We start from the raw sequence: 576,716 nt of genomic DNA on the forward strand, positions 1-576,716 counted from the left end.
GCTTTTTCGTTGACCGATTTTTTTCCCCATCACATGACCCAACGGTGGTTGGGGGTGTGCAGGTTTTTGTTTTTGCTTAGCCACATGAACAGCCATATTGACCAATTTCACAACCTCTCCCCACTCGCAATCCTGAATCGGTAAACACACCGGCTTGCAACCCGATGCATGCACATTTTTTACACGGAAACTGTGAATCGTCCAAGAATTACAATAAAATATTCAATTATACAAAATATCTCCACATTCTCTTCCCTTATGCATACAGGTGTAACATATCATTATCAATAATAATAATAATAACAATAACAACAAAAACAACAACAGCAATGATTAAATCTCCGTACATGCATAGATAACGATCTGGCAAAAATACCGAGTCAATCAAACGATACTAGACGAGCACCAGATCAAAATCAAGACGTGGAAATGCAAACAATAAACGGTATTACGAATAGCACAAACGTTTTAGTAAATCAAAATACCATTAAAAATTTCTCAGAAGAATCCCCAAACAAAAAGATCACGACACAACATCGAACCAAATTTTACCAACGTTATGTAACCAAGATAAACGGCGCTATACTTAAAAAAATTCACAGCTAAACCTGAAAATAATCTATAACTAATTTACAAGTTATTTGGAGAGGAAATGAGTTTTAATTCATAGACACAATCAAATATGACATATAACGGGTCGATATATAACCCTTTGTTTTTATTTTAAAGCATTTAAAAAAAGAGACATTGGGGGAGATGTTTAGTAATTCGGGTGGTAAACCACCCACAATGCCTCCGGCGCGTGTCACACCGGGTGATCCCAATCCTCGAAGGGGCAGCGTTGCCCTCACCACCCATCGATCAACCATCTGACGCCGAAGAAGTCTATGAAATCGTCACCCTACCATCGGCAGTCGTCAGCTAGCCCTCAAAAATATGCAATTTTGCTTCGAATTTCCGCCCCACCTTGGCGGCGTTTCTTAAAATCCTTTATACTGACCCACCCTAGGGACTCTAGAGTCCTCAGCAGATACTGTAAACAAGGATAAACAACCAAATTTGAATTAAAGTGCTACACAAACACTTCGAATAAAAAGAGCGAAAACCATGTGCCGCAGAACACTATCATGAACAATGAACAATAAATCAAAATGAAGAATTCCCAAAACTTGAATACTTTTTCTTTGCACATATAAACACAAATAATTAAACGATTCAAAAACTCTTAAACATGTTACGATAAAAATATTTATAATGAGCAAGATGATGAAACTTGGTACTTACAGAAACCTTCTCTAATTCGAGAACCATTTTTTTTCTTTTATAATTATGTACTTTTATAACTCGTCAACTCAGTGAAGTTTGAAAAATGGGTACAATTTTTCACGCAGCGACGCGATCTCAATTTCTTTGCCTCGGCTTTACGGACAATTTCTGTACGCGGAGATAGTCCTCCCTGCCTATATCATCCATAGCTCTAACCCGACCTAACCCAGCGGAGTAAAAGCTAACCTGACCTAAGACGGTAGGACTTGACCTAACGTAACCTAACTTGATCCGAGACACTGCAACCCAACCTAATATAACCTATCCTCGACCAAGACTGCCCAACCTAACGTAAATTGATGAAATACTTTCTGAAATGATTTATTCGATCAAGCATGATCGCTAGCTTCGATAGTTCAATGATTCTTGAGCAATTCGCGGTCAGCGCGACTGCCTCGAGGTTTCCACAACCTGACCTACGTCAAGGCTACTCCAACTTGACATAACCTAACTTGACCCAAGACACTACAACCCAACCTAATATAACCTATCCCAACTCGAGACTGTACAACCTAGCCAACCTAATATAACTTAATCTTTTGTAGGTTTCCCTGTAACATGAAAAGACTACCGTTTCCTCTATAGACGGGGAAGCTCTTGGTAACATTCGCTCATTTTACTTATTCTGTCGTCTACTGGTTCTCATTTTGTTACACGTAGTACTTCTCATGCAATATAGGTAATGTAACCGGGCTTATTCATGTTTGAAAATACAAATCCAGTAGATTCTAGCGGAGCTGTCGAGAGTGCGGTATGCATCACAACATTTTCCAATCCGCATTATTGTAGTACGATGACATTATGTAAAGCAATAATTTGATTTCTGACATGTCTTTCAAGACAGATTAATTTACAATTAACGTATGTAAAAATATTCATATCCTGGCGCGGAGCTTCGGTCGGCTCTACGGGCGGCTGTGCCGCCCCCGAAGCTGCACGCGGAAGCCGTCGAATGCGTACCACAATCATGTGGACTCTTAATCCAAGGGTCATTACTGCCCGAGCAAGGACAGCTCCTGCGACGACCTTGGAAGGGGCGAGGATCGAGGTCCTCCTCGACTGCGGCAGAGAGGGGCCGCAGGCGGCCTCGACGTTGATAGTGCCGGACCCTGGTAGCAAGGGGCACCTCCACCATCGCCTGCCGTGACCAAAGGCCTTTAAATAATAATAATAATAATAATAATAATGATAATAGTCGTAGTCGTAATAATCTATAATTTTTCGATACGATTAATGCTCATTTTATTTTTTGGTGAACTTTTTTTCACTTTCGGAAATTTTTCTTCGTTTTCTGGAAACTTTTTTTCATTTTTTGGAATTTTTTTTTCATTTTCTGAAAACTTTTTTTCGTTTTCTGAAAACTTTTCTCGTGGTAAACAAATAAATATGAATAATTGTTCAATATATTAATAATAAATAAATAAATAATTGATGAATACATGAATTTACATGGTATTCGAATTTTAAAACTTCGATCTGCTCAATATCGTATTGCTGGCGAAACGTCTCTGCTTCATGAAGTATCACCCTGGGTGTCAAACGCATATATTTAAAACGGTTCTATGCCCTCAGTTCCAGCCTACGGCTAGTTCATTGCGGGGTTGCAGCACACCCTCCAAGTTCTGGTGCCTGTTTGCCCAGGTATCGGCTGCATATTACCGTCTTGTCAACTCATGATCAATTTTTCAGTACATTGGAGCTAACCTTGCGTTTTTTACTACGTATTAAACACTGTGGGGTTGATCAACTCTTAGTAAGCCCCTCAGACGGTTCTTATAATCATTAAACGTGATGTTGTTTATCGTTGCAGTTTTCGCATCCCTTGACACGTTTGCTCACTTTGATAATGTTGATATGTATCGTTTCGTCTTCAACTGTGGTGGTAAATGTGTATAGTTTCGCACGGATCTATCGTATCGTTGAAGAACTATCTCTGTTTGATGATGGGGTTGTCCTTACAGCAGTTCTATGCCCTCAGTTCTATCCTATGGTCAGTTTATTGTGGGGGTGGTGGTAAACCCCTCAAGGTATTGCGTCTGTTTGTCCAGGTACCAGTTGCATATTACAGTCTTGCCAACTCAACGTCAATTTTTCAGTACAACGGGACTAACTTCATGTTTTTTACTACGTATTAGGCATTGTGGTATGGACCAACTCTTTGTAAGCCTCCCCATGCGATGCTTATAATCGTTAAGCGTGACGGTTTTCAACGTTCACTTTCGGCATCCTTGACACGTTTGCTCACTTTGATGGTAAATGTGCTCAGTTTTACGTGAATCCCCGATGAATTCGGTCATGATTTTTCCATTGTTCCCATCCTTCATCAGAACCCGAGGTGTGAAATGCTCGAGACAGAAGAATTAAAATCTTTATGATTCTTGTGAAGATCTATAGGATATTCGGATATCCATCGATTCAGGATGTAACCGATCGGTGGATCGTCCGATTGAGTTGATATATCGATAAGATTATGCCACTACTCGAACGAACCGTATAGATTGTTTACGTCAAAATACATGAGATACGATTCCACGTTACTAGGATCAAAATCTTTCCCCATAAACCTGTTATTGGCCCGAGCGTGTCGATCAGAATATTGTAAATTTACTCCCCGTGTATTTGAGCATAGCATCGAAAGCAAGTCCCGGCACTGTGTAGTAGTGCAACGGATGTAAATCATATGTTCTGAGACATCTGGTCAGATCACCGTTTTGCATTTATCAATCTCTATAGTTCTCCATTGGCTCTAAATGGAATCCTCCCCAGCATTTTTAGCATGCTTGTAATCGTCGTTTGAAATATTTGCATTACATAGGTGTGAGTAGAAATGCTTCTTTGCAGGTAGCTGAGTTTCATCGAGCTTCTCCCAGCAATCAACGTATTCATGGGGAAAACGTCGTTGCCAGTCATCAAACTGAACTGAGTCTGCTTATTGAAGAATTTACGCGTTGTATGTTTATCTGCATCATTCAAATATATGGAAAGTTTATGGAAAGGATGCTGCTAGTCATAAAAATCAAAACGAATCGATGAATCTCAAGTACATTATTGTTCCATCAACGCATTCGTGAATGAGATATATTGTTCCTTATTTATTAGCAGGAGCGTCATTTTATGGGGAAAAGTTGATGCTAGGGATTTTAATAAAAATTGCGTATCCAATAGGGTTGATGAATTGTGTAAGACTGATGGAATTGTGAATGGTGTTAATGTTTATAACGGCCAGGAATATGAATATTTTTACATACGTTAATTGTAAATTAATCTGTCTTGAAAGACATGTCAGAAATCAAATTATTGCTTTACATAATGTCATCGTACTACAATAATGCGGATTGGAAAATGTTGTGATGCATACCGCACTCTCGACAGCTCCGCTAGAATCTACTGGATTTGTATTTTCAAACATGAATAAGCCCGGTTACATTACCTATATTGCATGAGAAGTACTACGTGTAACAAAATGAGAACCAGTAGACGACAGAATAAGTAAAATGAGCGAATGTTACCAAGAGCTTCCCCGTCTATAGAGGAAACGGTAGTCTTTTCATGTTACAGGGAAACCTACAAAAGATTAAGTTATATTAGGTTGGCTAGGTTGTACAGTCTCGAGTTGGGATAGGTTATATTAGGTTGGGTTGTAGTGTCTTGGGTCAAGTTAGGTTATGTCAAGTTGGAGTAGCCTTGACGTAGGTCAGGTTGTGGAAACCTCGAGGCAGTCGCGCTGACCGCGAATTGCTCAAGAATCATTGAACTATCGAAGCTAGCGATCATGCTTGATCGAATAAATCATTTCAGAAAGTATTTCATCAATTTACGTTAGGTTGGGCAGTCTTGGTCGAGGATAGGTTATATTAGGTTGGGTTGCAGTGTCTCGGATCAAGTTAGGTTACGTTAGGTCAAGTCCTACCGTCTTAGGTCAGGTTAGCTTTTACTCCGCTGGGTTAGGTCGGGTTAGAGCTATGGATGATATAGGCAGGGAGGACTATCTCCGCGTACAGAAATTGTCCGTAAAGCCGAGGCAAAGAAATTGAGATCGCGTCGCTGCGTGAAAAATTGTACCCATTTTTCAAACTTCACTGAGTTGACGAGTTATAAAAGTACATAATTATAAAAGAAAAAAAATGGTTCTCGAATTAGAGAAGGTTTCTGTAAGTACCAAGTTTCATCATCTTGCTCATTATAAATATTTTTATCGTAACATGTTTAAGAGTTTTTGAATCGTTTAATTATTTGTGTTTATATGTGCAAAGAAAAAGTATTCAAGTTTTGGGAATTCTTCATTTTGATTTATTGTTCATTGTTCATGATAGTGTTCTGCGGCACATGGTTTTCGCTCTTTTTATTCGAAGTGTTTGTGTAGCACTTTAATTCAAATTTGGTTGTTTATCCTTGTTTACAGTATCTGCTGAGGACTCTAGAGTCCCTAGGGTGGGTCAGTATAAAGGATTTTAAGAAACGCCGCCAAGGTGGGGCGGAAATTCGAAGCAAAATTGCATATTTTTGAGGGCTAGCTGACGACTGCCGATGGTAGGGTGACGATTTCATAGACTTCTTCGGCGTCAGATGGTTGATCGATGGGTGGTGAGGGCAACGCTGCCCCTTCGAGGATTGGGATCACCCGGTGTGACACGCGCCGGAGGCATTGTGGGTGGTTTACCACCCGAATTACTAAACATCTCCCCCAATGTCTCTTTTTTTAAATGCTTTAAAATAAAAACAAAGGGTTATATATCGACCCGTTATATGTCATATTTGATTGTGTCTATGAATTAAAACTCATTTCCTCTCCAAATAACTTGTAAATTAGTTATAGATTATTTTCAGGTTTAGCTGTGAATTTTTTTAAGTATAGCGCCGTTTATCTTGGTTACATAACGTTGGTAAAATTTGGTTCGATGTTGTGTCGTGATCTTTTTGTTTGGGGATTCTTCTGAGAAATTTTTAATGGTATTTTGATTTACTAAAACGTTTGTGCTATTCGTAATACCGTTTATTGTTTGCATTTCCACGTCTTGATTTTGATCTGGTGCTCGTCTAGTATCGTTTGATTGACTCGGTATTTTTGCCAGATCGTTATCTATGCATGTACGGAGATTTAATCATTGCTGTTGTTGTTTTTGTTGTTATTGTTATTATTATTATTATTGATAATGATATGTTACACCTGTATGCATAAGGGAAGAGAATGTGGAGATATTTTGTATAATTGAATATTTTATTGTAATTCTTGGACGATTCACAGTTTCCGTGTAAAAAATGTGCATGCATCGGGTTGCAAGCCGGTGTGTTTACCGATTCAGGATTGCGAGTGGGGAGAGGTTGTGAAATTGGTCAATATGGCTGTTCATGTGGCTAAGCAAAAACAAAAACCTGCACACCCCCAACCACCGTTGGGTCATGTGATGGGGAAAAAAATCGGTCAACGAAAAAGCAGGTAGTGGGCAGCGCGCAGTGGTGACTGGGTGGAGGGCTGCAGTGGTGGACCACCGCAGCCATCGAAGAATAAAAAAATTTTATGACAAACAAGTCTGAGCCTGCAGACCCCAACCCTTATCAGCGTGGGGCATGTGATGGTAAAAATCGGTCAACGAAAAGCAGGTAGCGAGCAGTGTTTGGCGTGAGGAAAATCTTGTCTTGTTGACTCTTGACCGGATGCTTTGTGCACATACAGTTTTGGACTTTATGACGCTTTATAGCGAACAAGACCGAGCCTGTACACCCCCAACCATATTAGCGTGGAGCATGTGATGGGAAAAATTGATCATCAAAAAAGCAGGTAGCGATCTCTTGAGAAAATTTTCCCAGCTTATACTGTTGTCGCGTTACATTTTTGCCTGTATGTCACGAGGCGTACACCCCATGAACGATTGGCTGATGGGTTTTTGCTCGGTGGAGGGTGAGCGTGTCTCCTTTCATACAAATCCGAATAGCTGTTTGAAACTTCTCTAGCATTTTGAAAAATCTCACGTGCAGAAACAGGTGTTTGACAAAGTGAGTGGTGAAAAAAGGTGTTCATTCGCAAACCCGAAGACTTTAACGAGTTTCTACTTTTGTGTGTACTTTATAGAATATATAGTGCTACACCAATCCTCTTACGATACTGCGAATGCCGATTTAATTTCCGTAATGATTATCACATTTGATTAGTATGTTAACGAAGTTTGTCGATTTGTTTCAATTTTTCAGTTTTCAGCATCATTCCCTCCCTTCCTCCTCTCTCTCTCTCTCTCTCTCTCTCTCTCTCTCTCTTTCTATCTATTTATTTATTTATTTTATTCATTTTATTTATTTCATTTATTTCATTGATTTGATTTATTCTATTTATTTTATTAATTTGATTAATTTTATTTAATTTATTTATTTCATTTATTTTATTTATTCTATTTATTTTATTTATTCTATTTATTTTATTTATTTTATTTGTTTTATTTATTTTATTTATTTTATTTATTTCATTTATTTCATTTATTTCATTTATTTCATTTATTTTATTCATTTTATTTATTTTATTCATTTTATTTATTCTATTCATTTTATTTTTTTTATTTATTTCATTTATTTTATTTATTTTATTTATTTTACTTATTTTATTTATTTTACTTATTTCATTTATTCTACTTATTTTATGTATTTCATTTAGTTTATTCATTTTATTTATTTTACTTCGAAAATCCAGCTACTCAACTACATCGCCAAGGATCCGACCATATCCATGAGTTTTCGTTCTTGGGAAACGTACGTGTATCCCATGCTCCCATTAACAACGCGGCATATATGGTCAGTCAAGACATCGACGCAGCTTGAGAAGCCGAGATATGTCGTTCTAGGATTTCAAACTGCAAGGAGAAACGAGTCGCTGAGAAATACCAGCGTATTTGATCATTGTCGGATCAGAGATGTAAAACTCTTCCTCAACTCACAGTGCTATCCCTACGGAAATATGAATCTTGATATATACAATAATGAATACGCCATTCTCTATGATATGTATGTTCGGTTTCAAATGACCTACTATAACAAAGAAGCTGAGCCTTTGCTTTCGAAGCGTGAATTTATAAACCAAGCTCCTCTTATCGTCATCGATTGCTCCAAGCAGAACGAAACATTGAAAACTGGACCTGTGGACATTCGATTGGAATTTGAATCCAGCATTACGTTCCCACCGCACACTTCTGCCTACTGCGTGATCTTGCATGACCGCATTGTTGAATATAATCCGATTAGTGGTACTGTAAAAAAATTGGTATAAGTCAATTTTGGAATAATAATATGTTGAATTAATATGGATATTGAAAATAATATGTATAATTTTACTTGTTAAAATTTAGAATAAGATAATTTAGAATAGAATAAGAAAACTGAATGTAAATGTTAAATAAAAAAATTGTGAAAAGCATTCAAAACGCCATTTTGAACCTTCCTTCAGGGGTCATTTGCTGGAATTTTTTCAATAGATCTAGCAGGTTTTTATCCTATCCGATTTATGCGCGGCTTTCCGGCGCCAAACAAGTCTCGACAGGAATTAGGTTTTCACCCTGTCCCCCTCCCCCTCTCCGCGAACCCACCGCTGCCTATGATGGATGCCCACCTAAGTATAAAAATCTGCGCAAATGCTGTGAGTAGAGTAGCAATGTATAGTTTCCCAAGCATGTAATGGAAATCCGTCAACGAAAAGCAGATAGTGGGCGGTGCAGGTATAAAAAATCGGGGCCCAGACCCCTTGCCCCGAATACCTACGTTTATGACGTTCAGCGGAAAACAAGTCTCGACAGGAATTATTTTGTGTGTGTGTGTGTGTGTGCGTGTGTGCGTACGTGCGTGCGTGTGTGAGGAGAATAAACGTGAAAATAGTCATCTTGCGGCAAACCGTGAAAATGATGAAAGGGGCGGGGGAGCGAGGGGGGAACGCCGCGGATTTAGGGGCGAGCTAGGGGGGTAGCGCCGCGGGTTTAGGGGGAAGCTAGGGGGAGAGGGCCGTGGGCCGATGGGGTAAGTGGGGGGGGGGGCTAGGGGGGAGCGTCGCCATCTTTGATTTCGAACTCTCATATATACGCTACTTAGAAGCATCGATTGATACTAGTGAAACTAATATTATGTGAGTACGTAATGTTAACCTTCACTGTGCAAATATACTCCAAAATCAAAGCTCTTCAAATGAAAAATGTTGACTTGTCACTTTAGTGGACTGCATTAATTTTCTTTATCTCGATGCCAATATTAAGGACTATTAAGCATTACCAGAATCCCCCTTGTAGTACTCACAAGTAGTAGTTCTTACTTCTGTATGACTCGATTTCAATACTCCACACAACTATAGACCCGTAGTAATTTTCCATTTGTAAGGATCCGTTTCGATTCCAATAAATTATTCATGCAAAATATAACAATCGTGCAAAATATCTGGGAATAGCAGTAAACGCATGATTTGAAGTCCGGGAATAAAAGTCAAACGTACTTATTTAATGGTAGATAAAAGACATTTCTACTACAATTTTGCTTTTAACACTTTTTAGCGATATATGTTCAGCTCCTCTGCTATTTAATTGATAATATATTCTTGTATTGATATTTCATTCATACTTTATTATTGTAATTCACACTGAAAGATTTTCAATAATAATAGTGAAACTTCATTCGTAATATAGGCGAATGAATAGGAAGAAGGAAGAATGGCTAATATCAACCATGAGGGTACCAGAGTACTTATAATGCGTACAAACAAACAGAAGGTTAATTTCAGTTGAGGAGTATTTTACCTCTATGCCAATTAGAAAAAAAGTAATAAAATTATACTGCAGGCAACAGAGCAAATAAATTAATGTGTATTTTTTTCCATTAGAAATAAAACATATTTTGGAGTACACTTCCAATGTAATAGCTTGACAATTACATTGTCAATAATATCGTGGATGAATTTGGTTTCACATTATATTTATGATACACGCAACCAAAGAATTCGTTGAGTTTACCAAATACGGTAAAAAAAATGTCTTTTCGATTGAAAACACGGAATTTCATCTAACAATAAAGAGTTCCAAACAATAATTTGTGTTATCAAATGAAACTTCATTTATTTTAATTAAAAAATCATTTGTTTTCACCATATTTGGCAAATCCGACAATTTTTTTTTTTTTTCTTTTGCGTGTATCTTCTGTAATATTCTCTTAATATCTCAAAACAAAACTAGAAAGTAATTTGAAAAAAAAACTTAATTACAGCGTACACTATTTTTCAGGACAGTGCCGAGATAATTACAAATTGTTATACAGGAAATCTGCGATGCCGTAAATAATACCTTTGAACCATCTCGAGCAGAATATTAGTAAAAAAAAGCCAAGAGACATTTTGACATTTACACAAATAATACAGATTTTGAACGATTCCATTTCAGACGAAGGTCGGTTATATCACGTAAATGAGCAATCTACGTCCAATAGTATACGCAATTAAAGACGATTAATGTTACCCGAGCAAAAACTTGCATCAAGATAGTCATCAGTAAACGTAGATATAAAAATACGTTTGTTATTTGCAAGTATTGATGTTCAATTCCTTTTTGATAAGTGTTGGTTGTTGGTATAAAGTATGAACATTTATTATTACACTAAACAAAATTTTTTCGTATCATTGTTAAAAATGATGCGAAAAACCTTGCAATAATCTTATGGAATTGGATGTCAGTAAAATCATCTCGGTTTTCGATATGTTGTAGATCTTGGCATTTTGAAAAAAAAACATTTCTCGGGTGTTTATGAAGATCCCATCTCGAAAATTACATGTAATACGTAAAATTTCTCAGCTTTTCACAAAATATGTGGAAAATTTTTTTTTTTGATTTTGAAGTAAAGACAGAAAAACAGCTTTTTAGACGTTACGCTCAATTTTGACAGCCTTTCGCAGGCATAAACAAGGACGGATTCAACGTCTATAATTGGTAGACTTGCTTATATACCTGTATATAAGACACTTTCTAATCTCCATTTTTCCATCGGAAAACCAAAAGCACCTATTTGCACCAGGTCTCACCAGGTAACGTCATCTACAGGTAAAATCATTGAGGTTGGAGAAAGGGCTGAGTCCATAGATTGAAAATGGCCATGTCCGGTTACATGCATAAGTATTATTTATTAGAAATATTTCTTTTTTGCTTAGTTTTTCTTGCACAAAGAAATACTGGATATATGATGGACATCTTAAGGTTCGGTGGTCTCTATCACCAAAACTATTCACAGATAGTCCAGGAGCCGATCGTACCATATCTTCCCTCATCGAACATACGGCCAAAATTCATATGAATCGATGGGGAATATAGTGGTCAATAAGGTGCCAAACTTTATAGAGAATGGATCCTGTCCGAAGTGTCAAAAAACATGTCACTTCCGGTCAGTTTTTTCGAGGTTATCTTCCCTCATCGAACATACGATTGAAACTAGTACCAATCGATGCGGGAGGTCGAGTACTTGAAGGAAAAACCGGGGTGCCAACTCCCACCCTGTCCGGAGGGGGGGGGAGGGGGGGGGGGGCGGCAATCACCCCTAAGTGTAGTCGTAAGTGAAGTCGTTCGACTTTTGGGGGGGCTGCCGCCCTTCCGAACAGGGTGGAGGGTGGCACCCCAGTTTTTTCAGGTTCAGGGAGGTTCAACCTTCGATTTAAAAAAAAAAAATCGTATGTTCGATGAGGGAAGTTAAGGACCAAAAAAACCTACACTTAGGGGTGGCTGCCGCCCTTCAGGACAAGGTGGGGAATGGCACCCCAGTTTTTTCAGGTTCGGGGAGGTTCAATCTTCAATGAAAAAAAAAAAAAAAATCGTATGTACGATGAGGGAAGTTAAGGACGAAAAAACCTACACTTAGGGGTGGCAGCCGCCCCCCTGAACAAGGTTGGGGGTGGCACCCCGGTTTTTTTTTTCAAGTATTCGACCTCCCCTATCGATTGGTACTAGTTTCAATCATATGTTCGATGAGGGAAGATAACCTCGAAAAAACTGACCGGAAGTGACATTTTTTTTGACACTCCGGACAGGATGCATTGTCTATAAAGTTTGGCACCCTATTGACCACTATATTCCCCATCGATTCATATGCATTTTGGCCGTATGTTCGATGAGGGAAGATATGGTGCGGTCGACTCCCCGACTAAGAGAAAAGTCGTGCCTGTAAAGACTTTTTTCAGAATGCCAAGATCTACAACATATAAAAAATCCAGTCGATTTCACTGAAACCCAATTCCTATAGGATTATTGCCGGGTAGGTACTTTATATGATTATATGTGCAAGCCGGGGTAGTGATTCTGAAATGGCTGATCTTTCGGCTGAGTCGATTACCTTTGCAATACAAATCAGCCCGTATAGTCCAAGAGCTAGTAACGCACGTTTTATGAAGTGTTTGATGCACCTTGAAGTTTAGTATAACAGTATCTACTAGATAGATGAGCTGGTAAACATGTGTTGGCTTGAGCTATCTGGGGACACCAGGTACTGCGCATAAGAGAAAGGTATAAAAAAATATTGCCCAAAAAAAGTGTTTGATTCAGAGGCCAACAAATACTAATCGAAATTTAAGATAATTAAGAACTCAGAAATGAATAAGACAGAAACTTTTGAGGGGGTTAAAATTGAACGAAAACACCCCAAAGTTGTTTTTTAAAAAATACAAAATGAAGTGTTTTATTTACGCTGAAATTTTAACAGCGTCTTAATTACATATAAAAAAAATAATTATAAAAAGTCAGACACTTTTTCCGGAGTTTACTTATCGGCAAACATGAAAATAAATGTTACTTATAATAGAGGGAGATAGGCTGCGCGTAGTCGTAAACGTAAGTGAGACAATTGAAAATGTATAGCCGGTACAGCTGTACAAGACCACGTGACCAGCAGCCAATGAGAGCGCAGAGAAAGACCGTAGGTACGTCGGTGATAGGTGGTCTCACTTACGCTTACCACTACGCGCAGCCTATTTCTCTCTATTACAAGTAACATTTATTTTCATGTTTGCCGATAAGTAAACCCCGGAAAAAGTGTCTGATTTTTTGTAATTATTTTTTTTTTTTTTTATATGTAATTTTACGCTGTTAAAATATCAGCGTAAATAAAACACTTCATGTTGTATTTTTAAAAAAACAACTTTGGGGTGTTTTCGTTCAATCCCCCCTCAAAAGTGTCTGCCTTATTCATTTCTGTTTTCAAATTATCTTAAAGTTCGGTTAGTATCTGTTGGCATCTGAATCAAAAACTTTTTTTTGGGAAATATTTTTTTATACCTTTCTCTTATGCGCAGTACCTGGTGTCCCGAGGTAGCTCAAGCCAACACATGTTTGCCTGCTCATTTATCTAGTAGATACTGTTAGACAAAATTTCAAGGTGCATCAAACACTTCATGAAACGTGCGTTACTAGCTCTCCGACTAGTAGCGCCCCCGCCAGCGACCGTGACACAGGCTCAATCTTTGTAATCATAACAGAACCCAATAATACAACATTCAAAAGAATTTTGTTATGTTGAAAAAAATTGAATCTGTTTCGTAGTCGGCTGGCAGGGGTACTGCGAGCTGATCTGCATTGCCTATGTATCGAAACGACCGAAAAAATAGCCGTCTCCTCAGTCATGTCTGTGAACTTAGCCCAGCAAAAGGGACAATTATGAAAGTTGTACTAAGTTGTGCTAGACGTGTGCTAGTTTGGTTAGTGCTGTGAATCTCGATTTCCTAACTTTAACGGGTTTCCGGGAAATTCGGAAAAACTAAAATTCGACTAGCCCAGCACTTTTGAGATATCAACATTTTGAAAATTTTGCTATGTTTGTGTCAATTTCTGCTGTACTCAAAATTGAAAAGAGAAAAAACAATTACAAAATCCGCCTGTTGTACTGAGTTGTGCTAAGCGAATACACAAACTTTTTCCTCCAACAAACTTCGCTCCGATCTACTCTTGCACTCGTGGCAATGATTTTTCCCCTTGACTAATACTCAAATTTTCAAAATTTTCGAAACTTTGAAAGTCCGTGAGTTGTGCTGAGTTATGCTGAATAAGTACAAAAACTTCTTCCTCTAACGAACCTCACTTCGATCTGCTCTCACACTTGTTGAAATTGACCTAGCGTGACTCAGCACGCGGATTTTCATCATTTCGACAAGTTTAAAATTATAAGTGTCGGCTTGGAAGAAAAATCATTTCTACTAGCGCAAGGGTAGGTTAGATCAAGGTTTCTTGGAGAAAAATTTTGCGTACTCGCCGTGCACAACTCAGCACAATTCGCGGATTCTCGAAAGTTTGAAAATTTGAATGTCAGCTGAGAGGGAGGATCATTTCCATGAGTGCAATGGCAAGTCAAAAAGAAGTTTATCAAGGAAAATGGTAGCAAACTCACTTACCACAACTCAGCACAACTTGCTGATCTTCGAGTTTTTTTTCGATTACATAATTTGTTTTCTCAAATTTAAATGCGAAACAAGTTCGCACAAACGTAGCACAATTATCAAAATGTTGATGTGATGTATACGCGCACGGAACTGAAGCATTGGAGCGTCAATACTGCTAAGCAATGCGAGCGCGTACGCACCGCTAGGAAGGGGGTTCTCAGCGATGAGAGCCGCAGAGCGTCAGAGCATACTAGGCCGTAGTCAGAGATACATACAGAATAAAGCTTAGTGATATTACACCTGTGTATCTTGATTTCTCTGACCAAACTTCCCCACTGGATCCCGCACCCATGCTGGCCGATACCTTGCAGTTGATATATCAAAAGTACTGGATTGATTGAATTTTCGTTTTTCCTAATTTCCCGAAAAACCGTTCAAGTCGGGAAGTCCAGATTCACGGTACAAACTAACACTAGTCTACCACAACTCAGCACAAAGTTCAAAAGTGTCCATTTGGTAAAGTACTGGGCCAAGTTCATACACATTAGCTTAAAACTTCAATATATTGGTGAATCTTGGTGAGCGGTCATTGAAATGTATAACGTATATTTTCGTTAACGTTTCGGCCCGGATATGGGCCCTCCTCAGAACGATTAATTTTTTTATTTGACTGTCAAGAACATACATTTTCCAGTAAGACATAAATTACTATGGATGTTATACTATTGAAAGTTATTATCTATTGTAGATTAGTGAGAACATATCGTATATCTGTTATGATTAAGAAGTAATAGAACTTAAAGAGTAATTTACCTTTTATAAGAAAGAGGATTAAGACGCTGGTCAGAATCATAAAATACTAATTGGAGAGCGATGGTTCTTCAAATAGGATGACAATGGACATTGGCGTCTTCTCCAATTGTTAAAAGTGTAGGTGTATAAGATTTGAAAGTTAGCAATTAAAATAACTATATATATTCACAGTGTATAAGTCAAAATATTAAAAGGGTTAAAGGAAGGGTTTATGATAGTTAAAATAGTTAAAACGATGTCGAAACATTGGTAATGGTAACGTTATATCCCTATTCTCCATGTCTGAACAATTTTGTTAAACAGTTCGAGTCAACTGGTAAACGACAACTGCTGGGAAAATCAAATATGACCCAGAGTGAAGGCGAACAAGTATAAACAATTGTGAAAACAAGTAACCTGGAGACATCAAAATTATGTACATAGGTAAGGTTAAACAAAGTGTGATATGTGGGCGGTAATCAGCGGTTTGTAAATATTGCTGAGATGTTCGACATCTTGTCTAAGATTAACGGAATTTGGATGTCCTACAATATTGCACATTTCCAACAGTAACCGTTTATAGTAATTGGGTTCTTCACAAAGGATGTTTGGATTGTCATAGTTGAAAGAATACTTACGCCTTATCTAAACTGATTAATTCATGGTTCACTACAAATATCACCTCCCCTGCCTCCAGAGTCAAGGACAGCTTTACATTGGTAGAAAAAATAAGTAAATTGATTATTCCAGACAACTACATTTTAATATCACTAGATGTAATATCGTTATTCACCAATGTACCTATAGACCTCGTTATGCTCGCTGTAAAAAACCGTTGGGCCTCTCTAGATAAAAAGATTCCAATCCCACTTAGTGAACTTGTTAAAGCCTTAAACATCTGTTTTGATTCGGCAATCTTCAAATTTAACAAGGACACACACGCACAACAATTCGGGTTGCCCATGGGATCCCCACTCTCTCCAATCTTGTCAGACCTTGTGATGGAAGACCTTGAATTGTCATCCATCAGCAAACTTGATTTTGATATACCCTTCTATTTCAGATATGTTGACGATATTTCAACTGCTGTCCCTAAAGAAAAAATAGACTACATACGGAATATTTTCAACCAATATCATCCCCGATTACCATTCACCATTGAAATAGAAGATAATAACGCTATCAATTTCCTGGATTTATTGCTGATACACAGCAACTCTAAAATCAAAACAGATTAGTTCCACAAAAAAACTTAGTCTCAAAGATACTTCAATTTTAATTCCCACCACCCGATGTCCTACAAGATAGGTACCATCTTTAATCTCGTTGACTGAGCCATCAAATTATCAAGTACCGAATTCCATGAAAAAAACCTGTCACTTATATATAATATTTTAAGATGGAATAATTATCCACACGGCCTTTTGTACAAACATATAAAAAAGAGACGCTTCCATATCAATAACTTACTTGACAATAATATTGACTCTGCTTCCACAAATGACAACAACAGACTGGCCACTACATTTATCCCCATTCCATATGTATCGGGTCTCTTTGAGTCGTTGAATAGGTTATTTACCAAACACAATGTCAAGTTTGTAGGAAAAAACTCAAAAGATTTGCAATTTGTCTTTGATTCGGAGAAAGATGGGATCCCTATGGGCAAACGATCCAACGTTGTTTATAAAATACCCTACAACGATTGCAATCAAGTTTATATTGGACAAACTGACCGCCATCTAGATACTAAACTCAAAGAACATCAACGTAATGTACAAGATAATGAGGATCGACATACTGCACTAACTAAACATGTGATCAACAAAGAACATTCTTTTAACTATGACAATGCAAACATCCTTTGTGAAGAACCCAATTACTATAAACGGTTACTATTAGAAATGTGCAATATTGTAGGACATCCAAATTCCGTTAATCTTAGACAAGATGTCGAACATCTCAGCAATATTTACAAACCGCTGATTACCGCCCACATATCACACTTTGTTTAACCTTACCTATGTACATAATTTTGATGTCTCCAGGTTACTTGTTTTCACAATTGTTTATACTTGTTCGCCTTCACTCTGGGTCATATTTGATTTTCCCAGCAGTTGTCGTTTACCAGTTGACTCGAACTGTTTAACAAAATTGTTCAGACATGGAGAATAGGGATATAACGTTACCATTACCAATGTTTCGACATCGTTTTAACTATTTTAACTATCATAAGCCCTTCCTTTAACCCTTTTAATATTTTGACTTATACACTGTGAATATATATAGTTATTTTAATTGCTAACTTTCAAATCTTATACACCTACACTTTTAACAATTGGAGAAGACGCCAATGTCCATTGTCATCCTATTTGAAGAACCATCGCTCTCCAATTAGTATTTTATGATTCTGACCAGCGTCTTAATCCTCTTTCTTATAAAAGGTAAATTACTCTTTAAGTTCTATTACTTCTTAATCATAACAGATATACGATATGTTCTCACTAATCTACAATAGATAATAACTTTCAATAGTATGACATCCATAGTAATTTATGTCTTACTGGAAAATGTATGTTCTTGACAGTCAAATAAAAAAATTAATCGTTCTGAGGAGGGCCCATATCCGGGCCGAAACGTTAACGAAAATATACGTTATACATTTCAATGACCGCTCACCATGATTCTCCAATATATTATCTACGAGGCCGAGAATTTTTACCCTTCTTATAAAACTTCAATGCAATGAATAACCCTTTACAATTATTTAAAATTTTGTATAGTTATGTGTAGTAATATCTAATTATAAAACAAATTGGGTACATAGTGATCCTTATTGTTACATGAAATTATGTGCATGTCAGAGAGTAAGAGTTGAACATCATGGCTGAAAATACAGAACAATTTCCATCATTGAAATCCGCTCGCAGAGAGTAGTTACTACGACGGAGCAATACATTTGGAGAACCAGCTTCCTTAGTATAAATGGTCATTTGTTGGCCAAGCGCGCAGCTAGGGAATATAGTTTAGCAAGCCGCCTCTGGAGTGCACGACGAGCGGTAGGCGATACTTTCGAATCAAAAGCTATGCAATTCAATGGCGAATACACATGTCGTATCGTTCAACGATTCGATGAAAGTGTTTTATCGTACTTGTGATCTATTTGGAGGGATGCCGTATCCTTCAATAAACCATAAGTAATGTCATGGTAATGTGTTGCCGTAGTAATCTTTACCATAAAATTAAGAGCCAGAGCACGTGTTCTTTGATAATTGAACCGAGACACAATTTTTCTTGAAGATTTTAAGTGCCGCCGATTTTAACAGGTAAGTGTATTACTTTCATCGAATTTCTTTTTATTGAAGCTAGAGAAATATTCAATGGCTCAATGAGGGATTTTCTAGTGTTATTGATTATTGCTTTCCTCCCATTGAATTTACATAGAATGGCTTGCCGCAAAGACTGATAGTAAGAAAATGAGTGTAGCTAATTGTACTTTGTAAACACTTCCGTCTTACTGCGAAAAACGAATATGGAATAAGTTGAATCTTGTAATCATTAAAAGGATTTTCCCATTTTCTATTTTCTTTCATCTGATAAATTATCGAGTCAGTACCAAAATATTTTACACGGGCCATATACTGTACGTGGAAATCAGGAAAATTAAGGAAATAAGGAACAATACGGAAAAAAAATAAGACAACTTCTCAGCGATTGCAACGATTACAGGATTTCAAAATTGTTACAAAAAACAGGAGGATCCCGGGAAATGCATATTTCACAATCTATTACGACAATTTATGTGCAGGGCACTGTTAAATTGAGTTTCTGAATATCAAAGACAATTTTATTTACATCCGTAGTTGCAGAGAAAATCATATAATTACTGTGTTACGGCAGAGTGGGGAAAAGCGGTAATACTATAATCGCCGTCCGATATTTCGTAACCGGTCGGGTACCCTACAAAGAAAAGACAGATTTGCAAACAGTAGCTGACATAGCTGTATGTACCTGATTTACGGGGAATTTCTTTTCCGTCGACTTTGAAATGCTTAGTAAGCTTCGAATTGCCGGAAGGGCAGGATGTTTCGCAAACTAATATAACTTTTGCCTCTAATTATCACTGAACAAATTTTGAGCGCTGCGAATGCCATGAAACTCAGAATAGGATAGGAATTAATGAACAAATTAGCGATGACAACAACAAGTTTTCAACTATTTCTTGCTTTTATTTCAGTATGTAAGCCTAGAAAATGTAGCTGTATCTTTGAAAACTGATTTGTAGCCACAGCTCATTGAATCTGGAAATTAATCATCTAAAAATAATTTTAATGATGTCCTTTTACAAACGCAAATAATATAATTTACTCGATTCTATCGTTCAAAGTAATTAAAATTAATCCATCGCGCCTACTGCCGCATGCATAATTCACGAATCCTATAGCCAAGCCGACAACAGCGCGGTCTATCGTTGAGGTCTTGAGTTATTTACCCTGGCCGCGGTTTGGAAACAAGCACGGTAGCGTAGCTGGCCCTCCATACGTATCGCTTCATGGTTACTACTTCGACAGTCCCTTCTCTGAAAAAGGACTGTCAGTTACTGAGCATCTTGTTGCAGAAAAGATTTACAAGAATGGTCAGATTCCGAAACTGTCGAGATTGAATAAGATGAGAGACTCAAAATTTTGTTCTTCGTACATGCTTGTAAACCCTGACCTGTGAATTAAATGCAGCCTACCCGTGAGACTTCTTCTTATTTGACGTCATCACCACCATTGCGTAGCAACCCGAATACTGTATTTGTGATATACTTGAGTATGTGATATCTATATATCTGTGATTTTGAGCACTCTTGTAAAAAAAAATGTTTTCGATTTTTTTAGATACCAGAAATATCTATTTAGTTTGTTGCAATAAATAAAAAGTACCCCAATGCAAAAAAAATATACCAAAAACATCATAGTTAATTTATCTAAAATTTTGAACGAAAATCCGAATAAAAATAGATCAATTTTAGGACCATGTGGAGATTGGACCGAGCTGGAATTCATGAGTTATGGCTAAATCGGGGTCAAAAGTATAATTACGCTAGATACAAGAAAGTTTAATCTTCTATTCATGAAATATTTTGGATAGGTAAACTGATGTCGGTTCACCAGCTTTCCGATGGATCACTAGAGGCATTCAACATTCATAACAATTCTGAAGACCGAGACTGCAAATTCAGTTGAATGCTAGATATAATAAATTCTTGTATTGACTACTGTTTCGAGTCGTTTTGAATATATTTTTGGTGAGCTAAAATTATTCCTGAATATCACAAAGCACATACTACAAATTGATTGGTGAAAAAAAAGAAAAAAATTACAACCGCAAAAGAATCCTACACAAACCCTATATAAAATTTGTCCAATAATCACTAAAACTTTCTGATCGTACATAAGTATGCTCTGGTAAATTATAAGACACTTAGACTTCGGCACCTGCGCGCTCTGTGCCTCAGCTGTCTTTATTTGCTTGGACTTCAGCGCTGCACGCGTTGCTTTGTTGAAGTCGACGGATATTTTATGATATGCATATGACCGGGCGGCAACATCAAATTGTAACCTACTATCCTTGCTACCACTGCCATATTCAACAGCTCCTATCAATCAGGGGGCACTAGTAAAAATCCGATCAAAATCAGTCCAATAGTTTCTCGGTTCATTCCAATCACAAACGCACGGCTATCGTTTCATTATAATATTAGTATTCACAATGTGTAAGAATGAGTATGGATCATACCACGGCGTATTCTTCAATCACTGAAAAGCGTGTAATACTATTAAGACGTTTCCAAAGAAATGATCTACTAGTATCGCTAATCAGAATGAAAATATGAGTGAATATTCACCTGAATAATAAACCATAATCTTAAATCATAATCTACGTGTACGGCCACATGTGTATACATATAAGGACGAACATGGAGGCCACACGCGTTTACCCCTATTCTCATTAGGGCTGCAAGCAGAAAGATGTGAGACATGACCCTAATTAGATCAGAGAGTTTACATAGTTCAAATCCCTTTTCACCTTTTATTTTTACAACGCGGTATGAGGAACTATGATATGGTTACAGCCTGCACCTCACCACCTACTGGCAAAAATTGACACTAGCGGTAGTAGAGTAAGCGACGTGCTCTATTGGCGAGCTTTAGCAGGATGTCGATGGTTCTAAGCATTCTCCGTGATTCAGCATAGTAGACTATTATAGTTTCCAATAAAAATGACAAACAACAATACAAATACAAACTAACACAGGCCTGATATGAGACTAGGTAGTATTTCTTATTTGTAGATAAGTGGTTGTACTGGCATACTGACAAGCATTACAACACATACAGTTCAAATGACGGGATTCCAATAATAGAAGTATTCACACACACATGTATGCACATACGAGTGATTATTGCACCCTGAATTCTTAATAATTAAAAAATATTTGGCGCATTTACTAAGTGCAAATGGTACGTTGAATACAGTTCTTGTGATTAAAGTAGTTGTGGACAGCCACAAAAGATCGTAAATTTAGGATAAAACGTTGATTACATAGCCTCGAAACAGCTGACACATGGATGCGTACATTGACACAATAAACATAGTCACCATCGTAGACAAGTGGAATGTTCTAGGGACAGAATAATTTTGTGCACTTTACAGGCACTGAGTATTATTTCACGCACAATAATATTCTTAAAAGAATAGTCAAACTGCAATCCTAAATTGTAAATGAGTCTAAATTCTGCGAATTTAGACGGCAAAAATCGCTCGTATTGTGTGTACTTGTGTAATCTTGAGCACGGAGGAGAAAATCCCAATGTTTCAGCTATAGCAAACATTTTTGATCAATCAATGATGATTAATGACTGTTTTCCACAACCGACAATCTGTTTCAGATCAGTCGCTTTTGTCCATTCAGCAATAATACTTCATTACAATAGCTTTTGGATATGCGAGCAGCAAAACGCTTTTACTTATTCTTACGTTTCAAGTTATTTTTACCAAATACTATAAATGAATCAACTATTCGTGCTATGTTCTAGACATTACCATTATTCTAGATTTGTCTTCTGGATTCTCTGTACGAAAATAATATATTTTCTAACATCTGCGTGGAAAGGTCGATTTTCGAAGCCTGTAAAGGATGCATCAAAGAGGATGGGATAGAGTGGAAGCTAAGCGTACCCACCGTCGCGCGCACCGTCCGGTGAGTCGCAGGACAAACCAATTGCATATGTGTGCATCGCGTCATACGTGTGTGACTCAACACCGGCAATATTTGCAAACAAGACAAGTTGTATCAGAAAAGCTGAAATCGAATATTCATTGTAAAGTTAAGTTCTTTGGTTAAGTTGTTCTAATTGAATATGGTTGTGTACTGCGGTGTGAAAGGGTGCAATAGAAATGCTAGAACCGACCGGGAACATACATTTTTTCGAATAGCAGGAACCCGTGCAGTGTAAGTAGAATTTGATTACTAGCAAAATAGAACCTAACCTCCTTGATATTTGCCACATACCGTACGAAAAATCCAAAGATAAACATAAATAAATATTTTCTAATTTCAATATTCGATTTTGTTGCAGGCGCGAAAAATGGTTAGAATTTGCAGGTGTGACTAAGCGTGGTAAAAATTTATATATTTGTATAGATCACTTTGAAGAGAAATATATTTGGAAACGCCATCCTCGTCGTTTACTAAATTTCCAACTTGAGCAATTGCGAAGCAGATACAGATCATATATTAGTAAAATTGAGCTGCATTACAGATATCCAATCTAAAGATGCTACTCCCAGTGCGTCGTATAATGACATTTGTATTAAGAACACTGACCTTGTCGACTCGGCTCCGCAATCAGAAATCCAGGAATTCACTGAGTCGAATGTAGTTTATTATATTTGTGGATATTTATGTAAAAAATTTTTATCCCATCATAATTGTATAGATTGTAAAAAATTACTAATTGATGAAAACGATAGTCTAGATGCTGAACATAAATTATATGCTATCATGAAAAGTTATGCCGATACGCATGGATTGGTGTATGCAACAAAAAACGTTTTCGAAAACATTATTGCATGGGAACGCACGTTCAAAAGTGTGATTCAAAGCATCGTACATTCGAATACTGTCGCTCAGGTTCTCTCTCATATATTATTACAGTTGTGCAGAAAGCTCGAATTATGTACAATCGATACTAGTGAAGCATTTTTAAAGTTATTCTTAAGAATACGCTGTCACTGGGAGGCCAGGTTCATTCGCAGAAAGATTAGTGAATCCGGCGGAAAAACAGAAAATAAGCCACCCTTAGCAACTAAAAAAATGCGGAAGTTTGTCGCTACTAAAGTTTAACCAAATGTAAATATAGTTAAATATACTACGTATGTTATTGTGTTATTCAATAATCTTTACTTTCAATAAAGAATACACTTATTACTTGTAATAGTGGATGTTCTATTATTCTTTTGTCCCATATTCATAATCTACGTAGTCTATAAAGTGGTCCGTAACAGTGAGTAGCCTATCAATTTCATTCGGATTTCCCGCTGAAATAAAGGGTGAGGGAAGAATAGTTTGTCCTACGACTCAACAGAGGCGCTAGTGGGCCTTATACGAAAAATCACATTGGTGTTTTATGAGACCTTCCGCTCTATCCCATCCTCTTTGGGATGCATAAAATACCCCATGTCCAAACAGTACGGTAAACGACGTTGGCGCAATGCAACCAACTAAAGTGTTCGATTTTACACACTGTCATTTTCTTTACCGCATTCGCACTTTTGAATAATTCAATTTTACGCACCACATTGTTGAGCACAAGTCACGTAATCCCAATGTTGCACACCGTCAGTAGCATCTTCCTTGCTTCTTAAATCAAATTTTTCTTTATACGTGTTCGAAAAAATAACGTATGTCGCACGTGCGAATGGGCGATATCTGACTCATGTAATGACAGCGCTTGGCTTGGCTCATGCTGTGTTCACAAAAATACGAATGTGAATTTAGCGGCACGAACCAAACTAAACTTTCCACACTCGTAACATAATATACTATTGTTAGAATTTCTACCGTGACATTTGGACGAAACACTTTTTTTTACCGACAAATCAGTGTATTAAAACAACAATATGAAGGATTCTCCGTCAACTCGGCCACTTTTTTTTCGATCATCTCAGATCTACCCCATAATTGATTATATCAAAGTACTATTAAAAGGTACTCTATGTGAATTTTTTCAGATTTTTTAATTCATTATTTGAGAAATTGCCGTTTTTTTTTTCAAATGAAAATATCTCGGAAACTTGAAGTGACTGAAAAAAAATGACTCTACGTAAAAGTTGTGGTTTTTTGTTAGCTTTCGAGAGGAATTTTTGAAAAAATTTTTACATTCCGGTAACGCTGATGTTTTACCAAAAAAGGAAGAAATTTTTTTTTTTATTTAAAAACCACCCTTTTTTTTGCTGAAAAAATTACAGAGTCTTCCAATATATGTGACAATATCGCCAAAAAATCGCCAGAGTGGCACGGATCGAGGTTCTAGGGTAAAAAAAATGAAGCCACACAAATTCGGTCGAGGTTCCAGAATAAAAAAATTAATTTGTGTGGCTTCATTTTTTTCACCCTAGAACCTCAATCCGTGCCACTCTGGCGATTTTTTGGCGATATTGTCACACATATGGGAAGATTGTATTGTAAGTGAACGTAAAAATTTTTTCAAAAATTTTTCTCGAAAGCTAACAAAAAACTACAACTTTTATGCAGAGTCGTTTTTTTTTCAGTTACTTCAAGTTTCCGAGATAAATTCATCTGAAAAAAAACGGCAATTTCTCAAATGATGAATTAAAAAATCTAAAAAAATTCACATTGAGTACCTTTTAGTAGTACTTTGATATAACCAATTATGGCGCAGATCTGAGATGGTCGAAAAAAAGTGGCCGAGTTGACGGAGAATCCCTCATATGTTGTATTACACGTGCGGAAAGTGGGTCAATTTCCGATGAGTATAAAATTTATTTCAGCTCATGTCGCCAACTTCACACCAGCAAAGTGCCGCAAAGGCGAGTGCTATATTCACACAACTCGGGGTGCTATAATCGCACGAGTACTAATGTAAATGCAATGAGTCAAGGCCAACGCTGTAATCACACAAGTATTTTTCTCATTACCTCTATAGAAAAGTTTTGTCTGAGAAGCATCGAAGGGGTCACTGATAGCACGTAAAATTGGAGTTGAGTCACTTACTCTTAATGACACAGCGCGTAAAACTGAGTTATTCGAAAGTACGCATACCCCGAAAAAAACCCCTAGTGTTTAAGTTATAGAATTTTCACTATGCACATACGCCAACGTTCCTTTACCGCACTGTTAGGAAATAGGACACTTTACACACATTTCACAGCCATCGGTAATCAAACTTTCCAAAAAGGGTTTGTACAAATGATTTATTCAAACAAACCAAGAATTTCCGTTAGTTCACACATGAAGCAAGTTAAATTGAACTGTAGAAACTTTATTCGTTTATCAAACTCGTTTACATACGAGTTTCCCTCTTCAATTACTACAAACTAATCTGACAAATTATTACTACTGATTGTTTGAGAGGATAATTTTGTCTACAACAATCGACTTTGTTGTAATAAATGTAGTGTCGTAACAAATTTTAACACCGCTTGTGCATTACTCCATTAGTTATTCATTTTTTTAAGTCAATTGATTGCCCTACTGAATATTAAATCATCATAATAAAGTACTAGTGCTTAATAAATAGAGAAAGTAAATGTGAAAAGAACTTGTAGCCTGAAAAAATACGCGAAATTGTCAATTTATTTATAAAGTCGATTACAGTAACATTGTTTCTGGTGGATCAATTTGGGAAATTCACAATCTCGAGAGTTTTTTATATCCTTTCCGAATGTTCACATACACACATATCTGGACACGTTCTCTCGATGTTTTCAAATGAAACTACGTACGCAATAAATCAAATCTGGGCAAATCGACTAATCACAGCTGTGGGTTATTTTAGCGTAAATAACATAATTTTCTTAGGTAATCGTCCCCAGAAAAATTACGACCAGCTGAGAAAGACAATCTACTTATATTGGAGTGTTACACCAGCAAGGATTTTTGTGTAGTAAGGCCTTCGAAATCAGCCTCTAAGTAGAATTGGCGTACATAATTTTTAACGCCCCAAACACGAACAGCATCGATTTTACATTTACTGATTTTCATCCAAGCCCGAGCATCCTAGAAATTCGTTATTTTTAAATTATTACGGCTTTAACAGAATCTATTTACAACGCAATTGCCGCTCATACCGTATAAAACGAAAGCACCCTTTTTAAAGTTTAGGGTACCAATACTAATGGTTCTTTCTTCCCTCAGCTTGTCGTATTACCGACTCCATTGCTTTCAATAAATCAGCATCTCCAGAAGAGCTGATGACAAATATTTGATTCATCTCAAGTTCATGCGCAGATTAAAGCAGATTGATCAGCTTACCAATTTATGTGACTATTACATTAAAAGTATATACGACAGAACATAATTTCGAGAATAATGCTGGCCTGTGGAGAGCAACTGAATTCCCGTTACACGATATATATTTACATTGGACACATTATACCAGAACGTAACCGATGAGTGTTGTAACTAAGAGTACGAAGCAAGAATGTTGGATACAAATCTATATGGAGTAATTGAACTTTCCGTACATATACCAGATGTATCTATTCGAACAATCGGAAACTATCCATCATCCAAATTAACAATTCAGCAAAGTGGGTTAAGGCTAACAATAGAACGCAATTGTATATTTATATCATTCAAATAATCAATATCAATATCACAAATTTCTACATATTCAATGCCCTGAATGTAATAGTTTTGGAAACACTAATAGTGCACTCCCAATTTGTCCTTACAACATGGAATCCTAATTACAATCTGCTTTACATCATTACTTGGGTATCCATTTTTTCTTAGCATGTCGTACTCTTAGGGTTCAGCTAAAGTTAGGCGGCTGCTAGCTCGAATCGCTAGATGTGGAGATGCGCAGCTGGAGATTGCTACTTCGTCGGCGGTGAGAGTGGTCCTAGCTGCTAGTAGAGGCGATTGGACTAACAGGGCTCAAGGGGCTTCGTGCCGAGTCTCTCAAGCAACCGGTTAACGTAATCACCAACTTACGGCTACCAGCGTGATCACGATGCTCGCAGAGCCAGACGCCTTGCCACGTCCCTAATGCCAACTTCCCGTCTGTGATTGGAATACTCAGGGATGAGCCCAGAAAACAAGCTTTCACATGGGCAGGCTGAAATGCAATAACAAATACATAAATGCTTGGCGTCATAACATCAAAAAATAAGTGATTACACAATGATCTTCTATCTGTTCTAAAACTTGGTTGCCCAAAGCAAACTAGGTAGAAATTGGGGGGAAATACAGAATGTTGATATATTACTGTTACTGAAAATACATTGTCACTTAAAAGCTCAAGATATCTGTCTAAAGAATTTTTGAATACATCTAGCTCAAACTTGAGCTGTTATGCATGGGCTCTTGTGAGAGTCATGATAAAGAATGGTGTTTTCAAATCAACATAACGAGTTCAAATAAATAGAACTTATCAATGAACGATATATCGACGGTTGCGTAGAATAATCGGCTATCTCGAATTAGGCTTGCATAACTAGCTATTTCGAGTAAAGTTCAAAAAACGGCTATTTCGCGTTTGAAATTTTTTGGCCGCAAATTAAGTTGGTAGCACTTTAGGGCTGAATACAAAATTCATCATTGTAATTATTATAATAATATAAGCTTACAAGTTTATTAATTTTAAAAAAGTGGAGGAGGAGGGGTAACTTATTCAAAATCTGTCCCCCCGTTCCTCATTACAAAAAAAAATGTCATAAAGTTTTGTAACCTTGTAAAAACTACGACGAGCTTCAATTCTATGTTAGAAATCAATTTTGTGGAAATAACCTCGACAAAAATATACAAACCAGCCGGCTACCACGTGCCACGCTGTAAGGAAAAAATATACACATCAATCAAGATAGACATTTGCATTATACATAGGGACTCTTATAAGCGTTTCGTAATGAAATCCACTGTCGAGCCACATCGCAATAGTGCTTATATCAAGTGAACTAAACTTTTCAGGAAAGCCTAAAACAATGAGGATGAAGAGGATGGAGTAACGTTAGTATAATCATGCATACTCAGAAAAAATCGTTACTTTGAACCTTTAGCTATGTCTGAAATTTAGTAAACCACGATAAACAAAACGTACTCTTATTTTGAAAAACCCACTTCTTGAAATTTAGTCTAAAATTGCGGAACAATGATTTGTCCCTAATATTTCCCTACGTTAACGTTATTAACTTCAGCCTCACTAAAACTAAAAACGTTCATATTAAAATAGAGTCTGTATAAATATAATATTCCGTAAAAATAATTCAATCGCGGAAAAGGAAAAGGAATGAAACGAGTTGACTCACGATCAGCCGTGACAGGAAAATTCTTGAAATTTTATCTATGTATAAACAGCCTAGGTCAAGCTTCTAAAATAATAAAATTCTTTACGGAATTGGAATGAAGTTGTAGTAGTGCCTACTAGAAGCATAAAAGTGTAATATGCTGACAAGATTATGGGGGAACATAAGTACTAGTGGGTTAAATGTTAATCAAGACAAGGCTGATTCAATCGAAGCTGACATTCAAAAGATGTATTTACTTCAATACAAAATTATTGAAATATTTAAAAATCTTTTTGTTGCTACTTCAAGTTTACCTTCAAGCAGTTACCATTATAAGTGCAGTTATAAGTTATAAGACGCATCAGATGAGCAATTTTAACCTGCAAGACTTGAGTACTTCCGACTTCGCAATTTTTGCCTACCACGCACTTTCATGAGGGACATTAAGTAGAAAGGAGGAACTCGAGAAAAAATAGGAATTGGGCAACTTTGTCAGGCGCCTTTCTAAGTATTTACGCTAAATAACAATCATTCACATTTACTTTCTGTTTTTCTCTTTCGAAAACGATTTCATCCGAAATTTTCTCACGAAATATTGCCCCGTGTCAGTATTTTTAAAATTAATATGCATTAATCTTTTGATATACCGTGTTTTCCCATGCTGTACATTGGTAGTAAATGACGGGTATCACCATCTCATAATCGAAAGCATACCAGTGCTATCACGGCAAAAAAATTACAGTCGCCTTCTCAACAAGTGTACCTTACATAGGATCTGTTAGAAGTACGTATAGTATTACGCAATTACGCAACATTATTTGCCGTGTGGAATCTGACCCATAACTAACAATTCTAAGACACAGATGTATAGAGGGGAGATTCTCGGTGGCTATCCAACTTGTAAATTACTAAACTTGAACCAAAGAATGATGTTTAAGTATCTGACAAGGCAGTAAAATAAAGCCAATAGCAGGTCTCTTTTGTAGCAGCCTGTACGACGTAAGATTTGAGAATCATGCACAATTTAATAAAAATTTATATAAGTAACTAGAATTCATTTAAACCATATGACAAAAGTGTAGAAATTATTTTTTCTGGTCGTTTACTAATATCTGCATTTATTGACTTACACTCAACATTGTAGATAAAACAGATTTCAAAAGAATTTGGTTTGTGATTTCTTCATATTCCTTTAACGAATCTATAATTCAAGACCAAAAAAAAAGGTTCTAAATTCCTTTAATAACTCTTTTCATTTCCGAAAAATTTCGAACAAAAAATTTTTTGAAAATTTATAATGTAACCCTAGAAAACATGTACAGGGTAGTTGACTATCCCAGCCGTCTTTCAAACTGCGCTTTTAGGCTAAAAATTGAGACTAACGGCTGGATATCGTGGCTGCAATTTATGACAATTTGTGGATGTAAGTATATTTTACTTTGTTGCTCAAATCAAAATATTTAACTTGTCATTGCGCAATTAAGAGTCACATATGTTATCTAAAGCCATATACTTCACATACTAAAGCAATTTTCTCTGGCGCTCTGTAAAAAATGCACGCTTCTTTATTTTTATTTTTTGCATGAAATCGGCGGCTTTAAAACATACGCTATTTTTTACGCGAACAATGGCTCAAGGCTACAACTTGGCCGTCTGCGAGGGACACCAAACGGTGCATTGCTGCTACCGCAATCGAATGAGTTATACGATTCTTTCCTGAATTTATTATTACCACCACCCACTATTTTTTAAATAAAATAACTTAAGAATATACGAAAACCCCTTACAAACAGTTTTTTATTATAGGTTTTTATTGACTTTTTGCGTATTTCCGTATTTTTTCCATTTTCATATCCTGAAATAAATATGTATTTTCAACAGTACATAGAGATACTAATTTTTTCTGGATAGTCTGTTGTATCCACTATAAATCCCGTTAGAAATTTGGAAATCGGTGCAGTACAAAAAAATATATGAAATTTTGTTCGAAAAATGACGTTCTAGGCGTTTTTTAGCACTTTTTGGTAGTTAATTCAATTTTTCATCATTCCAAGTAAGCGCTGCTTCTATCCCCGCGATTGAATTTCCAGCATAATTGTGAGAAGGCTTGCTTTTTCTTTTACCGATTCTTTTGCTTGATGACCGTAGCTTGAGTATGCGTAATAAGATAAGTAAAGTAAGGTTCGAGTCCTTGAGAGAGTTGAGTAAAGTCACGGGTTTTAGTTGAGTCTCTCTGGTTTTTGAAACCAAGTTCAGCCGAATTCCGCTGTACCGGATCGAGCCGCGTTATCGGGTTTTCAGGGTCACCTCTCGAGTAGGTCGCGGAGTGCCGAATTAGAGTGCTCGAATTAGCGAATAATGTTTCCGAGGATTTTGAGAAGGTTTGATTTCGGATGCGTTGTGATAGCGTATACCGGGACAATCTCTTGAAACTATACATACAATGCGCATGCGCGAGTTTTATCGGCTGCACGGGCAGGCTGGCCACTCCGAGTTTCAGCTGTCAGGCTCTGTTTCTAGCGGCGATGTAGTTCATACGAATTTTTAAGGTTAGAATCTCAAACAGTCGAGATAGTGACTCGGAAAGTTGATGCTAATGCTCTCTGAAAATTGGCTTTATTCGACTGAAATGAGAAATCTGTTTAAATGTTGGGTGCTCGGAAGAAACGCAGCAGGTAGGTGGGAACACTTTATTTGATCACTTTTATTATTTTGTACATTAAAAATAACAATGAAATTTTTTTCTATCAACAGGTGATACGGCCAAAATAATTGCATCTCTAATATTTACTGTTATCTGCCTATTCAATTTATCACACGTGACAAAGATCATCGCCACTTTCAAGCAACTAAGTGACTTTCTCACTCTCTTGTGATTTCAGGCGGTAATGTTGAATTTTGTCACTTTTGAAAATGGGACATTGAACCGAGTGTTCAAGAAATTTAAATATCACACTATCTGTAACAGAACTGTGAATCTTTTTTTTCTCGAAAATAGTTCAACAAAATTCACAAATAGTCGATAGTCCACGTATTTTTAATGATGTTTTAATGATGTTCAATTAAATAAATGAAGGGAACCTAATACTCAAATTGAAAATTCAAGTAATATTGGATTTATTAAAATGATTTCTGTATTTCATGTCAGTGCAGTTCGAAACAAAGAAAATCTAATCGGAAGTGTAGAACTCAGGAACGTAGATCACATCCTGTGACACAAGTTGAAAATCAACTTTCTCAAAATGCGCCTTAACGTCACAATTACCTTCAAGTACAATCATGTTTTAGATTAATGTCAGAACATTATTACGAGGATATTGACTTATCGGATTCAAGATTGTGCCCCTTGTTCCATCAAAATAAATGAATACCCAATTTTTAACGAAGTTTATGAAGATTTTTTTCCAAATAATGTAATCCGATACAATATTTTGTTCATAGTCCTCCGAACATCACTTTGTAACAAGGATATTCGGAAAGAGTCCCTTTGTTGCAGGAACCATAATAAAATTCTTGGTTTTCAATTCGTGCTACTGAATAACTTCTGCGTTTCAGGTTCCATTTCCAATCTCAAAATGAGATTTTTTTTGTTCCAGACAATGCTAATATGAAATGCAGAAATAATTGCGCTAAATGAAGATTCACAAGCTTTCAGTCTTAGCGTAGGATCCTATGAAGAGTGTAAAATTGAATTGGATTGAATGTGGTTTTAAGTTATCGTGCAACTAGCTAGCCAGATGACACCGTCAACTAAAATTAAGTTTCAAGACATTTTTAACTGAAGTTATTTAACAATTCTAGATTTAGATTGATTCAGTTTGCCTAGCAAAATTCAACCCCACAATCTAATTGAGGACTTGAAAAACTATTTATCTGAATTTAATGCCAAAGAGAGTAAAAGTAAGCTTCAAAATAAGATACCAAATTAAATGGCATAAAGTTTGAAAAACAACGCTGGTCAATAATAATGCTTGAATTACAATGGTGCACAGAATGATTCCTCGGTAGAACGAATTGGCGGCAACGGTTAAGTAAGAAACTTATCGCTATTGGCTCGATCAAAGTAAAATGATGGGATATTCAGCCATTATCATCTGTAGTATATCCCGCTCTTCAATTTTGCCTCAACTGATGTTAAGAAGGTGGCGATGGCCTGATGAAATTCACTCTGGCACCTGATGTCTGACGGAACAACCAGGTTTGATGGTTATAATGATTGCACCGCTAGAGAAACCAAGATCCGTGCCACCTAAAAGTTTTGACCATCGGGTAAGGCATAATTTTCCTCGAGTTAATCAAAGCCTAAACTTCAAGCCTGCTGAAAAAAAACAATTTTATCATTGAATCCATGTTAAAATATTGTAATAGTCAAAGATCAAGTAATTAGAAATTTACCTACATGCTTTCATATCTGACAAATTTAGTCCCGCTTTGACAATGAATTATTTCGTACCTGAAAATATTAGAAGCTATTATTATCAGACAGGATCTTTCTGTATTTTGGGATACAACTAATTTCCAATAAAATGCACAAAACATAAATCGTTAATGAGACGCATTTTTAATTTTATGTAAATAAAGAATCTGTTCACAATAAACATTGTTTTTACTCACCTACCTCTGTTTGTCCAGACTCCCACTTATTAATGACATTTCACATTGAATTTCAGATTTTTTCTTTCAATAAATAACATCTAATTTCTGTATCATTTGGTATTTGCGTCGGTTGAATATTTTCCGATATCGACCACGGTATTGCTGAACGATAGCATTCTTAGACAATTCACGCTACGTAAAAATAAACAGCAACATAACCCCAATCCGCGGTTTTATGCACGAGAGATTTCCAGCTCTTGAGTCTTGTCTCATTTTGTGTACGTTGGCCCCCTGCTGAGCAGACGAAAACATCGCCGCGGGGCGATTTCACCGACCAATGAGATTGAATTATTTGGCGCATGCGCATTGTATGTATAGTTTCAAGAGATTGTCCTGGTAGTTGAGGTTATGTTTAGTTGCGCTTGCCCTGAGTTCCTTTTTCGTTTAGTTAAGATGATGTTAATTGAGTTGTGTTACCTTATGATTGTGTTTAGTTGAGGTTACATTTAGTGGCGCTTGCGCTCAGTTAAGTTGCCGTTTATTCAAGATAGTGTTTATCCGATTTCAGGTGATGTATAGTCGAAATTGCCGTTGCGTTGAGCAGCGGTTGAGACGAGAAGTTCGTATATTGAAGTTCGTATTTGGTTACGTCTGAAGTATATTGGCGTTTAAGGATCTGTTTAGTTGAAATAAGCTTGGGTTAAGTGAAGTTGTCACGTTTAGATTTGAGGCAGCTCGCGGTAGCGTCGATGCTCCGAGTCAGGCGAGATCTCGGGTGAGATTGAGGACGTCGTCTGTTCGGTAGCCCGACGGCGCACTGTTGAGAAAGTAGTTTTAGTTTCGGTTTCGAAAAATTATCGCTGTTGAGGAAAAATTGCGAATTTGTGAATTGAGAGTAGCACAGAGAGATTTTGTAATTGCTGAGTGACATTTTAGTTAGGGAGCCGTGAACTCAGTCGAGTAAAGAATAGTGTCGGTTACGTGTAATTTTCTGTTTATTTTTAGAATCGCGACGAGCGACTTTTGGATTATTTTTTGTTTTGTTTTTGTATCACCGCTAATGTGAAATATAAGATTTTATTTTACTTCTTTTGTTAAGTAGCGTGTGGTTTTCGAGTGTCTCTCTCTCTGCAAAAATTACCCCACCCCTCTCCGCGGTACTGAGCTACCGAGTTAATTGTCGAGGTATATCGATTTAATGATTTCGAGGCGTGTCAATCACGCCAGGCGCCCAACAGAATTTCGCGATACTGTTTTAGATCCAAGGTACATCGTGGGCCGCCAAATTATTGTGTACGCGGTAAGTTCTCGGTCATTTTCTCCAAGTGGCCGAGGTGCGGGAAAAATCCACCTCACAGTGCATAGAGTATTCTGAAAATAATTTGGTATTGTTTAGGAGTTCTTTAATGGTGAACGGTAAATAATGCTAAAAAATGTACAATAACATATACTAGTGTATTAATATTTTTTACTTTTTAGTTTTTTCAAATATAATACACAAATTCTCACCTTCATCGATAGCAATAATAATATACTATCACACGCCTAGTCTCCAATCCATCTCCAGGCTAATCGCTTTGTCGTTACACATTGAGGCTTGTATGCAGGAGATACTGAAGAAGCAGGATTATAAACGAACCCACTTTTTCAGTAATGGGAGAAGTACACATTGTGCCAAATTGGTAATTAAATAGATGACTACGCGAGATGCTACGTAAGCAAAGGGAATTGTGTGCTATATTCTTGCATTTTGATATCTTACTTGATGATCAGTGACGAAATGAAATTACCAACGGTTATTCAATGCGAGATCGGTATATAAATGGTAGTATTATTTCGTTTTAAAATCAACCAAATGCCCAAAAATGTACAACTATTCAAATATCAAAATAACACCCTTAAATGCCAGCGTTCTTAACGGCTGGAAGAGGCGTGATAAAATCAGTCACACCAAACGGACCTTCTCCAAAATTCACCATTTGTAGGCTAGTACACATAACCATGACCAGAGGTTTCACAAGGAGACGGCAGATTAGTTGGATTATTTTGACTTATTATTTTTATGGAACGTGTAGTTAGGACCGCGAATAAGAATTTCTCAGAGTAATTCGGCGCAATATTAACAAATTTCCGAGATAATCGACTTTAAAGTTTTACTTGACCAGGTAAATCCACCAGACGCAACACACGTTCCAATGGAGCGCATAGCTCTGTTCATACCGTTCGAGTCTCGTAACAGCGAGATCGCTGGTTCGTCGCGAGATTTTTTTTACTCCTTTGAAACGCACTTTATATTTTTCTATTCTTTATCTCATTCCCGAATTTATGACCAAACGAAAAACATAATAATAATTTCATTTAAGAATGTTCGTCAAGTATTTGCTCAAATTTTTAGCGAGATTGTGTATATGGCGTATACATTTGAACCTGGAGTTCAGGATCCTTAGGCCAAATATTGCCTGGGCTGCAAGCTCCGTTAAAATGTATGTTGCATCTGGTCAATTTAACCGGTCTAGTAATCTCCGAAGTCGGCTTGTAGTATAGATATAAAAGTTCTGGTCCACAAAATGGCGGCGTACCGGCAGAGCAGCCCCTATACCTACCTTACCGACAGTCGGTATGTTACCACCGCGATGTTAAGCCTCACCCCCAATATTGATACCAGCTGAAGCGTTAACATAGATATCACCACCAGTATTTTTGCTCGATTTTACTGACAGAGTGTTAAGAATTAAATTTTTTGCTTAGTCAGATAAGCAGCCATTTTGATTTTTTATCTGTCTAAGCAAAAAATTTCATTTTTACATCGTCTTTCGGTAAGATCGAGCAAAAATACTGGTGGTGCCATCTATGTTGACGCTTTAGCCGGTAACAATATTGGGGGTAAGGCTTACCATCGCGGTGGTAACATACCGACTGCGAATAAGGTAGGAATCGGGGATACTTTGCCGGTACGCCGCCATTTTGTGGACCAGAACTCCTGTAACTCTACTACTTTGATTATTTCGGAAATCCATGAATATTGCGTCGAATTAGTTCGAGAAATTCTTATTCACGATCCTAACTACACGTACCATAAAAATCAAAGATCAATAAAATCCGACTACCTTGCCGTCTCTTAGTCAGTTGCAAATTTTCATGTTCCTATTCGTAAATAGCATTACAAAGACTTCCTCTAAATGATGATGATTGTTGCAACCTTACTGTATCACGCATAAGTAAAACACGTCCATACATTTCCACGCAGTCTTATTTGGTGTCTGCTACCCACTAATTTTCGCCAATCAAGTGTCTACTGCTATTGCGATCGAACATCAAATACCATTTCTAACTACTTATATCAACCAGAAATTACTCTTACAATGTTGTATACGACACTATATCACTTGTATAGAAGACTGAGAGGTAACGAAAACAATAAGGTTTCGCCCGAACGATGCCAGTATAAAGAGATCGTTATTATAAATCATGCCGTTTTTACCTTTTCATCTACTTATTACTTCATCAACTTATTCTAATACTCTGGTATTAACGACACGTCGTAAAGCGCACCTATTACACCCGACCTCATAATGACCTGAATGAACACAGCATGTTCATGTACACCAGTACTATAATCAAATATCAAAAAACTAGCCTTTGTTATTTTACATGCTTTTTTTAGTTCCCAGCTCTTGGACTCTAACTTCTAGCCACTTGAATAAGCAAGAGCATCTGCTTTTCTAAACATCTTTAACTCTGCCTACCATTTGGTTTTCACTACTGCTACAGCGCAGCTTCAGGTTATTTTTCATACACATTTAGAGCCTAACCATCCCCGTCCTATCATAAATCTGACTGGCTAACATAATTCTTCATTACATTTAATACGTAACCTGCATATCAAGATTCAACCCTCAACTGATTTTACGATCCCAGTATTAAAGACACGTTTCAAGGCGCAACTATTACACCTCTCTTAATAATGGCTTGACCTTATATAACATGTTGATACACACCGCTACTATGATAAAATATGAAAAAAAAATAGCCCTTGGCATTTCATAAGTTTTTTTTTTTTTGCTCCGAGCTCTCCGTTCACTCTTCCCAGAGATACGGAATCAACTATAAAAAAACATTCAATCCAGTTGCAGGACTTGACGTCATAAAAATAATTCTAAGCGTCGCAGAGTCTGAAAATCTTCATCTCCCCGAATTTGACGTCAAAAGGGCTTTCTTGTACCGAAAACTTCAAGATGAATCTTATATGAGACAATCTGATGGTTTTAATAAATGAAAAGAACAAGTATGCAGATTTGATAGAAGCCTTTATGAGATGAAACAAACTCCACATCTGTGGAATAAACGATTTTTTGATTTTATGAAGTGCTAGTTTGTAGTACTACAGTTTGTTTTGCATTTATAAGAAAAGATGATGGGGGAAAACTCGTAGACTTAATCTACATAGTAGAGTACAAGGTAGAGAATTTGTTTTATTACAAATCTTATAAGCGCGATTTAAATGAAAATTGGAAAGTTACATTTTTGTTTCGGAGTTCGATTAACTCGTTTGGATAATGGTTCTATTTTTATAAATTAAAGTACCTCTGCCAAGACAGTCTTAGATAAGTTTGGAATGTTACTGCCAAATGCAGTCACAACTCTTAACGGAAGATGTCAGGATACAAAGGAAATTAACATTCGCTAGTTAGTCATGATATTCCTTACAGAAAAACTGTGGGAAGTTTCATGCATAGAGTAACATCAACTCATCCTAATTTGATTATGCTGTAAGTGCAGCTGCTGAGCATTTAAAGCACCTAAACTATTATAGGTTTACAGTGGAGACAATTTGTAAATACACCAAAGGAACTTTTGATGATGTTTTATTATACAGTACGCGGTAGATAAATGGCCATTCAGTATAAGGATATGCGAGCGAGTACCCCTCCGCAAGCACCGTCGCACACATAAATGCGGCATTCCCCACATCAGCGTGTCCATCTCCCACTGCACTACACTGTCTCCCCGCACCGCGCATGACTCTCGCTTTCGACGTCAGCAGTGGGAACGATTAACAACTAGCCACTTTGGAGAAGTTTCCTCTCCTCGCGCCCTGCGGCAGGGCCATAGCATCTAGCGTCCACGGTATAAGGTTAATGGTAAAGGAAAGCAACTTGTGACTTTCACAGATACAGATTATGCAAGAGATTCCAACATGAAACGGGATGTTGCCTGTTAGCATTCTGGAGGAGTAATTTTTATGGCTCAGTAAAATATAATGAATTACAGTACTACCCTGGTATAAGAATCCTCGATATAAAAGAATTTCCCTTACGCTCCGCTTGAGCGAGTTTTATAGCTTCCTCTACTCTAGCTGTGTATGTGAGATCTCCCAACTTTGGAGCGAACTCCTCCTTATAAGTGAAGGATCAATTTTGTTGAATCGTATGTTTAAACGCCGAATTCGTACATACACAACTTTAATTTTTTTTATAACGAGAAAAATTAAGACTTTATTTATTACAATTAAGTTTGTAAAGTTGCAAGACTAAGGGAAAAAGGAAGAATAAGCGCGGGGAGGGCAGTCGCAGTAGAATCACCCACATTCCTACGAGAGACAAGGGAAACTGCCGAAAACCTTATCCAGGTGTAGCCGAACACCAGCCCAAATCACCAACCAAGAAGTCGGCGCATGAATGAAGAGACCGGTCTTACATTTTCTCGAGATACCGTTCAACTTCATTGACAGGCCACAGATTTGAGCTCGAATTCTCCCGCTCCGTAGTCCCACGTGCTAGCACTTGAGCCACTACGGTCAGTGAAATCAAAGTGGTGATGATCATTGACACATTTACACACGTGCGATTTGCACGCCGTGCAGGCAGTAACGGGGGAACGCTCCAGCGATGAATTTCTTGGAATACTATTCTCCCGACTCTCTTATAACGAGGTAGTCCTATATTGTAATTTCGATGAGCGGAATGTATAGTAGAAAATATAGCTACAAGCGACAGAGCAAAACAACGTCTCCCCATGAATCTTCTACTGGCTGAAATTACGAACATAGATGATATTCCACCATCTTAGTTGATACTGCAAGTGCAATTGAATTAGCTAATAATCCAGAATTTTACAATTATTCCAAGACGCATTGGAGTGTGTTATCATTTTGTTCGAGCAAAATGTCATGAAAAACTTATTAACCGTTAAATGAAAATAGGTAGCTGCTATTATGACTGAACCTTGGTTTCGTATACGTTTTCAAAAGTTCGGTGTTATGTTAAGAATAGTATGACAGGAGGATTGTTCCTGTAAACTCAAGAGTACTAAAGAATTATATTAATTAAGAATTGATACTGTAGAAAAGAATTAGTCACTTCGAGATGCAGTGTTGAAACATAGTGAGTGCTAGAGCCAACTGAGCCACTTATAACAAATGGAAGGCTTCTGTTAAAATGTTAAGTTATCGGTTGATCGTGATATTTTCGTAGCATAGTCATTTTAAATACAACAATAAGATCTTATTGAAGTTATACTTCTTTAGGCGCGTTATGAAAAACTAATGAGAGTGAAATTTCAGGATGCGCGCGCATCACTGTAACACAAAACTGTAACACAAAATTAACAGGATGAAGTTGCCCACTCAACCGAATTCATTAAGTCTCGAAAAAAAGCTAAATATTTATCCACATGGTTTTAGTTTTTACAGTCACAACACGTGTTTTATTTTCATACAAGTGCGAATTATATATGTGGCAATAAAATATATTCAGTAGTGATTTAAATTGAATATTTGGATTAATATTATTTACTATTTGTGAATATTAGTGAAAAAATTGTGCTAAAATACTTTTTCAAGTGCTCCAATATAATTGAGGTTAGTTATCCGTATGTATTATTTATTGATATAAATTAAAATATCATTATTTAATATAATTAATACTAAATATTATTAAATTATCAATGTTGAATATTTATTATTGGTTTTTTAATATTTACAAAATAAAGAAATAAATTTAATAGAACATTTAATAAAAAGTTCGTGACAAAAATTTAATAGATTATTTAAATATAATGTAAGACATCCGTTATTTGTTTTATTGTTTTTTATTACATACTTCTTTTCTTTATCATTGTGTGACAGAAAATTTTGACATGTTGTGTATTTTTTAATGATGCCAAAGAAGTATAACTTCTCACGCGCGTACATAAGTACACGGACCCATTTTTTTTTTTTATAATTATAATCAATGTGTGTTTCATCCGCTGCGCTGGTTTAAATTCAACGCTATTTCAATTGATATGAATATATTAACGACACATGGATAAGCGAAAAGATTATTTTATTTCTACTGTTTCTCACAAAAGACAAACTCACTAGACTAGTCTTATCTCAGAAATGTTTTAACATTATTACGAAGTAAATACGTATGGTCACAGAAAGATGATGTTACTCAATTTTGAAGCGACAGCATTATAGGTCGAGAGCTAGCGACACTTTTGTCGGGCTGATTTCATAATGGCTGGAAAAATTACAGAAAATAGCCCTGTCGGTGTACAATATGTAATCGCGTGCCTTCCAGCTCGGATCGGTTGTGTTTGTTTATAAAAAAATTTTAAGATGCATTTTTAAAATGGTTTCTGGGCTCATCGCGATCTGAATGAAATTTCACACGAAGGTGCTAAAAACATTACTAAAAATGAATTCGAGTGCCTGCTACTCGAAATCGATTGTAAAATACCGCCTGTCAATCAAAAACCGGCAAAAAAAAAAAGTGCATCACCCGCCTCATCGCAAACCGCACAAAAAAAATTTAGAATATAGTTTAAAGTGTTAGAAATTCATTGGCGAGTGCATGCCTCCTCAAAGGCGTTGCCATATGTGCCTGCCAGCCTCATGAAAATCGCGCGCTCTCGCGCTCTGCACCTTAGGCAATTAGAGCGTGCTCATTCCGATCCGCAGCAAAATTTAATATAAGGTAGAAGAAATGCTTCCAAACTCGATTGCAGATGCCTGCCTTTACCAATATGTTGTTTTATACCGCCTGCCAGTTTCCCAAAGCAGTGTTCATCGCAAGACCCTGATGACTTGCTTACTATTGTTAAATTATCTTGTTGTCATTTTAATTCTATAATACATTACAATAAAAAATGGATATTTGCATAAATAAATGAAACTATTATATATCATAATCTAGTATAGGTTTTTAATTCATAATTTTATTTGTATTTCATTTTTTATCAAACTGTTTCTACATTATTATGCAGTAGACGTTTTTATTTGTATCAAAAAAAGTAATACATTTAATCGCTTGCGGAATCATTGTCCGATAGATCCTCGCTAGTGTCGCTGTCACTCTCGTTATTTTCAATGATTTCGGTATTATCTATGGTAACATTCTCTAACTGTATAATTATGTCCTCCACGAATCGCGGGATTTATTCTCCCTCGAACCAAAGGAACGTGTGTTTACCATTTTTTTCGAGCCATCCGCAATTAGTCGGGCAAAGAGCCGTTGGTTTTTTCAAGAACCCAACTATTAAAAATATTTGCTATATACCTAGCTCGCAAAACTTGCTGTCTGAGTTCTGATGCACGCGGAGGAATGGTAGACGCATCGAAAGTGGTTGCCTTTTTCATGAAATTCTCACGAACATTTTTGACATTAAAAATTTTCAAAAAAATTGACTAACGTGCCGCGTTAACATTACGCACCTCTCTAACGCTATATATTTCACATATGAACTCTTCGATTTTTTTGAAAGTAGTGTCGGCTCTGTCTCCATGGCAATCCTCCAGCTTTGCAAAAGCTATCTGGTATTCTGTTGAATTCTGCAAAATCTTCAGAGGTATTTTTTCCCCTTTCTGAAAAAAGATAGATTGAAATCGCATCCGGTCATGGCATGGCATCTAGGTAGCGACTTGCACAGATCGTGACCTAATTGTAATTATAGTTTCGTAACATGGGCGGGTGATGCACTTTTTTTTGCCGGTTTTTGATTGATAGGCGGTATTTTACAACCGATTTCGAGTGGCAGGCACTCGAATTCATTTTCAGTAATGTTTTTAGCACCTGTGTATGAAATTTCATCCAGATCACGATGAGCCCAGAAACCGTTTTACAAATGCATCTTAAAATTTTTTTATAAACAAACGCAACCGATCCGAGCTGGCAGGCATGCGATTTCATATTGTACACTGACAGGGCTATTTTCTGTCATTTTTCCAGCTACTAGAAATCAGCCCGACAAAAGTGTCGCTAGCTCCTGGACTATTAGTACAAACTAGGACTGAGCGATAATTCGTTGAATCAAAATAATTAGTTGCGGAGGCCAATTACAATGAAAAAAGAGTCCAACTAACACCCAGATTTCTGGATTTTGAATCTATGATAGATTGTTGGGGTACAACACTGCTACTACCTACGCAATGGAACATTAGAAACGTCTGCCCCCGCCGTCCAACTCTCTCGTGGATCTCGGGCAAAAAGAGACAGATAGATAGAATTTATTACGCTCATGGCAATGTTTTTTTCAAGAATCAGTAACTCATATACAGCAGTAGAAAGGAGTAAAAAGTGGTGAAACTAAATTCAGAAGTATTGAAGACAACGGAAACTAGGTGAGGGAAAGAGAGCAAGATAACAGGAAAAAAGGCAACGGCATCTCGTAAGCGGGAAGGGGAATAAAGTAGAGATAAGGAAGCGGCAATTAGGTAAGATAGCAAGTGGCAGAGAGCGGTAGCATGTGCGACGAGGTGATTGGCAGTCGGGCCGGTAATCCGTTTACTGATGCCTGAAAACCGTCCCGCTGCCGCCATCTCGCCGTTAGACTCCGAACCCTGCAGCCGCGAGTAGCCGTAGTGCCCTAAGCGGCCGATATGCTCGGCCGGCGTATAGGCTATATGTATATTATACATAGGTTATATATAACGGGACAATCTCTAGAAACTATACAGCCAATGCGCATGCGCGAATTTTATCGGCTGCTCGGGTAGGCTGACTACTCCGAGTTTCAGCTGTCAAACTCTGTTTCTAGCGGCGATGTATTTCATACGAATTTTTGGGGTTAGAATCACAAACAATCGAGATAGTGACTCGGAAAACATTTGTCATTGAGTCAGAAAGTTGATTCTTCAAAGAACGGTCGAAACTTCATGCTAATGCTCTTTGAAAATTGGCTTTATTCGACTGAAATGAAAAATCTGTTTGAGTGTTGGGTGCTTGGAAGAAACGCAGCAGGTTAGTGGAAACACTTTATTAGATCACTTTTATTATTTCGTACAGTAGAAATACAAATGAAATTTTTTTCTACCAACAGGTGATACGGCAAAAATAATTACATCTCTAATATTCACTGTTATCTGCCTATTCAATTTATCACACGAACAAAGATCATCGCTATTTTCAAACAACTAAGCAACATTTTCACTCTCTTGTGATTTCAGGCGGTAATATTGAATTTTATCACTTATATATATATATATATATGTATAATATATATGTATAGTTGTATTGGTTGCTGGTTTCGTTTGAAACATCCGAATTGAATTTCTATATTTATATATAGTTGCGCTCGGCGTCTTGACTGTTTCGTGTAGCATAATCGTGGTAAATGAAGTCGCTGGCGACTTCGTATAAGCATTGCGCTTGTGCTCAGGTATACCCGCTTGATTCGGTGTACTGAAAGGATTACCTTGTGTGAATCCAAGTATGTACAAGCAATCGGTAGATTACTTGCGTCAAGCATTGCGCTTGCTCATTGGTACAACCGGGCTGCGCCGGTGTGCCTGGCGGGACGTACCGCGCTTGTGTTAGTGTGCTTACGAGGTTATTCCGGCTCCCAAGCATGCAACAATCAAGAAGGATTTGAAGATACAAGACACCACAAGATCCGAGTACCGATCGAATTGCAGTGCGACCCCTTAGATTTATCCATCTCTCCGGAAACGCACAGAGCAAAGAAAACCAAAAAGAATGAACGACTGATCCCGGGTCGCCTGACTACTTGACTGACGCGGCCTGGCCCGCGCTATTCCCTCCACCTGCATGCTCGTCTAAGCACATGCAAAGACAAAACAGAGAGAATCTTCAAGCGGCTCCTAAGAGCGCTCAGTTTATCTCAAAAGTCTATGGCCGCGCGACGCATGTGTTTGTATACACGCGCGAGCGACCGTTCGTGCCTGGGCACCTCTGACTATTCGTTTGACCGAAAACTATATGTAGGGTAAAGGGTTAAATCTTCACAGATATATACGTAAGGGGAAGGGTTGAATATTCATAGCTATAAGGGCATATACGTAGGGTGAAGGGTCAAGTCTTCACAGGTATAATGGTATATACGTGGGATAAAAGGTTAAACCTTCATAGCAATATAGGCATAAACGTTGTAAAGGTCGAAGGTCGATCAAAGGTCGAAGATCAAAGGTCGAAAATCGAATGTCGAAAATCGTAAGTTAAGAGTCAAAGATCGAAAATCCAAGGTCGAAAATCGAGGGTCGAAGGTCGAAGATCGAAAATCAATGGTCGAAAATCGAAGGTCGAAAATTGTAGCTCGCAGATCAAAGGGTGATGGGTTGAATAGAGGGGGAGGGGGGGGTGGAATGGCTAAAATGGGGACGGGCGGGAGGGAGAGTGCGGAAAATCTGTATAGGTATGAGGGCATATATACGTGGGGTCGAAGTTGAATCTGTCAAGATCTGAGGGCATATACTGTTGAATAAAGGTTGTCAAACTTTTTTAAAGAAGTGCGCTCTTACGCGAGCGCACACATGATAGGGCGACATATGTGCGAACTAATGTCACGAATAGAAGCGTGAGAGTAACCGAGATATGTGTGATCTCCCGTCTACTCGTTAGTCTTGACAAGAACGTTGTTCAGAGCAGTCAAAGAATAAACGAATATTACATTACTATATTTTCCACTGATAAATACGTGTGCGTTATTATTATTCCCGAATATTCAATCCTCCTACAGCACTGAGCAAATTCAACATATACGTGGGTTCGAGGCTAAATCTGTCAAGATCTGAGGGTATACATGTGGGTGCGAGGATAAATCCGTCAAGATCTGAGGGTATACATGTGGGTGCGAGGATAAATCCGTCAAGATCTGAGGGTATATACGCTGGATTCCTGACACGGCAGCGGCAAGATATCTTTACAATATAGAGAGATATATATGAGTCATTCCACCAAATATTGACTAAAGTTGTGCTGGGGGGTCTGAACTCTACATAACAAAAAATATTATTGACAAGTACATAACAAAGAGAGCTTTCATGATTTTTTTCAAATTTTTTCGTCGAACCCTTTCGAAGATACAGTAGATCGAAAATTGCAAGATTTGCAATCGTTGACTTTAGATATTAAAAATATCAATCCCTTGTAAAATTTCTAAAATTATATTGAATAATGGTTATTGTGTAAAAAAATCCCAGCTTTCTGAAAAAAATATTTTCAATTCCCTCCAGTATCGGAAAAACTCTGAAAAATGAGGTCAAAAAGTAAAAAACGCTTTTTCTACTAATGTATCATTTTTCATATTTTTTCAAATATTTTTTTCGAAAAGTTCAGACTTTTTTACACAGAAAATGTATTTTTTGATTTTGGGAATATTTAAAAATAAACCATAGCAAAATAAAGTTGAAAGTTCTGCGATAAATTGCCGATCTGTATTGTGCTGCTGTCACGGTCGTCACACGAACTATTGAATGAAGTTTGCAGATCTCAGAGAAGCGACAAAATTTATTCCGCATTAGCACTAATTTGAACTCATTAAAGATGAATTACATTGTTCGTCATGCTGAAAATTCGAAAAATACCTATCAAAAAGTGTTTCAATCTATTCAACAAACCACGATTTATCCATAAACCAAGATTTGACCGTTGTCATAACTCTTTTGCGTGATAATTTTTATTTCTTACCCACTTCACACTTTGAACATATATATTTCCTATATAATCGCTGAATATAATGCTTTTTACAGACATTTTCAAACTTGATTCGACAGTTATCGTGCGACGACCGTGATGGCAGCATAATACAGATCGGCAATTCATCACAAAATTTTTAACTTTATTTTGCTATGGTTTATTTTTAGATATTCCCAAAATAAAAAAATAGATTTTCCGTATAAAAAAGTCTAAACTTTTCGAAAAAAATATTTTAAAAAATATAAAAAATGTTACATTAGTATAAAAAGCGTTTTTTACTTTTTGACCTCATTTTCAGGGTTTTCCCGACACTGGAGGAAATTGAAAATATTTTTTTCAGAAAGCTGAGATTTTTTTACACAAAAATCATTATTTTAATATAGTTTGAGAAATTTTACAAGAGATTGATATTTTTAATATCTAAAGTCAACAATTGCAAATCTTGCTATTTTCGATCTACTCTATCTTCGAAAGGGTTCGACGAACAAAATTGAAAAAAATCATGAAGGCTCTCTTTGTTATGTACTTTTCAATAAAATTTTTTATTATGTAGAGTTCAGACCCCCCGGCACAACTTCAGTCAATAATTGGTGGAATGGCCTATATATACTAGGGGGGCTTCGCCTCATTTTCATATATGGTTGGGTAAGGTTACGTTCGGGTATTTCCGGATAGATTCGGGTAGGTTCGTATGACTTCGGTTACGTTCAGGTGGGTTCGGGGTTGTGTGCGTCTGTGTGTGTGTAGGTTAGGTTCGGGTATTTCCGGGTGGATTCGGGCAAGTTCGTGTGGCTTCGGTTAAGTTCGGGGGGGTTCGGGAATCTTGACACGGCAGCGGCAGCAGCGATATCTTTATATAATATAGAACGATGTATACATATATATTGTAACGTGTGCGGTTTGCTTGAAGCTTGTACCTATGAGGAAACCCCGTGATTGTGTAGTTCTTTTGTCTTAACCCTTAAAATTAAGGTAAATATGAATAATATTGTTACAAACGGTGAAATCACCCGCCTTACGCCCTTTTTAATGATCTAGTAGTCATCATAGATAAAAGAAGTTTATAATACTCTTATGTCTTTAAAAAGAATAAGGTTGCTGCGTCAACCAACATTATTGTAAAAACAGTCTTGTTTCAGACTTTAAACTAGAAACACGTTCTCTGCTATTAAAGCTTTCCGATAACATTTTAATTGCGCCTTTAATTGACTCACTGAATGAGCTCGCGAATCCATATTTATTTTGCAACGTCTTAAACCGTTACAATATAAAGGGCCTCCTGTGATGGGCAAAAAGAAGGATCGGTCTTTCCGGCCCAAAAACACCCTGAATCAATTAATTATACGGACTTAGGTGATTCCAAAGCCGCCTTGGTTCATGAACAAACACAACCTTCTTATGCTCCTTCACGTAAGACAAGAGCTGTGTCGCTGTTGCTGCCGGTCGGAGACAAGAGAGCGAGGTGTATGTCATCTATTCGGAGAAACGGGTTTCCCGGTGCTCCCTTCGGACTGCAAACTCGGAGTAAACAGAGTCGACTTCCTACTTCTACTATTGGGTTGATGAACCAAACTCAACGCCGATCCTGCAGACCAGGGACAACCTTGGCTATCGGTTTTTTATGCAAGTTGAAATTCTTAATAATAAAACCGTGTAGGACAGAGAAACAGACACGTTGTACAAATTTTGCAAGTCATCCCAAACAAGTTTTAATTCAGGTAAACAAGATTTGAATCAACAAATTAGATATAGTGTCGCGCTCTGCGCTTGGATTACTTAAATTCTAAAAGCGACCGTGAAAATTGACAAACAAAAAATATCAACATAAAATAATACTGAAAGAATTTATAGGTTTTGCTCCTTGTTATTTTCATGGTTCAAATTTCTATTCTATGCTCCATGAAGTAATTCCTATCGCTCTAGACATCCCGTGATATCGTGGATTCTGCCTATATCATATGTTTTAAAGTCGGAACTAAGCGCTCTGCTTGAAGTTCGCTATTACAATTTACTGAAGCTGAATTCGATATTCCCTCCAGACGAGGAACACCTCGTTACCAAAATTGGGTGAGAAATTCCGACGCTGTGCCGGTCAACTGCTACATTATAAGGTCTATCCCTAACTTGTGAGTCAGTTTGGCGCTGTGCCGATCAACTGCTGACGATGCTCTCTGCGGTTCTCCTATTTATACTCGTCATGATCGCCCATTCCGCTACATCCTTGTCGTCTCTTCCTTAACCATGACCTTGCCGGTGGATCGTCGAGTCAGTATGTGTCAGCGAGGCGTCGGTCACCGTCTGTTATTGTTGTGATCTGTTGTATGTACGGCCATAGCTGTTGTCGGAAGTGACCTCGACCAACTGTCCGTTACAATATATGCATATAGGCGTGATGCTCCTACTCCTCCAGCGACAACAACAGGCCGCTAAGCGACAACAGCAATAACTTTTCCAGCTGCTACAGGATCAACAGGAGCAGCGAAAAGCAGAACTTGTTTTCTGTCTGGCTGTCCCGGAAATTCTGCCTGGCTCTTTCAACTTCGAAGATAGAAACGACGATGTCCGAAACTACGAAAAACTTGCGAAGGCCCTTACTTCGTGGTTAACCGAATCAATGATGTTATTTACCAAATTCAGAAAATCCCTTATTCCAAAGCGAAAGCAGTTCATTTAGATCGTCTAGCTCTTTTTGGAAAAAACGACCAACCCGAGATAGACTCGCCAAGGCCTGGAACATCCTTCGAGGTTATCTCTGTGGAGGTTTCTTTCGACGCATTTGGTTAGAACCTGAACTTCGCTAAGAGTTAGGAAATTTCCGCGACTTCGAATCTCATTTATTGATGAGAAATTTCTCTTTTCTCATTCGCTCGTCTGAGTTCAGAGTAGAATTAATTGTTTATCAGCGAGTTTCCCCAGAAATTTCTTTCGTCCAGGTCTATTCCCATTCTCGTGAGGAAGAATCGAGGATTTCCTTAGAGTTACTCAAGGCTATTCATGAAGTTCATGAAGATTGATTGATAAAACAAACCTTTTCTTCCTTATCGGCTACCTTCTTGGTTATCGATGTTGAATCCATAGCTGACCAAGTCTGTTCTGATTTCTGTTTCGCAATGTCACTCGGACAAGGTTAACTTTTGTGCCTTTTAATTTAATGTTGAAGGAATTATTTTTAAAAGATTCGACAATTTATTGAATTGAATGTTTCATTGATTTAATCATTAAATTATTGGGAAATAAAAAGCCGTTTTAATTATTTTTTCTAGTTCCGCTTTGACAGAGTCACATTCATCACATCCGATGGTCCCTTTCACGATGCAAAAAAGACTATCTTTACATTCTCGACAGAATGGTTTTTTTTCGTAGAAGGTCAGATGTAAGGTCACTTTTTGCGGAAGCAACTCAGGTCTTGAACTGTCAACGACAGAAAGAATAGTTTTTATGAAATGGAAATTGGCTTCTTATATTTACTTTCTTAAACTTACTTCAAAATAAAGCAAGTCGGGCAGAGAAAACCTGGATTTCCTGTTTTCGTATTTCCGTTTAGTAGCCCACAAGATAAGTCTTTCCATTTCGACTTGAACATATTCTCGACTTCCTCTTCTGATGAAGTGTGAAGTCTTTATAGATTAAATCTCTGGGTAACACCCCAGCATTTATAGAATTATGTCTTTTAGAGGACATGTTACTGGTAATGCGAATTATTTGACAATGATTTATTTCAATACTAGAAGTTAATTATTTTGTTTTAGTCTTATGTTTTTCCATGAATTTTGTTTCTTTTCAGAAACTTCTCTATCGAGTTTTGAGACGGATAGGCTTCGGTTTCTTTGACAGCTTGAATAGAGCCGTAATTATTTTTCAGGGTCAATGAGCGATCAATTGATTTTCACAATTTACTAACCCCAAGTGTCAGTTTTTGTGAGCACTTTTCCAGGTTCCTTGATACACAGCCTTTTACTGTCACCCTTTCTCTGTTCCTGAGGACGTCAGGTGGTCGACAATCTTCAACTTTCTCCAAACACAATCAGATAAGATCGTTTCGTTTCTTTTACTGATATATATATTGTATCGTGGCATTTCTTTTATGTAAGCCCGCTACAAAGTGCTCCCTGAACCTTGGGCGGAACCCATGGTTAGGGGTTTCAGGGATCGGGTCGCAAAGTAATTGTAGAAGACCGCCAGAACTGGAGTCACGCATTCAAGCTTCGACAGGGACGCAGTAGCGAATCATGATCGAGATATTGCAAAATTATTTTATTTTTTAATTTTTTTTTTTTTGGAGTACACCGGTCACCGACCAGCGGCCAACTCCGGCGTCGACGATATTTCGGTGAGGCGAAACAGTGACGATCTTGCGGGAAGGATGTCGACGCTGCGGAGGAGGAGCCAACACAGATCCCTGCAGCGCGGGAACCCAAGGCGGATGCGATTCCCGCTGGCGGCCGGCGCACCGCAGCTTCCCCCGCTCGCCTCGCCTACACCGGATCAAGGCAGCCGCGAGGGACCGTCCAGCGACGAGGGAGCGCCACCGCGCCCAACCCCGGGACACCATAGAGCTGTGAGGAAGACGACATCGCGATCTAGCTTCAAGTTCTGCGCCGCGAAGCGACGACAGGTGCGTGCCAAGTTGCGCAATCCCCGAAATCGATAACGGATCGATTGTTACGCATTCTTGGGCCCAGTAAAGTAGACTTACTAGTCAGGGACAGGAGTCACAGTATGGGGTCGGTGGTCGACCTGTGGAAGAGGAAGAGGGAAGCGGCAGGACGGGAAGGGCGAGGAAATAGTATAAGTCAATGAAGAGGAAAGAACTTTTGGGAAAAGTAGGAAGGTGCAAAGATCGCCAAAGACCAAGAGGGGGTGGATGAGAAAGAAAATGGAGGGGGCATGCAGGACCTATTAAGGGTAATTAAAGAGGAGATAAAGGTAGAGTTAGAACAAGTTAAGGGTCAGGGTAGAGGACTAAGGGAAGAGATGGAGAAAATAAAAAGGGAAATGATGGAAAGGGAGAAGCAATGGGGAAAAAGCGAGGAGCGAGATGCGGGAAGAAATAAAGGACCTAGGCAAGAGATTAGAGGCAGTAGAAATGCGAACAGGAGGGGGGGGGGGGGGGGGAGTAGAATAAGCAAAAAACAGACTCGCAAAGGTAGAGCAGCAGAGGTTGGCTCTGGGGTGAGGTGGCAGAAAAAGGGGATATTAGGGATAGCAGAGAAAGCAATGAAGAGGATAAGGGCTACGGAATGGGCGTTGGAGAGGAAACAAAGGGACGAACGAAAGGAAAATATAATACTGAGAGGGGCAAGAATACAGAAGAGAAAAGAAAAGGAGAGGCCAAAGAAAATTGTGCAGGCAATAGGAGTAGAGGTTAAAGTAAAAGAGATGTGGGAAGTAGGTGCGAAAGGGGAGGGAAAAGAAATCTGGATAGCGGGACTTAGGGAGCAGAGAACAAAAAAGCCAAGTAATGGAAAAGAAAAGAGAATTGAGAGGGAGGAAAGACAGAATAGAGGAGGATCTCACCTGCGGGGAAAGAAAAATGTAATGGAAATTGAGACAGGTAGCAGCAGTTGAGAAGGGAAAGGGAAATAGAGTAAGGCTAGATTATGGGAAAATATGGATATCAAGAAAAATGTGGAAATGGGATGAGGTAGGAAAGGTACTCAGGGATTTTACTGGTAGGGGCGGGGGGACGGAGGGAGAGGGGGAGGAGGGATATCAAGTGACGCAAAGCAAGAGGAGAATACAGAGTCGCGCATACGGCAAAACGGCGGAGAGGCTAGTGGGGAAATGCGTACAGAAGGAGGCAGAGGCGGGGACGGGGGAGGGCGAGAGGGGAATAGGGGAAATGAGGAGAGAGGGGAGGAAAGTTGCGTTCTGGAATTTAGCAGGTCTATTGAAAAAAAAGAGGATTTCTGGAGAGGTTTAATACAGTGGAAAGTTAAAGGTTTAGTCAAGACGTGGTTAGAGGAGAAGGGTTGGAAGAGGATAAGAAATATGTTACCAGTAAGGTGTGAATAAGAAGTGCAGTATGCGACAAAAAGAATCAAGAAAGAAAGAGCAATGGGGGAATGTTGACAGGGTTAAGACAGGACCTAGTTGGGAAAGAGGGAGAACAGACAGAGCGAAAGAAATGTCGATGAGAAAAATTCAAGGGGGGGGGGGGGGGGGGGCGGTTAGCAATAGGGATATACGTAAACGGGGATTTAAAAAAGATACTAGCGGAAATAAAGGAGCTTGTACAGAAGGAAGACGCGGGTAAAAAGTACTGCTAGGGGCAATTTTAATACCAGGATTGGGCAAGAATAGGGAGGGTGCTGGGGGGAAAAAGAAGAAGAAACCAAGACTAGGACGTCAAAGGACATGAATATAAACCAGGAAGGTGGGGCATTGTTACAGTTTTTAGAAGAGACAGGCTGGTCTGTAATGAACAGAGATATCGAAGAGGATAAAGAAAGAAAATTTACGTACGTGGGAGGGGCAGGGGAGACGGTAATATATTACGCTATGAGAGACAGCGAGGTCAGGGATAGGGTGTAACAGGGCGCCCGCGATCGTCTTGGCTGAGGTCCAGGTGGCAACGGTCGTGAGGCGGATCAACCGTCTGGGACTGACGGTGTTGGCCACCAAAACCCAGGCGGTTGCGTGCGCCAAGGGCCGGGAACGGTGAGGCTGGGCAACGCAGAGCCCATGCCTCAGAGTAGGGGGGGAGGCAGTAGCGATAAGTGCCCACATACAGTATCTGGGAAATACGCTGAACGCCCAGCTCAACTTCCGAGAGCACTTCGCGCGAGTGGAGACCAAGGTAGCCAAATCGACTCGCGCGTTATTTAGGCTGATGCCAAACCTGCGGGGGCCCACGGAGCAGAGGAGGAGGCTGTACGGGGAGGTGATCTACGCGATCATCCTCTACGGAGCTCCAGCGTGGAGCGACGCGACGTCCGACCGCGCCGTTAAGCGACGGCTACAACGGATGCAACGTACGGTACAGATAAGGGTCGCATCGGCGTACTGTACCGTATCGCTGGTGGCAGCATCCATGCTGACGCGATCTCCGGCGCTGGACCTGGTAGCGAGGGCGCGAGCCCGCATGTTCCAAAGCCTCCGGGAGCAACAACGCGCGGGAAGGACCGACGCAGCAAGCACGCGCGCCTTGGCGGCGTTGGAACGGGCAGCTGTAGCAATGGAATGGAGGGCAAACCTGAGCAGGCCCAACCTCCCTAGCGGGCGCCTCAGAGGTGCCATATTGGCGAATTGGGAGGACTGGTTCAGCGCGGAACACAAAGGGGTGACTTTCCACCTGACCCAAATCGCGACGGGTCATGGATGCTTCGAGGGCTTTCTGCACAAGATAGGCAGAGTTGCGGACCCGGTATGCAAGCAATGCGGGGGGGGGCCGTGGACACAGCGGAACACACGGTGGAGGCGTGCCCGGCCTGGGAGACGAAGCGAGAACTCCTACGCGGAGTCACGGGGGCGGACCTGACGCTACCGGCGTTGGTCAAAGCTATGACGAGGAGCAGGGAAGGATGGGCAGCGGTCACGAGGTTCGCGAACGCCGTCATGACGAAGAAAGCGCAAGCCGAGCGGATGCGCCAACGGGGTTTGGCGCGCACGGCGGAAAGAGTCTCCAGCGACACGGTCTCGGGGGGATAGAGGAGTGGGGCATCTCATAAATGGGAAACGGGATGAGGGGTGGTGCGAGCAGATCCCGGTAACTACGGGTAGGGGCCCGGAAGGGTTGGCGGGGCCGGGTGCCGGCGGGCCTCCCTTCCGCCCTCTGCGGTGGGGCTGCGGTGTGTGCGGGGCGGGGGTGTGGATCTCGGCGGTTGCGGTGGTGGGGGCGGGCGGGGGCGCTCGTGGCGTCGTTGATGCTAGGGTAGCAGGTGACAGGTCGTAGAGTATCGTCACGGACGCCCGTGCTTCATCTCCTCCCCTTTCCCCTCTGCCTTTCCCCTGCCCGGTTCCCCTCCCCGCGGTTCCTGCCTACACGGGGGCGGAGAGGGACGGCTTTGCTGATGCTTCTGTTCCCCGGCGCCTGAGGGGATGGGCTGCTAGCGGAGGGGTGCAGAAACCAAGCCGCTAGCGCAGGGAGGCAGCGTCCGTACGCTGAGCGACTCCAGCGATAGAGCGTCAGCCAACAGCGAAAACCGGAGCTGGTCCCTAGGTATGACGCGAGCCAGGTATCGTGAACCGAGCGGATTGGGAGGGAGGGGAGACGCAACTCCCAAGCTAGGAGTGAGCGCACGCGCGCTGAGGTGCCGGGAGACCCCCCGAAGTTATGCTTCGGTGGTTCCGGGGAATCTCTCATCCCGTACCAGGGTGGCCGGTGGGTTTTTAGTGGGGGCGGGTCCCACACTACCCTGTATTTCTTGCGTGAAACACAGGGTGTGCATAAGGCATTTTCCCATCGAAAAAAAAAAGGGATAGGGTGTAAAAAGTGGATATAAGAGACAGGGTGGACTCAGACAATCACCTAGTGATAGTATGAATAAGGGGGACGGTGGTTAGGAAAGGAAGGGGAAAAGGGGAAGGGGAGCAGGTAGATAGGAGTCTAGACAGACGAAGGTAAGCAGAGATTTAGAAGAAAGGTGAAATGGGATAGAGTGGACGAAGTGAATGTAGGTAAAAAGAGGTAGGAATGACTGAGGGAGTTTAGGAGAGCGGTAGAGGTAGAAGGGAGAGGGGATAAAAAGAAAGAGGGTCGGTGGGACGAATAATGTAGGCAAAAGAAGGCAGCCGTTAGAAGAAGTCTAAGAAAATGAAGAAAGACGGAGGCAGAGAGGGAATATAGGAAGAAAAAAAGGAAACGTAATAGGATATGTGCGGAAAAGAAAAAGAAGGAGAATGAGAGATTCTTGAGAGAAGCAACTGAAGCCAAAACAAAGAGTAAAGTTTGGGAGATAGTAAATAGCGAAAGAGAGAAGTGGAAGAGGGTAAATGAGGAAATAGGGGTAGAGAAATGAAGGAAGTATTTTATGAGACTATTGGAAGGGGACGGGGAGGGTGAGATACGAAAGGAAGAGATCAAGAAAGCGATAGGAAAGATGAGCAAGATGACAAGGCACCGGCACGAAATGGAATAGTTAGCGAGGTATAAAGATGTGGGAGGAGGGGAGGGGGGGGGGGGGGGGGGAGATGGGAGAGTGGATTTGGCAAATATGTAATAGAGTATGGAGAGGGGAAGGTTGACCTGAAGAATGGAACGAGGGATGAATAGCGCCGATAGTAAAAAGGGGTGAGAGAAAAAAGGTAGTCGAGTACAGAGGGGTATCTTTAATGTTAACACTGTACAACGTTTACCAGAATGAGTTGATGCATAAACTAGAAAGGGAAGTGAAGCCGAAGACAATGGTACCGCAGAACCAGACAGGTTTTAGAAAGGGAATGGGGACGGCAAATAATATATTTGTGCTGAATTACCTAATAAATATACAGGTGGGGGAGAACAAGGGGAAGATGATAGCGTTATTCGTTGACCTGAAGGCAGCCATTGACTCGGTGGATAGAAAGGTGTTGTGAGAGGCTATGGAACGGAGGGGGATTAGAGTAGGGTTAAGGGGAAACGGGAGTTCTTGTAACCCTACGGGGCTCAATAAATATTTACAATAAAAACAGAAGAATTCGTCAGTAACTTATGAAATGAGTGAACAAGTAGGTAAACAAAAGAAAGAATAAAGAGTGGATCCCGTATGATTATGTGTGAAGGATTGATGAAGCTGGTCACGCTCGCGCCACAGTTAGTACACATCGGCTGTGAGCCAAGGCAGAGTGGAAAGGTTGTATACTTATCCGATGCAATGGTGCTAGCCGACTCTGGTTATTTTCTTTATGCCAATGTTTAATTCGGTGAGGCTATGTTCCTTAGACGTTTCAATTCGACAAAATAAGATGACGAAGAAACCACAAACCATTATCTATCTACGATTAATTTTCTATGATTTTGTTCGGAACAGGATAGCCTCAAGAGGTTAGATAATTATTTCAATAATCTAGAATCAGAAAACCAGCTCTTTACGTGTCTGACAGATCATGACAGATCTCGATCAATATATTACACAACAGTTGCCAACAATCCAGTGTTGCCAAATGGTCCATGCGTCGTACCCCTAGAGGTGCGTTCCGAAATTAACTCTCAGTGTTGTCAACAATCTTTCATCTCTTTTACGCTGCCGAGTTCGTAAATAGTGCTGCCAGCTAGTTTCAGAACATACCCATAAATACTTTTTATTTTCTTTCTCTTTCTATTTGGTAAACACTTTCAGTTGCACAAGAGTCTATAGCTCTATTCTTGTATCACTATGGGAAGGAACCACTTCTGATCGATCGATATATCTCTATAGCAGTTGCTAATGAAGCATATTCAGAACCGTAAAAAAGTGGCAACTGTTTTTCAAGATTTATAATTATAGATTCTTGGGTGATTAAAATTTTTGTATTGAACTGTGAAGCACACGCAATTGGCTGGTTGAGAATCATACCATAACCAAACATGGACAAACTAACGGAATCAATCATTGCATTCGATGAGAAGAACATGTCTGAAATATTTATCGTGAAAGTTGATCTATTCAATTTGGAATTGATTACAGTAAAACTATCGTTATTGTCAAATTTATTAGTATTATATGTTTAGTTAGTATTATATTGTCAACTCTAACTTCTTCAAGTGTTTAATGAGGTGCGTCAGGTAGCTATAATTTTTCAATGTTACAGAGATTAGATCCAAGTTTTTTTTCTTCTGAGATGGTTTTGATAATTGAAGTGCTCTGTCGATTAGCTCTGTCACTACATTTTTTATGTAAACTGAAGGGTGGTGTGAGGAAAAGTGTGATTAGCATCCAGGCCATGTCGGTTTTCTATACCAGTCAATTGCTAAAAGATTGTTATTTGTTATTATTAGCATATCCAGAAAGCTGATTGATTTACTGACTTCAGTTTCAAAAGTGAACTTTAGATTGGGATGGAATATATTATATTTATGTACAACGTGAGCTATATTTTTATTTTCTTATCAAAATTATAATGTAGTCCACGTATCGTTTGTAAAAAGAAAGCGGATAATCCAGGCTAGCAATTACTGTTTTCTCTAATTTCTCCATAACTAAACTGGGTACAATGGGACTGAGAGGCAAAACCATTGCTACGCCTTCAATTTGTTTGTAGAATCTATTGTTGAACGTGAATAAAGAGGATTCAAAGCATAATTTTACTTCTTTCATAGATTCATTTTTTGGTCAACTTGAATTGGGTTCTACTTGCTTTCATTTATCATTGATACAGTCCAAAGCTAGGTCCAATGGTAAATTAGTAAACAGGAACAATACGTCTAGGGATATCAAAACATGGTCTTCAGGTACAGTTCTGTTTGTAATGAATTTAGAGAATAACCACGAGTCTTTAGCGTGAAATTTTGACTTGCCAACGATAGCAGACAATGATGATGCACAGAATTTAGCCAGTTTATAGGTCAGACCATCAATATTAGATATAATTGGTTGATATGGTGTACCAATTTTAGGCATTTTTGTAAGAAATACATTTTTGAATGGACTGAATTCAGTGTTTTTACACTTTTGTTTATCATATTGGTTACATATGTACAGTTAACCCAATGGTTTACAAGATCATTATTTGAATTTTCAAAATGTTTTGCAGGATCTTCGGTTAACCTCTTGTACGTGCTACTACCTTCTAAAATTGTGGTAACTTTATTTAAGTATATGCCCGTTTTTACCAAAACTGTTTTATTCCTTTTATCAGGTTTAGTGGCTATTATTTCTGGTCGTTGACTGGAACCAGAGAAACGTACACAAAAGAGTTTGCTTACACAGTGTAAGGTGGCATTTTCGATGCGCGTTCCACACGGCTCCCCGAACCGTGGACAGAACACGAAATTAGGGATCCCGCGGATCAGACCGCGACTCATTTCGAAAAAGAGCGCCAACAGTCGCGCATCCGAGACTCTGAGAGGGGACCATTGTCGGTCTAGCGAATACGACTTTTCAGGATTTTTGTTTATTTTTTTTGTTGCGAGTAAATGCGGCATCATGCAGGGGATCGGCGGCCAATTCGAACGACGTTACCGGATGGCAGTCGCGGCGGATCGCGACGAAAGGAGGGCCTCACACGAGGCTACGGATAGAGCGTCAACGGAGAGCTTTGCCGCGAGGGAACCCAAGGCGGACGAGATTCCCGTTGGTGGCCGGTGAGCCGTGGCCCCCTCCCCCCCCCCCCCCCCCCCCCCTTACCCAACTCACGTCAGGCAACCTCGTGAAGTCGTCACCACGCCACTGTTGAACTACGGGGTACCAGAGACTGGACAGCCAATCAACACCCCGCGACAGCGGGAGTCAACGATAGCGATAAGTTAGGCTGTAAGAATTTCGTAAAGAACAGCAATTAGAGCGGGAGAATTTTGACAACGGATAGCGCCTATGTTCGAGGCACGTTCGAATTGCGGCTCCGATTTGCGGAGCTCGACACTTGAGTCCTGGCGACATTTCGCGGTGGTCACGTTCGAATATAAAAAAAAAAAATAGAGACTTGTGTGTGACATGGCGGAAACCGGTGTCGGCGAGTTTTTGGTGTGGTTACGGAGCGGTAAGCGCTTTTAATTCTTTGCGAACGCATTTCGAGTGCAATTTAGATCGGTGCACTGGTAAACGGTTGGCCCATTTGCTTATTGAGTTAGAGTAGCACTCGAAATTTGTTTGCCGATCTCCTTGTTGATAACCGTAGTCTGAGTTTTCGCGATAACGCGTAGAGTCAATTTGTTCCCTGTAAAGTCTCGCGTAGAGTCACGGTTTCGAGTGGGGACAATTTCGGTTTGAAATTGAGTGTAGCCAAATTCCGCTGCACAGGGTCTCGTCAAGTCTGCGTAGAAAAAAAAAGTGTCACCTCTCGTGTAGGTCGCGCATCTTCGTGCGTAGACGCTCGCTTTAGCGGAACGGGTTGCGAACTTTTTGGAAATAGCGACTACGACTGGAGCTCGGATGCGTAATAATACGCTATAAACAAGCACGAAAAGAAAGGCTTCCTAGATTTATTAATTTGGTCGCGATTAGCGCGTCGAGTCACGTTCTTTTGGTTTAGTTTATGAATTATTGTTTATCAGTAATGTGGCGATTAGCGCACTTAGGCATAAGAAATTTTCTAGATTTATTAATGATCGCGGTTAGCACGTCGATTATGATTTCGGTTAAGTTTTTGTCTAGCGGTTTATTGTTAAGTGACGATTATCGTCGTAGTTAGTAGAGGACGGTCGCGGCTAGCGCGTCGAGTAAAATTTGATCTTTAGTTTTGAATTATTGTTTACTTTTCAGACAGCGACCAGCGCGAGTAGGCATAAGAAGTCGTTTAGATTTAGTTACGTTTTCTTTCTTCCGTTCTAATTTATTATTTGTTTTTGGTTAGCTAACCTAAGTATTTGAGTACGGATCGCGAATCACGCGTTCGCAATTATTATTCTTTTTTTTGGCTTGTTTTATAAATTTTGAGTCGCAATGAGCGACGTGTGAATAATAATTTTTTTTTGTATATTTTTTTGTTAGTATTATCCTCGGAAGAAAATATATTTGTCGATTTTATCATTGCTTCGTAAAATAACGTGTTGGCGTACGTATTCCGTCTCTCCCCTTACCCCAAAAATTACCCCTCCACTCTCCGCGCTACTGAGCTGCCGAGTATATGGTCGCGGTATATTACATTACCGATCTCGAGGCGTGTTGATCACGTCAGGCGCCCAACAAATTTCGCGATATCGTTTTAGATCCAGGATACCTCGCGGACGCCGAATTATTGTGCACGCGGTAAATTCTCGGTCATTTTCTCCGAGTGACCGAGGTGCAAGAAAAATCCACGTCACAACAGATATGATTGTAAATGTAAAGACTTTGAAAGATCAGCCCTTGTTTTTCACTGTTGGCCATATCCTTGATTTTGGGAATGTGAAAATACTAATAACTGGAAATAAGTATTACCGCAGGTCAATCAAAGAAATGATCAACATCAAAAAGTATGACATAGTGAATAAAAGATCAGATGTAGATGGGTCAAGTATTATATATGGAGCATTCCATGTCAAATTTACCCCTTTTTTTCCCTCACCATTTTTGATTCGTTCCGCGATTTTTTATACGATTCTACCATCTAAAAAAGGCACTCCTGAATTTTTTCAAATTTTTTTCGCTAACCTTTTTTTTTAATATTATTCAAATCCATTTCGAAAACTGTCGTTTTTAAGAATCTGAAAAAATTCTGAAAATTCTAGTTTCTCATTCCGATCATACCGACACCTGGCTGACGATGGGCCGATTTTTTCTTCTCATTAATTTAATATAAGACATTAATTTAATACTTTGTTAGTAATATTATAAACGTCGTGTGCTCATGTTCTCGAGATTAGCAACTATCTCTCCCACAAAATTAAAATTATACGGAATATACCGTATGTATATAATTTTTTGTTAATAGGCTCTGAGGAAGGTCGACCTTGCTTTGACCGAAACAGCAGCATTTTCGAATACACAATTTGGACCGTCTGTAGCCACAAATTCAGTTTACTTTAATTCTGAATAATTAGCCAGATCATGCTAAAAAGTCACTTTCGTATGATATTAAACTTTACACCGGCTCGATACTATCATTCCTGCACAGTGGTTCGTCTTACTGTGGCTTCAAAGTTACAAAGTCGTAACTTTGATCCATGATCCAGAGGTCTGATATTCTCCTTGTAAGCTTAGAGCACCCGCGTGAAAGAATTTGCGAATGTAGTCTGCTTCAAAACTACAGGCCAACTGATTTGCGTTCAAGTCCCCGTTGATAATCGGATGAGAATAATTATGGCGAAAGCAAACAAGATCTTTTTCAAAGTCCATTAGCGTAGTTGCTTTCAGGGTCGATACATAACAGTCAATAAAAAGGGCAACGATGCTTTGGAATTCAGTTCAGCAGTACGATCTTCCGGATCACCCGTGTAACACCCGTGTATGAGCCTGAACAGAGTTGGCATTAATGTGACAAATACGCAGCAGGCGTGTCGTAGAAGAGGCAGCATGTTGTGATAGTGGAAGAGCATATGACACTAGGTATATCTCGAGCGGGAGGCCGTTTTGAAATAATATAACGTATTTCGAAGCGACCAGCACGACGTGGAATCCAAGCTGTACCGGGTCGAATCCTCACGCGATTAACCATAATTGATTAAAATTCATGTTTTGTTTTTGTAATGTCAACCACTTCAAGGCGGCCATGAAAAAATCTGTTTCAGATGATTTTTAGTAACGAACACTGCTGCGAATAATAACTTTGCCACCCCCAAATTAGTCGCTAGCCCCGGCACAGTTAATTCGAAGGGGTGCGCATAAACAGTTAACTATCTTTTCACGGAGGTCAAAAATAAACCTCGACAAAAATGGAAGATTGAAACTAGCTTTCAACGAAAAGTCAACTGTACAGGTTCCCTGTTGACCCTAACCCTGAGAACAGGGAAGAGATCCGTCTTGCTCCGAGCGTTCTTCTGTCACACCGTTCGTATACAACGAATCCAACGCAGGTTTTCCAGCAAAATCATTTGGTTTTTAACACAGCATTATTGCTGAATGCATAATGCACTGCCAGTAATGTTCGTAAATGAATCTCGAACTGTTTTATTCTATAAAGATGAAGTTTTAATTTTTTTCTAATCCTTTGAATGAGAAAAAAATACTCTGCGTATGAACACGAAGAAATTGATGTTATTAATTTTTGTAAATACATTTTGGGTTACGTGAAGCCGCAACAATGGATTTGTCAAGTTTTTTCTTTGTATAACCGTAATAGAACTGATTTTTACGTACTCCTTCGTTTCGATAGTAGAATCACCGTAAGTTCGTGAACATTGAAGGCGATAGAATGGAAATATTAAGAATCAACGAGTTAAAGATATATAGCTTTTTGTAGAAGTTTAGATTGTCGAAGCTTAAGTACAACAATTATTATGAATTACAGGTAATTGATATACCGGGACAATCTCTTGAAACTATACAGTCAATGCGCATGCACGAGTTTTATGAGCTGCTCGGGCAGGCTGGCCACTCCGAGTTTCAGCTGTCAAACTCTGTTTCTGGCGGCGATGTAGTTCATACGAATTTTTGAGGTTAGAATCTCAAACAGTCGAGGTAGTGACTCGGAAAGTTGATGCTAATGCTCTCTGAAAATTGGCTTTATTCGACTGAAATGAGAAATCTGTTTAAATGTTGGGTGCTTGGAAGAAACGCAGCAGGTAAGTGGGAACACTTTATTTGATCTCTTTTATTATTTTGTACATTAGAAATACAAATGAAATTTTTTTCTGTCAACAGGTGATACGGCCAAAATAATTATATCTCTAATATTCACTGTTATCTGCATGTTCAATTTATCACACGGACAAAGATAATCGCCACTTTCAAACAATTAAGCAACTTTCTCACTCTCTTGTGATTTCAGGCGGTAATATTGAATTTTATCACTTTTGAAAATGAGACATTAAACCGAGCGTTCAAGAAATTTAAATATCTCACTATCTGTAATAGAACTGTAAATCTTTTTTTTCTCGGAAATAGTTCAACAAAATTTAGAAATAGTCGATAGTAAATGTATTTTTTCCGATCAATAAAGTATTGCTACTACTATTAAAACTTTTCCAATGATGATCAGAGTTCATTTCACAAATTTTCAATGATGTTCGATTAAATAAATGAAGGGAACCTAATACTCAAATTGAAAATACAAGTAATATTACATTTATTACAATGATTTCTGTGCTTCATGTTAGTGCGGTTCGAAACAAAGAAAATCAAATCGGAAGTGTAGAACTCAGGAATGTAGATCACATCCTGTGACACAAGTTGAAAATCAACTTTCTCAAAATGCGCCTTAACGCCACAATTAGCTTCAAGGACAATCTCGTTTTAGAGTAATGTCAGAACATTATTACGAGGATATTGACTTATCGGATTCAAGATTGTGTCCCTTGTTCCATCAAAATAAATAAATATCTAATTTTTAACGAAGTTTATGAAGGTTTTTTTCCAAATAATGTAATCCGATACAATATCTTGTTCATAGACCTCCGAACATCACCTTGTGACAAGGATATTTGGAAAGAGTCCCTTTGTTGCAGGTGTCACGTGCGGAGCGGTCTCGCACGCGACTAACTTCACCCTCTAAGATAACCGTAGAGATTTATATTTATTTTTTTCGTGGATACGTGGTGATCGTCCTCTACAGGGCGATCGTTGGGAATAGAGTTCGAGGATTTAATATTTATGTTTTGAGAAATGTTTATGATGGAACCAAATTTGTAATGAAATTGATAGCAAGAAAATAGCAAGAGAAAATAGGTGACGAGGAAGCTTACAAAAATGTTCTTAATCTAATGTTTTCATTCTTCACTACTCACTCTTTGGTGATTACAAATCCGAATACTCGCTCTCTCACACGATTACCACTACACTTATCACTACACGGCTCTAAAGAGTTCGTGGCTCGAGGTTCAACACTTATTAACTAACTTCAAAGACTAATGTCGCGACACGAGGGGCTTTTGGTGACCGCGTGTAGAATTAGAGGGTTCCCTCTAATCGTCGGTGACTCTAAGACTGATGACTCTACACACGACAGCTTTGAAGGAGCCGGGTTCCGTAGATATGGTTTTTAGGCTGTCTAACGGGACTGACTTCGCTCGCTCGTCCGACACCCCTTGGAGCCTCGGACAGCGAACGAGGTTTTTGCCGAATTTGCAATTTGAAACAAAGGCTCGTCTCGCGATGCTCATCCTCGAAGCGCGTGATCTCGCGCTCGCCTCATCCCGGTGTTGATTACACCCGGGATTTGGCGGGCGCGGGAACGCTGACATTGCAGCGGTCAGCTGCGCCGCTGCGCTTTGGTCGTGCCAGGAACAGAATTATAAGATAGTTATTTTGAATTTAATAGTGAATTTAATAATGTATTGGTAAATCTTGGTGAACGGTCAATGAAAGTAAACGTGTATTTTCGTTAACGTTTCGGCCCGGATAGGTGCCCTCCTCAGAACGATCAATTTTTTATTTGACTGTCAAGAACATAAATTTTCTCAGTAAGACATAAACTTCTATGGATATAATAATATTGAAAGTTATTATCCATTGTAGATTAGAGCGAACATATCGTATATCTATTATGATTAAAAAGATTATCGAAATTAAGGAGTAATTTACCTTGTATAAGAAGAGGGATTAAGACACTGGTCATAATCATAAAATACAAAATGGAGAGCGATGGTTCTTCAATTGGATGACAATAGACATTGGCGTCTTCTCCAATTGTTAGACAAGTTAGGTGTAAAAGATTTGAAAGTTGATAAATAAAAAAACTGTATATATTCACAATGCATAAGTCAAGAGGTTAAGAAGATTTAAGAAAGGGTTTAGTATAGTTAAAATAGTTAAAACGATGTCGACACACTAATAATGGTGTCATTATATCCCTATTCTCCATGTCTGAACAATATTACTCGACCGTTTGAACCAACTAGTAAACAACGACTGTTGGGAGAAACGAATGTGACCCAGAGTGAAGGCGAATAAGTATAAACAAATGTGAAAACAGGCAACATAGGGACACCAAAATTATGTACAACTTACAGTTAAGGTTAAACAAGGTGTGGTATGTGGGCGGTAATCAGCGGTTTGTAAATATTACTAAGTTGTTCGACGTCTTGTCTAAGGTTAACTGAATTCGGATGCCCTACAATATTGCACATTTCTAATAGTAGACGTTTATAATAATTGGGTTCTTCAGAAAGGATGTTTGCCTTATCGTAGTTGAAAGAATGTTCTTTGTCGATTACATGTTTAGTTAGTCCAGTATGTCGATCCTCATTATCTTGTAGATTACGTTGATGTTCTTTGAGTCTAGTATCTAGATGGCGGCCGGTTTGTCCAATATAAACTTGATTGCAGTCATTCCAAGGTATTTTATAAATAACATTGGATCGTTTGCCCATAGGAATCCCATCTTTTCCTTGATCAAAGACCATTTTTAAATCTTTTGAGTTTTTTCATACAAACCTGACATTGTGTTTAGTAAATAACCTATTCAGTGACTCAGAGACCTGATACATATGGGATGGGGATAAATGTAGTGGCCGGTCTGTTGTTGTCGTCTGCGGAAGCAGTGTCAATATTGTTGTTATTGATATGGATGCGTCTATTATCTATATTTTTGTGCAAAAGGCCATTTGGATAATCATTCCATCTCAAAATATCGTATATAAGTGACAGATTTTTTTCGTGGAATTCGTTACTTGATAGTTTAATGGCTCGGTCAACAAGATTAAAGATGGTACCTATATTGTAGGACAAACCGGCCGCCATCGTTAATTTTTCAATTCACCAAAAACATGTTTGAATTCACTTCTCTACATAAATTACGGAATCAAATCAATATTATCACAAAATTTCAGTTGAGACCTTCAGACTAGAAAATCAATATATTCTATTGACAAGACCAATACACTTAGATATAAAATATTTTCAACAGACAAAAACTCTAAATATTGCAATTAGTGGGAACGACAAGGGTTACAGTAACATAATATCAAAATATATGTATAGACTGTAACGTGGCATTTTTGATGCCCGTTACAAGGGGCTCCTTGAACCCTGGGCGGAACCAAAATTTAGGAATTTTCGAAATTGAGTCGCGAAGCTTTTGCAAAAGAGCGCCAGGACTAGAGTCGCGCATCCGAAACTACGAGAGGGGACACCTTAGCGAACAGCGTAAGATATTTCAGGTTTTTTTTTTTGTTTTTTTTTTATTTTTCGAGCTACAACGGCATGAGGGAAGAAGTCGGCACCGAATTCGATGAAATTGCGGAGTAGCGGACTAGCGACAATTGCGAAGGAAGGATGTCGAGGCTGCGGAGGGGGGGCCGACGCAGATCCCCGCATCTCGGGAATCCAAGGTGGACGCGATTCCCGCTGGCGGCCAGCGCCGCAGCCTCTTCCCTTTCACCCCGCCAACAATTGATTAGCGAACTTGCGAAGGACCGACTAGCGACGAGAGAGCACCACGCTCACCACCAAGACGCCATGGAGCTGCGCGAAGGACGAGATTGCGATTTAGCGTTAAGTTCTGCGCCGCGATGCTACTAAAGGTGCGCGTCGAGTTACGCAGTCGACAAAATCGATGACGGATCAATTAATGCGTATTCTTGTGGGTATGACGTCACGTATGGGATGGCGTATCGAGATCCGTGTTGCGGCAGGTTACTCGCTACAATGTCACCAAACGATCAACCAGTGAATTCGCTACGGGAAATCGGAGATACTACGGTGAAGGTCCTCGGAGTTGGCTGGAATCCTCACCACGATGTATTCCAGTTCAACTATAACTTGCCTGAAGATCCTCCAGCAACAAAACGGGCACTCTTGTCTGAAATTGCTCGTCTGTATGATCCTCTGGGATTCCTCGCTCCGATCATCATCAAAGCCAAGGTGTTCATGCAGGAACTCTGGCTTGAAAAACTGGGCTGGGATGATCAATTGGCCCCGACACAATTCCACAAGTGGACGTTATTTCGAGCGGACCTCACCAACCTTGCTAACCTCCGGGTGAACAGATGGATTAATCTCAAGGAGAATGTGTCTGCAGAGCTCCACGGGTTCTCAGACGCATCCCAACTCGCTATGGCTGCGGTGGTCTACCTGAAGGTGATGGATCTTCAGGGGAATTCGTCAGTTGCGCTTTTATGCTCCAAAACTCAAGTAGCCCCTCTGAAACCACTCACAATTCCACGGTTGGAGTTGAACGCTGCCGTACTTCTCACCAGACTTACTCTCTACGTGCGAAAAACACTTAACTTGGAGCAATTACCAATCTATTTGTGGACTGACTCTGCAGTAACCCTCGCTTGGATACAAAGTCAACCCTCTCGCTGGAAAACTTACGTACGCAACAGGGTTGCGAAAATACAGGATTCTCTTCCTGGAAGCCGCTGGACCTTTATCGCTGGGAAAAGTAATCCAGCTGACTGTGCTTCGCGAGGACTGTCAGTTGGCAAACTGCTGAAACATCCGCTTTGGTGGTCGGGTCCAAAATGGCTCAGCTTGTCCCAAGAAAACTGGCCAACTATTGAACCACCTGCTACGACCGCAACTCATCAGGAAGAGAGACCAGGTCTAACCTTCATGACATTCGCTAAAACAGATTCACATCCTCTGCAAATTCTCTTAGAACGCTTTTCTCGCTGGGTTTCGCTGGTTCGAACGCTTGGAATCTGTCTACGTGCCATCAGCCGAATGAAAAAGGTGCCACAGTCCTCACTAGCCACCCCGCTATCCGCTGGAGACCTGGAACCCGCAAAATGGCTGCTGGTCAAGTATACACAAGGCCAGTACTTCTCATCGGAACTCAAGCTGCTTTCTGACGGGAGATTCCTACCAAAAAATCACCCACTCGCCAAGCTGACCCCCTTTATTGACTATCACGGAATTTTGAGAGTCGGTGGCCGCTTGAAAAACTCGCTATTGGACAATCAGCAGAAGAATCCAGCGATTTTGCCTAAATACTCACTGCTGACGTCACTCCTCATCGATCATGCCCACAAACGGAACTTTCACGGGGGAACGCAATTGACTCTGGCTGCGTTACGCCAATCCTACTGGATTATTGGTGGCCGCGTACCAGTCAGATCTCACATCTTACGCTGCGTAGTCTGTGCTAGACACCGAGGTGTTCGAGCACAGCAATTGATGGGACAACTGCCCCCCTCTAGAGTGACTCCCGCCCGGGCGTTTCTACATACTGGATTAGACTACGCTGGGCCAGTCACTCTGAAAATTTTCCAGGGTCGTGGAGCGAAAACTTACAAGGGGTGGATTGCAGTTTTCGTGTGCTTCACGACTTCCGCTATACATCTGGAACTTGTCACGGACTACTCTACAGGCGCATTCATCGCAGCGTATCGGAGGTTCGCAAGTCGCCGGGGCATCTGCCACACCATATATTCGGACTGTGGTACAAACTTTGTGGGTGCAGATGCAACTCTAAGGGCTGAATTCGCATCAGGATCAAGATCACTGGGAGAACTTTCACATTTACTGGCTACAGATGGCACAACCTGGAAGTTCAATCCGCCTGGAGCTCCGCACTTTGGAGGTAAATGGGAAGCTGCCGTCAAGTCTATCAAATTCCATCTCACTAGAACTATCGGAGAGCATCTGATGACTTACGAGCAGCTCACTACGGTTTTGACACAGATCGAAGCCGTGGTAAATTCTCGGCCTCTCTCCCCACTCTCGGAAGATCCTGCCGACCTGGAACCACTAACTCCAGGTCACTTTCTCATTGGAGAACCACTCACCGCTGTACCGGAACCCTCGCTACCTTCAACAACGGAATCGACGCTAACTGGGTACAAATTGCTACAACAACTGTTGCAACAGTTTTGGAGACGTTGGAGCAACGAAGTGCTTCAACGTCATCAGGGCATCTCCAAATGGCATCGGGCGTCCAACGACGTCAAAGTTGGCTCTCTGGTGCTCCTCACAGACGAGCGGTTCCCACCGAGAAAATGGCCACTCGCTAGGGTAATCGCTATCCACCCAGGGAAGGACGGACATACCCGCGTAGTAACACTGAAGACAGCTACCACGGAACTGATCCGACCAATTGCAAAACTGTGTGTTCTGCCCATTGAAGATCTTGACGTCTCAGCCGTCAACCCGGGGGAGAATGTTCAGTCAACACCCAAATTGCCCGGGCGAAGCGAAGTTCGGCTTACTCGCAGCAAGAAGGCAGCACTAAGCAGAGCATAGATCACCCGCCAATCGATAGCCAATCAATGAATTTTTAGTTCAAATTCATTGACGCTTGCGCATTTCGCTATTCTCTGACGTCATTCGCTATGAATTTTCTTATTGGCTCTTAGCTTTGGGACATGCTTAGTCTTCCTCACGGGGAAGAAGACTCGATTTCTAACGGTTTTCCGCCATTATTGTACTTACGGCTACCTCTAGTTCACCTCGTGTTCTTTTCTTGTCGCTAATTCTTCTAATTATTTGGCTATTGATAACAATAATTAATGTGTGAGAATTCGCTTTAAAGCAATTATTAAACTAATTGTGAATTTGGGTGCATTCGCTACCACGTGTTGCTCTTGGCATTGTACATATCGGGTAATTCGCTAACTGTATATAGTGTGTCCAATAAATCACGTTATAATTTTTTTGCTAAATTTAGTGCGCGCAGTTTTTTATTGTGACGACCTGTACCAAACCAGATCCCGAGTCTCCTCTACTGTTACTCGCTAAAACAATTACAAAATAACAAAAAGTGAAGTAAATAAGCTAAAAAAACACTAATAGAATGAATACAAATTGAAATAAAGGGTTCATAACAAAAAATAAAAAAAAAAGAAGAGAGAAGCCGAACGGAGGAAGGAATAAAAGTCATTGAGGAGAGAGTTTAACTAGACAGGAATGCAGAAAAACATCGGAAGCAGAAAATTGAACGTATGCAAAAAACTGACGTAGAAGGTAACCCTAAAATTTACTCAAGAATGGATGAATTGGAACAAAGGATGGAAATTTAAAAAGAAAGGAAAGAAGAAGAACTATTCTGATAAGTGGAGTAAACTTCAAAGAAGACAACCTGAACGCTCAAGTTTAAAAATTTGTTACAGGGGAAATACAGGTAAATGAAAAAATATCAAAATCATCGAAATACAGAAACGGATATGAATATATATAACGGAAAAACTACAATATCGATGAAACTGGATTCTCGAGAAACAAAAATTAAAATATTCAAACAACAACACAATCTAAGGGATATATACAAATCTAGATGAAAGATAAGAGGCAAGAAAGAGAAAAACATAAAGAATTCAGAGGTTTAACAAAAGGAATAAATGAGAGAAGTGAAAAAGCCAGATTTGGTTAGCAAAATAAAGTAACGAATGGAAAATAGCTTTGCCTCTGAGAATTCAATAAACTGCGGACTGGTGAAATTTCTGAACGAGGAGACCGCAGAGCAAAGCAAGGAAGCAAATAAATATGGTCGTATGGCGTATAGCACGAGTTGATACCATTTTTATCCTACCATTAACATCGGCGAAGAACAAGACTGAGAAATAAGTAATTAACAAAGTGAGTAAAGAATTTAAGTAGTGAGCCAAAAGCACCAACAGAGAAGAACGTGAACATAGGGCCAAAGACGAGCAACTGATAGGTCCGAAAAGGGAATCAAAGGATCATACTGCAAGAGTATGAAAACTTGGCATGGGAATTGAGCTACAAGGATTAAGGCAAACGATATCGACTGAGGAAAACTTCTCAACAAGAAAATCACACAAACTAACAGACTGATAGTAGAGACAGACAGGAATATCGAAGTACGTTAAGAATATGCAAGATTAGAGAACACGAGAAACATCGGCCAAGATGATGAGAAGACATAGCGAAGAAGTAATTAGCGAAGGCACGAAGCTACTTGATGGTGTCGGATGTTTGGAACGACGATTATGAACGGCAGGGCAGGTGGACACAAAGGAGGATGTGTTTCCTATGTAGGGGACAGAGAGTCATCCATTATAGATTATGTGATAGCCAAGGAAGACAGAAACAATGATCCAGCCAAAGGCACAAAGATAACCGGCGAGGGAGGTTCGGATCATCAGCCTATAATACATACATACATACATAGATAGATAGATATTAGTTATTAGCCACGGGATTGAGTCTTCTGTTGCCATTACATAATAGAGAGAAACATACATTATCAGTAGTAGACTGGGCCAAAAAAAAAAACGAAGAATTTTTTTTTTAATGGTACTGTAAAACATTTTTCATGACGACAAATAAAAATTATCCTGAAAGTTTGAGCCCTTAATATTAATATTAAGGGGTGTATCGTTACAGCTATTGATTTTTTAACAGTTACCGCATTTTTTTACCCAAAATCCGTCAATTATCAATCTGAAAAATTTTATCAATCCATATTTTTGAAGGAAATTAAATTTCCTACAAAAAAGCTCTTTTACTAAATTGACGTAGATCGAGCCGTTTCCTTGTAATCGTGCCTTAAACATTGATTTGTTTTTTCAAATTTGTGTCTGAATTTTTGATTTTTGTAATTACCAGAAAAATCAATATTTTTATAGATCAAACCATTATTTTTGTGGGAAATTTGATGCTCTACAAAAAAGGTCTCTTAACATTTTTCATGAAATTCAAGAGAATGAAAGAAAATCGAAACATCGGGCAATCGAAATATTAATACCTAACAAGGTATCCGATGTGATGTGTTACATATTCATATATTATAATATAATATAACAAAAATAGCAAAGAAATACCGAAAATGTGTTTTGAAACAAACCCTTCCATCAATTTTTACCTGATAATGAACCTAGTGTAACCTACAAATTCTGTCCATCAAAAGTTGTGTATGTGTTGGCACAGGCAGTGATTACGTGAATTTTAAGCGTCTGTTTTGGGAGACATTCTGGGTAGGTGAATAGGAAAAAAGTAAACACATGAAAAAGAACAGGAATAGAAAAGGTCTGTCTCGAGTGTAGAAAAAATGAAGAATTTATCAAAGTTCTAAGCGACCAATGGACAAATAAAAAGGCAAATACGCTAGTAAATGATGAAATCCGGGAGTTATGAAGACCCGTGGAAGAAGCAACCATAAAGTGCAAAATGAAATCGAGACACAGAGACGGTACACCAAGAAACGAAGACGAAAAGTGATAAGTCTACTTAAAAGGTACCTAAAATCAAAGCAAGCAGATGATAAAAGAGACGTTGTGACGGGAAGGGATCCAAAATGTTTTGCTTAAGATTTGTGAATGATGTGGCACGAATACCAAAAGGCGAGACGAAGCTAAAGCTAGCAGCCAAACGGTCTAATATTCACTCGAATAAGGTAGTATAGTTGTTGTAAAGCGCGAGCTTTCAAACTTCATTGATGTTACTGTCATGGAGTATAGATGGTGCTCCTAGTAGTAAAATATACTCTCTCTTAGATGTGTGCTAATGCGCGAACGAGTGAGTCACTTAATATTGGACGTTCACCGGAGACGGCAGCGGTGCAGTGTTATTAAAGGTTGAAATAAAAAAGTTATAGAAGAACGTGAGATTATAATTATTCACTTGCAACCACCCAAATCTTCCAACAGTAGTTCGAAAATCAAAATTTTATGAAATACCTTGAACCCTCAATACTTTCATAGAATTATGAGGATAAGACTAAACTGCATATTTTTATTTCTAAAAAATTTTACACGTTTTGCTACTATCTCTGGTTGCTAGTTTCAGCTTCATGAAGACGAGGAAGGATTCGAATAAATGTCACAAATAGTGGAGATTATACAAAAAAGATGAATCAGAAGTTCAACTCAACAACTCAAACAAAAGCAGTGGTCATTAAAAGAAAAAGGAGAAAAAAATTAAGCGATAAGTGAAAATTTAAGGGACAAGAGTAAAAGCGGTTAACAAGTACCAATATCTGGGATTCTAGCTTGCTGCTCACAATCAGAAACAATCAGAAAGATACAAAAATTAATAAATATAACACGGGACATAATGAAGTGAGCAAAGATTGGATATATCTTCCTAATATGCTAGTTACTATATCCTTCCGTTATGGAGTAAAATGGAGTTGGCAGAAGTAGGATGACGCGAGATTGGTACACAAAATTAGTAGTGAGACTAGGCAGAAACACCCCAGCGTATAGCTGGAAGATAAAATCAGGAAACACAGAAGAGAAATACAGGTTAGAAAAAAGGGTAATATGTGCCTGCTAGACATCATAGAAATAACCAAAGAAAGATGGCCATATATTTACTTGAAAGAGGATCGTAGAAGCAGCGAAAATAAAAACGTCTCCATCTGGACAAGAGCATTAAATAGAGCATTGTAAGAGGTAGGTGATTGAATACCGCTGCAGCTCTCGAAGCTGGGCGTGACGTGCAAAAATTAAAGAATACACTAGAGGTAGACCTGCAAAATGGAATAAAAAAGCTAGTAAAAGGATCTAGCAAGACTGGACAGGATTTGATAAACAGAGTACTGTGATAAGTACATAAAGACAAATGGAGAGAATGAGTCTATCAACCTTTAGAAGGTCGGTCTGGCTCTTTTAAGAGTCAGCAAATAACTCGGAAACTTCACCAGACGTGTAGATTTTTTATTTACATAAATCATGTCTCTAAAAAACATCAAATTTCAAGAAAAATATACCGGCCCTTTAAATGTTAGAGCAAAGCAATTAGGAGGCACCGACTCTTACACCAATACCAGTTTGACTTGGCTAATAGGTAGTGCAACTGTGGATGTGGAATACCAGCTAACTAGCTAATCGAGTGCAACGTCATTGAAGCACATGCCATTACATTGTAAATCGATAAAGTACGAGTATAGTTGAAATCCAGTTTGATGTAATTCATTAAAATCATAAACGGTCCACATAATACTTTGGTTAAGAAAAATCATTATTTTGCATCTTTAAAATTATGTTCAATATAGTAAACAGTAATAAAGCAAAAGATGCTGGTTATATTTTACAAACTCAACTTTTCCAGTTATTCTGTCGTAAAAAGTCGTAAAAAAATGATTTTTTCCAATGTTTTATTACGCGACAGTTACCAACTCAATCTCATGGGTAATTTGGAGTGCGGTGATAAGTCTAAGCCTTGTATAACATGAGGCCTCAGTTAGTCGAAGACCAGAAAAGTAAGGATCTACAATAGTGAAACTTGAAAAAATTTTTGTCTGTCCTATGAATCAATATAAATAATGCACTATTTCCAGTTTTCCTGAACTATCATCACCCTGGGGACAGAAAATAACCTAACACCGCCAATAAAAAAAATCGGTGGAGTTGAAAAACGAAGAAGAATCAAAATGACTTTAAAGCTATTCGTCTGCTATATACAAGCAATTGTCAAACTGGAAAATACAAGTTTACCGTCAGTAGTAGCATCATGCGTAACGCAACGGGAGAAACAGGGTTCAAATCCCCAATATATTGATGAGGACCTGAGCAACAACTTGCAAAAATTATCACACGGGTCACGTCGCTCAGGCGCAAAATCGGTCAGTTGAGGTTTGAACTCAATCGAGTTACACTTGGATAAGTTGTTCTGCAGTTTTCCTTGTCCCCTATGAGCATTCAGGTGTTCCTAATGAACATCTTCATCTTCATGTTCGTCGACCAAAAGGCAATGCGCCGGATCCCGGAGCTGAACCTGGGATTGGAGGCTGACGCGCGACGCAGACGGTAGACCAGAGATCGACCGAACGTCAGCCCGAAGCGGCTACAGACACATAATGATGATCACTAATCCTCTATGAAGTTGGCTCCCACTTTCAACAAATTAATGTTTTGAATATTGTTCACAATTGTTCTAGGTTTGTTCTACATTGTTCCAAAAGTTTATATTGATGATTTACAGAATGCAATTAAAAAAAATGAAAAAACGTTTTTGGCAGAACCCCCCTCCCCCACTTTTGGAAAATCAAACTTTTTTTCGCTGTTCTGGTTTCTACTAGTTATTCTAAACAATGTTGCAGAACGGTCAACCCGTAAGTCCAACGGCGGGGCTACTAAAAGGTAAAAAATAGTTTTGACTAACCCCGCACTTTTCGAAAATGTAACTTTTTCGATTGTTCTAGGTTGTTCTAGTCGTATTCAACATTGTTCCAAATATACGATGTAGTGTGTCGAACCTTGAACTCGTACAATTCGGGAACGGGGTTTTCAATCACTTACGTTTCTGAAAGTGAACTTTTCAACATGTTCTGGGTTGTTCTGAACATTATTCCAAAAGCACGATGCGGTGAGTTGAACCTTGGATTCGTAAGATTCAAACATGAATTTTGGGATTTTATGACTACATGATTCGACTCACTACATCGACGACTAGAACAACCTTGAAAACTGTGAAAATGTAGGAGACTGAAAACCCCGTTTTTGAATTTTACGAGGCCATGTTTCGACTAACTATATTGTGCTTTTGGAACAATGTTCAGTACGACTAGAGCAGCCTGAAACACGTTGAAAAGTTCACTTACGAAAATGTAAGTAACCGAAAAACGCATGTTTACATTTTAAGAGCCCACGGTTCGACTGACTACATTGTACTTTTGGAACAATATTCAGTACGGCTAAAACGTCCTGGAACAATTGAAAAAATTTATATTTTAAGAAAGTGGGAGGCTAGTCAAAAACACTTTTCACCTGTTGGCAGCCCTGCTGTTGGACTTGTAACTTGACCGTTTTGGAACAATGTTAAGAACAACTACAACAAACCGCAACAGTAAAAAAGAGTTCAATTGTTCAAAAGTGGGCGGGCGGGGCTCGGTCGAAAAACAGTTTTACACATTTTTTTAATTGTATTTTGTAAGTTGTCAATATAAACTTTTGGAATAATGTAGAACAAACCTAGAACAATCGTGAATAATATTCAAATCGATCACCAACCCATCCCTTCCTCACCCCGGACAAGCTATCCGCGTACGAGGACAAACCGAAAGGCTATGGCGGGACTAAAAATGACTATTATTATTATTACACTTATTGCTACATTTTTATGTTTTTTTTACCGTTATTGTACAGGCTGACTTTAATTTAAGACAATCAGCTATAGTGTGATTCTCCATCATGCAAATTAGGAAGCTTTTCCTTCGATAGTAGAACATCGATTATCGGAATGTAAATTATTCGAATCGTTTATTGTACGACTGATGATTTGGTTCATCAGAATTTTCGGTCATCAGAACAATTATGATTTGCATACCTTATAAGCTCACTCGCATTTACCTCTGCGCTGGCAGTTTTCACTCGTCCGTATATGCGTGCAAAACCGAGCCCTGGCATCGAATCCTACATTTTATTTCATAATTCACATTCCTCACGAGTTCAATATCTAGACATTCAACTTCTACGCGCAAATGTCATGTTCTTATGGTTGTAACGTCCCGTTATTAGCGTCAACCGCAGGTGGTAGGACATATATCTTCTTCTCTATTCTCGTACAGGATTAATTTGTGGGATTTTAATTTAGAAACGTCTCAACATTTGAGTGCTTTAATTTTAATCTTTTAGGTTCCTAAGTTGGGAGGACGGACCACCGATTATGGCAGTCGATAACGGGGTGCCTCAGGCTGATGGTGAAGACTAAACGTTTACCCTTCTAGAAAAGGCTAGACTCCCGTCCTTGCAATGATGCACATTCGCATTATTTGTGTGATTGTGTGGATGGTATGAGAATCCTCCGGGAAATACCACCAAGGTCACACTGGCCAAGCCAAGCGCTCGGGTGAGATTCACTAATCGAAACACGGAACTCGATCGGTCAATACCAATTCCCACGCACTTTTAAGAGTGTGATAGCCGAGCGTCGTTCTCGTGGTGTTTGATCGGTGTACACTTAACACAATTCTCATGTATCACTAGTGTCGTCGCACTGACAGCACTGAACGCCCTAATATAATTTATTAAACCGAGTTACCAAACTCGATTGGTCAATACCAATTACCATGTAATTACAGTAATGTGATAGCCGGACGTCGTTTCAAAAACTCGTGTGTACAGAAAGCGTGAAACTCCCGAAGATCGCTAGCGAGGTTGCATTGACTATGCGTAGCGTTCAGGTATAGTCGGAGCCTCAACTTCCTTGAAGCGATGGTCAATATAACCCATTCCCCAGTTGAAACGGGATTACAGCCGATCGTTCTTAAGTCTATTGGAAAGTGTGTGTATTCAGATCCCTTGGGAGCACTATTGAAACTGCATTACCTCCAATAAATACCAGAGCATAATCTGGAGTGATGAATGATTGTGAGTGTGCATGAGTAGTGACAAACGTCTGTGCACTGCAATAACACTCATTGTCAGCTGCGCCAATGGTGTATATGTAGGTTCAGCTCTCCTAGAAGCACTAGTAAAACTGTATTAGCTCCGCTAAATGCCAGAGCATAATCTGATGTGATGATTGAGTTTGTGTGTGAGTGTGATATGTACTCGTTTGTATCAATGATAGTACTCGTTAATTAAAAAGAAAAAAAGAAAAAGTTTTATTACGAACAGTGTCGCTAAAGGAATGCGATATAAAAAAATAATAAAACATAAAATGTGAAAGCAATCAAATATAGAAATAATCATAAATATAATATAAAAAAAATAAATAAAGATAGCGTAATATCGGCGCCAACTACTTGACGTGATTAATCGTAAAGATTATAATTAATATTCGTTAGTTAAATGATAACTAATTAATAAATTCGTTATTGGTATTTGCGAGAGATACGCTAGGCAAAAGGATATCTTAGAAATCTCTAGTGAGAATATTTTATGAAGAGTTGAATATTGAATGCAGGTATTCGAAACGAGAATTTAAATGTAAGACCAAATCAGCTGAGAGGCCTCAGCTAATTGTTTGGCTTGGCAGATTAGGGCTTCAAAAGCAGAACGCATAATCAGTGTGTACCTACTGTTGCTGTGCCGACTTCTGTTTATATGCATTTTGGGCGGCCTCCCTCTCTCTATCGGCGTGCTAAATTTAGCTCTGGGTATGCTATAGCTATCAGTTTTTCGGTCTTGTTTGCGCCGATTTGGCTATATCTACTGTCGACTTTTCTTTTTTTCCGGCTCTCTCATGCTTCCTTATTCTAATCCTATTTGGTAATTTTTTGGTCTATTTGGATATATCTGCGATATATATATTGAGTATGTACTTGAATGGTATTGTACGAAGTCTGATAAACTTAATACTTAGTATTGTAGAATTGATGTCGACTAGACAAGGTGATAGTTTGGCTTAGAGGAAAGACGATTGCAATGGATCGGCCAATATTGTTCCAATTGTCCTCTGGTTGGTGAATGATTCGAGTAAATTTGCGGAATATATATATTAGATATTCTAATGATCTATGGATTTTGAGCGTTACATGGTTTTTCCCCGATTGATATTGCTCTTCGGTTATCCGAATTTTTTAATATCCGAACAATACCCGGTCCTAATGAGTTTTTATTTTTTTATACGTAGATAATGATCGACGCTCTACTGTACTACACAAGATTGCAATTAACAATACTGCATTTACCAGGTCCTTCGAAACTACCTAGCCTTGTATCATAATGTAGAATGTTTTTAAAACTTACCAATGAATATGGAAAAGAAATTTTAAGGGATTGCGTAAAGGCGGAAAAGGTCACACCATCTAAATCAAAAATCAAGAAAAGAGCAAAATTCGTTCAAAAAATCACCAGCAGTGTTATTTGTGCCAATGATGTTGCTCAGAGATGGGATAATATTCCTACTATTCAGAAATCATTTTAAGCAAATTCGAATATCAAAAGCTATGATATCAACATGTTGAGCAAAGATTTTATAATTAGAGCGTTGAAGATGATTAAACTCAGCCTCTAGTGTTTTTGATCAGGTTCCCTTATTTTTGGGCTTATTTTGTTCGCCAAACTGATCTACAGATATGATTTGAACAAAATTTACAAATATATATCTCCAGAGTAGATAAAGATAGATTTGTGTATAACTAGAGTCCAAAAGATCTTCGTCAACAATTACATTTGCACGCTAAAACTATATTAAAACATAAAATTTCTTAAATGTTTTTCAAACAATTTTTGAGGCCCTGATCAGTGAGCAACATGAGTCTAAAACATTACAATCGGATCAAGGTCACCAGAGTTTGAATATTTTCAACCTTCCAATTATCAAGCTGTTTCTCAAAAGCTTAATATCTTAGTTTGAGTTAGTCAATTTTGTTCAGAATTATTTCTATTACATGGTAGAGATGCTTCTTTATTTGTGTTCACTGTTATTGGCACAAACAACAGGTACAGGTTTTAACACGTAAACAGGTACACATTTTTCCTATCTTTTGCTTCACATACTGCCGCCCATTTACCCTCAAGTCTAAACGAAATTGTACTTGTACACCAAGCTTTCCCACTTGTTATAAAAGGTTTTCAATCTAACACGTATGAAATTTTCAGCTTTCAATATTATAGTCTTCTCTTACAATTCACATAAATTATTTCGTACGGCATAAAAAATATTTCCATTTGGTTACTCTTTAAAGATTTTCTCACGAGTTATACACTAACAATGAGAATTTTCTCTATAAATTGTTCAATCAAATTCTGAAGGAGTACCTTCAGTACAAAAACGTTTTTCCCTTGTGTATCATGGTATTGGTGATTCAGTTTACAATGATCTTCAAAAAAACAGGTTTTAATTTGTCATGTCTTATTTGGACGGTTATTTACGATTTTCAGCATTTCGATATTTATCAAATTGTGAAGTAATGATGCTTTTTCAAACTACTTTTTTATACTATTATGTTAATAAACTTGAATTTTTTTAAAACTTTACAACTCTGAACAAAAATTGATCAGAATATTTTAGAAATACAACAGTCAAGTGAACAAATATGCTTCACTGAGGATTTAATCACATTCGCAAATATACTATTCAAATTTTAATATTTTAATATCATAAACAACAATCCGTAGATACAAAATGAGTAAGTTTTGCTTTATTAAATCTGTAACAGTTTCCTGCATTTCGGACAAATTTCAAATTGGAACTATGTGAATTAGCAATTTGTTTTGAAAATAGTGATTTTCGCAACCATTTTGTACTTCAATCTTATCAAAAACATGACTTCCTATATCTATTAGAAATTGATAATACCATGATATTACTGTAGAGGAAGCATAAAAATTGAATGTGTTACTTTCGAGAACTATAAATTTTCAGTTATAATCAGTTATAATCAAAGCATCATGAAATGCATGAAATGAAACCAAGATTAATATACTAAATTGTGATGTGTGGTAATGTGATTGAATGCCTAATAACACGGGTTAGCTGAAATAATACTCAATTTCGCAAAAATCATCTATTTTGAATCAAGAACTGCAAAATTACCTTTTCTTCAAATGTGATTGCGATGTGATCAAAAACTCCGCAATAAAAGGAAAATCGTAGTTGTAACAAATAATAAATTAAGGTTGAATCCAAGGATTTACGAAAAAATTCCCATTTCTCATGTAATATCAGTAAAGAACTCTTTAAAGCACTCAGATTAAGGCTAATTGGATACATGATAAGAGAACTTACTTGAAAATTTCACAATTACTATATTGAAAGAACCCCTTTGCAACAGAGAAAAAGAGCTTGGTGCCTAAAGCTAAAATCAACAAGGCTTCCATCAAGCCAAGTTTGAGAGAGACCTGAAAAAGTTTTTTGTAAGACTGTAAGAGTTGACTTGAAAAACGTTTCATGTATGGATAATATGAAACTTAGATATAACCACCTCAGATGAATTAAAAACTACATACCATATCATCTGGACCTTCACAGCTATGTCTGTAAGGCATTCCTTCTGGAACGATTTTGTTGAGCATCATTTCCATGTCATCTCTCACGTCTGGATCCCAACTTTCGTTCAATGCCAAACTGGCGGACGTATGAAGAACTAGAACACAGAATTAAGTAAAATATCATATTGCAATCGAACTGCCAAATATGATAGGCTTAAAAGATAAGCCTTGAACTTGTTGAGCAAAAATTTCTTCATTGATAAACAGTTGTGAAAAATGAGTATACTCTGTCCTAACGAGTAGGTAGGCAACACAAAAGCTGTTATCCTGTTTATTGCATATACTGAGCTTCATGGGCAAAAGGTAGAAAGAACTAAATACCCATAAAGTTTACATCCAAACGAGTGAAGTCCGATGGTATTTACTCTAACTCTGAGGCGAGAATATCAAATTTGCTTGTTCATGCATCTAATTTGAATGCAAAGTTGCCTTTATAAGAGACAAGATACCTACTTTGTATATGGCACAGGCCTACAGAAAATTGACAAAGCTCTGGAATCTGTCGTAATATTTCTTCAGTGACCAAGTGGACTCCTCGATGTTGTGGTCTGAGGTTGATTTTTTTTTGAAACCAGGCAGAGCCAATTTGTATACCCCTGTTCGATGAAGCCATATTCGTAGCACAGCTGATCGCAGCAACTCAAATTTCGTGAAAGCGTACCCCACCACAACACAGTAAATAAAATACTAAATCACGATAGTACATTGGCGGTAATCATCTCCGTTAGTCTGACTAAAACGAACGATTTCATCTCCTTTTCTTCCCTTTTAATGGATAACGGAATCAACGAATACAGGTATTCAACGTTTCGTACTTTCGATGCTGTGGTTACGACGACGAGAATACGAGCCACATTTCGATTTATTTTTCCTTCATCTACAGTATGCACGACTGTGTCTCAACTCGTGAGGTTACGACAGGTTAGAAAAGATAACGATTAACTTGACATGCACCACGGTGGAAGGATAGCATGGTGTGCCTGAAGCACCTGGAATATAGCTATCCCTTTTAAAACTATCCTCTCTCGCGCACCACAATCCTAGGGTGCGTTCCGAAATTACATTGAAGCGCTAAAAACTCCCTAGGACAGAGGCAAATCTACCCACGAACATGGCAGCGCAAAAGAGATAAAAGATTGTTGACAGATTGGAGAGCTAATATCGTGTAACATCCGATCGACATGCTCATGTAGCCTAGATTCAAGGAGCCCAAACGCTGTACAGTAGATGTGGACCCTGAAAGCAACAAAAAAGATATATCGGCTGTGGTGGCGCTGCTGTCGTTAGTATAGGACAAGGTCCGTAGATTGGACAGTTCAAGACACGCGTGGGCAAAAAAATTAGTGAGAATGCGCCAAAAGTTTCGTATGACAATGGATGCTTACCATTTATACCCGTATTCATAGTCTCTCCTTATCTCAAGGATGAAGGAGGCCTTGATGAAGGCTTCCTTGAATCTCCGAGGCGTCCTTGTTTTATAGTCGCAACTTAGCTCTCCCTTCCAGAAAGAAGACATATTTAGGGATATGTGATTGCTTATGGTGGTAAAATTGCTGATCGAAGCGCCACTCGGCTATATTTAAATCTAACTTAAACCGCTTGGCTCTCATTGTCAAGTTGCATCGGTTGATGAGAGTGTATAACCTCAAAGAGGTAGACTGGCTGTGATCTCTGCGTCATACGGGTCATAAGTGCATAGACGCAAGCATTGGCTACATGAAACGATACAGCCAATCGCAGTGCCGAAGGTTTCCTCAAGGCAACTCGAGACCTGCCTTGAAAGAAGGAGGCCAATAAGGCTCTTTGTTCTGTCGAGGAAAGTCTATGAAACGTGAAATGAGGAACAAGGTGTAACATCCGACCGGAACGTCCGTATGTTTTATCGACTATTATTACTGCATGTCACTTTTATCAACTAACCAAACTCGAAGTACGAAAATCTTATAACCGTAAGGTATTAAAACAACTGTCTAACTATTTGGAATATCCCTAGATGGAAACAACTATGACATTCACTAACCAAAGCTTCAAAACCATAGGTTTGTTCGTGCTAGATACACTTTCTACACTTTCGTGGGGAGTGTACACTTGCGCGTTCGTTTTAGCGGACGTGACGTCGAATGACGCTGCTCGTTTTACAAATGTCTCTAGACTTTCGTTACCCAGATAACAATCGTGCGTCGCACGTAACCCGCACGCCGTGATAGTCACATAGTGCGAGCGTAATGCGTGACACATGACTCGCACGCCGTGATCTCATCGCGTATAGAGTGATAAACACATGGCATGCACGTAACGTTTGACGTTTCACTTCGAGATGCGCCGCATGGCATGAGCATTTTTAAATAGCATTAAATTTTTCAAGGCATTATAGCATTTTATAATTTCACTGAACATTTATTTCAATTTTTTTTCATGGGAAAAAGTTACATATTAAACATTATGATTTTATTATAATTTTTCATTTGAAAAAGTTTCCATTAACCGTTGAATTTATTTTTGTGATCTGAAAAATTTCTATTAATCATTGAGTTAATTTATTTGTTTACTGGAAAAAATTCTCATTACAAAATGAAATTTTATGGTCAATGTATTAATTTTTGAAGTTATACTTCTTTAGGCGCGTTATGAAAAACTGATGAGAGTGAAATTTCAGGATGCGCGCGCATCACTGTAACACAAAACTGTAACACAAAATTAACAGGATGAAGTTGCCCACTCAACCGAATTCATGCGCGCGCATCACTGTAACACAAAATTAACAGGATGAAGTTGCCCACTCAACCGAATTCATTAAGTCTCGAAAAAAAGCTAAATATTTATCCACATGGTTTTAGTTTTTACAGTCACAACACGTGTTTTATTTTCATACAAGTGCGAATTATATATGTGGCAATAAAATATATTCAGTAGTGATTTAAATTGAATATTTGGATTAATATTATTTACTATTTGTGAATATTAGTGAAAAAATTGTGCTAAAATACTTTTTCAAGTGCTCCAATATAATTGAGGTTAGTTATCCGTATGTATTATTTATTGATATAAATTAAAATATCATTATTTAATATAATTAATACTAAATATTATTAAATTATCAATGTTGAATATTTATTATTGGTTTTTTAAAATTTACAAAATAAAGAAATAAATTTAATAGAACATTTAATAAAAAGTTCGTGACAAAAATTTAATAGATTATTTAAATATAATGTAAGACATCCGTTGTTTGTTTTATTGTTTTTTTTTACATACTTCTTTTCTTTATCATTGTGTGACAGAAGATTTTGACATGTTGTGTATTTTTTAATGATGCCAAAGAAGCATAACTTCTCACGCGCGTACATAAGTACACGCACCCATTTTTTTTTATTATTCATTTTACAACTCTAATCCATTATGTATGTGACTTGTCGGTTTTAAAATCCGCGGCAGTAGCCTACCTCTATATAATATATGAAGTTATCATATGTGACCACATGCAACCACATATGCCGCCAAGTTGCCGCCATCACTGCATACAACGTGCACGTGTATATTCAGTTTTTTCAATTTTCATTCGTGCTTAAGCAGTGCATATTATATACACTTTGTGTACACTTTTTTTTCAATTTTTCAATTTTCATTCGTGCTTAAGCAGTGCATATTATATACACTTTGTGTACACTTTTTACACTATGTCTAGACCAAGTGTAAGAAGTGTAAAAAGTGTAAATGGTTCAAGCCGCATGAATGCTACAGGTTTTTCCACTACGTTAGTGAACTGTGATGCGATATATACCTTAAAACTCACGAGTGACAGCAAACCCATAACCTCACTACAAATCAGAACAAAGCAGTACAGTATTTTACTTGAAAAACGACGTTCAATTTGATAACGGTGTACTTAAAACATAAGGTATGAAAGATTTCGTTAACAAATTCCAAAATGCTTTATCTTATATACTAATTTGTTGTATTAATAAGTGTTTCGAGGAAAAAAACGACTGTACGTAACGTGCGCCATTTTCTTGTCCCCACTTTTCTGCACCTTCTACACTATTGCGTTCGCGCTATCTTAGCTACACTCGAGAAGCCGACGTACACTCCCCAGCAATCCCTAGTACACTACCCTAGTTCTTTTTACACTCACGAGTGCAGAGTGTAGCTAGCCGAACAAACCTCATGTTACGAGACCTTCGCACTACAAAGAGCTATAATATTATTATACGTTATTATATACCACTATCATATTAACACCATAATTAACTAACACCATTATATCCAATTATTATATAACACTCGACAATGCCATTTGTGCATTCTGAGCTGAGAGCTACACTAGGGGTTTTCCAACTATCGCACTCTGTGTCGTTCTGTGTCGTTCCGTGTAAATTGTTTACTGGGCTCAGCCCCCTGCAACTAGATCGAGCGAAAAAGTAAAAAGAGTAACCTAGTATGTCACATAATTTTAGTTCTTATTGAAGGCGCTAGTAGTGCAGTTGCACGGGTTGCACTCTGTAAAGGCCGTAAAGGCACTCTGTAAAGGCCGTAAAGGTAATCGCGCAAACCGTGCAACTGTACTACTAGCGCTCTCTGCCGAGTGTGACAAGATAGACTCGTTTTCTGAAACACGGAGTGACAGGCGGCTGACTGGGCTGTTGTTGGAACGCTGTAGTGTTCAAATTGAACGGGAGAGTGCGTGCATGTTCCAAGAACGGAGTGGGAAAATAAACAGGCATTTGACAGATATGTATCCTCCGAGTTTGAGTACTAAAACGCATGTTATAAATTGTACATAATATTGATAAAAGTAACAAACGTTCGTTCAAATTATTTTTTTAAATTAAAGAGTGTGATCATTGTACGGTACGACCGGCTTTATTACTTTTTACATTTATGCAATCATGCAGACTAATGCTGACAACGTTAAAATTCTCTTTTTTCCAGTTTCTTTTTGGTTACAGAACTACAGCGTTGGCAACACTGACATTCATTGCACGGTTAAACACAACTTTTTTGGGACTCGGATAAGAGCGACTCCGTGAGACATCGTGTAGTAGTTGGAACACCCGACGGCGTACACTGTGTCGCTCTGTGTCGTAGTTGGAAAACCACTACTATAAGCGACTTACGCTATACCATATAGCCTGGAGTATAAAAGACTGTAAAACCATGGATACGTTTTTAACCGAAATAATGTAAAGATAGGTGTACTGCTGCAATAATCCATAAAACCAGAGACTGCAAAACCATCAAAATCGTGAATACCAATTATCCAGCATGAATCATACTTTCCTCCGTGACGCCGTATAGTAGGCAACACGCGCAGCGTTTTGAAGGCAATGCAGATCTCCAATACGGAGCCATACATAGCTCCATCTAGAGAACACATTCGGAAACTTAACGACGAAACGATTGAAGGTAAATCAACTCGCAATAAACTCAAAGATGCATTCGTGGCAACGCCCAGTAATAGGCAACCAACAAACATAAGAACAAGTTCTAGTAGCTTCGAAGCCGATTTATATTGTTACAAAGGGTGAAATCACCCGTTTTGCCCCCTTTTAATGATCTAGTAGTCATCATAGATAAAAGACGTTTATAAACCTCTTATGTCTTTCAAAAGAATAAGGTTGCTGCGTCAACCAACATTATTGTAAAAATAGTCTCGTTTCAGACTTAAAACCAAAAACACGTACCCTGCAATTGAAGCTTTTTCACAACAATTATTTACGCCTTTGATTTTCATTTGATAATCAAATCACGAATCCATATTCATTTCCATAACGTCCAGGAACGTTACAATATCAATATGAGAATTAGTAATTACAGAAGAGAATTATATGCGAAAGCACACATGTAAACCTGCTCTAAAACTACGAATTATCAAATTTTCAAATACCCTAAAACTGTTAAGATAGTTATAACACAAACACCCAAGAGTATTCGCAGCAGCGTGATCCTAATAATGTTAAGCAAATAGCAACTATGTCTCATAAACAATCGCTTTTTTACTCCAGGTGAATAACGACAGTGATCAATTATAATACATATGCAATTTTACATATTTACACGCTATAAAACTAACAAAACGACAAGTAACCGATATGGCAATCTTAATATATAGACTTTGTAACGAACAGGATAGTGAGAATATCTAAGAAGTAAACTACGACTAGAATCCAGTGGATCGTGACCCCGAAAATGCACACGGCACTAACGTACACCACGAAACATGGGTCACCTCTAGCGCATACGCACTGCGATTACCACATTAGGAAATAGCTGCTAAAATCGGCCCGGATCCTAACGCCCACAGGGGGAAGAAGCACGGCAGCTGAGCGGCCAAGGGGGGCTTGCTGCCCCAACACCAAAGCCCACGCAGAATGGAAAATTAAAGCGCAACGACCCTACACTTACACCACCGCACCAACGCAGCGTTATACCATATGTAAAAGCTTGCAATATAGTAAGAGCTAAAGAACTAAGATCACAGGCGTACATGCGGCGAAGATATCGTGCCCTAATTCTAATTCCTAGAAAAAGGGGGAAGGTGCGCAAAAGTTGACAAAAGCTAAAGAAGGGGATCGTTCTGCGCAACGATCGACACCTATAAAAACGGCGACCGATCATCTGATCGTCCTCTTGGTTTCTACCACCAGATTCGTCATCTTGTTCCGGTACAGTCTCGCGGTAAAATCCTTTTGCCTTTTGCATTTAAACTTTTCCTACAACGTTACTCTGCCCGAACATCCAGCGAGCTTTCAGCTCCATTTTGTCGTATTAATTTAAGATCTTACACTAAGTAACCCCGTTGTTTGTGACTCGAAATATTAAACTTATAAAATAAATCCAAGTTAATCAAAGTATCTAAATATATTAAAATCAGTCATTCCGTTAAATCCTCTCACCAATCTACGCTGCAAGTCATCATATCCAGATTATTCTCGAAAGGTAAGCGAATTAATTAAATCTTTCATCCAACAATTAGTCCTTCCTCAGTTCGTTCAATTAGAGCGACAGAATGCCCGTTGTCTGGTGTATTTCAATACTTTATCGGTAATTGGTGACCCGAACTACTGATGTAAGTCTAGCTGTAGCGGTGGGAACGATTCCAGTGTCTCACATCTGGATATTTCCACCAGGTACCGTTCCGACGTCACAGAGAAGTCGATAGCGGAATAGAAAGAGAAAGTTGCATATACGACCACTCTGTCTTCGCATAGTCGCGCATGCGCGGACCCCGTCATACTGCGAGGTCAACTTCTACGAGGTCAAAGCCAAAGAATACGCATGCAGAACAATAAGCTAACGAATTTTAAAGGACAATAATTTTTTTAAATATTTGCAAATTATTTATAAGTATTTGATAATCAAAGTCAAATGAGCCAAAAAGAATATTCGTGCAAGATATGCTTATAAATTTCTTGTAAAATAATATTTCTATATATTACGAAAATATAATATTTTTTTCACGTATTGTTCCAAGTATAATAATATTCAATGTTTTATTACAGTATATGACTATACAGTACGTACTTGTGTGCATTATTCATGCTTGTTACCTAATAAAAATGATGATCAGCATTTTACGATTCAATATTCAATTATTTAATTGTAATGTTTTATTAGTATTATTCCTATTTTCAAATTATAACTTCTCATTTATGTTTCATGTACAATATATAAGAACATCCGTCCCTCCAGTCATTTTCTATTTCATTCTTACTTAAAGAACGCTGAGCGCGCATGCGCGATTAGACAAGGATAGAGGGGTCCTACATGCAGCTTTCTCTTTCTACTGCGCTCTCGCATTCACAAACGGGCCACCTCCGTTACTCCCGCGGTCTATTTATATGCCTATGTTCCATATCCATAATGATATTCGACACCGCATTGTCTGGGAACACGCGGTGAGCGGTAGTACCATCAGTCCTTGTTGCCTCTACATGGGTGCTTTCCATTTACTGACTCAAGTCGACTTGTGTCGCTAATTTTGGTGTATTCCTTTGTCCAGATTGGCCGGTTACACCAGAAATAGCGACACAACTCGATTTGAGTCAGTAAATGGAAAGCACCCCATACCGACCACTTGCCGGATTGAGTTGCGCGTGCAAGAAAGGATGCAGAGAGCGCCGCTTGATAAAGAATTTACTCGTCAATTTTCGATTACGCAAAGTCCCATAAGGCTATCAATCTTTATAGGAATATCTTCAGTTAACGCAGCGGAGTTCAACATTCCAAAATCGTAAGTGGTCATGATTATTCATATCCTTTTAGGGATTAATCCCAGTTATTTGAAATAAGTGATTAACCTGAGATACTTAATGCAGTTTAATGTTTAATCGGTATTTGGCGAACCAAAACCACCAACTATACGTCTACCTATATTTTCGATAACGAACTCCACTGGCTAACTTCTGAAATTTGCGGGAACTACCGCTCTGACGTCATGTCGAACAGTGTCAAGTGTTGGCAAATCCCACTGAAATAGAGATATACCCCTACTTCAGTGGCAAACTGGTGGCAACTGGCACGTCCTCTCCGGAAGAATAATCAAACGGAAAAATAAGGAGTGTCAAGTGTACGCGACGAACACTTTGGGTTCCAAATTTTTTATTGTCCACCAGCGTCCACGGAAGATTGTCAATTGGGTTTGTGACAACTAGTTATTCTTTACATTTCAAATCATGCTCGACACGTCGGAACACAGGTTTGAAATCGAATGCAAATTAGAAGCCGAGGCTACTGGCTTGGCTGCATTGAAGGCGGAGATTGATCACAGTAAACGTGTTACTGGCGGTATTGTTGGAATTTTGTCATCCTTGGAGCAGCGCCTTGCTACGCTCCAACGTACCATTTTACCAGTCTATACGGAGACTGGAAATCTTCAACATCAACAGCATGGTAAATCTTACAAAACAATTTTACGCTCAAAGAGTAATATATTAGCTTAGGGATTCTTTTTACTGTAAGTGCTCGGCGGTGAGTTCTTTGATTCAACAAAATCCCAACTACAATGTACCTGAAGTTCAGATCAATCACCCTCGCTCGAAAAATGAAATAATTGCAAATATCACGTTTCCGATGATAATTTCTTAGGATTAGATAGAAATTTGTTATTACCTGCTTGACAGAACGAAACTGTAAACTTACTGTTAATTATTGGATTTAGCATTTGTTCGTCATAAAGTTCACGTCGAGCAAGTTTGATTGATTGATACTGCTTAAACTACAAAGCTTCTAACTCTTTCTTCTATATTCCGTTTCACTGCATTTTTCCGTCTTTTAATCTGTCTTGTACCAGCAGTTACGATTGATCAAACTTGATCGAAGTGTTTATAGGTCACAATCATATATCAATGATACTCCTAGCCATAATTTTAACACATCATACTTTCAAATAGTTATCCAGGTAACATTTACGGTTTAAAAACATTCATCATCGAATCCCAGAAAGTGGCAACACTGGTTTTCAATCGAACTTAATTGATTGGAATTCCAGGCACATAATCAATTCGAATCATTTTTCAATTAATTCAAATGGAGGCTTAGTATAATATGTCCAACCTTAAGGATTAACGAAACCATGATACATGAAGTAAATGATCAGTGAAGTGAAAAATAATGTTTGAAAGTATCCAGCAATGTCATTGGTGTGATTGACGATGAATACGACCAATAACACAACGAAGCTAAGAATCAACTTTGCTGATAGTGAAGATGATTCTGAACAAATTCGAATAATACAAGCTAAGATATTAAACCAAGAAAAAGTTTGACAATTAATACATTCAAAATGCTTGAACCATCGTAGGTTCGATCTGATTCCAATGTTATTGGGCCATTTTGCTTGCTCATCTGATCCTGAAAAATTTCTAAAAATTTTAAAATAACCACGTTACAGTAAAGCTGTAATGCACAAGTCTTATGTGCACAAATATCTGTTATAACATTTGTACACAAATATATTTTTGTACGAACGAATCCAATGGTATAACATATAAGATAGTTGGATTCTAAAAGCAAGTAATAAGAGTTGATAAATATGACAATTTTTTTTTCTTCATACACACATTCCGACGCTTTATTATGTAAGAAGTATAAATACTATACTAATTGCTCATAAAAATAAAGCTTTAAGGTACTTTTCAATCAAGAAATAATTTCTTTTATGTATTTTTGACATCACATTTGGACTGTGCGACAAAAAATATATGAAAATGTCATGGTCGCTCTTTCAAATCTGAAATTTTTTATTTTTGATTCTGGGGCTGTGTTACCAAGTATAAAGAAATTTGACAACTTGGTTCCCCCATATCTCTGGCAGCATTCGTACACGTAGGCTAGAAGTTTTTCCTGAGTATTAGGGTATGCTAAAGTATCATTCGACTCTTGTTTTAAAAAAATCCAAGCAGACCCCAAAGTAGGCAACTTTGGAGAGGCTCTTGGGCAGGCTTTACCGCCCCTCTAACACTATTACGTCATCTACCTGAAGAGTTGAGTGTACCCTTACCTTACGCCATCTCCACAGGTTTCCATGTTGAACAAAAGAAGCCCTAAACCATTAGAGGCACTTCGTACTCATCGTAAAACCTTTCCTTACGATGTTGATTTCTTGTATTATTCGAATTTGTCCTGATGCCATTGTATTCCATAGTAGAGATGTGGTCCCATTTGTGTGCACCATTATTGACGCAAATAGTGCTACTGTAGATTTTTTTTCCTAACTTTTGATTCATCTTTATGCTTTCATTCTTTCATTTACTTTTCCACAAAAAAGATTATTTTAGGAATCTTCGATTTCTTGTTTATTATCAAAAACTTTATAAACAAGAACGTTTCTTAATGTTTGAGCGAAAAAGTGTAATAATAATGCTTTTAGAAATATAAATAATTTCTTACAAAATTTTCTTGTACCAATTTCGTTCACATGTTAAAATAATTTTAGCGTTGTCAAAATCCAAAATATGGCCTTTAGTAAACTGTGATGAGCTAGAGCGCATTTATCGGGATCACGTGATTCGATATTAGACTTGTGACCTGAGATTTCATTTTTTAGGTGTTGTGACGATTGCCCAATACATCTTTAAAAGCAATTATTGCAATCTATTTTGTATATGGTGTTGATTTGATCCACAATCGAAGTTTCTGATTTTAATTTAGAGAAAAGGCTCTTTGAGTCATTAGAGATTTTGTATGCGATGTTAATACCTTCTTGTGCAAAGAGTTTAAAAATTTTGTGTGTCAAATCTGGTACATAAGGAATGGACGTCATATTTTTGATGTTCATTGTAATTGGCTTCTTTTTCAGTGCTATTATAAAATTTATGTTTTCTATCTTTTTTTGGTTTTAATTGAGGATAGAGTATAACCATTAGTTTGAACGAGGAGAGACCGCCAACTGTAACCCATTGATTTGCACGCGAATTCGCAGAATGAAAGAGTAATAAAAATAAATGGAGATGTGTTTTGGCTTATCCGTAAACTCTCGATCATTTCTGAGAAACTAACGGTTGAAATTTTGATGCTGCTTCATGAGTTCGCTTGCACGTGCTGTCAACTGGAATAGTGTCTCAGTGGTTAGCATTACGGCTTTAAGTTTTTCCGCCTCGTGTTTGAGTCCTGACCAATTTTTTTTTTTTCATATCTTCGCCAAAGAATGTTTGACGAATGTTTCTTGTTTTATTGATAAATAAAAGGGCGCTATATTGGAATTCCAATTCATCATTCAAAAGCAATTGTCCGTTATTCCGAAATATACTGCAAGGTATTAGGTTGTAAAAATAATTGGAAATCACAAATGTATAATAGCCAGTAGCTTAATTATTGTGTTTATCGTTACAATATTACACCTCAAAAGCATCCGGTGCATTCCTCAGGGTGATATCTGTCATAAAAACATTCAGAACATAAAAATTCTATACACCACGAGCAACGCTCGATGGCACTTTTACCTCAGTCAAATTTCTCAGTGTAAATGTTGTCTGGAAACGCAGTGTCATTGACGCTGCTAAAAATTTCGTGATCCGGTGTTAATTGTGCGGCAAACCATGCATACCGAATCATTTTCTTATATGGTGGCGCCTGCAATTGATTACGAATCAAAGCGTGTATTCTTATCGTGTCATATCTAGTTGTGATATCCCTTTGCTGTGCAGTAAGAAAAGAGCAGTTCTGCAGTCGAAGGATATAATTTTTAACTTTTCGGTAGCAGTATACGTTACAAGGTTGACATAGTGGAGTACACTTTAGAGGAATTACTTTCAACGACCATTTCGGAATAACAGACAATTGCTTCGGAATAATGAATTGTAATTTAAATATAGCACTCTCGTATTTATGAATAAAATAAGGAACATTTGTGAAGCATACTTAGAAGAAGAAATGAAATAAAAGAATTGGCCGGGACGTGAACACGAGGCGCAAAAACTCGAAGCCGTAATGCTAGCAAATTGCGCTACCGATCTGCTTGAGCACGATGCTATGCGGACGAGAGGACTCATGAAGCAGCGTCAAATCTTTAATTGTTTCTTGAAAAGGTCGAATGTTTACGAATAAGCTAAGATACGTGTTCGTTTATTTTTATTACTCTTTTATTCTGCAAAGTCTAGTACAAATTTGTGGTGTTACAGTTGGCCGCTTCTCCACATAAGAGTGCCATCTACTATTTTGAAATTCTTTATTCTAAAGAGAGGATCCGAAATTTAAATACACGGATCGTATGAACCTATAGCTACAGACGTTTTGTATAACATTGAATATCGAGAATTAAAATTTAGATATCACCCACAGCAAGTATTTTTTCTGTACTAATCTAGATTAACAATATTGCTTACGCTAATGACCATAGTGTTGAGGAAGCTGATTCTTCGATTTCACAAGTGAATTGTGTTCAAGAGTGGAAATTGTTAAATTTGTCTAGCAGGAATTATATCTACTCTCTATGTATACAAGTAATAATGTCATCCACGCATCTGTAATAAAAAGGAAGACTAAAAGGTAGTTGATCGATCACTTTTTGTTCAAGATATTCTAAAACAATATTGATGAGACTGGGGCAGATAAGCGAATCCATCGCTGAACCTAATATTTGACAGTAATGTTTGTCATTGTATATAAAATTGCTTGACTCTAAGAGATTGTACAAACTAAAAGAATATTCAATTTTGTGGATATGGATCCAATCAACCGATGTCTAATTTTTCCTTTAATAAAATAAATGAATAATATCTTCTCGGTCTCGTCTCACGTGCGTTGTTGATTGTTGGCTCTTTCCCTTAAATTCCGGGGACTCTCGGGTGGTGAGTTGGCGGAGAATTAAATTTTTGGACTCGTCAGGTGGTCGAATCGATTGGGATATGCCGAAGGTATACAGTCCACGTTCCCCTCCCTTCCTCCTTCTCAGGTTGTTATGGATGATCACCCAACTGGTCTATTTAACGTCCCCAGAGAGAAAGAGAGCGAGATCCCGTTGTCACCGAAGATCTTCCCCCTTTCACTGGCCGGGCGAGTACCGTGACCGTATCGGCAATTAACGCCACTGGGCGCCGCGTCACCTGTCTCCTCTCATATGACATTTTAGTGGTCTAATAAGGCCGCGAATATTCAAATTCCGTATCGCCACTTACAACTCCACCATAATTGCATGGTATGATGACATAAATTTTTTCTTAGATAGTAGCACTAATGACTACTAAAACTTCCCAGTTACAGACTTTTTTGAACGCTATTACTTTTATAGTAAAATATATGCTGAGAACGTGTCTGAAACACGTGTATTTTAAACGAAAAAATCCACCCTGTTGTTTGCACGGGTTAGAGTTGAGATAAAAATCTGAAAAAAGTAGGCAATTGTTTTTTAATTATTTCAAATTGATTTGGGGGGTATGCTTAAAAAAATTCGTCAAGATCCTAAATATGGGACAAGTTACTATAAAACTGTCCATGAAGAGAAAAGATCGTCTCTGAATAAGAAATTCCCCTTTGATCTACATATAGGCAATATGTATAGGTTGTCGATACACTATATTTCCTCTAGTATATACCACGTCAACTAGTGGCTATTTAAATCAATGGCAGATAATAAAAATGATGAATCCACTGACCGAGGTGCCCAGATTCATGATGTGTTATTTGTGTGCAACTACTATAACAAGGATTTTTAGGAAAAATTGCTACTCACAACAATGTAGCTGCCTTAAATTAGGCAAACTTCAACAAAGCTAAATATACCCATACTTTTCAGACTCAACTTCTCTAAAGTTATTGCGGTACATCAAATTAGCTCTTAAGTTAAATAAGCAATCAAAAATCCGAAACAAGCATCAGTTTTATAATCATAGAATAAAATGTAGCCGCAAGATAAACGTAGGATTTTGAGTAATCATTCTCACTCATACATTCTATTTCAGACATAGAAAAAACTTTATCAATACTGGACCATGCTATTGGTTATTATGGGGTTTGCCAAGAGGTTGAATTGGCAATACGCAGTGGACCTGCAAGTTCCAGTGGTTTGGATGCCTTCCTTGATGCCATGAACCGGTTACATAATGCACAGCGATATTTTCAAAAAAATAATCCCAGTTCTGTTGAATTGGAGAACGTTTCGACGATGTTTACACTTGGTTCGGAATCCCTATATGCCGAGTTCAAAGATATTCTAGCACGGCAGAGCAAACCAGTGCTGCCCATCGCTTTACTCGATTTAATAACATCAGATGAAGATGCTAGTAGTGGTGAAGAAGCATACCAATCATTGTGCCAGTTACCAGAAGAGGTCCTTGACGATTTAATCAAAATAGCAAACTGGCTTGAAGAAAGAGGTTACAGAAAACACGGACAAATTTATGCATCTGTTAGATCGGCAATTGTTTTGAGGTCGCTTCAACTTCTCAAGGAACATCAAAGGAGCGCCAGCGGTGGGAGTATTCATGCCACTAGTCCCATGCCTGTAAGATCAGTCACCTACCACTTACACCGGGAGGTTCCCTTGCAAGGACCTGCTGGACAATTGCAACTTGTTTAGTTTTCATCGACATTGTAAAAATTTTACTAGCATGGTAGGCAGAACGATTACTGCTTAGTGGATCATGCTGGCGCTATGACTGGGTCATTCTTAATAAGTGAGAGGTTATGGTTGTAGTTTTACAGTAAGCAAGTTCAATCGCGTGTGCAATGAGCAGGTTCTTCCAAGAAAACCTCTGGGTATGTGTAGGTAAAACTCCTTCAATTTTTCACTCATGATTAAATATTTTTACTAATTTATTTATCTACGGGAATTCTATTTGCAATAAAACAGCATACATGAGAATCTCCATTTAACATTTCTCATGACTATGTAGAGCAACACAATACACACGACAATCTCCATTTCATACTTCACATTATTATAACTATATAGAAGCAAACTCTGAATGGTAATAAGAACATATTATGCTAATTAAAAATAGTAAAATCAGCCAAAATCCAGCAGTTTGTGCTTGCAAATAGTTTTAAAGGATGAAATGGTGCAGCCGAATAGTTCAAGCCATTCACAGTTTCTGTTTGACAACACACTAAGTTTCTCCATCACTGACCTACAGCTAAAGTCCCCAGGGTAAGTCGCAGCCCAGAACTGGTCGTAATTCCCACTGAAAAGTCTACGTGAAATGTAGAAGTTGAAGCTACCAATCAGTTCAACACAATCAAGATTTCAAAAAAACAAAATAGCATCGGTGTAACATGAGTAGGATTCAAGCATACAGATATTGACTGCCCTAGTTATCTCCTCATAATGATGGTTAAAAAGGATCGTAGGTCTCCCCAGTCTATAGGCTAGGTGCCTCAACAACTTACGGTGTACCTGCTCAAACAGAACATTATACTTGCCGAAATACAGTGTCCAGATATTCAACGCATAGGTGAACGTAAGACAAACTAGGGTTAGTTCACTTGAAATCCTTTGATTTCATTGCAACAAAGTAAAGCTTCTGTAGACCCTTATCCCTAACATTTTGCACGTCGGTGCCAAAATTAAGGCAACCATCACAACGTACCTCAAGATCTTTAACAACACTAACACAGGTCAATAATATGTCATTAAGTAAATAATCTACATTAACCCCGTCTAGCTTGGAAAAAGATATGACCGAGCACTTTTTAAGATTGAATCTAAGCGCATTATCCCGGGACCATCGAGAGATGCTGCTAATATCATTCTGGTGTTAGAAAGTATCGAATTGAGAATTGATAGTTTCATTAATTTTGAGGTTGTCAGTGAACAGTAAGAAATTAGAGTGATATATCTCATGGCCAATATCATTAATAAAAGTAAAAAATAATAGTAGCCCTAGATGAGACACCTGGAGTTCATGTGATAGCACACGAATTTCACTTATTAGGAAACCTTTAAGTTGGACTTCTTGAGACCTGTTAGTAAGGTATGACCCAATCCAATGCAGCAAAGAGCCTCCAGTGCTATAAATGTTGAGCTTACTGAGCTTCAACTTGTGGTTTATCTTGTCAAAGGCTTTAACCATGTCGGTACAGACAGAATCTGTCTGACTTCTTTCAATTAATTCCTTTACGATATGATTGGAGTATACAGTTATGTTGACGAGGAACGACATGAGTCCTTAGGTATAGAGAGAGTTTGGACTCCACTGTTGCGCTGAATACCTCAGCCAATAAGTTCAGTTTAGAAATGGGACAGTAATTGCCGAAATTCTTCTTATCACCAGATTTATAAAGGTGAGATAAAAAGTCCGCTTTTCAACTAGTCTGGAATATCTCGTCATTGATGGAATGAAGAGATGTATCCCATCAGGGCCAACACTAGAATTGGGTTTAATGTTCTCGATGCAGCGTTTAACTTCAACAAAGTTAAGCTGCAGGCCAAACATGCATAGGTTGTTGCTTGAAAGAAATTTAGGATAAGACCAGGGAGTAATATTGACATCATACACACTGAAAAAATGTTCTGCGAACTACTTAGCTTTGTCAATCCCTTTCTCAGCCTCACGGTCAAACAAGTGCATACAGCCTGGCACGTCATTAGCACCCCCATTGTTGTTCACATACTTCCAAAAACCACTAATAATAGATTCGATACAAGCCTCTGTACTATCGATACATTTTTGAAAGTCCGCATCCATCAAGAGCTTGCATCTGCTTTAAGTTAATTTAAACTTGGTATAAAACGAGCTTAAACCAGTTGCTTTGTATATCTTATGGTATTTTTTTTTTTCGCTAATAGTTTTAGTAGAAATATTGAATGTTTAAACATTTAATTGTTTGCTGCAAAATGACCAGCATGAAATATTTTGCCAGTAGAACATGTCCCAGCATCACCATAGACTGAAACAACATTGCTATAAATTTCCTAGCATACTGTTGATATGCAAAGCATATTGCATTATGTTCACAACTATTAGACAATTCCGGATAGATCTTGATACAATTTTCTTAATAAAGCGTCGTGTTACTTAAAGAGGGCACTGAGAAGAAATGCGAAGTAATGTCTCACTCGACCGGGCATTAACACTGATGAGAAACCTTTTAAACGTGATTATCAGCATCCCCCTTTTGGCAATTGAAATATTACATGACATTCAGCTGTTTTAACATGTGGTATAATAAGTAGAAAAAAAAATTTTTGGCAGAAATTAAGCTATTAGTATAGTTTAGTTTAGTTTAGTTTATTTTTATACCCTCATCTAGGTTCGTATATTTACATCTGTATTTTAGTGTGATTTGTCCCTGTCATGCGCAGGGTTGTAGGGTGTTTGTACGTTCAATTGTGTATTGTCCAAGGCGTGGTGTGTGATGTGTATCTACATTCTACTGTACGTCACATTTGCTAGATTTGATAAACCATGTTATTGTTCAAGTGTTTCTTGTTATATGTAGCCTATATACTTGTGTTAGTCAACTCTTCGTACAGTGTTCTGCCTCTCTGTAGTATCCATGGTGTGATTGTTTTCTTGAAGGAATACACTGTAATTTTTTTCGTTGTTGAAGGTAGTCTTTTGCATGCTTTGTTTGCAATGTACTCCTCCATTTGTTGTCCATGTTTGGTGTGCATTTCCTGATTTCAAGTTTTCCCAGGTGTTTTGCTCTGGTGTCGTATGAATGCCGTTGTTGTCGCAGTGCTATTTCAATCGGGCTTTTATGGAGACTGATAATGATGTTCCTCAGATATTGCTGTCTTGGGTCAAGGATTTGACTTTCTTTGTATAGTTGTTCTGTAGGGTAGTTTCTTGGTTTCTGTAGCACAATTTTGATGGTTGATTTCTGCGTTTGGTGGAATGGATTTATTGTTTTTTGGTAGGCGCTGTCCCATGCTGTGATCCCGTATTGAATAATCGAATGCGCTAAAGCGAAGTATACTGCTTTCATCGTCTGTGTTTCGACGATTTGACTTAGGTTGTAGAGAGGGTGCATGAGTTTCCTTAGTTTTTTCACAGTTAGTTCAATGTGTTCTTTCCATTTCAGTTTTTCATCTATTATTATTCCCGAATATTTTTGTATTTTGTTTTTGGATGAATCGTCACATTGGTACCGTTCTCTGGCACGCTGACATCTATGTATTTTCATGTGTATACTTTGTATTTGGAGTTTTTCGTTTGAGGTTGCTTTGTACGTTGTGTATGTTGTTTTTTTATTGTTCAACGTTAGCCAGTGGTATTCTAGGTGGTTATGTATTGTCTTCAGGTCCATTGCTGCTATCTCGTAGGTTTCTTCCCATGTGTTTGTAATTGTTACTAGTACTGTGTCGTCTGCATGGGCAATTATTGTCGAGTCAAGGCTTAGAGATATGATGTCATTGGCGTAGATATTAAAAAGTAATGCTGAGAGTATAGTTCCTTGTAGGATTCCACAGTGTATCGTCGCTTTTTGGTTGCATGTGCTTCCAATTTTCGTTCGTTGTGTTCTCACTGTAAGGTAGCTTCGGAACCATTGTTGTGCTGTTTCTTGTATTCTAATAGTTTCGAGTTTGTTAACCAGTTGTTCGTGCCGTATTGTGTCGTTGGCTTTAGCGAGGTCCAGCTAAGTTGCCATCACTTTTTCGCCTTTATCAGTGTTACTCTGTATGAGTGTTATCAGTCTGTGAATGGCATCTTGTGTGCTTTTCCCTGGTTGGAATCCGTATTGATTGGGTGAGGGAATCTAGTGTTTTTTCATATATTTCTGTAGTCTGTTTTTAACAACCTTTTCGAGAATTTTGGCCATGTTGTTAGTTACTGATATAGGTCAGTAATTTTTTGGTTGTTCTCCGTTTCCAGCTTTATATGTAGGGGTAATGTTTGTGGTTTTATATGCTTCTGGAAAAATACCTTGTTCTAAGCTGATGTTGCATATACATATATTGTAACGGGCCTGTTATACTATTATCGAGGCTTCTCAGGATGCTGGTTGGTATTCCATCTGGTCCTGTAGCTGCTGCTGGGTTGAATTCCTGTATATATTTGTGTATTTCCATTTTGGTAACGGGGGCTAAGAATAGCGATTCTTGTATTCTTTGTAGGATTTTGTGTTTGTTGTAAAGTGTCTTGTCGGTATTTGTGCTGCTAGTTCTTCTCCTATCTAATATTTCCTTTTTTTTCCCAGTTCGGATATGTGAATAATAACGACCCTCGTAAAAGAGAGCATCACAATCAGGAGATCAATGCTAACAGGTGTCTCGACGCCAGTATTGCGATGAGGTATCTGATGCTGGCTTCTAATATTCGAAACCCCCTTCAGCACAAAGAATGTACACACGAAAATACTTGATTCCAACTGGTGGTAACCAGTATAAGTAACAATTATTTTGTCACAAAATCTCGAGCAATATTAATTTGCATATAAAAATGTACCCAATGATTTGGGCGCATTTTTAAACACCAATTTCATTGTGAGATAATTGAGTTATAGAATGAACATGTTCTTTGCAACATAAATACATTTGCCTTATTAATGACCTGAGATTTATCGACGAACATGCAAATCAATGATAAATACAAGAATAAATCCGTGAGCAACAATACTTATTTATTTCACAACAACTTTTTTGCCCGAAAATAAACAATACTAGTGAATAGAGAATATAATGGAAAAAAAAAATTACTGGTCACTTTTCATGTTTCGATAAATGTTATTTTTTTTTTTTTTTTTTTTTGAAAGTTTGTTTAATTCTGTCTAACACCTTGTAATATTGTTTATTTTCGTGTATAAGTGATCCTCACAAGAGGGGTTTCCGTTCAAACAAGTTTAAAAGGTGTCACATTAGTGTTGTCCTTCAGTTGATTTAGACACCGCTTATAATTTTCTCCAGAGCCCCCCTTCAATGACGTTCTTTCTAATATTCAAATACCCAAATTCGTGCGGTGAGAAGTGAGGAAAAGAAGCTTTCTTTTTTTTAGTAACTAGGGGCTTCGCCCCTGCGCGCTTCGCGCGCCAACCCCATCTCGGCGCTGCGCGCCTCACTATTTCCTTACGCATTGTCTAGTAGACAGGCGAATTCCTTCATGTTGATTTAATGACAGGTCCTGCACATGCTGTCCACTTCAATTTCTTCTGTGCTTACTTTTCTTTTTTTCATCAATCGAAGCTTCCATTCGTTGGTTGAAAATTGGTGTTCCTTCTCTATTGATATCGATCTATCTCCTTGACTTGCTGAATTATTTTTGCTACCGCTCTGCCCGTTATTCTCCAAAATCACCTTCTTTATATTATTTTTTTCTCTATATTTGCGTTGCTGTTCACTCCGCAAAACATCTCTTTCTCTTGTGGTTAACATAGATCCTGGTCGTCCTCTTGCCTGGTTATAGGAATATTTTTGTATTATTATTTTCTGGCTTATTTGGTTATTCGCACTTAAAATTTTATTTTCCTTTTTCTTTTGTAATACGTCTGACCATCCACCGTCTCCATCGCCTTGTCTGCTGGTTGAAACTTCTCCTTTCTGTTCGTTTATTGAAAAGCCAGTATGATATTTTTTGTTCGCTTCCCTATATTTTCGCTGCTGTTCTCATCGTCTAATTTTTCGCTCTTCTATGTCCATCACATTGGTTGGTCGTCCTCTTGATTTATTTTCCAAATCAATAATCACAATCGATTCTTCTAATTCTTCGACACCCTTCGTTGAATTATTTTTACTACCGCTCTGCCGGTTATTCTCCAAAATCACCTTCTTTATATTATTTTTTTCTCTATATTTGCGTTGCTGTTCATTCCGCAAAACACCTCCTTCTCTTGTGGCCAACATCGATCCTGGTCGTCCTCTTACCTGGTTATAGGAATATTTTTGTATTATTATTTTCTGGCTTATTTGGTTATTCGCACTTAAAATTTTATTTTCCTTTTTCTTTTGTAATACGTCTGACCATCCACCGTCTCCATCGCCTTGTCTGCTGGTTGAAACTTCTCCTTTCTGTTCGTTTATTGAAAAGCCAGTATGATATTTTTTGTTCGCTTCCCTATATTTTCGCTGCTGTTCTCATCGTCTAATTTTTCGCTCTTCTATGTCCATCACATTGGTTGGTCGTCCTCTTGATTTATTTTCCAAATCAATAATCACAATCGATTCTTCTAATTCTTCGACACCCTTCGTTGAATTATTTTTACTACCGCTCTGCCGGTTATTCTCCAAAATCACCTTATTTATATTATTTTTTTTTCTATATTTGCGTTGCTGTTCATTCCGCAAAACACCTCCTTCTCTTGTGGCCAACATCGATCCTGGTCGTCCTCTTACCTGGTCATACGAATATTTTATGGATATTATTCTATGGCTTATTTGGTTCTTCGCACTTACGATTTTATTTTCCTCTTTCTTTTGTAATATTTCCGACCATCCACCATCTTCATCGCCTTGTCTGCTGCTTGAAACTCCTCCTTTCTCCATTGTCATCGTAAATCCTGGCTGTCCTTTTGACTGTTTGGTGATATATTTAGATTTACTATTATTTGATTGTTACTTTTCATACTTATTACTCACTATCTGAATTTTATTTTGGTACTGCAAGACATCAAAGTGTCCACTGTCTCCGTCGCCGGTGAAGAGTAGCGAGAATTGTGTTTCATTTTGTGATCCGATCCGGTGTGGATGAATTTGTTCTTCGCGATACACGATCAAACATATCTCAAAAATGTCCGCAGCTGCATATATTGCATTTTTATTCATATGTGATTTGTAATCATCAGGTGACCTAATCACAGCACCGTTTGACTCATTACCTATAATAAAACCCGCAAATGTAGACGAATTATCCACTATATTTGAAACGATACTCAGTCTCACCTCTGCGTGTCGATCTTGAGTGCCGTATACACGATACGCCAAAGCGCGAAAAAGACAATTCCCGTCGGGAATCATCTTGATAATTTTCGTTTGCATGTTCATTTTTTGCGCGTCAGAAACAGATACCTATAAAGATATTTGTCAAAGACTGTCATAAACAGCCGATGACAGCTGTCAAAGGGTTTGCTAGATGCTTTTTGTTTTGTTTTCGGGATCTCACCCCACCGCCAACTTCATGCGTATACTATTGTTATTATAATCTTTTTTTTACTATTGTGATTATAATCTTTTTCTACGTTCATTTGTTTGAAACTTTTTTATTAGATAGAGAGATTTTGTTCTTGAAACATTATTTCTTATTAGTCTATTCCCTGTACCATATTGTAATTTTATTTAATTTGTTGTGCAACTCGGGAAAGGGCGTTTCGGTCAACTAAGTCTCACTGGTGCCTCATCAGTATGACTTCCGGTCGACCGAGACACTTCTTAACATTTTTACCGACTTTTGTCATTAAGTCAAGGAAATAACTAGATTATAGTTAGTAATCTTAATGTTACAATGCAATTTTGAAAAGAAGTGCGATTTAATAGGTTCAAGATTTTTAAATTTCAGTGAACAGTAATGAAACAAAACATAGTCATATTTTCCAAACTCAATTACTTCAAATTTATTCTAATGTTTTATTATGTTGACGTTACCAACTTTATCCATATCAGATATATATGGGACATTCCACGCCAATTCGACCCGGGTTTTACCCTTGACCTCTCAGATTTGGCGCGCCATTTTTTCTATGATTGTTCTCACTTTGAAGGTACTTTGTTTTTTTTTTTTCCGACTCAATTTAAATTTTCTACAACTTTTAGAAACGACTGTATCAACCGACCAAAATCAAAAATTTAATAAAATTCTGAAATATCCTGCGTCAGATATAAAAATTTTTAAGCTTGGACCCGGAGTGGGCCGATTTTCCCTTCTTACTGTTTTCAAACTTTTTCCGAAAAAAAACGTTAAAAAAATTAGAAGTGAAAGTCATTTTACTATGGATGGTTACTGAAACATTTTTATATGTCATATAGGATTTTTGAAAATTTTTCCAGATCTTTTTCAGCAATAATTTACTGAATAAGTACTGAAATCTGGGCTAAAACGAGGATTTTTTGAATGTTCATTTGGATGTATCTCTTAAACTACTAGCTCTACGGCTTTAGCTTTCATGACCTTTTTTTTTTTGTAGGAAATTGAATTCCCTACAAAGAAGTCGTACACAATTTAGCTGTGAAGTTAGTGGTTTACAAAAAAAATTAAGAAAATCATGAAATTAGAGAAAAAAATCGGCTATAAGATTTTTTACTGGCGAGGCGGTTCATAAAACATAGATTGACTATAGGTGCTTTTAAAGAGCAAAGATTCCTTTGTAATTTCCACGTATTGCCAATTGAATATCGTGAAATGCCGCGCTGCTATGGATAATTAAAAACAACAAAAATTGAAATTTACGTGTTAAATGAATGGGGAAATTTCAAATTTAGCGAGTACTTAGAATTAAAATTAAGAGCTCATCTTTGATGAGAATTCTTTTTTGGATGGTTAGAGTGATATTCCGTGAATGGAGCGAAAAAAAAAATAGTCTCAAACGAAGCACCCTAATATATATATACACTTTATCCATGTTAGATATATATATATCTGACATGGATAAAGTTGGTAACGTCAATATAATGAAACATTAGAATCAATTTGAAGTAATTGAGTTTGGAAAATATGACCATGTTTTGTTTCATTACTGTTCATTAATATTCAAAAACCTTGAACCTGTTGAATAGCATCTCTTTTCAAAATTGCATTGTAACATTAAAATTACTAACTATAATCTAGTTATTTCCTCGACTTAGTCACAAAACCTATACCACGAGCATAAGCACCTAGAAACTTCTACATAGTATTGTAGGATGTTTACAAAGATCAGCAATTACGTCACGTAGACAAGGGCTTATGTGAACACTACTTGTTGTCACAATCTACTTCGCAGCTCACGATATCCGGGTAGTAGATATCTGTTTTTATTTAAAGCTTAACAGTCTTCTAAATACACTACCTCATATTACAGAGAGCCAAATTTCCGCACAGGCATTCTCTAGCTGCACAGGAGAATGCTGGACGAAGAGCATCACGAAGATTGCAACATGTGCTGGAGAAAAAAGCTACCTTAATGTTATTCAAAGCTTCACAAACAACAGGATTAGGACTCTCTTTACCCTCGGCTCGACGATCACAGCCCCAGCTCTCTGGTTGTGTACCGGAAGATGCCGCGCCAGATGAGCAAGAAATGGAAAATTACCTGTTGCTAGCTGCTGGTCTCCACAAACTTATGCAGGCTGAACGAGGTCTCCTCGCTCGTATACTGTCTCAAGCCTCGTGTCCTCAGGTGCTAGAAGCTACCGTACGTGATGCCATGGACTTCGTAGCACATGACGGTGAAAGCATTGCTACACGAGCTAAGAGATGTATCGCGAGACGTGATTTTTCTGCGGTTTTAGTTGTCTTTCCGATCCTGAAACATCTTAGTGAATTGCGACCTGACTTGGAGAGAACTGTAGAAGGCTGTGACTACGCGCTAAGGTCCAAATTTGCTTCGGTACTCAACACTTTGAATTCCACGGTGTGTCAAATATACATGTCTTTTAAGTAAGCTTCTGAAATCTTTTGAACTCGCTTTTTTTTTAATAGTATCACACGAGCGGAAGTTACCTCATTTTTTTCAACCAATTAAAATCTGAAGGTAGCTTCTAGTTCATTTCATGTGAGAATCTTATGGCAGAATAGTGAACTTAGCAATCGCTATATGTATAATTGGACCAAACTCCAGCTCAGGCATAGTTGCGCAGTGAGAAGTATTTTTAATTAATTTCTTTAAATAAATAATCAACAAATATAATATGTATGAAATGATGATAGGTGATATGCCAGTAACAGTCAATAATAAAAAATGATAGTTACTAATAACATCAATGGATGGTTTATAGTTTAGATGCAGGAGAACATTATAGAAAATTACGTTGCATTAGCAATAAATTCAGAATTTAAAATATTTGTGGCCAAAGTGGTGATTCAATAATAAAAGTGATTGGGCCAATAATTCTGGTTTGATATTGAGGTATCTTCCCTTCTTAATAGGCTCGGTAATTATTATATTGCTAATCTTCTAAACCTAAAATTTAATTTTTCTTATTGACATTAAGGGTGCCAAGGCATTGGAAGATTTCGCTGAGAATGTACGAAATGATTCAGGCACTGCTTTACCTAAGGACGGAACAGTTGCCGAGAGTACAAGTAATGTTCTAGTCTTTTTGGAACATCTTGCTCAATGCTCTGATACAGCTGGAACTGTCTTAAAGCGCGGCACTGGTACGGATTCGTCATATGGAAACGCATTGACTTCATCGTTGCAGCAAGGAGAGGAAAACCAAAGAATACTACTTGGAGTATATATCAGTTAGTAATTCTTTCTTATCAAACTTATTCTGAGTTATGACTTATACTCTCAGTCCATTACTTGCAATCAGGTCACTAGTAAGTTGATAATCATTATTTCTACATCTGAGCGGATCTACGTCACCCCACTTGAAGTAACATAAAAAAAAAATGATCAAAACAGATCTTTTTGTACAATTCAACATACTCGTAGTTTCTGCTGCAAAAAAAAAATGTTCCAAGTTGCCAGTTCTTTAAAGAAATTTAAATTTTGCCGATTATAATTTACTCTGTTTCTCTTAATTTTCCCATATTTGGATATACTAATGGTATAGTCAATATTTTCCGACCAATTTGATTATAAATGTTATAGAAATTACAACTTACTTGGGATCAATCAATACCTCAATCGATCTATTTAACTTAGAAAAATTACCATAATTCATTGCCAAAGTTGAATTATACTGGCGATGAGATACAAAGGAATATAAATCCAATAAATAAAATTCAACAAGTCGATATTGACAGATTCAATGATGCTTCAGAGAAGGGTTATAAGCATGTATTTATGGCATGTTAGAAAATTCACAAGAAAAATTCATTTCGCACATTCTGTACTGTAAAGAAAAGATGGCCTCTCTGAAAATAATGACATTACTCAGACTGGAGTTTAGTGTTAGTGCAACGTTGTTCCTCTCTCGGTTAGTGAGAGCATATTGAAAGGCATTACGAAACTAGGTAAAATGCTAGGTCAACTGTTAAAGAAAAAACAGTTCATATGATTGAAGGTCCAAACATGTATTACGGGCCCTACGCAGTCCACTCATTTTACAAACTTACAAATTGATATTTGGTCTTCATGTGATGTTTAAACTGAGCGCGTAAAATGATTGAATTTAAAATCCTATTGGTTCTTTCCTGTCTCAGGAAAGGCTGCTATTGGTCAAGTATTTTGACTTCAAGTGTGTGTGAAATAGTAGTATCACTGAATTTGATAGTTATCTCAACAAAATATCTTCTTTATTTATCTTGCGAACTTTAAGAACAATCCTAAATATTTCATATACAATTCCCTGCGCATCAGAGCTTTCTACAGTAAAAAATGGCGTTTCTCTGATGAGTAAATGTGAAATCAGAATATTAATTCAAATAGCTAGGATTCCTCAATTTTTCAAGAATTTATCAGAATTTTTTTTTATCATGTCACTGAAAACATTTCAAGGCGCACAATATCATAATCTGCAGCCTGTGTTTGGGTCTGACTAGATGTCGTTCGTATACACTCATGGAAAAAATTAACGAACCTCCAAGTTTTCGGTCGAAAACCGATCCAACTTTAAAACACTGTAATTTTGCGTAAATTGCAAGTAAAAAGTTCCCTGATTTAGTCTGTACGCATTCTTTCTCGAGTAATTCTATCTTTAACCCTTATGTGCGCACCCAAGTTCTCCTACGCTGATGCGCACCCGAAGTACCCGGGTACCCACCTCCAGTTTTAATTACTTTTTGAGTTCAGATGTGAACAGAATCATTATAAATCGATTTACTTAATTGAGTAAACATAATTAAAAAGTAATTAAGCTATATTTACATTCAAAAGTAGTGTGTAGTTGCCACAAAGAGAGATCGAAGAAGGGGATCTCGAGTACTCCACAGTCAATTATTGGCTTTATCAAGCAGCAGATATTGCAAATGTTTGTGGCAGTGGCAGTTAGATAGCGTCCCCCCTTGCCAAGCATACAAGGGCCCAGCAGTGACGCATTTGCTCAGTTAGGAACATTTATTAACATTAACATTGATTTACAGATGAATATATCAAATTTTTCTCTAGTGGGTACCCGGGATCCTGGGTGCCCCCTGGGACTACCGTTCTTCAAGTTAATTTTTTTATTGCAAAAATTTTTTTTTCGAAATATAGCCATGAGAATCTCTTCGTGAACAGTTAAACTTCGTAGATCCGGAGGCTCAGATTGAAAAAAAAATTTCAAAGAATTACAAGCAAAAATATGACGAGGTGGATACCCGGGTCCCCGGGTGCGCACATAAGCGTTAAGTTACCCATGTGAAATTTGTAACATGAACCTTTGACTTCGTACGGTCATATGCAATAATCAGAATTTTTGTTTCTATTTTCGTAATAGCCATTTTGTAGCTTCGAGTTTTCCCTTTAAAATTTTTTCATTTCTTTCCTATTTTTTCTCGCTAAGTTATTGAATAAAAAAGTAAAAAATAGTATTCGAAAAACTTTGGTTTTTATGTAACAAGTGAAAAAACCTTGGTTAATGCTAATGCCGGAGGTAAGCATACAGTCGGTGTTTTTCGTTTGATCTTCAATATCTTCAATATTAAAGAACATAAGAAAATTTTTAAATATATAAATTTTAGAAATGCTCCCGACGGGAAATCTCTATTCTTCGAAATGGTTAGACGGGAAAACATGATCGCATTTTTACGGCAGCTGTGTAAAGCTTAAATTTCAATCACCGAATTTTAAGGACGATCTTTGGAAAGTTCTCAAATTTGCCAGTGATGTTGAGGATAATTTTTGATGAAAGATTCCAAGCGGCGACATTCGGGTTCAATCTCATTTTTCTTTAAATTTCTGCACAATGGTTTCTTCATTTGTTGCGTGAGATCAAAATTGTTGGGAAACTGTTGTTTTTTATATAGGATATTTAGTCAAGAAAAAATTGCAATCAAAAATTAAAAAACAAAAACCTCACGAAGGGAAATCTACTGGCTACAAAATGGCTATCGTGAAAACCTAACAAAAAAAATTGTTCAATGAAGTCGAAGATTTACTTTACAAATTTGGCATGAGTAACTTAAAAGCTAAGATAACTCAAGATAAGCCGGTTTGGGCTGACTGTGAGCCAGCCTTTGAACTTCCCGTTTTCAAACTCTTCTCGAGCTGCAATAATAATAACATATTTATAATATCACATTTATTTATTTATATTTAAATCAATACTGAGCGTTTTGAACATTTATATTTATACAACACATTGAAACAAAATCCCGAACGGATTGTGACACTATTTAACAAGCTTACCGCGGGCAAAGCTTAATGATTATACTATATCATTATTTTCATATTTTAGTAAAAATTAAATTTTCTATCGAATATTAATTGCAATCCGCTGTGACATCATATAATAATCTCATTTTCCACACTGGTGGTGGATTCTAACACAACGAACACAAAACAAAACACGCCGGCTATGTCGTGACGTGCAGTTCATCTTTAAATGTAAACCAATACTGTTTCCCTTACGCGTGAACTCGGTGTGGTTAGGGGGCGTCAACTAATTACGTGAACTTAAAATGGGGGGAAGGGGTTCGGCGAAATCACTAAATCTCACTTAAACGGCGGTGGGGGGTTACTGAAAATTTTATGCATACTGTTTAATTCAGAGAATACACATTATTATAACATATCAAATTTTGTATTACAAAATCAATCCCAGGCATGGACAATATTAAATATTGTCTAATAGGTATTTAGCGATATCAAGCAAAATACACGAGCATGTGAAATGAAATTACTATTTAAAAAATTATAAGATAAATCTCACGGAGGGGGGAGGGGGGCGACATACGGGAAAACAACCCAATCATTCTTTTATGCAACGTGCCGTTGATATCAATTTGGTTATTGCACAAATTTTTCTGTGCAACCAATTTTTCAAACATCAGCTGGATAAAGGGTTTTTACAGTCGCTAATTACGAATCTGGAATCAGATTTCCAAAATTCAAAATGGCGGACCGAAATCCAAAAAGTAATTCGATTGGGATGAAACTAGGTACTCGGAAGTTTTCGAGGTCGCTGATCGCGAATCTAAACTCGAGATTTCAAAATTCAAAATTGCGGACCGAAATCCAAAAATTCATTCGATTGGAATGAAACTCGGCACTCGGTACATTTTTATTTTATTTTTTGGAAATTTATTAAACCTTTAATTCAAAAAGTACTGAACCAATCAAAGCCAAAATCTAATCAGTTCTAAGTTTGGACATGCCGCGTCGATTGAGACCAAAATCATTGAAATCCAGTCACTCGTTCTTCAGATATTGTCAGACGAAAAAATTGATCACATGCTTACGTACATACATACACATACACAGACGTCCATCCGAAAGTGGTCGGAGGTGATTCTCTAGATCTTGAAACGTCGAGATCTAGTGAAAACTCGACTTTTCATTTTCGGGTGATTACAATAACTTCATTTTTTCTCCGAAAACGGAGAAACAGGAAGTTAAAAAACTGCGAATACACTAAATCTAGAAAATGGAGCTTGAAGCCAAAATTTTTAACTTGACACTAGGTTTTGATTGAACTTTCTACTTGAAATTTATCCAAAGTTACAGCGTTTCAGAGTTGGACCGTTTTTCGGGGTAAAATGGGGGGGGGAGACTCGTTAATTTTTTTCACGTGTGTATTTCAAATATCAAATGGCTCAATTTGATTTACAGATTCCAAACTTACTACTTTAGCGTAACATGTATCATATTGTATTTATAAGAATCGCAGGGTGAGGACAAAATCAGGAGATTAGGAACTCTGGAAATTCTCAGAGAAATTTTGGGCTCGGGTAAATTCAGGTAAAGTTCAGGAAAATTCTTCACATTTTCATAAACTCAGGGAAATGTTACAAAGACATTTCTATTTTGTTTCTCAGAATCATTTCAGTTACAATCATAAATCGTCATCGCTCTATGTATATTTTTATTTTTTTCTTTCTTATTGTTACTCTCTTTTATGATTAGTGTCACTGTCATAAAGTATGGTTTCTGAATAAATTTTTTGTTGTCTGAGGACCCCCTCCCCATTAGAGCCGAAAGATAATACACGTCAATTTCATAATTTTATTGACCTGCCGACGCTGAAAAAAAATTTTTTAATATAATCATAATAACTAACGTCAAATAAAATATTTATTCGTTTCAAATAGAACAAAATAATTTTCGATTTTCTCATTGGTGTCAAATCTGCTTCATTTTACTTCACCATTCTCTACAAGTTATCTTGAATATCATTTACAATAAAATTTTCATAGCAATAGCAACAGGTATTAATGGTGAAAAAATGGCAAGAAACATTCTGAAAATGTGCTCTGGAAATCAGGGAAATCTCAAGAAATTTGTACTCTGATTTCTGTCACCACCCTGACTTTTGTTTAAATAAAAATTTACAAGATTTTTTTGTCCGTATTGCATAATACAGAAAAGGTCCTTGCACAACTTAATTTGGCTCTCGTGAACAGAAGTGATATGTCCTATTCTGACGTAGCATTACGAATGCTTTTCCGTTTAAACAATCACAACCATGTGATAAATGCATTGCGTCGGAGCTCACTGATGGAGTTACTACTATTAGCTGAACCATCAGCTGAAACAACTTACCAGGATTTATTGGCTCGGGACAAAATCAATTACGTCGCAGCCACATTTGCCAAAGCAATTACGCATATTGAATTAACCGATGACTTGGGTAAGATTCATGAAGTATCTTAATAAAGTTGTCGAGTTAAGATGAAACAGTCTCGACTCTAAACGACTCTCGACTCTAAACTATCTCCAACAAACTACAATATTATACAAAAAATGCTATCCAAAAATTACGGTTATGTTCTAAATTCCCGAAAAATCATGGAAATTTTGTCGAAACGAAACGATTAATTCGAAATCAAAGGTACTGGATCTGAATGCCAATTGACTTCTGTAGGCAAACTATACATGTCTAGTTAATAGTGAAGTCCTTGGATAAGGAGTCAAACAGGCCCAGGTTCAATTCTCAGTATTGCTGATATTTTGCCTATCACAAGTTTTCTCAAACTTACCAGTAATTTCCGATTAAAATAATATCGCATAATATCTTATTTTTTCATATAATCGATTAATCAAGTGTTTTTCTAATTCATCAATTACTCGGTTGCGCGAAAAATAACTAAGCGGAAACCGCTTAGTTCGAAATACCAATTATTCCATCAATCGGAAAATCGCTTAATCGATCGATCAATTAGTTGAAGAAACAATTAATTGAAATTTATGACTAAACGATTAATTGCACAGCCTTGGTACTTGGGAGTACTATTAAATCATAACTATCATAAAAATTTTACATTGTAAAAACGGGGTGCCTTATATAAAAATTCTAATATATATATATACACAAATATTTCTTGTGATCCGAATTGTACATTTTTTTTTTACAGATTTAGGGTCCAAAGTCATAAAAGAGCGATTCACAGGGTTTACGAGAGAATTTGAAGAAACTGCGAAGTGTCAGCGTTCATATTCAGTTCCAGATGCCCGACTCCGGGATGAGTTACGCCATGACTTACGAGAATCACTGTTGCCACTGTACAGTATATTTTATGCTAAATATCGCGGTATCCCATTCTCCAAAAATCCTGCAAAACATGCTAAATATACACCGGAACAAGTTACTTCTATCATAGGAACATTTTTTGATACTGCTGCATAACCAAATCAAACAGATATTCTGATATACAATAGTTGACGCAAAGAATACTAGAATCTATTAATTCTTTTTAAAATTAGACTCGTTCAAGCATTATAATATTGAGGAAAAAATGTATTATAGTTTACTTACAAAAAATTCGATTTTAAATTGTAACTGCTCGTAGTAATTAAATCAGTCCACAGCATATTTGACTACTCAATTCACTACAGATTTAATATTCTTCTATGGTGGTTTCGAGCTTTTGAGGGTATAATTATTGAATTTTGATGTTATTACAGTGCTGCGTCTCTTATTTTCGGGAATCACTTGGAACTCAGAGTATCAAAAATTTAAAATAAAAGAAGCAGTGTTGTATTCAGGATGAAATATAATTTTTCTAGATCTGGGAATTCGAAATCTTCGATGCTCATCAGAATTAAGACTAAATAATTGATTTTATAAAAACTTTTTCAATATGATCAGTATCGAAAGATAATATTAAGATACCTAGAATAATCGAAAGCAAACATTACAATTCACGAATTGTAGTCGTTATTAAACTTGAAAGCACCTCTACTCGAAGTATATTTACCAATAGGTAAGTGTAATGTATAACGTTCTAGCTTTCCTGGCCGTTGTTCAAGTGCATTATCTCGAGGGCTTATTGCTCTTATGCCATTCAGTTGTAGAATCGGTTTAACTCTATCAGAGCTTGGTTTTGATTTATGGAATTATGGTATAAGCCTATTTTAATGATGATATAGCTTTTTTGAAACAGGCCCTGAATGGACACTGTAAACAAAATCACACTAGTGTTCCACAAGCATCTCGTAATTACGAAAAATCAATGCTACTTGTTTGATTTTCAATTTTTTCATGAAAATAATGATGATGATTATGAGATATTTAAATTTGCAAATGAAGTAATCTAAAGCTTTGTACTACTTAAGCTTGAATTAATTATTGTACATAATGTATTTTTCACAGTGTGAGAATAAGAGGTAGTCCGACTGGTCAAAAGTCGCTGTGATTTTATCATTCTGGTACAGTGGCAATCCGCCAGGGGCCTCACGCACATACACTTGGGGACAATGAATCTGAGACAGCTAATTTTTTACACGACAGTTATGTTGGTGTGAAGTCGGTATGGTACCTGGTGGAAATTTCCAGATGTTGGACACTGGAATCGTTCGCACAGCTACAGCTAGACTCACATCAGTAGTTTGGGTCACCAATTACCGATAAAGTATTGAAATACACCGGACAACGGGCATTCTATCGCTCTAATCGAACGAACCGACGAAGGAGTGATTGTTGGATGAAAGATTTAATTAATTGGCTTACCTTTTGAGAATAATCTGAATATGATGACTTGCAGCGTAGGTGAGAGGATTTAACAGAATGACTGATTTTAATATATTTGGATACTTTGATTATTTGAAGTTCAATATTTCAAGTCACAAACAACGGGGTTACTTAGTGTAAGATCTTAAATTAATATGACAAAATGGAGCTGAAAGCTCACTGGATTTTTGGGCAGAGTAACGTTGTAGGAAAAGTTAAAATGCAAAAGCTAAAAGGATTTTACCGCGAGACTGTACCGGAACAAGATGACGAATCTGGTGGTAGAAATCAAGAGGACGATCCGATGATCGGTCGCCGTTTTTATAGGTGTCGATCGTTGCGCAGAACGATCCCCTTCTTTAACTTTTGTCAACTTCTGCGCACCTTTCCTCTTTTTCTAGGAATTAGAATGAGGGCACGACATCTTCGCCGCATGTTCGCCTGTGGTTTTAGTTCTTTAGCTATTACTATATTGCAAGATTTTTACATGTGGTATAACGCTGTGTTGCTGTGGTGGTATGGGGTAGGGTCGTTGCAAGGTAATTTTCCACTCTGCGTGGGCTTTGGTGTTGGGGCAGCAAGCCCCCCTTGGCTTCTCGGCTACCGTGCTTCATCTCCCCTGTGGGCGGTAGGACCCGAGCTGATTTTAGCAGCTATTTCATAATATGGTAATCGCAGTGCGTGTGTGCTAGAGGTGACCCATGTTTCGTGGTGTACGTTAGTGCCGTGTGCATTTTCGGGGTCACGATGCGCTGGATTCTAGTGGTAATTTACTTCTTAAATATTCTTACTATCCTATTCGTTACAAAGTCTATACAGGGTGTCCCTAAATTGCCTCCCACGGACTAGCCAGCATGATAGCTCGTTAAAATCCAACCGAGAATTTCTTTTCCGGAAGCTCGTCCGATGCATAGTTTTTGAATTATAAGCGATGGCGCTAGGCCAATCAGAGTGCACCATTTCATCTAGATTTACCGCCACGGATATTGCTGTTTTGTTCGTCTGGATGAATTATTATTATTCGTTTACGAATTAAATATCGGCACCTCCCCTCTCTCCCTCTTGTACCCCTTCTCGAGCGCTGACCTCGGTATTGTTGCCGCGGCACACGCTGCCGGCCGCACACCCATGGGCGCACACTTGTGTGTGTAAACAGAAGCGCATCCTCAAGCATAAGGGGTACAGCAGCGAAAGAGGGGAAGTGCCGATATTTAATTCGTAAACAAATAATAATAATTCACCCAGACGAACAAAACAGCAATTTCCGTGGCGGCAAATCTAGATGAAATGTTGCACTCTGATTGGCCTAGCGCTATCGCTTATAATTCAAAAACTATGCGTCGGACGATCTTCCGGAAAAGAAATTCTCGGTTGGATTTTAACGAGGTATTATGCTGGCTAGTCCGTGGGAGGCAATTTAGGGACACCCTGTATATTAAGATCGCCATATCGGTTACTTTTCGTTTTTTTAGTTTTATAGCGTCTATCTATATAAAATTGCGTATGTTTATAATTGATTACTGTCGTTATTCACCTGGAGTACAAAAGCGATTGTTTATGAGACATAGTTGCTATTTGCTTAACATTATTAGAATCGCGCTGCTGCGAATATTCATAGGTGTTTGTGTTATAACTATCTTAACAGATTTAAGGTATTTAACAATTTGATAATTCATAGTTTTAGAGCAGGTTTACATGTGTGCTTTCGTATATAATTCTCTTCTGTAATTATTAATTCTTATACTGATATAAATCGGCTTGGAAGCTTCTAGAACGTTTTTCTTATGTTTGTTGGTTGCCTGTTATTGGGCGTTGACACGTATGCATCTTTAAGTTTATTGCGAGTTGATTTACGTTCAATCGTTTCGTCGGTAAGTTTCCTAATGTGTTCTCCAGACGAAGCTCTGTATGGCTCTCCATTGGAGATCTGCATTGCCTTCAAAACGTTGCGCGTGTTGCCTACAATAAGGCGTTACGGAGGAAGGTATAGTTCATGCCGGATAATTAGTATTCACGGTTTTGAAGGTTTTGCAGTCTATGGTTTTATGGATTATTGCAGCAGTGCTATCTTTTCATTACATTGGTTATACATTTATCTATGGTTTTACAGTCTTCTATACTCCAGGCTATATCGTATAGCGTAAGTTGCTTATAATATAGCTCCCGGCTCCGAATGCACAAATGGCATTGTCAAGTGCTATATAATAATTGGATATAATCGTGTTAGTTAATTATGGTGTTGATATGATAGTGATATATAATAACGTATAATAATATTATAGCTCTTTGTAGTGCGAAGATCTCGTAACATGGTTTTTAAGCTTTGGTTAGTGAATGTCATAGTTATTTCTATCTAGGGATATTCCAAATAGTTAGACAGTTGTTTTAATTTCTTATGGTTACAAGATTGTCGTACTTCGAGTTTGGTTAGTTGATAAAAGTAACATGCAGTAATAATAGTCGATAAAACATACGGACGTTCCGGTCGGATGTTACACCTTCGGCACTGCGATTGGCTGTTTCGTTTCACGTAGCCGACGCTTGCGCTTGCGCTTGGCGTCTGTGCACTTATGACCCATATGACGCGGATCACAGCCAGTCTACAGGTTAACTTCTTTAAGGTTATACACACTCTCATCAACCAACGCATCTTGACAATGAGAGCCAAGCGGTTTAAGTTAGATTTAAATATAGCCTAGTGGCGCTTCGATCAGCAGTTTTACCACCATAAGCAATCACATATCCCCAAATATGTCTTCTTTCTGGAAGTGAGAGCCAAGTTGTGACTATGAAACGAGGACGCCTCTGAGATTCAAGGAAGCCTTCATCAAGGCGTCCTTAATCCTTGAGATAAGGAGGGACTATGAATACGGGTGTTAGTCTCTGCCGTGCACTCTGAAAAAGAAAATGGTAAGTGACCGTTTTTTACCCGAATGTAGCAGCGAATGTGTGGGAGCTGAAGAAACAATTTCTATGTTTGGTGCTCCTAAAGATCCCATACTATTTGAGCAATAGTCCAGCAGTATCAAAAAATGTGGCATTGCTCTTAATAACCATCATTTTATTTGCGAAAAACACTTTTTTCATACCGATATTTTCAGAGGAAAATTGCTCCTAGATCCAGAAGGAAAGATAATATTCCAGGTACGAAAGATATAATTGTTGTTGTGACCTGAAACTGTTCGTTTGTCAAAAGTAAGCACGTGTGAGACACGCACAGTTTTTTTCAAAAATGAACCAACTGATTCTTATTGCTGCACCAAAGAAGCCGATCTAGTCAACATTAAAACAAAAGGGCATCTTATACCCGTATTCATAGTCTCTCCTTATCTCAAGGATAAAGGACGCCTTGATGAAGTCTTCCTTGAGTCTCAAAGGCGTCCTCGTTTCAAAGTCACAACTTGGCTCTCCCTTCCAGAAGGAAGACGTATTTAGGGATATGTGATTGCTCATGGTGGTAAAACTGGTGATCAAAGCGCCACTAGGCTTTATTTAAATCACGGTCGTATACACAGGTCTGGGCACTCCGGCTATAAAACCGTGCTCGAAAATGAAGCCGATGTTGCGAATTTTCGCCGCTAGCGCCAGTGAGGGAGAGGCCTACTTAGTACGCATGCGCGGCAACTGTTTCTTTATTTACAATCCGTTTGCCTCTTTCGACAGTTTACTTAGTTCAATATCTACGCCAATATTTTATTATTTATTCGATATAAATTTATCGTTATGTGTTGCGAAATATTTATTAAAAAAAAAAAAAAAAATGGGTAAAAATGAACTCGCTTATAACTTTCGCTCTTCCACTTAGTTCTTCGGCTTGCGATTCGATTTTACGGGTTGAATTCAATTTACTATTGATGCACTTAAAGTAACCTTTCTGTTAATATGAGTCTTAATTACGATCTGAATCAGAACAAATAACCCATCAAAACATTATACAAATCTGCAAGCCTAGCACGCAAGCGTACGGAGAAAAAGACGGCTGCCCTGTATTCCTCTCTTTGTTGCAGACCAGCCTCGGAGATTGTAGCGCTCCGGTCTTTGGTGCACAAATTGAGAAACACAGGCTTCAAGACGGTCACGCTGCGTTATATAGGAAGGGGCAGTGCCCAGACCCAACCCCCTGACACTCACCACTGCTCGTAAACTAAAAAATTGTACGCATCTTGTCCCCGTTTTTTAGTTCCTCTACGTGGCGCTAGTAGTAGACTTCTGACACGCTCGCTGCCCTCGCTGACCGCGCGCAAGCTCGTCAGGTAACTACGAGCGCTAGTAGGGTGGAAATTGGCCGCAGAATCGAGGGACATTTTGCGAACCACTTTTAGCACCGTGTGTCAGGGGGCTGCCCAGACCTGTCTATAAGACCGTGATTTAAATCTAACTTAAAGCGCTTGGCTCTCATTGTCAAGTTGCGTCGGTTGATGAGAGTGTATAACTTCAAAGAGATTAACGTGTAGACTGGCTATGATATGCGTCATACGGGTCATAAGTGCATAGACACTAAGCGCAAGCGCAAGCGTTGGCTACATGAAACGAAACAGCCAATCGCAGTGCCGAAGGTTCCCTCAAGGAAGCTCGAGACCTGCCTTGAAAGAAGGAGGCCAATAAGGCTCCTTGTTCTGTCGAGGAAGGTCCATGGAACGTGAAATGAAGAACAAGGAATCCTTGTTCCTCAAGGAAGGACTATGAATACGGGTGTATACACCCTAACTGCAAATGATGGAATACCTAATTTATATCAGGCGACAATTGACGATGTTCTGATAAATTGTAAGTTTTTATTTCCGTGTGACTTGCATACGGAAGAAGTCATTGCATACTGCCTACATTACTACACAGTTATGCGAATGCGTCAATTGACCATAATATAAAGTTGTGAGATGGTGAAGTGTAGTAAGCTAAAGAAGAAGCAGGCCTGTACTCTATATAATGGGAAATCATCCACTCAGATACGCTACCTGACGGATCAAATATAAACTACTCTATGCAGGTCAAGCTTAAACTGCTGATACCAAATATAATATGTGAGAAATGTAGTTTAAAAGTGTTAGACTTTTTTTTAAATATTAAGTAATCAATTATTATCTATAAGCTTAGTTATTACTTAAAAACATCTTAAATTTCAATATTTGATCAAAAAATTTAATCATGGAGTTTCCACCACGAGAAAATAAAAATAAAACTTTCTGCTGCGTGTATGGGTGTAATAGCAAGTCTAGTAAGAACAATACAGTTCGATTTTACACTTTACCTTCGGCAAATTCTAGTTTTGTAGTAATTAAAAATAAATTTGGTGAAGATGAAGTGATTGATCGTCGATTAGCTTGGATAAAAGCATTGAAAATTGGGAATGAGGTTACACAGTCAAAAAAAGTGTTCATTACATTTCACCAAAAATGACTTCATACCAACATGTAAGTAATTACCTATAGAATTTCATTTCATAATTATTTGTTTATCATCAATATGAAATGAAATTTTTTGTAGTGTAATATTTGTCGGAAAAAATAAAAAACAATACACATTAAATTTTATTTTTCATTGCAGCCAGTGTTGCGATATTGCACCCACAATTTCATGCGGTGGATCTTTTAAACGAGAAGTTTGGAGACAGAATGCAATTATTTTATACTCATTATCACAACTAGTATCTGATTGCTGTAGGCCACATTTCATTAGATGTCCCGCATCAAGTATATCTTCACCACCAATAAAATTTTTATGACTAGGCTGAGTATTTGCAAACTCACAAATTTCTTGTATTGAAATTTTCATATTTTATTGAATTTTTTTTGAAAATTCGAGTTTAATAACTGTAAATAAATACACGCTTTCACATAAGAACACGAAAGCTGATTTAAAAATGCGTTTTAGAATAGTTACTGCTTCTGCCGCAAGGAGAAGCCACGCCCCCGGCAGATTTCCCAAAAACAAAACGTATCAGAATTTTTAAATATATTTCAATGTAATAATAATAATAATTTGCTTATGCTGAGTAATTACTGTATAAGTATCCCACGCATTTATTATTATGCATCCTTTGGATGGTTTATCAGGAGTGATTACCGTTCTTTAACGAGAAAGTTTACCAGTGAAATTTTAGTTCAACCATTCTATAAAAGTGTTTTACCATACTTGTGGTCAATTTGAAGAGTTGCCGTATTTTTCAATATATCATAAGTAATGTCGTAGTAATGTACTGCCGTGGTAATCCTTACCACAAGAAATAAGGGCAGCATACATGTTCGTCAATAATTTCACTGACACAATTTTTCATGAAGATTTTAAGTACTATCGATTTTAAGGGGACCTTACGGTCTAGCGGGTGAGAATTCGACTGCTTTTCAAAAGTTTTTTTTTTTTAATGAAAGAAATGAACAATGTTATTTAAATTTTGTAGGTTTTATTACTTATAAATTTTACAAAATTGGAAATTAAAAAAAAAAAAATTTTTTTATTATTTTAAAAATGTACGTACATGTAGTCAATCTACTGATGTTAAAATGATCTTCAGAAGTACAAACATAAACAAAACATTTCACCACAAACCCGGTTAATTTACAACTCAGGTGAATCGCATCTAGCTGCTTAATCTAGATTACAGTTAAAATATTAGCCACTCCATTAATTCATAAGCCTATTTATAACATACTTTGACACTGACACATCTATTCTATGTAAATACCACACCTATTCACTCGAAAATGAATAAATTGATAACTGATATGAAATCAATACAATCCCATAGAAATTATTCGGAAAGTAAAAAAAAAAAAAAAAAGGATAAACATATTGTTACTTGGATCAGTCTGATGTAACACAGATAAATTTTAGGCAGAAATATAATTTTGTTTCAAGTATGTAAAACTACGTAAGGAATTCGTCGGGCTAAGTTGGAGAGGGTGTTTTCAATTTTTGTAAATTAACGTTCCTTATATTAGATCATACTGTTAGTTATATTTGAAATTACTGTTGTAAAGTTTTATTACATATATACAGGATTACAGAACAAAGTTATAGGGCATTTTTCAGTGATTTAAAAAAAAATACAAATTGTTCAATGAACCTTGGATCCTAAAAGCTGTGCTTATAAATTGGAATACCTCAGAAACATGTTCTATTCCCACATGGAATGTGTCTGAATCGGCCCCACTGCAATATTAGTTATTTTGCTAGTCAATTTCTTTCTGTATATGAATATTCTTCAAGTACAGGAAAAATATGCCGTCAAAAAAATAGTTTTCAGACAATTCTTTCGGAAGTGTACAAATGAATGTTACGCAACAACGCAAATATTTATCTTGAATATTGACAATCTGTTCATGATAATCCGAAGCAATGATTACTACATGCCTAAACTAGAATAACTACTGATGATGATGTTGATGGTTGCGCCACACAATTATCAGACCTTGGTGATCGGCAGTTGCTAATAGGGATTCGTCGTAATTGAAAGAAAGAGCTAGTGTGGGTGCAGCATGACCTTGGAGACGATTCACTCGAGCTCCTCTGCCTTCCCTTGAAGAATCTATCAGATGGATAGCCCCGTCCTCCGACCCAGTAGCTATTAAGCATGCCCCCATTTGTGGACAGAATGTTGATCGGACCAGGTATTGCCTGTGAACAACATTGTCATCATTTATCTATTGATTTGTTAATTTCTCAACATTTTGTGTTAAAAAAAATCAGATAATAATTTCGACAAGATATCTAAAAAAATCCAGAAATGAAAAGATTAGTAACCAAAGTGGTGGCCAAATAACGAGTGTAACGAGATTATTCAAGTTATTCGCTTAGTATTAAGAATTTACAATTACATGTAACCTTCATAATTTTAAATCGGTGAATTTTAACCGATACCAAATAGATAAACTATGTGTGCAAGGCAAATCCTCTACTACATCAACAACAAATTTAGATCACATCTTTGGTGATCGAGTTCATCTAAAGATTTATAATTCTCAGTGGCCCAATATCATACTGATACATTACAACTAATTGTATAACAAATTTTTGATTGGTGCCCTACAATATACTCATGATACATGTCATGCTAACCAGACCAACATTTGATACTCAACTGTTTTAATTTACTAGCTAACTTTTCGTTATATTCCTTGAGAAACATATAATAGCTAATCGGTATTCTTCAGAATTTTATCTTGTTACAAAAGATAGTGTGTCTAGGTTGGCGATTGGAAATTGCTGAAAGTATAAGGGGTTGGTGATATTTGGTTATTCGCTGTGAGCCGCCGCTTGGAGGGGAGCTGCGAAACGATCGCAGGGCGCGGGGTGGCGAGTAGTGAGTTGAGCCAGCGTGTGTTGTGATAGCATTTTGTATGAGAAACAATAGAAGGTATGTGGAATTACACTTGTTATGCTGTTAACTGCAAAAATAACGGTAAAACTAGTGATTGTATATTTTACAAGTTTCCAACTGCATCACATAAAATAGTTCAAAGGCAAAAATGGATTGCTGCTGCGAAAAGAAAAAAGTAAGTAATATAACTTTACTTTCGATGCCTTAGTTTTCTATATTTTTAAAATCAAGCCAACTATATCAATAGGTGAACTGTTATGCTATCTGCATGAAACACTATATAAATACATAAGTATTATTGTTTTTTACAGTCCTGATGGTTCAAAGTGGACTCCAAAAACTCATCATGTAATATGTAATGCTCATTTCATTGGCAAGAAAAAATCAGATGATCCTGCGAGTCCAAGCTACGCGCCAACTCTATTCCCTCCAGTTTATCATGCAAAGCAAGTAAATGAAAAAGCTGTTTTGAGCAGGTAAATGTATGAGAAGTAAAACAATAATTATAAAATTGAATAATATATACATCGATATTTATATAATAACATATGTATCTATTAATTATAGGTACAATCGACTCATGAACCGAAGAAAGACTCTTCACAAGCACAACATCGGAGTGAATTGTGATACTGGAAATCAAGTTAATGACGACCCCAACAATATTGTCAATAATATTGGACATGAACCTATGGGTATAAGCAGTGCCGAAGTAATTGTAAAGTGATCAAGAGTGTCAAGTAGATTTTGTAAGTTCTGCTGGTATCGAACAAACAAAAACTTTCACTTGTAACAGATATATTTACATGACTAACTACTGCGATGCTGAAGTTCAAACTGAAATACCGGAAATTGCCACTCTCAAAACTATTGTGAATAGGAAAAAAATGAAAGATGAAGAGGCACAATGCGGCACATCGTTAACAGATAGAGTAGATAAGTCGGTTGGTTTTAACGGAGCTGTAGTTGAACAAAATAGGAAACAGCGTAGTTTCTGTGGTTTTCCATCTATTAAGACCGATGAAGATTTATTAGATATTGCTGGAGTGAACTTCCAGAACTTTAATTTTTTATTATCTAAAACTGAAAACCCATCGGAAAGATCTACAATAACAAGAGAACAGAGGCTTTTAATTTTTTTAGTGAAAATTAAAACTGGACTGACATTTTCAGCCATAGCAATTTTCTTTGGTTTACATCGATCAACTGTCTCCAAGATATTCTTTTCAACTTTACAATATTTGAGTTCGTCAATTGCAAATTTAGTGTTTTGGCCAAGTAGAGCTGCCGTACAGAAAACTATGCCGGAATGTTTTAAACCTCAGTACTCTAATACTCGGGTTATCATAGACTGCACTGAATTCAAGATAGATGTTCCGTCAAGTGTTGACGACCGTATTTACTGTTACTCTCATTATAAGAAAGGTTTTACAGCAAAAGTACTGATTGGAATCACACCATCTGGGTTCATCTGTTTCAAATCGAAAGTTGCTGGCGGTAGAAAAGGTGATTCCCAATTAACTATTGAATCGAATTTGGTAGATTCATTGGAAGATGGTGATGTGGTTTTAGCAGATAAAGGTTTTCCTGAAATCAGATCTATCATTGATGCAAGTGGTAAACGAGTATTTCTTATTATGCCACCATTTTTGGAAAAAAAATCAGAATTTTCGAAAGAAGAAACAGATCTGACTTACAACATCGCAAGAGTTCGAATTCATATAGAAAGAATTATGCAACGACTTAAAACATATCAAATTTTGTATAAAATTCCAGAACATTTGTTTTTTCGCATCGATAATATTATTCATGTTATCTGCGTCTTAGTAAATTTGCAGCCACCAATTTTTTGTAATAAAACAAAAACTATCAAGTAGAATAATAAAAACCTTTATCCGTAAAAGGTAGTGGTTTTCATTGTATATTTAGTAATATTATATTGCTACATACTACTGAAGTTTCAACTCGTTATTATTTTCAACTTTTCACTTCACTGTTACAATGGAAATATCACTTATTTGATAATATTTTGCTGATTTGGATATTTATCAGTATGCCTCTAATGTAAATTAACACGCCGGCTGTTTAGCTTTTGAAACCGCTAGGTAGCGGCACGAGCGAGGCTCACAGCGAATAGCTGGACAAGCATATAAAATCTGCCCCCAGTGATTTTGAAAACTCCATATGGCTGATCGATTTGTAATGAAAAAAAAAAAATTTCTGAAAATTTCAACTTTTAAACCCAGAGTTATGACTTAATTAAAAACAAAACGTATTTTCACCATTTATTTTATTTTAACTATTCTACTGAATATTTTTTGACAAAAATTGTGTTGGTAAGAATTATCGATAACAGATGTTGAAAAGTAATTATTTTCTAAGTTTTTAACCATCCCTTTTGTTAAAAAAAAAAATGAAAAAATTTTTGTCATTATATATTCCTTTCGGGTGTCAATCACGAATTTTTCACAAAAAACTCTTTTCTTACTCTTTCTTACATGGTAAAATTTTCGTGACTGCCCTCCCGAAAATATTTCTCTGAGAAAGTCTGCAAAATTTTCCTGAAAAACTCTACACACATTTTCAGAGATTTACAGAGAGATTCATAGAAATGGAGAGAAATTAAGAGAATTTGTCTGCATTTCTCTGCAAACATTTCTCATAGTATTTTTCGTAGCAAAGTACAAATTTCTACGATAAATTATGAAAATCTACAATTCTCTATGAAAAATGATTACAATTTTGGATCCAAACCATCCGTTAGACGTCGCATCACTCTCACAAAAAAAAACCTATTGCAGACAACTTAAGTACCGAGTAAAATTTCGGTCTATATCCGAAGACTGAACTTTTCATCTTCTGAGTACGGTGTAGAGGGATTTACAGAACCTGTCGTAAACATTGAACTCATTTTGTCTTAATTAGGTGAGTCTTATGAAAAAAAAATTAGCTAAAGATACAATCATCTGCGAAAATGACCACAGGATTACAGAAAAGTAAAAAAAAAACCATGATAAATTACGCAAAAGTACGATATTCCATGGAAAGTTCTACGACAAAACTACTAACATAATTTATACAAAATTACGATAATCTACGAGAAATGCTACGACAAAACTACGAAAGTGTTCCAAACGATGTAGAAAATCGTAGAAAATTTTCGTAGTGTGAGGTTCAAGAAAAATATGTGGAGTCTATCAAAGAAACTCAGTCAATAGTAGAGATATTCAAAAAAAATTTTCTGAAAAACTCTGCCGAATTTCTCTGCAAAACTTCCCACGTGTCCCATAAGTTTTGAATTGCAGAGAAATTTCGCAGAGTTTTTCAGAGAAATATTTTTGCCAGCGTGACACCCGAAATAAGCATATTTAAATATAACGAAAAAAAACTTATTTTTTTTTTTTCAACAAAAGTATTAAAAACCTACAAAATAATTACTTTTCAACGACTCTTATCGATAATTCTTATTAAAAATATTTTTGTTAAAAAATATTGAGTAGAATAGTTACAACAAAATAAATACTGAAGAAAACGATTTTTAAATTAACGATAAGTCGTAACTCTTTTGGTTTAAAAGCTGAAATTTTCAGAAATTTTTCTTTTCCTAAATTAGAAATCAATCAGCCATATGGATTTTTAAAAATCACTGTGGGCGGATTTTACATGGTTACCCCTTTCATGAGACTTCATGGGGATTGTATAATGTTCTGAAATAGTAAAACAATACTCTTAATAATCGGAGTAATAATGCAACAATTTAATATAATTTTAATGCCAGCACTTGCCGGAAATTATTTAAGGCACACCTGTAACTTTCTACGACTTTAGCAATATCTATCGCGGGAATTGGATCAGGAGACCTATAGAAATTCCTAACCGGTGACATTTTAATACATGAGTAATTTCATAGACATGTTTAAAAATTACTTTGCTGTTTGTGGTGTCAGGGTGAACTAAAAATATAGTACTAAATGGAAATAGGATCCTCGAAGAGTTTTCCATGCTATTCATCCATAAAAGGTGCTGTAGGAGAACTGCACCCGAATTTGCTTTGCGATTTCGTAGAATTTTTACCATTTCTTTATTTCTTCCTCAAATAAAAATGAATTGTAGTGTTTTTATTCAGAATTGCGTATACAATGGGGCTATTAATTGAGCCTTTTTCGCGTTTGAGATATGTGGACTCTTATATTTGGAGATTCGAGATATGGTATATATGTCAGCGTCGAATTCGACCATAGCAGATCTTAAAAAATAAAGAAAACTGAGATCAACAGAAAACGTGTTTTAACTTTCGAAAATTCCAAATCCCAACTAGTGAAAAAATATAATACTTTTAGGAAAGAAGGGATTGAAAATATATTTACAGATTACCTGTGTCTGACAGGGTACTTTCTCACAAGTGATAGTGTCCCGTGATGATCAATTATTCGATAAAGGCAAAGACTGTTACAGGCACTATTCAATAAAAGAGTAGGCCAAGGAGATTCTTTGGACAGCCAGGATCGCCAAGAAAGACTTGTTATTCCTCCACCAATTCCATCAATCCGTCGAAGCTTCGTTAAACGACCTGAGCCCACCTCGAGCTGACAAGATATTACACTTCCCCTATCGTTTCCTGCCCACACCAAGGATCCTCCGCCGCTTTCTTCACACGCTAATGATAGAATCTGAAAATTCACAACGATAACTAACAAGTTCCAGCTGGATTTTCTACAACGCCATGTTCTTCAAAAAAATTCATTCAGTTCCCTATGAAATTGTAGAAGTTTAAACGTCTCGTGTGAATGAAACATTTTGAAGAATATTTCGAAATCGACGATTTTTGTTTTATAGGCCTTTTAATCTGTTATTTTCCATTTTAGTAATTTTTTTGTAAATCGAATTATTATTTAATATTCAGTTTTCCTCGTGATTTTCGAAAGTTTGATGAATGCCATTGCATTTCGATTAGATGCATATTTTTGTAGAAATCGCTTTTTGAAAATCTATAGAAGAACTGGCTGTGGGCTCAAAAGAATATAATATAATAAGTGTTGTAGTGTTCAGAAGTTAGATGGATCTCCACTGTCCACGGAAAAATTTTAATTTTGCTAAAAACATAACTGGTATTCTTTACAATATTTCTCAGAGTTGTATACCAAAATATAAAAAGCATTGATACAATACGAAATGAAAACAATTAGAGAAAGTTTGAAGAAAACAGTTCAATCAATAAATATTTACAGCATTGATCAGATTGTCAATTTAACTTAAATAAGTCTTTGACATCAAAATTTAAATGAAAGGATTATCGACTATTTTAAGATAAAAAAAATTGAACCTATTTGAATATTGGTACTACATTGAATCAAAGGAATTAAAGCATGAGAAATGTTGCGTTTGATTTACTTTCATCTATGCTGCCATTCCAAAGATGTTATGGATAAAGTAATGATTTTGCTTTTGTCGAGAATCTTCAAATTTAGAAAATTTTCAAAAAATACTCAGCGACCAACAAAATGCAGTCATTTTAAAAATTGAAACTGTAAAAGTATTTCAATATCGATGTAAAAAGAAAAACAAAATTCAATATTACCTAGAAAATTTGTTGTTGGTAAATATTCTTAAAAACTATAAAATATCACTCTCTCTTCAAATGTTAACGACTATCATAAATATGTTTTACAAAGACTGACTATTTAAACTAAGGGCTCAAAAAAGCACAGCGAATAGCTTACCTTACAATTAGTAACAACAAAGTCAAAGCTGATTTCATGGTTTCACAAAATTTACTCTGTACCAGATTTAAAAGAAACCGTCATCATATCAAATGCGACAAAAATTCGTAGTTTCAAAATCAAATGAAAAATGTTTGTCCTCCAGGAGAAAAATTCAAAAAAGTACTTGAAAACTATATGAAAAATTTGAAATCAAAGTCAACGAAAATGAAAATGTAAAATGAAATGAAAAAAAGGTAAGAATGAAATTTAGGTACATCTCTAAAATTTTCAAATCCTTTTAAAACACATCAAATAATGTGGATAACTAAACAATTTAGAAAGTACTTAAACTTGAGTGATGAATAGCTTTGTTTACAACGAGGATATGATACACATATCAAATATCAAATTTTAAACCAACCAGGGGATTTCTTCTATGAACCCATCATAAGATTCGTAAATTGCTGAGATGGTTCGTATCAAATTGTTATAGTGTAAATATTGCCAACAGCTTAAAGCTTTATGAATTAATACAATACAATTAACATTGAAACCTTTCCGCCAATTTTTGCAGTGCCTTCCCGAGGATAAATTCCAGTAGATACATTTAGAACTTGTAGTAATCCATGCGAATTGCCAGTAATAACTAAGTTGTTGTTGGCTGGGAGGAAAGCGCAACACAAGATAGCGGCACAAAGCTGATCCTTCACAACCCGTAAACAAGTTGCCTTCAAGGGATCAGATTCAAATGTCCCTGGATCCAACGATGTGTATTGAACACTCCATAGTCTAACAGAAGCATCGAGTGAGCATGAGACTACCAAATCATTGCTGACACTCCAATCAATAGCTGTAACTCCTTTCTGATGACCTTTTAGCAATGCAACAACTTTGGGTGGAGTTCCAGTGACACCAGTTACTTCGCAGATTGAAATAATGCCATCTAAAGAAGCACAGCACAACTTTGATCGATCATTGTTAGCAAATTTCAACATTGACACAGCAGCAGAATGTTGATCAAATATGTGATGGACACCAACAAAGGCATAATTTTCAGCAATTGATCTTCTCGCCTGAAAGGCAGTTTGTTTTCTACCCATCTCATTCATTAATGGTGACTGAAAGCCTGAGTTACTTGCATTCATTTTAAACTCCTGCTCAGACAATCGTGAAATACTACAACTGCGAATGCTTGTTGAACGACTTCGACTGCTTGCACTTGTACAGCTCTGTTCTGCAATATTTCCATACCTGCGTTGCAATAATTGAGACCGGATTTTCAGGTAGTTCATGTGGATTTCAGATTCCTTTGGAAAATTCTCTCTGAGCAATTGACAGCGGCGTCGTATATACAAGGTTCCTATAAAGAAAAATGCAATTATAGTAATATCAGGTCAATGCAGCTTGAAAATTCAACTTTCATTTTAAATATAAGAACAGAAACAGGTGGCTGCGAATAGATAGATTGCCTTAAAATGTAACCAGTGAGTTACTCCAGAGCTGGTAAGAGATATGGTCACAATCTTGGAATCACGAATTTTCTCAACATTTATAGGAATAAGTACTAAACTTGAGTCAGTTAGGCAAAACAACTCTCAGCTATTGTCGAAAATTAAGTTGTCAAGTTAATTTTGACACTCTTCTTTGTTTCTTGTATTATTGAAAAAAATTCCATATTTCCAACTATTAACAATGGTTCATTAGTTTGTGATTAAGAATAGTATTAGAAGCTACAACAAAAAAAATAATACCCAAAAATCACTATAAATATACAGTGAATTCACAATGATGCATAATCTATGAATTGTCAAGTAACCTGCCTGCAGACAACCACCATCGTCCTAGCAAATTGAGTATTGAATAAATTCAAGTATTTTTTTTATGTTGAAAACATTCGTTTTTTTTTTTTTTTTTTTCTTGCCTTAATAGTTAAGATGAGGAATATATCCCGGGTTTTAAAACAAAAAACACATATGTTTAAAAATTTCTTTAAGTTCTAGTTTTTGTTGTAGCAAATGATTACAATTTTATCTTTCATAATTAAGTAACATTTTCATTATAGATGGATAGATTTTCAAAGAGAATATAAACTTATATGCTGGGCATGTATATAATCTAATGACTAACAATAAGCCAGAAATATTCATATTCGGAAATGTAGGTGCTTTGATACACTTGCCCATTCCACTTGCTTAGGTCACTCTGTTACTAGCATTTGGAATTAATACTTTCTTCCTTTGTCCCTGGTCAATAGTATTATTAATGCGGTTGATACTCAATTGAAGAAGCTCCTAGGTTTTGATTTGAAACGCTTAGTGAAGATATTTGCGATTTGGCATAAGCTCGTTTATAGTAAAAAATTATACAACTCTGGAAAAAGTATTCTCTGAAAAACTCTGAAATCGTATGATTTACTCAAAAAATTTCCATTTGGCGAATTTTGGAAGAATTATAGAAAATATTCTGCATGCGAAAAAAATAAGGTTTATAACCAGAAGTTAGAACTCTTTGGAAAAATGATTGAGTTTTTGAAATTACTCTAACCTTTTATGCTAATTTTACAACCTCTGAGTTGCCTCGAAAAACACTAAAATTTTTGAGGGAAATCTTCATTTCTGGAATTATTTTTGTCAGTATTTGATCGGTCAGTGACTTTTCTTAAAACTAATTTGCAAAAATTCCGGTTTAGAAAATTTTTCATATTATTCAAGATGATTTTTGAGTAAATGTACGTATTTTTCAGTAAATAAAAAAAAATTTCTGCTAAAATAATAAGAGAATATGAAAATATTCCTAATTTAGTATTCCAAAGATAGTGTAGCTATGTGGCGTTATTACTTCTCATCTTATTCCGACATATTAATTTCTTCCTTATCGGTAGTTCAGGACAAGATAGTCAAATAATGACAAATTTAACCATGCGGCAAAATGCCGAGGTTCCTCTTAGCCTCATCTAGACGTAAAACTTCAACGCATTTTGAGGACGCGTATTAGCATTTTATTGGCACTCAGCACCAGACCCCAACTTCTCATTCAAAATACGCGAGTAGACCAGGAATAAGTAGAATTAAAAAATCGACTGGTCAACGTATCGATACAATAATCGAAATTGAACTGACAACTCCCAAATGGCATCTGTCAAAGTTATCCGTTATGCTTCGAGAATATTATCCCAACAAATTTCTACCGAACGTACTTATGTTTAACCGATGCAAGAATGTTTAGACTACGTACTGAGATTAGGTTGATCTAAGGCTCGGTAGGAATTGTATTTCGCGTCAAGCGCAAACACTTGCTGACGCCACATGGCGCCCATTTTGTCAGTTGTATCCTTAAGTGTTTATCAGTCACCTACGGCCGTCAAAATCACAACTAATCGCTTGAATAAATGCATTTACTTTAAGTTGAGATTAGACGTGATATCAACTTTGAATTATACCTAACCGATGGCTGGAAGAATTTTTTTACTGCTGCGTTACTATTCTTTTCAGAAATAATTAAATATATCCGACTAATATACATGACTGTGATGCAGAGTTATCAAAATACTCCGGCAGTACATAGTGTATCTCCCGTGGCTGTCTCCCCGCCCTTTACGTGTGGTCTAGTGATCTAGTCTCGGTTACATTTCTCCTTCGTTTCTTGCGATTTATTCCACAGATTATCCGTGATAATGCAAGCGATCAAGTGTGTTGTGGTCGGCGACGGGTGAGTTGGTCCTACAGGTTTCAAATACTATAATCACGTTCTGGTCGAGACCTGCTATGCGTAACAAAAACGAGTTAGGGGATAAAAAGAGATGCTTTTCTGACACTATCTTCTTGGTGTGTGGTCAATGGTCATCGTCGTGTCATCGTAAAGGCTGTTCCTCAAAATGTTCAGACCTTTGATCTCCTGTGAAACAATTGCAACGCAACTAGTTGTGTTGACTAGAGAAAGAAATCGGGATTTTCAACTATCGAACGTTAATGCACGAAATCTGAGGGCTACTTTTTCCTTGCAATTAGATCACACACCTCCCCTTTCTTCTGCAATATGAATCTCAACGGATTCCTTTACCCACATGCCTTCCAATCTCTCTGTTATACGATATACGGTAAAAATCATGCTCTTTAATCTGTGCCCGAATAGAGCTAACCCAATAAAAATGTATGACATCATTAACATTTTTTCAAACTCTTCAGAGGTAGTTCTCCTACTACATCCAAAACCATGTTTTGGTCCCAATTCTTTTCATTAATCATTAAAAATTTTCATCAGTGGACATGATTCTAGTGAAATCACAATTGGACTATGTTAAATTTAGAAAATATCCACTCAGTACCGTCTCTAGTACTAACTGTCATTAGCAGTACTAATCACTGTTTCTCTTTTGTGTGCGCTATTCAAATTGCAATGAAAAACGTTTAAAATTAATCAAATGAAAACTTAGTATTTCCAATTATTGAAGCATCTGTTCGAAATCAGTACTGAATGTTACAATTTTCAAACAGGGCCGTGGGTAAAACGTGCTTGCTGATTAGCTACACAACAAATGCATTTCCTGGTGAATATATCCCAACGGTATTCGACAACTATTCTGCAAACGTCATGGTGGATGGTAAACCGATAAATCTGGGCCTTTGGGATACGGCTGGTCAAGAGGATTACGATAGGCTCAGGCCACTTTCCTACCCACAGACCGATGTCTTTTTGATATGCTTCTCGCTGGTAAATCCTGCTAGTTTTGAAAATGTGAGAGCCAAATGGTATCCTGAAGTCCGTCATCATTGCCCGACCACTCCAATCATCTTAGTTGGTACCAAACTTGACTTACGCGAAGACAAGGAAACCATCGAACGACTCAAGGACAAAAAGCTGGCACCAATCACTTACCCTCAGGTATATCAGATCTTTTTTCTTATTCAACAGGGTAGTGACGAAGTCTGCAAATAAGGTATGGAGAAGTCCCGTAACGCCGGACAGCACCTAGTACCGGACACACTTAGTATATTCCAAAGTCAAAACAGTATCTACAGTTTTCTTGCGTGATTCGAACATATGCAATAAATGTAGCGTGCATTCGTGCATTGCTGAGAGTTAGTTCATGTTTAAGTCCGGATAAATTTGCGTCGCACCTAATTTTCACATGTGTATATTTTGAAGAATTAGTCGTTCTGTTGTTTTGATTTTCCTCTGGGATATTTGTTGGTATGTATTCTTTCAAACAATGTTCAATGAAACTTGATATATTGTGAACAAGCACATAATTTATCATTCAGGCATGCTTTACAGGTCCCTAATACCGGATACTTGATTTGTCCCCCAGTTCCAGATATCCATTTTTTTCTCATATTTTTGTAATTTATACAAAACTTGCTCTTACTGGTTTTAGTGATATCTTACCATGAGTAACCAATCAAAAATACTTAAAAAGTGAAAATTTCCCAAAGAAAACATGAAAAAGGCAGTTCAAAAAAACTTAGGTGGAAATAAAACAGGTAGAGAAGCTGCACTGAAATTTGCAGTACCAAAAAGTATTATAAAGTGCTGAAATTTCAAAGAACTAGCGCATGAGGTGTGCTCAGATATTCCAAAGTTCTCTGACCAATATATTTGTGACCATTGCAAGATTTATTAATCATTGCTTTCCATTCGTACTATCGGTGTCCGCTACTAGGTACCACTTTTCTGACTTACTGGTTTTTACTACTAAATACAATAATATTTCTTACTTAGTTTAACGTTAAATAACAATTCACAAAGTTACCATATCATTCAAAATACTCGAAAGATGAACATAACAATAAAAACCATTATGTTTTTACATGGGTTATGATTTTATTAACGAATAACCTTATGCGTCCGGCACTGGAGGATTTCCCCCTATAAATCAAGCTATTCTGTAGTAATTGAATAACTGGTAGAAGTCAGAAAATTTGTATTTTTTTAAGAAATTTCAAAGAAATTAAAAAAAAATATTATTTCACAAATTGCATACTTAGTACAGTGTGCCAGTACCCTCATTTTCTATCAGTTACTTGATCGAAATATCTTGACAAACTACATTATGTAACATTGATGCAATAACGCGTTTAGAGGAAAAATTGTCATAGTACCACTCATAATTTATATAATTTGTTTGTTGATTAATTACGAATTTAAGCTTTACTTATCTGGCTACCGGAAAATTTGCGAAATATCTTTAAGTAAGAGAATATTTGGTTAAAAAGATTTTTGACCTAAGATATGTCATTCGCTCCCATTACGCGACATTTTGGGAAATGGGAGCCATTTAGTGTTCTATATGTCAAATGGGAGCCATTAATTTCAGTAAGTCTGACAGAAGTCTAATCCTCTTTCAAAACGCTGTAATCTCATTTGCCTAAATAGTCATTGATCTGATAATAAGTAAAAATAAATATTTGATAACAATATCATATAGCTCCCATTACCCGCATAACATCGAATTGAAAATAAAAAAATTATATCATCCTGTTTTTTATTGCAATTTCAAAAGTGACACCTTAAATTAGATATATATGGTGATACAGCAGTTGTAAATACAATATAGTAATTATGCATTTTAATGCTTTGCCGGAACGTTGAAATTTTGTACTTTTTATAAGCATGAAGCGAAAAACACAATTGTATCGTGCAACTAAACGCGGGATTCTACAGGGGCGCCCGTGAGAGGACATATTTGTCGGATGTTCACGAAGATACTCAAAGGCTGTTTGCATAAATACGAGCATTGGAAAAGTGCATTTTGACACAGCTTTCATTATCCGCAGGCTCTCATTACCCTACTCACCCCTACCTCACAGGATACCTTGCTTTGCTAAAACCAAATCGTTTAAACTAGCAGTGTCTATTCGAAAAGAATTTTAATCCAGGTATTTGCAATCTTGAATAAAGATAAAAATCTATATGTTGTTGGGTATATTTTTTTTGTAAGTAATTAGAAAGTTTTTATTCACGGGCTGGAATACCTTGCAAAGTCATAAAGTGTAAATGAGAAGATACTTTTTGACATGCTTCATGCTTCAGACTGCTTCAGATTACACATGATCTTAATCCACGCAGCATTATTTGACACAAACTTGTAGCGCTATTCACTTGCTGCACTTTATAGTGTGTAGCGAGCTCACACTAATATTACGAAATTCAGACATATCAGAAAATTTTCCAAATAGCATAGCAAACTTATTTGATAATATTTTTGTCTACAACATATTGGTGGAAACTTTCTTGTATAAAAATAGAATTTCACTAGTGTTCAGGTAAATTTTGAAAACTGGAACTTCACAAGAAAACAAAATTTTCGTAGGATTTTGTGTGAGTTCTTGTATTTTCAGATTTTTCTTTTAATTAGATGTTATTACCACTTGAGTCTCCTTGCTACAATGAATTAAAAATATTTATTCCCGACTCAATTCTATATGGCTACTTTATTGATGTGTAAAGCAGAACAAAAGTAGATGCACCTGAAGCTAGCCGCCAATGGCAAACCATCAATTCACTGAAAGTTAGTATACATATTGTTTTTCATGATCAAATTATTGAAATCAATACATAAGTATTAGAAACGTTATCACAACATTGATTTGAGTGATTTTTCCCTGAATATCACTATGCATATGACATTTTTGTGAATCAGCGGCTCGTTACCGGTGGCTAGCTTCTGCATCATCAAAATTAACGTATGATTACCACTTATACCTTTTTCCCTACATTCCTGGGTGAAAAGTTCTCGATTCCCGCATTTGTGAGAAAAAAGTAGTGCTCTTCTCTTGCTAATGGGCTAACCACTTTTCAAGTCAATAAAGTGGCCACAGTTAAGTCGGAAGTACAGGAATAAAACCGCTTATTTCCTCTGGTGATTACTCGATTTTATTTCCTTGTTATATAATGTACTGTTTAATTGGCATATGTTTTATATAGCTATTGCAGAAAATTCAAATATTCTTAACAATTGAATTTCTTCTCAGTAGAAGCGATTTTGTAAAGCAAACAAAAATTCGATCTTTAGGAAATCTAAAATTCTCAACGAATTCTAAATTCCCGAGCTAATCATTCTATTTTTCACATTTTCACTATATTCTCGTATTTCTACATCTTGACATCCATAATCTTCCTTTGATAATTCTCTAGGAAAAACTGTAGTATCAGCCTCAACAGGGATTTTCAGCGTGTGAGCTTCAATCTACCAATGAAAAACATTCGATACGTATGAAAAAAATTCCCTGCATTAGGAATGTGACGCATGAATGAAAGCTCAGTAATGAATTGCGAAAATTAGGTGGAATTTGTTTGATCAAAATATGCACGTTTGCATAAAATGCAAGTCAATTTCGGTGCTAGCAAATTGTCGAAAGCAAGTTACGTAGACTGCAAAAAACTCTTTATATAGCTACCACTTTTTCAGGCATCCGGACTATCCAGCTAATTCAGGTCAGCGTTTTTAGTGTTACTTTATATAAGCATCGGATTATAGTTAAACTTTATTTGATCACCCCATCCAGACATGTATGGATTGTGTTTGCATTGAAAAAATATTGACAGACGAGCTAGAAAATCAGTTAGCTGCTGCATTAAGACTATGTTTCCATGAATTCCGCAGAGATATCCCAATTCCTTCAAAGTATTCCTTTGGTCCAAAGTGGACGAAATACCGTACTATTCCAGTGTCAACTGTTATTTGTACGTATATCTATTATCCATAACAGGATCTCAGATTCAATTGTATATTATTTCGGATCAGAAATTATGTCTGTACAAATGAGATAATGCGGAAACTCTTCCCTGCGTAAAAGATTGAAACAACGTAAACTTTATTTTTTATCCAAAACAATATACACAAATAACTCGGCATCCTCTTATCACAAATGGATCACAGGATTAAAATTTTACTAACAGGTTTGTTCATACGAATTTACAGAATGTCACTGACAACTGTGGTTTCACAAATACGTGTGAAACTGTGTCAGGTTTTGTTGCTTGGCAATCTGAGATTATGGAAAGCTTGGTTGGCATAGCTTTTTTAATCTTAGAACTGCAGTTCATTTTTGTACCTTTAAACGATAGACTGGGGTGAATATCCACCACAAGCGCTTCTTGTTTGTAAAATCGTTCCTAGAGGAATAATGAGACTTGTGAGTGATGAATCTTTTCTTTCCTAATAAGGAAAAGGATGACACATAGCAAGGTTAGTTTCATTGAAGTTTAATAGGTGAAAAATTCATTTAAATAAAAAAAAGTGCCGAATAATAGTAAAAACGTAATTTTTCAATCAGAAATTCATATCTTGTTTTGTAATTAACCCATTGTCAAATTTGAAACGCGGTTTTGGGGAGGATACATAAGACGTAAAAAAAAAATTCGTCGCTATGTTCTATTGAAAAAGTATACTTATTTGAGACTGAAAATCAAAAAATTCGGAGATCTGAAATATGGAAAAACTTAATGAAAGGTCCATAATATATTGTTTTCGTAGTATACTTTTCTAGTTGCAAACTACAATATATATTATGAAAAAAGGTAATTTATTTATTATTTTGTTTCTCTTCTGCCAATATACAATGGATCGTAATCTATGAAAATCCTGTCTGTAAATGATATATACAACTATTTATGTTCAAATAGCTTAATAATGTGGAATACATGTATTTTAGCAACAAAAAATCAAATTAGTGCAACATAACTTTTATAAACGACAGACTGGGATGGATATTTACTCCACGCAAGCTTTACATCTATTTACTGTCACCACGGGTGAAAAATTGAAAGCGCTACCGACTTGACTCTAGTTTTAGAACAATGTCACTTGCCAACTGGGTAGTTTAAAGGCCGCCTGGGGGGATATCCTCCTCAGTCTGTCGTTCTAGGGTTAAGAATAACCACAGTAAAAAGTACATATGTACATAATATAAAAAATTATATTGTATTTACCCATATCACTGTTTATTTTAACAGGGTTTAGCAATGGCTAAGGAAATTGGAGCTGTCAAGTACCTAGAGTGTTCAGCCCTGACGCAGAAAGGCTTGAAGACTGTGTTTGATGAAGCGATACGTGCCGTTCTCTGTCCACCTATCCATCCCAAGCCAAGACGCAGATGTTTTCTGCTATAATATTAATTGTTTCAACCAATGGCAGTATATATACCTATATATCCACTTTGTTTTTCCATCCCTCTCTCCATCTGTTTGTTCCGCACAGCGTACAGACCATCTTCAAACAGACAATGCTAACAAGAAATGTTGGACGTACGTAGCAGTCACCACTGCAGCTAGCACAAGTTCAAAATGCACAAAGCGGTGTGTAGCTGCACATTGTAGCTTTATCCAAACACACACGTACTATACCTATGGATAGATAGTTATAAAAAGATATAGCCAACTAAATTTCACAATTCATTAGTAAAAGACAATAGCATTTTCAGAGGGTAATGATGATCTTTGTTGCTTTTCTATGGCATAGTTTGTATTCGGATTTTCTCTTTATTCATTATATTATGTTGTGAAATAGTTTTGATAATATGCGGACAACCATTACAGAAATCAAATGAGTAAAGCGTTATAGCTATGCGTGATGAACACAGTTAAGGATGTGAGAACAGCTTGGATTATGGTGGCTTGGCTTATGAGACAAGAGGGATGTAGAAGGAACCAAACTGATTGTGTACAGTATATTAGAGTATATTATTAATAATTATATATAAATGATGAAAAAAATTAACCCTACTATTATTATATTATACATACCACAAAAATTATAGATATATAGATTTTACGTATACGCGATTTTAATAACATTACATAATGATAAACAAATGCCATTGCTGTCTCCAACACACCTCTAACTACCCACCCACCCATTACCAGCCTCTGTGCTTATGATCAAATCATTTCGCGTGAGTCCAATAATTTCTACTTTATGACTCTTTTTGAGGTTCACATGTACATTCAACATTATTGTAGTAAAATTTGGGCCGACACTTGCTTATGATTGATAAAGGCTTTGACTAACGACAAAGAAAAAGTATTGACAGACCATAATATACAGACACATCTCAAAAGTCAGTAGCAAGGACATTTTTTGTACTGCACTTTACGAAGAGTGAAAAAGCGCTTGGCAATCAGTAGATAAAATTCTGAATTCATCCAGGTATAATATTCCATCGAAAGGTTTGTCTATTAATTAACACTATTTGACGCGTGTAAAGTGCAAAAAGCTAAAACGTGCGATTCTCTTTGTCTTGATTGGAAAATTATATGACTGTATGTTGCACAGTAAACTATGATATTCTTAACGTTACAAACTTGTGTTGAATTTGGTTGAAATTGACTATTATTAAGAATTCAAATAATTTTTTTTGTAATAAACAATGTTTTATTGCGAACTCTGTAATTAACTGTAATAACAGCTTGTAATAATTACAGAACAAATCAATTTCAGGTTAATAATAAATTACAAGTGTTTAGTGGTGTCAGAGAATAAAAAAAGGTAGAAAGAGAGCATGCGAGGGAGGGAAGTAGAGAAAGTCAGAGAAAGAGAGAGTGCGCGAGTGCGTGTGAGGGGCAGGGAGGGAGAGAGAGAGAGAAAATGTGAAATTGAATGTAGATAAAATCACATTCTAATTGTATATAATTGCTGACGTGAAAACTTATTCCTATTATTATCGTAATGTATTAGCTACTAAACGAATCTAAAATACACGTTGCTTGTTTTTATAGTAAACAAAATGCCCAGGTCTCTATCACATCTTGTACCAATTGTAATAGATGATCGTGTAGCAGTTGTAAATTACATGCAAGGTTACGACAGGATAAGAACGAGTTATTAGAATTCGAAGAAACCGTTGCCGTAACTAAATTGGCTTTATTAAATGGGTGTTTATTACATGTTATTCTTCTTCCCATACTCACTTACTTTAATTCAATGGTTTTAAGCTTTCAATGGAAAATGTGTATTGCACACGCGTAGACATACATTACATACATAGACATATGCCATCAAGGACAACAGCTTTAGCAGCCGAGCTGCTAGAGTGAAAATGTTCGGAATTTGAGTAAAATAATCTCGAAAGACAGACATTTTTAGTAAATGTACAATTTAAAATTAGGTAAATATTATTCATAGTCAAGTTTGAGATACCTCAGAAGATATGGATGAAAATAAGTTCTGTTTTAAATTTATGTATAATTTGTGAGCTAAAGTCATGGAAATTGACAAGTTTGTCTCCAACATGCTTAAAAAGTTGAGTTTTCAAAACTTGCGGAGCATACGTAAAGTATCTCATTTCTGGACAGTTGCGGTAGAACGACGCTTGCTGAAATTCCCAATTGACCACTGATCTGCATAGTATCTGGATAGAGCAGGACATAGGAATTACAGGGACAATGGATATAGATATAATACATACATATCTATATATATATATATATATATATATATATAATACATACATATCTATATATATATATATATATATATATATATATATATATATAGATATGTATGTATTATATCTATATCCATTGTCCCTGTAATTCCTATGTCCTGCTCTATCCAGATACTATGCAGATCAGTGGTCAATTGGGAATTTATCCCGTTCACGTTAGGTTGGTCCTTCTAAGTGGTTCGATCATGCGTGTACTCTGTTACATGTATTACGGGTAACCGATGCGTTGCAATATATATATATATATATATATATATATATATATTGCAACGCATCGGTTACCCGTAATACATGTAACAGAGTACACGCATGATCGAACCACTTAGAAGGACCAACCTAACGTGAACGGGATAATTTCTACGTACGACGAGGCGACACACCGAGGGATTAAACCAACTATGTAAGGACCACGCTGAGCAGCAATAATCAGCAGTGTCCGAGCAGAGAGCTGACTTGACACATAGATGATCGATTGGAGCAGTGTCGAGCAAAGAGTTGGCCTGACTCAAGGATAGTGGTTAGGAGCAGCAATTAAACTAAGATAAATTCGAGTCAAAAGCGATCAATTTAATCATACTCAGAAGAAACGTGAGTTTCAAAAAACGAAACTCAATTGCGAAAATTCAATAATTTAGAAAAAAGGGAAGAGAAGGCGATAGTAGAGACAGCTTTGCGATTATTGTAAAACTAAATTTATTTTTGTGTCCTTTTTTTTATATCCATTTTGTTATCCAAATCAGCTTATTTTTGTAAAATATATTATTATTATTCGTGCATTCGACACTTATGAACTATACGCGGTTGTTTCCTTGGCCGACAAATTAGGGAGTAATCTCGTAGCATTTAGGGATTCAGCGACGGTGACACGACCTCACACTTGGCATCATTATAATCCATGATCCCGTCGTGTAATTGTGAATCCCGAGGATCCCGAGCCTGATCGACAGCCATGGCAATCCACCCTGGACTGTAGAGACTATCAATAAAATAAAGGACAGGTACAGCGAACACGGGAAGTTCGAACCCTGCATCGCTAGAGGGACCACGGCGATGGCATTAGTGTCCGAGACTGTGAAATAGGTCAAAACCACGGTCTTACATACAGGTCTGGCAACGAAGGTAGTGGGGATGGTTCATTTCACGGCCGGTTATTTATCTCACTTTGTGGCCACCAGGCCGGCGTTGTGATCGAGGGATGGATAATCAACGCGTGCGCAATGCAGCGCCAACATAATAATAATATTATTAGTGGCACATTTTCATCCCTACCCCACGTACATCCCTAGATAGCAACGCCGCGACATGGCTATTTCGAACACTAAAAACCACGGACAACAAGAGAACCACGCCGCTCTGTAGAAAATTGGCTTCGTTGCCAGACCTGTATGTAAGACCGTGGTCAAAACCAGCCCCCTGACACAAGCTGCTAAAAGTGGTTCGCGAAATGTCCCTAGATTCTGCTGCCAGTCTCCACCGCTAGTAGCGCTAGTAGTTATCTGATGAGCTTGCGCGTGGTCAGCGAGGGCAGCGAGCGTGTCAGAAGTCTACTAGCGCCACGTAGAGGAACTAAAAAACGGGGACAAAACGCGTACAATTTTTTAGTATACGAGCAGTGGTGAGTGTCAGGGAGCTGTAGCGGGATTCCGTAACTCTTTAGCGACGATTATCGCTATCGTTAACGCCGCCTCCTATCGACAATTGTCGCTAGTGGTGATTCTGTAAGACGCAGTTAACGATATTTGCCGCTAGTTCGCATCGTTAGCTTACGATAATTATCGGTCGGCTAGCGACGGATATGGAAGTCTCGCTAAGGCGTAACGATAATCAGTGCCACAGTGGACGATAATATTGGTGCAACAACGTGTCAATGTGTTGCGCGTGAATTTTTCTCTCGCCTTCAAAATAGTATTCAGATTTAAAAAGGATTGAAAACTTCGTCATGCAAGTGAATATGAAGATCCACTTTAACAAGCAATTATTTTTTTCAGCACAATAATATAATCGTTTTAACGTTCTCTATAAAACGGTGTTCATTATCCAAGTAATTGTATAAAATTCAAAAACATACTTTTAAGGTTACGTTGACTCAATCCTTAATATCTTTCCAAATATACAAGTCCATTTATAATATATCGTAAGGGTTAATTGAATAATAGTGTTTAATCAAATCTCTCGATAGCTTTTTAATGTAAAAAGTAACAAGTTCATTTTTTATTCGCCGTAGAATGGATTAAATATTAATATGTAATTAGCTCTTTCGATGCTGAGAAATAGACTTATGAAGAGGGCTCAGTATACTTGCACTGTTCCATTTTTTTCCATTTTTGATAAATCGGAGAGAAGTATTTTTATACAACGCGAGGAAAGATCACGGCAAAAATACAGATTTTGTTTGCCTTTACAAATAATCTATCCGAAGTTACTAGATTTTTAATGATAATATCTGCGACGTTGTCAAATTTGCTGAAAATCTATCGACATTTATCAATGCGCCTGTAGCCGGATTCTGCAACTTTTTACCGAGTACTATCGATAACGTTAAGTGGCGACGTTTGTCGCTTGCACTATCGATGGTTGAGACAGATAGTGATTCCAGAGAAGAGTAGGGAGATCTCCAACGCTCGGCTTTTCGTGATACCAGCTAAGTTGGAGCGTCGACGTGACACCTAGGCGGCCACGCACCGAAGGTGGCCCATTTCCGACCTGACACCAGGCGGCCATGCACCGAAGGTGGCCCACAATCGTGTATATATAGATACACTCGGTTGCTCGAGCAAGTGGTTGCCAATCGCATCCTTGTCCCCGCTCGCACAGATGTTTCCAGGAATGCAAGAATTGGGATTTTTTTTGTTTCAGTTATGAATGTCAGCGAATAAAAGTATCTCCAGATTTGATAAATCTTGGATTCAATTAGCGGACGCTGAACCAAATTAATTAACTACTCCCAGCCCGAATACTTTTTTTTTTTTTAATATATATTATTTTTTTATTGATATGAAAATAGGTGACGCCTGGTGTTCTCGAATATTTGTACACGCAGTCTATGGAAAAATATACGAAGCCAGCTCGATAACATTTATGCGAAATGTGCAATGGGCAAGTGGTTGGGGGAAATTTTTTTTTTCTCGAACTGAATCTTCCAGAGAAGCATCAGCGAATTCCAAGCAAGCTCCATAAACATACCGAGCAAACGCGCGCTCACGGACGTAGCTGTGGTGTGGCTGAGTGGATACCACATGAGGATGAGTTTTCAATCACAGGTTTTTGCGCGAAGTTTTCCTGTATTTAAGTTAATTACTGCTGCCTTTGCTATGATACTGCATTCAAGTCTTAAACAAAACACTAAAAAATAAGTTAACCACTTAATGTAAAACAAAATGTTAGATTGAGCTTAAAATTTCAGCCGGAGTTACATAAACTAAGATAATTACAAGCGCAACATTGTAAATATTGTACATTTATTGTTCATCTAAATAAATATGGTTTCCTCCTCAAAAGAAAAAAAAAAAAACATGAGGATGGAGTGATGCGGGACACGGGTTCGATCGCAGTTCACTCTCTTTATTTTTTTTTTTGAAGTTATACTTCTTTAGGCGCGTTATGAAAAACTGATGAGAGTGAAATTTCAAGATGCGCGCGCATCACTGTAACACAAAATTAACAGGATGAAGTTGCCCACTCAACCGAATTCACTACGTCTCGAAAAAAAGCTAATGTTGGTACGCTTGTCGCCTCTGATCACTGTTTTCATATTTATTTATAATATTTATCCACATGGTTTTAGTTTTTACAGTCACAACACGTGTTTTATTTTCATACAAGTGCGAATTATATATGTGGCAATAAAATATATTCAGTAGTGATTTAAATTGAATATTTGGATTAATATTATTTACTATTTGTGAATATTAGTGAAAAAATTGTGCTAAAATACTTTTTCAAGTGCTCCAATATAATTGAGGTTAGTTATCCGTATGTATTATTTATTGATATAAATTAAAATATCATTATTTAATATAATTAATACTAAATATTATTAAATTATCAATGTTGAATATTTATTATTGGTTTTTTAATATTTACAAAATAAAGAAATAAATTTAATAGAACATTTAATAAAAAGTTCGTGACAAAAATTTAATAGATTATTTAAATATAATGTAAGACATCCGTTATTTGTTTTATTGTTTTTTATTACATACTTCTTTTCTTTATCATTGTGTGACAGAAGATTTTGACATGTTGTGTATTTTTTAATGATGCCAAAGAAGTATAACATCTCACGCGCGTACATAAGTATAATACACGCACCCATTTTTTTTTTTTCTTACCAAAACTGCTAATTTTTGGCGATATTTATGGTTTTTTGCAATTTACTCAAAATTTTGAGGGTGTACGGGCAAAACTGACTTCAGATTCGGATTCAGTGCGTCAAAATACATAAAGATAGGTAGGTCCGGTCAAAAGTACAGACCACTTTTTTTTTTTGTGGGCCGGTGTTATTAAAAAATAAATACATTTGTTTTTAGTAATCTCTATTTTTCATTACTGTCAAAACTTTTCCTTATTAAAAAAGAGGCGCCAAAAACGGGGAACAAATCGATTCACTCTCGGAATTTTATTGTTTCAATTATTTGTTCTCTTCTGGGTTACCCCCACTACAAAAAGGGTGGGTTCAGTAAAAAAAAAAAAACAAAAGGAAAGAAGGAAAAAAACGACCGGCTCTGGAAATTTTCTCTCTTCCATTCGTTTTTTCTCTCCAAAAATACAAAAACAAAAGCCGGGATTATATTTAAAAAAAAAAAAAATGGGTGCGTGTACTTATGTACGCGCGTGAGAAGTTATACTTCTTTGGCATCATTAAAAAATACACAACATGTCAAAATCTTCCGTCACACAATGATAAAGAAAAGAAGTATGTAATAAAAAACAATAAAACAAATAACGGATGTCTTACATTATATTTAAATAATCTATTAAATTTTTGTCACGAACTTTTTATTAAATGTTCTATTAAATTTATTTCTTTATTTTGTAAATATTAAAAAACCAATAATAAATATTCAACATTGATAATTTAATAATATTTAGTATTAATTATATTAAATAATGATATTTTAATTTATATCAATAAATAATACATACGGATAACTAACCTCAATTATATTGGAGCACTTGAAAAAGTATTTTAGCACAATTTTTTCACTAATATTCACAAATAGTAAATAATATTAATCCAAATATTCAATTTAAATCACTACTGAATATATTTTATTGCCACATATATAATTCGCACTTGTATGAAAATAAAACACGTGTTGTGACTGTAAAAACTAAAACCATGTGGATAAATATTATAAATAAATATGAAAACAGTGATCAGAGGCGACAAGCGTACCAACATTAGCTTTTTTTCGAGACGTAGTGAATTCGGTTGAGTGGGCAACTTCATCCTGTTAATTTTGTGTTACAGTGATGCGCGCGCATCTTGAAATTTCACTCTCATCAGTTTTTTATAACGCGCCTAAAGAAGTATAACTTCAAAAAGCAGCGAATGTAACCCCGTAGCACGTCAAGGATAAATTAAAGCAGCGTAGGGTATTTTTTGAATAGGCAATACCTATCTTTCTTGTCCCTATTCCCTTGACCCTGCTTAAAAAATTTGACACAGACTGTCGGATCTCCATCGGATACGACATAGATCCGCTACAAATTGTATTATATATCGTATCCGTCGGATTTTTTAAGCAGGGGAGATAGCCCGAATTTAACAAATAAACTCATTATCAACATCTTTCTGCAAAGAACCCACAACCGATGCACTTTCCATGAGCGAAACAGCTCTCGAAAAAGCCAGCAAACATTATAAGTATATAAAGTATAGGTATATTTTGAGGTTAATCATTGTGACAGGTCAGGAATCAGAACCACACCGGGTGCTTTCCATCTTTTGGCGCATTCTCACTAATTTTTTTGCCCACGCGTGTCTTGACCTGGGCCGTGTTCGTAAATTGACTGACAGTACTGTCAGCAATCCTTTATTTCTTTCGCGCTTCCAAGTTCGCGAATAGCTCTGACTCTGTCCTAGGGAATTTTCAGTATTGTCAGTTAATTTACGAACACGGCCGTGGTATAATCTAGGGACCTTGGTTGTATCGACGTTACACTAGCGACGCTAGTCGTACAAAAATATAAAGCTAATTTGTACTATTTTAGTGGGCAGGACACGGGGGCAAATTCTGGCCCTGTTCGTAAATTGACCGCCAGTACTAAAAATTCCCTAGGACAGAGACAGAGCTGTCCATGAACTCGCAAGTGCAAAAGAGATAAAAGATTGCTGACAGTACTGTCAGTCAATTTTCGAACACGGCCTCTGTGCGTTCTCCCGTTTGAGTTGGTGTTCCTTATCTAGTCTCCCTGCAGCCGTACTTGGTGTATTTAGCTACGGATACCCGACTTGAAAACATTAGTCCTTGATGTTGGCGGTCGGCCATCTGCAGCTGCAGCCACGTCATATTTGTGTGTTGTTCTGTCGGATCCGCGAGGATTTTCACTCGCTTTTCCCTTGATATTAAGTTGCAAAACGAAACCAGGATATGAATATATTCCGGCTCTTAGGTGACCTTTCGCATCTCTTGGCAATCATCGTGCTTCTCCTCAAAATATGGAAAACGAGAAGTTGTGCCGGTAAGTAATGTCTCATATTACATTTGCGGCAACGTGTCTATATTTTCTAAAATATAAATCCAAAGACTTTCCCTGCTCTCGCCCTTTCTTCCCTCTGAATCTGTTTTCACCCTGTTTTTCATGATCGTAATTCGAATCACTACGAAGATGTGTCTCAGTCATTATGCATTAACCAATGTTCTCGTAATTCGTGTATCCAACAATACTGCATGGCTTATTCATTTGTCATTTCAACAATCATTCAATATTGCAGCAAATGGTGTGGTTTAGTTGCTAGACAATATTTATTTTTTCATCATAATTTCAGGTATCAGCGGCAAGTCACAGATCTTGTTTGCCATCGTCTACACGTCACGCTACTTAGACTTGGTGACCACCTACATCTCTGCATATAATACATTCATGAAGCTCATCTTCGTTGTTGCTGCTTATGCGACTGTTTATCTGATGTACATCAAGTTTAAGGCAACGTACGATCACAACCATGACACGTTCAGGTAAAATGACATTTTCTATAGTAAAGTGCCACAAGCCTCAAATTTTCAATACTACATCACTACTAATTTCCCGTCCTGGCGTAACCCACAGATACTTTTGTAACTTGTACGGTAGATTATATGTCACAGATCTTCAAAAATTTATGATGGAATGTTGGTCTGGGTGGCCAACGATAAAAAAAATGCAAAATCTCAGGAGATTTGCAATTATTTAATCAGGCATATACGTACACTTGAAATAAACTTTGAATGCATCCATATATCAGAAATCTCCGAATCTAATATGACTGTACAGTGAAACTTCCGAATAGCGAACACCTCGGCACTTAAAATATTGTCCGTTATTGAGGAGTTTCCGCAATTCAGAACAATATTAATGTGTAAATTGTGCAGGTGGATATTTTCCGATTATTCATTATAAAGAGGTGTCCGATGAGAGGAGTTTCACTATATTTAATGCCACACTCCCACCCATTGCTCCCAACTGTAGTCATTGCCACATCATAGTTTACCCAGCTATTTATTGTACATGACTACCTGTAACAAGTGGAAACCTTGTTATTGTTATTTAAACCAATTTTTAAGAATAACTATATATAGTACAATGACGGAAAAAGAATGTTTGAACAAATATTCGAGTTTAAATGGAAAACAGTTTGTATAAGGCATGCAAAAAATTGTATGTTTTTATTTGTCAAGAAACAAAGAGTAGTTCTTTTACTCTGCAGGAATGATAAATATTGGTTGTGAAAACCAGGAATTCACTGGATACCCTGACAACATAATTAAAACTTCTTATCCAATCTGAACTGACAGTTATACATGTGTTAATAAGGGTCGTGTTAAATTACAGTTGACCATGAAAACGAATTACATTTTGAACATTATGCACCCTCACACAATCCGCTCTCAAAATTCGTTGTGTACTTTTGAAAAGGACTGAATATTAATAAAATCAGTTTCAAGCACAACTGTTGACCACATATCGTTTGCTAACCCAAAACGCCTACTAATTTGTTGATTCCTCGTATTTTTAGAATGGAGTTTTTGGTTATCCCATCTCTGATTCTGGCGCTTCTGATAAATCACGAGCTCACCGTACTGGAAGTACTTTGGACATTTAGCATCTATCTGGAATCAGTCGCAATTTTACCACAACTCTTTCTGGTTTCCAAAACTGGAGAAGCTGAGAGTATCACCAGTCACTACCTCTTTGCTCTGGGATCATACAGAGGACTTTACCTCCTGAACTGGGTATACCGCTACTACGCTGAGGACCATTATGATTTGATCGCCATAGTCGCTGGCCTTGTCCAGACGGTTCTTTATTGCGATTTCTTCTACCTTTACATTACCAAAGTGCTCAAAGGCAAGAAACTCCAGCTACCTGCTTAAGAGTATTAATTAAGTACTTATGTTGAGTGATTTAATTGTCAGCCAAAACACCACCAATCTGTCCTAAAGGCTGTTAAGCATCGCAGTTGTCAATTTGTATATGCCAAGAAGCAGGCTACACAAATTGAGCTTAAATCTAGATTTCATTCTCAATTGATCTATTCTCTTTTCTTCATTCTTGATCAAATATTGGTCGCATTTCTGTTTTCTTATGATTTTTTCACTCTTTGTTGTAAATACTAAAGATGCGTGTTCAAAATCAAATTGTCTAATATAACGACTAAAGCGGCATTATGCCAGCGAGCGCATATATCTGCAGAAGGCAGCCTGCAAACGCATTTCATTAACTAATGCATCGAGTACATTTCTACTGGATGATTCAAACGAGTAGAATAAGTAGCAGAAATTGCCGTTTATAACGTTCCAGTTATGATAATACAATTTTAATTAAATAAATATGACTTTAATATTATTATAAATTGTACAAGTTGAATAAACTTATAAGACCGATAAAACTGAGATAAACAATATTCATTATAGCTTTTGTACTGAACCTCAACGCTCATGAATGTGAGTTGAAAACTACATTGCGAGATACAATTACACGAAGAAAACTTATGAACTCGGAGACGCTTTGGCTAGTTTCTGTTTTTCCTTTTTGGTTGGGCAGCAATTACGAAAAGCAATAAATATTGTAATCGGAGAGCAGAGACGAATCTGAGGGGATCAGGAATCACTTCCTCAGGCCTAATTCAAATCTCTTATTCATAAACACGGAATGCAAGAAATACTGTCAATGATACAACTGAGTTAGTGGTAACTTTGGAGTTACTATATAATTGCGTTTATTTAATCAAAGAAACACACGTTAAATTACAGAATTATGGGATATTTAATATGGTAGAATTCAGGGCTCTTATAAATTAGAAGGTAATATAATTGAATCCTCAATTTCCTTTTGTATCGAATGTGATCTGATATTCATTATGTATATGCCTGTGATTTATGAAATTTAAATCCTATTTTTTCTGATCTAATATTTTTTTATTCGTTTATGGATCTAATCTATTTTGAAAATATCTCGACATACATTTGATTAAAGGGAAGTCTCGAAGGAGATAGGTAGGGAGACCTAGGTACATCCTAAACTGCATGGCAATTAACACTTTTTACAAAATAGTACAGGCTTGAGAACTATTGTATCACAAGTGCTGTTTATCTGCAAAAAGGGTATGAAGAAAGTCTGAATAACCGAAATACATACAGATCTGCTCTTTGAATTTAAAGAAAAAGTCACAATAACCAAAGTACAAACTGATTTGCTCTATCAAGTGATTGCAACGATATCACACTAAGTTGCCGTATATCGCTGCTTATATACTTTCGTCACTGCACCTATGCCTTCTTACGTGCTGCATGTATCCCTCTGCGACAAGCATGAACGATCAGAGTTTGTTGTTTATAATTATGTGTATCTATATCAGCACTTTATGCATTAAATAGTCCTTTATATAATATAATACTATTGGATACTTTTATAAATTATAATCTTTTATTCTTAAGAAAAATCTATCAACCCTTTCATTTATTTTAATGCCCCATTCTATAAGGATATGTTTTGACACACTACAACTATATATTTTACAAACGATGAAGATTTTCTGTGTAATAATTAAAGTAATGATTAAAGATAAAATATTCATTATAACGCTAAGGCCCAAGTTGTTAGCCTAAGGCTACCAATTGCTTACGAGTATGACTAATTACTGACAACTTTCCAACGGACACATGCCTGGGATTCTGTATGTATAATAGTTTTTACATCAAACCTGAAACTTTTTTGTACTTTAACATCAGAGATTTTTTCAATTCAAGTTTGTGAGTTGATATTACTCCGTCCAACGAGAGAATAGACTTTTACTTTGCGCATCGGCGAGTGAGGTAGGGAGAGAGTGTCGGTAGTCTGCTGCTCGGCGTGGAGCCCTAGAAGAGATACAAACGTGGAGCGAGCTGAATGGCCGTTTTGTGGGCGGAGACCTGACCGAAAAGCACGAATTTTCTAGGTTCATAAATTCAGCACCCAAAGTCAATGTAATCGACTGAAAGTAGTTTAGATTGTTTGCGCGTGGCTGGAATATAATGAATATCATTCGCTCTTGTTTCCGCGCTTATTCGTTTTTGAGAAAAATGTGAATAAAGTTAGGGTGCTGAATTTCAGCACCCGGTTTTTGAAAATGGTATTATGCGAAAGACTCATAGAATTTTGGATATATTTTTGTGCCAATCGTTTGCGCGTCGTTTGCGCAACCAGCACCGCGGAGTAATTAGGCAGACAAAATCAAAATTACCAGAAAAAGAATTTTTTCTAATTTACAATATTAGCCACCAGAATGATTTATTGCGCGTGCGCCGGGAGCGGTTCATTTCCGTGCGTTCGAGATTCCAAACAGATAGATCGTAACTAATATAGTAAATAGTTGAAATAATACGTTTCAATCAATTAAAATTGTTCACGTGTTTAACGCGTCACCCAACACTGCAAAATACCACAATAATTCGTTTGCGTATTCGCGTGGTGTTGAGAAAAAGTGGAATGAACACCGGGTGCCGAATTTAGACACCCGCGCTCTTCAAATATCGATCGCATATGAACACAGTTTGGAAAATTCTAGGCATCTCGTCGCTAGAATCGCTTGCGTGTTGTTTGCGCAAATACCAACTGCAACAATTATCCAGGAAATAACAAAGTTGGTGTTATAATGCAGAGGAAAGATAAATTACGTAGAGGGGCCAAAATTCAGCACATGTTCAGCACCCGATAATATTATCATGTGTTCCTCAGAATTGCGCATGCGTCAACAGCAAGCAACGCGCTGAGTACCGATCAAATAAAAAAGTGTGGACCTAACCCATAAATATCATGACAAAAATTTCATTTTATTGTAAAACGGGTTCATTAACAATACTAGTATCCAAACAATGTAACAACGTGGTTCACGTTATGGAATCTGAAATACATGCAAGGATGTTGATGACTGCTGTTGCCTCTTCAAAACATGTCGATACGCTGGTGACTCCAAAACTACATACACCGACACATTGATTGATCGCTCCAAAATGAGAACAAGTATTATTCTTGTTATGTCATGCAAGAAGCATGCTTTGGACGTTGAATAAATATTTCGTTACCATATATGTTACTGAATTCACAAAACGGAGCCCGTATGAATTTTGTGAGACGCTGACGAATTTCGTATTCAGCCCGACGACAGTGCTACCAACTTAATTTGAAGCCGAAAAATTTCAAACGCGAAATAGCCGGTTATTTGAGTCTAATTCGAGATAACCGGTTTTTTAAGCGAAACTCAAGATAGCCGGTTTTCCAAGCGAATCTCGAGATAGCCGGTTTTTGAAGCCTAACTCGAGATAGCCGATTATTCTACGCAACCGTTGATATAGTATGTGAATGTTACAAGATTTTAAGCGTATTGTGCACGGGGTACAATGTATTCAGAGTCATTCACACTGTTTTCGATAAACTGTTAACCACCGATCCTATACACCTAATACTATCCTCACGCATTTAACGTGCAGTCATGCGTTTTGTTTACGAGGGCAACGTTCTCGTTGGGACTGTACAGAGGAGCACAAGGATTCCCTGTTGAGCTATCCCTCTTCGCGAGCGAGTATGCTACCCCGACCGAGAGATCAAGCCATATACTGTATGGAGTGAGTGTTCCAGTATATCTCTATTTCAGTGGCCAGTACCGGGATGTGAGTATACATGGTGTGCCTAGGAGTGCAGCTTCTCTCTCTAAAAAAGTTTCTCTCTCGCGCTGGACTGGATTTAAGTAAATCTGGTACCAACAGCGTCAAAATACCCTAGATCTGTGGTGATTAATTGTTGTAACGTTGAATCTGCGCGGGGGAAAGATGAGCGGGTCTTTTGAGTATCTTCGGAGTTATAGCGATAATGTTACAGGATTTGTGTTCTGGAGAATACACTTAATTTTTGAAACATTGAATAATTCTAATATCAATGTGATGTACAAAAAATGAATTATGGAAATTAGGTGTTACGCAACGTGCACGATGACATTACTGTTATGTATTAATAAATGAATAATACTCGATGTAATAGCCATTGTGTGTTACGTACTCAACACGAGCTCTGTGCGTTTTAGTTACACTCTTCTACACTTTTACACTTTTCCTGAATCTAGCCAATGGAGGAAGGTGCCCTTTTCTAGGGAAAGTGTAAAAAGTGTAGAAAGTGTAACTAAAACCAACAGAGCTACGATATGGTGTTACCTAGCAGGGTAGCGTTCGCGAGAAAAATAATTCCCTAACAATATAGAAATTTCTTTGAACAGTTGGTACAAAATTACTTAAAGTTTTTCATCTCGAAGAAAGGAGCGTGTCGTAGGAGTTCTAGGCACACCAAGTATACTAACACAACGGCCAGTACTCACTGCGTTGCTTACTGTTGACGCATGCGCAATTCAGTTGAACAAGACAATAATTCCCAGGTGGCATTTCATGTAGCATCCTATCATGCAAGACCGTGTTCGGCAGCACCTTGCGGCAGAATTGTGCAAGGTTGATGCATGTTTCTGCAGAACATCAAGTCAACGTACAGTGGGTCTAGGACAGCCCCCTGACACTCACCACTGCTCGTATACTAAAAAATTATACGCGTTTTGTCCCCGTTTTTTAGTTCCTCTACGTGGCGCTAGTAGACTTTTGATAAGTTCGCTGACCGCGCGCAAGCTTTTCAGACAACTACTAGCGCCACTAGTGGTGGAGATTGGCGGTAGCCCCCTGACACACGCTGCTAAAAGTGGTTCGCAAAATGTCCCTCGATTCTGCCGCCAATTTCCACCACTAGTGGCGCTAGTAGTTACCTGACGAGCTTGCGCGCGGACAGCGAGGGCAGCGAGCGTGTCAGAAGTCTACTAGCGCCACGTAGAAGAACTAAAAAACGGGGACAAGATGCGTACAATTTTTTAGTATACGAGCAGTGGTGAGTGTCAGGGGGCTCTATCGGACTATACTATGGGGCATTTCTTAACTAATAGCCATCTAACCCAGAATTATCTCATCATTTTCGGTATGCCCTTTCCGAAATGACAAATCGGGCATATGCATATTACTTAAGATGTGTTGACACGGTGCTAGAAATCGGATCGATTTCTCGGACCGAGAAAAAGTTACCAGAACTCGTATCGTGTATACAGCAAACTCGGACGTAAATCGTGGATCGAAAACGCGGATGAAAAAATGGATCGCATCCCATTATTCCGTACTAGATGCTGCATTCACTCCTGTTCTAATTCAGACAGCCAATTGCAGATGATTGCAGCGTTTGCATCACGCATGTGTGAATTTCAAAGGTAAATATCAAATATAAAATGAAAATATATCAACTATTAAAGCAATAGCGAGCACTCTTTTCAATTTTTTTTTCTTATCCGTTATTTCATATGATACAGTATCTGGATCCACATGAAAATCAAAAAAAAATAGAATCGTGAGAAATGCATTAATTAATATATGTATAGGAATGGGAAAATACAATATTAAACAGAAAACATTCACGTTACCTTTTCGAGCACAACAGAGGCTATGGATATGTTCCGATATACACTGCGAGCACTGTTCAGTGCTCTTACTGGGGAGAAATTCGTTCCGTTATAGACGGACAGTATACAGTCGCAGTATCCTAGGGAAATATATGACGTCATAAATCGTCACCATTTTTCTACTGTGAACACTGGTGCTTTCGAGGTAAGGTGCTCTCAGTGCTTTGATCACGTGATCAACAGCGTTTAGAAATTTAACAGCTTCCACTATTGATAATTATAATTATTGAATATTGTCATTTATAAATACCGGCCGTTAAAAACAAAAATGGTAAATTTGAAGAAATTGTGTTTATTGCGGTGTGAAACAAATATTATGTATGAAATGAAAGTAACGCCAAAAAATGTCGATCACAGTATACTGTACTGCGTTTCGTTTTAAACAGTAACCAGTATAGCTAACTATGAAGGAACGGCTTTGCAGTATACTAAATTGACGTCACACCTTACGGTGCTCGCAGTGTATATCGGAACATACCCTATGATTCAATCGCTTTATCTATTTAGGATTCTGCACTGTTGGTAGCATGTAAATAATTACAATTCAACTTCACATTTTCGACCGCAGCGCCGTCTGGATTCCTCCGAGCGCAAAATGATGGTGAAATTTAAGTTACTAAACCTGTATCCGAGAATTCCGACCGATTTCTAACACCGTGTCAACACGTCTTTACGGAACGACTGTTCCGAAATGTCGCACGTGCTAGCACACATTCTGGAATATGTCCAATACCGATGGCTACCTGTCTATAACAGTCTTCAGTCAACCCTTCTATTAACGCCTCCAGTGTGAACTGTCTTCATGCATTAAGATCTTGTGGTACTCCTACTTTTACCAACCAAGCAAACTCACCGTTACATTTCGTTTATTAAGTAGACAAGTTTACGAGAACGATTTACGTGTCAATTCAACAAGTCATTATCTTCGCGGTATTCTAAGGTTAGATTCAACGGTCATGGGTTATGTTACGTCAAAGAACATAGACGAACATGGTAGCACAGGTCTTATGGGCCCGCTGAAACCAGCTTTTGGGGTGATCTGTGCGAGTTTATCACCCCAACCGCCGGAAGTACTCGCGGCGTTCCGTGTACGTGAGCCAGTCGATGCGTGCACTACTACATAGCGCTGCTTACGCGTACCAGCGAGTGGCGACGTCAAGCGTTCATTTGGGGAACTAAATTGTTGGCTTCAACGTTAACACGGGACCTGTGCTTTCATGTACGTCTATGTTCTTTGGTTACGTCTATTGAGATTGAGTTTGTTCGCGCTCAGCCGACTATGGCGCTGCAGATTTCTCTGTGTTGCCAAAGGTTTCATTCTGTAGCCAACACAACTGTGTAGTGTAAAAAATTAGCCATCTCAGATTCATTGTCCCCAAGTGTACCTCTATTCTGTTTAAAACACGGTCTTACATACAGGTCTGGTACCTCCGGCACTTTTGAATGGTAGGGGGTGTCACCGTTAGTGAGGCACACGGTCTTGTTTCCTATCTATCCGCTAGAGGCGCCATTGGCCCGGGGTATGATAGATATAGATACATACCGATTAGATAACCTGCTCATCGAAGTTTTTGACAGGTTATAACTCAGTGTAAAGTGTGTAAACAGTGGATCATCTACACAAGATCTCAAACTGTCTCAAAAGTTGTGAGCCCTCGCTTGATGTTTATGGATTTTATTGACTTAAACATTTGAGGATTCCATTAAAATGAAACAATTATCACGCCCGCCATGGAATGTTAGTAAACATCTCAATCATTTTTTATTCGCATCTTTCTTCATTTTAGAGTGTTATTCAGGATTGTTGATTCCGAAAAATCAGCTGTTCGGATGTGATTTATGGTTGGCTCACCCCGAGGGGGCAGCGCTGTAGACGGCGAAAACGAGAATCACGGTTTTGCCTCATTATCTGAGTCATTCCCCACCCTACTAGTTTCCGGACCTGTATGTAAGACCGTGGTTTAAAATAGCTGAAAATGTGTCATGGACGGACTTTGTGGCCCGAGAAATGCGGGAAATGTAAAAACACTAAATCGCGTGGAAACACAACACATTTTTTAAAATGATATTCAGGATACCTATAATTTTTTGAGATCAGCTAGAATATTGCCCAATCGGCAAGGTTAGGAGCACTCCATAGCCTAAGTTATCCCAGTGATCCACAAAAACATATAATTAATGTGATAAAAGATCAATTTCTCCACGCTGAATGCATAGAAACGTAACTAAACAGTGGGTACCGAAATTTCGGCACTACCTCTTTATTTCATAATAGTAACAAAATGCGCAACCGCGCAAGCAATCTAAACTCGAGCGACATTTCTAGCGTTGACTCTTAGATATACTTAAATCAACGCTTCTAGTCTTTCCACCCAATCTTTCCACCCCGTCCGTGTACAACCCGAATGGATACTCCAAACTTGTCCCTAACCTCCACGTGTTGTACCCTAACCCTAATCCGGCGGGACTGCATGTTTTGGAAAAGCACTCGAATCTATCGTAATTCATGGAATTAATTAACAATTCCACATCACGTTGAATAAAGATAGCAGCCGAGTGCAATTAAGTCATTTGACTATGAAGTCTTACTTTATGTGTGTTGTTATTTCCACACCAGTGCTTATTATGTATTTACTTGGTACTGTCAAATTTATCTTCGACCACGAGGGGAACTCGTGCGAGATGACCTACATGTTTGAATATCCTGAATATGTGGTAAGTTGTCAACTTCTGTGTATATTAATTTTTTCCATGTAATTTCGACTCACCTATGTACGCTATTTTAATAGCACATTCCACTACAAGAAGAAATCCAACAACAGTATCCAAGATATGGATTATACGCGTATGGCGAAGGTTTCACCGTATCGAGAATACGAGCTATGCACTTCTCTGGTATTCCAGTATTATTTATCCCTGGAAACGCTGGTTCACATCATCAAGGTGAGTTTTTCACTAGCCAAGTTTGAATTTGTGATGCTTTCTCAATTCTCCCAATCACCTGTTCTTCGTGAAATATGAAAATGTTCTTGTACAACAAATATACAAAAATGTGTCCAAAATCTCTTGAAAAATGTAAAATCATTAAATCAGTATAATCGATTCATTGGCAGTCGGTTGGGTCCGGAAACTTCAATACAATTATTGCATTTTGTTCGTCTAGTTACTACAAATTATTATACCCATTACAAATTGCTGCAACAGTACTCTAATCAGGGTAGCCACAAACCGGGAAAACTGAGAATATTTAGATAAATTTGTCTATCAGGCAAAGTCAGTAAAAAGTCAGGGAATCATGATAGACCATAGGGAAAAACTTACTTTTTTATAAGTCGTTTTCAAACTTCAGCAATGCTGCGTAAATTCAGTTGAGTTAACTTTCGAAAATGGTATTGTTGAGTTTCTAATTATTTGTGTGAAACGAAGCAATACTGTCTGTTAGTACATCCAAATTTATATATTTAAGGTGCACAACTTCTCGAGATTTGGGTCATAAAAGCTACCAAACATCACTTAATTTTCATGGGCAAACGTAAGGGAATTCTGCATTTTTTGATGGGAAAAGTCAGGAAATTTTATTTGAACAAAATTTTCGCCATCCTGTCTAATCAAACGAAGCTTGGGTATCCTAGTGTATGTGAAATTTCGACCTATCAAGCTTGATCAAAAACAGTTCTGATAAAAAATAAAGACATATATAATATTCAGCCATAATCTCACTATAGCATGCTTGCAAATAGCTAATCTGGTTCTAAAAATCTTTCAGAATTTGCTTATCGTAGCTCAGTATCAGTGGAAACTTTGATTGTCAATAGAATTTGATTGAAACTTGAGTTAAGCCGCTCTACTGTCCCAACTTATCTCAACCTTCAGCTTTATAATGGCGCAGGGCTCACAAATGTCTTATAATTTCTTTAAAGTAGGAAAAATCGAATCCCAAACCACAATTTGGATGTATTGAATAAACATGACTCATAATTCCAAGACAAGATTCTGCATCTGGGTAGTAAGATATTTGTAGAGTGCAATAATTTCAATTAAATAAAGAAGTTGTTTGAGTTAGAAGGTGCTTCAGATATGACAATTTTTGTAGTACATTTCTATCTTGTACTTAGCTTTCCAACTTAATTTTCGAAATTAGCAACATTATTCGGTTTCTTCAACATTTTAACAATCAGAGTAAAAAACTTGAATTGCCAAATGCCAAATTCTAGACCTAGTTTTGTGAAAAATGAAAATTAAATCGAGTTCAGTTTAGTGAAGTTTGATATTCGTACCTTATACTATGACTGTATGCACCTAAATACATACCAGCTCTTGTTATTCTCAATAAGTCAAGTTACTCATGTTACGGCTATTTGTCAGAACATTGGAGCTACAGCCAAATCGAGATCTTCTCCAGAATCACCAACATCCATTGCAAGGATAAAGAAAAGTACAGAGAACCATGAAGTTGAAGTTCGTAATGTAATTGCAACACGGAAAAAAAAATTATGTTCGGCGAGCTGTATTCTACAGCTCCAGTAACTATACGCACTCTACGGTCTATCTTGTAGTTACAGCAACTATATATTAGTCAGCTCTGATAGCTGCAAGTTGTTCAGCTCTCACAGCTGAATGGTTTTGCTCTAAGAGCTGTAAGTTGCGCTGTGCTCTGGTGCGTTGACATATTTCATAACCTTCAAATTTCATGAGTATGATTTAAATACAGTTGATAGATAATTGTTTAAATAGTCCATTCAAATATGTAAATGACACTGAATAAATAATGATAATAATGATGAAAAATAATACTAATAGCAATATAATTGTACTATTTAATAATAAGCGCTGTGAGTGGAGCCGAAAAATTCTGGTCTAGCTCTTCGAACGAAGCTGTTTAGCTGAGAGAGCTGAACAACGTACAGCTATGACAGCTGACTAACAGTCAGTTATACGAACCATGCAGTGCTCTTCCAATAACAGAACGTTTAGTTCGACGAACTGTTTACAAGTAACTATCTAATATTTAGTTCCACGAGCTGAATTTTTTTTTCCGTGAATGATGCAATTTTCAGAAAAATTGCTATTCTGTTACTTTAGGATTGTTTGTAATTCGGTATACCGGAACAAAGCACGACATATTCATATTTTACAAACTCAACTCTTATAGTCATTCTATCTGAGACTTAAAAATATACATTCTTTTCAGTGTTTGTTACGCTAATGTTATTAACTTCAACCTTGTAAAAAATTAGCCATTGTAGCAGATTCAAGTTCAAAATACAGGTCATTAGTTTGGTGCCTGACTGGCTTAAAGCAAGCAGATGACCGCTTAGAAAAACTGAAAAACTTTATGCCATAACGCCAGTAAAAACTCAATTTTACACCAGATTTTATCCGAGTTAGCTAAGTAATTTCTTTGAAATTCATAATTTTGGGTGAATACTTAATTTTTCTAATCAAGCTCATCTAGCAGCTCCAAAAATTGTTTCTCATTCTTTTTATGCGCATATAATTATTGTATAAGACAGGGTGCCGAAACGAATGTAAACTCTCCTAAAAAGTCTTCATTATGATTGTCCTAAAGTTTGAAATGTAAAGTTCAACTCAATGATTCGAGATTTAAGACAGTGACTGATCATAATGTATGAGATCCTCCGTCACTGAATTAGTACCCACAGAAGATAAAGCTCTAATCCTGTGCTAGTACTAGATTAGGCATAACTGCATTCATACCTATCGACATATACATGGATTTAGCTTTGGAATTGTACAACCAAGTTAAGTTTGATGGTATTGCCTACATTTTTACTTCAATCGAAAGATTAATAATTAAATGTGACAGTATACATTTTTGGCTTGAATTGATATCAGGGGTTAAGAAGTGAAAGGGCGTAACTTTCAGTAGTTTCTCAGCTTTGATTCTGTGATCTTATTACCATAAGATCGTATATGCCCACCTTTAATATAGAGTTATATAAGAGAAAAATTGAGCAGTGCATGCAGCTGGCTGCCATTTTGCTGATTTGATTCAAACGCTTGTATTAAACAAACCGGGAATAATTGAAAATTGTGGATTTAATATTTGGCGGCTTGTTCACCTTTTTTGGATAAATAAAATAAGTATATATAATAAAATAAAAAATTTGGTAAATATATCAAATTCCGATGAGATGTTTATGTGATGAGTTGAGGGCGCGAGAGGGAAAAAGGTTTTGAATCTTAATTATAATTAAATTGATTAATTTGATTTAATAAGCTTTATGTTTTATTCAACAGAATTTATTCGTTCAATGTGAACTGGTTACAAATAGATAATTCTAGATTAGTACTTGAGAATTTGAATGGCGAAGTTAGCTAGTTGCTCGGCCGAGTAACGTTGTATGAAACACAATGGACTATTTCAATGTATAGCATAGGGATTGGAAACGCAAGAGAGCAAAAGAATTATGCTACGAGACTAAATCAAGAGTCAAGATGTCAAATCTGGTGGTATGAGTCTAGCGAGTGATTTTGCGTGCATTTTTACTCGGCGTCCTTGTATATTAGTGTATTTAGATATTACTATATCATGAGTTTTTGATGTGTCACATTCACTGAACTCTATACGTACTGGGATGTACGCGGGCCACATTGACCATCAGGGATGGAGACCGATACGCTGAGCATTGAACCCGGTTTCATGTTGATAAATTCTGTTGAAATAAAATAGTGATTTCACATGATTATTAAGGTAAATTAATTACGGACCCGTGAATGTGCATATTAAGGTGTAAATATGGTGAGACGGTGCAGCATTATTTCATGCAAAGCCGATGCTTGTTTCGGCAAAACCTGTCATGCGTAAGTATATGATTGTACCGATAGAAACGAATGATTGTATCTGCGCCCTTCATTTTTTCTATATTTAAAAGCAAGCTGAATCTTCTGATGATATAATCAAGTTGAGTAAGTTATTTTCGGAATTAAAAATTTGTTTTCTTAGATTTCCAATTAAAGATACAGAGCTGGAGAAAAAGTGGGTCGACACTATACCAGCTGGTTTACTGGTAATACTGCTTCTAAGTTTATATGCAGTCGGCATTTTCTGTCTTTACAATACCATAATACTTCAACTGGTAGAAATTTTTTGAAAGAAAATGACATCCCAACATGTTTCGAAGTACTTCCGTGTGGCGAACCAAATAAAACCAGTAAAACCATGGTTAGTTGGTGTTTTATGTGATATATCAAATCATTTGTATTTCATGTTATACAGGTGAAATGTGTTTCTAATAATATAATATAAAGCGCCAAACAGAGACGATGTGCAGCAAAGAATTTAACAGATCTAAGGACTATTTGTGTTGAGGATAAGGTACGAATTACAGGCTATACATAGTATAATGTATCTTGTATACATATCAATAGTATGTATGTTACTATAGGTCTACATTTAAAGAATGTGTGATTGATAAAAGTGTTATAACATTTGGAATTGTAGCAAAACATGTTATCTGAAGTTGCTAACAACAAATGTGACGCTAGCACCCAAACATCCCAAAATCGAGCGAAACCAACACCCAGAGTGGAGGCATTGTCGAACAAAGTAAATATTCTGGAGAAGCGTTTAAAATGTCGGGATACAAAGATGGGTGTTATGGAAGCAATAATAAAAACCTTGAAGGATAACTCAACTTATTCTGAAGGTATACAGGACATACTAGAAAAACGTTTCTCTGGTGATACATTAGAATTGCTACCGAATGAGATCAATGACGTTACTTCTAATAACAGACAGTACTCTGGTGACATCAGGCAGTTCGCATTGACATACTATTTTTACTCCCCTAAAGCTTACGCATTACTCCGTAACTATCTATCACTACCTCACCCTGAAACCATGAGAAAATGGATGTCAACATACGATTGTGAACCTGGCTTATTAACTAAAGTTCTTAAGTACCTAGAGACGTTTCTGAAAATATCATATTCGTGAAACTGTTATAAAATTACACCAAGAAAACAAAGTTTCTCGTGATATAGCTTCAATATTATCGATTGGAAAAACGACTGTTAATAATATTATTAAAAAGTGGAAAGAAATAAACACTTTGGTAGACAAACAAGTACCTGGAAGACCCAGAAAAACGACCAGACGCGTTGATAAAGTTATTAAAAGAAAGGCAGTCGTGGATCCAACGAAGAATGCTGCAATTATAACACGTGAATTACGTGAGGAAAACTTGGCTGATGTTAGCAGTACTGTTTCACGTAGATTGAACGAAGTTGGACTATTTCGATGCGTCGGAGATAAGACACCGTTGATTAGCGCAAAGAATATGAAGGCGAGATTAGAATTTGCTAAGGAACATGAGAATTAGACAGTCGAAGATTGGAAAAAAGTTTTTTTTTCAGACGAGCTAAAAATTAATTTTTTTGGAAATGACGGAAAGAGCTATGTTCGCGACCAAAAAATGCCAGATATGATTCTAGGTATCAAATACCGACTGTAAAACATGGAGGAGGTAATATCATGGCGTGGGGAGCTTTGTCATATAAAGGCGTCGGCCCTTTAGTAAAAATAGAAGGCACTATGGACAAAGGCGTGTATAAAAACATCTTAGAAAATCATATGCTGCCCTACGCGCGTCAAAATATGCCGCGAGGATAGATTTTCCAACAAGAGAATGACCCCAAACATTGATCTGGACTTGTTCAAGATTTATTCAAGGCAAAAAAAATTCGTGTTCTCGAGTGGCCAAGTCAATCTCCTGACTTAAATCCTATTGAACATTTATGAGGAGAGCTAAGAGTAAAAGTAGAAGCTATCAATTGTTCAAATAAAAACGATTTGTGGGAAAAAGTTCAAGAGGAATGGCAAAAAATTGATCACACAAGGATTAAGACGTTAATAGAATCGATGCCTCGGCGATGTGCCTCTGTGATAGCTTCAAAGGGCATGTCAACAAAATATTAGTATAATTTGATCTTATGACGTGTTGGAAATAATTTTGGTTTCTATTTTTATAGTTTATTTTTCAGAAGTTTGTTTGGCCCGAAACTTTTGATCACATAAACTTCATATTTTTTGTTATAATTTAATATTATTTTGTTGAAAAAAATTGTAAGTTGTTCGGTTCGACAATATAATTGATTCAGTTTAAATAGCAATACTCAGTTTTTTTTCACCCTCATCCATACAACAATTATTAACGAGAAACAGTTTGGCCCGAAACTTTTGCACGCCACTGTACAAGCTAAACTTCTAGCCCAAATAATAGTCGAGTTGTATAACGTAGGAGTCACGGTTAGATCTCTAACATGCGATGGTAAATACCAAAAAGGTGATTTCTTTTCGAAAAATCTTGATGAGCTGAAAACAAGCTTCACCCATCCATGTGGACAATCACAAATTTATTGCATGTTAGATCCATGCCACATAATTGAGTTATGTAGAAATATTGTGGGCAAAACAAACGACATTGAATCACAATCAGGTAGGATTTCATTTGAATTTATAGACTTTGTATGATGTTCAGGAAAAGCAGGATCTAACGCTAGCAAACAAATTATCGTTAGCACATATGGGTTTCAAACGAAAAAAAATGAATGTGCAGCTAGCAGTACAGACAATTAGTTCAGGAGTGGCTGATGCCATTGATTATTTGAGGGTGTGTAAAAAATCCGGTTTTGCTAATACTGAGGCGACTGTCAAATTTATTCGTATTTTTGATAGACTATTTGATATGATGAACTCGAGAAATTCGTTTGATAAAGGGTTCAAATCATTATTAAGGCCGGAGAATTTACAATATTTCAAAGACGTGTTTGCTGAGAGCCGTGCCTATACAATTGAAGGCGTTTCTGTGTTAGATCATGGAAGAAAAACTTTTGCTTAGGGCTTTGCGATAAATACTCATAGTTTCATCAATCTGGCAGAAGACTTGTTCAATTTAGCAGACAATCCTTTGAAGTTTTTTTCAGCTTACAAATGCTCGCAAGATCACATCGAATTAACTTTTTGGTGTATCAGCTCGCGTGGGAGGGTGGCACAACAATCCAAACTATTTGCAGTTTAAATGGGCTATGCTTCAGTTACAGTTCAGAAATAAAGTTGAGCGGAGCGCTAATGCAAATTGTTTAGGTGATACAACAGAAGTAATGTCAATCTTAGAATTCTGCAGTTCGAAAAGATCTATTACCGATGCCACATTAGATACTGATAAGGATAACCAAGATCTGCCAGATCATCTGTTAGACGAATTAGATAAAGTAGAACTATCAGTGCTTTAGATAAATATATTATATTATATCGCTGGAACGATCATATGTAATATAATTGCCAAAACCGCCTGTCAGGATTGTAAAAATCTTTTACTGGATGATGAATAACGTACGACAGACGATCACTGCTATACCGTTAATATGAACAAACATCTTTCCTTTGTATCATTTGTCTCTAGAGGTAGTTTACTCTTTCCATCAAATGCTGCATTTAACATTGTTACAAACGCTGAAAGAGCTTTCCGAGCAGATTTCCATACAGGTATGATAGGCAAGCCTAATTTCAAAAGAAATTTAATTACTACGGTTATGCACAAATTGATGTCCACTAATAGTGTGTTCTTCAGTAAAGAATATCCTATTGATACTGTTGCAAAAGATGATGATCGGCATGAAATTCAACTCATAAAGACTTTAGTCTCCTCATATGTTAATTTGCGAATACACAGTCGTGCAAAAAAGATGACCCAATGATAGGTAACATCTTCATAATATAATATTATTTCACAACATTTGATTTATTGATATCTCGTATATCATACCCTTTCTTTTGTAAGTCTACATTGTGGACGTGAGGTGCAATATTAGTTTTGAGACATTTCATTTTCTACTTTCTGTTATACTTATATAATTTATTTATTTGGATAACCGTTTGTTTTATGATAATATTTGCCTATGATGGTTTTGTTTTATCCTATACCTTCATACCATAGTTACCAATTATTACATCTCTACCTAAATTAACCGATATTTTTGTCATTATCTATTCTTACATCCCCTTATCCTCACCATCATTTCTCTCACTTTGGACTACGTAGGTATTTGTCAAATTTTTCAATTAATAAATATGACATGGTGGGTTGTTTGAGCATACATTATAGGTACGTATTATCTATACTGATTTTTATCTTAATTTCATAGAAAAATAGTTCCATGGAAGTAAAAAAATGGATTGTCAAATAGACTGAGAAAATCAGAGGAGAATGCTTCGGACTATGTTATGATACATTGAGACAAATGCAGACAAATAAATGGGTATTTTATCAGACCTAACGCGGATTTGGCGGATTCAAATAACGCGATGCTCTGGCCTCTTTTATTTATAAAGGAGGAACCCAATCTGATTGTCGCGGTCCGCTAGCTCAGGAATATCCGCACCCCGGTACAAATTAAACAGTTGCTTTAATTAAATTGGCTCACTTCCTCATGGGTGTATTATAAAAATTTTTAACCAAAGTACAAGCCCGGCCAATTGAATATGCTTTAATTACTCACAATTTTTGCAGCAGTTAACCCTTTATAGAGATTTTGATGTGATTAGGTTGGTTACAGTTGGTCCTTTTGGCAGATCTCTGGTTCTTGGCAGGCAACGTTGTGTCGATGACAATAGATTTGTGTCATTTACAAATAAAGTAAACTATTTAACAAAATACTTAATTTATTAAACCGTACTGTTCTACGCTATTAGCTCGCTCTAGAAATGATTTTACAAGAATTTATAAAATAAAAGAAATGAATATGACAATAGAGATTTTTAGTAATTTTTAGAATATATTAAGGTAGTTATCGAATAGCGAGTGAATCGCAGTAACTTAGTAGTAATAATCCCCCTTGCGTGTCGACGCTTCATCATTTATATACCCCGATTTCGTGTTGTCCAACGGGAGGTCCTAATCATCAGTGACCGTCGATACCCGAGAGGTCATAGCGCTTACTTCCGCTGACCTACCGCTTCTCAAGAACATTTGAGCGATAGAAGAGTTGGGGATTACACGACCAGGGCGTGCAGTTTCTTATTACGGCTGTTGGTGATACGGGTTTTTTTTGGGTAGTAGTTCTGAGGCTGGAAATATTGGATAATTTGTATTGTCTCAACATCTGGTTACTTTTTGAAGACAACGGAAGTATGGGTTTTGCAATCATTGCCAACAGATCTGGTGAGCAAAGGACCCCGCACGTTTCTTATGGGAAGTGGCCCTTGGTGAAATTTTCTGAAATTGATATATGTTATTCTATTCGAGCTCCTGATCAAAAGTCTCCATGGGCACAAAGTGTAATAATGGACAGATTTCGAGATATCGGGGGTAGAAAATGAAGTTCGGCATAACCTTCAATGTAGAAATCGTCGGCCCTAGAATGACTTCTGGCTTTATGTTTGTGACGGACAGGGGGTTTTCGTGATTTCCAAATTCTAACCTAATGTCGGAAATGACAATTGTCACTTTATAAGTGACACCCGACCTTTTAAATGCATCGAAATAACTTAAAAAATACTGGTAGTACGCGCGTTCCAGTAGTAAGGTTAGATAGTCCTTTGGCTGCGGGCAGTTCGTTGACCATGGAAAGGTCCGTTGACTTTTATGACGGTATGCGAGGTATTTTGGGTCGCTCTACCCGAAAAAATGGTCTTAGAGTCCAAATGTGGTCCCATTGCTTTCATTGGCCGTTTTTGGTCATCTTTGCTGTTCTTCGTGTTTTTCTCTAATGAATCGACTTTTCTGGGCAAAGTACTTCAAATAAAAGTTATAGAGAATTCAATTACGAACATTTTGGATTTTTTTTCTCTAGCTACGTTTTTTTCACGGGGAGGCTTAGAATGTTTTTAATCCGACTTATTGTTCATACCAATATCTCACTCCAAGAGGGTGCTCACATGGAGACACTAAAGTTGCCAAAATGAACTCGATTACATAATTCACAATTTTCATGGAAAGTTTCCTGCCGTTATTCGCGAAAATCCGGGAGATCACTGAGGAAAACTGCAGAAAAAGATAAGAATAACCCCCAGTGGGGTAACTTAGCTAAAAAAAAAAAAAATTCCAATCACGCTTCCGCTAAATGACATTTTTGAAGTGATTTTCCAAATTTTGGAGTTCAAACTCTCATTATTACTTTGGGTCAAGCCTCCTAAACACTTCTCCAATAATTCGTCCCTACTCAGGGCTTCATATAGCGGTCTAATCGCTTCTGCTGCAGATGCATTGAGTGCAGGCTTCTGAGTATATGAATCCATAGACTCTGCGTACACTAGCTTTCCGCACAAGGAGGGCAGTTATCATGCTGGGGATCGCTGTCAGTTAAGCATTTTGATAATATGTTGTCCATGTACTTCATGTCGGCGATGGATTTGCAATTATGCTGCGTCGTCTTATCTTCTAGATCAATAGGTAGTAACGCCAGTTGCTGCTTAATCCACCACAGATTTTTAAGTATTTTAAAACAATTGCGCTTCTATCCCTAGGGGCAGGGTCGATCCCCATAATGTCATTACGTTTTTCTGTGCGATCCGTGACAGTTTTATTTTTCGTGATGTATAAGTGCGGTGAAAAATATTCTTTTAGTGGTTTTAGCATTTGCTGAATGCGTAAATATAGGTTCATCATCTAGAGAATCATCGAGGAGTCCTCGGAGACGTGAGATTTCGTTGCGGGACCCGTTTCTGGCTAAATTACGTCGTCTGGAAGATGAGAACAGACGATCGCGTCCCATTGACGGTCATTCGCGGCGAGATCGTTGGAGATCGCAGTTCAACACGAGGTCGAGATCGCGTCATGCACGGTCAAGCGATTTTTCAGGAAGTTGTGATAAAGAGAACGGTGAGCGTGTCGCTGTTAATCACAGACGAACTTCAGGTTCTAATCGAAACCTCTCTACAGTGAAAAATCAAAAAAGGGATTTTTCACCTCGAAGCTCCGACGCAACGAACGGTGAGCGTTATCTGCGAGAAACGTCACGTTCACGTTGTAGCCGCTCAGTTTCAAGTCTTCGAAGAACACCGTTTTCCGTCAAAGAGTCAGATGTAGAGGGCGGTCAGCGGAATCTGCGAGATCCGTCACGATCTGAGCCATCGGTAAAACAATCAACGGCAGATGATAAACCAGCACCGACAGAGCTTGACAAATCGACGTTGGGTTTGCTCGGTATGATTCAGCGAAATTTGATCAACTTGGTCCGAATATTTACTGCGGAGCGATGGACAAAAATTTTGCAAGACGATCTTCCGAAAGATCCGAAGCGGGATCTACAACCAAAATATTCCACAATTGGAAATTGCCGTCTCACCAGAGCTCGAAAACTGTATCCGGAAAGCAAATCTGCCCTGTCACCTCTGGCGATAAAGAAGGACGCCTATAAATACACGGCACAAAATCAGCTGGGAGTGGGTATTAACACTGTTGGTGCGGCGTTAATAGAAATAGTAAAGGCAGAAAATAGTGATAATCAAGAAATTAACACTTCGAAATTTATAGTGCGTCTAGCAGATGCTGGAAGAATCCTGTCAGACTTGCATCACGATATGTCCAAAACTAGGAAATCATTTGTCATTCGGGGATTAAATCCGATCGTGAAAACTATCGCTGACGAGAGTACAATTGATTCACTGTTGTTTGGCGAGAAGTTCGCCGAAAATCTTAAGACGGCGAGATCTATGGAAAAATTTTCAAAAGATCTGACAAATCTGGGCGGTTACCGTAAAAATTTTGGCATGAAAGCTCAAGTCTAGTCATCGCATTCGAGAAAAACTGAATACTCGAATTATCAGCAGTTTGAAGTTAAACTACCGTCGCCCGTCTGGGGTGAGTTACCGAGGTACTCAGCGGAAGGAACAGAAATCGAGAAATTTCGAACTCAAGAACGACCGACAACAGAAGGATTAAACTCGGTGAGAGTAACAGGAAGGGTGCGTTATTTTTTACTAGCATGGGAAGAATTAACTACTGATCCATTTATTCTAGAATGGGTAAAAGGCTATGTAATATTTATTGTTCCCCTTGGGGTTACAAAGACTTCCATTTTCCTCTCCCTTTACCATATTTTTACATGTTTGCTTAACCTATTCTTACTTCCTACCTTATTCTTATTTATTTTCTAATTGCCTGTGCCCTGTGTCGTTGCCTTGCCATTCCCTTACTTTCCCTCTTATCCTTTTCTTATTCTTTATCCTTATCTTTACTTAACCTTATCCTATTCCCTATTCGTCCTTATCCTAATCGACTTCCATTTCCCATTCATCTCTCACTCTTTCATTCTCTTGTACATCCCTGATCCTTTCCAGTTCTCTCATCCAGACTTCTTCCACCCCCTTCTCACCTAACATCTCCCTCCCACCTCCTGCCAGCTTTCCCCCCTTCTATCCCAGCCCACGCACCCTTCCCATATATGCTCCCATGTTTCGTCCTCCCCCCCCGCTCACCCTAAACTTTCTCTTTTCCTCTTCTTCCCAGTACCTTGCCTCCTTCATCTCGCTTCCTAATCTAAATCTTGCCACCCTTGTCCACCTGCTTTTCCCCCATCCCTTTCCCAGATACCCTGGTATCCCTTCTCCTTTCAGTAGCCTGTACCATCTGTTGTACCTCGATTCCCTTATTTTCTCCCACCTCTCTTTTCTCTGTTCTTCCCTCTCTCTCTCCTCTATTTCCCTAAACTTCACCTCTCCCCTCTCACTTCTCGCGACTACCTCTCTACTCTCTGCTCCCCTTTCCGCAAAGAAACTTTCCCTTTCTCTTTCCCATCTTGATCACTGCCTCCCAACTTCTGCCTTTTCCCTTATCTCCTCTCAGCATCTTCTAGCTAACTCGCTACCCTCCCCTCTCTCCAGCTTCCTTTCAAAATTCCATGCCCTTCTCCTTGCCCCAATCCTTAGCTTCTCTCTCTGTATTTCCCCCTTACTAGATATCCCGGTGTTCGCCCATCCACTCCAAATGTCCATCTCAAAAATCTATCCTGTACCGCCTTGACCGCCCTCCAGTCCCTCCACCCCCACATCTCCGATGCGTACTCTATTACCGTCCATACCAGCCTGTCAAATAACCAAATCCTTTTTTCCCAATCCCTCCCAAACCTTCTTTTTCCTATTCCCCATAGCGGCCTCATTACTACCTCTGCCTTCCGTACTCTCTCTTTCACTTGTGCTTCCTGTCCCCCATTGCACTTTACTCTATACCCTAGATAGCTGAACTCTTTAACCTCCTCTATCCTTTTCCCTTTTCATCTCCAATCCATGTTTTTCCTTCTGCTACCTCCTTTCCTTAATCTCATAATCCTTGATTTCCCTACATTTACCGTCAGCCTTTTCCTATCCATATACCTTTCTAACTTCCTAATCATTACCTCCATCGCTAGTAGCACTATGTCATCAGCATACGCTAACGTACATACCCTGCCGCCGGCCAACTCCACCCCCCCAACCCTTCTCCCTCTCCCCATTTCCTCTTCTAAATCCGCCAGCAGCAGGAAGGACTCTTTGTTTCCTTGTAAATTTCCTCTATCCTTACCCTTAGCCCTTCCCTCACCCCTCTCCTTTCCATAGTCTCTCACAGCACCTTTTTGTCCACCGAATCGAACGCCGCTTTTAAGTCCACAAAGAACGCCACCATCTTTTCCTTATCCCTTGCCACCTGTCTATTGATTAAATAGTTAAGCACATATACGTTGTCAATTGTACCCATTCCTTTCCTGAAGCCAGTTTGATTTTGCGGTATCATGCCCTTCTCCTCTACCTCTCTTTCTAACCTTTCCGCTGATGCCATCGCATACACCTTATACAGAGTTGGCATCAGCGTCACCCCCCTATACTCTTCTACCCTTTTCCCCTCCCCCTTCTTTACTATCGGCGCTATCAATCCCTCTCTCCAATCCTCTGGCCAGCCCTCCCCCACCCAAACTCTGTTACATGTTTTCCCTATTCACTGCTCCATCTCTTCCCCCCCATACCTCCATACCTCGCTAACTATTCCATCACCCCTGGTCCCTTTCCATCCCTCAGCTTCCCTATCACCTTTTTTATCTCTTCCCTCTGCAGCTCCCCTTCCCCGTCCCCCTTCCTATTTGCCGTCCCCCCGCCTTCTGTTACCTTGCTTTCCACTCTGCCTAATAATCCCATGAAATACTCCCTCCACTCCTGATCGCCTATTTCCTCATTCACCCTCTTCCACTTCTTTCTTTCCCTGTTAACTATCTCCCATACCTTGCTTTCTGTCCTTGCTTCCATTGCTTCTTTTATGAAACCCGCATTTTCTTTCTTTTCCCTCTCCTCGCATAGCCGATTATATTCCCTTCTTTCCTTTCTATACGCTTCCCCTTCCCCCTCCCCCTTTCTCCAGTTCCTTAGACTCTGCCCAACTTCCGCTTTTTTTCGCCTAAATTCCTCATCCCACCAACCCTTACTCACTTCACTCCCCCTCCCTCCTACATTCAAAGCTCGTCTAAACTCCCTTATTCTTTTCTCCATCTCTTTGCCTACATCCGCTTCTCCTACCCCCTCCCATTTGACCTCTGTTCTAAACCTCATCTTACCCTCTGGCCAGTCTCCTTTACTAGCTCACCCTACTCTTTTTCCCTTTCTTGTCCTAATCACTACCCCCCTCATCCACACTATTACCGGGTGATGGTCCGAGTCAATCCTATCCCCAATCTCTATCCTTTTGACCCTATCCCTTACCTCGCTGTCTCCTATAGCGTAGTCTATCACCGTTACCCCCACCCCTCCTACATACGTAAATTCTCCCTCCTCATCACCCTCTATGTTCCCATTCATTATTGCCCATCCTGTCTCTTCCAAAAATTGCACCAGCTGCTTACCTTCCGAGTTTATTTTCCTGTCCTTTGATTTCCTACACCTACTCTCCTCCTCTCCTTCCCCCCAACATCCTCCCTCCTTCTGCTCTGTCCTGGCATTAAAATCACCCCCCCACTAGCACTTTTATTCCTCCCTCTACCTGTTCTGCCCGCTCCTTCAATTCCCCTATCTTCCCTTTTGATCCCCATTTACGTATATTCCTATTACTATCCATTTTTCCCCTACACGCTTATTTTCTTTATTATCATCCCCTCTTTTACTTCTTCCCTCCCTCCCTCCCCACTTACTATCTCCTTTCTTACCCCTGACAGCATTCCGCCTATTGCTCTTCCCTTCCTATTTCTTCTCACCGCATACTGCACTTCCCATTTATACTTTGCTGGCAACTTATTCCTAATCTTTTCCCACTCCTTCTTTTCCATCCAAGTCTCCATTAAAAATATTACATCCCACTCCTTTAGACTCTTCCAGAAATCTTCATCCTTTCTCGCAAGCCCCGCCACATTCCAGAAATCTACTTTCCACCCCTCCCTTTCCGTCTCGCCTACTCCCCTCTCTCTCCTCTTTCTCTCCCGCCCCCCCCTGCCTCTGCCCCTCCTCGCTGCCCATTCCGCCGACTGCCTTTCCCTGCGTACCCCGGCCTGTGCTTCTATACCTCCCTCTTGTCTTTCCTCGCTTGCTGTCCTTTCCCTATCGCCTTCCCCTACTTTTCCCCTCCCCTCCCTTTGTCCCTCTTCCCTCTTTCTCCCTGCACCGTCCCTAAGCACCTCTCCTATCTCATCCCACTTCCACATTTTCTCTTCTATCCAGATCTTTGCATACCCTATTCTTACTCCGATTCCCCTTCTGTCCTCGATAGCTGCTATCTCCCTCAACTTCCATTTCATTCTCCTCTCTGCCCAGGTGAGATCCTCCTCTCCTCCCTCCCTTTGAGGAGGCTTTTTCTTCCCATTACCTGCCTCTTTTGGTCCCTATTCCCTAGCCTTGCTATGCATATCCCTTTTTCTCCCCCCTTTTTCGCGCCTATCTCCCACATATCCTTTACCTCGACCTCTACCCCTATCACGTGCATAATCTTTTTCAACCCTTCCTTTTACCTTCCCTTCTCTATTCTCGCTCCTCTTCGTTCCTTTACTTTCCTCTCTATGGCCCACTCCATCTCTTTTAACCTATCTATTGTTACCTGCGCCACTTCCGCATTCCCCTGTCCCTGCACCTCCCCCCGCCTTCTGCACTCTTCTTTTCTAATTCTTCCAGCCTCTACTTTACCCTTTCCATCTCCCCCCCTCTCCGCTCTTCTACCTCTTCTAATCTTTTACCTATGTCCCTTATCGTTTCCTTCATCTCCCCCCTCTCTACTTCCCACCGCTCTTCCCTTCTAGTCATTTCGCCTTTAATCTTCTCCATTCCTTCTCTGTTTCCCCTTCCCTGCCCTTTGACCTCTTCTAGACCTATCTTTAACTCTTCCCTAATCAGCCTTAGCATATCCTGTATACTCCCTCCCTCCGCCTTCCCTTCCTCACCTGTCTTGCCTTCCAACTCTTTCTCTTTCCTGTGTCTCATCTATATCCTCCTCCCCTTTTGCCCCTTCCTCCACCCGCTTTCTCTTCCATAAATCTAGCACCGTCGTCGCCGATCCCAGGCTATGCCTCTTATCCCTCCCTAACGATGCTACTGCACCCGGCCTACCTTTCTTTTTCTTCTCCTCTACTCTGTTCGCCCCTTCTTTATGGCCACCCGCGTTGCTCATACTCATTCTCTCCGCCACCGCTTCCTACCTCATCTACCTGCCGCCTATCTGTCTCTGATCTATCCCCCTTCCTACTCCCTAGATGTCACCGCCTATTTTTTCTTATCCTTCCCGTTGCCGTCCGCCGGCTCTCTCTGACTTACCTCAAAACTCTCCCCCTTTTTTCACCTGTCCTTCCCTTCTATTCCTGCCTCCCTATTCCCATCACCCGTCCGCCCATCGTGGTCTTCCCCGCTCCTTGTCTGCCCTATTTCCCTTCCTCCTCTTCTTTGCTATCCTGCTAAATTCTCGCCTTTCCACTCACACTCTTTCTCACACCTGCCACTCACATTCAAACCGGACACGTAAGTCCGGGTAAAAGGCTATGTTATTCCGTTTGTGAGTCCACCTCAACCGAGATTTGAAAATGGAGAACCGAGATTGTCTCTACAAGATATGTCTGCTTGTGATTCGGAGATTCAAAAATTACTCGTAAAAGGTGCAATTTCTGAGTGTAAAGAGTGTCGAAATCAGTTCATCTCACCTTACTTTTTGATACCTAAGCCGAACGGTGAAATGCGTTTTATTCTTAACTTGAAAGAATTAAATACATTTATTGTTGCACTGTATTTTAAAATAGTTGATAAAAAGACGGCTTTGCGATTAATGCGTAAAGATTCACATATGGCGTTGATAGAGCTGGAAGACGCATATTTCTTCATTCCTGTGAAGCGTTCTTCCAGGAAATTTTTTAGATTTAACTTCAAAGAGATGCTGTACGAATTCAATGGTATCCCTTTCGGTTTGTGTACAGCACCGTTTGTGTTTACTAAGTTACTGAAACCGATAGCTCAGTTTTTGAGATCAAAAGATTTCCTATTGGTATGTTATTTACACGATATTCTTTTGTTTGGACATATAGCGCAAGAGTGTCGGAAAAATGTTCCAGGAACTATAAAGTTGCTAGAGTCTGTAGGATTGACATTAAATTTAGACAAATGCAAGCTCGAGCCTTCGAGGGAATTGAATTTCTAAGTTGTCTTTTCGACTCAAAAAATTTTTTTCTCGAGTTAACAATAGAAAAGGAGGCAGATTTACGATCTCGTTACCAAATTCAGAAATATTCGTTGCTTTAAAATCAGAAACGTGGCTGAGTTTATCAGCGTACTGGTAGCCGCGTGTCCGGCGACGAGATATGGGGCTGTATACACAAAAAATTTCGAGAGAGAAAAATTTTTAGCGCTCGAAAGATCTGATGGGAATTATAATATGAAAGTGACAATATCGGAGAAAGTTTACCCGGATTTGGATTGGTGGATGAACAACGCAATGACATGCGTTAACCAAATTCGAGAAGATCTTTTTGAGATGAAAATCTTTAGCGACGCATCTTTATCTGGCTGGAGAATAGCCTGTGACGGAAGTCGATCACATGGTTTTTGGAGTGCCCAAGAACATGAGGAGCATATCAACTTTCTAGAGTGCAAACGGTATTTTATGGGTTAAATGCTTCGCTAAAGATAGACACTCGTATGAAATATTATTTCGCATTAACAATACTATTGCGGTATCTTATGTTAACCGTATGGGTAGTATTCAGTTCCCGAAGTTATCAAGATTAGCAGAACAAATTCGGCAGTGATGCGCAGCCCGCAATTTGTGAATTTTCGCATCGTATATTAGTAATCGCGATAATAAGGAAGCTGACGAAGAATCAAGAGTCAGACAAAGTAAAACAAAGTGGGAGTTAGCCAAATGGGCTTATCAGGAAGTAGAGTTATTCTTTGGGATTCTCGATATTGATTTGTTTGCAACAAATATAAATGCGAAATGTACCAAATTTTTCTCCTGGCACAAAGACCCGGAGGCTTGGACGGTAGACGCGTTTACTATCTCGTGGACGAGCTTCTACTTCTACGCTTTTTCACCGTTTGCTATGATTTTGAGAACGATTCGTAAAATAATTTCTGACAAGGCAGAAGGTGTTTTAATCATACTTCTCTGGTCTGCACAGCCATGGTATCCCTTATTTCGAATATTACTCGTAACCAAGCCAATTCTTTTTCTTCTGAATATAATTTGTTGAGTGATAATTACAGGGAACATCATCCACTGCGGAAGTCACTTTCCCTGGTTGCCGGGAAATTATCGGGAAAGCGTGTAACGATTTAAATGTACCGCGGGTAGAGTGAAAGCGAGGACCAAGGGAACTTTTGCTCACAAACTAATCACGTGTTATACACCGCGGCTGAGCCCACCTTAGTAGTATAACAAGGCCGGTTCTGGACAGAAACACCTTCTTTACCGACCAAGCCGAACAATTCGTCTATCCGTGCATCCCAGACGCAAACCCTTGAAAGTTACCCCCACTCTCGTGAGATAAAATGTGCTCTGCCGACCGCTCATCGGTAAGAAAATCTCCCAAATGACCATGATCGTTGGTAAAAAATGACTGAAATTTCCGTGGTATTACCCCTTGTGGGATAAATTGTGCTCTTTGTCGGTAAAGAAAATCATGCCATCGAGCAGGGTCAGTAACTGCATTATCGAGCGCACTCCGTGAATCCTCAGGCGTTCAAGCGGACCCCGTGGATCCTCGAACGTTCGACCGAGAATCCTGGCATGTGTCAGGTTTTGAGAGCTTCCAGATGGTTCGAGAAGATTCTCACGGCCTTGAACGAATCTAGACTGACAAACAATTCGTCCGACGTGTTTCGACTCGACGGTCAGCGGCATGCGGTCAAAGGATTTCGGTGCGACGTTGAATTCTGGAAGGTTCTGAAATTTGTATGCTTCGACCCTGAACGAATGTAGGCTGACAAACAATGCGTTCGACAAGTTTCGACTTGACGGCGAGCGGCCTGCTGCTAACGGATTGCGGTGCGACGTTGAATTTGGGAAGGTTCTGAAATTTGTATGCTTCGACCCTGAACGAATGTAGGCTGACAAACAATGCGTTCGACAAGTTTCGACTTGACGGCGAGCGGCCTGCGGACGACGGTTTGCGGTGCGACGTTGAATTCTGGAACGTTCTAACGTACAATCGAAGACACATCATTTCGGTAGCTTCTAGAAGTTTTTCAAGGATTCTGTGTGTCTGGTGGGAGGAATACGGCTATAAAAGGCTAAATTTCAGGTCCGAAAGACAATCTTGCACCTTCAGCTCTCATGAAGAGAACTCCAAATAAAGCAGAACTAAAACAGCGAATCGATCTGTTCTTAAAAAATATTCACGACTTGAAAACCGTTAATAACCAGAAGTCAAAACTCAACAAAGTGACAAAAAAGTTCGCAAATCTAAATTTATCAAGAAACACGTAACTGCTAAACATTTAAAAAACTGGATTTCACAAAACTGAACAAAGTTGCCAGTGTGAACGAATTTCTACCGACGAAGAAATTGACGGAGCTGGAAATTTTCGAAATCTACAAAGTCACCAACATTCGACGAGTCCAAACGAGGTTTGGACAGCGTGTCGTCACAGATCTGAACGACGAATTCAGCGTTTTCTTACCGGCACGGATTGTGCGACTGCTGAACGAGGACGAGACCCAATACCAGAAATTGGTGCAGACGATGGAGGAGGAACGGTTGCTCTTGCAGTATCTGGGTGGCCAGTACGGCCAAATTGAATTCAAAGATGCGTCGACTCTCGCCTAATTTGTACACCGTACCTAGACAACGTGTGCAGCGTCTCCTTCTTACCAGCATGGACCGTGCGACTACTGAACGTGATCAAGAACCAATTTCAAAAACTCAACAAAAAAAAACTTTCGAAGAAGTTTCCAAGCATTCTATGTTTCATAACGTTTAAGAATATTGTATAAACATTTTCACGAGGTTTTATTTTTTTTTTGCTGTACGTTAACTAGATATACTACTACTACTACTACTACGCTACATGCTGTTGTTTACAGCTCTCTGAAACCTACAATAATTTTGGAAATTTAAGATATGATGTATCACTCACGCACACAAAAGTATTTATCAAATTTGTTCCAAAAGTTGTGAAATGATATTTTAGAAACGTAAGACATGTATCTATTACAAAAGTTTCAAGGTTTTCGTTGTTAAAAAGAAAAAAAAGGAGAATAAATTTGTTCTTAAAGTTGTGAAATTAAATAAGAATTTTTCTTACATTTTTTGAAACAGAGAATCCCCTTCTTCATCACGTACCAGGCGGGCCGCCACACCGGCCTGGTAAACGATTACGTCATTTCGAGGGTTGTTATCGTAATTACGGTCACCGTTCGCCATGTGCACTCTCATTGCCAACCTTCATGATTGTACCAGAAAATCGTAAGGTATTTCGAATATCCTCTCTATAGGCACCCGCAAATGTTGTAAAATGTTTACGTACTCCATTTTTTTTTCTTGAAAATAATCTGAAAAAAAACGTAATTGTACCAAGTAGTAAACTAAGATTGTATCAAGTTTCAAGAACTGCTTTACCATCTTCCACGCGCTGCAGGTTCGTTCGAGAAATATCTAGAAATTTTTTTCGTTGGAGAATATTGCATACGGTTGTTCACGAATTTTCGGCAATGTGTGAGTCACGTCAGTGTTTACCCATAAAAGGGACCGTGTCAGCGTACAGCGTTCATTCTAGAGCAAGCTTTGCAACTCTATCTTTGTCAAGTGCGTGACCGAAAGAAGAAGAAACACGGATTCCGAAAAGTGTTTGAAATCAATACAAATCATGGAAATGGCGTTCAAGATTTTATCTGAAAAATCGTCACCGGCAGAGATTGCAAAATAGATTCCATTTGGAACCCGAAATACCAGGCTTTTGAATAAAATCTCACGCAACAACGCCTCAACGATTGGGGAGAAGACAAGAATTTTCACTACAATTGGAATTCTGAAATCGTTGACAGTCAAATTTCAACAATTTCAAAAAGTGGGTGACGGATTACGAAGCCGACGAAGAAGCGATCGAGTGCGGTGGGAAGATTTGGAGACAGCTTCCGAGAGCCGAATTCGAACGGGAGCCATTATCAATCTGCGGCATAAAGATTTGAACAGGTTTTTGGAAGATGCGAAACACCTCGTCGTTGCAAGACTGAAGAAAATGCTACAAAAAGGGGGAAGTTTGAAAGCAAACTGTGTCTTGTATTGTCAATTCAATACAACAAAAACGCCGAACTTGTTGAAGAAATGAAATATTTTAACATCAGAAACCAAATCATCCTCCAGCCAGCTGACATACACGGGTGGTTCGAAGAGAACGTAAAGCAAAAAGTGTTGACCAAGGTGGAAGATTTTCAAGAGAGAAACTCTGGTTGGTCGCTGACTGAAATAATCAATTTGACTGTGAATATTAACAAGTACGTGCCACTACGAGGCGGTGGGTTCACATACACACCACTACCCAAAGATATTCGAGATAAAAAGGCTGTCGTCAACATCCGTAACAGCGACTCGTATTGCTTTCTATGGTCGGTCACCGCAGCCCTCTTTCCAGCCAACAACAAAAATCCCGAAGAAATCACTTCATAACTACATTTCAGCTCAGTGCTGCAATACGACGGTTAAGTTTGCATTTTCCAATGTCTCTAGACCAGATTCAAAAATTTGAGAAACTTAACAAACTTTCAATTAGCGTTTATGGTATAGATAGTGCGGAAAAACAAAAGCGCAGTGAAATTGTACTCATTTATCTAAGCCGAAACAAGCCTGATAAGCCTACAATCCATCTTTTAGTAATAAAGTCTGAAAACGACGATGACGATGATGATGATGGTATGGAAAATATTGAAAAGAATGTAACACATCATTTTGCATGGATTCGGAATATATCGCGGTTGACAAGTTCTCAAATTTTCAAACATAAACATCGTACTTGTTTGTGCGATAGATGTTTGACTCACTTTTAATCTGAAAAGGTGTTTGTTCAAGCACAATGTAAATTGCATGAATTTGAACAAAACCAAAGTTATCTTACCAGCAGAAGAGGACAAGATTCTCAATTTTCAAAATTTCCAACACAAAGAAACCGTTCCTTTCTGCGTTTACGCAGATCTAGAATGTTTACTGCAGCCCACACATGCAAGTTTTGGGGAAAATGGAGCAATTTATCAGAAGCATCTTCCGTATAGTGTAGCTTACCATCTACATTGTGCGTTCAACGATTCGTTCTCAAAATTCAAAATTGATCGCGGAGAAACTTGCATCCAATGGTTTGTGAATGAGTTGAAGAAATTGGCACATTCGTTAGAGGGATATTACAAGACTGTTGTACCGATGGAACCACTAAATTTCAAATAGATCAACGAATTTGATTTATCGGCGGTCTGCCATGTTTGTGAAAAACCGTTTACACCCACATACGTGAAACATCGGGATCACTGTCATTTCACGGAAAAATACCGTGGTGCTGCTCACCGCAGCTGTAATCTAAATTACTAACTATCCCAGTGATATTCCACAATCTGTCGGGTTACAATTCGCATTTTCTGATCAAAGCCCTGGAAACGTCATTCGAAGGTACTGTTAAACTACTAACTGTTAATAAAGAAAAGTACATTTCCTTCACTAAATTTGTTCAGGAAACGGATGTAACGTTCCATTTCATAGATTCGTACCGTTTCATGCCTCGATAAATTATCATCGTATATGGACGATTGTCAAGAAACAATAACACGTACAATCTGCAGTAGCTTGAACAAATTTCGGTTATTGACTAGGAAAGGTGTCTTCCCGTACGAATACATAGACAGTTGGGAGACGCTCGAGGAGAAACATTTACCAGCCAAAGAACAGTTTTATTCAAAATTGAATGTCCGGAATATATCAGACGACGATTACGCACACGCGTGCGACGTATGCCAAACTTTTAACGTCCAAACTTTGGGAGAGTATTCGGACTCGTATTTACAGACGGATGTGTTTTTACTAGTCAACGTTTTTCAAAATTTGCGACAGGATTATTGGACGACGTACAAACTGGACCTATTACATTACTACACAGCGCCCGGTCTGTCGTTTGATGCAATGTTAAAATGTTCAGGCATCGAACTCGAGCTTCTCACCGACATAGACATGGTTATGTTTATCGAAAAAAGTATTCGAGGTGGTGTGTCACAGTGTTCGAACAGATACGCAAAGGCCAACAATAGATATATGGGAGAGGAATTCGATCCTGAGGTCGAAGAATCTTATCTCATGTACGTTGACGTTAATAATTTGTACGGTGCTGCTATGAGCTTTGCTCTGCCATACAGTTCCTTCGAATGGGTATCAGACTTCAGACAATCCGACGTTCTTACCATCTCGGACAATGCGGAGTTTGGTTACATGCTGGAGGTAGATTTGGAATATCCTGCGAAACTGCGTGAAACTCATAAAGATTTACCATTGTGTCCGGAGCACTATGTACCTCCGATTTCAAACAATAAACAGCCAAAATTGAAGCCCACGCTATTTTCCAAGAAAAACTACCTTGTTTACTACGGCGTTTCGAAACAATGCTTACAATCAATCAAAAATTACCTAAAATTCACAGAGTTCTCAAATTCAGGCAAACCCCGCGGCTCAAAAAATATATTGATTTGAATACCGTTTTGAACACAACGAATTTGAGAAAAATTTTTAGAAACTGATGAACAAAGCAGTTGTTGGCAAAACAATAGAAAACGTGCGAAAGTACAGAGATGTTCGATTGATCACCGAATTGGATGGACGGTACGGTGCTAGAGCTACCATAGCCAAGCCTAATTTTCACAGCTGCACCGTTTTCGACAAAGAGATGATTATCGTCGAAATGAGTAAGACGAAAGTCAAGTCGAATAAACCATTGTATGCAGGTTTCTCCATCCTGGATCTGTCTAAAACATATATCTATGATTTCCATTATAATTATATTAAGCACAATTTTGGCAACCGAGCAAAATTAATGTATACGGATTCCGACAGTTTGATTTACAACTTCACCGTCCCCGACATATACGAACATATGAAGGAGGACTTGCATAAATTCGATACGTCTGATTATCCGCTTGACAACGCTTATGGAATGCCTCGAGCGAATAAAAAAGTATTCGGCCTGATGAAAGACGAGAATAACGGGAAAATAATGTCGGAATTTGTAGGATTAAGAGCAAAATTGTACGCATTCCGAGTCTTGGGAGACGAGAAAGACAATAAACGTGCCAAAGGTGTTAGAGAATCAGCGTTAAGTAAAATAAGTTTTAACGAATATTTGGAATGTGGTTTGAAACGTGAAAATTTGTCTACAAATCAGCATTTGATATTAAGTCGAAAGCACGAGATATACACTGTAGAACAGCAGAAAGTGGCACTTGGCTGGAATGACGACAAGCGGATCGTGTTTCAAAACACAACCGACACGCTTTCGTGGGGCTACAAGCCTGCACCTTAGCTTTCTAATTACCGTATCGTGTAAGAATGATGAGTCTGCATCGGATGCGTTGAGCTTATCGATAGATCGCAAGAATTTGAATGTAATGGTGGGGGGTCCAAGCTTTGTACCACCCCCACCATCAAAGAATCAAAAATTTTTATGGTATACCGGTCTGAGCCTGCACACCCCAATCCTAAACAGCATGGGGACATGTGATGGGAAAAATCGGGCAACGAAAAGCTGGTAGTACACAGTGTTTGGCGTGAGAAAAATCTTGACTTGCCAACTCTTGACCAGATGGTATGTGCACATGCAGTTTTTGGGTTTTATGACTCGTTAATCAGCGTGGGACATGTGGTGGGAAAAATCGGTCAACAAAAAGCAGGTAGCGAACAGTGTTTGGCGTGAGAAAAATCTTGTCTCGCCCGCTCTTGACCAGCTGGTATGTGTACATACAGTTTTTGGGTTTTACAACTCTTTATAGCAAACAAGTCCGAGCCTGAACACCCCCCAACCATATTAGCGTGGGGTATACAACGAGAAAAAAATCGGTCAACGAAAAGCAGGTAATGAGCTCTTGAGAAAATTTTCTCCTAGCTTATACTGCCCCCCGCGTCACATTTGTGACTGTATGTCACGTGGTGCATGCTCTACGAATGATTGGCTGGCTGGTTTTTGCTCGGCGGAGGGCGGGTGCGACTCCGTTAGTATAAATTCGAACAACGGTTTGAAACTTTTCTAGTAATTTTGAAAATCCTTCGTGTGAAAACAAGCGTTTTTGATAAAGTGAGTTGTGAGAAAGAAAAAAAAACTGTGTTCATTTAAAAAATCTTAAGACTTCAACGAGTTCATATTTTTGGTGAGTACTTTATAGAATACACATATATATGTATATGGTGCTACGACAATCCTCTTACGATATTGTGAATGTAGATTTGAATTCCGTAATGATTATCGCATTTGATTAGTATGTTAACAAAGTTTTTCGATTTGTTTCAACTTTTCTGTATTGCCTATCATCATGTCCATAAAAATTCTGGAAAAATTTTAGAATCGTATCAGAAAAAAAAAAAAATAAATAAATCGATGGAAAAGAGGACCGTCAGACTCCCCACCCAATTCACCACCACGATCGCCGACTTATAAGCGGGTGTGCAGAGAGGTGGCTTACAATGAGGAGGAGAATGATGATGAAATGATCGATAGTGATGCCGATACGTTGATTATCGACATCGAGCCATGTATTGACAACAGTGCTGGTGATGATGATCGCGAGTTTGAGCAAAATTTGGCTGAAAAAAACCTTGAAACTTTTGTAATAGATACATGTCTTACGTTTCTAAAATATCATTTCACAACTTTTGGAACAAATTTGATAAATACTTTTGTGTGCGTGAGTGATACATCATATCTTAAATTTCCAAAATTATTGTAGGTTTCAGAGAGCTGTAAACAACAGCATGTAGCGTAGTAGTAGTAGTAGTAGTATATCTAGTTAACGTACAGCAAAAAAAAAATAAAACCTCGTGAAAATGTTTATACAATATTCTTAAACGTTATGAAACATAGAATGCTTGGAAACTTCTTCGAAAGTTTTTTTTTGTTGAGTTTTTGAAATTGGTTCTTGATCACGTTCAGTAGTCGCACGGTCCATGCTGGTAAGAAGGAGACGCTGCACACGTTGTCTAGGTACGGTGTACAAATTAGGCGAGAGTCGACGCATCTTTGAATTCAATTTGGCCGTACTGGCCACCCAGATACTGCAAGAGCAACCGTTCCTCCTCCATCGTCTGCACCAATTTCTGGTATTGGGTCTCGTCCTCGTTCAGCAGTCGCACAATCCGTGCCGGTAAGAAAACGCTGAATTCGTCGTTCAGATCTGTGACGACACGCTGTCCAAACCTCGTTTGGACTCGTCGAATGTTGGTGACTTTGTAGATTTCGAAAATTTCCAGCTCCGTCAATTTCTTCGTCGGTAGAAATTCGTTCACACTGGCAACTTTGTTCAGTTTTGTGAAATCCAGTTTTTTAAATGTTTAGCAGTTACGTGTTTCTTGATAAATTTAGATTTGCGAACTTTTTTGTCACTTTGTTGAGTTTTGACTTCTGGTTATTAACGGTTTTCAAGTCGTGAATATTTTTTAAGAACAGATCGATTCGCTGTTTTAGTTCTGCTTTATTTGGAGTTCTCTTCATGAGAGCTGAAGGTGCAAGATTGTCTTTCGGACCTGAAATTTAGCCTTTTATAGCCGTATTCCTCCCACCAGACACACAGAATCCTTGAAAAACTTCTAGAAGCTACCGAAATGATGTGTCTTCGATTGTACGTTAGAACGTTCCAGAATTCAACGTCGCACCGCAAACCGTCGTCCGCAGGCCGCTCGCCGTCAAGTCGAAACTTGTCGAACGCATTGTTTGTCAGCCTACATTCGTTCAGGGTCGAAGCATACAAATTTCAGAACCTTCCAGAATTCAACGTCGCACCGAAATCCTTTGACCGCATGCCGCTGACCGTCGAGTCGAAACACGTCGGACGAATTGTTTGTCAGTCTAGATTCGTTCAAGGCCGTGAGAATCTTCTCGAACCATCTGGAAGCTCTCAAAACCTGACACATGCCAGGATTCTCGGTCGAACGTTCGAGGATCCACGGGGTCCGCTTGAACGCCTGAGGATTCACGGAGTGCGCTCGATAATGCAGTTACTGACCCTGCTCGATGGCATGATTTTCTTTACCGACAAAGAGCACAATTTATCCCACAAGGGGTAATACCACGGAAATTTCAGGCATTTTTTACCAACGATCATGGTCATTTGGGAGATTTTCTTACCGATGAGCGTTCGGCAGAGCACATTTTATCTCACGAGAGTGGAGGTAACTTTCAAGGGTTTGCGTCTGGGATGCACGGATAGACGAATTGTTCGGCTTGGTCGGTAAAGAAGGTGTTTCTGTCCAGAACTGGCCTTGTTATACTACTCACCTTTCTTCTGGAAGACGGAACACTTACTCTCGAACCGTCCATCATTGAACATTGGGTGTGAAATTCAACGAATATAGTACCTCAAATCTCGGATACTATTTCCTTGCATTTAATATTTCAGAGGGTATAAAAATAATACTCAACGTCGATGTCAACAATTGTTTCATATATCCGTAGTAACATGAATAAAGTGTTCCAATATTATATATAATCATTTTTTGAAACCCTTTTCACTAGTCAAATAGTGTCGATATATAGTCGAACATAAAATTATTTCATTACTGTCAGTAGAGTTGTGTACCAAGCGATGTACAATTTCAGAACGATTCCGATACAGTAATACCCCGAAGTTACGCCATGGGTCGTTCCGGCATTGACGGCGTGAGTCGAAAAAACGTAAGTCGGGGTGCACGTTTTGAACAACTGTATAATGTATACATATACTCGTATATGTATAAATACTCACCAGAGATAATCATGTATGTACCTCATAGAAAACCTCTGAAGAAGAATTAGAAATACTCTTTATTTTCGAAATACAAAATGTTTAAGTCATACGTAAATTATTGAGAGGTAGATGGTTTCCAAAATTCGAGCACAGTTGTCTGACGACACAAAGATTTTTTTTTCTTGCGCACAGTTACTATCTGTAGACTGAGCGAATAATCGAATACAATGTTATGCACGAACGGAAAATAAACATGTCCATTCAAGTTTGCGACACGTTCGTGCGCGAAGAGCGGCCGCGTTAACTTTCCGGAGAAGCGAAGATGAGGGGGGGGGGGGGGGGGGCGACCGACGGCGTAACTGCGGGGTGGCATAAAGTTGGGAAGGTGTAAGTCAGGAAGGCGTGAATCGGGGTATTACTGTATGTCGAGGAATAGTCATGCAAGGTCGTAGCGATGCTTCATAAAACGAGACCACAACGATTCGTACCCGTTTTGTTTCAATCGTATTTTTGGAACATATTTCCAAATATCTACAAATGGTGAATGGTGATGTTTACGAAATCATTTTGAAAATACTTCGTGCTATGTAAAACTAATATTGCGCGATATGTTTTAATGTATATGGAACATTCTTTTACTACCGAACATCTTTGTGACCGACACATTTTTGATTTAGCTGAAATTTTTTTTGACAAAATACGGATACGTATTCAAGGATTTTTTTATTTCACATATTTCGTAAAATAGAGGGGATCGAAAATTTGATAATTTGGTGATTTTTGGCTTGGAAGACTCACTTTCAAAAATTCATAACGCCGGTTCTATTTGAGCTGGAAAGTTCGTTTTTTCATCTCAAAGTTAATAAAATGAATTTTAATACAACAATTCTTTCATTAACGATTATTCCGAAATTTATACTGTTATGAACAATTAATATGTTGCAATCGATTTTTAACAATTCCCCCAACCTCGTAGCGAGTTTTTAGCACAACCATCGTATTCTATGTCAAATATTTCAACCATAACGTATTTTTAATTGATGGAGGAATTATTATTACTGTGGGAAAAGAATTATTTTATCTAGCGCGGCACGTCACATCGGCGCGCGGGTTCCATTGCACTCCTCATTATCTTGCCTCGTATCGTTTTCCTCTGTAATATAAATGATTACTCTATATTTTTAATTGAATAATATTATTTCTTAGCATATAAGACTTTATACAAAATTTAACAAAAAAAATAATCTCTCTATCTAATAAAAAAGTTTCAAACAAATGAACAGGTAGAAAAATATTATAATAACATTAGTAAAAAAAGACTATAATAACAAGAGTATAAAAAAAATTATAATAACAATAGTATACGCATGAAGTTGGCGGTGGGGTGAGATCCCGAAAACAAAACAAAAAGCATCTAGCAAACCCTTTGACAGCTGTCATCGGCTGTTTATGACAATCTTTGACAAATATCTTTATAGATATCTGTTTCTGACGCGCAAAAAATGAACATGCAAACGAAAATTATCAAGATGATTCCCGACGGGAATTGTCTTTTTCGCGCGTTGGCGTATTGTGCATACGGCACTCAAGATCGACATGCAGAGGTGAGACTGAGTACCGTTTCAAATATAGTGGATAATTGGTCTACATTTGTGGGTTTTATTACAGGTAATGAGTCAAACGGTTCTGTAATTAGGTCACCTGGTGATTACAAATCACATGTGAATAAAAATGGAATATACGGGGCAGAAGCAGAATTAGCTGCAGCTGCGGACATTTTTAAGATATGTTTAATCGCGTATCGCGAACAACAAATTCATTCACACCGGATCGGATCACAAAATGAAACACAATTCTCGCTACTCTTCACCGGCGACGGAGACAGTGGACACTTTGATGTCTTGCAAAACCAAAATAAAATTCAGATAGTTAGTAATAAGTATGAAAAGTAACAATCAAATAATAGTAAATCTAAATATATCACCAAACAGTCAAAAAGACAGCCAGGATTTACGATGACAATGGAGAAAGGAGGAGTTTCAAGCAGCAGACAAGGCGATGAAGATGGTGGATGGTCGGAAGTATTACAAAAGAAAGAGGAAAATAAAATTGTCAGTGCGAAGAACCAAATAAGCCATAGAATAATATCTATCAAATATTCGTATAACCAGGTAAAAGGACGACCAGGATCGATGTTGACCACAAGAGAAAGAGGTGTTTTGCGGAATGAACAGCAACACAAATATAGAGAAAAAAATAATATAAAGAAGGGGATTTTGGAGAATAACGGGCAGAGCGGTAGCAAAAATAATTCAGCAAGTCAAGGAGATAGATCGATATCAATAGAGAAGGAACACCAATTTTCAACCAACGAATGGAAGCTTCGATTGATGGAAAAAAGAAAAGTAAGCACAGAAGGAATTGAAGTGGGCCGCAAGTGCAGACCTGTCATCAAATCAACATGAGGGAATTCGCCTGTCTACTAGACAATGCGTAAGGAAATAGTGAAGCGCGAAGCGCCGAGATGGGGTTGGCGCGCGAAGCGCGCAGGGGCGAAGCCCCTAGTATATATATATAATGTGATTTATTTTGGAGGTTAGGTCTGCAAATTAACAAGACGTGGCCTTGCTCTGAAAACAAAGATTTTTATTTTATCCTTTTTTTTCTTTCAGGGATCTGTGCATCTTATTATTTCATTAACAAACTCTCACCTGAAAACAAAAAAACGACATTTATGTTCTTTGTTTAATTTGCCGATTTCTCCTTAACGTCTCACTATTCCGTCTTTTATTTTGAGCCTCTTTGACACATGGCTCTTCTCTCTTATCCCTACCATCTATAGCGACCCCGGGTTTACCGACATGGCGCATGCGCCTTTCAAAGAAATATATTTTCTTTACATATATATATGTATATATATATATATATATATATATATATATATATATATATATACATAATGTGCATTAATTATTATTAATACTTATAATTATAAAAAATAAGGTTGTTTGGGATAATTGATAATTTAATTTTGTTTAGACATAGTGATTTATTCAATTCTATGTAACCGTCGTCAATTATCGCATTTATTTTCGAACATCATGTCTGTGCACACTAGGGTGGTCGTTATTTGGGGTCAAAATTAATTTTACCCCTTCCGCCCCCCAAATCGGTTCGAAATACGTAAAAAGTAATGCTGTAATTTTTTAAGATTTTTAAAAGAACGCTTAACCCTTGACCACACGGGTTGAAGTTTTCTATTTAAAACAACATGGGGTTTACCTGCGTTTGGAGTCACTATTTTACTGTGGGCCTTAATATGTTTGTAATATCCTGAAATTTTCAGAAATTAGTTTACAAGCATGTTGCTACATGGAAAAAATTTTCGAAACCCCTACCCTCAAAATGTTGTATAACATTATCATAATAATAATAATTAAAAAAAAAAAATTTTTCAATTTGTTTTATTGATTTGCTTCCTCGTTTTTTTTTTACAAATGTATTTAAAATAGTGCTAACTATCGTGCTCACGATAGTGCGATTTCAAAAGCCGAATATACGAGAGCTCTATCAATTGAGATAGCACCGAAATATTGTATAATTGAGTGAATTATAGAGCAGCGAGAATATGAATTATTTTCCGACCGATAATGAGATTGCACCGTGAGTAAAAACCGGTGAAAAAACAATACGAATGCCTCCGGCGTCGCGTCGTGGTCGAGCGAGAAGGCCAAGGACTGCTCGCGAATGGGTAAGCGAATATCGAAAAAAACATCCAGATGCAAAAGAGCAGACAATACTTAAGAATTTGTAACTCGTGTAGAAAATTATTCTATTTTAAATACATTTATAAAAAAAAAACGAGGAAGCAAATTAAGAAAAAAATTGAGAAATTTTTTTTATTTTTTTTCAGTTATTATTATTATGGTAATATTATACAACATTTTGAGGGTAGGGGTTTCGGAAATTTTTTCTATGTAGCAGCATGCTTGTAAACTAATTTCTGAAAATTTCAGGATTTTACAAACATATTAAGGCCCACAGTAAAATAGTAACTCCAAACGCAGGAAAACCCCATGTGTTTTAAATGGAAAACTTCAACCCCTGAGGTCAAGGGTGAAGTGTTCTTTCAAAAATCTTAAAAAATTACAGCGTTACTTTTTACGTATTTCGAACCGATTTGGGGGGCGTAAGGGGTAAAATTAATTTTGACTCCAAATAACGACCACACTAATGACCAGTGGCTGTTCCGACCCACTGATCTCTATTATAACTGGATGGGGGAGAGGCGGTTCTGCTGTAGGCAACGTTTGAAACCACTTGAAGGCCAGCGGTCGCCATTTCGTTTGTGTCGCTCTGACACTTTTTAGTGGGAAATTCAAACAATATTAATAGGTGGTTGGCGCTATCGCATGATATACTTAAACTGAGGGACTGGTTAATGAATAGTAGGACCTATTATATAATCAAAATAGCCGAAAGAAGGCAGGTTAGGTTTAATACGAATATTAACATTTATATTTCAAGTATTATGAAAATGGAAAGGTGAAATTTTTATGATATTTTAGAAAGATATACATATCAAATCGTAAAATATAAATAATGAGCTTTGAAGATATCGATGAAAAATAATAAATACTAAGAATATCACAAGGCATAACTGAAAAAAACTGAAAAACTGCAGATGATGATTAAATATTTGTTAACATTCTTAAAAATTAAGATATTTGTGAACGTTACATAGACTATTATATACTTCTCGCAAAAATTAAGGGAACAACAAAATTTTCGCAATTTTTTGGTGATTTTCAACAGGCTGTATTTCAGTGAAAAATGGTCGTGCAACAAATAAAAAAACAAAGTTTTTGAAGCTTGAAGACTCTAGTTTTTGAATTTTTTGGTTAAAAATTTTTCGAAGCACTATTAGCCATGCAATCCTTAGATAAAGCACGAAGAAAAAATTTTCAAAATTTTTTACGTTTTTTCTTTTGCTCTACGGGCATGGAAAAATTTTTCCGAGCTAAACCAATGCATAGGTCGCATAGCCTGTTTATTCAGCTTCAAGATGCTTTCTTTTAAACCTCGATACGACTATTTGTCTTCGAGATATCGAATTTTGAATGCCAAAGGATCCTTTTTCACTCAACTGCCGATATCTCTGGAACTACTGGTCGCACAGCGAGCCGAAGGGCAGTTTCTTTTTCTGCAGAAAATTTCCTACAAAAATCTGTCAAGGTTGATGTCAAAAAAAATTTTTTTTCACCTGTAGCGTTAACGTGAAAAAAGAGCAAAAAAATGCCATTTTGCCTTCTTTTGGATAATTGACTGTATCTTCGTCAATATTGGGGGGAAAGCTTAGGTTAGAAGAAAATTTTACAGCCTAATGTACCCCAAAGGTCCCCCTAAATCGGTAGATTGATCGGTTCAGTGGTTTTCCTGGACCGATTGATTGAAATTTTAAAAAAATCAAGGGAACAAGGTTTTTGTTTCTTAAGGAACCTTGTTCTCTTAATTTTGTCAAAATTTCAATCAATCGGTCCAGGAAAACCGCTGAACCGATCGATCTACCGATTTGGGGGGACCTTTGGGGTACATTAGGCTGTAAAATTTTCTTCTTCTTCCTAAGCTTTCCCCCCAATATTGACGAAGATACAGTCAATTATCCAAAAAAAGGCAAAATGGCATTTTTTTGCTCTTTTTTCACGTTAACGCTACAGGTCGAAAAAAATTTTTTTTGACATCAACCTTGACAGATTTTTGTAGGAAATTTTCTGCAGAAAAAGAAACTGCCCTTCGGCTCGCTGTGCGACCAGTAGTTCCAGAGATATCGGCAGTTGAGTGAAAAAGGATCCTTTGGCATTCAAAATTCGATATTTCGAAGACAAATGGTCGTATCGAGGTTTAAAAAAAAGCATCTTGAAGCTGAATAAACAGGCTATGCGACCTATGCATTGGTTTAGCTCGGAAAAATTTTTCCATGCCCGTAGAGCGAAAGAAAAAACGTAAAAAATTTTGAAAATTTTTTCTTCGTGCTTTATCCAAGGATTGCATGGCTAATAGTGCTTCGAAAAATTTTTAACCAAAAAATTCAAAAACTAGAGTCTTCAAGCTTCAAAAGCTTTGTGTTTTTATTTCTTGCACGACCATTTTTCACTGAAATACAGCCTGTTGAAAATCACCAAAAAATTTCGAAAATTTTGTTGTTCCCTTAATTTTTGCCAGAAGTATATTATGCATTTATCTTAAATTGGACAAATTATAAAATAGAAACAAAAATTTCACAAATGTAGCTCTATAACTTACGATTAAAGTCGTGGGTAATGAAAGAAAGCATATTAAATATATATATAAATAGAAGTAAAAAAATAAAATCATGATGCGTATCTGTATGTATGAAATTATATATAAATTCTCAAATATTATCCATGCATCTGTGTTAATTGTAGAATGAAAATACTTACTGAATATCGAATGAAACAGTTGATTATTTTTAATATAACAATGATCAAATGTAGAATTGCAATTCGGAATTAATATGTCACAATCAATAATGGAATACAGTAGAACGTCGACTATCCGAACGTCGGTCAACCGCCTGACTGCTTAACCGAACTGCATATTTTATCACAAAACTGTCTACTTTTGAAAATTAGTTGCAATAAAAGTGATTGGAATTATTATAAATATGGTTTTTATTGGTGAATTGGTAAATAAAAGTATATAGTTCGGTTATCCGAATAAACTGGTTTTCCGAACACCCATGTCCCCCAATTAGTTCGGATAATCGACGTTCTACTGTATTAAGATTTGGTTCAATGAGGTACTATAAAGGGCCTGTGCCAGTCACTAGTTACACGCATTGACCAAATGTCTTCCAGCTTGGTCTGCTCGTTCGTCATCCTGTAGAATATCTTCGTCTAGAGGTAGTCCATATCTTCTAATCTGTAGGAATATAATCATCAAGTTCTTGAATGAATGCTATATTATCTTTTTAGTGGATGTATAGGAAGGGGATATTTGTGGGATTTATGGGTGGAAGAAATTTGATGGGATTACAAGAGATATTCTTGGGAAATTGTTTTGGTAGGAAGTTTGGAGGGGTAACGAAAAACGAACGATGTGGATGTTTTTAGAAATAAGGTATTAATAAAATATGATGTTAGCAAACGAGGAATTGAGGTTTTACACAAGGTATGGATAACAAGGTGTAAGATAAGGATATGGACACGCAATGCAATGCAATGTGATAATACAAGGTACTTGACTTGAAGTATACGTATGTGGTGTGAGGCGTTGAAGGATTCCTGCAAGGTAACTTACGTACTCAAATATAATGGTATTTAGGACTAGAGGTAGATGCTAATGGACTGTTGCAACATAACTTAGGTACTTAGGTATATGGTATCTAGGATATGTGGTACTTGGGATGAAAGATAAGGTACAAATAATAAAGGATAAGGCAAGGAGACATGAAAACAAGGTACATATATGACTTAAGGCCTCGTGTATAAGGTGTATGGTTAAAAGGTTGAAAGGCTATTAAAATCTAACTCAAATACTTCAGTATGCTGGAATTGAGAAGAAGTATCCACTCATTGATTTTGGCAAATAATTTGCCGTGTCATATGGTGACGGACCTTTGTACCAACGGCTTTTTCTGAAGCGATTTTTGTGGCAGCAAAAAGACGTAATTTTATATAAGCTTTACAAATCTCTTTGGTTAGAAGATAAATGTGGTTTGACAACTCCTCAATGGCATCATCAAATACATGATCACGTTCAAGGAGTTGAATAAAGTATCAGGTGCCTGGAGTAGATCCACCATGACTTTGGAACAAAGAACAGCTGCAAAATTTAGTTCACTTGGTGTTATACCGTTATTGATTTTCAATGCGGTCCTCAAAAGGTTTTCAGCGTACTGGCAAATTTTCACTACTGACTGACTAAGATATATCAGGCCACCTCTGGTCTTTGCACGGATAAGAGCACAACTTTTGTGAAATTCTTCCATCAATGGGGAGTCCTGAAGGAAAGCTAGTCGACACTTCTCATATTTGACTACGGGTTTTTCTTTCATTTTCCAATTTTTTAACAACCCAGCCCGCAATATAAGCTACGCAGCTATTTGAAAAAACTGAAAGTGCCGTGGGAAGCCTTGATCGAAAAAGGAGAAACTCATTCAAAAAATCTTCAGTATTGCTGAACTGTTCACCTTCCTCATCTAAATCATATTTTTTGGAAACTCTGATATGTGCTATATTATCATAAACAGCCGTATCGTAAAGGTCAACGTTTTTCTTTTTAGAAGTACCCGACGAGGCAGTTAGAATTGCTGTTGAGCCCATAGACTCAAAGTTTCCATTTACTACTGTTATTTCGTGGCGTACCAGCAGTCTTTTGTAAGCAGAAACAAATTGACTACAGGTGGGGTTAGGACACCATCCACCACAAGATCTGATTGTATAAAAGAAGAGTTCAAGGTGATCCTGGCTTAACTTGTATGTAACAAGTACTTTAATTGCGACTCCTCTGGTTTCACATATACGTCAAAAATGATTAATGTTATGTGACGGGTTTTGAGTCCGTACTAAATATGGGGAAGGGAGGAACAATTAGAGACGGGGCGAGAAAGTCAAGACTGAGTGAATAGGTAAAACTTTGTGTATGTATTTTTGAAAAGTGTAAACGTATTGAGATCGGGGGGGGGGGGGGGGGGGGGGGAGTTGACTTAAAACTATAGAAGATCTGTACAAAATGGTTGTAGACGTTAGCGGTGGCTGATCACGTCTCAGCCCTTAGCGTCACTTAATTCTAACTTAAAGGTACGCGCGCGGGGGGGGGGGGGGGGGGGGGGGGCGGTGTAGGGCGACGGGGAGTGTGAGGGAGGAAGGGTCGGTATTGCGGGGGGAGGAATGGGAGGAGGTGCAGATCGGCTGTAAATCGCAGGCTAACCTGGTGTCGTCGGTCGGTGCGGCTGGGTGGCGGTGTGGAGGGGGACGTCCTGCTGGTCACTTCGTGTTTCTTCTCTCTCTCTCTCTCTCTCTCTCTCTTTCTTTCTCTCTCTCTCTTTCTTTCTGGGGTTCGTGTTGTATAACGTCAGTCCTGGTGGCGAGACGTGGTCGTACTGCTGGTTGGCGCTCGGCTCAGCCGAGCGTCGATGAGCTTCGGGTAGCTTCGGGTGTTTTCCGACGGGCCGGGACTCACCCGTTCGGCTCTTCCCCGCGGGTTTGGGGTTTGTTGTGACTTGCACTGTAGGTGCAACGTCACAGTTATTCTTGGATATGAAGGTCACAACTCAAAACACTTTTTTATAGTGTTAAAGTTTCAGCCCTGATGGGGGCCCTCCTCAGAACCAATTTATTTAAACATCTGTCACGAACAAAATAATAAAATAATGTACAACTCCGTTATAACAAAATTGATTTACCGATGGGCTCGCCGCTCTCTCCAATTTTGTCGGATTTGGTTTTGGATTATCTTGAACAATATTGTCTCAACAAACTGGACTTCAAGCCTTCATTCTATTTCAGATATGTAGATGACATAATCACAGCTGTCTCTTCGGATAAAGTTGCAGAAATGCTATCTGTCTTCAACCAATCCCATCCGAGATTACAATTTACCTCTGAAATAGAGTTTAACCATCGAATTAGCTTTTTAGATGTCTTGATCATTAACGATAACCAGCTCATCAAAACAGATTGGTTTCATAAGGCTACCTGGTCACAAATGTATTTAAATTTCCATTCTCACCATCCCAGATCTTACAAAATTGGAACGATTCATTGCTTGGTTGACAGAGTGATCCGACTCTCAAGTATGGAATTTCATAACAAAAATATGTCCTTGATTCAGCAGGTACTAAGTAAAAATGACTATCCATCTCGTCTGCTCAACAAGCATATACAGTTCAAATACGATTCCATCTTGTCATCGACTAGCTCCAACAATAATATCGATGCATCTGCTGCACAAGCTAATCAAAAAAACTATATTTCCATCCCATACGTTGCCGGGTTGTTTGAGTCACTCAACAGAACATTCTTTAAGTACAAAATTCAATTTGTGGGTAAATGTGCACATGATCTATCCTCTATGTTTGATTCGGGTAAGGACCCCTTACCCCCGGGTATGCGTTCTGGTGTAGTTTACAAAATTCCCTGCAAGCAATGCAACATGTCCTACATAGGCCAAACAAGTAGGCAACTACACACCAGGATAACCGAGCATAAACGCAATATCCATGAACACGAGGATAATTATACTGCATTGACGAGACATGCCATCGATTTCGACCACTCTTTTAATTATTCTCAAGCTAGCATTATTGACGTTGAACCATTGTATTGCAATAGGCTATTGTTAGAAATGTGCAATATTGTTGCACATCCCAATTCTGTCAACCGAAGACAAGACATCGAACATTTGAGTACTATTTACACCTCTGTGATACAACCATTGTAATTATCCATTACCGACTGAGCTTGCTCTCGATTTTACCTTCTTAACAAAATATTGGTTTCCTTTTAACCCGTTGACTCTGCGTTTGCTCTGATAACTATCGATATCGATCTCCCCCCACTACACACTGGACGTTCCACATGTGCAAATGTGCTCTTGATTTAAACCTATAACGGCTGTGTGTTTTATTTTATCAAATTAACAACAAGGATGAAGTCTTGGGAACTACGTATCGCGATCGCAGTGTGTTTCGGTTTTTGTTTTTTATCGTTTCTATTTATTATTTATTTACCAACACGCATTCACTACTTAAGAGTGTTTCCTGTCTGCTGTAATTGAAAGTGTCATCCCACACTAGGTAATTCCTCTCAATTATATCTGCATAAACATCCTTGCTTATTATCTAAACCACTTAAGTTTAAGTTTGTTATAACGGAGTTGTACATTATTTTATTATTTTGTTCGTGACAGATGTTTAAATAAATTGGTTCTGAGGAGGGCCCCCATCAGGGCTGAAACGTTAACACTATAAAAAAGTGTTTTGAGTTGTGACCTTCATATCCAAGAATAACATTAATCAACAAGTCATCAAAATCAAGAAAAATCGTCTTCATACGTCAAAAATATTGAGAACAGCCATAAGTCCTGTAACGAGGCCCACAATTGGAACATATCTTCTGGTACTAAATGAAGGTGTACCCTTCACGTCTGTGATGTTTTTTAAATACTCTAAGTCTGCTTCGACCGCGTGCCTCCAGAAAACTTCATTAGAGTTTCGCAAAGGAGCCTTGAATTTTTTTGCAAACGGGTTGCGTGAATTTAAGAAATCATACAACCTATCAATGCATCGTATGAAACGTACAGTGCCTTCGCTTTCCTGAAATGTTTTCAAGCCTAAATGTGCAGAAAATTTTATAGCATCATCTACGCTACTACTTAGAGTTTGAGCTGGAAGAGCTACTTTCATCTTCATTTTCCAGTATTGAACGTGAGCAGTCCTAAGTTTATTTCCAGCCCGCAGTCCTTCTTCCGTTTGTAGATCAGCTAAAGCTACTATAAATTTCCATTCAATCAAGTTACCTTTACTGGCTTTGAGAATTTTAAACCCACCCAGGCAGTTTCTCACCAGTTTTAACATATGGCAGGCGTCAAATGTTATGCGAACTTTGTACCCACTGGATGGGTGTGGAAAGAAGAGCTTTGGATTCGGCATGTCAAAACTTGCACCAAGCAGGCGCATTGTCGCAAAATGTTCGGAAGGACCATCTAACGTCACAGAAACTACTTTTACGCCAACTTCGTGCAAACGTGTTAAGCCCTCTCTGACCAGTCCAGAATTGATTTCTGAATCGATGCCACTAATCAAAAAATATCCCAAAGGGATCTTCCAACTACTATCTAATGATACAGGCATCATCACTCAAGCATCTTTGGCTAACGGAACAGTGCCACACGTATCAATGCCGCTCCCTGAGTCTAAGTAACCTCTAATGATTCCGTTAGAGAGGTACTGGATCCCTTTTTTAATATTTATTTCATCTAGCATGAAACTAACTAGAACTTCTTTGCCGACACTTTCTGCTTCCGGTACCTTCAATTTTAACCTTTTCTTGACGGGAATTTTTACGTTGAAATCGACCGTTTATTTTACGCGAAATTTGTGTATAATATCAACGAATTTCTCACGTGGAGTGTCCGACCAACCCAGTGGTCGAAATTTCGACCACTCCTGTCTGCAACGTAAAGTCCAATGTTAAAAATTTGACTTGGCGAGTTAGGAGTGCTTTCCTACGTAATTGGATACGCTGAATACGAAAAAAAAATAGTAAGAGATGTCCAGGACACATCCTTGACCTTGAAAATTACATTTCAAGGTCAAATTTATTGCTTCTATTTGAAGCCGAAAATGATAAGAACTCCTCCGCAAGAAAAAACAATGTGCTGATCTGCCGGTAGAAACTAACTGTGATCAAATATTTTGACTTTATATTTACTTGAAGATGCGTTTTACCATACACAATACTATTTTTTTCGAATTCAGTGTACCAAAATATGTGGGTATACCAATTTTCAGGTTGAAATAGTGAATAAAAAATTTGACCTTGGAATCACTATTTCAAGGTCAAATATGCTTCCTAGAATGGTTACACTATTTTTCCTACCTTCAACACATAATATTATCCCCAAAACAACTCCAAATCATTATGATACTTGAGTGGTCGAAATATCAAGCAGTCCCGTCCTTAAAAGGTTGCAGCATCGAAGCTTTCCGATGTAAATCCAGGCTCACCATTGATTGTTGAATACCAGGATCTCAAAGTACTAGGTTCCGGAAGAGCGTTACAAAATTTCCTACGCACAAACTCATAAGCTTTTGGGGAATAAAAGTGTAGCGTCATTGCAAATGACGTCAAAGCCGGTGGGTACCTCTGTCTTAATATTCGTAGCTCTACGTTCCTATTTGAATTATTCCATTGTTTTTTTTTCGCTGCAGGAGTTTCTTTACTAACATTTTTTTTATTGTTTATGTATCGCTTCAGAAATTCAGAAATATCTTCATCAGTAATACTATCTAAATACGCGAGTCCAGCTTCTGAAATAGCCCGAGCTTTACGGAGTTCACTTACAATATCCTTCAATGAGCGAACTTTCTTCTGCAGTGGGTTGATTTTCTGCTTGTAGACCCGCCTTTCCCCTTTCATCTTCTGTAATATTTGGTTGGTAGCAGATAATTTATTTTTAATTGTTCTTGGTGTGTCTTCGTAGTGATTGTCATGTTGAGTGAGTTGAACACGGCGTCTGGTTTGCGACTCTGGAGTTCGATTTAAGGTAGTACCGTGACATGTAAAGGACACCAATAGTCAATGGCTATTGTTTTCTTTCTCACTCACTAGTGCTGTCTTTCTTTACCGACTATCGCTCACTTACTTCCACTCACGTGAATCATCGCAAGTCACCAACTTTAAAGGTTATTTACAAAAAAATGAATACCGCTTGTTTATGTTTTTTTTGAAAAAAATTACTTGATATATCCTGAATTAATAATTCTCAGTTTTTGAAAACAATCCTAAGAAAAATATGGCTGTTATTAAATAAAATGCTCACTCTAACTACGGTCGGGATAGGGAATACATGCTAAATGTACGACTTTCGATTGCTAATATTTCAAAATTTAGTACCGCAAGGACTATTAAAAAAAATTCTTACGTATAAAGCACACTTAAAATTATGTGTATTCAAAAATCGAAAGATATTATAAGAAAAGTGATTTATCACGGTACTACCTTAACGAACTGGACACACTGCAATATGGAGTACTTTGCAACTCTGGAGTTTGATTCAATGGACTAGATATAACAACGTCAACCGTGGAATCACTCTCGGCATGGAGATGTTTTGCCGCAGGCAACTCTTCAGACGAACCAGTTCGTTTTGCTATTTCTAGTCCAAGTTTTTCTGAAATTCACAATGAAATGTACATTTAACAATTGAAAAATTGGACTCTTGAACTCTTGCAAAATATCGTTATTACTCTAAATCATCCCAGGATACAATTTTACAAATTGGTGTAATTACGTTCAAGTCATGAATTATACCTTCAGATGTTGTAGGAACAAAAATTGTAGGGACTGCAGCATCACGCAAGCGCAGCAGTTGGCCATGACTGTGACCGGATGGGCGAAAACAGGATTTTTCAAAATGCTCAGAACAAAGTGAGCTCCTAGGACCAACAATGCAGTTTTCAGATCCTAGGTTTGCAATCCACTTCGCTAGAAATTGGGCAGTTTTATGTGGAAAGCTGAAAGATCAAGGGTATTACATTTCTGTAGCAGGCAACTAGCTTTTGCTTTAAACCTTAAGGTGAATTCATTCAACAGGACAACTCAGGCTAATTGGGAATATCAAAAATAAATCCATCTCTCTGGTATACTAACACAAATATACGAGAAGTTATATTCATCATATCGTAAAGGTGGTAGCATATAATGAATGACATATCAAAATGCTAAAAATCATTAGATCTGAACATTTTACAGAATTTACAATTGATGCGCGGTACCTGTGAAACGTGCGTGTGTCTCCAGGTTTTTTAATTGCTCTGCGGTATACACAGGCTGATTTTGGGATGCCCAAAAGTGTCAGAATGCTGCTTTCAGCCAATGTTACATTGACGCATGGTTTTTTCAAGCATTCCTTTTCGAAATGATCCGAGCATAAATTCATCCCCTTTTTTGGCAGAAAATTTTCTCCCAACTGCATAGCGTTCAGCCATGACCTGAAGATCTCTGGCTGTTTCAGTGGAAATTTGGAGCAAACACTATAAGTATAAATAATATACCAATTTGGAGTTCAAAAATTCATCGGCACTCTAACCCCATCCACCGTGATAAATATGACACCTATGATGCGATTTATATTTATTTGAAACGAATACTTACGAGTGGAAAGTCCTTCCATTGCTGGCTCTAAATTTCACGCCGCAAAACACGCACGTATGAACCATTTAAAAAATTTAATAAGTTTACTAATAATTAAAAAGTTGGCTCAAAGATCAGTGCATCAATCGCTCGAAAATGCTTCGGTATCGCGCGTCCGAGGTCACGTGGGTGGCACAGAGCCACGAAAAAAATGGCCGCCACTGTCATTCATTTGATCACGGACATTTCAGCGTATCCCCCATCCAGTTATAATAGAGATCAGTGTTCCGATCTGACCCGACCGGTCAGGTGCACTGACTTACTAAAATTCGTGTAACTTCCAAAATTATTAGAATTTTTTAGTAGTCATGGGCTCAAAATATTCTTAGAAGATCAGGCATATTGAAATGTGCAAAAAAATCGGTTTTATAAAAATTTATGACTGTATATACCCTCTTAAGGTAGTTCTGTAGTTTTGTCCAAATCTTAGGAATGGCCTGAAATTTTAGTATGATGTAAAAACAACCTCCATGGACCGACTCACAAAATTTGAAACCGATTTACCGTCCCGTTTGGAAGATATTTGCAATTAAAAATCGATCTTTTTGCACGCGCGGCCTGTACCTAACACGCAAATTGACGGACTTTGTCTACATTTTTTATGATAGCTCCCGAACGGATCTTACGACTTCATTGAAAAATCACTCGCGTGTTGAGCACTACTGTAGGATTAATTTAAAAAATATATATATATTTTTCACCTTTTAGTTTCGAAGATATCGATTAATGAAAATGAATAATCTTACGCGACGGGGAACGGAGATACGATCAGCTGTGACGAAACGGCAACAGTGTACGGCGGCAGGGAACAGATGCGCGCGTCGCAAAAGCCGCGTTAGTAAAATTTTTCGTAGGTTTCAATAATTACGACAAGGATGGAAAATAAATTTGTTCTTTTAATCAATTAAATTTCGTTTATTTATTCGTATATATTGTGTACTATTCATGTATATTGTGTCATATATACTATGGTCGTGTGTGTGAATATACAAATGAATAGAATATATATATATATATTAGAGTGTCCCAAAAAAACCGACTATTTTTTTTTTTCAAAGAACATTGAAAAATCGTCAGAGTATCTCTAGAAAATGACCCTGTGAAAATATAAGCTCTTAATATTAATATTTAGAGGTGGCGATTTGTAATTTTCTATTTCCCATTTAAATAACATGGGAAAAATTTTTTTTAAACTTTGGAATTTTGTGATGGGATAACGAGCTACTTCATAAGTATGACAAAATCAGGTCTTATAGGAAATTTGATGCTCTACAAAAAAGGTCTGATTGACATTTTGCGTAAATCCAGCCGTTTCAAAAATATCGAGCCTCAAACTTCGGACTGTTTAAAATTATGCTTTTTTTTTTTCGTAAATACAACAAAAATTAATTTATATGTATTATAAACCCAGAATTATCAACTGAACAATAAATATATGCATATATGATAATTCTGGGTTTATCATACATATAAATTAATTTTTGTTGTATTTACGAAAAAAAAAGCATCATTTTAAACAGTCCGAAGTTTGAGGCTCGATATTTTTAAAACGGCTGGATTTACGCAAAATGTCAATCAGACGTTTTTTGTAGAGCATCAAATTTCCTATAAGACCTGATTTTGTCATACTTATGAAGTAGCTCGTTATCCCATCACAAAATTCCAAAGTTCAAAAAAAAATTTTCCCATGTTATTTAAATGGGAAATAGAAAATTACAAATCGCCACCTCTAAATATTAATATTAAGAGCTTATATTTTCACAGGGTCATTTTCTAGAGATACTCTGACGATTTTTCAATGTTCTTTGAAAAAAAAAAAATAGTCGGTTTTTTTGGGACACTCTAATATATATATTTTATTTTGTTTATATATATATATATATATAAACAAAAATTGCGGACAAAGTAAAAATAAATTCAATGAATAACTTTTTTTTTTAAATACTGATAACGATAATAAAATTTTTGTCAAATAAAAACTTTCAAATAGAAATATCAATTATTGATAAACAAAAATTAACCCTTGTTTCTCAGGTGTTCAACTACCGTCTCGATTATTTTTTTCGCTTTTGTAACCCGTGGTTTACCTGAGATCGTTTTCTCCGATAATAAAGATTTTATTCCGATGTCGCCATCTTTCGCGTACACCTCTTTTAAAATTTCATAATGAATTCCGGCTCCTGCTATTTTCAGAATCATTTGATTTGATATCACGCCTTTCAAATATTTTAGACTTGGTAACAGGAGTTTCACCATTATCACTTCTTTATAAAGCTTACAAACTTCAAGAAACATTTCCTTTTTGGCAAAAGTATCACATAGTTTCTCGAGAGTTTCAACATCGTATAGGGCTTCATGAAATTTATCGGATGTTCCGAAATTCAATAAGTCGCGGGCTAAAATTGGTAAATTTAAACTTTTTTTTTCGGCTTTTCGTTCAGGCAAAACTTTTTTCATCACAGTCAAACTATCTGAAAACCCTGCGATATTTTTAAAACTCTCGATCATACCGTAATCTATTATATATCGCAGTAAATGAGAGGAGTCGAACGATGCATTATGAGCAACCAAAACGCATGGCTTCGATGAAAATTCGAGAAACTGTTGAAATGAAATTAGAGCTTCACGAGGCGCAATTGTGGCTACTTCCTTGCTGTGGAAATACAGTTTTCCTCCAACGTATTTCAACCCCGTAACCCGGGAAGCATCAGCATCAATCGACTTGGACGGATGGAGATAGACGCTGAGTGTTGAATTCTCAAATTTTGCTGCGATTTGTAAAATTTCTGAGTACTTCGAGAACCCAGACGTCTCCAAATCGAAATATATTATATTGCAGCTGTCTACCGATACTGCGATGGTTGGCAAAATATCTAAGAGAAGTCGAAAATCAACAGTTCCCCTGCTCTCTAAACAAGAGTTGATGCCGCAGTTAGTTCCATATTGAATCCCTTCAGATTGCTCCATCGACTTCCTGGAGGCTTCTTTTTTCGTGCCAATAAATTTCTTCAAGCTTTAGTTGTTGGTAATTTTGCCTTCATCGCTCGTTTTTTTCTTTTTGTGTCCAACACCTTCGCGAAAGATGCAGTGTGCTTCTCCGGTGATACATTCAATTTCGAGTTGACGTCCATGATGTGCTTTTCGCCTTCGTTTTTTGTGCATACAGTGCTAGCTAATCGGTAGTCCCCTGATTCGCTCAGGCTGTAGCAGCAATTTTTAGGTGCTTTGTGAGCCATTATATTGTTAATACTTTCATTCGCTTGACTGGAGGCAGCAACAGAAAATTTTGCAGCATCTTCAGCATATTTGCCAAATAGCTCTGAAAGCTTGGTGTATAATTGCTGATTTTTCAGTTCAATTTTATGTGTACCTTTACACCAAACTCCACAATTTTCATGCTGGCCAAAAACATGCTCAGGGATATTGCGAATAGTTTTCCCTAACTCGGCACTATGTCCTTTATTTTGCACGACTGCGTAAGAAAAACATTTTTTCAAATGAGGAATAACTTCCTTGTTTCTCATTTCACTGTAACCTTTTCGTAGTTCATACAAAGCATTGGCAAAATTTTTCTTCAAATGATTGCTGTCTGCGAGTTTGAAGACTGTTTGAAGATTTCCCTGACCTACTGCTGAGATCGTTGAACTATCCTCGTCCCCTATCAGAACTCTCACGTTCAGCCCGACATCTTTGAGAATCGAACTCTCGTTGACTAGAGCGGCGCCTACGTCAGACTCCATCGCCTTCGCACTGCCGCAAAAATTTTGCCTACACTCGTGATCGGATTTGCTGTGGCCGTTGGTACACATTCTACATTTCCGATTTTGCGCTGCAAAGTCCAGCACTTTTCCACTCAGAAAACCGACAATCGTACCATAGCCATTTAAACTATTGTAGCTTCGGCCATTGCCCCGCTTGCTCCAGCCCATATCATAGGAAACGATGATATTCACGATGTTCCCTATTGCTGTGTCAAATTCCTCTCTTCTCCTTACATCATCGTCGATTGTTTGAGGATGAAGGTTAGGGTTAGTGAGAGAGCCAAGGGTCCGCGCGAATGGATAAACTTCGTCGACTATATCTAGTGGCCTGATAACGAAAAGAACGATAAGCATTTTATTCCAATTTATTGTTTTTTATCATCACCATACATATATCTATTACATATGCCATTATGTCACTGTTGCAATAGTTTCAACAGCGAAAAGTTATATAAAATTTTCCACCATGTAACCGGACTCTAAGTTACAAATTCTTTAAAATATCAAGCATAACCATATTTGCTATTTAAAAAAATATCAATTTACAGATGGATTTGATTCTCACCGCTATATACAAATTTAATATAATTACAATAAGGGATTCATAAAAAGGGAGATGGAGTGCCACGCTGATAAAATGTTATGCTCAACGCAGTGAGAATTTATCATTTCACTGCAATGAATATTGACTGCGATGACACTAAATCTATATCATTTCACCTGACGCAGCAGTAAAATTGATTTTACAAAATTTCTTACAGTGTTGTATACCATAACTATTTCCTCTACAATATCTGTCACCGCAGTGAGAATTTATGATTTCGCTGCATTGAATGTTGACTGCGATGACACAAAATCTAGATTCCTGACGCAGCAGTAAAATTTATTTCACAAAATTTCTTACGGTGTTGTATGCCATGATAACTATTTTCATTACGATAACAGACACCGTGGAGTTAATTATTGTGATAAGTCACATTTGCAAAAATTATACGTACGTTTTTTTTTCACAACAATAAACACTGAAGTCACAATAGCAGCTTGACCGCAAGTTAATACTTGGTGTCGAGGCGCTGGAAAAAATCTATAGCAATCCTGCATTCCAGTATGCAAAGGTGACACTGCGAATGAACTCAGATGCTAGTGAGAGCTCTTGCGCCGTCTCAGTCTTATCCACTGGGATGTAGGATTGTTATAGAAATATTAGATTGTTGTGAAAACTTACAATTCCTGGCACAATCTTTCCATATTCTCTATAACTAATTTCTTTTCCTCTTCAGCAGCTCTACGGCAGGAATCTTTCGCAGCAGCTTCCAATGCTGGTCCAATTTCTCTTTCATATTTTTTAAAAACATGGGACCCGATGGTTGGGATGTTTAAACAATTCAATAATTTGTTCAACGCCGTTTCTCCAATGCCAGAATGAACTGCACCTGTAAAATGCATTTTGATATTAGGCATATCCTTGGCAGGTTAATCCGTTCTTCGAATTAAATTCTATATTTTGCACAATTGAAAAAATAACTCACCCAATACAGCTTTCGTATTCACATCAGCGTGCGTCTTATTTTCCAACGTTACGTGTGTTTTGCCTGTGCGTACTTGGGTTATAGAACAACACTCGTCGCAGGCAATGTGCAGAATTGAGTTCAATCCCATTCGCGTTTCTTTCACCGCTTTCCTCAATAAAATATCTTTTTTGCAGCGAATACACTTCAATTGTTGGGCCACATATTCTAAATCGACGATTCGGCGCCCTTCGACAGCAAATTCTTGTTGCCGATCATGGAGGTTATGTCCACTGTCCTCTCGTTTAGCGGCATTCGCTCGACACATGGTGGAAACTGCTTTTAGTTTTTTATCGAGCACTTTTTTCTTCACAAACTGACCCTTGAATCGCGTTTGGGTTACCATTATCAAGATTTTTTTTTCACAAAACGAATATAACTTTACAGAACTCTGACACTCTCACGTTGGACGCTACTATATACTGAAAAATTGCGATGTTGCCAAGTTTACAGAGGCGCTCTCTATATGTGTACGGGCCCTATCCATGCATAAGGTGTGATTGTGTAGGACATGAACAGTGTACAGCATCGCCAAAAGTTCGAGACAGGCAGCGCCACGTACGTATGAGATCTTACTGTACACTGCGGTCGAAACTTTTGGCTGATACGTGTACATACGGAACTACCTTAACTGGAATATAATAGTTGATTTCAGTACATGCAATCCGGTTGCACTATTTATTCTGGAGCGTTTGGTAAATGACAAAGCGCAGTCGGAGCGAAGCATTTTACAGCCTTTTGCGTTTATTCCGAGTGGAGTACTAGGAGTCAGTGGAGTTGACTCGAGACGCTCGATCTCAAGCGGTAGAGTGGTCAGAGCGGCGTAGCTGGAGTGGAGGTAAAAATGTCGGGCCATCTAATTAATTTCGTAATTAAAAAATATTACTTGTGTAATTAGATAATGAATTGCGTAAATACCAATGGTTACTAAATATCCAACGCCATACTTATCTGAACAATGGTGTTTATCTGTAATATTTGTGATGAGATGATTACATCGCACGACGTATTAATAACTCACACGACAAGTTACGCTTTGGAAGGTAAATTTTTTTTTTTTCAATTTCAGTAATTATGCGTTGCTTGTTACTTGTGATCCAAACTGTAACCCAAGTACTTATGAAAAAAATACAGTTATTAATCAATTGATTAAATTCTTCATTTATGAATTTCACGGGTTAACCTCTAACAGCTATTCTGGGTACAGTTAGTGATGATGTTAGCACGGACGAAACAATATTTTTACTTGTTAGAGATTGAACACGCTTTGTGTAGGAAAGTATAGTTATTGGAGGTAGATTGATTACACAGGCCTGCGGTGCCCCCCCCCCCATCCATCTCCATCACTACCACCGCCACCAGCAAGGAAGTGAATAGTAATTTCGGTAGGTATTAGGTACGAATATATGTTGAAAAATTAATTATGTAAATTTTCTGAGAATTTTTCTTTCTGTTTTCTTAATGCTACTGAAGTTAACTTCCAATTTTTGCGTTAATTGTATGTACTAATGGTAGTGTTGACATTTAAATATTCATTTACCCTCAATAGTTGTTGTTTATGGTGATTTTAAATATATTTAAAGCTACGTAAGTACAAGAGAAAAAGATTGTATAAGTCTTTGTGATTTATCTAGGCTCTCAAGTCTTGTTTAAAACTAATGTTGTTAATTTTGTACCTAAACATTCAGTTTTAGATTCATTATATTTATTAATTTTTTAATCAAAAACGTTCAAAAATCTTTAAAAATCTTGCATAAAAATATTTCACAGGCCTGTGTTATGCGTTTCTTGTTTGCTTTAAGATATTCTTGTAGGACTGAACTAGTCAAGTCGATAGGCTCAAAATGGTCTAAAATAGAGATACTGCTCTTAAAGTTATGTGCGATAGCTCATTGGATTCGGAATGACGCCTAAACAAATGTGCTAAAAAAGTTTATCAGCACATAAATAATTGCAAAAGTTATAAACAATTAAAGATGGAAAAAAAGTATTTCGTTTTTCGCCAATATCTCATAGACTATTCATATTTTTGAAATTTTAAAAAAAGATTCTTGAAGAGGAGGAAATTTCCAATAAAAAAACTCCCAGCTCCCGGAACTCTATCTCCATTATTTATAATTTTAATTCAACGCTGAAAATGGGTCTCCGCGCTTCGTTTTTAGGTCGCGCGCGCGGCGTCAAAATCAAGTACGACATATTGATTAATTTTTTTAAGGTATTGAATATTTTTAAAAAATTTGAAAAAATTGTGGTGTATTTCGAACACTTCAAAAAATTTATTCTTGTTGGAAATTTTGCTTGAAGTTAATTTTTCAACAAGTTAAACGATTGTTAAGTAACAAAATTTTCTCGAACTTCCGTCTTCATTGTAAATAAAAAAAAATATTTAAATAATTGTCGCAAAAATATTTCGCTTCGTGGAGCCTTTCTTATAAACATACTCAACAATATCACGTCATGAAAGTTGAAAAAATATTCATACTTTGTTTATGATAATTTTTGTACTCGAACAAAAACTGAAAAATCCAAGTAATACTGTTGAAAAATATATTTTTTTTCTTAATCATGATATTATCGTTTTCTTATTAATACAAGATATCAATTGATTTGCAAAAAAAATTTTTTCCGCCATTTGTTCGTAAATTTTTTACAAATAAATTGACTATTTCAATATTTTTTCAACATTTTTTTTCATAACTTTATTATATTATAAATATTGTTACGTCCAGCATACCGCTTCTCTTTATTTTTCCTACTCGTTAACTCTCCCACAGTTCTTACATTAATCTCATGGTCTCTGTCCTGTCCTCTTATCTCTACGTAGTCTCACGCTATTCACTATCGCGCTTACTCATCAAATTCTATTCCCTACATCTAGCATTGTCACACCTTTTCTGCACCCGTACGTTTCACGTCTCGAGGGACACTCCTATTCTAACTCTCGACAACTCCACATCTAGACTTCTTATATATCTTTCGTACCACACAATTCATTCCTACCGGTATCTCAAGTTCTACGCAATAAGCATATAATCGATATATCAAACATACTCAAGTTTATTCAATCCTCATCCTGATTTCCGGTTGACCTGAAACGTAAAAGCGAAGCCAAGCAGGTTACTCCTTCCGCTCAGGAGTAAACTCTACTCACGGACGTAACATTGGTGGCAGCGGTGGCCTTCGCTTTCCGGAAATCCAGTGATACAATTTTACGTGTGTGCTACGCATGAAGTGCCATCTGATAGACCGGTTCCGAAGTGTGCAAGCTCAGTGACGTTAATACAAAAGTAATACCACTGTGTGATAGTGTTGCAGACACTTTGAAAGCCATATTCTACGTTTAACGCAATCAACGATCTCTGATTCACACGAACGTCACAAACAAATCCGTATCGCCAAATCGATATTGCTGAAAAACTATCTTCTGCTGCGACTACAACGACATCTTCATTCTTCACAACTTCTAGTACATCACTGCCTACAGACACGAAATCGCTAGACCAACATCCAATATTTTCCAATATTATATCCTCACGGAAAAATGCAACATTTTCTTCTATTCCTTCTGTTCATCTTCACTTTGTAAGTTGACAAATCCTAGATTAAAATTTACAACATGGCTACCGAAAGCACTTTTGCGCACCTGCCTCTTAAAGATGCATTGGCTCTGATTCCCACATTCAGTGGCACTAATATACCCGTATCCGAATTCATAACTAAAGTAGAATGCGCAAAACAAGCTGTCTTAGCCAGAGAACTGAATTTATTCTCTACACTCATTCCCACGAAAATCGAAGGCGACGTGAGTATATATGTAGAGTCAGATAATCCGGATTATCTTCGAGATTTGCTAGACTGCCTAAAACAGGCCTACGCATCCAAACAACACCTGCCAGATATCCAGCTAGACCTCGCACAATCGGCACAGAGGCGAAACGAGAGGGTTCTAGATCACGGTGCTTGAATAAAACATCTGTTAAGACAAGCGTGCGAATCAATAGATGCCTCAGAATCTATCAGTAATGCTCAAGTGCTAAAGAAAAATATCAGAGACCGCAAGACTAAGATTTATGAAAGGGTTACTAGACGAATTAGAAATAACAGTAGCACATGAGAATCCACAAACCCTACAATGGCTATAGACACGGCCACCAAGACTGAAAAACTGTTATCAGATAGACTTAAACTAACCTCATACCGTGATACTAACTACGAAACACAAAACCATATAAAATGTAGTATATCTAAATTAACCGATTACATCGATAAATATTGTCCTGAACAACCTTCCGTGTTAGTAGTGTGTAGATACTGCAAGAAGGCAGGTCATAGTATAGAAGAGTGCAGAACGGAGCAGCGCAACAACACAACTGGCACGCAGTGTGGTCGCAAAGGCCACTCAAACGATAAGTGCCGCTCAAATCGGTCCCAATATCCCCAGAATCCGAAAATCCACCAAGATTCAAGAGCTTTCCAAAATAACACTAATCGTCAACAACAGTACAATCCCAACACCCAATATCGAGCAAGAGACCCGACAAACCAACCTTTAGACCAGACGCGAAATGACAGTCAACGCTCACAACAGTATAACACACCAAATCCTTCACAATCGAACTTCAGGGTTAATTACGTAACACAAGACTACTTGAACGAGAATTGCGATGTAGGCGTCCACCCGGAAGTTTCATGCGAAGCAGAACAACATTGCGAATATTCAGACAACGCGAACCATTTAAACGAGTTCAGGGACGGCCGCGCGGACGCATCGACCTCCCCCAAACCGGAGCAGCGTCCAAACCAAACGTCATCTGCGTACAAATAGATTCTGGCCCTCCACAGATTCGAACACAATGCCCGCAGTTTTTGAATGGGTACGTGACACTAATAATAGATACTGGCGCTAATATTAATTTGTTAAAAATCGATAAAATCAACCCCTAGAGTCCACGTCACAAAGATGGACATTAGGCAGATTTCAGGGATAACGGAAGAATCCATCAGAACAATAGGAAGTCTCTACATCGAGTTAGCTAATACACGCTACGAATTCCATCTTGTCAATAACTCCTTCCCTATCATCGAAGACGGTATACTGAGTTCAGACTTTTTACATTCGGAAAAGGCGACTATCTGTTCCAAAAACAACTACCTTATCTCTCGCGAAACCGGCTTTATTCTCTTTAACAAGCATAGAACCAATACAAAAACACCACCGCGTATCTTCATAACATCTGTCACACAAACACCGAAGGTTCGAATAACCACCGGTGAACTCACACGACAACCCAGCACATTTATAGTTGACACCGGTGCTGATGTAAACGTAATTAAACTCGGAGCAATACATCCGCATGTTCCGTGTAAATTACTCGAAGGTCAGGTCCACGTTACCAGTGCTATACATGAGCCAATAAAAGTATTAGGAACAACTAGCATTCGAATCGGTGACAACCTTCATATATTCCATATAGTCGACGATCTGTTCCCGATACAAGAAGACGGAACCTTAGGATCGATATTTTTACGGAACGAAAATGCAACGATATCTTTCGATACAGAAAAAATAATACCGAACAATACTAGCAAACCATTCAAACTCCTAAACGAAGACTACATATTGATACCACCACGGACGGCTCAGGTGATTGCACTAAAAATTTCGAATCCCTCGTTAAAAACGGGATTCATAGAACAGTTGGAAGTAGGCGCTAACATATTCTTGGGACAGGCCCTGGTTACCAACCAACAAGGGTTTGCTTACGTTTATGCAATAAATTCCAACGAATCAGCTGTGGAAATAAGAAGACCAGTGGTAACACTAGAAGAAGTCGATGAACTCGCGAGCACCGCCACGCTCAGTGCAAAAACACACCTAACGCATACAAGTACTGCAAGCAGCGGACAGGTCTTACTAGCACAGGTCTTACACGAAAAAAAAAGGATCGTAAATCGCGTTCTTCCCACATCCCCAAATTATGATTCGAGACGCCTTGACATTTTGAAAGAAAACTTACGATTGGACCACTTGAACGACAAAGAAAAACAATTAATAGTTAATCTTGCTATCGAATTGAACCATTTATTTTTTCTCCCAGGTGACACCCTGAGACATACAAACTTAGTCAGCCATACGATCCCTACTACTAATGACGCACCGATTCATACCAAACAATACAGACACCCAAGAGTGCACAAAGATGAAATACAAAAACAAGTGACCAGACTCCTTGATCAAAACATTATCACACATTCTTCATCTCGTTACGATTCCCCGGTCTGGATCATCCCCAAGAAATCAGATGCTAGCGGCGAAAAGAAGTGGCGAATGGTCATTGACCTCCGGAAACTGAACGAAAAAACCATTGGCGACGCTTACCCGCTACCAAATATCGTCGATATCCTAGATCAGCTAGGCTCCGCAAAATATTTCTCAACGTTCGACCTGGCTTCCGGGTTCCACCAAATTCCAATGCATCCCGATCACAACGCAAAGACCGCTTTTTCGACTCCTCACGGCCATTTCGAGTATACTAGAATGCCATTTGACTTAAAAAATGCCCCATCCACCTTTCAACGTCTAATAGATCAGGTTCTATCGGGATTACAGGGTACAGATATGTTTGTCTATTTGGATGACAAAGTCATTTACTCCGGATCCTTGGAGGAGCACTAAACCAAATTTCGGAAACTCATGAAGAGATTGTCTGATGCGGGACTAACCCTACAGCCAGATAAATGTGAATTTCTGCGTAAAGAAGTAGCATACCTAGGTCAAATCATCACTCAAAATGGATTGAAACCTAATCCGGAGAAGATATCAGCAATAAAAAACTACCCAGTTCCCAAGAATCCTAAACAGATTGAACAATTTTTAGGCTTGATAGGCTACTACCGAAGATTCATTTCTAACCTTTCAAGAATTGCTAGACCTATTAATAATTTGCTAAAGAAGAATAGCCCTTTCCTATGGACGGCAGAACATCAATTTGCGTTCGAAACACTACGCGCTAGTCTGTGTCGAGAACCGATACTGCAGTATCCAGACTTCGAAAAACCCTTCGTCTTAACAACCGACGCTTCAAAGTATGCAATAGGAGCAATACTCAGTCAAGACAGGTGGCGAGGATTTACCAGTCGCGTATGCATCGAGGGTGTTACAAAAAGCGGAAATCAATTACTCGATGTCCGAAAAAGAATTCTTAGCAGTCGTTCATGCGGTCAAACATTTTCGCTCTTACCTTTACGGTAGAACCTTCACCCTGGTAACAGACCACGAACCTCTAAAGTGGATCAATAACGTACGAGACCCGACTTCTCGTTTAATGCACTGGAGACTGAAGTTGGAAGAATATTCGTACGTCACAAAACATAAAAAAGGAATAGCGAACTCCAGCGCAGACGCGCTTTCCAGAAATCCACCTGTCGACTCTTTCCGAATTCTACCTATGGCATCAAAACGGCCACGACCCGATACAGAATGCTCATCTACTGACGCCCACAAGCGCACCAAAGTAGCTCACCAACACCCAACACGTGCTCGCGAACCAGATACGCTATCTTCATCTACCGGCGCTTACAAGCGAATGAAACATGTAGACCAGCACGTAATACGAGCGTGTGGATCTGACACGAATCCACCAGCCCTTCCTCACGAATACGAAGCAAAGCATTACAAGACACTTCGACTTCTACTGTTACCTCTGACTCCAGTGCCAGTATGACTGACAATAGCAGCGCAACGGAGGCACCGATCGTAGTCGATAAAACGATCAAGCAAATTACCGAACGAGTTCAACCACTCACCTCATCTAAATCAAACCAAAACTCCGGTAAGCCCCAGGGTCATAGTGTTAAAATATGTGAAGAACAGTCCGACACACTGAATCAGCCGACACCCGAAGCCACTACCCGTAAAGGACGAAATTACACCCCTCGATTCACGGAATTTGTAACAGATCTTAACCACCTACCATTAACGCATAGTAAATTTGTTCAAGAAATACGCGCCAATCTCCTCGACAGACAAGATAACCAAGTCCACAGCATCTCGGCAGACTGCAAGACATCACGAGGAGTCGCGGGATAACTAATCAATAGGAAAATAATCACCTGAGATCAACTACAACAGTTAGACCCTAAAGTAACGAACGTATTGACACTGCCACATGGTAACCGCCTCATTTACAATCTAGTAACCAATAAATACCACTACCAGAAACCAACTGAAGAAATACTGTTCAACGCCCTAGTAAACCTAAAGAATTGCTTAGAACAAGACAAATTCAAATCGCTCTCGATTCCAAGACTAGGCTGTGGCGTGGATAAGTTAGACTGAAACCTTGTTAATCAGATGATTCGTTACATATTTAAAGACTCCGACAAAGCGATCACCATTTGTAATTATCAAAACCCGACTTATGACTCGACATCTTCTGAATCTGAAGCAGACGCATCAACACCCAGAATCCCTGCTCCCCGTTGAACTCGTCGGCCGACGCGTCGGACCGGCACTAGGTCAGCTCCAAGACATGCTCCGGTTTCTACTCCCTCGCGCTACCCAACTGACATCTCGGAGAGTGACTCCGTGACACATGATCCGAAGTCAGCTGTTAAAGACACGGAAAGCGATGCCTCCGTTGTACCTACGGCAACGCTACCACCTTCATGCTCACAACGTCGCGACAATCTCGAAGAGCGAAAACCGGACCGCCCCCACATTGACAATGACAACTTTTGTTGCTTCGATTACTTCGTACTAAATCAAAATGACATATTACCAACACCCAACGTAACCGAAACTAATGACGGACTTCTCATGTTGTGCGACAATTACGCTCATTCCGTATCAGCTAATTGTCGTTGGACAGAAGGACTAGAAGAACAGTTGATAGACGGAAATCTGATAAGCATGGAATCCTTTCAAAACCAGAATCCAGAAATATCCGACGTAATTAAAACTCGGTTGAAAAACAACAAATACATATTTACCCTCGTAGTGAAACCACGTCAATCAGACCCGGGCAGACTTGACGACATTTTCTACACGGTAGTCAACTTGAGGATTATCTTGTCCGGACTAGACATTCGGTCCATATCATTTCCCATGTCAGGACCAGGAGTAGATGATATTCTACGATCTACCTTCAAAAAACTCATTTATCACATTTTTGCGGATTCAGACATTCGAGTAACACTTTGTAGAAATACTACAGTTATACCAGACGAACGATTACGCGAAGACACGATAAAAGAGTACCACGAGTCACTGATCAGAGGACACCAAGGCGTTACAAAAATTTTCAATAAAATAAGAGAAAAATATTTTTGGCCAAATATGAAAAAGCAAATTCAAAATATCATCAGATCTTGTGGCAGTTGCCAAAGGAAAAAACTGGTCAGGATCAAAACAAAATTACCCATGGCAATCACTGACACGCCCGCAGAGGCCTTTGACAAAGTAGCCCTAGATTTAGTTGGTCCACTCCCTGTTACGAAATCGAATAACCGCTGCCTTTTGACGATCCAGTGCAATCTGACCAAGTTCTTAGACGCCATTCCAATTCCCGATGCTACGGCAAAGACGATAGGGACAGTATTCGCTAAAGAATACATCACGCGCTATGGATCTCCGCGAACTATACTCACTGACCGGGGACGAAACTTCATGAGTACCGCTTCCAAAAAAATATGTAGGCTCTTCAAAATTAAACAACTACGAACAACCGCCTTTAGACCGCAATCAAACGGCTCATTAGAAAGAAGTCACCTTGTAATTACCGGATACATCAAACATTACACCAACGTAGCTAAAGATTCGGATGAATTCATACGTTTCGCCATTTTCTTCTATAATACAGCGAAACACGACGGTACACATTATTCACCTCACTAGCTGATCTTCGGCTCGGAAGCTAAACTACCGACAGATGCGATACTAAGCAACACATCCACGCATACATACGATACATTCCTCCTCGATCTAATAGCAAATCTCACAGACATCCGTAAACGCGCCGCGTAGAACCTGAAACAAGCTAAACAGAAAAGTAAAGAACACTACGACAGAACGATTAACCCACAACGATTTGAAGTAGGACAAACTGTCTACCTATTGAACGAAACAAGGTCGAAATTCCAAGATCATTATAAAGGCCCGTATGTAATCAAACGAATAATAGATGACGTTAACGCCGAAATATACCTCACGCTAAATAAAACTAAAATAGTTCATCTCAATAAACTGAAAATCGCACATACATAGTAAAATCCCACATTCACCCCTTCAATAGCAAACACGGTACAACCGACAATAACAAGACGCGATTTGCTCAGTAATCAAGCTTTTGCAAACTCATTCGAATATGTATATCATTACAGGGCCAGTGCGGAAATCACCGACCACGATGAAATACCGTACACAATACAACAACTTGACGTTAATCCCGGCATCCACTTCGAACGAATAAACAATCTACGGACATTCAACGAAGAATGGACGCTAATCAACTATGTGGATCTTGGTAACATGTTATCCCAGTTATTAAAAATTACAGACTATTTGAACACAATACGCGAAAAATGTACTACCTTAGCAAGTAGATGCGATACGAGTGACCACAGAGAATTGTTAGCCAACAGAATAAGTACAATCAAAGAATAACAGAAGCAAATAAAATCATTAATTGGTCATCGTACAGTTAACAAAGCGCACTGGGAGCTGTCCAAGTTAGCAACGCAACGCGACAAAAGAGGAGCCTTAAACTTTGTGGGAAGCCTCTCCAAATCACTTTTTGGAACACTAGATGTAGACGACGGTGAATACTTGAACCAACAGATAGATAATCTATACAACGATACAAACCATCTAGCAATCCTGCTAAACAAACAAACAAATATAGTGCAATCGACACTGGGTGCATATCGTAGCGAACTAGATAACGTTGCATCCCACAACGAATTTCAAGACCGCATATTGGCAACCCTAAGCAACCAAATGACTATCTCGGGAAGATTCACGTCCACAAGCAAGACTGCAGTCTCACTTATTAGACACCTCATTGACCTAGAAAGATACATGAATAATTACGAACTTGATCTTAACAACCTCATAGGCGCTATCCTCTTCGCACAACAAGGAATAATACATCCAAAAATTTTATCTCCAGAACAAATGATTTCGAGCATCCAACACATTCAATTGCTGAAACCTCTTATAGAATTTCCCGTTCCCATAGATGCCGCATACGTTGAAGAGTTAGTCCGAATATCGAAAGTAGAAATCGCATATTTTGAGCCGCGATTGATTTACGTCATCTCAATACCCATATTAAATAGAGATGCTTTCAATTTATACCACTTGCTACCCATACCGGTTAGACAATCCTACGACACGATTTCCAACAAGTTCGCATACATTCAACCCAGTGCTGACTACATAGCAATAACACTAAATAGAGCATCATACTTCCAGCTATCCGAACCGAAAATCAACAAATGTATCCTAACGCAAACAGATAGATTTGCAGACAAAGTCAACCACTATTCCACAGCGGAATCCACAAGCTATGCGAAATCGACTTGTTTCTCCACTCCTCACAATCACTAACAAAAAATTGCAACGTTAGACTAACATCTTTCGAAGGCACATATTGGACGGAACTTTCCGTCACCAACGCTTGGATATTTTCCTCAGCAAAACCAGAAACCGTACACATATTATGTCCGAACGACCACACTTCGCGAATCGCCATTTCAGGAGCCGGAATATTACGACTAAATAACAAGTTAACCGGTCACACAGGTGAGGTAACACTCTCCACAACTACGTATTCGACCTCATCTGAAACCCACTCATACATCCTGAACTTGACCCTTGATCTGGACCGGATATACAAAAACGTTAATTTAAATGAAACCACAAATTTATCCTTAATTGCAATCCCCCCACTCCACAAAACCTCGCACATAAATGTACATGCCTTGACCAATACCGGTCTATCGCTGCATGATATCGTAAAACAAGCTACTGATATCAGCACACACCACCGCACACAGCGCTATATGTTTCACATCAAGGACGCTCTTACTTACAGCGGTGTAGGTTTACTATCTCTCGCAACCCTATACTTATTCTACCGTCACTCATGCCTCGGCAAAGTCATTACTCTGTGCACACATTGTAAAGCTAAAAAAACGAACCAGACATTTAGAGCCAGACAAACAGGGTATGACAATCCAATCGAACTAAATATTATCCACCCACCTACTTCTTCTGTCCTACCCATTCCCAACGAAGTAGAAACCCATGATGCAGTTCCTCACACACCACCTCCGCTTCCTTCAAACCCACCAGTACTTAAAACCCTACGAAAACCTTATTACAAATAGGCAACTACTATATTGCTACCAAGATCTGCTGTTGCGCTACCAAACAGACATAAGTAAGATATATGCTTGTGTACACTACTGCATTAAAATGATTGTAATGACGATCTTATACCCTTAGTTTACAATTAGCCCAAAATATATCCACACTCATAACCGATATCATTGTACGAATAGGTCAAACTCTGTATCTCGATATATGAAAAAAAAAAAAAAATAGTATTACTTAGTACCCAGCGAATCAAAGAAATTATTGTTGTTTAATCTTAAGTGTACGAACCCGCTTCCATGCGCATTAACCCTAGGCGCCTAGCTTTAAACAACATTATGTAACCATAGTATTATAACTATATGCCTTACGCTCATACGCAATCCAGAATATGAACCATACTATCTCAAACCTAAACTTACTATTACAAACACTTATGCTCAAATATCCAACTAATGTTGCTAAACGCATCAATCAATATTCATTCTACATTCATACTGCGACTACATACTTGTAAACACACACCAATTATCATTTTCATATATATGGACAACATATTATATTCAGATTATAAATACCATACACTACCTATAATAAGAAAAATTGTAAACCTAATTGTTGGGAAAGACGTCGCACGATGTATGCGTGTATAAGTGTGTGTGTTACCATTTACAATTCCGAACCACCGTTGATCCGTGTGGATTAGTCTGAACGCGAGGCTCACCGAGAGCGCACCTGTACACAAACCTTTCTTCAAATATAATAAACACATATATTACAACACTAATTTTAAGCACATACTTTGAAATCATGTTTCACTACTGTATATGACATTTCCACCTTCTTGCTTTCCATATTCGAGACCATATCTACCGCTATGCTCCCTCTGACGGGGGGGGGGGGGGGGGGGGGGTATTACGTCCAGCATACCACTTCTCTCTATTTTTCCTACTTTCTCCCACAGTTCTAACATGAATCTCATGGTCGCTGTCCTGTCCTTTTATCTCTACGTAGTCTCACGCTATTCACTATCGCGCTTACTCATCAAATTCTATTGCCCACTTCTAGCATTTTCACACCTTTTCTGGACCCGTGCGTTTCAAGTCTCTAGCGACACTCCTATTCTAACTCTCGATAACTCCACATCTAGACTTATTATATATCTTTCGGACAACACAATTCATTCCTGCCGGTATCTCAAGTTCTACGCAATAAACATATAATCGATAAATCAATCATACTCAAGTTTATTCAATCCTCATCCTGATTTCCGGTTGACCTGAAACGTAAAAGCGAAGCCAAGCAGGTTACTCCTTCCGCTCAGGAGTAAAGTCTACTTACGGACGTAACAACTCCAAAGAAAAATCCAGTTTAATTAGGACCCTTTTCAGGAACCACTATTTTAGCAAAATTTCGCATAACTTTGAAACGCTGCAAAGTCAAAAATTTTCTAAGTAGACAGCGAATCGATGGCTCAAATTTTTCGTCTAGGTATACTTTATCACTACCTACACGAATTATTATTAATTATCACGTTCCTTTTTATATACGGCCTCGCAAAATCAACTGATTTCTGAAAAAACGCTGTTTTCAGATAGCTGTAACTTTTTTCTATCAACTCGAAATCGCGTGAAATTTTTAGAGAATATACTTCATTCTATCCCCAAACAACGCTGAAAATTTACAGCTAGGAGTCGAAGTTGTTAACGAGCTGTGAATTTTCGAAATGTTCAAGTTTCCCACATAATATTTTGTATTTCATGGCATTATCAACGACTTCTTGAATTGCGCGTGGAAAATTTACACTTGTCGATTATTAACCTAAATAAAAAAAAAAAAATGAAGAGCTTGCAAAACTACATACTAAAGTAATGTTATAAAAATATGGCTTACATCCCTATAATTTGTATCGCCTTAAGAATAAAAACTCATTGACTGCGAGAATAGGATATTTATAGCAGAATAAAATATTTTTATTCATCATTCGTATTGTAATTATTTATTTGAAATTAAATATTTGTTTCTTTGTGTCCCATGAAGTCATACTCAATACTTGTTATACATATAGTTGATAATGCCATGAAATATAAAATATTATGTGGGAAACTTGAACATTTTGAAAATTCACAGCTCCTTAACAACTTCGACACCTAGCTGGAAATTTTCAGTATTGTTTGGGGAAAGAATGAAGTATTTTCTCTAAAAATTTCAAGCGACTTCGAGTTGATAGAAAAAAGTTACAGCTATCTGAAAACAGCGATTTTTCAGAAATCAGTTGGTTTTGCGAGGCCGTATATAAAAAGGAACGTGGTAATTAATAATAATTCGTGTAGGTAGTGATAAAGTATACCTAGACGAAAAATTTGAGCCGTCGATTGGCCGTCTACTTGGAAAATTCTTGACTTGGCAGCGTTTCAAAGTAATGCAAAATTTTGCTAAAATAGTAGTTCATGAAAAGGGTCCTAATTAAACTGGATTTTGCTTTGGAGTAAGAAACTATTTTTTTCCTCAAAATACAAGGTCCGAGAAGGCGAATGCCGTTTGATTCGAGTCTTCAAGTCCCATAGAGCTCCCATGAAAAAATCGTGAAAATAACTAAAAAATTGAATTATTAAAAACTTCAAAAATTTCTATAGCCACCAGATTTTCTTATATCAAGCTCAAATTTGGAGAATCGTCTTTTTTTATAACCTACTTTCTTGAAAAAAATCAGCAGCCGAATCGCTGACCCAAGCCCGCAGGCTGCGGTCGAAAAGTATTGGACGTACCCATATATGTAATGTAGCTATATAAAATAATACTTTAGTTTAATTCAAGAATAAAAACTGAAATCGAAAACAGAGGGATACAGTAATAATTTACCATCTATTTCCGGAAAAGTACCACAATCAGTGGTAAAACTAAGAAACAAAAGATATCATACACCTTTTGACCGCATTTAAGCCTTTTGGGTACACTTTGCCTTGCAAGAAAATTATGAAACTAAACAGCTTTTCTTTGTATGTAGAAAGATACAAATTCTATTCAGTTAGATTAATATTTGGTGCAACTTAAGGGAAGATTCTAGTATGAGCGCCTGTTTTCTTACCTCATTTCCTAGAATTTTCTTTTAAAAATCTATGAGGAATTTCAGAATTCGGGTTTTTGTGGTCAATAATATAGAATTTGAACTATAGTTTGAATTTTTCTGTTGCCAGATATTACAAAATTGCAGCTTTGGGCAGGATAGTGTAAAAAGTCGGTTTTCTGCTGGTCAACGTGATTTTAGTATTCAGTTTTGTATTCCATATATAAGTATGGCTATAGTCCGAACTACAATAATTTCATTTGATATTATTCAAGGGACAATAATTTATTCAAAAGAAGCTGGAAAAGCAGGTTTTTTTCGCCATACTTCATCACTGTGAAAAGGAAAGTGTCTGTCGGTCTGTCGGGCTGTCCGAGTACGGGTGAATGAAAACGTGAAACTAATAGGATTTGGCAGCAAATGAAAAATACAAATTAGAAAACAAACATTTCTAAATCACAAAAAGTTTAGAAACTTAAAAAAAATTAATATATAGACTGGGTAAAACATAATCGTTTATTTAGAAAAAGTAATGAGGAGGAAAAAGTATATGTTTGTCGGTATACCATTGAAAATCGATTTGTTTCCAGTAGAACTGGAAGTTCAAATTAAACGGGGCACGGCATTCTATTCGGTATAGAACTTCAATTTTCGACGGCCCTAGCCAGAGGTTGATTGATGAATTTGGTGCTCTTTATATGTTATAGACCTCAATCTCAATTCGTTTTTGGGAAAAATAAAAAAAAAACTCAAAAATGTAAAATAATTTTTCCTAAAAATTTAAAGTGTTATTAAGGGAGATAAAAGCTTTAACAGAACTATAGATCGATTTTTACATAATAAAGTCATGAATAAAAAAATTATTGCCTCTCACAGTTTCGCTTTCAACTGTGATACTTTTCAAGCAAAGTTATGAAACGATCATTTTTACGTGTCTTATAGATTCTTCAATAACTTGTATTTTTTTCAAACTTTTCGTAAAGGTATCCCGCCAATGGCCTTTTTTAGCAAACAGCTATCTTCAGTTTTCTCTTAGACTCATCTTGGTTTTCTTTATATGAACTTACAAGATGTCTGGTGGTTGCAGCGCACCACATTTTTGAATTTGGAGGTGTATTTGTGTCGTATTTTCATGTCAGACCGGATATCACTATGAAAACGTCTTTCTAATCAAGATCAAGATCGTAGACTTCAGTTGGAGGTGGCGAAACCATTCCTTCACTCAAGTATGAACTTATCAAGTTTGGTCTAGTCGATAAGTTCAAAATGGTCTAAAATAGAGATACTGCTCTTAAAGTTATGTGCGATAGCTCATTGGATTTGGAATGACGCCTAGATAAATGTGCTAAAAAAGTTTATCAGCACATAAAAAATTGCAAAAGTTATAAACAATTAAAGATGGAAAAAAAAAGTTTTTCGTTTTTCGCCAATATCTCATAGACTATTCATATTTCTGAAATTAAAAAAAAAAATTCTTAAAGAGGAGGAAATTTCCAATAAAAAAACTTGCAGCTCCCGGAACTCTATCTCCATTATTTATAATTTTAATTCAACGCTGAAAATGGGTCTCCGCGCTTCGTTTTTAGGTCACGCGCGCGGCGTTAAAAGCGAATACGACGCATTAATTAATTTTTTTAAGGTATTGAATATTTTTAAAAAATTTGAATAAATTGCGATGTATTTCGAACACTTCAAAAAATTTATTCTTGTTGGAAATTTTACTTAAAGTTAATTTTTCAACAAGTTAAACGATTGTTAAGTAACAAAATTTTTTCGAATTTCCGTCTTCATTGTAAATGAAAAAAAATTTTTAAATAATTGTCACAAAAATATTTCGCTTCGTGGAGCCTTTCTTATATACATACTCAACAATATCACGTCATAAAAGTTGAAGAAATATTTATACTTTGTTTATGATAATTTTTGTACTCGAACAAAAACTGAAAAATCCAAGTAATACTGTTGGAAAATATATTTTTTTTCTTAATCATGATATTATCGTTTTCTTATCAATATAAGATATTAATTGATTTGCAAAAAATATTTTCTTTGCCATTTGTTTGTAAATTTTTTACAAATAAATTGATTATTTCAATATTTTTTTAACATTTTTTTTTCACGACTTTATTATATTATAAATATTATGATTTTTGAAAAAAAAAAATTTTTCTTGACAACAATTTTTACTTGTTTATAATCGTTTGTTTAATATTTTTATTGTTTAAATAATTATTCAAGAGATTATTTTTTATCTGAAAATCATAATTGACAGTCCTCTATAAAGTAACAATACAAAAATTTTTTTCATCAACAATTCCATTGTTTATTAACTTATCAATTTGTTATACACAAATTTTCAACTTTGTAATATTTTTTCCCTCAAACTTCCAAAAATTACAAAAACAACCATGTAAAACAAAGTATAGAAAAAAATGTTGTCAATTTTTTATTGTAATTTTAAAAAACACGTGCTACAAAAGTTGCAGCGGCTGCTTCATTTGTCTACTAAAAAAATAATATAACTTTTAAACTATTACAGATACGAAAATAAACATTCCAGTCGATTTTATAAAGAATTAAATGATCTTTCAAAGAACTGTGTAAGAACTGTGGGAGAGTTAGCGAGTAGGAAAAATAGAGAGAAGTGGTATGCTGGACGTAACAGAGTAAAAAACTATTTTTTCCTCAAAATACAAGGTCACAGAAGGGAATGCCGTTTGATTCGAGTCTTTAAGTCCCATAGAGCTCCCACGAAAAAATCATGAAAATAACTAATAACTTGAATTATTAAAAACTTCAAAAATTTCTATAGCCACCAGATTTTGTTATATTAAGCTCAAATTTGTAGAATCGTCTTTTTTTATAACCTACTTTCTTGAAAAAAATCAGCAGCTAAATCGATGACCCAAGTCCGCAGGCTGCGGTCGAAAAGTATTGGACGTACCCATATATGTACAAATCGCCGTTGGAATAATCATCAGCTCGTCGGTATAAATTCTTAGCTTTAGTACTTGTAAGATATTCTTCAAACGCTCTACGCCAAAGATTGGTTATGTTACGTACTCGTTTTCTATTGAACTATGGAAAAATATGTTTTACAGATTAAATACGTGTTTTTTTTTGTACCTCAATGAAATTCTCTAGTCAAAGAGGTGTAGTATTGCTAAATGAATCTTCCATTTGTATTTTACGATGTGTTGACAATGTTATATCTTTTGTTGATAGTAAATGCATCATCATGATATTCGTAGTTGCCATCAAGTTCTTCCGTGTCATTTACATCTGCAGGTTGATTCATGCTGAGACTATTAGTAGTGGAATCTGATCACGTTGTACTGTTTCAAGCATGTTGATGCCTTGGAATCTTGAGATCAGTAAGTGGAAATCATTTCCAATTACAACGTGAACTTAGGATAATTTAATATTATATCTTGTTTGAGCTTCAGTTAAACCTCCAACGTTCTCAAAGCCTACAATAAGGTAACTTTGTAATTTTTAAGCTAAGTCATTCACCAAGTGACTGTCAAAATAAAAGACAATTTCACCTGTTTGCGTTTTCACAGAGTACGGTGTTTGGGATGCACCGTTTTCGAAATATTCTAAAAAATTCTAGGGGTCCGTGATTTTTACCAGAACATTGCTTTGAAGGGTTTTGATATTACCGTAATCACGCACTTACTATAATATCTTTTGGATTGATTTAAAATGGTTTCAACTTAGAGAATCGTCCCGTGAGATTGGCTTATCTACTGTGGTTTAGTTATTATGCTCCTAGTATGCTGTCCAGATGGCGTTCTGTACGGTTCCAGAGACCTGGATTGCCCCCAAAAGCGTTCATGCGCGTTGTGTTGCCAACAATACGATGTTTCGAAATGGGTGGTATAATTTATGTTGGATAATTCATATCACAGTTTTGGAGGTTCGGCAGTTACTGGTTTTACGAGATTTATGCATAGATTATTACAGCAATGTTTTCTAGTTTCATTTACTGTATATTACATACTTATTATACATTTGTTGAATGGTAGTCTTATCTCTAAAGTTATGTAGTATAATATAGGCTGCTTATAATATAGTTCTTTACTCCGCATTCCGCAAGGTTTGTTATTGTATATTATATAATTAAATACTTTAAGTGTTTGCGTATTAATGTATTATTACAATAATATTCTCCGTGGTACAAGGATCTCGTGATTTCAAGTATTAGATTTTTGACGAATGCATTCCACCACTGTACAGGTATTTCATCTAGGGATATTTCAAATAGCTAGAGGATTTGTTTGATGTCGCCTGGTCACAACATTTTTTCACTTGAACTGATATTTAATCATTCGACCGGGTTGTCAACAGCTGGTCTCCGAGGAAATCAAAATCCGTCTATAAAAGAAAGTGACCAATCGCATTAGCACGGTAGCAGAGACCGGCTGCACAACCACTCGTGATTAAAAATCACCCTTAAAGCTGGGTTAGTTAGTGTTAGTGATATGAAATAGTAATAAACAATACAGTAGAGTGTCGATTATCCGAACTAATTGGGATCGGGAACTATTCGGATAATCGATAATTCGGATAACCGAACAGTGTGAAAAAACAAAACGTGAATTCGTTCAATGCGTATGTATTTCAAACAGATGAACTATCTTCTTATTCGATACATAGTACTTTTGGTTAAAATTTATAATGCTTATGTAATAGAATATATAGTGTATAAAATATATGTATTGACAAACAAGTGTGTATACTAATATTCATATTTTATAAGTGGCAGGTGTATATGTATACATATTTGTTTTACTGCTTTGGAAAAAGGTTTACAATTTTCCACTGCTTTACAACGGAAGCTCGGCCTGTTATTCAAAAATCCAAGAACTCAATAATCTTTCGGATGATTGACGTTTCGGATAACTGATGTTCGGGTAATCGACGCTCTACTGTAAAAAGTATTAGCGTTATGGTAGGATGTTATATTGGGTCGCTGCGATTATTTTAGGGCAGTACAGCCGAAATCCGCCTGAGGCCGCGCGCGCCTACAAGGATGATGTAAACAACAATGGCATCGATTTAGCAGACAGTATATTATTATATAACGTTTGATATTTGGCATGTGAAAAATCAAATCTGCTACTGAAGATTAAATCACCCAAAAGTACCTCTGTTGCAAAAACTTTGTGCCTAGTACATTTGAGTGGTACCAACAAAAATTCACTTTGCAACTTAGAAACCAGCAAAGTGATAATGTACCTTTAAACAAGTATCAGCAACAATGCTTTTTCCTCGAAAAAATATTGAAATCATAGTCCTCACTGCCAAGTGCATAACTTCTCGGCAAAAATGAGAAATCTACGCAAAATATGTACAATTGAGCTCATGAGTCGAAAAATGGCTTAAGTCAAGTTGAATAAGTTTTTCAAATATGCTGAAATTGGTTTTGTGTACAATCCTACCTATATATCCTGTGAACTCTGGATGTTTCCGTGAACTTGTAAAGCTGCAATGACCATAAGAAGCGGCGTGCGCACCGTGCTAAAATACCAGCAGCTGAATCTTTACTTCCCTTTTTCCTGTCAAAACTTGAGTCGACTTAAGTCGTTATTTGACCCATCGCATCGGCTCAATTAGGGACGAAACCAGAAATTTACAGTATACTTGGCGGGCCTTTTTTAGACAATAAAGAATGAATGACGGTTCACATCAATCGGTATAGCCAAGATGAATAAATGAGCCTTTGGCAAGTATGAAAGTTTGCTGACGTCGGACCTCCGAGGAAATCTATATGATTGAGGGACTAATTACATTTACATAATTATATTTCTGTAAATTGTCCTTTCGATGAATAATTTTCTCTATCAGACGCCTTATTGTATAGGTTTGTACTTCTTTATGACGAAAGAGTACTTTCTGAAAATGCTTGAATATAATTAGGGGAACGTAGGGCACAACGCCCCCCCCCCTTGCCCCTCCCCCTCCCTCGGACACGACAAACCCTTTCTACCTAGGGCAAAAAATTTTTTTTCAAAAGCCAAAAAAAAGTTCTTCAATAGTTTTATAATTGAGAATTTATAAGCGATTTGTAAATATAATAGAATATTTCGAGTAAAATAGAATTTTTAGCAAAATTTTTATTTGAACTACACGGTAAAAAAAGTTGTTTTAGTTGCAAAAAATATCGAAAAATTTACAAAAGTCTTGTGTTACGTAGGGGACAAGCCAGGTCCGTTGGTGCGCCAACATGTGTAGCCTTGTTAACCAAGTTCTGTCAGCCATATCAAGTTGGAACCGCCACATTCGAAAATCAAAAAATCTCCTATGGAATAATTAAGGGCTAATCAAGGCTAATTAAATGCTTTATTTTCGAATTAAATGCTCCGCGTTTTTTAAAAGAAACCGGTGTCGGTGCCAGCTCGACATAAACCTGGAACCGCCACACCGTAAAAAACGGAAAACAGTTGAAATTTCGGAAAAGTGTTAGGGTCGAAATTAAAGGCTAATTAAAGGCTCTTGGAATTTCTCATCTTTGAATTAATTGCTCCGCGTTTTTTAAAAAAAACCTGTGGCGGTGCCAGCTCGAGATCAACCTGGCCAGACTTAAAAAAAACGAGAACGAGGTCAAATTTCGAAAAAGTGTGAAAGTCATAATTAAAGGCTAATTAAAGGCTCCTGGAATCCATGGATAGAATATATTCTGAAAATCACCCCTACACAAGGGCACCCCTCAAACTCTAAAATTCGGTGTAACTCTCAGCCGGAACAAGTTACAGAGTTCGTATGGGCGCCAAAATGACTCTAGAATTAAAGGCTTCTGGAATATCACCCGCTCGAATTCTGCGTCACCCCCGAGGGGGGTCAACCACCACAAAACTCGAAAAATCGTTGTAACTCTTGGACGGAACAAGTTACAGAGTTCGTATAGGCGCCAAAATTACTGTAAAATTAAAGGCTCTCAATCAACAATCGGCACAAATTAAATGCTGCACCCCCAGCGGGTGGAAACCACCTCCAAACTCGAAAAATCGGTGTAACTCTTAGACGGAACAAGTTAGAGGGTTTTTAGAGGCGTTATATTAATTTCTTAATCATAGGCTCTCCGCTGCACAGTTCAAAAGTCTGTGTTACAGAAAATCCATACAAGTCGAAGTAATCCATTTCAATTTCCAGATTTCGGTCACTTCAAAACAATGCATTATTGAATTGTCTTTGATAACAGAAGAATTTTCAACAACACAAGCTCTACAAAAATCAGCAAAAAATTTTGAGTGAATTTCAGGGTACACAAAATTTTTAAGTGTTCAGTTGATTTCATGTTTTGTCAACGATCAAACCGATTATTTTGTTCTGTTAGTAGTACAAAATAATTTAAGTTTCACGGGACCGTTTTGCAGTATAGTTCACTACTTCGTCGCTATCAGGAATCATGATACCCCGTTTCAATCCATGATTCCCGAGACTATTTTAAATAGAGTAATTTCTGGTTTTGTCCGTAACTTCGTGCTGGTACATAAATATGGAGTGCTATTGGATCAGGTGTCAACATTGTTAAAAATTATTCATCGCTCACAAATTAGTTGCGATAATGTGTTCTGACCGTATAAGCCAGTCACCGTCACCCAAACTATGTTTCACTCTACGTTGAGTCGGTTCATTTCCGACGTTATCGCCCCTGATCCATTGAATTGAATGCACTCATAAATCAGAATGCGTAAATCAGTGTGATTAATAATAAAAATATTAATAATAAAATATGATTTAATCATGATCACAAAAATGCAGGCGAACAGAGGGTATTTCGACAATTAGCAAAAAAAGCTTGTCAATGCCTAAGCGCTTGGAGTAAATTCATTTAAATGACCTGTGTTAAATTCCATTATGTATCAAAAACTCATGAATTTTATTCGCCAGTAATTGCTTATAGTACACATTGTTAATATAAAATCTCATCGGTAGGAAAAAATCATTTTTATTTGACAAAATAGCTATTGGTACTCACAGCATGTATGATTTCAGTAGAATGAGGATTGTGTGTAGGCGACCGTGATGTTAGCCATCATGGCATCGCACATCTCGGGAAATATTTCAATTGCAAGAGTTTTTGATATAATCAAAATTGCCATTTTTAACTTTTTTTCTGTGTTGTAAACATCAATCGACAATATATCGACATATATGTGTAGAGGAAATATATTCCCGTCATTTGAATATTGCCGTGTTCTCTTGAGCGTCACTAAAGTAGATCGCGATACATACGGCATTAGAAACATTTCCTTCATGGCGGTAACTTCCATCTTGCTTGCCGATCCTTCATGATTTATCAGGTAATTCCCTTCTTGTTCAATTTTACATTTATTGTATTGCTCAATATTGGTGCGATTACTCCAGTATTTATATGCAGAAAAAGAACTAAATTTCACAATAATGTCTAAAACTTTTCCCGAGAACTGGCCCATCAGAGCCGCAACGCCGAATACCGAGGTGAAACGGCATTTTCGTCAGATGCCGTCACCTGAAACAGTCAGTTCAATGCCATCATTACTCGAAGCGTCTTTGCGTATTTCTCCTTATTCTTCCTCGACAGCTTGTCTCAACAACGGTTTACAAACACTCGAAGCAGCTGTATGAATATTTTTCACTATTACATCGTACTTCGTTTGTTGAACTGGCGGCGGCAAGTCCATGAGACCACAAAACCTTCTTGCTTCATTCCAATCGATCCCCAATGAATGCATTGCTAAACTGAATCGTGCATTTATTTCATAAGCCGTGTAGATTGTAACCGGAATAATTTATTTTTAATAGATACTTGTGAGGGCTAAAGTCCGGTTTCCCTACGGCGCAGGTACTGATCAGAATAAGGAGATAATTGACGATAAAGATACTATTGTTGGGCGCCAGACGCAGTAGCGTTAGATATAAGGTAATTGAAGAAATGACAAGAGAAGAAACGATCAGGTTCTACGACGGTTTTGCACAGCCGGCTCAGTACAGACAAAATGGTAAATGGATGGTAGAGGGGAGGGATCGTATCCAACAGATAAACACAACAAAATAGAGAATGGTAATAGTATCGACTATATTGACAAAAGGCGAGCGATATTAATTACAAGCGAAAGATGTAAGACATTCAGTTACAATTAAATCATGAAAAAAATTCAAATACAGCCAGAGAGAAGGTATGAGTGAGAGTTAACAGATTAACGAGACGAGCTATGTGATAGCGATAGAAAAGCGTATGTTCGCGATAATACTAATTGGAGTACATTCGGCGAGATTTACAAAATAAGTCAATCAATGTAGGCTAGCATGCAATCCACGATCTAAGGTTCTTAAATTAGGGTACAATGCAAGCAACAACAGAATGAGATAGCGCGAGAATAGTAATATCGCAATAAAGAAAAATAGTCAAGATAATCTGCAGTTAGCAGAGAATATTACAAATAATAAAGAAATTAAGAGATATTATGAGAAACGAAAGAAACAAGAATTAGAAATCAATCAGATAATATCTAAGTTAAATCAGCGGTTCATCAATTCAATTTAGTGAAACAATATAATAATCGTCATTAAGGGAAACAAGATATTCGATATAATATTCAGGACTCAAAAATTATTTTAAAGAAGACAAAGTAGTGTCTAGCTTGGAATGTATGCGATAGATATGAGATAACTGACGGTAAGATATACGGAAGATACAGGTATTCTTAACATATTAAGAAACAAAATTATACGAAAGGTACGATAATGCGATATATTACAAGCGAGAAGAAATACGGACGAACCACGTGCTAGCGATAATAGAAGCGAGAATTAAACAAAAAGATGTTACTCAGTACGGTGCAATACTCGAGGTTCCGAAAACGACGTGTTACACCACGCAGCGACGGAAGATCGCGCACACGGTATGTTATGTGGAAACCTATTTGTGTGTTGCCACACAGTCGATATTAGGATTATGATGAAATAAGTAAACCTGTCAGGTGGAGCATTGAGTAGATAGTCTGTTTTGTTTATTGATTAAAATGAATATTTAAGAACGTACACACGTAGGAAATATAATGTGAGCGTCGGACTGACCGTTTGCTTCCACACGAAGATTAAAACTGCCTGCATGAAATGAATGCCTATAAGAATCACTGTGTGATAGGTAGCAATCTATACGGACGACTCGCTATCCGCTGTATTAGCGGTAAACCGTCTTGGATGACTATTCTCAGGAGCGTGACCCGCCTTGGATGTTCGTCTGGAATTTTACATGACAGGTATATTTACGATATTAATTACTCAACCGTAATCGATAACAAGGCAAATTAATCGCATCAGACAAAAGATATAGACAAGGTAATAGAAATTTTGCTAAAAGATGAAGATAAGTGACTAAGAATAAGTCAAACTGAGATAATATGTGTAACTTAATTAATTTTCCGATCACTACAACGAACAATAGTCAGCTATTCGAATAAAACAGGCAAATAGGTAATCGCGATGGATCAGAAGCAAAGCAATAGCCAAATGTTGCAATTGAGCGATATTAGATAAGCAGAGCGAAATTAAGAAAGAAAGCAATAGTCACCACAAATTAAATAAATAAGTTAACTAGTCGCGAAGTTATTTGCGATATTAGACAAGAGATATGATAAAGGACGAGCTTATGTGGCCCACGCAGCGCAAGCCGCGAGAAAAGATGAGAGAGAAAATAGGTAAAAGATATAAATAAAGTATAATGCAAATAACTTCGGGCTTCAATATAACAAAGAAAACTTCAGTTACGTGAATAGAAGATATAGGTGAGAACAGTAGATATAGCGGTAGACAAGTAAACAGAAAAGTGCGGTAATAAAACGGTTAAGGCAGCGGAAAACACGTCGACTTAGTACGAGCACTAGACGTAGAATGTGCCGGGTCGAGAGATGCTCCTTGCGATCCCGGTCGATTTTCGGCGTGCTGCCGTCTTTGTTAGGGGTGAATCTCTCCTTGTTCTGGGTGATCGCAATTGGGCCAGCAGGTCACGTGGATGGGCGGTAGTCCATCGGCTCCATCGTTGATATACTCGTATATAAATTCATCGACCTGTTGAGCGATATGTAGAGGGGGTTGTCATCGGCTGCCCCGCGCTACACATGAGAGGGGAAGGTGTACCCCTCACGGTACTGCGGTATTGATGCAGGAATAGATCTTGGCGGTAAATTATGATTTTACTTCATGTTGCAGTATTTATAGTAAAGCGGTAGAAAAACGCTGCTTGCTCCTCGCTATGCTGGTATTCCCTGCGCAGTCCATTTCTCCAGTGTCGCAACTCGGTACTCGCCCTACGGTATCACCGTACCGAGATGTCTTGGTGGTGGTGATTACCACACGGGCCTCTCATCCAAAACTCATTAGTCTAATATGGCCCATTCCCAGCTACTCGGGTTTGCCGGCCAAGCTGCGATCTTTCGACGAGGCATGTGCATCAGACAAACATGCTTCAGCTTGATGGCTAACGGCGAAATAGGCGTTAGGGTTGGTTCAGCTCCTGGCTGACAAGTGTCGTCGACGTTTACGCACATCCATTCCAAGACTTAGCAGTGGCGAAGAAAGTCGCGATCGTCTATCCCATTGGAAACTGGTTCAAGGAGTACGTGATCAGTTTTGGATGAGTGGAGCAAGGAGTACTTGAACATCTTAGAGCAGCGAGTCAAATGGACGTCTCCCCAGCCCAACCTATCTGAAGGAGAGTTAGTAGTCCTGCTCGATCCTTCACTGCCTGGTTATCATATATCCTGGTCCAGACGGCTCAGTAAGAGCTGCATTAGTCAAGACTGCCAATGATACTTGCACGAGGGTTTCCAAATTTGCTCGAGTGCTGCCCTGCGATTCTTCGGCCAAGGTTGTCAACGTTGCACCCCCTACGGCAGGCGGTAAATGATCAAAGAACTTCATCGTTCCAGGAAAAAAGTGTGCCCTGTGGTGCCCCCTTTTAGCGAGGCAGCTAACCTCCAGTTGTCTCGTACGGTTCCGCAAGGCCCGCACTTCTGATCCGTTGTGCACGACAAGTAGCCGCACCTTCCTTCGCAAGCTAAAAGAATCAGCAACAACAGATGAACTGATGAAGAAATTCATTGGGATAGCCTTACTTTTTAAATACATTTTGCTTAAATTTATTGTCTCTGAAAAAGATGATCAACTTGCATTTCTTAAAAAAGATTCTGCTGTGAATAGGTGCCAGATATTCCTTATGAAAATGAAACTTGGACTACCTTTCGCTGTAATTGGCTGTATGTTTACAGTATCCTATATTTCTGCTGCAAACAATTACTCCAATGTTTCAAAAATGTTGATTGAAAAATCTGAAACATGGATATTTTGACCATCAAAAGAGGCTATCAGAAGAATATTGCCTCAAAGCTTTTTAAACTATCCGAATTGAGCAAACATAATTGATTTCACTGAACTTCGTACTAAACATACCACCAACGGTTGAACAGAGAATTTTGATGTATTCAAACGACAAATAGAACCTTACGGTAAAATTTTTGATTGGTATTATTCCATCAGGTATGAATACTTTTGTGTCAAAAGCATATGGAAGAGAAGCAACTGATGGATTCATATCAATCGATTCTGGCTTTCTCAATTTAATTGAAGCAGGAGATTAAATTCTGACTAACAAAGGTTTTCCACAAATTAATAGTGAGCTCCTAATACGCCAGTTCGTATTAATAATGCCGCCATTCAATTGCAATCCACATTTTTTTTGTGAAGTTCTTCTAGGGTATTCTATAGCTTCAATTACAATACATGTTGAAAGAGCGATCAAAAGAATTGAAATTTTTTAAATTTCAGAGCATATTAACATAGAATTATTAGATAATATTGATGATATTATATTCATGGTTTGCAAACTGGCAAATAACAAAGAGCCATTTCTAAAAAAAAAAATTAAAACACGGTGCATGTATATATTTTTGAACTTAATCTAAAAACATATTGTACGATCTATACATTTCTTTGTAATGTTGTTTAAGGATGTTAAATTGAATAACGTTTAATTTAATTTTACAAGTTATCGAGAATTCTTTGCATTTATACTGAAATAAAATAATTTAAATATCAGTATTGTAAGAATTATTTATCATTAGATTTTATTATTTACCTATATGGAGGGGTTCAAAATTAAAGCAAGGATATACAGCCCGCTCTCATAATAGTGCCGGCAATGGGGGAGGAGGGGAGGATTTTTCTTGGATCTCAGGTACCCCCACCACTGACGCGCATTCACGCCGTCGGAATTCTCGTCGCGCTCTCGGAATAGTGCCGCCGCACCGGGTAAACTGTGATCACTCGTGTATATTTATATTCGTTCTCCTTATCAGTAATATAGAGATAAGAGTTCATGACCACGAAATAACGGCGTATCGGCAGAGCAGCCCCGATTCCTATCTTACCGACAGTCGGTATGTTACCTCTGCAATGGTAAACCGTACCTACGATATTGTTACCGACTGGAGCATTAACAAAGATGGCACCATCCTCATTTTTGCTCGATTTTACCGACAGACAGTTTGTCAATGAAATTTTCGTGTTGTCGGATAAGCAGCAATTTTGATTTTTTCGCCGTCGCATGAGCGGACAGTTCAAACTCTTACCGTTAGATGGCGCACATTTTTTACCGACAGTTGGTGTTACTGGGTGTTGCCGCAGGTTTGTCGCATTATCGATCAATCGATATTCCACCGATGGACCTTGCGTGATGTTTCCAATGCTCGCCGCAAGATGGCAACTTTTTTTCATCATGTGGTTGGGTGAACGTTTCAAAGAATAACGGTTGGATGCTTTGAATAGATGTTTTTTTATTTATCAGTAGTTACATTCTGTTTTCGGCTTATACATAATAATGGAAATATATCACCTTATTTTAAATTTAGCAAATAATCTTACACATTTTTCGTTATTCACACAATAATAATAATTAAACATCTTTGCCCAAAATTGACTTATACTAATTTCTTAACCGTGCCAATAATCGGACTGTACTCGACAATATGATCAGGCGAGATCATGCAATAGGCTGCAGTGTTTGCGGGAAATTCCACGCTTGCATCAAATTCCAATCGAATATCCACCGGTCCTCTTTTCAAACTGTTCAACTTTTTCCAATACGAGTCAGAAATTTTCCCAGAGTTTTTATTAATGAGGGATTCTCCGTTAACTCGGCCACTTTTTTTTCGACTATCTCAGATCTGCCCCATAATTGGTTATATCAAAGTAATACTAAAAGTTACTCCATGTGAACTTTTTCAGATTTTTAAATTCATTATTTGAGAAATTGCCGTTTTTTTTTCAAATGAATATATTTCGGAAACTTGAAGTAACTGAAAAAAAATGACTCGACATAAATGTTGTAGTTTTTTGTTCGCTTTCGAGAGGAATTCTTAAAAAAAATTTTACGTTCCGGTAACGCTTATTTTTTACTGAAAAAGGAAGAAATTTTTTTTTTTATTCAAAAAGGACCCTTTTTTTCACTGAAAAAATTACAGAATCTTCCAATATGTGTGACAATATCGCCAAAAAATCACCAGAGTGGCACGGATCGAGGTTCTAGGGTAAAAAAATGAAGCCACACAAATTAATTTTTTTATACCAGAACCTCGACCGAATTTGTGTGGCTTTATTTTTTTTACCCTAGAACCTTGATCCGTGCCACTCTGGCGATTTTTTGGCGATATTGTTACACATATTGGAAGACTCTGTAAGAGTTTGAAAAGAGGACCGGTGGATATTCGATTGGAATTTGACGCGAGCGTGGAATTTCCCGCAAACACTGCAACCTATTGCATGATCTCGCATGATCGTATTGTCGAGTACAGTCCGATTAGCGGCACGGTTAAGAAATTAGTATAAGTCAATTTTGGGCGAAGATGTTTAATTATTATTATTGTGTGAATAAAGAAAAATGTGTAAGGTTATTTGCTAAATTTAAAATAAGATGATATATTTCCATTATTATGTATAAGCCGAAAACAGAATGTAATCTCTCTATCTAATAAAAAAGTTCTGAACAAATGAAAAAGACGTAGCAACAGGTGAAAAAGATTATAATAACAATAGTATACCCATGAAGTTGACGGTGGAGTGAGATGCCGAAAACACAACAAAAAGCATCTAGCAAACAAAACTTCCTTTGACAGCTGTCATCGGCTGTTTATGACAGTCTTTGAAAAATATCTTTATAGGTATCTATTTCTGACACGCAAAAAATAAACATGCAAACGAGAATTATCAAGATGATTCCCGACGGGAATTGTCTTTTTCGCGCGCTGGCGTATTGTGTATACGGCACTCAAGATCGACACGCAGAGGTGAGACTGAGTATCGTTTCAAATATATCATACTGGCAAACATGTCAGTAGAAGTAATGAAACAGAACTCGAGGAGAGTTATATCAGAGAAGAAATAGGTTTTTTCGGATCCTGTAAATCCTTGATGCGGTTAACCACTAAGTAAGGGCCTTCCCAGTTTCTTTGTCGTTTCGGACATCGTCCTTTCTGTCTTCGAGGTTGAAAGAGCCAGACAGAGTCTCCGGGATTAAATTTTATATCCCTGGCTCGAATATCATAACGAGTTTTTAATTTGTCTGAAGCCATAGAAATTCTACTTATAACAAAGCTATGAATTTCTTCTACTATGGGGAAAATAATAACTATAGCAAAATAAGTCGCCAAATCCAATTGGGGATGCATAGCATCGGGGGTTTTGTACATGTGAATGGATTCGTTTACGAAAACAATCTTAGCAGACCTGCATAGGGAGCCAATAGCAATGTCGGGTTGATCGCATTGAAGGCATTGAAACGACCGATCAACAGTTGCAGAACTGTCATTAAATCAGCATAAATAATTTCATCTGTCTAACAGACACTGTTTAAGGAAATAGTGAGGCGCGTAGCGCCGAGGTGGGGTTGACGCGCGAAGCGCGCAGGGGTGAAGCCCCTAGTTACTGATAAATAAAAAAACATCTATTCAAAGCATCCAACCGTTATTTTTTGAAACGTTCACCCAACCACATGATGAAAAAAAATTAACAATATAGTTTCAAAATGAATTTTCAACTGTATTTCCTCATTACTTATGGGCGTTTGAGCAATATTCATCGCTTGAAATGTTGTCAGAAGTAACTGTATAACGTTGAAAGAATTGATCGTCGTCTTTGTGGTGGGAACGCATTAATGCACTTTCAAATTCTCAATTACATACAAGTCACAAACAACTGATACAAATACACCACGGCCGATTTAAGAATATGAACTGAAAGCTGGCAGCATACAATGACTGCAGTTATTGAACTAGCCGCCCGAAACTCCAGTAAGAATTTAAACAGTCGCGAGAGCGGTGGGGTCAAGCTATTTTAATTTTTTGACCTCTAATGTTTTTTACGCGCCAGTCAATCACAAAATCTGACTCATTGGTATCATATGTCTCACATGATACGTCGCAACAGGCAGATAAAATTAGAACTTCGCCGAAACAAAATTTAATTAATTCGGTGCATCAGCGTGACAAGATAACTTACATTTCTTCCATAGTATCCAAGCCATTCCATATCAACTTTCCGATTTCTTTTAATGTTTTGGAAAAAAATAATAACCAAAGTCCTATATGTTTAGAGCATTAGCCATGTTGATTCCAAAATTCTACGCTCGGAAGCCGATTCCAGTAACCTCACAAACTAATAAAATACCGGGCTCTGGAAGATTTCATGATCGTAAAAGAAACTATGCCAGAAACTGTTCGGCAAATTGTGGGAGTAGTTTTTGTTGTAAATGCATCCGAAATTTATTGAAACGAAGAAACTCCTGAATTGTTGCTTGGAAAGAGCTTTTTAATGTTAAATAAGACGAACTGAAGGAAATAGTGCGATTCTAATGGGAATTCGGCTGAACGTGTACAAGGGTAGTTCACCCCTTAAGTGACGTTATTTCGAAAAACGCAATAACACGTATCCTCTACTTTTTCTGCTGTTTCAAATGCAATTAATTTCTTTAAAATCTGCACAATAGTTTTTTAGTTATACAAATTTTTTAACTCTCACTCTCTATAATCTTCGACTATTCAACCCCGTCGTAACCGGCCAAAATGCGTTTTTTCATTCAAATATGTTAACTGGAAGTATGCGAAACTATGAAACAACAACTGAGGATGCCCAACTTTGGGGGCTGATTTCACCCCTTTAAACCGTTTTTCCGCCGTTAAAAAAAAAATACGGGCCGCTTAGATTTTGGTGAAGAATAACATATACTCAAATGGTCGAAATCGGGAGGGGGGGGGGGGGGGGGCACTTCAGGCAGTTTCCTTGTGAGTTTGGACTTTTCGATGTCTTTTGCATTAAAAGAAAACCTTAGTGCAGCACCAGTTGACATCAACTTGACACAATTCGACATAGTTGAAAGAATTACGAGATCTCAAAAGCGTACGGCTCGGATTTTTTCAATTTCCTTATTTATTTTTAAGGTTTCTCGGGATGACACAAGTTTTCTTCGAGTATTTGGAAAAACAAGGTACAGCACAAGTTGGCACAAACCAGCACTACCGAGAAAGTTGCGAAATCTTGGAAGTGCTTGGCTGGGTATTGAATATCTGTACTTTCTCATATATTTTTTGGTATTTTTTGAGTTCTTTCTAAGTTTTTAGAAGAACAGTGTACGACTCAAGCTGGCACAAGCCTGGCATAACCTATTCCAATTTTCTCTTCTACACTTTAAGTTTCCTTTTTTTTTCTCTTGGTATACAAACTTTTTGACGAAACGAAGTACGTCACAAACTAGCAGAAATCTAGCACAATCTGGCACCATTTTTTTTTAGATATTTCAAAAGTGGGCTTATGTATAATTTTCAGCCAAACATCCAATTTCACGAAGCAAAGAGTATTATGCCACATGTTATTTCTGATTATTTATGTTCACAGTGAGATCATTGGCATCGATTAGTTTGAGGAAAAGTCTCAAGGATGGGACTCCCTTTCATTTTGACTATTTCACCGTTGATCTGCAAGGAGAATACTCTGCGTTGTATGGTGGTAAGGAGGCCAATGTCTTACTTTCGTTATGTTATTTCAGTATGTGTCATTTCAATGATGGACCAAAAAAACCATCTTTTAGAGAAATATCACAATTATAATGTTATAAGTGAGTGGTTTATAGTACACCCAAGTGAAGTCAATCCCGATCTCGCTCATTTAAGGAGGTATTATCGTTTCTCACGTGAAATTTATTTTCCAACTTAGCTACGTGAAATTTTGTGAACACGAAATTCAGAGCAAAATCCAACTTCTGGTGAAATTTCACAACGATTTACCGTCTAGAAACTGAGATATTTAATTTCAAAATCACAATTTTTGTATACTTTTAACACATGTGTTATGGCGTGAGGGGTACCGAGGTTAGGTTTTTTATTTTTTTGTACGTGATAATTCCAACTTTCGTTGATGAAAAATGAACACATGCAACTTTAGATTACAGGTAATAAATTGATGTACATTAAATGTAGGGTTACCGATGAAATAAAAGAGAAATATCGAGTTAATCGCACTGGTTTCTGAACGCGACGGACTACACGAGCTGATTGAAAATCAATTTGGCAACGCCGCATGACCAACTCAACTATCGCACGCATATATGTGTGTCTATATATATGTTATACCGGGACAATCTCTAGAAACTATACAGTCAATGCGCATACGCGAGTTTTATCGGCTGTTCGTGCAGGCTGGCCACTCCGAGTTTCAGCTGTCAAACTCTGTTCCTGGCGGCGATGTAGTTCCATAGAGATATAAGAATAGTCGCTGTGAGCCTCACTCGTGCCGCCACCTAGCTGTTTCAGAAGCTAAACAGCTGGCGTGTTTATTTGCATTAGAGTAATACTGATAAATATCGAAATAAGCAAAATATTAGTAAATAAGTGATATTTTCATTGTAATAGTAAAGTAAAAAGTTGAAAATAATAACGAGTTGAAACTCCAGTAGAAAATATGTAAGTATATAGTTATGAAGTAATTAAAACTAAGTTTTCAGTGATAATTCGTAGGTTAAGAAGTTCAAAACAAGTATATATTAACACATGGATAGATAGACAACATTGATACTTAAAAAACTGTCATGTATACTATTAATATATAATAAATAATTTTTTAATGGAAAAATCCGTAGTCATGGATGTTTTAATAAGGACAGGATTTGAAAAAATCATACACAAAATAAACTTTCAACCTGCAACGGAACTAAAACGCATAAATCTATTTAAAGCCGATCATGTTCGGAGTATGCAAGAATACAGGTATAATGGAGAAAGTTTGTTCATTCAAGCTGAAGTTGTTCGACAAGTATCCGCATCTTCTGAGCCATATAAAGTACAGTTAAACGTGAGCAGTCATTATTTTTGTTGATTACGATGTTACTGAATAATATGCTTCATAAAAAATTAAAGTTCTGGAAGTTCACTCCAGCAATATCTAATAAATCTTTATCGGTCTTAATAAATGGAAAACCACAGAAACTACGCTGTTTTCTGTTTTATTCAACAACAGCCTCGTTAAAACCAACCGACTTATCTACTCTATCTGTTAACGATGTGCCGCATTGTACCTCTTCATCTTTAATTTTTTTTCTTAATCACAATAGTTTTGAGAGTAGCAATTTCCGGTATTTCAGTTTGAACTTCAGCATCGCAGTAAATAGTCATGTAAATATATCTGTTACAAGTGAGAGTTTTTGTTTGTTCGATACCAGCAGAATTAACAAAATCTCCTTGACACTCTTGATCAGTTTTTAAAATTACTTCTGCACTGCTTACATCCATAGGTTCACGTCCACTATTATTGACAAGATTATTAGAGTCATCATTAACTTGATTTCCAGTATCACAATTCACTCCGATGTTATGCTTGTGAATAGTCTTTCTTCGGTTAATGAGTCGATTGTACCTATAATTAATAGACACCTACATATGTTATTATATAAATATAAATGTATATACTATTTAATTTTATAATTTTTTTTTTACTTTTCATATATTTACCTGCTTAAAACAGCTCTTTCATTTACTTGCTTTGCATGATAAACAGGAGGGAATAGAGTTGGCGCGTAGCTTGGACTCGCAGCATCATCTAATTTTTTCTTGCCAATGAGTATTACATATTACGTGATGAGTTTTTGGAGTCCACTTTGAACAATCAGGACTAAAAAAAACAATAATACTTATGTATTTATGTAGTGTTTCATGCAGATAGCGTAACAGTTCACCTATTGATATAGTTGGCTTTGTTTTAAAAATATAGAAAACTAAGGCAACGAAAATAAGGTTATGTTACTTACTTTTTTCTTTTCACAGCAGCAATCCATTTTTGCCTTTGACCTATCTTATGTGATGCAGTTGGAAACTTGTAAAATATACAATCACTAGTTTTACCGTTATTTTTGCAGTTAACAACAGAACAAGTGTAATTCCACATACTGTTTATTATTTCTCATACAAAATGCTACCACACACACGCCGGCTCAACTCACTAGTCGCCACCACGTGCGCTGCGATCGTTTCGCAGCTCCCCTCCAAGCGGCGGCTCACAGCGAGGAGCGCTCGAAGTGAAAACCAGTACGCGATGAAAAGAAAGACAGCAACTAGTGAGTTTGGTTATCTTTGTCTAATCACGCATGCGTTGGCGTGCCCAAAGTTTTTGAACGTTGTTGATACAAACATAACCTGATTCGTGTTGCCTTCCCCGAAAAATAGCACTATGGTCAAAAAGTGTATAATTTGTAAAGTGGAACACAACGCTTCTGAAAGCCGTAGCTTTCATAAGTAAGTGACGTTTTCTAGGAAATATTCTTGTGTGATATGATTGAAAAGCTAGTTATTTTGAAGGGTCTAGCCGGATAAGAATGGTGAATCTGCCCCCACCAAAATTTGTGGCACCGATATTTTCCCAAGTTCCTAACGTAAAAAAAAAATTTTGTGCAAAATTACAGCTTTCTACATCGATTCCGAGGGGTTTTTCTGACGAAAAAACGTGTTTTTTCGATTTTTGCGGTTATTAAATACTAAGAGGCAACCGAAAAATCTAAAAAAATTCTGAAAAATCAGAAACATGTTGAAATTTATGGAAAAAATATTTGCAACTTTTTTTTATGCTAAAGCCTATTATTAACCATAGAATCTTCCTTTAAAAAATATATTTCATAGTGTACATATATTTTGCTGCTATTATGACAAAAATTGACGTGATTTTACGATCAATTACTTGCAAATTAAAAAAAAAGTCTCAAAATTCGGCCTGCAACACATTGAAAAAAAATAAAACGACAAAATTTCACATTTTTTGATGAGAATCCATACATAAATCATTTTTTGGGTTTAATTGTTGGGTGATCATGGTTGGAGTAGTTGTGAGACATAACAAACAGATGTAATCAGTAGAATTTTATTGCTAAGTTGAGTTTATTAATAAATGTTATTAGTATAATAAGTGTAATTCGAGTTTCTATAAATGTCATTGATCAAGCATTAACTCCTACTATTTATATTGCTACATATTTAATCTTCATCGCTATCACTGTTGATTACGGCATTGATCTCTTCTACATCAAAGAGTCCTGTGAGGATTTCAGCTGGTCTTATGATTTTCGAGAGATATCGAGCATGAGATAGATATAAACGATCGCAGTAATGTGTGAACAGCAACCAACGATTCGTTTGCCATTTGGACAATCACAAACATAACGGCAAATTCCAGAAGATCCTTGGGAATCACGAGTACATTCAATGTAGCATTTATAAGTTTTGCTATTAATGTGTCTCGACCTCACAAGAACTTGAACGATTTCGTGATTTGTATCTTCTAATCACTTCAAATAATTGAGTGCAATATTTCCATCCTCGTCCATCATTTCAGCAAGGTAAGATACTGCTTGAGATAGATGGTATGAACCAGTAAAGAGTATCTTCAATTCCTTTTCGGTCAGCTCCGGGAAATCAAGCAAATCAGCTGATGCTAATTGCTGAAATTGCGTTTTTCGGCGATTCCAACGCTCCAACTCTGCCTCTTCTGCCAATGAATTCTCGCTATTACGCCTAGACTTCATCTGCTCAATAAAATCATCCCTAATGCCAACATCAGAATTCAACCTCTTTCCAAAGATATTATTCAGATAGCAAGCAATGCTGAAGAGTGATTGAACCTTTGGGAGAAGTTTATTATCTAAAGAGTGATGAAGGAGCTTATATTTCTGGCCAAGGATGCCGTGAACTGCTTCGACCTCCCAACGAACTTTTATAACCCATCGAGAGTTGTTTGACTCTTCAGTTGTGAGCTGACTACGTTGTCCTTTTAATGCTGGCATGAGTACTTTATATTTTCTCTTTTCTAATTGCTGCACCACGTCTCGGAATCCTCGATCAACTACACAAATGTCACCTGGCCCATGATTCGTTGGAGACCATTCGGATTGTCTAGCAGTATTTTCATTATTTCGGCATCGTTTTAAGTAATGTCAAAAGGCCCCTGCATCTCAACAATGTACCCGTTCGTCGTGCAAATAGTAAAAGGTTTACATAATGGGACCTTTTTCTGTCCAGAATACGATTTTCGTTGATAGTTCTTGTTCGTACTCTTTTGATGCCGAATGTAAGTTCCATCAAATATCATCACTAATTGGTCCTCGAGCTCATACAGTTTCTTAACTGTATCCGAAGTTTGATGTTCCACAAGATCATCCCTTGATTTGCTAAAATATCTAAAACCCTCTGGTAAAATATCTTTCTCAAAAGAGTTCACGACTTCTGCACAATAATCTGAAACTTGTTGGTCACGATCAAGCCCTAGTACAGATGCAATTATACTATTCGAATTCTCAGTCCTCATTTTGAAAAGAAACACTACCGATGCTTGCAAAATGTTACGGGTCTTGGAATTCCTCATCGATTTCATTTTCCCAGACAGCTCATTCAGATTTGCGTAACTAAGACCAGTCAATGCTTCCAGACGTTGATCAGATAGAGTACCATCCCTAATTTGATGCTTTAATTCTTGGCCATTCAACAAGTCATTAAGGAAAGAAGTCAAGTCTGATACTTCAATATACTGTTACCAGCATGTATTTTCAACGCAGCTAGATCATCTGAATAGAATTTGTTTTTTATCAGATTAGTTGGGCAACAACGATTTCCCTTACGAATTAAGATCTTCCTTTTCTGGAATGCTTGCAATCGAGCTTCAGAAGGGACAGTGACGATTGGTGATGTTGAGTCACAAAGAAAGCAGTATTTGTGGGTTGACACTACCCGTTGAAAAGGCATTTCTACCAATTCGACATTGACTGGCTCCTGCACTAGAAATGATGGGTTGCCAGTAGATGATTGTGATAGAGTGTCTGTGGAACTTTGTGAAGGTATCACTGTAGAAGATTTTTGTGAAGAAGTCCTTTGAGATGAGTGTAAAGAAAGTGAAGATGTCTGCGTTGGCAATTCATAGGGGTCTGAATCTTCATCATCAACTTTTGGCATAGAACATTGGCGAGATCCACCAAACACTGTTGCTTGAGGTGGTCCTGATTCTCTTGAGCCAGATGTCGATAATGATTCGGTGCTATCTCTATTACTTTTGCTGTTTGGAATCAACCTGCGATGAATGCAGAGAATATCCCCAAGTTTCAAGACTTTGCCTATTCTTACAGAATATTCCGAACATTCGCCATTATCGTTATTCTTTTTCGCTGTCCCTTTAATGCTCTAAGCATTCGAGAACAGTATGCACATCTCGTCGGATCTGTTGTTGAATCCGAGCTTACTTGAGGCGTTGACATGGTGTATTACTGATGTTGATCAATCGCTCATAAGTTATTCTGAAACCAATAACTTGAAATTAAGATGTTGTGTGGGTGCATAACTTCTAGTATGAAAATCTTGTTTTCACTGCGAGACCCATGCTTAATGATGGACGAAACATTGATAAAATTCTTACCAACAGCACGGCTATTTTTGTTTCATTCTTTGTCTCGAGTATCGTATAGAATGGATAGAAATTCATACATTGTAGCTAAGCACTGACTAGGACTTGCACTGAATATTCTCACTGAGCAGATCGTAGTTGACGAGTTGAAATCGTGAAGTGAAATGACTAAGCAGGCGCGTGAGCGCTCCGCTTATATGTTTTTATTTACGTTCGGAAACATATGCGGGGTTTCGCTGAATGGTGGGGGCGCACAACACGGCGTAACACAAGTCCCCTGCGTCTCGCGCTCACCCGTTACGTCGAGAAGGTTCGCGCGCCTCATTTTCGCTGTTTGGGGAATACAAGTTTCGTGCGCTCAGTTGCACGCTGTATCCCGAAAAGTCGATGCGCGTGCCGTGCGTGCACCACACATTTGATTACGACGTGTGTCAATTTAGTTGTGTAGGATGAGACAAATGATTCACTCTGTCACGATGGAGAAATAAAGAAATACGTAGGAAAATGGCCCTGGTGTCCGAAGTATCTAGATCGATTTCGAGGTTCAATGCAGTTCAATACATTCACACAAGCGGCGCTACTTGAGCTGTGCAGCTTACGGACAGCTATGCTGATTTTTTCATCCATGTAATTGTAAAAAATCGGACAAACTCCATTTCAATCTTGTTAATCGACGTCTAAAATTCCAACATATCCAAAATCAGCGTAAAAATCATATTGTTTACATCTGTTTGTTATGTCTCACAACTACTCCAGCCATGATAACCCGATAATTTAACCCAAAGAATGATTTATCTATGGATTCTTATCGAAAAATGTGAAATTTTTGTCGTTTTATTTTTTTTCAACGTGTTGCAGGCCGAATTTTGAGACTCTTTTTTTTAATTTGCAGGAAATTGATAGTAAAATCACGTCAATTTTTGTCATAATAGTAGCAAAATATAGAAGTTTTCTATTGTAGAGACTTAACAATGATGATTGTTGGGCAGGTTGAGATAACCAACACGTGTTGTTGCAGTGAATAATCGCTATAATTAAAGGAATATTTAGTACAATGTATATAACTATGACTAACTTATACCACTATACAGATCTTACCTAAATCAACACAAATTGTTGGTATTCTACAAGTTGGAAATGAGTGCCACTATGGCGCAGCATAGTTTATCCACGACTGCTCCTTTGGAGTCCAGTCGTTCGTAATGCCTACGCTAAGCTGACCAGTCCTAGGACTCACGCATGTAAACGACCAACAATAAGTTTGGAGGCCATCAAACTTACATATACACTATGAAATATATTTTCTAAAGGAAGATTCGATGATTAATAGTAGGCTTTAGCATAAAAAAAAGTTGCAAATATTTTTTCCATGAATTTCAACATGTTGCTGTTTTTTCAGAATTTTTTTAGATTTTTCGGTTGCCTCTTAGTATTTAATAACCGCAAAAATCGAAAAAACACGTTTTTTCGTCAGAAAAACCCCTCGGAATCGATGTAGAAAGCTGTAATTTTGCACAAAAATTTTTTTTTATGTCAGGAACTTGGAAAAAAATCGGTGCCACAAATTTTGGTGGGGGCAGATTCACCATTCTTATCCGGCTAGACCCTTTCCTCAACCTTGTAAGACACATAGGCATTTTTGAGCTCAATACGAAGAAGGTCTTAATTCGCTGATCAACCCTTTCAATGTGCACTCTTGCACTGGCAATATTTCGGGTTGAAACAGCTTCTGCTTCCGGAAATTGTTTTGATCCCTCAAAAATGGTGGTCTGATCAGTTTAACCCTTTCAGTCACACATTTTTCATCTGCACCGATTTCAATGAAAATTGGTACTCGGGGGTTTTCGAGGTCGCTGATCACGAATCCGGCATTAGATTTTCAAAATTCAAAATGGCGGATCCGGAATGGTGAACGTCAAGTTTTATATCTTATATCTTTCTGCTCAATATTTTGGCCTGAATTTAGTCATTCGGGGGATTTCGGAATGGCTGATCAAGAATCTGAAGTCATAACTTCTTAATTTTCAAATCCAAGGTGGCAAATGCCATCTTTTGTTTCTTTGTCTATATTCGTGTCTCTCTCTTAGCCCCACCCGGAACTAACGACGAGAGCAGTATAACAAGGCGGGTTCTGGATAGAAACACCTTCTTTACCGACCAAGCCGCGTATCCGCCGATCAATCCGCCTATCCGTGCACCCCAGACGCAAACCCTTGAAGGTTACCATCACTCTCGTAAGATAAAATGTGCTCTGCCGACCGCTCGTCGGTAAGAAAATCTCCCAAATGACCATGATCGTCGGTGAAAAATCCTCCAAATGACCATGATCGTCGGCAAAAAATGCCTGAAATTGCCGTAGTGTCACCCCTTGTGGGATAAATTCTGCTCTTTGTCGGTGAAGAAAATCATGCTCATCGAGCGGGATCGATAACTGCATTACCGAGCGCACTCCATGAATCCTCAGGCGTTCGAGCGGACCCCGTGGATCCTCGAACGTTCGACCGAGAATCCTGACGTGTGTCAGGTTTTGAGAGCTTCCAGAAGGTTCGAGAAGATTCTCACGGCCTTGAACGAATTTAGACTGACAAGCAATTCGTCCGACATGTTTCGACTCGACGGTGAGCGGCATACCGTCAAAGGATTTCGGTGCGACGTTAAATTCTGAAAGACCTGCTCTGGCCTTGAACGAATTTTAGTCAAACAATTCTCGGAATCGTCCGACGAAAACAATACTCAGAATCGTCCGACGAGTTTCGACTTGACGGCAAGCGGCCTGCCGACAACGGATTGCGGTGCGACGTCGAATTCTGGAAGGTTCTGAAATTTTTATGCGGCTGCTTCGACCCTGAACGAATGTAGGCTAACAAACAATGCGTTCGACAACTTTCGACTTGACGGCGAGTGGTCCGGGACCGTGAGAAAGAGCTTCTTTGACCCTGAAAGATTCTCGGAATCGTCCGACGGAAACAATACTCAGAATCGTCCGAAGAGTTTCGACTAGACGGTGAGCGGCCTGCAGACAACGGATTGCGGTGCGACGCTGAATTCTGGAAGGTTCTAACGTACAATCAAAGACACATCATTTCGGTAGCTTCTAGAAGTTTTTCAAGGATTCTGTGTACCTGGTGGGAAGAATACGACTATAGAAGGCTGAATTTCAGGTCAGAAAGACAGTCTTGCATCTTTAGCTCTCATGAGGGGAATTTCAAATAAAGCACAACTAAAACAGCGAATCGATCTGTTCCTAAAAAATATTCACGACTTGAAAACCGTTATAAACTATAAGTCAGAACTCAACAAAGTGACGAAAAAGTTCGCAAATCTGAATTTATTATGGAACACGTAACTGCTAAACATTAAAAAAAAAAAATTAATTTCACAAAACTCAACAAAGTTGCGAGCATGAACGAATTTTCACCGACGAAGAAATTGACGGAGCTAGGAATTTTCAGAATCTACAATGTCACCAACATTCGACGAGTCCAAACGAGGTTTAGACAGCGTGTCGTCACAGATCTGAACGACGAATTCAGCGTATTCTTACCGGCACGGAATGTGCGACTGCTGAACGAAGACGAGACCCAATACCAGAAATTGGTGCAAACGACGGAGGAGGAGCGGTTGCTCTTGCAGTATCTGGGTGGCCAGTACGGCCAAATTGAATTCAAAGATGCGTCGACTCTCGCCTAATTTGTACACCGTACCTAGACAACGTGTGCAGCGTCTCCTTCTTACCAGCATGGACCGTGCGACTACTGAACGTGATCAAGAACCAATTTCAAAAACTTGACAAAAAAAAACTTTCGAAGAAGTTTCCAAGTATTCTACGTTTCATAACGTTTAAGAAAATTGTATAAACATTTTCACAAAGCTTTTATTTTGTTTTGCTGTACATTAACTAGATGTACTACTACTACCACTACTACTACGTTGCATGCTCTTGTTGACAGCTCTTTGAAACGTACAATAATTTTGAAAAATTAAGATATGATGTATCACTCACGCACACAATAGTATTTATCAAATTTGTTCCAAAAGTTTGAAATGATATTTTAGAAACGTAAGACATGTATGTATCACAAAAGTTCCAAGGTTTTCGTTGTTAAATAGAAAAAAAAGAGAATAAATTTGTTCTAAAAGTTGTGAAATTAAATAAAAATTTTTCTTACATTTTTTGAAACAGAGAATCCTCTTCTTCATCACGTACCAGGCGGGCCGCCACACCCACCTAGTAAACGATAACGTCATTTCGAGGGTTGTTATCGTAATTACGGTCACCGTTCTCCATGTGCACTCTCGTTGCCAACCTTACTGATTGTACCAGAAAATCGTATCCACTCTATAGGCACCCGCACATGTCGTAAAATGTTTACGTACTCCATTTTTTTTTCTTGAAAATAATCTGAAAAAAATCGCATTTACGTTAAATTATTTCCATTCACTCAAGTAAAATCAAAACATTGTTGTTGTACACTCAGGGTAAGAAAAAAAACTGTATAAGTGCACTGATATCAATCACCCACCTTGACGGTTTGCAAGCTCAACCAATAATGAATTCATCAGACGGACGGAGCACCCCACTCTTCGTACAGCTTCTTCATATGTTTTAGGTTCACGATTAAACTAATACCAAATCATAAAGTGGTTGACACTTGTCGAATACGTTCGAAGGATATATCCTTCTCACTCTGCCCTACTGTACTAGTGCGTAGGCCTCGAAATCGTAAAACTGACACCGTGGGGCCAAGTAAAACATCCCCGTAACGCTCTCGGTGAACGATATCTACTAAGCCTATTACAGTTCCATGTATAAGTCTAGTGATTAGTTCACTCTCACAGCTCTCTCTCGTACATGAGGCGTACGAAACTTTTTCGTCAAGTTTCAAGAACTGCCTCACCATCTTCCACGCGCTGCAGGTTCGTTCGAGAAATATCTTGAAATTTTTTTCGTTGGAGAATATTGCATACGGTTGTTCACGAATTTTCGGCAATGTGTGAGTCACGTCGTTGTTTACCCATAAACGGGACCGTGTCAGCGTACAGCGGTCATTCTAGAGCAAGCTTTGCAACTCTATCTTTGTCAAGTGCGTGATCGAAAGAAGAAGAAACATGGATTCCGAAAAGTGTTTGGAATCAATACAAATCATGGAAACGGCGTTCAAGATTTTATCTGAAAAATCGTCACTGGCAGAGATTGCAAAATAGATTCCATTCCGAACCCAAAATACCAGGCTTTTGAATAAAATCTCACGCAACAACGCCTCAACGATTGGGGAGAAGACAAGAATTTAGACTACAATTGGAATTCTGAAACCGTTGACACTCAAATTTTAATAATTTCCAATAGTGGGTGACGGATTACGAAGCCGACGAAGAAGCGATCGAGTACGGTGGGAAGATTTGGAGACAGCTTTCGAGAGCCGAATTCGAACGGGAGCCATTATCAATCTGCGGCATAAAGATTTGAACAGGTTTTTGGAAGATGCGAAACACCTCGTCGTTGCTAGACTGAAGAAAATGCTACGAAAAGTGTGAAGTTTAACGCGTCTTGAACATACTTTTCAATATCCTCAATTTCGTAGCTGCCAGTGGATATAGTGACTACCTTATCGGCTACGTATATTTCATTGTGACCGACATCAACGTTGGGAATGCAATTGAAGGTTAACAGTTCGACGAGACCGAGAACATAATTTTTGTTCAAAGCAAGTTCGATCGGAGGAAAATATTGCGCTTCGAGAATCGAAGACGTTGCCGATATCGTAAATGTAAACGAATCTTCCATGACTGCAAGTGCTCGACTGACGTTATTAAATTACGTGTCATGTTTATATAGCTCATCGCTTAGAAATTTCAGACACAAGTGTCCGCAATCGAATGTACCGTAATCCTGATAACTTTCGTCGTTGTACTTAACGCTACCAACACCGAGATATTTCACGAGGTCTAACGGAGGTTGAAGATGACCGAAACTGTCGAAGTAAACTACATCGCTGCCGCGTTTCTTATATGCAACCCAGTGTGTCCCAGGGCAATCTTTATCGTCGAGATTGACTACAGCTGTCTCGTTTTTACGTGGTCCGGTTTTGGGCATTTCGTTGCGCATAAAGACACCTCGGAAGTATGGAATTTTCATGATTTTTGCATATTTCAGCAAATCCCAGTTGGTTAACGCTCGGCGTGGTAGCTTAACATTTAGTTTTTTGAAAGATGAAGACCGAAACCCTTTTTATAAGGTTTGAGATGAAGACCTTTACCTAAGACTTTCCTCCACATCTCGTTTAGCCGTGCTCGCATCGTTTACAGCCTTTGCTATACCCGCAGCACCTCCCGCCAACGCACCCGTAGCGCTGAGACCGGCAACAATAGGTATGAGAAAAGGTAGAAATCCGCCATCTTTTGAGGGTACCGGTAGAACGCACTGTGATCGCACATTATGTTTACCACTTTTTTTTTTCACGGCTTCTCGAGCACCTTTGAGTGCAGACTTGATGCTCGTTTTCGTGTCGTAGCTCCGAATCATAGACTGTTTTGCCGCTCGTATGAGTTTGTTCAAGGAAACGTTCTTTGGTTTTCGACACCCCATGCCTAACTTTTTTGTCACCTTTATCGTGTTAGCTACAGCCAAAGCGGCTACCTTCTCACCCGAATTTGCGTTCTTTGCAAGAACCCGTTTCCAGGCTTTTTCGGCTAATATTTTATCCGCAACGCTTCTAGCTTCAAGGTTTTCACGATTTTTCAAATACGCCATATCGTGTTTCTTACACGCTGCATCGAGAGGATTGATACCGGAATCACCTCTCGCGAGTCTTTTCGTCAACTTCGTACCCGGACCGCAGTATTAGTAACCGGGGACATGCAACTCGATCGGAAGTTTGTTGATAATGCTATTTACCAAACCTTTCCCACTTGATCGCTTTTTTGACGATCGCTCACGATCACGTGTGTGCACAATCATGTCCGCTCTGCGACTGAGAGAAAGTTGTTTTAAACGATGCATTTCTAGAAAATCCAGCCAGTCACGTTCAAAATGAAGTTCCAGACAGAATCGACCAAGCTGCCCGTGATGAATTTTGACAAATTCACGCAGCAGAGTACAAAACGGAAAAAACGTCATGGCGAATTATTGCCGAGTAGTGTACGTGCGGTATTCTGCAGACCATCTAACTGTGGCAAAACCAACGCATTATTTGCGCTTATAACGCATCCGAACAGTTTGAGGTTCGAAAACCTGTACATTTACTCGAAATCTCTAAATCAACCGAAATACAAGTTTCAGAGTCAAGTGCTCGAAAATGTCGACGGTGTTGAATATTTCCCCTTTAACGAGCATGAGCACGTCATTACACCGAACGAGACGCAACCTAACTCGATCATGATATTCGATGATGTAGCGTGCGAGAAGCAGGATAACATACGCGCGTACTTTCGTATGGGTAGACATCACGATGTAAACTGTTTCTATCTCTGTCAGACGTACGCTCGAATCCCTGAGCATCTCGTGCGCGACAAACACCAACTTGCTGGTCTTATTCAAACAAGACGAGATGAATCTAAGACATGTGTACAACGATCATGTAAACATCGATATGTCGTACGTAGAGTTTAAAGACTCGTGTGCAGCATGCTGGAACGGTGACAAATATGGGTTCATAGTGATCGACAAGGATAGAGAGCTCGGTAATGGTCGGTATGGGAGGGGATTAGACAATTTTATAAACATGACAAAAGAATAAAATACACGATCTTCGAAGGCGACGAAACAGTAGCTTTCCAGAACTAGTTGTGTAAACATGCAGGAAATTCGTGAGGAAAAAGAAGTCTTGCATCGTGTATCGCTCAAGCGAGTAATGCGATTCGTCGTAAGCACAGAATCCTCAAGACGGGAAAACAGTCGCTGCAGGAAACAATGAAGGACGTCTTCAAACCTGTGGTCACCCCGCTGCAGGAATTAGTCAATGTTTCTCGAGGCACGAAACTTGTCAAGGAAGAGGTGAAGGAAGAACTCAAAACTGAAACGGAGGATGAGCCGAAGAACGAAATGGAAGCAGAAGATTCTTTTGCAACTGCAGAGGAAGAGGATCAAACTGTCATGGAACCGTCGGTGAGATCAAAAAATAAATATCTTGAGATGCTCAACGATGAACAAAGACAGCACGAGTTGGATACCGTGTACGGGGTACGGAGTCTTTCTACTGCCGGGCTGCTGGTTGGTGACTCACCGATAAACTTCAAGCTCGATTCCTTTCGCATAGGCGGCACGCTCTATCCGAAAACTCAGGGACTGCTGGAGCTGCTGTTTAAAACATGCCCAACAGCGCTTACGTTACCCGCAACGACAAGGAGAATTACAGAAATATTCTTCTCGCATCAAATGCTCACAAAAAGTACTATAGCGCCACCGAGCCTATCCGCAACGCTCAGAGCGCCAAATTCAAGCATCTAATTGCTGAGCTGCTCAATATGTCTACGTCAGGCAAAGGCGTATCCCCATCGTCACAGATGTCGAAGCGTACGGGCAAAGGTGTTCTGCTACCTCAGGCTTGGGTTACTCGACAAGGTGTTAAAACAGATTATATTTTCTGGGACGAAGCTAACGAGCTGGTGGAACGTCTTCGTTTGCTTATGGCATCTCAGGCGGCTGTGAATACAAGTCACAATAATGAAATTATGTCGATTCTGGAAGAATTACGGGAAGCCGGAATCATTTATTAGCCAATTCTCGTCGACTCTGCAATCATTTACAAGATGAGCGTCGACGTGTTTGGACGTCAGCTGAATAAAAACACAGCTGCGAGCACTCGCGGTCCTCCGGGTGTCGGGTTTCAAATAACAGCGGACGGGCATTACGATATACGGAACAAGAGACTGTGCAATGTCGCAGATCCCGCAGAGCCGAACAATGCTGTAACTTGAGAAACCTTGAGACGAAAATTCAGCGTGCTGCAAAAACAAATCGACAACCTTGATCAAATGATCAAAGTTTCGGAGATCACCACGGAGAAAGCCTTGGATACCTTGTACACAGACTTTAAAACAGGCAGAGACCAGTCGATTCGAAACGCTGACATCATTTCCAAATTGGACACCAGACTAAGAGCGTTGGAATAGGAACGAGAAAAAGCAAGCACTGGTGACGGAACTGCATAAGCCTGCACGCCGGAATTACCCGCGTCGTCATGTAGACGTGCGCGGCATCGACGAGACCTGGCAGGCGGATCTTGTTGATATGACGTTGTACGCTGGACAAAACATAGGCTACAAGTACATGCTCACAGTCATTGATATCTTTTCAAAGTATGCGTGGGCTATACCGATAAAGAGCACATCTGGAGATGATGTTACGAAGGCAATGGAGTCTGTGCTTGTCCAAGGACGAGTACGGAAAAATTTACACGTCGACAGAGAAACGCAATTTTACAACTCGAAATTTGAATCGCTTATGACACGTGACGGAATCAAACTTTACTCCACGCACCTTGATTTGAAGGCTTCGATCTGTGAACGTTTCAATCGGACGCTGAAAGGTAAAATGTGGACACGGTTCAGCATGGAAGGAAGCTACAAGTGGCTCGACATCTTATCTGACTTGGTTTTGGCTTACAACAACGCCAAACACCGAACCATCAGAATGAAACCGTCGGATGTCACCGTTGAGAACGTAAGGCTGTTATCACGTCAGGCGTACGGAGAGCTCCCAGCGATACCTACCATATCGGCAAAATTCGAATCCGACGACAAAGTTCGAATCAGCAAATTCAAAAATGTCTTCGAGAAAGGTTACACTCCCAGTTGGACGACTGAAATATTCACGATGAGTCGAGTGGAAGATACTCATCCTGTGACGTACAAGCTCAAAGACTACCAAGATCAACCCATCGCTGGTGGTTTTTACGGACAAGAGTTCCTCAAGGTTTAACATCCGGATATCTATCTGGTGGAGGAGGTGCTCAAGAAGCGTGAAAGAAAAATATATGTTACACTCCCAGTTGGACGACTGAAATATTCACGATGAGTCGAGTGGAAAAAACTCATCCTGTGACGTACAAGCTCAAAGACTACCAAGATCAACCCATCGCTGGTGGTTTTTACAGACAAGAGTTCCTCAAGGTTTAACATCCGGATATCTATCTGGTGGAGGAGGTGCTCAAGAAGCGTGGAAGAAAAATATATGTTAAATGGTTGTGTTTTGACAATACACACAACAGTTGGATAAACGAATCGGACATGTAACATTTGATTAAATGAATTTTTTTGTAAAAAACGTGTGTGTCTCTTTATTTTATACCCGACACATAACAAGTATGCATCTTTATTTTTTTAGACGATCGACAGACATATGCATCGTTGTACAATTTTTTATATTTCAGAGCGTTCTTATTCACCATCCTACGTAATAATATTTTATAAATCATGGTACAGTTATAACGTAAGTCCTACATAGATTACGACACGGTAATTACAAAGCTAAGGTGCAGGCTTGTAACCCCACGGCAGCGTGTCGGTTGTGTTTTGAAACACGATCCGCTTGTCGTCATTCCAGCTCAGTGCCACTTTCTGCTGTTCTACGGTGTATACCTCATGCTTTCGACTCAATATCAAATGCTGATTTGAGGACAAATTTTCACGTATCAACGGACATTCCAAATAATCGTTGAAAGTTTTTTTTCTCAACGCTGATCCTCTGACACCTTTGGCACGTTTATTGTCTTTTTCATCTCCCAAGACTCGGAATGCGTACAATTTAGCTCGTAATCCTACAAATTCCAACATTATTTTCCCGTTATTCTCGTCTTTCATCAAGCCGAGAACTTTTTTGTTTGCTCGAAGCATTCCATAAACGTTGTCAAGCGGATAATCAGACGTGTCGAATTTATGGAAGTCCTCCTTCATATGTTCGTATATGTCGGGGACGGTGAAGTTGTAAATCAAACTGTCGGTATCCGTATACATTAATTTTGCTCGGTTGCCAAATTTGTGCTTAATATAATTACAATGAAAATCATAGATATATGTTTTAGACAGATCCAGGGTGGAGAAACCTGCATACAATGGTTCATTCAATTTGACTTTCGTCTGACTCATTTCGACGATAATCATCTGTTTGTCGAATACGGTGCAGCTGTGAAAATTAGGTTTGGCTATGGTAACTCTAGCACCGTACCGTCCATCCCATTCGGTGATCAATCGAACATCTTTGTACTTTCGCACGTTTTCTATTGTTTTGCCAAAAATCGCATTCTTCATCAGATTGTAAAAATTTCTCTCGAATTCGTTGTGTGATTTTTTCCGCAAATCGGTATTCAAATCTACATATTTTTTGAGCCACGGGGTTTGCTTGAATTTGAGAACTCTGTGAATTTTAGGAAAGTTTAAGCCTAATTGTAAGCATTGTTTCGAAACGCTGTAGTAAACAAGGTAGTTTTTCTTGGAAAATAGCGTGGGCTTCAATTTTGGCTGTTTATTGTTTGAAATCGGAGGTACATAGTGCTCCGGACACAATGGTAAATCTTTATAAGTTTCATGCAGTTTCGCAGGATATTCCAAATCTACCTCCAGCATGTAACCAAACTCCGCATCGTCCGAGATGGTAAGAACGTCGCATTGTCTGAAGTCTGATACCCATTCGAAGGAAGTGTATGGCAGAGCAAAGCTCATAGAAGCACCGTACAAATTATTTACGTCAAAGTACACGAGATAAGATTCTTCGACCTCAGGATCGAATTCCTTTCCCATATATCTATTGTTGGCCTTTGCGTATCTGTTCGAACACTGTGATACACCACCTCGAATACCTTTTTCGATAAACATAACCATGTCTATGTCGGTGAGAAGCTCGAGTTTGATGCCTGAACATTTTAACATTGCATCAAACGACAGACTGGGCGCTGTGTAGTAACGTAATAGGTCCAGTTTGTACGTCGACCAATAATCCTGTCGCAAATTTTTAAAAACGTTGGCTAATAAAAACACGTCCGTCTGTAAACACGAGTCCGAATTCTCTCCCAAAGTTTGGACGTTAAAAGTTTGCCATACGTCGCACGCCATTTCGTAATCGTCGTCTGATATATTCCGGTCATTCAATTTTGAATAAAACTGTTCTTTGCTGGTAAATGTTTCTCCTCGAGCTTCTCCCAACTGTCTATGTATTCGTACGGAAAGACAACTTTCCTAGTCAGTAACCGAAATTTGTTCAAGCCACTGCAGAATTTACGTGTTATTGTTTTTTGACAATCGTCCAGATACGATGATAATTTATCGAGGCTGGTAGGCATGAAACGGTACGAATCTATGAAACGGAACGTTACATCCGTTTCCTTAACGAATTTAGTGAAGGAAATGTAGTTTTCTTCATTGACAGGTAATAGTTTAACAGTACCTTCGAATGACGTTGCCAGGGCTTTGATCAGAAAATGCGATTCGTAGCACGACAGATTGTGGAATATCACTGGGATAGTGTGCGAATTTTGGTAATTTAGATTACAGCTGCGGTGAGCAGCACCACGGTACTTTTCCGTGAAATGACAGTGATCCCGATGTTTCACGTCTGTGGGTGTAAACGGTTTTTCACAAATATGATAGACCGCCGATAAATCAAATTCGTTGATCTGATTGAAATTTAGTGGTTCCATCGGTACAACAGTCTTGTAGTATCCCTCCCAACGAAAGTGCCAATTCCTTTAACTCGTTCACAAACCATTATATGCAAGTTTCTCCGCGATTAATTTTGAATTTTGAAAGCGAATCGTCAAACGCACAATGCAGATAGTAAGCTATACTATACGGAAGATGCTTCTGATAAATTGTTTTATTTTCCCAAAACTTTCATGTGTGGGCTGCAGTAAACATTCTAGATCTGCGTGAACGCAGAACGGAACGGTTTCTTTGTGTTGAAAATTTTTAAATTTGAGAATCTTGTCCTCTTCTGCTGGTAAGATAACTTTGGTTTTGTTCGAATTCATGCAATCAACTCGGTGCTTTAACGAACATCTTTTGAAATCAAAATGAGACAGACACCTATCGCACAACCACGTCTGATGTCAGCGTTTGGAAATTTGGGAACTTGTCAATCTCGACAAATTTCGAATCCATGCAAAATGATGTGTTACATTCTTTTCAATATTTTCCATACCCTCATCGTTATCGTCGTTTTCAGACTCTATTACTAAAAGATGGATTGTAGGCTTATCAGGCTTGTTTCAGCTTAGATAAATGAGTACAATTTCACTGCGCATTTGTTTTTCCGCACTATCTATACCATAAACGCTAATTGAAAGTTTGTTAAGATTCTCAAATTTTGGAATCTGGTCTAGAGACATTGGAAAATGCAAACTTAACCGTCGTATTGGAGCACTGAGCTGAAATGTAGTTATGAAGTGATTTCTTCGGGATTTTTGTTGTTGGCTGGAAGGAGGGCTGCGGTGACCGACCATAGAAAGCAATACGAGTCGCTGTTACGGATGTTGACGACAGCCTTTTTATCTCGAATATATTTGGGTAGTGGTGTGTATGTGAACCCACCGCCTCGTAGTGGCACGTACTTGTTAATATTCACAGTCAAATTGATTATTTCAGTCAGCGACCAACCAGAGTTTCTCTCTTGAAAATCTTCCACCTTGGTCAACACTTTTTGCTTTACGTTCTCTTCGAACCACCCGTGTATGTCAGCTGGCTGGAGGATGACCTGGTTTCTGGTGTTAAAATATTTTATTCCTTCAACAAGTCCAGCGTTTTTCGTTACATTGAATTTACAACACAAGACACAGTTTGCTTTTAAACTTCCCGCTTTTCGTAGCATTTTCTTCAGTCTTGCAACGACATGGTCTTTCGCATTTTCCAAAAAACCTGTTCAAATCTTCATGCCGCAGATTGATAATGGCTCCCGTTCGAATTCGACTTTCGAAAGCTGTCTCCAAATCTTCCCACCGTACTTGTCGGCGTCGCAATCCGTGACCCACTTTTTGAAACTGTTCAAATTTGACTATCAACGATTTCAGAATTCCAATCGTAGTCAAAATTCTCGTCTTCTCCCCAATCGTTGAAGCGTTGTTGCGTAAGATTTTATTCAAAAGCCTGGTTTCGGGTTCCAAATGGAATCTATTTTGCAATCTCTACCGGTGACGATTTTCCAGATAAAATCTTGAACGCCGTTTCCATAATTTGTATTAATATCAAACACCTTTCGGAATCCATGTTTCTTCTTCTTTCTATCACGCACTTGACAAAAATGAAGTTGCAAAGCCCGCTTCAGAATGACTGCTCCACGCTGGCACGGTCTCTTTTATGGGTAAACACCGACGTGACTCACACACATTGCCGAAAATTCGTGAACAACCGTATGCAATATTCTCCAACGAAAAAAATTTCAAGATATTACTCGAACGAAACTGCAGCGCGTGGAAGATAGTAAGGCAGTTCTTAAAATTTGGTGAAAAAGTTTCGGACGCCTCATGTACGAGAGAAAGCTGTGAGAGTGAATTAATCGCTAGAGTTACACATGGAACTGTGATAGGCTTAGTAGATATCGTTCTCCAGGAGCGTTACGGGGAGTGGTGGGGTGAGGAAATTGGTATAAAAACCTTGAACGATGTGACAATCGATTCAGTATTTTTCACGATGGAGTTCATAGTCGACGTACAAGGATTCAGAAGACCGGGTCCCGGTTTTACACCAAAAGAGTTGGCAGTTGTGTCACTCGACGAAGACACCAACCCGTCAATTTTTCTCTTCGAACCTCCGTACGATTGGAATTATTTACTCGCTCCACGAAGAAGCGAAAATTTGTGGCTGTCACGGAATTATCATGGACTATCCCGGGAAGGTGGTGATTTACCTTTCGAGAAGCTCGACTTCACCATCGAATGTATGTCGCTGCGTGACGCTTCAACAGTTTACGTAAAAGGTTTGGAGAAGAAAAGTTGGCTGCAGAAAATTCTGGGTGAAGAAGTTGAATTCGTTGATTAGATAGATTTGGGTTGTCCGTCGTTGCAGAAATTGAATAAAATGTCAGACACGAATTCAAACTGTACGCATCACGCTATATTACGTCCAAACTGTGCAGCTCAAAACGTATTGTTGCTGCGAAATTTTTTACTCAAACACAAAATACAATCGGTATCTACTCGAACAGTTATTCATTCTCATTGCCTAAAGCATGGGTACGATACCGTCGAGTAAGAACACCCATCTATCAGCATTATGAATTTCATGTAAAACTGTAATCTTGAGTTGTTTTTTTCAATAAAATATTTTGCATCGTTAATATCAACCGTAATTCAGAACCTCCGTCCTGCTAGTTAAAATTTCATTTCAGAACCTTCCAGAATTCAACGTCGCACGGCAATCCGTTGTCCGCAGGCCGCTCACCATCGAGTTGAAACTCGTCGGACGATTCCGAGTATTGTTTTCGTCGGACGATTCCGAGAATCTTTCAGGGTCAAAGAAGCTCTTACTCACGGTCCCGGACCGCTCGCCGTCAAGTCGGAACTTGTCAAACGCATTGTTTGTCAGCCTACATTCGTTCAGGGTCGAATCAGCCGCATACAAATTTCAGAACCTGCCAGAATTCGATATTGCACCGCAATTCGTTGTCCGCAGGCCGCTCGCCGTCAATTCGAAACTCGTCGGACGATTCCGAGAATTGTTTGTCTAAAATTCGTTCAAGGCCAGAGCGGGTCTTTCAGAATTCAACGTTGCACCGAAATCCTTTGACCGTATGCCGCTCACCGTCGAGTCGAAACACGTCGGACGATTCCGAGTATTATTTTCGTCGGACGATTCCGAGAATTGTTTGTCTAAAATTCAACATCGCACCGAAATCCTTTGACCGCATGCCGCTCGTCGTCGAGTCGAAACATGTCGGACGAATTGCTTGTCAGTCTAGATTCGTTCAAGGCCGTGAGAATCTTCTCGAACCTTCTAGAAGCTCTCAAAACCTGACACACGTCAGGATTCTCGGTCGAACGTTCGAGGATCCACGGAGTCCGCTCGAATGCCCGAGGATTCACGGAGTGCGCTCGGTGATGCAGTTATCGATCCCGCTCGATGAGCATGATTTTCTTTACCGACAAAGAGCACAACTTATCCCACAAGGGGTAACACCACGGCAATTTCAGGCATTTTTTACCGACGATCATGGTCATTTGGATGATTTTTTACCGACAATCATGGTCATTTGGGGGATTTTTTACCGACGATTGTGGTCATTTGGGAGATTTTCTCACCGACGAACGGTCGGCAGAGCACGTTCTATCTTACGATAGTGGGGGTAACGTTCAAGGGCTTGCGTCTGGGATGCACGGATAGGCGGATTGGTCGGCTTGGTCGGTAACGAAGGTGTTTTTACAGATAACCGGCCTTGTATATCTACTAATTATATTTTTAAACGACGTTTGGGCAGGCCCCACCTAATATCATCAAGTTTCTTCAAGGACGTTGCCTACCAAGCTCGCGCGGGCTTTGGCTTCCCGCGCAACTCAAGCCAAGCGGCCAAGGGAAAAAGTGGGCGAGACTTAAGTCTATGCCCCTCGCGTGCTATGGCCCCCCACTCTGCACTCCGTTGGGACCAGGCCGCTTGCACTTGAACGTTCTGAAGTTCAGACGTGCGAAGAATATAATTAGAAGCTCGTATGAGTTTCGCATGGTTGATGAGATTAGGATACGTTTATCCAAGGAGAGGTTGGCACGTATACATATTATTTCAAATATTTATTGCTTATGCAAATAATAATAAGTTACAGAAATCATTGAATAATCTTCGTGTTTTCAAGAGATCTATTGTATAACTCGTTGCAGTAGAGTGAAAAATATTACAAGAGAGATACTAGGGATGCGCGATATTAACCAAAAGATCGATTCTCAGAATCGATTAGAATTGATTTTAGAAAAATCGATTCATCCAAAAAATCGGATACAAAAGATTGATCTTCAGAAGATTGATCGTTATTTTTACTTTTTAGTTCAACTGGAAACCGATAGCTATATTGGAGATTAAAAATCGTGTCACACAAATGTAGTACTTATTCAAAAGTTTTGATATTTAACAATAGTTTGCTTTGGGTCATATTTGTTTATCACAGCAATAGTTCTTATATACATATTATACAAATCCAGCCGACTAGGTGGGAAGGCTTTTTTATCAGTAGTGATATTACATTTATTCAGCGCTAGAAAATGGTCGATTCTTTTGTATTCTCAAACCTATATTATCCATCAAATACAGAACGCCAAAATAGACTTTCAAAACTTTTTTTAATCGAAGATTTAAGAACCTAATCCGATCCTTGCAGACTTGGAATCGATTCTAGAATAAATCGATTTATAAAGTATCAATACAAAAGATCTATTTTCTCGACCCAAAAGTTCGATTCTTGAGTGGATCGATCTAGAATCGCGCATCCCTACTAAATACATTGCCATCAATGACCCAGGTCTCACCACGTGGAAGTCGCTGCGATGAAGTGACCCACACTATCCCGTCCCAACCTCTCAACCTTGCCAGGAAAAATTGAAAGTGTTACGTGCATCGATAAATATTCAAAAGAAAATTAGTAAATCAAAAAAATTGAGTTAGACGTGCAGGAGTATATTAGAAATTGATAGATGAGGCGTATTGGAAAATCAGCAAAATCTACGGTACAAAACATAATGAAAAGCAATGGCGCGTCAATAAATAAAATATATACATTCGATCTCGTGGAATACCATACTTTTCGCTTTCCGTTATGACGTTTCTTTGGTATAACAAGTAATTATTATAGAAATAAAACGAATCTTCAAAATAAACTGTTTCGTTGATTAAAGTTATTTTTGGATATGAAGGTCACAACTCAAAACACTTTTTATCGTGTTAACGTTTCGGCCCTGGTGGGGGCCCTCCTCAGAACAATTTTATTTAAATATCTGTCACGAACAAAATAAAATAAAATAATGTACAAATAGGTTTTGACAAAATAAGACATATTGGTGTAAATAATATGCAAAGGTGTTGAAACAAGTATAAAAGAGAAATTACCTCATATGAGATGACACTTCCAATTACATAAATGCGTGTTGGTAATTGATGAATAAATAGAACAAAAAAGGCAATAAAGACAAAAACCTAAACACACTGCGTTCGCGACACGTAACTCCCACGAATTCATAATTATTGTTGGTTTGTTAAAATGAAATAAAATACACAGCCGTTTTGGTTGAGTCAGAGCACATAAGCACAAGTGGAACGTCTAGTGTGTAGTGGGAGGAGGTCGATCTCGATAGTTATCAGAGCAACGCAGAGTCAACGGGTTAAACGGAAAACAAAAATTTTTTTGTTAAGGAGGTAAAATCGAGAGCAAGCTCAGTCGGTAATGGACAAATTACAATGGTCGTATCACAGAGGTGTAAATATTACTTAGATGTTCTATGTCTTGTTTACGGTTGACAGAATTAGGATGTGCAACGATATTGCACATTTCTAACAGTAGCCTATTATAATACAAAGGTTCAACGTCAATAATGCTAGCTTGAGAATAATTAAAAGAGTGGTCGAAATCGATGGCATGTCTCGTCAATGCAGTATAATTATCCTCGTGTTCATGGATATTGCGTTTATGTTCGGTTATCCTGGTGTGTAGTTGTCTACTGGTTTGGCCTATGTAAGCCTTGTTGCAATGATTGCAAGGTATTTTGTAAACTACACCCGAGCGATTGCCCAGGGGTAAGGGGTCTTTACCCGAATCAAACAACGAGGATATATCATGTGCAAATTTGCCCACAAATTGAATTTTGTACTTGGAGAATGTTCTGTTGAGTGACTCAAACAAACCCGCAACATATGGGATGGAAATATAGCTTTTTTGGATGGTTTGTGTAGTAGTTGTATCGAAATTGTTGTTAGGGCTGGTAGATGACAAGATGGAATCATATTTAAACTTTATATGTTTGTTGAGCAGGCGAGGTGGATAGTCGTTCTTACATAGTACCTGCTGAATCAAGGACAAATTTTTATTGTGAAATTCCATACTTGAGAGTCGGATCGCTCTGTCAACTAAGCAATTAATCGTTCCAATTTTGTATGATCTGGGATGGTGAGAATGGTAATTTAAATACCTTTGTGACCAAGTAGCCTTGTGGAACCAATCAGTTTTAATGAGCTGATTATCATTGATAATCAGGACATCTAAAAAGCTAATTTGGTGATTAGACTCTAATTCAGATGTAAATTGTAGTCTCGGATGGAAACTGTTGAAAACTGAAAGCATTTCTGCGACTTTATGCGAAGGGACAGCTTTAATTATGTCGTCTACGTATCTGAAAGTGAATGAAGGCTTGAAGTCTAGTTTATTAAGACAGTGTTGTTCAAGGTCATCCAAAACCAAATCAGACAAAATTGGAGAGAGCGGTGAGCCCATCGGTAAACCATACGTTTGAGCATATATGTTGTGGTTAAATTTAAATAGGGCAGCCTTAAAACATATTTGCAATGCTTTTAAGAGTTCGTTAAGTGGGACCGGAATTTTGTCCACCAGCTGATGCCAGCGCTGTTTGACAGCGTTAATTGCAAGATCTTGTGGTACATTGGTGAACAAGGATATAACATCCAGTGAAACTAAAATATAATCAGCTGGAAGACGAAGGTCACACACAATGTATACACACACAATGTATACAAATTTCAAAGGTCGTTACTCAATCTTGAGATCAGTGACGCTCACGCGACCATTGTCAAATACCAAAAAATTTTTTTGTCGCTGGAGAATGACATCTTAATTGAATTACCGGTTGAAGTGTCAAAAAAATTCTTCGACACGCAATACTTGAAATTAGAACCGGCCTTCAACGCTTACAAGACGGCTAACATCAACAAGTTAGCTAGTCTGATCAATAACAAAAAACGACTCAATTTTAATCCAATTGACCCGACCTCTGAAAATTGGTTAGTAAACCTCAGCAGCACTGATATTCCGGTCAATGTTATCGACGTACTAAAAATGGGACCTAAATATGGCATTCCTTTTAAGAATAACCGCATCCCAACCAACAAACTCATATCGGATTTCGAATCAAAGATTTCCAGCATTCCTTCTAATTCTCGGAATACGGCCCGGCAAGATTTCACCAACACAATAAAAAAGTTCATTAACACTCCTGCTTCCCTTAACGCCAATAAGAATGTCCTTCATAAAATCAAAGAAACCAAGATCTTCCAAAACAACAATCAGGACTTGCTTTTCTTGAAGGCGGATAAGGGAAACAAGACTGTTGTGATGAACAAACTAATGTACGAGGCTAAAATGTTGCAACAACTTTCTAACAATAATTCTTATAAAGTTGTTAGATATGATCTCACCTCTACTTTACAACAAGAAGTAAAAAAACTAACAACTAATTGGGTCAATAGCTAATTCATCTCTAATCAACTGAGACGTCAAATTGCAAAAACGGATTGCCTACCACCTAGAGCTTACGGACTACCGAAAATCCACAAACCTGATACACCGGTACGAATTATTGTGTCCTTCACTGATAGTCCGACGATTAATCTGGCTCGTTTCTTCAGTAAATGTATAGGTAACAACATTATACCTCCCTTGTCACGGATAAGAGATAGTTTTGCGTTGGTGAATGCTATTAGTGACCTTCGTCTTCCAGCTGATTATATTTTAGTTTCACTGGATGTTATATCCTTGTTCACTAATGTACCACAAGATCTTGCAATTAACGCTGTCAAACAGCGCTGGCATCAGCTGGTGGACAAAATTCCGGTCCCACTTAACGAACTCTTAAAAGCATTGCAAATATGTTTTAAGGCTGCCCTATTTAAATTTAACCACAACATATATGCTCAAACGTATGGTTTACCGATGGGCTCACCGCTCTCTCCAATTTTGTCTGATTTGGTTTTGGATGACCTTGAACAACACTGTCTTAATAAACTAGACTTCAAGCCTTCATTCACTTTCAGATACGTAGACGACATAATTAAAGCTGTCCCTTCGCATAAAGTCGCAGAAATGCTTTCAGTTTTCAACAGTTTCCATCCGAGACTACAATTTACATCTGAATTAGAGTCTAATCACCAAATTAGCTTTTTAGATGTCCTGATTATCAATGATAATCAGCTCATTAAAACTGATTGGTTCCACAAGGCTACTTGGTCACAAAGGTATTTAAATTACCATTCTCACCATCCCAGATCATACAAAATTGGAACGATTAATTGCTTAGTTGACAGAGCGATCCGACTCTCAAGTATGGAATTTCACAATAAAAATTTGTCCTTGATTCAGCAGGTACTATGTAAGAACGACTATCCACCTCGCCTGCTCAACAAACATATAAAGTTTAAATATGATTCCATCTTGTCATCTACCAGCCCTAACAACAATTTCGATACAACTACTACACAAACCATCCAAAAAAGCTATATTTCCATCCCATATGTTGCGGGTTTGTTTGAGTCACTCAACAGAACATTCTCCAAGTACAAAATTCAATTTGTGGGCAAATTTGCACATGATATATCCTCGTTGTTTGATTCGGGTAAAGACCCCTTACCCCTGGGCAATCGCTCGGGTGTAGTTTACAAAATACCTTGCAATCATTGCAACAAGGCTTACATAGGCCAAACCAGTAGACAACTACACACCAGGATAACCGAACATAAACGCAATATCCATGAACACGAGGATAATTATACTGCATTGACGAGACATGCCATCGATTTCGACCACTCTTTTAATTATTCTCAAGCTAGCATTATTGACGTTGAACCTTTGTATTATAATAGGCTACTGTTAGAAATGTGCAATATCGTTGCACATCCTAATTCTGTCAACCGTAAACAAGACATAGAACATCTAAGTAATATTTACACCTCTGTGATACGACCATTGTAATTTGTCCATTACCGACTGAGCTTGCTCTCGATTTTACCTCCTTAACAAAAAAATTTTTGTTTTCCGTTTAACCCGTTGACTCTGCGTTGCTCTGATAACTATCGAGATCGACCTCCTCCCACTACACACTAGACGTTCCACTTGTGCTTATGTGCTCTGACTCAACCAAAACGGCTGTGTATTTTATTTCATTTTAACAAACCAACAATAATTATGAATTCGTGGGAGTTACGTGTCGCGAACGCAGTGTGTTTAGGTTTTTGTCTTTATTGCCTTTTTTGTTCTATTTATTCATCAATTACCAACACGCATTTATGTAATTGGAAGTGTCATCTCATATGAGGTAATTTCTCTTTTATACTTGTTTCAACACCTTTGCATATTATTTACACCAATATGTCTTATTTTGTCAAAACCTATTTGTACATTATTTTATTTTATTTTGTTCGTGACAGATATTTAAATAAAATTGTTCTGAGGAGGGCCCCCACCAGGGCCGAAACGTTAACACGATAAAAAGTGTTTTGAGTTGTGACCTTCATATCCAAGAATAACTTTAATCGACAAATATCCAAGGTCAAGATAAATCATCTTCAATAAACTGTTTCAATGAATATTATGGAATGAAAGATACAAACATTCAGCAAACGAATATGAAAGGTCATTATTCAGAAATTCTTTCATTTCTGAACTTGAAAACATAATGTGAAAACACGTTGTATCCGTGCAAAATTTCGAATGGGCTGTAACTGAAAAATGAAAATTTAAGAAGCAGGATATACATGCGAGGGTTGATTTTTGATACAAAAAATAAAAAAAATGGCCTACACACAAAGAAAACAATCCTTGAATCAGGAATTAAAATATTCTTGAATCAAGTGCTGAGTATTCTTCATTGAAGAATATGTGATATTTTTATTAAAAAAATAGCATACTCTTGATCCAAGAAATAAAATATTCTTGAATCAAGAATAGTTTTCTGTGTGTGACATTATTGTGAAAAAGTTATAAACGAAAGGAAAGATATAGAAATATGTAAAAACAATCAAGAATAGTTTTCTGTGTGCGACATTATTGTGAAAAAGTTATAAACGAAAGGAAAGATATAGAAATATGTAAAAACGTCTGTATAGTTACTCATCAGTACTGTCGGTTGTCGTTTTCTTTTTCTTACGGGTGGAAACGTCAGTCGTTGAGTGTTTTGATTTGACCGCAGAATTTCTAGGTTCAATTATTTAACGAGGGTCGCGGATCGGAAGTCGTCGAGCACGTCTAGAGTCTGCTATTGCGGGCAAAAGGCAGAACTTTACACTGCAACAATGTCTCCGATAGCACGTCAGGTTTTCAATTCATTAGTGTATTGCGCATTGACCTTGGCAAGTAGATGTCAAATATCACAATCAAATAGTCAGTTAGGTAGATCAGTGTGCGGTAAAAGTCATCGGTAAGTTTGTAATCGTGAGTGGACGAAAGATGGAAAATGATTTTCGGAAGAATATGTTGACAAAACACACATTGAGAAAGGGACGGTAAATAATAATTCGAAGAGATTGTTAGGAAAATACGGTGTTCTGAATGAATAAAACGTGCATGTTAGTTAGTCGGTCTGAAAATGAAAACAACCAAATCTACTTAAGCAAACTTGACACCATTCTATTTACCTTAACCACTCCCGCTTATAAGCCGCCAAATTGTTCCAACCCTGGCCCTTTTTCTAACTTTTCCGTAACACTTTCATTATCTTAGTCATAACGAATGACTGATGAACACTTATCAAGGAGTTTTAGATACTTTACTAATATTTTTTCACGAAGAACACACCGAATAACGCTCACAGCTGGCGGTTTGAATTACGGGTTTGCACGTGTTAAATGCAGACTGCTGCTACGGCCGTTAGTTCGTATGACGAGCGGCCTAAGACAGAGATGGCGCTAGGCTATCGCTTTGCGCGGCGAAAATCCGCTGTTTCATGCTTGCAAGTTTTCTTGCAACTCTTAAGTTCGATTTTATTGTTCTTAATCCTAAATTAAAGGTGAAGGATGTATCTGTGCCGTGTATTTCGTAGAACTGTGAAAAAAAAATTAGTTCTTGTTTTATTACAACGGGAAGTTTGCTCGCTTTCAGTGCTGTTTTTTACGACTCTGAAAAAAAAATTGAAATTCGGAAAAATACACGGCACAGATTACTTCTTTGCCTTCGAAATGCTTCTAATAGAAGTTCGATATCTTTATTAGTGACGGAGAAAACTTGCATCGCGTCTGCAAGCAGCAGTTCCGCCGGGAGTAGGCAACGTCCTTAATATAAGAAATCACAAATTGTCACATGAATTACATTTGATCACTAACTGTTACGTTAAAAACCTTGCAAAGCTAGGTAATTATCAATCCCCATTGTATGTAAATACTTTTCAGTGTTTTGAAATTCAATACTGTACGTAAATGCCAACGTTTAATATTCGATCTTATTATTAAAACTACTATGGAAGATTAAATTATTCAACACTTACATAAATCGACATTTCTTCACGCTTGCGATGTTTATTGCATGGTGTTCAAGAAGAACGTTAATATCAACCTCACTTTACTAATCGAACTGTTCTCCTTATATTCACTTTGAAAACAATCTTTGAACGTCAACATGACTGCTAACATATTTGTTATTGCACTGGCCCAATTGTTTACACAACAGTCTTTGTCGATTTCTATTGACATTTCAAATGATGCCCAAAATTTAAAGAAACCGGTTGTCAAGTCATAAATCCAGAATTATAAATCATGACTTTGATAGTTACGCATTAGCCTCTCACAGTTTAAATTTAGGACATATTTTTGACTTTAACAACACGACTATACTAACCACAGAACCTGGTATAAACGTTGCATAAAAAAGATGGTTCATATCAGCAAAAATGACAAGATTGCTCTTAATAAACGAACTGATATTCAAAATATCAATCACTTATATATCGATATCATTCGATATTCATAAATCCCGTTTCACTCTCAAGAAGTATCCATCTGAAATCTACGTTCCACATATCGATTATCGATAGGGTTTATCGTTAATCAGTACAAATCAATGTATCCTCACTTTCGTGCCAACCGGCCAAGCGTCAACACCATGCTTACGGAATATCACAAAATTGTAAGTTCAAATCTCTAAACATCTAATTTGATAATACCTGATCCTCGTTCTATAAATAATTCTTCTGTAAATCTCGCCTTTTATTTTTGTACTTTGATATCATATTAGCAATTGCGCATATCATTTCCCACATAACCCTTTTATACACAATATTGGTTTGTTCAAGTGTGGCGGTTTTTGACTTTAAGGACGTAAATATATTGTCCAAAGTGTTGGTAGTTTTATGAGACGTTGGTGTTTTCTTTCAATAGTGTCTTTTTAATTTTTTGTAATAGGCCATCAATAAACGGAATTGATCTAAAACATTTTTGTCTATTTTCATCGATGTTGTCCACCTTGCCGCCTGTGCAGTTATTATAATGTTCATGGATTCTTTGTTCCTGTAAATGCCTGATAAATTTGGATAGATATCCATTTTTTCTCAAAGTTTCACGTAGCATTTTTACATTTACTTTCTAAATTGAGCATCAGCCAGTATAATGCTTCTGTCGAATAAGCTTATTGCTACATTTTTTTTTTTAATTGAAGCAGATGGTGCGATTGAAAGTTGAAATATGTGACAGACGACGTTTCTTTCTGATACCAGTCAGCCAACACTATTTCGTTGGAATTAATAATCCAGTTGTCAAGAAAGCTAATTCTGTTGCTTGCTTCTACTTTATATGTGATTTTAATGCGTGCATGATATTGGTTAAATGCATTTACTAATTGCTGGATGTTACCTTTATGCACACACGTTATTATATCATCTACGTATCTTTTGATTCTTCATGGAACTGCTGTATCTATACAAGATTAAGACTTACCAGGTAAGAGACCTGGAGGGCCGGAACTTCAGAGCGCTAGTCCTGTAAGTCGAGATCCACCAGGTAAAAGACCTAGAACGCAGGATCTACAGAACACTAGTTCAACAAGTCGAGTTTCACTAGGTAAAGGACCTGGACAGCTGGAAATACGGAGTGGTAATCCTGGAAGTCGCAATTCATCACGTAGAGAAACTAGAATGCAGGATCCAGGAGACAGAAGGCCTGGTGCTCGTAGTCTGCGGAGTGCGATTTTCGTACGTTCTCTCTACTGCGCGTTTATTTCAGAACTGAGGAAATCGGCTAACCGATTTTCATCATCGACGATTATCGATTGATGACGTCAAGCGTGAAAAAGTTCTCGGAAACGTCAAAATACAATTTCTGGATATTCGAACATCCGAATATCTGAAATTTTCGCCTTCCAACTTTAATATATGTGTGTAGGTTGTAACGGACAGCTGTTCAAGAACGCATAACATCAACAATGCCCGTGACATACACAAATCACGACAACAACTATAACGGACAGCTGATCTGACCACCATCGACACTGACAGTGACCTACATAAATCCAAAATAATAAACAAAGACGACGGACGTTGACCAACGCATACCAGGACGATAACCCATAACGGGACACACAATAGAGGAAGGACGTCAAGATAATCTGGCAACAGCTCCGGGAGAGTATAAATTGGAGGACCACGAAGAGCGGTTACCAGTTGACCGGCAAAGCTCCGAGCTGCGTCATATTTAGACGAAATGTTACTCGTCTAGAGAACATTCTCGAACTTAGCTTCAAAATATTAGAAAGGAACTTCAAGCAAAGAACTCAGTTCGTAATTAGAAAGATATTATAAATTGAGAGTCCACGATAGCACGGAACCTCTAAAGAGAATTAGCAAAGATAGATTAGAGCCGCGTACTTAGAAACATTTGAGCTGTAGGGACCATTATTAGGAGCAGAACCGATAAATTCTGAATGTTATCATTTCTTTATTTTTATTTTTATTTTTGTTCACTACGGTTAACTTTATAAACCAAATCGCCAACCACGGCCGATATCAAATGCATTTGAGTTATCGCTATTAAAGCATATTTACAGTCTAAACATGCACTCGTCTGTATCTTTGTCAATCATATTTCTCTAACATAGAGTTTCGCCTTGGATAAAGGAGGGGGGGAAGTAAACCAACAGCCAGCCAAGTTAATCCCTGGTCTAGAGGATTGGTGGTGTTTAGGGTCAGTAACCCACAACAGAAAATAGGGAGGCGACTCTGTTTACTCCGAGTTCGCAATTAGAAGGGAGTACTGAAAAACTCGTATTTCCGACTAGGTGACATACGCCTCTGTCACTTTTCTCTAGCTTGAAGCAACGGCCAACAAGCCCTTGTCTTATTGAAGGGAGCCACGGGCGAAGGTGCCTGTTCACGCATCAAGGCAGTTTTGGAGATACCTAAGTCCGCATAGTTCGACTGTTCAGGGTTTTTGGGTCTGATAAGCTGATCCTGCTTTTTACCCATCAGAGGGGGTTCCTTATAAATATATTCTTTCATTAAAAATTGATAAAGAACACACAATAACGGTTTTATCGCATAGGCTCTCGCCTCAAGATAAACCGCACCCGTTACAAGGTATAAGTCGTGACGTGGATTTTTCCTGTACCTCGGTCAGTCTAAAAAATGACTGAGAACCTACCGTGTACAGCGATGTAAGCTGAAAAACTGGATCTTACAATAGATATCGCGAGATTCTGTTGGGCGCCTGGCGTGATTAACACGCCTCGAAATCGTTAATGCGCTAGACCTCGGGAATTAACTCGGTAGCTCAGTACCGCGGAGAGGGAAGGGGGAATTTTTGAGGAGAGCGAGAGAGATACCCGACAACAATACGCTATTTTAAAAAATTAAAATAAAACAATATATTTTACGACAGCGATGATACAAAAATATAAAAAAAGAATAATTCAAAATTCGCTTTTCGCGGTCCAAAATCAAACAAACAGAACTAATAAAAAAATGAACTATATGAAAAAACTTGAGCCCACTTGCGCTAGTCGCATCCTTAGTAATAAACAATAGAACGAAAACTAAAAACAAAGTCGGGCTCGACGCGCTAACCGCGATCGTCCTCTACTAAATACAGCGTTAAGCGCCAAACTATAATAATAAACCACAAGGGCAATAACTAAACAAAATATTATTCAACGCGCTAACCGCGATCGTCCTTGACTATACATATTATAGCGCTAATCACAACATTTGATAATGCGCCAAGGGGTAACATTTTAAAGACAAACGATGGCTTGACGCGCTAATCGCAACTCTAATTATTATCTGTAATCATAATTTATTAATTCTACCTTGGTGAGGTCTATCGCAACGCATCCGAACTCAACTTTCTCAAGGTCTTCCAAACTCGATTCGCGAATTCGTAAATTCCTCTTTCGACAATTCGCGATCTACACGAGAGGCGACACTTGAACCGAATAACGTGGCTCGACCTGATACAGCGGAATTCTGACTGTACGCAATCTCAAAAACGCGAGAAAAGCTTCTCAATACCGTGGCTCTACTCGACTTTCTCAATTATCCAAAATGCACTCAACTAAGTAACGCGCAACTCAAGCTACTAAGCAAAAGTATCGGCTAGAGAATTTCGAGTACTTTCGATAACGCAAATCCCAGATGGCTATCCGGTCCTCGACAAGCCGTTATTTAATCACTTTTGAAATTCTTTCGCGAGAATATTAACAGCGCTTACCGGTCCACTGCACAAAGCTTCTAACACCCGTCGACATCGTTGTCGACATCGTCGCCACACTCCACAAGAAAAAGAAAGAGCCAAAAGAGAAAACTCAAATTGACCTTCGCGACTTCTCTCGACCTACTGTATAGCTCTACCGTCAGAACTAGAGTGATCTTTGAAATCGACGACCCGCCGCAAGATCGGTCTCGGTATGCTACTCCCTATGTGACGTTATACCCGCAAGAATACGCAACAATCGATCCGTCATCGATTTCGTAGATTGTGCAATTCAGCGCGCACCTGTCGTCGCAACGCGCCGCAGAACTTAAGGCTAGATCGCGATGTCGTCCTCCACGCAACTATATGATGGCCCAGGGGTGAGCGGGGTGATGCTTCCTCTTCGCTACTCAGTCCGTCGCAAATTCGATGGTCAATTGTTGGCGGGATGAAGGGGGAGACGCTGCAGCACGCCGGCCGCGAGTGTGAATCGCGTCTGCCTTGGATTCCCGCCATCCAGAGATCTTCGTTCTTCCCCTCCGCAACCTCGACATCCTTCCCTTGAGGTCATCGCGATTCTGCCACTCCGCAATATCCTCGAATTCGTAGTTGACCTCTTGCCTGGTACCGTTGTACTCGAAAAGTAAATAAAAAAACAAAAGCCTGCAATATCTTAATCGCTATTCGATACAGTGTCCCCTCTCAGAAGCTCGGATGCGTGACTCCAGTTCTGGCGTTCTTTTCTAACCACTCTGCTATCGTGAAACCCTCGAGTTTGGTTGCGCCCAGGGTTCAAGGAGCTCTTTGTAACCGGCACCAAAAATCCCATGTTACAATGTATAGAATATTTTATTCGCGCGATTACAATGTACGCGCTGTTTTTGACTCGCTACAGGCTACTACTGCTAAGTGTGGTCAGCGGCGTCGCTGTCGCTGAATGCTGTCGAAGTGATCTGAATGTACGCTTGGGGACGATGAATCTGAGACGGCCAATTTTTTACACTAGACAGTTATGTTGGCAACACAGGGAAACCTACAGCGCGATAGTCGGCCGAGCGCGAAACAAACTCAATCTCAATAAACGTAACATAATCCATGACAGTCGAATCTAACCTTAGAAAAACCGCTGAGATTACTTGTTAGATTAACACGTATTCTAAGGTTGGATTCAAAGTTCAGTGGTGTCGATCTAACAAGTCATCATCCCCGCGGTATTTTATTTATATTCGACGGTCATGAGTTATGTTATGTTTATTGATGTTGAGTTTATTTCATGCTCGGCCGACTATGGCGCAGGAGATTTCTCGGTATTGCCAACATAACTGTCTAGTGTAAAAAATTAGCCATCTCAGATTCATTGTTCCCAAGTGTACTTGAGCCACTGACTGGCGTCAGCACTAGAAGAGGGAGCGCGGCAAACTACAATTACCAGTTTGCTCACCCACATTTAAGACAAGCATCTTTTGCCATTTGCCGTCAAGCCTCGTCTAATTCTTTACTTTCTTAACTCATTATTCCCTTGCTTTCGTCGTGACCTCCGTTGCTATTTCAGTTGGTTTTCACATAGTTCCCGTAACAATATCCCAGATTTCAATCTGCTGCCTTCATCAGCTTCCCTCTCCTGATTTGTTCTTAATCCATTTTATCTTGAATTGTTTGAACAATTTTTTTACTCTTTTGGACTCTTGACTTTTTAACTTTTTCTCACAGATACTTCCTGGGCCCATAACCTGTTGTTTTATATGATTTTGTGAAATAATATTGTTACAAAGGGTGAAATCACCCGTTTTGCCCCCTTTTAATGATCTAGTAGTCATCATAGATAAAAGACGTTTATAAACCTCTTATGTCTTTAAAAAGAATAAGGTTGCTGCGTCAACCAACATTATTGTAAAAACAGTCTTGTTTCAGACTTAAAACCAGAAACACGTATCCTGCAATTAAAGCTTTTTCTCAACATTTTATTTACGCCTTTGATTGTGGCCTGATAATCAAACTCACGAATCCATATTTATTTCCGTAACGTCCAAGAACGTTACAATATTTTCAGGATTTCTGTGATTATAACAGATTTAATTTGAAGTGAACATGCTTTGTTTGGTCCATGCCCGATTTTCTTATGTATTACCCTGACGTATAATATTAGCTGAGATCTTGGTGCGGCAGATAATGTAAAAAGCGACGCGCGCACCTCATTAACTCGACTGTTCTCTTACAGACATCTCTCATGGAGGGGGCTGAAACCTTCACAACTGGTGTGACATTATTTGTGTTTGGCCCAATAACCTCTATCTTGGAATGTTGTAACATGAACAATTCTGAATTTTATCATTTAACTCACTGATTCCAATTCACCTATTATCTGTTTTACCAGAAGACCCTAATTTGCTTAAAGGACGGATTCTAATTTACTGACGTTCATTACTCATGAAATAGAGCTGTTAAAGGGTAGGTTTTGTAAATTTCGATGAATGGCTATCGGAATCTAACTCTATACCTAGCAAAGGTATTCATTTGAATACCTTGGGGTTTGTACACGTCGTATACTACTCTCAATGCAGGGAATCAGTGAAGATGAAATATATTGGTTTTGAGAGAAATGCACGATTTAAATAGTTTAGTTTACTATCAATGATTAAGAGCAATTTTCAGGGAGCCAAGGTGTGCAGAGTCGCCGAGGCTCAGCCGAAACTCGCATGATCAGTGTCAATCGCCTTCCGGACACAGCGCACACGATTCTTATTAACCATGACATGCATCGAAAATTTGCATTCAAGTGCGTGATCATTCTTTATTACGCGGTTTCTACTCGATTTTGCATGAAGCATTCGGGGAAACGGTTGTAAACTTCGTTTTTTCACCCGCTTACGATATTTCCACCGGCTTATTTGTTTCCAGCTAAGAAAATGGGACTTCGCACCCGATTTAGATGCATTAAAAGGCATACTTTCAGTGCAGGCTAGACATAATAGTACTTTATGTGGCATGCCCGTGAAGAAAGTGCTTTCAGGATAAGGATAATAATTTCAGCACAGGCTAAAGGCGAGTCGAAAGCGTGTACTGAAATCATTATTTGAGCTAAAAATACGTTCCGGGCGCGCCGCATACAGTATTTTTACCGGCACAGGTATGAAACGTTACTTTGACACCAGTTGAGATTCCAACCTCGAATCGCGCAACAAAAACCAGAAGTGCCATAAAAAGTCTTTTCACCACACTTTATACCGCTAACCTCAGAACTGCCATAAAAATACTTTTTAAGGCAGTTCTGAGGCTAGCGGCATAAAGTGACACTTGACAGATCCAAAACAGGTGTTAAAAGTAACTTGTTTGTGCCTATGCCAAAAAAGACTATTTATTGTAAATACCATCGTCGGTATTACGTGTTTTCAGCTAGACGAGATTTCAATATCAATTTATTATTGTACGAATACCAAATTATCGCTATTGTTACAAAAAAATATACTAAGAACGATCGTAATCAAAAAAAGTAACAGACACTATATTTTTTGGTTATAGCTACAAATATAATTTTTATTTTGTACTTAGAACTATATTTTTCGATAGTTGTCGAAAATGAAAATAGTTATAGACTGTGTAGTAACCGTAAGTAAAAATTTCTCTAGGTGTGGCAATGCTGGAAATAAAATAAAAATAGGTGTCTCAAGTAAACTAATTTGCTTTTACCAGTTTCAAATTTAGATACATTGGATCGAATAAGTAGCACCCCAGAATCGTACACCTTTTCCTTGTTAGAGCTCATGTCTATTGATCACCCTACCACGGGCTCGGCTAGGATAAGATGCAGAGCCCACGATTGCTAACGCAGACAATGGGGCATGTCGCACCGTCGAGTTTTACCGAAAAACTTACTAAATCATGTTCTATGTATATGTATTTTTTTTTTTTTTTTTTTGCTGCTAAGAAATGAAATCTCTTTTAACTTTTGGGAGGTGACGGGGATTCTAATCCTTAGGCCGAAGCGAGCTCATAGCGCTGATAGCGAACCGCCGATTCACAGGTATTTGTTATAGACGTTATTTTTAATGATCAAACTATTTGATTCAGCGGATGAGTAATCAGAAATCTTGAAACGTCATTGATTCTAGTAAATTTTCATGAGTATCACTGCGTGTGCGATCTTTCTGTGAATCGGCGGGTACCTTTAGCATCGTTTTGTAATTTAGTTTATGTAATCCGTAAAAGAGATTTGGAAATTTCTTGAAAAAGATACAAAAAATTGGTCCAGTTGTATAGTACGTAATCTCAAAACTAGTGAGCATCTAGTAGGATTGTGTTGATAGTGTTTTTGTGAATTTGCCAAACTTTTCTAGATGACCACATAACCGTGATCACAATCCCCATTTTGCCCAAAGTTTTTAGAGATTGTATTACGTCAGCTAAGAAAAAAGCGTTAAACAACTTGCTGAATTTGTCGTTTAAACAGAAATTGAATAATTCAAATTAATGTGAAAAACATCGTACCTTATTCTACGATATGTAGTTAGTCCTTGCTCTGAATTGCTGATTGATTTTGTCTGACTATAATGCTTATTGCGATAAAATGGCAAATTGGTGAACATGTGCCAAGCATACCCTTTTTTTAAATGAAATGTAATGTTATAGCATTTCAACAACTCGAATTCGCCTCAACTGCATTTTTATTGAGAAAAAATATCAGTTCATTACACGAATTTATACTCTGTAACGTGGCATTTTTTATGCGCGTCCTAAACGGCTTCCCGAACCCTAGGCGGAACCTAAAATTAGGGATTTCGCGATCACAATCGCGATTAGTTTCGTATAAGAGCGCCAGGACGATAGTCGCGCATTCGATAGTCTGAGAGGGGACACTTTACGGGCTGGCGAATACGACTTTTTAGGATTTTTGTTTATTTTTTTTTGTTTCACGAACGCAATACTAAATCAATCACAAATAAAAAAGTAATAATCAAGAAGACTCACACTGCCAAATGACACTAGCAAGTAAAGTACATGGCAGCTAAATTATGGAACCATATACGAATAAATATTATAAGAAAGGATAAGGTGGCATTTGAGAAATGAATAAATACATGGATAGGTAGCAGAGAAAGGTAAAAACATCTGTGAAATACTGCTTTACTAATAAACTTAAGGGGCGACTTAGGTGAAATGTTCGTCAAAAATGACCGGACTTTCGGTTTTTTACGGAAAAAGATCTTTGAACCGTATCCGACCTGGTAAAAATTTGCCATCACTGAAATATTTTTTTAAAACTTTTTTGGCCCGATAAAGAAATTTTTGATCTTTTGACTGTCATAATGGGTCCGCTTTTGAAATTTTTCAGAATTCAACTCTGGATTTGTGATCAGGGATTCAATAAACATTTGAGTACCAATTTTCATTATTTATTGAAACAAAAGAGCGCGAAGTTAATGGGCTGCCTGTGCGTCGTGATCGGTCGGTAAGATTGCAGATAACTCTCGTACCAGTTATTTTGACATATACTCTAACCACCTAGGTATGAAAATTTCTATGATTCAACAGTTGTTCCCTGCCAACCAAGCTATTCCCCCGTGTTTACAAAGCTATTTTTCGAACGATAGATTTAACGAACTGTGACAAATTTTTCTTGTGGTTTAAACTACTCCGACTTGAATTTTGAACAGATCTGCCTCTCAAAATGAATCGAATCAGCACTCGCTCGTCGTCAAATGCTACAGCTGCGGTCATGAAATCGCTGAAAATTACATGAGTTCCCAAACCAATGACACTTCGACTACGCCACCCTTTGAAATAAACAGGCGAGTATTTGATGGAATGATCAGTGTTGGACTAGGGCACTTAAGTATGGAAAAATGCTGCAATATAATGGATATGAAAGGCGTGAGTGTCAGTAGCTTCAAAAGTCATGTGAACCACTTGACTGCGGAGACTGAGAAGTTAAAAGCAAGAGTTTTCGAGAAAGCTGAACAAACTGTTAGAAGAGCGCATGAATTAATATATCGTTCAATGGAGAGTGGGGTAGTACTTGACGTCGCAGTGTTTTACACCGGTACGTGACACAAACTCGGCCTTACATCGTTATACGGAGTAGGAATAGTCATCGACATCCTTACTGGATGGCGATCGATTACCAAGTACTCTCAAAGTACTGCCAGGTGTGTATCGTTATCGCAGCCCAACTAAATGCTACTTCGACTGATTTTACAGTGTGACAGGATGGTCACAAATCAGAGTGCAGTAAGAACTACAGTAGCCACTGTAGTTGCTAAATTCAATATGGGAGCGCTCCTTGCTCAAAAGAAAAAGACGGTTAGTGACGCCTAATGAGGTGACAGATAATGCAAAAAGGCGAGCCAGCAACAACATGCCAGACGAAAGCGTAAGGCTGAATGAAAAGCAACGACGAAGTGCAAGTAAGCCAAGACGAACAGAGAAAATTGAAAAAACCGCTACGGAGAAGACTGAAACAGAAGCAGAAGGGACAACGTATGGTGTCGAAGAATTTTAACGGTTTCTTCACAGGACTAATTTGCAAGCAGTCAGCTCCTGTATTTACTTATATTATTGTATAGTATACTCAAGTGGAGGCTAGATAAATATTAGTTGATCGTTTTCATTTACTCAATATATTATTGAAATATTTGTCTAGCCCTAATAATCATTCCACAGTAAAATAATTGGACTTTTCTTTGCCTTTATGTCCCAGAGTGAGTTCATTGAAAATTGAATGATTCTGGCGGAAGAAGCGGACGAAGAAGAGAGTTGAATTCAGAACAGACACGCAGAAGCTGATTGGATACAAACTTCACCGAAGAATGAAATTGAAGATCAATAAAACAACAATAGGCACTGACGAGCGACACATGATTTATCAATATTATTACTTACATTCTGAGATGAATTTTGAACTCGATTCAAATAAATGGAATTAAAAAAAAAATTGCTGAATAATGAATTTTTTTTTCTTTTGACCCAATTTTTTATGGTCCAAATCAATGTTGAAGTCAACTAAGTCAAAGTATCTTATCTCTACAGTAAAGAACTCATTGTGTGTATACTACATATTTGCTGCTTAGAAGTTCATGAAACTGAATTCATTCAATCGCTTTTATCTCAGAACTATGTTTTCAGGCATTCAAAATATTCCTTGCGCATTAGGTTTCATCCAATTATTTTGCCCTTTGGCAGATATATTCTTAGGCATATTATCATGAAATCGTTTGCAGGGAATTTTAGCTCTGGTGAATATAACTCATTTCTCAGCCTATAATATACCAATAATTGTAACAAAAAAAAAAAAAATTCAAACTGTTGAAGTAATAGTTTCAATGACTAAGAAATCTCTAATCAAAAATTTCCTGCAACAATTTTTAGTCCATGGCATTAAATGTATCCACAAAAAATTTCAACCTTCTACGATGAAACCTAATGCGCAAGGGATGTTTCGAAGAAATCTAAAAAAAAAGTACATAACTTTGGAATTACTTGACCTATTGAGTTGAATTATGGATCAGATTGTAGTGTTAGGATTCCAAATAAATGCTCCAAATTTCAATGAAATTGATTCAAAGATACGGGACCTTTTTTTTTCACCGAACTCTCCCCCTTAAGTCTAAAATGAAATAACATAGACTCTAACGAAAGAACTACTCATTACGATGTACAACTAAACTTTACATAAGCTTACGAAAACAAGAATAACATAGTAAAAACAACCAAAATGAAGTTAATACATTGTAACCAACTTTTATTTATACTTATCTTGATGATAATTGCGAGGGTTAAAGACGGTTACCCTACGGCGCAGTTACTAACCTGCATAATTAGTTATTGAGAGATAATTAGAGAGAAAGATATAATTATTGGGCGCCAGACGCAGGTGCGTCAGAAAATAGATAATAGATAGATAATAGAAGAGAAGATATAGCTCAAGACAAGATCAGATTCTACGACGGTTTTGCACAGCTTACTCAGTATAGACAAGATAATGGTGGGGGGAGGGGTTGGATCCAAGAGATAAAATAAGAAGCAGGCGAAGCAGAAATAGTAACAAGTATATTGACCATGAACCGAGAAATATTAATAACAAGCGAACAACTAAAGAGATTTAGATACAATTAAGTCATGTGAGAAAGTTAGTTCACAGCCAGGAAAAAGTTGAGCGAGAGACTTAACAAATAAACAGAACGTTTTTAGAATAAGCGAGAGGTGTGTTTAGGCTCGCGATACTATTATCCTAGGTAATAATTAATACGGTTTTACAATAATTGAGCAGAACAAAGAAATATATAATCCACCATCTACGGTACTTAAATTAAGCATTAATAACGCAAGCCGTAAAATATGAGAATCGAGACGGCAAATAGGTACCCGAGGGGTGAGAAATTATGCAAACGGCGAGAATTATAAGAAACATGCGAAGTACAAAAATGGTAATAGTTATCAAATTACCAAAGTTACTAGAAATATAACACGTGCAGGGACTGTATTGATTACGGGGTAGATTCAAAGAAAAATGTCAGGTAAATTATTATTTTAATTACAGCGGAATGCGGTCTGTTGATATAACTAGCCAAGTAATCAGATAGAGAATTATTGTTATAGAAACTAACAGATAGTACGTAGTCTCTAGTTTGCGGCAAGTGTGAGGCGATGAGTGATAATATTCAGAACAGCAAAAGATAATTTCGTGATTAAAAAAAGTAATATTCAAGAGGATTAATGCGCAGCGTACTACGAATCAGAGAGACTACGGACAACTACGATCAGCGGTATTAGCGAAGAAAATAATGAAAAAGTTGTTATTCAATACGGCGCAATACTCCAAAGTTAAAAGAACGACGAGTGATGCCGCGCAGCGATATAAGATCGCTCGCGCGGTACACTTACTAAGATTAATTACTCAGGAGAGAATCGGTAAAGAAACAGTTATTAGTTAACTGAAAAAATTAAAAGAAATAGTAATGCTCAGTAGCTGATGTGAGAATTGATAAATTAGCAGATACCGGTGGTTACAAGGACTAAGAAATAATTACATCTCAAAATAAGCTAAGCGGTATCAAGCGGTCAATTGTCTTTTCTTTCAATTCGGTATAAGTAAAACAATGTTACAGTGCTGCTATACAGCGATATTAGATATTCAGACTATTCTAGAAGAGAGTGATAATTAAATAAAGCAATAGTCACTACCAACTGCGTAAGTAAGAGCCAACCAGTCGCGAAGTTACTTGCGATAAAAAATAGAAAAAAGTAAGATACGAGCCCAAGCGGCTCACGCAGAGCAACTGCGAGAGAAAAAGAGAGAAACGATATATTGCAAGTAATTTCGTGGCTTCACAAAATAGAAAAGGAACCTCACTTACGGGGAAAGAAGATAGAAACTGGTACAGAATACTAGAAGGTGCGATAATCGATGATGGAAAACTTTAACGGCGAGAACACGTCTGTCTGTTTAGAAAACTGAATGTAGAGTGTCGAGACGAGCGGTGATCCTGGCGATTTTCGTCGTGCTGCTGTCACGTGATTCTTCCTCAAATTTGCGTTATTTTAATTGGACTAACAGGTCGCGTAGGTCGGGTCTACAGGTAGGGCGGCGATAATCCCTCGTCGCTTGTTTTCGTCTCCTTTGCTGACAGGTATTGAGGTATGGACACGTCGCGCGGTGGTCGGAGGGGTTTCCATCAGCTGTGCTGTATCGTTGGCGAGAGGGGAAGTCGTACCCCTCATGTGTTGCGCTATTGAGGTGCGCGAGAAGATTGTGTTACCGATGTTTTGGACTTGCGACCGATTATGCTATACTTCTTGCTTTTCTGGTACTCTCAGTTATGACTATCTCGTTGGCGCTGCATCACGGCACTCGTTCATCGGAGCCCTCATGCCGGAACGATCTGGTAGTGATGGTCCTCATACCGGATCTCCACACTGTATCCACCAGGTCAACGTGGTCCACATAGTCGAACGTGACCCACGCTACAGCCCTTCGATAAGACGGTTTTTGAAGATACAACCGTCCTTACTTCATAGACAACGGTTAAGTAGGTATCGTGGTCGGTTCAGCTCCGGGCTGATAAGAATCGTCGACGGGAGGTTTCTTTGTGTTGTCGATGTACAGCCCTGTACGCCGTCGGCGATGCATCCGAGCGATAGTAGCGTTAGTTCATGGTTCGGCTCTTGGCCGATAAGTCTACGTAGTTGGAGGTCCTGTTTGTGCATCACGCACGACCGTTTTCGCAAACCAGGTAGGCATCCATCTGGAGTTGCTTCAGCGATATTCGGTAGTCCGTAGTTGGTGGTGGCCGGCTGTTGACCTGGTACGTGACCCCTGTCAGGCAGTGTCTAGGTATCTCGAAGCGGAAGTTTCGTAGTTGGTTCTCGTAGGGCGTTACAAAATTAGAAAATATAATAGAATTATCTTAATAAGGAAATTTCACTTAAATCTAACTAGTGGTTCTTTTTGGAGTATTCGCCTCAGACGTGTTTTCGTTGTTTTTAGCGATATTCTGTAAGCAGGGAAGTGCGATATTTAAACCATGTGACGGGCTATGAAATACCACGTCACAACATATAAAATTAAGCCGCACAGGTGATAAAAACACAATTCCCTGCCACAAGCGACGGATTAAAGAAGGGGACGACAAAAACATGTGAGATCGATGTAGGAACGGTAATGTTGAGTGGATAATGAAACAACCCTCGAAATAGTCAAATTATCGTACCAGCGTAGTCAGGCAATAATAATGAAAATAAGTTTAAATGAGTACCGAATAAAAACTTATAAAACGTAAGAAGAACGAAAACTTGTTAAGAACTAATAAAAAGTTATATTATAGTAATAAATATGATACATCTCAGTTCCATCGCGTTATCACCGTAATTTTAGATAGCTCTGAGTGTCAGGAAAGGTTAAAAAGAGAAAGAAAAAAAATAGCCGAACTTCATCTAAAAATTGGCCTTGAACATTCTGGAGTATAATCATTTTTAGAAATACATTGAATGCGAGCCTAAACGAGCATTAATAAGTACTATTTTCTTCAAAGTAGTGATTGAACGAGGCTGAAGTTAGTAATGTTAACATAACGAAACATCAGGAAAAAATTTATTATTGTGCAATTCTAGAATGACCTTCGAGGAATTAAACTTTCAAAATATGAACTTGTTTTGTTTATTATAGTATACTAAATTTCAATCCTGAAGTTGTAAAGTAACGATTTCTTCTGAATGTGTATCGTTACAGTAACGTTACTAACAAAGGGTCTAGCCGAATAAGCATGTCAAAAATGCCGCCGAAGATTTTCAGGAATAGGGGCAAAAGATATGTTATCCAAAGGAACACATTTCAGCCAAATTTGAACCTTCTAATCTTCCTATTTGTTGCAGACTGTCAAGTATTGCATTTAGGCGTTTTTCCTTTTTTTCTTCGACCTCATGGGATCTATCGTGCTAAAAAAAATCACAAACGCGAAACTGGTCAGAATACGTAAACAAAGTATTTTTTTAACCCATCTTCGCGTTAATTCCGAGTAGAAAAAAATTAATAAGTTTTCTTTTCCTGTTTTAACTATGATAAATTAAACTTACACCCATCATTATTTTTTAGAAAGAGTATGTGCTCAAAGTACAAAACCTCTAATTTTCCCAGATTTTTCGCATTGGTGCGCCATTGTCAAAAAAAAAATAAAAACCACATATTTTACTAGTTTTCCGGGGTTGTTCAGTATCTGGGTATTCTATGGTTGATTTATTTCACTGCCAGGCACGGTCCTACAAATACACAACAGACCGAAAAAAAAAATGCTCCAAAAATGTACCGATTGGCCGATACATTTGGAAATGAGAATCTCATCGAGATTCCCGATGTAAATTTAGAATCTCAATTCTGTCATTGTGCACGCATTCGCTTGCGGACACAGTTGAATTAAATACCGTGGTTGAATCGGTGTTACACGAAAAACTCGTGGCGAAGCGGGTTCGGATAATGCGAGGAAATGGCGGCACACTCGTGGAGAAATTCTTGCGAAAATGAAGCTCTTTATTTTCCGGTACAGGTTTATGGATGTTGAAATTACTGAAACTACCGAATTGCAAATGTTGTAGTCGTTCCGGAGTGAAAGCCGTTGAACAAGATTCTTTTAACCGTGAGTCGTAGATTCCCGCTTACAAAAGTAACGTGATCCACACGAGAGTTAACGACGTCTGTACTTGAGAGAGTGCGAAAACAAAACAAAAAAAACTACCATTCAAGCACCGGTGATACTCGAAGAGGTGAATAGGCTCTAGCACGAAAACCGAGAGTTTTCGGCTGATTTTCGCACCCAAAAGGATACCGCGTAACGTTAACACATATAGGACTATTTATTTCCAACCTGCCACGTAACATTAATACTAGAACGTGAATTTGAGTGACCTCCAGTATAAATGTGATACATAAATATAAATACTAAAAAAAATCATTTACCGTTCCTGCTGATTTGATATTGGGTCACATTAAAGGCTAGCTAGCTAGCTAGCTCAGGGTGAAATCTCGAGTTTCGTTTTGGAACAATGTGTCTGTACGTGTATTTGTAGAAGCGTACTCGGAAGTGAAATAAATCGACCATCGAATACCCAGATGCTGAAAAATCCCGGAAAAATATTTAAAAACGCGGTTTTTTATTTTTTTTTACAATGGCGCACCAAAGTGAAAAATCTGAAAAAATTTGAAGTTTTGTATTTTGAGCATATACTCTTTCTAAAAAATAATGATGGATGCAAGTCTATTTTTTGATAGTGAAAACAGGAAAAGAAAACTTCTTCATTTTTTTTTCTCGATATTGACGCCAACATTGGTTGAAAAATACGTTTTTTTACGTATTCTGACCAGTTTCGTGTTTGTGATTTTTTTTAGTACGATAGCTTCAATGAGGTCGAAGAAAAAAAAGGAAAAACGCGAAAACGCAATATTTGACAGTCAGCAATAAATAGGAAGATTAGAGGGTTCAATTTTGGTCGAAATGTGTTCCTTTGGATGATAAATTTTTTGCCCCCATTCCCCGTTGAAAATCTTCGGGAGCTTTTTTGACATGCTTATGCGACTAGACCCTTTACCTCATCCCGCGTCTTTGCAGAACCACTAATTTACCTCCAATTGTTATTCATGTACGTCCGAGGGTTTGGCTGCTCAGAAAAAAGTGACACAGTGATTGTAGAGTACAGAGACTACATACATATTTTTATAGTTACAAAAGATTTCTTGTTTTGAATGTAAAAATTTGAATATGCATGACTACATTCATTCAATGTTCGTAGCCATGATAAATATGTATGTCTAGAAAAAAATTACATGACTACTGTGATTCAAAAAAAGGCAATTATAGGTAGTCATCTGTAATCATCAATGATTTTATCTTTACCATCTGATGAATAACCAATAAGACCATCTTACTGCCACGATTTTTAAATTTCATATAATCAGGGTCAAAGTTTTATAGATTTCATGATTATTGTAATCAGAAAGACTACGATATGATTCCAAATGATTGAATAAATCAAAATTGATTGTTAGATTGCAGACGTTTTTACGATCATAACGCGGTTATACACAATAACTGCTGTAGCGGCCGACTTCGCTCGTACGACATGGTAACTGTACCTTACCTGAGATATTAGTCAACATCGTTATATAATTCGGTTTTTCGAAAGTGATTTTGAATTTACAGAAATATGTAACATTTCATATCGTACCATACTATCATATAATACACTTCTCGCAAAAATTAAGGGAACAAATAAATTTTCAAAATTTTTTGGTGATTTTCAACAGGCTGTATTTCAGTGAAAAATGGTCGTACAAGAAATAAAAAAAAAAGCTTTTGAAGCTTGAAGACTCTAGTTTTTGAATTTTTCGGTTAAAAGTTTTTCGAAGCACTGTTAGCCATGCAATCCTTGGATAAAGCACGAAGAAAAAATTTTCAAAATTTTTCACATTTTTTTTTCGCTCTACGGGCATGGAAAAATTTTTCCGAGCTAAACAAGGGAACAAGGTTTTTGTTTCTTAAGGAACCTTGTTCTCTTAATTTTTTCAAAATTTCAATCAATCGGTCCAGGAAAACCGCTGAACCGATCGATCTACCGATTTAGGGAGACCTTTGGGGTACACTAGGCTGTAAAATTTTCTTCTAACCTAAGCTTTCCCCCCAATATTGACGAAGATGCAGTCGATTATCCAAAAAAAGGCAAAATGACATTTTTTTGCTCTTTTTTCACGTTAACGCTACAGGTGGAAAAAAAATTTTTTTGACATCAACCATGACAGACTTTTGTAGGAAATTTTCTGCAAAAAAAGAAACTGCCCTCCGGCTCGCTAGGCGACCAGTAGTTCTAGAGATATCGGCAGTTGAGTGAAAAAGGATCTTTTGGCATTCAAAATTCGATATCTCGAAGACAAATGGTCGTATCGAGGTTTAAAAAAAAAGCATCTTGAAGCTGAATAAATAGGCTATGCGACCTATGCATTGGTTTGGCTCGGAAAAATTTTTTTTTATTTTTTTTTTTATAAATTAACAGTGCTTCAAAAATTTTCAAACCGAAAAATTCAAAAACTAGAGTCTTCAAGCTTCAAAATCTTTGTTTTTTATTTCTTGTACGATCATTTTTCACTGAAATACAGCCTGTTGAAAATCACCAAAAAATTGCGAAAATTTTTTTGTTCCCTTAATTTTTGCGAGAAGTGTATATTCATGTAATTACGAAGTTTTTGTTTCAGGTGTCTTGAAAGAACAAATTGAATTTGTGTCTCATTGCATACGGAAAATTCTAAGATTTTATGGAGGCAAGATAGACAGCGTAATAATTATAGGACACTCGATGGTACGTGTTTTTGAAGCATCCCATTTTTTTCCATCGTTATAAAGTGTCACTGGCTTCTTATTCCGATGCACAATATTATAATTTTTCAAAATATTGTTCTAGGGTGGCATTGTGGGCAAAGGAGTGCTGCTTGATCCAAATATGAATGTTAGCCACGTGAATACAATAATTATGTTAGCCACACCCCACGAGGCAGCATTGATTTTTGACACTTCTATAGCAACGATTTACCAAAATTTACAAAACCCCGGAGCACTTACCAATAAGTCAAAAGTGTTGACCATTTCTGTTGGAGGAGGACCTCGTGATGTATTGGTTAATAGCAATCAAATTGTAGATCGGACAGCTGATCTCAACGTCCTCACAACGCATGTTCCTGGTGTTTGGAAATCTACTGATCATGTATCCATACTTTGGTGCAAGGAATTCCTTCTTGCCATAATTCGTGCTTTATTCGACTGTGTTGACTTGGTTGGAAGATATCCCAGAATCACTTCAAACAAACAACACAAATTAGACGTCTTCAATTATCACCTCTTACAGGTTCGTAAATATTTATATAACTTATCATAAACTCTTAGAAGGATCACCGATGAATCTACAAACTCATATTTTAATTCACGCAAACTATATTCGGAAAACGGATGTAACGCTGGTCGCGTGATTTTCTGACTTCTAATTTTGGTCTAACATTGTACTGCTAGCAAAATGGCTTAAGAGTTTATCAATTTTTTCATCTGAAATCAACTAGTATGATCTTACTAGTAAAAATTTTCTCTTTTGCTTAAGAGTCAACCATCTTGATATCTTTCATTTTTCTGACACTACCACATGTGCACACGTACAAGTGAATTTCGCGGGATGAATTTTCGGAGACTAGAGAATACTTTTCAAATGTTTTGTGACGGAATGATTTCTTATTCAAAATTGTTTTGGGTGGAATAGCAGAGGCAGATTACATTTAAATTAAAGAAATAGATTATTATTAAATATTTCGTTGACAGCTGACACACGTATTCGCATACTCACGTCACATGGCTGTCACTAAAACAACTGCGATGGCATTTCGGTTGTTTAACGATTCACGGCACTTAGATACCACTGGAGTTTATTTGACCCACAACATGCAAACATTCAGCAAACGAATATGAAAGGTAATTATTCAGAAATTCTTCCATTTCTGAACTTGAAAACATAATGTGAAAACACGTTGTATCCGTGCAAAATTTTGAATAGGCTGTAACTGAAAAATGAAAATTTAACAAGCAGGATATACATGCGAGGGTTGATTTGTAATACAAAAAATAAAAAAATGGCCTACACACAAAGAAAACAATCCTTCAATCAAGAATTAAAATATTCTTGAATCAAGTGCTAAGTATTCTTCATTGAAGAATATGTGATATTTTTATTAAAAAAATAGCATACTCTTGATCCAAGAAATAAAATACTCTTGAATCAAGAATAGCTTTCTGTGTGTGACATTATTGTGAAAAAGTTATAAATGAAAGGAAAGATATAGAAATATGTAAAAACGTCTGTATAGTTACTCGTTAGTACTGTAGGTTGTCGTTTTCTGTTTCTTACGGGTGGAAACGTCAGTCGTTGTGTTTTGATTTGACCGCAGAAATTCTAGGTTCAATTATTTAACGAGGGTCGCGAATCGGAAGTTGTCGAGCACGTCTGGAATCTACTATTGCGGGCAAAAGGCAGAACTTTACGCTGCAACAATGTCTCCGATAGCACGTCAGGTTTTCAATTCATTAGTGTATTGCGCATTGACCTTGGCAAGTAGATGTCAAATATCACAATCAAATAGTCAGTTAGGTAGATCAGTGTGCGGTAAAAGTCATCGGTAAGTTTGTAATCGTGAGTGGACGAAAGATGGAAAATGATTTTCGGAAGAATATGTTGACAAAACACACATTGAGAAAGGGACGGTAAATAATAATTCGACGAGATTGTTAGGAAAATACGGTGTTCTGAATGAATAAAACGTGCATGTTAGTTAGTCGGTCTGAAAATGAAAACAACCAAATCTACTTAAGCAAACTTGACACCATTCTATTTACCTTAACCACTCCCGCTTATAAGCCGCCAAATTTTTCCAACCCTGGCCCTTTTTCTAACTTTTCCGTAACACTTTCATTATCTTAGTCATAACGAATGACTGATGAACACTTATCAAGGAGTTTTAGATACTTTACTAATATTTTTTCACGAAGAACACACCGAATAACGCTCACAGCTGGCGGTTTGAATTACGGGTTTGCACGTGTTAAATGCAGACTGCTGCTACGGCCGTTAGTTCGTATGACGAGCGGCCTAAGACAGAGATGGCGCTAGGCTATCGCTTTGCGCGGCGAAAATCCGCTGTTTCATGCTTGCAAGTTTTCTTGCAACTCTTAAGTTCGATTTTATTGTTCTTAATCCTAAATTAAAGGTGAAGGATGTATCTGTGCCGTGTATTTCGTAGAACTGTGAAAAAAAAATTAGTTCTTGTTTTATTACAACGGGAAGTTTGCTCGCTTTCAGTGCTTTTTTTACGGCTCTGAAAAGAAAATTTTAATTCGCAAAAATACACGGCACAGATTACTCCTTCGCCTTCGAAATGCTTCTAATAGAAGTTCGATATCTTTATAAATGACGGAGAAAACTTGCATCGCGTGAACGTCTGCAAGCTGCAGTTCTGCCGGGAGTAGGCAACGTCTTTAGCCACTGGACATAGAGTACAGACATTTTTCCTGATAAATATCGAAAATATAACCTTTAACGTGAAGGGCGCAAAAATAAAGATTTCCGAGTTAATAAAAACTTCTAGAACCGGTTCAAATGAATCATTGTTGATTTTACCGTTCTACGATAAAAGAAAAGAAATTAAGCTTAAAGAATTTCGAAGGTTACCACGAAATAAGTCATTGAATCAGGTGGATTAATGGTCAGATCGTCTTTTATTTATTGTAAGTAAAGTAAATATCAAGGAGTATACGTGCAGGAAATATAACGTAAGTATCGGCGTGACCGTTCGCTAAGGCTGTAGAATAAAGACTGCGTGGTCAAGAATTACGCGTAGAATGCGTAAGACAAAGCAACTTATACTGAAGACTTACAGTCCGCATTATCAGCGGTGGACGGTCTCAGGTGACGATCATGAGGAGCTTGGCCTGCTTTGAATGTTCGTCTGGTATTTTCCATGACATATACCTGAGCGCTACGTATCGTCAGTGCGACCGTGCTAGTCACCGTGCTAATCTTCGGGAGTTTGATACCTGCTGTACACATGAGTTTCTTAAACAATGACCGGCTATCACATTACTGTAATTGCACGGTAATTTGTATTAACCGATCAGATTTGGTAACTCAGCTTAAGAAATCATATTCGGGCCCTTAGTGCCATCAGTGCGTCGACAGTAGCGATATCTGGGAATTCGTGTATCTAATTGCATAATATAAATTAATCAGACGTCTGGTCATGCATCAAACCAGTCATTCACCCACATGCACACATACACACACTGCAAAATACAAAGGTCTAGTCTCCACTATTAGCCTGAGGCACTCCGTGATCGGTGATTTATCCTCCCATCTTGGGAAGTCAACCCTTACCTGCCACACCTCTAGAATCGCGTACGTGCCACAGGGTAGCTATATGGAACCTAGCGAGAAAAATTGTTATAAAAATGAGTGAATATTTTTACTTGACAAAGAGAGAGAGAGAGAGAGAGAGAGAGAGAGAGGGAGGGAGGGAGGGAGGGAGGGAGGGAGGGAGGGAGGGAGGGAGGGAGGGAGGGAGGGAGGGAGGGAGGGAGGGAGGGAGGGAGGGAGGGAGGGAGGGAGGGAGGGAGGGAGGGAGGGAGGGAGGGAGGGAGGGAGGGAGGGAGGGAGGGAGGGAGGGAGGGAGGGAGGGAGGGAGGGAGGGAGGGAGGGAGGGAGGGAGGGAGGGAGGGAGGGAGGGAGGGAGGGAGGGAGGGAGGGAGGGAGGGAGGGAGGGAGGGAGGGAGGGAGGGAGGGAGGGAGGGAGGGAGGGAGGGAGGGAGGGAGGGAGGGAGGGAGGGAGGGAGGGAGGGAGGGAGGGAGGGAGGGAGGGAGGGAGGGAGGGAGGGAGGGAGGGAGGGAGGGAGGGAGGGAGGGAGGGAGGGAGGGAGGGAGGGAGACTAGGGATCCAGAAGTCAATGACTAGAGTTCCCGTATAGCCTAAGCATTGTGCGAAATATATCAAGGTGCTTATTGGGTATAGTAACAATATATATTATATAGTATAGTAAATAGGCATTACTATAATAAAAAAAAAAAGTAAAAATAACAAAGAAGGGCGCAAACGAAATTAGTGACTAATAACTAGGCTAGGCTACACACCAATGGTGCTACTTACAAACCTTTATCACGTTTAAATTTACTAAGCAAATGGGCATACAAATGCTGCCTAAAACAAGGGCGTTCGTACATGTTCCTAACGGAGATCGGGAGTTTGTTCCACTTTTCGGCGCACGAGACAAAAAACGAATCACGCAAATAATTTAGACATGCCTTAGGAATTACAAGATCAAGATGCGTCGCGCGCTTCGTTCCAGGACGATCAGGGGCCCTAAACCTGCATCTATTTCCGAGATACGAAGGTTGGCCAGTACGCAAGACGGAAGCCAGGAAGGACATAGCTAGGTACTCAATCCTATAAGCGTATGGTAACAGGTTCAGCTGTATGTATGCGGGAGAAATGTGGCTGCCCTTATTGACACCCGTCACAAAACGTTTAGCGGCATTCATGCTTCTACCAAGTTTCGTTGCAAGCTCACCTGAGATCGAAACATATAGTTCTGCACAATAATCAAAGTAGGGCATTATGAGTGTCCTAACTAGAGTAAGCTTACATGTAAGTGTTAGGGAATGCCCGCATCGACGAAAACGATAAAGAGCAGCCGTACACTTTCTTCTAATTACACCGCATTCAGCTCGAAAAGTTAACGCAGAGTTAAGTGTAACAACCAAAATCTTTAGCGTCTCACTAACGTGTACAACGGTGTTGCTAAGCAGGATGTCAGGTGCAACGACTGAGGAGAGCCTTTTGATAAAGCTGCCCGAACCAAACCAAATTGCACCGGTTTTCGCAGTATTAATGAAAAGTGAGTTGGATCGCGCCCAGTTAGCAACATCAGTCAAGTCCTCATTAACGCGCCGAATGATATCCGGAAAGTCGCTGAAGGAACCATGAAGATAAATGCAGAAGTCATCAGCGTATAGATGGTACGAACAATGCTTAAGTACAGAACCGATGTCGTTGATAAATAACGAAAAGAGTAGCGGGCCCAAGATGGAACCTTGCGGCACACCCGCACTTCTACCTAGTGGTTGAGAACGCTCGCCTAAGGGGGACACCACTACCTGAGTCCGACCCGTCAGATATGAGCAAAAGCAATTACAAGCCGACGCAGAAAATCCCATATTATACAGCTTGTCACAGAGCAACTGAATATTTACTAAGTCAAATGCACGCGAGAAATCAATCGCAACCAATAATGTGACTTTCTGACGGTCGATGGCAACTCTTACATCATCAACTATTTTTAATACTGCAGAATGAGTGCTGTGAAACTTTCGAAAGCCAGATTGATGCGGATCTAGCAAGTCACGTTGAGCGACGAATTCCGTCATTTGTCTGTGGGCAACGGTCTCGAGTATTTTCGAAGTGGCATTTAAAATACTAATAGGTCTAAAGTGTTGCAGCACTTTAGGCATACTTTTCTTAGGGATAGGTCGCACCAGAGCTTTTTTCCAGCTAGATGGAAAAACCCCTGTTTGCAGTGAAGAGGCGAAGATATTCTGCAAAATAGGGATGATAGACATCATGCACTCTCTCAAGAATCGCAGGGGTATACCGTCTGGACCACAAGCGTTAGAACGTGCCGACCGTATAGCATTGCAAACTTCGTCGCTACCAACGTGCCGAAAATAGAACCTATCCTCGTCGCAACCCTCCACCGGTGGCACAACATCATGCTCAACGCTGGCGCTCATAGGGGTACCACTGCCAATAAAATGCCTATTCAGCGAGCCCGGATCGACAGGGAGCTGATCGTTACGATCTGATTTGCCTGACAAGTCCACCTCACTAACATAATCCCAGAATTCTCTGGGCGATTTACACTTTTAAAACTTTTCCCTATGATATCGTGTGATAGCATCACGAATCGCTATTTTAGCACGATTACGCGATTGCTTGCGAATTAGCTTGTCGCTTTCTTTATGATTACGGCTGTAGGTACGGCAAGCTGCGTTTCTTGCTCTTAAAATTTCGCGCAACTCAGGAGTCAGCCACGGCGATGGTCGGTTACCTCGTACAACAAAAGTGCGAGGAGGGGCATGCTTATCGTAGAGATTTGTAATTCTGTCAGAGAAGGTGGCAACCTTTGCATTGATATCCGCCGAGGCAGTGACTGATTGCCAATCTATTGAACATAAGTCCTGATGGAAACGTTCCGCGTTAATATTTTTAAAGCAACGTCGGGTGGTTGTTTTAGGTGCAGGCAAAATACGGTCATAAGTAAAGCAGGCAAGGAGAACTTCGTGTTCAGAGATAACAGGCAGGTAGTGCTGCGAATAGAAGGCCAGATGCGAGTCGCTGAGTAGACAAAAGTAATCGATGGTAGAAAACGGATTTGCTCCGTGATGGGTTGCATCAAGAGGCAAACGCACAAGATTACACGTTTGCAGCGAATCAGCTAATGTCCTGCGAGGTGAAAGAGAGGAAAACCAATCAATATTGAGGTCACCGATGAGAAAGATATTGTCATAGGCGCCCCCGCAACCAAGCAGCGCATCCTCAACCGTTTCACACCAAAAGCCCGTTTTTGGAGGGTTGTAAACAAGTGCGCAGAGAAACTTGTATGAGCCGAATTGAAGTTCAACGAAGAGATACTCGGGTCTGGTGTCTCTTGCCGTAGATTGTGGCGAAAGAGCAACCACTTTGGCTTTAATTGAGTCGTGAACATACATTGCAACACCTCCTCCGCCCCTAGTCGTCCGATCGTTACGGTACAGATTATAGTGCGGAATCTTATAGCAAGAAGAAAGTTTCTCTGGCTTTAGGAATGATTCACTGATCCCCATGACATGCATGCCATATTCTAACATAAAATTTTGGACCGCGCCAAATTGCGCTGGAAGAGACTGAGTGTTACAGTGACTAACACAAAGATACCTCGATAGCGCACCATTACTCGCCATAATTGATAAAAGAGATAGCGCGGTCAATTTGTCTACGCAGTACAAGGCATTTGCTTTTATCATAAGCAGAATGGGAGACGTTAGTTGCCTTGGCCGACACGCAGTTACTACAGCTCAGCTTATGTTTAGTTCCACAACTATTTGTTGCATGTGCACCAGCGCAAAAACCGCAACACGCATTATTTTTACATTCTTTAGAAGTATAGCCAAATTTCAAACAGTTATAGCACTGCATCAAAGAGACGTGGTCATGAACACGGCAAGATCGCCAGTTTAAGTATACGCGAGCCTTCGATAACAAGGCTTTACGACGTTCGGGCGACACTTCGATTATACACGAACGGACATTCCTGGAGTTACGCGGCGGGTACATGTAAACTACCTTAACAGAATCAAGTTCACAGTCAGACCGATTCTGGTTGACAATACAATTAACAACATCGGATGCTTCGAGATCAATCGGAACATCGTGCACAGTCAGTCGCGGATTTTTTGTTGCATTCGTTTTTATCTCGAGTTCAGCGTCAGCCGCAGCTAGCTGCTCCCTAATTACATCAACATCAAGCGAGTCGCCCTCAAGTACCATCGTACTACCGTCAGTATAAATCACTCTTCTTACGTTCATATTCAAACGTGCAGGATTAATAATTTTTCTCATAGCCTCATCTGTTGTTTTTGCTGTCAGAAACTTATCTTTTGCTGCCTCGCGAGGACCAATAGTCACAAAGGTAGAGCGCTGAATATTATTCAAGAGCGATAGAGTTATTACTACCATGACGGGCAGGAAGTGCCGCGATATCCGAAAAGGTACGAGCGCGGCCAACGGAGGCGTTACAAATTGTATCGGTAATAGAATCGGTTATTTTCACTATCTTTTCGCACGAGTTCTTTAATGCATTTTCGCAAGAGCCTGACACACCCTCCACTTCGAGCTCACACAAATATGCTGTAGAAATTTTTTGCAATACCACACAAAAAGAATCTATAGCCTCACGCAATTGAGCTTTGACTCCTGCAGCCTTCTCATTTCCCAGCGAAGTAAGCATTGTCATGCGGTGGGATCTTACTTCAGCAAGTAGTGCCTGTACCTCGCTATGCGTTAATAACGATGAAGTTGTCTGTTCGTACGTCTCGTCGTCGTCGTCAACGCTGTCGCCGTCTTTACCGTCGCCCATGATAAGCGTGCAGTAGGTACTGCCACGCTCCCACAGGTGTAACTAGCGTCGTATGTAGCCGTGTCGTTCCCGCGCTTAGAGAGAGTCAGAGAGAGGGGGTAGAGCTCGAGCCAGCGATAAGAGAGAGAGAGAGAGAGAGAGAGAGATGTGATGTGATGTGATGTGTTTATTATGCCCTAGCAAGCTATGGGGCAAATTATAGTAAAAATACAACAGATACAGGATTAACTCAATCTAATATCTCATAGACACAGTTTTGCTTAAATGCTCAAATAGTAAAAAGTAGTAGTAAGGGTAAATAGAGTGAATCGCTTAAAACTAATGGTAAAGACCAAGATCGTAATTAATTATATTCTTGGACGTCCGCTGGCTAAGTGCCAAATTCAACATGAAAGAGATAAGCATGAAGTTGTGATTTGAATATTTCGATAGTTTCAGAGGAGGCAACTAAAGCAGGAAGAGAATGCCATAGATAAGCCGCGAAAAGTCGGAACGAGTTATGAAATGTAGTGGTTCGGTGTATCGGAATACGAAATATTTCAATAGACAACGGATTACGAACAGATCCTCGGACAGAGTTGTCGATAAGTGAGAGAAGTTCGCTTAGATACGCCGGGGAAGTCATAAATAAGATGCGGTAAACTGCTATGGCTAAAAAATAAAGTCGTAGATTTTTGACTGATAACCATTGTAATATTTGTCTGTAGGGAGTAATATGTTCGTCTCGTTTAAGGTTGAATATGAAGCGGATGCAACAGTCAATTAGTCTCTGGAGTTTAGTGTCAAGTTCAACCGTAAGACTGTGATAGACAAGACAACAATAGTCAAGGTGAGGAAAAACCAGAGCTGTAATTAATTTGATACGTAATGCTAATGGTAAAGACTTTTTATGAAATTTGAGTTTGTGAAGAATGGCATGAACCTTCTGGGAGATGAACGACACGTGTTTGCTCCATGACAGGTTCGCTGATAAAAGAACACCCAGATTTCGAACGTCAGATGCGTATGGCAAGAGAGTATTGTTGACTCGAATACGTGGTAGATTCAAGACATTTATACTAGACAAGATGGCATTACTACCCAAGACAAGAACTTTTGATTTGGAGATGTTTAATGTCAGGCCATTACAGTTAGCAAAATCGGTAATTACTTGAGCATCATAAGAAACTTTGGCAATGGTACTATTAAGTTCGGATGGCAGACAGCGTAAGTAAATCTGAGTATCGTCAGCGAAGATCATATGGTCAGTGTAGCGCAGGTTATCCCCTATATCATGTGACGTGGATTTTTCCCGCTCTTCGGTCACTCGGAGCAAATGACCGAGAACTTACCGCGTGCACAATAAAACGGCGTCCGCGAGGTATCCTGGACCTGAAACAATATCGCGAAATTTGTTGGGCGCCTGGCGTGATCAACACGCCTCGAAATCGGTAATGCGCTATACCGCGACCATATACTCGGAGCTCAGTAACGCGGAGAGGGGAGGGGTAACTTTCGGGTAAAGAGAGATACGACACACGTACGCCAACACGTTATTTTACAAAGCAATAATGAAATTAAACAATATATTTTCAGCTAGCGATAATACAAAAATAAAATAAAATAATAATACTGCGAACGTCGTCGTCGCGATTCCAGATACAGAGGCTTAGATATAACCAAAAAAAAGAAAGAAAAAACAACAAAAAAAAAATCAATAGATCTAGAAGACCTTTCCGGCCTACGTGCGCTAGTCGCCGTTTTAATGATAACCGCTAACTTCCAAACTAACAACAAAATAGGACCCGACACGCTGCCCGCGATCGTCCTCTACAGAATGGCGCTAATCGCCAACTTAATACTAAACCCCTCGACGGAAACGGAACCGAATTCTCGGCCGATGCTATCCGCGATCGGCAATGAATCAAACAAAAGAAAAAGAAATAAAATTGCTTATACCTACGGGCGCTGATCGCCAACTTATTACTAACTGATTATACCAAAGGCCAAACGGAAACGAGGCTCGTCGCGTCACCCGTGACTATCCTCTACAAAAGAATTTTCTTGTTAACACGCACCCGAGTTCAGCTTTCTCCGCGACGGCGGGACGCGGTCGCGAATTCGAACACTTCCCGTTAGACTGCTCGCGACCTACACGAGAAATGAGGCTGTATCGGACTAAGTTGACGTGAACCCGTGTAACGGAATTCGGTTACACTCAAATTCGAGACAATAGTGTCTCGGCTCAACCCGTGACTCGACTCGACCTCCTCGATCACTCGAAATTAACGCTACTTCATTACGCGCAACTCAGGCTACGGTCACCAAGCAGATGTATCGGCTAAAGCATCTCGAGTACTGTCGTTAACGCCAATCCTCAATGGCTATCCGTTTCTCGGCAAGCCTTTATTAATTATCTCTCGAAATTCTCTCGCAAGAAGGTTAGCAGCGCTTACCGCTCCATATCCAGGACACGAATTCGCCAACTCCCTCGTGATCCTTGGCGGCCATTCTCCCTCGCAATTACTAACTTCTGCCCAACACACTCGCACCCCGAATCTATATCGCAACACTACTACTCTGATCAGTCGCCAGAACTCGAGTGATCTCCGATGGTCGATCGGCCGCAACGCCGATCTTATCACGCTAATCCCCCGTGACGTCATCACCCTAAGAATGCGCAACAATCGATCTGTCATCGATTTTGGGGATCGCGCAACTTGCCGCGCACCTGTCGTCGCTACGCGGCGCAGAACTCAAGGCTAGATCGCGATGTCGTCTCCCGCGCAGCTCTACGGGGTCCTGGGGTTGGGCGGGATGGTGCTCCCTCGTCGCTAGCTGGTCTCTCGCGGTTGTCTCGGTTGGGCGTAGGCGGGGTGAGTGGGGAGGCTGCGGCGCGCCGGCCGCCAGCGGGAATCGCGTCCGCCTTGGATTCCGTATAAACGCATGTTTCCAAATAGCCGGATAACAGGAATGAGTAATGGAAAAATTGAAAATAGCAGTAAGGTGAGGGGCAACGGCAGAACAAGCTTTACAGATACTATACTGCGAGATCCCATCGGGTCCAGCACTGAGAGAGGATGATGTTGATCGGTGTAAAAGTTTCAAGACATTCGATAGATATTGTAGATAGAGTGAAAGTATATCTCGTTGTGGGTAAGTCTGTTAATAGCGAGAGAAGTGATTCATTTGACATGGGTGGTGTATCTCTCGAGAGTGAGACGTAGAACGTATTAAGTTGATCGGGGGAGAAAAAATGTTATTGGGGTGATAGACTCGGCTTAGTCAGACCTAAGGATGCTAGTTCTTTCTTTTTTCTTTTAGAGAGGGGGGGAGAGGGGAAGAGGGAAGAGGGGGAGGGGGGGGAAGAGAGGGAGAGAGAGAGAGACAGAGAGAGAGAGAGAGAGGGAGAGGGAGAGGGAGAGGGAGAGGGAGAGGGAGAGGGAGAGGGAGAGGGAGAGGGAGAGGGAGAGGGAGAGGGAGAGGGAGAGGGAGAGGGAGAGGGAGAGGGAGAGGGAGAGGGAGAGGGAGAGGGAGAGGGAGAGGGAGAGGGAGAGGGAGAGGGAGAGGGAGAGGGAGAGGGAGAGGGAGAGGGAGAGGGAGAGGGAGAGGGAGAGGGAGAGGGAGAGGGAGAGGGAGAGGGAGAGGGAGAGGGAGAGGGAGAGGGAGAGGGAGAGGGAGAGGGAGAGGGAGAGGGAGAGGGAGAGGGAGAGGGAGAGGGAGAGGGAGAGGGAGAGGGAGAGGGAGAGGGAGAGGGAGAGGGAGAGGGAGAGAGAGAGAGAGAGAGAGAGAGAGAGAGATGCATTGCAGTACGACCCTCATGGCTCTACTTGGCGCGACCTGCAGTTTATTCAGCTCTGTTTCTCCCATATTATGTCACAGTGTTGCACAGTACTCAAAATGTTGTGCTATAATCGCCATTTGTTTTTTCCGCTTTCATTTTTAGTTTGTTTCCGATCATCCACTGTTCGACTATGTTTAATGACCTAATCGTTGTACGCTTCACTTCTATGCTGTTCAATCCAGTTACATTCCGGGACAATCTCTAGAAACTATACAGTCAATGCACATGTGCCAAATAATTCAATCTCATTGGTCAGTGAAATCGCCCCGCGGCGATCTTTTCGTCTACTGAGCAGGGGGCCAACGTACACAAAATGAGACAAGCCTCAAAAGCTGTAAAACTCTCGCGCATAAAACCGCGGATTGAGGTTACGTTACTGTTTATTTGTCCGTAGCGTGAATTGTGTAAGAAGAATAGTATCGTTCAGCAATACCGTGGCCGATATCGGAAAATATTCAACCGACGTAATAAAGAATTCAACGGAAAAGGAAATATCAAATGATCCAGAAATTCGATGTTTTTCATTGAAAGAAAAAATCTGAAATTCAATGTGAAATGTCATTAACAAGTGCGAGTCTGGACCAAAAGAGTTAGGTAAGTAAAAACAACGTTTATTGTGAACAGATTCTTTATTTACATAAATCTAAAAATGCGTCTCATTAACGATTTATGTTTTGTGCATTTTATTGGAAATTAGTTGCATTCAAAAATACCGAAAGATCCTGTCTGATAGCTTCTAATATTTTCAAGTATGAAATAATTCATTGTCAAAGCGGGACTCAATTTGTCAGGCATTGAAGCATGTGGTTAAATTTCTAATCACGTGATCTTTAACTGTTACAATACTTTAACATGGATTCGTAATATTCGTTTTTTCTCAGCAGGCTCGAAGTTTAAACTTTTATTAACACGAGGAAAATTAGATAGAAGATAACATATATTCTTCAAACGATTAATTATGAAATGAATCAATGATATAAAAGAAAAACCAAATAATCATGAAATGTCTAAATTTAAAGATAGACAACGTCGACGGACAAATTCATATTCAAATACAGAGAAGCTGTAGAACTAGTTGAATTCGACCGTTTACGCTTCTTTCATAACGTAGGGTTATTTTAATGATATATGGATAATATATAACTAAACATAATGCTCGTCAAAAACATCTATCCTCAACGACTATTATTTCTACTACTGGTCGGTTATTGAAGTTATACTTCTTTAGGCGCGTTATGAAAAACTGATAAGAGTGAAATTTCAAGATGCGCGCGCATCACTGTAACACAAAATTGTAACACAAAATTAACAGGATGAAGTTGCCCACTTAACCGAATTCATTAAGTCTCGAAACAAAATGCGCGCGCATCACTGTAACACAAAATTAACAGTATGAAGTTGCCCACTCAACCGAATTCATTAAGTCTCGAAAAATTTGTGAATATTAGTGAAAAAATTGTGCTAAAATACTTTTTCAAGTGCTCCAATATAATTGAGGTTAGTTATCCGTATGTATTATTTATTGATATAAATTAAAATATCATTATTTAATATAATTAATACTAAATATTATTAAATTATCAATGTTGAATATTTATTATTGGTTTTTTAGTATTTACAAAATAAAGAAATAAATTTAATAGATTATTTAAATATAATGTAAGACATCCGTTATTTGTTTTATTGTTTTTTATTACATACTTCTTTTCTTTATCATTGTGTGACAGAAGATTTTGACATGTTGTATATTTTTTAATGATGCCAAAGAAGTATAACTTCTCACGCGCGTACATAAGTACACGCACCCATTTTTTTCATTATACGGTATCTCTTTTTTTAGATTAAATGTTGTTGGAAAGTATGATTCGAATTTTACCATTCCTCTTTAGGACACCACACTTTAACACCGACCACTTGCGCTCTCTACTGGACTACTCGAAACACACTTCTTCTTCCTGTATATTTTTTCCTTTTATAATAAATCTTATCTACTTTTGATATATAAAACGTGTTTCACTGTACTTTATTTATAATCGTTTCCCATCAAATGTAACTTATGTTAATAGTCCAATCCTACGCTACGGATCAGTCGATCCGTAATATTATATACGTTACTTAGCTCTGATTTGAGCTTGCAAAAATATGATTTGGGGGCCGAGCTGCAGACAGGAGAGTATCTCTCTGAACAGCCAAGGTATCTGCAGCTAGGCGCCAAATCTATCCTGCTGAATTTTGCTATGGAACTCTATGAGAAAACCTATATTGATATTCTCAGAAAACAATACTGAATGTTTGACAGTGGCTAGTGAAGCTTGCCACTCGTTTTTGTTTAATAAGACGTTATGAAAAATATTGAATGATGTTGAAGAAGACTACTCGAATTAACTTATCTTTAGTTGCGAAGTTCGGCCAGATTGAGAGCCGTCGGTCGTGTAGGTCGGTGTCCGTAGAATTCTGGAGCAGAGCTTCACCTCGAGATCGGAATGTTTGATGAATCCGAACGATGATTGGGCGCTGAGCTTACTGAATTTACAACGTTACTCTAGTATCGAAAGCTATTGTTTGAAAGAGTCAATTTAATGCAGTCGCGGTTTACGTATATATTGAAAATGATTCTAACGATTATTAATTGAAGATGATAATGTAGGTGGTTATTATTATAAGCACTTAATATTACCTGATTCAGTTTGAATCAGGGCCGAACTTGATTTAATTAAGGAAAATGGAATGGCAAAAAATGTCTATCCGCGAAATAATGAGATTCAGTAAAGAACACTAAAAATTGGAACGTAGAATATAGTGAGTCTTTTTCAGCTAACAGAATAACTGAATGCTCGGTTTTGACGAATTAGCGCGAGGCTTTAGGCCGGTCACAATTAAGATTTTCCAACGCTACTCTTGCTCGAAAGGGCTAATACGGGTAGACGTCCACGCACTCGCGACTTGACAGACGAAAGACATGACTTCTTGGGCCTGAGGGTCCAAGGAGCTGCATTTGCAATAAGTTACAACGGTAATTAGCCAATGAAGTGCGAGGGCGACCACCTGGTGACCAAATCTACACGGTCAGCGTTACTTCGCGCTCTTCGGCGGTGTTCCGACAATTCTCAATCTCATCGCTTACACGTATAAGATGTGGATAAAAAGTATCTTAAGATAATTCGCTTCATCCACACATTTTAACAGATAATCTATTTTAATTTGGTAGTTCCAAAGGTAGTGGCTTATGCTAATTATTCATGATAACTTTGACTTAAAAGAAGAGATATTTCCAGGCTGAGCGCTGCTGATGCTAATTCAGTAGTCTCTTGTCTCAGTTCTTGGTACCAGTTATAAGAAACAAAGTTGAATATTATACTAGGGATCGTTGCTGGTCTCTACGTGACTTTTGGCAGGAGGGGTGGAACTCGCCGGTTTAGGCAATACGATATTTTAATGTTATCTATGGCTGTAGCTTTCGTTACAGCGTTGAAAGGGAATTTGGGAAACACTTCACGTGAGTTCTAGTTATATTTTGATTTCGAGAAAGGTACGCCCGAGCAATACGCTGGACGTAACAGCGGGATATATTACAGATCATAATGGCTGAATATCCCATCATATTACTTTGATCGAGCCAATAGCGATAAGTTTGTTACTTAACCGTTGCTGCCAATTCATTCTACCGAGGAATCATTCTGTGCACCATTTTGATTCAAGCATTATTATTGACCAGCATTGTTTTTCAAACTTTATACCATTTAATTTGGTATCTTATTTTGAAGCTTACTTTTACTCTCTACTTTACTTGGCATTCAGTTCAGATAAATAGTTTTTTAAGTCCTTAATTAGATTGTGAGGTTGAATCTTGCTAGGCAAACTGAATCAATGGGAGCCCGGGGCTAAAAGTTCCGATTTTGGGTAAACATAAAAAATGACTGGCAAAAGTGTTTGCAATTCTTTTGACTGTTGACTAACTTATCGTTAAATGTATTGTATTTTGTGGTTTTAAGCTTATATATGATATATTATCATAGGTTTTTCATATAAAGTTATTTATTTATGGTGAGTTGGAAAGGAACTTCTAACCCCTTCGTGAGGCTAGTTGTTACTGCATTGGGGTAAGTTGTTACTAGGAAGTAATAATTCACTTTCGAATGAATGTTTCAATTTTTGATGATTTAAACACATGAATTTTATTTATAAGTTGTACTTGTTCAGGTAGTGATACTTACAAATATATTAAAAAAAAAAAAAAAACAGTACAGTTCAATAGGTAGATAATTATCTTTGTTTATTACTAAGTCAACAGTCATAAAAACTCTGTATTACGAACCAGATCAACAAAAATAAGCTATATTTATCAGCCTTATCTTCCACATGCTTATATTAATGAGATGAGTGATAAATCTTTATCAATCCTTAACTTATTTTAAATAATCAGCCTTTGACAAACATACAAAATTACAAAAAATCATCACACGACTCATCAGAATCACAGTTTGGGCAAACATATGATGCCTTGCTCATGTTTTTAATACATTTTGAATGAGCCCAGTTTTTGCACAGCAGACACTGGATCCACGTTTCTCCGGACTGTGATTTGGAATATGCATCACATCAAACAATACAATAATATTCCAAGCTGTCTTCCTCATTATCACTCTCAGTATTTTTTTGAAGAACCTTTCGCTTAGCTTGGGCCTTACCCTTTCCTTGAACCTTACGTTTTTCTAAACCTTCACCCTTTCCTTTTCCTTTTCCGTTGATTTTATTCTGTGAATTTTCATTCTCTTTTTTTCTTTTTTTCGACTGCTCTTCGGCTAAAGCATTTTTCTCCGGCGTGTCAGTCAAAACAGCTGATTTTCTAATACGACGCTTGGAATTCCCCTGTCTTGGTGGTGCCTTTGGCAGTGGTCGGACTGCTTCAGGTGAAAAGATTACTGTATTATCAACCGTTTTCTTTCCGTGAAGGTCAACAATGGGATGTTCAACGACTTCAGTTAGAGACGATTGTCCTGCGTTATGAACGTTGGAGGGCCCTGGCTGAGGTTCGTTTTCCTCGACGGTCCGATGCGTTGAATTAGGTAGTTCTCGACTTTCAATTAAAGGGCGATCAGTTACGTAACATTGCGCAAAGTCTTCATCCTTGAATATATTCTTGTTGAGTGGACATATTCCAGTCTTCTTGAAAGCATTAACTATGTTGTTGGGAGTTGCTGCTAGAAGCCAAGCATGTTTAACGATCCCTGGAAGCTCGTAGATGGACATGGTTTTACCAGGATTATTGCGCATCCAATTATCTTGAGCTGTCGCACAATAACTTTTAAACGGCCCATAGACACCGACATCTAAAGGTTGAAGGCGATGCGTGCAATGAGGGGGGAACGAAAGCATTATGACCCCGTTAGCTTTTGCTTTTTCAACAACGTTTATGTCAATATGAGAACAATGATTGTCCAGCAACAACAGGACTGGCTCTGATAGAGTTGGCTTCACATGTTTTACAAAGTGATCCATATATATCATAAACTCTGTTGCTGTCATCCATCCAGAGCTATTGCCCGCTCCAATAGATTCGGGTGGACCGTCTCGGATAAATATGTCTTTAAATTTGAGTCGTGGGAAGACAAACATCGGTGGAATAGTGTTTCCCGATGCACTGACTGCCATTTCAACGGTAACTAATGTGCCGCGTTCAGCCGATACTACGGCTCCTACTTGCTTGATGCCTTTTTGAGCGATTATTTTCTTTGGGTTTTGAACCGTTGTTACACCTGTTTCATCTAAGTTCCAAATTCTGGATGGTGGCAAGTTATATTTGAGCACAGTATCACCGAGCTTATGAAAGAAGTTATCAATGTTCGTCTTATTGAATGAAGTAGCTCGGCTCAAACTTGTTGCTTCGGGAGCCCTTATTGACAGTTTAGGGTTCCTCTTTAAAAAAGCACTTAGCCAATCAGGACCAGACATGCCATTTTTGTGCCAAGTTGATGGAATGTTCTTTACGTCAAATTTCAGCGCACATTCGTAGGCTAATTTTCTTACTTCTTGCGGTTGAAGACCAAAGAAGATCGAGGAGCACTTCAAAAGATAGTCTGATAAACTTTTTTCTTGCTGCTCATCAAAAACCAACCTCACTGGCTTATATCCCACTGTGGCCTTTTCTCCAGCTTTTAGTTTTCTCACAAATCTTGACAAAGTCATATGACATATTTGGAATTCCTTAGCAACTGTTTTTACCTTACAGCCTTCCTTAATAACAGTTTCAGCTGCTTTTTGCATAAGTTCTAGGGAAGTGGTACCCCTCTCCGTCTTTCGTTTGTATGTTCGCATCCTAAAACAAATTAAGAATCGACATAGACTAGCTGTACATTTGCGATGGGGCAAGTTGTTAAAGTAACAACGTGCCCCAAATCACGGTAACAACTAGCCCCGTTCGACACACATGGCATCTTGATACCATTTTGTGTTTATACATGAAAATAGGCGAAAATGCGCTGTTACATAATGTTTTTGAATGTGTATCGATCCATAAAGACGAAACAATCAAAGACACCAACGTTGAATAATCGAAATAGACCAAAAAATAAAGATACGAAAATATTTACTTACTTGGCGCGCGACTGGTCCTACTTTGTAACCACACTGACGGCCGGCGCGAACGCTACTGGAACGGCTGACACAGTGGCGTGATCTGGTGACGAATCGAGGCGCGCTTGAAAAATATCGATATCTCTTTGCATCTTCGAGCTACAGCTGTCGGAACAACTTACCCCCGGAACTTTTAGCCCCGGGCTCCCCTAATTCTAGAATTGTTGAATAACTTCAGTTAAAAATGTCTTTAAATTTAATCTTAGTTAACGGTGTCATCTGGCTAGCTAGTTGCATGATAACTTAGAACCAAATTCAATTTTACACTCTTTATACAGTCCTACGCTAAGACTGAAAGATTATGAATCTCCATTTACCACAATTATTTCTGCATTTCATGTTAGCATTGTCTGGAGTGAAAAAAAAAATCTTAGTTTGAGATTGGAAATAGAATCTGAAACGCAGAAGTTCTTCAGTAGCACGAATTGAAAACCAAGAATTTTATAATGGTTCCTGCAACACAGGGACTCTTTCCAAATATCCTTGTTACAAGGTGACGTTCGGAGGACTATGAACAAGATGTTGTATCGGATTACATTATTTGGAGAAAATCTTCATGAACTTCGTTAAAAATTAGATATTCATTTATTTTGATGGAACAAGGAACACAATCTTGAATCCGATAAGTCAATATCCTAGTAATAATGTTCTGACATTACTCTAAAACATGATTGTCCTTGAAGCTAATTGTGACGTTAAGGCGCATTTCAAGAAAGTTGATTTTCAACTTGTGTCACAGGATGTGATCTAAGTTCCTGAATTCTACGCCTCCGTTTGATTTTCTTTGTTTCGAACCGCACTAACATGAAATAAAGAAATCATTTTAATAAATCTAATATTACTTGAATTTTCAATTTGAGTATTAGGTTCCCTTTATTTATTGAATCGAACATCATTGAAAATTTGCGAAATGAACTCTGATAATCATTGGAAAATTTTCAATGGTGGTAGCAATAATTTATTGATCGGAAAAAATACATTGATTACCGACTATTTGTAAATTTTGTTGAACTATTTTCGAGAAAAAAAAAAGATTCACAGTTCTATTATAGATAGTGAGATATTTAAATTTCTTGAACGCTCAGTTTAATGTCTCATTTTCAAAAGTGATAAAATTCAATATTACCGTCTGAAATCACAAGAGAGTGAGAAAGTTGCTTAATTGTTTGAAAGTGGCGATGATCTTTGTACGTGTGATAAACTGAATAGGCGGATAACAGTGAATATAAGAGATGTAATTATTTTGGCCGTATCACCTGTTGATAGAAAAAAATTTCATTTGTATTTCTAATGTATGAAATAATAAAAGTGATCAAATAAAGTGTTCCTACCTACCTGCTGCGTTTCTTCGAAGCACCCAACATTCAAACGATTTCTCATTTCAGTTGAATAAAGCCAATTTTCAAAGAGCATTAACATCAACTCTCTGAGTCACTACCTGGATTGTTTAAGATTCCAACCTCAAAAATTCGTATGAACTACATCGCCGCCAGAAACAGAGTTTGACAGCTGAAACTCGGAACGGCCAGCCTGCCTCAGCAGCCGATGAAAATCGTGCATGCGCATTGACTGTACAGTTTCAAGAGATTGTCCCGGTATATCACTGTGTCATCAGCAAATATTTTGATACTACACCCCTGTTGACTTAAGTTTACCATATCATTTATATATATATATATATAATAAATAATAGCGGCACTAATTCTGATCCTTGCGATACCCCATTCTCATTGCAAATAATTTCAGACCATGTATCTCTAAATCTCATTTGCTGTGTTCTATTACTTAACTACGTACGAAACCATTCTTATACCTTTTCCCTAATTCTATATTGGTGAAGTTGTTTTAATAATATTTCTGTATCGACTGTTTCAAATGCTCCTTTCAAATCCATAAAGGTAACCCCCACCATTTTTCTCTTCATTGATATTAACTTTCCGTTCATCTATAACAGTTTGGATCACTGTTTCACACAAATATTGTTTTCTAAATTCTGATTGATGCTTTGTTATAATGACGTTATCCTCTAACAATAAGTTTTTCTCAATTTGATTCTTAACTATTAATTCAAGCACCTTGTCATACAGAGGCAACATATCAATTGGTTTGTATTGACTTGCTATCGTGGCCTTATTAATCTTTGGGATCAGTATAATCGTGGATATTTTTCAGCTTCCCGGATAACATCCCTTCTGTAGGGATCCATTTATTATTTCTAAAAATTTCTCTTTTATTGCTCTAAACGCCTTTTTCATAATATCGCTTGATATTCCTTCTTCCGTACCCTTCTTTTTCGGGAGCCCCATCACTATCTTTGATAATTCCTCCATTTCAACATGATTAAAGTTTTCCATTATTCTATCAATGTTTATTCCAACGCCTGTTATGATTCTTCTTCTGTTTGGACTTCCAAATGTATTATATTGTATTGAGTTAACTATAACACTTATACTTTGCACAAAATACATATTAAATTTATCGGCAATATTTCCTCCCGTTGTATCAGTCAACATCTCAAAGTCTATATTCTCTATCTCTTTTACTCGCATTGCTTCTCCTTTAAATAGTTCTTTTAATGTTTTCCACATCCTCATCGCATCTTTCTTATTGTCATCTATCATCTTTTTATAATATTCCTTCTTTTTTTCTCTGATTAGTTTAACTACTGCATTACTTTTTATTTTGAACTGCTGCCATTGATTTTCTGAGCCAGCAGTAATTGCCATTTTATAAGTCTCATCTCTACATTTCGCAGCTACTGTTACTTCTTCCTCTCTCTCTCTTTTTACGTGAGTACTGTCGAATATTTATTATTGAGGATAGGAAACAGGTATAGAAAAATTAAAGTGACACCAATTTCAATCGAACAAAGATCAACGAATATTTTATTCCTTTTTTTCGCTCGTACAACCTTCTGTAAACGACTGACTCTCGTGAACATAGCATCAACCGAAAATTCTCGTGACTCTCACGCATGCGCGCGCTCCGAGCTCTTATTGGCTCAGACGCCCCGAGAATGCCGACGAGCGATTTGCCACGCAGGGCGAACGCACATTAAACTTGTCCAACAAGTACTAACACCTGCTCTCTATTATTGCTCCTAACATTTCGTGCTGGTAGTGCTGTTGTCTGCCTTCGAGCGTCTTTTTGCATATTTCCTTACATGCGCTTTATTAAAACTCTCTAACGGACTCATTCTACGCCTTGGTGCCTCCTCTCTGCTTCTGTTTTTCCTAATTTTCTGATCGGCTTTCAACTGGGAAACACAACCTTTCTGTCCTGGTTTCTCCGTCACGCATGCCCGCTTTGATATCGATGCTCTTCATCGATTATCGATAGTTGCCTCTTTTCTGGACTCTGCCTACGTGTGTTTGTACATCACCGCCCACCTGCTATTACCTGTGGCGATCCTGCTAATCCATCTATCGCCGGGCTCGCATCATCTTTGCTGTTTACGACTGTCGCGCCGTGAGTCAAGCTACAGTCGACCCTATCATGCCGGGAGTATTTAAATATTCCTTCTATAACAAGCTTATAGCCACAGAAGTTAGGCGCTGTAGATCCTGTCGACTTTCTTATCATCTTCGCTATTTTAATGCGAAATTGCGCAAACATAAATCTCTATCTTGTTGCCCCGGGGCGTTAACGGAGGTATTTTCTCGCACCCCAGAGGAGCCACTACCGAGTTCTTTGCCCTTAGACCGCGATGTGCCTCCCGCCGCACCTGTAGTTGTCGATCCCGAATCCAGCTCAACATCTGTTGCCACCGAGATGACCATTTCCGGTTTAACCGTGCGATTGGATGAGCGTTTCGATATGCTCTCAGTGCGCCTTGCTAAGCCCGGCAGACTGAATTGGTTAAGCTCAATGCAAGTGCGGCTCGAGTTGAAGAATTCAATGTATGTCATCGCAAACTTTCGCCAGTGCGTACCAACAACTACGGTAACTTTGCAATTGACGACCTTAATTGTCATTTTGCGGCTATTTTTCGGCGCCCCTCGTCCGCAGCGGAAGTTGCCGAGTGTTTCGCTACCCTTCCGCCTCCTGCGTACAACGATTCTACGTTCTACTTTCAGGATATCTCTCCCATTGCGCTTCTTCGAGCTATCAGTCACTTCTCATCGCAATCGCGTGGTTGATGAATTATGGCTCCGTGACGTTCAACTCGCAGTACCGGTCATCTTGCCTTACCTCCTAGCTGTCCTCAACCAGTCCCTCTCGACTGCCGTATTCACGGAGGCCCGGAAACGAGAACTCGTGCTGCCGTTAGGCAAGGTCAAGTCGCCCTCTTCGCTGTATCAAGTTCAACCGATTTCGAACCTCTGCCTAATATCTAAAGTTTTCGAGCGAGTAGTTCACGAGCAAATTTTATCCTTCATTGAATGTCATCACCGCTCGATTCTCTGCAATCTGGCTTCCGTCTTGGCTACAGCATCATGCACACTCAAACTGCTCTTCTCAGACCCGTTGAGGATGTTCGAAGGGGCACTGCTGAACGTAGTATTACCATCCTTGTCTTTTTCGACTTCTCTAAGGCCTTTGACACGATTCCACATGCAGTTCTACTCAACAAACTTATCATCTTTAATTTTTCGTAGCATGTCATCCGGTGGATTGCCTCATATCTCCAGAGTAGGAAGCAAGCAATCGCGTCTCCAGACGGCCTACTCTTTTTCTGGGCAAATCTCGATCTCGGCGTCAGGGCTCAGTTCTGTGACCGCTGTTGTTCTCCCTGTTTTCTGATGACATCTCTATCGTCCTCAATCACAGTAGCTATCCAGTTTACGCAGACGATTTGCTGGTATATTATCAGTTTCTACCGGACAAGTTTCAGGATGCCGTTGCTCGCGTAAATGAAGATGTCCAGGCTATCCTGGACAAGTCTAAATCTTCGTCTCTCCGCCTTAATGTCGCGAAAACGCATGCGATGATTCTTGATAGTAGTTTCTATATCTCTAGGCTTCAGTTCGATCATTTTCTTGCCGTGCGTCTTGATGGTCTCCCGATTCTGTACGTTGCCAGTGTGTGTGATCATGGAATTATCTTGACTCTAAGCTGTCATGGGTAGCCCAGGTCAACTCTATATTTAACCGCGTACACGGCACGCTCAGGCAGCCATCTGCGTCTCGTAGGCTACTCTCCAAGAATCTGAGCAAAATGTTGGTTACCACCTCAATATTTCCATTGCTCGATTATTGTTGCGTGGCCTTCGCCGATCTTCTATCTGGTCTTGATACTAAACTTCAGCGGCTTTTCAATACCTGTATCCGTTTTGTTTGCGGTGTTCCACGAGAGGCTCACATTACGCCTTATCGTAGGGAGCTCGGCTGGCTTTGAGTCAAGGACCGGAGGCTCTGTTTCCTTCGCTGTCAACTGTTCGTCATCCTACGCTCTGGTCGACCCGTCTATCTGCGTGAACGTTTCGTTGTTCGTGAGTCCAATTCCGCCGCTGTTCGCCCATCACGAGCTCCTGGGAGCGATTTTGTTATTCCGCGCACCCGCACCGACGACACCTTCCGCAATTCATTCGCGGTGGCCGGCATTCTCCACTGGGATACTCTCCCCTTGAAACTCAAAGCCGCGCCCCCGCTTGCCTCATTAAAACATGGCCTATTCTTACACCTGCTAGGCACCGAAGATACCTGTTCCTAGGCTCCCCTACTATCTCTTTTCTCTTGTCTCTTTCCACTTTTCTCTTTCCTTCGTTTTCTCCTCCGGCTCTCGTTTTGCTAGGTAAAGGTTAGGTTAGGTAATATAGTACTGGTAGCTTTAGTTTTTAGTCTCGTACTTTCTTGTATTTTTTGTAATCATGTAAATACTGTCTCTACCCCTGCTCAACCTCGGAGGAATTGAATTTCTTTTTTTTTTTTGTAATACTTAGTAATTGTGCAAGGGCTAATATATATTGTCTAGTATTGCCATATATATAAATAAAAATATCTATCCATCTATCTATCTTCAGAGTACCATTTTTTTCCTTTCCATGCCCTTGGTATCTTAACTATTCTCCTAGGTACATAAGTATCTGGTGCCTTCACTATGTTATCAACAAACATTTTTGCTCTTTGGTTTACCTCTACCTCTTATATTTGTCTTGTTGAACTGCTCAACCTCCTTAAAAATTCCGTCATATCAATTTTATTAGTTTCTTGTCTCATATGCCCTGTATTTATTATTAACTTTCTGATTTCCTAATGCGACTTTTATCCCTGCATGATCCGTTATCTTTGGCTTATGTTCCACCTCTACTTGTGTGTTTCTATTACCAAACAGCAGATCTATAGTAGTTCTACTGTCTTGCGTTATTTTTGTTGGCTTATTAACATATTGTTTCAACCCTAGACTCTGCATTTCTATTATTAATTTTTTTTTGTAGAACGTTTCTACTGCAACATCTATATTGAAGTCACCTATTATCAAATAATCACCTTTTATTGTTAGTTTCTCTGCTATATTTTCGATGTGTCTTACAAAATCAGCATCTGCAGTATTTGGTGAACGACACACGGCCACTATGACCCCTTTGAAGTGTTTGTTCTTGACCTCTATTTCCTTTTTCTTTTCTTTGGCTGTATCACTATAGGTTCTTATTGCTTTGCTAGTTGTGAATCGAAATCCTTCTTGTATCATCTCTTTTACTTCTTTCAATTCTGCCTTCGTTCCTTTCAGCTCCTCCTGGACTATTTCTTAAATTGTCTCCTTCACTTTTTTCGCACATGAGACTTCGCCTTTTAACATTTTTATAGTTTGCACGAACCAATCTATTTTTCTTTCCATGTTCGTCGTGTGACCATGCTTCTCCTGGTCCCAATTTGTTCTACTGAATCCGATCACCCTTCATTAATATTGGCTACAGGACCGTTCTGACATTCTTCAGCATGGAAGTTTTCGAACTGACCCTTGCACTGCACTACCTCATTGTTTCTATCGAGTACTCTATGCGTGCACACACATTCCGGATGGTAAAACCGTTTCTGGCACACCTTGCAACTTGTTACTGTATTTTTTATACCCTTTTTGCACGCTGCGCATCGATATTCGTCATACGCAGGTGTGTTATTCATTGATGTATTATGCAGTACGGTCTGTAACTTACCATTTCGCATTTCTTGAGTATCTGTGAGTTTCACTATTTGCTCGGTGTGTGCTATTGTCGTGCCCCCGTAATAACAACAATGTCGTCGTCGCCTTGATCATGAACCGATATTTTCCAATCGAAAATAGCTTACAGTACCTCGGTGCTGATAGCTATCGGGCACATCGATAGCATGTATTGTTCCCGACACGAAGCCGATTAGTAAAACTTCACTGTAGTCTTTATATTTGTTGGTAACTTTTCCCAGTAAATATTCATATGAATGACGGAGCAAACTTTACGTACGTCCATACTCGAGAGAGAGAAAGAGAGAGAGGGCGGGAGGGAGGGAGGGAGGGAGGGAGGGAGGGAGGGAGGGAGGGAGGGAGGGAGGGAGGGAGGGAGGGAGGGAGGGAGGGAGGGAGGGAGGGAGGGAGGGAGGGAGAGAGAGAGTGAGAGAGAGAGAGAGAGAGAGAGAGAGAGAGAGAGAGAGAGAGAGAGAGAGACAGAGAGAGAGAGAGAGAGAGAGAGAGTATTGATTTCATCGCGGGGTAATACCCCCTAGGCATAATATACATGGCGGTTGGTGAACAATACCAAAATAATATAATATAAAAGAATACAAAAATTTAAATAAAATTAAAAAATTGAAATAGAAATAGACACAAGCCGAATGAAAAGCGTACATACACAGAGGGCAGCCACATTCTGCGCGCATAATACTTCATACAGCATACATCATACAATACATCTGTCGATTTCAATAATTTCACAAACGTCACCCTCGCTGCACACGCTCAGCCTCTTCCGCTCGCAGATATTCTAGCAGGCCAATACGAAACACCGGCAGAGTGGACGCTGATGTCATTGACGGAAGATAAGAGTTCCAAAAGTTAACGCCAACATACGCAAAAGACTTTTGATACGTCACCGTACGAGCCGGTGGTAGGACAAGAGTGTCAGTTCGCGACGGGTCACGACGACGTGATGCATACTGACTTGGCTGAAAACAGTCGAATAGGCCAGGAAGCCCTTCATGTATGGCCTTATAGAAAATGCAACCAATAGTGTACAATCGGCGATCGCGCATGGTGAGCCAGCCGAGCCTTCGTCGAAAGTCAGATATGTGCACAAACCGCGTTTGACGAAAAATATAGCGCACACAATTGTTGAGCGCAAAAGTAATTTTCCTATCTAGGCCTTCAGAAAGGTTAGTGAACACTCCTGCACAGTAGTCACTTATCGGTAGGACTGAAGACGTGACCAGGCGCCTCTCAAGCGCAACATCCACGTCACAGGTTGTCATCCTCAACCGATATAGAGTATACGCGCTACGTTTACACACTTCAGTAATGTGTTCCGTCCATGACAGTGTTCTATCTATTATAACCCCAAGATACCTAAAACTGGTTACAAAATCAATAGGATGACCCCTCAGACTGAGAGGAGGGAGCTGCGTTGCACAGACCACGTTTACATATGTAGAGCTGCCAATAACCATAGCTTTAGTTTTATCTGCATTCAGTCTAACACGGTTCTCTACACTCCATAACCAGATACTCTCAATATCAGCATTAACCAAGGCTAATGTTTTGTTCAATTTAGATGGCATGCAACTGAGATATATCACAAGATCATTTGCGTAAAGCAGATGGCGACATCGCGAGAGGCAATGGGGGAGATCGTTTATGAAAACTGAAAATAGTAACGGTCCGAGAACACTGCCTTGCGGTACACGTGTCAGGAGAGGACATACCCGCGAGGTCGTACCACTAGAATCGCGAACCATTTGCATACGGTCAGATAGGTATGAGTTGAACCACTCAAGTACATTGTCAGATAGTCCGAAAGTTCGCAGCTTCGACAGAAGCAGCGCATGGTTTACCATGTCAAACGCTTTAGAGAAGTCTAAAAACACCACCAAAGTGACTATGCGATCATCAATCGCAATCCTACAGTCATCCACCAAACGCAAGGCGGCTGATTGCGTTCCCATACCCTCACAAAATCCAGTCTGACGTGGATCGAGATAATTACCGCGCGCAAGATGCACCGCGAGTTGATCATATACTATCCGTTCAAGCACTTCAGAGAGCGAGCAGAGAAGCGATATTGGCCTAAAATCTGACGGGCCAGTGGGATCGCGAACCTTCGCTATAGGCACGACAATTGAAGATTTCCACAACAAAGGAACAGATGCCGTTGTTGGTAGAGAGTTCAGAAAATATACAATCAGCGGCATCAGTAGATCTTTTAATGTCTTAAACGCCTGTATCGGAAGGTTATCAGGGCCACATGCACGAGTTGTAATACGTGACAGCGCACTGTTGACACATTTGTTCGTGATCGGTGAGAAGATGAAGGATTCTATCTGCCTCTCGGCAAGGTTCTGTACCACTGGGCAATCATACCGCACAGTCACAGTACTAGACAGGAAGTGTTCATCAAGATCATCGACAGTAATCCCACTAGGTAACGCAGCCGGTGGTTTTTTACACTTGGCAAGACCAAGGTTCTCCATCTCACGCCAAAACGATCGCGCACCACCACAAGTATTGAACCGCTCTTGTATGTAAGTAGTCTTGGCGGCTACTAAAGCACGCTTCACATCTTTACTGTACGCGACATATTCGGCGAAAACTTCCGCACTGCGAGATCTCTTAAAGGACCGGTAACAGGCATTGCGCTTTTTCATCAGACTTCTGATATCTAGCGATATCCAAGGCGCGGGTGATCGCCGCAAAGTAAATTCCCTGACAGGAACAGCACAATCCAGTACCTTATTCATAAGGTTATTGAATATTGACAACCGTTCATCCATTGAGGGCAGCAACGCAAACTGTGAGAAGTCAAACGTAGATTAGGCAGTAGAAGCAGCATCAAAATCAACACGATCTCACGGCCGGTATCGAATAACACGCGCCTCTTGCTTGGGCACACCATACCTGACAGCAGCATATATAAGATCATGCCCTAAGAGAAATGGACTTGACGATTGACCCCAGGAGTCAAGAAGATTAATATTGTTATTAGCGCATATATCGAGCCAGGTATCAGAGATGGCAGTATGATGAATGGGCTGCATTGGCACGATATCATACCCCTGCGACGCAAAAAATTCACTGAGGTGAACCGAGTCATAAGCTGCAGGTGTCAGATCCGCATTGAAGTCACCAAGAACACACGAAAATTTATGTCGAGATTGTTGCCGAACAAGTTTATCCTCAAACGTATCGAGATGACCAACTTTAGGAGGTCTATATACGACCGCGAATAGAAACTTCATTCCAGCATCAGCGCTAACTTCTATTAGAAGGTATTCAGGATATCAATCCTCTGGACGAGCAACGGACGTAGCAACTGTTGCAGAGCAAAGCTTATGGTGCACAAAGAAGGCAACGCCACCCCCATGTCGCCGTCGACGATCAACCCTGTGCAGCTTGTAAGATGGCAACATAACCTGTACGTCCAATACCCGGTCATTGAGCCAGGTTTCGGAGACAGCAATCACGTGGTATGAGTTTAGCCGAAAGAACTCGCGAAATTCATCAATGTGGGCAGGCAGCGACTGGGCATTAAGACAGCAGACATTGAGGAGCTCCGGGCGAGTCAGTGAGCGCTTAGGTTTGAGAACAGTCGCAGGTGTGAGTCATTGTAGGGCGCGGGTTAGGGTCCACAAGTCGGAAGAAGGCTGCAAGCGTAACGGTTTGATCCCCGGTCCAGGCCGAACAAACAACGCAGCATCAGTTATCCACACAGACCTCGAGCTCAGCGACGGGAACTTCTTCAAGATCTGACTCCGATATCGGTGAAGTTGCACAGGATGCCTTTTGTTAATATAAACCTTTCGGTCCGAGAGGGCGGCATCAATTTCTGCAGCTCGGAGTTGAGGCTTGAGCTTCTTAGCCGCAATTACTTGATCGCACCTGGCAGGAGACCCAAGGATTAACAGAAGAGGACGCGCAGTGAAGGCAGGAGGAGAGCCAGGAGCAGTTGCATCCAAACGCAAGGTTGAAGCACCAGGGGCACTCTGAGCTCTATAGCGGCCCATTCGTTCGAAGCGGATTATGGCATCAGGTGTCAGCTGTATATTAAGAACCGCTAGCAGTTTGGTCAATATTTCATCTGGACGCTCGCGATCACCACCATCTCGGATCCCTGTAATAATTAGATGGTTCGCAACTTCATTGCATGCTACCCTCAACAACATAGCCTCATCAGCAGGCTCCAGCACACCAGTCTGCCTGATGGCAAGCTTGCTTCCAATTTCACTGATCTCCGCCGAATGGCGAGACGCTACCTCAGCCAGCGAATCAACATCTTTCTTTACCTCTGTTACGGTGGCATTGACAGTTTTGAGACCTGATTTGAGAGCTACATTATCGGCTAGCATGCTGTCAAATTTTCCTCGAAGATCCTCGATAACCGTTACGAGCGTGCTGACCTTGGCCGCTGTGGCTTCAAACGCACCAAGGCGAGTGTTCATAGTCACGAGTAAAGTTGACATTTTTTGAATTTCTGCTCCAATAGCGGTGGTCTCATCTCTCGTATAAATAGGGCAGCAGCTACGAACACGATCTGTCGCAGCCCTGCTAGTTTCGACTTGAAACCGCATTTTGAGACATATAGCATGAAATGAATGTTTACATTTGTCGCCTGTGGTAATGGCACTACTAGGGACATCTATAGAAGCGTAGCACAAAGCACAGTTTGGAGGAGCCATACTATCAGCAAGTCGGTATCACAGATTGGTATAAATAGACGTTTATAGATAACACGAAGGTAATCCCAAAACAGTTAACAGTCAACAAAGGCTGCGTTTAACCTCACTAGTCTGACACTGACACTGACAGTTCCAGAAAGAAACAACAAAGTCGAACCGTCCGTGAAATTTTAACGGGTTTTAATGCACTGTAAGTCTCAATTATTCAATAGTCGCATTACAAGGCGCAAAGAGTTTTATACCACTTAAGAGCCGGCACAGCGTGAACCGACCAAACTAGACAGACCGAACTCACAAAATAAACTCAAAAAACGGCCAGAAAATGTGGCGAGCGATAACGGGTACACGTTGTTCACCAAGCACCAAGTTCAAGAGAGCGAGAGAGAGAGAGAGAGAGAGAGAGAGAGAGAGAGAGAGAGAGAGAGAGAGAGAGAGAGAGAGAGAGAGAGAGAGAGAGAGAGAGAGAGAGAGAGAGAGAGAGAGAGAGAGAGAGAGAGAGGGGGGGGGGGGGGAGGGAGGGAGGGAGGGAGGGGAAATTTACCGCGAAATCGTGTTATTTATTTATTCACCCTCTCACTCACTCATCCCATCCCGATTGAAGTTAGAGAAGAACTCTGGTTAAACGACCTGAACACTTGCCCTGCTCAATAACCGCTTGAGAACGGCCCGATAAAGAAGAAAAAAAACTACCGCAGTGCGCGATTTGAAAACCGCAAACGCATAAGCTTAGTCAACAGGATAAAATGATTTACTACGTCAAACGCCTTGCTAAAATCGAAGAGCACAATAATGGTTATGTGCCCTAAGTCCGCTGCAAACCTCATGCCATGACATAGCTTGTGTAGAGCCGTTTGAGTACTATGCCCTTTACGATAACTAGATTGAAACGGATCGTGAATGTTGTGAGCGTCAAAATAGTCTGATAATTGGGAATACACCACCCGCTCAAAAATCTCAGATAATTCACTCAGATTGGCAATGGTTCGAGAATCCGCAGGTGACAGAGGAGGATTAACTTTTAATAGTGGTCTGATAAAGGCGCGCTTCCAGCAAGATGGGAAAAAACCATTCACCAAGAAGTGATTAGAAATAGTAATAAGTACATCCGCAAGATGCGGCATTAAAGAAGCATTCGAAACTGCAGCCAATGCAGCGTTGAGCACGTTGGCGGAAAAAACCCCTAATGCAGAGTTCTGACACATCTCAACCAGTCCCATTTTCTCAAGTTCATTTCAGAGCGTAGAGCTGTCAGTAACCCCTGAGAGTAATCGCAGATTGTAACTATCGGCCGCGTTCCGTAAGTCACTGGTGAGCGTCTCGCGAAAATGCCGAAAGATGGCCATATCTAGGATGCTGCTAGATCGCTTAGCCCGCTTAAATAAAGAGCTACGACGCTTTATGCGAGCTCTCAGGTCGTCGGTGAGCCAGGGTAGATGACGCTTCCTGACTGTAAAAGTTTGTTGTGATGCATGCAACTCCGTGGCCTCTACAATGCAATCAATGAAAGCACCCGTGAAGGCATTAGCCTCTGCCATAGAGGAACCTGAAGCACGTGAGCCTAAGTCTGCGCTGTCTAAGAAGTGCCTCAGAATGACCAGAAATGCATCAGCATCGAAATGCTCAAAGTTTTTGCAGGTGATTGGCGCTCTAGGAGTTGTCCCAGATCAAATATGTAGGTAAGTTCCAGTAGATCATGGCCTGCTAAAAAACGAGGTTTCCGTCTTCTTGAAAGCGTGAATCTTGTGAGCATTATCAACAATAAATACATCAAGCCAGAAATCAAAGGAGGCAGTGTGGTGAGTCGCGTCGTCGCCGCAAAAAATGATGTTGAAAGCAACAGCATGCTTGACGAAGGAGGTAATAAAATCTCCAAAAACGAGTCCATTGGGTCTTTTATACCTACTGCCAAATAAAAGCGACTGAGCGTTGGAAGCACAGATGTCAAGAATTGAAAACTCTTGAGCGTTTGAAAACGGCCCATGAGAGGACTCCAATACCTTGACAGTTAACGAGCAGTGTATATAACAGGCTATCCCTTCCCCCCGTCTGCCTTCACGATTATTCCGAATAAGTATGTAGTCGTCGAGTCTGATCAGCTCATCTGACACCAGCGGGTGCAGCTAAGTCGCCGCAATTGAAATTATATGGTAAGCTTTAGTTTTCAAGTAAGCTTTAAAAAGTTTCAAATGGCCAACGAGAGAGTTAGCATTAAACTGTGCTATATTAACTTTGGTAAATGGAGAAACGCTCGGTGGCATACCCTCATCGTTATGTGATAAAAGTTTCGAGAGATCGTCAAGTTTTTTTGATGAAAATGATGGAAGAGAGAGAGATAGAGAGAGAGGGAGGGAGGGAGTAATTTTGAATTCAGTTAATGTTGCCATTGGTCGTTTATTGAGTTCTCAAGCCCTAGATCCGAACAAGAAAACGAAAAAAAAAATTTCATTTCACATTAACTTTGGCGTTCAATATTTTGAAAATCATACTATAGATTTCAATCGGACTTATACATCCAGGCCAAATGGAGAAGGTCTCTCGACCCTGTGAGTTCCGTTTCAAAATATTTACTTGTTCCGGACATTCGACATCCTGATTTCGGACAGAAGTTGGGCCGGGTAAATGATTCTCGGCTAGCACTGGCCGGCCTACGGGTACTTAGCGGCGATTCGCTGCAGCGAATCTTGGTGTGTGCAATAAATACTGGCTTAGCTCGGATGAGCACGATGTTAAGATTGCTCCATTGACACGATATTTAATTTCAGTAGGTCATTATTGTCACTAATTTGATAATTGTAGATGAATGTGGCTACTCGCGTTGCGTTGACATCATTTATCCCTTTGAACCCATATATGCAACAAACGAATTGTTCTCACATCACCAAGAGCTGATCAGTAGTGTATATACGAGAGTTCTAACTGAAAGATGGCAGTGCTCCCCCCTAGCCCCCCCCCCCCCCCCCCCCCCGGCTCCACCCTCAACCCCCCGCGGTCCGCGGTCCTCACCCCTCGTTCCCCCTCGACCCGCGGCGCTATCACCCATCCCCCTCGTTCCCCCCGCGCTTTTTGATAATTTTCGCGATTTGCCGCAAGATGGATACTTTCATGGCATTTGTCACACACACACACACACACACACACACACACACAAAATTTATAATTACGAAAATAAATAAATTAATTGATTAATACAAAATAAAAATAAAACACGATATATAATAATATAATAATAGTTATATAACAATAGTAAAAACGGTGAAGATAAATGAATGAATGAGTTATAAAATAATTGAAGTAAATAAATAACTAGATAGAGAGGGAGAGAGGAAGAAAGAGAGAGAAGCAGGTATTTATTCGCCCTGGGACAAGCCCCCTCATGCAGCATATGGATAATCAAGAACGAAAACACAAAAATCAATAAATACCAAAATAGATAAATTAATTAATAAATACAAAATACAAATCGAAGGGCCGATGATAAGCTTGAGATTTATCGATTCCTTTCGTTTCATGGCCAGCAGTCTTGACAAATTCTCGTCATATTTGGCCGATGCCGATAAACATATAATGCGTACATTCTAGAATAATCCGACTCTGCTCAGTTTGACAATGAATTATTTGCCTAGTCAGATGAACAGCTATATTGATCAATTTCGCAACCTCACCCCACTCACTATCCTTGTATCCGTAAACACACTGCCGTGCAACCCGCTGCATGCACATTTTTTACACGGAAACTGAGTCGTCTAAGAATTACAACACAATATTCAATTATACAAAATATCTCCACATTCTCTTCCCTTATGCATACAGGTGTAACACATCATCGATACTAATAATAATAATAATAATGGTGATGATGATGATGATGATGATGATGATGATGATGACGATGACGACGACGACGACGACGACGACGACGACGACGACGACGACGACGACGACGAGGACGAGGACGAGGACGAGGACGATTATGGTTATGATGATGATGATGATGATGATGATGATGATGATGATGATGACGATGATGATCATAATGATAATGATAATTATAATATAATAATATGTAATAATATTTATTTATTGTTTCAAAGACGAGTACAAGTCTATAACAATCGGTTAGATAATACAATACATTTTAGCTAGAGTTTGCAAAATACAATAAAATACAATAAAATAAAATTTACAAAATAAACCAGCAATTAAGAGATACATGTATAAGTAAGTAATAGCATGGCCGGGCAATCAGCAGAGGTGACGACTTGGGGATTATTCATTTAAGCAGAAAGCTCTGAGGCGGCAGCATTGTTGAATATAGAAGAAGGTATTTTTAATCAGTGAGGTATCACTGCTATTCAGGAAATTCCAGCGGAGATCAGTTGGAGTCACTGCAGAAGTCACGAACGGTTTGCGATAGGGCTCAAAAATTGGGCAGTTGAAGAAGAAATGCTCGAGAGTATCAGGCTGATTAGTGTTGCAGATGGGGCACAGCAGCCCTGGGTTGAATTTGTAAATTGTCTGGTTGAATGCTAGGCGGAAATGGTACTTGCTGGCTAATCTAACTTGCAGGAGCGCTTTAAGTACATTGGAATTAACTCTTCTATTCAAAATTTCAGCCTTATTGCCAGCCACAGGTCTTTGAAGTTGCAGTTGTAGGTAGTATGCGTTATTCGCTCTTCTCCGGTCTTCTTGTAGAAGATGGTTTTTGAGTTTAGCAAGAAAGTAATGCTTAAAGGCTTTCCAAGTTTCTATCTCAAGTTTTTCAAGAGCTGGGATAAGTTCTGGTGCAAATTTACTGATTTGGTTGAGAAACAAAGTGAGCCAGTTATATTTATCGTTGCTGTTGAAGTTCCTGAGTGCCATAAGGCGGCGTAGGCATATTTTCGGATATCTATCTTCTTCCATTTCTAGGATTTTAATAATCCAGTTCCACGTAGCTGTGATGACTTGGAGTGCTAGCGGCAATCTGTCTAGTTCAACTCTCAGTAAGGCACCTTCAGTGCTTCTTGGCATACCAAAAATTCTCTTAAAGAATTCCACTTGGACTTGTTCGATCATGTCTAAGTATCTAATAGCCCAGATTGGTGTGGCGTATATTAAGGTTGAGACAACGATGCTGTCAAATAATTTGTTAATACACTCGAACGAATCTGTTTTTGCTTTTATGAGGGTAGGGTGTACAGCACTGAATGCCATTTTGGCTTTATTTATCGCAGCCAATGCTGTCGGTCTGCTAAATCCTGATGTCGTGATTTTTAAGCCCAGGTGTTCGTAAGAGTTTGTGATGTCAATTACCTTGTCACCATAATGAAACTGTTTTAAGTTTGCTGGCCTACCACCCCTTCTGTAAACAACAATTTTTGTTTTGTCAATGTTGACATTTAACAGGTTGTTGTCACAGTAACGTTTGAGATGATTAATTTTCTTCTGCAGGTCCTTTGGCGATGAGGCTAAGATGACCAGGTCATCTGCATATAGAAGCAAGAGAATATCCAGTACACCGTGGATGTTAGTTCCAGCACAGCCTTGCTTTCTCAGGAATTTTTCTAAATCAGCAATGAAGATTAGGAAAAGGAGAGGGCTGAGCAATTCACCTTGCAGAACTCCTTCACTTATCTCGAATTCACGCGAGATCTCGCCATTAACTTTCAACTTGAAGTTGGCAGAATTGTAGATATTGCGTAGAAGTCTGACCAGTTTGGCACTGCAGCCGGCTTCGAAGAGTTTTATCCAGAGCAGTTTGTGCTGCACCGAGTCAAATACTCTTCTAAAGTCCACAAATAGCAGGAGTTGAGATGCCATGCGTTGCCTCAGTCGACAGTTAAGTGCAGCGAGCAGAGTAAATAAGTTGTCATTGCAGCCTCTTTCAGCTCTGAATGCGGCTTGTGATTCAGGTAGTATTTTGCATTTTTCGGCCCATTTCGTCAGTCGTTTATTTATCATATTCGTCAGCAATTTGGCAATGTGATTTATCAAGGCGATGCCTCGGTAATTGAAGGGATCTAGTTTGTCACCTTTTTTATGGATTAGAGAAATAAGAGCCGTAAACCAATGTTCTGGTGTAGTTTCTTCCCTCAGGATTTTGTTGATTAGACATAACGTGTAAAGCTTCCAATTATATGGCATGTTCTTCAAGAATTCATTTTGGATGTCATCTGGGCCTGGCGACTTATTATTTTTACTGCTAGCGAAAGCTTTATCCAGTTCTTCCATTGTGAATTCTTTATCCAGCTCAGGATGTTCTACCCCAACGAATGTCGTAGAGTTTGGAGCGATTTGTGGGGTGATCTTGTCGTAGAAGTCTTGCCAATCTCTGAGCGGAATTGGATTAGGCAAAGATTGAGTTCGTCTGACCTCTTTTATTGTTTTCCAGAATTCTACGGCGTTTTTTGCGTTCGCGAGAGCATCTAGCTTTTTTATTTGTAGCTTCCTTTTCTTCTTTTTGGTCAGCTTAAAGTAGTCTCTTTTAGCTCGTTTATATATCTCAAGTTGGGCGTTATTGAAGGACGCAGATTTACAATCAGCAAAGCTTTTTTTAACTAGTTCATGGGCAGAGGAACACTCTGAGTCAAACCAATCCTGTTTCCGTTTCTTGATTTTGTGGTGGCCCGTGTATGAAGTCGAGGACATTTGAGCAGCGTGTGCAGCGCCCGCGATAGCGCCCGAGAGCTTTGCGGCAATTATTTCAACATCTTCTGCCTCGAAATCGGCTGCGATGCTATTCGAGTGTCTTAAATAGTCTTTATACTCTTTCTTCTTTTCCGGCTTCCACTTGAGGCGCACTCTTCTTGCTTTCTTTTCCAAAGCATCCGGCAGTTCGTCTCTTTCGGCTGTAAGACTGATCAGAACTGGGAAGTGGTCCGACGGGTTGTGTTCTTGAATGACCTCAAGGTCTTTAATATCCTTTAGCCCGTTACTGCTGATCCTGCCAAAGTCAACTATACTGTGACCAATATGAGTGTAAGTAAATTGCGCAGGAGTGTCGCTTAATGTTCTTCCGTTTAATAAGATCAGGCTATTATTCTCCAGGCATTCAACTAGCTTTTGGCCTCTGTAGTTGGTGACTGTGTCTAAAGAAACTCTATCGGGGCTTAAATTGGATCCGAGTGTTACCTCTTCTGGCAGAGAATTAAGGTTGCCAAGTCTCGCGTTGAAATCACCGGTCAGTAGTATAGGCAGGTGTCCAAATGAGCACAGGATCTCATCTAGCGTGCTTTGGAAGAACTCGAGAAGCGTGTTGATGTTCCTGGATAGTCTGAAATATATGCAGGCAATAATTGCTTCATAATGAGATGATTTGACATGTAAGAATATCCAGCTATCTGTTGATTCGACTGCTTGGGCTTGAAATTGTTTTTTAAGGATAATGGCCAGCCCACCACTGGCATGCCCAGTGCTTTTTTCTTTGATAGCGTTGGCGCAAACAGCTTGGTGGTTGTCCCAGTTACTTGGTAGAATTATAGAGTTAGTGGCCCAGGTTTCGCTTATGCAAAGAATATCAAAATCGAGTGAGAATTGATAATTAAACAGGTTGCTGATGCCTCTCGAGTTCCATGCTATTATTGCTAGTTTTTTGGCTGCTGCTGGATCAGATTTTGTAGGTTAGGAGTGTTCCTTTGATTTAGCACTTTGTCAGGCTTAAGTGTGTTCTGGTTGTAGTCCCAGTAGTGCCAATTACCGTCGATTTTTATCTTTTTGCCACTTATTTCTGTTTTCTGACCTAGACTTGTTCTTTCTTTCGCAATTTGAATCAGTTTTGTTCTTAGTTCAAGTTCACGGGCTGTTAGGTCGTTGACAATTGATATTTCACTTTCTTTTAAGATAGAGGCTTTAGTTGTCATTATCCTGTCTTAGGCTATTTGTGAGTTAAATTTAATTCTTATGACTTTGCCTAGCTTGTCAACCGCATGTATTTTAGCTATCTCCTCATCAGCATTAAATTTTTCTTTGAGAAATTGCCGCGTACTTCCTTGTAATTGGGAGAGTTGCCAGTTATGGTTTTTAATAATAATATTCATTTTCTTTGTTTCTTTTTCTTGCTCCTGCAGGAGTTGCTCTACTTTTTTCAGTTTTTTATCAGCTTTCTCTAACAGGTCCCGGGATTTTTGGCTCACCTCGCTATCCGTTACCGGCGACTTTCTTGCAATCTGTTTCTTGAGTTCCATAATTTCAATTTCCAGCTCCGTTTGCTTGGCTTGGACACCGTGCCAGTTTTCATTCCAGGCGCTTACAATCTTATGCATTTCCTGTTTAACCTCCTCTATAGCTTCGGCATTGCTCTTTTTGACGTCTGAGATTTGATTTTCAAGCTTCTTGGTGTTTACAGAGGCTTCTGACCTCATTAGGCTTATTTGTTGGGTCAAGCCAAGTAGTGCCTGCCCCAAATCCGACTCCGAGCTTATTGCATTACTCTGTTCTGTAACAACGAAAGATTCAGTAGCAGTGGGTTCAATATTATTATCAGTAATGGAATTCAACTTATCTGGGCACTCCAGTGCTTTGACACTATCCACCTTTTTGAGGGGAGGCAGATCTTTTTCGGAGTCCGAAATGGAGGAGTCCAGTTCTTTTCCCGCCTCTCTTTTCCTTTTCAGGAATTCTCTGATGTCACTTTCGGAGTTTGCTCGTTCTCTGAAGGTGAATGCTTTAAGTTTCCTTCCCGGTTTATTGCCAGGTAGTGTTGGAGTTTGGTGACAGGCAGGAACCTCAATAATTGATTCAGACGGTGATACTATTATTCGTGGCGGGTTTACTGCTAAAATTTTCTTTACGTCTTCGGCAGTGATCATCCTAGGGGACTTTCTCAAATTGTAAAGCTACTCACTCCAAAAATCACTTTTGTAAATCGACAAAAATAAATGTAGCCATTCTAATCTATAAAGGTTAGAGATTTTATTGACAGCTTATGTTGTGTATTATTTAACAAAGAATCTTTTAACTCTCTGTACTCTAGTCGAAAAACTGGTTTTTATTTATCGTAAAATCACCTTTCTAGTCCGAACTAATTGTTGAAAATACAAAAGTTTAAATAAATGCTGAGAGCACTAAAATTGACGTGTTTACGTTACGGCACTGGATTTCTAACCGAGACGAATGAATATATTGAAAACACAAGCGTTCCGCATAAGATACACTTGGATTGAATTTTAAACCGCGGCGTTTCTTCTTCTCATTTCAGTCCAAAACGAGAACAATTCATTGGCGGGCCCGGTGAACTCGTTGTCTGCAAATTGGATCTGACTAGTTTGGCCAGTCTAATGATAATTATAATAATAATAACGACGAAGACGACGACAACGACAACAACAACAACAGCAATAATTAAATATCATGTACCAAAATAATCTGGGATTCTGGCGCAAACTTATTGTTATATTTGCGTAACAGATCGAACGATACTAGACGAGCACAAGATCAAAATCAAGACATGGAAATGCCAACAATAGACGGTATTACGAATAGCGCAAACGTTTTAGTAAATCAAAATGACATTAAAAATTTCTCAGAAGAATCTCCAAACAAAAAGATCAAGACACAGCATCGAAACAAATTTTACCAGCGTTATGTAACCAGCATAAACGTCGCTATATTTAAAAAAATTCACAGCTGAACCTGAAAATAATCTATAACTAACTTACAAAATATTTGGAGGAGAAATGAGTTTTATACATAGACACAATCAAATACGATATATAACGGGTGCATGTTCTATGCACCATTTGTCTTTATTTTGAAACAATTAAAAAAAGAGTCATTGAGGGGCTATTCAGATTTAGTAATTGGGGCTGTAAGCCGCCCCGAGGCCCTCCGGCGCTTGCGACGCCGGATGAGCCCAATCCACAAAGGGGCAGTATTGCCCCCACCGCCCCTCGATCAGCCACCTGATCCCGAAAAAATCTATCTCATCGTCACCGAGAAGTTGGAGGTCATCAGCCTGATGAAAAAAAGTACTCATTTGCCGCTTATGATCGGCCCTGTCGCTTCGTTTTTTTGTAATAGACTCGATGCTGAGCAGCCCCAGAGTCCTCAACGGGTAGTGTAAACAAGGATAAACCACCAAATTCAAATTAAAATGCTACACAAAACACTTCAAAAAAAAAAAGAGCGAAAACCATGATTCGAGAACAATATCACGAATAATGAACAATAAATCAAAATGAAGAATTCTCAAAACTTGCAAACTTTTTCTTTGCACATATAAACACAAATAATTAAACGACTCAAAAACTCTTAAACATGTTAATATAAAAAACATCTTTAATGAGCAAGATAATGAAACGCGGTACTCACAGAAGTCTTCTGTCCTCTGGTTCATCATTGCAGCCCTCCACCAAGTCAACGCCAACGCTGAGAGGATACATCATCGTAGATATATTTCCGAATTTGACTGCATAAGTATCAATTTTCCTGCTACTCTGCGTGATGTGAAAAATTTTGGAAAATGGATACAAGTTTTCACGCGATACGGGGTTAAATAGGTTGCTTAAAACCCTAAAGACTCAACTCCTCCACATCAGCATCAACCAATGATGTTTGAGGTAGAGGAAACTGACCAATTACTACAAGGATCTTTTTTCTTCTCTGCCGCTCGAACAATAACCCCACCCACGATGTGACCGAAAATGAAATGCAGGTATGAAATCAGAAAAAGGCTGAAATATACAGTTCTCCAGAAACTCGTATAATCCATCAATTTTGCATGTGAACAGCCTTATCGGAATGTAAAAGCAGAATTCATAGAATATATTTCACAAATAAGTAATGATGTGATATCTCATCAACCTAACTCATGAAACTGACCCATCAAATAACCGTTAGAATAATTCATAAAATTCAGGAACTATTAGCGGATAATCTTGAGTATAACCCCTCAATATTTTAAACCTTATAAAATTCATACCGTAATCATCGTCATCGTCATCGTCATCGTCGTCGTCGTCGTCATCGTCATCGTCGTCGTCGTCGTCGTCGTCATCGTCATCGTCGTCGTCATCGTCATCCTCATCGTCATCGTCGTCATCATCATCATCATCATCATCATTATTATTATTATTATTACTATCGATGATGTGTTACACCTGTATGCATAAGGGAAGAGAAGGTGGAGATATTTTGTATAATTGAATATTGTGTTGTAATTCTTAGACGACTCACAGTTTCCGTGTAAAAAATGTGCATGCAGCGGGCTGCACGGCAGTGTGTTTACCGATACAAGGATAGTGAGTGGGGTGAGGTTGCGAAATTGATCAATATAGCTGTTCATCTGACTAGGCAAATAATTCATTGTCAAACTGAGCAGAGTCGGATTATTCTAGAATGTACGCATTATATGTTTATCGGCATCGGCCAAATATGACGAGAATTTGTCAAGACTGCTGGCCATGAAACGAAAGGAATCGATAAATCTCAAGCTTATCATCGGCCCTTCGATTTGTATTTTGTATTTATTAATTAATTTATCTATTTTGGTATTTATTGATTTTTGTGTTTTCGTTCTTGATTATCCATATGCTGCATGAGGGGGCTTGTCCCAGGGCGAATAAATACCTGCTTCTCTCTCTTTCTTCCTCTCTCCCTCTCTATCTAGTTATTTATTTACTTCAATTATTTTATAACTCATTCATTCATTTATCTTCACCGTTTTTACTATTGTTATATAACTATTATATAAGTCCAGGGGGCGGGAGGGGGTCGCGCGGCGGGTTTAGGGCGGCAAGTGAGGGGCAGCGCCGCTGGTCGAGGGTCAACGAGGGGCGAGGACCGCGGGCCGTGGGCGGTCGAGGGGGGAGCTAGGGGGGAGCACCGCCATCTTTGAGTTAGAACTTTCGTTTTTACACTAGCCTGAACCAAGTTACAATTCGAGATATTTGTAATATTTATTAAAACTCGTATGTATGTAACTCAGATTCGCGTAACAATTGCAATGGTTTATCCTTCCTCTTCCTATAAAATGCAGGATTCCCAAGGTTATGAAATATTGGTGTTCTACGAGAGATAGATATTGAGAATATATTGTAACGACGATCCCAGGATGTTCCCGACTCAAGGTCTGTGCCTTTTATTAGGGGAATAGATGAATCCCCAATTGGTAGAGTAACAGTGAATAACGAGGCTGAACGTGAGGCAAAGGCTCGGAAAAGTCAACCTCATTATTAACTGTTACTCTACCAATTGGGGATTCATCTATTCCCCTAATAAAAGGCACAGACCTTGAGTCAGGAACATCCTGGGATCGTCCTGGATGTTGGACCTCCTGAACAGCAGGAACGGGAACAGGAGAGGGAAGCGGAGTAACAACTCTGGAACCTCGAGGAGTGACAGCCGGTTCTCCTGAGCCATTCACCTGATGAACAGCCTGAAGAGCTGCCACAGTCGTCCGGAGTAGTTCATGAAGACTAGTCTCGGAACGCTCTTGAGCTTCTCTATCTAGCCTTCGCTGTTCTCGTTGTTCTTGAAGCAACTGGACAAGTTGTTGTTGTTGTTGAGTAGCCGTATCCAGAAGCTGCCGTTGATATCGTTCGGCGGCTTCTTGTTATTGGCTCATAATCCCTAGTAGGTCGATTTGTGAGACTGAGACCATCGTAGGGACAGGTAAAGAGTCCACTGAAGGTGCACAAATTGTCTCGGGAACTCGCGGATTTTCCGTGATGGAATGTTCTTCTCCGCCACTTTCCCGACGACGAGAACGTGTCAAACGACTGTTGCTCATAGTTTATTTCACGCACTGAATTGACTTAATTGAAAAGAAACTCAAGATCCCACTTCTGACACCAATGTAACGTACTTTGACGTTACGGAAAATAAATATGGATCCGCGAGTTTAATTATCAAGTCAAAAGAAATCAAGAGCGTGAATAAAATGTTGTGAAAAATGCTTTAATGCAAGATAAGTGTTTCTCGTTTAAAGTCTGAAACAAGACTGTTTTTGCAATAATGTTGGTTGACGCAGCAACCTTATTCTTTTGAAAGACATAAGAGGTTTATAAACGTCTTTTATCTATGCTGACTACTAGATCATTAAAGAGGGGGCAAAACGGGTGATTTCACCCTTTGTAACAATATCATCGCCGTAGGATCTGCGAATTAGTAATCATCGACAGGAGTGAGTGAAGCGAGATGTTGATTAATGATACAAGATGATCAATGAACAATGATGGATACTTTATTTGAGAAAGATATACGAACTGTATCGCGAAAGAACAGAACGACAACTGAGGCCTTACAAAACCGAGCGAATAAATGGATGATACCCGTAAAAGATTTTTAGACACTAAATAATACATCAAATATACAGCTGATTGGTGTCGAGGTGAAAACGGTACTAAATATAGCAAATAAAATAAGACGGTAAGGTGTACGAGACAATACTTTGACTTCAGCATGACTTCTCTACTTTGCCGAAACAATTAGAAACCAAATTGTTTTCTGTATTGTCGGAGTTCCGTGCTATCACAGGCTGCAACTTTAATTATATTTTTTATGACGTCCGTAATTTCTTTTCACCCGTCATAAAATTATTCGAAGATAATTTTTTCTCACAACTTTCACAACATCAACGCCCACACCTACCGTGGTTGCGTCAGCTGATACGGGGTTTACTTATTAATCATACATCTATCGAAAAAGGTACCAATCTAACGGCGTAAAAACACTTTCTCAATTGCTACGTTACCACCCGGACTAAGTGATTTACCTTTCGTTTTAGACTATAACCGATTTACCACCATCACTTGAGTCTCATCTCTAGCTAACCGCAGCGTCATAAATATTTTGATATCGCAACTGCAAAGTATTGAGTAGTGAAAATATAAATATATATCATTCATAAATCTAAATCCAAATAATAATAGGTACCTGGGTGAAGCGAAGAAATTTAGCATGTGAACCGAAAGAGGACAGAGTCACCCACACAGAAACTTTAGTACATCCGAGTCGCTAAATGATTTTAAATAAAAGCATGATATACTTTTTATCACGTATGATGATATAGGAAAAGTAACGGTTTCGACTTCGATGACTTTTTAAAATTTTTGAATGACTTATATTTGCGAATTTCTGCACATAGAGAAAGTATTTGTTTAGTTTACCGAATACGGCAATCAAATATAGAGAAAAAAATGTTTTTTCGATTTAAAGAACTGTTATTTGATCTAACAACACAGTGGTCGGAGTAATAATTTGTGCAAATGAAATGAAACCAAATTTATTTGATTTGATAAAACGTATCATCCGCCGTATTTGATCGCCATACGTGGTTAGTACAAAAATTTTTTTCTTTTTTGTGCGTAGTCTCCTAAAAGCAGGTTTCAAGAAAAATGTTGGTCTGCCTATCCTCTCAATCTCCCGTGATGATTTCGGAAAACGGCCTGCTCAAAAAATCTAAAATTAACAAGACTTTATATTCAAGTGATGGGCATGAAAATTTGCTAGATATCGTTTTCTTTAAACGTAATCTTTTCAGAAAAAAAAATGAAAATTATTGTCAGATAGATTGCATGGATTACTGGGATAGATAAATAAACGTGCTCTTAGTTAGGCTTGCTATACAGGAACGGTTTATATGATACTGGTGTATGGTGTAGCGTGTGTCTGTGTGTGTGTATGTGAATACATACATAGATATACAAAGTATAATAGTTTCAAGCTAACACTCCCTCTAAACTATTAATAACAAAAATAAAAATAAGAAATGTAATGAGGAAAAACTAAATAACATTTTTGTTTGTTGTGATAATAGAAAAAGTCTTATAATTAATTATCACTTGTTTCTTCTAATCCTGAGTTGTTGAGGCAGAATAGATGTTTTTCTTTCTTCAGCGGCTTCGTCAGATAATCAGCTACCATCTTCGTACTTGATACATGTTCAATTTCAATGATGTTGTTTTTCCACATATCCCTTATGAAGTGGTGTTTGATGTCGATATGCTTGACTTTACTTTTGTAGCTTTCATTCTCTGCTAGATTTATTGCACTGTTGTTATCTACTTTTATAATTATTGGTTTAGAAGCTACTTCTGGATCAAACTCCATGATTAATTGTTTCAACCACTTAGCTTCTGAGCAGGCAGCGGATAAAGCTTGATATTCGGCTTCACAAGTAGAGGCTGCAACTGTCTTCTGCTTTTTTGTTGACCATGAGATTGGAGAACCGTTGTAAAAGAATATGTAGCCAGAGATTGATTTTCTATCTCTCACGTCATTAGCATAATCTGCATCTGAATAGCCTACTATCTGATTAGATTTGTCGTTTTGAAGCTTCAGTCCTAAAGTTCTTGTTCCATGCAGGTACTTCATCAAATGTTTAAGCGCTGCAACATGAATTCTCTTTGGATTAGCGTTGAATGAGCTAAGATAACTTGCTGCAAAGCAGATATCTGGCCTGGATGTTTGGCTCAAGTACAAACAGGTACCTACTCCTTCAGCGTATGGAAAATTTGGCGTTACAGGACTTGAGTCGCTTCTATCTAATTTCACATCTAGTTCTAGTGGAGTGTCTTCATCGTTTGCTCCCTCTAATCTAAAGTTATTTATCATGTTATTGATGTAAGTCTCTTGTGTGACGTACGTTAGAGCCTTCTCCCTCTGAACTTCGAATTTTATATTCAAAAAGAACTTGAGTAATCCTAGATCCTTGATCTTGAGTTTTTCTGCTATGGCTTGTGCAAATTCTTCTTTTAACTGTTTCGACGAGACTAGGACCATTTGATCATCTACGTAAATGGCGACGATGATCCAATCTTGATTGTTTTTATACTGGTATACACATGTATCAACTGCACTTTGCTTGAGGTTCATCTCTACTAGTATTTGTGTAAACGTCTCGTGCCACGCTTTTGATCCTTGTTTGAGTCCATATATTGCTTTGTTCAACTTTAATACTTTGTCTTCACTTCCTTTTTGTACAAATGGTTCTGGTTGATTGACGTAAATTTCTTCTTTTAGTAAACTTTTCAAGAATGCAGCATCCACATCCAAATGATAAATCTCCAGATCATACTTCATGGCTAGACTCACCAAAAATCTAATTGTAGCGTAGCGTACAACTGGTGCAAATGTCTTGAAATAATCGATGTAGATGGTTTGCATGAATCCTTTGGCGACGAGTCTTGGTCTCAGTCTTACTATTTTGCCATTTTCATCTCTCTTGATCTGGAACACCCATCTTAAGTCAATCGGTTTTCTATCTTTGGGTAATTCTACAAGTGTAAAAGCTTCATTTTCGTTAAATCTTTCCATTTCAACTTTCATTGCTTGGTACCACTCATCTCTGAGTTTTGAATTAAGAGCTTCTTGCCAAGTTTTAGGCTCTTTTATCTTTTCTGTTTCCTCTTCTCTTTTTCTTTTTGTTTTGACATTCGCAGTCATAACGTAGTCTTTAAACTTTGCTGGTGGATTCTTGCTTCTCGTAGTCCTGGTCGGAGTCTGTGTTATCACTTGCTCTCTGACTTCTTCTTCTTCTTCTGTTTCTTGATTTTCAAGTTGATTTTGCTGTTGATCGTCCATCTCTTGTCTATGAATTTCAACTGTTTCATCTAATGACATATCCACTACACCTGTTGAGTCTCTTTCTTCTTCTATTTCTTGATTTAAATTTATTTTTTCTAGGCACTTTTCAAGTGGTAAGTATACAAATTCTTCTTCTTTTTCTTCTTTTTTAGGTAAAGTAACCGCTGGAGCTTCCCTTGGTTTGAAAAACATTTCCTCTTCTATGAAAATTACGTCCCTGCTAACGGTAATCTTCTTTGTGTTGTGATCAAACAACTTGTAGCCTTTCTGAGTTTCACTATAACCAATAAACATTCTTTTACTTGATTTTTCATCCCATTTCTTTCTCTGTTCTTTTGGTATATGTTTCATTGCTGTACATCCAAAAACTTTTAAGTGACTTAAGTCTGGCTTCTTGCCTGTGTAAATTTCAAATGGCGTTGATTGAATACTTCTTGAAGGTGAACGATTGATCAGATAGTTTGCTGTATATGATGCCTCGGCCCATAGATACTTTGGAGCATTTGACTCTAATAAGATTGTCCTTGCTTTTTCCACGATGGTTCTATTTTTCCTTTCAGCAACTCCATTCTGCTCTGGTGTGTAAGGGCATGATGATTCCCATCTTATGCCTTTCCTTTTGAGAAAGTCTTGAACTTTTTTGTCCTTGTATTCCAGTGCATTGTCAGATCTGAGAGTTTTCATTTTCTTATTTGTTTGATTCTCGGCCAAGTTTACATAATCTTGTAAATACTCCAGTAAGTCTGATTTTGCCTTTAAAAAATATACGTGTGTGAATCTGCTCATGTCGTCTGTGAAGGTTAGTATATACCTTGCTCCACCTAATGACCTAATATTCATTGGGCCACACATATCAGAATGCACTATCTGAAGTAATTCTTCTGCTTTTTGGCTTTCTTTTGGGAATGGCAATCTTGTTTGTTTATCTTTGATACAGCTTTCACATGCCTGATGATCTATTCCAATAATTTTACATCCAGTGGCCATTTCGTTTAACTTTAGCATGTCATGCCTGTTCAAATGGGCTAATCTTCTGTGCCATATAGCGTTTGGCACTTTTGAAGTTTTGGCTAGAGCTGCAGTTTCTTCATCTTTTCTGATAAACTTCCACATCTTTCCTTCTTTGATTGCTGTGGCAACAATTTGATTAGTCTTCTTATTTATAATATCACATTTTTCGTCATCAAAACTTGCTCGAAATCCAGTCGCGGTTAGTCTGTGTACGGAGACTAAGTTTGCATGTAGTTTAGGTACGAGTAGTGTGTCCTTTAAAATCACTGGTTTGTCCATGTTTGATAGGTTAACTTTAGCAACTCCTTGGCCAGTGGATTCTACTAACCTATTATCAGCCAACCTTACCATCTTTGGTTTTGTTGTGTTAAATTCAGATAAACACCTCTGAAATGGTGTCATGTGTTGAGTACAGCCTGAGTCCAGATACCAATCTGACTCCTTACACTTTTCATTTGTGGTCATCCATACAATAGCGGCTGCTTCTTCATCGTCATCTTCTTTTGCCAAGTTGCTGGTTTCTGTTTTCACTCTGCAGTCTTTTGCTATGTGTCCATAGGTGTTGCATTTGAAGCATCTTCTATTCTTGTTGCTATTGTTATTGGACTTGTCGTTATTGAACTGCTTCTTGTCGTTATTCTTCTTGTTGAAGTTGTTATTGAACTTCTTTCTGTTAAAATTCCTTGCTGCGTAAGCATTTTCTGTTGCACTTTTCTCATCTTTTATCACATGTATAGCTTTCAGTACCTTCTATACAACCCCACAGATCTTGGTCTTTTAAATAATATTCCATTGCAAAGGACCAGTCTGAGTAATGTTCTTTCGATTGTAGTTTAATTATACCAGCTAGCTGTACGTCAGCCATCATCACTTAGATCTGGTATTTACTTTTAGTTTTGATCAATATTAACACCTAGCACCATATTGATTCGCTTGTCTCAATATCTCTCTGCACAAAGTTTTTGACGTTTTGACTAATTTTGTAACGCAAAAAATGAGATAAATGAGAAAAATTTTCAGAGCAACGACCACGTGCGCACTTAGCCACACTATAGCAGTTTTGGGGTTAGAATTTATTTTGTCCAATTTCTACTATAAATTCACTGAAACCACCAAAAATAAACTTTTATCTCGTTAGGTCCGAACGGTGCAATCAATAATTTAAACAAATTATAAGGCCCATAACCTATTGTCAGATAGATTGCATGGATTACTGGGATAGATAAATAAACGTGCTCTTAGTTAGGCTTGCTATACAGGAACGGTTTATATGATACTGGTGTATGGTGTAGCGTGTGTCTGTGTGTGTGTATGTGAATACATACATAGATATACAAAGTATAATAGTTTCAAGCTAACAAAAATTGTAAACATTCGACTCACTTCGGTACAGGTTATATGTTTTCTATAAAATTTTCATGCAAATTAGTATAAAACGAATAAAATCATACAAATACTATTTCATGAGAAGAAAGGAACCGTCTTATTAATAAAAGAAAGTATTAACGGTAACGGATTTTGATGGTACTCCTGCTAGTACCTACTGAAAAATACAAAAAAAAAAAATTATTTTCAACCATTTATTTTATTTCTGCCCACAGTTAACTATTAAAAAATAATTATGCTTGACGAGATTGAAGTTTGCGTTAACGTAACGAAACTGTACAAAAAAAATTATCATTTTACACCCTTCCAATTACATATTCTGTGTTGTTACGGATTTGCTAAATTTCAAACAACCCTTAAGCTGTGAAATAACTTTTTCCTCATATGCATCTCTTCATTAACCTTACGAATTTGAACCTCTATAGGGTCATCTGTTGAATATTGATCGCCCCGGCCCTTGCAGAATGAGAGAGAACCGCGCATGACAGTTTCAGATGAAATCGGCTGCGTCAGTTGCACTCGAAGTCAATATTTAATGAATGACCCTGTATATGCTTTGCCGATACTGGTTCTCGCAGGTAATCAAGGTTCTGCAAAATTGATAAATCAAAACATTATGATAGCCCTACATATTTAAATAATCCTGACGTGTAAAATGACGTGTCAATCACTACGAGTTTAAGTTTTTCTTTATTGAAAACTTAGTTGAAAATTATGAGCCATTTTCTGCGAACAAAAAATGTAGCTATTCGCACGAATAAAAGTGTAACTTTACTTACATATACTGTGAGTTTTTCTAACAACGGTGCGATCCGTGCACCTAAGGCAGGTAACCGGAGTTACAGCTCAGGTTCAGGTTGAGCACCGTATCCTACCACGGTCATCCCAAACGTCAAATATTATTTGTCAAAAAAACGTGAATAAGTGTGGAAACTTATAAAAAATTCAGTTTGGACATTCGACTAAGGTAATAACGAGACCAATGAGAGTAGGATAGTCGTCAAATTCAGTTTTGATATTCGGGAAGGCCATTGCAGGATACAGTGCTCAATCTGAACATGAGCTGTAACTCTGATTACTTGCCTCAGGCGCATGGGTTATTTCGCTGATAAAAAACTCACAGAATGTATGTACTCGTATATATGCACGTACATAAATTTAGTAACCATTATATTAACGTCCATGATATATCATACAAACAACAGGAATTAACAGGAACTTGGACTATTGATAAACGCAAATCATTGATTCCGCAACGTTTCGACCATTTTATTTGGCCTTCTTCAGGCGTCTCAATTTATAAGCGTAACAATATAAATCTTCTTATACAACTTCATTAGCTCCTCATAGATAATTAACAAAATTCAAAAATTTATTAATTAAAAAGAACGCAGCTAACAGAACCGACTTGTACATGTAAATAAACTGTCTAAACTAAACTGTCGACAGGTTGACTGCGGTCGACAGTTTATTTACATGTACAAGTCGGTTCTGTTAGCTGCGTTCTTTTTAATTAATAAATTTTTGAATTTTGTTAATTATCTATGAGGAGCTAATGAAGTTGTATAAGAAGATTTATATTGTTACGCTTATAAATTGAGACGCCTGAAGAAGGCCAAATAAAATGGTCGAAACGTTGCGGAATCAATGATTTGCGTTTATCAATAGTCCAAGTTCCTGTTAATTCCTGTTGTTTGTATAAATTTAGTAAGCTTAATTATTAGGGTGGTTTTTTTTCAACTTTTTTTTTTTTTTCTTACCTATCTTCGAAAAAGTTAATTTTGAGCCTCAAACAAAGCCTCGTGAAACCGGAGCACGGTGGCTTAATTCTAAAAGGTGACGCATCCGATTTGAATTTTTCCCATTTGATTAACACAGGATGAGGGCTATGCAAACACTCTAACCGGGATATCTTGGAGACTATGCAAGTTACGGAGCCTTTTTTTTCATTGTGTAGGTAATAAAATTTTCTATAAAAAAGGTCGATACTATTATACAGCTACTATATATACATATTAATATATATATTAGCTATATAGTAGTATCGACCTTTTTTATAGAGAATTTTATTACCCACAAAATGAAAAAAAAAAAACGACTCCGTCACTTGCATAGTTTCCGAGATATCCCGGTTAGAGTGTTTGCATAGCCCTCATCCTATGTTAATCAAATGGGAAAAATTCAAACCGGATGCGTTACCTTTTAGATTTAAGCCACCGTGCTCCGGTTTCACGAGGCTTCGTTTGAGGCTCAAAACTAACTTTTTCGAAGGTAGGTAAGAAAAAAAAAAAGTTAAAAAATGACCACCAATAAATAATGTAGTTGAAATGTATTACAGAAATAAGATGGAATTGATTTTTTCTTTAATCACCAGCGTTGTTGCGGTAAAAAGATGGGTCAGTATCAGACCAAAGTACAATTTCGACTTGGTGGCGAATGGATCGAGGATATTCGTCGACAGTACACATGGAAAGCTGCAGACCGAATCGGAGCTACCAATACATCGCAGCTTTACCTAATGATCAGGTTGATTGGTATACAAGATCACTTGACCATTCAGACAACTAGATTGGAAGCCAGAGATTGGCTATTTATCTGCTCTGCATCTGCAATACAGGGTCATTCTAGAGTATGGTAAGTAGAGAATATAACTATATTTAAAATGTCCGGAAAAGATTTGTGATGAGAACTGATGATTAGATTTTTTAACAACAGTTTATTATTGATTCGGTACTATGTAAAGTGCTTTATTTCCCAATCTTTGAAGACTCCGCGCTATAAAGATGTTGTCTCTGAACTTGCAAATGGATTTCATCATTCCCACATTTCTTTTCTAACAGTATACAACATTTATGCGCGCAGGCGTGTCGATTTGAATGTGAGTCTGTGTCTGTATGTGCACATACATTGTGTATGTTCGTTATATATTCATTTTTATGTGTAGGTTGAATCCCGCGATATCTATAATAAAAGCAGTGTATGATTACGCTCACTGACTTTCAGCTGATATTTACTACAAGGGTACATGGATTTTACTGCCACAGACTTTGTATCTGAAGCACAACCAACAACAGAGAAAAATCTGTACACACATAGTACATTAGCCTTAAGAAACTTCAGTCGCCGTTTGTTTTCATACGGCCCGTTTCTACACACAAATATTTAAACATAGAAAATCTAATCCATGACACTTACACATACCGTATTTGGCACAGAAAACTTACCTTTCTTGCGCCCACTCCTTAATTGTAAGTTGTTAACACGCAAGCCCTTGAGGGAATACCCTGGTCGAAATCACCGAACCCCAGAATTTTTTCGTGTATCTTCGAAACGGTGCATCGAAACTGTTTACCCCTGCTGTCTTGGATGTTTCCTGAGGAATAGATTCCGATGAATGCATTAAATCAATCAAAATCGATGAAATTTTATCTCGTATGAATCGTGAAATGTAGGTGCGTCACTTATGTTGATTAAAATCTGAACCTAGACACTTTTTATCCAAAAAAAGGGTATAAGATCGCAGTTTTACATGCAATTCCGAATAGATGGACCCCGAAATGTATGTGTTTCGAGCTGAAATGGAAAAACGGTATGTTTCTACGTAATTGTGATAATCGACGTTTCTTCACGAATGGAGAACTAAGTTCAAAACCATATGATAGTCAGAGTTTTAGGGCGTTGCAGATAACTTTCGAGTGACGGCCTGCGAGACGACCTTGTTTTGGTGTTGTTAACAATCCCCAATCGCTAATCAACAGCGACAACGCAAAGTAACCCTACGCGCTATCTCTCGAACGTTGTCGGCAACGCCTCAAAACTCTACCATGGTTCCGAGCTGAATTCTCCATTCATGGAGAATCGCCAATTGACACAGTTTCTTAGATAACATGTCGTTTTTTCATTGCAGTGTGAAACACACATGTTTTGGAGTCTGTCTGTTCAGAATTTGTTGAACGCTCGGTGTAATTGATAGGTATAGGGGATATCGTAACAAGGGGGAAAGAAGAAGAAGAAGAGAGTGGAGACTAGTGGCCGCACATAAGTAGTATGTACGGAAGTCGGAAGGGTTCTCCTGGGAGTGTATGGAGGTAATGGACAAGGAAAAAAAGAAGAGAAAGGACAGGTTGAGAAGGTGGGGGACTTGAAAACGATGTCGCTTTTCAAAAGTGGGAATTAGAATGATTTTGTGGTGGGATGGTTCCGGAGGTGGGGGTGTTGTTACAGCGTGGCGAGGATGTCGGTTAACGGTGGTACTAGAGGGGCTTTGTTGGCGGGAGGAGAATTGGTACGTCGATAATCATAGTTTGCCGGAGTAGGTGCGGCGAGGCATAGGGCATGTGGCTACCTGTATGAGGTTGGTGGCCATAAGGTTTTTCTTTCTTTCTCTGAGGTTGACTCCGTGGTGACGTAAGTAACGGTTCCAAGAAAAATAGCATCACCCACTTGAGGCATGGAGAACCGCCGACCGGAGTCCAGTAATTCACCTGCCAATGTCAACAGCGGTCACTACGATCCTCGCAACACACCGAAGACCTCGCAATAAACGCTCATAGCAACCCAACCGTATTCTTTAGAATTTGTTCTCTTTTTTTCATCGCTACCCTCTTGTCTTCTTCGTCCTTCCATTTCATAGTCATATTATAATATGCCTCCCTCGCTCTCTCTCGCTCTCCTCTCATTCCTTCTACCTCCCCGCTATTCGCCCAGCCATCAATTCACCATTCACGTATCTGGGGCTAGTCGGCCCGGAAGTCCTCGATCTGACACCGCTCCACCGCTCCACCGAGGAGCCCTGTGCAAGTTCTTCTCATCACGCATTTCTCAACATTTTGGTCCTTCGAGCCGGATAGAACATTTGCAATCTCTTAAATATTAATGATTGTGCTGTTAACTCTGACTCTCTCGCTCTCGCTCAGTGCCAGGATTAAGCCTGTCTCGCTCGCTCTCGTGTAGTGCGCGGATTAACTCTGACCTTTTCCTTCTTGTGCGGTTCGCGTATAGTGCTATCTCTCTCGCTCTGACGCAGTTGTCGGCTCATCTTTGACTCTTCACCTTCTCATCTTGTTGTGGTGTTTACTTTTGTGACTCGTTTGCCCTCACGTGTGTATCAACAATGCCTCTCATGCGCAATGATGAGTCGTCCGCCAAAGGATCAACAGTCTCCTTAAAAACATTGCCGGTGCCACTAATAATACCGACAGCTGACCTCCGCACGACCGCAGACCATCTTCAAGGCTTAGGCCGAAGAACACGAAGCAACTCACCGTCGGTGCTCAGCAGTGAACTGTATGTGCGAGTCAATTCTCAGAACGAGCTAATTGAGTCGATGGAGGATTTGCTCACTCAAATGACAGAACCTTCCGACGACATTGCGCTCACCGAGGTCACCATGATGCTCGACCAGCTGGACGAGATCCATCAGGCTTGCCGCACCGAGCACTCATGGCTAGTCTCTCATTGGTCTCCTGCTCACCTAGACCACTCATACTTTGCCAAGAAGGTCAGCCTCAACAAATCCAAGCCGGTGATCAAGATCAAGCGGCTGCTTGGACGTCTCCAAGAACAGCTCACATTGTCTGCTCAACCAACCGCTTCAGTCGAACCAGGATCTTGTACGCGCTCACCCCTACCCGAACTAACAGTGTCGACCGGATTTCAAGGCCATGTTTATGTCTGTCATCGGCAATCGCTCAGATCTCAGTGATCTCGAGAGGTTTCAGTATCTGAAGACGGCTGTGCAAGGTGATGCGTCAAAACTCATCGTCAATCTCACCCCGGACTCGTCGTCATACACAAAGGCGTGGGAACTGCTCAGTGGTAGATTTGAGAACAAGCGGCTGATTATCAAATCTCACCTGGATAGACTGTTCAACCGTAAGCCGATGTCAAAACGTTAGGCTAGCTTACTCACCAAGATGGTGAATATTATCAACGAGATAACTCAGGCTCTGAGAACGCTCACAACCGAAGGTAGCAATGACTGTCTCATGGTGACACTCATAGGTGGACTACTCGATCGAGATACTCGTGAGAAGTGAGAGACGTCCCCAACATCTTCCGAAAAATTCCCTTCGCTTAACCAGCTCACCGAGTTTCTCATGGCTCGTGCTCGTACGTTAGAGCACATCGAGTAGGATTCAACTCCTGCTCAACCTAATACTGCTAAGGGAGCTATTCTCAAAAGAGCCAGCTCATAACAGGCTTTTAAAACACCGCAGTCGATTCAGCAGACGTCTCACACCACCCAAGAGCGAGCATCCCATCCATGCAATTGCTGTGGACAGGATCACTTCATAGTGATGTGTTCATAGTTTCAAGGCTGCTCATTAGATGCACGGGTAAGCCTCGTTAAGGAGAGGATTCTGTGCTGCAACTGCCTTGGTGGGCACAAAGCACGAAAGTGCAACAACTCCAAGCATTGCAAGATGTGCAATGGTACTCATCACACCATGCTGCATGTTGCAGATCTGTCAACCATCTTCGGTGCCTCAACTGAAAGCTCTCAGACCACTCAGGATACTCAAGCTGCATCAACCTCTGAAGCAGCTAAATTTTCACCAGCGTGATGTTTAGGGACGATCGTCAATAATCACGACCAGTCTTCGGCGTGCTCATCTACAACATGTAGTCATCTCACTTTGCTGGCAACTGCAACAGTAACAGTCTTCTCGACGACCTCATCATACCAGGTTCGACTACTCATCGATCCTGGCTTAGAAATCTCATTCATCTCAGAAAGTCATACAAAACAGATGAACCTTGAAAAGGGGCACTCAACACTTGACGTCTACGGCGTTGGTGGAAAAAGGAACTCTCAGACAAGAGGCATTGTCACTCTTACACAGACCACTCTCAGTAAAAATCTCAGCTCATGTTCTTAAGACACTAACAACTGTCCTGCCAACCAGTGAGGTACACAGTAAACTCACCCGGCCTCATCTCAAAGCGTTGAACCTAGCTGACCCAGAATTTCTCACTCCAAGGGCAATAGACGTGATCATAGGAGCAGACTTCGAAGGGCAGCTCATAAAGCCAAATATCATCAGACACTCGTCTACCTCTCTAATTGCTCAATTGTCCATCTTTGGATGGCTAGTCATAGGTCCAATTCATGCATCGGTCACTCTGGCAAGAACGGCACATCATGGCGTCTTACAAGCAACGAACTTATCCTAGCAAGACTTGCTAACAAGGTTTTGGGTCCAGGAAGAACCACCGACGTCAATTGAACCCCAACTCACTTCAGAGGAAGAGGAGTGTGAAGGTCACTTCAAGACTACTCACTCAAGAGACTCAACTGGACGTTACATCATGAGAATGCCGCTCAAATCATCACCAACAGCTTTGCGAGCCTCTCATCACACAGCACATTTGTGCCTTCAATGGATCAAGCGGCTTGGCAGAGATAGTCAATATCACCAATTGTCACCAAGTTCGTGCTGGGATACGAAAGAGCTGATCACATGATCAAGCTCGACGACAACTCAACAAGTAGAAGGCCACACTATTACCTGCCTCATCATGAGGTTCTCAAGCTAGATAGCTCGACCACCAAACTCAGAGTGGTGTTCAATGGCTCTAGTGCAAGCTCCACTGGCTACTCTCTGAATGATCTCATGCATGCTGGTTCGAATCTGATGCTCAACATCTTCGACTTGCTCATCTGGATACGCCGACGTAAGCACGTGTTTGCTACAGACATCACAAATATATATCGGAAAATTTAGATTCACTCAGAAAATTGGGATCTTCAGCGAATACTCTGGGTAGACGAACAGCACTCGGAATCTCATCATCAGCTCACGACTCTTACATATGGAACAAAGGCAGCACCATTCCTAGCAGTAAGGATACTGCTTCAGCTCGCTGAAGACGAAGGCTCAAGATACTCGCTCGCGGTGGAACCGATCACTCATGGTCGATACGTTGATGATATCTTCGGAGGCTCAGACACGGTGGAAGAGCTCAGTCAGGGCTCTGCCACGCGGGCGGATTTCCGCTAGCAAAATGGCACTCTACATCGAAGCAACTGTTGCCGGAAGTCTCACCTGAGCCTGGCAGTGCATCAGGCATCTAATTCGACGTTTGTGACACCAAGACCCTTGGAATACGATGGTCATCTCAACAGGACACGTTCAACTTCTCAACCATCTCATTAGCACACTCTGACAGATTCTCTAAGTGCCTCATCTTATCAGAAGTAGCACAAATATTTGATCCATTGGGCTTTGCCGCGCCTGTTGTAATTAGAGCGATGATGTTTCTTCAGGCACTCTGGTGACACAGACTCAACTGGGATGACAAACTCCCAGAACAACTCATAACTCAATGGCTTAGCATTACAGAAGATCTCTTCAGTCTAGCCAGACTTTTTATCCCACGATGGTTCAACACGCTCACTGACTCAGCTGTTAAACTACATAGTTTCTCTGATGCTTCGCAAACTGCATGGCAGCCGTTGTGTATCTCGTTGTCAACTCACCTGTCTACTGGCGCCAACACTTCACTAATCTGCTCAAGAACAAAAGTTGCTCCTCTCAAACGTCTAACCATCCCGCGGTTAGAACTCACAGAAGCGCAGCTACTCTCCACGCTAATCAACCATGTTCATGCTACTTTGAACATGCGCGTGATAAATATTCATCTGTGGAGAGATTATCAAGTAACACTCACATGGATCAAGGCTCATCCCTCAAGATGGAAGGATTATGTACGCAACTCGGTTACAAAAATTCAAGAACTCTCCGAGAGAGCTCATTGAAGGCATGCACCAGGCACCTTAAACCCAGCTGACTGTGCTTCGCGTGGTATAACCACAGATCAGCCCGAAGATTAGTCTCTATGATGGACGGGACCATCATGGATGACTCAGACAATGGACTCATGGCCTACTCAAAACGAATCGGCTCCTGATGCTATATGTGCGCAAGAGGCTCGTGCGAATATTGCAATGCATGCTGTAGAATCTTCTCCAGAATATCATTGGGATCTCATCTACAAATTCTCATCTCTCAACAAGCTGTTCAGAATAACCTCTCTGTGCAGCAGATTCATCAAGAAACTCTCAAGCAAACTCAATGCAACACCAGCAGCTTGCATTTCATCAAGCAGCATGGAAGATTCACGACTTTTCTGGGTCGCGGCTACGCAATCAGTCTACTTTCAAAAAAAGATCGACTACTCCAGCAACAAATTCAACTGCCAAACTCACACCCGCTTAATAGGCTCACGACATTCATCAATCATTGCGGTGTGCTCAGAGTGGTCGACTTAAGAAGTCAGAACTCTCATACGAGACCAAACATCCAGCAATCCTTGCTCACACCTCAATACTCTCGGAACTCATCATCGCTCACGCTCACAACCAAACGATGCATAGAGGAACTCAGACACTCTTGCATTTATCAGACAACTCTACTGGATCATCGGAGGTAGAGCACCAGTCAAATCATATATTCTCAGGTGTGTGGTGTGTGCTCGTCAAAGAGGGATCCGCGCTCAGCAATTGATGGGCCAATTATCTCTGATGCGAGTCACACCATCACGCCCGTTCTCACATATAGGCATTGACTGCGCTGGCCTACTCACGCTCAAAACCTGGAAGGGTCAAGGTTCAAGAACGTACAAGGGATAGATATGTGTATTTGTCTGTCTCACAACATCGGCCACTCACCTAGAATTAGTCTCTGACTACACATCTGACGGGTTCATTGCTACCTGCAAACGCTTCATCTCATGAAGAAGACTTCCTTCCGCACTCTACTCCGACTGTGGAATCAATGTCATTGGCGCTGATGCTCAACTCAAGCAATGTTTCACCGAAAGCTTATCAGGTCATCAAGCAATCTCATCACTACTAGCCTAAGATAAGACTCAATGGCATTGCAACCCACCGGGAACCCTCCCACATGGGTGGCAAGTGGGAAGCAGTGTTAAAGTCTCTCAAGTTTCACCTCAGAAGAACGGTCGGAGACACCGTGCTCACATACGAGGAGACGTCTACGCTCCTCGCTAAAATAGAAGCGATTCTCAATTCAAGGCCGCTCGAACCGCTCAGCGATGACTCCGACGATACCGCAGTGCTCACACCGGGGCATTTTCTCATTGGAACTGCGCTTAATGCAGTCCCGAGGCTCTCACTACTGGACATCTCAACCAACAGACTATCTCAATGGCAGCTCATCCAGCAAAGGGTGCAACAGTTCTGGCATCTGTGGTCAACTCAATACATGCAACGGCTCCAAGCCATCTCAAAATGGCATCATCCTCACAACGCCATTCAGGTAGGCTCATTAGTACTGCTCACTGATGAGCGCCTACCTCCCGGAAAATAGCCAATGGCCAAGGTACTCAATCTAATACTACGACAGGATGGATTCACCAGGGTGGTGTCCATAAAGACGACCACAACCACGCTCACCAGACCGATTGCCAAGCTCGCCCTCCTTCCTGTGACTCCTCAAGGAAACTCATCATCAATACCATTGCTAATGGCAGGCGGAAATGTTTGAGAATTGGTATTCTCAAAAGCATCTCTCAAGAAGCAGCTGTCGCTCAACGTGAACTAGACAAAACTATTCACTACCTCTGAGAACGCGCCTAGTTACCGGCTCTCCTAGCTGGCAGTCAGTATTCTCATTTCATTGTGCTCGCGCGTGAATTTTGACAGTACCATCTCAACAGAAAATTATCGTGACACAATCATTCGTGACTTCTCAAGTAATTGATATAATCACAAACTAACTTCTCAAGTGATTAACATAAATCACAAACTGATTTCTCAAGTCATTACTACAATCTAGAAACACCATAAATCACAAAACTGGTTCTCAAGGGATTAATATAATCCGGACACACTCATACCTTGAATAGCACACTGATCACATTGTATAATAAATAAACCTAACTTATCTGCAACTGTTCTAAGTTCTTCTCATCACGCATTTCTCAACAATTAGATATTTGAATATTTGACAGTGTTTCGGCAAAGTATCGAATAATTGAATGTGTGTCTCGCGACATTCAAAATCGTCCTCGCACATGTACGCACACTCGCTCGCAATGTTTACTTGCCGTCTCTGCGTCAAATCTCGCCTCTTTCCCGTGTCGCGACTCAAAAGCTATCAGCTGTATCTCATATATTGTCTACTATCTCGAAATCATGTATGTGTATAATCTATGTTTTCTCTCGCTCTGTAAATCATTACTCTCTGTAACGTTCTCTTGCGATACGGTTTGTATCGCCTCATCGAAATCAATAAAAATCTCAATTATCGGTATTCATTATCTCTCTCCATCTCAACATCTCTTGCGTTTCATTCACACTCGTTCTCATCACTAATTCGCGGATCCCACGTCGATGATCCATATCTTTTTGCCTTTTCTCTCAACATTTTTTGGTCCTTCGAGCCGGATCAGTCGCGAATCGAATCGGATCATTCGCAAATCGAGTCGAATCTTTCGAATCGTTGCGACTTACGGGAAAACGAATTAGCTAGTGAGTGAAACGGAACTATCGCGTGTGCATCAAATTGTGAAAGTTCACGTTATCAAAGTGAACAATCTCGCTATCGGTGAAAACCATCAACAAAAATCAGTCGCGTCCGTTAAATTCAAACGTGCGGTGTCCTCTGTAGTGACTGTGACTAAGATCTGAGCGTCAACAACACCGATCTCTCGAAGTGTGTATCGCGTCGCCCTACTATCAGTGTGTTTGAGTCTTGTTCGTGAAAACTCAGTTCGTCGCGTGAGTTTAAATCCTCTCGTACATCAACATGTCGATCGAAGAACATATCGAACGTCAAAACGACTACACTTGGCGCATCTCTCGTGTCGTCGACAACCTGCGCAAGCTCGGCGAGGCAAAAATCACTTACGGGCAGGTCAGGTCGCGGCTTAATGCTTTAAATTCAAGTTGGAATAAATTCCAAGAAAATCACGAAAAGATCAGCGAGATCAAGTTCGCAGCAAAAGGTGATCAACTCGACGCGATCAAAAAGCTTTCGTACTTCGCGAAAGATTATTACGGGCTGTGTGAAGAGCACTTCTTGAGTGGCGAAGGAGTGATGCTTGATCTTCTCGAATCGCTAAAGCCTACGCCTGCAGCAACCGCGCAAGCCGCTGCAGCTCCTCAAGACACACCAGCAGTAGGATCATCAAAACGGTTACCGCGTATCGAACTGCCCACTTTCGCGGGCAGCTACTCAGAATGGAAGCCGTTTCACGACATCTTCTGGTCGATGGTTCGCGAAAATTCGCAACTTTCGGAAGTGGAAAAGCTGCACTACCTCAAAACCAGTGTGACCGATGAACCGTTACAACTTATCAAAACCATTTCTCTCACCGCAGAAAACTTCCCTCGAGCTTGGGAAACTTTCGTCTCACGATACGAAAACAAGCGGCTTCTGACTGATTCTCATCTCGCGACACTTTTCGCGATTCCTCGTGTCACAAAAAAACATCATCGGAACTGAAGAGCTTGCACAGCAACACTTGCGAAGCTCTTGGCGCACTCGAACTTCTCGATAGTCCCGAGAAATTAGGGGATCACATCATCGTGCACATGACGATTCGCAAGCTCGACCCAGCATCTCTCGAAGAGTGGGAGAAAAGTGTTAGCGAGAAACTCGAGCCCCCCACGTTTGCGGAGCTCAAGGCGTTTCTCATCGGTCGCATCCACACCCTCGAAGCCGTGGAGCATGCTCATGCTCATAATCAAATCGCGACGTCGAAACCGCACTCATCGCAAGGAAGGTCAAATCTATAGACGACAAGGTCACATACGGCGCAATCAAAGGAACAGTCGTATGCTTGTTGCAAAGGCAACCACTACATCGCGTTCTGTTCGACCTTTCGTGACAAATCTCTGGATCAAAGAAGGGAAGTGGTTTCTGCGAAAAAGCTTTGCTTTAATTGTCTCGGTCCACATCAGCAGAAGGACTGTCGATCCAACAAAACGTGTCGCATGTGCAACGGTCGACATCATTCCTTGCTGCATCGAAACTCTTCCTCAATCTCGACAGCTGCCAACCGCGGCACATCTCAAGGACAGGCCGCAGTAGCGCAACCTGCAGTGCAGAACGCACCGATCTCGAACAGCGCCTCTCAGGTGAGCAACCACTCATCTCAGCCTACAATGATCAAACGCTCTCCAGTTCTTCTCGCCACAGTGCAATTGATCGCCTCGAATCCGGAGACTGGAGAAAGAATCATCGCTCGCGCTCTACTCGACCAAGGATCCGAAAGTTCATTCGTCACGGAGTCGCTAGCGCAACAATTGCGACTACGTCGGCATCAAGCAACGATACCGATCATTGGCGTCGGAGCTCATCAATCGGCAGTAACTCGCGGCATCGCGACATTGCAACTCCAATCTCGTGCTCACACCTCGTTCTCGTGTCAGGTGGAGGCACTCGTGCTTCCACGACTCACATCGTATCTACCCTCATTTCGACTTCTCGTCGAAGACTGCCCTCATCTACGAGGACCCAACCTCGCGGATCCAAGCTTTGCACATCCCAGTCAATTCGACGTAATTCTCGGAGCTGACATCTACAGCAACATCATTGGTCAAGGAGTTCGAAGAGGAGCACCAGGAACACCAATCGCGCAAGAAACTCAGTTCGGTTGGGTCCTCTCCGGCTGCGTTTCAGCGGAAGCAGAAAGCCCCTCGTATGGCGCAGTCCAAGGCTTCCAATGCTCTCTCGATCACGAACTGCTCGATCTCGTGCAGAAGTTTTGGAAGCAGGAAGAAGTGTCGAAACCCTTGGTACTAACTTCCGAAGAAGAGCGTTGTGAGCAACACTTTCGCGAAACGGTTTCTCGAACTGCGTCCGGTCGTTACGTAGTTCGGCTGCCGCTCAAGGACAATTCGGTAGAGCTCGGCAACTCGCGGAATCCCGCGCATCAAACGCTCCTTCGTTCGGAGAAACGGTTCGGTAGCGACGCGAAACTCAAGGAGGCTTACTCGAGCTTGCTTCGTGAATATCGTGAACTCGGGCACATGCGTCGCGCTATCAATACACCTGAAGACACTTCCCATGTGTTTTATCTTCCCCATCACGGTGTAGTTCGCGACAGCAGTTCAACAACAAAGTTGCGTGTCGTGTTCAACGGGTCTCAAAGAACCAACCTCGGACTCTCTCTCAATGACAATCTTCTCGTCGGTCCAAAAGTGCAAACCGACCTCGCGGACGTTCTCTTACGCTGGCGACAATATCCAGTCACGTTCTCATCAGACATCGTCAAGATGTACCGACAAATCTTGGTCCACAATGATGACCAAGATTTTCAGCGAATCCTCTGGAGGGAAGAACCAGAGCTACCGATTGAACTGACTATAGTAACGTATGGTCTTGCAAGCGCTCCGTATCTCGCGATCCGTGTTCTTCATCAACTCGTTCAGGACGAAGGAAAGCAGTATACCTTTGCGAGCCACGTCATTCTTGAGAACACGTACGTCGACGACATCCTCTCAGGAGCAGAGGACGTTGATCAAGGTTGCGAGAAAATCAACGAACTCAATCAATTGCTCAAGGTGGGCGGCTTTGAACTTCAAAAGTGGACTTCAAGCCACCCAGAAACTCTCGTTGACATTTCTCGAAACCATCAAGAGATCGCGATGCATCTGAATCTCGATCAAAGTCCATTCTTTCGGGCTCTAGGTCTTGCGTGGAGACCAGACATCGACGCGTTTGCGCTCTGTCCGCAAATTCATCAAACTCGGGACAATTTCACGAAACGAAAAGTTCTCTCACAAACCGCGCAGCTCTTTGATCCTCTCGGATGGGTCTCGCGGATCACGATCAGAGCCAAAATCTTTATGCAGGAATTGTGGGCACTCGGTTTCGACTGGGACGAGCCGCTCTCAGCTTCATTGTCCTCGCGATGGATCGAGTTTCTACAAGATCTTCAAGGCATCTCAGCTATCCATCCCACGATGGATCGGGTTAAGTTCAGCATCTCTCGGGATAGAGATCTACGGTTTCGCGGACGCCTCTCAAAGTGCATTAGGCGCAGTGATCTACGCGCAAACGTATATCAACACTCACGAAGTGCGCGTTTCACTAGTGTGCGCGAAAACTAAAGTAGCGCCGCTAAAGAAGGTGACAATTCCTCTTCTCGAACTCTGTACTGCGAATCTTCTCGTCCGGTTGATGTGTCATGTGGAAAAAACTCTTAATTTCGAAAACACCTCGGTTTATCTGTCGACGGATTCCACAGTCGCGCTCGCGTGGATCAAAAGCCACCCATCGCGGTGGAAGGAATTCGTTCGTAATCGCGTAACGGAAATCCAAGAGTTCGCGCGCGCTCGTTGGTATCACATTTCGGGTTCTGAAAACCCCGCTGATCTTGCGTCTCGTGGTGCATCTCCGGAGCAACTCCAAAAATCAGAACTTTGGACCTTCGGACCATCCTGGCTCTCGAAGCCTTCTGTCAATTGGCCATCCTTATCTCCGCGACCGAAAGAAAACATTCATCTTGAGGAAAGAAAAGGGCTGTCGACGCACATCGCAACAGCTAAGCCGCTACAAATCTGGGATCTCGTCGATCGCTACTCAAAACTATCGGCTCTCCTCAAAGCCACATCATTGTGTAAACGCGCAGCAAATCGGTTCCTCGCGAAGACGACATCGAATCGCGTAAACACGTCTATCACCGTCGGACCGATCTCTACTCTTGAATTGAGCGACGCCCAACTGTTTTGGACCAAGGTGACCCAGCAGGCGTACTTCGCAGAAGAAATTCGCCAAATCGAGACAAGCTCAAGTCTCACTCGAAGTCATCCACTATCGCGACTCACGCCGTTCATCGATTCGAACGGATTCCTCAGAGTCGGTGGTCGACTGAATCACTCATTGCTTTCGTATGACGAAAAGCACCCGTTCATCTTGCCTCGCGAATCATCCTTCTCCACATTGATCATCGATCATCATCATCGGTTGACGCTCTACGGAGATCTGCAACTCACTCTCGCCACAATCCGACAGCGGTACTGGATCCTGGGAGGAAGAGTACCGATCCGCATGTTCATACATCGTTGCGTTCCTTGTGCGCGTCATCGCGCCACTCTCAGCAGCCAACAGATGGGCCAACTCCCTCAGTCTCGAGTCACGCAATCAAGGCCGTTTCTTCACTCTGGCGTTGACTATGCTGGTCCATTCTCGATTCGAGCCTCCCGCGGAAGAGGAGCGAAATCATGCAAGGGATATATCGTTATCTTCATCTGCTTCGCGACCTCGGCTGTGCATCTCGAGCTAGTTTCGGACTACACGACGGAGGCATTCATTGCGGCGTACAAACGCTTCGCATCTCGACGAGGAATTTGTGCCTCGATCGCAAGCGATTGTGGAACGAATCTCGTCGGCGCAGACTCAGAACTTCGCCGTCTTCTCGTTGCATCGTCAAAGGAGTTCTCAGAAATCGCAAACATCCTCGCATCACACGGAACCCAGTGGCGGTTCAATCCTCCCTCCGCACCTCATTTCGGTGGAAAATGGGAAGCCGGAGTCAAATCGGTCAAATTTCACCTAAAACGAGTCATCGGAGATGCGACTCAAACGTTCGAGCAATTCGCGACGTTCCTCACGCAAGTAGAAGCCACGCTCAATTCTCGACCTCTTTGCGCTATCTCGGACGATCCACGGGATCCAAGTGCCTTGACTCCAGGACACTTTCTCGTCGGCTCAGCATTGAACACAATTCCTGAGCCATCACTCATCGAGGTGCCAGTTCAACGGCTATCGCATTGGCAACACTCGCGTCAAATGCTGGAGCATTTTTGGAAACGGTGGAGTACGGAGTATCTTCAGTCCTTCCAAAACCTCTCGAAATGGCAGACTCATCGCGGGAACATCAAAATCGGATCCATCGTTCTCGTAAAAAACGAAAATCTACCTCCATCTGTGTGGCCTCTCGCGAGAGTGATCGAAGTGCATCCGGGAACCGACGGTCTCGTTCGCGTTGTGACCGTTAAAACGAAATTCTCTGTGTTAAAACGTCCAATCGTAAAATTGTGTGTGCTTCCACTGTCCTCTTAAGACAATTATTGGCTCTAAGAATGAATAACGCACGGCGGGCGGCATAATCTAATTTCGCGATCGTTACCGATAGCGAAGCGGGCGGTATGTTTCGGCAAAGTATCGAATAGTTAAATGTGTGTCTCGCGACACTCAAAATCGTCCTCGCACATGTACGCACACTCGCGTGCAATGTTTACTTGCCGTCTCTGCGTCAAATCTCGCCTCTTGCCCGTGTCGCGACTCAAAAGCTATCAGCTGTATCTCATGTATTGTCTACTATCTCGAAATCATGTATGTGTATAATCTATGTTTTCTCTCGCTCTGTAAATCATCACTCTCTTTAACGTTCTCTTGCGATACGGTTTGTATCGCCTCATCGAAACCAATAAAAATCTCAATTATCGGTATTCATTATTTCTCTCCATCTCAACATCTCTTTCGGTTCATTCACACTCGTTCTCATCACTAATTCGCGGATCCCACGTCGATGATCCATATCTTTTTGCCTTCTCTCTAAACAGATAGACACGTCAATTCAATTCCGGGCTTGCTTGTTACTAAATCTTCGTTCCTGTTCTTGAAAACAGCCGCCCCTTGGAACAATATAAGACAACGATGTACGGTAACTGCATTATTTCGTCATCTTCGACATATATATATATTAGTCTCTTTATCCAATAAAAAAGTTCTGTACAAATGAACAGGTAAAAAAAATTATAATAACAATAGTATAAAAAAGATTATAATAACAATAGTATACGCACGAAGTTAGCGGTGGGGTGAGATGCCGAAAACAAAACAAAAAGCATCTAGCAAACAAAACTTCCTTTGACAGCTGTCATCGGCTGCTTATGACAGTCTTTGACAAACATCTTTATAGGTATCGGTTTCTGACACGTAAAAAATGAACATGCAAATGAAAATTATCAAGATGATTCCCGACGGGAATTGGCTTTTTCGCGCGCTGGCGTATTGTATATACGGCACTCAAGATCGACACGCAGAAGTGAGACTGAGTACCGTTTCAAATATAGTGGATAATTGGTCTACATTTGCGGGTTTTATTACAGGTAATGAGTCAAACGGTGCTGTGATTAGGTCACCTGGTGATTACAAATCACATATGAATAAAAATGAAATTTACAGGGGAGAAGCAGAATTAGCTGCAGCTACGGACATTTTTAAGATATGTTTAATCGTGTATCGCGGAGAACAAATTCATCCACACCGAATCGGATCCCAAGATGAAAGACAATTCTCGCTACCCTTCACCGGCGACAGACACAGTGGACACTTTGATGTCTTGCAGAACCAAAATGAAATTCAGATAGTGAGTAATAAGTATCAAAAGTAACAAGCAAATGATAGTAAATATAAATATATCACCAAACAGTCAAAAGGACAGCCAGGATTTACGATGGCAATGGAGACAGGAGGAGTTTCAATCAGCAGACAAGGCGATGAAGATGGTGGATGGTCGGAAATATCACAAAAGAAAAAGGAAAATAAAATTGCAAGTGCGAAGAACCAAATAAGCCATAGAATAATATCCAACAAATATTGGTATAACCAGGCAAGAGGATCAAAACCCGATTTCGTCTAAGCGTCACCCCGCCTCGAACCTACAAAATGGAGACCAGCTGCACAAAATAATGATTGTAGGACAGCAAATTTTGAAACACAATTTCATGTAATCTTTGTGTTATTCCAATAAAGAAAATCTATTTCACTTTTTTTTGTCTTTCACTTAATTAAGTTTATTCCTTCATACAGCAAGTATAGGTTAACCTCCGCATGTCAAGAAAGTACAAAAATCTTCAAAAACTTGATCAGTCGTAGCTTCTGCATTAATAACCAAGATGGGAGCTGATAAAGAAGAAAAGTTTTGTTTTATCAACCAATCCTCATGAACCCCATGAATAGTTCTGAGGAGCTCTAAAGAAATGTTCGATTCTTCCTCACGAGAACGGGAACTGACTCGGGCGAAAGAAGTTTCCGGGAAAACTCGCAAATAAACAATTAAATCTACTCTTAGCTCAGACGAGCGAAGGCGAAGATCGAAATTTTTCATCAATCAATGAGAATCGAAGTCAACTTCGAACTAAATTTAAAGTGAAAAATGTAAAATAAATTTATTTGAAAAAAAAAAGATTGATATCAATTATTTGTACTCATAAACCAAACGCAGTAGACTCTATATCTCTATATGTAGTGTAACGTGGCATTTTTACTGCGCGTTCCACACGGCTCCCCGCACTCTAGATGGACCATAAACTTAGGGAGCACGCGGAGCAGACCGCGGCTCATTTCAAAAAAGAGCGCCAGGACAACAGTCACGCATCCGAGACTCTAAGAGCGGACCATCGCCGGTTTAGCGAATAAGACTTTTCAGGATTTTTGTTTATTTTTTTTGGGTGGCGAGTACATGCGGCTTCAGACAGGGGATCGGCAGCAAACCCGAACGACGTTACTGGATGGCAATCGCGGCGGATCGCGACGAAAGGAGGGCCTCGCACGAGGCTACGGAGAGAGCGTCAACGGAGAGCTCTACCGCGAGGGAATCCAAGGCGGACGAGATTCCCGTTGGTGGCCGGCGAGCCGTAGCCCCCCCCCCCCCCCCCCCCTCCGTCGCCCAACTGACGACAGGTACCCTCGCGAAGTCATCACCACGCCACTGCCAAGCTACGGGGTACCCGAGACTGGTCAGCCAATCAACACCCCGCGACAGCGGAATTCAACGATAGCGATACGCTAGATTGTAAGAATTGCGTAACGAGAACCCCAATGCGATCGGGAAAATTTTGACTATGGATGGCGCCTATGTTCGGGGCATGTTCGAATTGCGGCTCCGATTTGCAGGACTCGTCACTTGAGTCCTGGCGACAGATAGCGACGGTAGAGTAGCGCAAAAGTAAAAATTCAAAAAAAAAAACAAAAGAGAAATAGAGACGTGCGGGTGTGAGATGGCAGACACAGGAGTTGGCGCGTTCTTGGTGTGGTTGCGAAGCGGTAAGCGCTATTAATTCTTTGCGAACGCATTTCGAGTGCAAGTAGATCGGCGCACCGGCACCCGGTTGGCCTAGCCCTTGTTGAGTTAGAGTAGTACTCGAAATTCGTTTGCCGATCTCCTTGATGATGACCGTAGCCTGAGTTTCGCGATAACGCGTAGAGTCAAGTGGATCCCTGTAAAGTCTCGCGTAGAGTTACGGTTTCGAGTGGGGAACAATTTCGGAGTGAAATTGAGTGCGGCCAAATTCCGCTGCACAGGGTCTCATCGAGTCTGCGTACGTAAAAAGGGTGGTGAACTTTGGGGAAATAGAGACTACGACTGGAGCTCGGATGCGTCATAATACGCTATACACTCGCACGATAAAAAAAAAAGCTTCCTAGAGTGATTAATTTGGTCGCGATTAGCGCGTCGAGTCACGTCTTTTTGATTTAGTTTAAGAATTATTGTGCATCAGCAAGGTGGCGACTAGCGCCCGTAGAAATAAGATATCAGCTAGATTTAATCACAATTGCGATTAGCGCGTCGAGTATGATCTAGATTACGTTTTTGTTTAGCGGTTTATAATTAAGTGACGAGTAGCGTCGTAGTTGAGGCCGATCGCGGGCAGCGCATCGAGTCCGATTTTGTTTTTGGTTTTTGCGAGTTAGGGTATTATTAAGACGGCGACTAGCGCACGTAGGCCGTAGAGGTCTCCTAGATTTATTCATTTTTTTTATTATTTGGTTTGTTTCTCCCTTTCTTATTTCTTTTGGATTAAATTTAAACCTTTGTATTTGGAATCGCGAAGGACGACTTGCGCAGTCGTATGATTATTTTTATTTTTATTTTTTTTGTAATATCGCTGACGAGAAATATATTATTGGAATTTTATAGTGATTTGGCCAAACCACGCGTTGGCTTACTTGTGTTACATCTCTCTCTACCCAAAAAAATTACCCCTCCCCTCTCCGCGGTACTGAGCTATCGAGTATATGGTCGCGGTATTTCGCATTACCGATTTCGAGGCGTGTTAATCACGCCAGGCGTCTAACAAATTTCGCGATATTGTTTTAGGTCCAGGGTACATCGTGGACGCCGATTTATTGTGTACGAGGTAAGTTCTCGGTCATTTTCTCCGAGTGACCGAAGAGCGGTAAAAATCCACGTCACAGTAGATATACGTAAAAAAATCTGAAAATAATAACTAATGCAATTGGGGTTGCATGGCATCTGGAGTTTTGTACATGTGAGTGGAATCGTTCAGGAAAACAATCTGAGTAGACCTGCATAGGAAGCCAATAGCAATGTCGGGTTGATCGAAAACAACCGATCAACAGTTGCGGACCTGTCATCAAATCAGCATAAATGAATTCACCTGTGTAATAGACAATGTATAAGAAAATAGTGAGGCGCGTAGCGCCGAGGTGGGGTTGGCGCGCGAAGCGCGCAGGGGCGAAGCCCCTAGTGTTTCAAAAAAATAAATTTTAGATTTTTCTTAACGCTACCCGATAAAATACCTGTTTGTGACCTAAGAAATAACCTCATAAAATTTGAGCCACGTAGCTTATGCATAAGAACTGCCGCAATTGAGTTTTCATTTCTTTTTTTTCACTTTTTCCTAAAAATCGCCCAAAATATGACATACATGTATGACACAAAGTCTAAGAAGATCTTTTTTATGAAATTCAATTTACCGTGAAGAAAGTCTCTTGTGATTTTTTCATATATTGCGTATTTATCAAGATATTTACAAAATGCAAAAGTACAACTTCGAATATCGACTTCAGATCTGATATATTGAAAATGAATATGGCGATGACAAAAATTAAAGACATTGTAGTCAGAACGGCTAAGTGGTCTAGTGGAGTAAGTCTCCTGCAAAGCTTCTCTAGATATCAGGTTCGATTCCTGGCTCCGTCGTTAATTTTTCAATTCACCAAAAACATTTTCGAATTCACTTCTCTAGCATTTTTTCTCACTAATAATTAATATGACTTCTTCACATAATATTACGAACGGCCGGGTCCGTTCTAATTAGGCTGAAATAACTCGTGTAATATACACACTTAAACATGCCATATATGCAGATCTTACAGATACATAGTCTCCAATGTGCCTCAGCGACGAACTCTATTACGGATACCATTATTGTCCGCAAGTGCTAGTATCGGGAAAGCCAGGTGCGACAAGGACACGCCCAGAGTATGGCTTTCGCGATACTAACGCTTATGCGGAAAACTCTTGCATTAATTGGCTGCTGTAACGGTACGTCTTTGCCTCCAAGTGGGCCGACCTGTATACAAGATCGTGAATACAACACTGAGTACTGAGTTCCGCTATCCCTACTGGACCCACGCACCACCCGATCCTGTGCGAAGCTGTGTCGGTCTCTCATGGAACAGAGTATACGTTAGAGTGGTCTTTATTTAGGGCTTGGATGAATTTTTTATCATTCGAAAATTATTTTTCAAAGCCACTCCAAATAATTCAAGAATTATTCCCTAATTTTCTCAGATTTCTGTCTGAACTCTAAACCCTGCTTGTGAGAGGGTGGAATTCCCTATTTACAATGCACGCGTTTCGACCATATTCTCAGTGTGTATTTGATTGTAAGAGTACTGATTTTTTAATTTGTAACTGCGAGAATTGAGTGGGCATTGGTGCTATTATCTGATAAAAATTCACATAATCGTATCAGGCAATAAAGACGAATTGCAACTCCAATAAACGAAAAAAAATCAGATTTGGAGGCTGGACAATGCGTCTAGATTGCTTGCTACAATGACGTGAATTTTGTACCACTCATTGTTAGTAGTATCAATAATAGCCCTACTAAAATCTTACAGTTACAGATTTTTTTCAAAATTATTTCTCCGACAATAAAATATATACTGAGAATATATACTCTATTTCTATTGAACATCTTAAGACGGCTGCGGCCGCATAATGATGGTCACTAACCCATCCCTTCCCTTTCCCCGCACAAATCTTCTGTAGACTCATGGGGACATACTCTACCGGATATGGCGGGAAACGGCAGTGATTATTATTATTATTATTATATAGCCAAAACACATCTACTTTAAAAGGGGAAATCCACCATCCCACGGGCAGGGATTAGAGTTTGGATGAAAATAAGAAGATATTAGGGAATTGTTTTTGAAATATTTAGAGCCAATTCAGGGAGCGAATGATGAAAAATTCGTCCGAGCCCTATATAAGGACCACCTTAATGTATGTATTTTGATTCAGTATTCGATACATTTTATACCGTACGTCCATGAGGAAAGTGCGTACCTTATGCGCGTATGTTAAGTAGTTTGAACTTTATTGACCGACAGCTACCGCCTGATTGAGCAGCCGACGCAATGCCAATCGCGACTGTCAGAAAACGTCCCTACGTTGTGTTGTTACGAAAAATAGTTCGTCGATTCGGAGCTGATCTGAAGTAAAATAAATCAGACACACGTTAACCGTGTCAACCAATTCGTTGGATTCCTTCAATGGTTAATTTATTACTGTAATCCGAAAATCATTATTAACAAAATACTTTACCAAAACTTCGCGCTTCCCTTGCGAACTCGGAAGAGAATATGTTCGCCGTTCGCGAATTGATGCTACACGAGTGTAAATAAACGTGACGTGAACCAAATAATTCACCGTGAAGACTCATTCATTGTTAACTGAAAAATTTTAAATTGAAATTACACGATATACATCGGCTCACGGCATCGATTTTATTAAGTGAGAAAGGTGAAGGGTCATCTCTGTAACAAGTGAATGAGTAAAAAGAAGCAGCAAATCGTACTTTTCGCTTAGAATTCGATCTGAATTCCATCAGGTAAGTGAAAATAAGTCTGCTTTGACGCACAAATATTTTATTCGAGGCATTTTGATAAAAAACGGTGCAGAGTCACATTTTATTATTCATTGTAGCGAAACGTAGCGACAAATTAATGTCTGATGTTGAATCCGATCAAAATAATGTTGTTGCCATCTCTTTAGGTACATGAAACAGTGATTGTTTGCTTCTCCCAGAAGACGGAGAGCTGTGGCTTGATAGTGCTTTACCTCCGAGTTCTCAACCTGACATTTGTCTTCACTCTTAAGAAAAACCACAGAAAACCTTGACAAGGTTGACTGCGCAGGATGGTTGCCACGAAAACCCTTGTTTTCCCTCGCCTCTGTGTGGTCTGCCAATATTTGCCACTGCGATTTCGTCTAGCACTTCTTAACTGTCTGACTCATACTGCTAATTTATTCCTGCGGCCAAGAGCACATAGGTGAGTATTTTTCACTTGTCCAGTGACTGTGTTCCTGTGTAGTTTAAAATCAACTAACCTCCCATTTCAGCTTTTGTCGTTGAACAGTGTCGGATAGCTACTCAGTATGCGTTTTTCAAGTTTGTTCATGGGTTCTTAAAATTTCTGAAATTTCACAAATTACCCTTTATTGTTAAAACCAGTCGGTGAAATTTTGTTTCTGATTTTCTGCACCATGTTCATCGAAGGGATCTGAACCTCATGAGATATTTTGTACTATCCTTGAAATGCCTACTACTTGTGGCAATGCTACCGTTTTCAAATATTGTACGATTGAACAGGTTCTCCACTAAACTTTTGATTCAAAGCTCTTTGACTACAAATCAAATTCCCTAACATTTTCTTTTTCCCTGATATTTTCAAGATTTACCTGCTTGCAGGTCAAGAAGACACCCCGTCAAAACAGCAATGTAGTTATCTTGTACTAAGGGAGTCTAAAAGAACAAAGTTACAATAAAAAGAGCAGTGGTTCTGGTTCTTTGAAGATGCTGAATTCAGGTATCCAAGAACAAAGGATTCCATATTATTATTAGAAGATGATTCGTGTGATGCCTTCATGCCATTATTCTTGTAAAAAGATAAAGTGCTATAAAGTGTATTTAGAGTACTGAGAAATATTAATGAGTAAGAATTTCTTCTCTGCATGCACGATGTAAGGAGACTGTAGTGTGTAGATGTTTATGTTTACCCTTTTCAATCCTTTGCTTCCGATGAGAAGCCCGTAAGACGGCAATGCCGTCTAATAAATGAGATGCGGGTGTGCAAATCATTAATCTACGAGAGAATTTTGTTGAGAATATGTAAATTTGAACAACTGGTGAATTTGAAAAATTAACGACGGAGCCAGGAATCGAACCTGGAATCTAGCGATGCTTTACCGGAGACTTACTCCACTAGACCACCTAGCCGCCCTGACTCTGTTGTCTTTAATTTCTCTCATAACCAGTGAGTTCAAATTTGTTTTCATGTGCCCGATTTGTATGAGTAAGAATTTCTTCTCTGCATGCACGATGTAAGGAGACTGTAGTGTGTAGATGTTTATGTTTACCCTTTTCAATCCTTTGCTTCCGATGAGAAGCCCGTAAGACGGCAATGCTGTCTAATAAATGAGATGCGGGTGTGCAAATCATTAATCTACGAGAGAATTTTGTTGAGAATATGTAAATTTGAACAACTGGTGAATTTGAAAAATTGACGACGGAGCCAGGAATCGAACCTGGAATCTAGCGATGCTTTATCGGAGACTTACTCCACTAGACCACCTAGCCGCCCTGACTCTGTTGTCTTTAATTTCTCTCATAACCAGTGAGTTCAAATTTGTTTTCATGTGCCCGATTTGTATGAGTAAGAATTTCTTCTCTGCATGCACGATGTAAGGAGACTGTAGTGTGTAGATGTTTATGTTTACCCTTTTCAATCCTTTGCTTCCGATGAGAAGCCCGTAAGACGGCAATGCCGTCTAATAAATGAGATGCGGGTGTGCAAATCATTAATCTACGAGAGAATTTTGTTGAGAATATGTAAATTTGAACAACTGGTGAATTTGAAAAATTAACGACGGAGCCAGGAATCGAACCTGGAATCTAGCGATGCTTTACCCGAGACTTACTCCACTAGACCACCTAGCCGCCTTGATCTTCTCATCGGAAGCAAAGGATTGAAAAGGGTAAACATAAACATCTACACACTACAGTCTCCTTACATCGTGCATGCAGAGAAGAAATTCTTACTCATACAAATCGGGCACATGAAAACAAATTTGAACTCACTGGTTATGAGAGAAATTAAAGACAACAGAGTCAGGGCGGCTAGGTGGTCTAGTGGAGTAAGTCTCCGGTAAAGCATCGCTAGATTCCAGGTTCGATTCCTGGCTCCGTCGTTAATTTTTCAAATTCACCAGTTGTTCAAATTTACATATTCTCAACAAAATTCTCTCGTAGATTAATGATTTGTACACCTGCATCTCATTTATTAGACGGCATTGCCGTCTTACGGGCTTCTCATCGGAAGCAAAGGATTGAAAAGGGTAAACATAAACATCTACACACTACAGTCTCCTTACATCGTGCATGCAGAGACGAAATTCTTACTCATACAAATCGGGCACATGAAAACAAATTTGAACTCACTGGTTATGAGAGAAATTAAAGACAACAGAGTCAGGGCGGCTAGGTGGTCTAGTGGAGTAAGTCTCCGGTAAAGCATCGCTAGATTCCAGGTTCGATTCCTGGCTCCGTCGTTAATTTTTCAAATTCACCAGTTGTTCAAATTTACATATTCTCGAGAAATATTAATATTGCAGAAAATGCAGTGATAATACAAAAATAAATGGCGCCGTTGAAATAAAGTCATTTGAATGTGGTATTTCTGAAGTAAGTCGAGTCTGTTCTATGGTTACTAAATTCTACTGTCGGTATTTGCGGACAATCACAAGACCAATTTCTCGTAAACTTTACAATTAGATATAATTTAAACAATTTAACTTCCCGTTTTCAAACTTCTGGCTGATTTGTAGGGTCCGACGAAGCTTGCGATGGTTCCACTGTGCAATGTACCTAAAGAGATGGCAACAACATTATTTTGGTCGGATTCAACATCAAACAATAATCTGTCTCTACGTTTCGCTACAACGAATAATAAAATGTAACTCTCTACCGTTTTTTTATTAAAATGCCTTGAATAAAATATTTGCATATTACAGCAGACATATTTTCACTTACCTGATGGAATTCAGATCGAGTTCTAAGTGAAAAGTACGATTTGCTGCTTCTTTTTACTGAATTCGCTTGTTACAGAGATGGCCCTCCACCTTTCTCACTTAATGAAGTCGATGCCGTGAGCTGATGTATCTCGTGTAATTTCAATTTAAAATTTTTCAGTCAACAATGAATGAGTCCACACCTTTAATTATTTGGTTCACGTCACTTTCATTTACACTCGTGCAGCATCAATTGGCGAGCAACGAACATAACCTCTTCCGAGTTCGCAAGGTAAGTGCGAAGGTTTGGTAAAGTATTTTGTTAATAATGATTTTCGGATTACAGTGATAAATTAACCGTCTAAGTAGTCCGACGATTTGATTGACACGATTAATGTGTGCCTGATTTATTTTACTTCGGATAAGCTCCGAATCGAGGAACTGTTTTTCGTAACAACACAACGTAAGGACATTTTCTGACAGTCGCAATTGGTATTGCGTTGGCTGCTCAATCAGGCGGTAACAGTCGGCCAGTAAAATTCGAACGACTTGACGCACGCACATAAGGTGCGCACTTTCTTTGTGGATACATGATATGTAAATTGCGAGCCAGAAGTCGAAGGAGAAATCTCATTCACGGAATTCTCCCAAGTGAAAAGCGTTTGGTTTGGTTTCGCATAAATCATTGAAGTAACATATATTCTATTATTCACACATTTCTTATGGTTGGTGGTGTCAAAATCGGATACATGTGGGAAAAATTCACCCAGTATGTTAGAGAAACTACGCAATACAACCGGGTCTTCGATATAACTGGGTTCGTTATATCATGGAACTTCAACATAAAATGAACAGAAAATTCCGAAATATTAAGGACAAAATTCGATGTAAGCGATATGCGAGTCCGATGTATGCGGGTTTTACTGTACTGTTTTGATGAGTGAACATTTGAATAATTTCCATGATAAAATGTCTATGGCCGACCACTGGGCCAATTTTTTCAAAGTGCAATATTATTGTAACGATGTTAGCGTCGTAGAATGAACGGTTTCTTTGCGCGTAACAAAATGATCCAACAGGCATAAGTAAATCAATCGAGGAAAATTTTTTTATTGGCGATACGTGTTGCTAGATGAAAGTCAGAAGCTGGACGGATTTGTCCAACAATACTGGTTGACGCACCAACCTTATTTATTTTATAACATATAAAGGCTCATATATGTCTTTTGTCTATAATTTCAACCTTTGTAAATTTATTTTAACCACTTTTTAAAAAACCCACATGAAAAGTTTGATTAGAGAAGTATTCTTAAATTAAAATCAAAATGTGGTGAAATAACTAGAACTCCCAACTATTTTATAGCATCATGTTGAGAAAACTGAACTGCATTATTTTATTTCAAAAAAAGTTGAACACGTTTGACTGCTAACTTTAGCTGCTAAAGTGACTATAAGACTTCCGTTTTCGGTTGGATGTGAGTGACAGGTGTGCGACAGAGTGGGAATAATAGAGGGAAAGTAAGTGGGATAGCAGGGGCGGGTAGGGAACGCTATAGAGTGGGGAAGGTGAGCGGCCGAGCCAGATGGGGGGGGGGGGGGGAGGCGGTAAGCGGGAATAGGAGGGCGGGAGAAAAGAGGGAAGGGCAGGTAAAGGTAGAACGGGAAGATTTGAGGGTAGGTAAAGAGAACGAGGTGACGACAAGGGGCAACGGTAGTAGATAAAAAAAGGGGGCGGCATTAAGGGAGTAAGAAAGGAGTTAGAGTGGAGATAGGTAAGTGACAGGCAGGTAAGGTAGGGACTGGCAGAGAAAAGTAGCATGAATGAGGCGGGCGGTCAGAAAGAAGGGGCGAAGAGCGTGGAAGAGGAGAGAAAGAAAGGTGAAACGGGTAAGGTAGCATTGCTAGGCAGGGAAAGGAGTCACAGTTCAGGCTCGGTGATGATGGTGACAGAATTATGAAAGAGAATGCGGGAGGATGTAGTTGGACAAAGGGAGAAAGAAGTAGATGAGATAGAGGAAAGGGAAAGGGTTTTTGTGAAAAGTAGGAGGGTGCAAAGGTTGCCAGAGGGCAAGGGCGAGGAGGAAGCATATAGGACCTGTTAAGGGTGATTAGGGAAGAGTTGACGATAGGGTTAGAAGAAGTTGAAGGGCAGGTAAGGGGACTACGGGAAGAACTGAAAAAGATTAAAGGGGAAATGAATAGAAGGGAAGAGCAATGGGAAGTGGAAAGGAGGGAAATGAAAGAAGCAATAAGGGGCATAGGTAAAAGACTAGAGGCAGTAGAAAAGTGGGGCGGTGGGGCAATAAAAAAGGTAAAAGAAAGACTGACAGAAATAGAGAGGGAGCGCATGGAATGCGCGTAGAAGTGACAGGGGGAGGGGAACGCAGGGGTGGCAAAGATTGCAATAGATAGGGTAAGAGAGGTAGAGTGGGTTTTAGAGAGGAAAGAAAGGGAGGAGCGGAAGGGGAGTATAGTTGTTAGAGAAGCCAAAATAGAGAAGGGAAAGGAAAAAGAAGGGTTAAAAAATATTATGCAGGTAATAGGGATAGTGTTCGAGATAAAAGAGATGTGGGAGGTGGGCGCGAAAGGGGGGGGGGGGAGAAGGGGATATGGATAGCAAGGCTAGGGAGCAGGGAGCAAGGGAGGCAGGTAATAGAAAAGAAACTTCTTTTAAGAGGGAGGGAAGAAAGAATAGAGGAGAACCTCACCTGGGCAGAAAGAAAAATGAAATGGAAATTGAGGGGGATAGCAGCGCTCGAGGAGGGAAGAGGAAACAGAGTAAGAGTAGGGTACGGGAAAATAAAGATAGAAGGGAAAATGTGGAAATGGGATGAGATAGGAGAGGTGCTCAGAGATGGGTCGGGCAGGGAGCGGGGCGGAGGGGCAAAGGAGGGGATGCGAAGGAGCGCGGAAAGTGATAGTGATAGGATTGTAAGTGAAGAAAGGCAAGAGGGTAATATAGCGGGGCAGGCAGGGGGGAGTGGGGCAAGGCAGGCGAAGGAATGGATAGTGGGGAGGGGCGGAAGCCGAGAGCGGTGCAGAGGAAGAGGGGAAACAGGAGGGTAAGTGAAAAAGGGGGTGAGGGCTGGAAAGTAGGGTTTTGGAATGTAGCGGGGCTAGCGAAAAAGGACGAGGATTTCTGGAAGGCTCTAAGAGAGTGGGACGTGATATTATTAATGGAAACGTGAATAGAAAAAAAAAGATGGGAAAAGATTAGTAATAAGCTACCAGTAGGATATGAATGGGAAGTGCAGAATGCTGTGAGAAGAAACAGGAAACGAAGAGCAATGGGGGGAATGCTGTCAGGAGTAAGAAAGGAATTGGTGAAAAGGGGGGGAGGGCAAGCAGAACTAGGGGATGGCAAGGAGAAAAATAAGTGTAGGGGGGGAAAAGTGGATAGTAATAGGGGTATACCTAAACGGGGCGATTTAAATGCCAGGACGGGGCAAGCGGGGGGAGGATGTTGAGGGGAAAGACAGGAGAAAAGTAAAAATAGGAAGTCAAAGGATAGGAAAATAACCCCGGAAGGTAAGGTAGCTGTTGCAATTTTTAGAAGAGATGGGCTGGTCAGTAATGAATGGGGATATAGAGGGAGATGATGAGGGGGAATTTACGTATGTGGGAGGGGCAGGAGAGACGGTCATAGATTATGCTATGGGAGGAAATGAGGCTGGGAGAAGGGTAAACGAGCTGGAGATTGAGAATAGAGTGGATTCAGATCACCACCCAGTGGTAGTGTGGATGGAGGGCACAGAGTCTAGGAAAAGAAAGAAAAAAAGGGAAAGGGGAGTTGGTAAAGGGGTCTGGACAGAGGAGGGCAGGCAGAGGTTTAGAAGAGAGTTAACATGGGAGGGGGTAGGGAAAGCAGAAGTAGATAAGAAGATAGTGGAAAGGCTATGGGAGTTTAGGCGAGCAGTAGAAGCAGGAGGTAGGGAGGGTAAAGCGAGGGTTGGCGGGATGAGAAATGTAGGCGAAAGAAAGCAGACGTTAGGCGAAATTTAAGAAATCGGAGAAAGAAGGAGGGAGAGGGAGAAAAAAATATAGAAAGGAAAGAAGGGAATATAATAGATTATGTGTGGAAAAGAAAAGGAAAGAAAATGAGAGTTTCATAAAAGAAGCAGCAGAAGCAAAGACAGAAAGTAAGGTATGGGAAATAGTAAATAGGGAAAAAAAAGTGGAAGAGGGTGAATGAGGCAATAGATGAGGAGGAGTGGAGGGACTATTTCATGGGATTGTTAGGGGGAGTGAAGAGGAGGCTAGTAGAAGGCGGGGGGATAGCAAGCTGAGAGGGTGACGGGGAAGAGGAGCTACAGGGGGAAGAGATGAGAAAGGCGATAGAAAAGTTGAGGGATGAAAAGGCACCGGGAGGGGATGGAATAGTTAGTGAGGTATCGAGATATGGGGGGGGGGGGGGGGAAATGGAGCAGTGGGTGTGGAAAACATGTAATAGAGTATGGATGGGAGCGGGTTGGCCTGAAGAATGTAGGGACGGATGGATAGCGCTGATAATGCAGAAGGGGGAAGGAAAAAGAGACTACAGGGGAGTAACCCCTGAAAGGTCATATAAACAAAGTGCCAGCTTAACAATAACCATCTATACAAATGTATGACATTAGATCATTGTTGTTATAATTAACATTAAGGGGGTCGGAATGACAGACGGATAGTCACTTTCTTCTGAAACACCATGTAAGCAACAACTAGTAAGCTAAGCAATGTCTAAAAATGTGAGTGTGTAATATTTGATTATCGTATGACAACCAATAATAATTAATTACAGGCATTTATGTATAATAATTTTAATTGAAAGTGTTAATTGTTAAATTTATTTCTGTGAAATTTATATATATATTATTTTTTGTTTTATTTTTTTTAATTTTTAAGAAACCTGATGATGGCAGGCGGGGTCCTGCCGAAACGTCGTAATAAAGACATCATTATAGTCGACCCGTACAGTATCGCTATTACTCAGACGTGACTATCTCGCCAACTAGTTAATTTAAACGCGATAAACCAACTGCCTCAATAATGAAAACAACAACGGTGATAATAATAATACTTGCGACTTAGCAAATCAAAGAAAACATTGTTAATTAATATTGAGTACACTAACCCGCTTCAATGTGCATTAACGCTAAGCGCCTGACTTCAAACAATATTCTGTAACCATATTATTATAACTACATGCCTTACGCTCAGACGCAATCCAGAATTGAAACCATACTATCGCAAACATAAACTTACTATTATGACCACTTATCATCGAATATCCAACTCATGTTGTTAAACACTTCGATTTATATTCAAACTACATTCACACTGCGACTACATACTTGTAAGCATACACCCACTATTATATCCATATATGTCGTTGACCAATTACTCGCCAATTACTATTGTCATATTTCGAATTACGTTATTTATTCGGGTTCTCAACATATTATATTCAGATTATCAATACCGTACACTACCTATATTAAGTGAAATTGTAAAACTAATTTTAAGCACATTTAATTTGAAATCATGTTTCACTGCTGTTATATAACATTTCCACCTTCTTGCTTTCCATATTCGGGATTATATCTAGCGATATGCTTCCTCTGATGAGGGGGGTATTACGTCTGGCGTACCACCACCCGTCTATTTTTCCTACTCGCTAACTCTCCCAAATTTATTATATTAATATCATAGTCTCTGTCCTTTCCTCTTATCTCTATCATCCTCACTCAGCTAATTCCATTCCCTTCCTTCTTCATTCTCACACCTTTCCTGCACCAGTACGTTTTATCTCTGAAGACACTCCTATTCTAACTCTCAACAAAATCACATCCAGACCTCTTATACATATAGCTTTCGTACAGCACACTTCAATCCTACCGCTATCTCAACTTCTTCGCAATAAACATCTAATTGATATATTCAACAAACCCAAGGTTATGCAACCTTCATTCTAGCTTCCAGTTGTCCTTGTACGTAAATGCGAAGCCGAACCTGTTTATTTCTACCGCTCGGGAATAAACCCCCTTCACCGACATAACACCTGCAAGGAAAAAGTTGACCAAACTGATTATAGGCAGAAATGGTAAACGCCGTAACCTTTGTACGGAAGAGGTCAGGAAAAAGCAAAACAGCAGAGAAAACTCTTTATAAGCTATAGTTCAACAAAGAAATATATATAAAATTCCTTATGATGTTTGAAACAGAAGTCGACGTCGACATCTGTAAGGAAATCAGAAGAAAATGTGATGCCAAGGCGAGACCAGGAACATTTGTAGAATACGATGAGTGTATAAAAGGATATAAAGTATACTTCGCCAAAACCAGAAGGATAGTCACTCGCAAGCTTGATCTTTAAAAATAAAAAAAGTTTGTCAAATGGTGAAGAGACCAAACAGAAAAACAGTGGGAGTTGATGGACATAAAGGATCCAGAAGGAAACCAAAGAAACGAAGAGAACAAAGAAGAAGAGGGCGAAGAAAACGAAAAAGAAGAGAGTGAGGATAAATTAGGACACGATTTGGGCTCTCCAAACTACAATGATCTCGAAGATGCAACTCAAGAAGAATCAACTCAACTCCCTCGACTAAGAGAGAGAGAGAGAGAGAGAGAGAGAGAGAGAGAGAGAGAGAGAGAGAGAGAGAGAGAGAGAGAGAGAGGGAGGGAGGGAGGGAGGGAGGGAGGGAGGGAGGGAGAGAGAGAGAGAGAGAGATTACGCGTATCACAGAATTATGGCAACTTTAAAACTAATTCTCTGTTCCTAGCTTACTGCGGAGAGCCTTCTATTTACAAGGAGGCGATCGCTAGTAAAGAATACAAGGAATAGAATGAGGCTACGGCGGAGGAAATAGAAGCACATAACCAGAATGAAACATGGATACTAGACCCACCTCCAGCACATACGAAAATGCTGAAGGATCGATAGATCTGCAAGATTAAATTAAAACCAAATGGAGAACTTGACAGACACAAAGGAAGACTGGTTGTGAAGGAGAACCAGAAGCCAGGATAGGACTATATGGAGATATTCAACCCGGTTGTGAGGTGTAACTCTATAGGAATCGTTTTATCATTCGTAACATCTCGGAAGCTGAAAGTGACACAATTTCATGTGAAAACTGCATTTTTTTACGGAACTTTAGAAGAAAAGATTTATGTGCAACAACCAGATGGTTTCGAAAATGACCTTAATGAAGTATGTATGTTAAAAAGGAGTCTGTATAGACTGAAACAAGAAAGCACCCAGGTGCTGGAACAAACAATTTACTTCCATACTAGGAAAATTCGAGATGAAGGCAACGGAAGCAGATCCATGCATGTTTTATCACGAAAGATAACAAGCTGATATGGGCAATCTCTGTGGACGATGGGGCAATAGCGGCGAAAAACGATGCAATTCTAATCGAATTTCCAACGTGTCTGAAAGAAGAATTAGAAATCAGCATGAATGAATATTACTGTATAGACACCAAATGTGTACCTAACGACATCGATATTTAAAAAACTCACCAGTGAAGCCTATGATCCTTTTTTCGAAAAAATTCTCAAGCCATACGTAAAGGCACGGCCGTTTCTATTTATACTCTACTTCTTGGTTGGACGAAGGGAGCCGTCACTGTACGATAGAAAATTTCATGACGAAAATAACACATCGACATGGACTTTGTAAGCCATCCTACCGAATTGCACTACACTATACCAACCCTGTGACATTTATTTATATCGGCAAGTGAAGAATTTCACCCAAAATTTATCGAATGCTTTGACTGTCATATGGCAGTCACGGACATCACGGTAAAAAAGATTGCAATAAAAATCCACACCCTGATTTCGAATCAATTGCAAGTACCAGCGTACGAAAAATCATTTGCTACGTGTGGTTTGCACCAAAATTAACGCCAGGCCGAGAAGTATTTACCAATGTTGTAAGATTACAGTAGAGGGTTAAAGATTCCCGGCCCTCCGAGAGCGCTTGCAATGCTTATGCGGGAATGTAGCATTAGTTGATCATGATGGCGATGGGGGCTAAAGGCGCATGTCGCGAGCCAGCCCCTCCCTTTTGAAATTATCGATTCCAAGTGGAACGGATCATGGAATAAATCGATCTCTTTCGCTCCGGGGACACCAGTCGAACGACATCTGTGACTTCGCAAGATTTCGTCTCTCCCCGCCTAGTCCAAGGGAACGCGACCAGATTCAACGAACATCGTCGGGATCGGTGGTTCGGCCAGCTACCGTTGTCGACGAAATATTATATATCTAACCAACAGGCATAATCACCCCGGAGATATCGAAAGAGCCAACGTGGGATCATCTAACCAACAACACCAGATGAGTAAAAGGAGCCATTTTGTAAGACCACGAAATCCAATGTAATGTTGTGAAAGTGTGCGGGGTGAATGAGAGGGTTTATAAAGGGAGTAAAATATTTAGACGAAATGTAAGTCTTCTTTCGGAAGACCAGTTGATTCTGTATTTTGTTATTTAGTTATTCTTTAGTGTTTCAGATCGAAATAATGTGTAAAATAAAATGATAACTCGAGGATTTTTTCTAATTATTTCCGTATCTCGTTGGAGTCGTTCATTGAAATATACACGTATATATATATATATATGTATATATATATATATATATATATATATATGTGTATAGTGAGAATATTAAAAAAGTAATCATTAAACGAAAATTTCTTATAATGTGAATGACATTTCTTTTCCTAACAACACTAATGGATGGTGTGGCCGTAAAAAGGTGCTCCCAGTTATCCGAGCAGAACAAGTAATGTGCACTTCTCACAATACTTAATCTTTTGACTTATTGTTAATGCTACTTTCCTATTTGATAAAGAAATATGAATTAGCTGCTTGACGAAAATCAATTATATTTCGCTATTCACTTTTCAAGTTAGCTGATGAAATGAAGTATCTTATGGTAACTCCTCATATGAGTTAAGATTCGTGTCCCAAGAGTTAATTAGAGGATTAAATTCGTCGGGGAAGGTCACAAGAAAAAGTGCTTTGTTTTGCATTTCTGCAATGTGCAACGTTTCAGCATGGGTTCTGCCAGCCATTATCAGGGTAATTTATTAAAACGAAATAAAAGAAAATAAAAATCCAAAAATTATATGTTAGCAACTACTTATGTAGATAGTGCTATAAATGCTAGTGGAGTTATATATTTGTAGCTTAAACTACATGTTGCATAATAAATGCGGAAATTGATAAAATTCTATGAACACGAATACCAGACTAGTTTGTTGAAAATTCCGCTATAAGTCTTACTTGTATAAGACTAAGGATTTCTTACGATTATTATCGCCTTCCCAGTTATTAGAAAGTGCCATTGATAGCGCGTGAACTTGCAGATAAGTAACGTACGCTCAATGACACAGTATGTAAGATTAAGTAATTTGAAAGCGTGCCTGCGGTAAGAACGTCTTAGTTTGTAAAATCAGGGACTTTGGTTATCTGCGTATACCAACGTCGGTTTACCGCTCTGATTGTAAATGGGGCACTTTACGCACGCCCAGCAGTCTTCGAAAATATAATATATATAATATCCGGAAAAGCTACGTATTACCTAGTCAAGAAACAAGAGGGAAATCCTTGGGCAGTTACTTTTGGATGCTTAATCATTTGAAGGTACAGGGTAAGAAGGCCATCTGGCTTTAGCGTAGCATTCATATCAGTGGGCTAAATTGGAGCTCAATGTCCAAGAACAACCTGGCTACCATACAGCTACAACATCGTTTTTCGACATGGCGATATGCCGGCGAGCCCGCCTAGCCTTTCGACATTGTTTCCTGGTAGTAATCACATGTCCAGCCCACATAGATTTAAGTTGCGCATTTCACGTCGCCTAACTACACGGTATTAATTTAGCCGCTACCAGTTCATACCGTGTAGGATTCAATTCAGCCTAGCCGGCATTACTATGTCACAACTCAATGTGGTTTCTACCTGACCAGTACCTTACTCTGCCATGTGGCTTTTTGGTGCGCCTAGTTGCCAATGCGTTATGGTGAATTTACCCAGCATTTACCTGATTCCCGCGTTTTAAAGCTACATGAGGTTTGAACGGCGTCATTTGTGGTAGCCGTATCTGAATCTTACTTGGCATCTCGCGCTGCCATATGGCATTTGGTGAGTAGAGCCAGATAGAGTTTGTGCGGGACTCACATGGCTGCTATGCTGTAAAGCCCCATAGCCACGATTCGGCCCAAGTTGCTATATATCGAAGCCATATATCGAATCAACTCACGCTGGAGGAGGCAGCGAAGTTTCTGATTCGATCAGCACTGACGTAGACGTGAACTCGAATCTACATCATCCTCGCAAAGATGTTCCATTTAGTAAACTATTTAGTAAATTACATGACAGTGCTACTTGGCAACGAGATACGCTACATATAATACTTGTTACGTCCATGAGTGGAGTTTACTCCTGAGCGGTAGGAGTAAACCGACTGGCTTCACTTTTACGTTCCAGGTCAACCGGAAATCAGTATGAGGATTGAATAAGAAACGAAGTGTACTGTATGAAGCTATGTCTTACTTATATATTTATTTCAAGAAGCTGATAGTCTGGATGTGAAGTTGTCGAGAGTTAGAATAGGAGTGTCACTAGAGACTTGAAACGTAGGGGGTGCAGAAAAGGTGTGAAGATGCTTAAGGAAGGGAATAGAATTAGATAAGTAAGCGCGATAGTGAATGGCGCGAGACTAGGTAGAGATAAGAGGACACCACAGAGACCATGAGATTCATATAAGATCTGTAGGAAAGTTAGCGAGTATGAAAAATTAGAGAGAAATGGTATGCTGGACGTGACACACTGTATTCTAAAACAATATGGTTTTCATCGGGTGGAAATATGGCCATACCATATTGTGCACTTCACAATACTGCCACTAGATGGCTTTTGTTACTGCAAATAAAGTTGCACAATAAGTGAGATATACAAAGCGGCTATTCCGTAATACGCGAAAAATAACTGGCACTTTAGAATTCACGAGGGTGGTCGAATACAAATACATCATATATATTTACCATATACGACGTTGAACACATAAGTTGTTCACTTTCAACAAAAACTTAAAACATTTATCTCGTTTCAAAATGTGGCTTCATGGTAGTGAGGTGGTCATGTTTCATGGTTTCATAATAGTTTTAATGTAGCGGCTAGACGTAAGAATTACAGATAATTACTACAATAATTAATATGGCAATTATATAGCTGAAAGATACTGAAACTTCATGACAGCTGTACAGCAACAACGTGGTAAACTCATCAAATTTAGGTAGCCGCTATATGGCAAGTTCAATGTTTTTGCTGGCATGTATGCGGCAACCAAGATGTATGGCTTCTATAGGTAGTGGCAAGGTCGTCGAAATACATGGTTTTGACCTGGGTTAGTGGTGGCAACTAATAGTAAGTCGGAAAAATTTCTAGCATCCATGTGGCATCGACAAAGAAGTCTGATATTGCAAACTTGTCGCGGCCCTAAAAAAACCTCATAAATATTGGATAATTCTGTAACTAGCTGCCACCTTGAAACCACAAATAAAATATAAAACTTGGCAAGTGACCGCTATCTAAAAATCACGAGTGTTGGTTGTTGTTGGATTTATTGTTTTTATTGAAATGGAAAGCGGTAGTTTTATTATAATAATAATATATTTTTGCGTAAATTACATACATGGAAACTTCTTAATTGTTTGGTAAGCGCGCGTCTGACTTAACCCTTTCTATTATGAGTCTCTGGTTCAACAGAACCGGTTCTCCTCCTATGTTCGCACACATCTTCAGTATCTTTTTCTTAAATACTTTCATATTTACACTAAGGAAAACAAATATAACCAGGCTAATTCCAGGTGAAGATAATTTGCTTGTATTCCAACACTTGTCATTACTGAGTATATGTCAGGATAAAACCGTTAACTCGTCACATAGTGGTTGTCTTGGTTGTTCGGTTTGGCTATGTAGTGGCCACATAGTTGCTACTTGAAATTGTTACCCAGGATGATTTGCTTTTTCGTAAAAATACATTTGAAACAAATTCTTCTGGCAGGTTTTTCTTGGATTGATGCTGGTTTTCTTATTCAACTGTGATATTTTCTGAAAGCACTTACTAATGTCACAAAAATGGATCAAAGTGGTGTTTCCCCTAAAACCTTCGTTTTAAAATCACGATAAACATTGATTGCATGGAATAGATAAATTAAATATAGGTTCGTAATTTATTCTGAATGACTGTTGATAAACTGCAGCGTTTTTCTCATAAATATTTTTATGTCCCTAAATAGGAAATGTGTTTCGAGGTACACTATGATCAAGGTACACTTGGGGACAATGAATCTAAGACGGCTAATTTTTTACACTAGACAAACATGTTGGCAACACAGAGAAACTTACAGCGCCATAGTCGGCTGAGCGTGAAACAAACTCAAATAAACATAACATAACCTATGAACATCGAATCTAACCTTAGAATACCGCGGGAATGATGACTTGTTGACTAATGCTATGCTTCTCAAACTATGGCGAGTTTCGCTCGATACAATGCTTTTCAGTCCGCCATCAGAAACATTGTTGTGATCTGGAAGTGGGTATGAGAGTGAATAAAAATACGATGTCATTCAAGAATTTGTTCGTTTATTGTGCGTTGAGGTTCTTGTGGATGAAAAAAAAAAAAAAATAGTAGTACAAAAGGCGCCTTTTCTTGTTTGATTGACGTATTTTATGTTAATAATATTTAGCCTTTATTTTCAATTTCAAACTGCCGATGGATTGTATTTTATCGTGATTATTACGATAGATTATTTTACAGACTTCCTTGCTCGTTTTTTATTCACATTCTTGCTGACTGACTGACAAATTTTTCTTTCGTTGTTCTGTGCACGTCGTTGCACGCCGCACGGATAACTCGTATGCTTAAGGCGCATTCACATCTGCGCCTTTATAAATCCTTAAACCTAATTTACATAACTCGTTTTTAAAGTAATTAATCTTAACAAACATGTACCTCTTGCATTTACAAAACTCATCAGAATATTGATCATATACTGGTACTGCAGTTCACCCAGTATCTGACAATGAGTGAGAATTCCGAGAATTGATTTCACGTTTAGAAGAGTATTTGATTGTATAGGTATAAGCATTATATGTAGTTCAAAAATTCAGTCATCAATCAGCGATTTGTAGTATTATTGTTTAACTTCGTGTACTTTGAATTGTCAACAGTGAATGGGGCTGGAATTTGACGAACAAAAGTAGAATAACCCCGGATGGCACTTATAAGAAGAAAACGGCAGACTTGGATCTGGCGGAGTTGAAGGCACAACACTTGACGCACGTTATAATCAGAATACCATCCTCTAGTTTTCATAAAGGGCTATCCATTGACGTAGACCTTCATCGAAAGAGTGATAGAATATCAAGTTTCCAAAATAAACATATTTTGGCGTATTGGGGTTTCGGAAAACTAGGCACAATAGAATCAAACATTGGAGATATTCGATACGAAGTGGATCTGGACAGTAATACGAATTCCGTATTGCTTGAAGTAATCAACGTTCAGTGCCATCAACAGAATCATCGCCATCACGCAACAGTTGAGCTTTTCGAGCCATGGTCTAATGGTATCAGTCAAGTTCGGCACTTTGCTTTTGAGTAAGCTTTCTTTTTATTGTAGCGCCAGTATATACTAAAGTCACCTGTAGCTTCTCACCTTTGTTCTTTCCGTATTTGCAAAATGTTAAATCTTGCTTTTCTAAGTTTTGGAGGTATTATTAATATTATTAAGCTTTCTTTCGATTATTGTAGCGCAAGTATATACTAAAGTCACATGTATCCAATTATATTTGTCTATTATGCTGAACGTATTTGCTAACTGTACCATATCGTGGAAGTATATTTTTGAATGTCATCAATTTTGAGGGTAAAAATCAGTTTCCACGTCAGCATCTCGTTCCGGAAATTTTCATTTTCATGAGTTGAAGTTTTTTTATTAACCTCATTTCGCAACTCACCGTGTTCCATCGATTTCATCTAATGCCGCACTGTCTAACATGACCAATTTTGATGCAATTGTAGAATGTGATGCTACTTCTAAATACAACTACCTGTATATTTTTTGTTATCGATATCGCTCATCACGCGAAGTTCGAAGTCGTTAAATTTCAAATTATGGAGCCACTCTAAGTATGTGAAAAAATGACAGACAATTGTGGCCAAAATTAAAGAATTCTGACGGTCCAGAGAAATAAATTTTTGTATAGCTGAGAACCGAATTTATTGATACCCTGAATAGTTGTTAACTCTGGAATGATTTGCATATCGAGCATTTCATGTCAATTCCAAGTCCTGACTCTCATAATTTTTTCTGACATTTTTATGAAAAATTCTCTACATTCAGTAACTGTCACAGGTAGTGAAAAAAACCCTTTATTGTAGAATCCAATAAGTACGTAAAGTTCTGCATTTTATTGTGATTATTTTGTTATAAGACCCATGATGGCAAACGATCTTCTTCTTAACCAAAACATGGAAATATGTTCTTTTTTCCTAACAATTATCAATAGTATATTGTGTTACCAGTGCGAAAGGTGGGTGATATTCGATAAGTGTCAAGTTTGCAGCATGAACCGCAAAAGCGAGTTCTGCGTTCACACGAATACGAGTGCGAAGTTGATGGCACGTGTCAATAGAAAATGCTACAATCTCACGAGTGCTAGTGAGAACGCAGCATGTACCAAGGCGAGCGCTCTGATCAAACGTGTCAGATATCGCCTAAAATGTATGACACACGATTTTGTTTTGCAACACCTATGAAGAAAAGTTTTATTTGCGAAGTAAGGAAGGTGCCACTGAGCACGCGTAGAACTTGGCAGTTTACGCTCAATGATACAGTACATAAAACTACGTTAATCGAAACAGCGCATGCGCCAAAAAAAGCCTTAGTGTATAAAACCGAGCATTTTAGTTATACGCATGCACCAATGTTGTTTTATTGCACTATTCGAAACGTTTTACTCCGCATGGTTCAAAAGTATAATTTGTTAAAAATAAAACTTATGGTGCTCTCAATGCCAACTCGATAAATGGTTAATTATGAGATCTTTTAATTTTATTACGGATTTATTTTAATGCTATTACGAGCCCTCGTAATTTTCCGAAAAAATTCTCAAATTTTTTTAATTAGTCGTCTCTATCCATGAATTTTTAAACCCATCTCAGAAACACCCAGATTAAACCAATAAAAATAACGTTCCGTTTTCGCAGTAAAACATTTTTACATAAGTTTCACAGTAAAATGGCGTTTTTGTCCTTTTTTTTATTATTTTTTCTCAAATTTCAATAATGTTTTCTATTTGTATACTGTAACGGACAGCTGTTCAAAATCACATCAATACCAACGATGCCCGTGACATACACAAAACATGTCAACAACTGACACAGACAGCTGATCAAGACGACCATCGATAGCGACCGTAACCTGCTAGCATCCAAAATAATAAACAAAGACGACGGACGCTGACCAACGCATACCAGGACGACGACCCACAACGGGACACACCAATAGGGAAATGACGTCGACAGGATCATTCAACAACAGCTCCGGAGGAATATAAAACTGGCGCACCACGAAGAACGGTTACCAGTTGTCCGGCACAGCGCCGAGCTGCGTCATATTGTAACGCGGCGTTTCTCATCTAGAGATCATTATCGAATTTAGCTTCACGAGGTTTAGAGAGGAAATTCAAGCACAGTGCTTATTCTGAATTGTAGCAAAGAGTATCAAAATTAGAGTCCACGATAGCCCAGGACCAATAGAGGAAATATTGAGTAGAGCCGCGTATTTAACGTTTGAGCTGTAGGGAGATTTAGGAGCAGAACCGACGAATTCTGTTAGATTGATTATTTCTTTAATTTTATTTTTTATTTTAGTTCTCTACGGTTATATTTTGTCAAACCTTATTTTTGTCTACAGACAAAGACCATTGTACTTGGATTAATCGCTATTAAACATGTGTTATAGTTAAACATACACTCGTCTGTCTCGCTGTCAACGCATTCCGCATTCCAACGAATATATAACTTTATCTTGAAAAAGGGAGGGAAACAAAACCAACAGTCAGCCAAGGATTTCCCTGGTCTGAAAGGTTAGCGGTGTTTTGGGTCAATAACCCATAACAAAATATAGGCAGGCGACTCTGTTTACTCCGATTTCGCAATTAGAAGGGAGTACTGGGAAACCCGTTTCTCCGACTAGGTGACATGCGCTTCTTTCACTTGTCTCCAGTTGAAGCAACGGCCTACAAGCCCTTGTCTTACTGAAGGGAGCAACGGGCGAAGGTGCTTGTTCACATTCCTAGGCGGCTTTGGTGATACCTAAGTCCGTATAGTTCGACTATCAAGGGTTTTTGGGTCTGATAAGCTGATCCAGCTTTTACCCATCGGAGGGGGTTCCTTATAAATCTATTAAATTTGACAAAAAACACACTAATAACGGGTTTATCACATAGGCTGTGGCTCAAGATAAATCGCACCCGTTACAATACTTGTTCCAAATCTATTATAATAAATATCGCATCTTTGATTTAATTGATAATTGTTCAAAATTGTTTCTCTAATCGTAAAGCACACTTACAATCTTTTCCAAACCTTCATAATAGATTTTGAACAGGTATGAAAATAAAAAAAAAATTATTTAAAAAATTCAGAAAGTTATTAAAAGAATAGAATAAAACGTCATTCTACACTAAATTTTACGTGAAAATTTTCTATTTCAAGAAGGTCATTTTTTTTCCTGATTGACTAAAACCAGTTTGAGTATTTTTAAGATAGGTTTAAAAATTCGTAGGGTAAGGCCCGTGATCGAAAAATTTCAAATTTTCAAAAAATGTTCCGGGGGGTCGTACTAGCACAGGAAAAATCCTTGATGGAATTAAGAAATATCAACTGTTTACTGAGTGACGTGAAACGTCACATACTTATATTAGAAGAATAGCATTGATGAAAATAAGTCATATTAAAAAATAATGTCTTTGTAATATCTGCTTGGGAAGTTGTATTTCCGAAACCCGTGGAGTGTGTAAAATATGCCCCATTTCTGAACGGTGTGGTAAAACGACGTTGATGCATGCGCAAAATACATATTAGGACTTTCATTAAAATATATGTACTTCCGAATAACTGAATTTTGTGCATCATGTCACTCACCGTGAATTAACTCACCCCAAGTCTATGCGCTATGAATGGCACCTTCGCTACTTCTTAAATCGAACTTCCTTTCACAGGTTTTGGAAAAAAATAGCAGTTGTCGCTTTGGCTCGCACTGCGTTCAGACACTAGTACTCATGCGATTGTAATACTAGCCTTTGCGGTTCACGCTACAAACTTTACGCTCATGAAAAATCGCTCACTTTCAGCACTTGTAACACAATATATTATTTATCATGGTTCGGTGAAATAAAAAATCTCCCAGGTGTCTTGACGTCTAGAAGGAGATCGATTGCCACCATGGGTCTTGTGCCAAAATCATCGGATTAAAATGATACATTTTCAGTAATTTTTCAACTTTTAGCTAATTCGGCAATCATTACTCGTGGCATGTTTAACCCTTAGCGGCAACATGGGGTAACTCATTATACCACGCTGAAAAACCTAGTTGTATAAGACATATGAGTGTTTTAAGACTTCTAACCGATTGTTTCATATTTGTTGAAGAGTTCTTCAACATTTCTAATGATTTTTATCATACTTGTCTACTACCGGCAGATATCGTTACTTGTATCAATTTCAAAGGTTTTAGAACTCTAATTTCACTGGGCTAACTAGTTACTCCGTGTAGCCCCTAACGGTTGAAAAAAAATCAATTTACGTGTTTTAGAGGTCGTACTATACCCACAAAATATTTCGGAAACATATATAATTCTGATGGTCAGGACTTAATCCAGTTGACATGGATTATCTCATGTGCAAGGTGTCCTAAAAGTACTCAAATCCTTATCTATACTCCGTTCGTTGATAGAACGATACAGTGTCGTGCATGATCGGGCAGCGTGGGGGTTGGGTGGGGATAGCAAATCTCGCGATTCAGTATCGTACCTATAATATCGTACACATGTGCCCTGTACCAAAAGTTCACGCACTGTAAAGGGACTTATAGGTGAAATAATATGTACATCGCAGTCTCATTATATCTCGGATAAATTTATTCTACTTCCTTGTCCTTATTTTCTGCCATCGGATGTATTAATCAACCAGAATAACAAAATCACAATTGAAATTTTACAAATTCAAACTCACTCGCAACTTTGCAACGACTGGCGCTTGACGGTTTGAAATCGACCATTAGGTTTGAAATAAAAGATTTGAAGTCAATCCTTTATAGGTTTGAAATTAACCGTTAGATCTGAGTAACTGGGTACCTTTGTCGGCTGTCGCCGGGTCTAACTAGCTGCGCGACCCATTCGGTAACCTGGCGGGAGTAAAGTGGGCGACGCATTGGGTGAGATCTGACGGAACTGGACGCGTTTCGCTTCTTAAGCCTGTCATTTTCTCTGCGAACGGAGTGTAAATGTAAAATTTTATACTTTATCGATTTCGAGGAAGAAATATCGGTTTTCTAATTAAAATTATCAAGTTGACCTTGATTTCACCCCGACACTTAATCTAAAGGTCAAGTACAAGGTCAGGATCAAGTCTACCTCCATAATTCGGACAACTTTTACGTATTAATATTTTCCATGAGAACTCGATCCTTAGATCTGTGTCTCAGAAAATCGATGACCGATATACGAGACAAATCGTGACGACAGATTTATAAAGTCGGAGAAATATGATACTGATGAAATCTTTTTCATAAATGGGCAAATTTTTATTCGACTGATTTAATCTTGTTCCTCAAATACTTGGAAAATTGACAACTCAACTAAAAACTTGACTTATTGTCTATAATAATTTTACCAAAGATCCACACCGAAAGACTAGTTGTTTAAATAACCAAGCCGAAAATCTGCTTGTTTATCGCCTTATCGAAATAAGTTTCTCATAAAATGCAGGTCGTTCATTTTCAAAGTCAAAAAATAATAGCATTTTTGAATACACTCAAGTTCGTATCGCCTATGTTATTGTTTAGGTATTATTCGTGACCTTGTCGTCTTCTAGTGAGAAAAAATTTTTGTCGGTTGAAGATCATTTTACATCAGTTTGATTTTATTTAAATTCAACGTTTCGGTCGGGCCCTGCCGGCCATCTTCAGGCTAAAATAAAATTATAGGATTGTTTTGTTTAACATTCTTTACATCATCCTTATATAGAGTAATGATTAGTAAAATTTTGTTTATAAATTCTAAAAGTAGGTATATTTATTATTCAAAAACCATATACTGTCATGTTATTAAGTGGCAGCAAAATCATGACGATTCGGTTTCCTTATTTTAAATCTACAATAGTTTGTGTCTTCAATTTAAAAATTATAAATTAAAATATAAGCACTTGTTAGAAAAGGGCAAAAATACAGGGTTTAGAATTGGAATATAAATTATAGGAGAGCGATGTTACAAAAATTACTTACGAATACGTGACAACCTTTTCCGCTTTGATGTTGTTTAAACGGCATGATGGAAGGAAGTGACAGGAGGATTGATTACGATCTATTACTAGAATCGATAGTTCGATATAGTAGTCAATAGTCGAAAGTGAGAATTACCATAACTATTGTTAGGCGTGGAAATTTTAAACTATAGTATATCTTATTATAGATGACTTAAATTTTGTATATCCGTACGTCTATTAACGGTATTGTTGTTTTTACTAATATGTATCATCTCTTTGATATTCCGTTTATACCAGTTTGGGTGAGATGTTAAAACCTTTGCCTTTTCAAAATCAAAATAATGTCCTAATTGTAAAGCATGAACTGCTGAAGCACAAGTATCACTGTCATGACATTTAATGTTTGATTTGTGTTTGGATATTCTTTCTTTTCTCTTTTTTTTCTTTTTTTTAAAATGTTGTGGTGATAGATCGTAATCAATCCTCCGGTCAGTTCCTTCCATCATGCCGTTATACAACATCACAGCGGAAAACGTTGTCACGTATTGGTAAGTAATTTTTGTAACATCGCTCTCGTATAATTTATATTCCAATTCTAAACCCTGTATTTTGTCCTTTTCTAACAAGTGCTTATATTTTAATTTATAAATTTTAAATTAAAGACACAAACTATTATAGTTTTAAAATAAGGAAATCGAATCGTCATGATTTTGCTGCCACTTAATAAATAGACAGTATATGGTTTCTGAATAATAAGGTATACCTACTCTTAGAATTTACAAACAAAATTTTACTAATCATTACTCTATATAAGGATAATGTAAAGAATGTTAAACAAAAAAATTCTATAATTTTATTTTAGCCTGAAGATGGCCGGCAGGGCCCGACCGAAACGTTGAATTTAAATGTTTTATAAATAAAATCAAACTGATGTAAAATGATCTTCAACCGACGAAAATTTTTTCTTATCATCTTATTGTTAACCTTAATTCATTTTGCGGTTGTCACAATCATTTTTCAGTATATTCTAGTGACGCACAGTGTTAATAAGTGCATATTGAAAATTGTTTTGCTATTGTTTTACAGCTCATATGCGCGTATTATGTGACTCATTGTCAGTTACAACCAAATTAGTGGTCCCTTACCCAAATCTTCGCTATTTTGAAATGTACCCGGTTCTTAATTATTTCAAAATATAATCAAGATTTGATTGCTGAATAATTGTTCTGTGTACTGTAATTCTCTGCGTCGTATTTTTAAGAGTCACAGGACTATGTGGCATTGATCATATTGAATTTGGCGATTAGTTCGTGTTGAAATACACAAAAAAGTCACATTAGACAGCACCTGTATGAGATTTTCTTCTATGATAACTCCAAACCTCAATTTTTCATTTCAGAAATCTGGTGCCAAAAACTGTAATAGTACAAACAAAAAATGCGGCGAATAGAGGCAAGGGTGTTGGCAATATGGCTCTCAAGCTCAAATTTACATTAGATCCAAAATGTAAATACACCATTGAAGTGTTTAGTGGTGGGTTTATAGAAACCCTGAGCACCGCAGTGAGAGATCGTTGGCCAAATGTTTATGGGGTCATGTCTGGACTCCTACTACTTGCTTTAGCAAAACAAGTAGATCATGAAATCGGATTGATCAAATCTACCATCACCACTGTAATCACGTTAGCTTTGTGCATTGGTATTGGCATTGGCCCAGAAGGATTTGTGTCCTTGGCTCTTCTACAGATATTTGCAGTTGTCATTTGCTGCGCTGTTATAATATTTGGTTCAACGGTGTACAACATGGCCCAAAGGTTTGTATTCGAACAAGCATGAATATACACATACAGAAATTGATTTTACGACAGCCAATTTTTCTCCTTAGTCCATAACGTTAGCCCGTTAGAGAATTTCAACCCACAAGGTATGGCCATTTACCGCTTGGACGACGTTCTCCATTGCCAACGTAATCGACTAGGGAGAGAAATTAGGTGTCGCAGAATCAATTTCCGTATGTGTACACTGATACAGAGTTTCAATAATACTTGTAATTACTCCGTAATGATTTGTCGGGTGTATTCACAGCAGAAAGTTCAGTTAGGACTCATCTTTTCGCAAATCGTTTTAACACTAGAAAAAAGGTATCCAGTGATTTAATTATGCCAAGCAAGAAGGATCAGAGTTTCAGATTTAAAACAGATTTAGAGTCCGACTGCGCATGCGTGGACCTTGTCGTCTTTTCATGCACGCTGGCCATCTTAAGCTTCAGCTGTTTGTCGTGACTTATGGGGGTTATGTAGGTAAGGCGAATTTTTGAGGTTAAATAGATTTCACATAGTTGATTCAGTAATTCGCGAAGGCTTGGAAAACTTTTATTGTTGACTGCCTAATGACTGATGACTATTACGAGTTAGTCCAGGAACTTGAGGCAAAAAATAGGCTCATCTTAGGAAAAAGTCCAACCAAGCTATAAATTGGTATACACTTACCTTTCAGCTCTCCGAATAAGGTGTGAAAAATCCCCAGAATTCGGTTGTACGCATAACTTGTGACAGCCCAGAAACGGTGAAAAAAATTACTTTTTTTCGGTTTTTTACGAATATTTTCGTACCCGTCGATCTTACAACTATAAGATATACTTATAAAAAAAAGCAAGAAATTCTCCACAAAAAAGTATAATAGAGTTTATTGATAGAACTAATAATTTCCACCGAAAAAGTTGTGAAACAACAGACTGAGTTTCCTAGTTACCGCGCCGCTACGTCCTGCGTTCTGTGTGGTGGTTTCATAGCAGCTGCGCCTCCCCTCTGACGTCAGTGCATCGATTGAGGCCCGGTTTATACCTGCTATGCCTGTTTTTGCTAGTGCGGTGCGTTAGATGCTCAGTCCCAAATCGTTTCTACGCCACACTGGACGTATATTATATCGCGTTTTCAAGGCAATTACTCATAATGGAACAATTGTGCGGTATTTGTAACAAAACTCTTGCAAGTGACGAATTTGTAACAGTTGAGCGGGGAATAGATAAGTTAAAGGTTGTGAGTGGTGAGAGAAATGATGGAATAGCACTGTTTAGTGATGTGAAATCTATCCAAGTGCACGTGGCCTGTCGTAAAGACTATACTCGCGAGTCCAGTATTAACGCTTTCAAAAGGAAACGTGCTATCGAGGATGCTGTTGGTTCATCGGGATGTAGTCCTCCCAAAAGCAAGATGCAATCGTCCGCACCATCTCTCGACTTTACGAAACTTTGTATTTTTTGCGGAAACGAGGCTAATGAGGAAAAAGAAAAAAAAAAGCGTAAAAAGCTCCGTAAAACGATTAAGCACGTTGCAACAATCGGATTCAAAAAAACTGTAATGCAGATCGCCGAAACAAGAAAAGATGCTCAGACCTTCGCTGTTAGAAAAAGGATAATCTTCGAGACAGATTTGGTTGCAGCCGAAGCAAAATACCACAGCAATTGCTTTATCCATTTTCTTTCACCAGGCATCCGAAAAAAACAGGTCGCCTCGTGGATGGCCGAATTATCGCAGCTATAGAAAATATTTTCGCCCACATAGAAAATTATCATTACTGTCAATTTACCTTCACTAAATTGAAAGGAGTCCTCGAAGATTTTCAACCAGACGATAAAACTATAAGAACGAAGCTTAAGGACCGGTATAGGGACAGAATTGTCATTACGTCAAAAAGTATAGGACCATCCATTATTTGTTTTCGGGATATGCAGTACAATATTCTCAATAAAACATGGTACGAACTTGGTATCTAGAGAGGTGATGAGAGGAATTAACAACAATAGAGTCAGGGAGGCTAGGTGGTCTAGTGGAGTAAGGCTCCGGTCAAGCATCTCTAGATACATACCAGGTTAGATTCCTGGCTCCGGCGTTAATTTTTCGAAATCACCAATTTTTCAAATTTATATCTCCCAACAATGAATTTTCTCGTAACTAATGATACCGCACATCCGCATATCATTTATTTGACGGCTTTGACGGTCATGCGTGTGCTTCCCATCGGAAGCGTAAGATTGCAACATGTAAACATTCATCTACATACATTCTTACATCGGGTGCTCAAGAGGCGAAAACTTTCTATTCGTACAAAATTAAAACTCTTGTTTTCGATGCTCTTATTCTAACATTATAAAGATGTAAAAGTCTACCGTAAAAAAGTTGAGCTTGTCAGGCTATACTCTAATCTTTTTCTTCGTGAATGTTTAGGAATACGTAACTAAAAAAATTAAGGTAGTTTATGCAACGAATTTCTGACAGCTTATTCTCTTTCAGTTGCCCCCTCTCCTTTCTCGAATTGTTCTTCATTTCCCCACGGGACTGGTGGGACATTCCAAGATTGCTCGGAATCATCAACGGAATCGGAAAGAAATTATCGTGGACGAACTGCAGACATGATAGTATAGCTAATGGCGGTACACTTCTTGTGTAGTGGCTCCAATTTACCTTTTTTATTTTCAATAATGATCTCCTCTATGAAAAAACGAAGAGATTTTGGAATCGAACTATTTACATCGGCAAACATGTGCGTGCTCGGAGGATAATAGTCAGTTTCACAAGCTACAGAACGTATATCCTGTCGAAGAATTGCTGCAGCTGCTGGCAAAACTCGATAACGTTCTTCTTCGGCGCTGTTTCTTTTGTTTTCGTTAATTCCTCTCATCACCTCTCTAGATACCAAGTTCGATTCCTGGCTCCGTCGTTAATTTTTCGAAATCACCATTTTTTTAAATTTATATCTCCCGTTAATTTTGTACACTTGAATATACTATTATTTATACCTGAATGTCTATAAAAATGTCAAATCGAGAAGATACCGCACAAAAACTTCAATTTCGATCATTACATGCAATTAAATATCCATACAACATTTCTATTAGAGATTCAGTACCAGATTACATAAAAACTGTTAGTGTTATTAATAAACTTTATTTCACCTTTTTTATAGAGCAATTTTCGCTCTTCCTATTTTATAAGTATACTTTATAGTCCTAAGACCGACGAGAACGAAGATATTTGCAAAAGACCGAAAAAAAGTAATTTTTTTTTACGGTTTTTGGGCTGTCACAAGTTATGCGTACAACCAAATTCCGGGGATTTTCCACACCTCTTTTGGAGAGCTGAAAGGTAAATGTATACCAAATTTTAGCTTGGTTGGAGTTTTTCCCAAGTGAAATCCTAAAGTTCTTGGACTAAGTCATTATAACAATATCATTTGAATTCAGCATTTGGCACAGGAAAATTTGACATGTCAGATCTCGTTTCAAGTAAGGTGGGCTCCCTCGCCTCATAGACGAAAATATTGCCGCGGTACGATGTTACTGACTAATAGGCCTCTAGCGTACCTTCACAAGCAAAGAAAACGTGTTTGCATTGCTGTGTACATGTACGGAATCACCATTAAAGTTTTGTCAGGCATACACGTTAGGCGGCGCTGATGGGTGTATACGTACAACGGTCACACACACACACTAGTAACGTGCTTGAAAGGTACGCTAGGGGCCTATAGGCCAATGTTACGCATGTGCAAGTAAGTTCCTCAGCCTGCTAAGTTTTACCATTTTCCATCTGCATTTGATCATTCCATTAAAATAACATTGGAGGAATTTCGATGAATATTAATTTTGTCAACTCTCAAAGGCATTGTTGCGTCCTGTACATGGACATGTGATATACAGTGAAACAAATGATCTAATCTTCTTAAATCAGAGAATATTTTTTTTAGTTTTGTCAGAAATATCGGAATACAAAAGGCTCGCAGAACACTTTCTTTACTTAATCTTCACATGTGTTGGTTTCCGTCAAAAACTCGTTGACGCCTGCAATCAAGTCCTGATGCAAGTTTCTGATAAAACGCAATCATGATCTAGCCTTTCGGTGTGTCTGGGTCTGATCTGAATACCATTATTCATTGTATGATGTGTCTTGAATAGGAGACGAAAAAAGAACAACTCGTTAAGGTCTATCAATAAGAGCAAATGAAGAATTTTTGTTTGCAAAAAAGAAAAAGAATAATTTATGACTTTCTACTGTGTACCACCCCCCACCACCCCGTAAAGATTTCCTCATGCAATTAATAACTGAATTTTATTCATCAGGTTTTTAACACGCGCTCTGAAGTTTTCGCCGATATGGTCAGAATGGTTGATAGGAGGTTTAATTCAACTGCCTCTGATTGCTCCTACAATATTATTGTCTATGATACCTGTCACATGCGGAGCTTTATCCATGTTCATATTTATCGGACTACAATTCCTCAAACTCACAAGATTATACGAGGATTATCTAGAAGAACTGTTATTAACCTCTCTGCGGTCTAATTTCATCGATAGATTTCGAGTTAATAGAGAAAAGCCAAGTATCGAGGAGCAGATTCAAAGTGACAGTCGTACGGATGGAAAACAGATTGTATTTCAGTTGATACTATTCCTAACGTGGTGCATCGCTGCCATTCCTGCTATACCTTCAGTCCTCACATGGGCCAAGAATTACAGGTGATGAATCAACCCATGATCTACGAAGTTATTTCATAATGTAGAGTAATTCATGAGTTCTCAAGAATTGACATTTTGCAAGTGTCATGGAGTTATTGAAGAGAAATGGAGAATACATACTATTGCCCAGATAAAGGAACAAAGGTCTCTTAGTTAAGATTACTTGGTGTCAAACTCCAGCATATCGGGTGGCAAACAACTAGTAATCACGAGAAAAGTACCCAAGGTGTACTTCACCGATTTTCTTCATTCTGTGATATGTTGCCATAGATGTAGAGAAATAAATGGAGCTTTCATTCATGGCGGTCCTAGTGAATAAGAAGCAAGAGAGAGAAAACCTTCGTATTCTCGCGGTCTCGCTCTGTTCGCGTATGCGCGTTTAGGCAGTTGCACGTACAGTAAAAGATATACGTGTATCGTGTGATTATTGTGGGGGCATATGTGGGTATGTATTAAAAATAGCTGGATATAAAATATATTCATTCTGTGTAACGTATTTCTTATTTTTATTTTAGATGTAATATTCCATAATTAAAATTCATTTAACCAGTTGAATTATCAACTATCACACTACCTTATTATACTCATTCTGTTATACGTATTTTCTTATCTTACTATTATAATATAATATATTATATTATATTATATTATACCGTCAGTAGAATTTATTAGATTTTAGAAACTATGAGTCTAGTATGTTGACTTCTTGTTCTACGAATCGTGTAGTTTTTCGAGGAACTTATATGATATAACTTCACTGTTAAAAATGAACACATTATGGCCCTGATTAGCTGGTTACGATAGTCTGCAGGTATACTTTACTCTGTCATATGGCGTATATCATCGAATTTGCTATTGAGAATTTTGTTCGAGCTTGTAAGCAACCTCTCCTTTGCGTTATATGATCATGAATCTTGATCACTTTTTTTTATGATCAATCATAGATCAACGACATATGATGAAGCAGCTACAAGTCTGCCCCTACAATTTCTATTTGTAGTAACGATAGACTTTAACTGCAAAGTAAAATATTCACGCAGTAGGTGCATTTGACAAATTTTTTTAGTTATTAAGCCACAAAACCATTTATTTATGTATGCAAAAATGTGTTCTGCATATTCGATCAGATTCCCATGGTTACAGGTTATATAATTGTGTTAGACGATATCAACGCCAAAATCAGGCTAAAAAATGTTGTCCGCCGCCCCTATCGCTTTTTCAGGGCTGTTATCTATGTATAAAACTAAAGTCTTGTCAATTTGTGTGCTATTAGCATTTTCTGAAGCCTGTACATCAGATCGCATAAGCAATCTTTTGTAGCCATTTTTGAATTCTACAGTAGTCGAATTATTGTTGAATCTACCTGTACTACGCACAGTACTAAAGAAAGTTTCCAGGTGGTCCTGAGAGTTTGTAAGTCAATAAATATCGCATGTTTTCACGTTGAAGTAGTATTTCACTAATTTCAACAATACTTGGTAAACATACAAACAATCCAAGAAAATGTGTTTTTCTTTTCGAAAATGATATTGGCCCGTCTGGTCCTTGCAACGTTTTTAAATACTTAATGAAACCAGAAATGTTGTTTCGAACTTCTTCTAAATTTTCTCTACGTACAAACACTTGTGTGAGATTTTTCCATATCAAATTTGTACTATTCAACATGTCAAAAATGCTACTGTTAGGACACAAAAATGCGACGTAGCGGTGGAGTTTTCGAATTCAGTAAGTTGCAAGTCTTTGCAACAAAAAGTCAAAACATTGGCCATATTTGTGCTCAAACCTTGAACTACGAGAGAAACCTTCATTCGCCTTTTTCAAATCAAAGATGCAGTTGCTGAATCTTAATAGCGACGTACAGGCCTTCTTTTTTGCTGAAGTTTGACCAATCGTTCTAGATGTACCCAGTTTATATTATCATCTTTGTCGTCTTTTAATACACATATATGCAGATTTGCAAATGCGTTTCTTACGAGCTTTATTATGTGATAGGCATCCCAAAGAATGTGTATTCACTTGTTTGTGGCTGAATTTGAAAACAAATATTTCAAGCTAATAAAACTGAGATCTGCATCCGTGGCATTGAGTATCGCAATCTTATTCGGTGCAGATGTACTATTGAGTCAATCAATTCAGCTTCAGTATCATGCAATTCAAGTAAACATTGACGCAGTACTTTAGTTCGTTCAGCCCTTGTGATACCTTTAATTAAATGATAGGCAATTGAAACATTTCAGTGGCCATTGAGACACACGGGCGAAAAGATTAGAGCATAAGAAGTTAGCGGGAGGTCACCACTATTGATGTTTGTTCCCACGTCATAAATCACTGAATTGTTTCCCACTAAATACAGTTTCTTTTTTATTGACATTTTATCGATTCTCAAAATAAATTAAAATTTTTCCTGCTCTTTTACTTTCAACTCACTTCTGTTAAACAGCATTCTAAGCTTATTTAGTGATGCCTGGACTTCCGTCAACATTAGTATACCATTTAAAATTGTTTTTATATGAGGCAGGAAATTCAGGAAGGTTTGGCAGCCATAGGTTTATGCCTTTGTTAAAAAGAAGTTTGGTGCTATTGCGGACGATTTTAATTCTCTAGGGAAAAATCCTCTGTATTTTTTATTCATAATTCGCTGGAAAGCTTCTAGACAGTATTGAGAAAAAAAAAATAAAACCATGGTCATTCATCACTGGAAGCGTCAACATTAGTAGTTAATATACGTCGGTATCCGATGTGTTTGCGTAAGTGTATACGTGTGAGTTAGCGGCCGCAATGGTAACCGCAGTGCTAATTACCGACCCAATTGTAACTGCAATGATAATTACCGACCCAATTGTAACCGTAATGATAATTAGCCACCCAATTATAACCGCAATGATAATTACCGGCCGTAATGATGACCTCAATAACAATTACCGGCCCAATTGTGACCGCAGTGGTGACTACTGATATGAGCCTGAACTGCAGTGGTAATTACCGACCTATTGGTGCCGGTATTCGATATTGAATATTAAAGATTTCACCATTCTGAGATTCGTGAGAATTAATTACAATGGATCATAGCGTCCTCAATTCACTGTTAAATGAAACGGTCGTCATATTACTAAAAACAAAAGTAGTACGCGTGCGCGGACAGAGCGAGAACGCCAGAACGTAAATGGTTTCTTTCTTTTCCTTCTTATTCGCTGGACTCCACGGTTTTAGCGGAGGTCCATACTCCATCTATTCCTTTACGTCTATGTATGTGCAGTATATCAAAGAATATAAGACACTATTCGTTTACGAACTTTTTTTTTGCCGTTTTACTCTTTTAGTCGCAGAAACGACTAATAGTGGCACCCTTTTTTTCTTTTTCTGTTTTATATCCCACGTAAAATTATGAAATGAGGCATGAAAATGAGTCAATATTTGTTGTACACAATAAGTAACAAAAAGCTTGCGTCATTTCTCTGGTAATAATATTTCTCGAATAAACGATAATTCTTGCAAATCGACAAATCAATTTGTCCACGGGATAATTGGGCAATGTTAAATGCAACCTAAGGGTCATTTAGAGTATGATAAACGAAATAAATAATTTTTTGTTCGTTCATGAATTTGTTCTCAATGCAAAATGTTCATCTCGGGAGAAACATCCACGCCATATAAATTGAAAAACTAACCATCCTTGAAAACCGGAGTTCACAATCCAGCAAAATCATTTGTAATTTTATGAAATTCGTTTCAATTCTTCGAGATCTCCGGAAACGACACTAAATTATTGCAATCTAATGAAATCGTACAAAACACCTACGATCTTTTGGAATGCGTGAAACCTTTTCCAATGATGTAAAATCTTTCCAAGTTTATTGAAATAATCTTATGAAATCCCTAGAATAATATGAAATATTTGTAATCCTACATAATCTTGAAATTTTATGTGCACCAAAATTGATGAGTATATTACCCTTCAGTGAAATCTAAATTGTGACATTATATTATTTGCACTACATTCAAGTTGTAACTTTTTTCAGATTCAGTGTCAAATTGAGCACAGAAGACCCTCTCCTGATGGCTTGCTGGATAATATTAGTTACTTGTGGTTCGACAGGCATCAAATGGATTCCTCCCAGCACATCTGATTATCATTCACAAGCAATTGCGATTGTAATCCGAATACTAGGATGGACAGCGCTGGCAGTCACTGGAATTGGCTATCCCTCTCAGTACCAGTATTTAATGCCCCCGCTCATTGCAGTAGCCGTTGCTCTTATTACTATCCGTTCTTTTATTAAGATTTCTAGCTGGGCGTAATGACAAATTTTAAATATTATCTGACGTGGCATCGATCACGTAACTTCAATTTGGCCAAAATAGTTGCAAAAATGAAACACTGGCATGATCATGTTCAAGTTTCATTTGATGAAATGAGGAAGTTCTCAAGTTCTCCGAAGCCAAAGTCGAGTCATATTGTGTACATGTCAATTACCGGAACTGACGTCTTTATTTGAGTAAACAACGCAATCAATTCTGATTTACCCAATAAGCTAAAAGTAAAAAGAAATTGGAAATGACACAAAAATTTGAATCCTGCTGCATTCATTTTTTGATCCCTTAAATTGAAATATTCGAAATTTGGCTCGCAAATTAGAATGGCTCATTATTCGATTCAAAAAAAAAAAAAAAACGTTCTCATTGGTTGAACCTGATTTTTGCACAAAAAAACCAGAAGTGCCAGAACTTTTGGATTAGCCCCCGTTCCAATGATCTATGTCGTGATTATTGCATTATTTTCGACGATTTACTTTGCCTGAATTGATTAATTACTGAATACCGCTGAATGGCAGCGTTTTACCATCATTGGAACTTTATTGGAACGCGTAAGATTCTATCTACTTTTTCTGAATAATTAAAATAATATCAATAAACGGAAAAAATGTACTATAATTTTTATTTACAAGATTGAAAATGGATAAAAATGAATACATTTAACAGGGTGTATACTCGAATCTGAAAATAAATTTCCCTGACTTTTCCAGGTTTTCCAGAGAAAAAATTTCATTTTTCCCGGTCTCTTCTTCCACGATTATAGACAGATTTGAAGTGATGCTCTTCAATTTTTTAATTTTATATTCTCTTTATTAAACTTTTATATCAGGTACATAAGTCGAAAATGAGTACGAATCATACAATGTGATAAAACACAGAGTAGTTTATTTTTTAAAGATTCGTAAAAATGACATGAACTACGTGACTATAGATAAGGTATATATTTTTATGTAAGATAGATACATAAATAACAAATTACAACACATAAATATATGAAAATTATTGCAAGCCTAACTAGTTTTTTTTTCTGTAAAACCTTACAACAGTTTACATTTTCTTTCAATCTCTTCTTTAATCACAACTATTTCTTCTTGAGCCGATTGTAAAATTTTTGATTTCTTACTCTGCAGCTCCTTAACCTCCAGAGCAATAGCTTTTCGTTTCAATTCTGAACCATTCCCCTCCAGCTTTTTTTTACGCTTGAATTCCAATGCCTCGGCATATTTTCCGTGCGAATTTCTTGCCGCGTGAATAAGTGATTTTGAGATCTCAGATCCATCTAGGCCTCCTTCAGATGAAACGAAGTCATAAACAACCTTTCTGGCTACCAGTGATTCTTCCTTTGCATTTTCCAACAGACAATCTTTATTGATTAATGTTATTCTTGGATATGAAGGTCACAACTCAAAACACTTTTTATCGTGTTAACGTTTCGGCCCTGGTGGGGGCCCTCCTCAGAACAATTTTATTTAAATATCTGTCACGAACAAAAATCAAATAATGTACAAATAGGTTTTGACAAAATAAGACATATTGGTGTAAATAATATGCAAGGATGTTGAAGCAAGTATAAAAGCGGAATTACCTCGTATGAGATGACACTTCCAATTACATAAATGCGTGTTGGTAATTGATGAATAAATAGAACAAAAAAACAATAAAGACAAAAACCGAAACACACTGCGTTCGCAACACGTAACTCCCACAAATTCATATTTATTGTTGGTTTGTTAAAATGAAATAAAACACACAGCCGTTAAGGTTGAGTCAGAGCACATAAGCACAAGTGGAACATCTAGTGTGTAGTGGGAGGGGGTCGATCTCGATAGTTATCAGAGCAACGCAGAGTCAACGGGTTAAACAAAATACCTTGCAACCATTGCAACATGGCTTACATAGGCCAAACTGGTAGACAACTACACACCAGGATAACTGAACATAAACGCAATATCCATGAACATGAGGATAATTATACTGCATTGACGAGACATGCCATCGATTTCGACCACTCTTTTAATTATTCTCAAGCCAGCATTATTGACGTAGAACCTTTGTATTACAATAGGCTACTGTTAGAAATGTGCAATATTGTAGCACATCCTAATTCTGTCAACCGTAAACAAGACATAGAACATCTAAGTAATATTTACACCTCTGTGATACGACCATTGTAATTGTCCATTACCGACTGAGCTTGCTCTCGATTTTACCTCCTTAACAAAAAAAGTTTCTGGTTTCCTTTTAACCCGTTGACTCTGCGTTGCTCTGATAACTATCGAGATCGACCCCCTCCCACTACACACTAGATGTTCCACTTGTGCTTATGTGCTCTGACTCAACCTTAACGGCTGTGTGTTTTATTTCATTTTAACAAACCAACAATAAATATGAATTTGTGGGAGTTACGTGTTGCGAACGCAGTGTGTTTCGGTTTTTGTCTTTATTGTTTTTTTGTTCTATTTATTCATCAATTACCAACACGCATTTATGTAATTGGAAGTGTCATCTCATACGAGGTAATTCCTCTTTTATACTTGCTTCAACATCCTTGCATATTATTTACACCAATACGTCTTATTTTGTCAAAACCTATTTGTACATTATTTGATTTTTGTTCGTGACAGATATTTAAATAAAATTGTTCTGAGGAGGGCCCCCACCAGGGCCGAAACGTTAACACGATAAAAAGTGTTTTGAGTTGTGACCTTCATATCCAAGAATAACATTAATCAACAAATCTCCAAGGTCAAGATAAATCGTCTTCGACAATCTTTATTAATGGAAAACCCCCGCTCCACATTCGCATTACCATGCAAGAGTATTAAAGCCATTTTAATGACTTAAAACGCTTGTTCTGGCCTTCCATTGTCATGAAGAACCTCCCTCCAATAATGGTTAACTCGTTTTTCGACTCTTTTATAACTTGTTAGTGAACTCTGGTTAACGTTCGGACCATCCATCGTCAGCTGCAGAATCTTTTTAGGGTCTAATGGTGAGATAGCACTTTAAAACGCGTTCAACATGTCGCTAGCTCGAGAACGGCCAAGAAAAGCTGAAGTCAAGTACTGGGGTTTTACTTCATTGACGCGTTTGTACCAAAATCTGAAATTAATATCCATATGCTGTCTTTTAGCAACTCGATTTAGCGATTCATCAAAACCTATTACAAAGCTTTCGCAAGATAAAAATTTTTCTTCGATTTTCTGTTTGAAAACGGGGGCTAAGCCATATACAATCACATACCCAATTTTATCCTTGTGTAACTGCATCTTATTGCCTATTACACTGTCCGGGAACATTTCCGAAAATCTCTTCATATCTTTTTCGGCTTTTCGCGCTGATTTGTGTACCATTATGCATTGTAGAGTCCATATTACTTCCGCTTTAGTGACGTTTTCTTTTAAAACGAATTTCTCTAATCCACGAGTGGGTGCTCTAGAGTGCAAAATCTGAACTTTCTCAGCAACGGAAGGTTGGATCTGTGATGTTGATGGCATTTCCAGTTGTTCAGGTAGCTTCGAAGATGATACAGCCTGCTGTCTAGCAGTATATGTAGAAGCGGGTGTTGTTGGTTTGGCCGACAAGCACGATGGCATAAACATTGCGATTGATGGCGAAGACTTCATGTTTTGTACTCTGGCAAGATATTTTTTTCCTTTGCTATGGCTGGTTACTGCCGTGTAACCCATGTTACTTAAGTTGAAGGTAGCCTGGCATAGATTACAATAAGCCGATTTTTTATCGCGCTCTACCTCACGCAGCCAATTCGGGTTATTCAGCCACTTAACTCGAAACTGCGTATTCTTATGCTTAGAGAACACCATTACCTATAAAAGGATGGAAAAAAATTCTTCTACATATTTATTTGTTTTTCTCTAATTGTAAGCTTCAAAAATAACGTATATCATCAGGGGAAAAATATTTCAAATTTTTTTCTTGTGTTGAGACTTGCAGGTTAACCTGCAAACTATTAAGAGAAAGGGGGGTAGCCCCGGCCAGCGGGTAGCCCCGGCCATATTCAAAATCTATGCTCGCTTTGTTTTTATTTCGATTGTTTCCATTGTTCTGTGTTATTTCGCGTCCCACCAGTAACGCGCGAGCAGTAAAGCTCACCTCGGCTTTGTGTCCGGTCGTGAAAACGTAAACATCGATTTCTGTGAAACACGATCACGTTATAATCAAAGTAAAAAAGTGTGCTCCATTGAAAAAACGTAAGTCATTATGTTTTTTACCTGGCCAACATTTATTATAATCACTAAATGTTACATGCAATATTAAGTTTGGAAAAATTAATATTTATTTTAGTGCTGAAGCCATAATTCTGCTAAAAATCAAATCGGGTAGCTCCGGCCATTCATTCAAAGGCCTATTTCTTATCGAAACTTCATAAAAAAAAGGTTTACTGCAATTACATGTCGTTTGTTTTCGTAGGTGAGCGTCAAAATGGCTAAGTTCAAAGGAAGATCTAAAGAAGTGAGATTTTGACGTCACCTTCTTATCAAGTTGAGCTGATTGAGAAATCAGCAGTTCCGAAAAAAAGCAAAAGATCGCGATGAAAAAAAGGAACGTCACAAAAACAAAAGCTGAATCGAAATCGCGTGCCAAAAAAAAGACACCAAGTGCATAATTTGTGGCGAAACATTTGACGAGGACTGGACCCAATGCCACAAATGTCAAGACTGGGCTCACGAGGAATGCGTTTTTAGGGTTAGTGGTCGGGTGATTGAGGTAGATGACACAATTGGTTTACTTTAACACAGAAGAATTATTTATTATAAAATACTTGATTAAATTACGAAGAAAATAAATGATGTGATGTAATGTTTGAATGCGCGCTGGCAGAGTTGATGAGCGCGGGTGACTGTTGAGAGTGCACGTCAGTCACTGTTGAGTGTCAGAGAGAGTTCCCGAGTCCTGTCTTTGCGCTGTGTCCGTGCATCGGTTTTATACCGAGGAAACAGTTAGGAAGTAGGTGGATGGAAGGGATTTCTTGTCTGTGATAGGACGAAAAGGTACAAAGGAGATGACATGCAGAAAACATGGGGAAAACCCAGTAATTAGGAAAACGTGCCTAAACTGCGCATGCACGATCAAGTCATAAAACTTGGGTCTGCGTGCGGGCGGTCGAGTTGTAAAAACTCGAGACGCGCGGCGGCGTCGGTTGTAAAGGCTAGAGTACAGTGTATTGAGAGAAAAAAACGGGAATACATTTAAGTACCTAGGAGTTCATAATTGCGGTGCAATAATTGAGGATTAGGAGAAATATGGATTTTAAAATGCATTTGGGATTTTTGGGATTTGTCACGTCCGGTTGTAATTTCTGTTTAATTTTTGTGAGGCGAAGCCGCCACACGTTGATATAAATTCAGGCGATCTATACTACACGTGTGACGGTTGTGTAGCCAAAGAACGATTTCGGAATTAAATATGGCAGTGGCCGGAGCTACCCGCCACTTTTTTTCGGAGGATGAATTTAAGCCAAAAATTAACATTTTTTTTTTTAAGTTGTTGATAATTTATAATTTTTTTTGTTCGATATTCTGTTGAAATATATCTTTGTTGAGATATTCATGCGATTCCGATTAATTATTGAACCTTAATTTGTGGCAGACACATAGAAATAGAAAACTGGCCGGGGCTACCCCCCTTTCCCCTACTACGTAACGGAGACGACAATTGACTTTGTGAATAGATTAAAGAAACTGATATTTGATTCTTACTTACCGTTTGTATTAAACAATTTTCAATCAATTAGTCCGAGACTTTCTCTTCTTCAGAACAAGTCACGACTGCCGCTCGTCATTTGATAGACGTAGTCAAGTTGTCTTATTCACCTCCCTAGATATCACACATCCCCCGGAAGTCTCTACTTCTGTCACCGACGCGTGGCGCTACTATGCGGTAGTGCAACGCAAGCTATGCATTTCGCAATACAGGGAATTCCCCGCAACTTACTATCTATATTACTATGGGAGCGTTCCGATATTAGCTGGCAGCGCTACAAACTCCCTAGGACAAAGGGAGACCTACTCACGAACTCGGCAGCGCAAGAGAGATAAAAGATTGTTGACAGCATTGGGAGCTAATATCGGAACGAACTCTGTGTAATACGTGCATGAACTATGTGTAGTCTGAGTTACGCTATAGGCGAGTTTTACTGCATTTTCGGAAATTTCCTGGTTTTTTTTTACTACAATTCTGAAACTCCCTGACCTTTCCCTGACCTCCCGGTTTTCCAGGATCAGTACACACCTTGTTTAAGAATTTAAAATTTTAATAAGCGATAAAATATTTGAAAATCAGGTATGAATCCAATTGTATATTATAGAATGAAAAAAGGCCATTCGGCATCGAAATGGAAGTAGATTTCTAATGATTTCTAATGATCGCTATTTGATAGCTCGTAGTTCGACCGAACCGCGTGAAAGGTGTGGGTCGCTGAAGTCAAAGATGAGTTTTGTGGTTTTGAGTTTATTTTTACATCTTATTTATTTATTTTATTTACATATGTACAGTTAAAGTGAAGGTTGCCAAGTGATACTAGGAATGGTTTTTGTCTTGTTAAAATGTGGTGGAGGCTGCAGTGAGGATGTCGGCCGTCGAGAGGGGTCAGTCACAGTCCTGGGTGGCGGAGTGTACCGGCTCTCTGGAGAGCTGGGTGGCGTCGGGGGACGGCGGTTCTCAGCCGTCTTTACAGGAGACTCCCACTCACTATCGGTCGTCTGGGTGGCAGTCGACACAAACGAGCGCTGCGGCTCGGGAAATGGGGAGACTGGAGCTGGGATGCGTCTGTGGTAGCTTGGAGAAGTCAGTCGGGCTCTCCGGACATCCCACAAGGAAAGCCACACGGCTGGAGGTCTGGTGAGAGGCCGTGATGGGATCTCGATCGGATGCAGTATCCAAGGAACTGGCGGGTTTGATGCTGATGTCTTTGTCAGTGGGCTGGCCGAAGCCAGATAAAAAGGATCCGTCATGCAAATATTCTGCTGTCCGGTCTGTCTTATAAAGTGTCGTCGTCGCGTCAGTCAACCGTCGTAGCGTCAATCAAACGTTGTAGCGTCAGTCAAACGTCGGCGTAGCGTTGATGAGCAGGTACGGCGTGGCTTTGAAGCGTCAGCGTCGGTATGGTTTGTCAGGACGAGGTGAACCCGAAGTGTCCTGCCGATCGGTCTGATCGGCCGTCTCTTATTGCAGCCTCGGTTGGTCTTTGGCAGCGGGAGACCACGTTGGCTGATTACGCAACGCGCTCGGCTGCGTGGGTGGCGTGAGCGGCGCGCGTGACGTCACACTTTCTTCTGGGTCGCGTGATTGGAAGGTGTGCAAGGCTGGTTGCCTCGCGTGGGTTGGAAGGCGCGCGACCAACGAGTTGCGTTCACAATGTTGTTGTGAACAATATTATAGAATGAAAAAAGGCCATTCGGCATCGAAATGGAAGTAGATTTCTAATGATAAATTTCGACATATAAAACATTACGTAAGAACAAGTCCCCCACCCCCAAGATAAGGGCATGTAAAGATTTTTTAAGCCCCCCTCCCGCTTGGAACCCTTACGTAATTAATGAATGGCCCCTGTCATGAATTTGATGGTATTTGTGATTTGTACCGAGAACAGGCTGCTATCTGACAACATAAATTGGTCGGTCTTCGAATGAATATTTCTGTACAATCTATTACAATTCTCACGTGTGTCGGAGACATCATTGAAGGATGCAGGGATATTTTTTAAAATTTCTTCCCTACTTGGAAAAGGTATTCCTTCTTTCAAGCAATTGCATAAAATATCAATCGTTTGAAGAATAACTTTTATACATCTAGATTGTTATGAGTATTTGAACAAGATGGCACAAATCGCATAAGACAAGTTATGTTTCAATTTCCTAAAAGTCATAATGATTTTGTTTCAATTATTGGATCGTTGAAGAATATACTTTAGATACGCTAGCTTCACGACATCCAAAAGATCCAAATTCGCGATTCCAGCCAACGTATTGAGCTCCTGCTCAGTTGTGATTATATCACAACAATCTGCTCTTAAATCTCCACTTTTGACTTGTACGCCAACATCTACAAACTTTTTCGCAATTGTTGGATATTGTTTTCCAAAGAAAATTGGACACATTTGATCAGGTACGTCATTGCTGTCAGTTAAATCTTTCACACTACTTTTAACAGCAGCTGTTCCTGACATTACATTAGATTCAGCTGCTACTTTAACTCGGTTTTCCCTTCGTATTCTTTTCTCTGTTCTTTCACCTCTTCTTCTGTCTCCAGATGCATTAGATTTCTTCTCAGCAGAGGTTTTTGGCTAATTACATGAGGGCACTCCATTATTTTTCAAACATCTTTTTCCCTTGTATCCAAAATCTAAAGAATAACAATCGTATCGGTGAAATCATTTTTCGTCTTAGGATTTTTTACAAATGTTAATTCATAATATAGAGTATTTATGTATGTATGCGGTTTAATCGAGACAGTAGCAAAACACAGGAACTTACCTGGTAGAATATAATCAGATCTTTTGAAGTATGAGGAGGAGATCTGCATGTACGGTGTAATAGATTTCCCAATGTTCAGAATTTGTCTACAATCAATGTTTTCATATTCTCCGAAAGCGGTTTCTTTTTTCGTAAAATTTTTACCCGCTTCTGGGAAATAGTGAAAACGTAAAGTGGGTTCATTGCGTGATTTACTATCACACCCAAAAACGCAACAATACGTTTTACTTTTTGTTTTCTTTGGAGAAAATCTTGCTCCTGAACTATCTTCTATATTATTTAGTTCAATTTTCGTTCGAAATTGTTAAACTTTGTGACGTGGATTTTTCCTGCACTTCGGTCACTCGGAGCAAATGACCGAGAACTTACCGCGTGCACAATGAATCGGCGTCCGCGCGGTATCCTGGACCTAAAAATAATATCGCGAAATTTGTTGGGCGCCTGGCGTGATAAACACGCCTCGAAATCGTTGATGCGCTACGTCGCGACGATACACTCGGCAGCACAGTACCGCGAAGAGGGGAGGGGTAAATTTTGGGTAGAGAGAGAGCTACAAAATACGTACGCCAACACGTTATTTTACGAAGCAATGATAAAATCAACTAATGTATTTTTTTCCAACGATAATACAAACAAAAAAAAAATATACAAAAAAAATAATTATTCAAACGTCGCTCATTGCGACTCCAAATGCAAACGAGAAATACTACTGCCACAGTCGCTCTTCGCAATTCGAAAAACTAGACAATAGAAATATTAATTCGTAATTCGCTATTCGCGATTCATATTCAACTACTTAGGGTTAACAAACAAAAGAAAATAAGAATAATATAACAGAAAAGAAGAACGAAAAGGTGACTAAATCTAGACGACTTCTTATGCCTACTTGCGCTAGTCGCGGCTCTAACGATAATCAATAATTCAAAACTAACAACAAAATTTGACGCGTACGCGCTAACCGCGACCATCCTCTACCATCCGCGGCGCTAATCGCCACACAATAATAAATCACTAGGTCAAAACTACACTGGAATCGTAATCGACGCGCTAACCGCGATCGTTAATAAATCTAGCAAATTCGTTAAGCCTACGGGCGCTAATCGCCACCTTACTAATAAACAATAATTCAATAATCAAGCAAAAGAGAATGTGACTTGTCGCGCCATTCGCATCTCTAGCCGTTATTTGTAATGGCGCCGGTCACCACGGGAATCGCCAAGCTGTTATCTAATCGCATCCGAACTCGATTCTCTTCACGTCGCGTCGTCTGAACGCAGTTAGCGAGTGTGAACGCTCCCCCTTTGCCGACTCGCGACCTACACGCGAAGTTACACTTTATCGTACTTGATTCGACGTGACTAAGGGTAACGGAATTTGGATACTCTCAAATTGCAGTTATCTTGCCGCGACTCAAACCCGTGACACTACTCGACCAACTCGGTCACTTAAAATTGGCTCTACGTTATTCCGCGCAACTCAGGCTATGGTCACCAGACGAGAGAATCGGCAAACGAATTTCGAGTATTTTCCGACACGCAAATTACCAAAACGGCTATCTCTTTTCGGATAAGCCCTCGCTCAATTACGCTCGAAATTCGATGGCAAGAAGATTAGCAGCGCTTACCGCTCCACATCCAGAAAATGAAGTCACCAACCCCCTCGTGATTCTCAACGGCCATCGTCTTCGCAATACACCGGAACTTTTTCGCGCAACTATCAAAACCCGCAACTAGCAAACTCCACGATACCTCTCTGATCCGTCGCCAGAACTAGAGTGATCTCAGATGGCCGATCCGCCGCAACGCCGATCTCGTCACGCTAATCCTTCGTCACGTCATCACCCTAAGAATGCGCAACAATCGATCTGTCATCGATTTCGGAGATTGCGCAACTTGACGCGCACCTGTCGTCGCTACGCCGCCGCGCCGCGCAGAACTTAACGCTAGATCGCGATGTCGTCTTCCGCGCAGCTGGTGTCCTGGGGTTGGGCGGGGTGGTGCTCCCTCGGCGCTAGCTGGTCTCTCACGGTTGCCTTGGTCAGGTGTAGGCGGGGTAAGCGGGGAGGCTGCGGCGCGCCTGCCGCCAGCGGGAATCGCGTACGCCTTGGATTCCCGCGCTGCAGGGATCTGCGTTGTCTCCCCCTCCGCAGCCTCGGCATCCGTCACGCAAGATCTCCGCGGTTTCGCCTCGCCTCGAAATATCTTCGGCGTCGGAGTTGGTCACTGGCTTGTGGCCGGTGTACTAAAAAACATAAAAACAAAAGCCGGCAATATCTAAATCGTACTTCGCTATTGCGTCCCCGTCGAAGCTCGGATGCGTGACTCCAGTTCTGGCGCTCTCTATATTATTATCTCGTGACTTGATCTCCGAAACCCTTATTCCTGAATTCCACCCAAGGTTCAGGGAATACCTTGTAACGGGCATGCCTAACCGAAATCCACGTTACAACTTATATTATTTAACTGCGCGTGTGTCACTGCAATACAACGCCGCTTCGACAGCTCACAGCTGACTCGCGGCTGGACCCGATTGAACTAGTTCTTATTTCAGCCGTCAGGTAGCGTAGCTGCAAACGCCATCTCCCAATAACGTTGCTGACACTTTGGGGTCGTTGAAGACCCAAATCGAAAATTGCTTGCTGTAATGAAGCAAGTAAATATTTTTACTTAAATTTTTTTGGGTATTCACTAAGTGTCTATTACAGGATAAAAAAGGTTATAATAGTAATTTTTAATTTTAGGGTAGTAAAAAATTTGAAAAACTGCAAACAAAGTAAAAAAATTACGATTTCTATAAAACAAATTATCTGGATACAGTCAAGATATAGTACTCTTAATAAAATTTCAAATTTATTGTGTCAGCCTGTTACGTTCTGAGAAGAACGTCGCGAGAAATTTTTGATTTACTACGTGATTTTTGGCTTAAATTGGATTCAAAAACCTTGTGATTTCCAGGTTGACGAACTTCGATGATCTGCTGGTATAGATTTCTCGTTCAGCTTGCCTTAATCTAGAATGATGTTTCAGGTCGTGCCAACTATCACTATGGGTGATTGAAATAATTATTCGTACACAAAACTTTAATTTAAATACACATTCATTAAGATGATGGAGTTTTAACCTCAATTGTTAATTGCAATGAAGATTCTTGAATATGCAGGTCAATAAATCAGAACGCAATATTTTCCGACGTTTCGGCCTCAGTTTGACAATGTAACTATTTCGCATCATAAACAAAACTATTACAAACGTCTTATCTTGGAAATGTGCAGCATCGTCGGTTACCGTGGTTCCGTCAAATTGAGACAAGACGTTGAGAAACTCAGCGATTCCTAAACTAAGTTGATTATCGACTCTTTACACTACTGATACAGTACTCATGCCCACCATATACAATTTAGCTTAATGTTAAATGAATTCTTGATCTCGATATTATAGGTAGTTCACATTCTTTGATATGTAGGTCGGTGAAAAAAGTAGAATGCAGAAGATTTTTTCCGACATTTCGGTCCTAACTGTGGGCCCTCTTCATGGTAACATTTATTCTATAGAATAACAAAATTCAAACATGACATAATATATGAAGACATACAATTAGCGTGTGTTCGACTAGATTAATGAACTTAGATTTTTATACCAACCGTAGAAATTACGTGAGCAAAACATGTGTGGCCGGTACTGCGGAGATCGTCTCGATACAAACTTTATAACAGAACTTCGTATGTACAAAGGTCGGATTACCATGAACAAAAGATGATAAAAAGGTAAAAAAAATGATAAAGAAAAGGAACAAAAAATTGGAGGTCACGCTTGATCAAAATTGTAACTTCTGACAATGACAATAACACTGTAATTTCTCAGCCAGAGGACAACTTAAATAAGTTTATTGCCACTCCTTATGTAGCGGGTCTTTTTGAATCGTTGAATACATCTTTTAGGAAGTTTGAGGTTCAATTTGTAGGCTAAAGTGTGAACGATTTGCATTCTTTGTTTGATTCAGATAAAGATACACTACCAAAAGGCAAAGAGTCAAATCTAGTTTATAAAATTGATTGTGAAGACTATAAAAAACTGTAAATTGGACAAAATAGTAGATACCTGTCAGTAAGGATTAATGAGTATAAAAATAACACAATTTTGATTTTGACAATGTTAGCATTTTACACCAGGAATCTAATTATAATAAGCGAATTATTTTAGTAATGTGCAATATTGTTAAATATAATGATTCTGTGAATCTTCGACAAGATGTGGAGAAACTCAGTGATACTTACATTAATCTTATTACCGACAGTAGCTGACTAATTCTTACCGACATGGTGCCATGGGAATTTTACACTTGGGGACAATAAATCTGAGACGGCTAATTTTTTACACTAGACAGGTATGTTGGCAACACAGAGAAACCCACAGCGCCATAGTCGGCCAAGCGCGAAACAAACTTAATCTCAATAAACGTAACATAACCCATGACCGTCGAATCTAACCTTAGAATACCGCGGGAATAATAAAGAGTTGTTAGATTGACACGTACTTATGATATATATACACGTGGGTTATGTTATGTTTATTGAGACTGTTTTTGTTTTGTTATTGAGACTGAGTTTGTTTCGCGATCGGCCCACTATGGCGCTGTAGGTTTCTCAGCGTTACCAACGTAACTGTCTACTGTAAAAAATTAACCGTCACAGATTCATTGTCACTAAGTGTACCACTTTGATGTTATATTTTCTCACGAACCCTTTTAGATTTTCAGATAATCTTTGAACATATGGTAACGAGATGGTCTTGTTACAGTTTTCAGCCATGGCATATGATTCATATTTTTCTGCATGTGAACCACTATTATAAAATATGTCAATTCTGGAGGCCGTGATGTTTTCAATTAACTTTTTTGGATAGCCATTATCATAGAGTGTGTGCTTGATTAACTTTAGGTTTTTTTCCCTAAATTGTGGTTCAGCTAATTCTAAACCTCTGTCTACTAATCCTGAAACTACGCTTTTTTTATATGTTAAAGGGTGATCAGATGTAAAATGTAAATATTTCCCAGACCAAGTGGGTTTTCTAAACCAATCAAGATTGAACACATTGTTAATGTTGATAATATTTGAATCTAAAAAGCTAATGCTATTATTGGATTGTAATTCGAAAGTAAATTGTAAATTGGGATGAAATTGGTTAAAATTTTTTACCATGTCCGTCACATTATCCGTGTATTGTATACAATGGTAGGAATATCATCGACATATCTCTTGTAAAAAGGTAAATTATAGCTTAAACTTTGGATCGTGGAGTTTTCAAGTTTTTTCATGACTAGATTAGCAATGGCAGGGCTGATGGGAGACCCCATCGCAACACCTTGAATTTGTTGGTAAAAGACCTTCTCATAAACAAAATGTGTGAATGTTAAACAGAGTTCTACCGCATTAAGTATTCTTTTTTTGGTAAACTTGTGTGTTTACCAATCTCATCCCCTCTATCATATATGCAACTTGAAGCTATTTGTGTAGGAATATTAGTAAACAGTGAAGTAACATCCAACGATATAAATTTATGTATAACCGGTAGGTGAAATCCTCTAATTACATTAGCTAAACCCCAAGAATTCTTCACATGGAATTGAGATTTCCCTATTATTTCATTTAACGGAATTAATATATATGTAGCTAATTTATAAGTTGGTGCGCCAATATTAGAAACTATTGGACGATACAGAATATTTTGTTTATGAATTTTTGGTAAGAAATAAATTTTTAGAGGTACGGAGCAATGAGTTTTCAAGCTTTTACTAGTGTGAGTTGAAATAATGTTTTCTTTAAGCCAATTCTTAACTAAGTTGTTGCTTTTCCTTTCTGTATGATAGTTGGGTGATGGGTCGATTCGATGAAGGAGACACCTTTTTTTTTTACTTTTAACAAATGTTTCTTTATTTTATAATCGTGGACGTTTCGCTGTGTCACATGCCTTTGAGGCCATGTTGCTTAAATCTAGAGATAAAACGTCGAGTCGGTTGGACAGCGATCACCGGCTGAGCGTCGGTGGCGCCACGGAGGCTATGCGGGAACTATGTACACTACCCGCTAGGGAATAGACACTGAACACTTTCTATGGTATTAGTTGCATGGAATTCCATACAAACCTACAAAGTTACCTATTGATGATATCATTTGTGCTGTAACGTGGCATTTTTACTGCGCGTTCCACACGGCTCCCCGCACTCTAGATGGACCATAAACTTAGGGAGCCCGCGGAGCAGACCGCGACTCATTTCGAAAAAAAGCGCCAGGACAACAGTCACGCATCCGAGACTCTAAGAGGGGACCACCGTCGGTCTAGCGAATAAGACTTTTCAGGATTTTTGGTTACTTTTTTTTTGGGTGGCGAGTAAATGCGGCCTCAGACAGGGGATCGGCAGCAAATTCGAACGACGTTACTGGATGGCAATCGCGGCGGATCGCGACGAAAGGTGGGCCTCACACGAGGCTACGGAGAGAGCGTCAACGGAGAGCTCTGCCGCGAGGGAATCCAAGGCGGACGAGATTCCCGTTGGTGGCCGGCGAGCCGTAGCCCCCCCCCCCCCCCCCGTCGCCCAACTGACGACAGGTACCCTCGCGAAGTCGTCACCACGCCACTGCCAAGCTACGGGGTACCAGAGACTGGCCAGCCAATCAACACCCCGCGACAGCGGAATTCAACGATAGCGATACGCTAGATTGTAAGAATTGCGTAACGAGAACCCCAATTAGATCGGGGAAATTTTGACTATGGATAGCGCCTATGTTCGGGGCATGTTCGAATTGCGGCTCCAATTTGCAGGACTCGTCACTTGAGTCCTGGCGACATCGCGTAGTGGGTGGTCGTGGATCGAGCTTGGTGAGAAAAGAAAAAAAAAAGAGAAAAATCGCGTGCCATGGCTGCAACGGGAGTCGGGGAATTCCTCGGGTGGCTACGAAGTGGTAAGCGCTTGTAATTCGTTGCGGGCATATTTCGAGCGCAAGTTAGATTGGCACACTGATACACGGTCGGCCCACTTAATCTTGGAGTTAGAGTAGCGCTCGAAATCTGTTTGCCGATCTCCTTGATGATGACCGTAGCCTGAGTTTTCGCGATAACGCGTAGAGTCAAGTGGATCCCTGTAGAGTCTCGCGTAGAGTTACGGTTTCAAGTGGGAAACAATTTCGGTTCGAAATTGAGTGCGGCCAAATTCCGCTGCACGGGGTCTCGTCGAGTCTGCGTACGTAAAAAGGGTCACCTCTCGGGGGGGTCGCGTGTTACTGTGCGTAGATGCTCGGTTTAGCGGGAAGGGTTGCGAACTTTGTGGAATTAGTGACTACCACTGGAGCTCGGATGCGTCATAATACGCTACACACCAGCACGATCAGAAAAACTTCCTAGAGTTATTAATTCAGTCGCGATTAGCGCGTCGAGTCACGTCTTTTTGGTTTAGTTTACGAGTTCTTGTGCATCAGTAAGGTGGCGACTAGCGCCCGTAGAAATAAGACATCACCTAGATTTAATCACGATTGCGATTAGCGCGTCGATTATGATCTAGATCACGTTTTTGTTTAGCGGTTTATAATTAAGTGACGATTAGCGTCGTAGTCGAGGACGATCGCGGGCAGCGCATCGAGTCCAAATCTGGTTTTTGGTTTTTGCGAGTTAGGGTATTATTAAGTTGGCGACTAGCGCCCGTAGGCATGAGAAATTTCATCTCTTTTTCGTTTGATTAATTTATTGCCGATCGCGGACCGCGTCGGCCAGTCGCGGGTGACGCGACGAGCCTCGTTTCCGTTTAGTTTTTTTTTGCATAATCCGTTAGTATTAAGTTGGCGATTAGCGCCATTCTGTAGAGGACGATCGCGAGCAGAGCGTCGGGTCCTATTTTGCTTTTGGTTTCTTTTTGTGTGTAAATTAGCGGTCACGATTAGTATAGCGACTAGCACACGTAGGCCGTAGAGGTCATCGGGATCCCTTCATTTTTTTTATTGATTATTTTGTTTGCTCTTTCCTTTTTTTTGAAGCTAAGCGTTTGCGTTTGGGATCGCGAGGACAAACTTTCGCAGTATTGTTATTATTTTTATTTTTTTTTGGTATTATCGCTATTTTGAAATATATTGTTTAATTTTATTGCTGCTTTGTGAAATAACTTGTCGGCGAACGTGTGGCGTATCTCTCTCTACCCAAAAATTACCCCTCCCCTCTCCGCGGTACTGAGCTACCGAGCATATGGTCGCGGTATATCGTATTACCGATTTCGAGGCGTGTTGATCACGCCAGGCGCCCAACAAATTTTGCGGTATCATTTCAGGTTCAGGGGACATCGTGGACGCCGAATTATTGTGCACGTGGTAAGTTCTCGGTCATCTTCTCCGAGTGACCGAGGAGCGGAAAAATCCACGTCACAGTGCATAGAATCAGGGGTCACTAGTTTACAAACAACCACCAAAGACATTATCCAGAGCAATGTCATATATAAAATTATTTCGCATTCTCAAAGACAACTTAATCGTTCACAAAGAAGAGAATTGAGTAACATTAAATCAACACAAAAATTTCTAAATGAGCATCTTGAAATAACTGTCACCAGAGCTGATAACGGTGTTACGTCCCAGCCGATAATTACGGCTGCACCCTCTCTGTATCGTAACTTACCGACGTGCAATTATCATAAGAGAGCACACATGCTTATACCATAGCTTTTAACAATCATATAGATATAGATTTAGTTATCATCTTGGTGTGTAATGGTCTCGGACCAACAATCGTTTATGTAACACTTTTATTTCTTTGTTTTATATCTTCAATTTCAACTCGGCTCGCGAACTCTCACTAACCAAACTTAAGGAACTTGAGAGAAAACAAGACGAGCAGTTCACAAAGTATCATTCTGAGAATTCAAATTGCATTCTTGCAACTAACTATCTTGTCAGCATTGCACCGATTGGCCTTTTCAAGACCAATCGTCTTGCACTGACGTATCCAAAAACCAACCAGGAGTCTCTTCCAGACCTCCCACTATGCAAGATCCTTTTCGAACTAGAAGTTGAAAATCAGAATCACTTGAGACATCAAACACGACAGAACCAATTTGGACGTCAGGCCATTGCATACCTCGAAAATCAGTTATTAAACGATCATTCCGTTAGAACACTCATCTTCCGACATCTCTAAAATCAGTTATCAAACGTACTATTTTCTCATAAATGTGTATTCTCAACTAAAATGTGTGTGTAGACTGAATTATTTGAAGTCACCCATAGTGATAGTTGGCACGACCCACAAGTTCCAGATTGAGACAGGCTGCTCTCGCTCGTTCGCCCCAGGACGTAACAAAGTTAATAAAACAGTAATCGTAAACACAGTAGATTTCCAAAACAGGACCAATAACATGCTCAATGATAAAAATACTTGTAAAGTACTTAAAACAGATCCAACTAATAGCATAAAAAGGAAAAATAACAACTCAATTAAGAATTGGCTCAAAGAAAATATTATTTCAACTCACACTAGTAAAAGCTTAAAAACTCATTGCTCCCTACCTCCAAAAATTTATTTCTTACCAAAAATTCATAAACAAAATGTTCCGTATCGTCCAATAGTTTCTAATATTGGCGCACCAACTTATAAATTAGCTAAATATATGGGTCATTCCACGTCAAATCGACCTGACTAAAAGCCTGAGCCCCTCAGAATCGTTCTAAACTTCGTGAAATCTTTTGAATAGTCGTTAAGAGTATGTTTGATTTTTTTCAGATTTTTATTTGATGCCGTTCAGAGCTGACCAGCCCATATAGATTATGCAGATTACGAGAATGTCCCAATTTTAATTAACTACAGCTCGTAAACTATTGATCATATAAAAAAATGTTTAGGTAAAAAAGTTTCAGTCTTAAGTGAAATTTAACGGGAAAATATGCAAAAATTTATGAAGGCCGCTGGAAGCTCTTAAAAACTCAAAAGAATATTAGTTTTTGAGATTACTCAAAACCGGCATAATTTTTTTCACTAAAAATTTCAGAGGATATCCCTCTCTTAGTGTTCAAAAAATTCATAGCTTCAAAACCAAATCCCGGCCCACTCTGAAATTTGCACACGTTTTTGAACACTAAAATAGGGATATCCTCTGAAATTTTTAGCGAAAAAAATTATGCCATTTATATATATTGTGACGTGGATTTTTCCGCTCCTCGGTCACTCGGAGAAGTTGACCGAGAACTTACCACATGCACAACAATTCGGCGTCCACGATGTCCCCTGAATCTGAAATAATACCGCGAAATTCGTTGGGCGCCTGGCGTGATCAACACGCCTCGAAATCGGTAATACGATATACCGCGACCATATGCTCGGTAGCTCAGTACCGCGGAGAGGGGAGGGGTAGTTTTTGGGTAGAGAGAGATACACCACACGTACGTCGACAAGTTACTTCACAAAGCAGCAATACAATTAAGCAATATATTTCAAAATAGCGATAATACAAAAAAAAAATAAAAATAAAAATAATGACAATACTGCGAAAGTTTGTCCTCGCGATCCCAAACACAAACGTTTAGCTTAAAAAAAAGGAACGAGCAAACAAAATAATCAACAAAAAAAAAATGAAGGGATCCCGAAGACCTCTACGGCCTACTAAAGTCATACCCCCGTAATGTACTCCGCTTTGCCAACCGTGCGACGTTTTTTTCGATAGGCAAGTAAAGACCTTTATCAAGCGCCTTCAAAATTGTTCATATTTGATTGAAAGTGAACGAGAAATTGCTTCTCGTGAAGATGCTATCAAAATACATTCTATCGTCCACCACCAATTATCAGCACCGATATTTACGAAAATGTTGCATCACGCATGGTTTGCATCCAAATTATCGGAAGAAAGAGAAATTTTTCACAATGTCAACGAGGTTTGTTTTTCCATGGAAATTTTGAAGATTCCTTGTGCATGCGGGAAAATTGCATTCATTCAATGTAGCAGATGCCGTTTTAATCGATGCTTTCCGTGTCTGTATGAAAAATATCATCCTGCAAATTGTAACGTCGAAAGCACATCCGACGATTAATTGTCGAAAGCACAACCTTACATTCTGACATATTGTAACTCATTGTATTATTGAATAAAATCATTTACACCTTTATTTATCAATGTTTGACTCGCGCTTTCCAAGCCTGGCCCTTCCCCTATCCTTTCAAATCTGTGTCTGCAGGTCGAAGCGTGCACAACAGTTTCGGGTACGTTATCCGCTTTCAGGTATAAGGGATTTCGCAAATCTCGCCAGGCATACACTTTGAGGAAAACTTTATTCGTTTGGTCGTTTACTTTTCGATAATTATAAACATAGCAATATAACATTGTAAATTCGATAAAGGTTCATGCAAATATGCCTATTTTTTCATTACACTACCTTTGAATTGTAATATATATGGAAAAGAATGTGACCAGTGTTATGGGAGAAAAAACAAAATATATATATATATATATATACATATATATATGAGCGGGACTCGATCCAGCGATCCAGCAACTACGGATATGGAACGCTCAACACTTGGTCGCCGCTGCTTCATGCTCAGTGTCGCTACGGACCGGTAGATAATAAATTACGTAAGATTTCTCTTGCGATTATGTCAAAAACGCCAAAGTAGGACGCCTTGCTACTTGCACATTATGTTGTTCTAATGGAGTATGAAAAGTCTGCAAAGTTTGAAGAAAATCCATGATCCGAACGTCGTGGCCTCCCCTTGTCAGAACCGGTAGAGTGGCGGTATTCAAGGCAGCTAACGATAATTAATGAATTAAAGAAATATAGGATAAACTCAAGTCATAGAAAATTAACAGGTCAATCAGCCGTATATTGTCGAATAGGTTTACACATCCAAGTCGGTGAAGTTAGATTGCAAAGATAGCAGTAGTTAATAAATCAGACAATAATAATTATAATTCACAGAAATTCCGATAGAATAGAGTTGAACGGTAGCTTTGAACGAGAGACGATAGTTATCAGAGAGAACTGAGCGTAGGTTGCGAGAAGCTATATGATGCAAAAATTTACTTAAAACTATATGTCACTGGGCGATGACGTGATTTTTTCCAACTTCCAAAGAATGACGTTACGCGAATTATTATTCTGTTAATTTGAAGCGAGAGTAAGAACTTTATTGTAAATCGATAGATAACAAAATGAGGATAGCTCGGAATATAATAACAAAAGAATAAGACAGACGTAACCATAAATTCTAACTACTCAGAAAGATTGACATTCATTATTAATTTATGAAATCGGTAGCTTAGACGAGAGAATAGGACTGACTGTGAAGTACGGGAGACACTTTACGAGAGACTTATTAGAGAGAATACGAAATTATGAGAGAGTGAGAAGTTTAGAGAAGGGTTTACAAAATAAAGAAACACACTAAATAAACCTTATTATAATCAAATCAGGGATAATACGCAGACCTCAAATTAATGAAGAAATACAGTATCCACACTTGGGTATACTCCAACGAACTCGATTTATATTAAAAAATATGTACAATAGCAAATAACATATAATATAGCAGGTGATACAAGGAATAAAATATAATAAGCACTATTAGCACAGAAAATTAAAAAGCAAAGTAAAGATAGCTCAAGATACGATAGAAATTACAGAAGCAGACTAATATAAATTTACAGATAATCAGTGAAATTCACAAATACAAAAAAATTACTTATTCAGTGGTTAAGACACGGAACTAATTAATTATATATTGAAACCATGCTGTCACACGGCGGCTTAACGCAACTCACAATAAGTATTCACATTATACGTAAGTGAAAAATGAAATCAACAAAGTCGTACATTCTAAAATCATATGTACACCATGTATAAATTGTTTATATTGTAACGGGGCGTGAGTCTCGCGCTAAAGAAGGTGTGGGGGATGAGGATGAGGACGAGTGACGGGGTCGTGAGTGAGAGTGCAACTCGAAACTGGGGGTAAAACTTTGTGCATATATTCTATCGTAATCCAGCTTAAGCCTAGGGTAACAAACGTCGGCTCTCGCGTGGCGACCAGTCATGCCCTAGCCGATTAGCGTTCGAACCTTAATCCTAATTATATCTAACTTATCGTGTTTAGTGTGTGTGGTGTGTGAAGGTCCAGGAGGGGGGAGGGGGGGGGCAGCGGAGTTTCGGATAGATCGGTAGATTGGCTGTGGTAGGTGAAGTCTGACCTTTCCTTGTGTCGGGGAGGCACCCGAGATGGCTTCGTTACCCTACTTTGCCGGTCTTCTCGGATCCTTTATCTTGTTCTCTCTCTCTCTCTCTCGTGGCCTTAAGCTGGGTCGTCCGTGGTCGCACGTTGTCTGTACTAGACTCACTGCCCACGGGGTTGAGCCGCGCGGGTTCGAATTGTTTCGCGGAAGCTCGCTTTGTTCGGCCCCGCTCCACGGCTTTGGGGCTTACTGTGACGTGCATTTGGCAGTGCAACGTCACAATACTATGTATTGAAAGTGTAACTAACCCGCTTAGATACGCATTAACATCTAGGCGCTGAAAAAAAAACATATTGAAACATGCCATGTACACGAGTGGATACCCCCTTCCTACATTTTACTTTTTTTTCGCTACTCTCATCGAATATTTTCCCAAGGGAGGGTGTGTTACATCCTCCAGACCTTAGATTCTTTTCCGACACTCCTACAGCTTATACCCTTATACCTTATACCCTGTATCGTCTTCTCATCACCTCACCGTCTCAGTTCTCATAAGACATTAGCAGAATGCTCCCTCTGCCCCTGCACTGCAATTAGCCAGTCCTTCGCATCCTTCCCCCCATATACGCACTCCCAAGTCTTCATTCATTCAGACAACATTGAGAAGACCTCTCTCCATCACGTCCTCTCGTTACACTTTAGTAGCAATACAAGGAGGGTTCTACACGTAGATTCCTGTTACCGACACTTACCGACATCCTCTTTAGACTCAAACCCGTTTCCGCGATGACGTCACAGTCTGCCGTACCAACTTAAGGTCAAAAACGTGCAACCTTACCGACGGTTGTATCAGTCGACGGCAAAAATCGCACTGCCTTATCGACAATTCTTATCGGTCAAAGATCAAAATGGTGCTGTCTTACCGACAATCTTACCGACCGAAGGTCAAAGTTTCTATGTAGTGCTCGCCTGCCAACGTTAGAGGGCGCAGCGGGGGGCGTGAACTTTTTTACCGACCCGGATGTCGGTTACCGTCCCGCATTCTTTTCCCACGATAGGACAGCTGATGTGTAACATCAACCACTTCAAATTCTTTTCCCACAGTAGGACTGCTGATGTGTAACATCAACCACCTCAAATTCTTTTCCCACGGTAGGACTGCTGATGTGTAACATCAACCACGCAACATTCCAAGATTGATGGTTGTGAGAATTGTTTTTTATCCACTCGGATATCGATACGTCATTATCAACGTGACATTCTGTTTGGCTTGTAACTGTAAAGTGAACTCTACGATGAATTTTGAACGGGTTCAGTCAAGGTCAGAGTGCAAGGTCGACCGATAGCAGTGGTAGTATACATTCAGAGCCAAGGATCTGCGGTGTTGGGTTACTATCGCTCTAGGAATGCAAAACACAGCGCGCGCACACACAAACATACGTACAGCTGCCCTATAAAAAGGACGCTCATCACTGCAAACGATCATTCAGTATCGACGTCTCAAGTACACGTGAAGAAAAAACTACAGATGGAATCCACGAAGTGTTTGAGATTGATCAATATTATGGAATCGCTGTACAAAATCTTGGGCAAATCATCATCAACAGCAGAAATTCAAAAATGGATAAAATTCGGAAGTCAAAATATTCAGTTTCTCAACAAAATTTTGCAAAAGACTTCATCGATTGGAGAAAAGACAAGAATTATCACAACGATCGGACTCTTGAAAGCGCTCGCAGAAGAATTCAAACGTCTTCAGAAAACGGGTGGAGCGATCGAGTTCACTGGGTAGATTTGGAATTAGCTTTTGAAGGGAGAATTCGAACTGGATCCATCGTTAATTTGAAGCATAAAGATGTAGAGAGATTTCTGGAAGACGCAAAGGTACTTGCTGTGACAAGAATAAAAAACGCTTTGAAGAAAGACAGGAGCTTGAAAGCCAACGTTATCCTGGCTTGTAAATTTGAAGTTAGAAAAGATGATCACACGGTGGAAGAGATCAAATTTTTGATTACAAGATATGAAATCATCCTCCAGACAACGGATATTAACGAATGGTTCATCGAAAACGCGACAGAGCGTTTGTTAAAAAAGGTGGAAGATTTCCAGGAAAAGGATTCAGGCTGGTCGCTGACTGAAATAATCAATTTGACTATGAATATCAATAAGTACGTGCCACTACGAGGCGGTATGTTCACATACACCCCGTTACCTAAGCATATCAGTGATAAGAAGGCTGTGGTAAACATCAGAAACAACGACTCTTACTGCTTTCTTTGGTCGGTCACCGCAGCTCTGTTCCCAGCCGACAACAACCATCTCAACGCGACCAACTCGTACCCGCATTTCAGCTCAGTGCTACGGTATGATGGTTTGAATTTCCCAATGTACTTAGATCAAATTCCAAACTTTGAGAAACGTAACAGTCTTTCAATTAACGTTCATGGTATGGATTGTATTGAAAAACAAAAGCGTAGTGAAATTGTACCCGTTTATTTACGCCGAAGCAAGTCTGATAAACCTACAATTCATCTTTTAGTCTTAGAGTCTGAAATTGTTGACGGTGATGATGATGATGATGATGATGACGATGGTATGGAAAATTATAAAAAGAATTCAATTCACCATTTCGCATGGATTCGGATTTTATCGCGGTTGACAAGTTCCTAAATTTCTAACCACCGTGCTCGTAAATGGTTGTGCGATAGGTGTTTATCACACTTTCAATCTGACAGGTGTTTGTTCAAACACAATGTAGATTGCATGAATTTAAACAAAACCAAAGTTATCTAACCAGCAGAAGAGGACAAGGTTCTCAAATTTAAAAATTTTCAACACAAAGAAACCGTTCCATTCTGCATTCACGCGGATCTAGAATGTTTACTGCTGCCCACTCTTACAAGTTTTGGGGAAAATAGAACAATTTATCAGAAGCATCTTCCATATAGTATAGCTTACTATCTACATTGTGCGTTTGACGATTCGCTTTCAAAATTCAAAATTAATCGTGGAGAGACTTGCATTCGATGTTTTGTGAATGAGTTAGAGGAATTGGCACATTCGTGAGAAGCTTATTTTAAAACTGTTGTACCGATGGAACCGCTCAATTTCAATCAAATCAACGAATTTCGTTCAACAACAGTGTGTCACATTTGTGAAAAACCGTTTACACTTACAGACGTGAAACATCGTGATCACTGCCATTTCACAGGAAAGTACCGTGGTGCTGCTCATCCAGGTTGCAATCTAAATTATCAAAACTCACATATTATCCCTGTGATATTCCATAATCCACCAGGTTACGATTCGCATTTTCTGATCAAAGCGTGGGCTACATCGTTCGAGGGCACAATTGAGCTTCTACCCGTAAACGAAGAAAAGTACATTTCTTTTACAAAATATGTCAAGGGGACAAATATAAAGTTTAGATTCATAGATTCGTTCCACTTTATGCTCAGTAGTCTTGAGAAATTCTCAACGTATCTCAGTGACGATCAAAAATCAATCACACGAAAATTTTATCGCAGCTCAGATAAATTTCAGTTATTGACCAGAAAAAGAGTGTTCACGTACGAGTATATAGATGATTGGGAGAAGCTCGAGGACAGACGTCTACCATCCAAACAACAATTTTATTCAAAATTAAATGATCGGGATATATCAGACGACGACTATGCACATGCATGTGAAGTTTGGCAAACTTTTAACGTTCAAACTTTGGGGGAGTATTCGGACTTGTATTTACAGACAGACGTTTTTTTACTAGACGACGTTTTTCAAAATTTTCGACAAAATTGTTAGACAACGTACAAACTGGATCCATTACACTACTACACAGCGCCCAGTCTGTCGTTTGATACGATGTTAAAATATACAGGCATCGAGCTCAAGTTTCTCACCGACATCGATATGGTTATGTTTATCGAAAAAGGTATTCGAAGTGGTGTGTCACAGTGCTCGAACAGATATGCAAAGGCTAACAACAGGTACATGGAGGAGGCATTCGATCCAGAAGTCAAAGAATCTTATCTCATGTACGTTAATAATTTGTACGGTGCTGCTATGAGCTGTGCTTTGCCATACAGTTCCTTTGAATGGTTATCAGACTTCAGACAATGCGACGTTCTTACCATCTCGGACGATGCGGAGTTTAGTTACATACTGGAGGTAGATTTGGAATATCCTTAGGAACTGCATGAAATTCATAAGGATTCACTATTGTGTCCGGAACACTACATACCTCCGATCTCGAATGGTAAGCAACAGAAATTGACGACCACGCTACTCTCCAAGCGAAACTATGTTATTCATTATCGCATTTTGAAACGATGTTTAGAGTTAGGTTTAAAATTAGTTGAAATGCATCAAGTTCTCAAATTCAGGCAAACCCCGTTGCTCAAAAAATACATAGATTTGAATACTGATTTGCCCAAAAAATCTCACAACGAATTCGAGAAAAAATTTTACAAACTGATGAACAACGCAGTTTTTGGCAAAACATTGGAAAACGTGCGAAAGTTAAAAAATTGTACGACGATGCACATGTCTGTCGATTCTCTAAAAAATAAAGATGCATACTTGTTATGTATCGGGTATAAAATAAAGAGGCACATACGTTTTTACAAAAATTCATTTATTCAATGTGACATGTCCGATTCGTTTATCCAACTGTTGTCTGTATCGTCAAAACTTAACCACTTAACGTGCAATTTTTTTTCACGCTTCTTGAGCACCTTCTCCACCAGACAGATATCCAGATGTTCAACCTTGAGGAGCTCTCGGTCGTAGAAAGCACCAGCGATGGGTTGATCTTGATAGTCTTTGAGCTTGTACGTCACAGGATGAGTATTTTCCACTTGGCTTATTGTGAATATCTCCGTCGTCCAATTGGGAGTGTAACTTTACTCAAAGACGTTTTTGAATTTTCTGATTCGAACTGTGTCACCAGTTTTGAACTTTGCCAGTTTGGTAGGTATCGCTCGAAGCCCTCCGTACGCCTGACGTAATAACAGCCTTTCGTTTGCAACGGTGACATCCAACAGTTTCATTCTTATGGTTCGGTATTTGACGTTGTTGTAAGCCGAAACCAAATCAGATAAGATATCGAGCCACTTGTAGCTTCCTTGCATGCTGAACCGTTTCCATATTTGACTTTTGAGCGTGCGATTGAAGCGTTCGCAGATCGAAGCCTTCAAATTACTGTACGTGGAGTAAAGTTTGATTCCATAGCGCGACATAAGAGATTCAAATTTCGAGTTGTAAAATTTCGTTCCTCTATCGACGTGTAATTTTTCCGATACCCGTCGCTGGACAAGCAGATTCCATTGTCTTCGTAACAGCATCTCGAGACTTACTCTTTATCGGTATAGCCGACGCGTACTTTGAAAAGATATTAATAACTGTGAGCATGTACTTGTAGCCTTTGTTTTGTCCAGCGTATGACATCATATCAACATGATCCGCCTGGCAGGTCTCGTCGATGCCGCGAACGTCTATACGTCGACGCGGGTAATTCCGGCGTGCAGGCTTATGCAGTTCCGTCGCCAGTGTTTGCTTTTCCTCCTTCGTATTCCAACGCTCTGAGTCTGGTGTCCAATTTAGAAATGATTTCAGCGTTCCGAATTAACAGGTCTCTGCCTGTTTTAAAGTCTATGTAAAAGGTATCCAAGGCTTTCTCCGTGGTGATCTCCTAAGCTTTGATCATTTGATCGAGGTTGTCGATTTGTTTTTGCAGCACGTTGAATTTTCGTTTCAAGATTTTTAAAGTTACAGCATTGTTCGGCTCTGCAGATCTGCGACATTGCACAGTCTCTTGTTCTGTATATCGTAATGCCCATCCACTGTTATTTGAAATCCGACACCCGGAGGACCGCGAGTGCTCGCAGCCGTGTTTTCATCCAGATGCAGTCCAAACACGTCAACGATGAGACCTGCTTAATAAATGATTCCGGCTTCGCGTAGTTCTTCGATAATGGAGATTATTTTGTTATTGTGACTCGGATTTCCCGCTGCCTGAGATGCCAGGAGTAAACGAAGACGCTTCACTAACTCGTTTGGATCATCCCAGAAAACGTATTCCGTTTCAACACCTTGTCGAGTAATCATAGCTTGCGGAAGTAGACCTTTACCCTTTCGGCGAGATGATGGGGAATAATCCATCAATTCAGCAATGACATTTTTAAATTTGTAACTGTTATCGTTTCGAACAGCCCCATCAGATGAGTAATACTTTTTATGCGCGTTCGTTGCGAGGATTATATTTTTAAAATTTTCCCGATCTTCGGCGCTCACATAAGAACCGTCAGGCTTCTTTTTGAACAAAAGTTCCACCAAACCCTTTGTTTTCGGGTGAAGCATATCGCCAAAACGGATGTAGTCACTCTCAAAAGATGTCAAGGAATCACCAATCATTAGACCATGTGCGAGGTTGCGTACACCGTACACGTTGTCCAATCAACTTTTCGTCTTCGCATCTCTTATCAGTGCAAAATACTCATCCTCAATTTTCTCGACCAGTGTTATTCCGATTGTTTCTGAGAGCTAATCAAGTCAATTCAGTGCGCGAACATTAACTATGAGCAATAGTCGTATGACACGCTCTCGACGAAGGGAAAGTGGCGGAGAAGAACCTTCCATCACGGAAAATCCGCGGGTTCCCGAAACAATCTCATTACCTTCAGTGGATCCTCTTCCAATTCCTTCGGCGGTCTCTCAAATTGATCTGCTGAAGATTATGTCCCAACAACAAGAAGCCGCTGAACGTCATCAACAGCAACTTTTCCAGCTGCTTCTTGATCAATAAGAGCAGCGAAAACAAGAACTCGCCAATCAACGAGAACAGCAAGAAAGAGAACAAGAACAAGGAGAAAGGGAACTTGCCTCTCAGTTGGAACAGCGGAGACTAGATAGAGAAGCTCAAGAACGTTCCGGGACCAATCTACATGACCTGTTCCGGATGACTGTGGTAGCTCTTCAGGCTGTCCATCAGGTGAACGGTTCAGGAGAACCAGCCGTCACCCCTCGTGGTTCCAAAGTCACTACTCCGCTTCCCTCTCCTGTTCCCTCTCCCGCTGTTCAGGAGGTCCAACATCCAGGACGATCCCAGGATGTTCGTGACTCAAGTTCTGTGCCTTTTATTAGGGAAGGAGATGAATCCCCAGTTTGTAGAGTCAGAGTAGAAAACGACGTTGGCTTTTCCGAGCCTCCGTCTCATGTTCAGCCACGTTATTCACATTTGAGTCAATTGAATAATTCAAGATTTCCTGGGGTTACTTCTCAGATTTACGAGAACCCTATTTGTTCTCTAATACCACCTGTTTTTAATGGAAAAATTCCATGGGCTGAATACGAAAGACAATTCAATACAATAGCAAAACATAATCAGTGGGACTCCGCCATGAAGGCCCACAGCCTTGCCTCTTGCCTTCGAACTCCCGCTTTAGATGTATTGAGAGCATTGTCAGAAGAACAAATTTCCGATGATAATAAACTTAGCTCCGCGCTTAAATTGAGATACGGAAATGACCATCTGACGAAACTGTACACGGCTCAATTACAGACCAGGAGACAGGGACGAGTCGAAAACCTCGCGTCACTTAGCCAAGGTATTGAACGGCTTTCGCGTGTAGCTTTACCAGACCACGAGCCGTCTCGTAATTCATTAGCGACCCAAGCTTTTCTAAACGCAATTAGCGATCCGGAAATCAAAATGGCCGTTGGGACATCGAGTCTCACTTCTCTGCGAGAGGCAACGGCCAAAGCCCTCGAGGTGGAGGCTATGCGTAAGCAATATTTTGGGTCTGTTCCGTAGGAAGAGTAAAAACATAAATATATGTATATCAGCACATATATACACACACATAAACAAATAACATTTGCTAGCTCGCGAGAGTCTTCTTTCAAAAAAGAGGACTCTTGTTGTAGCAACTGAAGTTTCAGTTATCGCGAAACCTTTTTATCGTACGCACGGAGTCCCGGAGCAAAAAACACAATTGGACACTCCTTGTGATAACAAGTTTGAAGATTATCGTTACGCACTTCATACCTCGTTGAAAGAATACGTTCATTTTTTCCTTGTTACATTTTTACCAGTTTCATTTAATTTGATTGTAATATTATATTTTCCTTGATAAAAAATGAGTCGAGACGCGAAAAAGGTTGCCCTTATCGTTCAAAAAGGCAAAGGCCTTAACGAACAATTGAATATATTGACCAACGGGCTCGAACAAGCGGAGATTGATTACGTAAATGCAAAACTTCGCTCAGAAAGAATTACTGTTTTATTTCACGCGTATGAAGAACACCATGACGAACTCGCTATTCTCGATGCCGATAACGTACAAATACAAGAGATTGACAGTCTCAGAGACAAATATTACCGGGTCGCGAGCCGAATTCAAACGATGCAAGTAGCTAACGCCGAAAATAATATTACCGCGCCTATCGGAAATTCAACGTTCATAGAGAGACAGAGATTGTTGAAATTGCCAGCGGCCGAAATTCCGAAATTCGATGGAAATCACGACAAGTGGCTATCGTTCAAGAATACTTTTAAGTCTATGGTAGGTTCGCGTACTGACATTGATAACGTCATAAAGTTCACTTACTTGAGAAACGCGTTACAAGGAGAAGCTCTCAACAAATTATCAATCTACCATCTTAGCGCGGAACATTACGAGAACGCGTGGAAACTTTTGACCGATTCTTATGACCGCAAACGTGTGCTCGTATCCAAGCATCTCGATGCCATATTAAACATTTCGACTATTGACAACGTCACTTCGACTAATTTGTCAAAGTTAATTGACGACATGAGACAACACATGAGCATGTTACAATCTTTGCAAGTAGAGCCAGACGAGAGAGTCATCATCAGAATATTAGAAAGGGCATTACCAGTGCATATTCATAGAAAATGGGAAGAGTCTTTGAGCCTGGACGAGCTACCGGAATTAAACAAATTTTATCAGTTCATTAATGAGACGATATTTAGACTTCGCACCTTTGAACGAGATGAGTCGCGGCGGGGAGGAAGTATCGCTATAAAACGGGGCGGACATCAAATTTCGAGCGGAAACAAATATCGACGACACGAGTCGGGCGTTCGCGCTTTCATCACGGGTACCTCAGACTCTTGTCCCAAATGCAAAGAATCTCACCCGTTGTTCAAGTGTCCAATTTTCGAAAAATTACCGATCAATCTAAGATGGAACGTAATTAAAACAGCAAGACTTTGCCGCAATTGTCTTCGCGCTCATCCCGGGCGTTGTACCGCCACCCATTGCAAGCGATGTAACGTTTATCACCATACGCTCTTACACGGAGAATCTGCGACGAAATTGGGACAGTTGTCCTACCAGAAAAAAAGATCAAGACACGAATAATCCTCAAAAACATGCATGACTAGCCAACATTGCTTTGAGTACCGCTGCACACACTTTTCAACTACAATTGATAATGAGTGCGATTGTTCGTGTAAGAAACGCGAACGGGACATTTATTCAAGCAAGAGTGTTACTCGATACATGCGCAACAGCACATTTTGTCACAACAAAACTCGCGCGGTCATTAAATTTACCTATACGCAAATGTGTGATATCCATCAGTGCGATCGACGAGATGGAAACGAAATCAAACGGGTGTATTGATATTAGCTTCCGATCGTTGCACAGCGATTATCAAAAATCGTTGAATTTTCTAATGATTCCGAAAATCGTAGATTTCTCACCGAACAAAATCTTCCCGCGAAAACACTTCAACATTCCCCGTGATTTACCACTAGCCGATCCGCAATTCAATATACCCCGTCCAATAGATATGTTGATAGGTTCGGGTGCTACAGTCAGATTAATTTATCCCAAGGAAATTTCGACAGGTTCGGGTGCTATCGGTCAGATTAATTTATCCCAAGGAAATTTCGACCTTTACGCCCAAAAGACTTTGCTTGGCTGGGCAATCGTGGGAGGAAATAATTCTCAAGATGCAAAGAATCGTGTGACGTGCAATTATAGTGAGTGAACGTCACAAATGAACAAGTTCTGGGTAATCGAAGAACCTTATACGAAAAACACAAAAGATTCCCAAGAATCGTTGTGTGAGTCACATTATAGGAAAAATACAACGCGCAATACGGCTGGACGATACATAGTGCGCCTGCCATTCCGAGAAGAGAATATCGAACTAGGCAATTCTCGATCTTTAGCTTTGCGTCGTTTTTATTGTCTCGAACGTCGATTCAAAACGGATTCAAATATTTTTGCGGAATATAGCAAAGTAATGCAAGAGTATATAACTCTTGGGCATATGTCAGTAATAGAAAATGAAATTGAAGAAGGATATTATATGCCTCATCATCCTGTGATTAAAGAATCAAGCTCAACGACAAAACTACGGGTAGTGTATAACGCGTCCGCGAAAACTAAAAGGGGCATTTCTTTAAATGACGCGTTGATGGTCGGCCCGACCATACAGAATAAATTGTTTGAGCATATACTCCGATTTCGCATGTACGAGTACGTGCTCACAGCTGATATCGCTAAGATGTACCGACAAGTTCTCGTTGACGCTCGCGATAGAAAATACCAGCGTATTTTCTGGTACCACGACAATAAAATAAAAGCGTATGAGCTGAACACTGTGACGTTTGGTGTTGCGTCCGCACCGTATTTAGCTATTCGGACAATTCAACAGCTCGCGGATGATGAAGGAGCGGCTTTTCCCCTGGCGCAGAAGGTACTAAAACGCGACTTTTACGTCGACGATTTTCTTACGGGAGGGAATTCTATCGAAGAAGTGTTACAAGTACGTGATCAAGTCATCGAGTTGTTGAAACGCGGCGGATTTATTATTCGTCAGTGGGCGTCAAATCATACACACGCTCTCGACAACATTAATGAGAAAATTTTAGGAGTTGATTGCGCGGTGGAGCAAAATACCGTGTTGAGAACGTTGGGAGTAACTTGGAACTCGCAACGTGACACTTTTGTATACAGTGCAAAGCCCATTGATTTAACAACAAAAATTACGAAACGGATCATTTTATCGGAAATCGCTAAAATTTTCGACCCTCTCAGTTTGTTAGGCCCAATAATCTTAACTGCAAAATCCATCATGCAAAAATGTTGGAACGCGAAAATCGATTGGGACGAATCAGTCACACAGGACTTGTTTACTATTTGGTCCTCTTTCGCGAACCAAATGAATCTCATACGCGATGTATCCGTAGAACGACGGCTTTTAATCAAAGATCCAACGCGAATTGAGCTTCATGGTTTCTGTGACGCAAGTAAGATAGGCTATGGAGCATGCTTATATATGCGTTCTACGAATCAAAATAACGAAACGATCGTACGTCTAGCTTGCGCAAAATCTCGTGTATCTCCCTTAAAGGGAAATGAAGATGAGACTACTATTCCTCGGTTGGAACTTTGCGGCGCTCTAACTCTTTCGCGACTTTTCATTGAAGCTCGGTCGACCTTCGAATTTCATCTCGATAAAATCATTTTTTGGTCAGATTCGACGACCGTATTACAATGGCTTCAAAAATCTCCACAGACCTTGAAAGTTTTCGAAAGAAATCGTGTTTCCGAAATTCAATCTCTTCAAGATCAGGTCGAGTGGAGACACGTGCGTACAAAGGATAACCCAGCGGATGCACTTTCGCGAGGACAACTTCCTGCTGAATTTCTAAAAAACACGACGTGGTTCAAGGGACCATCGTGGCTTTCAAAACCAAAAAATCAATGGCCAGAGAACTTAGAAATTGTGATTTCAAGGTCAAAAGACACCTGTTGCTTAGTCGAATTGCCCAACGAACTGTTCAAACTTTTTTCTTCGTTTGAAACAATGTTACATGTGCTAGCATTTTGTCTTCGTGTACGTCGAAACAATACATATGTTCAAAAAAATATCTGCGTGCAAGAAAAAATCGAATTAGAGCGCCGAATTCTGCAAATTATTCAACAAGAACAATTTCAAGACGAAATAAAATATATAAAAAAGACCGGTAGCGCGAAAGGCTCACGACTCTCTTCTCTCAATCCGTTTCTAGACGAGTATGGATTACTTCGTGTAGGTGGACGCTTACGACATGCTGAAGTAACGGACGATTATCGGTGCCCTATTCTGTTGCCCCCTCAACATCATGTAACCGATTTAATTATCAAAAAGATTCACCATGAGAACTTTCACGCCGGAATTCAAGGTACCTTGAGCGCGATACGTCATCGGTTTTGGATAACAGACGGGAAAAATCAAGTTCGAAAGATTGTACGACGATGCGTGCGCTGCATTCGACATAGACCGAGTTTACTCCATGCTCGAATGGGAGATCTTCCGGAGTCGCGTGTCAAGGCTACGGGAGCTTTTACCCATGTAGGGGTCGATTTCTTCGGTCCCATTTACATAAAAGAAAAGAAACTTCGAAATCGCAATCGGGTAAAAGCGTACGGGTGCATTTTCATATGTATGTCAATTAAAGCCATTCATATTGAAATAACGAGTGACTTGACAACAGATGGCTTTTTAGGCGCGTTTAAACGTTTTATCGGACGAAGGGGAATACCTCAACACGTTTATTCCGACAACGGTACAAATTTCGTCTGTGCAAATAACAAATTACGCGAATTGTACGCTCTTTTAAACTCAGAAGATTTCAAGAAGAATCTGAATACATTTGCCATCCGAAAAAATATAATTTGGCACTTTTCCCCTCCTATATCTCCTCATTTTGGGGGTATTTGGGAAGCAGCCGTCAAGTCTTTCAAACACCATTTCTACCGAACAATAGGCAACCAATTATTGACTTTTGAAGTATTCAACACCTTGACAATCGAAATAGAGGCCATATTGAATTCGCGACCTATCTGCTCTATTTCTACAGACCCAAACGATCCCCTTGCACTTACGCCGGCTCACTTTTTGATTGGTCGTCCTATGACTATGTTAGTCGAAAATGATTTTTCATCTGTTCCAGAAAATCGTCTCTCGAGTTGGCACTTCATCACGAAGGCTCGCCAAGATTTTTGGAAAAGATGGTATCAAGAATACCTTCATGAATTACAAAAGCGACAAAAATGGCATAAGTCAAAGGGTGAAATCAAAGTCGACACAATCGTCATCATCATCGACAAGAATATCCCGTGCATGCAGTGGAGACTGGGTATGGTGGTCGAAGTGCACCCAGGAAAAGACGGCATCATTCGAGTAGCTACTATAAAGACAGCAAACGGAACGTACAAAAGAAACATTACGCAGCTTTCTCCGCTCCCGACCGAGAATTCAATATTTAACGTTTCACAAACCTTTACACAAAAATTGACACAATATTCCTCGTTTCCCTCGCAACGGGGGGAGTATGTTCCGTAGGAAGAGTAAAAACATAAATATATGTATATCAGCACATATATACACACACATAAACAAATAACATTTGCTAGCTCGCGAGAGTCTTCTTTCAAAAAAGAGGACTCTTGTTGTAGCAACTGAAGTTTCAGTTATCGCGAAACCTTTTTCATCGTACGCACGGAGTCCCGGAGCAAAAAACATATAAACCCATATAAAATCGAATACACCTTCTTAAAGCAATTGCCTTTGGCAAACAAATTATACGATCGAGCGCTGTCTCTCAACTAAATCATACGATCGAGCTTGTCTCTCACAATATAACGCGACGGGCTGACGAGCCCGTCCGTAGGAGTCGAGCATTTTCTCCTCCTGACTTTCCTCGTGGAGTCGAGCGGTCTCCTCCAAATTCCCACACTTAATCATTCACACGTTATTAAATATTCATACCTCTTCAAATTTAATTGATTTCATCTAACCTTTGTTCTTGTGTTGAAATATAAATAAATTTGGGTTTTTTATGCCTTACGGCTTTTTCCCAACTAAATTCCCTGGTTCAAGTTATTTTCACATGGAATAAGTGTCTTCGTAAGTTTCCTCGTTCATGAATAAACAGGGTCAAACAAACTTCGCCAAATTGAGGTGTCCAAAAACACTTCAGAAAGACAGGATTTTGAGCGTTCGGAAAAGACAAAGCCTCAAAATTACAGAAATAAAAATAATAATAATAATTTTAAACAAAGAATCGTGGTTCTTTTCAAGACCAGAAAAACAAACGTGAAATTAAAAGCGCGGTCATGACAGATCAAACTGGCTTATCTTGTTTATTTTGTAAGAAAGTTGGACATGACGCCAACCATTGTTTCTTGCTGAAGAAAATTACTGGAGAGCCGGTGCAAAATTCGAATCCGAACTTCTATAACTGGCGAAAAAAAGATATAGAAATTAGGGAAGCAAATCCTCAGTCGAGCTCTTCAACAGAAACCCGTCCAAAAAACTAATTTCGGATGATTCGTCGGGGCGAAAATCATCGCAGATTGCGAAAAGTGAAAGCCCTCTTAGAGAACAGTTTTTAATTAGAAGTCTACGACAGTCTGGTCTTTACGCGCGCGGTACTGTAAATGGCGTCGATTGTCTTTCGGTAATAGACACCGGCGCGGAAGTGACCGTAGTTCGATCGGATATCTTTAACTCGGATCACCAGATTGTTCCCTATTTATCCCTGCGAACAGCCACTGGAGAGACGACCCCGGTTTCAAGACAGGTTACTGTCCAAATCAACCTTTTTGGATGTATCGACTCTCCGCATAAGGTTTTTATAGCAGATATAGAGGATGAAGGTATTTTGGGAATAGACTTTCTTACAGCACATAACTGTGTTATCTCGACCAAGAGAAATTCACTAGCGTCAAACAATCGCGAACTAGCTCTTTGTACGAATAGGAATGGAATTTATTGGACTCCTCCTGGAATTCGGGAAATAGAACTTTCTGAGGATGATTTTCAACAACACTTTCCTTCACATTTACAGAGCCTTGTTTAGAAGACTTCGATTTCATTGAATCCAGCTCAGTTAGAATCGTTTAAATCTCATTTGCTAGAATTTGTAGATTCTTTCGCCAAAGATAGTGGTGATAAGGGCTGCTGTACTTCCGTCAAGCACAAGATCGACGTCGGAGAGAGTTCACCAATAAAACAGGCTCCTCGAAGACTCGCTCTCAACGCCCGAAAAGAGGTGAAGAAGCTCGTGGAAGACATGCTAATGAACGACGTGATTGAACCATCGTCTAGTCCCTGGGCCTCACCAATCGTTCTTGTCAACAAGAAGGATGGATCCGAACGATTTTGTATCGATTACAGGAAGCTGAACGACATAACGAAGAAAGATTCTTACCCTCTACCCAGAATCGACGAGACACTCGACCTGATAGCTGGTGCAACTTGGTTCAGCACCATAGATCTTCAGAGTGGATACTGGCAGGTCGAAATGGATCTTCTGGGCAGAGGAAAACAGCTTTTGTCACAGGTTTAGGAGGGTTATAGCAGTTCAAGGTCATGCCTTTTGGCTTAAGTAATGCCCCGGCTACCTTTGAACGAATGATGGAGGCTGTTCTCCATGGGCTCACTGGCAAAATATGCCTCGTCTATTTAGACGATATAATCGTTTTTGGCAAGAACTTTGAAGAAAAAGTTCAAAATCTCAAACAAGTTTTCGCCAGGCTGAAGCAAGCAGGCCTAAAAATGAGCCCGAAAAAATGCCATTTATTCCAGAGAGAAGTAGGCTTCCTCGGACACATCGTCTCAGCTCAAGGTGTGAAGACCGACCCATCCAAAATCCAGAAGGTTTCTTCTTGGCCGACACCTAAAAATAAAGAACAAATTCAAAGCTTTTTAGGCCTTTGTACTTATTACAGAAGATTTGTAAAAGGGTTCGCTAGTATAGCTAAACCTCTCCATTACTTAACCGGAATCAAGATTCCTTTTGACTGGACCCCGGAATGCGAAGAAGCTTTTAAGAAATTAAAAGAAAATCTTATTTCTTCGCCGATTTTAGCTTATCCAGGGGTCGAACTTCCTTTTATTTTGGATACGGATGCTTCTCTTTCAGGAATAGGTGGGGTTCTGTCACAAATTCAGGGAGGTCAAGAGAGAGTGATTAGTTATTTCAGCAGAGTTCTAAGTAAAACCGAGAGAAATTATTATGTCACTCGTAGTGAATCTTTGGCTGTTGTTAAGACCGTAGTACATTTTCATCATTACCTGTACGGTAGGAGATTTTTGATACGAACAGATCATGTTTTGATGCGAAGACCTTGTTTTTCGTGTTTTGCAGGTTATTTCAGGATTTATCTTACAGGATTATTATGGATTAGACAAGAAGTTTTATTTATTGCGTAGGTTGCTTGTTTACATAACTGAGGAAAAATAACGACTAACTGGTACTTCCGGCATAAGCCTCGTTCGAGCGTCTGAGGCACGCTCATTGGCTGACTTACCGGCCACGCCATTGGTGGCGCTCTCAGGCGCTCGACGAATCAGCGCAAAGGAGCAGAAGAGTATGAAAACCTTTTAGTTCTCAACACGCTCACTGTTTGAATACTCAATCAAGCTCTGCATGCCCAAGCTATCTCGTAGAACGTTAAATCTCTCTCTAGGCACAGCCTTCGTAAAAATATCAGCCTTTTGGCCCTCTGTAGGAATATATATTACCACAATTTCCTTACTGACTACTTTTTCGCGAATAAAATGAAACCTTACATCTATATGCTTTGTTCTTTTGTGAAATTCTGGGTTCTTTGCCAGTTTAATCGCGCTTTGGTTGTCAACATACAACGCCGTAGCTTTTTCGCAGTTTGACCCGAGACTTTTCAACAAATTTCTTATCCATATATTCTCTTTCGCGGCCGTTGCTGCTGCTACATACTCCGATTCTGTAGTGCTTAGTGTTACCATTTTCTGTCGCTGACTCGACCACGTGACTAGTCCGTTCGCGTAATAAAACGCATAACCTGTTGTTGAGCGACGTGTTTCTAAATCCCCCGCATAATCGGCGTCGCTGTATCCCACTAGACTCGAATCTTTTTCTCCGTTTCTGTATACTATCCCGAGGTCTCGCGTTCCATTCAGATATGCTAATACTCGTTTTACGGCTCTCCAATGCGACTCGGTATGCTTTTCTAAGAACCTCGCGACCGAATTTACCGCGTACGTAATATCAGGGCGCGACACTACTGACAAAAACATCAGCGAACCGACTGCTTCTCGGTACGGTGAGCTATTCTCACTTTCTTCGTCTTTTTTCACAGGTTCCAGTGTTACATGCGGGTCGGCGGGGACGCTCACTGCTTTCGCTTCGTCCATTCTGAATTTTCGAAGTATTTTCTCCACATAGTCACTCTGATGTATTATCATCGATTTCTCTTTTCGATTTCTCGCGATTTGTAATCCTACAAACCTATTCGCGTTTCCGATCGTTATCTCGAATGCTTCTCTGAAATATTCGACCAGTTTTTCAATCACGCTCGACGATTTACAAGCAATCAGCCCATCGTCAACAAACAACGCTAAATACACGCTTTCACGTTCAATCATCCCTCCATACACGCACGGATCGGCTTCCGATTGCACTAGATTATATTTTCGCAAAAATTCACTGATTCTAGCATTCCAGCACCTGGGTGCTTGTTTTAGTCCGTATAAAGACTTTTTCAACTGACACACAACACTTGCACTATTGTTCTTGACCTCGAGTCCCTCCGGAATCTTCATGAAGATTTCTTCTTCGAGCTCCCCATATAGGAACGCCGTGCAGACGTCGAACTGCATCAGCTCTAGATCGTCCTGCGTAGCTCGAGCCAGGAACATCCTCAGTGAATCGTATCGAATCACAGGAGCGAACGTCTCATTGTAGTCGATTCCTTGTTGCTGGCGAAAACCCCTTGCGCAAAGTCGCGCTTTGTACCTCGGTTTATCGTTTGTTTTCTCGCGCACGACTTTGAAGACCCATTTAGAATCAATGATTTTCATGTCTTCTTCTTTCTTTACTATCTCCCACGTTTGATTTTTCTCATGAGATTGTAGTTCGTCGTTAATCGCGCTTACCCACTTTTTGCTTTCCGGTCCTTTGACCGCTTCTTCATACGTTTCCGGCGGTTTGTACTCGCTGTAGTCCATTTCAGCTATCAACCTGGGTGGCTGTCTCAACGACTCCCGGTCTCGTAGTATGCGACGTTCCACTCCCGGGTTTTCCTGTCCCACGCCGTCTACTTGTTCGTTGTCTCTGGCCTCGGCTTCCGCCACGTCTTCATCGTCGTTGATCTCGATTATTTCATCGATGCCTCGAGTTGTACTTGGTATTTGAAGTTTTCTTTTACTCGAGTCTGGTTCACTCGTATCCAGCAACTTTAACTGTTCTTCAAACACCACGTCTCGTGACACGCTTACTTTCCTTTTGTCTGGATCGTAGAGCCGGTAATTCGAAGAATCGCCTTGATACCCAACCAGTACCATTTTTTTCGCCTTGTCGTCGAGTTTTCTTCGCAATTGCTTTGGCACATGCATGTATGCCGTTGATCCGAAGACGCGCATATGCTCGAGATTCGGTTTTCTGTTTGTCCACGCTTCGTACGCCGTTTTTTGATTTCTTCGACTCGAATGCGTCGTGCGATTCAGCACATACACGGCAGTACTCACCGCTTCCGCCCACAGGAATTTCGGCAATTCCTTTGCTCGCAACATCGTTCGTGCGCACTCGAAGATCGTTCGATTGGCCCTCTCCGCTTTTCCGTTTTGTTGCGGGGTGTACGGCGCGGTATTTTCCATGACGATTCCTTTTTCTTCGAGATACGAGGCCATGTTCGAGTTTTTGTATTCTGTACCGTTGTCCGAACGTATGATTTTTATCGACTTTCCAAACTTGTTCGTCACCATGTTCTGATACAACCTTAACTTCTCAAGCACTTCGTCTTTGTGGCGTATAAAATACACATAGCAGAAACCCGACGCGTCATCGATAAAAGTCACGTAATATTTCGCACCCCCCAGAGAGTCAACCTGTATCGGTCCGCACACATCCGTATGCACACACTCTCCTGGTTCGGTACTTCGTTTTCCCGGTCGCTCTCGAAATGACTGTACATGTGACTTCCCGAACTGGCACGGTTCACACACGAATTTTTCAGTGTTTTTCAGTTTCACCCCTTCGACAAGGCCGTCGCGCACCATATCGCATAGTGCTCGGGCACCGACGTGGCCGAGACGCTCGTGCCACAACTTTAGGTCTATTGACGAGATGTTAGCTTCCGTGTGTTCACTTGGTTTTATCACTCGAAACAACATTCGGTATATCTCGTTGTTTTGTTTTATTCCGATCGCGGCGATTTCGTCTTCACGCATCACGGTCACGCGTTCTTTTTCGAACTTTACACCAAATCCCTTTTTCGTACACATACCGACCGAGAATAAGTTCTTCGTTATCTCCGGCACGTACAGGACTCCTTCGATTCGCGATTCGCGCCATTTACCGTAGACGAATTTCGCGATCCGTATTACACCTTCGCCTTTTACCTCGCATTGTTCGCTGTTGCCGAGCACGACAGTGCCACCATTACTCGGCGTGAACTCGTCGAACCACTCGCGTCTATATGATATATGCCTCGACGCACCGCTGTCGGTCAACCATGCGTCGGTATTATCGATCGCTAACACTTTATCGATTGTCTCTCGGTGTGGCTCATCGCTTTTGTCTCGAACTTTCGGTCGTCTTCGCGATTCTTCGCTTGAGACAACGAACGCGTAGTCACGTGATTTACTTTCTTCGCGTTCTCCGCCCTTTTTCTTTTGCGAGCGACACATGCGTGCAAGATGGCCTTTTTCCTTGCACTTGAAACACGTCACATTCTGTAGATCGACCGCCTTTTTCGAGCGTCGATTTTTGTTCCCTTCCTTTTTCACGTTATTTTCACTGATTTTTGTTACAGCTAACGCTTCTGCGACACCATCCACACTCTCGAAACGAGCTTCTTCCCGAATAAGTCGCTCGGTCAAATTTTCTACCGTTTGTCTATTCTCGTCCATATTTTCCCACACGGTTCGAAATGCACTATACTTTGGTGACAAGCTGGCTAAAATTTTTGCCATCACCGTGGTGTCGTCGACTGCCGAGCCAAGATCTCGCAACTGCTGCGCCAGGTTTTTTACTTTGGCCACGTGTTGCACCATTGTGTCCCCGGATGCCCATCGATGTTCATGGAATTTCTGCGTCAAATACAGCTTATTCGAAGCTGATTTTTGTTCGTAAATTGCGCACAACGCATCCCACATTTGTTTGGCTGTGGTACACGTTACTAACGGCTGCAATTGAGCCCTCTCAACCGACGTCGAGATTAGTACCATCGCCTTCGCGTTATCTTTTTTCCAGGCCGTCTGATCCGGCACCGCTGCACCCGCCGCAATCAGCCTTGTCCCATTGACAATGTCGTCCACACCGGCCGCATCGAATACTGCACTCATTTCGAATTTCCAAGTAAGAAAATTCGTGCCGTCGAGCTTCTCCACATGTCTCGATGTTATTTCCGACGTCATTTTTCCGTCTCTCGAAACACTTGCTTTCACAACAGAGAATTTTGTTCAATAGCCACTTGTTGATCAAGATGGCTGCCTCGTGGTCGAACCGTCGCAGAATCCACACGCGACACCCGATCGCGCTTCCCGTTTTGATAGATCAATTTTTCGCAGTCAGACTGACTGGGCCCATAACCTTTTGATGCGAAGACCTTGTTTTTCGTGTTTTGCAGGTTATTTCAGGATTTATCTTACAGGATTATTATGGATTAGACAAGAAGTTTTATTTATTGCGTAGGTTGCTTGTTTACATAACTGAGGAAAAATAACGACTAACTGGTACTTCCGGCATAAGCCTCGTTCGAGCGTCTGAGGCACGCTCATTGGCTGACTTACCGGCCACGCCATTGGTGGCGCTCTCAGGCGCTCGACGAATCAGCGCAAAGGAGCAGAAGAGTATGAAAACCTTTTAGTTCTCAACATCATGCTTACCTTAGGTGGTTACTTTTGTTCAAACCCCCGAAAGTCAGGTAGCTAGATGGTTGGAAAAGCTCGGACAGTACGATTTTGACATTCGTCATCGAGCAGGAATTCATCATGGAAACGCCGATGCTCTCTCTCGAAGACCCTGCGAAGAAATCCCAAAGTGTAAACAGTGTGTGTTGTATGTATGTTAAATGGTTAGTACAACACATACAGTATGAGCCTTAGAGGGCGCACACACTGACTGGGGGGGGAATGGCTTCAGCCCTTGTAGCGTATTGACGCATCAACATTATCCTATCATTTATTATTAATAAATCTTACTTTTGTTTACATAGTCTTGTTCATTTATTTATAAAGAACCTAAACATAACATGGCGCTGCGGCTAAAGTGAAAAAGTAGCATAAATTAGTGAATTAAAGAAGAAGAAAAGACTAAATAAAAGTACAGAGTGAATCGGTGTGAACGTCAACGTATAACAAAGAAACAAAGAAAAATGGCGCCTCCCGAACAGCCTCAACCGACAGTGACGGTGAATCAAGTAGAAGAAGGTATTACGGGCTTAAAACCCCCGGATAACCTACAAAACTTAACGGCAGAAGAATTTAAAAGATGGGAGAAAAGATTCGAGAGATACAGAAAACCGTCAGGTGCACACAAGAAAAGTGAAGATGTGCAAGTGAATTTATTGCTACATTGCATGGGTGAAGCGTGTCAAGACATATTTGAAACACTTGTATTTACGAACGAAGCAGACAAAGATAAATATGATGAAGTGTTAAAAAAGTTCAGAGAATATTTTATACCAACGACAAATGAAAGTGTCTGTGCACACATGTTTTTTACAAGAGATCAACAACCAGGTGAAACGTTTGACTCATACGTCACGGATCTGAAAAAATTAAGTTTAGATTGTGATTTTGGTAACATGAAAGATAGAATGATTAAAGATAGAATAGTAGCTGGAATGCATGAAAAAAAATTAAAAGACAGACTATTGAGAGAAAGTGGATTAACGCTTCAAAAAACAATGCAAATATGTAAAGCGGCAGAATTAGCAAACGAACAAGTGAAGAAATTGAATCATAAAACGGAGATAGCTGCAATACAGACGGAGAGAACACAAGGCACGCGCGGGAGAGGAGCCGGGAGAGGAGCACACGGATCACGTGATCAACATTGAGAAGCTTCGAGAGGACAAGGACAGAAGCAGTCAACGAACAGATCGACGCAAGAAGAACAAAAGAAGACGTGTCAAAGGTGTGGATATCAACATCAGAGAAACAACTGCCCGGCGTATAACAAGATATGTAACGCGTGCAAGAAAAAAGGTCATTTCGGTAAGTTATGTAAAAATGTTAAAAAGGTACAAACGATAGCCAATGAGTATGATGATGTAACTAGTAATATAGGAGAATTACTTATACAAGTGATTAATGTTAACACTGTAGGAAGCGTAAATAATGGTTGGTATGAGCAAGTGCATTTTGTTGAAAATGATAAAAGTATCAGTTGTAAACTTGACTCAGGCGCACAAAGTAATGTAATATCAATGCAAACATGTAAACAAATTGGAATTGATAATGTAGAAAAAAGTAACGTACAGTTAATTAATTATGATGGCAAAGAAATTGATACAGTTGGCTTTATTCAAAAAAAATGTAAGATTAATGGTAAAATAAGCTCTTTAAGATTTGAAGTAACTAAAGAAAATAATGCTTCTGTATTAGGTTTACCAAGTATTGATAAGCTAGGATTATTGAAAAGAGCAAAAAGTAAAGTTGAAAGCATTGAGGACAAAGAAAACTTACCTATAGTTAAAAAATTTAAAAATTTATTTGATGGTAAAGTTGGAAAAATTAAAGGTTATAAATACCAAATAAAATTAAAGAAAGATGCTGTAGGAAAAATTGAACCTTGTCGACATGTACCATTTAAATTAAAACCTAAGTTAAAAGAAAATTTAGATAAAATGGAAAATGAGAAAATAATAAGTAAAATTGATAAGCCAACAGAGTTTGTTAATTCTCTAGTAGTAACGACAAGATCAAATGCTGAAATAAGAACATGTTTAGATCCTCAACATTTAAATAAACAAATACAGAGAGAACACCTACAAATACCTACTGTAGAAGAGATAAACGCTAATAAACCTAAAGCTAAAATATTTACTACATTAGATGCGTATAAAGGTTTTTGGATTATAGAGCTCGAAGAAGAATCACGTGAATTAACCACGTTTAACCGACCGTTTGGCAGATATATGTATAATAGATTACCGTTTGGATTATGTTCGGCTCCGGAAGTATTTTATAAAGTATTTTCTGAAATATTTAAAGGTATAGATGGTGTTGATATATATGGTGATGATATTATAATAAGAGCAGAAACAGAGGAAGAACATGATAAAATTTTAGAAAAAGTATGTGAGAGAGCTCAAGAACGCGGTGTTAAATTTAACTTAAGAAAATGTCAATTTAAGCAAAAGCAAGTTAAATATTTAGGACATATATTATCTGAAGAAGGTGTTAGAGTAGACACTGAGAAAGTAAGAGCTATTGTTGAAATGAAAGACCCTTGTGATAAAAAAGAGTTAATGAGATTTTTAGGTATGATTAATTATGTTTCAAAATTTATACCTAATGTATCAGAAATAACAGCAAGCCTTAGAATGTTAACAAAAAAAGAAATACCGTTTGTATGGGGTAAAACACAACAAATTGCTTTTGAAACCTTAAAGAAAAAACTTTGTGAACCACCAGTTTTAGCATATTTTGATGTAAATGAGCCAATAACACTAAGTGTAGATGCTTCAAAACAAGGCTTAGGCGCAGTAGGCGCATTATAGAGCTTCTGAATCGAACGTTACTACAATATTTGTCGTCCTTCGTAGAGCAGAATCAGAGAGACTGGGACTCCTGGATCCCTTTCTTCCTCTTGTCTTACAGATCTGCGATTCACGAGACGACGAAACAGACGCCAGCCCTCATGCTTACTGGAAGAAATCTACGACTTCCGTCAGATTTAGAAAAGGGTCCTATTCCTGTGCAAAAACAACATCAAACAGATTATGCTTCTCTTTTGCAACAGCGATTAGAAGAAATTCATGGCTTTGCTAGAAGTAGAATTTCTATGGCTTCAGACAAATTAAAAAATCGCTACGATATTCGAGCCAGGAATTTAAACTTCAATCCCGGAGATTCGGTCTGGCTCTTTCAACTCCAAAGACAGAAAGGACGATGTCCAAAACTACAAAGAAATCGGGAAGGCCCTTACTTAGTGGTTAACCGGATAAATGATGTTGTTTATAGAATCCGAAAATCTCCTCATTCACGTCAAAAAGTGGTACGCCTGGACCGCCTTGCTCCATTTGAGGAAGATCAACCTGGAACAGTCTCTCCAAGACCTGGAACATCCTTCGAGATTAGATCTTTAGACGTACACCCTTGACAACTGTGATCGACTTGACCAACTTTACAGTCGGTCATCTATTGGGAGAAGAATCTGCCTTTTGGAATTCATTTGAGTAAAACTCGACCGCTTACGATCATTATTGAAGGGAATATCGGATGCGGTAAAACAACTTTCACCAAGAGGTTTTTAGCAGATCGCCAGGTCTGTACGCTTTTAGAACCTCTTGAAGAATATCGACACGTCGCTGGAATTAATCTTTTAGATTTAATGTATCAAGACCCAGATCAATATTGTTATCATTTTCAGCATTTTGCTCAGATGGTTATGTTAGATAGGCATCTTCAGACGACTTCATTACCTATAAAGGTGATGGAAAGATCAATATTCAGTAGCAATTGTTTCGTAGAAGCTCGTTGAAGGTTAGGTAATTTTCGCGACTTCGAATCTCATTCATTGAGGAAAAATTTTGATTTTCTCATTCGCTCGTCTGAACTCAGAGTGGATTTAATTGTGTATTTGCGAGTTTCCCCAGAAAATTCTTTCGCTCGAGTTAGTTCCCGTTCTCGTGAGGAGGAATCGAGCATTTCTTCAGAGCTACTTAGAACTATTCATGAGGTTCATGAGGATTGGCTAGTAAATCAAACCTTTTCTTCTTTGTCGGCTCCTGTTTTGGTTATCAATGCAGGATCCACAGCCGACCAAGTTTTTTCTAGTTTCTGTCCCGCTATGTCACTCGGAAAAGGTTAAGGTATTTTCTTATTATAAAAAAAAGTTTATTCAATCAGAAACTTGATTTATTAAATCCGATTTTTTTTTTTTATAATTAAAGAAGGAAATAACGGGTACCATTCAGAATTTTCTTCATTTCTTCTTTGACCATTTCACATTCGTCACATCCATCCGCCTTTCTTACTGTAACGTACAGACTTTGTCCGCAGAGGTAGCATTTTGCTTTCTCTTCATGGAAAGTGATGTGGAAGGAGACTTTGTGTTTAAACAATTCCGGTCTTGAGCTAGAAAATAAAAATATGATGTTTTCTTATTTCATTATAAATTAATTGTGTTTCTCACTGTGGTATATTTACTGGAAATCGAAGCAACTTTGACAAAGGTAGCTCGCCTTGCCTTTTTCTAAAATCCCGTTTAATTGTCCACATGACATTTCTTTCCACTTGAAGTTTGAAAAACTAAAGGTTTCTGTTGCGGAGAGTTCTTCAAGGTTGCCTGGGAGGAATTTTTTTGTTAATGCCGCCGCGTTTAATGAAGTATATTCCTTTGAATTCATTTTGGGTGGTTCAAAAGTTGGACAAAGACTGTCTTTGATAGAAGGCTTTCTTATAATGATTTGTTTCTTCTGAATTGTTAATCAACTTGAAATTTGTTTTCTTCAGTTGTTTCTTTTTAGAAACTTCTTCTCTGGAATCGAGTTTTGTGTCGGATAGGCTTTGGTTTCTTTTGTGATGTGCATAGAGCCACGATTATTTTTCGAGGTCGATGAGCGATTGCTTGATTTTCACATTTTATTAACCTCAAGTGTCAGTTTTTGTAAGCACTTTTCAGGTTATTTGCCGAACAGCTTTTACCTTCCGACCTTTCCCATTTCCTAAGGATGACTGGTGGCCTTCATTTTGAAGAATGACACGAAATAAATGAGATAAGATCGTTTCTTTTCTTTCAAATAAATATTCAATTTATCTTGTTCGTGCATTTTCCCAAATTCACTTAGTGAATTTGGATTGTTATACCACCACTCACATTTGTCCTCCAAACTCTAGGGTGTACTGTTTCTGAAGGAGTCTTGGATTCAGTCACCCATTCCTTTTACCTGTTTCCTGTGCCGGTTCTCAGAGGGAATCAGCCTTTACGTTGCCTAGTTCCCAGAGTTTTTCCAGTTATGGTTTCCCGCCTCGTCGTACTCATCTGTGTTTGATTCACCGGACTATTTTCCCTGAAGAGGAATGAATTTCCTTTTCGACGACGATCCGGATGATTTTGATGTCTTCAAATTCATGAAGATACATAACACTAGACAACACTTACCTTTATAAAACAAGGCACATACAATTTTGAAATTCAATTCAACGCTCAACTATCTGCTCAAGGTTTTGCTGTGGTTTACCTTGAGACTGTGGGCAAATGCCAGATAGTAAAAAAGAGAGTCTTTAAATTTTTAGAGCCACAGCTCCAACTCACCTTTGAGCACTGACTGCTAAATCACTTTTATAATTGTATTATCTTTCTCGAGTCGGGACGACTCTTTGCCTCGGGGGGGAGTAGTGTTACAAAGGGTGAAATCACCCGTTTCGCCCCCTCTTTAATGATCTAGTAGTCATCATAGATAAAAGACGTTTATAAACCTCTTATGTCTTTCAAAAGAATAAGGTTGCTGCGTCAACCAACATTATTGTAAAAACAGTCTTGTATCAGACTTTGAACGAGAAACACATATTACGTAATTAACGCTTTTTCACAACATTTTATTCACGCTTTTAATTTCGACTTGATGATTAAACTGGCGGATCCGTATTTTATTTCCGTAACGTCAAAGAACGTTACAATATATATATTTTCAAATCTAAGTTGGTTGGGATGGGTTATAAGTGTGAGCAACAGATTAGCTTTACCACGATTCGACGGCCCACGGAATGTTGCACGTACACTATTCGGGAGTAATTCACCGTGCCGTTTGTGCGTTTCGACATTTTGCTCCGAAAGTTTGTCAAAATTCATCACGAAAAGCTTAGTAGGTTGTTTCTCAAACCGCATCTCGGACATGACTGATCGGATTTGCTATAAATATTCCGTTTTGAAGCAGTTTTCTTCAGTCAACGCACGAACATGATCGTGTGTAGAGGTAAACGAAGCAGCAGGCGGCAACATCGTGGCACGGGTCTGGTGAATGAAATCATCAACAGCCTTCCAGTCAAATTGCATGTACCTGGTTATCAGTACTGTGGGCCTGGTACAAAATTAACAAAGAGACTCGTGCGGGGTGATCCGGGAATCAATCTTCTCGACGCAGCTTGCAAGGACCACGACATTGCTTGCTCGCAGAATCGCGAAAATCTTGAGGTTGAAAACGAGGCTGATAGGGTGTGGCCTGAGAAAGCTTGGAAATAGGTTTTCGCGACGAACGCCAATTTGGGTGAAAAAGCAGCCGTATGGGCAATAGCTAATACAATGAAAGTAAAATCAAAACTTGGAATGAGAATTCGAAGACCAAAAAATGTGACCTTGAGAAAAATTATAAATACTGCAAAACGTTCTATGGTTCCAAGCAACGATGCAAAAGTAGCTATCGAATCTGCGCTAAAGGAAGCTGAAAACGCCGTTAAAAAAGCGGGTGGTAAATGTAAAGTGCGAACACCTCGCGTCCTACCAGTACCTTCAAAAGTCGGTGGTTTTCTACCGTTTCTGATTCCTATTTTCGCTGTACTCAGTGCTACAGGCGCGTTAGCCGGTGGTGTAGCAGGTATAGCAAAAGCTCTGAACGATGCAAATGCTGCTAAACGAGAACAGGAAGAGAGCGAATGACATAACTATGGAAGCTATCGCGTTGGGCGAAGGGCTTGATATGAAACCGTACAAAACAGGTCTTGGTCTCCATCTTTCAAAAAACTAGATGCGATGCTACCACGTCGGGCTCTGACTGATTGGGACTTGTTAAAATATGCAAAAATCTTCAAAGTTCCGCATTTACGCGGTGTTTTCATGCGTAATGAAATGCCCAAAAACGGTCCACGAAAAACGAGTCAGCTATAATCAAGCTTGACGACAAAGACGGTCCGGGAACACACTGGGTTGCATACAAGAAACGCGACAATAAATTCAATTACTTTGACAGTTTCGTCAACCTTCAACCACCCTCAGACCTCATGAAATACGTCGGCGTTGGTAGTGTTAAATACAATCATGAAAGGTACCAGGATTATGATACATTTGAATGCGGACACTTGTGTCTGAAATTTCTGAGTGGTGAGCTGTATAAATATGGTGCATGATTTATCAAAGTTAGTTTACCACTCGCAGTCATGGATGATTCATCAACGTTAACGATTTCGGGAACCTCTTCGATTCTCGAGGCACAATGTTTCCCACCGATCGAACTTGCTCGTGATAAAAGTTATGCTCTTAGCTTGGTAGAATTGTTAACCTTTAATTCGATTCCCAACGTTGATGTTGGTCACAATAAAATTTACGTAGCTGATAAAGTGATCACCATACCTACCGGCAGCTACGAGATCGAGGACATACAGAAGTATCTTCAAAACGTGCTAAAAAATACAGATATCAGGCTCAGCATCAATCCCAACAATAATACATTACGCAGCGAAATCACATGCAACCACACGATCAATTTTGAGCCGAACGATTCCATCGCTCAAGTTTTGGGATTTACACCACGTGTATTGGAGGTTGATAAAACTCACGAATCAGACGTGCCTGTAACTATACTCAAGGTCAACGCGTTGCGAGTCGAGTGTAGCATTACAACGGGCGCCTACGTCAATGGACACAAAGTACACACTATTCACGAGTTTTTCCCGACTATCCCACCAGGATATAAGATCGTGGAAGTACCTACCGTCGCACGTCATTTACCTTCGGATCGCCGTCAGGACCATAGATTACGTTCAAATCCGGTTGGTTGATCAAGACGGAGACCTGGTTGATTTTCGTAGAGAAGTTATTACCGTGAGACTACATATCAGATCGCAATAAACGATGGGAATTGTATATAACAGACTGTCAAAGAGTAGGTATATCAATAAATCGACATGCCCCGATTAAGTCAGTCATCGATCGATTGTCAAACCCTCAACACCTCGAAACGTGGAGTTCCTGATAGCTCTGGGTCCGGAACTGAGATCTTTTGGAAGAGGAATTTCCGACAACAAAAAATCGGATTTTGCTGTTTTATCATCTGCTACGTATCATGGAGGAAGAAATCTTAAACATTCAAACATCAGACGTTTTTGACGAATCCGTTGCGCATTACGAGATTCAGGCTCACAAACCTTACGTCTCGTCAACTTTCAACAACAGCGATCAAATTCGACTCACCGTTCAGTACTAGGATTTATACATATTACCCAGCAAAAGTTCGGAACATATCCATGGACGACTCCTCAAACCTGATGGTACAGCTACTGTGAACACACAGCTCGTAAACGACGCGATCTGTCGTTTATCTGAAGAAATTCGCCATGAAATTAATGCAGTTGGGATTGATAGAAGCAAGATCGTTGGCTTGACAAGTCTTATCAAGGGTTACGCTTCCCTGCACCCTGGCCAGACTTGGCTGATGGAGAACGCTGGATGGCTTGATGTAGAAGAGAAGAAAAAATTAACCGATGCCGAGGGTAATTTTGACGTAGTAATACCGCTCAGTATGATATTGTGTTTCGCTGAAGACTACCGCAAAATCGTTGTCAACGCTAAACGTGAGTTAATTTTGACAAAATCAAAAACTGACGTCAACGCAATCGTGCAGACTCAAAAGGAGGAATTCAAAATCATGATCAATGCAGTGGAATTGCTAATACCGTACTTGAAACTCGCGGATCAGAAAAAAGTTGATCTACTAAATTTCATTCAGAAAAATCCGCCTATTTCGATGAGCTTCCGCAGTTGGGAATTGTACGAATATCCCTTACTTCCCACAACATCGAAACACGTTTGGACTGTGAGAACTTCCACTTAGCTTGAAAAACCTCGATACATCATTTTGGGTTTCCAAACAAGTCGAAAGAACAAGACTGGCAAGAACGCAAGTCATTTCGATCATTGTAATATCACGGACGTCAAGCCGTTTTTAAACTTTTAATCTTATCCGTACGGTAACCTGAACCTCAACATGGGTCATAGTCTGTACGCGCTCCTGTACGAGATGTACGCAAATTTCCAAGCTACCTACTACGACAAGAACCCCGAGCCGCTGCTGATAAAGAGTGAATTTCTTCGAGACGCCCCCCATTCGTTATCGACTGTTCAAAACAAAACGAATCTCTGAAGTACGGACCTATCGACATCCGTCTCGAATTTGAAGCTAAAGCCAACTTTCCCGCTAAAACATCGGCGTATTGCTTGATTGTTCACGATCGTATTGCCGAATACAACCCACTCAGTGGTGGAGTGAAACAGATGACCCTGTCCCACCATCTCGCACAATTCAAAGATGGAGCTTATCGTTGACATACGAGCCTTTCAACAATGGTTACGATACTGTTGAATAAAATTGCTGTACTATCGTTGTGAAGTAATTGTCAACTATACCCTAAAAATTGTACTGAATAAAACTGTTTTTCAAAGAATATTCATGAATTAATTTTACACCTTTACCTTAGCTCGTAAGAGAGAATTTTTTTTCAGTACGAAGCTGATGTTGTATTCAACCTTGCTCTTCATCCTTGACCGAGTTGTACTCAAACCGAGTTACGTTTTGCATTCCCAGAGCAATAGTTACCCAACACCGCAGATCCTTGGCTCTGAATGTATACTACCGCAGCTATTGGTCGACCTTGCACTCTGACCTTGACTGAACCCGTTCAAAATTCATTGTAGAGTTCACTTTACAGTTACAAGCCAAAAAAAAATGTCACGTGGATGATAACGTATCGATATTCGAGAGGATGAAAAACAATTCTCAGAACCATTAATTTTGGAATGTCGCGTGGTTGATAACGTGGGAAAAGAATGTGAGGTGGTTGATGTTACACATGCACAATCCTACCGTGGGAAAAGAATTTGAGGTGGTTGATGTTTCACATCAGCAGACCTACCGTGGGAAAAGAATTTGAAGTGGTTGATGTTACACATCAGCAGTCCAGTCATTGGAAAAGAATGCGGGACGGTAACCGACATCCAGGTCGGTAAGAATGTTCACGTCCCCCGCTGCGCCCTCTACCGTTCGCAGGCGAGCACTACATAGAAACTTTGACCTTCGGTCGGTAAGATTGTCGGTAAAACAGCACGATTCTGACCTTCAACCGATAAGAATTGTCGGTAAGGCAGTACGATTTTTGCCGTCGACCGATACAACTGTTGTTAAGGTTGCACGTTTTTGACTTTAAGTTGGTACGGCAGACTGTGACGTCATCGCGGAAAAGAGTTTGAGTCAAGGGAGGATGTCAGTAAGTGTCGATAACAGGAATCTGCGTGTAGGACACCCCTTGTATTGCTACTCACTCTCTATGTCTGTGACAATAAATCAATTGTACACGCAAACATTCATCTCCTCAATGTAACTTCCTCCCATTTTCTCTGATTCTTCGTACGTACGTGAAGTCAAAGGGTTACGAACTCAAAATAGGACGATTAAATTTTCGTTGGTTGAAACAGTCAATGATGACAACATGCAATTCGTAGAATATGCTTTCATTACGACATTTCGGCAGGACCCCGCCTGCCATCAACAGGTTTCTTACAAAATATTATAAATTAAAATAAAAAATTAACTAATTTAAATTCAACACATTTTACAAATAAAACTTTCAATCAAAATTATTATACATAAATGCCATCATCAGTTATAGTTATTAGGTTGTGTTCGCGCAACTTTATTATTATAATATTAGTTCGTAAATTTATCACAGCAAATACTTTAGTTTCGTTATATTCGTATGTTGTACCTATTTACCACGTATAAGGTGACTAAAGAGTCACAACAGTAGACTTTCTTTCTTATTCCACATGACAAGTAGTTCAACGTTATAGTAATTCAAATTACGTACTTATTGTCTACGCCAGAAATTCGTAGGCCGATACTCGAATCGGCAGTTACGTACGTTCGCTTGGCCGGTGAGGGCGCAGCGCAAGTTAGTTAGTCTCGAGCGCTGGAATAGGTAGGACGTGTTAGGTTTTCCTTAGACACGCGCGTCGATTACTTCGTTTCGCGTAGTTTCAAGATTTATCCGTTTAACACGGTCGGGGAAGACGCGGTTCACCCTCCGGTTGGACAGGAGGTCCCCGTGTCCCGGGCGAGCGTCATTGCACTTCAGCGTTGGTTCCCGAGACGTCGGGACCGCTGTTTGCGCGGCATTGGGCCACCATGACGCTCCCAATTCCCTGCTTCCACGAGTGCGTGGAAGTTGCGGAGCACGGTTTCTCAGGGAGACTTAGATAAGTTGGCTTAAGATTATTGAATGATCATTCAATCTAGTTGACGAGGAACGCACCAGCGACTGTATTATCCTGTTTTATGATGATCTGATTTGCAGTTAATAAACACTTGTCTTGTTTCGGCTTTTTCCTTTGCACCGCGAGGGTTTTTATGCCGAAGCAAGCGTCTTGTCTTTCCCGCGAAATCGTGTTATTTATTTATGCAACCCCTCACTCACTCATCCCATCCCGATTGAAGTTAGAGAAGAACTCTGGTCAAACGACCTAAACAGGTTGTCATAAGATAATAAAATATTACAAACTCACATTTCTAGACATTCCTTAGCTCAACAGTTGTTGCTTACATGGTGATACAGAAGGAAGTGACTATCGGTCTGTCGTTTTGACCTGCTTAATTTTAGTTATAATAACAATGATATAATGTCATACATTTGTCTACATGATTGTTGTTGTACTGGCACTTTGTTTATCTGACCTTCAACGCATACGTTTTTTGCGATTTATAAAATGTCTACGCAAAGGTGACTTAGATTATTGATATCTTTTTTTTGTTCACAGTATTCTTTGTCGATATGTGTATCATTTCTTTTACAGTTCATTTGTGTCAGTTAAACTTTGTCTAATATTATAACATTTTCGAAATTGCACTTTTGTCCTTCAACCAATGCGTGATACGCTAATGCCGATCTGTCTGGATCATGTGTTTTTATATCATATTTATGATTGCGATCCTTTTTTTAAGTGTTGAGAAGATCAACCTATGTAGCATTTTTTGCAATCTGTGCAATTAATCTTATAGATAATATTGGTTTGTTCAAGCATGGGTGTTTTTGATTTCAAACATGTAAATGAATTATTTAGAGTGTTGGTGATTTTGTATGACGCATTAATGTTTTCTTGGCGCAGTATGTTTCTTTATTTTCTGCGATAGGCCTTCAATATAGGGAATTGATCCTAGACATTTATCCTTGTTGTTTTCACAAATACCATCATTACAACTATTGTAATGTTTATCTATTCTTTGTTTCTGTAAATGTCTAATCAATTTGTTAGGATAACCGTTTTTCTTTAATGTTTCCCGTACTAATTTTAGATTTCTTTTTCTAAACTGCCCATTCGAAAGTGTAATGCTTCTATCAAGTAACCCGATCGCGACACTTTTTTTATATTGTAGCGGATGGTGTGAGTGAAAATTGATATATCTAGCAGACCAAGTTTGTTCGTGATAGCAATCCGTTTGTATTATTCCTTCACGATCAATTACCCATATATCTAGGAAGCTAATTCTATTATTATCTTCTAACTCATGTGTGAATTTGATACGTGGATAATATAAATTCAATGCATCCACTAATTGTTGAATATTATCCTTATGTACGCATGTAATTATATCATCCACATATCTCTTGTAAAACATTAATTTGAAGGGTAAGCAGTTCATGACCGACTGTTCTAAGGTTTCGATGAGCAAATTAGCTGCAACAGGGCTGATAGGTGACCCCATGGCTACACCATAGATTTGCCTATATGAACTATTCCCATGTGCAAAATATGTAGAATTTAAGCATATATCGACAGCTTTAATGAACTCTATTTTTGGAAAGGCAGTGTGTTTTGATATATACGCCCAGTTTTTCTTAATAGTGGCTATAACTAAGTTGGTTGGAATATTTGTATATAGAGATAATACATCTAACGATAAAAGAATGAATGAATGAATATATTTTATTATGCCCTGGAGAAAAACTCCGTGGGCAATGCGTACATGAAAATATAATGTAATAAAACTTAACCTAAGAGCTTAAAACTAAGAAAAAGCGTACAAAATCAAAATGCAGAGAAACCACGAGCACAAAAGTGTAAATAAAACATATAAATAGTGTAAAGAAAAAGAATAAAAGAAAAAGAAAAGAAAAAGAGAGTGGCCAGCAAGCTGATTAACCGCACGCAGTGAATGCAACCAAACATATTGAAGTTGCGAAGCCAACAAATGCACCCGCAGATCCCTCTTGAAGGTGGAGAGACACTGCAGAGTTGTGATGCTAGGAGAAAGGGAATGCCAGAAATAAGATGCAGAGAGAACGAAGGAATTGCGTAATGTGGACGTACGATGCAAGGGGATGGAAAATGTTAGTGTAGAGTGGAGATGAGTTGGACAAGCTAATGTGGGAGCAAAAGAGAAGAGGTCGGAGATGTAGGAAGGGACATTTAATTTGAGAAGCTTGAAAATAAGGATGCCCATGAAGTACTTTCTGCGATTAGAAACCGTAAACCAAGATAAGCTATTGCTAAATGGGGAGATATGGATGTCACGACGTACGTTGAAAATGAAGGGAATACAGTTATTGATTAATCGTTCCAATATCAAGTTCTATTCACCGGTTAAATCGATATAGGTGAGGCAACAATAATCAATAAGCGGAAAAACAAGTGCAGTTATAAGCATGATGCGCAATTTCTTCGATAGAAGGTTCTTATTATATTTTAGGCGAAAGAGAGTAAAGTTCACCTTGGACGAAATGTGCATAATGTGCTTGTGCCACGAAAGATTAGATTGCATAATGATGCCCAGGTTGCGAGCGTGCGAGACACAGGGAAGCTCATTTTCCCTGACTCGAATGCGAGGGAGAGTCGAAAAATCAATTTGATTAATGTAAGCACCACTACCCAAAATCATAACCTTTGACTTCGCAAGATTCAAGCTGAGTCCATTCACCACAGCATAATCGAAGATATAATTCACGTCGAGAGTCAGATCGGATAGAGCACGAGCCAGATCACTGGGGTAGCAGGTGAGATAAATCTGTGTATCATCCGCATAAGTGAGGTATTGGGTATAGTTCAGACCAATTCCAATATCACGGATGAAGATTGAAAAAAGAAGAGGACCAAGAACCGATCCCTGTGGAACACCCATATTGGTGGTGCACCAGGAGGAAACAGTTCCCCTGTCATCAAAAATTGCTTGCGATTGCTTCGATAAATATGAGAAAAACCAGGCAAGCACTCCATCCGAGCAACCCAAGAAACGAAGTTTACGTAGAAGTAGGTGATGTGGAACCATGTCAAACTCCTTGCTAAAGTCAAAGAGAACAAGCACCGTTAGTTTTCTGTCATCAACTGCCTGTCTGATATCTTGGTTACGCTTAAGCAGAGTAGTCAACGTGCTGTAACCCTTCCTGAAGCCCGACTGAAAAGGATCGGCAAGATCATTGACCTGAAGAAAGTCAGTAACCTGACCGAAAACAATTCGCTCCAGGGCCTTAGAGAGCTCGCAGAGGTTCGCGACTGGTCTAGTGTCAGATGGGGACGACGGAGAAACAGTTTTAAGTATCGGACAAATGAAGGCACATTTCCATAAAGACGGGAAATGTAACAGACGGAGACTAGCATTGAACATATCCAGAAGGCTGTTAAAAAGTAGCGGGACAGCTTTATTAATCGCATAATTGGAAAGTAAGTCAGGGCCCTGGGTTAATGAGGAAGAGTGGGGAACAAACAAAACTGACGACAGTGACTCGGCGGTTATCTCGGCAAACTCGAACACAGGTTTAGAGAAAGACAGTGGGGGGAGACATAGGGAAGATAGAGAGTCTGGATAGGGAATATCAGAGGTTGAGACGGCGGAATGAAACTGATTAAGGCTATCGGGAGAAAAAAAGGAAAAGGAGGAAGATCCCCTAGCTTTAGTGGGACCAAGAGACGACAGCTCCCTCCAAATTCCAGAGGGATCAGAGATCGACGAGATGCGGGAGCAGTAGAAATTATTTTTAGCGATACGTAATTCACTACAAAGGGCATTGCGATATTGACGGTAGACGGCCATCGACAGCAAATCACCCGTACGCCTAGCTCGATTATAAAGCGAATTTCTGTGCTTAATTTTAGATCGTAGTAAATCGGTTAGCCATGGCACCATCTTTCGGATTGTGGTCCATTGCTTCAGCGGAGCATGAGTATCAAAAGCCTGAGCGATGGCAAACGAAACACCACGGACCATATTGTCAAAGTGATCAGGTGAGGAAAGAGTAGAGAAGGACGGAGAATTTAATCGGGACAGAGAAGATGACAGCGATGCCAGATATTCTGTCACCACAAAGTGTTTAAGATCTCTGCGGGCAATCGTGTGGGCTGGGCGAGGATCGGGTTGAAAATTGTACGTGAGCTCGAGCAAATCGTGACCCGCATGAAAGGAGCCGAGGATTTATTGAAAGAAAGAACCTTAGAGGAAGAATCGACTAGGAAAAGATCGAGTAGAGAGTTAGAGGTACTTGTGTGAAAGGTCGCTCCAGCCTCAACAATATGAAGAGCATGCGAGCTGGCAAATTCACGAAGTGAGTTTGATTCAAAATTATTCTGTAGTAGATTGCAGTTGAAGTCGCCAGTTATGATGATGTTTTGATAGTTTATGGCAATAGAAGAGAATATGTCCGCAAAATTATGAAATAAAAAGCCTTTTGGGCGTCGATATATTGTAGCAAACAAAACTGAGCGGTCCTGGGCATTGCGAGTCTCAAAGATCAGATATTCCGGAGCATTGGAGAAATCAGGCGTAGAGAGCGCCAATAATTTAAAGCGTAACGATTTCTGAATGTAGCAGGCAACCCCACCACCCCTCTTGCCAACTCGATCATTGCGTAAGAGAAAATAGTCTGGCAATTGTACGAGATCGTCTGAAATATTGTCATGAAGCCACGTTTCCGATACTGAGATGATATGATAAAAGTTAAGAGCAACATGCGCAGTAAAGAACGGAAAATGGCCAAGGAGCGAATTAGCATTAAAGGACGCGACCTTGAGAGGTGACATAGATGGTTGCATTATAACATTGGGCAAAATCAGCTTAGAACGTCGTGGTAGTCAGGCAAGTCGATTAAGATCCGACTCGGACTGGAGAATTATAATCTCAGGACAGCCTTCTCTCCGAACCTTGACAACACCCCGATTAGCCCAAACATAGCTTAGGTTGAGTTCACGAGCTCTAGATTTAGCTAACAGTAAGAGCTTATGGATATTAGATGGAAGCAATTCATTAATATAGATACGGTCATCACGGTTCAGAGAGAAGATGTCACGGACGGTAAAGACCCTTCTAGCTGACACTTTTTCGAGGACGAAGTTGCGAGTGGCCGATGATTTCAGGCGAACCACCAGCGATCTCTTGGACACAGCGCTCGAAGTGGAATCACGAACGTGAGGATCGTTGGGCTGGCCCGTTTTCGGTTTCATAACGCGTGAATCCAGAACGTCGCCTAAGAGCCGAGAAACGCCCAGAAAGGAGAAGATAGCACTCACAATCTCAGAGTCGGATAGAGAGAGCTCCAATGGTAGACCGCGAACAACAAATTCCGTTGTCAAAGATAAAGCTGGTGCAGCAGATGACCGAGACAAGGATGAAGTTGAGGCAATGAAGGAGGCCATCTCCTGTTTGATTGCGTTGTTCGACGTGTCGTTGTTTTATCGAAGTGATCTCCTCAGCCGACTCGAGAGTTTGGCATTCAATACCCGCAACTCTCGACAAGATATTACTCTGACCAGCAGACAAGCCAGCAACATCCTCACGAATGGTGGACATTGTTTGAACAACTCCGGCCACCGTGCCTTGAATATCCTCATACTGCTGCATCATGTCGACTTTCAAGGTCTCAATTTTTTGCTCAAGTTTAGCATCGAAGGCAATTGTAAGGTCAATTTTAAGTTTATCGATTTTTTTATCGAGTTTGGAGTCAAGGGCCACAGCATTAGCCTGTAGCTGGCACATCACATCGTCGATCGTAAAGCGACGTGCAGCAGTAGACCATATATGTAATACTCCTATATGGACAGTTTATATGGGAGAAAACGTCTTACCATTACGGTGCTGACAATATTTATTTTCTCTCTCGTCCATCATCCCTTGATCATGCTGCGCATGCTTGTGAATTCTCTAAAATATCAGTAGTGGGGAAAGAATTGAGGGGAATAATATTGTGGTTAGAATTGTGTTTACAAATGTATTTATTATTATAATTCAGAAAAAAAATTCTGAACTTTCAAAAATTTGTGTTTTTAATTTATTAATGTTTTATTTTCAACAACCAATTATTAAAAAATGGTGAAGTTGTGTTATTTATGTAATAGAAAAGCATCAAGAGCTGACAATATTTCATTGCATCAGTAAGTGCAAATTATTTCTAATTTTTTTAATTAACAACTTCTTTATATTCAAAATAATATTTAAGTTTTGACAATTATAGATTTCCTAAAAATTTGGAGATTCGTATGAAGTGGCTAAATGCTTGTGGATTAACTATAAATGATGATGTAAGGAGAACGTGCATATGTTCCAGACATTTCAAAACTGATGATGTTTGTCAATCAAATGTTTTTGGAGCTGTTAAATCTTCTATAAAACGTAATGCAGTTCCTACACTTTATCTTACAAACCCACTCAGTCTTGATACGATTAATAAATCACCGCCAAACACACCATTGTCGGAACTATTTGAGGACAATGGAGTCTCGAATCAATCCTCGTCATTTTTTTCTGACAATAATATTGTCGACGACAATAATGTACTTAATATTTTGGAAAAAAGTAAGGAAATAATATTTATGTAAAAAACTAAAAAGATAGTACGAATAAAATATTTATTTATTATTTTTACTATTTTTTAGGTTCAGATAAATATTTGGAACCAGACAGTATCGAATTTCAAACGTCAAATAATAGCAGTCTTAATTTCGGTAAGGCTATTATAAGCATTTTATTAAAAGTTAATTTTAAAAAATTGTTAAATATTTTAATTTTAGATGACTCCTATAAACAATCTGATTCAAATGAATTTATGGAAAATGCAATCACAAATTCTGACAACGATGACAAAAATACTGGTAAGGATAGAGATTTATGTTATTTAATTATTTCTCCGAGAAATTTTATACTGTTTTATATTTGTTTTAAGTTCCAGACGAAAATACTTCTCCAAGTCAATGTCGAAAGCGTAGATTTTTCGAGCCCCGTCATGTGAGTGAAATATCGGAATTAGATTTTGCAACACCCAAAAGGGCTAACAGAACCATTTCTTTGATAAAAAATACTGATCAGAAAAGAAGAGAAAAAATAAGACAGCTACAGAGGCAAACAAGGAATCTTGAAAGAAAAATTAAATCTTTGAAAGATTTAGTAAATCATCTTAAGGAGAACCGTATGTTAACTGATGAAAGTGGTGATGCTCTGATGGTATAGTATATTCTAACTAATATAAATTGTATAAATATAAAATTGTATATATTTTACACAAATGTTATCGACGACGAATTTTATTCATAATATTGTTTATTGATATTTACATGATAGTGTGTTTATTATCTAAGATTTGAAACAATTGTATATATATTTTCTTTTAACTTTTATTGACGGGTTTCGGTACAATATTTTCATTAACATTAATTAATTCACTTATCAATAATTACACGTGACGTGTTTTTTTTTTTTTTCATTTTTAAATGGAAAGATCGCAAAATGAAAAAAAATCTCAAAGTTTTTCTTCGGTCATATACTTCATAATATTTCTTTCTACGTAGAGTATGATTTCAGAAGATATAACAAGTATAACAAGTATGAAAGTTAAAGATGGAAGAGGATACACACCGCAAGTTCGTTCTTTTGCATTATCTTTACATTTTTATTCGCCCAAGGCTTACAAATACGTTCGAGAAAAATTCAATAAACATTTACCATCTGTGTCAACTATAAAATCGTGGTACAGAGTAGTGGATAGCTCACCTGGGTTTACAGATGAATCGTTTAAAGCTATTGAATTGCGATGTAAAGAGAAGAGTGGCATAGTTAATTTGGTTCTGGATGAAATGTCAATAAAAGAAGAAATAATTTATGACAAAAAAGAATTTCACGGAGGTATAAACTTCGGGACAATACAAAATACAGACTCCGCTTACTCTGATAACGACAATCCGATCACAGCAAAAAATGCATTGGTTTAATGGCTGTTTGGACCGAATTTTAAACCTTACTTTACAAATCCGGCGACATCTGAAAAATGTTACATATTTCATGATTTTTGTCACATGATTAAATTAATTCGGAATACTTTAGGAGATCACAAAATAATAAAAACTGTTGACAATAAATCTATTTCATGGTCATACATAGAGAAATTGCACGATTTACAATGCAAAGAAGGATTAAGAGTAGCAAATAAGTTAACTAAAAAACACGTTCATTATCAAAATAACAAAATGAATGTAAAATTAGCCATACAAACACTTAGCGAAAGTGTCTCAAAAGCTTTAAACTTTTTACAAATGATAGATGATACAGAAATCCAAAAAGACTTTCAAGACAGTTCAGAAACAGCTTTATTTTGCTTAAATTTTAACAATATGGGTGATATGCTAAATTGTAAAAATAAATTTTCTAAAGGAGAATTTAATACCCCGCTGACTGATGATACCTATTCCAAAATGAAAGAGCATGCTCTGAAATTTGAAAACTATATTATTAATTTATGTAATGACAAGGGGACACCTTTAATTAATTCTCAACGAAAAACTGGATTTATTGGAATGATTATAGCTTTAAGGAATATATTTCCTCTTTATGATAAATTAAAACAGGAAGGGATGAGTTATTTATTAACTTATAAGTTGTGTCAGGATTATATTGAAACATTTTTTAGCGCCATCAGAAGTCGTGGAGGTTTCAATAATAATCCAAATGTTTTACAATTTAAAAGTGCGTATAAGCGTTTATTAGTAAAGCACGAGTTAAAACAATTTGAAAATGGTAATTGTGCTTTTGACAATGTAGATATTTTACATGTATCATCTAACTCTAAAAATTGTCACGATCAAATTGGGCATGCAGATTTGCTTCGAGCTACTGAAAATCCTGATATTTCAGATCATGATTATATTCGTTATTGTTGGGAACTAACGCCATTCGTCGAAAATATCGTTTTGTACATAGCTGGTTATGTTTCACACAGAGTTTCTAAAATCATATTCTGTTCTGTATGCCAAAACCAGTTAATTTCAGATGAATCACGAGAAACCATGCCTCTATTATCTCTAATAAAAAATAGAGGACCATTTAAAATACCATCAAAAGATGTTATTAGTATTTGTAAGATTTCAGAAAAAATAATTAGACAATATTCGCATGAATTACTGAACAAAAATATTAAAACTACTGTTACAAATCAAATATGTCAAAAAATTGGAATAATGTTTGATAATAAAGAGATGAACGAACATGTTTTACTCCAAAATTTTTCTGATAATCATCGTCATCAGTTATGTAAATGGATTACACGACTCTACAAAAAATTTTTCGTTCTTTGTCCTAAAGTTTATACTATTGTTTTTCAATTAGTTATGCACAAAAACGAAAAGAAAATACCTTTTTTCCGTATAAAGTTTGCTTTTGTGATAGTTATAATAATAATACTCATTTTTCAATTTTTTCATAAATTTTAATTGATTTTAATATTTTTAAAAAGGCCGATTGTTGAAGCGGAAAAAGTGTTAATGCCGCCTTTGCACATTAAGTTAGGGTTGACGAAACAATTTGTTAAAAAACTGGATGAAACTTCAGAAGCTCTGGATACTCAAAAAAATTTTTTCCGAAGTTATCGGAAGCAATGGTTAAAGCTGGGGTTTTTGTTGGTCCGCAAATAAGACAGATTTTCGCCGATGAAAAATTTCCAACGTTGCTGAATCGTACTTAAAAAGCAAGTTGGAACAGTTTTAAAGCAGTAGTTTCTGGATTTTTAGGAAATAATAAAGCTGAAAACTACGAAAAGTTGGTTGAGGATATGCTTACAAATTTTAAGGCCATGGGCTGCAGGATGTAATTAAAAGTACATATGCTGCATGCTCATTTGGATAAATTTAAAAACAATATGGGAGCCTATTCCGAAGAGCAAGGAGAACGTTTCCATCAAGACATCATGAATTTTGAACAACGCTATCAAGGCCAATACAATGAAAACATGATGGGCGACTATATTTGGGGTTTATTGAGAGAAAATAGCTATGAACATAAAAGAAAAAGTAAAAGTGTGCACTTTTAAGTTATTTTCCACTTTTCTGTAAGCTAATTTGATAGTAAAACTTAATAAAAATAATAAACATTTTTATTTCAATAGTTTTATTTTCAATCAAAAATTAAAATCCGAGATTTTTGAAAATTTCGTTCACTCAGTCTTCTAAGCACAAAAGCAAAGTTTTTCAAGCCATATATTTTTTTTCCGTCTTATTACGACCTAAACTACCGAAATTTAATGCTTTGCAATCAAAGTCAAATTTAATGTTGACCCGTGTTATTGAAGTATATTTAAACACGAGATTTTTCTACGAAGCTAAAAAATTGTCGGTTGAAGATAATTATGTTCGGCAAAAGTATAATAAACTCATTTTATTTTATAATCAATAAAAAATTAACAAACTACATTATATAATTTTTTGTGTTTAATAAAATTGTATTAGCTGAATTTATTTTTATTTCCAATTTTACTAAATTGTTACGTCCAAGTACTTGATATATCTTTATTAACTTGTCATTTTTCAGAAGCATTTGCGAAAAACAAAAGGAATATGAATAAGGTTTGTTTGATTCTATTTTCTAAGAATACTTCTAGAATTTAATAAAAATAAATTATTTTTTTACATTCTTCCAATCAATAAGAACTTGAATATTTATTATCATTTTATATTATCATTTATATTTCAAGAAAAAAATTTTTTTCTTTAAAAATCATAAAAAAATTATTGCCACGATATATCTTATTTGAATAACTCGCCTTTTTCCCTTCTGCGCACAAAAGAATGCGCAGAACTGAGTTGGGTCCACGGAGGATAGAGAAAGTGATATCATCTGTTTCACTTTATCGAAACAGCTTCCACTTATAGAAACTGTCCATATAGGAGTATTACATACCTATATGCAGTAGACACTGCAGTCGCAGTGGTGGCCATTGCAATTGCAGTAGTTGGCGCTGCAGTCGCTTGCATCAAAGTGGGAAGCTCCAGATTCAAACGGTCAGGTGATGATGAGGGCGAACGCTCGAGTATGGTCGACCGACGTCGCATGCATTGTTCGCATTTGAATGTTGACGAGCCGAATTCCGAGGGGTCGAAATTATATGCAGATTTAATGCATGACAAGAGGCAGAAGGCTCTTTGCGTTTGATAGCGACATTGCAGATCGCACAATTAGGAGCCATGGTAATGTGAAAGAGAAATACTCAATCGATCGATCAGCGATCGATAAAAGTGTTCGCAAGTAGGTGATTTGAATTCTTGTAGTCCCAGATGATAAGAGAATGATCCGATAATCGACAGAGCTCGTTATCGATAATTGCTCGTAAAATGAATCCCAGCAGATGACGTCTTGAGACGAGAATTTGAGCTTGAAAGACGAGCCGAAGAGACACACACAGGCTGTACTTACAGTTTGGAGAGAGAGAGAGGTGATCTTTGGTGATCTTTAGAGATGTTAATTCCTCTTATTTCTTTAGCGAAGGACCAAGAATCTTTAACGTAATATCCAGTTTTGCCCATAATATTGGATAAGATTCCTGCACATACTTTAGATATCTTATACGTGGGAGATTTTATGATTAACACAATCGGTCTGAGAGGATGATCTTTTTTGTGTACCTTAGGTTAAAAATAAATTTTTGGTGGTAATGCGTTATGTGTTTTAAGCATTTTACATGTCTGGTCACTTACACCCCCCTTTTTCGCTATGTTATTGATAATGTCGTTAGTTTGTTTCTCTACTATATTGGTCATGTCCATACATTTTTTATACGTACTGGTATCATTGAGTATTTCATTAGTTTTTTGGTTATACTTTTCTCTGTCCATAATGACAGCAATGTTACCTTTGTCTGCCTTTGTGATAATGCCTTGGTGTGTCTCTAGGAATACATGTGCTTTTTTACATTCAGCATTGCAATCTCTACAACAAAAATCATGTAGACAAATGTATGACATAATATCATTGTTATTATAACTAACATTAAGCAGGTCAAAATGACAGACGGATAGTCACTTCCTTCTGTATCACCATGTAAGCAACAACTGTTAAGCTAAGAAATGTCTAGAAATGTGAGTTTGTAATATTTTATTATCTTATGACAACCTAATAACTATAACTGATGGTGGCATTTGTGTATAATAATTTTAATTGAAAGCTTCAATTGTAAAATGTGTTTAATTTAAATTAGTTAATTTTTTATTTTTATTTATAATATTTTTTAAGAAATCTGATGATGGCAGGTGGGGTCCTGCCGAAACGTCGTAATAAAAGCATCATTCTATGAATTGTATCTTGTCAATATTAACTGTTTCAACCAACGAAAATTTAATCATACAATAAACACAATCACGAACTTCAAACATCATAAAAATAGGACGTAATAACATCACGGCTGGATGTGGATGCGGTCATCGATAGCCACACATCGTGATCACTATGATCCACCCCGTAACAACTCTACCAATTATCGTTAGAAATTGTGTAAACTCAAAAAATTGCTATTTATAATATCATATAATGTATCAGGAATTCAGTTTTTTAGAAGTCACATAATAAAGGTAATGCTTTTGGGTGATTTATAGTTTATTAGTCGATTGATGTCAAATTGTTCACTTTAAAAAAGAAGAAAAAAAAAAAAAGAAAATTGCATACCAGTAAAAACCAGTTTGGACCACTGCCACTGATCCAAAAACTTCACCCACCGTCAGTCGACCCTGCGTCAGGATTAGCCCAATGATAGACTAATAATGAGCTGATTGTTTACTTATACATCGAATCTTCTTTGATAGCGTCCCTGGTTGAGAAAGACGATACGAAAGGAAGGATAATAATGGAACCATTGAGTTTATTCACTCTTGTTTATTCAAGTCAACACTGCTCAATTTCAACGTGTGATCGTAAAATGAGCATGTTCCAATCAGCACTCTTGTATCTATAGTACAATCCGCAATCCCCAGACGTTTAATTTCACTACTGCTCAAAGATGACCAATCGCTGCCATAAGATATGCTTTCATGTTCCGTGTATTGGGCGATAACATTAGGTGCTCCTTTATCAAGACAATCGATTATCTTGAACCCGCCATACATACATGCAGCCAACAAACATGTATGATGCTTGGGTTCCCATTTCAAACGCCAGATACCACCGTTGAGATTCAGCTCGGAAACTGGATTACGCAATTTTCGCACATCCCATAATCTCAAGATTTCGTCGTAGCTGCAAGTACAAAATAGATATTGATTAGAACAATAATGCATTTTCTCTCCGACCTTATCCAACCTACATATATGAGTGTAGATTCTTGATATCTTAAGTCCAAATGAAAGAACTGTCCATTACTTGACGTTTCGGCCCTATAAGAGGGGTCCTCCGCAGAAACTACATGTATATTGTATAGATATAAGTATACAGATTATAACACATATACACACACACACAATTTTACAATCAAATACTGACATCAATTATAAGAAAGTATCGAAAAAATCATCATAGAATTCCTAAATGGAAAAAGCTATCAGGTAAGTAGAAAAAGAATTTAAGAATAGTCAAGTTAAAAAAACAGCAAAAGGGAATCAATCTGTAACGGCAAACAAGGTTAGGAGCTGTTTCAAAAGAACACTGCACTACAAAAAGAAGGAAAACTAATACTACTTGCAATAAAAAAACCGTGAGAGTATGCTTATGCTTTATCTGGCTTCTTGGGAAACATATTAATTAGATTTGCTAATCGCGAGTACAATTAAATCTGTAAAAAAGCGGGATCGAAACTTGGTCGTGCAGAAGCCGGGAACAAGTGGTCACCTGAGCAGTGCGCATAAGAGAGTGGCAACTCATAACCCCTAAAAGCATGGTATCACTGTCATGGCGCTAACAAATCTAACAAGTCATAATAGTTAGATCGCTTACCATTGAAGGAATTATCTACTAGTCTTATTCAAAATCAAATTATGAAATTACTTAAATTGTTAATGTCAGATCTAAGATTAACGCTACTATTATCACTAACAATTTTACACATCACTACAATCAGTCTCTTTCTTAATCCTTTTCATGGCAAATCCTTTCCTGATGTCTTTTCCCATGTTGGAATTCTATGACGACTTTTTTTTATATTTTCTCGTAATTGATGCGAGTATTTGATTGTCAAAACTCTTTCCTTTCCTTTGGTTATATATATTATTTTATGTATAACTCATATCTATATTATAATATATATTGTCACGTTCACGGGTTTTTCACGGCAGGTTGCCTTGGCAAAACGCCGTGCCCGTGAGTTTCCTGTCCTTATTCAGGTGATAATTGAGTTACATTAAATTTATTTGAAAAAGAGCTCTGTTCAGATTCGGAAGAGGGTTGGTTAGTTCCCTGTGTTACAATCCGGTAGCAATCTGGCTTAGTTTAAAAATGAAGAATTACAAAAGGTGGGACTCATGCCCGAATTTATGCGATAACAAATGTTCTTAGTGCTACTTGCCTACTTATTAATTGGAACAAAAGAATAATTCAAATAATAATTTCCACGTGATTAGCTGGTTATGCTCCTGCAGTGTTATGATTCTACATGGTTTTCTAAACTCTTCTATCATCTTTCTTTTACATTGAGGCACATTAGCCACTTTTTCTCATTACCTGCATCTGAATGTGATTGTATAGAACTAGGCGCTTTGCTAAGATTTTGCTAAGCTGAACTTACGTTAGAGAGTGAACTCTCGAAATAAGCATCACCTCTTCAGGTAATAATGCCTGGCGCTATGCGCAGGATTTGTTCTTCAACAGAGTTTTGTAAATAACGAGTCAGTGGGGCGTTATGCAACAGATCTGTTAGCTGTCCATTGGAATCCTGCCTGGGTTAAATGATTTCTGTGGTATTGTCATCGTGAACGCGTCAGCGATGTTCCTCTGCCTGGCGGTATGTCTGCGTCACTACGTCCTTACGTCGATGTGCCGGCATCTCTGTTGCGTGATGCCGTTTGTGTCGGCGCGTCGATATGCTAACATTCGTATGAACGGTGTTCGGTCCCCGGTAAGATAACCAAATTCGTTACCATGTGTAACTTCTAAGGAGGGCCCTCCTCAAAGGGCCTGGACCGCAAATAATTGACAGTTTTTTCATTTGGATCTAAGACACTGAGAACCTAGATTCATTGATAAAAACACGTAGTATACATGTTCCAGCTTTCCATATCAAATCAAACGACCGATTCACCCGATCTCTCTCTATTTTTTTGCTATTTCATGTGATTCAAATACGTATCGAAAGATTTAACCATGATTTTTTTTTCGATTTTTCGGATCTAATGTGTTCCCATGGCACCCGTGCGAAAGATCGGATTTCAGCAATTTAATTACTTGTGTGGATAAAGTTAATGAAGTTGTCTTAACGATGCATCTTTAAGAAAAATTGTTACTCCACGCCCTTGGCTATGTCTGAAATTTAGTAAACCATAACAAACAACATAGGATCTTCTTTTGAAAAGCCAACTCCTTCAAAGCCATTCTAAAATTGAGTAATAATGATGTTTTCTCTGATGTTACGTCAACGTTACTAACTTTAGCCTCATAATTACTTTCCAGATCCATGTAGCTCCAAATCTAGGTGACCTATGAAAATAGTTTACTTGCAAAAGTTTTTCTCTTTTGTATGAATTTTTGGCTTGTCACTTAAGAAAAATGTCTTCTCCGTTAAAGTGTGCCGAAAATCGGCGTAAATCATTCATAATACAAAACTATCTAACAAATCGCGCTAACTGAAATTTATAGGTATCATGCAAAATATTGGTTTTTTGCTAGGATCCCAAGTATTTTTGTATACACTTGTTTATTTAATGAAGTCATGTCAAAAATAAGTTTAAATAATAATTTCTGTATTATTAAGGGATCTGGTCATATCTCACGAAAGTGCCGAGCTACGCGCACACCACTAGTGCCAACGCATGGACAAGTTTTCTTTGGTAACATTTGTCTGCTACGCTTAGTTTACGTAAAAATTGTGCGTGTGTTGAAGACGTCTTAAGCTATCCATCAAATTTGGGCCCAACATTCTGCACGCCATTCTTTATCTTACTATGAAAGCTTTTCTTTTAAAAATCTTCATATTTTTTTAACGAAAAAGAGTACAAAATATAGGCGAAATTGGATAATTTTTTTCAAACCACCGCCATTTTGCTAAAAAAACCGTCCATAGGAAGATAGGAACATTCAGCATAATTAATGATCTTTTACAAATTTTGCTTCAGATAATATTTACGCCCACAACCTTGTACACCTTCGGGACTACTTTTTATTCGGTGACATTTTCAATCGTTTGAAAAAATGTAAAAAAGAAGTTAAAAAATTCATTTTCTGTTCTTCATGAGTGCTTTGATTTGACTTATTATCGTATCTTGACCATCGGTAGAAAATTACGAAAATCATCTATTTTTCGACCCATCACACTAGGATGATTCCCTAATGAAAAAAATTAGACATCCCCGGTTAAGAATGACAACATATTTTTGCAACTTTCTGGTCGATATATATTATATATCTTTTATTAAACGTGAAACAATTGCATGCATTCGCGGTAATTTGTAACCCGATTGCTCAATTTATGGGTATATTACGCAGTATTTTGTATTTTAGATACAATCGTGAAACTGTTTTATATTTCGATTACAGTCGTTAGAGCATAATTTTACCTAACTCTAGACACAAGTGTCATAAATGATAATAATTGCGCTCAACCAGGTAAGCTAAATTGGACACTCAAAAGCATAGAGAAACCTATTGAAATCGATAGTAGGGATTATCGCATTCGCGAGATACTTAATTGTAACAGTTGGTTTGAGGTTACTGAAGAAGGCTAGTAAATATAATACGATAATTCTGGGACACAATAGCGGTATACCGACAAGATCATCCCCGATTCCTTCCGTACCGACAGTCGGTATGTTACCCCGCGATGGTAAGCCTTACCTACGGTGGTGTTATAGACAGGAGCGTTATCATAGGTAGCGCCACCGGTGTTTTTGCTCGACTTCACTAACACAGTTCAATAACGAGATTTTAGTATTGTCAGATGAGCAACTATTTTTTAATTTTTGCCGTCAGATGAGCAGACATTTCGAATTTTTGCTGTTAGATGGCAAACATTTTACCGACGGAAGTCCTACCTATAAGAACATCAACCCAGATGGCACCACTAGTCACTGTTTTACCGATCAGGTCTGTTGTGCGCCCAATACCCACGGCAAGATGGTGTTATCTCCAGTCTTACCGACAGTCGGTGTTACTGGCAAAAGTGTTACCGCAGGTGTCGTCACAGGTAGCGCCCCCTTCATAGATTAATCGATGTTCGATCGATCGACTTTGATTTGTTTCCAATGTCCACCGCAAGATAGCTACTTTTTAACGTCCTGGTAGCGGCACCAGACAAATCAGTCCACTAAAAAAAAATCAAACGGGGGATTTTCTTACGTTTTATTACTAAATTATTACTGCAACACTAAATTTATTACCCCTACCAGTTCAGCGTAATCGTCTTGTGGCGTAGCATTGGTCAAAGTTACACCAGCAATATCGTAAATTACCTATATTTCACACCATCAAGGTGTACCCAAGGTCAACATTTTTTACTTTTTCATGACTTTTTGAGGATGTCAACCTAACATAAGGAATATTAACCCAAAAGGGGGTAAACAACCCTTATTCCTTAATTCTATGTATAAATCATCTTTCAGACTGAGAACTGACCAAAATAGATTACATTCGACGTTTATTCACACCTGCAGACATACATTTATGCCCTGAAGCATTTTCAGACATTAGGGGTGCAATAGGATGCGGTAATAAACAAACATGCCCCGACAATGTCCGTTTTCACCGAATTCCGTTGACATTTCGCGCGACTAATAATTTTTACCCACGTCTTAGGATCTTTCAAGTTTCAAAAACCAGAGCACCTTTTGTCTGGGAGTAAGTAATTGTATCGGGATGCATTTTCGGACGTTTGGGCTGCAGTGGGGTGTGGTAATAAAATGACTGACCCCAAAAACATTCATTTTCACCCAATTCCGTCGACATCTCGCGCGACTGATATATTCACTCACCTATGGAGATTTCTCAAGTTTCAAAAACCAAAGCACCTTTTACCTAGAAGTATGTAGTTGTGTCGGGAATCATTTTCGCACGTTTTGGGGTGCAGAGGGTAGTGGTAATAAAATGATTGACCCTAATAACATCTATTTTCACCCGATTTCTTCGAGACCATGTTTCAATCAAGAATTTGACAGATGAAAATGTTCAAATATCAAAAATATAAAAAAATTGTTAATTCAAAAATGCGTTTTTAAATTATAGGGAAATTGTTTGGAGGAAGGGTTTTTTTCCTGGAAATCATTGTTTTTACCGACGATGCGATTGTCAAGAACAAATTTTTGATGATGTCATAAACAATGCGTTTGTTTATAACAATTTTTTGAACAATCGAAACATTGGGAAAAAAGTTTTTGTTGGTAGCTCTATTTGATTTAATTTCGTTTCTTAAATTCTTGATTAAAACATGGTCTCGACGGAATTAGGTGTAATCGGAAGTTTTTGAGAAAAGCGTCATTTTATTACTACAATCCACTAAACCCAAAACGTTCAGAAATGCTTTCCAATACAACTACATATTGCTACGAAAAAGGTGCTTTGGGTTTTAAAACTTGAAAGATCTCCATAGGTGGGTAAAATATATCAGTCGCGCGAGATGTCGACGGAATCGGGTGAAAACGGATGTTATTGGGGTTAGTCATTTTATTACCACAACCAACTGCACTTCAAACGTGCAAAAATGCTTCACGGCACAACTGAGTACTCCTGGCAAACAGTTGCTTTGGTTTTCAAAACTTAAAAGATTGTAAGAGGTGGGTAAAAAATATCAGTCGGGCGAGAAGTTGACGGAATTCGGTGAAAACGGACGTTGTCGGGCACGTTTTTTTAATACTACATCCTACTGGACCCCTAATGCCTGAAAAAGCTTCAGGGCACATAACTGTATGCCTGCAGATGCGACAAAACGTCGAATGCAATCAATTTCGGTCAGTTCTTAGCCTAAAAGATGATTTATCCATGGAATAAGGAAAAGGAAATATGAATATATAATGTTTACTTCATTATGGGTTAGGATTCGTTATGTTTGGTTGATATCGTCAAAAAGTAATAAACGCGTAAAAAATTATGACGTAGAGTACACCTTGATGGTGTGAAATTTAGGTAAGTTATGATATGGCTGGTGCAGGTTCGACCAATGCTACGCCACAAGACGATTACGTTGAACTAGTAGGGGTAATAAATTTAGTATCGTGGTAATATATTAGTAATAAAAAAATTTAGAAAATCTCCCGTTCGGTTTTTTTTAGTGGACCGATTTGGCTGGTCCAAGTACCGGGACGTTACTTTTTATTAGGTGGAGGTGGTAGTGGGTGAAATAGAACGTTTCAAAATAACGGTTGAATGCTTTGAACAGATCGTAAACATTGTTCACACGAAATGCATGGAGTAGGTTTGTATAAAATATTCCCACAAAATGCATGTCGAGACTTGTCCGGTGGAAAATCGGAGTAGGGATGGGTGGTATGTAACACGCGAGCTTATTTCGATGGTCACTCTGTTCTGATCGTCTCTTCACGTTGTGAACTGTTCTTACTTGTGAAAGAAGGAACTCTCATCGAAACACGATGGGTCTGACAAAAGTCAACTACGTCAGCCGCCTAGAGAATTTGCCGACCAAAAAGATGTCGGAACTCGAAATTGGGGAGATGTAAGACGTCACTGGGCTAAGACTGGTCAAAACGAAATACGGGGTACGCGTTCTGGCAACGATCAAGGGAAAATACAACGTCTTCTTGCCACCGAGAATCACGAGGGTTCTACAAGAAGATTCTCATCAGCTGGCCGAAATGTGTAATATAGCTAAGGAAAATCATTTGCAATTGAAATGCCATGGTGAGGAATTCAACTAGTTTGAATTGTCATGCAGTTATGTACCATAAATAATCTATGTCATCCCCTCCACTTCTACGAAATTCATCCGCAACGAGATAAAAGCAGGTGCGGGAGGCTGAATAGTCAGTCTTCTACCTTCAGTATTTGAGAAAAATCGAGCGCAACATCCCTCTTCAACGTGGTGATGATCCTAGATGTGCAATGTTTCATCAGCCATGGCAAGAAGCTTGTACGAAATGAAGTCGCAGTCATCAACGCAAAACAGACGGGGCTTGGTTTACATCTTTATCAAGCCACCCTGTGATTTGGCTAACTTACCGCTTGAATGTGGAACCACTAATGCTTGGTTAACACTCAATCACCATGGAATACCATGGAATGCTGGCAATAAATCTCAGAAGGATGTATCGAAGATTGTGAGAAAAAAGGTGAGAAATGCGTGTTACGTATACGTCAAACGGGAGGAGAAAAAAGCATGGCTGAGGGAGATCCTCGATCGTACAACGAGGGGCATCAATATGAAAGATTTGCACATCACACCCCTGCACCGAAAAAATTTAAATGTATGGAAGCTGCAACCTGGCATGACTTAAACCATGGATACTTCCCATCGGATTGTATCTGGAAGCATGCGGGGGAACGATCGATTTGGTATGATGACAACCCTGAATACGTCCCGACATACAACTGCGCCTTTGAAAACGCGCAGCGGCTGAAGAGTTGGTATTTGAAGAAGTGTACCGGCTCTTTGGAGAAATCCTTCCGTTTGTACCAAGAATAGGGCGGTTTAAGGGCAATGAGGTCTGAGGATATCGCTTCATTGCCAAAAGAATTCATATACATGTTTGCATCAAACATTGTCAGTGGTGTATGGGATAAACTGCGGGAGAATATGGAAATGGACGACAACATTGCCAGTTGCCGCAGATGCCTCCTGCATTGTACACAAGAACCTGATGGTGATATAGCGGATGGAACAAACCCTCTGGTAAAAAACTGTCCTGAAGGCAACCGTCTGCCTAAAAAATACTCGCAATATGTACATAAATACCAATAGAATTCATTACAATTATTACAATTATATCCTGGTTTATACATAGAATTAAACTGAAAGATTCAATAAAATTATTTGCTTATCTAGATAATAGAATTTATTACAATTATATCCCGACTTATACGTAGAATTAGTGAAGAATATTAAATAAAATTATTTACCTATCTAGAAAATAGAATTTATTACAATTATATCCCGGCTTGTGCATAAAATTAAAATGAAATATTCAATGAAATTATTCACATACTTGGAAAAATAGAATCTAACACAACTATACATATATCTTTATAGCTTTCACACGTTCTTGTAATATAAATTTATTTGAGGGAAAATGTAAAAATATTATAAATCTTATTTGCGGTAAAATACATGATGAGTAATTGTGAATTTTATGTAATTCATAGATTTATTCTTCAAAACATCCTTACACTTCCCCATTGCTTCGTTTTCAGCCAAGTGCCATTAACTAGCATCAACATTGGTCTATAAGCACGTGTTTGAGGGTTCGAATTTCTCTGAATGGTTAGTTGTTAACTCTAGATTATGCGGATGTGACTTTTCCTCAAATGGTATGAACATGAATCACTCGGCCAAGAATCAAGAATAGCAAATTTTTTTCACGTCAGATATCGCTCACTACCTGCTTTTCGCTAGCCGATTTTTCCCGTGACATGGTCCTACGCTGATTAGGGTTGGGGGTGTGCAGACTCAAACGTGTTTGTCATAATTTTTTTTATTCTTTTTCGAAAGGTGGCAGAAAACTTGGACCCCCACCCCCCACACCTAAATTCTCACGATCAGCACATCCGATGCAGACTTCTCAGTATTACACGATACGTGCAAGTCAAACGTTTTGCAGGTTGAAAGTTCGAAATATATCGACATCATCGTTAAAATGATGGCCGCCGAAGCATACTCGAACCTCGTCAAGATGATGGATAATACATACAATTTGTTGAGCGAGCTACATCCTGAGTGAGAGAATGACGATATCTTCGAACATTCGATTGACGTTGGAATGCAGAATCTTTAATTGCTGTGTGATATTTCCATGCGTCTGAGAACGAGCGTGGGTACGAAACTACAGATTCAACACACAATCTCACTCGTGCAATCCTGTGTGACGGAAGATCCAGCAACAGCTGCGGCAGCAGCAGCAGCAGCAGCAGCAAGCTCTAGTGACGGGTGGTAATATCAGCAGTCCTGCGGATATACAGACGGACGATGTCGATAGTACTTTTGCCAACCGGATCCGAACAGGGGTGGTCACAAATCTGTACCACAAGAGTTTGGCGGCCTTTCTGAACGATGCCCAGCGGGTCATTGTTGAGCGATTGAGGATGGTACTGCGCAAGGAGGGAAATGGGAAAGTTAACCTCACATTATCGTGCAAATTTGAAAACACAAAGCTCGATGTGATTGCAAAAAAAATTGAAAGCTTCAACACCCCCAACGCAACAATCCTCCCCTCGAGCGATATACAGACGATTAGTGTACATGCGCACGGAATGATCTGCTTGTGAAGGTTGAAGATTTTGAAAAACGCGATTCATGGTGGAGCATAATCGAGATCCTCAATACTACCGTCAACACCAACCAGTACCAGCCTATCGCTGCGGGGCTTTCAACGTTCGTTGAGCTGCCCAAGGATATTCGGCTGCAGAAGGCTGCAGAAGGCTGTGAAAAATGTCTTCTCTGGTCCATCACTACAGCCCTTCACCAAGTCAACACCCACGCTGAGAGGACTCACCACATCGTCGGTATATTTCCGAGTTGGACTGTACAGGTATTAAATTCCCTGCTACTCTGCACGCCGTGAAAAAGTTTGAGAGATTGAATAATTTGCGAATTAATGTATACGGGATAAAGTCTCAAACTTTTTCACAACATGCAAAATCAGAAGACAGCGTCAACGTGCCAATTTATTTAAGTAAAAGTTTGCATATTGTAAACATTAACACGATTCATCTTCTGAAGCTTCAAAGTAATGATTGCCTCAGAAATTATATGACGCGCGAGTTCACACCAAGATTTCACTTTGCTTGGATTAAAGATTTCTCACGATTGGTGAGCAAGCAATTGTGTGATTCCAATGGCCACCTGTTTTTATGCGACAGTTGTTTGTGTCACTTTGCCGTGAAACACGCCTACGACAGCCATCGGCAAGATTGTATTATGTTAAATAAAGTGCGTATGGAATTTCCCGAGTCTAAAGATTTAGCATTTTAAAATTATCAAAACAAGCGCACCGTCCCATTTGTCGTTTATGCCGATCTCGAATGTATATTAAAGTCCGTACCGGTGGTGAATTCCAAAATCATGCCTCAAACCGTAGAACACATGAATTTTGAAAGCATGTCCCGCACAGTGTAGGATACTAAGTATGTACATTGCGCATACGATGAGACTTTATCAGAGTTCCATAGTAAACGCGGCGCTGATTGCATGGATTGATTCATGCAGTAGATTAAAGATTTATCAATTCAAGTAGAGTCACGCATCAAAATATAATTCCGATGGAGTCTCTTACCCAAGTGCAACGTGATTCTTACATGCGCGCAAAAAATTGCTATATTCGCGAAAAGCTATTCACCCCTGAGGAGAAAAACTGTCTCGATCACTGTCACTTCACGGGTAAATATCGCGGTCCTGCTCATAATCGATGTATTCTGAATTTGAGAGAGACGCATACAATTCCAATAGTTTTTTACAATTTATCTGATCACGATTCGCACTATTTACACTGCTACCCACAAATAAGGAAGAATATATATCCTTCACAAAGCGAGTTGATGGAAGAATGATGCGCTTGAGATTAATCTATCCATTTCAATTTATGGCTAGCAGTATCGATGAACTTTTGTCATATTTTGACGATGCAGATAAACTCACAACGCGTAAATTTTATAATAATCCTACAAAGTTCAGTTTCATAACCCGCAAAGGCGTTTTTCCCCATGAATACGTCGATTGTTGGGGGAAACTCTATGAAACGCAATTACACGCAGAGAAGCATTTCTACTCACACCTCTGCGATACAAATATTTCAGACGCCGATTATGAGCATGCTAAAAATGTTTGGGGGGGAATTTCATTTAGAGTAAAATGTGTATTAATCGTATAGGAAAATTGTATATTATTGTTATTATTATTATAATTTTTATAGTAATGGATGGTACACAGACGGGTCTAAAAACGAGATGGGCACCGGGGCCGGCTTCTGGTGAGGGGGACCAAGAACAAGCACTTTGCTCGCCCTGGGCCCACGGTCTCGGTGCTACAAGCTGAAATGTTTTCCCTTGATGACCTGTGCCAGGCATATCCTGAGTAACGGCTACAAAGGGAAACACATAGACATCTGCAGTTACAATCGGGCGGCACTTGAACACCTGGACGCATACGTCTTAAGGTCAGTGCTGACTTGGGACTGCATCACTCTTCTATCGCGGCTGGCAAAGAATAACCGCATAAGCCTTATATGGGTGCCAGGACATAGTGGCATCCAAGACAACGAGCTGGCACACAACCTAGCCAGAGAAGGAGCCTCACCCCGAACAAGCGATGAGGACTACCTCGCTGGCCTATCTCCAGGGTACGTAAAATGCCTATCTTGACAATGGACGGAGACCCGCTTTGCGGAACTCTGGGGCAGAGCACCGGGCGTGGATCATACTAGGGCCCTATTCCAGGAACCATTGCACGTACTAGCAGCGACATTCATCAATCTAAACAGGACCGAGCTGAGAACCGCGATGGGTCTCATTACCGGTCGCCGGTACACGGGCAGGCACCTCGTACACTTGGGGCTTAGAACAGAATCCCTGTGCCCCAGATGCGGGGAAGAGCAGAAGACTCCCCTCCACCTCATCACCCGGTATGGTGAGCTCGAGGGACGGCGTAAACAGGCCCTTGGAGCTAGCTACACCGGCAAGGAAGAAATTGAGGAAATAGGGGTGAGCAGGCTGCTTCAATTCGCCAAGCTGGCCGGCCTCACGTCGTTTCCTACATCTAGAGTGCGCCAACGGGCCCAGGCACAATGGTCCAGCAGGACTGAGCGCCCAGTTACCCCCGTCTAACTACAATACAATACAATAGTAATGAATATGACTCATGTGTGTACAAAATCTTTTATTGTAATTCTGAAAATACATAAAAATCATGTTACATGTCTGGTTTATTTATCTAACTATTGTGTGAACTGTCAAACCCCAACCACTTCATATACAGCTGATTCCCACGTTTGCGCAATATTTTCTCCATAGTTTATGTTGCTGCTGTTGCTGCTTCGAAGTATCCATCAATTCTTGCAACGGTGTTTCTAAGGACTTAAATACTTCTCCCATACTGCTCAGTCGTGTCTTTGTTCAACTTAATCACCTCATGCTTCGGACGTATGGCAGCGCATGCTTCGGACGTATGGCAGCGCATGCTTTCGATATTTCACTCAACGTATCGCTATGCATACGAATCTTGGTACTCTCCATGTTAGCAACCTAGTTTTCGCAATGAAACTGTACAAGTTTGCGTTAGTTTATGCTTATAAAGCAGTAAAACCCCTTCCTGTATCTTCCGCCGTTGATTTCACTATCCTTGTCAATTACGGAAAAACTATAATTACCGTCATTCCAGCATTCGAAGCATGAGTCCTAAAATTGTCATATCGGTGTTTACGTGATCATTTTAGATATGTTTCACATTCATTTCATCCTACCGAAATAGCATCAATAAGTTTGCATTGTCGTGCACGGTAATTGGTAGCAATTTTTCGTGACATTTTTTATCTTCCTCTTTCCTCGCTGAACCAATTTATCGAAATTATCGACAGGCAGTTCATCTGTCTGATATTGAAATCTCATGATGCTTGGTTAACGTAACAACGAGAACTAAGATGAGCGCATATAAATTCAACCTTTTATGCGACTCTCGTTAGTTGTTACTCAACTATGAAGACATGCACACCCAAGAGACGCGGCGGAGGTTTGCTAACTAAAATCATCAATCATCTCGCGGTTGAATTGCACGTGCCTGGGTATCAGTATTGCGGAGCGGAAAAGAAATTGACCAAGAGGTTGGCTCGTGGTGATCCGGGTATCAATCCACTGGACGCTGCATGTAAAGTCCACGACATTGCATACGCAGAATCAAGATATCGTAGCGACAAATCTGGCGAACGAAGTGCTCGCTGAGAATTCGTGGATCGCGTCCTGGCTAAGGACACTAGTGTGAGTAAGAAGTGATAGCCTGGGGCGTCAACAGCACCATAAAAAATAAATCTAAACTCGGAATGGGTTTAGCGGTGAAGCTGTCACAACTTGGAGCGGGTACGAAGAAGAAATCCACAACGGTTAGGAAGAGTAAAAAGCGGAAGCAGACAATAAATCTCAAATCCATCCAGAGCTGCGAAGGCCTCCATGTGACCGGGTCATAAAGCTGTCGAATCGAGGTTGGCAGGTGCCCGTGCGGCCGCGCGTCAGGCAGGGAAGAATATCCGTGTGCCTCGCTTTATACTGTAATAAACTCGCGTATACCTGATAAAATTGGGACCATCCTTCCGCTCCGCATGCAAATTCTGGCTGGTCTAAGCGCTACTGGGGCTCCAGCGGCTGGTGCTGCGGGTATAGTTAGAACAGTCAACGAGGCTAGCACCAACAAACTCCACTTAAACGAAAACAAACAGCACAATGCAACAGTGAAGGCGGTTGCACAAGGAATTATACCTGAGCTCCTACTGGAGCAGCATGGGTCTGTATTTACGGCAGGCAAAAAACGAACAAAGCTATCACACCGAGCTTTCATGGATATTGTTTTACGCAAATATGCTAAAAATGCGAAAATTTCACATTTTCGTGGCGTGTTTATGCGGAATCATCTATCGCAATCAGGGCAAAAAATGCGAGAATCTGCAATTATTAATATTAATGATAAAAACGGTCAGGGACACATTGCATTGTGTACAAGAAAAGTGACGATCATGTTGTGAATTTCGATAGTTTCGACGATTTCCAACCACTTAGGGATTTAATGAAGTATCTCGGGGTTGGTAGCGTAAAATACAATCATGATACGTATCAGGAATATGATACGTGATTTGCGGCTACTTATACCTCAAATTTCTCAGCATACAGCTATAAAAAGACGAGTACCACATGAGCAAGCATTGTTAATCGTACAATCATTGACGGTGACACTGTTGAGCACATCCTTCGTGCTAGAGGCACAAAATTTTCCCGCAACCGCGTTATCGTCGGAGAAAAACTGTGTTCTCAGACTCGTCGAGTTCCTGACATTGAATTCGATACCCAATATGAAAGAGAGCTGTAATAAATTTTACCTGGAACGAGCGGACAACAGCAAGGAAGTCATCACGATACCCACTGGAAGCTACGAAATTGAGGATATTGAAAGTTTTTTGCAAAAAGAGCTACCCTCCAACATCACCCTCAGTCTGAGAGTCAATAACAATGAACTGAGCGGTGAAGTCACATGCGATCATGTAGCAGAATTCAAACCCGAAGATTCCATCGGTCGATTATTAGGATTTGAAGCGGTTGAGCTAGTACAAGACGTGACCTACTTATAAATCTGAATCACCGGTGGCCTTACTGAAGGTTGATACTTTGCACGTTAAGTGCAATATAACCACAGGGGCGTACGTAAACGAGCGTCGATCTCACACGATTCATGAATTTTTCGCTACCATTCCATCAGAATATAAGATTGTTGAAGTGCCTGCCAACATCATTTACCTGCCAATCGCCGTACAGTCGATACATCATTTACAGCTGAGAGTAATCGATCAAGACGACGAATTGATTAATTTTCGCGGAGAAAATAGAACTGTGCGTTTACATGTAAAATCTCTCAAATAATGAGACTCGTGTTCGAAACGAAAAAGTTGGGCAAGTTATAAAAGTGAGACGTCATAGCCAAAAATCATCAGCCGCCCCGCACCTTTGGCGGAGCTTATCTCCAACGAGGCTGACACCTCTGAAGTTCGGTTTCTCCAAAGCCTAGGTCTTCGATTATGTGGAGATTCTGGATAATAAGAATTCGCGTTCACTGCATCCTGTCCGTATTACCATGGAAGAAATAATAAGAATACAGAAACCCGTGACATTCGGCAAATCGGTCGCGCACTCTGAGATCCACACCATCAAGCGTTTACATCATCTACCTTCCAGAACAACGTTGAAATCCATATTACTGTTCAACATCAAGACTTGCGTCTACTGCCCGGTAAAAGCACTCGGCGTATTCATGGAAAAATTACAAAGGATGATAGTATGACTGCGGGGGTGACTCCGAAATTGATCAATATGGCTGTTTGTCATTTGTTTGAGGAAGTTCGCTACGAGTTGTATGGTGTGGAGAGTGATCGGAATAAAAATGTTGGTATCACCAGCGTTATGCAGGGGCACTTATCCTTGAGTCCGGGCCAGCAATATAGTATGGAAAATACCGGTTGGTTGAGTGGAAATAATGAACTAACCGATGCTGTTGGAAATTTCGACTTTGTTGTACCGTTGAATGATGTCATGGGCTTCGCCGAGGATATTGTCGAGTCGTCGCCAATGCTAAACATGAATTGATTCTCACATGTTCCAACACTGATTTGAATGCTGTGATTCAAACCCCACCCGCGGAAAACTTTAAAATTACCCTAAATAAAATCGAATGGTTGTTGCTCTACATTAAACTAGCCGATAAACCGAAAATCCAGCTACTCAACTACAATGCCAAGGATCCGGCCATATACATGAGTTTTCGTTCTTGGGAAACGTACGTGTATCCGATGCTCCCGTCAACGACGCGGCATGTATGGGTGGTCAAGATATTGATACAGCTGGAGAAGCGGAGATATGTCGTTCTGGGATTCCAAACTGCAAGGAGAAACGATGTACAGAAAAATACTAGCGACTTTGATCTTTGCCGAATCAAAGATGTAAAACTCTTCCTCAAATCACAGTGTTATTCCTATGGAAATTTGAATCTGGATAAATCCAATAATCAAAAGGTCATTCTCTATGATATGTATGTCCGGTTTCAAACAGCCTGCTACGACAAAGAAGCTGAACCTTTGTCATCGAAGCATGAATTCATAAACTAAGCTCCCATCATCGTTATCAATTGCTCGAAACAGAATGAATCGTTACAAATCGGACCGGTGGATATTCGATTAGAATTTGAAGCGAGCGTGGAATTTCCTGCGAACACTGCAGTCTATTGCATGACCTTGCACGATCGTATTGTCGAGTACAGTCCGATTAGTGGCACGATAACGAAATTAGTCCAAGTTAATTTTGGAATAAGATGTTTAATTATTATTGCGTCAATAAAAAAAATATGTATAAGGTTATTTGTTCAATTTAAAATAATATGATTTATTATTATTGCGTTACACAAGCTGCATTCAGAATGTAATTGAAAAACATCTATTTAGAGTATCCAACCTTTATTTTGAAACGTTCTATGCTACCCACTACCACCTCTACCTAATAAAAAGTAGCCATCTTGCGGCGGACATTGGAAACAAAGCAGAGTCAATCGACAAAAATCGATTGATCGATAAAAGGGGCGCTACATGTAACAAAACCTGCGGTGACACTTCTGCAAATAACACCAACTGTAGGTAAGGATGGAGGTAACACCATCTTACGGTGGATATTGGGCGTGCAACAGACCTGATCAGTAAAAGAGCGACTGGTGACGCCATCTATATCAATACTCTTATCGATAAGACTTCTTTCGGTAAAATGTCTCCCATATAACGGCAAAAATTCGAAAATGGTTGCTCATCTGACAACACAAAAATCTCATTATCGAACCGTGTGCCGGTAAAATCGAGCAAAAATACAGCTGGCGCCACCTATGATAACGCTCCTGTCGGTAACATTACCGTCGGTAAAGCTCACCATCACGGGGTTACCTACGAACTGTCGGTAAGGCAAGAATCGAGGCTGACCCTGCCGGTACACCGCCATTGTCTCTCAGAACTCTTGTATTATATCTACCAAGGCCAGCAATGGGTGTTTGTTTAAAGCAAATGGAAGGTTGCTGAAAATGTGAAGTAATGGCAGTGACGTACATCCATTGTCACAGTATATACCGAGCAAATATCTTGAAAGATCGAACTCGGTCACCGCCGACTCGACACCACTCAAGTTCTTCGTCTGTTTCTCGCAGGCTGGCCATCCCCTCTTTAATTTTAAACTGTCAAAAGCCGTAAAATGATTGCATCGACAACAACGACGATTGTATATTGACAAGGAATGCCCCATAAATGAAATGAAAACATAATCGTCGTCGTTTTTGTTTTGACAAGGAATGCCCCATAAGTGAAATGAAAACATAATCGTCGTGGTCTTCGATGCAATCATTTTACGACCTTTGACAATTTAAAATTAAAGATGAGATGGCCAGCCTGCTAGAAGCAGACGAAGAACTTGAGTTTCGCTTTGTTTTCTAGCTACGGCGAGGTTCAACAGGCTCTATTTAGCTAGCTCTCTTTAGCAATCTTTTGTTAGTATTATAATGAATCTATGAGACGTGCAATAATGTGTACATGTAAATACTGCTGTGAATATGAAAATATTCTTTTTTAAATCATCTTCTTGCCCTCAACTTTCAAAACTTCATTCAACGACCTTACAGAACGCACGGATGCGTTTGAACCAGTTCCAAACTCTATCAAGAACTGTTGTAACTTCATTTATTTTTGCTATTTTCTACTCGCCTCCTTCCCCTTCTTTTGTAGTGGAAGACAAAGTTTAGCTACACATTTTTTGTTAAGCATCTTATGTCTTGAACGCATTCTCTTATTTATAAAAATGATCTTTAACAATCCTAACAGCTGAATTTATAGTAATTCAACTTCCAGCAATATAATCTAACTCGACTTAGATTTATTTTGCATTATTGTACTCAATTACGTAGACTGAAATCTTCACCTTCCAGAAGCCAATGTAAATTCTTGAGCTGCATTACTATGGAGACTTGTAACCCCAGCGCCATGTATTCTATTATTTCCAGCTGGTTGTGTACCCATTCTTATGTCGAACCATTGAAGTCTACAATCGTCTCCACCTGTTTGGAATAAAAATGTTGTATAGAAACAATTGCATAGCTAATTAAATTAAATATTATCTAATCATCTACTTTTTCCATGGATCTGTTTTTTTTTTTTTTTTTTTAATGAATAAACTATTTGAGAAAACAGCAAATGAAAGACGATCACAATAAACGTATTATTTGACCTAGCAACCAACAAATCGGCGGTTATGATAGACATTCTATTTTCTTTAAGATTAGAAAAGTGTAGCCAGAATTGGACAGAGATCAGCGAGTTATCAGTGCTCGATAAGTTAGTGTCCAGGTGACGCTATAACAACTAGTCTTTCCTACTTGAGAAGAAAGTTTTTAGACTCATTTCATTATATCTATTAATTGCATTATTACACAGCTGACGTTCAGACCATAGAAAATGCATACATATTAAACGGCGCAGTTATTGAAGATTTCTAAAATCTCTGCTGCTTTCGCGTCAATTAAACGTAAAACACCATCAAATTCAAAAAAAGACATCCGTAAAGCTGGCCCCCCACTTGCTCGAAAAATTTTCAAAAAATCATGTATTAAAGAGCTATTTATGTGCACTACAATGCCGCAAACCACGATTTTTGAGCTCATTTCTGTTACGAGAAAATCAATTTTGAAAAGTGACGGGGGGGGAGGCAGGGGGGGAGGCAGGGGGGGAGGCGGGGGGGGGAGGCAGCTTACCGAAAAGGTAGCCCCGCGAAGTGAAATATTTTTTTAAAATTATTTTGAAAACGTGACAATTAAGAGCTAATTAGGAGCTCCTGATCAGGGTTGCAAATAATGCATTACTTTTTTAATTGCATTGGTGTTTTCATTAAAACATTAAATTAAATTAAATATTTTAGTGGTAATTATTTCCATTATGAATTGAAAAAGTAATGGTTAATGAATTACTTTTTCATTAAAAAATTTGCAACCCTGCTCCTGATATACGTTGAAAACAATGTCGTAAAAATAACCCCTATGGATATATCCACGCCCGATCACGACGAAAGGCAAAAAAAATAAAAAATTCCAAATCATAAGTACTGGCATGTTACGTGAATTGGGAGCTTTTACATATCAACGATGACAATTTTTGATATTCAACCCTTGATGAAAAACGAAAAAAAGACACCCTTGAAATTCATCGCAGCGAATTCTTTCTTACGACAAAATTTCCAGCGATTTCAGAACTAACAGGATATGCATAGTTTGATTTTTAAGCTACTCCCCCCTGACACCCCCTGATCCGATTTGTTTTCGACCATCAGAGAAGTACCTTTAAAATTTATCGCAGCGAATTCTTTCTCACGGCAAAATGTTCAGCGATTTAACAGCTAACAGAATATGCATAGTTTGATTTTTTAGCTACTCCCCCCTGACCACCCCCTGCTCTGATTTGTTATGCGGGTACTGAAATTCTTCGAGTCGGATCGGATCAGGTAAAACGAATTACTTTCGGATCGGGTACCCGAAAATTTCGGAATACCCAAAAATTTCGGGATACCCGAACATTCGGACTACCAGAAACTTTCGGGTTACCCGAAAATCTCGTATTACTAAAAATCCCAAGTTCCTTAAAAATGTTGGGTTTGCCGAAAATTGTGGAGTTTTCGAAAATTTTGCTCGTAGCTATTTTCACTTCTTCAAAAATACCGGGATTTCTAAAGTGAACAGCGATTTTCGAAAATCTCGGACTAACCGAAGATTTCGGACTATCCGTAGTTTTGGGACTACCCCAAGTTTTCGGATCACCCGAAGTTTTCGGATTACCTAGTTTTCGGACTACCCGAAGAATTCGGGTTTGCCAAAAAACCTAACCCGATGTAAACCCGATCCGAACCAGAATTCGAGTATCCGAAATTTCGGGTACCCTAGTAACTACTGTCACGATCAGTAATCCTTAGGAAACCAGTGTCCACTTTCGAATTATATTTTATGCACTATGTGCATGGCAGTTAGTTGTTTTGTTACGTGCCGAGCGGTCTCGCACACGACGACTTAACCCTCTAGATAACCGTAGAGGTTTATATTTAATTTTGTGTGGGTAGGTTGGTGATCGTCCTCTACAGGGCGATCCTTGTGAATAGGGTGGAGGATTTATTATTAAAATTTTAGAAATGTTTACGATAGAATGCAAGCTTTTTAATGATCAAATAAAATTGGAAAGCAAGAAAATTGGTGACGAGGAAGCTTACAGGAAACGTTCTTAACCTAATGTTTCATTCATTCGTCTACTCACTCTTGGGTGGTTTCTACTCACTCTCTCACTTGATTATGATTACACTTATCACTACACGGCTCGACTGAGTTCGTGGCACAGCTTTAAACACTTATTCCAGCTTCAAGGACTAACGCCACGACGCGAGACGCTTTTGAGTACCGCTTCTAGATTTAGAGGGGCTCCCACTCTAATCGTCGGTGACTCTAAGTCTGATTCTCTTTACACAACAGCTTTGAAGGAGCCGGGTTCCGTAGATGTCGTTATAAAGCTGTTTCTAACGGGACTAACTTCGCTCGCTCGTCCAACACTCCTTGGAGCGTCGGGCAGCGAGCGAGGTTTTTGCTGATTTTACAATGCAGAACAAAGGCTCGCCTCGCGATGATCATTCTAGAAGCGCGTGATCTCGCGCTCGCCTCATCCCGGTGTTGATTACACCCGGAATCTGGCGGGCGCGGGAACGCTGACGGTGCATCGGTCAACTGCGCCGCTGCGGTTTCGTCGTGCCACGAACTGAATTATAAGATGGTTGAATTATATGTATTTAATTGTGAAATTAAGGCTATGCTTCCTCGTCTATTTTAAAAGCGAATTAATAATTAATGATATGGTTATACAATGTTATACTTGGGTATATGCAGCGTTCGTGACAGTTTCAATTTTTATTTTTGTTCATTCTTTGATCGTTGGCCAACGAATTGCAGATTGCATGAGGCACGTGCAAGTACAAACAGACAAACGAGTTTCAAATAATAATAAATAATGATAAAAATAAAAAATATTTCAATTCCGTATCTGAGTGACTTCGTAACTATCGAATAAATAATTCTTTCGTATTTGTGTATTTCTTTGCTTATTTGTAAATCTCTATTAGTCTACTTCTGTAATTTCTACCGTGTCTTGAGCCATATTGGCTTCATCTTCCTTTTCTTAATTTTTTGTGCTAGTACTGCTTATTATATTTTATTTATATTGCGCTTATTGTATCGTAAATTGAGTTCCTTGGAGTATAACCGAGCGTAAAGTTAGTCGCTAAATACTGCCGAACCTTTCCTATTGCCATTGACAATCTTATATTATTTTTTCTTGTTATTCTTTTCTTTGTATCTTTCCGCAGTACCGTATTTCTGTGTTGATTTAAGTTCTGTGTATTATCCCTGATTTTATTGTACTCAGGTGTATTTAATGTATTTCTTTATTTTGCAAACTCTCTGAATTGCTCACTCTCTCGAAATTATATTGTAAGGTTTCTGGATGTAATTTCTCGAATTTTCAAATATTGTAAATTATTAATTCTCTCGTCTGCGCTACCACTTTTGTAAACCCTTAATGAGTGTCAATTCTTCATACCAGTTAAAATCTATGGTAAAGTTTGTCTTATTCTTCCGCTATTATCTCTCGCTATTGACCCGTTCATTTTCCCTGACTTGAGTTTATTCTTTATTTCTTTGTTTCTTCAATTCTTTAGTTATCGTAAGCCGCCTTGATTACTGCCACTCTACCAGTTCGTGTGAGTACCTTAGCCTAGCCAGCCATACAACGGGTTCTCTAGTTATTTTTCGTATTGTTTCGTATTGTCTCATATTGATTCCAATTATTGTTTGAAATTCGACGCTAAAGCGTATGACGCCCAACATTTGATTTTGTTATAGTTTAGTAATTTCGAGTTATTGGAGAATCGCGCCAAAGTGTCAAGTAAGTAAGTTTTGAAGATAGAGTAGAGATATGCACAGTAGGTAGCTTAGGAAACTAAGAATGATTTATTACCGACGTACAGATATTCCTGAGATGTTCAATATCTTGACGTAAATTAACTGCAAGAGGATGTGCAACAATATTACACATCGCAAGAAGAAGACGTTTGTAATACACCGGTCCCACAGGTAAGACGCTAGCACGTTCATAACTAGAAACATGGTCTAGTTCAATAGTGTTTGGTTATAGCAGTGTAGTTTTCATCTAGGCCATGAATGTTCCGTTTGTGCTCCTTAATTTTAGTGTGTAGTTTTTTAGACGTACTAATCATCAACGATAATCAGTTCATCAAAACTGTCTAGTACCACAAATCCACGTGGTCACCAAGGTATTCACATTATCGTTCGCACCACCCTAGATCATACAAGACCGGTACGATCAACTGCTTGGTGGACAGAGCCATTAGATTGTCTAGCTGAGAATTTCATAATAAGAATCTTTCTTTGATCTATGACGTATTACGCAAGAATGACTATCCTTTAAACATATACAGAAGAGGCACCTCTTGATCTTGTCATCTAATGACCCCAACAACAATGATCTTGTTGACGTTCCAATCATTCCAAAAAATTTTGTGTCTATTCCTTATGTTGCTGCCTTTTTTGAGTCGTTAAATAGAATTTTCGCTAGGTACAACATCAAATTTGTTGGAAAAAACAAGCATGACTTATGTCCATTTTTTGACTCAGGCAAAGACCGTTTACGTATTAAGAATTTTCGTCTCTTCAAGCACCAGTAAGAATATAATGTGTAGGTGAAATGTTGTAGGGCGGCTGGATGGTGTAGTAAAGTAAGACTCCAACTAAGCATCTCTAATCGCCAGGTTCGATTCCTGGCTCCGTCGTTAATTTTTCGAGATCACCAAATTTTCGAATTTACACTCCTTCAAAGACCGTTTACCTTTGGACAAGCGTTTTTGTGTGGTTCACAAAATTCCCTGCAAAAACTGCGATAAGATATACATTGGGCAAACAAGTAGGCAATTACATACTAGAATTAAGGAGCACAAACGCAACATTCACGGCCAAGATGAAAATTACACTGCTTTAACCAGACACTCCATTGAACTAGACCATGTTTTTAATTATGAACGTGCTAGCGTCTTAGCCGTGGAACCGGTGTATTACAAACGTCTTCTTCTTGAGATGTGTAATATTGTTGCACATCCTCTTGCAGTTAATTTACGTCAAGATATTGAACATCTCAGTAATATCAATACGTCGGTAATACATTATTCTTAGTTTCCTAAGCTACCTATTGTGCATATCTCTATCATCAAAACTATCTTGTTTCGCTTCTATCTTCCTAAATCATATCTGTGTCTGTTACTAGCCGGTAATCCTTTCTTCTAGTCCGACCATTGTTGTCTCAGCGTCTCTAACGGTTATCTAATTTTAACGTCTGTCCTTCCTTGCCAGTAAATTTGCTCCAAGATGCGAGCTTGGGAGTTTCGTATTGCACTGTATAATTGTAATGTAGCAGTGTATTTTGAAATTTTATTCTGTGAATCTGCTTCATCGTTATGTCCACATCAAGTTTTATTATCCAAAAAATTCTCGCACCAGGTGGATATAACCCCTTTTCTCTGTTAAATTAAATCGCATTTACTTGGTGATGTGCTTTTTATGCTATTTTAAGCTATTTTTTAAGTTGTATATCTTTATTCATTATTTATTTATTGATTGATTTATTTGTTTGTTTTTATTTTGTCTATGTATGATGTTTTTTTTCTCCTTTCTCTCTTTCTGTAGAGAACCTCGGCTTGTTATTGTGACAGATTATTTAAAAAAAATCGTTCTAAGGAGGGCCTGCACTCAGGCCGACACGTGAACAAGTTGACGATTTTTGACTGACCTGCATATCTAAGAATCAAATAATTATTCGTCAGTATCGAGGTCAAGAAAATCATATTCGTACAATAATTTTATTTAACAGTATCGTAACCAGGATGATATATTTGCCAGAAATGCGGGAGCGTTCTTGTAGATGCTTCTGCGCAGTAACACGAATCGTACACCCTCGCCATCCGCACAGTATGATAATTTTGTAGCCAATTTTGAAGTATCAAAACGTTTTGTGTTGCACAGATTGCGTTGGGTACTATATGCACGTCACATCTTAGAGACACAGCTGAAGTTTTTTGCAAGGTTTGAAGCGATGGACAGCGAAAGTCCAGCAAATCGATGATTTGAACTTTAAGGACAATTTTAGGCGACCAATCTCGTTTTTCTTCTCCTTTCACGTACTCGGTTTCAGCTTTGCACAGCCTGTCTGATGGTCAATTGAACTTCCTCAAACGGTATGTTTCCACAGCTCCAAGGTAAACCGTGAAAATCGCGTTCCAATCAAGAATTTTGGCTTTTGTGTTTAACATAAAATCACATCCGTAAGGTGGCTTGAAGAAAAAAGTTGATAGAGGTGCTTCCGAGTAGATTGGAATTATAGCAAATTATTTCAATATGAAGGTATCATTGTAAGGTCTATGGAAGACTTTTATGTCAAAGATAAGCTTCACCTTTAAATTGTGCGAGATAGTGGAACCGGGTCAGCTTTTATACGAACTTTTTCACCCCGCCACTGAGTGGGTTGTATTCGACAATACGATCGCGAACAATCAAGCAATGCGCCGATGTTTCAGTGGGAAAGTTGGCTTTAGCTTCAAATTCAAGACGGATGTCGACAGGTCCGTACTTCAGAGATTCGTTTTGTTTTGAACAGTCGATAACAAATAAGGGGATGTCTCGAAGGAATTCACTCTTTGTCAACAACGGCTCGGGCTTCTTGTCGTAGTAGGTAGCTTGGAAGTTTGCATACATCTCATACAGGAAAGCATACAGATTATGACTCATGGTGAGATTCAGGTTACCGTACGGATAAGATTGAGAGTTTAAAAATAGCTTGACGTCCGTGATATTGCAATGATCGAAATGACTTGCGTTCTTGCCGGTCTTGTTCTTTCGACTTGTTTGTAAACCCAAAATGACGTATCGAGGTTTTTCAAGCTGAGTGGAAGTTTTCACAGACCAAACGTGTTTCGATGTTGTGGGAAGTAAGGGATATTCGTACAATTCGAAACTGCCAAAGCTCATCAGAATAGGCGGATCTTTCTGAATGAAATTTAGTAGGTTAGCTTTTTTCTGAGCCGCGAGTTTCAAATACAGTATTAGCCATTCCACCGCATTGATCACGGTGTTGAATTCCTCCTCTTGACTCTGCATGATTGCATTGACATCAGTTTTTGATCTCGTCAAAATTAACTCACGTTTAGCGTTGACAACGATTTTGCGGTAGTCTCCAGCGAAACCCAATATCATGCTGAGCGGTATTAGTACGTCAAAATTACCCTCGGCATCGGTTAATTTTTTCTTCTCTTCTACATCAAGCTATCCAGCGTTCTCCAACAGCTAAGTCTAACCAGGGTGCAGGAAAGCGTAACACTTCATGAGACTTGTCAAGCCAACGATCTTGCATCTATCAATCTCAACTGCATTAATTTCATGGCGAATTTCTTCAGATAAACGACAGATCGCGTTGTTTACGAGCTGTGTGTTCACAGTAGCTGTACCATCAGGTTTGAGGAGTCGTCCATGGATATGTTCCGAACTTTTGCTGGGTAATATGTATAAATCCTAGTACTGAACGGTGAGTCGAATTTGATCGCTGTTGTTGAAAGTTGACGAGACGTAAGGTTTGTGAGCCTGAATCTCGTAATGCGCAACGGATTCGTCAAAAACGTCTGATGTTTGAATGTTTAAGATTTCTTCCTCCATGATACGTAGCAGATGATAAAACAGCAAAATCCGATTTTTTGTTGTCGGAAATTCCTCTTCCAAAAGGTCTCAGTTCCGGACCCAGAGCTATCAGGAACTCCACGTTTCGAGGTGTTGAGGGTTTGACAATCGATCGATGACTGACTTAATCGGGGCATGTCGATTTATTGATATACCTACTCTTTGACAGTCTGTTATATACAATTCCCATCGTTTATTGCGATCTGATATGTAGTCTCACGGTAATAACTTCTCTACGAAAATCAACCAGGTCTCCGTCTTGATCAACCAACCGGATTTGAACGTAATCTATGGTCCTGACGGCGATCCGAAGGTAAATGACGTGCGACGGTAGGTACTTCCACGATCTTATATCCTGGTGGGATAGTCGGGAAAAACTCGTGAATAGTGTGTACTTTGTGTCCATTGACGTAGGCGCCCGTTGTAATGCTACACTCGACTCGCAACGCGTTGACCTTGAGTATAGTTACAGGCACGTCTGATTCGTGAGTTTTATCAACCTCCAATACACGTGGTGTAAATCCCAAAACTTGAGCGATGGAATCGTTCGGCTCAAAATTGATCGTGTGGTTGCATGTGATTTCGCTGCGTAATGTATTATTGTTGGGATTGATGCTGAGCCTGATATCTGTATTTTTTAGCACGTTTTGAAGATACTTCTGTATGTCCTCGATCTCGTAGCTGCCGGTAGGTATGGTGATCACTTTATCAGCTACGTAAATTTTATTGTGACCAACATCAACGTTGGGAATCGAATTAAAGGTTAACAATTCTACCAAGCTAAGAGCATAACTTTTATCACGAGCAAGTTCGATCGGTGGGAAACATTGTGCCTCGAGAATCGAAGAGGTTCCCGAAATCGTTAACGTTGATGAATCATCCATGACTGCGAGTGGTAAACTAACTTTGATAAATCATGCACCATATTTATACAGCTCACCACTCAGAAATTTCAGACACAAGTGTCCGCATTCAAATGTATCATAATCCTGGTACCTTTCATGATTGTATTTAACACTACCAACGCCGACGTATTTCATGAGGTCTGAGGGTGGTTGAAGGTTGACGAAACTGTCAAAGTAATTGAATTTATTGTCGCGTTTCTTGTATGCAACCCAGTGTGTTCCCGGACCGTCTTTGTCGTCAAGCTTGATTATAGCTGACTCGTTTTTCGTGGACCGTTTTTGGGCATTTCATTACGCATGAAAACACCGCGTAAATGCGGAACTTTGAAGATTTTTGCATATTTTAACAAGTCCCAATCAGTCAGAGCCCGACGTGGTAGCATCGCATCTAGTTTTTTGAAAGATGGAGACCAAGACCTGTTTTGTACGGTTTCATATCAAGCCCTTCGCCCAACGCGATAGCTTCCATAGTTATGTCATTCGCTCTCTTCCTGTTCTCGTTTAGCAGCATTTGCATCGTTCAGAGCTTTTGCTATACCTGCTACACCACCGGCTAACGCGCCTGTAGCACTGAGTACAGCGAAAATAGGAATCAGAAACGGTAGAAAACCACCGACTTTTGAAGGTACTGGTAGGACGCGAGGTGTTCGCACTTTACATTTACCACCCGCTTTTTTAACGGCGTTTTCAGCTTCCTTTAGCGCAGATTCGATAGCTACTTTTGCATCGTTGCTTGGAACCATAGAACGTTTTGCAGTATTTATAATTTTTCTCAAGGTCACATTTTTTGGTCTTCGAATTCTCATTCCAAGTTTTGATTTTACTTTCATTGTATTAGCTATTGCCCATACGGCTGCTTTTTCACCCAAATTGGCGTTCGTCGCGAAAACCTATTTCCAAGCTTTCTCAGGCCACACCCTATCAGCCTCGTTTTCAACCTCAAGATTTTCGCGATTCTGCGAGCAAGCAATGTCGTGGTCCTTGCAAGCTGCGTCGAGAAGATTGATTCCCGGATCACCCCGCACGAGTCTCTTTGTTAATTTTGTACCAGGCCCACAGTACTGATAACCAGGTACATGCAATTCGACTGGAAGGCTGTTGATGATTTCATTCACCAGACCCGTGCCACGATGTTGCCGCCTGCTACTTCGTTTACCTCTACACACGATCATGTTCGTGCGTTGACTGAAGAAAACTGCTTCAAAACGGAATATTTATAGCAAATCCGATCAGTCATGTCCGAGATGCGGTTTGAGAAACAACCTACTAAGCTTTTCGTGATGAATTTTGACAAACTTTCGGAGCAAAATGTCGAAACGCACAAACGGCACGGTGAATTACTCCCGAATAGTGTACGTGCAACATTCCGTGGGCCGTCGAATCGTGGTAAAGCTAATCTGTTGCTCACACTTATAACCCATCCCAACGGACTTAGATTTGAAAATATATATATCTACTCAAAATCTCTCAATTAACCGAAATACCAATTATTGAAGCAATTGTTGGACAATGTTGGGAATATGGATTATTTTGCGTTTACCGAGCGTGAGCAAGTAATTACACTGGGAGAAACACGACCCAAGTCAATAATCGTATTTGACGATGTAGCGTGCGAGAAGCAGGTCAATATTAGAGCCTACTTTTGCATGGGTAGACATCACGACGTTGACTGTTTCTATCTCTGTCAGACGTACACGCGTATTCCCAAACATCTCGTGCGCGACAACGTAAACTTATTCGTGTTATTCAAACAAGACGATATGAACCTGAGACACGTATACAACGATCATGTAAACACCGATATGTCTTACACAGAGTTTAAAAGTGTGTACTCTGCATGCTGGAACGGTGAGAAGTACGTGTTTCTGGCGATCGACAAAGACAGTGAGCTTAACGAAGGACGATACAGGAAGGGATTCGATTCTTTTGCTAGCCTGGAAAAGAAATGAAATCTAACGTTTTCGAGCAAGAGACGCAGTAGCATTGCAGACTCAGTTGCGTCAACATGCAGACCTCTGAAATTTCCAAGGAAAAAGATGTCCTACATCAAATCGCTCAAGCAAGTGCTGCGATCCGTCGAAAACACAGATTGCTCATATCGGGCAAGGAATCTACGGTTCAGAAATTGAGAGACGTTTTCAAACCAGTAGTGACTCCGTTTCAAGAACTGGAGAATCGTACAAAAGATACTAAACCTGTAAAACAAAAGGTGGAAGAAATTAAAGAAGAAATGAAGCAGATGAAAAATGAAACGAAAAATGAAACTGTCTCGGAAATGGACGATTCCTTTGCTTCGGCAGGAGATGAAACAATCGTAGAAACACCGGTCGAGAAAATCGAGGATGACTATTTTGCACTGATGAGAGATGCGAAGACGAAAGGTGAATTGGACAACGTGTACGGTGTACGCAACCTCTCAAACGGACTTATGATTGGTGATTCGTTGATATCTCTCGAGAGTGACTACATCTGTATTGGCGATACGCTTTACCCGAAAACAAAGGGTGTGCTGGAACTTTTGTTCAAAAAGAAGCCTGACGGGTCTTATGGGAACGCCGAAGATCGGGAAAAATTTCAAAAACATAATCCTCGCAACGAACGCGCATAAAAAGTATTACTCATCATATGGGGCTGTTCGGAACGATAACAGTTAGAAATTCATAAATGTCAATGCCGAATTGATGGATTATTCCCCATCACCTCGGCGAAAGGGTAAAGGTCTACTTTCGCAAGCTATTATCACTCGACAAGGTGTTGAAACGGAATACGTTTTCTGGGATGATCCAAACGAGTTCGTGGAGCGTCTTCGTTTACTCCTGGCATCTCAGGCAGCAGGAAATCCGAGTCACAATAACAAAATAATCTCCATTATCGAAGAACTACGCGACGCAGGAATCATTTATTAAGCAGCTCCCATCGCTTTAGCATTCATTTCCGAGATGAGCGTCGCGGTGTTTGGACGGCATCTGGATAAAAACACGGGTACAAGCATTCGCGGTCCTCTGGGTATCGGATTTCAAATAACAGCGGACAGGAATTACGATATACAGAATAAAAGACTGTGCAACGTCTCCGATTTCGTAGAGCAAACCAATGCTATGACTTTAAAAATCTCACGTCGAAAATTCAACGTGCCGCAAAAACTAATCAACTACCTCGATCAAATGATCAAAGCTTTAGAGATCACATCGGAGAAAGCCTTGGATACCTTTTACACAGACTTTAAACAGGCAGAGACCTGTCGATTCGAAACGCTGAAATCAATTCCAAATTGGACACCAGACTAAGAGCGATAGTATATGAACGAGAAAAAGCTAGTGCTGGTGACGGAACTGCATGAGCCGGCGCGTCGGAATTACCCGCGTCGCCGCGTAGACGTGCGCGGCATCGACGAGACCTGGCATGCAGATCTTGTTGATACGACTTCTTACGCTGGACAAAACAAAGGCTTCAAGTATATGCTCACAGTCATTGATATTTTTTCAAAGTACGCGTGGGCTGTACCGATAAATAGTAAGTCCGGGGATGATGTTACAAAGGCGATGGAATTTGTGCTAACGCAAGAACGTATACCAAAAAAATTACACGTGGATAGAGAAACGGAATTTCGCAACTCAAAATTTGAAACCCTTATGTCACGCTACAGAACTAAACTTTACTCTACGTACAGTAACTTGAAGGCTTCGATCTGCGAACGCTTCAATTGCACGCTCAAAAGTCAAATGTGGAAACTGTTCAGTATGCAAAGAAGCTATAAGTGGCTCGATATCTTATCTGATTTGGTATCGGTTGACAACAACGCTAAATACCGAACTATAAGAATAAAACCAACTGATGTCACCGTTGAGAACGGAAGGTTGGTAATACGTCAGACATACGGAGGGTTTCGAACGAAAGGTACCAAACTGGCAAAGTTTAAACTGGTGACAAAGTTCCAACCAGCAAATTCGAAAACATCTTTGAAAAAGGTTACACTACCAATTGGACAACGGAGATATTCACAATAAGCCAAGTGGAAAATACTCATCCTGTGACGTACAAGCTCAAAGACTATCAAGATCAACCCATCGCTGGTGGTTTCTACCAACAGGAGCTCCTTAAAATTGAACAACCGGATATCTATCTCGTGGAGAAGGTGCTCAAGAAGCGTGTAAATAAATTATACGTTAAGTGGTTTTGTGGATGCGCACAACAATTGGATAAATTAATCTGATATGTAATATTGAATAAGGACACGAAATTTTTTTCAAGCATCTGTCCTTGTTTCACAGCCTACATGTACATACATATATACATACAATTCTATTTCACACCGTAACTGCTATAAGATTCAGTTTATCTGCAGGTCTTGTAGCCCCACGGAAGCGTATCGGTCGTGTTTGGAAATACCGCTTATCGTCGTTCCAGCTCAGTGCTATCTTCTTCTAGTCTATGGTACAGAGCTGATGCTTTTGACTTTGACCAAATTTTGATGTTGAAAAGCGCACATTAAGTAATCATCAAAAGTTATTGTTTTTAATAGCGATTCTTCAACACCCTTGGCCCGATTTTTATCTTTTTTCCTCCCCTAACACTCTAAATGAATACAATTTCGCTCTCGATCCTATAAATTCTGCTATTATTTTCCCGTTACACTCATCTTTCATCACACCGAGGACTTTTTTGTTAACCAACGGCATTCCGTAGACATTATCAGGCGGATAGTTGGAGTCGTCAAATTTATTCAAGTCCTGTATGATGCAGTCGTACATGTCAGGGACGGTAAAGTGATATATCAAACTGTCCGTGTCAGTATACATTAATTATGCCTGATGTCCAAATTTCTTTTTAACATAATTGTAGCGGAAATCGTGAATGAAGTTTTTCGAAAGATCTAGAATGGAGAAGCCTGCATATAATGGTTTGTTGAGTTTGACTTTAGTTTTACGCGATTGAACTATTATCATAAGTTTACCAAAAATGGTGCAATTGTGGAAACTCGGTTTGGCAATAGTAGCTCTAGCACCATATCTACCATGCCATTTTGTGATCAATCTGACATCTCTGTACTTTCTAACATTTTCCATGTTCTTACCGAAAACTGCATTATTCGTTAATTTATAAAAGTTTTTTTCGAATTCGTTGCTCGATTTTTTTCTCAAATCGGTATTCAAATCCATGTACTTTTTAAGCCACGGGGTCTGCCTAAATTTAAGAACTCTGTGGATTTTAACTAATTTTAAACCTAGCTCTAAACGCTGTTACAAAACGCGGTAATGAATAACATAGTTTTGCTTGGTAAGTAATGTGGTCGTGAATGTCGGCTGCTTGCTATTTGAAATCGGAAGTATGCAGGGCTGCGGACACAGTGGCATATCCTTGTGCATTTCATGCAGTTCCTCAGGATATTCCAAATCCACCTCTAATACATAGCCAAACTCCGCTTCGTCCAAGATGGAGAAAACATCAAATTGTTCGAAATCTGGCATCCATTCAAAGGAACTGCATGGTAGAGTAAAGCTCATAGCAGCACCGTATAAATTTTTCACATCGAAGTATATGAAATACGACTCTTCTAGGTCTGAATTGAAAGCTTCTCCCATGTATCTATTATTAGCCTTCGCATATCAATTAGAGCATTCGGACACGCCACCTCGAATACCTTTTTCAATAAACATAACCACATCAACATCGGTGAGAAGCTCGAGTTTAACACCAGTACATTTCAGCATCGCTTCAAATGAAAGACCGGGCGCTGTGTAATAATGTAAAGGGTCCAGATTGTACGTTGCCCAACAACTCTGCCGAAAGTTTTCAAAAAAGTCTGCCAATAGAAAAACGTCAGTTTGCAAATATAAGTCTGAGTACTCTCCTAACGTTTTAATCTTGAAAGCGTGCCAAACTTTGCATGCGTGCTCGTCATCTTCATCCGAAATATCTTGGTTGTTCAATTTTGAATAAAATCTCGCTTTAGTCGGCGACTTGACGTCCTCGAGCTTCTCCCAACCATCCATGTACTCATACGGGAAAACACCTTTTCTGGTTAATAAAAAATGTGGCCAATGCTTTATTCAGAAAATGCGAATCGTAACCTGACTGATTATGGAATATCACCGAGATAGTATGTGAGTTCTTATAATTTATATTACAGTCTCGGCGAGCAGCACGACGATACTTTCCAGTGAAATGACAGTGATCACGATGTTTGATGTCTTCGAGCGTGAACGGTTTTTCGCAAATGTGACATACCGTTGATAAATCAAATTCGTTAAGCTGATTGCAATTGAGTGGTTCTAGGGGTACAACAGTTGTAAAATATGCTTGTCACGAATGTGCCAATTTCTCCAACTCATTCACAAACTATTGGATGCAAGTCTCTCCACGGTTAATTTTGAACGTTGAAATAGAATCGTCAAAGGTGCAATGGAGGTAATATGCAACGCTATAAGAAACATGGTCTGGTGAATTGTTCTATTTTCTGACACTTGAATATGAGTAGGTTCAAGATCCGCGTAAATGCAGAACGGAACAGTTACTTTGAGCTTAAAAATTTTTGAATTTCAGAATCTTTTCCTCCTATGTGGGTAATTCAACTTTGGTCTCATTCAAACTCATGCGATAAACTTGATGCTCTGTAAAAATGTTTCAGATTGAAAGTCAGTCAAACATTTATCACACAAGCAAATACGACCATTACGGTTAGAAATTTGAGAACTTGTTAATCGAAACAGATTTCGAATACAAGTAAAATGAAAGATTCTATTGTTTTCATAATTTTCCATATCAACATCATCGTCATCGTCAGTGATTTCAGTTTCCATGGCTAAAAGATGAATTACAGGTTTATCAGACTCATTTTGACTCAGGTGAATCGGTACTATTTCACTTTTTCTCCGATCACCTTGATCTATACCATAAACGTTGGTGGAAAGTCCGTTAAGTTTCTCAAATTTTGAAACGGTGTTTTTGTCTAGAGACATAAGAAACTTTATACCATCAAACCGTAGCACTGAACTGAAATGCGGGTACGAGCTGGTCGCGTTGGGATTGTTGTTGTCGGCCGGAAACAAAGCTGCGGTGACCGACCAAATAAAGTAGTAGGAGTCGTTGTTTCTGATATTTACCACAGCCTCCTTATCACTGATATGTTTAGGTAACGAGGTGTGGGTATACAGACCACCTCGTAGTGGTGTATACTTGTTAACCCTTTCGGCCCGATCGGTGACTGTAGTCACCCAACGCCCGACGCTCGCTCTGTCCGAGCGGTGACTATAGTCACCCAACGCCTGACGCTAGCTCTGTACGAGCGGTGACCATGGTAACCCAACATTTGACGCTCATTATGTACGAACGGTGACCATGGTAACCCAACATTATGTTATAATTTTTTAAGCATTTTTTTACGAGCGACTGCACTCGCTCTGCGTAAGATGGCGTGGTATTGTGCGTCTGACGGGCGCTTGCAGTTGTTCCGCAAGTACGGACGCCTGCCGCGACTGCTCGGTCAGCGGGGACGGCGCGACGTAGAATGCGTCCGTACCGAAAGGGTTAATGTTGACGGCAAGATTTATAATTTCAAGTAACGACCAGCCTGAATCCTTTTCCTGGAGATCTTCCACCGTTTTCAACAAACACCCTGTCTCGTTTTCGATGAACCATTCGTTAATATTCGTTGTCTGGAAGATGATTTCATTTCTTGTATTAAAAAATTTGATCTCTTCCACCGTGTGATCATCTTTTCGAACTTCAAATTTACAAGCCAGGATAACATTGGCTTTCAAGCTCCTCGCTTTCTTTAAAGCGTTTTTTAGTCTTGTCACAGCAAGTACCTTTGCGTCTTATAGAAATCTCTCCACATTTTTATGTGTCAAATTGACGATGGATCCAGTTCGAATTCTCTCCTCAAAAGCTGATTCCAAATCTTCCCAGTGAACTCGATCGCTTCTTATTCCTTTCCGCGTACCTCCGCCCGTTTTCTGAAGACGTTTGAATTTTTCCGCGCGCGCTTTCAAGAGTCCGATCGTTGTGATAATTCTTGTCTTTTCTCCAATCGTTGAAGCCTTTCGCAAAATTTTGTTGAGAAGCCGAATATTTTGACTTCCGACTTTTGTCCATTTTCGAATATCTTCTGTTGATGATGATGATTTGCCCAAGATTTTGTACGGCGATTCCATAATATCGATCAATCTCAAACACTTTGTGGATTCCATCTTTAGCTTTTTCCTCATGTATGCTTGACAAATTGATACTGAATGATCATTTGAAGTGATGAGCGTCCTTTTGATAAGGCAGCTGTACATATGTTTGTGTGTGCGCGCGAAGCCGTCCGTGTGCGTGGAACAGTACGCACTAGAACAATTACATGAATCGAGGTAATTACATTCGGCGAACACGGGGACCACCCTGCGATATCGCATTTTTTCGTTTGCAAAACATCAACACACTATATAAGACTGTGGATCCTGGACCTGATCATTGTGAGTCGAGTTGAGCTACGTTATTGTGCTTCAATTCTCTTAGAATGTAACCGGTAAGTACTTCAATCCTACTATTGTTACCATCAACATTTCGAAAATCTATTTTTCGTTAGACAGTTACCCAAATCACTGTAGTAAAAATATTTCCTACTAGTTTTAAAACCCTCGAGTGAGATTTGTTTGCCATATGTATCCAATACGGTTTAGCTCCTTCTGATTTTTTTCTTCTAGTTTTAATGTCACTTATGATTGGGAGTATTCAACTTTCAAATTTCACTAAATGAAATCAAATAACTCCGAATTTCTTTTCAGACCATGGTTCCTGAGATGCGGCGTGAATATTCTTTACCCACAATCCCGGAACCTCTATTTCTGGATCTGGATTTACCGAACATCCAAATAATTTACATTCACGAAGAAAGACAGACCCGACTAAACGATGAGCAAATCGGCAAATCTCCGTCTTTGCTCATTGGTGTTCAGAATAGCACTTTCTTAGATTGTAAAACTCGATTCGAATTACTATTGCAAAAATTTGTTGGGTTACAGGTGGACAGGATGGCTCAGCGCCCAGTGGCAAATACATATAATTTTTGATATTTTTTATATAATATCGAATGTCGTACTATTAAATGGTATAAAATATGTGTATGTGATACTTAGATTACACATAACCAAATTCGAGTTGATTATATGGCCTACCAGATAGCGTAGACTCAACCAAGTGTCGTTACTTGCTATCACCATCTTCTGAAATATATCTTCATCTTCTTGAAGAGCTTTCGTCAATTGATTTGGTAGAAAAATCGTGAACGAGTCCTCCAAATCCAGAACGATTTTATCACCAAATTTCGTTTTATGTGTGAATATAGAAAGTGTTCTTCCTCTTCGAGACACAACTTGTAAGAATGTCTGTAAGTGTGTTTACATTTTGAAATCTTACGCTTCTTGATGCGAAGCTCGTAAGACAGTCAATGACCGTCTAATATTGAAAAAAAATTTCAAATTTCGTTTTAACCCGACGAACACCGCTGACTCTGTATTCGAAGTAGGCTTCAAGATCCGAAACTTTTTTCAACGGCAGAAACGTCTCCAGCCGCGCGATTTCGTTCAGTTTTGAGAAGTCCATGATCGTCACTGTTAATTCGTGGTTGCTCAACATCTTTGTGAGTTGATTTAGTTGAGTTCTAATTTGCAGTAGGTGTTAAGTTTCTTCAATGTTCTTGATTTCACGTTGTTGTTGTAGAGTACTTTTCATTTGCAGGAAGAACAGCTTCAGACTGACGTTGAAGTTTTCACTTTTGACTTTTATAACGTTCTCCCACCACATAAATTTGAAATTTGGTGGGGAAAAAAATGTTACGTGGTTGATATCAAACCGGCATCCGGGTAAGTGGATTAATTTTGAAATGTCACGTGGTTGATATCGTGAAAAAGATTGTGGGGTGGTTGATATCAACCCGGCATCCGGGTAAGTGAGAAACAATTCTCAAAACCATTAATTTTGGAATGTCGCGTGGTTAGTAACGTGGGAAAAGAATATGAGATGGTTGATGTTACACATCAGCAGTCCTATCATGGAAAAAGAATTTTCAACGAAAGAATGTCACGTCGATGAGAACGTATCGACATCCGAGTGGGTAAAAAACAATTCTCAGAACCATTAATTTTGTAATGTCGCATAGTTGGTAACGTGGGAAAGGAATGTGAGGTAGTTGATGTTACACAACAGCAGTTCTATCGCTGGAAAAGAATTTGAGGTGGTTGATGTTACGCATCAGCAGTCCTATCGTGGAAAAAGAATGCGGGACGGTAACCGACATCCAGGTCGGTAGAAAAGTCCCCCCCCCCCCCCCCCCCCCGCCCCGCGCTGCACCCTCTACCATTGGCAGGCGAGCACAACATAGAATCCTTAACCTTCGGTCGATAAGATTGTAAGTAAAGCAGCACGATTTTGACCCTTGATCGATAAGAATTGACAGTAAAGCCGTGCGATTTTAACTGACGACCGATAAAATTGTCGATAAGGTAGCACGTTTTTGACCTCAAGTCGGTACGGCAGACTGTGACGTCATCGCGGGGAAGGGTTTGAGTCTGAGGAGGATGTCGGTAAGTGTCAGTAACAGGAATCTACAAGTAGAACTCTCCTTGTATTGCTACTAACAATTATCGCATTTTTCGGGGAAAGATTGTTCTACGCTTCGAACAAGTTTCAGGACATTGCAGTAATCATTGACCGAATTACTTACAATAAAGAAAACAATAGATTCTTTTGTTCACTTGCGATTTACGGTTAAAGTACCTATGCTACGTAATTTTTGTGAAGAACTCATTTTATAGAAGACAACATGGCACACAACTTTTTGGGAAATATTTTTCTCTAAAACTTACAGAAAAAAAAGTCGCTAATTTGGCACTTTTTCAATTTTAAATAACTTTCAGCGACCAAACCCGGACTTAACTTTTGTAGGTAATTTCAGGATAACTTCCTGGCCGCCCAATTTGGCTATACACAAAGTTTCAGAGATGCCCGCTTTTTCGATGAAAGTCAGGTACTTCCTACTGGAATATTATTTTTCTGACCTTACTTAGACCGATCACAATTATACTCACCCTACGGGGTAAAAGGCGAGCGGTAAGCGTGAAAGCACTTCGCTCACCCTAAATTATTTACTTGCACTATGTTCGCGCAACTTTATTATTATTATGTTAGTTTGTAAATTTATCACAGCAAATACTTTAGTTTCGTTATATTCGTATGTTGTACCTATTTACCACGTATAAGGTGACTAAAGAGTTACAACAGTAGACTTTCTTTCTTATTCCACATGACAAGTAGTTCAACGTTATAGTAATTCAAATTACGTACTTATTGTCTACGCCAGAAATTCGTGGGCCGATACTCGAATCGGCAGTCACGTACGTTCGCTTGGCCGGTGAGGGCGCAGCGCAAGTTAGTTAGTCTCGAGCGCTCGAATAGGTAGGACGTGTTAGGTTTTCCTTAGACACGCGCGTCGATTATTTCGTTTCGCGTAGTTTCAAGATTTATCCGTTTAACACGGTCGGGGAAGACGCGGTTCACCCTCCGGTTGGACAGGAGGTCCCCGTCTCCCGGGCGAGCGTCATTGCACTTCAGCGTTGGTTTCCGAAACGTCGGGACCGCTGTTTACGCGGCATTGGGCCACCATGACGCTCCCCATTCCCTGCTTCCACGAGTGCGTGGAAGTTGCGGAGCACGGTTTCTCATGGGGACTTAGATAAGTTGGCTTAAGATTATTGAATGATCATTCAATCTAGTTGACGAGGAACGCTCCAGCGACTGTATTATCCTGTTTTATGATGATCTGATTTGCAGTTAATAAACACTTGTCTTGTTTCGGCTTTTCCCTCTGCACCGCGAGGGTTTTTATGCCGAAGCAAGCGTCTTGTCTTTCCCGCGAAATCGTGTTATTTATTTATTCACCCTCTCATTCACTCATCCCATCCCGATTGAAGTTAGAGAAGAACTCTGGTCAAACGATCTAAACACACTATATTACTTGCTGGTCATTCAAACGATCATTATTCATTAACTTACCAGTGTATATGATATTAGTATTCCAATAATCGAACGCTGCAATCCATGCTTCGTAGCCATGAGCATTCCACAAATACTTGTTCACTAAACTATCGCCACGAAATTCGAAGATTGAAATAGAACCATGCGAATCACTGACCACAGCCTTCACATCTTGATCCGCGTTGTTACATAATACTCCGGATGACCAGTCCAAAGATAATGCTAATATTTCACCATGATCTGGGTTGATTTTTTGTTCTGTGAATAATTTCAATGATATATTATTCACATCCGACAGTTCATAGATTTGTATGCAACCCGATGCATTGGCAACACCGAGTAGTATTTTGTGATTCATTTTTACGTGCATCCACTTCATATCTAACACAGCTGGAACATTCAAATGCTGTAACAAGTTCAGTTTTCCGCTATTTTTCACACGGAATAGATAAATCCTTCCAAGACGGTTCGGGCACTTTGTATTTTCCGTATCACCTCCAACTTCAGTATTGGAGAATTGATATGTACCGCATACAAACACATCGGTAAACGGTTCGATGGGACACCATTCCACAGAATCTGCAGAAAATTCTGTATCAAACGTATCCAGCGTTGTAAAACACATTGGAAACATATTTCTGAAACAGAGAAAATTATATCATTTATATTATATTAGGTGTTGATTAGATATATGAAAATATTGACGTGGCCGCCATTTCGCTACTAGCAAGCCGGCAGCTTTCTTAGAATATTTCATTTTTTCTATTTCTGTCTTTAACAACTTTGTCTTTTACAATTAACTTTCAAGTGTCCAGGCCTCGCCTCGCTAGCTGAGAGTCAAGGGTTTATGTGTGGGGAACACACATCTAGCAAGTTAAGGTTAAAATTTATATTAATTTATCATTTATTTGCGAGGGTGAATCTTCGCGTCCTCTAACGAAACTTATACCGCTATTTGGGGGGTAAAGAAAGGAATGATTCTGAAGTTCTTCAGATTTCTGAAACTCTTCAGATTCGCAGGCCATGGTTCCGAACTTGGAAATTCAATTTTCTGATGAAGGAAATAACAGTTCGACAATAAGGCTAAGCTAGGTTAGGCTAGATATAGCAGTAAAAAAATGCACTTAATAAGAATCAAAATCACACAGAAACACAGAAAAGTACGTAAGAAAAGGTGCCGAGTGTATCTTGCAGAGAGAGAAAGAGAGACGTAGTAATGGCTTTTCACTCGCTGGAACTCACGCAAGTGCGCGCGCAAGTATCCCCACTCGGCATTTAAAGGGAGGGCTCCACCACGAGCTCTGACACAGCCGGCCTGCCTCGTATAGTAGCAACATAACAAATATACGGCGAGAACATTTGTTTTCCCATGTGAATGATACTTTTATTTCTTACTTGCTGCAAGTCATACTTATCACGTGAATTTTATTCGTTCCTATTATTTCTCCGTCGTTGGAATTGGTTTCCACATCACTTTACATTGTAAAAATCTACGTCGTTTCATTACCGTTCAGCGATTATTGACATTGTTTTTTACTCATAAAGTTGTTTTCCGATCAGGATTATCATTATTTATCAAGTATTAAACTTGACGTACACCTATTTGCATGCCCGAATGCATGCACCATGCATTTCATTCATGTGATATCCTACTACTTTCGTACTATTCTGTGATCAGCTTTAAAAGTCAAACAGGAATTAAGTCATATGTTATCTAACAACGAGCGATTAGCTCAAGCCCGGGTGATTTTTTGCCAGGAAAGTGGCGAGCTAGATGCATATTTATTGCAATTGTTACGAATCGAGTCGTATAAAAAAGAAGGCTGCATTTGGTTCGACATCTGCCGAAAAATCATCGGCGAAACATGCTGTGATAAAACTGTTAAAAAATGTGTGCCACCATGGTACAAAAGATTCCTGAGAAATTATGATTGTATTAGACTGGTATTGCTTGCAAATTTTAAATGCAAGCATGATACATCCGTCAACGGTGTGGAAACTGTTTAGTGTTATCGAGGAAAATTACCCCGGTCCACAAAAAAAATGTGGTCTGTACATTTGAACAGACCCACCTACCTTTATGTATTTAGACGCGCTGAATCCGGATCTGAAGTCCGTTTGGCCCGGAAACGCCCTCAAAATTTTGAGAAAAGTGCAAAAAACCGTACAAAATGGAAAAAACTGCAGTTTTGGTCAAAAAAAAATTTCTAAATATAAATCATATAAGTTTTACATGAGATTCGATCCGCTGAGTATAAATGTGAAGTTTATTTTACCTGTAGGAGCTTGAAAATATAAATAAATTGCAAAAAAATCCGTAAAATTTGCTATAAATTGTATTTACAGTAATAAAAAAATTGATTCAACATGATTAAATTTATTTCTCACCTATTGTGATGCACTAAATCCAAATAAAAAATCTGTTAATGTGAATCAGTTAGAAATTTACCAAAAATCGTTCAAAAAAGCATAGAAAGATAAGGTAAGAAACGAGCTTTATCGATTTGCAGCTGTTCTTCGTTTGTGTCGAACTCTTTTGTCTTCAAATGACCTACGCAACGAGTTTCTTTTTCGTTTTTTATTGTCCTTCGTAACTTCTTTCTTCAGCGTCCAACAAAAATCTGCCATCATGTTGACATTCCACTTCCCTTGATATCGACTCTCCATTTCACTTATGTCTTGATGGAATCTTTCTCCCTGTTATTCACTGTACTCTCCAAGATTTCCAGGGAAGTAGTCAAGGTGAGAATGTAAAAAGTGCAACTTAACATTCATCAAGCAATCCAAATCTTCGTAATTTTCCAGCAGCTCTTTCACTAAAGCCTCGTATTTCTCACTTTTATTATTTCCCAAAAAGTGTTGTGAAACATTAACCAGACACATGCCCAGATGCCGATACGGGGTTTCCGAATCCCTGCATCGTAAAGCATTTATCGCTTGTGCCTGCCATGACGGCATACACGCCGTTATCCCATGGACTCTACCAGACGGTTCTGTTGCCCACCATCACCACGTGGAGGTGCCCTGGTTATGGGCGCAAGCAATCATTGTGTCCAAATTACTACTCATTGAAATATAAACTAAAAATAAAATCCAATATGCCGACGTTCCATTAATTGTAAAACCAGAAAAAAATGTAACCTTCAAAAAACTATAAATTCCCCGCTATAAGTGATACTAATTTGAAAGAGGGAATTTTTGATGGACCCCAAATTCAGAGTTTATTTCAGAACGGTGAATTCGTTGAAAAAATAAACGACAATGAGAGAGTAGCTTGGCTAAGTCTTAAAAATATTTCCCAAAACTTTTTGGGAAATGACAAAAGTGAGAATTACGAGGCTTTAGATCAAGAGCTGCTGGAAAATTACGAAGATTTGGATTGCTTGATGAATGTTAAGTTGCACTTTTTACATTCTCACCTTGACTACTTCCCTGGAAATCTTGGAGAGTACAGTGAATAACAGGGAGAAAGATTCCATCAAGACATAAGTGAAATGGAGAGTCGATATCAAGGGAAGTGGAATGTCAACATGATGGCAGATTTTTGCTGGACGCTGAAGCAAGAAGTAACGAAGGACAATAAAAAACGAAAAGAAACCCGTTGCGTAGGTGATTTGAAGACAAAAGAGTTCGACACAAACGAAGAACAGCTTCAAATCGATAAAGCTCGTTCCATACCTTATCTTTCTATGCTTTGTTACGTCCAGCATACCACTTCTCTCTAATTTTTCCTACTCGCTAACTTTCTCACAGTTCTTATATGAATCTCATGGTCTCTGTCCTGTCCTCTTATCTCTACCTAGTCTCGCGCTATTCACTATCGCGCTTACTCATCTAATTCCATTCCCTTCCTTCAGCATCTTAACACCTTTTCTGCACCCCGTACGTTTCAAGTCTCTAGCGACATTCCTTTTCTAACTCTCGACAACTTCACATCCAGACTATCAGCTTTTTGAAATAAATATATAAGTAAGACATAGCTTCATACAGTACACTTCGTATTTTATTAATCCTCATACTGATTTCCAGTTGACCTGGAACGTAAAAGTGAAGCGAACCGGTTTATTCCTACCGCTCAGGAGTAAACTCTACTCACGGACGTAACAACTACAATTACAAGAAAAACTTAAACATTTTCTATTAAGAAACATTACTATCATATGCCCCGCGATTACCTAAAAAATAAGTTTTACGAAGCTGAAATAACCTACATTTTTCGACTATTTCTGAAGAAAAATTTGTAAATATAAGTAAAACATTCATCTGAAACAACACCCACCTGGGGGTCAGGACTCAAATCAGACCGGCTCTGATGTTTTGTACATACTTGTCAATCGGTCACATAATATATGGTCAATGTGCAATTGCTGCGAGCCAAATGATCGACGAAGAGTTGGTAACGGAAGACACGCCAACCGAAGACACGATAACAGATAATGTTATCGAGTTTGACGAGGTCAGATCTCCAACAGAATTCGTCGCAGTCGATCTGTTTTGCTCGGAGGTGATACCCAACTCTCCGATTTCTATAACGGGAGCCCATAAGGAGACGGCAGTTGTAGGTACAAGCACATCCGTAAGTTTTTCGCCCACAACCAATAATAATGTGGTAGAAGACCATGAGTTGCGATTTGAAAGGATAATGGATCAATCTAAGATCGTGTGACAGAGCTGGAACATTTCTAATAAAATGTAACAGTTTTATATCCTCTCGTAGGAACATGCCGGGGATCATTTAAATGAGTACGAAATTCATCGTGCAGCGTAGCCCGCCTTGTGCGCTTGGCTTCCTTATCGGCAGCAGTGCTCAAATTACGCGATTATGCACTTTGTATGCACTGTCGCCGAGCCCGGCGAGAGGCCGTGTGAGCAGTCTCAATACTGCTTCCAGGCGTAACGCACGCCTAATTAAATTTTAATATAACGTTAACGCCCGCACTCACCATTTGTTGTTATCAATTATAACTCAATTCTCTGTTTGAATAAACATATAAATACAAATATAATCGTTGCGTAATATTCGCATGACAATCGAATCCACTCCACCATTCGAGTTGGCCGGCAGAAGAATAGTGGATATAAATCACTTCCTGAGCAGTATCAAAAAATTAGCTTTTCATCCACCTTATGATTGTACGTTTGCTGACATGGAACACGTACGTTAACTTAGCACAACGACTTACAAAAATCGAAATAGTATCTCTTGGATAATTTGCCGTTAATTAGCCGCTAATTAGCCGTGAAAAAATTTATTTTGCCGCGTGTAAAATTTTCGAAAAAATCGATGGCCCTGCAAACTTCACAAAAAGATAGCACAACCACGAGTAAAAAAACTACGACGGGTTAGTGATTGGTGATTTTGAATGGAACTGTAATTTGCCGCTAATTAGCCGCTGATGATCAGTTGTAGTCATAATTAGTTTGGAGCCCAAATTTTCGAAAAAACTTGAGGGTTATGGCAACTTCACACTAAGGCAGCATAACCACACGAAGAATAACTACTCAGAGTTGATTGTAGGGTATTGTGAAAAGCACAGAAATTTGCCGATAATTAGCCGCTACCGACCCATGGAATTTTGAAATTTGTCGGGACATGAATTTTTTTAAAAAATCGATAACAGTGCTGACTTTTCTCGGAAACAGCACAACCGTGTGCTAATTCTGCATGGAGGGTTGATCGTAAAAAAGTTTCCAAAGCACCGAAATTTGCCGCTAATTAGCCGCTACTGACACATGGAATTTTGAAATTTGTCGGAACCTGAATTTAAAAAAAAAAAAAACCGATGACAGTGTTGACTTCTCTCGACCTGAAACTCTGTCGAACCGTCCCCTCGCCTCTCACCGCTGTTTCAGCCGCCAAACTGTCAGCTGTGAGTTTTTCCGTGTGAAAAATAATACTGTACATTTCTGCCCTACACCAAAAGACCACGCCCTGTAAAAGGACTAATAGGTGAAATAATATGAACATCGCGGTCTGATTATATCTCGAATAAAATTCTATTTCCACGTCCATATTTTCTGCCATCGTATGTATTAATCAACCAGGATAACAAAACCAAAATTCCAATTTCACACGTCTGAACTCACTCGCAACTTCTTTATTCTCAATAAACAATGAATTTCTTTTTAAAATTATAGGTCATAGTAAATGACCACAAAAGATATCAATTGGAGAGAGAAAGAGAAATGTAATATAAATGATGTAAAATTGTAAAATTCAGTTTGGGCGAAAAAAATTAAGTTTCATTATTCTGTCCTGTGTCCCCCGAAACGGTTATTTTTTAAAAATCGTTCGTGGTCGTTTGATGGTGTTTGGTAGTATATTTTTCAAGTTTGGTGGCGAATAGTTCTTCAAAATTCGAGAAACTCAATTTTCAGCGTGAAGTTAGCCGCCCCACTTCAAGTCTTTACAAATTTTTTTCGCAGAGAGGGTATTATTGCCAATAAAAAAACGTCAGTGAAGCAGCCCCCAAAAGTGCACTGTTCGGGAGTTACAAATTTCTGGAATTTAATTGTTTTTTTTTTCTTTTAAATTCACAACTTCTCAACAGTGCAGTTTTTGGTGATACTTCACAGAAGGTTTTTTATCAACAATTATGTTCTTTCGTCTGAAAAAAGATGTAAAAAGTCAAAGTGCAGTGGCTAACTTTACGCTGAAGATTTTGTTTCTCGAATTTGGAAACAGCTACCCATCACCAAATCTCAATATTTGACTACCAAACAGCACCAAACGATCACTAAATGATTCCAAAAAAAGGATAAGTTTTAAAATTCGCAGTGGTAGGGTCAACTTCACATAGGTCATGGAGGCTGGTTTCCGCACGCGTGTATCATGTGTCGCATCAGTTATCCCTATGATGTGCAGCCCTGACTACGTCACTTTAGCAAGGGAGAGGAAATTGACATTATCTCTGCCAATTAAAGGTTATTGCCGGATAAGCATAGTAATTTGGCGTGTGTGTGTGTGTGTGTGTGTTTGTGCGTGTGTGAAATCGGGAAATACATTGTCAATTGACATGAAAAAGTCAGTATGCAATAATTTCTTGTCATGTATTTCAAAACATACATATATATGTGCGATCGATCGTATAAGTATTATATTGGGTAGAAAATATTTGGTTCCATGTTTTTTCTTGTTGAAAAACTTGTTTTTCCTCATTCAAAGTAAAACAAAGTGTAGAAACAGCCAAAACTGACGAAAATAACAGTATTTCATAATTTTCAGTGTGTTCCACCATTTTGTAAAATTTCAAAAAAATAGAGAGTGTTTTTCGAGTCAAAATATATTTTTCGGAAAGTTGATATTTTAATTGCAAATCGCAGAAAACATCAAAAAGTCGTACTTATGGTCCACGTAATATATCGCTAGTAATACCGTGCTTCAATGCTTGGCGGTCATCGGTTATGATTTTCAACGACTTTTAAAAATACTTGCTTCACACATATTTACATATTTCCAATTGGAATAAAGTACTAAACTGTTTTTTGAACATTTTTTAATTGACAAAATTTGTAAGTGGCATTCATCTTGAAATTCAATGAACGTTAGCGGCTCGGCTTATTTCGAATAGCTCGTTACAGATGATATTATTAGTTATAACGATTGTCACAATAATTTGATGAACAACAAACGCAGAAAGAAATGCATGGCACTCCCGCTGATATACAAACACAAAATTTTTGCACAAAGTTTTGACATTTACAATTAGGTATGAGTTCGTCGATTGCAATGAACAATGAAGTTATTTTATTAGGGACTAAAATTTCGTCGAGAGAACGAAATGTAGAGAACCCATAATCTAACGGGTTTAGCTTCACACGATTGGGTTCTAATAACTTGATTTGTTCATGTGCTACGTTAAGAGCTTTGAGAATATAAAGTCGAATTGAATTGCAGGTAGGTGGAAGGTTTGAAAATGAAACGGTATTATTGTAATGATACATCCAATACCGCAACTAATCAAACGTCACTCATTTATTTTTTTGCCTCAAAACTTGAACAAGACATGTTTTGGCATCAATGAAAGAAATTTCAACTTTGTAGTTTGAACCACTGAAATAAAAATAGAACTTTCACAATATTTCTAAATATCAACTTTGAAGTTTGTCTTTATTCTACATGACCATTATTGGTTCTGATAACCTCGAAAATTCGATTCAGCACACTGAAAAACATAAATTTACATCAAATTACCGAGGGGACATAAAAAAGTGCACGAGACCCCGCTCTGACACCCGGACGATGATGCGCTGGTCTTATTTATATTTTTCGAAGCTAGAGTGCACGGCTTTAACCCGGTCAGCCATGTTGTGGCCGTATAAAATATGTAGAAGACTAATTTCAAGAGTCGTCCTAGTATTAGTATTTGATGCTTTCAGGAAAATGCAAGTGTGGTAGCAAGATCGAATGCAAAATTGACAATTTTTCCAACGATCAGAACACGATGATTGAATGTTCTTTGTCTAAAGGCGATGGAAAATGTGGTAAGCGTCAGCTTCGCAATCCCAAGCGAACAACAATATCTAAAGAACTATGTCATAAGTCGGCAGATGCTCATAGAGCAGAAATCGCAAGAAATGTAATGCGCGAGGGTGACCCCGAACCTCCCATTTTGTACAAAAATTCGGTACTAAGACGAGCAAAATATGAATATATTGCCTCCCAGTATTTTGATAAAAATCACGTGAAAGCACTTCAGATAATGTAGCACAGTACATTGGGAGAAAATACCATACAAAACATCGGGACAGATCCTTTTTATGTACACTTCTTTTCGAAACGTCAGATACGATTATGGAATCAATATGCTGATGATGTACCATTAATAATTGATGCAACATCTGGCATAACGTCAAAAATCGAACATGTACCAGGGAAAAAGTCTAAATCGATATTTTTATATATATATGTGTCATAAGACCACCCGCCGGACAATTTTCAGTAGCTCAAATGCTGTCTGAAAGTCAGGATACTGCATCAATCCAAAACTGGCTACAACAAATGATCGAGTATAGGGCTAAATTTCCAAAACAAGTAGTAAGTAAATGAACTTCATGTAGGTACAAATATACAGTGGACCCTCTCAATAAACCTCCTCTCAATAGTGCCGCTTCTCCTAATCCGTGCTCGGGCGCTTCCCCCACTTCAGGGCACATAAGCCGCGCGCTCGAATTTCATACACTGCCCTCTGAATATGCCCGCTCGGGGAAGAAGCATTTTTAGTATATTCGGGGGCGTCAGTAGTAGGTTATTAATGATTCGATTGGAAATATTGACTAATCAACGTTTATTCTATTATTTATTTTAACGTTTATGCTTCCAATATGTATGTGATATGTGTATACAATATTATCAATAAATCTTCGCAAAAAATTAGCTCGAAAAATATGAAAAGGAAATTGATTAGTTCAGAATTCGATAATGAACTGCATGCTTGGGTTGTTGACCCAGCAGCGAAAGAATTACCGATATCAGGACCTATTACATATAAAGAAGCAAGTTTTGGTACTACTACACAATAGAATGCAGCACACAATACGTAAACAAACATCGTGCGTAACGTAAGAGTAGGATGCCGGCTCTTAGGAGAGGGCAGCGCACAAATTTCGCCGGCGAGCGTGGTGACGCATAGTGGGGGAACCCGAATTTCGAGAAAAACGCTACCCCTTTCCGAACTGCCCGGGTTTATTCGGAGGGTCCACTGTATATTCAAATGAAAAAATTTCTTATTGGTCTTCTTTGAGGTTGACGTGACTTGGGTGCCCCCAATACGAAATTATTTGTTTTTGCTACATCTGCTTCCAAGGTTCGATTTTCGAAGTCTGTGAAGCAAGCGTAAAGTGCTCCATTTCCGAAGAGTGCGGTATAACAATGTTAGCGTACACGCACAACTGGACTGCTGTATTTTACATAGTGAGGCTTTTTTTGGCGCTTGCGCACTTTCGAATAACTTGATTTGTAACTCCTTTTTTGTAGCTTTTTATTTATTAAACTATTTTTTTGGTAATAACTGCCGAGTTTTTTGGATCCACGCGGTCCCTATAATATTTCTAAGTCTAAAAATAATATAAAATTTATTTATTCACTGCGAAAATAGCATATGGGCTATTCCGCGTCAACCTGATCAGTCATCTCTCAGATATTTTTTTAATTTGGCATGTGGATTTTGTGGGAGAAGTTAGATTTTTGTGCCAAAGCGCGAATCTTATAATGCAAAATTCGATTTTTTATTAACAATAACAAATTAGACTCCCATATTTTTCAAAAATTCATAATTTTGGCAAAAAATTAGATACAGTATATTTTTTTTTCAAATTACGCGGAAAGCTCCATAGAATTTAAAAAAAATTACGAAATGTTAAAAAAAAGTTGTTATCAATTGTTTATTCAACAATTAATTTTTCAAAGATTTTTAAAACAGTGACTGACACGATTGAAAATTTTTTTCAAAATTTTGACATGTTTCTTGAACTGTACTACAACCTGTGAATTAATTTCAGAGGGGTGTTTTTCTTCGTATTCGAGTAAAAAATCATTAAAGGTGTCGATGCGCATGAAATTGCGGCGTGCCGAGTCTACACGTAACGGCGGGCGGCCGGTTGCCGTCTACCGCTACCCCGCGGTGGCGTCGCAGCGTTATTTTAGAGTGTGAATATAGAAAGTGTTCTTCCTCTTCGAGACACAAATTTGTAAGAATGTCTGTAAGTGTTTACATTTTGGAATCTTACGCTTCTTGGTAAGTTTCAAGAATGTGTTTTTCACCGTTTTTTTATTACAGAGATTCAAAATAACGGTTACACACCATGAGAGTGCACATAAATGATAATAATTACATAATTTGCTACTCATTTTAAAATAAAAACACATTCTTGAAACTTCACTTATCGCTTTGAACAGGCCTTGTGAAGGTACAGTATTTTTTTCAGATTTTTCAATCATGTCCTACATCGTGAAAATGACTCTGAAATAACGCTGCGACGCCACCGCGGGGTAGCGGTGGACGACAACCGGCCGGCCGCCCGCCGTTACGTCGAGACTCGGCGCGCCGCAATTTCATGCGCATCGACACCTTTAATGACTTTTTACTCGAATACGAAGAAAAACACCCCTCTGGAATTAATTCACAGGTTGTAGTACAGTTCAAGGAACATGTCAGAATTTTAAAAAAATTTTTTGATCGTGTCAGTCACTGTTTTAAAAATCTTTTAAAAATTAATTGTTAAATAAACAATTGATAACAACTTTTTTTTAACATTTTGTATTTTTTTTTTTAAATTCTATGGAGCTTTCTGCGTAATTTGAAAAAAAAAAATATACTGTATCTAATTTTTTGCCAAAGTTATGAATTTTTGAAAAATATGGGAGTGTAATTTGTTATTGTTAATAAAAAATCGAATTTTGCATTATAAGATTCGCGCTTTGGCACAAAAATCTGACTCCTTTCACACAATCCACATGCCAAATTAAAAAAATATCTGAGAGATGACTGATCCGGTTGACGCGGAATAGCCCATATATAAACAAGTGGTCAAAATTCGTACTTTCCCATGAAAAAATCTTTTTCTGCCAATTTACCACGAAACTCTGAATGCCAACTTTTAAATAAACTTAGTATACACCCAAAAATTGTACAGAAGTCTTAAATTTGTTTTTGGTTGTTTCTGTCTATCCGTCATATTGGATCCGACATTTTGAATCTTCGAATTTCGAGTTCAAATTCATAAGCAGTGACCCCAAAAAGCATGTAACATAAAGTTTTATCAAAATGAAATAGCTTTTTGAATTTACGTCCGACATTTTGGATCCGCCATTGTGAATTTTTAAATCTCGAACTCAGATGTGTAATCAGCGCCCCCAAAAGCCCATGTATGCAAAATTTAAAGTAAATCGCGTGTAAGGAAAAATGTATGCATGAAAGAGTTAAGTGTAAATTATTGGATGTCAATCATACTTCAACGTCGTACGTAAGTTTGACATATTACTTTCAGATCTGTGACTCTTCCAGAGCATTAATTACGGCTTGCGTGTGGACATTCACTAATTTTAAAATTATCGAACAATTTTGTGATGCATGTAAAACGGCAGCTGTCCTTGACACACACATATGTATCGACGTTGCTCATTATATCAAGCTCTGGGTGAATTTTCTTAAAGATGACAATCCTTCAATTAAAACCTTTTATCTGGCATGTATCGGGCGACTAATTTTGTGTGACAGCGAAGAATCTGCACGAGAACTGATAAAAGCTCTTCTCGTCGTTTCACTAAGCCCAACAGATGGCAAAATATTGAATAAAAACGATGACACTGTGTGTGAAACGTATAGAAAAAGTTTGCAAAATTTAATAACTGGTAAAACGACAGAGTTTGACGTTGAGGATTTGCTAGCCGAAAAAGACGAGTCTGATAAAAAAAAAAGTGAAAACTACGAAGCTGAATCTGAAGAAGCTGAAAGCAAAGAAGTAGTCAAGAATGAAGAAAATGTCGCCATCAATTTATGGGACCATTGGGTGCTGAATCTCAAACAGAAAGTTGATGTGATCGTAGCCTCAGAAACTGGAGAAAGAGTCAATGCATATTATCACGCAAAATTTGCACAACGGCTAATAAAAGAAGTGAAACACATTCCGATGTGGTCAAAAATATGTAGCGATAAATGGAAAGTTAGCCATAAACGTCCAGGGTCTAGTGCACCAGTGAAAAGCGAATTTAAATTAATAAAAAATGAGATACTTGGTTTCGAAAGAAGACGTTTGAGGGTCGATGCATTAACCGAGAGGTTGATCAAATACTATGAAGAGAAATGTACAATTATAGACAGAAATGCGACGGAAGACACTGGGGTCTCTGTGCTGTCCATTAAGAACCACCGGAGTTATAATGAAGATGTCGAAAACACGGATGAAACTATTGACGAAAATATGTTAAGCACTGTTAGGTCAACTGAGAATGAAGATGAGGACACGAAAAGTAATATGAATGGTCTTGATATTAATATCGTTGATGAATTATTTGTAAATAGTACAATGATTGATGAAGACATTAGGATAAATCCGACAAAAGAGTTTTCATTGATTGATAATGATAACAGAGAGTATATAAAGAAAATATTCCACCAAATGTCACAAATTCGAATGACGTGAGCTGCAGAAAACGTAAGCATAAAAGTGCCCCTTTAAAGGAACATAATGAAAATGCAACAAAGATTGATGCAACTTGTAAAAAGTGCAACAGAGGTGAAGAACCAAGCGATCTATATCATTGTGTTGTATGTAAGAAAAAAGTTCATGCTCACCCAGGCTGCTCTTTACCGTTAGAAAATGAAAGCGACAGTTATAATCGAAGGCGAATTTGTGAAGCCTGTCATCAATCTGACCGAATTGCGGAAAAAATTGCGTACACTGAATTAGAAAATCACAAAGGTCTAGCTGAGAAAGATGCCAAAGACGAATGTAAAAAAAAGAAACGAACAGCTTGTACTTGGGTGACGGTGAACAAAAAATTCTTGATACTCTTTCATCTGCCTCAAAATCAAAAAACCTTCCTATACTTAAAAATGGCACTTCCATGATGTTAGAGTATACTGAAATAAACGGAGGTCATTTCTCGTTCAACAATACATGTGCGTTTGATAGTATTTATCAAGTGCTTTTATCTGCGGTTTATGATCATACCAATTTCGGGAATTACGTTGTAGCCAACAGAAAAAGTAATGATCTTTTTTAACATTATCACGGACACAATGGAGAAAAAATTTCGAAAGCACACTTATAAATTAGGGGCACAGATTTTATTAAAATTTAAGAAAATTGAGCCAAAAAAAATGTGTCTCAATTGGTGGACTGCGTTACTAGCGTCGATACCTTATACGCTGAACTGATGAGCGAAATGCCGAGTTTTCAAGAAAAACTGATTTGTCCAAAGGAATGTAAGCCACGTAATGTAAAATTGGTCACAGCTGGTGTCAATATCAAACACATGGCGAATAAAGAAAATTTTTTTAACGTGATTGATGACCATGTCCGTATCCACAGGAAACGGCATTGCGATTTATGTGGAAGCGAAGTAGAGGTCGAGTTCACGAATGGTAAGATGATATATAGAATTTGACTTCAAAAATATCGAGGTACACTCAGAGAAATGAGTTATTTATCGTAACAAAATATTTTCGGGAATCCCTCCATTCAATCTGAAATGAAAATGTGTTCAAACTAAATAAAGTTTAGTGTAATTTCACAAAATGCAAAATATAGATTTTTTCGTGATAGGAACGTATTTTTGTAGAATCTGTTTGATTAAATATAGTGTATTGTGCATCAATTGCTGATTTGTCTGGGAATTCGCGTGCGCGTGGTAAGCAAAGACCATTTTTAATTCCTAGGACTTGAAAGTGGTCTCTTGTGTACTCTGCGCGTGCGCATTCGCAAACTCACCGTAACTTCGTAAAGACGGGTACTTTGGGTATATAAAACACGTATGAAAAAACGCATAAGACACGCTTGCGTTACATGAAAACATTTTTTAGATTCAGCAACGTAGATTGTCCTCCGAAATGAAAGCTTTGGTAAAATGCATATTGATCGTATTGCTAGTGGAGATAACAGATTTATTCATGTGGAATAAGCAAAGTAAACAACAGATTACTTCAAGTTGAATAAAAATTTGTTCAACCGTATATCAATGCACAAATTCGTTGAATTTTAAGAAATTTTACTCAATTTATACAAGCTTCTCTGACATGCAAGGAAGGTATCCCAGGTCGATCTCTCAGATTTAATTTCTTTTGTAATATGTTATGGTAAAATAAAAACTAAGTGACGTGATTTTTTTTCATCTGCCATTAAAGACTTCAATGTGGTGAAACTACCCTCCAAAGTAAGGTACGTCAAGAAGCGTTTTGGCAGTTTCACCCACAAGAACGTAATATTTTTTCTACAATCCTACTGGAAAAGTTTTCTTACAACGAGAAATGAAAAATGTAACTTTCTCAATGACAAAACAAAAAACTGGAAGGTGGCTTCACCCCCTTGAAGCGTTTAACGGCTGATGAAAAATAATACGTGTCGCTTAGGTTTCAGTCTACTATAACAATAATCTTATCTTCATGTGGAAAATAATATTAATTATCTCATTGCCTACAAGTCAGGAGCTGAAAATTTAATAAATAGAAAACAGTTATTCGTCCGATTTATTCTGAAGTGATTTAAGGGGGTGCCCTGGTCGATTTCGACGTTGACGTATATATCTCCAAATATCGAAGTCCATGTATCTCAAACGCGAAAAAGGGCTCAACAACTCATTCTATACACAATTTTGAGCAAAAATATTCAAACACATTTTCATTTAACGCAGAAATAAAGAGATGGCACGGATTCTATGAAATTGCAATAGTAAATTCAAGGACTGAAGGTTTAGTCCCCCCCCCTTAATTGTCGATGGTGTCTTTTATTTATCCCTTTCTATCAAGGTTGTAATATTCTGTTTTCTCCTTCTTTTATAAATTTTCCAGAGATGCTGGTTTGCATAGATATTTATACCGTGACCGAAAACCCAGAAATTGCGTTGGGAAAGATATGCACAAGAATTCGTGGTACTGACCAATCTACGTATAAGCTTGCAGGCATCATCGTATACTCTGGCCCCGCGACAACGACGAGACAGAAAATAGGGTATTACATTGCAATTTGCAGAAAAAGAGACTGCACTTGGATTGAGTACAACGACACAAGTACTAAGCCTCAAGTTTTAGGCACCAACCATCGAGTGAAACCGAAGCTGCTCATATATGTTAAAGAAGTTGACTAAAATTTTTTAAAACATCTGTTTACTGCGATACAATTCGAAAAAATATATTTACTTCAATTGTTACAGATATCAGTCCCTGTAGACACCTTATTCATTATGTAACTCTGTATACATATCCGTACTACTCGTACTATTCGCTCATGTATTTTATCTTTGCCTTACTCTTTACACCTGTGTGTTGTATTTTCTAACTTCACGCTGAAAATTGAGTTTCTCGAATTTTGAAGAACTATTCGCCACCAAACTTGAAAAATATACTACCAAACACCACCAAACGACCACGAACGATTTTTAAAAAATAACCGTTTCGGGGGACACAGGACAGAATAATGAAACTTAATTTTTTTCGCCCAAACTGAATTTTACAATTTTATATCATTTATATTACATTTCTCTTTCTCTCTCCAATTGATATCTTTTGTGGTCATTTACTATGACCTATAATTTTAAAAAGAAATTCATTGTTTATTGAGAATAAAGAAGTTGCGAGTGAGTTCAGACGTGTGAAATTGGAATTTTGGTTTTGTTATCCTGGTTGATTAATACATACGATGGCAGAAAATATGGACGTGGAAATAGAATTTTATTCGAGATATAATCAGACCGCGATGTTCATATTATTTCACCTATTAGTCCTTTTACAGGGCGTGGTCTTTTGGTGTAGGGCAGAAATGTACAGTATTATTTTTCACACGGAAAAACTCACAGCTGACAGTTTGGCGGCTGAAACAGCGGTGAGAGGCGAGGGGACGGTTCGACAGAGTTTCAGGTCGAGAGAAGTCAACACTGTCATCGGTTTTTTTTTTTTTTTAAATTCAGGTTCCGACAAATTTCAAAATTCCATGGGTCGGTAGCGGCTAATTAGCGGCAAATTTCGGTGCTTTGGAAACTTTTTTACGATCAACCCTCCATGCAGAATTAGCACACGGTTGTGCTGTTTCCGAGAAAAGTCAGCACTGCCATCGATTTTTTAAAAAAATTCAGGTTCCGACAAATTTCAAAATTCCATGGGTCAGTAGCGGCTAATTAGCGGCAAATTTCGGTGCTTTGGAAACTTTTTTACGATCAACCCTCCATGCAGAATTAGCACACGGTTGCGCTGCTTCCGCGAAAAGTCAGCACTGCCATCGATTTTTTAAAAAAATTCATGTCCCGACAAACGTTTGACGAGAGCGAAAGTTGGTACTCGGGGGTTTTCAGGGTCGCTGATTACGAATCCGTACTCAAAAGTTAGAAATTCAAGATAGCGAATCCAATATGGCGGACCAAAACGCAAAAAGTCGTTTCTCAAGAGCGAAAGTTGGTACTCGGGGGTTTTCAGGGTCGCTGATTACGAATCCGCACTCAAAAGTTGGAAATTCAATATGGCGGACTAAAACGCAAAAAGTCGTTTGACGAGAGCGAAAGTTCGTACTCAGGGGTTTTCGAAGTCGATGATTATGAATCCGCACTCAAAAGTTAAAAATTCAAAATGGCGGATCCAATATGGCAGACCAAAATGCAAAACGTCGCTTGACGAAAGCGAAAGTTGGCACTCGAAAGTTTTCAGAGTAGCTAATTACGAATCCACACTCAAAAGTTGAAAATTCAAGATGGCGGATCCAATATGGCGGACCGAAAATGCAAAAAGTCATTTGACGGGAACGAAAGTTGGTACTCAGGGGTTTTTGCGGTCACTTATTACGAATATGCACTCAAAATTTGGAAATTTTTGAAGTAATGTAAATAATCCGAATAATTACAGATATATGTTTGTTTCTCTTATCATTTCATACCCTCTTTTTCTATTCGATATATATTATAATTATCGTTCGTAAGGAGTAAACTCCAGTCGTGCGTCGGAGCTGACACACACTTTTTTTTTCTTTTTTTATACTTTCTTTCTTCACATTATTGTTTATTTGACTTACCAATAAGTTAATTTATTATAATCATAATTGTATAATAAATATTTTTAAAAAATTCTTGTTGTGCTTTCAACGTATCCATTTGCTTTTTTTATTGAAAAATAACTATACAACGAAGTTCAAATTGGAAACATGTTTTATTCACTAGGTTCTGACATTGTACAAGAGCCACAATGATATTCGTCGTAAAAACATTCGAAACAAAACATTTTCAAAAAATTTTTCACAATATGATCCAATACGCATGGTTCGCATCGAAACTAACCGGAGAAAGAAACATTTTTAGAAATGTTAATAAGGTTTGCTTTTCGATAGATATCCTCAAAACTCCCTGCTCCTGTAAAAAATCCTCATTTATTCGATGCGCAAATTGTTCGAAAATCTTTTGTTTCGACTAGAACAACCTGGAACACATCGAAAAGTTGAATTTCAAACACGTAGACGATCGGAAACCCTGTATTTTGAATTTTACAAGCCCATTTCTCAACTCACTACATCGTACTTCTGGAACAATATTCGGCATGACTAGAACAACCCAAAACAATCGAAAAAATGGAATTTTTATTATTTATATTGTATGGCACTTTTGCCCGACCGGACGTTGGATTATGACTTTACCGTTTTGGAACTTTGTTTAGAACAACTAGAACAAACTGGAACAACAAAATAAAATTCCATTTTTCAAAAATGGGGGGCCCGGTCACAAAATGGATTTTTGCTTTTTTCAGTTGTGTTCTGTAAATTATGAATATAAGGTTTTGGAACGATGTAGAACAAACCTAGAACAATTGTGAACAATATTCGAAACATTCATTTGCCGAAAGTGGGGGGGCGAACTTCACGTAGGTCTATAACTTGGCGAATTCCACAATAGGATTTGTGTGAATATGTGTAGAGAAGAAATGGGGCGTCATGAGATACGTTTTTCAAATCAAACTCATATGCAATCTCCATGTATAGAACATATTAAACGAACATCATAGTAACGCAGATATTAGAATCAAAAAGTCATCAGAATTTTCTAATAATATAATGTTGACGAATTCTGCTCCAAATTTTGACTGTCCGTATTCTATTTAGGTACGTTGATATTGCTTATTAAGGAGTGATAGATTCGAACATTAGCTAAAAACTTATGGATCATGCCATTGTTTTCTGACTGAACACAATTAATGAACATCAAACGGACATCTAACAAGGAAAGTCTTTCCGCTGACATCCTTCGAATTTGATGAAATTTATATATGTTATTCTACATCAAAATCTAAGAGACACGTGTTTTTTTTTATCGGCGGAAAAACGTTTCTAGGGGGTGAAATTATCCTTTGAAGTTGAGACCTCCGAGGGGTACTTTTCAGGTTTCACCTATTTTCACTAGAGATAATCGAATGCACCCAACTGGATAATTATCTTAATGATAAACGATGAAAAATGCAACTGGTTTCATATCGGGGGGTTGCATAGGAAAAAAGTTATAGGGTTTGAAATTCATAAAATCGTTATAACAAAAAAAACTATTGCACCTATCTCGATGGATTCAATTGCACTTTGAAGAGCGAAAAAAATAATACATCTGGGTTTTTGCGTTTTTCTCGCAAATCAAGTTAAGGGGGTGAACTACCCCTATGTATGTTTACATTTAATCCCAATAAAACGGCAGTAATTCTTTTTTTTTATTCCTTCTCCTAGTCATATGTTTTTTTTTTAATTTACCACACCGTATCACGTATGTAGCATTTAATGAACGGTTTTATCTAGGAGCCAACTTATTTACAGACGGATCTTTCGTTGAAAAAGTACTTATATCTGACTTATCGATAATTCTGACTGATTTATATTTGGCAATGGGATAACATAAGCATACGATAAGCGCTTACACATATTCGGTTCGGTAGATAAGACCAAGTTTTGGGATGACGCACAGAAAAACTGCGTAGTCAAGTAAAAAAAAGAGAGCGTACAATATACTTGTATCTTTTATTGATAATATGTCAACAGTTTAACAAAATAATCACTATAGCAATAAATAGAAGCGAATATATAATCGTACGCTCTATTAGCCGTTGTAAGTACTGCAGTAATGATAGTCATTGAAAAAGTGTTTAAAACATAACGACTTTTTACACCAGGAACAGCGAACAATAGCAAAATTTTCACATCCTGGAACTTCACAGTGTGAGTTGCAGGAATCTCCAAATGCAAAGTGTACAGAATTTTCAAAATTCGCTGGTTTTTATTCTATGTAACCACTTTTGTACCAAGATTATTTGAAAAGATCGATATAACGTGGTGAGGACAGTTGGTTATGAACAAGTGACTGAAGCTTTATGATATTGTTTCTCAAATGCGAATCAATATCATAATTCATCAAAAGACAATTATCAGAAAAATGTCTCACAAAATTTTTCCATACTCGGAATCCAAAAACATCGAGGGGCTGGATTTTTCCGGTAATTCCTTTAGGTATAATCATTACTTTGACGTCTCTATTTGAAGGTTTCACATCACGTACAACATGGGGACAGTGTCCAGTCCAAGAATCAATCAGTAATAAAGATTTTGAACCAACTTTCGGGAAAATTACATGCTGCAACCAAATTTTAAAATAATCTGAAAATAGAAAAACCTATTACTTTTTCATTCGAAAAAATGTCTATAAAAAAACAGTGTGTGACGATGTATATATTTGGATAGACGATAGTAAGAACCGAAGTTCGGACGGATCAGCGGATCAGCGGATCAGCAAATTAGTAGACTTACGACTTTAGAAGGAGAGAGTTGTGTATGGAGGTTTCAGTAAATAATGAAGTGTATGAAATTAAGCCGGATCCTGATCAGGTAACAAATTAAATAAATAACGACGAAATGAAACAATAAAGAAAGTCACACCATTCTAAAATGATAAACACGACACATCAAACACTCTCCCTTCAAATTTTTCGAATAGTTGTTCCGCTCGATTTTATCTATATACCCTTTTACCGTCCGCTTTTATGTTATTGTTACTATTTTGTTTTATTCTTACGCGACTATTGTCTCTTATATCTTTTAACTTATGCACCTGTGCCGTCCACTTATATTTTTTAAACTATCAAACCAAGTTTGTTGGGTTGCGACGTGCAGGGACTATAAATTTGGAATTATGTACTATTAAATTATAATTGACCTATTAAACCAAAATGACCCAAATAAATGCATAATTTTCTCTTTGATCGTCAACAACTATTTCTCGCAATTGTCTATTTATTTCCCTTTCTTTTATATTTGACTTATAATCAATAAAAAAAATTCATTACAAGTGGGTGTAATTTATACCTGAAGTAAGCTTCCCAGACTTGGACACTTCTATGTACACATTATCTGGTCTGAAAAGCGTTTTCTCCACTATTGGACCAATCTTGCCAGTTGGTTCTTTTAAAACCAAAAACCGTGGAGATAGCAGCTTGCCGTCAGCTGATATAGTCGGCTGAATAGTGTAACTGTGGCTCGTAGAATAGACTGATTGTACAAGACATTGTACTTGCTTTTCTCCTTTGACTGCTAAAGTTCTTCCGGAATGCATTTCTAGTTGGCAGCCACTCTGAGCGTTAAATGTATTTGACAATCCGTACGTTCTAATATTTAGCTTTACGTCATAGACAAATTTTTGAATTTGTTGTTCCAAGACTTTTCCATCTTCAATTGTTTTGGATGTAATGAATTTATGAATTTTTCTCGATACGATACGATGAGCTGCTTTGAATGAGTTTATCCACGTATGAGATGCTTTGAAACGAAAATCAGTATGCCGTATTTCTTTTTGAGCATGAAAAGCCCATTTTTTCAAATCAGAATCGTGCACTATTAAACCAGCATCCACAGCAGCTTTGAATCTTTCGAAAGTGTAACCACAAATTCGTGCTAATTTTTTTTTGTATGTCTCCCCCTTGGTCAAATTGTGGGCCCACCGGTGCAACTGTCGTATAGATTGCACTTTTTTGCACTTTTGTTTAACACTGCCCAAACCCAAATTTCCTTTCTTCCCGCTGCGCCAATACTCAACGGCTCTTAATTTGTATTCGTAAGATAAGTCTTCGTTATCACGAGTGCATGTATCAGGCGATAGTTCTGATTCATACAGGGCGTTTGCCCATTCTTTATCTTCAACAATTTCCATTTCCCAATCCTTAAACGGTTCTTCAAAATGCAAAGAATTTTCTTCTACCATTTCGAAACCACTGTATTCGTTCACTGCACTCAACAAAATATTTTCAAAGTTTGCTTTCAACTGTATTTCATCGTTATTTACTGGCGAATCCGGTAAACGCATAACTTCAAAAGTTGCGAGAAGCATTCTAATAACGTTCAAAGGATTTATCTTCATTTTGATTAATATTTGCAATTTCGTTTTAAATAGTCTTGAATTGTAAGTGACTTCTTTCGTCGTGTAAAAGAAAAATAGCCGACTGTGGTGAATATATTCCGCGATCGCAGTTTTATCACTGCTTCTATGTCGTATTTCAAATCTAATTATGGGAGCGAGTCACAGACTGGACAGAGATGACTCCTAGATAACACCTTCAAGTAAGGGGGGGATACGATAACTATGAAAATATGTCAGTATTTACTAAATTTTTGTGAAGAATATAAGGAATAGATATTTTTGAAATTCGTCTTGTGGTATGTTCAATATTAACTAATGAAAAAAATTGTTATCCGTAAAAGTTATCCAATCTGTCATTTTTGGCAGCAAAAATAAATCTATTCTTCTAAACTGTGAATGAGATTCGTATGAATACCATAAAAAGTTACAAAAAATAAAAAATTGATAAAGTGGTAGAATTTTCAGCGGAAAAATTTGATTTTTTCCAATTTTCCTTGCTCAATTAGGTAAGATCCATTGTTTAAATAAATTTTAAATGAGATGTTTTAAGTATAACTAGAAGAGTCTCAAATTGCCTTCAAATAAAAAACAAACCATTAAGATTGGATGCATACTTTTGGTCCTATCACTTTCACCAATTATGAAAATGTAATTTCGAGAAAAATCTGTCCATCGTTTGATACGTAGATGTTGAGAATTTAGAGAAAAAACGCATCACTAAGAGAAGAAATAAGAAAAAAAAGAATTACTGCCGTTTTATTGGGATTAAATGTAAACATACATAGGGGTAGTTCACCCCCTTAACTTGATTTGCGAGAAAAACGCAAAAACCCAGATGTATTATTTTTTTCGCTCTTCAAAGTGCAATTGAATCCATCGAGATAGGTGCAATATTTTTTTTTTGTTATAACGATTTTTTGAATTTCAACCCCTATAACTTTTTTCGTATGCAACCCCACGATATGAAACCAGTTGCATTTTTCATCGTTTATCATTAAGGTAATTATCCATTTGGGTGCATTCGATTATCTCTAGTGAAAATAGGTGAAACCTGAAAAGTACCCCTCGGAGGTCTCAACTTCAAAGGATAATTTCACCCCCTAGAAACGTTTTTCCGCCGATAAAAAAAAACACGTGTCTCTTAAATTTTGATGTAGAATAACATATATAAATTTCATCAAAATCGAAGGATGTCAGCGGAAAGACTTTCTTTGTAAGCTAAATTGCATCTCCTATTGTTATCATGCAGTGGTAGGCGCCATTTGCGGTGTGAGGAATAAATCTCTTAAGGGAGCTTTCCAGTGTGACAGCCCAAAAAATCGCTGTTTTTCGCGATTTTTTTTTTTAAAGAAAAAATGATCTAATCGGTCTGGTTTTTTTTTTGTATATTAATTGGGTATTGAAGAATACTAAACAATTTTTTAAAGATCGATTTATTTATTAATTAATATCTATAAAAATGATGAAACAATTGTTACAGAAAATGCACTTGGATGTGGTGTCCACGTTGGGGGTCACAATTTTGATCTGAAACAAAAAACACAAAAAGATTATTGATCGGTATATAATTGGCTTTCGTGCTATGGAGGCTTTTTTCTTTTTTTTTCTTTTTGCAAAAATGGCGCCGGTTTGAACAAAAAGTATCGATTTTAGCATTTTTTTTGGCAGTTTTTTTTACAAAAAAATAGGAAGATGTCAAAAAAAAAAAAAAAGCTTCCATAGCACGATAAACAATGACGTTAAGAATATTGTGTAAAAAATTCAACTCGATAGCTTTAAAACTCTGCCCTCCAAGTTGGACACCGTTTTGAAAAATGCTGTTTCGAGAAAAACGCGTTCAAAGTTTCAAGTCAGGAAATTTTACATAAATCGTTTACTTACGGTCAATCAGCGATGCCAGGTCCGTACAATATCCCTTCTGCTTCTTCGAAAAGATCGTGCTCAATGGATTGTTCAGTCCGACGAGCTGTCCTCGCCTCTTTGCTGTCCAGGGACGCCTGGCGGTTTGCTTGGATGATGCGCGCATTCTTGTACTTAGCGGCGAAATCTGCGGCGCTCGGCCCTATCGTGCATCCCGTCGTCTCCAAAATTTTTAAAATTGGGTCGTAACCTTCATTGAAGGTGCACACAGCACACTGCGTAGCGATTTCTACTATCTGCTTGCCGCAGAATACGTGCTTTGGGGCTAGTTGCCACACACAGTGATTGATTGATTTTCAAGAATTTAGCACGCCATCCGCTTTTTTTTTGAAAATTGAGTGCGACAAAAAAATAAGTCGCGCGACTAATTTACGGCTAATTAACGGCAAATTATGCAATAGTCCGAATTCACATTTTCGACAATTGGCGAGCCAAGTTCATGTACGTGCAGGTAGGAACGAGACAATAGAAATAACAGTCGCACGGGCAGACGGCCGACGCGGCAGCTGTAGCGCTCCGTTGCCTTCTTCCAAAAAATGCTGTACAGTAACCGAAATAATCTGAATTTCGGCATGAAAATTTCAGGGAATATTCGGAAGAGTGTATACTATTCGATAAAGCAAAAAAAAAAAAATCGATTTTTTGAAAATTTCACACTGGAAAGCTCCCTTAAATCGTAACGGTAGTGAAGCCGACGCGACGTTGTGAACTTTTGCCGCATTTTTGCCGCTAGTGAGGGGGAGACCAATGCACTCGTAGTGGTAGGCATACTTATAGGCCAGTCAAATTAGACCGAAAAGTAGCTAATATCTACAACACGGATTGAAAAGCCAAATTTTTTAGGACAAGTAGAGGGTCATCTGAGATGCTCAAAAACACCAAAATCTAACAAAATTTCCTTGTGCATCGGCCGCCATCTTGAAAAACAAGTAATGTTCGATATCTCGGCTCCCATTGGTCGGATATTCGATTTTTTTTTAGTTTTTCAGACAAAAATATTGTATACAACTTTCATTGGAAGTATTTTTTGATGGCTGTGAATGAAAACGTTTTACGATAAAAAAATGCCATAAGTTGATGTCTAATAATGTTTATTGTCAATTATATTGCCCGCTTTCGATGTTATCAATAAATTTTTCATATAAAAGTTGTAGAGGACTAAATTCTGAATAATTTTTGTGTATACGATTTTGCGATTGCTCGAATATTACCTGATATAGAGAGCGTCAAATTTGTCTCTGTCCGCATTCGACCTGTAAAGCTTACTGACACAATAGGCAACGGAGCAGCTGCATATAATCGTCGATATCTTGGCTTCTACTGTTTCAATTTTATTCATTATTTTTCAGTTTTTCAGAGAAAAATATTTTCTACATCTTTTATTGAAATGATTTTTTGATAATTGGGAAGGAAAAAAGGTTACGAATAAAATAGTGCCATGATTTTATGATAAAAAATATTTATGGAATGAAATTTGATCGCATAATCATGCGTATTTGGTCTTTTTTGTCGACGAGCCAGGCATATTGACGTCGTCTACGTCATCGTCATCATCCTCTCGACTTTCTCGGATTTCGTCTTCTTCGGTTTGTGAATCGTAGATCAATCCTTGGTTGCATTCAATTGCAAGTGAATCCAAATTATTGCAATCGTCTTCGTCTGCAATAATTTGTTGCAACTGTACGATGTTAGTACATAGTTCGCCACTGCAATGTGCACATACCATGAAGCATTGAAGCCCAGCTTTGCGGCAACTACAGGCTTTTCCACACTTAATCTTGCATTTGCACGATATCGATTCTGGCAATATAATTGACAATAAACATTATTAGACATTAATTTATGGCACTTTTTTTTATCGTAAAACGTTTTCATTCACAGCTATCAAGAAATGCTTCTAATAAAAGTTGTAGACAATATTTTTCTCTAAAAAAACTAAAAAAAAAATCGAACATCCGACCAATGGGAGCTGAGATATTGACGATTTCCTGTTTTTCAAGATGGCTGCCGATGCACAAGGAAATTTTGTTGGATTTTGGTGTTTTTGGGCATCTCAGATGACCCTCTACTTGTCCTAAAAAATTTGGCTTTTCAATCAGTTTTGCCATTTTCAAGTTCTATTTGACTGGCCTATTATTAGGCATGCATTTATAGTCCAGGATAGTTTGTTTGGAAATGACAAAATGGATTATGTGAAAATTGTTGGAAATTGAGTCCTCGTTTTATTTAAAAAAAATTTTCGATAAAATTAAAAGGGGGCAATATGACAATAAACAGTCGTAACCATGAATTAATGGTACTTTTTTTATTGTAACGTTTTTTCTTTTACAGATATTAAGAAATTCTTCAATCTAAAGTTGTGGACAATATTTTTCGTACAACAAAAAAAAAAACCCAAATCCAACTAGTAGGAGCCGAGATATCGATGATTTCTTATTTTTCAAGATAGCGAACGAAGTACCAGGAAATTTTATTGGATGTTGGCGGATTTAGGCATCTTTAATGACCCTGTACTTGCCCTAAAAAATTTGGCTTGCCCATCCGTTTTGTAGATATTTTGTACTTTTCGAGCTAACTATCCTGGACTATTATAGTAACTGGCCTCCGAGGTTGCAACGCTCGAGTCAAACTAAGAAACACAGGCTTCACGTCAGTTACACGGCGTTTAATGATAAAGGGATAGGAGTACTCAGACTTGTGTATAAGCCCATGGTATGGAGGGTAGAGGTAAGGAGAAGTATCTCATGAGTTTTCAACTGGAAAACTGTCCGCCAAAAAGCAGCAAATATTGGTTCAATAAGTCACCAGAAAGGCGCTGATAAGCAACAAGGGTTCAATCTGAACTTGTCCGTTATAGATGAAGTGAAGGACAAATGGAAGTCGGAAATTATAAAAGTAGTTGTAGACTAAATTAGTTCGTAAAAGTACCCTAAATGCATGGTGAACTGCTAACGTAGTGAAATGAAAATGTACTCAATATAACCTGAAAACTTGCCACAAGACCCACAAGACGTTATTGTATGGAGTATGCAGGTTATGGACGTGCTCTATTTTTCATATGTGGATTAATATGATTAGAGTTTGTGTTATAAAAAGTTACTGTTTTTTAATTAAAAATTTTTATCTGTATGTAAATATTTCAATCCAGAAGTTCAAATTTTCTAGCGATACATTTTATTAATGGATCTATATTTCTCCGTCTGATTCTGTCCTGCTCTAATTCTTGGCACTTTCTTTAAATGCGTCCCTTTTGCTACAGCAACGCTATCTCATATGTACTCTACGGACATTTTCTATAGACGGAGATTGTCCTCCTTAACTTTACCCTCCATAGTGAAAGGTTTGAAGCTTGGCTTATGAAGAAACAATATCCTAAAGGTTGCATCAAGAATGCTGAATTGCCGCTGTAATTTTATCTCACTTTGTCTTTCAATTTCACAGGTATCATTAGATTTGATTATATTGTCGCATGACTCAGATAAATTTATCCTGTAATTACTTTCTTTTTATGGCAGTAGGTATTTTTCAATGTATCCCTACACGTGAGTTAGCGTACACATGTGATCTTCAGCTGATTTGATTTTGCACAAGCTAATTCGCCAAGCCTTGTTTGTTTTTAAACCACGCTGAGCATCAAACTTTCAACAATACGATCTGCAAAAGTGACGCCATTATCGTTTACTTGGCATAATATAATCATAGAGCTCTACATGGGGAGACCACCTATTATTCTGATTCGGTGGGGCTACTTGTGAAAGATATACTCGAAAATGTTTTTCATCTACCGAAGCCCTCTCTTCTCTTCGTTTGAAGTATTCTAAAACATGAAAACAAATACATTCTTACTTGATAATATTTCACCTTGGCTGTCAGCAACCATTAAAGAAAAACCAATAAATGTTAAAATTGTGGCTTTTGAATAATTTTGGTAAATTGAAGTAATTACTTCAGTAGCTTGCAAGTTTCTATGTAATATACCCAAAGTATTAAACGATTAAGTTTGGTCAAAAAGTCTTTTTATGAATAACAACCCAGTAAAATACAATATTTTTAACTTTTATTAACTCTACAAAAATTTATATTTGGTTCTCAATAATTTGAAATTTGACCAAAATTGATTCATCCAAGCTGCAACTACATTCTATTTATATTGAATGGAAATCATAATACTCACAGCTAATCAGCTACCACAGAGGCATATGATAAACTTTTTCCTAGCTTTCATCCTCCCTTTCGCTTCACATTGCTGCTCGCTCTTGAGCGAAACGATGTGCTACCTAATCGTCTTTTCTGTATCATTTTAGGCTTGGTACAGCCAGATTCTTTATTCAATCCTATGTTACAAGTCTGTACAATAAACTATCTGCAAGTATAACACGGAGTGTATCATTTTTCTAATACCTAGTGATAACTTTGAGGTAGTTACTGGCAAAACCATGAATTAAGGAGATTGGTGAGCGCTTCTTGGGTAGGCAGTAAGAGGGGTAAGCCTATGCTTATACACAGGCCTGACCAATGGTTCTCAACATTAGTCTTAACTAATAAAATACAAAAAAAACTTCAAACGAAAGGTTTCTGACAACTTACTTAATGTAATCGCTTCTTCTAAATGAACTGAATTGTATTTCGCTATTGTATAATTCCAAAAAAGTATTTTGTGAGCATTTGCTCAAGGATTATGTGTGAAACCTCATGCAAAAAACTTAACATTTTTCACTGTTATTCACAAACGATAAGGACAAAGATCTTTATACTTTACAAACATCTTTTTAAGAATAATATTTACCATTTAGATAGTTTTTCGTTGAGACGACTATGTTTTTTGTCTGTGATTTTCAAGGTAAGCAGCATTTCACTGCATACCCATCACATACCGGCATAAGCGCAACGCATTTATAAGAAATACAACTTCCACTATTGAATACTTGGAATTTATGTACGTCGTCCATCTGAGGTTTTGTATAGTAACATAAATAATATTAATCAATATTGTGCACAAACTTGAGTTGCGATTCTACCTTCTAATTTTCCTTACCAATCTCCTCACATAAAATGCACAACTTTGATTTTTTGCAACACAATACTGGTCTCTGAAAGTAATCTATATCTAGATTACTTTTTAATTTTTCACTTCAAGCTTTATGGAAACATTCTTCAACTCACAAACTTCAAAAAAATATCTAGTTAAAAAATCAATTTCTTTCATCCAAATGGTACAGAACTTTCTAAACATTAATTTTAGGACCAATCTGTGTGCAGGTTACTGGAATTCGAATTTCGTAATTCCTACAAATCTTTTCAGTACAGTTAAAGAAAGCCATTAGTGCAAGATTAAACTATTTGCCTGAATAATAATCACAGAATTGTATACAAAGATTTGATCCATCTTTCATATATAACTTTCACAATAAAAATCTTAGATCACATTTGATTCATCGAATGATAACCCTCGTAAGTATCACACAGTCATTAGGGGCTGGTCTATGGGATTGCTATCAGCTTTTCAGTGAAATCTGAACAGTTAAATAGCAATTATAATTCCGACCGAGTTTCAAACGCTATTCGAATAAACGTAACGAATTATCAAGACGAATACTTTGAGGAACAATATACTTAAATAATAAAAAATACGATGACACACAGACAATTGCCATTACGAATACATTAACGGAAAATGATTGTTTAGGAGGCCATAGAGTGTCGTAAGGAGAAAATGTTTCGGTGATGATCTAACCGATGAGGATTACTGGCCGAAGAATAAGCTAGGTTAGTTTTGCGTTGTAACTATTAGGTTAGGTAACTAATGGAAGAAATTTCATGTATAGCACAGATAGTATTATTGTGACATTACCTTATACACGAAAAGTTTCAAACGTGACAATTTCATACGTCCAAGACGATTCGTAAGATAATGCTTTAACAGATTTCATCTATCCACGAAACCCGGGAATGAGAAGGCAAGGTACTACGCACAGCAATACACAAGTAAATATCCAAAATCGGATAGCAATAATAAATCACCAGAAATGAACATGAATATTCACAATCTCAAGCAAGGTTGTATTATATTCTTCATAACACGCCGCGACATTCGAATTTTGGACTGGAAAACTAGCAGACGTATAATTTACAGAAGTTAGAGCATGTACTACTGGAAGTAGCCTCACGTGTAAATAGAAGTGTGGTGGATGAGTACGCGACAGCCGGGGGGGAGTATATATCTGTGTGACGTCAGAACGGCAATTCCCGAAATTTCCAGAGGCGAGTCACTGGAAATCGTTGGTAAAAATACAGCTAGACACACAATCAGTAGTTTGGGTCGCCAAGTACCGATTATGCATTAAAATGCGATGGACAACCTGATTCAATCACCCATTTTGAATAAACTGGATTTTATTCTTAATAAGTAATTTAATAATGTTGTGCACCCTTTTGGTGTGCCCAAGCAGCCTCAGTTTCGGATTCACAATTTGTCTGACATGTCAAATAAATAATCGTTATAACCCTACACGCATTTCGTTCGGAAAGAGAAATATTAGGTTTTAATGAACATTGCACTTATTTTTGACTGATTGAAAGTATTGTTTACAAACGCATTTTGTCATAGCACGTACAGCTGTTCAAAGCTAGGCTCCGCATACTTGGCAGGTAAATAAAACTATCTTGATTTTTTATCAATGCAGTTGTTTGGAAATTGTTTGGGCAAGTTTAGGAATGTATTTTTATAGCTTAGGAAATGATAGTTTATTCTTGATTAATAAAAGTCTGTTGAGCGTATAGTTAGCAGGCTTAGTTAAAACAAGAAAAAATAATTTTTATCTGCATTTAAGTGGAAATCGTTTGGGAAACACGTCTGTAGTAATCTCAACATTTGGTAAATTTTATTATATATTAAAAACATTAATTTACCATCGAATAATTCAGAACGAAATGCATGCGTTACCGGATGCGTGCGCATTTTTCTACTCTATCGACTGTACTCACTGTACCGATTGAATTATGGAACTTTATTTCCAATTCCTTTTATTACTATTACTTCCAACCATTTTGGAGCATTGGAGCTGATTAGAGCTTTAGGAAGTAATATTGTCACACATACAGTCAAGTAAAATGTCAAATAAAATTATTTCTATCCGTTTATTACCTGTAAACAGATATTTAAAATGGTTTGTATAAATGTTACAATTGTTGATTTTACACCACATCAACAAAGTCGCTATTACAGCATTGTTATAGTTCAACGTCTTCATCACCAATGCCCTTTATACATTGTAGGATGGTAAAGGATCTGTACAGAACATTGACATATAGTGTGGACTACGCTTAGGCCAGTAGAATACGGCCAGTTGGTAGAAAGAGATAGCCACTGGTGGAGGTCAACTTCCGTCTCTTTCTTTTCGTAAGCGTAGCAATATGATAGAGAGAGGAAGCAATTGACCCCCACCTCATTCCCTCTGTCTAAATCTAGCGGACACTTTTCGAAGGCCTTCATGTTGGGATTGCATAGCCATGCTACATGTCGATGGTACAGAGTCATCTGGCTTGCAGCAATCGCCGATCCATTTCACGAGGTAGATCAATTAATTTTGTAAAGTGAAGACTACCTGTTTATTTTTGACTTTGTCGGCATTATGTACCTGACATCTTGATTTTCTAATCATATTGTTATATTTTGATAATTCTTTTACTATTTTTGTTTACAGATAATACTTCGATTAAATGTGAAATTGCTGTTAATTGGAAACAGAATCTAAAGATTAAGTGGCAAGGGTGGTGAAAAGGAGAAAATGGTCTTGGCAAAGTTGGGTGGTACTGTTGCCAACAAGACTTTTGAGTCGCTGGTCAAATCTATAAATTCTGGCAGGAAGTAACTCCAGTAAAGACTTACAGAGCAAGCGAGTCAATGAGTCCAAAACTGAGCGTCAAGGATGGATAGTCAAAATTAAAGCACGTTCAAGTGTGTTAGCGGATGAGTATTTAGAAAAAGAAGAAAATGATTCTCTCGACAAATGATGCCGATAAGTAGCCCTGTATTTTTATACAAAAAATAAAAAAATTAACAATCAACTGGAATAAAATAATCTTCAGCAGAGTGTTTGATCAGAAAAACAATCAATCCAGTGAAGTAGCTATTTCAATATGTCGTATTGGAAATTGTACATTGCATATACGAAGTTAATTAAAGCAATTGTCTTTCGATATTTTCCAGATACTGCGTCACGTCGCTGGATCAGCATATTTTTTGCAGTTGACACAAATTGACAGGGGGAAGTTCAGAACATTAACACAATGAGATATCACAAATAAAATTGTCTAATTAAAGACTCAAATGTTGTAAAAACAGTAAAATACGATGTATAATTATTAGGGTGGTCCTTATTTGGGGTGCTGATGAATTTCGACAAGTGCGCCCCCTAGACACGTTCGAAATAAATGAAAAAAAAATGTGTGCGAAAACGGAGCGCTGTAGTCCAATTAGAAGACGTGCCTCTAAGCTCGTTTTGTTTTTCATTTGAATAACATGGGATTTTTAGACTACTTCAATCATTATGTTTTAAAAAATTCTTTTTTCACATAAATCTGTTGTTCATGGGTACAACTACGCGTGTATTTTTCCACAAGTCGTTATCACAACCTTTACGCCCCCCCATCCCCCTGATATTATACACGACGGCAAATTGATCAACGTGAGAATACCTCTTTTTAGCCGCTTGGTGCTTGACAGTATTTCACCAATTAAAAGGCAGTCTTATCTACGTCATAAGTTTGTAAAAAAAAATAATTGTACATGTGGGAAAAAATATGTATTTCAATTAGTGTATTTCAAAACACATCGTTTATACTTTATACTTTTTTAAAAAGTAATAATTAAAATTAAAATGTTTTGATCGCCGTCTGTTTTTTTGGATCGGGAAAGATTTTACGATATTCCGAGATCCATGAACAACAGATTTATGTGAAAAAAGAATTTTTTGCGTTCATGGGGACAACTCAAAAACATAATGACTGAAGTAGTCTGAAAATCCCATGTTATTCAAATGAAAAACAAAACGAGCTTATAGGCACGTCTTCTAATTGGACTACAGCGCTCCGTTTTCGCACACATTTTTTTTAATTTATTTCAAACGTGTCTAGGGGGCGCACTTGTCGGAATTCGTCAACACCCCAAATAAGGACCACCCTAATAATTATCTGTACTACCAAAAGTTTCAATTTTAATATCAGGATAACACAGTTTTCTTGCACATATTTTGTGGCATTAACGTTTCAAACTTGAACCACATATAAATTGTACGTTTTGTGAAATTTCATGAATTTCTGGGATCTCACGGCTAATGGCGTTCCTTTCTAAGTAGGGAAGATTTCTTTCAAACGTTTGACAATAACTGTACCTACCTGTCTGTTGTCTGAGTCCTGTTGTTGAAAATTTCTGTATCAAATTTCCTACACTGTGTTGGAAATTTTATGCAGATACGGAATAATGAATTTACAATACATTTACTGTTTAATCAAATCATAAATACACTAAATTTACTGCAAAAATTATTAAATTCAAAATACATTTTTGTGTTTTTCTAAAAATTTTAGTAAAATCAAAAATTTTAATTTGAAGACAAATATATAGTTATTCAAGTTGCAACAACGAATTTGTGAATTCACAACCAGAATTCGTAAATTTGCATTTCTTTTGTATAGTAAATATATTGAAAATTAAAAATCGTTTTTAACAGTGATGTCCTGTCCAGGTTTGAAATTGTTGAGAAAGTTAATTTGGTATATTTATATTTTTCCCCTACCTCTGTGTTTTCTTGTAGCTTCTATTCAATAAAAGCACAAAACTTTTCACCTTGAGACCGTTGACTGAGGATATTCAGTAACAATTGTCACTCGGACTGCATCGGCATCTTTTTGTTTCGGATGCAATATCGAATCACCCGCCCGTGTGCATGACCTACGGAGCATACGCTGCGGTTTTTTTCCAGTTTTTTTGATAATTAGGCAGGATCAAATCTCTAAATTGTCAGAATCCTCATAAACAATCAAGAAGTAATGAGAAGCGATTATCACTCGAACCGCATCGGCATCTTTTTGACTCTGATAAAATTTCGAATTCATCCAGCGTTGCCAGATTGAGCGATAAATCGCGATTTGGGCTACGTGGAGCGCCACTATGCGACCAAATTTGGAGGTATTGCGATTGTCCCAATTTAGGCGATTCAGATTTTTTTTTCAAGCGATATTTGGGCGACCCGGAGCCGTACCTTATGACCAGATTTGGAGGTTATGCAATTGGCGTAATTGGGTGGTTTAGATATTTTTTTGCAAATTTACAAATTTGTATCAACCACGGGTCGAACGGTTGGGAGAACACTAGGCATATAATATAATAATTTTAAAAACGTACCTGAATCGTATGTATGTATTGATTATCAAAGTAATGTGTGCGCTTCCTGCAATTTGTACTCCAAATTTACAATGTTGCTAATTTATAAATTTGTATCAACTATATTTCGAACGGTTGGGAGGACACTACGCATGTAATATAATAATTTGAAGAAAAATTGTTTTTCATAAGAGCAAAATCTTATTTTTTGTGTCTTATTCTTTTCAAATTCTTGACACTTCGGTTTGTGCGATTTTGGGCGACCTCGAGTGCTATCTCGTAATTGTGATTTTGGGTGACTTGAGCGTCACCTATGCGCGACTGGCCTAGCGACTAATCTGGCAACGCTGACTTCATCACCCATCGACATAACCTACAAATCAGATGCTCTAGTCTTTTCCAGTTTACTCGTTAATTAGGCAGGAGCAAATTGCTAAATCGTACATATGCTTATAAACCACCAAAAAACAATCACGAGTATAGTCAAGTTCGGCCTAATTATCATTTTTCGACACAGATACGAGTTCGAATCAGCCGACCCCCGAATATTCGGTGCGGAACGAGTGGGCTTTGCTTTTCCCAGTTTCCTCGATAACTGCGAAGGAGCAAATACCGAAACTAATCGACAATTCTTAAGTAATCACGGAGCAATAAGGAGTAATTCGCCGCCGTGAAAAATTATAATTTTTTTGTCGGGTACATGCGTTCAAAATGCTGCTACCCGACCCCTCGTTACGCAACGAGAATGTGTCGTTTTTCACCGTTTTCTTGGAAATTGTGACGGAGCAAATAAGGAAACTGTGAGATTATTGATCAGAAATCGAGGAGAAATCAGAAGCAATTGCAGCTCGGACCGCATCGACATGTTCTTATTCCGGATAAAATTTCGAATCAGCCGCCTGACTGCATAACCTGCGGAGCATACGCTGCGGTTTTATCCCGTTTTTTCGATAATTAGGCAGGAGCAAATGTTTAAATTCTCAATATCTTCATGAACAATTGAGGAGCAATTAACAGCGATTGTCACTCGGACTGCATCGACACCTTTTTGGTTCGGATACAATTTCGAATTCGCCGCCCATCGACATAACCTACAAATCAGATGCAGCGTTGTTTTTCCAGTTTTAACGGAAGCCATGAGGGAGCAAATTACGAGATTTGCCGAGCAATCACCAGCGATTCAGGAGCAATTATCGGATTATTCATATCTCAATTCCTCCAAGACATATATCAAAATGAATTCGACCATACTTCGCAATTAGCGTTAACTGAAGAATACATGTTGCGCTTTTGTTTTGGATATTGAGAGAAAATAAATAAGTAACCCTTATTCAAGTATTTGGGTGCTTTATTTAGAAATAAGAACAAAAAGGTGCCTTTTCTTATTCGGCAGACATACATATAAATATTAAGTCATGTTTGAGGTTCAATATTTTCATGCAACAGACAATGAATTTGTGTTAAAACAAAAGATTCAGACAGATTCTGTTGATACTTCATTTACTTGACTGACTGAATGAGTTACTTCTTTTTGGCTCTATAAACCTACTGTACTAAAACTTCAGGCGTATTCACATCTTCTTTCTTATCATATAAATCCGTAGGTCTAGTTTTTATGAATTTAGAGTAATTTATCTTAACAATATACAACGCATTTAGCAAACCCTCTTTTCGTTTGTTGCTGATTCATTCGCAAACAATGCAGAAGCAATTTATCAAAATAATAGAATAACAAGAAGCAAGTCAGAGATTATCCTGTTTCGATAGAATAACGAACGTCTTGTCACCCACATTCAATTAAACATGGCGCCATTTTACTGGAAATGTTACCGTCTTACGATACCTGCAACGTTTTTTTTTCGGATGTTCTCGAAAATTATGAGGGAGCAATTGAGAGCAATTAAGGGGCAATTAAACTGTACACGAATTTCCCGGAATTCCACGATTTTCGAAAATTCGCGGAACACCCGGCTGCTGCCGGATATGCATTTTCGTTTTTATCAATGTTCTTGAAAACCGCGTGGGAGCATATAATGAAAAATAGAGATCAATTAAGAGCTAATTGGCAGAATTTTTCGGCATAAAATTTTTTTTTTAATTCGAAGTTCGCAGGCCAACTTCACATAGGTGTAAACTGTAACGAAAAATAACCCAGCGTTATAAGTCTTTATGTATCCTCAGTCAATGTAATGGGTAAGAAAACCATACTTTAATACTGTTTAACAATATTCCGTCTTTTCTGATTTTATCTGGTTAATGCGATTGAACCATAGACTTATAGAGATAGACTGCGGTCCGTATACCGAACTGAAGCCCTTGTGACCTCGGTACGGTACCTGGTGGAAATTTCCAGATGCTAGACACTGGAAGCGATCACATAGCTGCAGTTAGACTCATATCAGTAGTTTGGGTCACCAATTACCGATAACGTATTGAAATACACCGGACAACGGTCATCTATCGCTCTAATCATACGAACCGAGGAAAGAGTAATTGTTAAATGAAAGGTTTAAATTGGCTTACCTTTGGAGAATGATCTGGATATGATGAATTGCAGTGTAGATAGCAGACAGGATTTAACGGAATGTAGTTGTTAGATCTTAAATTAATATGACAAAATGGAGCGGGAAGCTCGCTGGAGTTTAGACAGAGTAACTGCGTAGAAAATGTTTGAATGCAAAAGGCAAAAGGATTTTACCGCGACATTGTACCGAGGACAAGATTACTAATCTAGTGGTAGAAACCAAGAGGACGATCCGATGATCGGCTGTCGTTTTTGTGGGTATCGATCGCTGCGCAAAACGATCCCCCTCTTCGACTCTTTGTCAACTTCTGCGCACCTTCCCCCTTTTTCTAGGAATTAAAACTAGGGTAGGATCTTTGGGTAGGATATCTTCGTCGCATGTTCGTCCGTGATCATAGCTCTTTAGCTATTACTATATTGCGAGCTTTTTATGTATGGTATAACGCCATCTTGGTGCGACGGTGTGGGCGTAGAGTCGTTGCGCCATCAGCTTCCTATCCATGTGGGTTTTGGTGTTGGGGCAGCAAACCCCCTTGGCTACCGTGCTTCCGCCCCCCTTTTCGTAAGCGTTAGGACCGGGGCCGATTTTAGCTGCTATTTCCTAATATGGTGATCACGATGCACGTGCGCTAGAGATGACCCATGTTTCGTGGTGGTGTCATATATTGCGGACATTGGTGCTGTGTGCACTCGAGCACTGGTCGCGCATGCGCGGGACACGCGAGTCGTATATGCCAGTTACGGTCTTACATACAGGTCTGGCAAGGAAGGTAGTGGGGGTGGTTCATTTCACGGCCGGTTATTTATCTCACTTTGTGGCCGCCAGTTCGGCGTTTTGATCGAGGATAATCAACGCGTGCACAATGCAGCGCCAACGTAATAATAATATTATTATTGGCACTTTTGCATCCCTACTATCCCCTACCCCACGTACATCCCTAAATAACAGCGCCGCGACATGGCTATTTCAAACACTAAAAACCACGGACAGCAAGAGAACCACGCCGCTCTGTAGAAAATTGGCTTCGTCGCCAGACCTGTATGTAAGGCCCGTATTCATAGTCAGTTCTTAAATTTAAGCACGGTCTTCAGACCCTGAAGTCCTATCTCAAATCATGGTAAACGAGGACTTAAGACCGTGCTTAAATTTAAGAACTGACTATGAATACGGGCCTAAGACCGTGATGCCAGTATACTACACTGCGAGAGAATGCTGAGCGCGCATGCGCGCGATTAGACGAGGATAAAAGAATGGGCCCCATAAGCAGGTTTCTCTTTTTATCCCGCTATCGCATTCACCAATGGGCTACCTCCGAGCTCGCGCGGTCTATTCTTATATGTCTATGGATATGACACTCGTTTCAATTGAATTTTGGTCGGGTTCTAACCACTGAATTAGAGACATACTGGAACGCTTAAGCCAACACTCCATGTATGCGTTGAGCTCCGGCAAACGCATGCGGAAGGCGACTCCATGCACGCGGCAGACTTTAGCGCCACGCCACGTACGGAAATCGAAGATGCGTCGTAAAAATGTATACAAACGATAGCTATGTTACGTGCCAGCCGGTATCCACGGCAGCGCCCTCTCTGCGCTCTACCTGACCAGCGTGCAGTTACCATAAGAGAGCCCTACGTGCTCTTACCGATAGTCGTAGATTAATACCAACGCACTTAGTTACCATCACAACGTCCAAATTCTTATATCAACAGTTCTCACACGCTAGATTAACCGTTATTTCATCAGTCAAATTCATAACATACATGTTATACATATATTTTTTCCCATTCAACCGTAATAACCCAAAATAATAAACCTGCAACAGTTAAGATAACCAAAAAGACAAAACACCGGAAACGTGGGAAGAGAAATCACGGATAGCTCACAGAGAAAGAAACCCCTATTCCCAGAATTCAGGATAGCGCCCTTATTTTAACGAAAACAAGACCAGTCAGCGCTTCGCCGCTTGCTTCTCTTAACCAACCACCTCGCGCCAATCCACCACCGAGATCCCACGCACGAACCAGAAACCTTACCCCCAATTTTTTAATCATCCTCAACCAATCATCCGAGACCCGCGAGAAACCGCGACTCCTTTTGAACTCCTCCTACTTTCCCTCTAAGTCAACCTTCCCAAAAACAGAATAATGAGAAGAACTTCAGACATCATAGAGAACAGATCAGAACTCTACCGAAATCCTAGAATAAAATCATTATAAGTCATTCAGAACCTTCGAGACTTGTTAACAGTTTGTCACTGCGATAGTGATTAACACCAATCTGTACCACGATTGTAAACCTACCATCGAGAACTAGAAGGAGACCGTTAATAAATGTGTAATTAACCCAAGTGTTGTCATAAATAATTATTTCAATCACGCATAGTGATGGTTGGCACGAGCCCTACCTAACAAACTCTCAGAATTGTAGGCGAGTTGAACGAGAAGATCTGAGGAGCTGATCAGCGGAATCCCGAGATTTACATACACCAACTACGTAAGTCAGGAGACAATTTAAATCACGCGGCGAATCAGAGTCGACTCGAAACGTTCCTCTCGGAACGTAACAGCTACTCAACCTAAAAGAAAGGAATACTCTGTCCATAATTCCGGGCGGTTTCTCACGTAATGAATTACAAGTTCATTCACGTCATCACAATTATATTCCATAGTGGAATCTTTTGTTGATGTTATTGATGGTTTTTTTTCATAATCTGTTTTGTACGACACAACCTACGTCGCGTTGACTATTATTTGAGCCATGATTTGAGCTTTGCCAGATTCCGAATGGCCCCGAAGGTTCTCGACTTTAGCCGAATGACGTGCGGTACTGCGGAAAAATTAAAATATTTTGATCTCAACGCAGTGCGGTGCGGCATGCCGGAGGTTGCCGCTGCCGGACTTGCGCCGGGCTCTTGATTGGTCACCGCAGCATTTGCCGGAGCTCAACGTATACATGGAGTCTCAGCTTTAAGCTAAGTACCTTACTCTCGTGACAGGGGGTCGCAGAGAGAGACAGCTCAACAGGGGATATTTGTCCTTTTCTGTACAGTCCCAACCAGAATGTTATCCTTGTAAACAAAACGCATGACCTGGCTATCAGCGGCATTAATGCATATGGCATGTGAATGTCACAATATTTCAAGCGGTGTACAATGTATTCAGTCATTCGCACTATTGTAAACTATTAGCCATCGTTCCTGTACACCTAAAACCACGGACTTACCCAACACTATCCTCACGCATTTCACGCGTGCAAGTATGCATTTTGATTACGAGGACAACTTTCTGGTTGGGACTGTACAGAAAAAGACAAGGATCCTCTGTTGAGCGATCTCTCTCTGCGAGCGAATATACTACCCCAACAGCGAGAGTAAGCGGTTCAGTATATCTCTATTTCAGTGGTTCTAACGCACGTCATTGCTACATTTTCAAAGCACTAATGATCAGATTTGGACGTGTTACTTACAATGGATGGAATAGATTCCACCTGCGGCAGTTTACAACTAAATCATCACACGATACCGACAACTTCACTTTGGTTGTAGACAATAAGTCCATCGAACAACTGGAAAGGTTATCTTTGGTAAACTTCGGCAGCGCGGAAGGTATCGCCAGACTAGAATCCGCAATTACTTTTGCTAAGCAACTGTGGTTGGTAGAACTCAACGCCGACATCCAGCCAATGTATACCGTGCTCGAAAATCAAAAACTTAAACTTAGAGACGATCAAGTTTTCGATGGTGGTTACACCAAAAAGGTGTTGAAGAACGCCGCTTTAACAGAGGAAGATTACTTTATAGCTCCACCGGGCAACGTTCCCGTTAATCTCACTACCAACAAATACTAGCTACTGTAAATTCTATATGCAAACTGAAGCAGCATGATGAAAGCCAATAAAATATTGTCTCTGCTAGGCACAGACTTTCTGACCGTTTCGGAAACAGAATTTATTTATGGCCCTTCTGGACGATTCCTTCTACGAAATGTCGAAGACGTTTGGTGGAAATATTGTGTTGTATCAGAAAAATACAACGTTTATCCAACTCAGATTTCTCAAGTCTCGAGAACCCTACGATATCTCAGGGACTCGAGATGTGACGGACTACCGTTCGGTCTAGCATCAATAGAAACAACTGAAAATGACCAAAGACAAAGCAAAATGCTTGACCTTCCGCTGCCTCCTTTATGCACAAGAATGAGTGTAATGACGTTCGGTGAGAAAACTTCGGCCAAAGATTTATTCTACAGGAAACAGAGAGAGCGCAAGGCTTGGTGGCGCAAGTTCAGCAATAATCCATCCCGATTTGTAACGACAAATTCTGAAAAAAATGAAAATCGTGAAGTTATGAGTATTCAAGCTCATTTGCCATCTCAAGATTTAAGTGTTGAAGTTGTATCATTTGGCAAAGTGGAATGTTATTTGCAGGTACGATGTAAATTCTTAAATCTTAACTATAATATCTGAATCTAATATATTTATTGCTATGAAGATGAAGTTAGTAACGTTACTGTAACGATGCATGTTTATGAAAAATCATTACTTCGCACGTTTTCGAATGTCTGAAATTTAGTCGACTATGATAAACAAGATATACTCATATTTTATGAAGCCAACTCCTTGCAAGTCATTCTAAAATGGTGCAATAATGATTTTTTCCCCGATGTTTTGTTACGTTAACGTTACTAACATCAGCCTCATTTATTCCTTTCTTTATACGTATATTCTTGATGTACAAATGATTTTTTAATATAAGGTATATTTGCTAGTATTGCAGTTATCCTAGTGCAAATATTTTTCTGAAAATTTCACATTTTGCGGAGTTTTTCAGAGAACTTTACATATTTTATTTTTAAAGTCAATTCCTGTTACATAAAATTGTAAAACTTTACTGCATTTTTTTACACTTTGTAAAATTTCACTCCAAGTCCTCGCAAGTGTTTAACTTAAAATCTATTCCTTTTTTATTTAGTAGTATAATATCTCAGAAAAGCTCTGCAGATTCTTGTACAGTTTGCGTGATTCGTACAAACATTCTTGCAAATTCATCACTGTCGTGCAAGCTGTATCAACACTAAAAAATGTCTAACCTAATTGCATAGTCTCGTGTTCAACATGCACTTTTAACTCAAAGTGAACTGAAAATGGCCTTTTGATTGCTCGAGCGAATTGATTTAGTCGATATCCAATTGCTTCGGGAAAGTACACCAGTTCTTGGAAACCAAAATAATTATGTAAAAAAATTCAGTCAAACTAGGAGAAATTTGGCAGAGAATGCGGAGTATTTCAGTCATGGATAATCCCTCGGTATTTAAATATTGTAAAAGTATCTACAGAGTCAGTTGTGTAAAAAGTTACTATGGGTTTCAGAAAATTCTGGAGAAATGCAGATGATTCTATTTAGAATGAGTCCTTCAGTATCTGTTTAGCGTCAATAATTTTTCGAGACTTTCAGCTGATTATGTCATAAAATTACAATGTTGCATAGAAAATAAGGTAAAACATTGGTACGGAATTTATATAAATTAGCAGAGAATCGCATTTTTGCTGTATGAATTTGTTTCAGCAAAGTTCAGAGTGTTTGAAGACTTTTTGGAAAAATTTGAAGAATTTCAGAATTATTCTGAAAAATGTGTATCTAGAAGTGAAAACCGTGGTGTAATTAATTCTTTTTTTTTTTAATTTATTTACCATTTCAAACCTACATCAAGGTTTATATCTGCTATACAGAGAGGTAGATTACAATGTAGTTATGTTTTCTTTTGACAATCTTTTTATCCAAATTATTTTTTTATACTTTTAGAATACAATTTTTAAGAAACCTAATCATACTTTTACAGGTTTGTACATTGGGTTCTGTAATTATAGCTTCTACAGATATAGGAAGTTGTAGCTTTAGTTTAACAATTCGTTAATAAAATCAGTGCGTTGTTGGTCGTGAAGCGAGCATCGCCAAAAAATGTGATTGATGTTTCAATTTTCTTTACCATGTTTGCATAAACGAGATGCAACTACTTTTATACTAGCGAGTGATTCAGCTAAGTTATAGTAATTAGTGTAATAGCATTCTCTTTGAATATTTTGTAGAAATCTGTGTGCGGTATTTTAATTATGTTGCAAGAAGCTTCGTTCGTGGCAAATTTGGCAAGTGAGTCGGCATTTTCATTTCCTACCAAACCTATATGGGATAGTAACCAGGAAAACTTGAGAATGTAGCTAGAATATATGTTTATAACTTCATTATACTTTCTTTCAATATCATACTAGGATGGGAGCCCATCGTCGGAAAGTTTACGTCATCAAACAACCGGTTAATACATACTCTATTTGAAAAGATAATTACTAAATGATATTAAACAGTCGGTCTACCTAAGCATATCCTAGTGGGACATCCTTAATGAAGGTAATTTACCTGGTATAAACAGGTATGTGACCTACATTACAAAACATGCAGCGGAAATTTATACAGAATACACAGAAATATGAGTTATTTGAAACTACCTTGATCTGTCTTACTTCACCCTGGTGATTACCCACCTCAGCTAACCAGCCTAAAGGGGTGCATTTTTAGTATCTCACCTACCTCATCAAACATCCAGTTTTTTTTAAATTTTATTTCGAAGTTCTAACCATATACTATACAAATATCTTGGTCTGCCTAAGTAAACACTGGCGCACATGTGAGACAGACCAGATTTATAGGACTATTTGCCTTATCAAGAATTTCAATTGAAACACTGTTCATCATGCAATATTAATACGTAATATAAGTGCAATATTACCATGCAATTCGAGTAATGAAAGAACATCGTTTTTTGTGTGAAATTTATTGGTTACAATAATAACAGTTTAGCGTGAAATAATAATAGATATGGGGACATATTCAACAAGTATTGCAATATTAAAATTAATATTATGTATTATTAGATATGCAATGTGTACAAAACAATGGAAAACGTAAACATATAGTATTATGCAATTATGATTTGAAATTATTTTTTCACACTTATTTGGTAGTATTGGAATCGTAAATGTCTACCGCCGATTGTGAATCTTCATCTTCGCCTAGTTCTCCTTGACTGCATTCCTTATCATCTATAATTACATCATCAATATGTAATGGCGTTCGCTCTCCTTTACACCACAATGGTGTAAGTTCATTATGTTTTAAAAATACACCATGATCTTCTGCAGAAAGATAAATGCATCGCCGATTGGTAGCATTTTACCACATCGTATTGACAAACATAGTTCGTAAAATTTTTTGTTCCAAAAATCGCCAGTAAGGGAGGATGAGACTTGAATTAAATTTTTTTTAATTGTTCATAAAATTGTGGTCCTTAGTTGTCAAAGCCTAAAATTGCTGGAACATTTCTAGACGAGCAGCATTCACACTGATACAGTATTTTGCGTTATATAACTGCACTGTATATTGTTTAATTACTTCAATTTTTTCAGCGTCGAAAATATCATGAGCAGAAGTTAGAGTTAATCACGAATAGAAATATTTCAGCGATTTTATGCTTTGACAATTAAAGCCGACAATTTTATAAACAATTTTAAAAAATTTAATTCAAGTCTCATCCTCCCCTTGCTGGCGATCTTTGGATGAAAAAATTTTACGAACCATTTTTGTCAATACAATGTGGCAAAATGCTACTAATCCGCGATGCATTTATCTTTCTCCAGAAAATCGTGGTTTGTGTTTACAAGATAATAAACTTACACCATTGTGGTATAAAGGAGAACCAACGCCATTACATATTAATAATGTAATTATACATGATAAGTAATGGCTTGAAGGTGAATTATACAAAGATGAAGATTCATGATCTGCGGTAGACATTTACGATTCCGATACTAACAAATAACTATGAAAAATTAGTTTCAAATCATAATTACGTAATACTCTATGTTTACTCTATTTTTACTCTTCCATTGTTTTGTACACATTACATAATTTATAATACTGTAATTTTAATTTTAATATTGCAATACTTGTTTAACATTTTCTCGTATCCATTATTATTTCACGCTAATCTGTTATTATTGTAACCAATAAATTTCACACAAAACATGATGTTCTTTCATTACTTGAATTGCATGATAATATTGCACTTATATTACATATTAATATTGTATGATGAACAATGTTTCAATTGAAATTCTGGATAAGGCAAATAATCCTATAAATCTTTACTGCCACGCATGTGCGCCAGTTTTTATTTAGGCAGACCAACATATTCGTATAGTATATGGTTAGAAATTTAAATTTAAATTAAAAAAGCCAGATGTTCGATGACGTAGGTGAGATACTGAAATGTACACCTTTAGGGTAGTTAGCTGAGCACTTCCACCAGGGTGAAGCAAGACAGATCAAGGTAGTTTCAAATAACTCATATTTCTGTATAAATTTCAGATACACGTTTCGTATCGTAGGTCACGTACCTGTTTATGTTAGGTAAATTATCTTGATTAAGGATGTCTTGCTAGGATATGCTTAGGCAGACCGACGGTTCAATATTCTTTAGTATGTTTCCGTTTTAATAAAGTAAAAATTAATCGGATGTTTAGTGACGTAAGCTTTCTGAAGGTGGGCTCCTGTACTACATGTTAAGTAGTTTGATGATTTGCTAAGTTTTGAATTTTTTAAGGTTTGAAGAGCACTCAGAAAATCAGAGAAAAGGAATACGTTACAATTGTTTTGTTGGAGAGCAATATCCATGGTATTATTCAGAGCGATACATTCAGCAGTGTAGACCGATGCATTAGTGTTGCTACTTTTAGTTACACCTGTATGAAAATTTGCGAGTGAACAAGCAAATCCGACGAATTTGTTTTCTTTGTGTTTGCTGCCATCAGTGTATATTGCTAATGCATTACTGTTGTGTAAGAATTAGTCGCGTACAGAGTACGGATTTGTACTGTTCTTAAGTGTTTTCCTAATTCTGTTTCTATAGGTAGAGAGGTTATTACAGTTTCATTATCGTGTTCATATATAATGTAGTTGTTTTGTGTTTTGATAACTAACTCATTTTGTCAGGTCGTTAAGGTTTGCAATGCATTCTAGTAAAATACGTTTTCTTTTGCACTTCATTGGGCAGGTTTGATACGCTATGTTAGCGTACATCGAAGAGTTTCTGTGAGCAAGCACATTTGTTACGTAACAATTGCCTAGAAGCTTTGTTCGTTCAATTAGTAACATTTTCATATGTCTCACCAGATTTTTGAAAAAATTTGCAAATTTTTCACAATAGATTTATTTTCTTCATTTTGCTAATTAAAAACAAATACAAATGGTATAATAATACCGAAAAATCTGAAACAATGAAATTGGAAACAGTAAAAAGGACTATCCACTCCGGCTCTAAGCTTAAAAATTTTGATTGCTGACACACGATGTTTCGGATTTTCAAATTGTCTTGATTAATACCATGGGTTCGAAAAATTGTAGAAAATGAAAACCACGTCTGAAAATCTACAAAAAAAATGAGTGCCTTCCGACGTGAGAACAATCATATAAAAAATCGCGGGCCAAATCCGAGAGGTCGAGGAACTTTTTTTTTCGAATGCCAAGATCTACAACATATCAAAAATCGAAACGAATTCACTGAAACCCAGTTCTCGTAAGATTATTGTGGGGTTCTTTGTCTAGATCATACTCAAAAGATGAAAAAAGGCCATGCAATGTAGAGCCAAATTTTACTAGGTACTTTTAACTTGTCTGCAAAAAGTTTTCCTTGTGAAAGTGACATGACATCTGGCAGTGGTTCAAAGATAATGTTTTATATTTTCGCGTACATATTCGTAATCTTGTTGACAGTCATTTTTAGAAATTCATATTTTTCTTCAAAATTCTACAGAAAACAATTTTTTCGTTTTCGAGTTGTAAATTTCCTTGATACTTCCAAAAATTCACAGTCTCTATTCGAAGCTATAGATTTCCATGGAAATTCGAACAATTCTATAAATTCACGAAATTTTACTTTCAATATATGATGGCTGGTGGACTTTTAATTTTGGTTTTAGAAGATTGTTTTTAAGAGAATTCATGGATTTAAAAAAAAAAAAATTCACTTCATTTCTTTATTTGTAATATTTCATGGTTATACATAAATAAACAATCCACACAGAAACAACTATTTTCAATGACCTGCACTTTATTGTAATTTGGTGTAGAAATTAGTTTCACCAGGGTATCCCAATACATATTTATGTACACATGGTATTATTATGGAATAAAGTATGATGCGAATGTTAATATTTGACGAATAAGTATTTGTTTCTTAGATATGCAGGTCAGTGAAAAAATTTCAATTTGTTTACGTTTCGGTTAATATTTGATGTGATGACTAATTAATTTCCAGGAAAATTCGTAGGTATAGTAATTTCCACCAGGGATATATTTTCTGCGAGTTTAAAAAAATCCGCGGTGTATTTGCATGGGTAGCGCCATATCATTTTTATTGCAAGATTGTGAAATGTATACTTTTTGCATAGTAGCTTTTGTCTTTCGAAACTTTGTGATATTCTATTCCATGATTTTGTAGCAGCCGCAGAGGACTCTTGCAATCTCGTAGGAAATACTACGATTTCTATAGCGAGTTGTATAAATTTATGAAATTGGACAAATTTTTCTGAGCGAAAAATTCTGAGTTGCTTGACTAACACGACTGGTAGTAATTGTTCTTAGAAAGCTGCAATTCATGTACTTTTTTCTCAAAGACTTTTATTTTTTACGCAATTTTATGAATTTGCATTCTATAATTTTTCAACTTGAAGACTGTCTTAGATTTTTCAGTTCTATTAAAGTGAGTATAATTATTCTCAGAATCCTACGAATTATTTATGAAGGAAAATTTTGTTTTGTAGTAGTAGCGAGGGATAGTTATGTTTCGTAGAAAATTTTAACGATTGCAGTTTTTGCTCAAAACATTGTATTTTATTTTATGAAATGTAAGGGTTTATAGGAAATTTTATGAAATTCTGATTCACGATTTTCACATTTCTCTAAAAATTTATGCAATATTGTAGAGAAATTTTACAGAGTTAAACAGAGTTTAATCTTTAAACGGTGGGACTAGTCGACATATCCACCAGCAGTCAATTCGGAGACTCTACATAAGAAATTCATTGTATTTATTTATAAATTTCACGTCTAATAAAAAGTCGATTTTAACTTACATTTCCTCGCCATCGAAAGGTTAACAGAAACATTTTTACCCGGGAAATTTTTAATTACACTTAAAAATTCCTGTAAGAGTGTTTAATCTTCAAGCACTCCTGCAATTGGCAAAAACACCGAGCATGTAGCACATACTTTTGTTAAGGGTATTCGTTCACGATTTCTGTTGTCGATTATAGAAAGCAATTACACAAGTACTGCCTGATGAAAGAACATCACAGTTTAAGTAAAACAGTGAAATATGCACTTTTTCAGATATATGCTTCTGAAAGTGAGCAGTATTTCCTACAGCAGTATTTGATAGTATGTGTTATTTGTATGCACCTATATCCTAAAAACTGGTACAGGCTTCATGCTGCTACACTGGTAGATGAAGGTGAAGTTGGCGGCCAAATGTGTTAAACTTCTTTTCAACTTAATAACACCTTATGGCTTAATGCTTGTGATTCTATAAAAGTGTTGAATTTTTAGAAAATTTACTAATATCTTCAATTTTTGGATTTCGTCACCCTTTTTCGACCTATAGTAGTACGTGTGAGGCCACTTACTCTGGTTGCTGAGCTCTGGTTTGGCGGTATCACTGGCTGCACTGAACCCATTTTTCAGCAATTAGTTCGTTGTGTTTTTATAGCGACTAGAGCAATACATGTATTATCAAAATCCTGCAAACGTTGACTTGCAGGCCTTGAAACACATTATTTCTTCTTCAGATTCAATTTCAATTAGTATTTTTCATTTTAACTCCAAGTTTGAAAATTGACTGATTGTAACTGAAAGAAACTATGTAGAGATAATAGCCAAGAGTTGCATCAGTTGAGTTTGTTTAATGCGTCGTCTTGAAATTTTGAGGTTTGCTCTCTTGAGAAACTACGCAGTCTTACACGGAATTTGATATATCTTACTGGCTTGTTCGTCATGAGATTGAAGTGAGTAAGATTAACGAAACGAGATATTGAGAAAAAAATCAATTTTTGCAAGTTTAGTAGTTGACCAAGGTTTTAAAATGTGAGTATTCCTTGCTTCATTACAGTTTACTGGATTTCGAACAATTCTGTAAAGTTATGGAATAATAATTTCGCTAAATATACACTGTTACACTAATGTTACAAACTTCAATCTCATTATTTATTACAAACACACGATGAGGTTGAAGTTCCTAACATTGATGTATCAAAACGTTTTTTGTTTCTACAAAATAATTCTGAAGTTGCAAAATACAGATTAGTTTTCAGAGTTTCGTAATGTAGCATGTTACATGAGATGTGAAACTTTTACATTTTTTATCATAGGCTGCAGAGAAATGTTTCATCTTTTTATCATATTCTGTATACAGGGTATTCTATCTCAAATTATATTTTATGCTCTATCACATAAAGCATGCAGGCATAGGAAGTGTTGACCATGAATAATTTTTAATTTGTTTACTTAGCCACATATAAACAGAATAATCAATTTAAGGTACCACCTTGGATTTATTTGCTCCAACATTGATATTCCGCTTTACTGTTAATTTTTTATATTCTACAAATAATTCAACTAAGCAACTAAGTTTTTTTTTACTGAGTCGTTTTTCATGATAAACGAATACCATTTGGTTTTCATTTTACAATCTACATCATGCTAAAAGTTCAAATCATGTTATCTCAAAGTATGAAGTGGAAGCCACTTGCTGATAAATATAGTGTCGATAATATAGAGTTGCTAATTTACTGAAAAATCCTGAGAATAGACTGCAAACCATATGTCTATTTGACTTTTGATAGAGCTGTGTGATATGTTCTCGTTATTGTTTAACCAATATGTATTTAAATTGCAGAACTGTCAGAGCGGCAGTATCAGTGAGGCGTACATCGTTGAGCACACAACATCTCTAGAGCTTGCTGTTTTAACACTTTTATGTGACGGGTACGCGGAGGATAAGAAATCATTACATCTTCACCCAAAACTTGCTCCATACAAAGCATTAATTATGCCAGACAATACTGGCAATGAAGAGTTACTTCAGCTTGTCGTGTACCTCAATAATCAATTGAAGGCGGAGAGTCTAAACACAATTGTTTCTTCAACTAGCAATGATGTGCATGTTCTTCAAGTTCCATACGTGATCTTAGTAGATAATGACAGTCTTAGAACTGGTATTGTTCAAGTAACAAATCAGTTGACTACTATCAGTGAAAGAGTGCACATAACTGATTTAGTCAAGAACATTGCCGCATGTTGCACTTGAATGATGAGCGATAATGTTTGTAAATGACCAATGTACTTGGAAATAATAATAGAAATAATGATAACGATGATGATGATAATAATAATACCACATAGTTCCAGCTGGGGGTGGTCACACAGGAGGTGGCGGTTTAGTGGGTAGGCCAATCGGGAGTCGCACATGAATGCCAGCCCATACGACTAGCGCGATTGTGTCACTTGGATTCCGTAACTTCACAGATAAAAAAAAAAAAACAAAAAAAAAATCGATATTGATGGTGATAGCAATAATAATGATAATAATAATAATAATAATCACAACTAAAATCCCCTATATCCGATAGGGTATGACACCAGGAAGTTTTCTATACACTCGTGCAGGGCAAAGGAGGAGATGGATCAGTGACTATCATTATGTGTTTGCAGCCGTCAGAAATACCCGCATGTATACAAGGGACAAAAAAAACTATAGAATATTCTGCCCAATAGCTGGACTGAATTGAAAACTCAACTTGTCGATCCCATGTCAGAATGGCGTATTTCACACAGCAACCATTAAAAAAATGTTTCAGAAATTTCATAAGGTTTTTTTCTTGGAGAATTTTTATGGAAACCATATATAATTCTCACTACTCTAAGTACAAAGGACTGTTACATCCTGTTAGTGTTTCTTGTTATGAAGCAGTGAGAATAAAAGTAAATCTGGAACTGTGGGAACAAATTGGTTTAATTGATTGAATATTAATTTTAGAATGTCTGTGAAAAGTGATATATTGATAGCAGCTTAAGAGGACACAATCGAGATGTTATTAAAAATGGTATGACATACAGTAAAACCTCGTTTATCCGAGCTAATATGGGAAGGAGGTGTCTCAGATAAGCGAAAACTCGGACAACACCAAAGAAATGAAAAATTTGAATCAGTTTTTATGTATTTGAAATGGTAGAATGAAATTTAATCACAAAAGTATATAAAAGTGAATATCTAACGAACGTAGATTAATCTTTAGTGTACAAAGCATTGTTACTACATATAAACAACAAAGTAGCAATCGCAAAATATTTCGCGCGTACAGCAGAGACACAGCGAATTATCCGATTTTTTCCGTATTATCCGAGCGTACACCTCAATTAATGCGGAGTGCTTGGATAAGTCTGTTACCTCGGATAACGCGGAGACTCGGTTCATCGAAGACCGGATAAACGAGGTTTTACTGTACTTGATGTTACCATTGTAGTATGCTTCTAGCACTAGAATTTTGGTGTATGATTAACAGATAATCTCGGCTCTTGGGGTACAGATCAGTAATCAGGGTGACGACGATTTTACTGAAATGATATTCCCTGATTTTTCCCTGGCTCTTCCTGCCAGAAATGTTAGTATTTCCTGCTATTTTACCAACGAGCTTTTGAAATATCAAGCAGCTTTTACGTTCAACAGGGTCTAAAATTGTGTACCTGGAAAGAGGCAGGAGGTATAAAAGTTGAACAGGTTTATTTTTAAAGGTAAGTGTGGCTCAATTTACGAAGTAAAATTGAAATTTGCAAATGACTGAGGAATAAAGCAAAACATGAATCCATTATTGCCGGTAGGACAATGTAACTCCCTGACTACTCCGAATGTTCCCGGTAAGTTGCCACCCTGGTAATTGAGTGATATTAAATTTTGTTTGTATCATAGGCTTCGTTTCAATTAGATGCAATTTGGTCGGCATCACTTACACTCTCGAAGCCTACGATTTTAGTATTAACGATCACTTATTAATTATTGTTATGGGGGCAATGGAAGCATTCAAAAAGATTTATCATTTACATTATATATTATTTGTATTTATATATACTATATTTTGGAAATTTTATATGATAGTTTTGAAAAGTATTGTAACAAGCGTTTGCGAGGACAGCTTTGAATCTTTAAATACTAGTTTATTTTTAGAATCAAATCTACAAATACGATGATTTCTTGACTAGGTAACGCAAGCCGCACGATTATCTTCCATTACACGCACTGACATAAATAAGTGGCTCTTGGATGGGTTCGTTAATCCAGCTATATGTCGGGCATTTTAAGCTTAATAATTGTCTTTTAATTAGATTACAACCGCGATTATCCGAATTATTATGTGTGGATTGTGGACCCACCTTAGATAGAATCATTGAAGGACTTGAATAATATGATTTACAGAAATAAAGCAGTTTTGTATAACCATGCAAATTATTGCTCGTGCCTGTCAATACTCACGCGGATACTACGGCAGCATATAACTCGCAGACAAGTGTGAATAATCGGGAAATCGAGTAATCGAGGCTCTGATATACTGTAACGTGTGCGGTTTTCTTGAGGCTTGTACCTAAGAGAAAACCCTGTTATTGTGTAGTTCTTTTGCCTTAACCCTTGAAATTAAGGTAAATATGAATAATATGAAGGACCTCCTCTGATGAGCAAAAAGAAGGATCGGTCTTTCCGACCCAAATACACCCTGAATCATTAGTTATACGGACTTAGGTGATTCCAAAGCCGTCTTGGTTTATGAACAAGCACTTCCTTATGCTCCCTCACGTGAGACAAGAGCTGTGTTGCTGTTGCTATCGATCGGAGACAAGAGAGTGAGGTGAGGCCACATTTATTATTGTGCATCCTTTGCATGATTGATTCAATGTGATTACCATTTTTTCTTTATCAAAAAAGCGTATCGATAGAATTTTAATTAATCTCTGGTCTTTCGATTCATCATGCATTTCATTTTCACTAATAAATTGTCGCTATAGTCACATACATTCATCGTACAATTATTTTATTTTGTTAAATATTAATGTATTCATGTAATCTTCAGCAGCAGATTTGATTTTCCACATGCAAACGCCAAACTTTCGTGAATACTGTCTGCTAGATCGCCGCCATTATTGTTTACCTCATCCTCACCAACGCATGAGGTCTCTGGCGGATTTCCGTTGTACTAAGACATAATAATCACAGAGCTCAACACAGGGAGTATAGAGTAGCCCTCTGACACTCACCACTGCTCGTATACTAAAAAATTGTACTCGTCTCGACCCCATTTTTTAGTTCCTCTACGTGGCGCTAGTAGACTCCTGGTAGACTTCTGACACGCTCGCTGAGTTCCGTATAGTTAGCAGATAAATATAACAATTATTATTTTTTATTGTTGTTATATTTAGGGAATTATTTACGCAATTGAATGCCACTATTATTATAATTTATGACATTATATTTTGTTAATAACAAATAAAAATCTGTTCTGCGTATAGTTAGCAGAAAATGATTGGATATTCAATTTTTTTCCCCCGAATCAACTGGAAATCATTTGGGAAACGCGTATATAAGGTTGAAATAATTTGCGAAATAATTGTTTTATCACAAAAACACGATATATAAGTCGATCAATTTTTCTGGTATACCCAGTCTCTCAGTCGATATCGCATACCCGATGCGCGCAATATTGTGGGGTGTGATTTGGCTATGTTGACGCCGCTCCGTGAACGGCGTGAACCCAGCGGTTCTCAGTATCTCACTCTCGGCTCTCGGGACGTACGACCTCAGCTCCGTGAAGTTGGCCCCCCGAAGTTATTATTTTTAAATCTAATTAATGCAATTCGTTTGAGAATCGTTTGAGAGGGTTTGAGAGTAAAGAAAAATCGTTTGAGAGTTGATAGTTTTTCGGGAAAATTGATTTTAATTTTGGGTGTGAAGTTGGCCCCCATATTTTCTATCTCCTCAAAAAATGGACTTAGACGTTTAATTTTTTTTTAATCTTTTGAGAATCGTTTGAGAGGATTAGAGAGTATAAAAAAACTGTTAGAGAGTTAATATTTTAATTGATATTCCATAATTATTGAGTGATTGATTTGCCCATGATTTCCCCTAGTTTCCGAGAACTTCCGGCCTGCGCAATGGATATGCGCGGTGTACATGCGCAGTGTATCTAAAATCAGCTGGAGGCTGGTCGTGAGTATTCTGCGCCGAAGAAGCTGGCGTTTCTGTTTCATCGTGTGTTCTCCAGTTACAAAATCAATTAATCCTTCAAAAAATTGAGCAACATTCCAACGAGAGCAATAATATTCAAAGAGTGAAAGAACTTTTCGAATAAAGTCGTACATTAAATTTATCCGACGTTTTTTCAATGATCTTGCCAAACATCGTCGAGTTGTGAACAAATATTGAAGCTTGTGGGAATTCAGGGGTTATAAACACAGGGAAACGATACGTGATATGGTGAGAACTAAAAAAAATGACGTTTATTTTATAGCTTTGTTGTGAAATTTTGAGTCAGAACCCTTTCGTCGACTGCTACACGACCGTCGAATATTTGATACTGACGAAGGTGTTCCGATCTAAAAACTCACCGGCACCGATCCTGGCACTTCTGACATTATTCCTTCTTTGCTTTTTCTCCGACGTAGGACTCTTTACTAACATCTTACACTTCGTTCGTCCAATATTTAACACAACAAAAACCACAACTGCACATTATTATTCATTCCGCGACCGCCATACTCTATCAATGTATGTTATTATACTGTCCGACATTATGCTCTCGGCTGCTAGAGCACCGAATATACGACTTTCTCTCCGTTCCCGACGTTTTTCTGGTCTTGGCCATCTCGCGGCTGATCGGTCGTTACGACGTCATGACGACGCACTGCAGGGATCTGCCGAAAGCGGTCACGACGTTCAGCTGTTTTCAACTTTTACATCTTATATTCTCATTTGTTTGTTTCGTTTTTGTCCCGAAATTAAACGATAGAAAACATTCCTTTTCTGTGCATTGTTTTCGACGCAGCGTGCTTTAGTAGGTTATGATGGTTGTGTCATTTGCGAATTTTGTTAAGTTATCTAGACGGATTCGAATTCTTTTTTCAGGCTTTCTACAGGTATTCACGATCACATCCGCAAAAAAGCCACGGATTAGTATCCATCGTCATACTCGAAAAAGCCCGCAAAGATGACTTGATACTAAATCTGTGCTCGATACGTGTACCTCAACCTAAAATAGACAAATGACCATCACAGTAACACACATGAAGACTAGACTAAAGGAGTGGACACAGCATAGGAGAATAAGTAGTAACGGCGTCCTCAAAAAACCGTCCTTCAATTAGTTCTCCGCTCTGCCACTAGCATCGCATGCGTCGAAAAGATCGTAAATATAGTAATCAAATTGGTCCACATGATGAAAGTGACTGATCCGCGGTAGAATGAAAAGTGACGCACCTAAATGATATTGGAGGTTAAGGAGACTATTTTTGTGTGTTCGTATGTTCTTTTCGTTTGTTGTCTGGGAGCATTACATCGATGTTTATCCTAATGTTTCAGCTTATTTTTATTCTACGAAATTTGATTCACCCATTTTAATAAACATAATAAATTAATTAACACTGCACATTAATAACAAAAAGTTTTACACAGGTAAACATAAACACTGCACGAATTTTGCCACATTGAGGTTCGGAAATAAGTAGTAACAGTATGTCTGATCTAAATATATATATATATATATATATATATATATATATATATATATATATATACGATCTATTTGATCGCAGCGCCGCCGTTTTAGCCGGGATTTCGTGTACATTTCTGAAGCACGCTGTGTCCACTCCTTTACTCTAGTCTCCATGGTAACACATTTCGTTTCAGACATAGAATAAGTCTATGGTTTCAAATCCGGAAACCCTGGGCTGAGTTCAGAAACCTCACCCGAGTGAACTCAGATATCATACTGTCTCTGTCTAACGCATGAGATTAAACAAAGACACAACGATACTCGAGTCACTCGAGTAAGGTTTCTGAACTCAGCCCTGGCGGTTGACTTTACTTTACCTCCGTGAAGTTGGCCCCCCGAAGTTATTATTTTTAAATCTGATTAATGCAATTCGTTTGAGAATCGTTTGAGAGAGTTTGAGAGTAAAGAAGAATCGTTTGAGAGTAAATAGTTTTTTTTTTTTTAATGAGCGAGCTCTACAACCAACTCAAATTTCCCGTCAAGGTAAGAATTTTCACATCAACTTTTTTCTTTCTCCAAATTATCGTCAATTTCATTCTGTCAATGAATTTTTTTCTCCCTATTTTTGCATATCCGCTTCATGGTTTTGCAAATTGCCAAAAAGAAATGCTCCACAACTTTTTTGATAGATCAAAAAAATCTCGACAAATTGCTCAATTTCGAAACGAAGTTTCTCGCGATTTATTAATTGTATCGTTTTTTTTTTCGTTTTGTAATTTACGAGAGTTCGTGAATTCTGAAAGTTCTTGAAAATCCTGGGACGTACGAAATACTCAAGTGTTTACTTTTTTTTTTTTATTAACTTCATCACGCAGCCTGCCGACCCGAAGAAGCGAATCGCGTCGTTAATAGACAGAGACTACATGGAGCGTGATAAGGATAACGCTAATCAGTACAATTACGTTGCGTAGCCTCAACCAATTGCCAAAGTTATGTTGAGCCGGGTAAATCCGATTTTTGTTGGAGAAAGAACAACGAGAAAGGAGAAGCGAAAAGTTTCCGGTCCGAAAGCATCTTTTCAGAGTGATTTCCGGCTCGATTGGATCAGAAGAAAAAAACGAGGAACGAGAGACTTTCGAGTGATATTTTCTTCGATTTTTGGTGTATTTGAGATACGTCAATTGCTTAGAAGCGATTAGAATGCACGATTATCATTTGTTTTTCCTGCTACGGAGGAACTCTAGTGAACGTTAAGAGGAATGAAAAAAAAAAAACAATTCCGAAAGGATTTTAGTACATTGGCTGAAAAACGACGAGCGAGTTAAATTGAACGATGAAATCGGTCATCGAATTCGCGAACGGTCAGTGCGCTCAATGAAAAGCCATTTACTTTTTTTTCTTTTACTTATGCAGCTGATATGTTTGCCCTTCTGTATTATTATTGAGAGGATTGTTCTCAAGACATTCTCCTCGAGAAAATCAACAGATTTCAAAATAAAACAATAATTACGTGCTGTTAAGATTCATACGTGAAGAATTTTTTAATGCCACTTTTCCACAGCTCGTGCAAAAAACAAACATTTGCTTTTAGCTGTTCGTAGCAAAAGAGATTCGAATTGTCGAAGGGATTAAAAATAAAAGACTTTGGAGCGAGTTCAAGTGCACTAATCGTGACACGTCTTTTTGTTTATCTTTTTTTCATTCTCATTTCGAATAATAACGAGTCAACGAAGTTTTGCGCTTCATGAAATATCAGTGACGAAGGATTCGAAAATTTTTTTCAAACAGCAAAGAGCCTGAAAGGTCGAAAACAGAGAGAAAAAAAAGATTGTAAAAAGAAAAAAAAATTCTGTGCTTGCATCTCAAAACTGGAGGCTTATCGTTGTCGATTAATTTTCAATCTAGCAAGAGAATATCCAAGAAAAAAGGAACAAGATAAAAAATGTGTCAAATAATTGGCTGTCACTGAATTCCCTTGGCCAATAACTGCGAAGATTACACGAAGCAACGATGGCCAGTTCTCAACGAATATTATCCGTGCTGAATTCGAACATTTTGTAAAAATAATGATGAATAATTAAATAAAAAATGAAGAAAATAAACAAAAATGCGCTCGACTACGAAAACGTATTTTTCTGTAATATTTCGTAGATGTTTCTCAACATTGTAAATAGGGCAAGGTTCCGTACTTGTAATAAATAACAACAGAAAAAGAAAAAGAACAACGAAGATGATGCGAAATTCAGAAAATTTCTTCATTGAATTTACAGCTTTTGTACATTGTCAATATTTATTATTTTTCATTACGCAGTCGATTTCTTTATCGATTTCCGTAACGAGAGACATTGCAAAATTCGTCGCAGTCGCTTCTTTGCTGAGGAAATCTGAGACCAATCGCGATGGCGGTTTTCCACCACCGTGAGCAAGACACTCGCGACGGTAACGCTTACCGCAACATCTGCTCAATGGATCCGCTTGGAAATACGTTTGACAAATCCAAGAAGCGACCGCTCGTGATGTCAAATGCGCGTAATATTTTGCTCCGTATCCAACAATGTGGGTAAATCTCAATTGCCATGCCTAGTGAGAAACAAAAATTTCATGTTTTTTTCCCATTTCTTTTTACGCCGTTTTCTTGAATTATTATGGAAATTTTTCATTTTTATGGCGTTCGGTAAACTTCGCCTACAATAAAAAGAAATGTTTTTTTTGGAAAAAATGGATATTTTGTTGGATGCGTTCGACTAAACTTTTTCTTTTGAAAAATTGCAAAAATTCGATCGAGTTAAAAACTTTCTCGATCTCGATTGACTCGAATTATTTATATTCCGGTAATTTTTATCGACTCCGAAGTTGGTTAATATTTTTATTTTCTCATTAATAAAAAAAAAAAATCATGCGTATTTACCGTGTTTTCCACGTAAAGAAGTTCATAAAACTTGGATCGGATTTCCTTATAGATTTCTGTGCTCGAACCTTTCAATTCTTTCGAGTGATAAACTTGGTCCAGCATACCGTAAAAAACTTGAAGCTGAAGTTCCGAAGCTGGAAACATGTTCTTGGATGCGCACAATTTTTGCAACATGTTTTCAGGCATTGGCTCGCCCGTTTCAAAATGTTTGGCGAACATTCGAACGACCTGAAAAAAAACTTTCTTCGTTTTTGCGAAGAATGAATCGACTGACCTAGTTCCAGTTTTCTCAATTTTCAATGATTCATCCCAAGAAATTCAAAATGTTCAGTGAACGAAAAAAAAACAGAATTTCTAGTAACTTTAAAGAAAAAATGGAAAAAAGGGAAATGGCATTGCAGCGTCACGCTGTTTTTGAAAAATAGCCAAAAGTTAGAAAAAGAAAAAGTAACACGGAGCGAGAGGGACAAATTGTCACGTCTGATCCATCGCCCTGCACTTTGCGACACCATCACCAACTCGATATCTGCAAGACTAATGTTTTTTATCAACAACATTTTACCAAAGTGTAGAAAAATTCATAAGCGATAGTTCTAAGAAAAGTATTGAAGAATAATTTCGAAATTGTAATTTAATAAACGAACGACAGAAATGCAAGATTCGATGTACCTTTTCAATTCAACAAGTGCGGTATTGTAGTATCCCAACCGTTTTCCCAAGTTATCTTTATCCGTTACCGTTAACCGTTAAACAAGTTATACAATATGTTCGCAAAAAGCGAGATTTAATTTAATTCTACATTCAATTTGATGGAAATTTGTAAACATTGTTTTGGTCTGCTGTTACATTGTATGGTGCACCATACAATTTTCATCGCTTAGAAGAAGCGAGATCAGTCTTGTTTCTGACGCGACACGGTGATAAATAAAACTCCCTTGACTTTATTATAAAAATTTTGAAGCTTCCGTATAATCATTATTTCAGTGTTTCATTCGTTTTATGATCGATTTTTTAATTACTAATAACTTTGTTCACGTTCTTTTCGTTCGCGTTTTTTTTTGTGTTGTTTATCCCAAGTTTTGTGTTGTTCTTCCCGAGTGTTCATGATTTTTTTTAATTTTCGGATTGATTTATTTTTGATTTAATACTCGCGTATAAGACCACTTGATTCGCAATATGCCACGGAAAGCTGCTGTGACAGTGGAAGAAGCTGTGCGGAGCTTGAAGAAATTCATTACGCGCTTCGCAACATCGGAATTGCCGAATTATTCGTATGAAATATGGGGAGAAATCTCCGAAGATTTAAATAAGAAGTGGAGTTTCACAATGTTTATAACAACGTGGTCCAGGATCGCCGAAATATTCTCTTCCTTGCACGAAAGGAAAAGGGCATAATTATTCCATCGTCGAAGGACAAAACCGACACGAATCCGAGCAATTCGTATTCGTCAAATGAATCGACAACGTTCGAAAGTTCCGACGAGTTTTACACAGCAAATCATGAAAATGAACCGGAAGATGGTCAAGAATTCTTCACGGTCAAGCTCACAAGCCAAGAATGGGATGCCATCAAACCCACTAGTACGTCTCCGATACTTTTTCTTTTAATTAAGCGAATGAGGCATTTAATTTTAAAACATATTTTCATATTTTAAAATTCAATTCCTTTAAAAGAATAGTATTTTTTTGATATTTTAATATTTTTTTTAGCTCATTAAAAATATCTATAATTTCAAATTTAGTTCAATTTTTTATTTTCCTTTAGTTAGAATTGAAAAAATTGTTTATTTTTATTTTCAAACCATTTAATGTACGGAGTATAATGAATAAGGCGGACTGAGCAGTATGGTTTGTGCGAAATATATTGGTACAAAAATGAACAAAAAAACTAAAAATATAGGAATAGGTTGTTTATTAACTGAATTTTGTCGAACCAGGCTGTTTAGCAACGAGAAATTGGCAGTCCTGTAAAAAAAGTAAAATTATTATGATTCCGTAGAAAGCGTGTTCGCGGTTTTTATCCAATAGTTGAAATTCGAAATGTTATCCAATTGTACTACTGTTGTAAGCGCTCTCTCTCTCTCTAAAGCAAATCTTAAAAAAAAATGAATTACTTGAATCAGTCAGTGAAATATAACTACAATGGCCACCTTGAAATTGGGCCAAAATAATAAGGCAAAATATTTTGTGATTCCTATTCTTCAATATTACTTGCACTTGCAGGTCTGTCCTCCGGATGCCGACCGACGCTACAGAAAGGAGTCTGGAATAATATCGTACCGATTGCCATCTCACGTCAGACGAAAATTCCATGTGCATACGTTTTCAAGCGTGCCAAAATTGCAAAAGGTCCAACCTGTATCGGTAATTATGTCACAATTCAGGGTCAATGTAAAGGAAAGTCGTGTCAAAATAAACTAAAAGTGACTATCGAAAAAGAGCCAACCAATAATGACAGTGTCATACTGAACGTATTAACGCGGGATACTCGGAATATCACGCACGAAGTGGTGAAACGTCCTCTAAATGGAAAATACAGAGAGGAGGTCCAGAAAAATTTAGTACATGAAGGTGCATCCAATTTCCGAAAACGCACGGCACGGGAAGAAATGGTTTTGGGGGATGCGGAGCCACCATTTCTTGCAGATGCACCTGTTCTGCGGCAAGCAAAAAAATAGCGAATTGATAAGAATTTGGGGCTCGACCCACTGAACAAGACTAACTTGAATGCTTCGCTAGAAGCTATATCGCAACAACCAAAATTTCTTGGCAAAATTGAGTACATCGCATCAACCCCTTTTGTTGTTGTCTATCGCAGTCCATCACAGCTTCACGCATACAAAGAATACTGCAGAAACAGCACAATCAGTACGATAATGATTGATGCGACAGGGAGCTTAGTTACAAAAATCGATCGAAACGACAAATCAAGATGTGGTCCAATTTTCCTGTACACGATGGTTATTAATTTCGATAAATTGACTATTCCGATCCACCAGATGCTCTCGGAGAGACACGACGCGCATTCCATCATAAATTGGATCCATCTATTTATGCGAGCCGGTGCGCCCAAACCGAAGCTTGCGATATGCGATTATTCCAAAGCGCTCCTGTATGGAATGTGCAAGGAATTTAACGAGAGAACATTGAAGAAATACATTCAGAACTGTTTTGAACTTCTGGTGACAAAGGAACCGATAAAGGTAGATACTCACCTACGGGTTGACGTTGCGCACATAATTCATGCTGTGTCAAGGTGGAAATGTTGGAAAGTCGTTACGCACATCGAAGGGAAGCAATTCTTCCTCCGGTCCGTTGCGTTAATGATTCAATCTTCAGACATCAACCATTTCGAGATGTTATTGACGCGAACATTCGTTGTCGCAAGCCAAAAATATTTGGACTCTACCGTGGCGATTCCAATCAAGGACGACGAGGCTGCTGAAAAGGTTGAAAGTGTCCTCGCAATTAGAAATCATCTGGAGAGTATAATGGCAAAGACAGGCATTGTCCTAAGAAAATTTGGAACCGACATCGAAGAAAATAAACATCTCCGTCCAGTTGATAATCTCTCAAATTATGAGAAAAGTCAGTGTGATGGGTGCGAAATAAAATCCATCGCGGAATGGGTTGACAAAATTTTAAAAACAAGTGCTACAACTGGAAACGAAGGGCGTGAAATGAATGCATTTTATGTACCAGGGTTCATTGCGTCGATGAAGCGACTTGCCGTGGAATTTCCACTTTGGACCAATTGCACGACGCCAAAAATGAATAATAATGCCTCATCCGCGTCCATTGAATCTTACTTCAATGACCTCCAAACAAATGTTTTAAAAAAAGGTCGGGCTGACGAAGGGCTGACAATTTTGTGGTTACTCACTTACGAGACATAGAATGTGGTAGTCTTCTCTGCGTGGCCAAGACTGCAAGACAATGCAATGCAGAAGCAGGGTTCGAACCGGGCGATCTCAATGTCTCTTCTTACTGCGAGGTTGATTCCGAAACTCCGCAGATTCCACAGCATGACCCTGACCAGTGGTCTGTGGAGAATTGGGGAGGCCAAGTGCCGAAGACCGAATTTGCCATTGGTGCTGTTGTTGAAAGTGCAGACGAAGAAGATGTTGTAGAAGTCGCTGATGCATGGGATCATTCGTATAGCCGAAGTGAGGACATTCCCGAAAACGAAGCACACGAACCACAAAACGAAGTGAAAACAGAAGAGACGTCGAAAAAAAATACATATTTCGGAGCATTACCAGAAATAAGGTACATAAACAGCCAAATTGATAAAAAACCAACTGCAAGACAGAGAAAAAGGAAACCATGTTTTCTGGAAAATGGTTCGAAATTATCGAAGCCGGTTAAACTGAACAGCAAAACGTACTTCGTACAGTCGACGTGCCCTTTCGACTCTGTGGCACAAGTGCTGATATCTGGAGCTATTGACCACACGGCTTACGATTCAGCAATCAAAAAATGCAAGAACCCGACGCTCCAGTTTGTTGTGAACACGTTAAATACGGGAGTCACCAGTAAAACGTACAACGATCGAGCGCGCGTTCTTTTAAATTTGTATGTCCCGGAACCGAACGTAAAAACAGCGAATAAAGTTCTGTCCTATACTTTAAGCGCATACGACAGCGTATACAATTTCGTCGATAAAGCAATGAAAACGGCACCAAGTGTCCACATAACCGAAGAATGCTTGCAGCTGTGCAGACGAGAATATTCATCGGCCCTTCTGTCACCAAATCACGAAACAGTTGCGAAATCCGGATTTGGCGCCCTGGGAGCTGCGTTTAACTTTTAGGCGCGTCTTACAAAACTCCGCTGTTTTACAAAGGGCTGTAATGGATCGATGACCCGTATTAGTCGACCGGGAATTCATCTGTTCGTCGATGCAGACATCCGTAAAAATAGCAGCGACAAGCAGGGAATGCGATGCAAGCTCTCCGAAATACCATCACTTTTAAAACTTAAAAACAACGAAGGGATGAGTGATGAGCAATACCGGTAAGATATTTTCAATACATTTGACGCAAACCGTGCGTATAATAAATCACTTATAATAATTTCATACCGTTTATGCTAATTTATTAAAACTAATTCTAGATTATGTGGGTATACTTCGGGGTACTTCACCGCATATTCATATCGCAACACCATGAATTGGGAGCAGTATGACGATTTGAAAATAGAAAAAAAACCTGAATCGGCTACGACAGAAATAGAACCCCATCTCATCGTCTACGTTCGAGTTTTGGGAGCGTAATTTCTTGTGAGGTACGTATAGTTACAATCTAGGGTCCAGTGCGGCAAAGGTTTGAGTTACTCGATAGAAAGAAAAAAAATTCGATATTGTCTTTTTTCTTTCATTTTCATTGATGAGAAAAAATTACAATTCAACCTCAGAGCAAAAATCAGGATCAAAATGATTTTTTTAAATTTTTGTCGAACAATTTCATTTTACCGGTCATATCCGAAATCCATATGGCAGAATAAAAGAGAAGGAAAAGTAATTTCGTGACTTGAATATCGTAAAATGTAGACAATATTCTAAGGAACAACAACAATGTGGTTGATTCCATCTCGAGAAATAATAATAACAATAAAACGTGATGTGTCGTCGATCGAAAGGTTTAACCGTGTTTTGTTTTTGGTGAATCTCGTAAATGCAGGTGCAACCGAAGTAAGTGACATCGAAAGACTGTTACTGTCGTCGCGAACGATCACTTCCGTTTCCGACAACTCGGAGTTTCCATCGGATCTCAGCAAGGACCGGAAATGAAGGCACGAAATAGCGCGACAAGTAGAAAACTGAAAAAGGCAAAAAAAAAGGATGAGTGTCATGAAGAATTTGTCGATTGTTTCATCGTCTCGTAACGGGAACAAAAAGAAGAAATGAGTAGAGCGAGAGTGCAATAAGAGAAAGGAAAGAAAATAAAGTGTGTACAGAAGCTCGATTATTTAATAATAAGTGGCTATTAACATTGTTTATTGTCGTATCTTTATGCTTCCTTCTGAAGTAGAAATTCATTCTAAGTATTCGAGCTAGGTGGGTCATCAACCTTTTTTAAATTGGAGTTGAAAAGAGTGATTTTCTATATTTCGATATTTTTTTTTTTCATCAAAATATGTCAAAACACCAAATGTCTCGTTGGTGTAACTCCGCTCAGCGTCAATATCGACGTCTGATGAGGTGCCGTGGCCAATGGCGTTGCCGGTGTGGTGTCATCGAACCCGTCTCACCGTCGCTCCTCGGGGTCATACATTTCTCGCGTTCTGGAAAATTCAATCAACCCCAAAATTTGAATTTTCTTCAAACTCCATAAATTTGCGAGGAGCAAAAAGTCCACTTTGGGTCAATCTGTCCCGACGCTTTATTCAAACCGTTCAATTCCGGAAAATATGAACTTTTCGTTTTGTTTTTTTTCAGCGAATTTATAGGCCTGAATGTATTTTTCACAAAAAACAAAATTCAATGCCAAACGACCGGTGGGAAAAAATTCTTCAGGTCAAAATGACCCAATGTGTCCTCGAAGGGCTTAAGAAAAAGAAAAAAACCTCCTCAAGTCCACAGTGGATCAATCTGACCCGAGACGTTTTTCAAATCATTTAATTCAGGAAAACATGAATTCCTCGTTCTTTTTTCTAGTTGCGAATTTATGCGAGACTGAATGCATTTTTTCACGAAACAGAAGAGAACAAATTTAACGGGTCAAAATGACCCAGTGTGTATTCGAAGGATTTGACGGAAAAAGAAACAAAAAATCGATAAAAACTGACTGTGACTCGTGGTGATGCTTCCGGTATCGCTGCACGTGCTCGAGGCCGGCGAAGGAGGCGGCAGCATGTCCAAATGATCTGCGGTTTCCTTGTGGTTCGATTTGCTGCTGCCGCTGGCACTGGCGTTTCCATTGGATTCGCATTTATCGACAGATTCTCCGGTGTGGAGAGACCCAGCGGGCAAAATTTTAAAACGGTAAGTTGAATCGAGGTTCCAGGCGGCCAAGAGCAGCTGACTGACCTTAGGAAAGCCGTTGGCGATGGTGAAGCCTGAAAACGATCGAGCCAGCGATAAAATTGAAAGAAAATGTCGAAAAAACGATTAACATGGTTTTTTTTTAGAAAATTGCGAATTACCGATCGCTCCCGGTTGGTACATTGGACTGTTTTTCATGCAAACGTGCGTCCCGTAACTGATGTCCGTCGAGACGACCATCGAGGGTCTGTGTTTGCGAGATTTCGCCTTGTATTTGTCCCACAATTTTTTTCGCTGCGCAAAAGCTACACAGCTACAGCTACACAGTTTATTTACCTTGTAAATGCGACAAGGGATGATACGCCTAGCCGAGTAACATGGATCGTTCGCAAGATCGTTGCAAGCACGGTCCAAGATTTACAAGATCTGAGAACACAGAAATCTTGGGATAGACAAACAGGAACATCGCTGACATATATTATAAGCCCATCGACATTCTACGTTTCGTCCAATTATGAGTGCATTATTCCTTATCTGCAAGTAAATATCAATTTTGGCGTTCTATAAAAGATTCCACTTTCTGTCGCACTGCGTTAAAAAGATTTCGTCAAGTTTCCCGTTTTCGACTCTCGTGTCTTTTTCCAATAGTTTCATCCAATTCTTCTCTTACCATTGGTGTCATTGAGAGAAAATTGCTCAGCTTCGTCTCCATGTCCATCTCGTACCCGTTCGATTTACGATAATCCGCATCATCGAAACTCGTATTTTTTCGTCAATCTCGGTCGCTACATCTGATTTCAGACGCACTGCGCAGACATGTTGCGCATATACAGTGCGCACACACAATGCGCACACCGGAAGTGCTCTAATCCTAGAGAAGATCGCACATTGAATAATTATTTAATATCAATTAAAATATTAACTCTCTAACAATTTTTTTCTACTCTCAAATCCTCTCAAACGATTCTCAAAAGATTAAAAAAAAAATTAAACGTTCAAGTCCATTTTTTGAGGAGATAGAAAATATGGGGGCCAACTTCACACCCAAAATTCAAATCAATTTTCCGGAAAAACTATTAACTCTGAAACGAATTTTCTTTACTCTCAAACCCTCTCAAACGATTCTCAAATAAATTGCGTTAATTAGATTTAAAAATAACAACTTCGGGGGGCCAACTTCACGGAGGTGGAAGTACGGACGTATCAGCCATAACCTGTTCGTGTCAATTGATAGTAGTTTGTTATTTATTTATTTTTGATTTAGTTTTTGTCTAATAATTCGCTAATCGCCTCTCGAACTTGAAGCACGCCAGCGACAAGTACGACAAGTTTCTGTACATTCCACGTTTCTCGTTTAAATCGATGATTCAAGAGAGCTCAGGCAAATGTGTATTTGTTTTTCTCGCGTCGTGTCACCATCGAAGATTTATTGTTCGTTGAAAAATCGATGTAGGGCACGAGGCAGTCGGAAAGGATGGAAAAAGATGCGAATGTTTCGGTGCACCGTTGGCTCGGAACTGTTTGCTCAAAGACGAGCCACGGCGAATTATATAGTTTCGCAGTGTCTTTACGTATGGTTTTCAGAAAGATGGTCGAGCAGGAGAGAAGAAGAGGAGAGAACCGACAAAAAACGTAACCGAAGCGTTAAATCTATGCTGGGCCTCGTTGCAAGCCTCTTGCTGCTCCACAGAAAATAATAATAACGTGTCAAGAAATAGTGTGAAATTGAATTGAGAACTCGCGAAACTCTCATTGTTGTCTCCAGGCCTTCTAGGGCAGAGCGCAAAGATACGAGATCTCACTTTCTACCATTAAACTATATACGAGAAGCCCTCTGGCTAGCTGCTGTGAAAAATCATTGAAAATACAAACAAAAAAGATATAGAAACAGCTTCTTCACGCTTATACACACGTTTACAACTCTCTGCTGAATTTGATGTGACGATACACTTTTCAATTGACGAGGATAGTGCTTCTCGAATCACAGTCCGTATCCAGTTACGAGTACCTAGTTTTTCAAGACGCGTTCCACGTTTTTTCCTCTTTTCCACACGCACCCAAAAGCAAACGATCCTCAAGAGTTTTAACTCTCCTCGCGAATCCACTTTCGTTAGATTTTATCATGATCCAACAAAAAGGCAATAAGTGGGTCGTTTCAAATAATTTATAAACAAGTTATATTCTAATGAAAGTAAAACTTTTCATCATTATCTTTATAATCTGATTGTGTTTATATGCTTTACAGATTAACGTCGAAACCCGCCTAAGGCTGTGTCGTGCTCGCAAACGATGTAACACAAAATAAAAAATACGAAATAACACCAAAACATAATTAACCCTCCGAAGAGATAATTAGCACACCTCCCTAGACACACATGGGTCCAGGGCGCCCTATACCTTTTTTTAATGTACTTGGGCTCGTTGAAAAAAATCGAAAAAAAATTCAGGAAAGTAATTTTGGATCTACAGAAAAAAGGCTGCATTCTGTGATGGATAAAAATGCGTTTTTTTATTATTTTTATTCAATGATAATCGATACGAGAAACGAGAAATTTACGGCATTCGCTGAATGGGCATCCCAGACCCGTGTGTGTCTACTGAGGGTCAAAAGTACGTAATATTTATTCCGGGTAAATTACATGTTTATTAAATTCAAAATTTATTGTTCCGCGATGGTTTTTTTTCGGCTGGTCCACGCCACATTGTAAAAACGGCCACGAAAAAGTCTTGGACTCGACGAAACAGACGCCAAAAGTGTCTGTTCGTGGCAATTTGTGAAATTCTTGGCAAAGGCATTCATCAGCCAGAATCATTGTTTACAATCAATCAAATCGTCGCAAAATACGCGGTGCACAGTAAAAGGAGATTTTGTTGGATAATAAAAAAAAAATACAATCGAGTCTCTCGTCCCCTTGGCTTACCAACAAAACTGCCGAAACACAGAGCCACTTTCACCAGTTTCTTCTTCTCGGTTTAATTCGCTTATCCTCAACGTGCCAGCACCAAAAACGAAATTATTTTTTTTCGGCCAGGTTGAGATACATTTTATTTCAATCGTCGAAGGAATCAACGAATTGGTGCAATTCTTTCTGTTGATAAAGTTATCGTCGAGGCAAAACAAATCTTAAAGAAATATCGTAGAATTTTTTGCTGTCTCTCTCAATTTATAAACGTACACTGAGTATTTTTGTCTAGTTTCCAAAGGAACCGAAAAATGGGTCGTACAACTCGAACCGCATTGAAATGTTGCTTGTATTTTTAACTTTATTCTTCCAGGCACATTCCAATGCATCATGTAAAAAGGATTAAACAAAATACACAAACTTTATTCCTCCGCCAATTGAAAATTTTATTCCTCCGCTATTAAACGAGGATTCGTAGACAAAACAAATAGTCATTTTCTCTCCGACACTGATGAACTCGTGAGTTTCAATGATTTTCGGCAATTTTGCCGAATATTCCTGCGTTTTAATGAAATAACCATTGTATTGGGAATTGCAGATTTTTACGGATTCGATGGAGCAACGCCGGCTCCATGAACAAGACATTTTATTGGTCGGCTCGGTCGTAACAGCTCCGAACTAGTTAGACCTGCTCCGTTGTTACGTATTTTGTGCGGTAATGTACAAGCTAATATCACGCAAGTCCGATAATATCGTATGAAACGCCAAGCGTGATATTTTCATCGGTTTTTGTTAATTTCACTTGCATCAATTCTTTGAATTTGTCGTTCATTACGTATATAAAATTGTTTGATTAGCAAAAGAGTGAGAGATTAATTGGCGGAACAACTAGTCGGAGCTTGAGAGAGCAAAGCTTAGAAGTTAGAAAAATCGAAGCAAAATTATCATGAATTCGAAAATTTGAATTATTTACTGACCATTTTTCAAATATAAAATTTTTCTTGCTCTCAATTATTTTGAAAAAATCACACCCCACAATATTCCGCGCATCGGATATGCGATATCAACTGAGAGACTGGGTATACCAGAAAAACTGATCGACTTATTTATCGTGTTTTTGTGATAAAACAATTATTTCGCAAATTATTTCAACCTTATATACGCGTTTCCCAAATGATTTCCAGTTGATTCGGGGGAAAAAAATTAAATGTCCAATCATTTTCTGCTAACTATAAGCTGAACAGATTTTTATTTGTTATTAACAAAATATAATGTCATAAATTATAATAATAGTGGCATTAAATTGCTTAAATAATTCCCTAAATATAACAACAATAAAAAATAGTAATTGTTATATTTATCTGCTAACTATACGGAACTCGCTCGCTGCCCTCGATGACCGCGCGCAAGCTCATCAGGTAACTACTAGCGCCACTAGTGATGGAAATTGACGGGAGAATCGAGGGACATTTTGCGAACCACTTTTAGCAGCATGTGTCAAGGGGCTGGTATAGGGCAGTCGGACCACCTCTTATTCTTACACCATGCACGTATCCTAAGGTTAGATTCACAGTCTTATATACAGGTCTGGAAACTCCTATGCTGTGAGCCACGATTATTCGTGTCGCTTAGCGAGTGCAAATTTCGATTCTAGCGGTACCACCAGTTGTCGCTGCGGTCTAGTTACCAGGATAACAATAACCTCAATAAATACGATGAGCGAGCGTGAGTGAGCGAATACCATGTATGTATATGGCGAATACCACGGTGTTGTTTGGACCCCCCCCCCCGGCCCCGCCACCGCTGTTGGTAAGATCGCAACGAACCTAGTGGCGACTCGTGAACACAAAAATTTGCTTCAATAAGCGACATATCCCCTCCAATGGAGTTTCCATACCTGTATATAAGACCGTGGTTAGATTCGACGGCCATGGGTTATATTATTGTTACGTTCAGAGAGGAACGTTTCGAGTCGATTCTGACTCGCCGCGTGATTTAAATTGTTCTTCTGTTACGTGCCAGCCGGTATCCACGGCGGCGCCCTCTCTGCGCTCTACCTGACCAGCGTGCAGTTATCATAAGAGAGCCTTACGTGCTCTTACCGATGGTCGTAGATTAATACCAACACACATAGTTATCATCATAACGTCCAAATTCTTCTATCGATAGTTCTCATACGCTAGATTAACCGTTATTTCATCAGTCAAATTCATAACATACATGGTATATATATATTTTTTCCCATTCAACCGTAATAACCCAAAATAATAAAAACCTGCAACAGATAAGATAACCAAAAAGACCAAAACACCGGAAACGTGGGAAGAGAAATCACGGATAGCTCACAGAGAAAGAAACCCTTATTCTCAGAATTCAGGATAGCGCCCTCATTTTAATGATTATAAGACCATTAATAATTCATTTCTACTATTAAGTCTATTATTTACGCTGTTTCTTTGATTATCTTCAATCTCAAAGGATCATGGCTATCGAATACCTTGCTTGGGATGTATTCGTTCTTGAGGAAAGATTACGTCGACTCGAACGTCGTGTGGAAAGAAGGCGACTGAGAGATGCTCAGAATCCTTTTCAGCTACCACGAGAAGAATTTCTCAGCCTTTTTCGCCTGCCTCAAGAAGCTGTGATGAATCTTGGTTAACACCTTAAGCGCAGTCAAAGCGAAAATATTTTTCACTGTTCAGCAAAGCAGCATAGGTTCAGTTTGAGTTTTATATACATAATGTGCATATTATATTTAGTCTACTTTTTTCTAAATCAATATATTTTCCATCAGGTGATGCTGGATATCCGTTGGAGCCTTGGCTGTTAACACCTCTGGCCAATTTTCCTGACGATACGCGACAACATCAATATACATAACAACTATGTAAGACTAGAAGCGTCATCGAGCGGTTTTTTGGAGTTTTTAAATCTGTATGGAGATGCTTGTCATACCAGCGAGTCTTGATGTACGAACCAGCGTTCGCAGCGAAAATTGTTAATGTGTGTGCAGTACTGCACAACATGAGAGTGCAACTACGATTAAACAATGAAGATGACGAACAACTAGCACCGATAGCTCATCCCGTAGAGAATGATGTTGATCCGATGGATCAAGATGAAGAATACAACAGACGAGGACCACGCGCTTTGGCTCAACGAATTCAACAATAAATTATGAGAGAAAGATTTCCCAACTTCCGTGATGCGGAAGAATAGAATACAGAATATGGAATGATGTTTATGGTTAGATTGCCAACAAGTATAATGTTTAAAGGTGATGAGAGAAATTAACGACAACAGAGTCAGGGCGGTGTTACGCTCCGACGTACCGCCTTGGCGTACCTTTTTCAAAATTCCAGGTCATTTCATTTCATTAATATCTTCAATGCACAGATATTATTTCATCAAAATCTCATAGGCTCATAGGAGCAAGGCTCCGGTCAAGCATCTCTAGACGCCAGGTTCGATTCCTGGCTCCGTCGTTACTTTTTCAAAATCACCAATTTTTCGAATTTAAATTCCTTCAACTATAATGTTTACAATTGATTGTACATAAAGAAATATTCAATTGTGTTTTTAAAGTATAACTTTATTTTATAAAAAATATTCACCTTTTTTAACCTGAACAAAAAATAAAAACGCGAAAAATCTTTATTCTAAACTAGACCTCAATTTTTTTTCAAGTGGTATTGTTTTTAAATAGCTTTGCCTCCATGAAATTAACAAACTCAAAGACTTCTTGAAGTATTGAAAATATTACAGCTCAGTTATGATTTTTAGTAAAAAATGGGAGTAGTTATATAATTTTACTCTTCAGAATATTGGTTCTACGCGAAGAACCCAATGGTGGTCCATGCAAAAAGAATAGTGAGGAAAACGTAGAAGCAGTAAACGCTGCATGGGGATTCACAACACGTGGTCAAAGGGCTCCTTTTAAGAGTATGAGTGCAAATAAATTTTTTTACTCGTATTAAAATTTATCAAAAGTATTAAACGGTGTTAAGATATGATAACAATGATGATATTTATATTTACAATGTTCACTATACGATGGATTTGCACTGACTGTGACTGAGTGATTGTGCGCGCCTCGATTTAAACCTTCATGCGCGCCACCGCGGCACGAATTTCAACTATTTTAAGGCGAGTTTCGATAAAATTCTAGTTACTTACTAAGGATTTGTCACAATACGTCACTTCCTGTCGGTATCCATAACGACGATTCGTTATCCCATTCTGTAACGTCGAAGTGTCGCTATTCGTAGTTACGGAATCGCACCGTCGTTATGAGATTGTCGTTACACGCGGCGAAATTCGTTATCGTTACGATAGCGTTCCGAATCGTTATTCTCATAACGAGTTACAGAATCGCACTACAGGCCACGATGCAGGCTGTGTGAGAGAGACGGAAATAGGTTTAACCTGGTCTAAGACCGTGGTTTTACCACGGAGTAGTAGGAAAGAGACAACACTCTGCGATAAAACTTATCCCCAGTTTTGAGGTAACGTAAGAGGAATTGTGTAAATGCGATTTGAGCGCCTCTTACGGAAAAAGTGAAATTTTCGCTATAACATGTAAACAAAAAGAAGGGTGGCAGTCGTAACCTATAAGCCTCCGTTTTATAAACAAACCCCGTAAATTCGTAAAATACGCATCTGAAGTGACTAAATAACCGTAAAAACCGAGTGATTGCTTTTCTAATCTCAACCGACATTAAATCCGGGGAAAAGGTTTGCAAACAGCGAATCATAAGATCACGGGAGCTTTCCAGCAAGAAGACACAGTGTGTCACTGTGTTACACGGTCGAACACCGTGCCTTGGTGCTTGTTGGAACGCTTCGAGGTTCTTAATTCAGTCACTAGAGTCCGCTCATGCATTAAACGAAAAATCTAAGATCATTGAGCGCTCCAGGACAGAAAAAAAACATTTGTGAAATGCGTGTAGATTATCATTGCATTTAATAAATAAATGCAAACAATACCATGCGTCGAAAATAAAATCTCCAACTAAAACATTGGCAGCAATGAATCCGACACAGTGTCCAGCCATACTCCGCGGCTGTGTCCGACTGTGTCGTTCTGTGTCGTTGTTGGAAAGCACCATGTTCGACACAGTGTCGCTCTGTGTCGCTCTGTGTCGCTCTGTGTCGTTGCTGGAAAGCTCCCCATATGGGGAAGGGGGTGGGTGCGCTATACGGGCTTACACCGCAAGAGGCGCTTAAATCGCACCTTAACAATTCTTACGCCGTCCCAAAAACTGGGCCAGCTTTTGAGCCAAGTGCTGCTCGAGTGTTGTTCCTTCCTACTACTCCGTGGTCTCAGATTCATTGTCCCCAAGTGTACGCACGAAAATACATACACTGTTGTCATTCGTCAAGTAGCACGTGCCAAGCAAACATTTACGGCTTTCCGTGCAGTCTACTCTATTTAATGTCATTTGCGTTGGATACAAGACGTCTAGTTGATTTCTTTGCGTTGATTTGAGTATTTTTTGACTCGCCTATAATGGAAAATCGCTTGGCGGAATTAGCTGTGGAACTATTCGAGATCAACGCCGTGAAGTTCGGCAGCTTCGTAACAAAAGCCGGCCGGCCGACACCCGTCTGCTTTGATCTAAGAGTAATTATTTCACATCCGCGGTTGATGGTAGGTAACTTATATTTCGTTA

At 38.8% G+C, this 576,716-nt stretch overlaps 13 protein-coding genes and 5 long non-coding RNA genes across 25 annotated transcripts in view; 11 read left to right on the plus strand and 7 right to left on the minus strand.

The window, feature by feature from the left end:
• Positions 1-26,330: 26,330 nt before the first annotated feature.
• On the minus strand, positions 26,331-81,918 carry LOC124300731 (UPF0047 protein YjbQ). 2 transcript variants are annotated; one of them, XM_046755068.1, is made up of 4 exons: positions 81,386-81,918; positions 80,891-81,027; positions 80,670-80,782; positions 27,721-27,834 (listed from the first exon to the last, which is right to left on the minus strand). In XM_046755068.1, the coding sequence occupies exons 1-4, from the start codon at positions 81,543-81,545 to the stop codon at positions 27,822-27,824; spliced, it is 423 nt and encodes a 140-aa protein (XP_046611024.1). In that variant the 5' UTR covers positions 81,546-81,918; the 3' UTR covers positions 27,721-27,821. The 2 variants fall into 2 exon arrangements, with proteins under 2 accessions (XP_046611023.1, XP_046611024.1); XM_046755067.1 differs by lacking the exon at positions 80,670-80,782 and having other exon boundaries at positions 26,331-27,834; positions 81,386-81,916.
• Positions 81,919-89,436: 7,518 nt separating this feature from the next.
• On the plus strand, positions 89,437-113,328 carry LOC124300719 (exocyst complex component 7). 2 transcript variants are annotated; one of them, XM_046755047.1, is made up of 6 exons: positions 89,437-89,821; positions 95,329-95,870; positions 105,293-105,844; positions 106,425-106,677; positions 111,882-112,148; positions 112,873-113,328. In XM_046755047.1, the coding sequence occupies exons 1-6, from the start codon at positions 89,605-89,607 to the stop codon at positions 113,142-113,144; spliced, it is 2,103 nt and encodes a 700-aa protein (XP_046611003.1). In that variant the 5' UTR covers positions 89,437-89,604; the 3' UTR covers positions 113,145-113,328. The 2 variants fall into 2 exon arrangements, with proteins under 2 accessions (XP_046611003.1, XP_046611004.1); XM_046755048.1 differs by lacking the exon at positions 111,882-112,148.
• Positions 113,329-119,091: 5,763 nt separating this feature from the next.
• Positions 119,092-121,221, plus strand: LOC124300737 (uncharacterized). Its single transcript, XR_006907316.1, has 2 exons — positions 119,092-119,878; positions 120,012-121,221. It is a non-coding gene; the product is annotated as an uncharacterized LOC124300737 (long non-coding RNA).
• A 197-nt stretch (positions 121,222-121,418) lies between these two features.
• LOC124300720 (WD repeat-containing protein 13-like) lies at positions 121,419-131,823 on the minus strand. Of its 4 annotated transcripts, none has more exons than XM_046755049.1 (4): positions 131,721-131,823; positions 129,041-129,846; positions 127,159-127,454; positions 121,419-122,081 (listed from the first exon to the last, which is right to left on the minus strand). In XM_046755049.1, the coding sequence occupies exons 1-4, from the start codon at positions 131,800-131,802 to the stop codon at positions 121,832-121,834; spliced, it is 1,434 nt and encodes a 477-aa protein (XP_046611005.1). In that variant the 5' UTR covers positions 131,803-131,823; the 3' UTR covers positions 121,419-121,831. The 4 variants fall into 4 exon arrangements, with proteins under 4 accessions (XP_046611005.1, XP_046611006.1, XP_046611008.1 ...); XM_046755050.1 differs by lacking the exon at positions 131,721-131,823 and adding an exon at positions 131,325-131,704; XM_046755052.1 differs by lacking the exon at positions 131,721-131,823 and adding an exon at positions 131,031-131,291.
• A 213-nt stretch (positions 131,824-132,036) lies between these two features.
• LOC124300730 (ras-related protein Rac1) lies at positions 132,037-140,367 on the plus strand. The gene is made up of 3 exons (XM_046755065.1): positions 132,037-132,194; positions 132,980-133,367; positions 138,441-140,367. Exons 1-3 carry the CDS (start codon positions 132,160-132,162, stop codon positions 138,594-138,596), a joined length of 579 nt encoding a protein of 192 aa, XP_046611021.1. The 5' UTR covers positions 132,037-132,159; the 3' UTR covers positions 138,597-140,367.
• Positions 140,368-147,372: 7,005 nt separating this feature from the next.
• Positions 147,373-150,023, plus strand: LOC124300729 (ER lumen protein-retaining receptor). Its single transcript, XM_046755064.1, has 3 exons — positions 147,373-147,616; positions 147,924-148,113; positions 149,151-150,023. Exons 1-3 carry the CDS (start codon positions 147,526-147,528, stop codon positions 149,506-149,508), a joined length of 639 nt encoding a protein of 212 aa, XP_046611020.1. The 5' UTR covers positions 147,373-147,525; the 3' UTR covers positions 149,509-150,023.
• Positions 150,024-157,103: 7,080 nt separating this feature from the next.
• On the plus strand, positions 157,104-396,959 carry LOC124300718 (GPI inositol-deacylase). Of its 2 annotated transcripts, XM_046755045.1 has the most exons (10): positions 157,104-157,865; positions 157,940-158,093; positions 240,139-240,249; positions 289,473-289,576; positions 289,679-290,119; positions 341,501-341,760; positions 379,393-379,821; positions 387,113-387,526; positions 391,828-392,223; positions 396,243-396,959. In XM_046755045.1, the coding sequence occupies exons 1-10, from the start codon at positions 157,728-157,730 to the stop codon at positions 396,520-396,522; spliced, it is 2,727 nt and encodes a 908-aa protein (XP_046611001.1). In that variant the 5' UTR covers positions 157,104-157,727; the 3' UTR covers positions 396,523-396,959. The 2 variants fall into 2 exon arrangements, with proteins under 2 accessions (XP_046611001.1, XP_046611002.1); XM_046755046.1 differs by lacking the exon at positions 240,139-240,249.
• On the plus strand, positions 162,415-162,803 carry LOC124300734 (uncharacterized). The gene is made up of 2 exons (XR_006907313.1): positions 162,415-162,489; positions 162,616-162,803. It is a non-coding gene; the product is annotated as an uncharacterized LOC124300734 (long non-coding RNA).
• LOC124300738 (uncharacterized) lies at positions 207,177-217,475 on the minus strand. Its single transcript, XR_006907317.1, has 3 exons — positions 217,463-217,475; positions 217,192-217,196; positions 207,177-207,395 (listed from the first exon to the last, which is right to left on the minus strand). It is a non-coding gene; the product is annotated as an uncharacterized LOC124300738 (long non-coding RNA).
• LOC124300735 (uncharacterized) lies at positions 242,069-242,656 on the minus strand. Its single transcript, XR_006907314.1, has 3 exons — positions 242,539-242,656; positions 242,247-242,406; positions 242,069-242,151 (listed from the first exon to the last, which is right to left on the minus strand). It is a non-coding gene; the product is annotated as an uncharacterized LOC124300735 (long non-coding RNA).
• A 29,977-nt stretch (positions 396,960-426,936) lies between the features above and the next one.
• On the plus strand, positions 426,937-450,759 carry LOC124300739 (uncharacterized). Its single transcript, XR_006907318.1, has 3 exons — positions 426,937-426,949; positions 443,079-443,083; positions 450,646-450,759. It is a non-coding gene; the product is annotated as an uncharacterized LOC124300739 (long non-coding RNA).
• A 5,933-nt stretch (positions 450,760-456,692) lies between these two features.
• On the plus strand, positions 456,693-457,873 carry LOC124299593 (uncharacterized). Its single transcript, XM_046752861.1, has 4 exons — positions 456,693-456,801; positions 456,882-457,039; positions 457,438-457,518; positions 457,596-457,873. The coding sequence occupies exons 1-4, from the start codon at positions 456,737-456,739 to the stop codon at positions 457,871-457,873; spliced, it is 582 nt and encodes a 193-aa protein (XP_046608817.1). The 5' UTR covers positions 456,693-456,736.
• A 5,664-nt stretch (positions 457,874-463,537) lies between these two features.
• LOC124300724 (diphthine methyltransferase) lies at positions 463,538-532,641 on the minus strand. 2 transcript variants are annotated; one of them, XR_006907305.1, is made up of 5 exons: positions 532,330-532,641; positions 502,502-503,121; positions 481,667-481,802; positions 472,669-473,065; positions 463,817-463,912 (listed from the first exon to the last, which is right to left on the minus strand). XR_006907305.1 is itself a non-coding variant. In XM_046755055.1 (4 exons), the coding sequence occupies exons 2-4, from the start codon at positions 503,115-503,117 to the stop codon at positions 463,543-463,545; spliced, it is 1,122 nt and encodes a 373-aa protein (XP_046611011.1). In that variant the 5' UTR covers positions 503,118-503,121; positions 532,330-532,641; the 3' UTR covers positions 463,538-463,542. The 2 variants fall into 2 exon arrangements, 1 of the variants encoding a protein (XP_046611011.1); XM_046755055.1 differs by lacking the exon at positions 472,669-473,065 and having other exon boundaries at positions 463,538-463,912.
• On the minus strand, positions 521,120-524,876 carry LOC124300723 (uncharacterized). Its single transcript, XM_046755054.1, has 2 exons — positions 523,511-524,876; positions 521,120-522,805 (listed from the first exon to the last, which is right to left on the minus strand). The coding sequence occupies exons 1-2, from the start codon at positions 524,556-524,558 to the stop codon at positions 522,459-522,461; spliced, it is 1,395 nt and encodes a 464-aa protein (XP_046611010.1). The 5' UTR covers positions 524,559-524,876; the 3' UTR covers positions 521,120-522,458.
• Positions 532,642-542,454: 9,813 nt separating the features above from the next.
• Positions 542,455-543,236, plus strand: LOC124300732 (glutamyl-tRNA(Gln) amidotransferase subunit C, mitochondrial). Its single transcript, XM_046755069.1, has one exon. The coding sequence runs from the start codon at positions 542,829-542,831 to the stop codon at positions 543,234-543,236; it is 408 nt and encodes a 135-aa protein (XP_046611025.1). The 5' UTR covers positions 542,455-542,828.
• Positions 543,237-543,269: 33 nt separating this feature from the next.
• On the plus strand, positions 543,270-553,098 carry LOC124300725 (DNA polymerase subunit gamma-2, mitochondrial). The gene is made up of 2 exons (XM_046755057.1): positions 543,270-543,815; positions 552,389-553,098. The coding sequence occupies exons 1-2, from the start codon at positions 543,270-543,272 to the stop codon at positions 552,797-552,799; spliced, it is 957 nt and encodes a 318-aa protein (XP_046611013.1). The 3' UTR covers positions 552,800-553,098.
• Positions 553,099-567,337: 14,239 nt separating this feature from the next.
• LOC124299594 (E3 ubiquitin-protein ligase hyd-like) lies at positions 567,338-569,028 on the minus strand. The gene is made up of 4 exons (XM_046752862.1): positions 568,812-569,028; positions 568,303-568,675; positions 567,946-568,215; positions 567,338-567,441 (listed from the first exon to the last, which is right to left on the minus strand). Exons 2-4 carry the CDS (start codon positions 568,379-568,381, stop codon positions 567,338-567,340), a joined length of 453 nt encoding a protein of 150 aa, XP_046608818.1. The 5' UTR covers positions 568,382-568,675; positions 568,812-569,028.
• A 7,177-nt stretch (positions 569,029-576,205) lies between these two features.
• The window catches only part of LOC124300721 (uridine 5'-monophosphate synthase-like), a 3,704-nt gene continuing 3,193 nt past the window's right edge, over positions 576,206-576,716 (plus strand). Inside the window, exon 1 of the mRNA XM_046755053.1 lies at positions 576,206-576,694. Coding sequence (XP_046611009.1) covers positions 576,554-576,694 — 141 coding nt within the window. The 5' untranslated portion in view covers positions 576,206-576,553. The remainder of the gene's footprint in view (positions 576,695-576,716) is intronic.

Source organism: Neodiprion virginianus, chromosome 3 (assembly GCF_021901495.1).
Source record: "Neodiprion virginianus isolate iyNeoVirg1 chromosome 3, iyNeoVirg1.1, whole genome shotgun sequence".
NCBI classification, from domain to species: Eukaryota; Metazoa; Arthropoda; class Insecta; order Hymenoptera; family Diprionidae; genus Neodiprion; species Neodiprion virginianus.

Excerpts from the sequence above, each read along its gene's own strand:
- LOC124300731 (XM_046755067.1), bottom strand. The coding sequence starts at position 81,545 with ATGGCTTCATCGAACAGGGGTATACAAATTGGCTCTGCCTGGTTTCAA. Across the intron at positions 81,028-81,385 it reads AGGCCTGTGCCATATACAAA|TTCTTCATACGTCCGCCAGT; the intron begins GTAGGTATCTTG and ends TCTGTGTTCTAG. Across the intron at positions 27,835-80,890 it reads GTGAAGGTCCAGATGATATG|CCTGCCCATGTGAAAGCTTG; the intron begins GTATGTAGTTTT and ends ATTGCATTTCAG.
- LOC124300719 (XM_046755047.1), top strand. The coding sequence starts at position 89,605 with ATGCTCGACACGTCGGAACACAGGTTTGAAATCGAATGCAAATTAGAA. Across the intron at positions 106,678-111,881 it reads ACTACTTGGAGTATATATCA|AAAAGGTCCTTGCACAACTT; the intron begins GTTAGTAATTCT and ends TGCATAATACAG. Across the intron at positions 112,149-112,872 it reads TGAATTAACCGATGACTTGG|ATTTAGGGTCCAAAGTCATA; the intron begins GTAAGATTCATG and ends TTTTTTTTACAG.
- LOC124300720 (XM_046755049.1), bottom strand. The coding sequence starts at position 131,802 with ATGGGCGCCATGTGGCGTCAGCAAGTGTTTGCGCTTGACGCGAAATAC. Across the intron at positions 129,847-131,720 it reads CTTAGATCAACCTAATCTCA|GAACCTTGTATATACGACGC; the intron begins GTACGTAGTCTA and ends TTTTCTTTATAG. Across the intron at positions 122,082-127,158 it reads AAGTACCCTGTCAGACACAG|GCAATACCTGGTCCGATCAA; the intron begins GTAATCTGTAAA and ends TGTTGTTCACAG.
- LOC124300730 (XM_046755065.1), top strand. The coding sequence starts at position 132,160 with ATGCAAGCGATCAAGTGTGTTGTGGTCGGCGACGG. Across the intron at positions 132,195-132,979 it reads TGTGTTGTGGTCGGCGACGG|GGCCGTGGGTAAAACGTGCT; the intron begins GTGAGTTGGTCC and ends ATTTTCAAACAG. Across the intron at positions 133,368-138,440 it reads CACCAATCACTTACCCTCAG|GGTTTAGCAATGGCTAAGGA; the intron begins GTATATCAGATC and ends TTATTTTAACAG.
- LOC124300729 (XM_046755064.1), top strand. The coding sequence starts at position 147,526 with ATGAATATATTCCGGCTCTTAGGTGACCTTTCGCATCTCTTGGCAATC. Across the intron at positions 147,617-147,923 it reads GAAAACGAGAAGTTGTGCCG|GTATCAGCGGCAAGTCACAG; the intron begins GTAAGTAATGTC and ends TCATAATTTCAG. Across the intron at positions 148,114-149,150 it reads CACAACCATGACACGTTCAG|AATGGAGTTTTTGGTTATCC; the intron begins GTAAAATGACAT and ends TCGTATTTTTAG.
- LOC124300718 (XM_046755045.1), top strand. The coding sequence starts at position 157,728 with ATGAAGTCTTACTTTATGTGTGTTGTTATTTCCACACCAGTGCTTATT. Across the intron at positions 290,120-341,500 it reads TCAATTATCACCTCTTACAG|CGTTGTTGCGGTAAAAAGAT; the intron begins GTTCGTAAATAT and ends TTTAATCACCAG. Across the intron at positions 379,822-387,112 it reads GTTCGGCACTTTGCTTTTGA|AAATCTGGTGCCAAAAACTG; the intron begins GTAAGCTTTCTT and ends TTTTCATTTCAG.
- LOC124299593 (XM_046752861.1), top strand. The coding sequence starts at position 456,737 with ATGGTGAAGTTGTGTTATTTATGTAATAGAAAAGCATCAAGAGCTGAC. Across the intron at positions 457,040-457,437 it reads TGTTAAATCTTCTATAAAAC|ATGACTCCTATAAACAATCT; the intron begins GTAATGCAGTTC and ends TTTTAATTTTAG. Across the intron at positions 457,519-457,595 it reads CAACGATGACAAAAATACTG|ACGAAAATACTTCTCCAAGT; the intron begins GTAAGGATAGAG and ends TTTAAGTTCCAG.
- LOC124300724 (XM_046755055.1), bottom strand. The coding sequence starts at position 503,117 with ATGTTTCCAATGTGTTTTACAACGCTGGATACGTTTGATACAGAATTT. Across the intron at positions 481,803-502,501 it reads TACTAATATCATATACACTG|GTGGAGACGATTGTAGACTT; the intron begins GTAAGTTAATGA and ends TATTCCAAACAG. Across the intron at positions 463,913-481,666 it reads TTTACATTGGCTTCTGGAAG|CTACGACGAAATCTTGAGAT; the intron begins GTGAAGATTTCA and ends TTGTACTTGCAG.
- LOC124300723 (XM_046755054.1), bottom strand. The coding sequence starts at position 524,558 with ATGAAGATAAATCCTTTGAACGTTATTAGAATGCTTCTCGCAACTTTT. Across the intron at positions 522,806-523,510 it reads GTCTGGGAAGCTTACTTCAG|ATTATTTTAAAATTTGGTTG; the intron begins GTATAAATTACA and ends TTCTATTTTCAG.
- LOC124300732 (XM_046755069.1), top strand. The coding sequence starts at position 542,829 with ATGATCAGATTTGGACGTGTTACTTACAATGGATGGAATAGATTCCAC.
- LOC124300725 (XM_046755057.1), top strand. The coding sequence starts at position 543,270 with ATGATGAAAGCCAATAAAATATTGTCTCTGCTAGGCACAGACTTTCTG. Across the intron at positions 543,816-552,388 it reads AAGTGGAATGTTATTTGCAG|AACTGTCAGAGCGGCAGTAT; the intron begins GTACGATGTAAA and ends TTTAAATTGCAG.
- LOC124299594 (XM_046752862.1), bottom strand. The coding sequence starts at position 568,381 with ATGGTCGTCTCGACGGACATCAGTTACGGGACGCACGTTTGCATGAAA. Across the intron at positions 568,216-568,302 it reads GTACCAACCGGGAGCGATCG|GCTTCACCATCGCCAACGGC; the intron begins GTAATTCGCAAT and ends GATCGTTTTCAG. Across the intron at positions 567,442-567,945 it reads AAGCATCACCACGAGTCACA|AACGCGAGAAATGTATGACC; the intron begins GTCAGTTTTTAT and ends TGAATTTTCCAG.